At 39.0% G+C, this 487,587-nt stretch overlaps 1 protein-coding gene across 1 annotated transcript; it reads right to left on the reverse strand.

The window, feature by feature from the left end:
• Positions 1-64,193: 64,193 nt before the first annotated feature.
• PLXDC2 (plexin domain containing 2) lies at positions 64,194-471,420 on the reverse strand. The gene is made up of 14 exons (XM_047755528.1): positions 471,309-471,420; positions 299,369-299,580; positions 263,076-263,222; positions 244,509-244,578; positions 185,192-185,314; positions 179,105-179,223; positions 164,960-165,059; positions 154,176-154,271; positions 153,915-153,996; positions 125,992-126,052; positions 118,022-118,172; positions 116,272-116,310; positions 92,701-92,861; positions 64,194-64,683 (listed from the first exon to the last, which is right to left on the reverse strand). The coding sequence occupies exons 1-14, from the start codon at positions 471,418-471,420 to the stop codon at positions 64,567-64,569; spliced, it is 1,590 nt and encodes a 529-aa protein (XP_047611484.1). The 3' UTR covers positions 64,194-64,566.
• Positions 471,421-487,587: the final 16,167 nt, after the last annotated feature.

Consider the following 487,587-nt stretch of genomic DNA (forward strand, 5'->3'; position numbering starts at 1 on the left):
AATAGCAAAAAGACAGAAAGAAAAAAAAAATGGACTGCTTCTCTTCACATTTTTCACTTCTATGCGTTGTCATGTTAAAAGTTCCCAAATGTTTTGAGTTTGGTAGGACTACATCTGGTTAAAAAAAAAAAAGTTGTAAAAAAGAAACCAAAGAATGTGATATTCCATCTCCTACGGAATAAAGTGAAAACATGAAGACGTGGCCCTATAATCCATGATGCGTGAGCCTTTTCACCATGGCCAGGCGGTCCCTCTTCACAGAGCCAGGTGGCTTCTTCTCTCTGGTTCCTAGGTTGTCCAAGCCACAGTCCTTGCTCCCCCAAATCCTTGTAAACGTCCTTGGAAATCTAGCTTTTTAAAAAATGCATGACACACTTGAGTGTGCTTTATTTGATCTTAATATTGTTTGTATTTATATTGCTGTGTCCTGCAAGCCAGCTAGACAGTGAACTCCCTGAGAAGGCTTCTAGAGCTCGGCATACCCAGTGGCTACCCCGCTGCCCTGCATTTATTCACAATTACCCAAATTTGTATCAAATCTGGGATGAGCTGGCTATTATGCTACGCCTGAGTGTGTGGCTGGTGAATGAAACATTCTCTACCCTCCGGGAAGTTATAGTTTATTAAAAAAGAAAGGAAGAGGTCATTAAATCTGCAGGATGTGGATTAAAAGAAATCAATAGTGCTATGTATGTGTACATTACCAGATGACCAGACATAGGCAGGATAGTCCTTTCTGTGGGAAAGTGACATTTAAGCTGAGCCCTGAAGGGTGAGCAGTCAAGGCTTAAGAACGGATAATACCCCTCTAAAAACGAAACTGCAGAACCAACTTTAAAGAACAGACAAAAGATCACTGGGGGATTTAGAGATGCAACCAATTCAATTTTGGCAACTTCAACTTACATAAAGGACAATTAGTAAAAGAAATGGCATTTTATTTTATTCCCAACTTATCTAAAATCTTCTCAAGAACAAGAGACAAATGGTGGGAGACCCCATGGCTAAGCTTCCAGTCTGGTCTTTGGAACCAGGCTGGCTGGTGATGCAGGTAACTAACCAACTGATGGTTAAAAGGTAAGACAGGGGATTCTTGGAATCATCTGATTTAAAAACCAGTTCTCTTCAGTTTAGCCATTTCCTTTTCTAACATAAAAGTTATATTCATACCAAAGTGGTTGTTAATATTAATGAATTCATCAACACAAAAGCTCTTGGAGAAATCAAGATCTCCAGGGATAAACGTTACTTTCATTCATCGCCTTTCTTTGTGTAGTACAATAGAGGAAGCTTTCTTTTTACAGGGAATATTAAAGAGCAATGGTTAAGCATGTCCTTGGGTGCCACCAGCATATACAAATACATACCTACTGATATTGTATGAAGGGCTCATAAAGGCTCGTAAATATGAGGAAGAAAATGCACTTGCAGAATCTGTCCCTACACCTCCAGGATGCCCATCAGTGTTGGTGGCAACATTGTTTTCTTGGTGCTTAGCAAAAATGCACAGAGGAATGAGGGGTGCGCTTATGTGCAGACACTAATGGAAAAGGTAATGATATGTTTTCTCCAGTAACCAGTTTGACTCTTACAACACTTCTGCCATTAAACAACTTGGCTCAAGAAGGATACAAACTGAGTGGCTGCTGGCAGGTCACTGAGCATCCGCTATAGACACACACACACACACACACACACACAGACACACACACACAGATGCAGCTAATTAAAAATAGAAGATCGTAAGTAGATGTATATGGATAGATCTGCAAAGTAAGCCTTCCTCGGACTCAATAAAAAACATCTCAGAGACTGTTGCCATTGTCTTCTATTTTCTGAGCTGGTTATAAGGCAGTGCTTAGAAAGAACTGAAAAATGGAAGAACCTCGTTTTCAAATGAGATGGTATATAGAACTCTCACATAAAGACAGATAAAATGAGATGGTATATAGAACTCTCATATAAAGACAGATAAAATGAAAAGTGAGGGCGTTCCCATCGTGGCTCAGTGGAAAGGAATCTGACCAGCATACATGAGGATGCAGGTTTGATCCCTGGCCCCACACTGTGGGTTAAGGATCCAGCGTTGCTGTGAGCTGTGGTATAGGTTGCAGGCACAGCTCAGATCTGGTGCGGCTGTGGGTAGGCCAGCAGCTACAGCTCTGATTTGACCCCTAGCCTGGGAACCTCCATATGTCAAGGGTGTGGCCCTAAAAAGTCAAAAAGAAAGGAAGGAAGGAAGGAAAAAGAAAGAAAGAAAGAAAGAAAGAAAGAAAGAAAGAAAGAAAGAAAGAAAGAAAGAAAGAAAGAAAGAAAGAAAGAAAGAAAGAAAGAAAGAAAGAAAAGAAAGGTGATCTGAAAGTGGTCATAAAAGCCAGTAGCTCTGCTTGGCCAGTATCTGTGACGATGCCTTGACTCCTAGAATCCCCTTCCAGCAAACAAGGAATTCCCCAGGATGGCAAAGCCAGGTCGGTCTACATCTTCCTGGAAGTCAGGGTATGTTGTAAAGCCTGGGTTGCATGTCCACGGTCTGTGGGGGATAAAAACTAAGGAAGTACAAAAGAAAGCATTGTCGCAGAGGGGCAAAATTGGAGTAGCGGTCCCACAACACCTGTGCGTACAGAGCGGTCAAAACAGACCGTAGAATTGCTTTTGGTAAAAGGTGGACAGTGCAAGGTGGGACCAGGTATATAACTTCAACTCAAAGCAGCGAGCAAGGTGTTTGACTCTGGAGCAAAATTGAATTATAATTTACTGAGATTCACGAGTACGTTTGTATGTCCATGTTTTCTTGTTCGACTTCTGAAATAACTTCATTTTGTATATGTTTTGTTGTTGTTCACATCATAATATTCCCAGACATAGGATGGGTATTCAGAATTCAGTAGGAAGACATAGAAATGTATCAGAATTCAAATTAAATTTTGTAGCAATATTTATCCAATGACTGTGAAAAACTCAACATGGAAAAAGAAAAGATAAAACTTTCATGTGTTAGGAATTTATTTTTAATGAGAAGCATTTTCTGTCTAAAATGAACTCGTATGAATCAGCTGGTCATAAATTATGAATGTCGATATTTGAAACATGAGAGTGTAAACTAGATCACTCGAGTAGATGCTGTCCTTTCATTATGCAAAACAAAGCATCATCACAGCAGCATAGTTCGGTGTGGGGGGAAAAATCACTAACAATCACTTTTGTCTCTGGCATTCTAATCAGTCTGGAAATAGGGATCCAAGTGGACACTATTTTATTCATTAATTTTTTTCTGTCTGCTATAGATGGCTCAGATGCTTATGACTCCCTCCGTGGAAATTAGAATTTTAGGTCACAAAATGAGAGTGCGGTTCTCTTCATTTACTGTTTTGGTATTTTTCACAGGCCTGGGTTAGCTCTGGGCTTGGTGTAACCATGTCTATTATACTTTATCACCCAAACATATTTGTTATTCAGCCTTGTGATATGTAGCTCTTTCATCCCATAGCCCAAAAGTGTGTCATAGCTTGAGGATAGTGGAGGAGCAATTTATTGGCTATGGGGATGTCGTATGCACCCTCCATCCTTCCATCCTCCCCCCCCCCATTGCCCCCAACAAGACTGATGTGGTACATACATGGTTACAGGCACTTTTATATCTCAAACCCCAAGCCTCCAGGGAATCCTTACAGAACCATCCTGGTAACATTTGAAACATTCCCACAGGGCTTCGCTGCTCTCTGCAGGATTTTCTGAGATCAGAGGTTGTCTCCAGAGTAAACCTACATGGTGTGGATCTGAATCTAACCCTTGGAGACTGAGCTGGTACCAAGATCAGTCAAGCCACAGCCTGAAGCTGAGCTGCCCAGCCAAGCCCACCCTGGATCAACAGAACCACAGCCAGCCTGCAGATTTCTGAGCATGGGAACAACAGCACTAAGCTGTTGCTCTAAGCCACTGGGCTCTTGGAGTGGTTGTTTTCCAGTCTTATTGTGGCAATACCTGGTCATCGTAGAACTTTAACCCATTTGACTCCAAGTCTTCCTTCAAAGAAGGTCTGAAAGAGAGAGTGTTCAGTCGAAAAGTACTTGGGTTCAAACATGCAGAAAAAGATGCTGCAGTTACATCACTGAAGAGGGCATCAACCATCCTAATGGTGGTACTTAAAGCCGAAAGGAACTCATCACAGAATCTAACAGGACTTTGCTGCTCATAAAATGCAGGCTCAGGATTTTCATTGAAAAGCCATAGGTGAAGTAACTAATGAAATACATCCTTAGGAGAGGATGCAAATCTAACCCCTGATGGTGGTCAGAGTTTGTATATTTTGTCTCTTTAGAGGGAGAGGTTAATCCCACATCCTGGCAGGATTGTTAACATCCTGTCTGTGTTCTGCCTGGGTTATTACTCTTCTTGTTCAGTTGGTAGAAAATGTATGGCTTTTGGAGTTCCCATTGTGGTGCAGAGGAAATGAATCCGACTAGTAACCCTGAGGTTGTGGGTTCAATCCCTGGCCTTGCTCAGTGGGTTAAGGATCTGGCATTGCTGTGGCTGTGGTGTAGGCTGGTGGCTACAGCTCCGATTCGACCCCAAGCCTGGGAATCTCCATATGCTGTGGGTGTGGCCCTAAAAAGGAAGAAAAAAAAAAAGAAGGAAAAAAAGAAAATGTATAGCTTTCACTGCCATCTGAAGACATTTTACTAGTGAAATGAGAAATTGCCAACAGAGTGTTATAGATTAAAAGGGGAAAAAATAGGCAGAAATCTTAGGTTCATGCCGCATTTCTGCTGTTTCTGGGTTTGGGGGCTTGAGTGAGACACTCTCGTCTCTCTGCTTTTTGTGTGTTCACGTCCAGAAGAGAAATGAGATCTTCTGCACCCACATCGCAGAGCTGCTGTGAGAACCCATGTGCTGATGCTATGAAGCTGCTAAGAGCTCAACACATATTACTATACAAGACCGATGTCAGGAGGCAACATAATATAACACTGAAGTCACACAAACCTGGGTCCTGACTCCAACGCTGCCATCTCCTAGATGTGTGAACTTGAGAAGGTTATTTACTACCCTGAGCTTCAGGTTTTCCTGGAAAAGTGGGGTCGCGGCACCTGCTGCAGCATAGTGAGGACAAAAAGAGATAAGGAATGTGAGACATGGAATAGAATGCGTGGCCCAGAGAGGGGCTCCAAACTCTGGCAGATGGATGGAGGACTACACATGGATTCTTTAGCGATTGTTGGCACTGTGGTAGCCGATACAGGCATGGAACCTCCGCAGTCACACCATCCTTGGCTCCAGGGAGAAAGTCCAGAAGTCTGCCCATCTTTTTGGCTTTTGGCGGCAGCGTTGCCGAAGAGCTGTGTTCTCCTTCGCCTCACTTCTGCTATTGATGTGGATGCTGCTTGCAGTTGAATGTATCTTCTCTCACACCTCCTCCACGGCTCACTCTACACCATAACATCGGGATTAAACTGAGTCCAGGAAGTTCACCCTTGCCTGTCCCCTGACCACTGTCCCAGATCTAACCCTGCATAATTCATTACCCTGCAATTTGGTATCTCTATGAGCCAGGACGTAGAGATGGTTGATTCATATTAAAGAAAACAAATCTCTAACTCTGGGTCATGTTTTCAGCTTGTAAGATAAAGAAAAAAAATCATATTATTGATTGGTGTATGAAAATTGAGAAAGCTCGTACTCCACACATATTGGAGATAAGGGGGACACAGGTTTCTCTGTTCTCTATCAATAAATAAACATTTCCAGGAGGAATAGAGAATTAAAAATTCACTTGTAAATTCTAGCTGCTTGTTAAGCTAAGGGGTTCACTTTATGAAGGCTCTGGCATCCAGTTACAAGGGAGGTAACATTTCAGTAGAATTTAAAAAAAAAAAAGTTTTATCTCAAACACCATTCCACATTCCCATCACAGATTTTTTTTTTTTTTTTTGCTTTTTAGGGCTGAACCCAGGCTAGGGGTTGAATTGGAGCTGCAGATCCACAGCAATGCAGGATATGAGCCATGTCTGTGACCTACACCATAGCTCATGGCAATGCTGGATCCTTAACCTACTGAGCCAGGCCAGGGATCAAACCTGCTTCCTCATGGATCCTAGTTGGGCTCGTTGCCACCCAGCCACAATGGGATCTCACACATTGTAGAAAATTTAGAAAAAGGAAGAGAAATTGGAAGAATCAAAAGGCACATAGTACTCCCACCAACAAATGGGACCTCTTTTTATTTTGCTATATTTTGTTCCAGTCATTTTTGCTGTGGACAGTTTTAACTAGATCATTTCTAGGTGAAATATTTTTTATGCTCTTCTGATCAAAGGCTGGATTTCAGTAAAGACATGCCAGTGTCACTAAGTTAGGTCTCTTTCAGACTCACAGTGGTTATTTAGCATCTTTGACTTCGGGCATTTCCAAGTTCCCCAAATCTGGGCTGTTCTATCAAGGGGTTGGATTGCTTAAAGCATGATGCCAACAAACATTTGCTGTCTTAATAATGTGTGTCTAAACCTCAGCTATTTAGCTGCAAAATTAAGAGGCAAGTGGCAGCAAATTGAATTGTGCAGTGTTAGTCTCAGTCCTGCTAAAAAGAGAATAATAAATTTCAGTTGACAACAGCAGAGGTACCTTATTTGGATTTGTTTTTCTGGGTATCTTCCACTTGGGATTTACAAAATCTACAAAGCTCTGAAAAAGCTGCAATTTCCTGTCTATTAAGCCCCAAATGGAAAAATAACAAATACAATGAAAAACAGCAACCTAGTTGACAGACGAATATATATTAATCCCATCACCATGGTTGAGAGATGGAAAATTATTATTGAATAAGACTCTTTCACCAGACCAAATATTTCCTAATGCTCCCAAATACATATCTGGCACTGCTTCTGCTTTACACATCTGCTTCTGTCTTTGAACTCTGATATTAATCTGAAGGTGGCATGCAGCTGCACGGTTCTAAGATAATTAGTTCTTTCCATTATATATTATGACTGATAGGGCAGACCTCAAAAACATTCAGAACTTGGATTTGCATAAACTCTGGGCAGTTAAAAGACTTTTCCAAAATTCACATCAATCTTCTGGGGAAAAAAAAAAAAAAAACTTGTACAGTTTCCCAGGGCCTTCTGGAATATTTTACATTTCACCTCTCTCTGAATTTTTCTTTCTTTCTTTTTTTTTTTTTTTGAGCCATTTTCTTTGCCTTTTTATACTTAATTGCTGTAAGGACTTTACGATCCTTCTTGGAATATTTCAGAGACAGCCAACCTGAAGGAGGTGATATCTACCCTGAGAGGTACGGTAGCCAAGCTTTGGGTTGGCTTTTTATATAAAACATGGAGGATTTTATGTTGGCTGCATTTTCTCCAGAGCGTCAGGAATCTGGAAACATTAAGATAAAAGTGGTTTTATGGTTACCTCCCCACAAAAGAGTTACCCCACATCCCCAAGGATGCTGATGAAACCGTGCATGTGATGTATTGTAATTTCCTTCCACAGCTGGAAATCATCCATAGACAGGGTTCCAAGGCCTCTTAAAGAGCAAAAATCTTAGGAGTTCCCATTATGGCTCAGTGGTTAACGAATCCGACTAGGAACTATGAGGTTGCAGGTTCGATCCCTGACCTTGCTCAGTGGGTTGAGGATCCGGCATTGCCATGAGCTGTGGTGTACGTTGCAGATGTGGCTCAGATCCCGTTGCTGTGGCTCTGGCATGGGCCGGCGGCTACAGCTCTGATTCGAGCCCTAGCCTGAGAGCCTCCATATGCCACAGGAGCGGCCCAAGAAATGGTAAAAAAAAGACAAAAAAAAAGGCAAAAATCTTAGATGGTCTTGTTTTATGTCCGATGATTTGTGTTCATTGAAAGAGAGGAGGCCAGGAAGGAGGTGGGTGAAGTCTTGGCATCTCAAGTGGACAGGAGCTGGACCGAGGTAATAAGACATCCTAGGGTGGAAGAATATTTTAAGCAAATTGCAGTGTTCACTTCCAATAAATGCAAGCCAGCTTGTACTTGTCCTGAAACACCACGCAGGTGGCCATGGCTTACAAAACTCACTTTCATGAACAGTGTTTGAAAAGGAAATTTCTACTTGTCAACAGCATTCTCACTTGATTTATGCTTAGTGAAAAGATATATCATATCTTGGTTCTTCATTTTCCCAGAAGACTGTCCTTCTCCTTTAAAACAAGTGGGTGAAATGACAAAACATCAGATTCTTGTGTACAGGGACAGTGTGCCGGCACGCTGTTGGTTTTATGCTGCTTTTTCTCTTCCCTGCATATTGTTTCTATTACGAATATATTCTGTTCAGCCTCTAAGAGTCGTGGCTGTCACATTTTTGGGCTTTTCAGATTTTTTTTTTCCCCTAAAAATTCACATTACTTAAATATTTCCTTACTTGTATAAAAACAAAGTTCAGAGTCTGGCCAAAACCCTGCTGGTAATTTTGACCCAGTAGGAAAGTATGTTGTTATTTGTTTTAGAATGTGGTCCATTCACAGTCAGTTGAGCTGGCAGGAAGCCCGAGGAGGAAAAACATGCATGTCCTGTGAGCACTTTTTCTTTCTTTCTTCCCTGATTTCCATAAACACCGCAGGGGCCTGAGTTTCTTCCCGTCCTTCTGACCACTCTCCCTCCGTCTACACCATGAACTGCTCCACTGTCTAAACTTGGATTTCTCAGTCATTAGCCCTGAGTCTTCTCCTCTTCTTGCTCTACACTGTCTTTGGGGGAACAGTGTTCATTTTCATAGTTTCCAGATTTACCCGCCAAACTCAGAGCTCTCTTCGGGGGTCTAGAGTCATATCCAAGTGTCTATTTGAATTTTTTTTAATTGAAGTATAGTTGATTTACAATATTGTGTTAGCTTCAGGTGTACAGCAAAGTGATCCAGGTCTATATTGTATATAGGTATATATCTGTATTTTCCAATGTTATTTTCCATTACAGATTATTACAAGATAGTGAAGGCAGCAAATCTTTGGTTTTTAGCTATTTTATATAAAGTGGTATTGATCTGTTAATCCCATACTCCCAATCTAACCCTTCCTCATCCCCCTTCCCCTTTGGTAGGCATAAGGGCAGTCTGTTTCAATTTTGGAAATAAGTTCATTTGTACTATTTTTAGATTCTATGTATAAGTGATATCATATGATATTTGTCTTTGGCCTGCCTTCGCTTATTATAATCTCTAGGTCCGTCCATGTCACTGCCTCTATTTGAAATATTAACTGGTCTCTCTCAATTTCAGTATGCAGAACTGAACTTTTGTCTTCAAACCTGCTCCTCCTCCATGCTTCCTCATCTGTGGTAGGTTAAAAATGCCTCCAATTGATTTGACACTAATCCCGTCTTTGTAAATTCCCCTTCAATCTGGGGAACGTTGATCAGAGAGATGTTGTACAGTTTCTGGATTCAGACTTTAAGAGCCTGGAAGCTCCCACATTCAATCTCTCGGCGCATTTGTTGTGTATCTGGAACAGAAGTTGTTACCTAGAGGTAGGATGCAGCCATAACCAAACACCAAAACATGTAGCATGAGCACTGGACCAGGTAGCAGGTGGAAGCCATCTGCTTCAGGAGACAACTGGGAAGATTTGAAGGACAGTGAGGAAAATGCTGGAGAGAATATGACCAGTGTTACATAGTGGTGAAAAATACAGAACAGCCATCATAGGCAGAATGTGGAAAACAGAACATGTACCTAATGAACTTGTGGATCTAGATAAGGAAATTACAGCTATAGCGTCCAAAGACCCATGCAGTTCCTTTATCAACATATGATAACATATGCAAAGAAGGAAATGAGCTTTAAAAAGGAACAGTTAAATTTCAACCTGAGTTTAGTAGAACCATAAAGAAGCCAGGACTCTGGGGGGAGGGGGTTCAAAAATAAACTGTTCTCACCCCCATTCTTACCCAGGAAAATATTCTCAAAGTAAATAGCATTCAAGCAAAGACCAAATTTAGGGCTCTACCAGGAAAACTTGGTCTCTGGGATAAGTCCCAAGAGTTTTGGCTTTAAGATCCTTTGTTAAGACTTCAGAAAGATTTAAGGCTGTACCTAGAAGAAGCTTTTTGACAGAAGACAGAAACTGGCTCCCTCAGAAATCAAGGTTAGAGGTTTCTGACCCCTGTTTATCCTTAACTCGTCATTTCTAACCACATGTTCCCATCAAATTTCCTCATATTGTAAAGATTTCTCAGCCAGTCTCCCTGGCTCCAGTCTTTGTATGTTTGGATCCATCCCATGTGAATCCACGAGATTAATATGTCTAAAGTACTGGAGTTCCTGCTGTGGTCCAAAGGGGTTAAGAATCCAACTGCAATGGCTTGGGTCGCTGCAGGAGTGAAGGTTGGATCCCCACCCCAGTGCAGTGGGTTAAGTATCTGGTGTTGCCACAGCTGCAGCTCAGATTTAATCCCTGTCCCCGGAACCTCATATGCCATGGGTATGGCCATAAAATTTAAAAAAATATGTATTTCTAAAGGACTACCTTGATTATTACTGCACATGATTTCTGAGTGTACATTATGGGTGGTCTTTAAACTTGACACTGAAAGGACAATAAGAACAGGACAAACAGGGAGTTCCCGTTGTGGCGCAGTGGTTAACAAATCTGACTAGGAACCATGAGGTTGCGGGTTCAGTCCCTGCCCTTACTCAGTGGGTTAACGATCCGGCGTTGCCGTGAGCTGTGGTGTAGGCTGGCAGCGACAGCTCCGATTCGACCTCTAGCCTGGGAACCTCCCTATGCCTTGGGAGCGGCCTAAGAAATAGCAAAAAGACAAAACAACAACAACAACAAAAAAAAAAAGGACAAACATCCTGCATTTAGGGAGCTCCCTGTGTAGACTGGGTCAAAGAAAAGTGCCAACAATCATTACAATAAAATATACTATAAATAGAGGTAATAATAGATACTATGCAATGTTTGAATCGATGCCTAGGGGCTTCAACGTCTTTGATGCAATAAACCTGTGCAGTAAATATTATTATCAGACTAAAATACATATTGTTTTAATGGTAAATATATTATCATACCAACGAGGAAACTAAATCTCAAAGGGTTGTGGTAACACAGCGAGGACACGGCAGAACTGCTCTGTGAACCCACTTGAATGATAAAGCAGATAACTAACTGTGATGCTTTCCACCTTCGTACTTGTATTGTGTTCCTCCGTCCTCATCGAGACTGCTGGACTCGAAGTCTAAGGATGAGAGGCAGGATTTCAAGCTCCGCCTTCAGGCTCGCATGCCCCCAGGAGATTGTTTCCATCGCTGAGATTGGAATTATGGAGCATTTCCCAGACATTACTTAGCTTAAGTGTTACAGGCACCATTTTCCTCCCTCAGAGCCCCCGCATCCGGGGTCCACACATTAAGTAGAAGAGGAAAGCTTTCAGGCTAATGCACTGGGGTTTGAGTCTCTGTCTTTATAAACCTGGAATCCAAGCCACTCATCCATTTAAATTAATTATGGAGTTGCCAAGAGAGTAAATCATAAAAGTTCTCATCGCAGGGGAAAAAAAGTAATGGTAACTATGTGAGGTTATGGATGTTAACAAAATTTATCAGTGGCCATCGTTTGCAGCATATGCATATATCAAATCATTATGTTGTATGGGTGAAACTAATACAACGTTACAGTCAATTATATTACAATAAAATCAGAAACACAAGGTGCAAGAGACTGCCACCACTGTGGAAAATCATGACACACAGAATGTAAGGCAGAGGGACCACAAAGATTATGAAGTTTACATTTAATAAAGAAAATGTGGCAAAAAGAAATTGAATGACTTATCCAAGGCAACACGGTTAAATAACTGATGGAACCAAGGTTTGAGCTTGTATCTGGCAAATCTGGTACTAGTTAAAATTAAACTAAAGGCTTTTTTGTTTGTTTTGTTTTGTTTTGTTTTTAAAGGGAAGTTCCTTGTGGCATGGAGGGTTAAGAATCTGGCATTAAGGAGTTCCCATCGTGGTGCAGCAGAAACAAATCTGACTAGGAACCATGAGGTTGCAGGTTCGATCCCTGGCCTCACTCAGTGGGTTAAGGATCCGGCATTGCCATGAGCTGTGGTGTAGATCTCAGATGTGGCTCGAATCTGGTGTTGCTGTGGCTGTAGCGTAGGCTGGCAGTAACAGCTCCAATTAGACCCTTAGCCTGGGAACCTCCATGTGCCATGGGTGTAGCCCTAAAAAGACAAAAGACAGAAAAAAAAAAAAAAGAATCTGGCATTGTCACAGCAGTAGTGCCGTCCGCTACTCTGGCATGGGTTCAATTATGGCCCAGGAACTTCCACATGCTACAGGCATAGCCAAAAAAAAAAAAAAAAAAGAAAAAGAAAGGAAAAAAAAAGCATTTTGAAATGTGCTATCATTTATAAGAAAATAATAATATATTTTTCAATGGTGAGCTACATTTAAATGAAAATTATAAAAATTATAATGGCAATGATAAATGCAAATCTGGAATAATAGTCACCTCTAGGAAAGGAAGTTGGAGAATGGGATAGAGAGGGCTTTAAAATACTGCTTAACATTTTATTGCTTAAAATAATCTGATATGGGTGATAAAATTATCAAGAATTTATAAATGTGCAAGAGACTTCTTTAAATTAGCCTCTGTATTACTTGCCTATATATCTGAAGTATTTTAATTATTTTTAAAGTTATTAAAGACATTAACTGTGATCTTATTTTGTTGCTATGAATTGCAAAGATCCAGGAGACTGAGTTACAACTGGGAAATACAATTGGGAAATAATAAGAAAATTAGCTAGTTTGTCTGATTTTCTTTTTGAATTAGTGACAAACCTTAGTGCAAACAATGTAGCTTTTATATTTGAACTTTTCTCTGATCAAAGTCAGGTAATCATTTATAAATGCTTTAGGCAAAAAAATTTGAATTAAGCAAATTAAAACTATTAAACTAATCTAGATTATTGAGTGACAAGGTGGATAATTATTCTTTATTAATCCTGCCGGTATCCTGCCCCATCCAATCCTACCTAAGATGCAGAAGTTACTTTTCTTTGGAAAATTGAACAATTTCTCTCTCTCTCTCTCTTTTTTTTTTTTTTTTTTCTTTTTAGGGCTCCACCTGTGGCCTATGGAACTTCCCAGGCTACGGATGGAATCAGAGCTACAGCCGTTGGCCTGCACCACAGCCACAGCAGCTCAGGATCCCAGCAGCATCTGCAACCTACATCACAGCTCATGGCAACGCTGGATCCTTAACCCATTGAGCCTGGGATGGAACCCACGTCCTCATGGATCCTAGTTGTGTTCGTTAACTGCTGAGCCACAAAGGGAACCCTTCAACAATTTCTTTTGATGTGATTTTGTTTATGTATATAATATAGTAGGTAAGGGTACCATGACTTTATTTTTAAAAGTGCATAAGCACGAAAATGAAAAAAATTAATAGTTGTGTGCTTTTCCACAAAACTCCCACCTCTCAGATGGGGCTCAAGAGATTTAAATAATTTTCTCCTCTTTGAAGTGAGAAAAGCTGGTCAACATTTTCTATAAAATAATTAAATTACATAAATAACAATTAACAGTTCTCCCCATAGTTTCTCCTTTACCTTCCAAGTTAACATGTTTGATCTTTTAATTATCCCTGTGACTTGAACACACAGCAAATATATTATGTTATCACATTAGCGACAAACTTTAGTCAGCATTTTTTTCAAACAATATTCAACAATAAACCTGAGGTATCTATGTCTTACATTTTGCGTCTTACAAAAATATCTGTGCAGTAAATATCATGCTTCTTCCAGTTGATTCGATAGCCTTCCTACCATCTCTTGTTTGCTCTCTGACACCCAAATAAATTACCCTTACCTCTTTTTAGAATTATATATTATTTTTATTATCAAATATCTCCAGTGTCACAATGTTGTATGATCACATCAGAAAGCTCCTGTAACAAAAACTCTCTAAGGGTGTTATTATTCCAATTGTCAGGTGAGCAAATTGGGGTTTGGAAGTGTTAAACTTCCGCTTCCAGCCCTGATGGCTCCCCAGATTACTTGGAGACCTTTCAAATGACACCACTTCCTAGGATAGAGATTCACAAGTGGAAGCATTTTTTTTAGGCAGTGCCCTGGGAACCATCCCCATAAGGAGAAGGGGGAAGCAGGATGGGACAGCAGGAGAGCATGAACTGTGACGATGCCACTGCAGAAGGGGCCACCACTGACAACCCCACCCCCTACCCCAAAGTCCTCAGATTGGAAGACTTTTCAAAGTCATCCCCAATGGAGGCAAGGAGCAGGGCCTTCATCCTGGCACAAGAGCTGATCCCTAGAAGCAGGTTGCTCCAGGGAAGGTGGCCTCCTTCTGATGTGAGCAATTCCTGGAGAGGGACTCAGCTCTGGGCTGCTGGCAGGGGAGCCACACTCACAGCCGATGGGGCAGCAAGCGCCTAGGTGCACACCGCACACAAGTGTTTCCGTGGCATCCCACAGATAGATGATGGCAAAATAACTGAGCCTCCGCATCACGACTTGCCTCTTTGACATTACTGTTAGCCAGGGACCCAGAGCACCATGCCTGCCTGTGTGCTCAGAGGGAAAGGGACCAAGGTGAAATACTGACCCCATAGCAGAATGACCTTGCTTTTCCATCGTATGTGACAGGTTACAGCAAGCTCTTTCATTATTTAATTTAAGACTCAGAACAACACTCTGGGCTGGGGTCAGGGGGTGGAGGGGTGGTCCAGTTTTACTGGCCAGCACATCAAGACTTTGGTCTGTTAAGTGTCCAAGTCACACACCCACAAGGTTCTTGGGTTAACTCCACAGCCAATTCTCGGTTCATTTGGCCCCGGTTGACTCGTGTGTTTCAACCTCGCATCCATAATGCTGGGGTGTTAATAAAAGCTCAACGTGCCTTCATCTCTCATTTCTGACAACCCTTTTAAACTTTCCTACAAAGTAGAAACCTAGCCCTTCCAATGACTTTAAATGTTGAAGAAAACACAAAAACCGTACATCACTGCATAAATGTCTGCTTTATAAGTCACCCTTCATAACTGAGTCTATTAAATTTTGCATTTTAGCAGAGATAAACCTATTAGTCCTGACAACCACTACATCTTGCTTATCCTCATGTTGTACTGGAAACAGATGAAATGTCATAGAATGAACATATCTAAGGAAACTTTTTGTGCTTCGCGTCTCAAGACACAATGTAACAGACCAGTTTGAAGCACTATGCTATGTCAATGGAGAAAAAAAAAATTATAGCAAAAAAAACCACAAAAACCTCTGGCTACTTTTATGTTCTTCTAACCATCCACATTTTCCCTAAAATCTGAAGCATCTGCATTGAGGTAGTGCTCGGAAGGGCTGTGGAGAACCACAGGCAGACACAAAGTTGAAGAGGTTGTGTGGATAGATGTGGTACCTGTCAGGTCTTTCTGTAAAGATGAACAATAACTGTATCAAGTTCTTTATAGCACTGCGGGGATTTCTTTACCTCAGTAGCAGGAACCCTAGTCCACCAATAATTTTACAGAGAAAACACCCAAACCCAGCTGTTTTCTGAGTTAGGGTGCAGGGTATGGTGATCCTGCCACAGTATTTTTGACTCTGAGAAGATGTTTTAACTCCAGCAGCTCTGTGTTTTACAACGAGAAGTCCTCTCTTTGGAAATTGGCTGTATTCAGATATTAAATGTCTCACCTCCTCTTGGAAGAGGCCACGTGTTTCTGTGGGAAAGGCCATGATGGGGTGAGGCGCGCGTGGGAAGAGGGGCCGCTTCTGGAAGAAAGACACAGGATCTTTGACAAGAAATGTCGTCTGGAAAGTTTCCAGCTGCCAACATCTGCAGCCCTGCCTTCACCCGGAGGCTGAAAAGAGAGGTTCCAGACTTTCCTGGAGCTGGGAGCCAAAGGTCTGGAAGAGGGGTAGAGCCGAGGGCTCATGGAAGCATTCCAGAACCTCTTTGGAGGATGGCAGAAACTGTAGACCCAGATCCCTCACTCTAAGAGCTCAGTGAACTTGGCCTCAGTTGATTATCTGCTTCTCTGTAAAAATTAGAAAGAAAAATTAAAAAAAAATTTTTTTAGGCCACACCCAACAGCATGTGGATCTTCCCAGGCCAGGGATCCAACCTGTGTCACAGCAGTGATCCGAGCCACAGCAGTGACAGCATGGGATCCTTTAAGAGCTAGGTCACCAGGGAACTGCTAGAGAGAAAAATCTTAAAATCAGAGCCTGGGGGGAGGAACTGAGTATGTGTGGAGGCTGGGTTCTGCGCCTCAGTATGCTGCAGGGTGTGGCTGGAAAACATGGGGTGACAGAGAGACGCTGGGTCTGGAAGAAAGTGTGGTTCTCTGCAGAAGCCTGGGAGGAAGTGGGGCCAAGTGCTTGGGGATGACTCAGAGCAGAAAGGAAGAGGGAGTATCACCCTGGGTCTGAATGCCCAAGGGCTCCTGGCACCCAGCAGCAGAACCTCCTACGTGCAGATCAATAACACCCAAACCTCCACCTGCATCTTGTCTGCCCCTCCTCCCGTCTGACTTCCCGGTTCAGTCCCATGTGTCTGCCGGACCTCTTCCCATTCAGAGCTCACCAGGCAGGCTCTCCTGCTGTGTGTAGTCCTCACAGCAGCACCACCATTGCCCCTCCTCTTCCTACGTTCAGATCTGCATGGGTCTCTTTCTTTCTTTTCACTTGGATTATGAAACAGCCCATAATAAACACTTGTCCTAGTACTTTTTGGCTGCACTTTTTTTGTAATTTCCCTCCTCATCAAACGTTGAGTGACTGTTGTCAACCTAACAATATGCACCTGCTTGGACTGGCGACCTCAAGTGCTTGCCAGCCGGGTGTTTGCCTCCATAGACTGTGCCAGCTGGGGGAGATGGTACTTACTTCTTCCTTCAAGGACAGCCTGTCTCATCTCCCTCTGTGCCTTTTCTTGCATGATGTCCTCTTCTCTGGAAAGTCATTCCATCTCTGCCTGTCCAAAGGAAATCTCTCTCCAAGGCATCTCAACTATTTCATGAGCTAGGGCATCTTCCGAGCCACTCTCAGCTTTAAACTTCCATGGAACTTAAAAAAAAAAAATCAAACTGACAGTTTATTAATAGTCATAGCAGAACGCCTGCCTTCCAGTTACAACTAGTGTGGATCCACTGTCGAAGGCCATTACTTTCCCAAGATGCTAGTGCTGAGGAAGCTGGATTGAAAATTGTAATGCTGTTTGTGCAGATAGGCGTGTGTGTCTGTGTGCTGATGGCTATTTGTCTCGGGCTGGAGGGAAGCCTAATTAAATTTTGTTCCCCTGCAAAAAAGAATTTCTCTTGTGACCAGATGTCTTTTTCTCCCCGCTGCTGGTGTCTCTCTGCTCTGAACAAAAGCACAGATCTAATCCAATGGACTGGAAGGGGCAAACTTTATATCACAATGGTCGCTTCATCCTTCTCTATTTCACACCAACTTTGTATTTCTTCCCCCGGTTTAACAGAAGTACCTAGATGTACAAATGAACGGGAACCATTTAAAAAGGTCCTGGTCTGAGGCTGTGGAGTGAGGCATGTGCATTAATGATGTAAGGACCCCAGCTCAGCTGTTTAAAACAAACCAGTAAAGAAAGCTCAGTTATGATATTAAGAAATTCAGTTGTTTCTCTTTGCCATTTAAATTGGCTGCATTACCTTAATAAAAACCTCATAAAACCTTAATAAAGAGTTCCCAAACCAGATATTTTTCTTGAGGTACTGAGAGCCAGTGGTTTTTCGTAAGTTATAAAGAGTAGGGATTCTGCTCGCTGGAAGATACCCTTCTAAAGGTGTTGGTACATGGGGCCTGGCATCTTAATGAGATCATTGGCTAGGCCTGCTCCAAAAATAGTTGTAATCAGCAGTGCATCTGCATGAAGAAACACGCTGTGCAAGATTTTCTAAGAGCAGTCTTTATCCTGGCATTCGAAACGTTCATGCATTTTTCTTTTGGTGATTTATTGAGTACTCCTATCACTGGGCACATTTTTTTTCCCCCAGAAAAGTAGCTGGCAGTATTTGATGAAAGAATTACCATTGGGACCTTCAGTCTTTAACGTCTGCAATAGAATAACAGTCGTATTCCCACCAGCAGCACCTGAAGACAGCTGCCACAACCCTGTCGTCACCATGTTGACCCGAATGTGATAGAAACGTTTGCAAATTCTGGTGTTTGAATAATCTGAGGCACTGTTAGGAAATGCCTAGTCCTAGGCCACATTCCCCGAGGATTACTGCTGCTGACCCATGGGAGACCATTCTTCAGCATCCTAGGTTGTTCTAAAGAAAGTGGTCTGCAGATTCTGTCAGAACAAAGAGCTCTAAAGAGCTGTGTGAAGCTGTGCTATCGATTGTAATTTCTTAAATACAAAAATAACCAATTGTTTCATAACCTAATGGCACACAACATGTATCTTTCATGTTCATTGGTATTTCTCATGCTACTTCTCAACCAGAAGGTGATTTTTTTTTTTTTTTCTGGAACATATAATTGCGAATAATGCACAAAACCCGTTTCCATTAAAACCGCAATTTGGGGCTATTTTTGTGTTTGGATCACTGGAAGGGCCAACTTTAAGAGCTGAAATAGTCGATGTGTCAAGTTTTGTTTAGGAAGAGATGTTGGCATATGCACAAAGGAAAAGTTAAATACTCTGGTTGACAAACAATGGCAAAAAAATGGCCTTCGAATATGAAAAACATGTAATTTTGTGTTGTAGAATCATTGACTTAAAATTAGCTGTGGCTTCTCCCTAATATTTCTTTTTTTTTTTTTGTCTTTTCTAGGGCCTCACCTGCGGCATATGGAGGTTTCAAGGCTAGAGGTGGAATCGGAGCTGTAGCCACTGGCCTACACCACAGCCACAGCAACGCCAGATCCTCAACCCACTGAGCAAGGCCCAGGATCAAACCTGTGTCCTCATGGATACTAGTCAGGTTCGTTAACTACTGAGCCATGACGGGAACTCCTCTCCCTAATATTTCTTTGTAGAATTGGGTGCTTCCTTGGAGGATAATTAAATTTCTCTTCTTTGCCTTTCTTTTGATTATGTTTACAGACTTATTAAAAATATATTATTTTCAATAGTTAATTTGTGATTTTAAACTTTCAGCTCTATAGTTTTTCTCCTTTTGTATTTTCTTCTTAGCTGCTTCGTCCTCTCTTTGAGTAGCCCACTTTGTGTTTAGTTTTTTAAAAACAAGGAGTTCCAGTCGTGGCGCAGTGGTTAACGAATCCGACTAGGAACCATGAGGTTGCGGGTTCGGTCCCTGCCCTTGCTCAGTGGGTTAACGATCCGGCGTTGCCGTGAGCTGTGGTGTAGGTTGCAGACGCGGCTCGGATCCCGCGTTGCTGTGGCTCTGGCGTAGGCCTGTGGCTACAGCTCCGATTGAACCCCTAGCCTGGGAACCTCCATATGCCGCGGGAGCGGCCCAAGAAATAGCAAAAAGACAAAAAAAAAAACCAAAAAACAAAAAACTACAAAATATCCTTTGTGAAAAGATCTGATGGTAGTATTAATTACGATATTGAAAATTGAAAATAATAGAAATGTCCAAATATAAGAGAAAGTTTTTAATAGTCATCTGAAGAAATACTATGAAAAACTTAGGAGATATGTAAAGATTACTTAGTGTTATAGACAAAAAGATTACATTATGTTATCAAATGGAAAAGCAAGAAACAAATTATCTCTTTTTACTTTGAAATATATCAAAGACATAGAAATAGCATATAGTATATAATATATTGAACAATGCTATTAAGTCTAAACATAATGGTCTAATTTTGTAAGGTTTTTTAAAACTCAAAAATGACATTTTAAATATGGAGGCCCTGTTATCAGCTTCTTGAATCTATGTTCTTCTTTCAATCTTCAGAATTAAATATTAGTTTATTATGTTTAATAAGTGCTTATTGGTAACCCTTTAACATTTCATCCTTGGTTTCATAATTATGATACTTATTTTTATATATGTAATCATTGCTTAGTATCTTGGTGCATTCTTGTAAACTTTACATAAGTTTGATAAACGTGTATGTTCTATAACTTGCTCCCCCCAAAGTACTGTTCCTGTTTTTAAATATATTTACTTATTTATACAACCTGATATATTTTGAATTTGCTAGTGCCAAAACTTACAGATTTGATTTATTCAAAATAAAAGGTATGATTAATACAGGTGTTATGAATTAGGCTGCTGTAAACTTTTGCATGCTAGTCTTTTGTGGATGCATGTATAGTCCTAGAAATATGACTGGTTGTGTGATAAGGGTATGTAAAACTTATAAAAAGCTCTCAACCTTTTTTCAAAGTGGCTGCCCCATTTTGCATTCCCACCAGCAAGGTGTGGAGTAGCAATTGCTCATCACGCAAACACTTGAATATATGTATATGTATATTTTAAGAAGTGCAGTGATATATCCTTGTGGTTTTAATAGGCATTTCCCTGTAACTAATGAAGTTAAGCATGCTTTATTATGCGCTTATTTTCTATTTGTGTCTTTTTCATTTATATGTCTGTTGAACTTTACCTAATTTTTAATTGGGTTGTCTTATTATTAAATTATACAGTTCTTGAAATATTCTGGATACAAGTCCTCTGTAAGATGCGTGTTTTGCAAATGCTTTAGACTTTTTCAACTTTTAATGACTGCTGAATTTTATTAAGTACTTTATCTTTTGGAACCATCATATAATTTTCTTATTTAATCTGTTCCTACAGCTGATTGTATAAAAATATTTCCTAATAATTGAGTTGTCTTTAAATTTCTGGAATATTAATTGGTTATGCTATTTTTAATATTTTCTTGTATCTATTCACCATTCTATTCTATCAAATTTTTGCATCTGTATTCCTAGATTATTTAATCTATGATTTTTTTTTGTCTTTGTGCATTCCTTATATCAATGGCAGGTATGAGATGGTTAATTTCTCTTCATATTAATTTTCTGAAATAGACTGTATAACAGTAGCTACATCTCACACCATAGAACATAACTAGGTCACAAGTCATTTCCTATTATTATTATTATTATTATTATTTAGCCTTGCAGATATTATCTCCAAGCATGTCAATTCCTCATTTTCTAGTCTGGATTGGGTGCACTTTTAGCTTTCTTCACAGTTTTTCTTTTTTTTTTTTTAACATTGTCATAGGAATTCTTTTTCTTCTTTTTATACATTTCTCTCCCTTTCTCCTTTCTCACCTCTCTCTCTCTTTCCTTTTCTTCCTCACTTTGTTGGAACATATCTTCCCCAAACCTGAACAGGGATCCATAGGGAATCCACTGTTTTGAGAACTGCCTTGTCTGAAAAGGTCTAGTCAACACTTGATCTATTATTTGACTGGGAATGGAATTCTGGGTTGTAAATCATTCCATATTCATTTTGAAGGTAAAGCTCCATTTTCTTCTATCTTTGGGGGTAGCTGTTGAGAAATTTGACTCCATTCTGAGCCCTCAGGTATGTGACCCATCTCCCAACCCTCTCTCCCCTCCTCGTAGCTGGCCAATCCCTGAAATGTCCTCATGCCGATTTTAATACATCTGTGAATTTGTTATGGACAAAATGCGGTATCTCATCATTCACTGAAGTCTTGGGGAACCGTCAATGGAAAGGCCAGGAGTCACCTTCTGGATGCTTTTCTACATGCCGAGGAGAGAAAGCCTTCCAACACTGACGTTCTCACAAGCAGAGAAAGCCTCTCGACACTCGTTACAGGAGACCCATTTGTCAAAGTGATTGAATTCCGCTCACGTTTCCTCCATTTATCAAATGAGACAACTCTTCTCACTTAGATTTCGCTCTCCACTCCCGTTTACTTCATGCCGTCGAGGAAAGCAGACGGTCTGGGGCTGAGGCCAGGAAAAGAAAGCATCTAGCACAGATTTCTCCTGGAACACACCAAAATCGAACATGTCAGCCAAATAATGGCATGGAAAATTAGAAACTATTGCTGGTAAAAGTGACATAACACTGAGGGCATATGCATGGCTGTAACCCTAAGGGAACTGGGACATATGCTCTAAAGGAATAATCTCATAAATGAATACATGTTCTTAAAGTAAATTTAAAAATTACATTGAAGTGAACTATGTCATAGCATGATTTGTTTTGGCAATCCATCTTAAATAGGATAAAGATGTCCAAACAGGGAGCTCCCATCGTGGCTCAGTGGAAACGAATCTGACTAGGATCCATGAGGACACAGGTTTGATCCCTGGCCTCGCTCAGTGGGTTAGGGATCCAGCGTTGCTGTGAGCTGTGGTGTAGGTCACAGATGTGGCTTGGATCCCACGTTGCTGTGGCTGTGGTGTAGGCCAGCAGCTATAGCTCTGATTCTACCCCTAGCCTGGGAACCTCCATATGCTTCGGGTGCAGCCCTAAAAAAAAAAAAAAAAAGACAAAAAAAATGGAGAGAGATGTCCAAACATGAAAAAAAAAAAAAAAAAAGGCTCTCTAAAGATTTGAAGCAGAGAGGGTTACAGATCACAATGCTCCAATGAGCCAGAGTTGCAAACGACAGAATTCCCTCCCTGGAAATACCTATGCTTGTGCCCCACCCACAACTCAGGTGCCCCCCACCTGGGGCTGTGTGCTTGCTCTGCAAGGCAGGCCAGTTGGGCTTCAGGTTTCCTTGCTCCCCAGGTTCTGGCTGGTTGCGTCTAATAAGAAGCACGGGTGGCAGAGCAGACCAAGAGGAGAGAGGAGCTGCCTTCCTTATTCCTCACTGTGACAGTGCCCTTGCTGCTGGCTCCCAGCCCGGATGTGGGGGCTGTTCCTCTACAAGCAGCTCCTCTTACACAGCTGCCCATCACCTGCCCAGGCTTCCAGACACAGCCTTCCTTCCCCTCAGTCCGATGGCCAGTGGGTGTTAATTGCTTCCTGCCCCGTTAGAGCTCCATGGGGCACCCCCTACCATACTGTTCACTTATCCAGGCCCCTTATTAAGTTCTATTCCCAGAAAGCTTTTGGAGTACCCACCTTCTCCTCCTGGGCCTCCAATGACACAGCCCACTCCCTCACCTCCTCCACCACCCAGTTCTGGGAGGTACCATTTACTTCAGCCCTAAGGAACTTGCACAGATTCCCCGAAGCCTCAGGGCTTGTCTTCTCATCCGTCTTTATATCCGTCTTATATTTATTGCTGCAAACTTCCTTCCAAGTTCCCCTCCCTGGAGACCTTTGCCTGAATCCGGAATGAGACTTAAATGTCTAGAGTCCATGCCTTTTCTCGCCCTGTTACTACCTTTGGTTGTTCAGAAAATTATAAATGTACTTTCTACCTTTTTTTCCCCCAACCCCTAGCTTGGACGGAAAACATCTTCTGGCAGATTTCGGGTCTTGGTCTCCTTTGACCCTCCAGCATTTAGAGTCTGTTGGCTCAGATATGTGAATGAGGAGCATGGAGACACCAGAGCCAAATGAAGGATGACTGCAGTAGGCTGAACACGGGAGGAAAAGATCTTAGTGAAAAAAATCAAGAGGAAAAAGAGGGAGTTCCCTGGTGGCCTCGTGTTAAGGGTCTGTCATTGTCACTGCGGTTTAGGTCACTCACTGCAGTGTTTTGGGTCACAGCTGTGGCTTGGGTTCAGTCCCTGGCCTGGGAACGTCCATATGCCATGGATGCAATCAAAATGAAGAGAGAGAAAGAGGACAATACCCATAAGAGCTTAACATGAATAATTTTGTGAATTTGGGTGCAGCTGTTGCCAGAAGCTAGGATGTGCAGAGAGGAAAAAAGGCTTGAGGGGACATTAAAGGCATCTTCTAGGAATGCAGGGACAGAAGTAGCCTGAAGCCTGGGAGAAAGAATGAGCTTGGATACAAATAGGGGTATTTTTTTTTTCTTTCAGGGGTTGAAGCCAACAGACTGGCTGAGATTTCAGAGGCAAATGGTCTGGCGTGAGCTGTGTGAGAGCAAGGGTTGTGGGGAAAAAAATCAACGAGGCAGGACCAGTGAAAGAAAGAGAGACAAGCAGAGACAAAATACCATGTCTCAGGGCTCCTGAGAGATGGATGGAGGGAGCCCCAGGAAGACGAGTTTATGGACAAAAGTGTTGCCCATCAAGTAAAAGTATCGAGTAAGGGGAGAAAAAGGTCACTGGAATTAGGAACCGACTGTGGGTCCTGGAGACAGAAGTCAGGTGGGGGAGGGGGAGGAAAGATTGGGGGAGGATATGGCAGAGAAATTTCGACTGGGAGGATTTCTGAGGGGGTGAGAACGTGAGGAGGAAATAGGTTGAAAAGAGGATGAGAAAACTGCCTAGATTTCTTTGAAATTACTTCCCAAAGTAGACAAGGAATATCATTTTCAAAATCTCCACTTGTTGATCTGTGATGGCCTACTAACCAAAGAAAGCAATACTAACAGGAAGAGAAAACAGCCCCACTTCCTTGATTCAAAAAAGAGAAAAGGGGAGTTCCCATTGTGGCACAGTGGAAACAAATCAGACTAGGAACCATGAGGTTGTGGGTTTGATCCCTGGCCTCTCTCAGTGGGTTCAGGATCCGGTGTTGCCTTGAGCTGTGGTGTAGGTCACAGATGTGGCTCAGATCCCCAAGTTGCTGTGGCTCTGGCATAGGCTGGCAGCTACAGCTCCAGTTTGACCCCCAGCCTGGGAACCTCCATATGCCACAAGTTTGGCCCTAAAAAGACAAAAAGATAAAAAAAAAAGAAAGAAAGAAAGAAAGAAAGAAAGAAAGAAAAGGAAGTGCTTATTTCTTCCTAACAAAGTTTTTTGCCAAGTGAAAAATACTAGGATAATTCAAAAAGATACACGGACCCCTATGTTGATTGCAGCACTATTCGTAATAGCTGTGACATGGAAACATCCTAAATGTCCATCAACGGATGAATGGGTTAAGACAATATGGTACATACATATGATGGAAATACTACTTGGCCATAAAAAAGGACAAAATAATGTCATTTGCAGCAAATGGATGCAACTAGAGATTCTCATACTAAGTGAAGCCAGAAAAAGACAAACACCATAGGATATCCCTTATATGTGGAATCTAAAATAGGATAAAAGTGACCCTATCTATGAAACAGAAACAGACTCATAGACATAGAAAACAGACTTGTGGTTGCCAAGAGGGAGAGGATTGGTGGAGGGATGGAATTGCCATGTTGAGTTTAGTAGAGGCAAACCATACATTTTGAAAGGATAAGCAATGAGGTCCTACAGTATAGCCCAGGGAACAGCTCCAATCTCCTGGGCTAGACCATGATGGAACATATTATGAGAAAAAGAATGATGTGTATATATATACATACATATATATATATAAATGATGATATATATATGACTGGGCCATTATGCTGTACAGCAGAAATTGGCACAACACTGTAAATCAACTATACTTTAATAGAAAAATAAAAGAAAGAAAGAGAAAAAAAAAAAGCCACTAGGATTTTCATTGCACTAGTTGTAATGAAAGATTACTCCAAAGCTTCCTTTATAGGACTGAGTAATCACCTCTTAATTCCCTGCAGGAAAAGCCGGAAAAGGTGGTCACAGACACGGCTGTCCTTCCCCAGAAAACAGAAAGTTTCGAGCGAGCAAGCCGATGAGACCCAGGATGAAATAAACCCTGAGACGAGCCGAACGTGACAGACACAGCCCCAAAGGCAGAAGATGCAGCACGACTGTTATTTCCCTTAAAGAAAGGAAAGAAAATGGGATTCGAAAATTAAAAAAAAAAGAAGCAGCTGGGGGCTAATAGTCACTGCTGAAATTGAAGCGTTTGGCACCTTGCAAAAGGTGTGTAGAGAGAACAAACCCAGCGGGGGAGTGTAAGAAAAGATCTTGAAGGGGTGTGGGTGTGTGAATTTTTTTCTTTTTTTTCTCATCTTGGTGTTTAAAGACCGATTCTTCGTTGGAAGCACAGAATCATTTGTCTTCTTGCTGTGAAAATAACAATGCCTAGTGCACCTCAGCTTCTGTGATCCAACGGACACAAACGCTAGAAATTCAATTATTGGAGTCCCTGATTTGGTGCTAGAGATGAAATGAAGAGCACAGCTTGCATTGTTAATGGAGTGAGCAAACTCCTAAATCTTGGTAGATGTCACATGACATTTCTAAGCCCAGAGACACTAGTTTCAAAGCACAATATGTTGCTTTTAGATGCAGATAAATAAATGAGGGCTACTTTCTTTCCTTTAAGAACTTAGGAGAAGTGGGAGAACTTGAAGTGGTGGAGTCTCCTTAGAAGTTTAAAAACTGGAAGCTGGATCCTTGCTCCCTAGCAAGACTGGCCCTCGGGATAGAGTGACCTGGAATTGTGTGAAAAAGTATCTTCCAACATAGCTTTGATTTCTTTTTGATTTTTTGAAAGCGTTTCCATCTGGCCTTCTGTACTCTAATTTTCTGACTCTAAATATTTGAATTTTGCAAGTGTTCTCTCTTAAACAGCAGAGCCTCAACTCACACACACAACAGGAATTTTTTTTTTTTTTTTTTGCTGGGGGATTGTACACTGTATTTCTTTTCAGAGTCCAGAGCTCCCAGACGCCATCTCCCCTTGAACAGCAAAGGCATGCTCCTTGCTGCTAGGAAGTTTATGATTGTTTAAGGAGGGTTCACTGAAATGATGATATAAGCTCCCTGATTAAATAACTTCCCCCAGGACTTTCAGAAATGATGGAAATGAATACTGGCCAGATTTACCCAGTGTAAAATACACGTGTAATGCCATGTCTTGCTGCATAATAAAAGCACTTCATGGAGTTCCTGTTGTGGCGCAGTGGTTAACGAATCCGACTAGGAACCATGAGGTTTCAGGTTCGGTCCCTGCCCTTGCTCAGTGGGTTAACCATCCGGTGTTGCCGTAAGCTGTGGTGTAGGTTGCAGATGCGGCTCGGATCCCGCGTTGCTGTGGCTCTGGCGTAGGCCGGTAGCTACAGCTCCGATTCGACCCCTAGCCTGCGAACCTCCATATGCTGCAGGAGCGGCCGAAAGAAATGGCAAAAAGACAAAAAAAAAAAAAAAAAAAGCACTTCAACAGAAACCTCTAAGAGAACCCTTCCCACCAAGGCAGTGCCCTAGATAAAGTGTGGATTTGCTGGTGGTGAGGGCAGCGGGGGGCATAGAAGGGACCTGAAGATCAATATGTCCAGCTTCTCCCTTGAATTACGCATCTCTGAGAGGCTGTGAGGGAGGAACTCAGCTTTCCCATGTGTCTCTCAGGTCTGCAGATCATGCTCCTTTGTTCATTTCAAAAAAAGATAATTTCAACTCTGCCCTGGTCCTATTGATACCTACCAACTGTGGTAGAGATTATTGCTTTTGTGGCTACTATTCACTTCTACCTCCATTTTCCTTTGGGGAACCATCCTACCATCCCTCTCAGTCCATGTGGTTGGGGAATTATTGATAATCAGCCTAAGCTACAGAGATGTGCAAATGCCTCATGCCTGGCCAAATGGAATATATCCTCTCAGCCACAGTGATTAGTGCAGGGATGGGCTAATGTCCCAGTCAGAACCAATGTGATGGACTCTTTGGATAATTGCAGGATATGTTGAGAGAAAGATGTGTTTCTCTGTTTATGTGCCTTGAAATTTTGGGAATGCAAGCTTAGGGTTGCTGGCAGCCACTTTGTCATCATGAGGGGGTATTCACTGTGCGTGGCATCAATACATGGGACTCCAGTAGCATGATAAATGCTCATGAAAAACTGAAACAATTTTCAGAATAAAGTACAAATGCTAGTATGCTAAGAGAGATCTGCTAAATCTTGTTCTTTTTTTTTTTTTTTGGTCTTTTTTCCTTTGAGGGCCACACCCACGGCATATGGAGGCTCCCAGGCTAGGGGTTTAATTGGAGCTGTAGCTGCCATGCTACACCACAGCCACAGCAACCTGGGATCCAAACTGCTTCTGCGACCTACACCACAGCTCACAGCAACACTGTATCCTTAACCCACTGAGGGAGGCCAGGGATTGAACCTGCAATCTCATAGTTCCTAGTTGGATTCATTTCTGCTGCACCACGATGGGAACTCCATGCTAATTTGTTCTTAAGTTTTCATTTCTTTGCCTCTGCTGCCACTGTTGAGAGCTTACTCTCCTTTTCCATGCCTTATGGCTTCTGCTTACCCATGGCTTTTAATTACTGCTTTCTCTGTGTGTGTGTCTTGACTTCTGTACTCTTTGGTCCTGTCTCTCATATTGAACAAAATAAAGTAAGAAGGTCTGATTAGGTTATTCACCAACCGGTACAGAAGCTGTATATATATCAAATATATATATGGATGTATGTATGCATACATAAATATAAATACGTATTTATCCATGTAATTTGGGAAGGAAAACCTTCTGCCCTTTTAGGTTCTGTAACTGGGCCTGAAAATTAAACTAAAATAAGACAAATTAACAAGAGAAAAGCATGTAAGTTTTATCGAATATTCTTACACAGGCGTCTTCATAAGGAAAACGAAGATCCCAAGAAGTGATTTAGGACCTAAAGCTTACACATCATCTTAGAAAAACAAACAAACAATAAATTGTGGAGATGGCCCTAGAAAAAGGGGCTTGGTAAACTGTGGGATAGTGATCAGGGAATATTGGGGGGAAACAGATGGAAATCAGGGTTGTTTTCATTGGTTTGTACAGATGCATTTAGGGGTAAACTCATGATCTCCAGCGATAAGAACATTCTTCTCTTCTTGGTGCAGGAAAGGCAGGAAATCTTCTGACTTGCCTTTAGATAGAAAGGCGGAGGCCGAGAGCCTTTCCTGCATCTGTAGTTTCTCAAGTGCCTTCTGCTCAAAATAATCAATATGCCGAGGTGGCAGTGTTGCAGGATGACAGGTTTTGAACCCCTTCAATACTTGAAAAATAATATGTAGGTAGAGTATATACTTTAAAATTATTATCAACCACCTGCTCTATGCTAGGCATTGTTTCATGCCTGTTAACCCATATTTACCCCTTTTATTCTCACAAAACCCCACCCGGTAAGAACTACTATTATTTTCATTTTATGGATAAGGAAACCTTAAAATTTAAATAACTGGCCTGAGGTCACATAGCTAGTAAGCGGAAGAGCAGTATTCCAAGTATTAACTTTTCCCGATTGAACCTTTTCTCTATAACAACCCCGCTTACTCAGCCATGTCACATCATAGGCGTCAGCTTCCTTCCTGCCCCATCTGTGAACAGGGCTTCTTTCTGTGTCAGGGGCCAGGGACTGGTCCCTCTGCCCAGTGTGTTATAGTGGCCAGTTGCTAGGGAAGGGCTTCTGCCCTCTTTGGGCTCTTCCTCAGCCGTCATGAGAAAAATGTCACTTAAGCAATTGTTTTCTCTTTCAATAGGATACTTGGTTAAAGCAGGACTTCCTCTTACAGGATTGGGGGCATGTTGCAAGCTGCTTCCGTTCCCCTCTCCCCACCCCCACCCCCCACCGTGGCCAGACCACGCAGTCCTCTCTCCATTCTCACCGCATCTCTTTTCCTCATAACATTTAACATAATGCTTACTGCTCCTCCTCCTCCTCCTTCTTATTACTGGCCTGTGTGATTATCCCTCTGAAATGTATCTCCTCCATTTCCACGAGGATGGGACATATCATCTGTCCATCCACGCTGAATCATCAGCAGGTTCTGGCCATGGTTAGCCATCCATAAATCAGGTTTTTCTATGAATACATGAGCCAAGACGGATGAATGAATTCCTTATCTGGATTTCTCCTTGAGAGAAAGGAAAGTCAAAAATAGAAGTGAAAGGGGAAATCCTCAAGAATGAAAGCAGTGATTTAGGAAGACAAAGAAAGCAACCCTTTAGAGTTCAGTGTCAGCTATGGCAGCCAGACCATGCTGGACCTGATCTTTGGTTAACATGTAGAGGCTCTATGAATAACGTGACTCTGTGGCTCTGTTTGCTCGTGACAGTCCTGCTTTGCCCCTTTACCTGGCATCCCCTCTGGTTTAGCACTTGTCTGGGTTAATGGGATTACATCTAAAAGACGGTCACTGGTGACTTGTCTCCCTTTCCCTGACTCCTTCTGGACATGAGCTTAATTACACCTCCCTTTCAAGGAAGATACACCAGGGCTTTCTGATCACACTAGGTGTGTCAGACACAGGCCCCGACCCCCAGGTTCTCCATATCAGATGGTCGTGGAAGAAGCACTCCATGTTACTGCCTCTTTTGATGGGAAAAAAAGAAAAAAAGAAAAAAAGATTGCCTGCTCTCTTAAAAAATAAAATAAAATAAAATTGGTGCACCAGCCAAATGTGCCACAGACCTACCATTGGTTTTAACATGTACAAAGTAGTAGTTGAAATTGGGGGGTTGGAGGGAAATAAGGGAAAATTTAGGTTAGATGTGTATGAAAAATCTGTGAGAAATCATGCCTCCTTTCATCTTTAAAAGTATACATTGTGTGGATAACTTACCTAGAAACCTCATTCGTCTCTATTTTTAATTTCATTTTCCCCTTACATTTTTTTGGTGAATATTTGTGTTTCTGAAAACTCTGCTTATATATGGACTCTTAAGCATCCAAGGAGTTCCCGTTATGGCTCAATGGAAACAAATCTGACTAGCATTCATGAGGATGCAGGCTCAATCCGTGGCCTTGCTCACTGGGTTAAGGATCTGACCTTGCCGTGAGCAGTGGGGTAGGTTGCAGACGTGGCTCAGATCCTGAATTACTCTGGCAGTGGTGTAGGCCAGCGGCTACAGCTCTGATTCGACCCCTAGGGAACCTCTATATGTCGGCCCTAAAAAGACAAAAAAATAAAAAAATAATTAAATGGACTCTTAAGTATCTAGGTTAAGATTCCAGGGCTATAGATAGATACTGAGCTTCAACACGCCTGGGTGGAGCCCAGGAGTCTGCATTTTCAATGGGTTTGCTCCAGATTTCTTGCCCTAGTGATCTACAGAACCGCCTTGGAGAAAAGCATGTGTGTCCACAGAGGGGCAGTACATTTCCAAGGGGTGGGTGTGGTGGTAATGAGACTCCTGGGCCTGAGTTCAGATCCAGGCACCCTGAAGGAGAGGAAAGAGGTCAGCGTAGGAAGGAGGGAGCCAGGACCAGTCTTTCCAACTCCTGCTAATTCCTGTCTTGGTTCTGGAGGATCTTCGAGCAGGATAATGCTGCCATGAAGCTGATGTGCGGCATATATGTGTCTTTACTTATAAAAACTCCTTGCCCAACAGCAAGCACACTTTGTGACTTTTCCTCCTGAAGCTCAGGTCACGATGATGAGACCCTGATCTGGTCAGATACCACCCATGTTCCTGACCTGGACAATTGTGCTTTCCTCAAGCTGCTGTGGATTTCGCTAAACACCGAAGAGTAGAAGTGTGTTGTGGGAGTTCCCATTGTGGCTCAGTGGGTTGAAGACCTGAAGTTGTCTCTGGGAGGACACGGGTTGGCTCCATGGCCTTGCTCAGTGGGTTACGTATCCAGGGTTGTCACAAGCTGTGGTATAGTTTGCACATACAGGTCAGATCCTGTGCCTGTGGTGTAGATCTACAGCTGCAGCTCTGATTCGACCCCTAGCCTGGGAACTTCCATATGCTGCAGGTGCAGCCATAAAATGAGGAAAAAAAGAAGAAGAAGCATTTTGTGTGTGCGTGTGTGATGTGTGTGTGTGGTATCCATGTGCAGTCACATATGCAATGGCAGCTGAAGAGAATAATATGGCCCCAAACCCCCAGGGATTATACTGACAAAGATTCTTCGCTTGGCTAAACTTAAATCAAGCTCCCTAACCTTTTCCTAGGGCCATCTGTGCACATTTTTGTAAAATCTAGTTTTAGCCAGAACCATACTAAGTCAATTTAGTAAGCGTTTTCCATCCATCTTTTCTTATCACCTGTCAATATCAGATTGATTTCCTCATCCTCCACCATCCCCCAGGCCTGTGTTCAGCAAAGGTCCTCTTAGCTGGGTTTAGCCAGAATAGTCCCTCCTCCCGATGTTTCCTCTTAGTAATTCTCCATCTGCTGACCTCACTCTGCTCCTTGTCTGTAAATCCCTACTTACCCCTGTTGTCTTCAGAATGGAGCTTTGTTCTGTACTGAGGTCTCTCTTCCCCTATTGCAATAGTCCTGAATAAAATCTACTTTCACGGCTCTAACCTCTGCCCAGCTCTGGTTTCTCTTTAACAATACTGATGTTTACATAGAGATAATATGGACAAGATGGATATGTTTAGTCTCAGTGGGTTGGAAATAAAAAACTTGGTTGTGTATATAAATACATAAAATACAGTATAGATTTTCTTTTAGAAGGTACAATTTTCTCTGAGATCGGAGAACATCTTGTTTTTTAAAAAAGTCAATCCATCTGCTGAATTTGCCATGCCTAGGAGAAACTGTTCCCAGCTAGGTTCATTCTCACTAGTTTCAAGCCATTGTATGTACTGAATTGGTTTTCAACCATAACACCTACAAAAATCTACTTTGCTTCTTTCCAAAACGTCTAGCTTAGAGTCTTCCTCGGATGTTGTGGTGCCCAGATGGTACAAAAGTAAAGCAAGACACTTGGTCCCTGGATGGTGTCACTCAGTCTCTCCACCGTCTCAGGTGTGCGCCATCAGCATGGCTGGCCACCCAGAAACAAGACAGGCACACACAGCTAGTGTTTGAGAATCCTGCAACATATTTCTGCATTAAAAAAAACAAAACAAACAGAAAGCAACCAACCAGTAGTATTTGTTAAATGTCAGCATTGAAAAAGAAAAACAAAGGCATATTTCAGGGAAACTCAAATTTCTGGCAATGAAAGTAAGTAAGATGTGGCAGAAAGAGCCCTTTACTGGAAAGAAGAATCTTGAGGTTGGAGTTTATCTCCTCCATTGACTGGGTCTGTGTCAAATATTTCAGGGGAAAAGATGAAGAATAAAATGATGTATTCTGATTAATTGTTTAATATTTCAGAGTTTTGTCTATAATGGAGAAAGACAATAGCTACTGTATATTGTTGCTCCAGAGGGACAAGTTAAACCCCAAAAGGGACCGTTTTGGGGTCCCTGAGTCACTCCCAGATGGCAGAAGATGCTGTGAAGGGAGAAGAAATTTGCATGTTGAAGATGCTTAAGAATATCTTGGGTGTGGGTCTTGGGGTCTGAATTCTCGGGTTTGTATTTCCGGCTTCCCCAGTTTCTAGCTGGATGACCTTAAGCAAAGAATACAGAAACTTTGGCTAAACCTCAGCATCTGCAAAATGGGGGTGAACCATGATATTTACTTTTCAAGATTGTTGAGATTTAAAAATAGCATCTGAACATCAACACAAATGCCTGGTGTACACTGGTCTTCAGCATGTGCTGCTTTCCCCTCAGTAAACTCAAGAGGAGAGTTATCAGCCTTACATGAAATCCATTAACTAGGAACTCTTTTCACTTGGCATATTCTGGAAATTTCTTTTGGTTTCAGAGGCTTTTAGAATTATGATCAAAATTTGGGGTTAATGGATGCAAACTATTGCCTTTGGAATGGATCAGCAATGAGATCCTGCTGTATAGTCCTGGAAACTATAACTAGTCACTCATGATGCAGCATGATAATGAGAGAAAAAAGAATGTGTATGTGTATGTGTGACAGTACCGTAGAAAATTGACAGAACACTGTAAACCAGCTATAATGGGAAAAAATAAAAATCATTATACATTAAAAAAAAGAAATGCACACTGGTGACCCCTTTTTAGATCTCTACTTTTCAATCTTTAGTTAGGAAATTACAGAGTTCCCACTGTGGCCCAATGAGATCGGCAGCATCTCAGGAGAGCTGCGACACAGGTTCGATCCTCAGAGGGGCACAGTGGGTTAAGAATCTGGCATTGCTGCAGCTTCAGTGTAGGTCACAACTCAGCTTGGGTCTGAGCCCTGGCCCAGCAACTGCATACGTCTTGGGGTGGCCAAAAAAAAAAAAAAAAAAGAGGTGTTTCAGTTCTGTCTTAGCAGGTTAAGAATCCAACCTAGTATCTGTGAAGATGCAGGTTCGATCCCTGGCCTCACTCATTGGGCTAAGGACCTGGCATTTCTGCAAGCTGCAACATAGGTTGCAGACATGGCTCGGATCCCGCATTGCTGTGGCTGTAGCGTAGGCTGGCAGCTGCAGCTCTGTTTCTACCCTTAACCCCGGGAACTCCATGTGCCACAGGTGCAGCTGAAATTGGATTCAGTGAACTTCTCTTTACAGCGTATTTTCTTAAAAAAAGTTTTTCAGTGTGATTTTCCCAGAGAAACTTATTATGAGTGGGATTTAAAAAAAAAAAAAAAGGAGTGGGATGGAGTTAGATGGGGCAGTGGTTTCCATAGCCAAATTTGGGAAGGAATTTTTTTTCTGAAAAATCTTTCAGAGGTCTTAGTTATTTCATAACTGCTTATTTAGTTCTTATTATGTGCCAGACACTTTTATAAGCGCTTTATAAATATTAACATATTAATCCTATTAGGTAGATGATATCTTCATTTCACTATAAGAAAACAAAAAACTTGGATTTCCCACTGTGGCTTGGTGGGTTAAGAACCAACATAGTGTCCATGAGGATGTGGGTTCAATTTCCTGGCCTTGCTCAGTGGCTTAAAGAATCCACTGTCGCTGTGGCTCTGGCATAGGCCCCAGCTGCAGCTCCAATTCAATCCCTAGCCTGGGAACTTCCATATGCTGCAGATGCTGCCCTAAAAAGAAAAGAAAGAAAACAGAGAAGTTAAGTACATAGCCCAACTTTCTCACAGCTAAGAAAGGAAGAGCTGGTCCCTAGCCTCTGCTTTGAACCCCTTGTGCAAAGCTAGTAGACCATTTCAAGCTCCAAGAGGGAGCCTGCCCCTCAGACTCTGTAATTCTTTGTACTTATTTGACTGCAGAACCCACTTTTTTGTAGAACAGATGGGAACGGAGCTACGGGACGTGTTTTCTCCATAATTCACGAATTCACTGACCTCAATGGAGAAGGAAATTTGCATTTATTGAACAGCTGCTCTACGCCGGGGACTGTGTTGGGGTTTTCCTCCCAACAGTGATAGGCAGTTGTACACAAGCACAGCTTTAACCTGCAAATGATGGACCGTCTCTGGATTTGATTAATAAAGCTGACATGATGCACTCCAGCTAGGAAGCTCACCCTAGCTGCCGGATTTTCCTACTTACCAGACATGCCTATTTATGCTCTCGGCCAGAATGAAATAAATTAGGTGTTGGGATCACAAACAACGATCTCAAATTAGATCACAAATCATTTCCCATAAAGCCAAGCCCCCTGTGAGAGCTGCAGGTGTTTGAATGAATATATAGCGCGGGTACCAGGTTTCTCTAGAGATCATCCAAAGGCAAGCTCAGCCCCACTCAATCACCTCTCTTTCCACTAAAACCCTCCCACTACTTGACAAAACAATGCTGATTGTCCTCGAAGCTCCCTCTGTCTTGGTAAAGAGGCCTTTTTATCTGTTAGATGGGAAAGGTTATATCCGAAGCCTGAGACAGGATAAGATCAAACTTCAGAAATAAACATACGCCCTCCACTAAATGTTTCAGAAAGTTAAAGGAAAAGGCACATACAGTTTAAATTTAATGAAATGTTCTTTTGTAGCAGCCGTGGCAGCTATAAAATATGACGGCATCTCTGCACTACAGAGTTTGCTTGATTTAAGATAACCTAGGCTGCACATAGAGGCAGAAAAATGGAATAATGATCAGGGCCTCCAGCTTTTGTGATTCCTCCAAACCTTGATGACAAAAAGCCAACATTCTTCTCTAAGCAAGTAAGTTATCTTTATAACTAATTTGTATTTTGCGTCTTCAGTTTCATTCAAATGTGGTTGTAAATGGCAGTGCAGAAATAGATTTCCGAATATTCCTGAATACGTGCGCTAAATATACATTTTCCTGGGCATCCTTTATTTATCTCTTTCAAACTAAAAATAATTCAGAGAGATTTTTGCTTGTTTTATATATATATTTTTTAATTTTCCCACTGTACAGCAAGGGGGTCAGGTTATCCTTACATGTATACATTACAATTACATTTTTCCCCCAGCCTTTCTTCTGTTGCAACATGAGTATCTAGACAAAGTTCTCAATGCTATCCAGCAGGATCTCCTTGTAAATCTATTCTAAATTGTGTCTGATAAGCCCAAGCTCCCGATCCCTCCCACTCCCTCCCCCTCCCATCAGGCAGCCACAAGTCTCTTCTCCAAGTCCATGATTTTCTTTTCTGAGGAGATGTTCATTTGTGTTGGATATTAGATTCCAGTTATAAGTGATAGCATATGGTATTTGTCTTTGTCTTTCTGGCTCATTTCACTCAGGATGAGATTCTCTAGCTCCATCCATGTTGCAAATGGCATTATGACATTCTTTTTTATGGCTGAGTAGTATTCCATTGTGTATATATACCACCTCTTCCGAATCCAATCATCTGTCGATGGACATTTGGGTTGTTTCCATGTCCTGGCTATTGTGAATAGTGCTGCAATGAACATGCGGGTGCACGTGTCTCTTTTAAGTAGAGTTTTGTCTTGTTTTATATTTTTATTTTAAGTGAAAATTGCAACGTATTTATTTATTTATTTATTTTGCTTTTTAGGGCCACACCTATATGTTCCCAGGCTAGTGGTCCAATTGGAGCTATAGCTGCAGGCCTGCGCCACAGACACAGCAATGCTGGATCCAAGCCACATCTGCAACCTACACCACAGCTCACGGCAATGCTGGATCCTTAACCCACTGAGCGAGGCCAGGGATCAAACCCACAACCTCACGGTTCCCAGTTGGATTCGTTTCCACTGTGCCATGGCAGGAGCTCCAATTGTTTTATTTTTATATCAAATGAAATAAGATGTGTCTTAAACATGATGGGATAGAACTTTAGTTTTTCTTCTACAATAGTTGGTGTTTTCACATTAATTTTAAGCTATTCCTAAGAGAATGGGTTTTTTTTTTTTGTCTTTTTGCCTTTTCTAGGGCCACACCCGTGGCATATGGAGGTTCCCAGGCTAGGGGTCTAAGGGGAGCTGTAGCTGCCGGCCTACACCACAGCCACAGCAACGCAGGATCTGAGCTGCGTCTGTGACCTACACCACAGCTCATGGCAATGCTGGATCCTTAACCCACTGAGAAAGGCCAGGGAGCGAACCCACAACCTCATGGTTCCTAGTTGGATTCGTTAACCACTGAGCCACAATGGGAACTCCTAAGAGAATAGTTAAAAAAAAAAAAAAAAAACAAATAAATCAACAACAGCAACAAGAAGCCTTAAAGATAAAAACAAAAAACCAAAAAACCCCAGAAAGCTAAAGTGTCCTAGAATATTCATTTTCTTGGAAAAATTTTCCCTTTAAGACCTACTTTGGAATGCTAATATGTCAAGAATGCATAGAGGCAAATTCTCCACAAAGCTCTACAACTCAGGGAAAATGTTTTTATAAGAAAAAAATGTTATGCAGAATCACAAGGCTTTGGTATTTGATACTAAACTTGGTATTTACACTTATTTAGTTAACAGAGGCTTATTCCTCCCTTTGGAAACTCATGGCCATGCACCAGATAATTGTTTTCAGGCTGCACCTTAGCTGGTGAGGGGTGAACATCTGACCAAGCTGATAATGTATGTTTTATGAATTGATCTGTTTTTTCTTCTTTTGTCATGCTTTTTTTCCTTTCTTCTCATTCACCAAGCCTTCTGCTCTGCTCTTATTACCTCATGTCACAGGTGCAGCAGAGCAGAAAGCTAAAGAAGTAAAATACTTCCCCCTCCACCTTTTTTTCTTGCAGAAGCAGTAGGGGCATTTAGAGGATTTCGCAGAGATAGAGAGAACAGAAATCTAGAGTGTAGATAGCCAAAGATCTTGGCCAGAAACACTAAGAAATCTTTCCACCAATCTAGAAAGAGATGCTCTGGGCTGGGGGGTGGCTAAGAGTGGGAGAGTGGGCACTTTCTAGAGGCAGGAATGATACCCGAATCTGGGTTCTTGTTCTCACGGGCAGTGGAAGAATGAACTCTGCGAATGCACAGGCAGCAAGCAAGCAAAGTCTTTATTAAAGAAAATCAAATGGGTCCCAGGGCTGCTGGGAGGGGGGAGAAGAGCCCCCCTTCTCTATTGTCCTATAGGGATTTTTATCTCCTAAAGCTGGGGAGGGTACCAACACGTGGGGTCCAGAAAGATGCGGTTTTCTCCCACTGGCCTTGCTCAGTTACCTCTATTATTCCTTGTCCTATAGGGTCTTAGGGGTGGAAATGTTCCCTAAGCCTCAGAGTTTCTTTGCCCTTTTCTTCCCATAAACTAAGTCACAGGGGGTTAGGCATTAACGTCCATCTGGGCATAGGTACTCTCCCTGTAGTAAACAAGGCTTGTGGGGATGTTACTTCCTGGAGCCCTTAAGCCACAAATGTTCATCAATGGCCATATCGAAGAATGCAAAGCCCTTGTTCCTACCCTGACCACCTGTGTTCATATTCTGCCTCAGGAAGACAGGGTAAACAGCTGCCTGTTACACCCAAGACAAAGCCAACCATCCCCAAGCACATACATCAGCCTGAGGGCCACTGGCAGCCTGGCAAAACCAATCAAGACTTAAGAGTGTCCAGGAAAAGGGGCCTCCATGAGGGACACTGGAAGTGCTCAGGGCCATGAGAACAGCTCCCTCCCAGACCCCAGCCTTCCTTTGAGCAGTTGTACCCCTGGCCTTGCTGCCGAAACTCTGCTCTGTCCACCAGTGCTGAATAAAAATGCAGAGACAGAGTTTTGGGTGAAGGAGAAAAAAAAAAAATAGCTTTATTGCTTTGCCAGGCAAAGGAGGCTGAAGGCCCTAAAGACTGTGCCCTCCTTTGGGAGAGAATAGGAGGTGGTTTTCTAGTTTGGGAGTGGACAACAGGACCTCAAACAAAGATCAGGGTAGATGCAAGCTTGTATTCTTCAATACAATGGTGTTTCCTGGCTCCAGGAAGGCTCCAGCGGCCCTCCTCTCCAGCTGTCATTTGTTGGGGGTTTTAGTCCTGCAGAAGAACAAGATATTGTTATGTGCATTCCTTGAGGAGGAACCAGGACCCTGCCCCAAGGCTGCTCCTCCCCGGATATCTGCATCCCCTCCCTTCCCTGATTAGCAACTGTTTAAACCTGCCCTTTGGAACTCAGGGAAGGTCCAGGAGGCTGAAACCCATCCCTAAAATGAGAAATGGGGGACCGAGAAAGGCTTGTGTTCAGTATCGCCAAAGGGACCTGCTCAGTCTCAGCTTCGGCCCAGGGGCCATGCCAGTGTCTGTCCTGGCCGGGCCAGTGAGGACGTCTCCTCAGCAGACAGCAGCCTGCCCAGTGAAAGCCAAGCAGTACATCCATTCATTCATTCATCCATTTGAATTAATTCAACAGGCATTTATGGAATCCTGCCTATTGCTGGGCACTCTTGTAGGCCCTGGACAGAGAGAGAAAGAGTCTTTCCCCTCATGGGTCTTCTATTCTCTTGGGGAGATGAATGGGGTGAGCCACTTAATAACACAAAATGGGGCAGGTAGCTAAAAGGGCTGGGGATTAGAGAGAGAAGGGAGAAGGTTCTAAATATTCTAAATAAGGAGTTTGGGAAGGCAGTTGTGAGGGAGTGGCCTCAGAGCAGAGACCTGCCTGCAGAGTCCTGCAGGGCGGGACTGTTGAGGAAGAAAGCCCGGAGCAGGGAAAGGAGTTTGTTCCTTTGCTCCCCCCAAAGATGGGATCGCAATGCTGCCCTGTAAAGACGTGAGCCTGGGCTTGGGGGCTGGTGAGGGAGCAGTGAGGAGGCCAGGGCGCTGTGGGGGCGTGGGAGGCTGCAGCTGCATTGGGAGAAGCCACAGGGTGGAGAGCAAAGAGATGACACATAACAGATGACACTGTGACTCTCCAGGACAAGCATCTCACAGGCAATGTTTCTGATACACGTAAGGGCCAGGTCGGAGGCATGAAGCAGACCTTGAGTCCTCTGGAGGTGGGGTTGAGCACACAGGGCCCGGTGAGGTCAGAAGGCGCTCAGTGTCTGTGTCCTTCACAGCAAGATAGTTTATCAACTACTTGGTACAATTTTGGGGGAAGGCTACGTGCTAAAGGGTCAGTTTTTTCTCCTGCTTCTAATATCTTTAAGTCTCTAAATTGCGAAACCCCAAAGTGAAGACATAAGGACTTCCGGTCTGATTCTTTGCCTTTGAATAAATCTTCCAGGCCTTTGGAAGAGACTGAAGACCCAATTCCCTTTACTCACTTCTCGTTCCTTGAATCCCATAGTGGAATTAATAAACCCATTCTTTTTCAAGGCCATGGAGCGTTGGTTAATTTCAGACACAGAAGATGTGGTATCAGAAGGGCTTAGCCAATGTTTGAGAAGCAGTGGTAGAATTCTGGGAGCATTCGGGGCTCAAGTTTAAAAAGAATGAAATATTTCCATTCGCAGCAACACGGATGGACCTAGAGATTATCCTATTACATGAAATAAGTCAGATAGAGGAAGACAAATATTTTATGATATCATTTACGTGTGGCATCTAAAAAATAATGCAATAATACAAACGAATCTATATACAAAACAAAAACAGAATCATACACATGGGAAAGAAAATTTTTGCTTAACCATTTTATGTAGTTTGTATAACTAATGAGCAGTTAATCTCATAATCCTAATTTACCCTTCCCCTCCTCCCTTTCCCATTTGTTAACCATAAATTTGTTCCCCGTGTTTAGATTACAGGCTTCTAGTTATAATCTCACAGGGCAGGAGGGGTGAGGGAGCTCTGTGGGGTCTTTTCTACAAAAGCATGAATCCCATTCGTGAAGGTCCACCCTCATGCCCTCATGCCCTCCCAGTGGTCCACTGCCCAAAACCACCACTGTGGGGATTAGGATTTCAATATATAAATTGCAGGGTGTAGGGGGGAGGGGAACATAAACATTCATTCCATAACACTGCTCTAAGGACTTTGGATCTATTTTGGGTTTAATCCTTACATCAATATTGCGAAATAGGCAGCGTTATTGTCATCCGCCCTCATTTTCTAAATGAGGACATGGAGGCAGAAGCATTTGCCCCAAACCACACAGCCAGCGCCTCAGACCCGGGCTGTCTGTGCCCCTGACCGCTAAATTACTGCTGTACTGTGCTACCTGCTTCTATACTGATGCCAGAGACCCTCAAATCAAATGGGACTTTGATGATATGTTCCCATCCACCTACTGTCTTGAGTAGTTTCCTGATGGTGAGGCTTAAGAAGTTCAATCATCTTTAATCCCCTCATCTCACCCAGTTCTTTTAGCCTTGCTCTGTATATAGATACAGTCCAGCCCCCACTGATGGCTTGCTCTTTTCTGCCTGCTCTGCAGCTTTCACGATTCTGCTTTGTTTTATAATCTGTTGTTCTCTGCTTGGGATACTTTTCCCTTTTCTTTAGCCCCCCAGGGCATGGTCAATGCCCTCTTCTCTGTGAGGTTACCCCTCCCTATCTCTTACAGTTCTTGTTACACACTCTTTATTTATCGCCCTTATTATGGTTGTATTTTACATCTGTCTGATCTGCTTGCTTTCTCCTCTGTACAGTGAGTTATCTGGAATAGGAGCTATGGCTAAGATTTTGATCTGTTCTTCCCAAGTGTCTCCTCCAACCGTCCCCAGAGTCAGCAGAGCACCTGGCATGTAGTAGCCATAACCATCAACTGCATGATTGAATAGGTTAGGATGGAAAGGAACCAGTGTTTATCACAAGGGGAGCTCAAAAAAAGCCATGAAGCTCTTAAAGAATCTGTTTGAAAAGTGGGGGTTACTGAGCAAAAGGAGAAAAGATTGTGTTAGGAAATTAACCCCTGTCTTCTTCAAAATAAATTTTCCAAAAGTGTTTAACTCCTTCACCCTTTTACATCACCATTAATCAACTCTGCTACTGAAGGAGGAGGAGAGGATCTGGCCGGGCTGGAGATGAGAGCCAGAGTCATCCTCACCTTTATAAGTGAGTCGTCAGAACTATGAAATTGTAAGAAAATGATTTTTATGTAAAGGAGGAAACTGGAGCTTACTTGTTTGTTTTGTTGTCATTCTTAGAATTTTTCTTTGGAAAAACTCATGAACTCAAAGTTTATATTGGCTTCCATAGCAGATGGCTGAGGATTCTTATATGGGGATAGGAATGTGTGAAAGAGGCCATCAGATTTCATTTTATGTGTGTGGGGGTGTGTGGGTGTGTGTGTGTGTGTGTATATGGTGTGAGGTCACTTCCAAAAAAGCACTAATACAATAAAAAAAATATGGTTCTATCAATTAACTGTTTGAGCCTTGGCTTTCTCATGATATCTACTTGTTAGGTTTTGGGTTTTTGTTTTTGTTGTTGTTGTTTTTTGCTTCATAGGGCCATACTTGCAGCATATGGAAGTTCCCAGGCTAGGGGTTGAATCGGAGCTGTAGCTGCCAGCCTACCCACAGCCACAGCAATGCCAGATCTAAGCCATGTCTGTGACCTACACCACAATCCATGGCAACCCGCCGGATCCTTGACCCACTGGGTGAGGCTAAGGATCAAACCCACATCCTCATGGATACTAGTTGGATTCATTTCTGCAGTACCACAATGGGAACTCCAGAATTTTTTAAATGTATTTAAATTATTAGCACAATTGGAGTTCCCCTTGTGGTTCAGCAGGTTAAGAACCCCATTAGTATCCATGAGGATGTGGGTTTGATCCCTGGCCTCACCCAGTGGATTAAGGACCTGGCATTGCCACAACCTACAGCGTAGGTTGAAGATGTGGCTCAGATCTGGCATTGTTGTGGCTGTGGTATAGGCCTCAGCTGAAGCTTTGGATGGACCCCTAGTCTGGGAACTTCCATATGCCTCAGGTGCAGCCCTAAAAAAACAAACAAACAAAATTATTAGCACAATGCTTTACATTAAGAGGTACCTAGTAAGTGGTAATTCTTAGTTTTATTATTACTGCAAGAAAGGACATTGTATTATTTTCCTCCACTAATGCAGAATCATGAGGGTTCTCACATGTCATTAAATATACTTTTCACTCATCATTTTCCTGAGCTACAATATCCACTTTATTTGGGGCTCACAAATTTTTGAATAATTTTCCTTGTTCTAATGTCATTTACCTCCTCCCTGTCTGCTAATATAAATAACCCTGCCAAGAATATCTGTGAATATAAAACTTTGTCTACGTTTCTGCTTATTTCTTCAGGGTGCATTCCTAGGAGAGGAAATGCTGAGTTTAAGTACGCAGACTTTGTAAAGAAATTGCTTGTATATAATGTGAAATTGCTTTCCCGAAAGTTCAACCCAGTTATTTTCCCAATTAGGGTGTAAAATGGTACAACCATTTCATGGATCTCTTGACAACATGAAGTATCTGTTTTTAAACTACTTCCTAATCCAGTGGTCAAAATAGCATCATATTTTCATATTAACATGTGTATGTGATTGCTGATGATTTTGAATATCAGCATCCATGAAACTCTGTCTTCCTGGGGCTCCCCAGATGCCATTCCACTGCTTTTCCTTCTGCTGCCCTATTTCCTCCCAGTTTTCTTTGCTCTTTTATTATCCCCAACTTCTTCATGTTGGAATGTCCCAAGCGTCATCCAGTTTTTCTTTATCTCCATTCACTTCTTGGATGATCTCACTGGTCCCATGGTCTTAAATACCATATTTATGTCAAACACTCTCAAATTTATATTTTCAGTCCAGACATGTCTCTTGAGCTTCAGACCCATAAATCCATTTTTCTGTTCAACATCTTCACTTCGAGGTCCTATAAAAATAAAATAAGAAGATATTTTCAAACACAGGGTGAGCTACACTGAGCTCCAACTGTTTCCTTTCCAAACTTGTTCATCTTGCTGTTTTACTCTGCATCTTCGTCAACGGCAATTCCATTCCTTCAGACTCAGGCTCCAACCTTCGACTTCTCGTGGGCCCCTCTTGCTCTCACATCCCACATCTGCCCCATTCGCAAGCCCGATGGACTCCCTTTGAATATATCCATGATCTGACCCATTCTCGATATCGTCACTGCTTCATTGTAATGTAGTTTTTTTCCTTTTTAATGCTCTAATGACCCAGTATCGAGGCCCTGGCTGATGGCTAGTCTATTCTTTTCTCAAGCAGCTGGTTAATCCACACCCCAACCATTTTCCTTATTGGGTTCTTGCACGGAACCCCTATCTACTGGTTCTAATCACCCCAGAGTCAGGTACCCAACAACCAGCAACAGCCGTTGTGCCCCAACCTTCCTCCCCCAGTTCTTCAAATTAGCCAGTCCTCAAGGACTCCCATGGAAATACAGCCAACTCCACCTTGCATGTCATCCTTAGTCTGTCCCCTCGAGCTCCAGCTTGCTGTCACCTTGTCCCTAGACACAGCGTCTGGTAGCCTTTTTCCCTTCGGAGCTGTAAGCAACAGAGCTCAGCCATTCATCGCAACATCCCTGTGTTATGGCTTCCATCACAAAATAAATCATATGGGACATCCACACGAACTCAAGCCATGTGACCTCTCACCTGGAAGACTGTGCCTGCCTCCTGACTGCTCCTTCTGTTTCCAACCCATCCCCACAAGAAGCCAAAGTCATCATCCTTCGCGGCTGGAGGTCAGTATTGTCACTAGACTGCTCAGGACCCTCCCCTGGTTTCCATCTCACTTGAGATGACACCACTTGGCCTTGCTTTCTCTCTGATCTCCTTCTGTGGTCTCTCCCAGTCATCACGCTGACAGCCTCTCTGTTCTTTTTTTTTTTTTTTTTGCTTTTTAGGGCCACACCCCAGGCATATGGAGGTTCCTAGGCTAGGGATCAAATCAGAGCAACAGCTGCCGGCCTACTCCACGGCCACAGCAACACCAGATCTGAGCCGAGTCTGTGACCTACACCACAGCTCACGACAATGTCAGATCCTTAACCCACTGAGTGAGGCCAGGGTTTGAACCTGCAACCTCATGGTTCCTCCTCGGATTCGTTTCCACTGTGCCACGACGGAAACTCCATGCCTCTCTCTTCTCAACCACACCTGGGTTGCTTCCTCCGCTTGGCCTTTTGCTCCTCTTCCCTGTGACTCTCAGGTGGTTATTCCAATTTGCCTTTCCTGGTCTCACCCACTTAAAATGAGGAGTCTGCTTCAGGGAAGCTCCCGATGTCCCTCCTCTGTCTCATTTGTCTACATAGCATCTCTTTTATAATGTGTTTCAATAGCTATTATTTAGATAACTGTTTTATTGTCTTTCTTGCCCCATTAGAATATAAAGCCCTGGAGTTCCTGTCGTGGCTCTTGCACTGAACCCCTATCTACTGGTCCTGATTACCCCAGAGCCAGGTACCCAACAACTAACAACAGCTGCTATGCCCCAACCCCCTCCCCCAGTTCTTCAAATTAGCCAGTCCTCAAGGACCTCCTGTCCTGGCTCAGCAGAAACAAATCTCACTAGTATCCATGAGGACGCAGGTTCAATCCCTGGCCTCACTCACTGGGTAAAGGATCTGGCGTTACCATGAGCTGTGGTGTAGGTTGCAGACACAGCTTGGATCTGGCTTTGCTGTGGCTGTGGCGCAGGCCAGCGGCTATGGCTTCAATTCAAATCATAGCCTGGAAACCTCCATATGCCTAGGGTGAGGGCCTAAAGAATAAAATAAAATAAAATAAAAAAAGAACATAAAAACCCGAATGCCAGGGCTTTCTGTGGCTTTATACACTCTTTTGTTTGAAAGGCAGCCTAGAATGGTGGCCAAGAAAGAGCACCCAGCCCTCAGCTCTGCACCTGGTCTCGGCCTCTTACTTACTGAGCTACTGTGGACCAGTTGCTCAGCCACAAATTTCTTCCACTTACTCTTCTGGGATGAGGTGTCTGTTCAGGCCTCTGTGGAAACATCCTGGGTGCTTTAAGAAACAACAGAAATGTGTTTCTTACTCAGTTCTGGAGGCTGGGAAGTTCAAGATGAAGCCTCCAGCAGATTTAGTGTCCAGCAAAACCCCCATCCTGGCTCTCAGACGGTCATCTTCTCAATGTGACCTCACATGGTGGGAGGGGTGAGCGAGCTCTCTTTTTGTCTTTTTTTTTGTCTTTTTAGGGCTCTACCCATGGCATATGGAAGTTCCCAGGCTGGGGGGCGAATCAGAGCAACACAAGATCCGAGCTACATCAGAGACCACACCACCACAATGCCGGGTGAGGCCTGGAATCAAACCTGCGTCCTCATGGATACTAGTGGGGTTCATTACTGCTGAGCCACCACAGGAACCCCTCTGGGGTCTCTTTCATAGGACACTAACTCCCCTTGTGGGAGAGGGCTCCACTCTCCCACCTAGTCCCTTTCAGATGCCTCTACCTCCTAATACCATTGCAGTGGAGATTAGGTTTCAACTTGGGAATTTTTTGGGCGGGGGCGTGGCGCAAAATTCAGTCTGTGGCCAATGGAGATTGTAAGAGCAGCTGCTAACAGGATTATAAGAGAATGCAATAATTTAATAGCTGTCAAGTGCTCAGATCAGTGCCTGGGATAAGAAAAACCGTCTGTCAGTGTTTGCGAAATAAAGAAATCAGTAAATTTCCAGCACACAAAACAGTTCTTGGCTCTGGGAAGATGATCAGCAAACATTCGTTGAGTGGATCTTCCACATAAAATACCCAGCCAGTGAGGCTCCAGTTCTTGAACTGCAGGATCTGCTGATGAAGGTCTTCTGCTGGCTGTCCCCAGTGAGCCTAGCGTCACATTACCGAGACCAGGGGTTTGGGTTCCTTCCTGAGCTGCGGTGGTCTCTGCGGATGAACTCTTAATGCTGTGAGAGGGGGACACACCTCACAGAGTGGGGGAGGGCTGGTAAAATTCTCTGGCTCCCAGAGCTGTGGGGCACAATAAGAAATACCTATTTGGGAGTTCCTGTGGCGGCTCAGCGGTAGTGAACCTGAATAGTATCCGTGAGGACACGGGTTCGATTCCTAGCCTTGCTCAGTGGGTTAAGGATCGGGCATTGCCATGAGCTGTGGTGTAGGTCAAAGAGGTGGCTCGGATCTGGCGTTGCTGTGGCTGTAGCGTAAGCTGGCAGCTTCAGCTCCAATTTGACTCCTAGCCTGGGAACCTCCATAGGCCATGGATGTAGCCCTAAAAAGACAAAAAAAAAAAAAAAAAAAAGAAGAAGAAAAGAAAAGAAAAGAAAAAAAATGCATATTGGGCCTTGGTCTCCAATTCTGACACAGAGCTCCCAAACCCCTTGGAGTTTTCTGAGTGATGTGAGAAATAGGAGTGTCTTTTTGTCCCAGGGAGGAGACTCTTGGTAGGTCCCGGATGGCGTCAGGATGAAGGCTGGTCACCAGTAAGGTCGTGTGAGGCTTAGAGGGCTGGTACTTTCAGTCCCACCCCGGGAATCTCCAGTGGGAGGGAAGGGGCTGGAGATTGAGTCAATCTCCAAAGGCCAATGAATTTATCAATCACGCCTATAGAATGACACCACCATAAATGCCCTAAATACTGGGGTTCGGAGAGCTCCTGGGTCAGTGAACACATCAAGGTGCTAGAGGAGATGCTTCCTAGAAGGACGGGGAAGATTCGTGCCCCTCACTCACCTCACCCCCTGCATCTCTTGCACTGGCTGTTTCTGACTTGCATCCTTTATACTACTTTTTTTTTTTTTTGCTTTTTAGGACTGCTCCTTCAACATATGAAAGTTCCCAAGCTAGGGGTCAAATTTGGAGCTGTAGGTGCTGGCCTACAACCCAGCCACAGCAACGTGGGATTCGAACCACGTCTGCAACCTACACCACAGCTCAAGGCAATGCTAGGTCCTTGACCCACTGAGCGAGGCCAGGGATCGAACCCAAGTCCTCATGGATACTAGTTAGGTTGGTTTCCGCTGTGCCACAATGGGAACTCTGCTTATAAGAACTCTGCTTATAAGAAATTGATAAGAGTAACGAAACCATTTTGCCCCGAGTCCTATGAACAGCTTAGAAAGTTATGAAACCTGAGGAGGGAGTAGTAGGAACCCCCAGTTTATAACTGGTTGATCAGAAGCATGTGTGGTCTAGGACTTTTGACTGGTATCTGATGTGGGAGCCAGTCCTACAGGACTGAACCCTTAACCTATGGAGTCTGCAGTTGCTCCAGGATTAGAATTGAGTTGAATTGTAGGATACTCTGTTGGGCTCCAGAGAGCTGGAGAACTGGTTGATATGAGAAAACAACCACACACAGTTGGTGTCAGAAGTATACTGTGCATAGAAACCATTCAGGACCTGGAATCCGTGACATAAGGCATCCATACAAAACATGTCTGCACAAATGTAAAACATTTTACTTCTTATCAATTATATTTAAAGTGACTTTGAGATATTTTGGAAATATTTTCCTCATTTTGCAAGCAGAAACATTAGATGCAGACATATATAAAAATAGCTTTTAAAATAGCACTCAGGGGCCTTACTTGATTTTTCTCTAAAACCACAAATACACCAATGAATAAAGTGGAAAAAAAAAAAAAGCAGGGATCCCTTGAGATTCTATAACCAAATGTAACATATAGCATTATTGTCATAATTTTTTATGTAATTAATTATTTACTTTTTTTTCTTTTTTTTTAGAGCCGCACCTGTGGCATATGGAAATTCCCAGGCTAGGGGTCCAATCAGAACTGCAGCTGCTGGCCTACACCACAGCTGCAGCAACACCAGATCCAAACAGATGGAAGCTCATGGCAATGCCTGCTCCTTAACTCACTGAGCGAGGCCAGGGATTGAACCCACAGCCTCATGGATCCTAGTCAGGTTCGTGTCTGCTGAGCCACAACTGGAACTCCCCCTATTTACAATTTTTTTCAATTTAATTTTTTACTTTTCATCGCTTAGGTTTAAAGCTCCCTCCTTTTCACTCTGACAAATCTCTCAGAATGCGGAGAGGATGAGCCTCACGTAGGTGGCAGAGAGAAAATGAGACTTGCAGAGAGAATGAAATAAGCTTTCCTCCAGTGCAGTTTCCAGCTTGAGCTGTTTATTTCCCAAATTGCTCTTGCTGTTAATTGCCCCTCCACGTCTTTGCCTTAAATTTATCTTCTTAAGGACTAAGACAACATTTTTGTATCCAAATCAACACATCTTTCATAGGCAACAGAATAGCATAACTGACGTTTATTGGGTGTTATGAATGAAACACAAAGCTAAATATTTTAGCTCATTTATTTGTTGCAATCATGCTAGGAAGAGGTACTATCTGAGTGTCCTTTTATAGATGAAGAAATTGGGCTTTGAGAGGTCAGCTGGGTGATGCATAGGTATCAGATGGCCGATAGCTCATATTATTGGCAGAAAGAGACAAGTGGGCTCAGGAAACGGACTAGAAAACTTGGAAGCAGATGCCCGTCTCTGAGCCCTGGATGTGGGGGTTCCCGGTCTGACATTTCTCAGAGGGGCAGAAAGCGATCGCCACCGGACCTTCCTTCCTGTTTTAGCAGGAAATGCTGTTTTTAGTGCCTCCGAGCCATGGCTGCCAGGTCAGTTATCAGTTGTCGTTTTCTGTCAAGGAAATCAAACGGACTGCAGCCATCTGCCTGGAAGTCAATGAACTCCCACCTCAGCGCCTCAATAAAGCCTCGTATCAGGAAGTGAAGTAAAACAATAGAAAATCCACACTGATGGATTCCCTCTGCCCGGCCGCAGGCACTCCCCTTCTGCCACCGTTTTATTGTGTTCTGTGTGCCTGGGGAGTCTCCTGTGATATCGACACCCTCGTTTGCACTTTTCTAACCACGTGCTCCTTCCTTGTTTGCTGTCCTCCTGTTTAACCCGCTGAGATCTGGTCTTGTTCAAATAACATACATTTCCTTGATATTAGGACATCTAATGAAATTCAGAACCACATCTTTTTACAAAAGGGATGCTTCATTTTCTGCAAGTCACCTCTCTCTTTCCTGCCACTTGTTTTTGCATGTTCAGGACCTCATTTCAAGGCATCCTGATGCGGATTTAAACATTCTAGAAAGAAATAAGATGCAAGGTTCTATAGCATTTAGGATAATGTATGCAGCCCATCTTCTAGGCTTACAGCCAAACGGCAGCAGGAGAAATTCGCTTCACACTCTATCAAGGCTCATGCCACAATGAGTCCTTTTGGAAGGAAATCTAAATTGCAGTTGTACAAAGAAATCTGGAGAGAGAAATTGCCGAGTGTTATTCTGCAACCCCCAAATGTTTGTAATGTCCACTGGAAAAAATGTCAGGAGACAATCTGGGAGAAGTTCAAAGATGCTGAGTAAAGTTTGTTGCAGCCATTAAGAGGGATGTGCATTAAAAGGAGGTCAATTAACATTTATCAAGAGGCACTGGCATTTGCGAAGAGCCTTTACTCTGGTAGGCCAAGTGCAGTCCAGTGTGTCTTTAAAAAGACAACAACTCACAGAAAATAATCAGCCCACTGCTGGGCGGAGGCTGGGGTTCCCCCGTAGCTTAGAGTTGCAGACGCAATGGGACTCTTCTTGGTTTTCTCTCTTTGACGCATTTTTGAAATATCGAAAATAATAACTGCCCTATGTTTAGATTTGGAGAAGAAGGCATGTGATGACATTTCTTAACATGCCCACTGCCTGGACCAGGGAAGCCACCATCCGCTGGGGCAGTAGTGTTCTATCTTTCCTCTACTTCCGCTCTCCCCTTTGCTCTGCCCAGATTCACGCTCTACCCCAGAAGAGCGGGGTGCATGTGTGACAACTGGCCGTCTGCAGATGGGAAGCATAAAGAACATCACAAACTGTTGGTTTCTGTGTTTCCACAAGCACCTTACATCAGCAAGGCACAAGCCTCACCTCCTCATCATGACAATGCCCTTGACCTGCAAAGCTGTGATCTGGGTCGGGTTCATGGAACCAGCTGGCCTCATGACTGGCCTCTTCCTAGTTTCCCTGAGGCCTAACTCAGGGGTTTCTCTACCTCCCGGAAGAGCTCTGAAATACTTCGGTCAACTCGCACATCATCTAGAGACAGTTTGCACGGAGATCCTCTCGAGGAAAATGAATGCCTCAAATCTCTGAGGCTTTGTCTTCAGTCCCTGTCAACCTTGACATTCCTCACCTCCCTCCTGGACCTGAGATCTCGTTCTGCCCTTTCCTGGGGTGGAACTGTACCCCCAGTGCTGGCTTCATCATGCCTCGTGTCCCCATCTGACTGTGAAACCATTTGATCTTTCCCATTCCTCTCTTTAACTCAGATGTGCTGAAGTTCATAATAACCATCCATACTGAACATTTACTGATTCCTGAATTCTGAGGACAACCTGGCGGGTTAAGTGTTCACATTAAACAACAACAAAAGACCCACTGGATCACTTACTTCAGGGACAACGCCTTATATTCTAACTGTTAATAATTTAATTAATAATTAAGTATATACGATCAGAAAGAGAGTAATGATATGTGCTATTTTCCTGTTTTTTTTTTTTTTCTCTTAATGGCCACACCCACAGCACATGGAAGTTCCCAGGCCAGCGATCACACCCAAGCACAGCAGTGACGATGCCAGCTCCTTAACCTGCTGAGCCACCAGGCAACTCCCTGTCCTCGAATTTTTAGAAGATAAAAAAGAGAGCTCTTTTTGTTGAAGAAGGTTAAGAGACGAATAAACTTGGGCAGGTCTACCTGATTTCATATGAAAATCTGTCAAAGGAAAGGGAAAGGAATGAATGATTTGCTGGAAGACGTGTTTGCAGCGGTTGGGGGCGATTTCTCACACACTGAGGGGCTTGGTGTTACCAATCCCAGAACCACACCGCAGCCCCTCCCTCGAATGGAAACCAAATGCCCTTATTTGGGTATCAGGCTCAATTACAAAAGAAGGAGGATGCAAAGAGACAAATAAGAACTGTTAGAGCCCAAGATGGTGAAGGATCTGACCTCCAGTAGACCTTGAGACTCACTACACATTCACTGTAATACATTAGCATGCTAAATGACACACCCACCTGTGCCCTGCTGGGTGATGGTTGCCATGACAATAAGCAGAAGAGCCCATTCTCTTGGCAAGTCTCATTTTCTCTCTCCTGTCTAAGCCAGTCTTTTTTTTTTTTTCCTTTTCTAGGGCCGCTCCTGTGGCATATGGAGGTTCCCAGGCTAGGGGTCCAATTGGAGCTGTAGCCACCAGCCTACGCCAGAGCCACAGCCATGCAGGATCCCAGCCGCGTCTGCAGCCTACACCACAGCTCACGGCAATGCTGGATCCTTAACCCACTGAGCAAGGCCAGGGATCGAACCCGCAACCTCATGGTTCCTAGTCGGACTCGTTAACCCCTGAGCCACGATGGAAACTCTCTTAGTCAGTCTTATCCTCTCCCCATTCTGAGAGATTTGTCACTCCTGAGATGGAGTGTTGTCTCGGTTCTTGGTCCAAAACATCCCTGTTCTTAGATATGTCATAGCATCCATCCCTCCCTCTCTTTACTCACTTCCTTCCCTTTTACCTTGACCCTCCTATATATACAGTGTCTCAGCCCAAGTCAGGGTAAGCAAACTAAGTGTCCTCTTCTCTGTTCTTTGGCCATTGAATAAAGCTTGTGCTGTTGCAGTCTCAGCCTCAGTTTTGTTATCGGTTACATGAATCCAAGTGCAAAAAGGGCCTCCTTGGTGGAGAAAAAGAGGTCTCAGCCTGGGCTAGGACCCTGGCGCAGATCCAGATGACCAAGTCATTAACATAGGGTTTTGTTAGTGGAGGGCTGACTACATGGAGGCCACGATCAGAGAACTAGGAAGGACCAGTCACCATGGATCCACAGCCAGACATGCGTCGTCGTCTTCAGAATGGTCTCCAGCTTCCCCTGAAACTCACCCATTACTTTGCCTACTGGGTCCTCCTTCTAAAGCGAGTGCTTTATATGGCCCTTCTGATTCAAAACATTGAAGGGCATCAACCGTGTAGCAGACATACTCTGAGTCCCGTGGATGCTACAAGGATTTCCCCTCCAGCCTGCTCTCCAGCCATCCTCTGCCCTGGTCAGGCCAGCCCACCTGCTCATAGCCACCCTAACCCTGGGCAGCCCTGTGTTGTCCTCTGTTGGAGCTTACTCACCTGCCAAGTTCAGATACCACTTGCTCTACGAAAGCTCCCCTGACCCCTTCCATACAGAATTGACTCCCCCCTCCTCTGGAACTCCGCTGTAATGTGTAAATTATTTCTATCCCAGGACCTAACATCCTTGATCTGCCGTATTTGTTTAAATGTTTGTCTCCCCTCCGATACGCTAGACTCATTGAAAACAAGGACTTTATCTTTTTTGTTTTTGTAGCCCTGGAGTCAGGCACACTGCTTAGACATTTAATAAATGTCAGTTAAAATAAGCTGAGGGGAAAAAGATTCCTAACTGCATGTCAGAAGCTCTGGTTCTGAAAATAGGGGTTTGGAATAGAGGACCTGTGAGAAGAGCTGTATTTATAGGAGAGAGAACTACAGCTAATTTAAAAGTTTTATGATTGCCATTAGCATTTTTTCTTCCACATTTCCACTGCATTATTAAAGAAATGGCACACATTAACCGATTTTTAAAAGCACTGGCTTTAAATGGTTTTTGTACTGTTAGGGAAAGTTGCATGATTTGCGTTAATAACTTCTCCCTTTTGGCATCGTAAAACAATTTACATCATTTAAAATGGCATTTCTGAATTTACTCCATGATATCAGAGTTTAATCAACACCGTCCAAAAGATCCATATAGAGGTAGGGTTTAAAAAATCATTATTGAGTTGCACGGAGCAATTGCTCAACCAGTGCCACTGACTGGAATTCCTGGCAGCTTCTGGCACTTGCTTCTGGCCCTGAGTTCAGGTCTGCAGGCACTTGATGTTGTCAAAAAGGCAGCCCAAGAGTAATGGATCAGGAAATAGGGAAGGAGTATTTGGAATTGAAAGCATCTCCCTTCAGATAGTCTACTTAAATTACCCGAGAGAGAGGCACAATCTCTTCCAATTTGGAAGAAGGGGATGCGCCAAAAGAGAACCTGCAGCAAGTGCTCTGGAAAGTCGTGGGAGTTCATGAACCGAGACTCGTCATAGAGGCAAGAGCTGAACTGAAGCCCTTTGAATTATTCTAGTCCTGGGGTTTACACTGGCAGCTATAATCCCATCTGTCTGATGGCAGAGGATTCAACTTTTGGGTCCTGACCAAGTCTCCTCTTAGTTACTGGGACGTTCTGGTCCCCTGGTTTTCTACAGTTCACTCCAGTGGGTGCCCATCCCATGCTGGGGCATGCTTAGAAACAAAAGGATTTTGGAGTTCCCGGCATGGTTGTGGGTTTGATCCCTGGCCTCGAACCTTCAGTGGGTTAAGGATCCGGTGTTGCCATGAGCTGGGGTGTAGGTCAGATCTGGCGTTGTTGTGGCTGTGGCCCAGGCTGGCAGCTGTAGCTCCGATTCGACCCCTAACCTGGGAAACTCCACATGCCGCTGGTGCGGCCCTCAAGAGCAAAAACAAACAAATGAATAAGCAAAAGGATTTTGTATCCTACCATTAGCCTGCTGCTCCGGACAGGCTGCACACAGATTTTCTTCCACCATAGGTAACATGTTTTGAAAACAAGTGGTGGAAAGGAAATAAAAACATGTTGAAAGACAAGGGTAAACGTATTTAAGAAATTAAAACAAAAGGATCATTTATTGTTTTTAATATGTAGTCAAATATGACAGCAGTGTTACACAAATTGCTCCCTTCGCCCCCTTCGAGAAATCCCAAATGTGTTGACTCCAATCGAAAGTGAGAAAAACATGATTTAATTCTGAAAATAGCAATTGACAGAGAGAACACACATAGCATTTGGTCACCACCAGCTTCCAGACCCTAAAAGATGAATTGTGTCACTGTGGCAGTCGATACACTGGCTTTCTTACAAAATCATCACTAGGAAAAAAACAAAAAGCAGAACACAAGCTTTCCCACATACTCTAAGCAGAACCCGAAGAAATGCAGAAAAAACTTGGTTTAAGAAGCTGTGTGAGGACATCTCTAATGAATTATTGCAATCCTAAGGTTCCCCAGGTAAACGATAGATGGCAAATTGATGGACTATAAGGAAATACATTCAAACTTAGGTAATTAATCTTACAGTGAAAATCAAAGAGAAGCCTGTGGAAGTCTGCAGCATCTGCATGACTGAATTTAAACAGAGGCGTCCCATAAAGGACTTTTGCTATCAGACACCATTAGTGCAAAGTCAGATACAATCATTTTTACATTTGCAGGTTCAGGTATGTCAAGCATGAGGTCATCAGGAAGTAGGTGGACATTATCTTACCGTGAAAAAAAAAAATAAATGCGGTCTCCAGTGTTTCATGGACATGACAAAGGAAATAGGAATGAGACCAGGAGGACTGGGGTCAATTCAACGTGCGCAGTTTTCCAGGTATTAAACCAAGTTTTGGAAAACCTCCGCAAAATTAACTTTCACCTGACAGACATGTCCTCCATGGGAAGTCCAAGGCTGTGGAAAACAGAAGAGAGCTGGCAGCGGGCCGGGCTCACCCAGTCTTTCCTTTGGTTCGTTGCTGACCGGGTTTAGAGGGTCAGATTCCGCCCCCCCCCCCCCCGCCCCCGGTGTCCTCTTTCAGCAGCTCCACAGTGAGCTTTGTGATGCTGACAAAGGGTGCAGTTATACCCACTTGGAAATTCATTGACAAATATTCTGTGCACTGGTGCAACTGGCATAACACACAGACAGCCCCTGGGTGCCCGGCTTCTCCTCCTTTCACCCTTCAGCGTTTCAAATGACTAGGAGCAGAATTACCAGAAACAGTAGTACATTCCTGGCACTGGAAGTTCCCATGATCCCAGCTGGCATGCAGAAAAAGGCTGCCTCTTTTTTCCCCCCCGGAAAATAATGTACTTCCCAGCCACCGTCCAAATGCCTCAAATGAGGCAAATGAGAGATTTGTTTTGACCAACCAGTGAAAGGACTTTCCCCTTCTCAGCTAGGGACCTGAGATTTTGTTGTAATAAACACAAAATATGTGTGTCTAGAGAAACTTAACTCGTTTCCCTAAAATGATTTTAACAGTTTTTGGTGGCTGACTTTGCCTGATGGTATTTTCAGAGTAGCCTAGTGGAAGACACCTAATTTGAGGTTTTATTTCCCTACTAAAAATATGACCCTCAGAGTACATTTTTGTTCCAATTACTTTTTAAAATGTTTGCTCAGACAGGACCGCGATGTCTAGACAATAATATGGAGTCTAAGTCCCAAGATGGTCAAACTTCACAGAGAACCAGCTCAGGGTGAGCAGATGAAAGTACTTTCTCTTAGCCCTTCCTCAGGAAAATAATTTTTATTTTTATTGTACTTTATTGCCTGTGTGGGGCTGTCTCATGGTCTCTGGCATAAGGGAACCAAAGAACACAGTCATGCTTTGCAGGTCAGAGGGTGATAAATGAAAAGTCTCTCTTTGGTCCTTACGTGCCCAGAAGTAGCCCAATTCCCTGCAGCAAAAGCCTTAATGAGCTCAGGATTGGTGCCCTAGAAGAGGTTCAGGGGGGAGATGGCTGGGTTTTAGATTAAATGGGAACATCCTTCACTGCCTGTATGTCATATGCTTCTTAGCATAACCGGCAGGATCTGTGCCCCAGTGTCTCCAAGTCTGGATGACTTAAATTTGAGCTGATCTTCATTGAATATTTATTTGCACAGTGCTCAGAAGAAGCTGAAAATCCTGCTTGATGGCATATTTTGATCTTTATTTTTTCCCATGAATCATCCTCACCCACCCATCCCTATACCTCTTCCCACATAGCAAATGGTCTAAAATTAGTTTCATGCTATGAATCTCGTTGATAGGCACAAAAGGTTTATAGCTGCGTGATTAACAAGTGATATATTGGTCATGAAAACACATATTTCTGCAATGCTAGGGAAGAGAGAACCTGTTTTTTTTTTTAAAAAATCAACACTCCAGTGGTAATGAGAGAAGTCACTGAGGTTTTTCAACTGGAATCAAAATGAATATATCACCATCTGCCAAGTCAAATTTTTTTTACTTTATTAAGAGACACTTTTTTTTTCTTAGTAATTCTCAAATGTTAATAAATCCTATAGAAATTAGAAAAAGATGAGCACCAGCATATGATTTGCATAAATTTTTTTCCAGCTTTTTATTCTGGATTTAAAGTAACTAATTCTTTCAGTATGGACAGTGATCTGGAAATTAACAAGAAGTTACATTGAAAAGCCAGTGATGCTCTCTTCCATAAATTTGTTCTGGAGAACTGATTCAGGAAAGTTGACGGTTTTGTTTGAACAGTTATCATCTTGCTCCTCTGCGATAACTGTTGTGAGAGCAGTGGGCACTTTTAAAAGGTATGCTGGGCAATAATTAGGCAGATGTGTTGCAATTTAAGTTGAAATTAGAAGATCAACCTAATAAAAACCTTTCATATCACTATATTGTCTGATATGACAGTAGTAGAGAAGGAATATATATTTACACACACTAAGGGATCTCCTGGGTTGGAGTTTTCTGATTTCCAAGATGGTCCTTGGAGAGGCCACTCTGGATATGCTTGTCAATATACTCTATCGCCTTAGACTTTGTAATCAAAGCTTTCAATTGTGTGTCCATATTAGCAACTTGTATTAAATAATTAAGAATGTTTCCAAAGTCTGCATTGGTTTTTCAGCAAAGGCATGGAGGGAGACCTGATATTCTAGTTGGGGTTTGTTGTTATTTCTAGGCGTATTCATAACAGATTGTCTTTTATAACTTCTCCAAGTTTTCCAATTGGTGCAGAATAGACACAAGTATAAAACATAGGGTTATTTATAGGAAATCACTGACCCTACAGGAAAACCAACATAAGGCACATCAAATCAACAGAAACTTTGGCTTGGCAGTTTTAGATATTTCAACTCAGACATTTCCAACTTTCAACTACTTGGCACAGTTAAATTTTTTTTTTTTTCCCAAAGAGGGGCAATTAAAAAAAAAAATCAGTATCAGAAATAGAAATCTAAAAAAAAAAAAAAAAGGAAATAGAAAGCTCATCCAGATATCCTTAAAACTAGATGTATCCAACTTCAACTTCCATGCACATTTTGAAAGCAAAGATGGTGGAGCAAGATTTGTAGACTTGTGAAATAATCAAAACTCCTCAAGATCTCTGAGATGGTCCCCACCGAAGCAAAAATCACTGCAGCAGCTACTTCAGGGGCGAAACGTAAACACCAAACAGCCTTACCTCTCACCAGGGCAAGGTCAGGTCTCGGTTCCAGAGACAACCAGTCTTCTGACCTTCTCTCAATACATTTGTAAGACTGAGAAGTGGAGAAATAGATGAGGATAATGTCGGATTGTGGCTGAACTCGTGATTTTTAAAATCTCTTCTAATTCAAAGCATTTATGATGTCAAGTCTTAACTATAAATAAAAAGGCCTATGATAAAGATGAAGTGATAAGAGAAACATTTCTTTTTTTCTCCTGATATTTTTTTTCCACTAAATAATTCAGTATTTTCCCCAGTTTCACCCCAGGGGACATTTGGGAATGTCTGGAGACATCTTCAGTTGTCACAGCTGGGGTGCGTGTATGTGAGCTACTGTCACGTAGTCAATGGAAGCCCTGGAAGCAGCCAAACGCCCTATAATGCAAGGGGCCGCTCCCACCAGCCCATCCCCAGCCGAGAATTAGGGAGCCCAAGTGTCAACAGTGCCGAGGCTCATAAATGACAAACAGCTACTATACACATGTAAAGTGCAAATGCTTCTTTGATCCACTGGTGCTTCTGGAAGACCTTGAGATAATGATGTTGATAATTCCTAAAGCCACAACAGAAATAGTAGGAGATGGTGAACTATTACATCTGGCCAGGAAGAACTCAAGCGGCCCGGAGAGTCTTCTTGGGTCTGGGACAACTTTGGATGAGTAATTTTGCTTCTCATAAATGAAATTAACAGCTCATTTGAAACAGAGCAAGCAGCAGAGATGTGCAATGATGTATCATATTTCAGAAACATCCTTCAGGCAAATACTTGATAGTTCTCTATCTAAGTAGAATAGAAACTGGAAGTGGAAACTGGATGGAATCATATCCATCCCAACAATTTGCAAAGCTGTGTTTGAGGATTTCACCATATTACAATGATCAGTAGACATGCCTCATCTCTCACTGTCTGTATTTCACAAGATTGAGCACAGGAACTTGGTTCCAGTAGGTGCTCAATAAATATTTAAGTGAATTGGGATGAATGAACAAATAAAGAAACGAATCAAAGTGCTCTGTAAAATATAAAGTGCCTTACAAACACAAGGAGATAGGAGTATATAAGAGGTGATTCCACGACCTCATAGTATTTGCTCAAAAAAACTTACGTTCAAATAGTTTAAAAGCAAAGGAGAATTGTGATAATTTGATAAGAAAGCCTGCTATGACCTCTTATGAAGATTATTAGTTTTTCAGGTACATTGGGAAAGAAATGAAACAAAGGCAGAACAATTGTTAAGTGGCACAAGAGAAACAGCAGAGCTAATGTAGATGGCCACAGGAAGGGGTGAGGAAAAGGAGCCTGCCAAACCAAATAAGCACCCTGGAATAGCCAGAACTTGAAATCCCTGGTAGTTATAAAAATGACGCTTTTTTTTTTTGCCTTTTAGGGCTGTACCCATGGCATATGGAAGTTCCCAGGCTGGGGTTGAATCGGAGCTATAGCTGCCAGCCTATGCCACAGTCACAGTAAAGTGGGATCAAGAGCCACCTCTGCAACCTACACTGCAGCTCACAGCTATGCAGGATCCTTAACCCACTGAGCGAGGCCAGGGATCAAACTCGCATCCTCATGGATCCTAGTTGGGTTTGATAACCGCTGAGCCACGAAGGGAACACCGAAATAACACCACATGATATGTCTTAAGACAGCCACGTGATAGAGGAAGATTGGTCCAATATTCTCTATTATAGGACAGAGCAGAGTCAGCACAACAAATCAAGTTTGATTTAGATGGACTCTGCCTTCTAAGCTGCTTGGTTAGCCTTAAATGCTGGGGAAGGGGTGTAGGCAAAGAGAATCGGAACAGAAAAGACCAGCCAGGAGTTTCAAGTTCAAAACACAGTTCTAATTCTGGGAAAACTACTATACCTCTCTGGGCCTCAATTTTCTGATCTACAAATGAAGAGGTCAGATCATATGACCTCCCAGATTCCGGCGTCTTGATGTTGGTACCATAAGCTGGGGGTGGGTTGGGAAAGTGAAAGCAAGAGCAACCTTTGGGAATTCATAAAATATCTGAAAAATGTCTGAAGACATACAAAGCAAAAAGAACACTTCAAAGGAGGAAGACACCATAACCACAGAATCTACTTTCCAGTTAGTTATTTAAATATTAATTTCTTATCATGGGAGTGTCTTGAGTCAAGGCATGGGTTCTAGCAAAACTGTTTTTTATTATTTTAGGCAATAGACACTAAGGGCAGTACCAAATTGATATGCCCTTAAAATTAAGACATAAGATTTTTTAAAAAAGGCCTCAACTAAATAAAGCATACTAATCTGAAAATATGTATGATCTGAATATTAGCAAAATTTAATTTCTTTCATATAGTCTGCATGGGCAAGTTTCTACATTTAAAATGAAGTTCCACAGATTTTGATGTTTTAAGGTGACAGCCCCTTACATTTGCATTCCAGGGATAAAATAAATCTTTGAAATTATTTGTTTGACGTACTTTCTTCCAAAGAGAAGCCTGCTGGTCAGCTCCTGGGCCTTCTCTTTGTTGTGAAGAGCACACTGGGAAATCAGTGGAAACCAGACAGGCTCAGAGACGCTACACGACGGAGAACTGAGCCAGATGAAGAATGCGCACATGGGGCTTTGTCGTGGGAGAGGAAAGATAATTGGGACAGATGGCCCGCCGAGGAAACAGGAAGAGAAAACGTTAATGTGGGAGAAAAGGAATTTAAGCAATTTTGCTGTATGGTTTGAATGTATCCTCCTTTGGCATGTTCTCAAGAACTGCACTGATCTGTCTTGGAAGGCTTTTAGGATGGAGGGGCTTTTTTTTTCCCCCTCAGAATGCACATTTGTGCTGGTACCAGGCCAATAGATGTGCTTTATGTGGGTTATGTTGACATAAGGTTTTAAAAGTTTGTCCATCTATACATTTGGTCAGTCTGCATGATAATGACCTTGCAAGGAATACAGGACAAAAACATTTTTCTTTTCCAAACTTGCCAATTGAGACTCACGGCAGTTATAGTGATTGTCCCACATGATAACACAGCGGAGACTTAAAGCTGAGTCAGCTGGTATTCTTTTCATTACTCCACACTGCCTCTCTGAGATCAAAAACATTGAGGCCCAAGAAATACCAAATCTATTTTTTCTCTTCTTCCATTTCTTCAAGGAGAGGGTATTTTAAAAGGAAGGACCTCTACAGCCGTGTGTAACAGAACTTTCTGCCATGACCGGGATTTTCGGTATTGTCTATTACGGTAGTAGCCACAAGCCACTTGTGACTTTTGAGTGCTTAAAATATGGCCAGTGCAATGGAAGAACTGAATTTCTATTTTATTTAACATTAATTAAATACTAAATAGCTACAGTGGACCAGTGGATAGTGTGTGGGACAGCAAAGCTCTCGAAACTTCTTCTAAGAGAGCTTAGCAACTGCCCTGGGTGTCTCAAACTAAAATAACAATTGGGGGTAAATTATAATTTACTATTTATCTTAGTTTTCTATTTGTTAGTATATCTTGAAGTCCAAACCTTTTGTAAACAAACCAACATTGTGATCAGGGCCATCTGGTTGGCTGCAGATCTTTTTCTTGACTTTTAATACTTGTACCTATTCACTGAATATTTTTACAAATAATTAAGATGACATAACTAACTTCCTCTGTAGCACCATTTAGCTGATTTCTCCAGAAGTGTGTATGTGCTCCTTTGCTAGTCTTAATCCGTAAAATGTTTGTTATTCTCTCTCACTGTGTTCATAGTATATTGTGACGTACAGATGCACATTTTCTAATATATACTACGTGTAAATTCCACATCATCAGGGGCCATTCTGAATTTCCAGAAACTCTGTGTAAGTTGACCCTTCCTTCTCAGTAAATGGGCACCAAGAACAAGCCAGAAGTATAAAGCAGAGTGAGAGTTTCATGAAAAAAAAAAAAAAAAAACCAAAACAGGTTCAGTCAGCCTTTCTCCCTAAGAGAAACAAAAAACAGAGGTTACCAACTCTAACACCTGGATTGGTTAGGACGTTTTCCCACACTTCAGCAGCCTTTTTACTTCCGAAAAGTTTTCCTTATAACTTGCTGTTCAAATTCACCAAGCAATTCAGAGAGTTTAAGGTTATCTTACAGAATTGTCAATTTTTTGAATCAAAAATGGAAGAGAAGCTTTGAAAGAAATAAAGATAACATCACTACTTCACAGAACTGCAGAAGGAGTTGGATATATGTGCGTGTATATATATATGTATATATATATATATATATATATATGCAGAATTTATATAACTATCAATCACCCGCTATTGGAAGCCCACTCCTAACACAAAAGCAAGTGAAAGAAGAAGCATCATCTTATCCTACAAGGAATCGTCTGTGTGTTCCTTATGTCTTTGTAGAATACCCGTTGCACCAGTTACGTTGGCAAGTCATTTGGTTATTGCTAACTGACCAAACCTACTCCACAAGAAATAAGTTGGGTTATTTCATATAAATGGAACGTGGCTATAGCAGAGAGATTGTCATCACGTCCTTCAATCACCTTGCTTGTCAATTTTTTTTTTTTTTTGCAGTTACTAAGCAGGTTAGGAAAAAATTATCACCCTCATCAGGTACTTAGAAATGTAAAGTAAAATACACTTGATGGAAAATGGCACAAGGTTACACTACATGATTGTGACGATAAAATATGACACTGTCAGTGGACTGACGTCATTCATTCTAGACACTGTGTACAGATACTAAGCTGTTAGTAAAGTGCTGCTTTCGAGACATCTCTGCTTCTTGATACCTGAATCTGCAAATGTTGTACACGGCGCCTGCGAGAACCAACAGCTTCTTGGCACAGGATGTCAGTTTCATGGGTCGAGATGTTGATGAAATTGTACACACAGTACCTGAATTTAAACTTTAGGAGCTCAGTAGATACATTAACCACATTCCTCCTCCGGGGAAGTCTTTCCTGTCTTCACTCATGGGGAAGTTTCAAAGTCTGGATTGTGATTACAGGGCAAATGACAGATCCCATCTAAGGAGCCTTTTGCATCTGCTTGATTTCACCAGGGAGGGAAGGGGTTGATATGAATGGGAGAGCGGCTCAAATAGGCAGGAAAGTGATTGGCACTGCAACTAATTGAACCTCTTTCGCTAAGGGACATAAAAATATTCTAATATTAAGGATTATTTTACAACTCTGTGGAAGTATGCAGAACTGCATCTCGCATTTGTTTGTCTTGAGGACAAAATGCACTCTGAGATCACAAGAGCCTGCCTTGTGTTAGTCATAAACAAAAATATATTTATATATATATTTATGTAACTACTATGTGCTTTAAAGAAAATTACTGTATGATTCAGCAGGGTTCTTTCATTCTTTTTAACGGAGGAATATGCTGACTTGACCGGCTTCTTAGAGAGGAATCGACAAAGAAATGGGCCTTTCATACTGAAACAGAAAAAAGCAGAAAAAAAAAGAAGACAAACCAAAAACCCAACAACAACAAACCCATAGGTTTAGAATCGCTTAACGATTTTGCCTCAAAACCGATTAAGGAACTCTTTGTATTGTTTCCTTTTGTTTCCTTCAGCCAAGAGCAACTGCGGCTTCATAGGACTTCACAGTTGGGAAGCGGAAGCAATGCTCCATGAAACAAATCAGATGTTTTATTTGGAGGCAGGAGAACCCAAAGCCTCTCTCCTTCCTACCACTTAGCTACAAGTCTGGCCAATCCGTCACAGCTCATCTCTATCTAGGGTGTTTGGTAACAAGGAAGAGAGAGGCAGAGAAAAGATTTCACCCTGTAAAGTAATGAACTTGTTGGAATGGGTGGATCTAGACCAGAAAGACAAAATCCTTTAGCCACAGGTCTGGTGAAAAGACAGAAAGTCTGCTATTTTGTGTTTGTTTTGGCTCCTGCATCAGCTACTCTTCTTGGCCATCTTGAAAGAGTCGGCATTGCTCTTTGGAGTAAATGGGTTCAGGCTTTGGAACATAGTTATCAGAGAAGAATATGTGAACCAAAGGTGTAGATCTCTTGTGAACTAAAGCTTTATTATTTTTTTTTTCTCGATCCCTTTGCAACCCTGCACCTTAAGCCAACAGCACTGTAATAGTTCTGAAAAGTCCACAGGAGATGTTCTGAGTGAACTAGAGAGGTCATTCCACTAGGGAATTCTATGTTCAGTGGTAAATAGTATCCTGCATAAGATTTAGGTTTTGTTTTGTTTTGTTTTTTTACCCTTCCTGGGTTGGACTTGTCCAGAAATCTCATCTCCTTCCAGCTACAGCAGCTTAGGGCTCCTGTGTGTGTGTGTGTGTGTGTGTGTGTGTGTCTTAAAGGTATAGGCAATTTTTTTAGTCTTAACACCTGTAAGCCAGCACTGGTGCTGTTCTGTTCTAGAAGTTTTAGCACTGCTCGGATACAATAAAACCTTCTTTCTCTCCAACTGGTTCAACTTCAGCATAGGCAGGATGGCCAGAACCTCTTCGAAACTTCATCGCAGGCCATCTGCTTGGGCGTCTCTGAAATAGAAAATGCCAAAATAGTGAATACCAGGGTGATGGTTGCATCATTAGAAAAATGTACCTGCCAATTATTTTAGATTAACTTCTGCATTAAATTTAGCAACATATTAAATTATCTCATTACTGCCACAGTTGGAATTACACAAGCTCAAAGCACTCCACTTGCATCTCCATAATGGTATTATCGGCACCTCCCAGCTGACAGTCCGTTGTTGGCCTTTCCTGCCCCCACAGGACTGAGAGCTTCTCAAAGGCCTGGTTTATGCCTTATGCATAGTTATGTTTAAAAGACTCTATAAGTGTCCGAATAGGACTAGACAAAAATGAACAGTCATAAAAGACACATCTTCTTAATATATAGCCACTGACACTTCCTCTTCTCTAGAAGTTAATAATAATGTCACTTCATTTCATTTATTAATTGACTCAAAAATGTAAGGCCGTAAAATTTTGTACAGTTCTTAGAAGTGTGCTTTAAATTTGGTGTTAGACTTCCTAGCAAAAAGAGCCAAACAAACACACAAAACTAGAAGAAAGATTGCTCACATTAACATCCTGAGAATGGATGTATCAAGCTAAGACTTTCCCTAGGTGACTTTTTGTGCTTGAAAATTAAAATTAACAGATGTCATGCCCTGAAAACTTGGGGTGTGGACAATCTCAAGCCTATGTAAGTAGCTGCACACATAGACACCAGTCCTAAAATACAGGGTATTTGTGTTGAAAAAAGGAGCATATTTCCCCCCAGCACCATGTCCATCAAACAGACCTTCTGTGATTTATAAATAGAAGCACCTAAATGAATTATTAAGTTACAGCAGCAGGAGACTAAAATGCATTTCACGGCCACAGTGACACTAGAAACTATCATTCTATTTATCAGAATGCCTGCAGTTTGAGAGTAAATAAAACAATAAATATTAAAAGAAGTTTATTTCCATCTCAAGAATTTTAATGTGAAAAATGTTAAGTATCGGTGTAGATATACTGACACGTGGGCTTTCTAGATTTTCCAATTACATTCCACTGTCAATGATTAATGGCTGTAAGGGAGTTTTCACATCAGGTAGGAATGAGTATTAGCTCTACCTTCTGGAAAAATACCGATCACGGTAATTGCATTCTGCCTACTAGTACTATCATGTACTGTCTATATAATATTATGTGGTCAGAATGCTTTATATTTATTAGCTGATTAAGTCCCATGATGTAAGTGAAAATGAATTATCTTTAGTGCCCAAAAGAAGATAAAACTGAGAGGGCTAAATAGCAAAACACTGTGTCTTGGTTGGAACTAAAAATTATCAATGGAAATGAGTGTTTCTAGGAAGATGGTCACTGCACTGTAATTAATTTACGGTCACTCCTGTTTGTGGGAAATCGCCAAGATGCTCATTTGCTATAACCCCTACTCTGGTTTTAGTTACTTCACGACTGGGCTTCTCAGGGCACAGTTGCCTTCATCTTTCTCTAAGTTAAGCAGCAACACTAAATCTGTTCCAAAGCACCACCTTCCAAGGCCCACATGACCTCTGGGTCTAACAGGCAAGCACAGGCCCTGTGCACCAGCATTAATTTATAACCCAGCACAGAAAGACAATGTGTTATAGGTGACCATTAAAAAGGAGGGCAGATTATCATCAAGAAGACAAGAGACAGCAGGTGCTAGGGAGGATGTGATGAAATAGATACTGTAGGTGGGAAGGTGGATAAGTCCAGCTACTATGGGAAAAAATCTGGAAATTCCTCAAAAAAATTAAAAATAGATGCACCACATGATTCATCAATTCCACCTCTGGGTATATTCCAAAGGAAATGAAAACAGGAGTTTGACAAGATAGATGCACTCCTATGTTTAGTGCAGCAGTATTCACAATAGCCAAGATATGGGGACAACCCAATGACCATCAAAGGATGGAGGGATAAAAAAGATGTGCATATGTACACAATGGAGCATTATTCTGCCATGAGAAAGGAGGACATATTGCCATTTGTGACCACATGGATGGACCTTGAGCACATCATGATAAACAAGATAAGTCAGAGAAAGACAAGTACTACATGATATCACTTATGCATGGAATCTAAAAAAAGCCAAACTTAACCAAAAAACCCAAACAGTAAAACAGTGGTTACCAGGGGATGGGGACTGGGGAAATAAGATTGATGGTATTTAAGGCTATACACTCATATGAGTATTAAATAATACTGTCCTATAACTATGTAATGTGATAAATATCATTACAACAGCAACCATATTACATCACTGTATCAAAGTAATATGTCTTATGTCTTAAATTTACATATCAAATTTATCCAATAAAAAATGAGAAGGAGCACTATATATGGGAATGCTGATGAGGATGCTTGTGAAAGTTATATTTTATTAAGCTCTTAACCACATTTCAGGCAGTTAGTAGGTGACTGACACACATGATCTAATTCAATATGCACAATTCAATCACTTACCTTTTGTACAAAACTGCTAAGCTAGTAAATGGTAGGTTCAAGATTTAAAATGAGATTTATCTGCTTCCAAAGATAATTCTCCCCAATTAAAATTCAGTAATTTGCGTATAACCCATCTGAAATATGTGAACATGGTTCTATTTTCATTTCAATCTTAAACCACAACATTAGCAACAACTTTCATAGTCTGTTAATAAGTCAGAATTACTAATAATTCTGTCTTAGAAGAAAATACTGCAGGATTATTGATAATATTTATCATGTTCCTTGTGAACTCATCACAGAGGTCCTCAAAATAGAAAGTACAAAAATGTTGGACAGCGATGCTTCCTCTGTCAACACAGTACAAACTTGTTTTCTGAAATAACTGCATATCCTTAAAGAAAATATCTTTTGACTTACCACTATTCATTGTAGAAAAAAAAAGAATATTCCAACAAGATTTAAAACCGCTAGAGATCCCACACCCACACATAACATGGTTCAACTATCAGTGTCCATCACGTCCGTGCATTTCGAGGACATGCAATTACTGCCAATATTGTTTTATTAACTACTTTAATTCCAATTAAATGCACCCTGAAAACAACATTATGACCTATCCCTCTCTAAAACTAGGATAAGTGTCTGTAGTGCCTATAACTCAATATAATTTATACAGTCAATTTGAGTTTGAGTTTTTTTCCTCCCGATTTTTTAAGATTGTGGTGCAGAGGGTTAAGGATCTGCCACTGAAGCAGATGTGGTGTAGGTCACAGCTATGGCTTAGATATGCTCCCTGGCCAGAGAACTTCCTTATGCTGTGGGTGCAGCCAAAAAAGAAAAAAATAAGTAATGTTACAGTGTATACCTTTGCTGCTCACCTAATGGGACTATCTCTGATTCGTTCTTTTCATAAACTCTCAAAAGTGGAATTATTGGGCCAAAGAGAATGCACCCATTATTTACTCAAAGCACCTGAAATGTCTAACAAGGTGCCACGCTAAAGAACATATGACCAAAAAAAAGGTATGACACATGGTTTCTACATGGGAGATAAAAACTATTTCAGAGGAAAGGGATGCATGTTTCAAATAAGCATTCTAAAGATGAACAGAAAAGGACAGATGTAAACCAATGGCAAAATTATTCAAGACTCCTTTTTTATTAGTGCAAAACCGAAAAATTTATATTTACTCCTACAGTTCTTGACTAGATGAAAGGAAAGGGCATTTCCCATAATAATACGGTAAAATTTACAATGAAACTTAACAAATGTCATGCAACTGGGGTTTTAAATACTGGGTCTGATTTTACGTTCTTTTACAATGCCTTTATATCTTAATTTTAGCTCTAAAAATGCCAAATAGAGAGTATTAACTTTACCAAAACTCTGCTTCCTTTCTAGAATGCGTTCACCTATCACAAATCAATTATATGATCTTAAATAAATCACTTGATTTCTCAGGGCCTTTGTCTCCTTATCTGTGCAATGATATCTGAGGATATGTTTTCTAAAATGGTAGTAGCATCCTTATACCTGCTTGCCTGAGATAACTGATTTTGAATACTGGAGGGGGAAAAAACAAAGATTTAAAAACTCCTCTATATTGTGGGGTTCTCCTGGTCACTGTCCACCCCCGCCTTCCTCCATTAACTTTTGGGATCCCTAAATTTAAAGGAAATCTATATAAATTAGTCCTAATTGAAATCACTTCCCTAGGTCAATCCGCAGTTATTCAGAAATTTCCTTACACATGAAAGCAAAGGGGGAGTACCCGTTGGGGCTCAGTGGGGTTACGAACCCAACTAGCATCCATGAGGATGCTGGGTTGATCCCTGGCCTCGCTCAGTGGGGTAAGGATCCCGCATAGCTGTGAGCTGCGGTGCAGGCCAGCAGCTGGCAGCTCCCATTCGACCCCCAGCCTGGGACCTTCCATTTGACTTCCAGAGAATGACCGAATATTTAATTCTCTTAAAACAGTCTTGAATATTGGTGCTACAATATGAGGCCTCTATGCAGTGGGCAGAGGGGGTCTAGAAACCTGGGTATCACGTCTGCCTCTTCCATAAAATAGGATGGGTCACAGCCTAGCATTTAATACTTCCTTCTCCAGCTTTAGACATGTCCAAATCTCTGTTCTTTTGAGAATGGCTCATTCAAAGTGTTACAGAAACTGATGGGGGCCACAGGGGCACTTGCTAACAGAGCAGGATGTACGCTGAAAATTGAAAAATTCAAACCAGACTATAATGCTAATTCATTACAGAGATTCAGGATGCCGTGCCTTAAAACATGGCTGGGTATAATGTGTGGGTGATTTCTAATTTCATTTCGGAGAATTATTTATGCAATGAAGCAGAAGTAAATGTTCGCACTGATGTGTCAGCTCCGGGGTGGGCCTTGCAAGCAGGTATGCTCCCTAATTACTCCTTCAGAACTATTAATTGAACAGTCATCCAGAGCTGTCTCAATGGTCTGTGGCAAGATAATTAGCTGCAATATCCGCAAACAAACCTGCAGGGGACCCCCCATTAGCGGTGTACACAAACTGCAGCTGGAGACCTGTCTTCCAGCTCGAAGAGCAAAGCAGACACGGCTTTTTTATGTGCTGGGTGAACCCTTGAAAGGAAGTTACATGAGGCACGAGTGTGAAAGACACGGGGCTAATTTTGAAATTCAAGGCCAAGCTAGAAGAGACCTGTGGTGCTTGATGGCGCTTGACAAGCACTTGTTCCGAAATTTCTAGTGTTTTGTGCTGCTTTCTTCAGCAAACAGTGGCAAGTGGGGAGAGGCTGGGGTCCTGAGGTGTGGGCGGCATCAAGTCTTAGGCCCAGCACAAGACTTGGGCACCTTCATGTGTTTTGTTTCTCAGTTTCCCCTTTTGGAAAATGAAACGAACTGGATTACTGTTGTTGTTTTTTTTTTTAAACCTTCTCTTTTCTTTTTTAAAGAAAAAAAAAATATTATTAAGCCACAGACCCTTTGTTCCAGGGGATTTTTATCTGGAAACCAAACAGGATCACTCAGTCTTTTCACACGATGGAGGAACCCCTGCTTACTCACTCCCTGAGTCTTCCAGAGCATGTTTTTGGAAACCTACTGAACCAAATCTGCATTTCCCACCCTGGATACAAATCACACGGGGTCTTGTTAAAATGCAGATTCTGATTCAGCAGCTTTGGGGAGAGGCCTGGGACTCTGCATTGCGAACGAGGTCCCAGGTGCTGCTGAGGCTGCTGGTCCCCATGACGCACTTTGAGTAGCAGGGGGAATGATTCTCTCCTGTCTCCTTGATCAGGAGATTTCTTTAAAAGTGGGGGGAAGAAAAAATATTGAACTCTGACTTTCCCTCACTCTCCAGCAGACCTTTGTGGAAAGTGAACTGGGTCAACCTTTCTGTGTTTAGTTTGATCTTATTTGACTGTCCAAGAGAAGGGGAGTATTTTCTTTGTCATGCTTCAAAATACAAATTATTCTCTAATCTCCTTCTTTTTTGTTGAATAGTACTTCAGCACAAGTTACATTCAGTTATAAATCTGGGTTGCCAGATTTAGCAAACGAATCTATAGGACACTGGTTAAATTTGAATTGCAGACAAACAACGAGTAATTTTTTAAAACTACACTTCCTGGGACATAGTGACACTCAAAAAAATTCCTCATTGCGTATTTGAAATTCAGATTTATCTAAGTGTCCTATATTTTATTTGGCAACCCTATCCATAGGAAAACACTCTAATGGCTCTGGGCCCTGGCCAGCCAAACTTGCAATCTAATTAAAATGAATGACTCCTGTTTGTGGCTGCATTTCTTTACCTCGTGAACTGTAGGTCACTTTTTTTCTTAAAAAGAATAACCTAAACGGATGTGTCTATCTTCTGATACGGCCAAGAATTCTAAGCAACAACCCTTGTGTGAGGCAAAGCCTGGGTGTTTTTTTTTTTTTTTTTTTTTTTTTTAGGGCTGCACATATGGCACATGGAATTTCCCAGGCCAGGGGTAGAATCAGAACTACAGCTGCCATCCTACACCACAGCCACAGCCACACCAGATCCGAGCTGCATCTGCGACCTACACCACAGCTCAGGCCAATGCCAGATCCTTAACCCAGTGAGCAAGGCCAGGGATCGAACCCGTATCCACATGGATACTAGTAGGATTCATTTCCGCTGCACCATGACTGGAACTCCCAGCCTGGGTATTTTTTACATGTTCTCTATTCATCCTTTTGGTTATTTTTCCTCACGTGGAAGTTGCTTTATTGTCCTGCAGTTGCCTCTTTTCCAGCCTAAAATTACTACTTGCCAATGGTCTGATGCCTTCATTCTAGAACCGTGCTTTGGATAATATTGAAGAATTAGTTAATAGCCATAGTTATTACATGTCCAAGGTGAAAACTGCCCTAGAGCGTATGGAGAACTGTTGTATACTGGAAATAACAAAATTATTTTTGTTATCTACATGATTTTCTGAAAGCTAAAGTATTCTTAAAATAACAATTAAGTGATTGTCTACTGCCTGCTAAATTAAGTACAAACTCTTTAACATGGAAGAAAGATCTTTTAACCACACATTTTGAATACTTCATGTCTATATATATATATATATTTTTTTTTTTCATAGCCCATTGGATTTAGGACACGATGAAAAATAACATCACCTGGGAGATTAAAAAAAAAAAAAAAGTGGAGTTCCCGTCGTGGCGCAGTGGTTAACGAATCCGACTAGGAACCATGAGGTTGCGGGTTCGGTCCCTGCCCTTGCTTGGTGGGTTAACGATCCGGCGTTGCCGTGAGCTGGGGTGTAGGTTGCACACGCGGGTCAGATCCTGTGTTGCTGTGGCTCTGGCGTAGGCTGGTGGCTGCAGCTCCGATTCGACCCCTAGCCTGGGAACCTCCATATGCTGCGGGACGGCCCAAAGAAATAGCAAAAAGACAAAAAAAAAAAAAAGTATTGACATCAAGACCCACTTTGGCCAATGGATTGAGAATCTCTTGCTGGGGCCTCAGGCAGGTGTATTTTTTCAAAAGTTCTTCAGGTCAGTCAGATGCACACAGAAGGTTGAGAATCAACTTCCATGTCTATATCCCAGTATTCCCTAATCTGAGCTTTTGCCTCTGGTTTTCCCCTAACCTGAATGCCACTTTCTTTACCATTTTTACTTATACAAGCACTGTCCATTTCACAGTATTTCCAGTAAAGCTTTCTGGATTCCCACCTACAGATTAGTCTTTATTCTCTTGTGTGGTCTCAGACATGTCCTGATATTAATCCACATCTCTTTTCACATTTTGGCACACTTGTGGTTATTTCTGTGGTTGCATACATATACTCTATATACATGTCCTTGGCGTCAAAGTCATATCTACGCAGCTCTGAAACAGCCACAGCAGTGCTGTGCTAAAGATATTTAGCACTGAAGTAGATCCTTTTGGTAACAACCGCCTCCTTTTGGTAACAATCCTTTTGGTAACAACAAGACAACGTGATTTTCAGTAACAATCAGAAAAGGAAATGAGTAATAATAATGGCCAGAAAAGAAGCAGACTGGGAGAAAAAAAAAAAAACAACTTCCTGTTTTGAACTTCATAGATATAATCATGCCAGCCACAATAATTACAAATAAAAAACAAAACAATACTACTGTACAAAAAGGGAAAATAGGAGCTCCCTGGTAGTTTAGTGGGTTAAGGATCTAGTATTGTTACAGCTGTGACTTAGATCATTGTGTGGCTTGGGTTCAATTCCTGGCCAGGAAACTTTCTCATACCGTGGCAAAAAATAAATAAATAAATAGAATGATAATGCATTTTTGAAAAAGAGGAAAAAGACACATGAAGGGGACTATTGCCAAATGAGTGAACACCAGAGAATGATTTGCACTTTGCAATAACAGAATGGAAGTAACTCAAGTTCTTTTTCTGTCTTTACAAACGTAATGCTTTTGTTCTTTATTCTGAATCTACTGTTTTAACACAGATGTATGAAGTATGCCCTAGGCTGGAGACCCATTGATCCTGAACTTGTACAAAGGACTCCAGAATCTTGAGGAGTAAGAGTTCATTTATTCATAAGAGTTCATCTATTCTCTATATGAATTCACGTAGCTGAGTCTGCCATCAGGGGCCAAGTGTGTAACTGGGAGTTCTCTGAATTAACTTTCATGCAGAAGACAATATTGACTAAAAGAAAGGTAAGAAAACTACTCTGTCAGTAAAATAGTAACTGAATCAACTCTTGAGACCTTAGATCAGCAAAAGTGTTTAACACAATTTAGAATTTCGGGGGCACATAATGATAATAAAAAGCTCATCTCTGGAGTTCCCGTCGTGGCGCAGTGGTTAACGAATCCGACTAGGAACCATGAGGTTGCAGGTTTGATCCCTGGCCTTGCTCAGTGGGTTAAGGATCCAACGTTGCCGTGAGCTGTGGTGTAGGTTGCAGACGTGGCTCGGATCCTGTGTTGTTGTGGCTCTGGCGTAGGCCGGCAGCTACAGCTCCAGTTTGACCCCTAGCCTGGGAACCTCCATATGCCACAGGAGCCGCCCAAGAAATGGCAAAAAGACAAACAAAAACAAAAACAAAAACAAAAACAAACAAACATCTCTTTAGTCAGTTCTACTGTAATTATACCCTTCTCTGTAGACAGTGCACCCCCTTATGACCTGCACCTGGGTCAGATTGCTCCCCAAGCCCTGCCCTTGGTTCTGCATTGATCTACCACGTCCAGCAAAGCGCCATCACAAGAAGACTCACGGGTGTTCCTATGGACGTGAGCGGATCTTCCACAGTTTGTGCCAGTGAGAGACCCAGCATCCAGATTCTTTTTCCCTCTTTTGACATCAGCCCATTATGGGCTATTTTGTTGCCCCAAACAAGAATGACTGGCCGCAGTGACTACTAGCGTATCCCTAGTATACTGCATTCAGTCAGCCAGTAAAATTGCTACTGGAGCTCCTATATGTAAAACACGACACTACACTCTAGGCATTTAAGTACACTATGGGAAAAGAAGGTATTTGCACACAAAAGCTTGAACACACTTGAAGCTAAAAACCCACCGAGAAGAGATTTGATTACTCGGTATAAAGTCAAGCATGTGCTGAAAATATTTGACAGTAAAGTTTATGAGTTTTGAGGAATGAGGCTTTCATTTGGATTTGAGTCATTAGAAATGGCCTTTTTTTTTTTTTTAAGGATTTTTATTTTTTTCCTGAATGAAATTCTCAGTGCAGCCTCAAGGCTAATTGCTAGACTCATCCCAGGTCTTCAGAAAACCTCAGCCACTGGTTTTGTGTGCTTTTTCCCCTTCTCTACTTTATCCCCTCCAGCAAATTTAATAACTAACATTTTCTTTCTCAGGGTTACTCTTGCATCATTTTGAAAATACCCACTTCCATCTTTTCTACACTGCTCGTTCTATCTGGAGACAGCCCTCTTCATGACCTGGCCATATGATGGCATGACACTACCTCTGATCCCTTTAGATTAAATTCTCCCACCCTTATCTTAAATCCTCATCTACATCTGTCTATTGCGGACCTAAGCAGTCACAACAATGGCAGAAAAAAGTCACATATTGGGGTTAACTCAGCCCAAAGAATCACACTCTTTCAATTGTGAAGTCAGTGATGAGTTCACTCTTTTCTTCTTAAATCTTTACGATACACCCCAACTCCATCCAATCCCCATCCAGTGCTGTCCTCTCTCCACCTCGAATTTCATCACCCATTTTTACCAAGGAGCTTAGGCTATGACCACGCGAATCCTTTTCCCCTTCTATTCAGTAATGCCTTTGTATCTACGCATTCTTCTTATCTGAAATAAAAAGATAATTTTCCTCTGTTATATAGTTAATTTCATTTCCTACTCAATCTTGTCTCTGCCATGTACTCCATTCTTCTCTCCTTTGCAAGAACCTTAAAAAAAAAAAACTCTCTTTTCATTATTTCTTTATCTTTTTTTTTTTTTTCAGGGCTGTACCCATGGTATATGGAATTTCTCAGGCTAGGGGTCAAATCAAACCTACAGCACAGCTCATGGCAACACCAGGTCCTTAACCCACTGAGCGAGGCCAGGGATCGAACCTGCATCCTCATGGATACTAGTTGGGTTTGCTACTGCTGAGCCACCATGGAAACTCCCTGTTTCTTTATCTATGCCTTACACCCAACATCAGAAAAACAAAAACCACCTCTACTTAATGTCTGCCTGAATCCACAGCCTTCACATTATACAACTGCTTTTATCCCCTTAAAGCTCATGTGTGCTCCTTCCCTTGAAACTGCATCCTCACAGGTTACAAATAATCTCTTTGTCAAGTTAGTACATGTTTCTGTTCTAATTCTTTGCTGTCTTTAGACAGTGTAACTGTTGCCTACTCTTTGTTCTTATCCTCTCCCTTTTGCTGACTGTCTATGATGGTAAATTCTCTTACATCTTGTTTTATAGCTTAGTTTAGTTTTCCCTCTTACACGCATCTGCTTTCTTGATTTATAAATGTTAAATGTTAACACGTCCTAAAAGAGCCATGAGCTCGCTGAGCTCTCTTCCCTGTAGCATTCTTTATTCTCTTGGGGTTCATTGCCCACTATTGCAACTTCCAGCTTTTCTCACCTAATTGCTTTACCTTAATTCATTCCTTCTCTTCAGTTGCTTTTTTGAAGAGGCCCAATTGTGATATGACCAACTCAAACCAAAAATGCTTAAAATCTACCCCCCTTATTTTCCCTCCCTTCTTTCCTTCCTTTCTCTCATTCTCTCTTCAGCACAATGGCCTGTGGAAGTTTCCAGACCAGTGACTGAACCTGCACCACAACAGTGACCTGAGCCGCTGCAATGACAGTGCCGTATCCTTGACCCACTGTGCCACAAGGAACCCCCCCCCCTTTATTTTCTTTCCTAAACTAACTTTGTCTTTTGATGTTTCTAATTCTGTGGCTAGAAAATTTAATTTCCCAGTTTCTCAGATTTTGTCCTTTGGAGTTATCTTGGCTTCTTTCTTCTTCATCCCACACATTCAATGCAAAGAATCAGGACACTGTCCCCATCTTTACCACTAATTAGCTATAGGAGTTTGGGAAGCTTAATTTCTTGGACTCTCAGTTACTTTCTCTGTAAAATGGGATAGAACAATGCCTACCTTTATGAGCATCATTGCGGAGCAGTGAGACTCAAAGATAATTCATTGAAAGCATTTTCAGACACAAAGCTTTAAGGAAATGAAAACTGCTAAATTCTATTTTCTTCCTTCATGTGGCTCTTGAAGTCGTCCCATTCTATTCCATCTATTAATACACCAAGTCAGCCCCCAGTTCTCACTTCACATGTGAACTACCGATACAGCCTTCTAGCTCTCCTGAGGGTCCTTCTCTCTTTGCCACCTGTCTCCAGCCCCCTTCCCCAAGGCCATTTTCAACTTGTACTTTGTTACATCACTGATTCTCACTGCCTACAGAACAAAGTGCAGATGTTGTAGTTAGTTCTTCAAAGCCTATCACATGTAACCTCCATCTACATTAAAGCTATTCCCGGTACTTGTCTGTAGATATTACTATACAGTTGAATAAATCAATCCAGCCTGCCCTTTCTTGACTTCATGCTTTTGCGAAATCATAACATGCCCCGTTTCCACGTGAAATGTCATCTCCCCTTCCTCTTCGGGTAGGCACAGCATGGCACTCTTTTGAGACTCTGCTCAAATACTATCTCTTTAATGAAATCCCCCCTGATTAATCGACCTCCCTCTCCTAAGAATTTTGCAGTACTTGACTGCACTACTGAGCATTGAACATAGCTTTGATGTTCTTGTAGCATTATTAAATTCCTATGTGGCTCTTTGGCCTTTAAAGCTTTTATGTTCTATACTTCCACCTATATCATAAGCTGGCAAGTATGACTATACACAGGGTGACTATATGACATTGTCCAATTTAGGACATTTTGAGAGTGAATGAGAGAACTATTAACAACTATGCCAGACAACAGACATAAACTGGGATGTATGTTTCCCCTAATTATACCCCTGTGATATTAAAAGTATCTACCCGATTGCATTTCACAAATAGAAGCTTTGGTTTTGATTGATTTTCCATGATACAGATTGAGAAGATTCTGATCTTCTTTAGCATTAGCTCACAATATCACATTGATAATGCATTGGGTAGTATCTTTTATTATTTGAACCACACTGCCACAAGTGGCTGTTTTCTACAAAAATAGAGTAATAATTTGCTATTAGACAGGCAATTTACTCTGAGGAAAAGCAATTTGCAGTGAGTGTGAAATCAGTCCAGTTCACTGGTGCCCAGTGACTTGGTTAAAAGGCGAGATCATGCTGCTCTGGTCATAAATGCTCTAATAAAAGTCGAATGTGAGTTAGTGCTGCTCTGTACAACAATAGGACTGGCTGTGGTCCCCAAGAGGTTATTCTCATAAAGGAGCTTGTATCTGGAGCATCACTGTACTCTGTAAGTGAGGTCAAAGAAAAGTGGCAAGTTAAACTCTAATTAGCCATGACCTTAGGAATAGTAAGTGGCAAACCATTTCCTGTCCTAAAGGAATTGTGTGCTTTAATCGACATTTAATCACAAGATTAGGAAACAACTCAATTGAATGGTTTATGCCATCAAATCCAAGGGTGGACTCTATTCATGGGACAATTTAGTGTAATGCTTATCAACCAAATCAGGATAAAAACAGATCTGTGATATTCAATTGGTATTTCATGACATGTTTAATTTGCTCATGAAAAAATTTAAAAGGCAGATAGAAAACTTTTTACCTATTTAAGGTACTGTATTGAAAAACAGATATCCGTAATGGTATACATTTTTTAAATTTGAGAAACTTTATCTATTTATTTTGGAATTTTGGATGAAATCACTTCAGTAATTGAAATGAAAAAATTAAAATCCTACCCATAAAATACTGAATCACTATGTTATACCACCGAAATTAATATAATACTGCAAATCAACTATGCTGCAATCTAAAAAGTCAAAAAACAATTATGATCCTGAGAAGGGGAACAATACAGCAGGAGTAGCTGCTGTTCAAGATCAATTGCAGAGGTATTACAGATGCATTTATAACTGTTGTCATGCAATGTTATAACCAACTAATATCAGTCTTTAATCATTCCTGACTTAGAGCCTCCAGGGATGTTTGTTAGACTTTCAAAGAGTCATGTCATTTTCACAAAAGCTTAGTTGAAAGTGCAGGACATTCATCCTTTGATAAAGAAGTAATGACAACCATTCTAATGACATTATGTGAGCCAGTTAACTGTCCTGGAAGGAACTTCAATATTCCCAATGTTTTAAAAATGAAAAAAATAATAAAAAAGCAAGCTGTCTGAGATAGACCAATTAGAATCTATAAAAATGGCTCTTTTATTGCACAATCAATGGTATTATATTCAAGGATTGAGAACATGGTTTATGAATTATTTAGATCACTCTAAATCACGGTTTCCTTTCCTCGGATCATTTGGATAACTCACCAACATTTGCTTGAGAAAGGAGGGTAGGTATGAGAAATAAATGAATGCCTCTCATAAATATAAGAGAGCAGGAATGGAACATATAAGTATTTCCAATAAATTTTGGTATTTGCATAATTTTTGGCTAAAACTCATGACCGTCTTTTAAAAAATAGTGCTTTTAACATTGGGAGTCAGCAAATTTGGTTTTAATTCCTCATTTGGTTACACAGGAATTGACAAAAGTCACAAAGTTAGTAAGTTAAATGCTAGTTCTGTGCTCTTGGCACTGCATTCTTTCTACAGCATTTAACTGGCCACTGGTTCTAACAGCTCAGGCAAATCACTTCCTGCCTCTTGTAATCCACGTTCTCATGTATAAAATGAGCAAAAGGACAAACATCGGTTTTCTATTTACTCTGAGCCTATTACCCCCAGTTATCCTTACACCTGATCAATATGTGCCACTAATTTTTTAAAAGGACAATATTTTTTTAATCAATGTTAATTTTATGTAATTAAAAACATGGTGACTGACAAGTAAAATATTCCAATAAGATTTGCATTAAAAATGTCTGAATGCATCAGTGTTGCTATTTAAAGAGTCATTTATATTTTCAAGCATACAAATGTTTATTCTGGAAAATAAAGTTTAATTTCTCTTTATGCGAGACACGTAATACAAAATATGAACCACTGCATTTGATTTTTCCTTAAATTTCCTGCTGCCTTCAACTTTCTATCATTTCATGATTCTGTTTATTGAAGTTCCACTTGGATTATTTTAGATGAGACTATTTATTCAGCAAATATTTACTAAGCATTGTGCTTGTCCTGGGGATAAAAACCACGAACGAGACAGATGTACTGTCCCCTGGGGCTATTCTATTGTTATTAAAGTTCACCAAGAAATAAAATAAAATAATACTCACAATGGAAAAACCTGGTTTTATTTTAAAGTCAGTCCCTTAAAAGAATAGATCAATTAGCTTCATCTATTAACCAGAGTTAATAGAAAACAATTTTAAATCTCATAATTTCTGGTTACTTATCTGATCCCCTAAAATACCATAAATCATTTAATTTAAAAAATGAATACATACTGTTTTCCAATTATACTAAATATATTCTGCTAAATAGATTTTGTAGCTGATAAATAAAAATTTAAATCCCCAAACATGATAATTGTTTAGCTTTTAAAATACATTTTACTTTCCTTTTTCTGTACTCCTGTAGTTTTTTTTAATAGACAATAACTTTCTTGTACCATTTTCTGTCATTATAGATTTTTCCCCAATAATTTCATTTCTTTTGCATTTTGATTTGTCACCATCAATATATTTACCACCTCAGTTTTCCTTTGAGTTGACTTTGCTCAACATCCTCAGTAGTTTTTAGTCCATCAGGTTCCTTTTTTGTCTACCTCTCTTTCTGCACAAATTCTAATGCAGTTACACTATTTGTCAAAACATACCCAGTCCAATGATTTTCTCCAACTTTTCATTATTCTAATGAATTTATTATGAATCTGTTATTTTCCTTTTCTGATCTTTTATTTCTCTTGTCATTAAGAACTGTTTTTCTGCTACTCTACGTTTTTTTCCTCTCATTTTCAAAATGATTTTTTTCTTTTATTTCTAGTTCTTGGGGATGTTCACTAAATTTTTTAGTTTATCTAATGCCAATCTGGTTTTTCTTTAATGTTGTCGCATAATTTTCTTCATGCTTTTTAGCTAGCTTTGAAATAGAACTTTAGAGTTTTCATAGATTTTTTTTCTCTTTATTCTCTTGAAGTCATAATGTGTCGCAATATTATTCTGCTCTTTATTCTCTTTAAAACATTGTATCTTTGCAGGAATTTCACCTCCAAATTTTTCTTTTGATCATTTTGTTCACATTTAGTTTCTCTAAACTTTCAGAAAGAGTACTGGCTGAAGTTAATGTCAATAGTTTCAGAGTTCCCTCCTCTTTTGTTCTTTGATTATATTAAAAACATATGTTGGCTTGTTTTCTGATATTTCCCGAACTGTTTTGCTGCCTAACTTTAACATGAACTCTCACCCACCCCCTCTCCTTAAAAAAAAAAAAAAAAAAAAATCTCTGTTTTCTCCTTGCTACCCAATTCTGAATCCTGTCTCTGGCTTTTCTCCTAGTGTGGACGTGGTCGTGGAAGATGGCCTTGGAAGGTCAGTACTGGGGATTCCGTGGGCCAAACCACTCCAGCCCCTTCAGAAACTTACACAGGTCCCCAACACTCAACTCACCAGCAACTGGGGTTGGCACAAGATCTTCCCACTTTTTGCTACTGTATTTTCCAGTCAATGCCTACTGGCTATGTTGTAACTTTTCTGTTTTCAGGCAGGATAGATACCCTGTTGTACCTTTTGCTTTCTCTCACACAGATGGTGACAACATTCAGGTCTTGTATAAATTAGTTTGTTATTATCTGCTGTGTTTGAGGATTCATATTTGTATATTTAAAAAAATTTAAAGTATAGTTGACTTACAATGGTATGTCAATTTCTGCTGTACAGCAAGGTGACCCGGTTATACACTTACATACATTCTTTTTCTCATATTATCTTCCATCATGTTCTACCACAAGTATTTGGATATAGTTCCCTGTGCTGTACAGCAGGATCCCATCGCTTATTTGTATTTTGAAAATAAGCTGTCAGGTAGTTTTAATGTAAAGATTATCCACAGGGTTTTGATTTTGATATCCAGTTGTTCTGTTTTTATCTGGCTATTTAGGAAGATAAAAAAAATTTATGCTGCTCGCATCATTAGCAACTTCCTAGAAACTACCAATACTTCCCAATACTACCTAGAAACCTCCATTAGTAATAAGAATAGTATTTAGTATTGGGTAATGTCTTAGATTTCATGTTTATATTGCTTCAGGTCAAGCAAGGCTATGATTATCTTTAGTTAAAGTATGCAAAAAAAAGAAGGAATTTATAGGAAAGTAACAACTGATATAAAGTGCCTTAAACAAGTCCTTCCCAATAAAGGGTTACTTGAAACATAAGAAAGTAACATAAAGCCAGAGATGAAAAGTGCGATTTTTCATTTTCTTCTATAGTCCTTTAGGCAAATGAATTTCTAAAGTTTTTCTGAAGTGAAGTTGACAATTAAATATGTATGATTTCTTTAAATAGGTAGGAGAAGCAAAGCATACTTGGCACTTTCAACTTAGAAATAAACTTTTATGTGTGTATGTTTTTTCTATCTCCATCTATTTCTTTCTTCGAAGATGTAGACTATTCTGAGAGCTTTTGGTATAACATGTAAGCTCCAGCCACTTAAAAATCACTTACTTAGTTTAGTTGTTTTGTATTTTTCTCAGAAAAAAATTATACCATGTGCCATTGGTGGGAAAAGGAATCTATAACTGAATAAATTCATTATTACTGCAATGCAGTAGTTATTACAAAAATTAAAGTTTCTATTCTCTGTCTCCACAAATAGACATATTTGAATATTTATTTTAAGGAAAAACAGTTACCAAAGTCACAAGGAAGAAATTACTCAATAGTTGGTACTATAAGCAGAGCAATCTTCTTTTAAAGTGGTACCAGAAAGAAAAGATCGGAATACCTGAAACATATATTATGGGCTTTAAATGATGTAATTCATGTTTATGTAAATATGTATAATATAAATATACGTAAATATAAAATTTATTTCATAGCCTTATGGACTATTAAAAATAGTAAGTTAAGAAATGGTCATTAAGAAGGAATTAGAGCAGAAAGTTCAGTGAAATAATAAATGTTTTATTTGATATTTTAAATAATTCTTCCTGGTGAAGGGAAGAAAATATTTCATTACATTAAAAAAACTATTTTAGTTTTAGAGATTTAAATTAAAACATGTTACTCAGAAGAGTAAATTAAAGATGAAACCTATAAAAGAAATTTTATTTTGGTAACTGCATATATAAGGGAATCAGCATAAAATTAAACTGATGTCTTAAAAACATTCAGGAACGTCCATGAATAAAATTCCAGCATCTGGAGTTTCCATTGTGGCTCAGTGGTTAACAAATCGGACTAGTAACCTTAAAGACGCAAGTTCAATTCCTGGCCTTGCTCAGTGGGTAAAGGATCTGGCTTTGCCGTGAGCTGCAGTGTAGGCTGCAGAAGCTGCTTGGATTCCACGTTGCTGTGGCTGTGGTGTAGGCCGGCAGCTGCAGCTCCGATTCAACCCCCTAGCCTGGGAACCTCCGTATGCTGTGGGTATGGCCCTCAAAAGACCAAAAAAAAAAAAAAAAAAAATTCAGCATCTTGGAATAGTAAGTGAAGAAAGAAAATCACAGTTGTACAAAGTGGCTTTACAGAAAACACAAATCACTGTCACCTTTTCCCCCCTATGTATTTCTGGAAAGTTACCACTTAATAAAACTGTTTCTTTAATGACAATGTCAAATCATTTCAGCGAGGTTTTGGCTAATCTTCCCTTCTTTGCAGGGATTTATTCAAAGTGAAAACCATCTTTTTCTCCTCTAAGAAATAAAAGCAAATATTTTCTTTCAATGAATTGTTTTTTCCTTGAGTTTTCTTTAAGACTGAGATAAGATTAAGGAATATCTTATAGGCAAAACTCAGTTATGAAAAAACATGTTTCATGGGTCTATGGCATGATTTCTCTATTTATTACATAGGTTAGTCAGTGGATGGTGTCTTCCCAACTCCCAAGTGCTATTCACGCAACAGCTGCAAAGCCAGAGGCCAGACTTTGAGCAAACACTCGCTTCTTTTCCCCAGCAGCAGCCTTTGAATCCCTGCCTGGCTCCCTTCCTGGCAGCATTGTTGATTTGCCAGGAAAAGTTGAGGGCCACAGCTGCCTGGCCTTCTTTAATCATATTCTCCCCGGGTCCTTGTTCTTCACAAATATTTCCTGGGGTGAGGAATCCCTTACGTGACAAACGGCTCAAAATCCATGGTCATGCTGCCTCTGCAGTCACGCAGCCCCTAGTCAAGATGAGGACATCATCCGATACCAGCTTTCTCATGGTCCATGGGAACTGTTTCACCATCCTGGGTTTTTAATTCTACTCTGGACTTGCCTCCAACAAAGGTGTAGAAAGAACACTTCCCACTGAGGTTCCAGGAGTAGAGGGCTCTGCTGGTTTGGATTATCTGGATTTTAGAGTATCTAGGACCTGTGCAACTGGGGTGCCAGGGATGCTTGAAGTTACAGAAGAGAGAAGAATCACCTTCTGGAATGTTACTTTCGCTGGAGGATGGCAGCAGAATCATTTTTTACATCAAACCACCATGTCTGCTTTAGAAAGTATAATGCAATATTCCCACAAGTCTTTAAGATAAAACATAAAACCCCAAGGAAATGTATGTAAGACAGATACTTGGGAATGCATGCACTTTATTCTGGAAAAGTTACAGAATCTTTCTGTTGCATGCATGCTGAGGTTTCTTTTTGTTTTGAATTCTATGAGTTTGATGATAAAAATACTGGGTTAATACATGCAAACTATGGCCTTTGGAATGGATCAGCAGTGAGATCCTGCTGTATAGCACTGGGAACTATATCTAGTCACTTATGATGGAGCATGATAATGTGAGAAAAAAGAATATATACATGTATGTGTGACTGGGTCACCTTGCTGTACAGTAGAAAATGGACAGAAGACTGTAAATCAGCTATAATGGAAAAAATAAAAATCATTATTAAAAAAATACTGGGTGCTTCCACTAAAGGCAGATATTCTGGTCCTCCGGAAATAATAAGAACTTTAAGGCATAATATGAACAATGACTGTGAAAACCATTCTGTAACTTATAATTCAAATTAGCAGGCACAATTTCAGAATGGTGAGACTGCTTTGTCCTTCAGGAAAAATAACTTTTACAGAAGAGTCTTATTACTTGTGCATGTATGTATACATGTATGTATTCATGCATGTATTACGAAGATATATACATAGCTGTATTAAAAACCTTAAGTGATAAAATGATTATTACCAAATTTCAAGTTTGGGCACAAGTATCAACACAAATATTACACCCTTAGTTATTTGGCTAATAATATCTTACTGCTCAAAAAAAGTGAACATTTTCTATAAGCATTTTATGAAGACCGCCTCTTTTGTAAAACTATACATTTGGCTTGAAATCCATATCTATCTTAAAATATGTTTATTACCTCTATCCACTCACTAGAACGGAAATTGCATGAGAGTCAGGACTGTCTCTTGTCCGTTTTGTCTATTTCTGTATCTTGCATAACTGGCGCATAATAGGGGCTCAACAAACTTGAGTAGATGAATGAGTGACTGGTCGACGTTATCAGATAGCTTTGTCAGCTGTCTCTCTTCTCAAGCTTCTAACCTCCCTGCTATGCTGAAAATCCTTCATTTACTACTTTAAAAAGGCATGGAGTGAATTGGATTTTCTAATCCTTTCTTCTCTGCAAGATTTTCTGTATAAACCAGCATTTGTTCAGGAGAAATATTGGAGTGGGAGCCACCAATGTAATTTTATTTTATTTTATTTTATTTTATTTTATTTTATTTTATTTTATTTTATTTTATTTTATTTTATTTATTTATTTTATTTTATTTACTTTTTTATGGCCATACCCACAACATATGGAAGTTCCCAGGCCAGGGATCGAATATGAGCCAAAGTTGTGACCACCACAGCTGCAGCAATGCCAGACCCTTAACTCTCTGCTCAGGGCTGGGGATCGAATCTGAGCCTCAGCAGCGACCTGAGCTGCTGCAGAGATAATGCGGGATCCTTAACCTGCTGTGCCACAGTAGGAATTCCCACCAATGTAATTTTCAAAGTGTCTAGTAGCCACATTAAAAATTAAAAATAAGTGAAATTAATTTTAATAATATATTTTGTTTAACCCATGATACCCAAAATATTTTCTTTTCACCATGTACTTAGTATAAAATTATTGAGTTATTTTACGTTCTATTTTTGCACTCAAACTTCAAAAACTGGTGTGTATTTTACGAGCACCTTATTCCAGCCTCGCCACACTCCAAGGGCTCAGTAGCAGCACAGGAATGGTGGCTGCCACAGGGCAGCACGGCTCTGTCCCCTGCCTTCCCCCCAGTCTGCAGAGTAAGCATTACGACCAACTTACAGAAAAACTCCATTGCCACTACACTGTCTTAGTGCCCTCCTGAAACATGAGGGACTGTGTGCCTACACATCGCTGCCTTCTTCTCTACCACCTTTATTTTATTTTTTAGTCTTTCTAGGGCTGCACCTGCTGCATATAGAGGTTCCCAGGCTAGGGGTCTAATAGGAGCTGTAGCTGCCAGCCTATGCCACAACAGTCACAGTAATGCCAGATCCAAGCTGCATCTGTGACCTACACCACAGCTCATGGCAATCCTGGATCCTTAACCCACTGAGCAAGGCCAGGGGTCAAACCTGCATCCTCAGGGATATAGTCATATTCGCTTCCCCTGAGCCACGATGGGAACTCCCTTCTCTACCATCTTTAAATGAACCCTTTGTACTGATTTCTTTCTCCCTGAGTGGGATGTACTCAGTGCCTTACAGCATCAGCAGCAGGACAGGGTAGTCTAAGTTTTGCTTTCCCGTTATTAAAAAAACAAAAAACCAAAAAAACTTATGGAATCTATTTGTCAAGGAATTGATCATCTTTATCATCACAGTCTTATCCATTTCTCTTCATTTAATTAATACAGAACAGTCAAATCTGCCCGTAATTGTCTAAATAGCAGCCTCTGTTTAAAATACTAAAACTTAAGGGCAGGGTTCACCATGAATTCTTTCATTAAGATTGGTAGTCAAAATTATTTTGTTTATGGTCCACAGAGAATCCTTTCATGGGAATTTTTTTTTACATGGTTATCACTTTATACTATTACTTTCTTGATCTTTAATTAGATTACATTTTATGTATCTTATTTAAAACTTTTAAATCATGATATGTGATATATTCAACAGTGCAAATATTTATGTCTACAAGCTATATTCATGCAATAAAAATTTTATTGTAAATCACAGAACCGGGAGTTCCTGTCATGGCTCAGTGGTTAACAAATCCGACTAGGAACCATGAGGTTGCAGGTTCGATCCCTGGCCTCGCTCAGTGGGTTAAGGATCCGATGTTGCTGTGAGCCGTGTTGTAGGTCACAGATGTGGCTCGGATCCCCGCATTGCTGTGGCTCTAGCGTAGGCCAGCAGCTACAGCTCCAGTTTGACCCCTAGCCTGGGAACCTCCATATGCCGCGGGAGCAGCCCTGGAAAAGGCAAAAAAAAAAAAAAATCACAGAACCTATGCCTAGAAATGTTCGGCAAATGCTACATTTAATATAGAACCTAAGGCATCTTTAATTCTTCCAAAGAGATAGTAGTTTTATCAAAATCTATTAAAAATGAAGGAACCTGAGGTTATTTGAATATTTGTTCCCTGTTATTTTCTTTCAAGATAATGAACCTGATTTTTAAAAAGATTTTTAAGCATGTTATTCATTCATGTATAATATAATGGGTTTTGGTTAAAATCAAGTATCTTTCTGAAAATTCCTGAGAAAGGCCAGACAGGGAAACACAAAATGAAAGCCACCTGGTAAAAAGTCAAAAGAAAATGCTCAGTTTTAAGATCTTAAGAGGATGATGGAGGAATGTAGAAGATAAATTTGTGAAAAATGGACTATTCTTCCAGATGAATAAAGACTGAATGACTCAAGAGAATTGAACTCTTGGCCCCATCCTCTGCATTAAGACACGCAGTATAAACACGTAATTGAATTGTTGTTTAATTACACAATAGATGGAGTGATGATTTGCTTTATCATCAAGGCCCCCTGATTCTCATCTACTTTTCTCTTGATTTTGATCATTGTATTGCCTTTGGTCACATTCACTTAGCATTCCATGTAGCAATGAATTTCTGTATTTTAACTCCCATAGTATCCCATTCTCTTTCTAAAAACAAAAAGTTTAACAGCAAATAATGTATGAGGAAGAGCGTTTGCATCCACACAGTGTATAATAACTGGTGTATTTTTTCTGCAAGAACAAAACACACAGATAATAGCTACTGTCATTATCTTTACTATAAAAAGATAATAGAAACAATAGCTACATAGATTGGTGTATACCCTTGGGCAGTATTTGTTAAGTGCCTTTAAACTGTTTATTCCTTTCACTTGATTCTACTTTGGGGAATCTGGTCTAAGGACACAGTGTATGCCCTTAGATATATATATTCCTATACGTCTATTCATAGCGCATGCAACAAGTCTCTTTACGCCCAGAGGCAGCATGGCCTAGAGGTTAAGTGTATGAGCTCTGGAGATCCTGGGCTTAAAACCTGACTCCACCACTGACTAAATGCATGATATTGAGCAAGTAACTTAAATTCTTTCTTTCTTTCTTTTTTTCTTTGCTTTTTTAGGGCTGCGCCCACAACATATGAAAGTTCCTGGGCCACGGGATTGAATCCGGAGCTGCAACTGCCGGCCTATGCCACAGCCACAGCAATGCAAGATCCCAGCCACGGCTGCAACCTACACCACAGCTCACGACAACGCTGGATCTTTAATCCACAGAGTGAGGCCAGAGAGCGAAGCCGAATCCTCACGGATCCTAGTTGGGTTTGTTACCGCAGAGCCAAGATGGGAAATCTGAGTTACTTAAATTCTGTGCCTCATCTTTCTCATCTATGATATGGAGATAATTTTAGTACCTCATCGAGCCTTCATGCTGATTAAATAAGTGTAAATCACTTCCACTAGTGTACTTAATAAATATTCACTGTTACCATTATTATGTTCATAATAGGGCCAAATATAATACAAAAAAAAAAATAATAATGGTAAGAACCCCAGTGCTCCACAACACAAGACTGGCTGCACGAGCTGTGGTCTACCCACTTGAAGGCAAAGGCGTGCATTTCACCATGGGACACACTGTGTCCAGCACGGAAACCGACTCCTCCAAGTGGTTTAATGCAGTCTGATTTTGTGAAATACACAAGAAGCACACCGGAAACTGGGATGTGTCACGGTCAAGGGCATGTCATAAGCAGGAGAACGGCATCCCAAAGCAGTCCATGTCCTAACTGCAAAAACCTGTCAATGCCACCATCTAGCAAAATGGCCTTAGATATGATTAACTTAAGGATGTTGACGTGGGGAGATGATCCTGGATCACAGCGTCTTGTGGAAGAAGGCAGGGGTCAGAGTTAGTAGCAGAAGATGTGATGACAGAAGCAGTTATTGGGATGAGGAGAAGAAGGGGCTGGGAGCCAAGAAAAGCATGCAGCCTCTAGCTGTTGAAAATGGCAGCGAAATGATTCTTCCCCGAAGCCTCCAGAATGAACCCGTTTTGCTGCACCGTAAGTTGAGCTTAGGGAGACTAAGTTTGGATTTCTGACCTCCGGAACTGTAAGATATGAAGTGTGTGGGGATTTGAGCTACTAGATTTGTGGTCATTTGTTACAGCAGTGACAGAGACCAAACACATTGTCACACTGGGTGAAATGAAGTTCTTTTTTACTTTGAGGCTTTCTGAATACCACCTGAGGGCATGAGAGACAATCAGTACAAAGCTACTGGATGAATCCCCAATGGAAGGGTAGACGGTCATCAGAATGTTTACAAAGAGTTTGTAATAAAAGAGGAAATATTATTTGAAAAATGAAGCACGTCAATTTGCGTTTCACTGCAATCACAATTATATCAAATGGGCAAATGTGAAGTTACGCATATAAGAATTCTAGAAGAAAATAAATTGAAATATTTATAGCGGTTATTTCTGCATATCGGGACTATACTTTTTGCTTTTACATTTCAACAAATTTCCTGAAATAAATAGGGACTGCTTTCATAATGGGAAAAACAGATTAAGTCCATTTAAAAAGTAGATAGCAGTATAATAAGGAATGTGAAAAGCGACTTGCATGATATGGGTAAACTCAAATATTTTTGTACCAAACCCCCTAATTTAATTAGTAATTCAAACCTTCAAATTCATAGGTCTGGCATGTCAGGAACTGTGCAGTCATCAGGGATCTGCATTTTGATTTCCTAAACATGAATCCGCTTTAGTAATAGTAAAGTTATGATTATTATCTTCAAAAATCATCTGCCGACCAGCCACTGTGAGCTGCATGAGGACAGCGGGGTGTCAAAGAGGTAGTGATTTAGGCAGGATTGCTGGCAGTTGACACAATGGCAAGGAAAAAGCAAAGAGGAGAGAAGCTGGGAATGGTTCTGCTTCAGCTGAGGGTGGGAAGATGACAGTTCTTCCTAGGACTTTGGCTCTTTGACCTTGGAGAAGTCATTCCACCACTCTGAGCCTCAGTCTCTTCCTTTGTGTTATGAGGGTACAGGACTTAATTCTCTCTAAGATTAATGCCCCTCCAATACCTTCACTATTCTAGATTCTCAGTGTGTAGTCATACAAGGATTGCTGTGAACTGAGGTGAACCACGTGTCTTGTCCTGAGCAATGTACACAAGTACCGTCCCCATCAGATATTTCACAGTATCTTCTTTTTCATGGCAGAAGGTAAACTGCACAGTGTATTAAAAGTGCACCTGTGTGGTGCAGCAGCCTGATGCGTGGTTAGCCACTGAAGCTTCACTTCTTGCCCCTTGTCAGCTCCTGGAGCAATGCACTTACGACCGCACGGAAGTTTTCTACTGTCTTCCATGAGAACCAAGTACATTAGCTTACTAACAGCTTTCCAACTAAATTGCAATGCCTGATAATCTCTCAATTATTCTAACTTTATTTTTATTTTATTTTACTTTTTTTTTTGGTCTTTTTAGGGCCACACCTGCAGCATATGGAGGTTCCCAGGCTAGGGGTCAAATTGCAGCTGCAGCTGCCGGCCTACACCACAGTCACAGCAACATGGGATCCAAGCCGCTTCTGCAACCTACACCACAGCTCACGGCAACGCCAGATCCTTAACCTGCCGAGCAAGGCCAGGGATGGAATCTGTGTCCTCATGGATGCTAGTTGGGTTCGTTAACCACTGAGCCACAACGGGAACTCCATCAAGTATTCTGACTTTAAATGAGAATGCCGTTTTTGGAAGATGTCATATGTGAAACTTCAGTGGAAGTGTGAAATGCCTTAGGGTATTTGTTATTTTCCCAATATTTTTTTATTGTCAAAATATTGATGGAATATCTCTTACTTGAAAGAAATTTACATTGTTTAATCCAAATCTCAAGGAACTTATAAATCTGTAGGGTAGAATAAATCACGTACATATTTAACTCTAACGTAAAACAGAAAAAAAGTAAATGCCAGAGAAAGATAGATGTATTACTGTGGACAGAATTTCTTTTTTCTTTCTTTTTTTTCTTTTTCTTTTTTTTTTTTTTTTGTGCTTTTTAGGGCCACGCCTGTGTCATATGGAAGTTCACAGGGTGGGGGTCGAATCGGAGCTACAGCCACTGGCCTATGCTACAGCCACAGCAATTCGGGACCCAAGCTGTGGTGACCTACACCACAGCTCACGGCAATGCTGGATCCTTAATCCACTGAGTGAGGCCGGGGACTGAACCTGCATCCTCATGGCTCCTAGTTGGGTGCAATAACCACTGAGCCATAGAGGGAACTCCCTGAATAGGATTTCAGAGAAAAGAGAGATTATGTCCAGTTGTCTAGGCAGAGAGATGGTTCTGGGAAGCTTATGGGGTACCAGGTATTGAAGGCTATTTGGACCCTGAAATCAAGAATTGAGGTGGAAGGAAAGGACTTTCTTGGTGGAAGGAATAGAATGACCAATGTCTGGGTGGCATGGAGAATTTGGGGTGCATATTGAGAAGAGCAAGGAGTGAATTTCATCGGATGGAACTCCAGGTTGGGGGAACTATGGGATAAAAATGGAAATGATAAAAGAAAGAGATAGCCATGACCTTGAAGGAAACATGAGGAGACTGCCACTATTTACTCCACTGATAGTTTAGAATCGTACAGAAATTCTGACCAATTATTTAACTGATTTGCATTCACTGCCTCTATAATAGAGGTCAGAGGTAATTTTGTAGTTTAAGGGTCTTTAGAATTTCTCACTCGACAAGTGAACAAAATTCTAAACAACTTTCTGTACAGTACTCAATGAACTGGAAAAGATCTAAACTTGACAAGTTTGAAGCTCTGAGGGAGATTTCCTTTGCTGCTCTGGTATTTACACTGTATTGAAAGAGCAATGGCTCCATTAAGACATTGGAATGAAAAGCTATGAATACAGGGGGTTCAGGAAGCCCAGTTGTTGCGGGGAAAGAAGGTGACTTGGTCACAACTTTTCCCATGGCTCCCAGGCTTCTCAGTCTCAGCCCTTCTGGACATCGGGTCTTGGCTCTGGCCCTTCGCGTACAGCCCCTGGTCTTCGCACCTGACTGCCCTTGGGCACTGGTACTCACTATGCACTATGCATGTGAAAACACAACAGTGATTCGGCACAGGGCTCTTCTTGTGTTTGAATGTGTGTGTGTGTGTGTGTGTGTGCGCGCGTGTGCGCGCATATGAGTGTGTGCATTTATATATAGATATACACACATCACATAAAATGGTGATGGCACATACCATCCTTATGGCTGCAATGTTGTAGTGAAATCTGTATTTTTTCCTAAATAGTTTGTAGTTTAAGAGCAGGCCCGGCCCACCATATTGTATTATAAATCCAGCCGATACTCAATTAGTATCTATTCATTAGCTGATTTAAGCGAAGTCCCTCAGTCTCCAGCATAGGGTGCATTTCCTTTCAGGATCGGAAGAACAGCTGGTTAACACACTTGGTATAGTAAGACAAAAAATATGGTTTCTATTTCCTTTTAGATCCGTAAAAGGCCAGACGGCTTATTCCTTTAAAAGCTCCTGAGATAAGGCAATGGAACGCATCACATGAAAGTAATAGATCAATGTGTGTGCGTGCGTGTGTGTGTGTGCACGCGCAGGTGCATGTGCATGCATGTGTGAGATCAGCCAGCTCTCAACTGCAAAATGAAGGAGGCATGTGCTAAATATTACATGCAGGTGGTGTCAGCAAACGGGACGAGTTCCTCAGCTAGCACGGTCTTCATGTGCTGTACCAGGCACTCACCTCAATAAAGAAGATGCTCGCCGCTGACGTTGGATGGTGGTACATATAGACCGTCACGAGAATGGCTGCAGCTATAATGAGGACCAGGATGAGAATTCCAACGATGAGGCCAGCGTGAAGGGACCCCCCTTTCTTCTCGGCGGCACTGTCATCTGTAGAGGCTGGAAGAACAGCATGGCTGTCAGGACGCTGGTGTGTGTGCCCATAGGTCTGTCTTTTCATTGGCAGGGATATTTCTATTCTTAATAAAGTACCACTGAATTTTTTTCTTTTACTCTCCGTACAACTTCTATTTCTTATAACACCAATTTTATTTTTTTATTTTTTAAAGATTTTTATTTTTTCCAGTACAGTTGATTTACCGTGTTCTGTCAATTTCCACTGCAAAGTGGCCCAGTCACACACACACACACACACACACACACACACACACACACACACACATATATATTCTTTTTCTCACATTATCCTCCATCATGTTCCATCACAAGTGACTAGATAGAGTTCCCTGGGCTATGCAGCAGGATCTCATTGCTTATCCACTCCAAATGCAATAGTTTGCATCTATTATAACACCAATTTTTGAAGCTAAATGCTCTTTATTAGGGCAGATGAGAAATCCATACTATTAATGATTAAAAACACATTTATAATTACGTTTTAATTTATAGTTCAATAGACTCTAGTCTATTAAAGAAAGCAAAGTGAATAGTTTTTATTCTAAAAGGACTGTGTAAAACCTAAAACTTGAATTAATTATATGATAAATTTAACTTTGACTTTTCTCATTAAACCACTGGCACTGTTACCTATGGAAAAATTGATTGCTTTTTGAACTCTCCTTCACTGTCTTTTGGAAATTTTAAATTGAAGGGTGTTAGACATCTTTGGGGGGGCTACACTGGTATTTTCAGAAAGTCTGTGCATGAGTTCAAAGGAAAAATTGATTGCTTTTTGAACTCTCCTTCACTGTCTTTTGGAAATTTTAAATTGAAGGGTGTTAGACATCTTTGGGGGGGCTACACTGGTATTTTCAGAAAGTCTGTGCATGAGTTCAAAGGATAATTTTCAAAATCTGTTTTAAACTGAAATGCTCTCTAAAAATGTAACAGATGGATGCTAAATGACCCTCAAATAGTTTTATCACTATCTAAAGGGAATGCATGGCATATGAAAATATTCTACTATGCCACAGACTGGTACCATTTCCTCTAACTTTCAATGAGATGCTCTCCACTGGAATATCCATTTCCAGAGAGTTAGGAAAAAGGAGAAATTAAATTTCTCAAGTAATAATTATCCAACCCCAAGTCCATCAACCAAATAAAACTAATCTCTAAAGTCTTCTCTTGTTCTAAAACTCCATAATTTTTGATGGCTACACAGGCATATAAGAGGAGATCTTAAATTATGTGCAGCAGGTAACTGTATCTTTACATAAAACGACTGGTATTGTCGAATCATTAGAAAATCTTTCAGATGCATAGAAATTCTAGAGCAGTGATTCCTAATCCACTCATCATCAATTTACATCTTTGTTATTTTTAACCTTTGTTTCTACATTTTAAATATTGCTTTGGTCTATTAAACCTCATTTAATAAAGCCCTGACATTTCTTTTATTATAATTTTTGTTAATGAAGAAAACAGACATGACTGCCTATCAGAATGTGTGGTAAATACAAAATAACAGAATCACAAATAAAGCAAAGAAACGTGCCCTCTCAATTCTTGCTATCCACCCTTTAAATGTTTACTGCTATTTTTTGTTTATTCTTTGCTTGAGACCCATAACTGGCATTCAGTCATCTTTCTCCAACTCTAATAAAGCTCAAATTCCTAAAACTTTCCTGTATAGAGCAGAAATTCATTAAAGAATGTAAAATTTACAGAATGATTCATTACGTAAAAATTCATTTATAGAGAGGGTTCTGGGAAGATGGAAGAGTAGGAAGTGTCAGGAATCCATCTCCCCACATAGACAACAATTGCCCTGGAAGAATCTGTCTGACAGCCCTTTTGGAACCCTGGACTCAGTTGAAGGCTTGCACCTTCCAGGAGGAAGGCTTGCACTGTAAGCTCATGGTTAATTTCAGCACCAACTACTTAGTAGCTACCCATCTTGCACCTTCAGCCATGTGACAGGCAGCTTTACACCTGTTCTCAAAGCAGCCTGAAGGAGCCAGGTAGGCGAAGTATCCTGTTCTCCAAACCTCAGGGGCCTGTGTTTGTCACTGATTGATGCTTCTCATCACAGATGTGCAAAAATGCAGCCACTGATTTTGTACCTTCTGCCATTGCTACCCCTCTTTCTCCTTCAAGCTAAAGTAACTTCCAAGTCATTTAAACAGCCAGTATCCTTCTTAACCTACCTCCCTTTATTTTTCTTTTTCCACTTTTGGGAGCCAGATATTAAAGACTAGGACTTTCAAAATCTAATGCACATATGGGGAAGTGTAGCAAGAGGCTACGTCTGGAGAAGCTCAGAAGAGACTTAAAAAGACCCCGCGATTACTCCTCATTACAGAGACAGCCTACAATAACTAAGAAAAGCAAAAACAATAAACAAAAATGGTAACAAAAGGCAGAAAACCTGGGGGAGGGGGAGAATCTGATTTCCAGAGTTACCACTTTTATGAAATTCAAATGTCCAGTTTTGAAGAAAAATTCACAAAGCACATTATGAAACAGGAAAGTAAGGCTCATTCAAAATGAAAAAAATCAACAGAAACTGCCTCTGTAAAAGACTTGATGGTTGATCTATTAGACAAACATTTTAAAGCAACTGTCTTAAAGATGCTCAAAGAACTAAAGAAAGATTAGAAAAAGTCAAGAAGACAAGGTATGAACAAAACGAAAATATCAATAAAGAAACAGAAAATCTAGAAAGAAACCAAAAAGAAATTCTGAAGTTTAAAAGTATAAAGACTGAAATGAAAATGTCACTGGAGGGATCCAAAGGCAGATTTGAGTAGGCAGAAAAAAGAGAACCAATGAACTTAAAAACAGGACAATGGGAATGATCAAGTCTGAAGAACAGAAACAGGAGGAATTGAAGAAAAGTGAACAGAGCCTAAAAGGCCCATGAGACACCTTTAAGGGGACCAGCATATGCATCATGGAATTCTCAGAAGAAGAGGGATAAAGGGACAGAGGATATTTAAAGAAATAATGGCTGAAAACTTCCCAGCTTGAAGGGACATAAACTTCCCAAATTGGATAAACACCCAAGAAGCTCAAGGAACTTCGAGTAAGATGAAATGAAGGAGATAGGTATGGAGACAAATTATAATCCAACTTTCAAAAGACAAAGACAAAGAGAGAATCTTGAGAGCAGCAGGAATGAAGCAATTCATCACATACATGGGTCCTTGATAAAAACATGAGTAGACTGCGCAATGGAAACTTTGGAAAACAGGAAGCAGTGGGCTGAAACATTCTATTAGGCCAGCATCACCATATTCTAAAGACAGACAAAGACACTACAAGAAAAGAAAATTATAGACTAACATTCATTACGAACATTGATTTCAAAAATCCTCAATAAAATACTAGCAAACTGAAATAAGCGGCCTATTAAAAACATTTTTGGGGAAAAAAAAAGTATTATGTAACATGACCAAGTGGGATTTATTTCTGGAATGTAAGGATGTTATACAATCCACAAACCATATTAAAAGAAAGATGCAGAAAAACGTGATCATCTCAATTGATACAGAAAAAGAATTCAACAAGATTCAATACTCTTTCATGCTGAAAAGCCTCATCTAGGAAAAGAAGACTACCTTAACAAGTTAAAGATCATATATGAAAAACTTACAGATATCATACTTGTGGAAGCTAAAAGATTTTCTTCTAAAATCAGGAATAAGACAAGGATGCCCATTGTTGCTACTTCTATTCAACATAGTATTAGCAATTCTAGACAAAGCAATTAGGCTCACACACACACACACACACACACACATACACACACACAAAGTAAAAAACATCCAAATTAGAAAAGAAGAAGTAAATTTATCTCTGTTTGCAGATGGTATGATATATATAGATATGGATATATATTTATATATATATATATATATATATATATATGTAAAAAAACCCCAAATATTCTCAAGAAAAACTGTTGGAGCCGTTAAATGAATTCATCGATACTACAGCAAGGTACAAAGTCATCACACAAAAATCAGTTGCATTTCTATATTTTAACACTGAACAATCTAAAAAGGAAATTATAGAAACAACTCCATTTGCAATAGCATCAAAAGAATAAAACAGGAATTAACCAAGGAGGTGAAAGATTTGTTCATAAAACAATGCTGAAAGAAATGAGGAGTTCCCATCATGGCACAGCAGAAACGAATCCGACTGGGAACCATGAGGTTGCGGGTTCCATCCCTGGCCTTGATCAGTGGGTTGGGGATCTGGCGTTGCCATGAGCTATGATGTAGGTCACAGACGTGGCTCAGATCTGGTGTTGCTGTGGCTCTGGCGTAGGCCGGCAGCTACAGCTCTGATTAGACCCCTAGCCTGGGAACTTCCATATATTGCAGGTGCAGCCCTAAAAAGCAAAAAACAAACAAACAAAAAAAATGAAAGAAGACATAAATAAGTGAAAATATATAGTTTAATATGGCAATACTAACCCAAAGCTATCAAGAGATTCAATATGAAAATTCCAATAATGTTTTTTGCATAAAAAGAAATCCTCATCTCAAAATTCATATGGAATCTCAAGTGACTGGAATAGCCAAGACAATTTTGGAAGAGAAGAACAAAGCTGAAGAACTCACATTTCCTAGATAGGAAAGGGAAGGAAAAGTCACCTGTGAGTTAGCCTTGGGCTGTCACTTCCCAAGTAGGTCAGAGACCCAGACCCTATTGAGGAGACATCAGGCAGGGGGCAGCCCTTCTCAGGAAGGAAGAAGTGAGTCAGCAACATGTTTCATTGACTAAGTGTTTTTGTCAGTAAACTATTTTTGACTTGCAGACACATTGCCCATCTTTAGAAGAAAATAATTATAGCTGGATTTATACCTTGAAATCTTACTCGCTCCTTTTGTTTAGGCATACATGTTTACTTCCACAATCACTGCCTATTTATATGTCTAATAATGGTTACTGATAATATCTCCCTTTGCAGTGCTAGTGAGGATGTTAAGATGACATTTCACGTTGAACAAAATCTGTACAGAATCTAGCTTGTTACTAGCCAAGAAGCATTTTATAACATTTTTGGATAATGGCAATTATAATAAAATAAACACTCTTCATGGATTTTCAAAATATTACTAGCCGGTAGGCAAAATAAATATTTAGGAACCTACAAATGTGCATATGACATTATGATGTGTCATAATTGGAGGAAAGTATTTAAAGAGAAATGTAGCAAATTCAACTCCAAAATATTGCAGGGGTATCCTGGTGTCTCAAGCCAGAGCTGTTTCTAAATGCTTCAGAATAATCATCTAACGTATGTGGCAAAAGTGCACACATATTTCTGGAGAACATATTCTTCTGTTCCATTATTTAATCAAGTTTTTCTGCATCTCTGTTCTAGCTGCTTTCTCTATTAACAAATATTATGATGGCACATTAGGGGCTGTTGAACCTGGAGGTGAACTCATCACCCCATGGATGTGCTTTGATTTTAAATTCTTTCACTATTTGGTTTCTGGTTTAATATCACTACTCAATTGAGTGGTATAAGGTTTGCATGCACACTTATGGGGACCTCCAAACAGGATGCAGAGAGAACCCTCTGTGTTAAAAATGATGAGCACCTCAAAAGCAAATTTGAAATTTAAAATGTTTACGCAAGTGCTAATAATTTCCATAATTGAAATTTAGTGCATTCACCTGAAGGGCAGACTGCTCAAATAAATTGATTTCATTGCTTCAGAAAAGACAATAAACAAAGATGGGGCTTGGCTGATCATTCTTAGAAATGGGCTGATAGAAGAAGGTCAAAAAAGACTTTTAACATGTTACAGATACAAACTTCTGAAGCTTATCAGAGTCTATAGGAGTTGGGGGAATATTCAAAAGGGTCAAGAGGAATCTATCTGAAAACCAAGCTCTTATTTTATCCTTAGAAATATCTTATGCCCTTTCATTTATGTTCAAAAGTGAACAAAAGCCTAACAACTAGCCTTCTCTCTCACACACAGTGTCACGTAGATGACAATTCAAATCATTCACTTTTCCGCCTTTGTATTGTGTATTCAAATAAGATGAATTCACAATAAAGGACAATAAGACACCATCAAATGGAGCCTCAAAGCCAAAAAGGAAGTATATACACATATTTGAAAAGCCTACCAAATCAAGGCCTTTTTTCTACTCTGTTGAAGACATTTGAAAACATAAATGAAGCACAGGAAATCAATAGTATCAAAGATAATACACTCTCATCTGATCCACTGAGTGACCTAGGAGTTCCTCTGAGTTCCTAGCTTTTCAGGACTTTATAAAATGCAGATCAATATTTAGACACAGAGAGGACTGTGAGAATTGTCAAATCTGTCAAAGCATTTTGCTATTATTGGATAAGTTTTAGCTACCATGATAGCAAAGAAAACAGATTTTTAAAAGGTATTAAGCACACATTGAAACTACCTCAGACCTCATGTAAATGTGTTTAATTTTCTGCACTCTGAGAAAAGTTTATGACTTATTGATAGGAGGTAAGAGGAAAGAAAGAAGAAAGTAGAAGAAAGAACATAGGAAGAAAGAAGGAAAATTTTTGACATTTTGATTCTTCAAAATGTAGCATTTAATTTTAAACCACTGCATCTCCTTGCTCTATGACTTACTTTTTTTTTCTTCAGTATTTCACACATGTAGCATTGATATTCTGTACTTAGAAGTAGAATTCTTTAATAAGTTAGAGCTTTTAATACATTGCCAAAATGATCTGGACCCACTTTTAAATCTTGCCAATAATTAAAGTCCAGCAGTAAAGTAAAACTAAAATAAAAATACTCCCTGTCTGAAATTTTATTCACTCTGAAGTGTAAGTTCTAAAACTAACTCTTCTCTTGGCTTTACAAAGAAACACTAAGCTCATAAATCCCACAATGTATTAATGTCTTTTGAGGGACCCAGAGGCTTTGGTCAACGTCTTGCACAAATTTGTTCAAAATTCGTAAATCTTGTACAGATGATGCCAAATGTTCTTTTTTTTTTTTTAACTCTTCAGAATGAAGTTACCCTATGAAATGTTTAAAATGTTCGTATTCCACTTTTGGATTAAAGACAACTTTCCCCATGGAATATTACCAAACCCATTTTTGAGCTAAAGAACGTTAAGAGAAGAAACTCGAGTAAAAATAAAAAAGTTTAACTACATTTTCTTTCCTTTGGAAGTCTCCTTTGCAACTGATCTCGTTATGTAGCTCATGTATTTTTCCTCATAGCTCTTTTAACTTTCTACAGCCGCGATCATGACATTGACCTCATTCAGAGTTTCTCTTGGAGTTTTATAGATTTTCTTATTTTTCGCAATTCTCTTGGTTCTTTTTTCATTTTCTTAATCTTGGTGTCCCGTTGTGGATGCAATCTGCCCATTGATTCAGGTGTTAGGGTTCCTCGAGACTATCAGACACGCTATACCTAATCCGTAATATGTATCACTGTGACAACACATTCATAGTTCACATTATGACGTCTCCATAGGAGGGATTGGGATAAGTACTGTGAAAAGATATTAAAATGGGTGCACAAAACACAGCTAAGTGCATTATGTGTGGTGAGAACGAGCTCTGGCAGGGCAGCCGGGCCAGCTTTTCTGCAAGCCTGTGCTACTACAGGGCAGCTGTGACATTTCATTCAGGGAAACATATAAAACATTCTGGCTTAAAGGGCTTAGGGTATGACAATCCCTCTTTAACATTAATCCATTCCATTTTATCTTAGAAAAAATAAAGCTAAATCAAATTTCCATGAAATCATATTAAAAGAAATGCTTGATTTCATCAAAATGAGGGATTTTGGGTAGCTGTCACCACCCAGCCGGCTTCTAGCCTCATTATGTGATTGGTGCTTTTGTGCATGTGTATGTGTGAGCATATAAAAGAGGGGATTTGCAGTATTTATAGCTACTGTAACACCAAAAAGGAAACCCTTGGAATAATCCATTATAGTTTTTTCATTTCTTATTTGCATTGCTACTTTTTGTAATCATCTATCTATGCCTCTAATATTTTCGGCAATCAAGATCTCCGTAAGAGCTAATTTTTGAAGTTTCCCTAGCATCAACCTTTTATACCAAGTTGTTTGTTTTTTCATTTAAAAATATATTTTTAAATTAGTTTTTTAAAAATAAAATGACTTCTAAAAATCATGCACAGAAATCTTAGTACTTATATTACCTATCAAAAGAGTAAACATTTATTAAATATATATACAAAAACATATTCACAGTGACTATGGAATACCAAAAACAAGGTTGACAAGGTGCTTCCAAGAGCTGGGGGTACAGAACAGAGTGAGTCTTCATGCCATTTAACCCCATCCACTCCAGAATGAAGCCACTTCTATTAAAACAGGCCACTTTCCTATCCCACAGGTACAGGCATAAGAAACAAAACCAAACCAAACCAGGCCACTTATACATAAACGTATGAATATCACAATGAATGTTTGCTTCCCTATTAAATCCATCACTTTTCTGAACATAGAGACAGAAACTTTTAACCCTGATTTCATCAGATGTGTGCCCAAACCTCTTAATGAATATGAGTCCTCACTATCTCCATTCCTTTTAATCATGGCTCTGCTACCAACATGAAGCCTTGTTGAAATTATTCATGGACATGGGAATCTATTCTCTCACTGAAGTTTAAGTGCCTGCTGGATGAAAGCAAAGATGCCTCAGTGAACAGTTTTTCCAGGGGAAAAGTCAAGATCAATCTCCATGCACCTGCACCGTATACCCATCCATAGAAAAAGAAGCCATCAAGGTCATTATGAGTTTAACTGTGTCCCCCTAGACCCCAGTGGGAGCTGGGGCATGGACATACTATATAGAACCTGCAGCCACTATCTCAAAAACGAAAGCCCAGCCCTTGTGGTTCAGTAGGCTAAGTAAAATCAACCTATCCATGATTATCTATAGGCAGCTTCTTTTGAAAACTGCTGAATAGTAAACCAATCTCAAGTTCTTTGGCACTTGAATGTATGCTTAAAATTAATGAGAACCTTTGTGCTTCCAAAGAAAGCATGGATTAATCTAGTTTCTGGAGACATCAATTTGGCACTTGTAGGTACCTCAGGACTGAACTATAGCCCTCGATGTTCTTAACAACCATACAATCCTTTTGTTATCTGTTATGGTTTTGACATATGGACTCTCTCGGGAGGGTAAATGGGCAGGATTATATGTCTGTCCTATGTGTCTCAAAAGGACAGCATCAGAAAGTGGAAAAACCCTTGGGTAAAGCCTCAAATTTTATTTGAATTTGTGTTACCAGAACTCATAAAATGTGCACATATATCAAGGGTAGAAAGAAAAAATTCAAAACATCGAGGACCAGTTTTGCAAGGTATTTATGGGTCACTGCTTAGCATCAATAGTCAAAACATGGCTCAGATAATGTCTCTAAGAAGGACAGAGTCAGCTAGCCTGACTCTAGCGAGCTTACAAAGAAGGATACCATAAAATCTTTTATCACAGCTGTCTGCCCCTTAGGTCCTGGAATATCTAGCTTCGTGGACTATAAAGTCCCACACACTGAATGTGGGGTAGAATATGGTTAGTCCAGAGGCAAGCACTGGTCTCCGCCTAACCTTGCCCATCCAATCAGTTTTGTAAAACGGCCCCACACTATGGGTACGCGGTCCTCCTATGAGTGTTACAGTTGCAAGGGCTCTGTCTCAGAGTTGTGGGGGATGGGATCAGATGGCCTGCCAAGCTCATTCTGCCTATGAACTGGCAATCGGTGCTGCTTGTATTTGCTGAGGTCTTAGATGGCTTTAATAGAGGGAGAATGGCAGGCAAATGGCTACAAAGTCAGTGTCCCTTCTTTCACGCAACACGTACTTAAGCTTAAGTGAGAGAATGGATCCCATTTCCATGAATATTTTCAAGAAGACTCACACTGATCTGCTAGTACAGCCGCGACTAAGAGGAGCGCAGGTACCAAGGCTCCATCTTAGCTCAGTGGCTTGGACACACATTTGTCTTTCTACTCAGAAGGTACAGGATGAAGAGGCTTCTTCCTCCATGGTCACTGCAAGGTCTGGAGCGTCCCTCCCAGGCTACAGGGCAGGGTGGCAGTGGGAGTACAGCACACGCACTGACAGCGGAGCATCTGGTGGTATAGCCCAGCCAGGTCCCTTACAAGCCGTGTCACCTTAAACAGATTACTTAAATACCTGTGCTTCTGACACTTCATGCATAAAATAAGACTGTAATAGTACTTTTTTTCATAGCGTGGTAAGGATTCAGAGACAAACATGCAAAGCCCTTAGAAGAGTGCCTGGTATATAGTAACAGCCGAGTAAGTTCCAGATGATTTTATCATTATTGGCAACTACATGGGAAGAGTCTAAAAATAACGTAAAGCAAAACATAAACCAAATAATCAGAAACATTAAATTTTATGTCTACTAATTAGATAAGCTCATTTGCTAAGGATAAGCTTTTTTTGCACTCTTTCGTTGAGAATTTTAAGAAGCTGGAAGAACATTCTCATGAGATTTTTTTTTTTAAAAAACTAGTTTATGAGAAGCACATCAAAATTTCTTTTTTTTTTCACTAAGGTAAAACTTGCATCCTTGAAATGCACAGATCCAAAGTGTACAATTCAATACATTTTGATAATTTCATATACCAAAGTAATCCTCAGCCAAGTCAAGATACAGAATATTTCCATGCCCCAATAAAAATTCCATTTTCCCCTTTCCAGTCAATCCTTACAGCCCCCACTCTGTCCTGCCCTGAGCAACCACTGTGCTAATTTCTCTTACTGTAGTTTCATCTACCTTGAATTTCACACAAATCAAACAGTATTGCATGTTCTCTTTCATGCCTGAATTCTCTTGCCTAAAACGATGTTTTAAAGTTGATTCTACATCATTGCATATGTCAGTAGTTTGTTCTTTTTTTCTGCTGAATAGTAGTCCATTGTATGAAGTAGTCAATTTGTTTATTCTACTGCTGAATATCGGGATTGTGTTTAGTTATTGGCAGTTAAGATTACAGCTGCTATGAATATTCTTGATGCATTTTCTTCTTTTTAGGGCCACAACTGCCACACAGAAGTTCCCAGGCTAGAGGTCAAAACCAAATCCGAGCTACAGCTGGTGGCCTATGCCACAGTCACAGCAACACCAGATCCTTAACTCACTGTGTGAGGCCAGGGATCCAACCCGCAGCCTCATGGGTTCTAGTTGGGTTCTTAACCTACTGAGTCTCAATGGGAACTCTGCTGTGAATATTCTTGTACAATACTTTTGCGGATGTGTTTTCTCTTGGATAAATACATAAACATAGAATATCTGGCTCAAAGAAAGATCTATGTTTAACTTTATAAGAAACTGCCAGTTATCCAAAGTGGCTGTACTATATATACCAAACTCTGATCAGCAAGATAGGCAAGTTCCAAGGCACCATATCCTCATCAGTGTTGGTGTCAAAACATTATCATGGGTGTGAAATGGTATCACATTGAGGCTTTCTCTTTTTATTACTAATTTGCAGGAATTCTTGATACAAGCCTTTTGTAGCATATGCGTATTATAAATATTTTCTCCTGTATGTGATCTGCCTTTTGATTTTCTTTCCTTTTTCTTTCTTTCTTTTTTTTTTTTGTCTTTTGTCTTTTTAGGACCACACCCATGGCATATGGAGGTTCCCAGGCTAGGGGTCGAATCAGAGGTGTGGCTGCTGGCCTATGCCACAGTCACAGCAACGCCAGATCCGAGGCACGTCTGCGACCTACACCACAGCCGAGGGCAACGCCTGATCCTTAACTCACTGAGTGAGGCCAGGGATCAAACCTGCGTCCTCATGGATGCTCTTCAGATTCGTTTCCACTGAGACATCATGGGAACTCCTGCTTTTTCATCTTCTTAACAGCCTTTGAAGATGAGCAAAATTTTTCAATTTTGATGAAGTCTAATTTATCAAATTTTTGATCAGTTTTCTTTAGAGGCTTTTAAATTTAACTTTTCAAAGAAACGACTTTTGACTTTATTTATATTCTTTATTGTTTGTCTATCTGCTATTTCATTTTTTTCTGCCATTTCCTTCTTTCTACTTATTTTTGGCTTAATTTGCTCAAATTCTTAAATTGGAGGCTTAGATCATTAATTTTAAGTGTTCTTTCTTTTTCATATAAGTATTTATAACTATACGTTTTCTTAGAACCCTACAAATTTTGGTACGTTGTATCCTTTATCTTTCAATTGAAATACTTTCTAATTTCCCTTATGATTTCTTCTTTGAGCTCCACAGTATTTAGAAGTGGTTTTACTTTACACAAATTTGGGGATTTTTTTGGATACATATTGCTAATGATCCTCATTTAATTCTTTTCTAGTCAGAGAACACAGTCACTAAGACTTCAATCTTTTGAAGTTTAAGACATTGTTATGGTTCAATATATGGTCTATCTTCTTTACTGATTTGTTTTTTTCGGACCTGGCATGCAGCAGCCTGATGTGGGATCTCAGTTCCCAGACCAGGGAACATGAACCCAGGCCGCAGTGGTGAAAGTGCTAGACCACAGGGGAACTCCCTTGGTGACCATTTCTTCTATACGTGGAAACAAATCTACGTACTACAGTTGGAAACTGTGTTCTATAAATCAACCAGATCAAGATGGTTGATAGTGTATTTTTATTTCTTTATTTTTGCACCTGTGGCATATGGAAGTTCCCAGGCTAGGAGTCCAATCGGAGCTGCAGCTGCCAGCCTACACCACAGCCACAGCAAAGAGGGATCTGAGCCGAAACTGCAACTACATCACACGACCATCACAGCCACTGGGGATCCTTAACCCACTAATCAAGGCCAGGAATTTAACCCTAAGCCTCATGGATACTAGTCAGGTTTGTAAACCTCTGAGCCACAGCAGGAACTCCCAGATAGTGCAGTTTAAATCTATAAATCTCCCCAAAACTTTTCTATTTGTTTGCCTAATTTAAAAAAATTACAATGTCTTCCTGATGAAAAACATTTTCATCTTTTTTATACTTTCCTATTTACCTCTGTTGCTATTCCTTGTCTTTAAGTCTATTTAGTTTGATATTTAGTAGCCACTCCAGTTATATTATATATATATAATATAGAACTAAAAATTATATATTTTTATGTTATTGAAGGATATATACTTTTTCTATTATTTTACCTTAAAATCATTGTATTATTTTACCTTAAATCATTTTACATATTTTGCAAACAATATATAGTTGGATCTTGTTTTTTTTTTTTTTTTTTTGTCTTGTCTATTTAGGGCCGCACCTGTGGCATATGGAGGTCCCAGGCTAGGGGTCTAGTTGGAGCTACAACTGCCGGCCTACACCACAGCTCACGGCAATGCTGGATCCTTAACCCACTGAGCACAGCCAGGGATCGAACCCAAAACCTCATGGTTACTAGTCGGGTTCGTTTCTGCTGCAGCACAACAGGAACACCAGGATCTTATTTTTAAAAAGTCAGTCTGATTATCTATATTTTCAATTGGGATGTTTATTCTCTTTACATTTAATATAACTATTGGTAGGGTTGGATCTGGTCTGCCATTTTGCTATTTGTTTTCTTTGTGTCTATCCATTATGTGGTCCATTTTTCCCTCTTTCTTGCCTTCTTTAGGTAAACAGATATTTCTTAGAATTCCATTTAAATTTAGCTCTACATTTAAAATTTTTTTCTTTAGTAGTTGCTGAGCATAATGTTGACACATGTTAAAATCACTATGGTTGAAATTTTATCCAATAAGTTGTTAATTTATTACTGTATCTGAAATAATAACATTTGGTCACAGTAGCCTACAGTACTGTTATAAATCAGTATTAAATCATTAACGCCTGTCCTTGCCACCCAAGATACATTTTAAATCTTGCATGGTATTATTTGAGCACTACAGAATAAAAACTAAGGCAAAAATTAGTCCTAATGGAACAGCAAGCCATTGAAAAACTAGCTGCGGAAAAATATTAAACTAAATGTACCGTCTGATGCATTTTAAAAAACTGTCTTTAAAGCTTAATGCCTTTTAAAAAGTAGCACATCTTACCTCTCCAACAAATTTTCCGTTTTTTGTTGCTATCGCTTGCTTACACTTGATCAGCATATTATATGAGCAATAAGCCATGATTTAGGACACAGGAAAACATTTAGTGATGTCATAAAACTTCAAGGATTGTCATCAAGATCAGCAGGCTCCAAATACACTTCGGCATTAGCAGTGGGCTCCTTTTTCTGTTCCCTTTGGCAATGTTTGTCTTTTAACCCCTAGACATTCTTCTCTGACCTCTCCTACTCATTCTCGCCATGTTACTTTGTTTCCCACTTTAGTGAGAAGACAGCAAGCTCAGATGAACCTGCTCAACTTCTCCCTCTCACCTAGCTCCTCACCTCCATGTGGACCGACCCACCCAAGCTTGCAGACCTGTCACTTCATTCTCAGTCATCTCAACTCCTTTCCTCCATGTCTTCTTTCTCCGCAAAACCTCTACCAAGTAAATATGCTCCTAAAAGAAAACAACACTGTCAACAGCAGAAATCTATGCTTACTTTCTCATCAAGATTCTTGAAATAATAGCATGTCCTGTTTGATTTCAATTTCCTTAATGCCTATGGACTTCTCAGATTCTATGTGGGGGTTGGCCAACTGTGGACTGTAGAACTGTCAGGTCAAGGTCAGCAAATGTCCACATGCTACCTAACCGAATGGGCATTTTTCTGTTATTTGTTGTTTTAACTTGTCTGTGGCATTGACATCGTTCCCTACTTCCTCTGGGACTTTTCTTCTTCTACCTTTGCGTCTGTGATACCACATTCTTGTGATTTTCTTGCCTTTGACTCTGTTTTTAGTTTTCGTCACAAAATCTCAAATGCGTGTTCCTTCATTAGTCCTCTGCTTGTTTCACTTTTACATTATTATTTTGGAATCTCATTCACTCTGATAACTTCCACTATCATTTTGATTTGGAGGATGCCTAAATTTATATCATTTCTTGCATTTCTCAAGTGAATTTCATATCTGCATAGAAAAATACCACATGGACGGTTGGATGTCCCACAGACACCTCAAAGTCAGTATGCTCAAAGTAAATTCATTGCCTCCACCCAAAACCTGTTCCTCTTCCTATATCCCTTCTTTACAGCACCCTCACCTGCCCAGATCACTAAACCCATGTCCTGGGAAGCACCTTAATCAGCTTCCTATCACATAAATCACACATCCAACCAGATAGTCATTGTGTAGCTTCTACTCATCAAATACTTATCTCCTGTTCATTCTGTCTTCTTTATTCCTACGATCAACAACTACCTGAGTTTAGCCTCTCACTATTTTTTCTATGGATTACTAGTATAGTCTCCTAACTAGGTTTCCTGGCCTCAATCTCACTCCTTTCCCATCTGTTACTCAGAATCCTTCAAGAACAACCTACTAAACATGGAAAGCTTTTCAGGACACTCCCCTGCCTAAATGATGTCAGGGCTCCCCAGAGTCTTCAGGATAAAGTTCAAACTCCCTTGTCTAACATAAAACTCTATGAGCCCTAAAGCCCCTGCTTATCTTTCAACCTCATCGTCCTCCACTACCTGTGTGTATCTTTACCCTAACCAAATGAACTGTGGCAACTCTTCTGAGTTAGCCAAACACATTTTGATGTTTCATGCTACTGACACCCTGTCTTTGCTAATCCCACTGCTGAAATGTCATCCTCCTGTCCCCCGTCTACACAAAGCTTAACCACACTTCTAAACTTAGACCAAGCATCATCTTTTCTGGGAAGCTTTCCCATAAATCCAGTTTTATTTATTTATTTCTATTTATTTGTTTATTTTTCCTTTACCAGTTTTATTTAGGTGCCTTTTCTCTGCCCTCATTGTTTTTTCTTGAATCTATCGTTGCACTTTTCACACTATACTAAATTATTGATTCCCTCCTCTATCTCATCCCACCGGTCTACCTGCTTCCTCGGAGTTAGCATAGACCTTGTTTATCTGCGTATTCCCATTTCCCACCCATGGGCATGACAGAGAGTAGTTAGGAAATGTTTCTTGAATACATGAAATCAAACTAAATCATGATCAAAATTAATCTAATCTTCTGGTGACATACACTTTATTTCTGTAGCATGAGGCAATTAACCATGATCCCTAGACGGTTCATTTTTTAAGAAAACCATAATAGTAATTTTACACAGGTTTAGTACTCCACAAAGGGTTAAAATAAATACCAGGTCACACAAAAACCACTCCTAGGGCCCCTCATAAATCTCAGGTCCCAAAATCTAATGGTATATGGAAATGTCTTTCTTCCAACATGAGGTTCCCAAGCCCAGGTTTTTGACAAGAGAGTCAATAGAGAATTATGTAAGAGATGAGCACAGAAAGAAAAGTAGCAATCAGTCAGTGAGAAGATATAGTGAGACGTTTTGCTGATGGCAAATGGAAAGTGTATTTAGAGCTACTTCTTGGAAGCCATGTGTGTTTCCAGAGAGGTTCTTCTATATCATTTGTTCTATGTTCTATCCACAGTATAAACTCTACAAATCCTGTCTACAAATCAACATAAAGGAGAAAATGTATATTCCAATCGATTTTCCTTTTGCTTTCCTATGCTGGATAATAGGGGTTTTTTTTTGTTTTTTTTTGTTTTAATCTTTTTAGGCCACGCCCATGACATATAGAGGTTTCCAGGCTAAGGTTTGAATTGGAGCTGTAGCGGCCAGCCTACACCAAGCCACAGCAACATAGGATCCGAGCTGCGTCTGCGACCTACACCACAGCTCACCACAACGCTGGATCCTTAACCCACTGAGCGAGGCTAGGGATAGAACCTGTGTTCTCATGGATGCTGGTCAGATGCGTTTCTGCTGAGCCACGATGGAAACTCCATGGATAACAGTTTTTTAAACAATTGGGTCGAACAATGAAATTGCAATTTTTGGGCGTTCCTGTTGTGGCGAAGCGGAAGTGAATCCGACTAGTAACCATGAGGTTGAGGGTTTGATCCCTGGCCTCGCTCAGTGGGTTAAGGATCCGGCGTTGCTGTGAGCTGTGGTGTAGGTCACAGATATGGCCTGGATCCTGCGCTGGTGTGGTTGTGGTGTAGGCCAGGGTTACAACTCTGATTTGACCCCTAGACTGGGAACTTTCATATGCTGCAGGTCCAGCCCTAAAAAGCAAAAAAAAGCAAAAAAAAGATAAAGAAATTGCAAATTTTGTAGGTCAAAAATTGTAAAAAAGAAAAAAAATCAGCATTTCATGTGGTTCAACAAATACAGAAAGTGTAACTTTGACTAAAACAAATAAATTTGTAACAGCTAAAATGGACTAATTTTCACATATTACACGAAAAATGAGTTATAACAAATGCAATGCTTTTGGGTCTCTTGCCTGAGCTGAGCAAGACACATTCTCAACGTGTAGACGGGGTAATTTCTTGTTGCCACAATTAAAGGGTTGCGTTAGAAGAGTCAGGAGGCAAGGGTGAGGAACAATGGGTGGATTCACTGATATTCAATCAGAAATGCCATTTTTATTTTGGGGACTCTGGCAGAAAAAAAATCAAGAATTCACTCAGCTCTTGATACCAGTGTGGTCTGTGAGCTGGTGGTGTCTGGATTATCTGAGAGCTTGTGAGAAGTGCACTGCCGAGATCTGGGCTCCACCTTGGAACCGCTACAGCAGAAAGTGCATTTGAATGAGACTCTCTCTTCCCCCTAAGAGTCAGATGCTTCTGAATATTTATGAAGCATTGCCTCAGACCACCCGTTTTCAATTGAACTTTACATGAGAATCACCTGGGGGCTTAAAAAGTATTGACACCTGGGTCCCAGCTCTCTGGGTTCAGATTTAATTGTTATGGAGAACAGTCTGAGCACTAGGGTTTTATAAGCGAAAATAATAAACTTAGAGGAGAACAGCCAGTGGATTTCTGGGTACAGAAGTTGAAAACCACTGCTCTGGGCAAAATTTTAGGAGAGAAATTCTTAATCCTAGGGAACATTCAAAATAATAACATTCAAAATAAAATTTTCACTGTTAAGGCACATACAGACTTGGATTAGAATTAGTGCTATCATGAAAAGGAGCCAAACAAAGCAAAAGATAAAGCCAAATGCCAAGACACCTTAACAGTTTTAGAAACAGAAAGTGATAGATATTCAATAGCCTGTCAAAAGGCAATAACAGTTTCCCTTTGCTTACAAGACTCTGATCTACCTGAAAGAAGTAGATGAAAAAAATAGCAAGGGAAAGTAGAGAAAAAAGTGAAGATATGCTACTTTGATGATTTATGTATTAAAGTCAAAAAATAACTTGATTGAATGATAAATGAAACACTAGACACTTGATCTGTCAATACAGATGAGGTAATAAAAATATAACTTTGGAAGGAGTCTAGTGAAAAAGTCAGAATAATGTTCTAACATTTTATCTTTGGATGAAAAGTCATATGTTGAGAAACAGGAAACTAAACTCAACAGAATCGGAATATATTTTTTATTTAAAAAATTTTTTTTGGCCACATCTGTGGCATGTGGAGGTTCCCGGCCTGGGGATGGAACCTGTGCCACAGCAGTAACAGTGCCAGATCCTTACTAACCCACGGAGCTACCAGCAAAGTCCCAGAATCAGAATTTAGACCAACTATTCCATAGTTCATCCAAAGTGTTTCTGTATTAGCTCTTTGAAATCAATCACTTTGCAGATTTGTACCCCAGAATTAACTTTATCATGCTCTGTAAACTGTTTAATGCAGCTATTTTAGCATCCTTTTGATGAAGACTCCACCTTTCAACTCAAGAATGCAGCCTCTCAGAATCCACATTTAGCATATTTCCCAGCAGTAAGAAGGAATGACACAGTACCACCTGCGTAACAGATCAATGCTGTCTGAAGTGCTCATACTTTAAATATCATTAGCAATTACAAACTTACATTCAAATATATATATGTGAAAGAAACTTAACTATCAAAAGGAAGAACCTTTAGAGGAGCCAAGAGAGGATGCAGTTTGGGGTACTCTGATAAATCTCAGTCAACACCTCTTAAATAATAACATCAATCACAGGATTTTAGCGCTTGAAATAATCTCAACATCTGCAGTGCAGCAGAATGGCACAACTCAGTTTGCTAATTGAGCTGAACCTGGTTGAAGATTTCACTTCTCAATTATAAGACTTTGCCATTGATTTAACTGGCAAACCCTTTTCAGCCCTGGCTATAATTTTATCCAGTTTGGCATCTTGAGGACATTTATGTTTCTGTTTAAGTGCTGGGTGTCATTTGGAAGCAGCCTCATTAAATGCCAGGGGAAATATTTAATGGTCGTACCTTTTAAAGTACATAGCTAGATAACTCCTTAAAAATGTTAACTCTCCTAATAAGCTTTTGCCAGAATTTGAAAACTCAAGGAAGGTGTGGTTTTAAATGCTTGTAATCAGAATCCACAGAAATACATATATTTAAAGAATACATTCTAGAAACCCCTTAATGGTGAATGAAACCTGAATTTTTAGAGAAACCAAGAAGAAAAAAGAACTTAGATTTTGAACATAAACACAGAGTAGCCCTCAAGTTTGCAGAACTTATGCCAGTGCTTCTGACACGACTCAATTACACGGGAGAGTCCATGCATTGTGATTTTCAAAGAAAGGATAAAATGGAGATGAATACATAATTACACAGGGAAAGGAAATTTCATTTCCAAATACTTATAAGTACAGTGGGTTGTTATAGAAAAGGAAGAAGAATGTATCAGATGTGAGTAAAGTGGCATCTCCCATGTGAAGTCTCTGAGAGGCCTGTCCTACACCAGGGAGCAGCTAGCTACGCTGTGAGGCTGCCAAGACCCTGAATCCGCATCAACACAGCACAGAGTCACATCCTGGCTCTGCCACGTACTAGTCAGGTAACCTTACCTTTCTATACTTTTATTTCCTCAGCTATAAAATGGAAATAATGCTAGGACCAACTCACAACTCACAGTTTATGTACATATATATTAAATACACTTTATACACAGACACACAGCAGTAAGAATGGTGCTTGGAACAGGAAACAGTAGGTGTTTTTTCCTTTCTTTTTTCTTTTCTCCTCCCCTTTGCCCTCCCCTTCGTCCTCCTACTCCTCTGCCTCTCCTGGCTTTCATATAAATAAAGAACAGATATGCTAATTATTAGACTTACGTATTGCTCGAAGCTTAATATTATAAACATGTGACTAGGGATAGTTCAGTTGGAGATAAAATGCTATCCTTATGTTGGTTATTCTGAGATTCTGTATTCAGCCACTTAACAACTGAATCAAAGCAGTATCTTACGAAGGGCACCTGTGCTCATTAGGAATCATTCTTTATTTAGATTTTTTTTCAGCTGCTTTTCTCCAAATTATTTTGAGCTTAGAATTTCCACTCAACCCTGAAGACTACAAAAAGTCTCCAGTCTAACAACTAGCCTGAAACTTGCCGAGGCTCTACCTAGACCTCATTTAAATGGAGCAGGAAATGCAGTGCACAGCTGAAGATTTATGGAGAGTGACTTGGCAGACTGGAGCTCGGTTTGGTTCCTGTGAATGAGAAACCCTGTTGTGTGCCTTTGGTGTCCAGATGCTCAGAAGTATTTTATGTTTTCATATCAGGGATGAAGGAGAATCTCCTGGAAAGTGAATGTATTATCATGTCAGCTGTGGATTCCACTAAGAAAATCAACTACTTTAACCCATAGAAATGTCCCAGGAAGACTCAGAGATGAGGTAAATCCAATATCTAAAGATGATGGAGGTAAAGTCAGAGTCACTGGTATCTAGATACATAATGACTACTTTGAAAAATGGCACCTTTTTTTTTTCTAGAGAAATACAGACCTCTAAATTAAAATGCTTTTAAGAATTAAAGCAAGAAAGAAAATGTGCTGAATTTCTCTGCAATAATACGCAGCAAGTTATAAAAATGTATTCACTCGCATTTAAAAAAATTCTCAGTAAATGTGAGAAAACATTTAAATTAGTATCCTTTTTCATTGTTACCTCAATCTTGCAAAAATGTTAAGCTGGAGGGGGAGGGGGAGAGAGATTCAGAATCCTCTTTGCAACATGTTTAATTAACTCATGAAGTTGGATTGAAATTGGCAATCCTTCCTGCATCTCCACAGTCCATAAAATAAAAAGCCACGACAGCATGTGATCTTAATAAAGTTGCTGTAAAAAGCAATGTGTTCCTTCCTGAAGGAACATTTACCTTAATCCTGGTCAGGCTGGTCTGCTCTGACTTTTAGGAAAAGTGCTTTGCAAACAAGCAGAGCCATGAAAAGAGTTCCGGTGTATAGACATATTTCAGTTTCATTGTGATATTTTGGAATTCTGATGGATGTCTGCTGCATATCAATGATCTAAATATCTGAAAATCCAACAGTCGACTTTTCTAGTATGAAAAAAAGGAAAAAAAGTCCTCCATTTCAATCTTGGAATTTACTTAACGTGATTTCTGAGTGCCGTAAGATAGTTCTAATGCACTGCATTAAGAAAATCTTTCAGTTGTTATGATTCCTTACTGCATTAAACAAAACTAAAGATTTTCTTTGGGATAATTGGTAATATTCTAGAAAACTATTTCCCAAAAGGTATTCCACAAAACATTAAGTCCATGAGATGCTATTTGTAAAAAAAAAAAAAAAAAAAAAGTTCTTATGACCAAATAGTGGAGAAATGCCAGACACTACATCTTTATTCCCACCTTGAAGTTTCTTTAGAATAAATGTGCTCTGAAAGCAGGGAGTTTGTCTAAGCCTTGTTCACTGCCGTAGCCCCAAGCAGGTAACAATGCTTTTTAATTAGCGGGCACTCGGGAAGAGTAAATGAATGACTGAACGAAGGACCAGTAATAGCTCTAAATAGTTCTCCAGCAAATAAGTTTATTTCACTTTCTTTTACCCAGAGCATCTCATATCATTCGATCACTAGAAACTTTTGCTTTTTCAGTTAACCCATAGAATATTTTTGTGACATTAAGGAAAAAAGAAAAGGCAGCATAGAGAATAATAAAACAAACACACATGTAAGCAGTACTCATGTTAAGAGTTAAATGTAATAAATACACAGAAGTCTCTGGGGACCCTTCCTCCATTTCATTCATCTCATGCTACACACCCTCCCTCAAAAGGAGGTACCCCAACATTAGGACTTATGTTCCCGTGAAACTTACTGACATCCTGCTCTGAGAAATTTTGAACTGGGGAGTTGCTAAGGTCCCTTCAAGCACTAAGATTTATTTAGCTTATATATTTGTGGCAAATGTCATCTGTGAAACTACCCACTTACTGCATTAATACAATCATGAGTAAGAAATGAATGAAAGAGAGCACTGTGATACAGAAGCAAGACAGTGGACAACTGATGCAATAATGATACATATGCAGAGGCAGAGCAGCTTCTCTTTTCAATGAACTGATATGACTCTAAATCTAATCTCATCTAAGAAAGCATAGAATACTTGTTAGTTGACCTAGACCAAGTAATTTAGGAACTATTCTCTACAATTATAGAGAAAAACATCCTTAATAATGTACATATTGGATTCTGCCTTACTCAGAATATCATCTGGAGTTGCAAGAGTAAAACTGGGTCTAGATCAATGTCGTATACCCACATTGACATAAAAGATGCTGCTGAGAAGAGGAAATCCCCTTCCTGAGCTGAATGGACAATTGCTAATAACACATCTCTTTCATCAAGATCTAGCATCCTGCAATAGACCCGCATACATGCGCTAATATAATTTAATTGGAAAATAATTATTTTTAAATATTTAGTCAGTATCTTTCACAGCCTTGTTTTGGTAAAATCTCTTTTCCTCAAATTTTCAAGTCCCATCACAGATATGTAATTGTCTTAGAAAACTTTAAGTATGCTATTTAACTAAATTTTTTTTGTATGTTTAATTTTTGTTCCTTGCTTTGCATAAAAAGGCCTAGTACAGTATATTTCCATATTGCTGTGTTGCTTAAGTTTATTTTTAAAGGATGTTAAATAGTCAATGCAGTGGAAAAAACAATTGAATCCAGTATTTATGCTGTGCAGCCACATATGCAACTAATAAACCAAGGACAAGAGCAACAAGGAATAGCAAGATATGTGGATAAGTTTTCACTTTATAATTGGTCATTGCCTATAGTTTTATAGGAAAATACGAAGATGGGAATTTCATTCCACTACTGCAACAGTTTTACTTTTCAAGCCAACTGCTGAATTCTTCCCATGTTGAATACCAACAAGGATTGAAATATAACCTCACTCTGTATTTAGAAGCCCACAACTCCTTCCTTATATTTAAATGAATGAAATAGTTTCTAAAAATACTTATAAAAGAAAAATATCAGTTCCTACCTCCATTATCTTTTAGATGTAGAGCTATCTTGGTATCATCTGGAAGAGAAAGTCAAAGTTATTATAACAGAAAAAATTTTAAGGTACATAAATCTTATGATCAGTAATTGCCTACTAATGCCTTAACTATAACAGGAATAGATTTTGATATTTTGTCGAGTTAATTTCTAGTATAATGAGAGCAAATCTTAGCTTATCTAATGTAGTACTAAATTTTCTTACTGAGATGCAAGATTCAGACTTTAGTATTGTATGATTTTCTTAAGAGCTGTGAGACAAGTATAGTTATAACTTTAATTTAAAATACATTTACTTTTAATTTTCTAAAATGACATTGTAATTAGACTCTAGTCTTTATTCATTTAAAAAAAGATAATTAAGAAAATTCCAAGTTAATTGGAATAGCAAAGATTTGTCAATATTTACAAATTTAACTTCAGAAGTTAAATGCTTATTCACTGCTAACACATATGACCAAAATCATATACAAAAAGATCTTGTCCTGTGTGAACAAAATGTAGAACATGCTTTTTTATGTCAGCAGTTGTATTTCATTCTAAAGGGAAGGACTCAAATTACAGAAATATTTTCTCAGGCTATATAACAAGCCCAAATCATATGGATTAAAATATAATATTGGTTTGAAAAGCAATAAAATATATTTAGCAGCTGTCTTCCACCTTAATTTATCACTTTATTCCAGCTAACTTTAATATCCAATTAAATTTCAATTAAAAAGATTCAAGTTTAATTTAATTATTCAAATGAAAGCAAGATTTATGAAAATAAATAAGACCATCTCCCCCTCCCCAAAGCTTACCCTTGGCTAACTAGTCTCACATTTCTCCCTAGTGGTACTGTTTAGAAGAGATGGTTAACAAATTTTGGTTAATATACCTTCCCCAATGAATTGTGCTCATGCATTAATATTCTCTAGGATTTTTGTATTCCCTGGCAAAGGAAATGTTTTTCAAGTACAATTTCTGTGCCATACACAGCACCTCTCTATAGGCTATAGACCAACACATTTTATTGACAGTATTCAGGCAATTAGTATACAATTTGAATGGCATATACATAGAATTATCTACTATTTAGAACCCCAAATCAATGGACAGTTTATAGGCATTTTGCCTTTCTATCTTGTGACTAAAATACTGAATATAATTATTCAAGTTAAGCAGTATGAAAGGAAATCTTTATTTCTTTTCTAGGGAGGACTAGTAGCCAGGATCACTATTAAAAACTAAATCTTAATAAAAGGCATCCATGCATTTTAAAAACGTCCATATTTTTATTCCATAATAATGTTGTCTTTTTACTTTTAGACATCCCTAAGAAATCCACTTTGGGGAGTTCCTGTTGTGGCTCAGTGGGTTAGGATCCCGACTAGTATCCATGAGGATGCGGGTTCAATCCCTGGCCTTGCTCGGGGGGTTAAGGATCCAGTGTTGAATGAGCTGTGGTGGAGGTCAAAGACATGGCTTGGATCCCCCGCTGCTGCGGCTGTGGCATAGGCTGGAAGTTGCAGCTCTTTGATTCGATGATTCGACCCCTAGCCTGGGAACTTCCATATGCTGCAGGTGCGGCCCCCAAAAGCAAAAAAAAATAAAAAATAAAAACATTTTAGAACATAATAGAAATCCAGTTTGCCAGTGAATAATTTTCCCCTCAGAGAGCTTTTCCTGGACATGTCTTCACAGTGACCTTTCCCTCCTTCAGTAAGAAAGCAAAATTATCTCCAGGGCACCTTCTGTGGGCAGGCTGGTGGGTGGCTGGGAAGTCGCTGCTCTTCTGGCGGTTGTCAAGACCCTAAATTGTGTGGTTGTTGCTCCTGTGGTTGTGGTGGTTTGAGTAGAACTTTCTACTGGCTCTGTGGTGTCGCACATCTTCTCTTTTGACTAATAAGAGAAACAAAGGGGAAAACAACGTAAGAGTGACCATAAACACATTTTTAAATTATATCAAAGATGCTGGGCTGAAAAGTACAAAAACCTCTCAAATCAAGATGAGGGATACACGATGTTTGTACAGGACTATATTTATGGATCTTACTAACTTACAAGGTATATAAAATAGACAAGAGGAAAAAATGGATGTTAACAAAGCATTTCCAGCTTTAGATATTTGGGTTCCATCATGACTGCTGTTACATTTTCATATGACTATTTATTGTAACCTAAATTTTATGTCAATGTATTTATAAAAGACATGGTGGGAAACGTTCGTACTAGAAGGAAACCACGTGCATAAAAATAAGGTTGAGAGAGTTCCCGTAGCAGCTCAGTGGTAACAAAACCGACTAGTATCCATGAGGACGAGGGTCAATCCCTGGCCTCGCTCAGTGAGTTAAGGATCCGGCGTGGCCGTGAGCTGTGGTGTAGGACGCAGACCTGGCTCGGATCCCGTGGGGCTGTGGCTGTGGCTGTGGTGTAGGCCGGTGGCTGTAGCTCTGATTTGACCCCCCAGCCTGGGAACTTCCATAAGCTACAAGTGCGGCCCTAAGAAGCAAAATAAATACATAAATAAATAAATAAATAAATAAACAAACAAACAAACAAAGGTTGAAAATATGCTCAGATGTATGAAGAAAGAAGGAATACCCTCACATCAAATTGGTAATGCTAGATTTAAAAAATGTGGTAACTGTTCCATACTACTTTATTGTTTCAAAAAGAATCCACCATAGGTTGGATGGATATTTAAACTTAAAATTTTGTTCTCCTTTATGAAATATTCAAAACCACCCAAGCAAAGGATTGAACAGCACTCACGGAATCACTTAGTCTATTTTCTTCCTGGCAGAGCTACACGAGGAAAAAGTACACATCATATTTTTCATTTACAACTCACAAAAATAAATAATATGACCTTTACTGCTAACGATCTCCAACATAAAAACTTTTATGGTTTAGAAGTTGGCATTCTCCCTACTTGTTTGTGTTTCAAAGAACTCCATCCTCTGGCAGCCTTGAGTAGTAGACAACTATTCTGTACATGCATGGTACTTAGACTGCATTTGAAAACTATTATTTTTTTTTTCTTTTTGGGGCTGCACCTGCAGCATATGGAAGTTCCCAGGCTAGGGGTTGGATCAGAGCTGTAGCTGCCTGCCTACACCACAGCCGCAGCAACGTGGGATCTGAGCCCTGTCTGTGCTCTATACCACAGCTCATGGCAACACTGAATCCTTAACTCACTGAGTGAGGCCAGGGATAGAACCCGCACATCCTCATGGATCCTAGTCAGATTCGTTTCCATTGCTCCACAATGGCAACTCCCCTGAAAATTATTATTATAAGTACTTTTCTTAAACTTTTCTTGTCGTGAGTGAAGTACAATGCACCTTGCTGCTGCTTCGGAAAGAGGACCGAGATGGCTTTCTTCTCACTAATGAGATATGATTCAGCTTATTCTCTTCTTTGACATTCTAGCGACCATTCAACTCCTCAGCCTTTAGTTCCTGCGTCTGCTCAGCCTCAGTGATCTTAGAGTCTCCTGGACTTCACTTTAGTTATCAACCCCACCCTCTGGACCTTCTCTGGAATTGTTTAAGTTCTGAAATCAGAAATTCAGTTATCCTATTTTCAGTTCAGCATGTAGCTGGTCCTGCACATTCTTCTTATCTTGTGACTTCAGAGAAAGCCCAAGCACAATGATTTTCTTCCTTTAATCTCTTTCTTCCCCCTACTGCTTTAACCTCTCTTTGCAATGCCCTTAAGCATGTTGCCCCCCCTTTTTTCTTTTCCCACAATACCTTCTTAGAAAATCTGCAATATTGACCATAGTTTTTTTTTTTTTAATCTGTCTTTTCCATGCCTTCTCCAAAGTCTGCACAGGTGGAGAATAGCCACACAGCCCATCCTGCATCCTCAGCAGGGCCTTCGGCACCGCTTGCAGTGCCGCCCTGATTTGCTAATCTCCTCTCGCATTATCCTCAGCATCAATTTCAAACCCTTTCTACCTAGAACTGCCTTCCCATAATGCCGCTCCCAGTGTTACCTGTGGGCTCACTTTTTATTTATTTGATAAGAGTGTCATCAGCAAGAATTCTCACCATCTCTACTCTGGCCCAGCTCAGCCTACCTTCTCAGGTATTGTGTGAATATGCTCATTTGACCCCTGCCTTTCTCTTCAATATTTAATCTCTAATTACCTCCTGTGAGCACTTAAACATACTCAAGCATATCCAATCTTATTTTAAAAACTCCGTCTTCCCTCCTCTCCACGTGCATCCTGACGTTATCCTGCTTTTCCTCTGCTCACAATAAAAAATTCCAGAGAGACTGATGAGCCTCGGGCTTCTCAGATTCCCTCAGTCTTGTTCTTAGCCAACCCAGCTTACCTGAGTTTTTCTCATCCCAGTGTTTCTAGATATCTCCTTATTTACTAAATCTTCCAAGTATACTCTTGATATTAGCACTTGGCACAGTCTGTCCACTTTCTCATCTCGGATTTTGTGACACACACTCACCAGTTTTCTGATACCTGTCTAACAACTTCTCCATTTCTTTCTGTCCCTTAAGTGATGGTGGCTCTTATGGATCTTTCCTGACCCGCTGTTGCTCTCCATGCACTCTCAACAGCAGTGTCCTCCATACCCGTGACTTCAATTGACGTCTTTATGTTAATTATGCATAAATCTCTAACTCCAGTCCACACTCTTCTCTTGGATTTTAGGCCAAATAGTCATCTATTGACTCACATGCATGTGGATGTCACAGACATCTCAAGCTCAGTAAGTCTAAGATGGAACTTGTCACATATGATTCTCTTCCTGTGTTTCTATTCTCAAAGAACAGAATTATTTTATTTATTTATTTATTTTTTGTCTTTTTGCCTTTTCTAGGGCTGCACCCGAGGCATATGGAGGTTCCCAGGCTAGGGGTCTAATCGGAGCAGTAGACGCTGGCCTCCGCCAGAGCCACAGCAACGAGGGATCCGAGCCGCGTATGCAACCTACACCACAGCTCATGGCAATGCCGATCCTTAACCCACTGAGCAAGGCCAGGGATCGAACCCGCAACCTGATGGTTCGTTAACCACTGCGTCGCGACAGGAACTCCTCAAAGAACAGAATTATTAATCACCCTAGTGTTTCAGCTAAGTCTTGGATTTGCTTTGCTTATGGCAGTAAAGGCAGACTAAAGACCCCAAATTGTCCTCCTGCCACAATACAAGTAGATTCTGGATTAAACATAAATCTTAAAGGATTGCTAGGATTTTTAGGAAGTAAAGAAATTCTCCAAAGGAACCTTTCTTTTGCCTCCCCCACAAAACAAAACAAAGCAAAAGCTATGTGCTGTAAGGAAAGTCAGAGCAATATATATCAGGCAAAGTGAAAAAGACAAACAGGGTTTGCTCTGACGGTAAAAATATCAAAAATTAATTATATTCTGAGAAGACTGAGAGCAGCAGTAGATGGGGGAGATAAATCCAAACCTCTTCTCTCCATACTAAGGCAGGAAAGCATGGTAGCCTCTAAAACCCTCAGGTTCTCATCATCAAAACTTCTTTGGTAAGAAGCATCACCTACTTACATCCTAGGGATTCCCATGCAATAAAGATCAAACAAATCTATACTTGTAATTAAAGGAAACAAATATAAATATAAAAAAGAGAGTAGTTTGACAATGAGCCAGCAAAAACAAAGAACAACATAATTAGACTTCCAAAAACTTTGCTATAGTTGGGTCACCCAATCCCAAATTTATAAAAATTATATATGAAATAGCTAAGAAATGAAAAGTAAACTTTTAAACTATCTAGCAACAAAGGCTACAAAAATGACTTGGCAGATTTCATGAAATGTTAGATTTAAATTTTAGAAATGAAAAATGTATTTGTTGAAATTACTACCTCAATGGATAGGTTGCATAGCAGATTAAACAAGAAGAGAGATGTAATAAACTGGCAAACAGACGTGAAAAAATTCCCCAGGATGCAGCATAGAGAAATAGAAGATAAATGATGTAAAAGAGAGGTTAAAAGATACAAGGTAGTGATGAGAAGATTAAGCCTATCTCCAAAGAGCTCAGGAGGTGAAAATAACGAGAATGGAGACAGTCTGACGGAATAGTACATTTATCTTGTGTCTGGAATTTTCACCATGGTCTTCTTTGCTGTAAATATCTTTGCTGCATGCATTTTTGCTGAAAATATTTTTGCCACATAGTTGGCTGTAAGGCAATTTTGCTGTAAAAGATAAACGAACTGGCTGACAGTTGGCTTGATATATGCAATACAAAAATCATGACAGATAATTTCCCCCAAGAGTTGGTTTCTTCTTTTGAAACACACTATGTTGGAGGAGAAAGAGGCCAAGGGCCTTGAAGGCACAGAAGTGAGTCCACATTTTCCACAGAACTTTGTAATGTCTATCAGTGGACCTGCGACAATAAGCTAAGAACAAACAGCAGTGCAGAGGCTTTCACCACACACTACAAAGCTCATTTACAAACATGCATCCTAGTATTTGGAAACTGATACCTCTCCTAAAGAAGGAAGAATTTATAGTGAAAATAACATTGGGATGTTGAATGAGGAGCCAAAAGCAAAAAAAAAAAAAAAAAGATGTAATGCTATGAACAAGACTTGGAAGGCAAGTGCTTAGTTAGGTACAGCCGAGAATAAAGTTGGTTATTTGTACAGTCTTGTCAAGAGTCGGCACACAGGTTAAATGTATTCAAATATTTTCTATTTTGCAATAAAGTCTTTTTAAATTTTGTTATTCATTTCTCATGTTTTATGATGTCCCTTTCAACATTGCTTATCTATCTATCTATCTATCTATCTATCTATCTATCTATCTATCTATCTATCTTATTGTCTTTTTTAGGGCCGTAACCACGACATATGGAGGTTCCCAGGCTAGGGGTCGAATTGGAGCTGCAGCTGCAGCCTACGCCACAGCCACAGCAACATGGGATTTGAACCGCGTCTGCAACCTACACCACTGCTCATGGGCAACACTAGATCCTTAACCCACTGAATGAGGCCAGGGATAGAACCTGCGTCCTCCTGGATGCCAGTCAGATTTGTTTTCACTGAGCCACGATGGGAACTCCCCTCTTTTATTTTTTGTTGTTTTATCTTTTATGGCAAAACTGCCTTATGGCTAGTTACGCAGCAAAAATTTTTGCAGTAAAATACTGCGGCAAAGATGTTTTTGGTAAAGAAGCTTGTGGTGAAAATACCTAGAACCCATTTATCAAACTTGACATCCAATCAATTAGAAAATATACATTCTTCTTGAGCACATGTAGATCATTCATACAAATTATTCCATTAAAAGTTGCAACCAATTTTAAAGAATTAGTATCGTATAGAATGTACTCTGACAATTCAATTAGGTTAGACGTCAATTATAAAAAGATAAAATTTTAAATTTCCATAATTTGGAAATGTGATATTGTTCACAAGTGAATATAATTTCAATAAAAACATTCACAAGACTGATCGGCAGAGAGATCTATCTTGCAAGTTGAGTCTAAAACTTCTATGAAGAACAAAAGCCCCAGTGTAGTCAAAGTGCTTGTGAAGATGAAAAAGGAAGGAGGTTTGTTCTATAAAGAGTAATATTTCTTGTAAAACTACAGTAATTAAGACAGTCATGCATGGAATACTAGTCTTCCAAAGTCACGTGCATCCTATCAACCTCTTAATCCAAACCCTTTGGAGAGCTTTCTCTTGCCTTTAAGATAAAGCCCTGTTTGCCTCCGCAGTCTCGACCGACCCATCTCCTTCTCTTCAGCCACACTTCAGAAGTCACTTTAAACATCACCTCCTCAAGCAAACGTTCCCTTATCTTACTTAAGGTGACCATGCACTTAGAGTTGCCCTCTTTGCCCATGTCATCCCCTAAGCACAGTCCTTTGTTCAGTATCTGTCTAACCTTGCCACACACACGTCTTCCACTTTTGTATTAGCAGTGCTCAGAACAGTACATAGTAAGAGTCATATTAGGATTTGCACATACGGAATAATTTCATCTCACAAGAACGAAAATTTAACCCTGCGTTTAGGCACAGAAAATGTACTGTGTGTGGTGTCCTTGTTTACTTACCTGTAACAGAAGGATAGAATGGTTCACCAGAAAGCTAGTAAAGTTGACGACTGACTTACAGAGTAAAAACGGAACACTGAATATTATAGAATGTACTAGATTCTGAGCTCTTTGGGAATAGAGGATAATTGTTTTTTAAACTTTGTAATATTATCTTATTTTAAAAAATTTTAATGATCTTTATTTTTTCTATTGTAATTGGTTTACAGTGTTCTGTTAATTTTCGACTGTACAGCAAAGTGACCCAGTCACATATATATGTATATACATTCTTTTTCTCACATTATCTTCCATCATGCTCCATCACAAATGACTAGATACAGTTCTCTGTGCTATACAGCAGGACCTCATTGCTTATCCACTCCAAATGCAATAGTTTGCATCTATTAACCCCAGAAATCTATTAACCCAAAACATGGCAAATCCCCCATAAGTATATTTAGGAGGACTGAGAATATAATGGATTCTTCGCTATAGCCTGTGTTTCACGGTGGGCCCACAATGAAGCAAGACAATTAAGATGTCTGAATTATACTCTTGATATTTACATGAATATAGGTATTCAGTTACAACATTTTAATTGAGGTAACTGTGATTATATGAAAGAAACATCAACCTGAAAATACAACTACAACTCCATCAATATATTTTCTCTTTGAACTCAGTTGTTAGGTAAGTGAAATGAAATGAAATAAATGAAGTAGTATATATTGCTACAATCCCCCAATCAATTGCCAACAAGTTGATTAAAGCTGCATTGGCAATTCTGTATGTACTTAAAGTTGAAAGATATCCTGAAAGCTGTATTTTTAAAGATATTTATGAGATAGCATAATAAAAACTTAATTTAACAAAAAGGTTTTGGTAACTAGGATCGTCTAATAGTTTTTAAACTAGCTCTTTGACATGGTATACTTTTGTCTGATTGAGAAAACGTGTGGAATTTTTAATGGTTTTTATTCAAAACTCATACACCAAAACTTAACAAGGAGAGAAGGAACAAATATTTTTCTTTGTGAACTTTACAGGATATTTTTATGTGACCCTGAAATGACAAATGCAAATCATTCAAGAACGTTTAAACAGGATAAAATTCCTTCTGCAATTTTGTTTACTTGCCTGAGTCACTTTGCATCACTGTTTCCATCACGTGTGCCTGGGACTTAGTGTTTCCTTGTTAGACCATGACTGCCTTCTTCTAATGACAATTTGCTGCAATTAATCCCTTCCCCCCACTGGTTTCTTAAAATTTGAGTGAAAAAGATGAACAATGGCTTCCTAAATCTCAGAAAAGCAGCAAATGTTTACGAGAACCGCCTTTTGCTAACAGAGACTGAAATCCTGGTTCTACTATTCCCGAGTCACACCCCTACCTCCAAACACTCTCACTCCACCCTCGCCCCACTCTCACTCCTCAGCCTTCCCTCTTCTCCTCTTGGCACTATGGAGGCAACAACAGCCCTGACCTCATAGGATGGGTATGAGAATACATGGAGATAATACGTGCAGAGTTAAACCCAACATCTGGGACACATTAAGGGCTCCATGGTTGCTAGCTCTTTTTATTCGATTAGATACTATTTTCCATGAGGTGCAGCAACTCTATATGACAGCTTGGTCTCAAGAATCTGGTCATACTAAAGCGTTATGTATACCTCTTCAGGGCATCCACTGTCCACCCAGTCCTGACGATGGCGATCAAATCCACTGGAACACCTTCAGGGAAGGCCACGATGCAGATCGGAAAAGAAGGCGTAGGGTGCAGAGTGGGGTGGGGGGGTAAAAATCGAAAGAAAAAGATTGGTAAGTAGTTGATTCTCAAATTTGCACAACATAACCTTTCCTCTACAGAACTGCCAGCTGGAGCGGGAGAGAAGTGTTTACAGGGTTCTGTGTAAGCATTCACTCCTTTGGCAATCGTGCTGTCACGGTTGCGCAGGACAGCAGGTGAGCCCACTGACGCTCCCAGCACTGTGTGCAATGCCCTGCTCCCCAGGCCAACGTGAGCCCAGCAGCTACTCTATGACGTCAGTTTTTCTTTTCCTCATATATATATATGTTTTCCATCATCATTACAAATGGATACACATTTTTTGCAGGCATTTTTCAAGATTTCAGATCTTTTTGTTTTACTTAATTTTAATAATTGAAGACCCAGGAGTTCCCATTGTGGCACAGTGGAAACGAATCTGAATAGTAACCATGAGGTTGCAGGTTCGATCCCTGGCCTTGCTCAGTGGGTTAAGCATCCAGTGTTGCCGTGAGCTGTGGTGTAGGTTGCAGACACGGCTTGGATCTGATGTTGCTGTGGCTGTGGCTGTGACTGGTGGCTCCAGCCCCGATTCGACCCCTACCCTGGGAACCTCCATATGCCGCGAGTGTGGCCCTAAAAAGCAAAAAAAAAAAAAAAAAAAAAATTAAAAGAAAATCAAGACCCACAATCACACAAACTCTTTCTCTCTAGTGCAGTAAAAGGTTAATAACTCATCAGGTTTGGGGTGTTCAAATCCACACATTCCAAAGAAAGAACTGGCCCTTGTCCTGCTCCTGGGAGATCACCTCTAAGCCCTCGGAATATCCAGCCTGATAAGAGTGTCTCTGTCTCTCTTGGTCTTGGACTATGCATGACGGTTCATGCTTACAATATGATTGATGGGGAATGTCTGTTTTTATTCACCTGGAGCCCTGGGCCGTGCTGTATCAGCTTGACCCCTGGGGGGCTGGAGATCAGAGAGAAAGTTAGTCATGGAGAATTTCATTCCTACATAACTGGCCCTCAGTAAACACCCTGAACACTTAACGCTTGGATCAGCTTCTTCGGTTGGCAATACTTGGCATGTGTCTTCACAAATGGCTGTTGGGGGAATTAAGTGTTGATTCCACAGAGGGAGGAGGACTGGAAGCTTGTGCCCGGGCATTCATGGACTCTGCCCTACCTTCCATCCACCTTTGCTGATTTTAATCTGTATCCTCTGGCTGTATAAATGGCAACCTTGAGCACAGGAGCCTTTCTGAGGCTGTGAATCCTTGAGGTGAATCAGTGAAGTGGAGTGTGTTCCGTGGACCCCTTCCGGCACGAGGATGAGGTCACGTGGGAAAGGTCAGATTCGGCAGGCCCTGGGTTATTAAGACTTTGCTCCCTCCTCCTCTCTCTTTGGACTGGACTCACATCCCGCCTTCCCTGTCTGGCCGGCAACAGTCCATTCACTTCTCATGATCCAGAGGCCATTCTGATGAAGCGTCATCATTGCTGTGATCACATCTTACTCCTTCATGTAAAATTTCATGTAAAATTTCGAGGCCTTCCGTCTTATTTACCAAACTTGATTGTGAACATTTTAAAGCTGAGGCCAGTGTCATATCTGATCATACCTAGTATATCTCACACATGACTTCTTTTTCATATTAGAAATTTTACAATTTTTGCCAGTCTATGAAAATTGAGGATTTGCTTTGTCCCTGAATTTTAACATATAAATATATATTTATGCATAATAAATACACATCTATATTAATAAATGTTAATCTAAATAGATAATTGGATATTTTTCAAAATAAACAGGCTGTTCCAACTTTCATCTTATATTTTCTTACAGTCTCTTCAACTTTTGTTTTATATTGTCTTATGGCGATACTTCAGAACATTTTTTTTCCCCTGTTGTTTTTGTAATGAGTCCACATGGCGATTTTTTTTCTAAGAATCCTTGCCAGAGATTAGGTACCATGGCATGAATGAGCACCATTTAATTTGAGTGGGAATGTGAAAACAGCTCAACTGTCAACAAAAAAGACCACATCTCTCATCTTGCCTGGACAGGATCCATCAGAGCTGGGCTGTTTTATACCTACCATCTGTGTTGAACAAGCTTAAGTGTGGAATAAACCCCAGTGTGTGCTCTGGCACCTGAGTTTGAGCATCCCTGGTTGGTCAAGGCCATCTCTGGTTACCCAAAGAGATTCTGACATTTGGAGTCTAATTCCACATGAGTTAGATGGTTGTTCCCTCCTCTTTTTCTTTCTTCTTTTTTCTTTTTTTCCTTTCAAACTTGGTTAAATATTGACAAGTATACTAACATTCTCTTTTGCAAGATGAGGCTATATCAATTTTCTACAAAGAATATATTTTGGGAGCCATCTGACAAGTAATTAAATGCAACAGATAATTTTTTATTTTTTATATATATTTTAGCTTTTTATGGCCGCACCTGCGGCACATGGAAGGTCTCAGGCTAGGGGTCGAATCAGAGCTACAGCTGCGGGCCTATGCCACAGGCACAGCAATGAAGGATCCTTAACCCACGAAGCAAGGCCAGGGATTGAACCCACATCCTCATGTATACTAGTCAGGTTCATTACTGCTATGCCACCACGAGAACTCCCACAACAGGTTATTTTTTGAATGCAGTTTGTCCTTATTCCATTCCGGATGTATTCAAAGCCAGTGGGAAATAATAACTTTTAGCTCAAATTGTAACAAGATCTTAAATTTCTAAGTCAATTTTATCTTAAGCAATTAGTCCCTTACTTTGTTACATTAATCCCATGGAAAAGTACAGAAACACTGCAGTTTGCTTGAGTTATTAAATAATCTCCCAGTTATACTGTGTGAAATTAGGTTCTACTGAAAATATGTAATTCAATTAAGTAATCCATTCATTTATTTATTCACGATTGATTCCCTATTAATTGATTTGCAGTTTACTAACTGCTAGGGTGGGAAGGATCGAGAATGGCAAAATACAAATAACGCTGGGTTTGGAAAATTCGTACATTTTGGTACCTTACAATGCCTTAAAAAATTAACACAACAGGATCCTCCCTTTTCAGCATTTTGTTTCATACCCGAGTAATTTAAATAGCACCAAAACCAAACAAAACGAAAGGGTGTATTGTGTAAATCATTAAGAAAAGCCATCTTTCTATTATTTCTGAATTCTAAATAAATCAAAATCACTTTTGAGAAAACCGTCCCCTCTCCACTGAGCAGCTGTGCTATTTTTTTTTTTTCTGAAACATCACGACATAAACCATTATGGTCTAGTGTGGTTTCCAGTGTTCTTTAGGGGCTCTCCTGCACTGGACTCACCTAGTATTCCTGCTGACGTGCAAAGTCCTGGATCTAACGGAATAAGATTCTCCCATAACTTGGGTTTTCAGCAATTTTCAGTGTAAACAGGTGCCCCAGGTGCGTCTCCCTGTGAAGGTGACTTCCCGTGTGATGCGTTCATCTGGCAGCCTCTTCCCACTTGGCCAGCCCATCTCAAGTGCCTTATTACCCCTCCGTGAAAGTGTTGTACTCTCTCATGTCTCGGCCTTTGAACACGCCAGGGGACGCCTGCCTGGAATACCTTCCTCGTCTCTAATTAGCAGTCCCAATTCAACACAAGCCTTCCCTCCTCCGAGAAGCATCTCTTTTCCTCTCACCCAGAAAAGCTTCACCCCTTTTTCAGGGTCTCTCAATGCCAAGTACGAGTGTCTGTTCCTACACTAAAATCGGTTGCTTTCAAGGTTCTTGGACTCACAAGACTTTGGGAGGTACATGGTTCAAAGGAAGGTTCTGGAGTAAAAGTGCTTGAGTCAGAATTATGGTGTGGGCACTAAACAGGGGTGTGATTTTAAGGCAAGTTATTTCTCCTATCTAAGCTGGTTTCCTCATCTTTAAAATGAGGTAAGAGAGGTTATGTAAGGATTAAAAGTAGACTATCTGGTACATTGTCAACATTTAGTAAATATCAGCTGTCTGACTACCTAAGTAATGTCTGTGTAGTATGCACGTAGCAAGATCGACAACTGTTGAAAATGAGTACGTGGGATTTTCACTTGGTAGATAGGTCTTAACAATATTAAGGAATTGATACTGGTACCATGTTAATGTGAAATGTGTAAAGTTCCCTTATTATCTTATTTGGGAATTAGAGAATCTTATGAGAGAAATATCTAAATTGCTCTTAAACTTAGACCAAATTTTTATTCAATATTTATGGATAGAAATCAACTGGTTTTGTAAATATTCCTTTAAAAATTGATTTCAACAGTCTGAGCTTCTAACTACAATAGGTTTCCAATGTTTTTATTTTCAAGTTATTCCCTTCTTCACCCTATTACCTAATTCCAAAACAAATGGTTAGGGAGCTATACTTCAAGTTAATTGCACTATTTTCCACTCAGTTTCAATGGGATGTTGATTTCAAAGCCCTCAGGAACCACGTTAAGTGAACCCCATTAAATAAAGCAGCCTCGAAAGCAAACAATATTCTCCTAGCTTGCAGCATTTATCCAGTCATGAGATTAAAGTGTAGATCTCATCGCATCTCTAACTTAGTTTTGTGGAAAAGGTTTCAGAAAACATGGCTTATTCCGCAAAGGAAAAATATATTCAGATGAAAAAAAATACATACATAGGATTAAAAATGAAGTCCATGCTTTCTACACAGTTGAACCTGGGTCATTTCACCAGGAAGATAAAACATCTACAAAAGAGAATTTAGGAAAAAAAACTTCACAGAGTCATGAGACCCAGTTGGGATATCAGGAGTTAGCATGTATTTTTTGGTAAAGAACAGGATAGTAAACATTTTAGTTTTTGCAGGCTCTATAGTTTCCATCCTAACTATTTACCTCTGAGGTTGTAGCTCAAAGCAGCCACAGACAAATGCATAAAGAAATGGGTGTGCCTGTGTTTCAATAAAGCTTAATTTTCAAAGCCAGAAAGTGGGTTCGATTGGCCCACTTGCTGTAGTTTCCTGACCAGTTATCTAAAAATCAAGTTCTGTAAAATTCTGAAGACTTTAGAATACCTCATCAGAGACTGTGATGATTTAAATGGTATTTGCAGCCTTAGGTGTATTTATTGGTGTGCTATCTTAATGGAAAAATCAATTGTACATTTAGTAAGGTTTCTTGCCACAGTCTGCAAACGTGTGAAAAATGATCCTCCAGCATCAAAGAAATGGAAAGATGCTTTAAAAACATGAGTATCTTAGATGAGAAACAAGTATAATGATAAACAGCTGTGATTATAACTATGGAGCTGTAAGATGCAGGAACATTTGTTTTGAAATACTGAAAAAATTTCATTGGAGAGGTAGGTCATAAAATTTAAAATGTTGATTATAATAACCATTATTGTTGATTAAAAATTATTAAAAAATCACATTTAATTTTCCATATGGGGCATACTTGTTCCTAGTTGGCCTCAGGCATGGGATGGATGATTTCACTTCTAAAAACATTTCTCCTAAAATCAAGAAACTGGAGCTTAAAGTTTTTCAGAATTTTTATGCCTGAACCATTCATTACATAGAGCTCTGGGAATGACAGATGAATTAAATAAAGTACAGAGTAACCTATTACACAGACAATACTGTAAGATAAATTATGAAAATTTACATCATTATAATATCCACAAGGATATGGACGACGTTTTCTTTTAATAAACGCTCTTGATACCAGGTGTAGCTCAGAATCACAAACCAATGCCAATAACAACAGTTATCTGCAGAATGCAGGGACCTTGCTCTGGAGATGAGTTTCAGATGGAAAACTGGGATCAATCCACCTGATAGCTGACATCCAGAAACTTGTCATTTGCACATGTGGTACTTTGCAGAGTTGCAGTTTTATAAAATAAAGCCTTAACTTTTCTTTAGAGTTCTAGAATCAAGAGCAGCCTTACATACATTTAAAAGCATAACATCATCAGGACCCTTTATCCTTCCAAATCTTATATCCAATTTAAAATTCACATCTTATTTTTCTTTCCAAATTACTTCCCAAGAAGTAAATATATATATATTACTTCCTAGTTTTTATTTCCCCTGTTTTTCAAGGAAAAAATATTTTCAAAAAGGAAAATAACTTTCGTAATTGGCTTTTTGTGCTGGAGTTCTTTCTTCCTCTGAGTGTCCCCTCGGGATGACAAGTCTGTTTTCAGACTGGAATAGGTAAAGTAGGAAAGGATTTATGCTGGAAATGAAGCTGCATTATTTAGGCTTAGCTGGAAATAAGCTAATCTTTTCAGAAATCATTCTGATTAAAAGCTACTGCTGAGGTTGGCAAAATATCCTCACTTATGCACTGTCAAGGCTCTAAGGGAATGAAGAGCATATAAAAGTAGACATGAATATGCCATGAACTAGCAATGCAGAAAAACAATCAGTTCCACATTGGACAATTCACTAAAACCATTTTAGGGCAAAATATTTAGCAACAGCTCAGCATGTTTTAATCAGGGAGATGCCAACTCTACCCAGATTACTAGATATTCGAGGACTTATAATTTTATCACTACATTTAAAAAATCCTTAAAATACTACCTAGAAGCGGCACCCATATGGAAATAATTAAAAGCTATTTGATTCAAAAGGCTTGGACTGACTCAAAGCAATACTAATTTCACAGTAAAATTTAATTCTTATCTTTGCTCCTCACCTAACTTTTCAGTGCCGCTGGTGAATGTTGAAATATGCAGGCCCAGGGAATTTTAAATGATTGACTTAAATATTCCTTCATTACAGAGCATTATATAATCTCTGTATTCACAAATGTAAGCCTTATGTTTGGACACCATGCTTGTTAAAATTTTTAAGCCAGCAGTGGCTTAAATAGTTAAATCTGAATTCCTCAGTGACCTCTAGCTTCATGCTGATTCACCAGATGTGAATGTCTTCGCAACATGAAGTAATCTCATGCAACTTCGGAAATCTTCAACTCTATTCACAACTAGGTTACTCCAATGTAGTCTTTCAAACTTTTTGAAATAAATCATATCAAGAAATAGAGTAAACATCACATGTTTAGACATTTACATGTCTGAGTATGTGTGCATGGTTGTGTGTTTTATGCGTGTGTGTGTTGCTAAAACTATATATTTATTATGATGCTTCTTTTTCTTTTCTTTTTTTGAAACATCCAAATAAAGCACAAAGATTCTTTGTATGCCATTCTATTCCATTAACAAAAGTGGTGGTTGCAACCCACTGGGTAACTGATAGCACAACCTTCCTGAATTGCAACCCTCAGTTTGAATAACACTATCTTAATAGTTTAAAATTTTAATCATACTTATGCTTTAAATAGCATTGTCTGATTTATAAAGTAATAATTTTAATAGAAAAGTGCATTAAAGTATAAAAACAGAAATTAAAGTAGGTAATATCCTAATGTATTATTAGCTTATTTCTCAATTTGTCTAATGTATTATTACATATATTTATGTATTAATCAATTGGAATCATAACATATGATAACTTGCTTTTTTACAGTTAATATGACAAGTCTGGGCATTTTTCCATGTCCATAAATATCCTTTGAGAATTAATTTTTAATGATAGCTCATCTATTGTATGGCTTTATAAAATTTTTATTGCATGATATATAGGAAAGTTGTTAAAAGAGTAAATTCTATGAGTTCTCATCACAGAGTTCCCATTGTGGCTCAGTGGTAATGAATCTGACTAGTATTCATGAGGATGCAGGCTCTGTCCCTGGCCCTGCTCAGCTGGTTAAGGATCTGGTTGCTGTGAGCTGTGGTGTAGGTTGCAGAGGCGGCTCAGCTATAGTGTTATTGTGGCTGTGGTGTAGGTTGGCAGCAGTAGCTCTAATTGGACCCCTAGCCTGAGAACTTCCATATGCCATGGGTGCAGCCCTAAAAAGGAATAAATAAATAAATAAATAAATAAATAAATAAAAATAAAAAATTCCATTTTTCTTTCCTTTTTTGGTATCTATATGAGAAAATGGATGTTAGCTTAACCTATTATAGTAAACATTTCATATTATATGTAAGTCAAATTATCATGCTTTTAAGTCTTAAAATTCTACAGCAATGTATACAATAATTTGTTAATAAAAAGGAAAAATATTTAACTTATATATGGGCATATATATGCCATTTTAACCCTTATAAAAATACATACCACCATCCTTCTTGCAGCTTGATGGATTAAAACTGATATATCATGTTTTAACTAGCATTTCTCTATTACAGGTGAGGTTAAAGTTTTAAATCATGTTTATCAACTATTCATATGTTTACATCTTTTGAGTGTATACTCATTTTCCCCCACTTTATTAAATTAGGATATTCTTTTTAAAGAGAGTATCTATAAATTAGGAGCATTAAATCTGTTAAATATATCATCTGTGTGTAATTTGCTATTCAAATCTAAATATGATTTTCTTTTTGCCATTTATATTTTTACATTGTGTAGTTTTTCAACCTTTCCTTCAAGATTTCTTTCTGTGCTTTTTTTGGTCAGAGAGGCCTCCACTACCTTGGCATTAAGTAAAACTGCCGTAGTTTCTCCTAGTTATAGCTCGCTATTTCATTCTTTACTTCCACTATTCTAAATTAATTCTGGTTCTTGGTGAAGTTACATCCAAGTCTAAAGAGATAAACTTTATTCAAATTGATGGATAAGAGTCCCAGGATCATTTGCTGATAAACAGGTCATTATCCTTTGTTTATCCCATAATAAACTCACCTGCTAAGGCATATTTCTGAAATTATATAATCTTCCATTGATTGCTTCATTCCTTCTTGTACAATTCCTATAATGACCTCATTATTATGGTTTTATCTAACGATTTATCTAAACCTAGTACTTCAAGTCTACCTTCATTGATCTTGTTTTAAAATTTTTCTTGAATTGTCTCACTCTTTTTATTCTTTTCTGTGATTTTTGTAATTACATTCTGATGTTCCAAATGGTATCATTATTGACAGAATTGATGTGGAAATAACTGACATTTTAATATATTCTATCTTTCTATCCATTAAAATGTTTATCCAGGTGTTTGTTTAATTGCCTCATTGAACTGCCATTATTTCCCTGATATGGAACCTGTACATTATTAAGTTTGTTAGTAATGATTTTAGCTATTTTTGCTATTGGTTTTTCTTTTCTTTTTTTTTTTTGTCTTTTTGCCATTTCTTGGGCTGCTCCTAAGGCATATGGAGGTTCCCAGGCTAGGGGTAGAATCGGAGCTGTAGCCTCCGGCCTATGCCAGAGCCACAGCAATGCGAGATCCGAGCCGAGTCTACAACCTGCACCACAGCTCACGGCAATGCGGGATCCTTAACCCACTGAGCAAGGCCAGGGATGGAACCCGCAACCTGGTGGTTCCTAGGCAGATTCGTTAACCACCGAGCCATGACGGGAACTCCAATCATTGCATTTTCTAAATGGTTATTTCTGATACAGAAAGCTATTGATTTCTGTGTATTCTGTATCTGGTTCTTTTATTTACAAATAATAGCTTTGCTTCTCCTTTCCAGTAATCATATCTCTTATTTGTTTCTTTTCTCTGTGCACTAACCAGAATGATAGAATTTTAGTGCATGATAGTGCTAATTACATCCTGGCCTTCTTCCCTATTTTAATGGGAATGTCTCTGGACATTAATGTTTGGTATATTTTATCCATTGTTTGAAATAATATTTATTATACTGTTAATAAATATCTATTTCAGTCTGCTAACATTTTTACTTTAGGAAAGAATGTTGGATTTTATTAAATATATTCCCATCTATCAAGATGACTAAATGGGAGTTCCCGTCGTGGCGCAGTGGTTGACGAATCCGACTAGGAACCATGAGGTTGCGGGTTCCGTCCCTGCCCTTGCTCAGTGGGTTAACGATCCGGCATTGCCGTGAGCTGTGGTGTAGGTTGCAGACGCGGCTCGGATCCCGCGTTGCTGTGGCTCTGGCGTAGGCCGGTGGCTACAGCTCCGATTCGACCCCTAGCCTGGGAACCTCCCTATGCCGCGGGAGCGGCCCAAGAAATAGCAACAACAACAAAAAAGAAAGGGACCAAAAAAAAAAAAAAAGATGACTAAATGATCTTCAATACCAGCGCTATAAATGGCATTAATAGAGTTCTTTAAATTAAACCATGTTTGTAATCATAGAGTAAATTTATTATTTGTCCATATTTCAAATATTTTAACTTTGTTTATATATATATTTTTAAATTTTTATTTATTTATATTTTTGCCTTTTCTAGGGCCACTCCTGCGGCATATGGAGGTTCCCAGGCTAGGGGTCGTCTGATAGGAGCTGTAGCCGCCGGCCTACACCAGAGCTCATGGCAACGCCAGATCCTTACCCCACTGAGTAAGGCCAGGGAGCGAACCGGGGACCTCATGGTTCCTAGTCGGATTCGTTAACCACTGCCCCACGACGGGGACTCCATACTTTAACTATTTGATTCTTAACTACTGGGTGTTTTAAAATTCTATACTCATAAATATCACAACATCTCTGCAAATAATCTACAGGTAACATCAAACGTAATGATGAAAAATTAATAGTTTTTCTCCTAAAATGAGAAAGAAAGAAAAAATGGTTACTCTCACTACTCCTAATCAATACTTCTGTACAGTTTGAAGAGGTAAAGAGAAGTTAGAACCCAAGAAAGTGAAGCTTTGGCAAAATAGCAAATCATTAACTGCTTCCTGCTAGTGTCTTCCTTGTATGAATGCAAAGTAAAACAAGAAGTCAACTCATAGCTTGATTAAGTGGCAAAAAAGAGGCAGCTATAGAAGACTATAGAAAAATTACTGAACTGCTGAGACTCTTATTAGAGATACAAAGTAATATTTGTTAGAATATTGGGAAGTTGCAAAGCTAATGATTTCAGTACTACAATGGCAATGTCAGCTAAAACCCAAAGGATATCTTAGGGCTAAATGTTCAGAGTGAAGTGGGTGAACTTTTTGAGTAAGGTGGAAATCGTAGGCTACCAAGAATACAAAAATTGCAGGTATTCTTTGTAAAATACTGGGATTAGTGTATATCACTAAGTGAAACCAGACATCTATGTTCATTGAGCCGTCTGTCGATTTGGTCAGCTTAAAAAATGATCTGCTCTGGGATTTCCAGAGGAGAGTAGTGCTGAGGCTCAGATAAGACGGAAACTCAAATAACAACAAAAATGTAAACTTTTCCCTTGCTTTCTACAAATTCCTTTTCAAATCATTTCTAATTTCTAACATACTTAGTTTGCTTGCCTTCTGTTTTATTGAAGTCCTTTTCACCATTCCAACCAACTCAGATCTTCTGTGTGAGACGTAACCCAAGCTGCGCTCCCAGGGGAGGCCCTCTGATGGATATCCTTCTCCCAAGTTCAATCTCCAGTCAAAATTAGAGCACCCAGCTTGAGAACAGAACATTTACTATCTGATAAAAGTTATACAATTAGAGGTGAATACAAAGCCTTCGGTTTACGAAAGGCTATTAGCATTTAAAGTCAAACTTGTTATCCCAACTTTCTTCACTGACTGAGCTTAAATATGGCTGTGACAATGTGGCCAGAATCTGGCTGAAAACACATTTTAACAATTCGGCTCCTTATTTATGAAAGACTTGCAACCTCTCAGTAACACCAAGACTCTTCAACACAGTTAAATGGTAATGTGAGGCTGAGGTATGGTAACTGAAGGCAGACAATTACAATTAGATGGTACATATTGTTTCTTCCAATCATATATACATGAAGGAGATAGTTTTTATTTTAGAAAAGGAAGATTACATTTAATTGGTAATTATTTCGAAGGGCAAAATGTATCACTTTTGCAGCTTTTAGAATGTATGTATAAAGTGAGTATTCCATTTAAAAACACAATGCTCTTTTTTCCTAAAATGTGCAAATTGCACAACTTTTGGAGTCCTGTGTCTGGGCAGCATTCTAGCACATCTTGAAGAATTTGGGAGCAAAGCACTTGGGTCACAGTCAACTCCTTTTCTGAATCCAGGCACTAAGAGCAATGGAGGTTCTAGACTTGAATTAATAATTAATTTGATGAATAACTGTCAACAGTGCCACTGGGGCACTGCCAGAAAAGCAAACAAACCAAAAACATCATTGTCTTATTTACTATAAGTATCACATGGAGAAGAAAAGAAAGGAAGTGGAGGTTACTGATGTCATTCGGGCATGAAGTAGCTGACATGTGTTCAATAACTAGCAGTTACATCATTCTCACCCCAATCTAGCAGTATTCCTTACAATTATCCCATTTGACTAGGGCAAAAACTTGCTTAGTGGCAAGAGCTGAGCTTTAGAATGGCATACCTAAAACTGGGCTCAAGTCTTGACTCTGCCATTGATGGACTGTGATTCATCTTCAAGTTATTATCAGAGATTACTGGGTGAGACCTATGCTGAGTTATTATTGGTCATTCAGTTTCTGTAAAAATGGAGATTGTAAAATCTACCTTCACTGGGTCTGCTTAGGCTTAAATAAGATAGTATAAATGAAGTGCCCTTCTGGTGTTTGACATAGCGAGTGCTCAGTGAATGTTCTTTTATGCTTTCTTACTGTCCACAATACCTGCTGCAGCTTGAAAAGTGCTTACTGGAAAAAAAAAAAAGGCATTGTGACCTGATCTATAACTGAAAATCTGTAAAATATCATCCAAGTCCTGGCCCAGCTTCTTCAACCACAAAAGTTAGGGTTATAAAACAAAGAGGAGATATATTTTCTTTTTGATGAATGAATTCTTCCAGAATGTAAAAGCTCCTTGCCCAGTACTCACCTTTGCTATCTTGGTAGAACAGAAGTCAGAGTTGAGTCCTCAGAGAAAGAAAGAAGCGGGGGGGGGGGGGGGGGAGATTCCTCTTTGTGGCTGTGAGCCATTGAAGCCAACACCCAGTTATAAATAAAGCTCCTGGACATTTCAGGATTCCAATTTTTGACACCCTTTCTTAAAATTTCTTGACTTCATACCAAATGTTATACTCAAATGGCACTTTCAAATGCACCGAAGTAGGCAGAAAGAGCAGTGACTTTTACTTTGCTGTTGGCTTGGGAAAAAGAACATAAAGTCTTGCGGTTTAGGTGTGCCATGCCTCTGTAAAATGCTATCCTTTCGCTGGTAAATTTTTATTCTGTGATACTCAGCTTAACAGCTCCTGATCTTGCAGAGCTGTCTGTCTTCCTCAGCAACATTGACGATGCATGAGCCAACCCACCTCTGTTCTGCCAAGATAGCAGAGCTGGAGTTGGGGAAGGAACCAGAAATCCCTTCTATGAGACCATTATCTCATCAAAGAAAGCTCTGTCTACTAATTTTTTTTTTTTTTACTATAAAAAGTTTCAGAATTTTACTTGGCATGCTAAGATTTATAGAGAAACTGATAAAGATGGTGGTACTTCTAGTTTCCCAGAGAACCACAGCATGAACTTTTCTTTGCGGCCGTTTACCGTTTAGGAGAGGAACTATAAGGAGAGCTTGACATTCATCATCACCGCTCCAGAAAGAGTAACCAATAAACTGTCCCAGACAAATCCATCCCACCTCTCTCCCATTGCTTAAAAGATAAAAGGGTTTCTAATCACAGTGCATGTGGGTCCTTGTAAACGATCTGCGGAAGGAGTGGGTGAATTAGGAAGATGAGTATTTTTAACTAGGAAAACCTGCATTAATCTTGGATTTTCAAGCTCTGTCCAGAATTCAGGGTTTAGTTTTGCAGAGGGCTTCATTGACTGCTATGGTGGAGGAAGGGGCTATGAACCCCTCACCAGATCTAATTTTATCTGATTTGTATTTGAAGTTTCACATTTCACAAACGTTTCTCCCAGTTAAGTAGAAGTTTGAAAACCATTTTACTAAATCATCTGTATACCTTATTCCATTAATTAATCTAGGCTCGTTATCATTATATTTTACAATGTAATTAAATCTTTCAGACAAGTACTATGAGCTCATTTAAAATGTGACAATATATCATGGACAGGGCACTCCAAGAAGAGAAGCAGCTTTTTCTCTCTGTATGTCCCTAAAAGATGTAGTCTGAGGTATTATAATACCAAATAATAGTAACTGAGTAGCCTTTTTTTTTTTTTTTCTTTTTTCTGCTTTCCGGGGCTGTACCCGTGGCACGTGGAAGTTCCCAGGCTAGGGGGTTGAGTCAGAGCTACAGCTGCCGGGCTACACCATAGCCACAGTAATGCCAGAATTGAGCTGCATCTGAAACCTACACCATAGCTTGCAGCAATGCTAGATCCCTGACCCACTGAGCGAGGCCTGGGATCGAACCCGTGTCCTCATGGATACTGGTTGGGTTCATTTCCATCGCGCCACAATGGTCATTGCCTGAGTGTGTCTTAAGACTAGCAGAACACAGTCTTTTAAAAAGTATCTGTTTAATGAATTTCGATAGTGCACTTCTATATCCTTTAAAAGATATTATATTTGTGGGTTAACTGAGAATATCTCTTAAACACGTGTGGTAGTTCATATTTGTTCACATTAATCATTCAAACTTGAAAACAGTCAGTGCTCCATTTCATCAATGCATTTTGATCAAGGAACATTATGTTTATTCATGTATATTTTAAGTCATAGCAAACTCTTCTTTATCTTCTAAAGTTTTAAGAGTGCCTATTCCAAGGAAAAGGAAATCGATTTTGATAGAAACACTTCCAAGATTTCCAGAATTTGCTATAATGTTATAAGACGATTCCCTCATTATTTTAAAACTTCATGTTTAAGAATGTCGAAATCTATCTACCTATTTACATCTGAGTTCAATTTGCCTTGAAGTCTAGATTGCAATATCAATGCTTAAAGCATAATACGTATAATTTAGAGTGGTTTTTAGTATACATAAAGCTTTGTTTTTACATTTTTATTATTCTGTCTTCATTATAAATCTATGAGCTCACCTGGAAGAGTCTGTTTTTAAGACTGTACCAGATTCAGGTCCTTATGTAAATGACTAACAATGCATTAGTAAATTCTTTCCATTTTAAGGAATGACTCTGATCATAAAAGAATGTTCTGCTTCCTTATTTCCTTGCTTTACTCCACATCAGATGTCAGGCATATAAAACACCAAATTACTAAATGCTAATTCTATTAGCGTTTTCTGCAGCTCGTGTGTACAAATGTTCTACGTCTTATTAAAGGCAGCAAAAAGAAGGATTTTAAGAACTTGGGTGTGAAGCAATTTTCTGCTTCATGAAATACAGTGAGTGTCACCTTATGTTAACAGAAGCATTCTTGGATATATAGTTTTTTTCTTTCAGATTTGCTTTTAATGAAACTGATTTAGTATTCCAGAGCACCCTTTAACCCAGATAGAAAACATATTTATAGCAAAAGCTATATAAGCATGCATAGAATGGCTATCTAGACCTGAATCTTCATAATAGCTCAGAAGACCCATCAATTCTACAGTCTCAAAATCATTTTTTTACTAGTCAGTTTTAAACACTATTTTATTAACGTGGCCTGCTCCCTCATTGCCGTCTGCTGTTCCCTTAGGTGACAATCATTAGAATCACCTCATTTATCCCAGGGTCACTGTCTACTTCACTACATCCCTCCAAACCAGACAGTCAACATTTTCTTCCAAAATAATTTATTGTGAGTAATTATTTTCCTTTTCTTCTTCTTAATCAACATGTTTGTGATAAGTCTTCCATCTATCTGGCAAACACTTCCTGGGAAGGGCCCGATAATGACTACTTCAGGCTCATGGGTCTTGGGGTGTCTGTCGCAGAAATTCCTTTCTGGAGAACAAGTGAGCTAATCTACAAGTGCAGTTACAACTTAGGCCATACCTAGGATTTCCAGAATGATGTTAGGTAAGGCGACCACATAATTTAAAGGGTGAACCACTGCACTTTGAGAGAGAAAGGAACAGGCCTATTGGAGCAATAGGCCTCAAGCCTGCCTGTCCTGAGAAAACTGGGCGTATGGCAGTTATGGGAGGAATGTGATTCTCATCCTTCCCATTTTTCATTACAAATTCTGTGCTCAACTTTGTTAAGTCTTTTCAGTCGAGTTTTCTAGTATATTTATCTCCTACCATGTTTACTTTATTTTAGACAATCTGGGTTTATGCCTGCATACAAAAATTTAAGTCTCTGAAGTATTTTATGCCCCTTCCTCGGAAAGGTAGCATCAAGAATTATTCTCTTTTTTCAGATTGAGTGCCTACGTCCGTTTTGACTCCATCTTCTGATATATAAGTAGAAACTTGACACACACACGAAAGCAATACAGGACTAACTCTCCCATTTGAAATAAACTCTTCATATTCCATTTTTTGCTGCATGCAATCTTAATAACTGATTACTGACAACTTTTTTCCCCTGAGAATTCTGTGTGCTATTTTTTTTTCTTTACTTTCTCCAATTCACAGATGTATTTTTTTAATGTGGACTCTTGCCAATAATCATAATCAGTAATAATAATCAATACTCAATTATAATATTCAATAATAATAATAATCAATAAAAATAATAATCTTGCCAATTATGCACTTGGCACAAATATACCCTCAATTATTATTAAAGGAAAATGTCTATGTATATTTTACAACAAACCATTCAGATAAGTGTTGAATGGAGCTTCGTATAAATAGGCTCATAAAACCCCTTTAAGTAGGGAAGGGAAGGGCTTCTTCTGCTCTCCTGATGGATACCTGCTTTGGATTGGTTGTCCAGCATGTGACCTTTCTTAGCAAGGCCACATATGCTAAATGAAGGCATAAAACCCTAATGTAGAAATTTCACCCCCACTGTTTATCTTTCCCTACATCTCTCCAATCACTCACCCTTCAAAAATTTTTAAGTCCTGGCTCCACCTGTTACTAGTTTCATGACTTTGGCTAAGCTTCTCAACCTTCCAAATTCTCATTTACTTAATCTATGAAACGGGGATTTTAACACTTACTTCTTAATGTGATTGCAAGGATTGAATGAGATAACAGAATCAGAAGTCCTTGGTGGGAAGTAAAGGCTTTCCTGTGATGCCTGGCACATGGTAAGTAGAGAATAAAAGGTAGGTACTATAATTATGTTAAGCATCTCCAAAGGTAAGACATTCTTATTCTTAAATAAAGCCCTTTGTCCTTTCTTACAAAGCTCCTGCAATTTAGCAGCAACAGCTGAGGAAATCTGGGCAAGGGGAAAATGAACTGGTGTGCTAGCAGAGTGCAGAGGAGAGGGAGATTAATTCTGATCAGGGCAGAGGTCCATACAGAGGTCTTCCCTGGTGGTCGAAAGACATTATTTTAGGAATACAAAGTCTATGTGTTTTTAGGAGAACCTATCATTAGAAATTGTTGCAGACAAGGTCATGATGCACATAGAGAATATTCCCCCCTCACACACACACCCCTGCTATGAATTGTCACTGAAGGGAAAATTTTAGAGCTGAGGTCAAAGAGCAAGTGGCTCTCTAGGAAGGAGAGAAAAAATGAGTATCACTAATCCAGAATCAGCCCTTCCATTTTATAATATTTCAGCAAAGGACAATTTGAATGCTAATCTTTGTTCAACCAATAAATCATTCTCATCCTGAAATATCTTCTTTGTTTCCCCTAATAATGTGTACCAGCTCGGCCAGACTGCCCTACAATCAGGTAGAAAGATAGATCTGTAGAATAACACTATTTAGATGTTCTTAGAGCTAAAGAAAGAACAGGATTCTTACACGCTTTGCTGAATTACTGGATTTCCTGAACTTTTCCATGAATGACAGAATTCCTACCATAAAATTTCCCTTAGTTCTAAGACAATATCAGTTGTTTCATTACAAGACTGTTAATCCAGGGTTCACCTACTTACTATCTGATAGTCCTGTTAATTGGTTTTTAATAGAAGCCTACAGTGAACTTTGGTTTTTGCTTTTAAATTTTTATTTCCTTGTCCTTTAAGGATCATATTTTTTCCCCATAATAATTTAGCACCTACTGTTTTTAAATTTAGAATTCAATTTCATTTGAGGACAATTAACTTTTAATTATTTCCTGGGGAACTCATTATTGCATTAGTACAAGCCAGCTAAGGGAATGGAATACGTAATTTAGCACTAAAATACTCCATTTTTAGACACTCCATATAAGTTTGTTGGATTACATTTGTTGAATTTCAGTTTTCTAAATTATAACCAAATAAAAAGCAACCACCACAGTTGGTTAACACATAAGCAAAACTTTAAAATCACTTGGATAATCTTGAAAAAGCAGCTATAAACAGATGTGATGCTAATTAATTCTACAGATTTTATCTCTAGTTTGCCAAATGGCACTCAGATAGAATGCAAACACAGCCTTTACTGATGGGAAAATCAAAGCTGACTTTAAAGTTGCCTTGATATTTCAGGTGGGACTTGGTTACCAGGAGACTTGGCTCAAGCACCTGTTGCTATAGAGTTTGGAAAAAAAGAAAGCTGGTTTCCTTTCTGTACTCACGGCCATCCAGAGAGGTTGGCAGATGGCCAGTGGTAAAAAGAAGATAGAGATCAAGGTGCAAAATAGATGATAGAGAGGTAAACAGATATAGATATAGATAGATAAACAGAGTATAGTTCAATACCATTTTTTTTCAAAAAAAAAAATTGGAAAGAATCGCATGCACTTTATTTCCCAAAGTTTAAATCTAATGCCATCTCTCCATGGGAAAGACGTAGAGTCCATACATTCAGCATTAATACTTTTCTGCTCCTGCAAGTCTAAAGAACTTTAGTATTTTCTGAAAGAGTATCCACATTTTCCTAATAGACCTTAAGATATATTTCCTTGCTTTGACAAATATAGATTTGTTTGTTTATTGATTGATTCAGTGTACATAATAGGTACATATGGTGAAAAATCAAACTCTACAAGAGGAAATCTCCTGAAATGATATTCTCTCTTTATGCCAATTTACAATTCATGGCAGTTTCCCCAAAGGTGAACCCTGTTACTATTATCTTCTGTATCTTTTCAAAATTACTCTCTATATCAGAATATACTTCGGGATGCTTTTGTTTAATGGATAAAATAACATCATACCTCATTACACTATTATAATTAATTCACATAAAAAAAAATCACACATTTGTTAAAGCTGGGTTTGGGATGCTCCAGAGGAAGGAAAAGTAGACTTTAATTCTGTATTAGGAAAAGACAATTTTTTAAATGCCACATTTCAGGACAGAGCCAACTAGGATTCTTTACTTAAATTTGAAAGGATTGTAATGGGCCTTGCTCTAAAATAAATTCAAAATTCAATTCACCACTTAAAAGCACTGCACATCAAAAATAATTATCTTGGCTGTATGGTATTTCTAGAAGCACTTTACTTCCATTAGAACAGTGAATTTCTACTTTGGTAGCAGTGATTTGATAAAAATTCAGAAATCAAAGATATTCCAGCAATTTAACTAGCTAGCAATGTTCCAAAATAATCTGATTTATTTACTATATATGCTCTATTTAACCAAAAATTTCTTGATTTCTTTTATTGTGAACTATTTCATTAATTCCTGATAGTTTTTTTGTGTTTGTTTGTTTTGCTTTGCTTTTTTTTTTTTTTCCCAAACAGATGGCATGTAGAAGTTCTGAGGCTGGGGATCAAACCTACTCCATAGCAGTGACCTGAGCCACTGCAGCGACAAGGCCAGATCCTTAACCTGCGGCACCACAAGGGAACGCCTCCTGATAGATTTTAACAGCACTATCTTCAGAACTTTTTTTCTGTAGTATTTCTGTATTCCAAATTAGCAGTAAGTGTTTCCACACGAGTCTGTCATAAGTGCTGCAGGCCTACAGGACCCTTAGCCCATACGTGCAAGACCAGCACTGTGCCTGTCTTGGATTATCCCGGGATCCAGTGAAGAGGTTTGTTAAAAAGTTAAATCCCTGGGCTCCACTTTGGACCTACTGACTATGAATCCCTTGGAGGGTTTCAGAGATATCTGCATTTTAATAAGCTCCTGGGGCAATTCTTAATTGTACTAATATTTGACAACTACTGAACTTTTGGCAACTCAGATTTAAAGAACATAAGAAGCAAATATATCTTGATGACATATGGATTTCACATTTTAGCATATTCACAGTCCAAGAGCTTTACTGACCTGTCCAAGATTAGTCAGTTAATTGTTGGCTGTGCCATGAGGTGTTTAGACATCCAGTCAAATCCACCTCAGACAACAAAGCATGGCCTCCTCACTAGTTTCAAGTTTGGGGAATTGTGATTCCTTTTGAATAACTCGGGAATGCTTCTTCAGGTCTGGGCTCCCCCTGAACCTTGGCTGGCTAGCACTCCCTGACACAGAAAGCCAATAAACTTAATAAGAATACACTAAAGAGAAAGAATCTCCTTTAGTCTAGACTTGAGCTAGTGTGGTTACTAGTTTCAGATCTATGGGCAATTGATCCATTGTTGCTGAGTGTATATAATTAAATGGTTTCCTCGATGCCTTCGATCAGAAAAGACAGCAATTGTCTTCCTATCATCACTAGGCAGAGTGATAATAAAGCATTCCAATTAATTTTTCTTCATTAAATAATTTTGTTCGATATGATAATTCAGCAAGGACATACTTTCTATCAAAGACAAGTGTAGATTTTGTTCAAGTTATGAATAGCTTCATATTTTGTACTTAAACCTGACATTCAATTTATATACTGAAAATAGTAACACTTTTGGCAAGAAAAATTTTACTAATCAGTAATTTTGATAAGCAGATGGAGGTGATTTCAACTTGAAAGAAAGTCAGCCTATTGGAACACAGATCAATAAAAGTTTATTTAAAATTCTTAAAGCTTGGTGAGTTCTAAATCTCTATCTGAAATTAGGTGCATTTCTAAGCAGAACTTTATTTTACTCCCATCTGCTGAAATAAGCTCAAGGTTATTTCAGTGGACCAGGACTCCTAGATTTCCCAAATGGCCTCTATCTTATTATTAGGTCTGGACTTCACACCTTATCATCAAAGCTAATGGGTTACCTTATGTGAAAGACTCATATAAGTGTATAATTTACAAGTATCTTCAAATATGAATGAATCAGACTGTAATGTCAAAAGTATTACAGGCTGTGGCTCTGTCCAGGATATAAAGGGTGCATTTAAACAAATGCGATTATATTCACTGTATCTAATGACGTCTTAATTTTACAAATTTCAGACTTGACCACACATTCCAAGAGTATATGGCTCGTCACCCAGCAATTGTAGGTTCCTGATCCTCACCTTTCAATCTTAACATCTTGGACTAAATTAAGCCTTACAGTTAAATCAGACCAACTTTACATGGCTTTATATGGTCCTCTAAAGATGAGGTGGGTCTTATTACAGGGCTAGGCAGTGAGGCTAGATGAGGAGGTAAAAACCATACCCAGTCAAACTATGGTTGGAATTCCCTTAGTACAGCTCTTTCGGGAGCCTGACATTCTGTCCTTTAATAAAACCAGTTCTTCCTCCAATGTCAGAATGGACTGTGGGGTAGGGGGTTTTGGTGGTGAAGTTGTTGGCTTGCATTTGGGGCCACATGATATGAAAAAAACCGCACTGTTTCTTTAAATACTAGGGTCGTAGTCAGTGCTGAAAGTGTGCCCACATTAAGGGTTCAACACACAAGACCAAAGGAGAAAGATAGTCAAGTTGCCCTGATGCTGATATTTGGAAGCCTAAGATGACCGATGGAGAAATGTGGGCTCGGCTGCACTATTTAACTTTGTTTGCTCCACCTCTCCTTTTCCCCCCCAAACTTAGGCGGTTTCATTTCTGTGAGCTAAACGAGAATATGGTAATATAAGTACATTCCCTTTGCAAAAATTAGCTGTGACTTTATATCCTTAATTAATTTAGGGTGATAATACATTTCATAGTGTTCATGAGTCAGTATTTCTGACTTTATGCATTTTCAAAACTTCTGAAATATATCACATGTGATGCTTTCTTTCTATTTCTTTGGTTACTGCAAAGAAATCCAGTCCATTCAGTGGAAAATAACAGGCAGTGCCAGAGGATGCCCAGGGAATGCAGTAGAAATAACAGGTAAAAAATGGGGAGCAGTTGTTCAGAAACATCTCTCTCATCTCATATTTTTTCTCAAGTAAATACGTTATAGTACCACTCTGCAGAGACATATCTTTATCTTTAGTAGAGGTCTGCCCATTCTATGTATTCTTTTGATGAAGAATCGTGCCGTATATTTATTCCAAAATTTTTACCAGTACCCATCTTAACACTTCGATTGGAAGGAAGTAAACACACGGTGGAAAATTCTTTTAGAGTGAGGCACCAAGAGACTAACTTCCCAGCGTTCCACACGGTAAAGGAGAAATGACATTTCAAGCTAGAGATCAGCTCAATTCTTTCTACAGTTGTTTGGTTGACATTGACAAAGGCAGTGAATAGTAAGCGTCAAAGGGAGCAATTAGAATTCTCAAGGAAGTGGACATTTCTGGTCTCAGTTATCACGTAGCTCAGCCCAGCCTGTATGCGCTGTAATCCTATGTGAGGTCAGCATGGACATAGTGAACAGTACCACTCATTCTCCTGGCTGTCGCTGCTCACTCTCATTTCCCTACCGACAAATACCATGCTCAGTCTCTAAGGTATCTTTTCTGAGGTATTCTCTGTCTACACAAACATACGGGTATACAAATATTTTAAAATAATTTTATGTAATGGAAAATAGCATCAGACTTCATTATACCATGCAATAGGCTGGTCCCTGGGATCTGTTCTATTTTCTTTCTTTTTTCTTTTCTTTTTTTGTCTCTTTAGGGCTGCCCCAGCGGCATATGGAGGTTTCCAGGCTAGGGGTTGAATCAGAGCTACAGCTGCCAGCCCACACCACAGCCACAGCAACGTGGGATCTGAGCTGTGTTTACAACCTGCACCACAGTTCAGGGCAACGCTGGATCCTTAACCAACTGAGTGAGGCCAGGGATCAAACCTGTGTCCTCATGGATGCTAGTGAGATTCGTTTCGGCTGAGCCACGACGGGAACTCCTTCTCTTCTGTTTGCAATTTACAGTCTCTCCACATCTGATCTCATTTAGTTCACTGAATTTAAACACTATATGGTAATAACCCTCCAATCTGGACTTCTGGCAATAAACTTTTTCTGGAACCTCCAGCTTAAATATCTCCACCTACTCAGCATTTCCACTTGGAAATCTGATAGGATCTCAAACTGAACTTGTCCCCACACAAATCATTTCTTTGCACCCTAGTTTCTAGTTCTTATGTCATCTTAGCTCTCTCAAAAAGCAAGTGGCAGTAGCCACCAAATTGCTCAAAAAAAAAAATTTAGGAGGTATTATTCCCTTTTCCTTCACTTCTAATCCATTACTAAGTAATCTGTCTCCCTTGGAAATGCTCTTCCTTTCACTTGGGTATATATAGCTGGCTCTCGTCACTCAGATCTAAGTTGGTCACTTTTCCCAAGAAACCCTTCCTGGCTACTCAGTCCAGAGCAACTATTGGCTCTTCCAAACCCAGAAGATCAATCATCATTCACTGACTTCTTTGTTTAATTAGCAATTCATTTACTTTCCAGCTTAATGCACTAAACTCTAAGCTCTGGGAGAACTTTGGCTCTGATTGATGCCTGGTTATTGTTCTAACGACCTCAGTGCTTAGACAAGTGCTTGCTGTTCAGATAGATGGAGAAAGCATTCAAATTTTTTTAAGTAATGGAATGAGTAAATGAACATTTTAAGAGCCGAAATACATTTTCAGTTAAAAGAATAAACTCTTGGAGAGTGATAGCTGATGAAACCAAGGTCTCTTCAAAATGACAAGGTTGCTTAACATGAAATCAACAAGAAAACTCCTGTTATTCGTATTGATTTTGCTCTATTTCCCTTTTTACTGTTCTGTTTACTTCTTTTGCCATGGCACTCACCACTACTAACTTTAATAACTGAAAATCTGCTTGCTTACAACCTATGCCCCATATTAAATATGCAAGATCTATGAGGGAAGTGCTTTTTTCACTTTCTTTCGCCAGTGAATTCACAACCTAGGATAGTAATTTGAACAAAGAGACACTTAAAAATTTCTGTTGAATGAGTGAACAGAGAAAAGGTGTAGGTGAAAGTGGTTGATTCAAGTTCTCTCTGTTTTCAGTGAAGAAACATAAGCACGTTTACCTAGAAGCAGTGGCTACCTGTTCTAAGAAAACATTTTTGATCATGGATTCATTACATGTTCCTATAGCTCAAATTCCTTTAGACCTTGAATAAGCCATTACAAACATTCTGCCATGGTTTTAGCTCCCTGAAAAAGGCGAATTAAAGGAAATAAACAAGCCAATTAAAATTATCTTATCTTTCTAGAGGAAGCCCAACTTGAGAATTCAATCATTGCCACCAACTGATTATCATTCGGGGATAAGAAGCACAAAGGAGAAGGTGAGAAGGATGGAGGAAAACAATCTGAGAGGCAATTTTTGTGCTTCTTAGGATGGGATGTCTTTTGTTTTATTGGATTTGTTAATAAAAGCTGTAAAGTCTTGGGAAATGCTTCTGGGCAGCAAAAGCAAAGTTTTGACGCTCATAAGTCTAAGGAGAAATTCATAAAATGCAGTGGGGAAATTAAGTTGAACAAAAGTGTAATGGGCCATAGTTAAACCAATTAATTAAGCAGGTTTTGTTATGTATATAATTGGGTTGCTGAAGAAATAAAAATAGGAGTTCCCATCGTGGCGCAGTGGTTAACGAATCCGACTAGGAACCACGAGGTCACGGGTTCGGTTCCTGCCCTTGCTCAGTGGGTTAATGATCCGGCGTTGCCGTGAGTTGTGGGGTAGGTTGCAGACGCGGCTTGGATCCCGCGTTGCTGTGGCTCTGGCGTAGGCTGGTGGCTACGGCTCCGATTGGACCCCTAGCCTGGGAACCTCCATATGCTGAGGGAGCGGCCCAAGAAATAGCAAAAAGACAAAAAAAAAAGAAATAAAAATAACCCAAGATTTTCAACCTGTGTTTGGTATGCAATAAAATACCAAATGGTAACATGAGGAAAACACATAGTTTTTACAAAAAGAGTGTTTTTGATAAATTCCTTCCTCATTCATATGCATCACCACCATTCTTTTTTCTGTTAATCTTTAAAAAAAAATTATGCTTCTAGTAATGTACTCAAGTTTTAGGCTTTGCTTGATTCTCTTCTGCATTCTCTTTACGCCAATTTCAAAACCACTTAATGTTCTTGCAGTCCATTGTAGAATATTTATTTTTCAGTCGTATGCCTACCACTTTTCAGGAAGCCGTGAAGATGAATGCTTAGTGCACCTGCAGCCTGCCGGCTCTGTGGTGCAAAGCAGAATAGTGAGGCAACAAAACAGCAGGCCGGAGCTACACAGCTCAAGTTTCAATTCCAAACTTATCACTTCAGAGCTCTGAGATCCTGCAAAAATAATTCAGCCGCAGTTTTGTAGTGGAAGAAAGCTGCAGTTTCTTCCACTACAAAAATGTTGTATGAATTAAATAGATTGGAAAATTCCTTAGAACACTGGCAGAGAAATCTCTCAACAGGAGTTCCCGTCGTGGCGCAGTGGTTAACGAATCCGACTAGGAACCATGAGGTTGCGGGTTCGGTCCCTGCCCTTGCTCAGTGGGTTGACGATCCGGCGTTGCCGTGAGCTGTGGTATAGGTTGCAGACGCAGCTTGGATCCCGCGTTGCTGTGGCTCTGGCGTAGGCTGGTGGCTATAGCTCCGATTCGATCCCTAGCCTGGGAACCTCCATATGCCGCAGAAGCGGCCCAAAGAAATTGCAAAAAGACCAAAAAAAAAAAAAAAAGAAATCTCTCAATAAAGTGGGAGTATTAATAGTGTAGAGCAGTTTGCAACTTGCAGTTGTGTTTTAATTGTCAAAATGGCTTGTTTGGGACTTAAAACATATGTCTTCACCAAAAAATTTTTAAAAAATAATGAAATGGTTAGTGGAAGGTGGTTTTCTAGAGTATTTCCCCAAACCTTCATTTATAAGAACATTATTTCAGTGGAGACATGTCCTAAAAGTACCTTTGCCGGGGTGGCCAACTCGTCTTGGCTTTCCCTCAACTTTCCTGGTTTCAGCCCTGAAAGTTCCCTCATCCCGGGAAACCTTTCATTCCCACACACATCTGATCAGGATTCCTTCATTTGGAACCTAACCATCACTCATTCACTCATTCATTTTTCTGCAGTATCAGGCCCATGCTTAGGCTGTGGAGGTGTAGGACAATTCACCTTTAATAAACCCAGAGCCTAGCAGAAGAGGCAGACAAGTGACAAATGTATAGAAGCCCTGACCTAAATGCTCACAGTGGAGGTGGTGCAGGATGCTGGGAACCACAAGGGTTGGGTACCTCACACAGACTCATGGTTTAGGGAGAGTTTTCAGAAATGATGACAAAACTGGCATTAGGTATGCATCCCCAACCAGGACCTTCTACTTAATTATTTTGGGCAATTTTTTGTGTCTAAGCTCAATATTACTTAAATAAACATATTAAAATGCCATCTCTTTAGATTCACTTTGGTCATTATCAAAGCAGATTTTGACTAAGTTCTGATATGCATTCAATTTGTATGACACGTCAATAATATTTGAATATAAATGATCACAAACCCTTGAACTCATAGCAGTTCTTCCCACTCTGGAGATACTGCCACATTAAAATCTACTTTTAGGAATGCTAATCGCCTACTTGCTTTTTCAGTTTTTGGAATTTGTTGCACAAAGGAAATTATTGGAACAGCATGTTAAATTTAAAACAAAATAGCAATTATAGTAAATATTGCTCTATCTCCAGTACTGGAGCGGTTGTCCCAAAGTTAGCAGATTTCATGCTTCCCAAAGCTTGTTATCAAGGGATTGGCATTCTCTTCTCCATACTTCAATAGCTTCAAAAAGTATCCCTGAATATGCCTCTATCATTACAGCAAATGCTGCACCAAGATGATAAGACACAGGCTTCGTATAATACACAGAAAGCCCTAGTGCAACATGCTCCAACCTGAAGCTTCGTTTCTCCTGGAGGAAGAAGCAGATTTATCATGGACTCTGAAAACCGAAGAGACCTATTCCCAGACACTCTCTAAGCACCATGGAGGCAGGGACCTGGTCTACATTGCTCACTGCTGCTTTCCCAGCGCCCGAGACGCAACTGATGCACAGCGTGGCTGAGTAAATAAAACACATGGAAACATCTTCACTGTATTTCCAACAAATGGTCATTCAGTCTCTGACAAGCCCTACGAACTAAAAAATCCTCTTTGCCGTTCATGAAAATCAGTAAACCTCTTTGACACCAGCAAGGGATGCCGCTTAAGTTTCAAAGTCAGTTATTGACAACACAGGCCGAAACCACAGGTTCTATTTACGTGGAGGCCAGTTGGTGTCACTGTATTTCTCAGCCTCGGACCAGGCCTCTAACCTGGGATAGTGACCTATGAGAGATTTATAGGAATTTGCTAAGAATGTACATGTGACCCTTGTTATTATGAAGACATGTCATAACATGATTTCTAAAGAATATGGACCAAGAGCATCAATTTATAGATTCACCAATCACAAGCATCATCTACCTTAAGCCTCATAGCGCTTGTAAATGGATGTCAGATAATTATCTTATGGGCTACAAAGGTTCTTGGTCATTTTGAGCAATCAAAGGAAAAAATACTACACTTCCTACTTCTGAGCATTATTGTCATTTTGGTATTTTTTACGCATATACTTTTGTTCCTGTATGCTTAGTTGACACAAAATTCAGTTGATTTAAAATTCAGTAGAAGAGTAGAAGCAACAAGCCTTTGCAAAATTTTTACATTTTTTGCATTATTCTCTTTTACCTTTGAAGTTTACTACACCAGCTGCAGTTGAAGCCAATCTGAGAGGATACACAGGGGCCACAACCATTAAACTGGAGACAGGCTAGGAAACAGGAGAGAATGGAGGGGTCAAGACTAATTGGCATCATGGAGACAGGGGAAAAAAAAAGATTACCAAAAAAATGAAAATCACCCCCACACATCCCCTCATAGACATAGGATCAAGTTTGACAGATGAGATCGTCAAACTTGCATATCACTGTTTACACCCAGCGAGCTTACTAGGCAATGGGGTCATCTCCACAGCTGAAATATTGGTGATTTTTGACATTTGTAGTTCTACTCGGTGGTATTCGTAAATTGTTCTTCTTCGAACATCTGTAAAAACAGTAACAGGAAAAAAAAATCAACTTTCAACATCTATACACTTATAAAAAATTACATTTTAATAACAAATGTAGATTATATGGCTTTAATGTGGTGGGGTTTTAAAATAAAGATTTAAAATAATCAATACCTGAAAAAGATCAATTATAAAAACCTGAACCTCATATGCCCATGTACCCAGAAATCTTTTTAGCCAAGGAAGTTGAAAATGTTGATTAGAGGCTCAGGTTTCTCACTTCCTTAGCAGGGCTCAAACCCATTGCCACTCAGAGTATACTTAAGATATTTTCTTGGTAGAGTCACAAACTTTGAAAGATTTTGACGTATGAAATTAAGAAGGTAAGATGATCCCATTTCTTCGAAGCTGTGACTAAAGTGAGTTATTTAGGAATGGGTAGCAAAAATTTTTCGGTCTAAATAAAGCTGATTTAGCTAGAATAAGAGTCCAATTGTTTTAAAGGTTTGGAATAAGTTCCTTTACTAAATTTAAAGATAGAACTTAAATCACTAAAGTCAATATTTCTATTTATTAAATATATAGTATCATAACCAAAGAAGGTTAATCATTAGCATTTATATGGCACGCAGGAATGTATAATGATTTATCAACAAATCCAGCACTGCCCTTGAGAAATATGTTAGACTTTGACAGGAGCTTTAATAAATAAAAATCAGATAAATATAAGCAAATGTATTTAATAATAAAAAAGATTATTGATGAAATATATTTAAAATCTCCTTTTAACAAAACACCTGATCCTTATACTAATGAGCATGCCTGAGTTTGGTAAATGGAAATGAAAAACTAATGTTACCGGTTTACTTAGCTTTTGGAATGCTTATAAGGATAGGAATGCATTTCCCGAACACTATCATATCTGTCAAGAATTATTTCAGAAGCTATAAATTATTTCTAAAATATCATAGTATCCAGTCTTGGGAAGTCATATGTCATAGTGGTTAATGATGCATTTGAACAATCTGGTTCAAATCCCAGGGTTGCTACTTGGTATCTGCGTGACCTTGGGCTCTTTTGTTAGTCTTTCTGTGCTTCACTTTCCTCATCTATAAAACAGAGATAACAGTACATATATCACAGGTTGTTTTGAGAAGTAAAGTGAGATAGTACTTGAAAATTACTTAGAACAATCCCGTTCACATTGTAAGTGTTCAATACCTGTCAGAAATAATTTTTGTCTAATTTCACTATGGCAACTGTAGATCATACATGGCTATATGCTGCATGTAACAGTTTCATTTCCATAGATCTACACTCAGTGAAATCACAGCAAAGCCCTGAAATCAGGCTTATAGGAATTTGTCTCTAGTCTTATATTAGGGAAGGGTTAAATTTTGATTAAAGTCAATAGATCCAACAATGATTTCTTCTAGGACGTAGAGATGGGAGTGTGGTGCCCAGAAGCCAGTGAGTTGTCTCTTAGTAACAGCATTCAGGAAACGTAGATGCCTACACATCCAGAGGGAAAGTCAAACATTCACTCACAATCTATGCATATTTCTATTTCTCTCCACTAATATTCTTTCACCCATTTCTGGTTATTCGCCATTTCTGAAATTCTACTCCAGAAGATGAAGGGAGAGGGAGGGGCCCAAAATAAACTCTTTGAGGGCTCGGAATGCTTCTAGAGCTGTTCACTGAATGTATCTTCAGGTTTTTCAGTTCAGGAAAACACTGCTTAAAGACATTAATCCAATTCTAAAGATGCACGTATAATTTTCAAAGTGTAATCTTCTATCTAGCATCAGAGAAGATGCTATTTTCCTGGCATTTGGAAAGCTTTCTTGAGGTACTGAATCATGTCTTATATTTCATTAACATTTAAGGAATGTGAAAAGATCACTCAGCTTCCGCCTTTGTCTAAACAGGGCACATTCCTAGAGACTGCTTTCCTACGTATTTTGCTCAACAATTAAGTTTCAGAGATAAATAAATAACACAGACTTGCCATGAGATCCCTATGATGAGGGTTTTTGAGTCTCCTTCATAACTATAGTTCAAACAGCATCTATCATATTAGTGGGTGCTTGAAATATTAGTTTTCTTTTAATTTCATACTATATTTTGAAAAGCTCAAACTATGGACATGACTGTGGGACCTCTGGGAGTTAATTATTGATCATGCAAATGGGGTAGAGGGAAGGAGTGCCCATTTTTGCTATGCTAGTTCTATGACCTGCTCAGACACCTCTAACTATTGGGAGGAGATGAATTTAACAAAATCAGAATTAATGAGTTTTGTTTGATGAACTGCCAATTAATGACAGCTTCCAAATGGTCATTTCTGTTGTATTGCAGACATATCCTTGTCAAAAACAAGTAATCAGGAATGTATTTACTGGTAGTTCCTGCCAATACTAGAAGCTTTCATTTGGTTCCAGAAGTGTATTTAGCTTATGTCTTCTTTAGAAAGTCAGCCAAAATAATGATGAATCAAACATTCAGTCTTAGTTGTGGTGATACAGTTTCATCTGTTTTATTATTTATATCTTTACAACACCAAGATCAACTATAACACCCATATGGGGCTTTAAAAAATTTTTTTTTAAATGAAATGAATCTCTGAGCATACTAACGCACAGAGACTAACATCCAGTAATCAGAAACTGAAGGTGATACGATTCAAAAGCGTGTAACTACTGAATTGCATTTTTTTAGACATTTTGAGCAATATCAGCAGGAGGGACAGAGTGATCATATGGACACATCAGGGATCCTCTCCAATCAGTATCTGGCTGAAATGAAAACAGTTTAGTGAGAAGCCTGTGGCATGATTGGCCATGATCTAGTTTATCTGTCTGTCTTGAAAACTAACATTCACACAGAGAATGTGTGAGTAATTTCCAAAACTGTCTGATTATTATGTTTGCAGAAATATTTTAATATTTTGTCTGATTTGTCAAGTAAATGATTAGCCTGCATTTCCTTCTTCAGGTATTGGCGATGCTTAATGAATGGCCCCCCATGATTATTTCTTCTCTTTTCTTTTTTTTTTTTTTTGTCTTTTTGTCTTTTTAGGGCTGCACCTGCGGCATATGGAGGTTCTAGGCTAGGGGTCTAATCGGAACTACAGCTACTGGCCTACACCACAGCCACAGCAATGCCAGATCTGAGCTGCGTTTGCAACCTACACCACAGCTCAGGGCAATGCTGGATCCTTAACCCACCAAGAAAGGTCAGGGATCGAACCCGAAACCTCATGGTTCCTAGTCGGATTTGTTTCCACTGTGCCACGACGGGAACTCCTATTTCTTATTTTCCACCCTAGTTTCAATTGAGTCCAGTGCATAGCAGTGTTTACTGAGGGTTCTGGGGGTCCAATCAGAGATGCAGCTGCTGGCCTACACCACAGCCCAGCGATACTAGATCCGAGCTCCATCTGTGACTTATACCACAGCTCATGGCAACACCAGATCCTTTAAGCCACTGAGCCAAGCCAGGGATCAAACTCACATTCTCATAAGTACTAGTTGGATTCCTAACCTGCGGAGCCACAACAGGCACTCCCTGCTGAGTATTCTTTAATGTAAAGAGAATGCAGTGCACAGCTACGAGATCATTCCCAGCAAAAAGACTCAGGAAAAAAAAGACTCTTGAGAGAAAAAAGTGCATTATTATAGAAGTTATAAGCGTCTCACACAAAAATGCAATGCATTAACAGAATTAGCTAGTTGGCATTGTGAAATAAAGCAAAGAGAAGATGCATTTACCTCGAACATTTTAAAATCCCATCTATAGTTCTAATTCTATAGTGTAATGACATAATTCAGCAGTGGATAAGGCAGCAGAAAATCAAGGTGACCATGAAGTGCTAATCTGAACCCCTCAGATTTTCCTCTCATTATTATTTTTTGTTTATAGAAATTCTAAAAAAACCCTCAAATATGTCAAAGTTAATCAGTGATTTCTAATACACAGAAAGTTCTTAAATGTTTGCTGCTTTTGAAAAAATCAAGGTCAGTCAAATAGGGTACTTTAGAAATGTACGTAGCATAGCAATGAAATATCACCTTGCATAATATTTTCTATCCTGGAAAAGTTCTATGGGGAAAATGCCATGATTTCAATTTCTTCTTTCTTGTTGAGCCTCAAGTGACCTCGTGTGTTCTTGACAATAGAAGCACATAATGAAGTTGTGCCATAAAGAGAAGCAATTTTATCTTCTGTAAAATGAATATTTTAAAATGTTTTTCATTTTGAGGAGAGATGAGGTACAATGACAAAATTTATTGAAGGATTTGTGCATCGATTCATCCTTTTGAATGAAAAGACCCTAATAACTAAAAATAATAGCCGAGGTTCAGCTGTTCTGAAAGAGCTTTAATTGAGATGTATAAAATATTAAGAAAAAAATAACATCAACTTTCTCCAAGACTATCTGTTTCTTCCATAGTTTGTCAATGTGTTCTTTTATTTTAGTTGCTAAGTAATTATAATGGAAGTGCCCTGCCACCAAGTACAAAATTATAAACTGTTTTTTGTTTTGTTTTTCCCTTTTTATGACTGTACCTGTGGCATTGGAAGTTTCCAGGTGAGGGGTTAAATCAGAGCTACGGCTGCAGGCCTACGCCACAGCCACAACAACGTGGGATCTGAGTCACATCTTTAGCCTATTTCAGCAACGCTAGATCTTTAACTCACTGGGCAAGGCCAGGGACCCAACCTGCAACCTCATAGACACTATGTTGGGTTTTTAACTGGCTGAGCCACAATAGGAATGTCATGATTTTTTTTTTTTTAATGGGAATCAATAAGTGGAATGCTTATATTTGTAAATGTATCATTTAATCATATCTGAAATCCCAAGGCCTTTCAAAAGGCAGATATGAAGTAAAAAGTAGATTTATGTTAATATTATACTTGAAATTTCATGCTTTAAACGTGTGCATATGATTTATTGCCACCCTGTTCAATATAGTAACCATTAGTCATACCTCTCTTAAAATTAAAATTAATTAATTGAATCCAATTAAAAACTCAATTCCCCAGTCTCACTAGCCACATTTCAAGTACACAGCAGTGTCACGTAGCTAGTAAGTCCATACTGGACAATTCAGATTTAGAGCGTTGCATTAGCACAAAAAGTTCTATTGGACAGTACTGATCTATGCTACTATTTTTTTAAGAATTAAAGCATAAGGCATTTTGCATAGTAAAAGCATATCTCTGTTTCTGTTTGTTAACTTTTATTTTTTAAGTCTGTGAACATAATTTTGATCGAGTTCTTTGAAAAACTACTGCTTGGCCTGCAGGCTCATAAAGAGACTATCTGTGTGCAGGAAACCATATACACTATTCCTCAAAGAGATCCTCAAAGAAGTTCTGAACTTCTAGGTATTTTTTAAATATATTTGCTCTCCCAATTAGTTCTTGTTTTTATTTTATTTTATTTATTTTTTTTGCTTTTTAGAGCTTCACCCATGGCATATGGAAGTTCCCAGGCTAGGGGTCGAATTGGAGTCACAGCTGCTCCCAGGCTAAGCCACAGCCACAGCAACACCAGATCCAAGCCGAGTCTGGGACCTACACCAGAGCTCACAGTAATGTCGGATCCTTAACCCACTGATCGAGGCCAGGGATTGAACCTGCATCTTCATGGATCCTCGTCGGGTTCATTACCTCTGAGCCACGACGACGGGAACTCCCTCAGTTTTATTTTTGAAGCTGCTAATGTTCCTTATTGAACGGTGACTAATAATAACCAACAAAGCAGAGGTGCATTGTAGAACATTGCCAATATAGATATATATTTTTGGCTGTGCCCATGGCATATGGAAGTTCCTGGGACCCATGGTAGTAGAAGTTATTGGGTCAGGGATCAAACCGGAGCCACAGCAGCAACCCAATCCACAGCAGTAACATTGTCAGATCTTTAACCCACTGCATAACAAGGGAACTCTTTTTTTTTTTTTAAATGTCAATTAATTTAAAACAGCAAAATGCTGACAAGAAAGGGACTAGGTGTTAAGAAAGAACAATATAATGTACTGCTGGTGGGAAGAATAAAGTGGCATGTTCTAAGGGATTCAGAAATTGTTATCATAACTTGTAGTAGAACCATTTCAAGTTAGGTCAGCCGCTTTCCAGATTAGTTTCTAGTAATCGGATGCCACATGTGTGTGTTAAAGTCACTTTCACATTACTGAAATGACATAGCCTTATGTTTCCAAATAAATGAGCCATAGAGGCATGAGCAGATTTTCTGGGTTTCTTGCTCATTAAGCCCAGAGGAGGAGAAAAGGGTGAGGCATGAAGGGGAAGGTCAGCACCCTGGAGATAAAGACCGAAATTCAAAATGTTAAATTGGAGGAGAGAGAAAGGGAACTAGGAAGCACTGTACATGGACTCCATGACACTGCTGCACACTGTGTGCAAGAATATGGAGGGATGGAGGCTAAGACCGAGAAAGAATTACCTCGTAGAGCTACTTAACAAGACATTATGGAAATTACACATGACCTATATGACGATATAAGAACTTTCTGGTAATGAAAAGAATATTAGCGCAACAATGAAATATCATGTTCTGCTTAGTGAATTTGAGAAATTTAAAAATGATAACAGTGTCTGAGAGCATCTGGGGAAATGGAATATCTAATTTAATGCTGGTAGGGGAGTAAATTGGTACAACCTTTACAGAAAACAATTTGTCAGAGCACATAAAACCCATTAGCATTCAATGGCTACATGTTCATTTTTTATGAATTAGGTATGCGTAAAAATTTAAAAACAAGGATTTTCAGCATTGTTTCAGTGACTATAGGAAAGGCTACCTGCCTTTCCACACCAGTGCCAAAGCAGATTACGTAAATTATGAAACAAAGGAATTTGTTGCAGCTCTAAATGACCACATTTAGACAGGTATTTAGCAGTGTGGAAAAATGTGTTGTACATATTATAAAAAAAAACAGGTGGCAACATATTTATAGGATAATGCCAATTTTCTTAACTGTGTGTGTGTGTTTCTGTGTATACGTTGGAAACAAAAGACTGGATGCAGATATATGGAACCCCTGATTGTTATCTTTCTGCGGGAGATTTGCAGGGAATTTAATTTTCTTCTTTGTGTTTTCTATTATTTCACAAATTTCTCTGAATTAACATGGACTATACTTAAAACCCCAAGAATGTTTTTACACTTGTATTTCTGTAATGAACAAACTAGGTCATTGTAGGCAGACCTGTTTTGCACATCTGTGGCTGTGAAGATCGAATTGGCTGACCTAGGTTTTTATTCTTGTATGTTTCTAAAGCTTTACAAAATGTTTTATGATAAACAGAAGGTGATGCAGAGATATACATATACATGGACAGACAGACACAACGACATGTTAAGAAACAAATGACGTCATAGTCAGAGATAATGAGTTTCAGAGAGAGGGCGTCAAGGCGTCCTTTAGTGAAAATCCCCTGTGGCCTCCCTTCCATGGGCACTCGGCCTGGGTGTGGACACTTTGGTCAGCATCGTTGTCTTTTTAAAGTAACAATGTGGACGTTGATGAATAAACTATACATATATACTATATATACTATATCTATATGCACAATGCAGTGGTACTTTGTGCTCAGTACCTTGTATCTTAGGAACTAAAGTGGTCATTTTTCATATAAAGTTATAGAAATTAAATAAAATGTTCAAGGTCTCATGACCAGTATTCACATTACAGTACCCCTTATATTTTCTGGACTTTTAACCAGTTTTTATCTTTTATTTTACTTTTTGTATATAAGGGTTAATTTCGCTATAGACATTGTTTACTTTTTTGAAGGAGCAAAGGAATTTCTCTTGTAGCCTCCCTTGTAGCCACAGAACTATTTACTGATTTATTAACAATACCTGGATTTCTTTTGATATTTTAAACTATCAGATCACTTAATCTTTTTTTGAAAGGTAAAGGCTATTTCAATAAACTATGCCGGGAAGTTAAATGGAAATCATTTACTATTTGGAAGACTCTAAAACGGAAAAGCAATTTTTTGTTGTTGTTGTTGATGTTATGATAAAAAGGAGGGGAGAAATCTTTATAAAGAACAAAGTCCAAAGTTCTTTCACCAAATCTGATAAGAACGGTATAGTAATTGAGGTCCCACTGGGAAAAATTATTCTCAAGGTTGTAGCTCACTTTCCCACGTTGTCACGGCTGCATTAGGCAAGGACCTAGGTTCTATAACCCATATAACCAAAATGATTAAAAGAACAGAAAACTGATCTTATGAGAACAAGGTCCTATGTAATAATGCACCTTGGAATACAGAAGAAATGAAGCCACCCATTTACTTAGGTTAATGATCAGTTTTTCCTTAAATTCACTCAGGAGAAGGAAAAGAGGTAACAGAGGTGAAAGATTTAAATTCCCTATGTGGATGACTCCTAATAATGAAAGTTGTTCTAAATAAGGGAACAGAATCTTGAAAAGGACTTAAATATTTATCTAAATTCTGATTGTACAAACAAGTAACATGTTGATCTCCAGGAATCATCTTATTTTTTCAGGAAAAAAAATACTTGCATAATTCGTATTACGATAATCTTGGGTTAGCCTAATCTCCGGAGTAAAGAAGTATGCTTTATTTTTCCCCAGCTGAGAATGTAAGGCAACCATGCAACTACAGCTTTCTTCTTATACAGAAGCTCATGTAACAGATACTGTAACACTTTATAAATGTGGGAACAGATTTTGGAGGAGATTAAGATGGTTCTGTTCCCTAAAAGAATTGGAAGTAGAACACATCAGTTCCAATGTTCTTGCTGAAATAAGGCCCTGTCTAATAGCAGGAATGAGTAGACTATAAACTCAGGACTTCCATTCCTTCTAGACAAATTTCCTCAAGATGACAGTGAGGTTAACAGGAACCATAGATGTCACTCCAGCACGTGGCCTGCTTGAGAGAAGCTGCTCCCTGAACACAAAAGCTTGAGTACTTTCTTCAGATGAATGCCAAGTCCCAAACTTTAGACATAATCTGTTCTCAAGATTTCTGTTAATTTGTTGATTTATTCAATGAAATTTATGTGTGAGAAGGACATTTTCCCCTCCCAAACATAATGGTTATCCTCTTACAATGTAACAAAGGACGTAAAACTGTATTTTGCGACTCTGAAGACTGAGTGCAATTTTATCATGTCTAAATTCTGACACAGTACTTGACTGTTAAAATACATTTGTAAAAAAAAAAATTCTTTTGTACTTTGGTAGGCCTTTTTCTCTAAATAATAACACATCAGGACATGAATATGGACCAAGGTACCTTCTGAGGAAGCTGCAAATAAAATTCTTTCTGGGATGAAAGAAGCCACAAACAAACGAAAAGGAGCAATTCCTTTTACTTGTGTAATAATTGACTCAGGTCATGCTTGACTGAACTCCTCTGAAAGGAAAAATGTGAGAACTTTCTTCCTGCAACAGGAGTCAGCTCAGTCTCTCCTAGGACTCACCTCTTATCTAAGAGCGCTGTCAGGATGTCTTTATGTTGCCTACACATTCAAATATATTCCGGCTTTGCTCACAGTACAGGTTTGCTTCTGGAAAATCTGCCTGATTTAACAGTTGGCTGGAATATTACCTACTGCAAATTCTCAGCTAACAAGAAGAAAGAGCCATGGAAGAGTCACAGCCTCCATCAAGCAGAACTGCCACATATGAATGCCACTCTAAACTGTAATTGCAAGAGAGCCCCGATAATGTTTCCAGCCAGTCCACTGCTCTGAAAACTCTAATTTCCACTCCATTTACTTTTTATATTTGAGAGATGACATAATTAAACAGAATTAGTTCAAGTCAAGCCCAAACAGCATATGCATGTGATAAATTAGGTCTACCACTATAATGAAATAAAAGAGGAACAAGAACTTGGAACAAAGGGGAAAGAAATGATCCAATTTGGGGATGCGTTTTATTATAACCTCTTGCTTTAGATAAACACCTCTAGGACTTTGGTTCCAACATACCCAAGCATCCCTCAGGGCTGTTCTTGAGACGAAGGAGGATTTAAAAAACAGAAGCTTTCAAAAGATGGCTATTTAAATATTCAGAACTACAACAAATAGCAATTACAATTTGGATTTCTAATATGACGGACAGCTGTCCAAAATAACACATATGTTTTTTGTTTTACAAATATAAACTGGAAGAGATAGGCAAAAATCACTTAAACAAAGAAAATGAAATATATTCTTTAGTAGGTATAGTGCCATCAAGATTTTTTAAACCTCAATTTATAGCCTTTAAAAAATTTTTCCTTTATATTCTCAAATGGTTTTAAACAAACATGTTTCACATAAAATGGCACAAAGCTGCTCTTTTGCTGATACATTTTTTAAAACTGAATAAACAAAATAAAAAAATCTGTCACTCATTTATGTTGCTCTTCCTCGTAATAAGAGAAGTATAGCTATCTGAGCACCCAGGCTAACTATCCCAAAGAATCCCAGCTCTCTTGGCCTGGCTATTTAATTTCACTTCACCTAAATTATTAGTTCAATGGTTAACAGAGGGATAGCAAATTCCAATACGACTTATACATCAAACAAGATAATTAACAAGTAGCAATTAGCAAAGTGATTCTATTGTTCAAAGTGTCACATGGGCCCTAGATCAATCTCCTTTAAATTTACCCCCACAGCAGGCTCAGGCTCTGCCATTACCCTTCTTCTACATACTGGGAATTTGCTGGATCCTGTGGACGACGACAAAGGCATCTGACAGTCCCACTTTCACCGGGTGATTGGTTGAACTTATCTGTGTGACCAAGACAGGGATCTGGAAAAGAAAACGTAGATTGCTATGAGTTAGATTTGAATTTCCCTCGAGGGGAGGGATGGGAAATGTGATCATCTTGCTTATCGAATAAAATTAGATGATGGAGACGAAGGAAGAGAGTAGGGACCATTACGAGAGGAAAGGCAGATGATACCTAAAATAACATCTGTTTAGGGCTATTCAATGGGTTAAAGTGACAAAAGAGTTCCTGGTCCTAGAGATGGCTACTTGATGATGAAAGAAACAGATTCTCAGAGACTCTAACTGATGCTGAATGCTTAAAAGTTCTCATACGCGTAGGCACGCCATGTGTGCACACAGGGTTGGCTGTCATTTCGGAAATAGAGATTCTTTCTGTACCATTTGTTTTCCTTAAAGACTCTATTATATATTCATTTTCATAATTAACAAAATCCTTGTTTACAAGTAGCCTTATAGATATAAAACCTAGGGAAAGATGAGTACTCCTAAATATATATTTAACAATATAATTGTTGATTAAGATATAGCAAAATTTGGCAATTGTTTGTTAATGGATGTTGAACTTCACTAACATAGTGAATAAATGTATCAATTGTTATGGGTCAGCTCAAGGTCACATTTCCTAAATTTAAACTTCAGCGGAACCAAAATCTGAATATTACAGACATTTATAATGTGTACAATTAAAAAAATTAGCACACATTGAGAATATATTAAACATGATACAATGGATATAAATGACACAAACTCTTGGAGCCACTTTTTCCTAGATTTAGGAAAGAATCACCAGAGATATGACTATTATCTTTACCACCAGTTTTACAGAAATAAGAATGGGAATGAAACCATCTTCAATAAATTAAGGAACAAGAAAAAAAAAAAGGATAAATGCATCAACAAATCTTTAAGTGCAATAAACAGATTGTGGGCCATCTGTGAGTAATTCATTAAAGAACATATTAGATCAGACATGGTTGTATAAGCCATAATAAACAGCACTGCAATAAAAAGAAGGAAAATAAACAGGGAGAAAAGATGTTATAAGGACCGTATGCTTATTTTTGACCTTTTCATCATGAAATTGAAAAAAAGGCTATTTTGTTGAAACTGACCAACTAAGGAAATTTTAATGTTTCTGAAATTTGTGGAATTATCTTGAAACAAGTAAATGTAAAATGACATTTTTTTCCCCTTATGTACTAACCAGTCCTCTCTTGAACAATGTTGTGATATTGCCAATTTTCTATTAGTATGCCTAGCTCTTAACCATCATTAAAAAGTATTTTGTTATCTGAACATCAGAAACAAACAAAATCAAACCAAGAGTTCTGTCCCTAAAAGTTCATTTCTTAAATGAAACTCTGATATAATTTATTTAGTAATTACTAAGCCATACTCAGTATCAATATATGTAATCCCTTTTCTTAGTACACATTATATGATTATCCAGTTTTATATTTCATGTTGAAGAGTGCTACTGTAAATATAATTTATATTTAAGACAGACATACAGTTAAAGAAGTTGAAGCAAAGGAATAGAAAGTCATAGAAAAAAATTTCCAATTCAAGTTATATTTTGTATATCCTAGTAAGACAAGGTCACAATTCTTAAACAGCGTTACTAATAGATGCCTGCTCAGGAGTAAACACGAAAGCTGTGCCGTTGCATTTGTTACTTGCTTTCATTCTTACACCTTTGACTGCAGTTTTCTTCTGCCAGTTATGAAATATTTTACCAGGTAATTCTGTGGTAACTAATTGTACTTCTTTTCCGATACTCAAGCGGAACTTGAGTTTACATTGCTATCTAGTGGAAAATCCTATTACATCGTTTTGAATACTACATTTTCATATGAAAGCTTGTTTTCTAGGTCACATGTCTTGGACCTGCAGACATGCTAGTACAGTAGCTTCCCTTCTCTTTAGATTATCTTATTCCATCTCTTCCGTCTCTTTTATCTCTTCTCTTACCAGGACATCTTTCATTTTTCTTTTCTTTTCTCCATCTTTTTCCTTCTTCTCACTCCCTCCCTTTATAATTTTGTCTCTAAGTCAAACTCTCTCCTTGTGTGCCTTTTATCTTGGTGAATAGATTGCACTAATGGCTTCCGTCCACGGCCTGGACTCTGGACTCTGCCTTCTCACTTGGTGGTCCTCTCCCACTCTGACTCTAGGTCAGGAATATGGCAAAAGAAGACAACAGCACAGCTGAAGCAGAAGAGAGCCTTGAAAAAGTGCTTGCACATTTCCACCTCCCTTCTGGGACTCCTGCCGCTGCCGTGAGAGTGCAGCCTGCTGAGGATCTGCTGAAGGTCTATGAGAGACACCTGGAGGACAGTGATACTGGTAGCAGAGGTCGTCCTTGGACAACTAGCCAACCCACCAGCTAAGAGCCGAGACATGCGTGAGCAGAGTCCAGCCCAGATCAGTAGAGTCACCACGCTGATCCATAAGCATCTTGTGAGAAGTAAGAAAGGGAGTTGTTTTAGGCCACTACATTTTGGGGTGATTTGTTGCACAGCTATACTAACCAAGCCATTCTCCACTAAAGCTCTAATAGCCAATCCAAATATCTCTGGATGCTTCCATATAAAATGAAGTAGGATTTGTCCCCCTAGGTTTCTGGGCATCAGGTAAATATCTATATCTAGGTCCCATTAAACTTGAAAGATTGGAAAGTGCCAGTAGAAAGGATTCATTTTCTGCACCTTTTCTTCATTCTTTTATATCTTTTTGTTTTCTGGTTTGTTCTTTTTCCTCTGGACTCCCCAGATGAACACCAATGTGTATAAGTTAACTTGATCCAGATTCATTTAGCTTAAAGTAAATCTATCCCAAAACAAAACGGGTAACCAAATAATACAGAGGTTTTTTTTGTCACTGAAAATAATCTTGCCATAAATTGGCCAACCCCTCTGGGAAGAGAGTAGATGACATGTCAGGACTCTTTCAAGCCTCAAATTCAGTGATTTAGTTCTATTGAATGATCTGGGTTTTCCAAGCTTCAACAAGTAAGTTGTTAATAGCAATCCAAACAAAAAGGAAAAGGGTGAAATATTCTACCTTACCTATATAGAGAGAGCAGAGGTAGGTAGAAATTTCGACTGACTTATTCATGGGCCTGTAGCTTCTGAGGACTCTGTCTGACAAATCACAACTACCATAAATATCTCTATTACATGTCCTAACAAAATGTGGGAATAAAAAGTAGAAAATAAATTTGAGAGAATAATGTATATTATTCTCATTATTTCCCCCAAAGGCATATATACTCTTCATGCTATTTGAGAAGATGCAACAAAGAATTCACTGCCTCATTTATCAGATATTAATTAAACATTTTCTCTGTATTATTGTAGGCACTGGAATTATAGGAGAAAACAAAAAAACACCCTGCTCTCATAGAGCTTACATTCTAAAGGGTACAGACTGACGGCAAGACAAAGGAACATAAAGAATATAGCAAGCTAGGAGGTGATAACTGCCAAGGAGGAAATGAGAACATGGGAAAGAGACAGAAGGGGGTGGGGGCTCTTTAAGAGAAGGAGTCACAAAGTTTCTGTGAAAAGGTGACTTTTCTGTAGTAAGACAGCCTGCCACATGGACAGTTGGGGAACAGCTCTGAGTAGAGGGACCAATCACGTGCAAAGGTCTTAAGTGAACTCTTTTGCTGTCTTTTAGGAAGTAAAAGGTCATCACTGGAGCAGAAGGAGTCAGTAAGAGTGTCAGAGGAGATGGGACTGTGATGGCAACAAGTTCCAGGGAACCTGTATTTCCCTTCATGCCACGGCAATGACGTTGGGTTGTATTCCATGTCATACAGGGAAGGTTCAAAGGGTTTTGAACAGAGGAAGGACATTCCCTTACATCTGGAAAAGGTCACGCGGGCTGATGTATAAGCAGGACTGTAGGGGGAAGGGGAGACAGAGAAACTTGTTAGAAGGATATCACACTTGTCCAGATAAGAGATGAGCGGCTTGGAGTACACATGCTGGGTGATTAGTGCAGAGCTGGAGTGATGGGAAGACGAATTCTAGATGAATTGTGAAGGTATTGCTGCCACAACATGCCATGGGTTCAAGGAGAATGAGAAAAAGAAGAGTCAATGGTGTCACCAAGGCTTTTGGTCTTTGTAGCAGGAAAAATGGCGTTGAGCTTTCCCTTGGGGCCAGTGTGTAGCCCACCTTCGTGGTCCATTCCCATTGCTAGTTCCAAGAGTGGTATCCTTGGCTGATGCAAGATGAACCTGCCCAGCTCTGAAGAGCAGATGGAACCATCCAGAGATGAGGAGATGAGAACAGAAAGAATGGAAAAGGAAGCAGCAATACTACTGGCCTCAAATGCTTTTGTTTCAAATTTTATAGAGTTTGTGAAGAAGAGCATAGAATTTCTAAAACTCTGGTATTTTATCCTGATTAACTATTAACATGAAAATGTATAATAAGCTCTTGATTCCCTATGTTTTCCCAGAAGCCATTCAAGACTTTCATGAAATGATTACATATCAGATTTGGAAAAAACAAAACAAAACAAAACAAAACAAAACACTTTTGTCAATTGAATCAAATGCTTCATATGGTAAAGGACTAATGAGGCCAAGTCCAGGCTTCCTCTTAGGTTCTTTTCAGGCACGTGGGTGCCTTTCTCCACCTGACGCTGTTCTATTTTTTTCACTCTGCCATCTCGGACTGTTATCTTTTTACTTCAAAACCTCAAAGGTGTGGGGTGTTCAGTGTCAGGCTGGTTTGTCCACTTAGTCACTGCGGCCGAGTGGTCAGGCTGTGTGAGCTCTCTGGTCAGACCAGACTGCAGGGTCTCATCTCAGTTCATAGTGAGAGGCCATCAAGCTGAATCAGGAGGGCTGCTAAAATCACTCAAAATGGACTGCTTTTGACCAACATCAACGAAGCAACTGTGCGCATGTGTATGTATACAAACAAACTCTCTAGAATTAGAGCCCACAGTGTGCAAAAGTAGCACGAGAAAGGGTCTCTCATAGCATTGAGATCCCCTAGGTCACAGAGGACTCAGCACCAGAACCGAAGCACGCAAGTCGAAAGCTGTGGCTGTGAACCCTGCCCAAGTACAGAAACTCTGAAAACTCTGCTTTTTAAATTACAGTTGATTTACAATGTTGTGCCGATTTCTGTTGTACAGCAAAGGGACCCAGTCTGGAAGCCATTCTTTCTCCTTTCTACAAACATGTTCCCCCTCAAAATATCTCCTAGGTTAGTTCCTGGGGATGCCAGGAAGCCAATCTGAAATAATACAAACTCTAAACTATACAAACTTAAAAAAAAAATAGCTTCATTATTTTCAAGTGCCTATCATACTTGCCTGTTCATGATTAAAGCAAAGCTAAATTTTCACTCGGCCTCTGTATGATGTGTAATGAATCACACATTTTTGAGAATGAGTTTGACAATTACATTCCTTCCACAGGATAGATGGAGAATGGGAGCATTAATGCCGGTTAAAATATGCTTCCGTTTCAGCTTACACAAGCATTTAGAAATTTTCTTAAGGTGTTTTAATTTTCCTTCCATTTCATGAGACACAGACATGTTTGTTAAGTATACATTTTTTTCTATAAATGACATAGTGAAGCAAATGAAGTATAGAGCCTGAAAAGAGTTGCAACGAGTAGGCAAAATTAAGGCAGGAAATGATATTAGGAATAGGCGCAGGTAAGGCAGAGCACACGGGCCTTTAAAGGGAGACTCAAAGATGAAAGTTGTTCTCTTCGACTCATTCTCCAACACACGGGGGCCCATTACGATACCTTACATGTGAACTTCTAATGTCTGTTTCTAAAACAGAGAGATAATAGCATGCTGCTTGAGTCGGAAGGAATAGAATTTTATTTTTCTCTCTGTTTTTCCCTGCAAACTTTGCCAAAACATTCATTTGTTTCCATTATGGGCCCAGCTATCTGTCTAATAGGCAGCACAGCATCTCAGCAAGGGTTTGATTGCATCGTGTGTGTTCCGAAGTATGAATCACATGCCTGTCAGAATGCGACTGGAGAAGAATTACTCTAAACTCATTTTTGTTCACTCGCTAATCAGCAAGGTGGTGTCTCATCGCTTAATATATACCTTTAAAAGCCCAAGCTTATGATTTTCACCATTCTTACCTTCACTCAAACAAACCTTAACTTCCTACTTCATCTCCCTCAAATGTCTGACCCTGCTTCTCCTTAACAGTAGGGTATCCAATTTTAAAAAGTCATACCCTCTTTTATTATTATCATCAAAATAATACTTCTGAGCATTAGTGCTTAGTTGCCTGAAAACTCCCTTTGAATAGAAAGGCTTTCAGTTAAATTCGACAATATAAACATCCATTTGGTTTCCTGACTATCGTTAACATTTTGCACAATTATCGTAATCCCTTTCTAGCTTTCAGTTTCTGAACTCCTCGTATGCTGGCTATTGAGCAATGCACTTGATAGCCTGAAGGCAAAGCTGAGCTGTAAATTAAAGATATATTCTTAACATCTCTCCTGCCCCCATCTTCGCAATCACACACCACAGGACATCTGGAAGGAGACAGCAGCATACGCTGATCAGTGAAAACAGCCCCCATATTAAAAGAGAGGTTTCAAACGTAATCTCCACCTAGGTTAGTGCTGGTCTAGGGTAGGAAAGGAGAAATTGGTGAGGAAGAAATTGGAGCAAGAGCACCGTAAGTTTTCTAGCCAATTACCTCCACGTGGAAATATGAATAAGTATTCCAAGGCTTCTGATTTCTCAAGTAAGGATACAAATCTATATTTTAATGTAAAGCCTTGGAATCTTTAAATGTTGGCCATATATTGTTTAATAAGCATGCTCACGTACCCCCGCCCCCCGCCCTATGCAGTCACATCACTGTGACCTCTGACTTAAAGACTGTCCACCACTGAATGGACAACTAGAGATGGAGCATCACAGAGAAAAAAGACAGTGAGGCAGGTGTCCCTGAAGAAGCCTGTACAACTTGGCTCAAGATATCAAAACCAGGAGTTCCTGTGATGGCTCAGTGGTTAGCGAATCCGACTAGCATCCATGAAGATGCAGGTTCGATCCCTGGCCTTGCTTACTGGGTTAAAGATCCAGTCTTGCCATGAGCTGGGATGTAGGCTGCAGATGCAGCTCTGATCCCATGTGGCTGTGGCTGTGGCATAGGCCAGTGGCTACAGCTCAGATTCAGCCCCTTGCCTGGGAACCTCTATATGCCACAGGCGTAGCCCTAAAAAGAAAAAGATATATATATATCTCAAAACCATAATGGGGATTTTATCTGGAATGAGAGCTACATAGGAAACTTGCCTCCATGTGGCTGGGAATCAAGCACGGAGAGAAAAGAAATGGGATGAGGAAGCTGCAGCTTGGGTTTGGGGAGACACATGGAATGCACGAGGCATTTCACCTCAGGGACAGAGTCCTCAGAGCAAGGAGACTGGATATGGCCTGATATGGAAAGGAGCCCCGTGTACAACAAACCTCTCAAGGTCACCTCTGAGATTAAAGGGAAGTGGGATTTGGAAGGAGAACATGTACCCAGAAATGCACTGACCAAAGACAATACACCCGCTAGGGGCAGGGCCAGCACGGGAACAAGCTTCTGCTTCCACAATTACATCTCCTAGGTTTTTGATCCTTGTTTCCTTGCTACTTTATTTATCTTCATCTACAACATCATAAAGGGAGAACGGTTCAATGTGTCATTTTCTTACACTCCAGAAAGTAAAGGGCAGTTAAAACACCGGGGACTTTTATAATAGCGAGCAAACTAAAAAGAACTGCACGTGCAAAAGAATTAAATTCTAAATAAAGTCATGCAGACACAATTTTATTCTTGATGTATTTAAAATACAGGGAAGGGGTATAAGATCCTCTGTGTCTGCATTTTTCTCAGAATTATTTCTTGAGAGTTTAAAATCAGTGTTTTATATCATCTGGGTTTTCTCAATCTTGCATTATAAATTCATTAAAGAAATTTTATTTAAATTATATGTATATAGTTTCCTGGATACATATATATTATATTAACACATGTTGAACATTCTCACATAGACAGCAATAGCCATAAAGGTAAATGACTTCATATCTAAGTGGTAATTGTTTCACTCCTCATTTCTTTTGGGCGTTCTCTTACTCCCTTGAATTAGTTTTTTTCCATAAATTGTACAAGCTCAGCAAGTGCTCATCTTTCAATATTTTCAGGATGATTACTATGACTGAAGGGTCATTACAGTTTAAATAAGAGAAATAGTCTTCAAAGAAATTTTAAAAAATGCATTAAGGGCATCAGTTAAACCTACAACCTACAGGCAATGGTGATTTATTAACTATGCATTCTTCCACAGAAACAGTAAATGTTACACAAAGGAACGTTAGGATTAAATATTTAAGTGGTAGAAGAGATTAAAAAGTAATTTTACTTAATAAACAATAAAGTTCCTCTATACAGACCTCCTCTAAAAGTTGCTGCGGAAAGAGACAGTAGAGTATTCAACCAAGAAAATGGATAAAATAGGCTCTCTCAGGTGGGCTATGTATTCTCTATGATTTCCCCAGTGGCCAAGTGGCAGGATTATGTGACTTTTTTAAAAATTGTATTGTCTGCAACCGATGACCACTCTGTACCTCCCATGAGCCAGTGAACAAACATAATCAAATTTACAGTAGACATAAAATGAATCGCCTCCTTCCCGAGTTTGTATCTAAAGTAACAATAAATTCATAATATAACAGAAGAAGAGAGATGAAACGAGTCCGAGGAAATGAAACTTCTGAAATATGATGGTATACTAGGATAGGAAGCATCAAAGACTATAGGAAACTTGATTTCAAATCTCTAATGTTTTTGGAATAATATCTTTTTTTTTTTTTGTGAACAAATAGTGTCCTTGTTTCATTATCAAGAGTACAAAAATTTCAGGTCTCTATCTATTGCAATCAAGCAAACACTCGTCACTATTCAATAATAACGTCAAATAATGTAAAGTGTCTGGGTTCTAGGATGACAGCTAACTATTTCTATGAGCAGAAGAGGCAATGGGAATTTGATTTTTCCAAATTCCACTTACCTACGAAAGCATGCACACTGTGTAATTATTTTTACTTACGTACAACTTTTCATTTTTTTAAAATGAATAAAATAAGATATACAGCACAAATGAACATCTTCACAGAAAAGAAAATCATGGACTTGGAAAACAGACTTGTGGCTGCCTGATGGGAGAGGGAGGGAGGGAGTGGGAGGGATCGGGAGCTTGGGCTTATCAGACACAGCTTTGAATAGATTTACAAGGAGATCCTGCTGAGTAGCATTGAGAACTTTGTCTAGATACTCATGATGCAAGAGAACAAAGGGTGGGGAGAAAAAAATGTAATCTACACATGTAAGGGTAACTTGATCCCCTTGCTGTACAGTGGGAAAATAAAATAAAATTAAAAATAAATAAATAAATAAAATAAAATAAGATAAACTCTGTGGAAAGGCAAACCATTCTTACCTGTGCTCTCAAGTGGTTAAGTTATATCACAACGATGATGATGATGACTAACCAGGAAATATTGTCAAAGATATCAAAGTGAATAATGCAGCACAGTTATTTATTCAAAGGGAAGTTGGTAGGGAGGCAGGATGGTACAATAGTTAGGCCTATGGGCTCTGGAGTCCTATTCCTTGGATGAAATCTTTGTTTCACAATTTTGGCAAAGTTACTTAACTTCTCTGGGTATTTCAGGTTTCTTCTCTGTAAATGATAAAAGTGACTTCCTCTTGGTTTTTGTGACAATTAAATGAGATAAATTTTAAGCCCTTAGGTCACTGCCTAGCATATATGAAGAGCTCAATAAATGCTAAATTTTACAAATGTGGAGGTAAAAGGGACTTCTGGTTATGACAGACAAACTTGTGTAAGACCGTTTCCACCACGGAGGCCAAGAAGGACGAATAAATAACACATGGAAAGCATCTGTTTTCCAGCATCAGGTGGCTCTCAAAGAGGAAGGACTTGAATAGCCAAGATTCCAAAGAAAGGAAACCACAGAGGAGAACCCGACACCACGTTCCCTTCACGGCATCTGGCAATTTACAAGCAAGATTTAGAGACTGAAAATCTGAACAGAACTTCAGGCAGTCTCATGGGGTTGAGGAAAACAGAAATTCAAGGCCACTAAGACAAAAGGTCCATGGTAAATATCTAAGCCTTAAATGGAGATTCTTGAAGGACGACACTCGAAGAGTAAGGGCTAACCAGAAATATAATGGTTTTACAGGGCTGATGCTCAACTTTGAATGAGCAGAGCCCTACCCAGGATTAAAGTAATCTGTTTCATCCTAACTGTCTAACGAAAAAGTAAACCCATTCTAGAAGAAGAAAACATCATCCTAAACTTCAAAGTCTTGCTTTACTATTTTTTACACAATGACCAACATTTGATCAAAAATTGTGTAGCATGCAAGAAGACAGGACCAACGAATGAAAGTCTAGAGAAAGAGAAACAAATGAAAAAGCAGATGATAGAACTAGACCCATAGGATATCAGATATTAGAGTTGGCCATGAACTTAAAAAGAACTGTAATTACTATATTTAAGAAAATAGAAGACAAGATGGTTAATTTCACCAGGTAATTACATCTATGCAAAAGAAACAAATGGATACCCTGAAATTGAAAAATGAATTAAAGTGAATGGTTGGTAATTTGAGGGGAAAATTTTTTTTTTAGGGCCACACCTGCAGCATATGGAAGTTCCTTGGCTAGGGGTCGATCAGAGCTACATGTGCTGGCTTACGCCACAGCAATGTGGGATCTGAGCTGCATCGGTGACCTATACCACAACTCACAACAACGAAGGATCCTTAACCCACTAAGCGAGGCCAGGGATCAAACTCACATCCTCATGGATACTAGTCGGGCTCACTACCACTGAGCCACCACAGACACTTCCATTGAGAGGAAATATAAAAAAAAAATTTAAATATGTTTTATGTGCTTTGGTTTCATCCCCAGTAAACTATGTCTTTAGAGCTAACTGAAATAAACAGCTATGTAAAAATAAGGGCTTATAATTTAAAACAGAATTTTTAATATTTGGTTAATAATACCTTGGGAGAGGTAACAATTATTTAAAGGAATCTGTGCTCCCATTATTTCTCTCCCTAATCTTATTAGAACACTGAGACTTTGGTGAAGGATCATTAAATGCTTTGAGAAAATCTGGACTTACTCTTATTTTAAACAGCAGTGGTACTTCCCTATCCCAACCTCAATACAAGATTGTTATGAGAAGTACAAATCTATTTTCTAATTTATTGATCATCATTCATCTAGTCTGAACTGTGAAAAATTACACTCCTGATGAGATGACTACACAGGGAATACAACAGAACTGATGGTCATTTGAGTGGTTCGTATGGGCAGTTGGTACATATAGAGTTGCTAAGAGAAACATAATCAGCTACGGGAATAAATCATTTGAGGGTCATAAAAATAAAGTGTGTGTCAAAAAATTTATTCAATTAATTTTACTTCTCAATTTAAGCAAGTCTTTTAAGGGTAGTTTCTGAGTAAATAAGAACTTTTCTGCTCACATAAAATATAAAACAAAACGGCATTAGCCTGTTAGAACCAATTTGTTACACTAAGAATTACACTTATCCAATCTATAATTTTGGTTCTGTGTATTTAATCTGAAAAGGAACACTCTGAAAAATTATACTCATATTCTTATGTTCTCACAATTTCACTACTCTATAACTTAACAGGAATGCTTCTCTTGACTTTATGTCATTGTAATTGAATAATATATTGGGAGTCAGGTAAAAAAGATTATTAAACACCAAACATTAACAAATGTTTTTCGGAAAAAAATGAATGAGAAATAGATTTGTAACTTGTTTTACATAATCTCCTTGAGGAAGAAAAAAATATTGGAATATCTTGAGATTTCTAAATTAAGATTTTGAATCCTACACTTGTTTTTAACTAGCTCTGTAACCTTAAGCATGTCATTTAACCTTTCTGACGCAGCCTGCTTAGCTATAAAAGAAAGATAACTGTGTATGCCCTAACTCTACAGTTAAGTCACCCACACATATTAAGCATTTTGTATGTGCCAGTACCATTGTGAAAGGCTAAGAATATCAAGGATATAGAATATTGTTCAAGAACTGAAAACTACAATGTATGTGATAGCACTTTGTTGAGGATAATACATTATGCAAACAACTATTTATGCTACTGAGATTATAATGTTTTTTTCTAGAAAGGTCAGGAGCATCTAGCTTTCACTTCAAATTAAAGGGGGATCCTTATTGTGGCAGTTTTCACAAATAGAAATTTGTCTTAGCAAAATAAAACACATGGCAGTTATTACGGGAAAACAAAAAGACAGAATAGGAAATAAGTAACTGTTTCCTGACCAGGATAGAGGAAGGATGGTAAAGCAAATGATAAAGTAATGACTTCTCTAGAACTCTGAGTTCAGAAGGACTGACAGCCTGGGAACATCAAGACAGTGTTAAAATGGCCTATCAGCTTAGTATCCCCACGACAAAACAGGAAAACCGTGACGGCCAAGTTTTCTTTGATTAAATAAAAGAAAAGGACATGAAAAAATCCTAAGCTCACTAGAAAGAGAGAATAAACGGCTGCTCTGTGATGTGAGACACCCATTGAGAACAGTGTAAATAAAGATGACGATTTTGATAATAAAGAATAAAGACCAAATTAAGAACACAAACCTGTGTTTTAACAAAGTCTACAGTTAGTGAGATTTCAGATGCTAGACTTACTGATTCTGCGTCTTTCCAGAAATTTTACCACCGTTGGTTAGCATGTTGAAAATAACATTCCATAACGTCACGGCAGTCCTAGCAATACACTAGATTACAGTGAAGACTAGCGATGAACGAATCCTCCCTCCTCGGCTTCCAGGGAGGAGAAGTTGGATAAAAATAGGATGGGCTATGATATCAAAACTCAGCTCTTGATAGGCAAGCACCAGGCAGGTAGAACAGATATTACATTCTATGTATATTTTCGCCCCAAGCAAATGATGAATTCTACACAGAAATCTTCAAAGGAGTGGAAACATTTAACATGGTTATGAAATTTCCAAAAGTTGGCCTATTTAATTGAAATATAACCATCCCTTGCTTTATAGAAAAGATAGATTTCAGAAGACTTGGCCACTGTAAATCCTTTTAAAATTGTCAGCATCCTTTTTATAGCTGGGGATTCATTTTCCAAGGGGGAAAAAATAATCCTTTAATTGAAAATAAGATATTAAGTCTGTATTATTATAAATACCCATTAACTCATGGGTTAATAATGCCCATTATCAATTCAGACTGTCAGAATTTCTCTCATGCCTAGGGACTGCCTAAAACATCACATTTGATGTTCCTGGAACTTTATTCTTATATTCTTTGTTTTCTTCCCCTAAAGTTTACACTATACAATAGGCCTTAATTATATTGTCAATAGAGTTTTAAATCAAACATGCTATTTCCCTAATTTAAATTCTATAAGTTTAAGTCTACAATGTAGTAAATTTCCATTCCTTTTTTTGCCAATTTGATAAGATAGAACAAACATTTAGATCTCTAATTAATTTTTAAGTATGGGGTCATTGAGCTATACAAGTTTTCATGTCTACTAATATTTTTGAATTAGAACCAAAAAGTATCACATAAGATGACAAGGCAAAAACAAATAAGGTAAATAATCAAATGTAGATGAAATCATTCCCAAATTGGAAATATTGTTTCTTAGAGATATTTCAGTATACTGCCATCAGAGTATAAATATTTAATAATTTTATGAAATTCATGGGTCAAATGTCAAGGATATCAAAGTGCCAAACAAAACAGAACCCAAAGAATTAACAATCAGTGCCATCCAGTAGATTTTAAAAATTATATTTTAAAAATAAAGGGAAAGAAATCAAGAGGTAGGAAAATGATTTGAGGTTCACGACTGTCAAGATGTCCTTTTCTTGACACTTGGAGGAAAAGAGAGATAGGTCAAGGGGGAAGGAAACCATCAGCACATTACATACTTCTTTATATCCGAAGATGATGCGGCCATCCATGAGGAGGGTTGCTTGGAAGGTGAAGCTTCCCAGATTGTAATTATCCTGGAGATGTACATGGTCCCACTGGACAACAAGTGCTGTGCCTATAAACCCATTAGAACAGAAGAAATGCAATGAGAAAAATATGTCAATCAATTCTGGTGAGAATAATCACAAAAGCATGGATCTAACCTTCAACTCTAGCAACTGGGCAACTTGAATTTCATATAGTTAATTGGAATTCTGTTACTGAAATAGCATGTGGGATATTTTTAAAGAATTGAGTATTCTCCAAATATTTGATAAAATTTAGCCTCACACTGAGGTTAATATTGAGCCCAGTATGGGGAAATTTTGCCTTAGGAACTCCATTAATGTTAATGGGTACTGACTGCTTAAATTTCCATGAGCCACTTTCAAAATGCAACCCAAGTGGATTGAATGAACTTCAAATAAATTTGACAAATGCTGTGAGAGAAAGGAACACATCCAGGGAAGCTAGAATCACTTATAACAGATTTGAAACTCTCTGCCATATTTAGAATAATATTCTTCCATGGTGAAAAAATTTACACTAATGGGAATTTTCTTCTTTGATTCACAACGCCTGCTTTTCTGTCTTTGTTGTATTGCTTCTAGGAGGTTGCAAGGTAGCTTAAAGGGCCTCAGGCTAAGATTTCCGAAGCCCCCCTGAAGTATACTGGGGTGAATCTTCAGTGCTATATGTCATATTCTGATGAGTCAATCTGCCAGTGTTTACTAAAAAGCTATTAACATGAAATATAAACTGAAACACATTTTAATAGCTATCAGTGAGAATTCATACGTTGTTTTAACTGACATTGTTTATTCTTTTTTTAAAAAAGAAAAACAAATTAGTAGCTAATATTTTTGCTTAGCTCTAAGTATTGGGTTTTCCGATCTTTTAAAAAATCATGTTGCAAAAAAAATCATGTATAGAAATAAAACTCACAGAACTAAAAGAGCAAAATTTATCTCCCATGTCAGTAAGTATTTGATTAAAAAGAAAAAAAATCAATATTTCATGACAGGGAGCTTTGGAGTTAGTAAAGATGGGGAGGTTCTGGGAGGATAGGGTGCCCAGATAGGGCATGAAGCTCCACGTCCCTTCCCACATCACATGCCCAATATTACATGAATACTGTCATTCCATGATCTTTTGACTAGGATGGCAACATAGGAAGCTCCGGACTTTCCCTCCTCCCATGGATACACTGAATGTATAGCTACATGTGGAGCAACTTCATTGGAAAGAAACCCAGAATTAGCTGAATGACTGCTGTACACTAGGCCCACACTGAAACTACACACATCTAGATGCTTACTGTGATCCTCTTTGGAGCCCCAGTGAGCAAGTGGGTACTTCCCCTGCCTTTTCCCTTTGGCTCAGTCCAATGATAAAACCTAGTTACCAGCATCTCTATGAAAGGAGCTTGCACACATGTCTGGCACCTAGCTATTGTAAAACTGTCACTACTTCCAGATGCCTGTATTATACATACAAAATCTGAAAGAGACTTCCAAAAAACTGTTAGAACTAATGAATGAATTTGGTAAAGCTGCAGGATACAAAATCAATATACAGAAGTGTGTTGGGTTTGTATGAGTTAATAACAGACTACCAGATAAGGAAAGAAAGAAAAGAATTTCATTTACAATTGCATCAAAAAAATACCAAGGAATAAACTTAGCCAAGAGGATGAAAGTCCTTTACACTGAAAGCTATAAGACAATGATGAAAGAAAATGAAGAAGGCGCAAATACATGGAAATCTATTCCATGTTCCTGGACTGGAAGAATTAATATTGTCAAAATGTCCATGCTACTCAAAGCAATATATAGATTCAATGTAATCCTTATCAAAATTCCAATAGCATTTTTTTACAGAAATGAAAAAAAATTCTAAAATTTATATGGAACCACAAAAGGCCTCAAACAGTCAGGCAATCCTGAGAAAGAAGAACAAAGCAGGAGGCATTACATTTTCTGATTTATAAGTATACTTCTAAGCTATAGTCATAAAAACAGTATGGTTTTAACATAAAAACAGACACATAGATCAATGGAACAGAATACAGAGCCCAGAAATAAATCCATACTTAAACGGTCAATTCATTGTCAATAAAGAAACCAAGAATATACAATGGGGAAAGGATTGTTTTTCAACAAGCTGTATGACTGTGCTAGGAAAACTGGATAGCCACATGTAAAATAATGAAACTAAACTCCTGTCTCACACCATAAAAAAAATCAATTCAAAATGGGTTACAGACTTGAATGTTGTACCCGAAATGTAAAAATCCTAGGAGAAAACATAGAGGGTAAACTCCTTGACATAGGTCTTGGTAATTCTTTGCACAAAAGAGAGATCTACCGAAATTGAGTAATTAAACATTTTTAATGCAAATTCTGATGACTATATTCTCAATACATAGTTAATAGTAGGCTTTTGAAAATAATAGCAAGTATGCGTATTGTTTTATATTACATAGTAGCATGGCTCCCTCAACATTTGTTAATTTATATGGTTTTACTAGCAAGATTAGTTGAGTGCAAATGTTATCATTAAATTTAAAAATTACCTATATATCTCTATCTTGTTTTATAAAATAATCAATATTTAAAGTTTCACTTTTTATTAAAAGTTTTTGAAATCTAAAACTTTATGATCTGCAAGTTAGTGAGAGTGACTTCCAGAGATAAAATCTTACATTTCTCCAAGGAGCCACTTACTCATATATTGGTCTCCAGGTACTACCTATTGTAGGAAGCTTTTGGAAAATGGACCAAAAAAAGACACTTTCTTTGGACAGCTATGATGTAGAATAATATACTGCCAAGACAAAATCTTGGGTTGAAGAATGGAATTTACTAAAGAACTAGGTTAGTGTGGTGCATCTTCTGGCTTGTGACTGACAATCCCACACTGTTTCTCTGACGGCAGGCACAAAATCTAATGGCACGGTTACTCCTGGCAGAGCTGAAGTTGTTGTTTCAGTGCGTATAACAGACCATACGAGTTGCTGCATAATCCTATGTGCTTAAAGGAACTGCACAGTTTGAATTTAGCATCTCTAGGTTGATCAAGCTGTCTGATCAATAACAGATAACAATTTTTTATCTTCAAAATAAAAACAGGCAAGTAGACAGAACTAAGGCTATTTAAGGTCTCTGTGGACTCCAAAATTTCTGATTCTATGCTTGATCAGGCTTGTAATAATTACGCTTTATATTTTGCTTGTAATAATTATGCTTTATATTTTGCTATTTATGAGGCATCAAATTATTTTTCAACCAAAGTTTTAGCTTTACAACACTTCAGTTTTTTGTGCATTAATGTTCTGTGACTCATTTGGATTTCAGTAATTATCTAGGCTGGCTATAATATTTGGAAGCATAATCTGATTTTTAAAATCTAGTGCTTTAATATTTATGGAAATATTATCTTAGAAGAAAAGTTCTAAACTGCTTCTGTCTCCTCTAGAGAAGTTTTGCTTTCCTACAGTGTTGTTTCTCATCCTTAAGTGTTCCTTCAATGATCCTAACCAATCAAAGTTGGAAATATTTCAGTAAGTTGCCATGGTATTAAAGGACTTTGTGAAGATCCCTACAACAATAAAAAGTGCTTCAATCATTTAATAAAGCACATGCAATGACTCAGTTTTTATTATATTGTAAGAACTCAATATTCCTATTGGCTATTATGCAGAAGATATTTCAATAAAGTAAAATACAATAATTCTTGAGCATTCATATTTTCACAATTCTCAGAATTAAAAATATCAGCTTACATATTTAATTTTTTCATTTATTCATTCACTGAATAATTACTGAGGGCCTACTGTATATTGGGCTCTTGTGCCAGGTATTGAAGAGAAAGCAAGTTCTTATAAATAGTCACAGTTCTTGTTTTTAAATAATTTAGAATCCAGTTGAAGTGGCACACATTAATATTTAAAAATCATTCAAAGAAAAGTAAAATTTAAATATAGAGCTACCTAGGCACATGGTGTGTCAGGGAGTATATGGGGAAAGAGACTGACTTAATATGCTTTACGATTTTGATGCCAGCAGTATAAAAACTTGGTCATCAGAAGCTTGTGCCCGTGAGTAAATGTCCCCAACATCACCTAGTAAGTGACAAAGCTTGGAAAATACTCAACTTTCATCAAATCCTTTCTTATTTACTTTCGGTAGATTCCTAAGGTGATTCTATCTGGTGGGTCATGGGATCAGCCTCAGACAGGCTGTGCACCATAGCGATGTCTGAAGTATACTTACCGTCTACCGGCATATCTTTGGGCCTCAGTTCCTCGATTTTTTTAAACGTGGGAGGATAGAGTAAAAGATTCTTCAAATAATAAAAGGAAGTAATTATCACGGCAAATACTTAGCCTTACCTAATCTTCGGTGTTATTCAAATCGTGTGAAATGGATTTCTCAAAGTGCCTACCTAAGTGCATTGTTCCTGCCTCCTTGCTATTTTGACCTGGAAAGTAGCTTTATCACACTGGTCAGAAAGATCTCCTTCACCAAAATGATGTCACTTTCCCAAAGCTGTGGTCACCAGTAAGTCTATGCTACCCTGTAGTGAATTTTGTCCTTGATCATTAAGGCAAGACAAGAGGAGTAATAACTCTGTTCAGGCCACATGCTTCTATTACTTTAAAAGTCAAAATCGTCATTCGGGCAAATAAGTGCTATTTTTTTTTTTTGTAGTAAGAGTACAGAAATTTCTATCTTTAACTTTCCAAAACAAACCCTTCTTTTCCTATAACTTCATTCTCTACCAAAGTTACAGCCTCCAATAAGATATAGACAGGAAAATTTATGTGTGTCTTTAGTACCTTATACTTCACATTCAGATTTGAATGGCATTTAGTGACACATTCTAGGTTTTTGTGGGGTTTTTTTGGCTATTTTATGTGCAGGGATAGATTTTGCTCAGTATCTTTTTTTTTTTTTTTTTTTGTCCTTTAGGGCCACACCTGTGGCATATGGAGGTTCCCAGACTAGGGGTTGAATCAGAGCTGTAAAAGCTGGCCTACGCAATGGTACCACAGCCACAGCCACGTGGGATCCGAGCTGCATCTGCAACCTACACCACAACTCACAGCAATGCTGGATCCTTAACCTAGTGAGTGAGGCCAGGGATTGAACCTGTGTCCTCATGGATATAAGTCAGATTCATTTCCGCTGAGCCACTACAGGAACTCTTGTCAGTATACTTGACAAACCTTATCAGCTCTATTCATATTTCAAAGTAAAGAAAGCTTTTTTCTTAAGTGAATTTTAATGCTCACTACCCTGTATTTTTAAAGCTGTGTTTTTCTAATGGTACATATAGTTCATAAGTTTTGGAAATTTAACATCAATACACTATATTTTGCCACTTGCCTCTAGCTGAAGATCAGAACTAACAAATTATCCTTGTTTAGTTTTTTTTTGGTAGGAAAGACTTATTGCAAAGAACATCAAATAAGTGTATATGCTTTTTCTTTTTTTTTTATTGTTTTAGGGCTGCACCCACAGCATAAGGAGGTTCCCAGGCTAGGGGTCAGATCGGAGCTGTAGCTGCTGGCCTACACCACAGCCACAGCAACTCCAGGTCCGAGCCATGTCTGTGACCTACACCACAGCTCATGGCAATGCCAGATCCTTACCCACTTAGCGAGGCCAGGGACCGAAACTGCATCCTCATGGATTCTAGTCTGATTCATTTCCGCTGAGCCACAATGGGAACTCCTATATGCTTTGTTTGAGGCATCATTTATAGAAACTTATTTATTATAGTGCCTAATACACGTTAATAAACATTTGTTGAATGAACTAATGAATGAATGAATAAATGAGTGACATCCGACCATATGCTTTACTCCACATATTAACAGTATGAACAGCTGCAGTATAACATCTGTCATCTCAGGGCATTTGTATCAAGTAGTTTACAAATCCAGTCAACCCCCAAAACCCAAGGTTACAAAAATATTAACATGACTCTGATAATCCATGTTTATAAGTTCAGTACAAAATAGGCTAATCAATACATACCATTATCAAAATACCTGACGGTTGAATTTCGGGATACACTGGGATCAAAATTTGCCATTAAAGGTGCTATGTACTGTGTGGCTGTTAGCATTCGGTGCACAACTTCTCCAGTGTATATGAAACCTAAATTAGAAAAATAGAAACTATGTTAAGATAAAGCCCAGGTAAAAATTTAATTTAAATACTCCCACACAACTTCCAGCACATTTTGAAATTAAAATGTCACAATAGGTAAAAAACAGAAATACAGTGAATGTCAATGTCTGATCAGCAATAGCTGAGTCTGGATTAAGTGACAAATTCTCTTGTGATTTTTGGTAGCACCTTGTACATCGGTAAATCAGAAATCTATAATATGAGCAATTTTAATTGTGAGAAGGTGACAATTATCTGGAAGAGATTATTAGGCTGAAAGGTTAATATAGTACCATAAGTAATTCAAACATTAAAATTTCCTTTAGTAACCCCTTGGTATTGTAATACTAGCCAAATAGGCAAGTCCGGTTTGCAAATGAATGCATTTTTATGATGTTCAATTACATTTTCTTAATCTCAGTTTAGGACATTTTGGAAATCACACATACAGGTGTTTAATATTACGATGCAGAAAATGTTCTGAACCAGTTTTTCAAAGTTGAAAGGAGGCTAAATAGCCATGGACTAACTTGCATGTTTCTCAGATTGGTCAAGTGGCACTCTATCAAGGAGGCGAAGTCTATGTGTTTGAAGGTTAGATGGTGAAACTTTGCTAATGCACAAATGCCTCTCTACTTAGAGAGTCATCAAGGCCAGCCTATTCTAGCTGTTGGATAATGAGAGGGAATTTACTATAGAGAACTTCGTCTTGAATTAACTTTCAATAGCTCCCATGTTACAACCCTACCCACTTTCAATTATTCACACCAGGTTTATTTACTTTGTGGATTATCCATGACAAATTGTTAATCCTATACTGGCTTCTTGCCTCCAAGGTCTTTAGCTGCCTGACAGGAGACTCAGCTCAAAGAATACTAATTTTTAATATTAATCTAAGAAATATACAATTAAGAACATATATAAAAATGCATACACACATTAGTACAGAAAAAAAAATCCAAAGCAAGTTATTTGTGATGATGCAATTGCAGCATTTAGGCAATTATAAGTTAACTACATATCTGGGGTTATTATAGTTCATTTACATATTTTCATAATAATTAATAAAGTAAAATAAGCAGGATGTTAAAAAACTGTGTAGAATTTAAACCTCTAAAAGTGTAAAACTTTTGTCATCTCACTTCATAGTGTGAATAAAGCTTTCACTGGCGTATCATTACCTTTATTGTTCCCAATTCTTCATTTTAACTTCTAGGTAACTTATTAGAGAATTAAATCTGTAGTTATTTACTTTGAAATCAACTCTTGTCTTTCTAGCAATTGCGTCTTTCCTTTGACTTCCTTTCCATTTGTCATCAAAGGCATAATTGAATCATAACTATTCACCTTTAAAAAATATTTTTAAACAGGTAAAATCTTTAGCATGTGTTTTAATCATTAATTACTCTGTTTCTCTTTTGCCAAAAAAAAAAAAATCTTTCAAAATTAATTCTCTATGTTTTGAGCAGAACTTTGTACATTCGCAATTTCATGCAGCTCAAGTGCACTAAAAGATACTATAATAGGGTGAAACAATCACTGCTTTTATTTGATTTCCCTGTAGATTTTCAGAGCCATGCTTTTAATATTCAAAGTCCAACATCACAGCCTTGAAATTATGAAGACAAAGAGTGACTATTTTTCAGGGTCTATACAATTTGGTTTTTTTTCCTATCTTCACTAGCATGCCTTTATAATTTCACCAGTAAAATGGATACTGATTGATTTAAAGAATAAAGAGGGCAGTAATTCAAGGCAGTAAGATAATTTTAAATCAAAGACAAAATTCATTCATCAAAACAACTCTGAAAGAAATTGTAGCAATTCCTAGGTAAAGAGTTGAAAATGCAGAGCCAAATCAGATATTTAAATCCTACTACTATTTTTTAAATAAATAAGATACATATATTTGTCCCTGAATTCATATATAGATTTGGCGAAACGTTGTTCTCCATATATAACCCAGTTTTCAGATCATTAGAATCATTATCTGCTGCTTCCGCTCATCAGGAAAATGTTTTCCAGGATGACAATTTCCCAAATTTCAAAGGTGAAGTTTCAAATTCTTCAAAGTAGAAATATGGAAGAATTCATGAATGTGTAAAAGCTATCATTACAATTCTTGATTCTCTTGTTATTGTGACATTAAAATGAATTATAAGTACTATTTCTATGAATATTACAGTTGCTGCAACTACAACTAACAAGAAAGAGTTACTATAATTACTAGCATGTCGCTACTACTATTAATCTGCTACCACTGCCACCATGAATAATGTGAAAAGCAATCCAAGGATGCAAAAACTCCACTATTCCACAAAATGAGTTTAATTTTTCTAATTCAGAGAATACTTGCATGTTTTCCTTAGCCATTTTGAAACCTAATTCCTTAATTATCTTAGGTTAGTTCTTAGTTACCAGGAAATAAAATGCCTGACTACAGCTAAGGGCTCTACTGAGTTCTTTTTACAGTCCTAGCTTTTAAAAAATATCATTTCAGCAGTGATTAATAACTGAGGGGAAAGGAACCTTTCAGGCCTGCTGCGAGCAGGGAGGAGATGGTAGTCAGGTGTTGAATAAGAACCAGCTATGCAAAGTAAAGCGTCCTTTAATGGAACAAATCTTTTCCAAATCTTCAAAGGCACTCAGTGGCACCAATACCGCTTTTAGACATTTGTCTCCCTTCTTTCGCTGTCTTGGGCATGTCCTTTTGTACAGAAAAAAATATTTTATTTTTCTGGTCTTTCACATTTTAAAGGAATTTAGACACATATATTTGCTTCCCCTGCCCCAAACTTGGCTGTAGCCATTTGAAAAGCTAATCACAAATGATCTCTTTTATTCACTATATGCTTCTAGTTTAAATAGGATTCATCTACTTGGTCATAAGATTTGTAGAAAAGTGGTTATTATTTGGATAGTTTGGAAACCAGAAAGATACCTTCATTTAAAATATATGAATAGGAGAAGCGAATGTGCTTTATTTTATTTTTTTATTTTTGTCTTTTGTCTTATTAGGGCCACACCCACAGCAGGTTCCCAGGCTAGGGGTCAAATCAGAGCTGTAGCCGCCAGCCTACCCCAGAGCCACAGCAACACCAGATCTGAGCCACATCTGTGACCTACACCACATCTCACGGCAACGTCGGATCCTTAACCCACGGAGCAAGGCCAGGGATCGAACCTGCAACCTCACGGTTCCTAGCAGGATTCTTTTCCGCTGCGCCACTTTGGGAATGCTTGGCTTTGCTTTTTGAATTTCAAGTAAGAGCTACACATAGCACTTCTCTTTTGCCTTCATGAGTAAACCTAAAGTCAAGTACTGAGTTCAGCTATAATTGACAGCGTTGCTCTTGTACCTGGAAGATCTTCTTGGGCTGATTCTGTAGATGGTCTCTAGTCACCTGAATAATCTAGTTTTAGATCTGTAAACCTCATCAAGTCATTTGAGGATTCTAGTATTGTAAGTCCTGTCACGAACAGCCCTTACTCAGTCATTATATATTTTTTAACATGATTATATATTTATTCATTGCAAATATTATTGTGAATGACGGTGAAATGAGCCAACATCTATATAGGCTTTGACCAATTACATTATGTTCATGTATTCTCTCTACTGTATCCTTTTAACTTTGAAAGGAATGATAGTCTTATTTCCATTTATTAAATGAAGCATGTAATGAGGCAGGGTAATTTGTTTAAAGGCGTATGGCTAGAATTGGTCTTCCGATTCCAAATTTCATGACTTCTTCCCAATATACTTCAGAATTCCTTATGTGTCCAGAACTATACATCCTCCCTCACTGGGTTTCATACCTAAGCAAGGAGTTTGAAGAAGAAAAGACTTGTTCTTGTTCTTGAACTTTCTAAGGTAGAGTTCCTTCACCTCTACCTTAGTCACTGCTACTTTCACTGTATTGCTTCATTCTCTGTTCTTTTAGTAGTAAAATGTTATAAATAGATATAAATTAGAACCCTTGCAATCCACCAAAGGAGTCTCAAGTTCATAGGTGAATGACATCTGATCAGAGAATTTATTTAATGGTGGTATCAGATTATTTCCTAGCTGTGTGATACAAGTTCCTTGACCTCTCTGTGCCTCAGTTTCCAAATCTGTTAAGTGGAGGAATAATCATATTATCATTGGGTTGTTATGATGGTTGAATAAGTTCCTACAGAAAAAGAACTCAGAGACAGTGTTTAGAATTTTTTAAAATACAGAAAACAACCAATTGTATTGTAATTTTCACCCCCTGAACACTCTTCTGGCTAATATGTCATAGTTATTTACACCTGCACTTTGATGTTTACGTAACTTCCAAATTGTGCTTCCGACCCAAATGGTATGATATGTGTTTCGTTGCATTATTCCAGTTTGGTTTAAGGCACAATGTGGAACAAGGTAACCGGTAATAAAAAAAAAAAAAAAAGACTTAATGTCCAAAGTTCTCCATCTGATATATGTTTCCTTACATTCTGATGGAACAAGTGTCTTCTAAAAATATTAACCTCCTATTGGTTGCAACGGGTTATTTCATTTAATTGGAAGTGTCGTAGTAATGAAGGAAGTATGAAGAGGCTATAATTGCCTGTGAAACATTCTGTGAAACTTTAATGTGTAAAGGGCTACATAAAATATTCTACTTCATCATCTCTCAGGTGATATTTTTGACCCCAAAGGAAAGGCTGGAGCTGATGGGTATGCCTGTAGGGAACTGAACATTTATGGTTAAATGCTGCCTTTAGAGTTCAAAGGACAATGGTGTATGCCACTGTTGCCACCTTTATAATGTGTCCTATGACCTCTACACATTACCAAATAGACTTGGAATGTATGGTCTATCATCCATGAAGATTTAGGGAACAGATTCTTCATACTGATCCTTCTAATGAAGGACTTTATATATGATCTGTTCCATCTCTACCGACGAAGAACTGAGTTCTTTAATTGGGTGTTGTTTGAGGTAATTGCTTTATTAATTGCACTGTGCTTGTGGTTTTCTTGAAGCAAACAAAGGGAATTTGAGCATAATTCCACTTACATTTTGCACAAATGCCATTTTATGAACCATAATACATTATTAGATGCTATAAACTACCCCCTTTGAGACAAATTTTTGTTTGTAATTCAGATAGCCTTTTAAATGAAACCACTGTGGCAGCAGTGCTAATTAGAAAATTAAGAGTTGTGATAAGTTATCTGATAACTAACTGTCTGCCAGCTACAACTGTACAATGATGGGTTTCATGGAACAGGCTTCCTCTGGATAAAAATTGTTGCTAGTAGACCACATAGCTCACTGTGAGGATTCTGGTTTGCATGTGCAACCTAGATGCTTAAAGAAAAAACAAACAAAGACAAAAAAAAAAGAAAAAAGAAGAAAACAGAAGCCTTTCTGAAGTTCATGTGAACTTACTAATCATGGGCTCCTAGGAGGCAACCTATGTTACTGTCATCACCAAATATCTTTCCCTTATAATTCCAACCAGCTGTAAAGACAAAATATGTCAATCATGTTTTACATAATGAAAACATATAAATATATATGTTAAAACATTTCACATCTCATAAACTCCTTTATCCTATTCGCTTAAGGCCACACTGGAGATTATACAGCAACAAAACTATCCTCCAGGGGAAAAAAGCAACTGCTGGCTGCAAATTATGTTCATGAAATTACTGACATAAAAATGTGTGTCGATGATATAAAGTGCCTCTCTCCAACCCCAGAAGGAAAGAACAGGAGCCAGAATTGTATAGGTGAGGAAAGGCAAAGAGACAAAAATCAATAACTTCTTTCATTTTCATTTTGACCTATTAACAAAATTGTTGCCTGCAGGTCTTGCTTCTCCATCTTTTCTCAAATAAATCATGCCACTTGTTTTCAACTTATGTTAGTCCTCAGTTGTCACTGTCAGCAGCACCCCTCCCCTCCCTTTTAATTTTTAAATTAAAAATTAATTTAAAATTAATTTTTAATTTTTTTTTTTTGCTTTTTTAGATCCACACCCATGGCATATGGAAGTTCCCAGGCTAGGGGTTGAATAGGAGCTACAGCTGCAGGCCTACACCACAGCCACAGCAACACACTGGAGCCATGTCTGCAATCTATGCCACAGCTCACGGCAATGCCAGATCTTTAACCTACTGAGTGATGCCAGGGATTAAACCTGAGTCCTCATGGATGCTAGTTGGGTTTGTTACTGCTGAGCCAGGACTGGGACTCCTCTCCTCCCTTTTAAAGGCTCCTGATCATCGGGATTTCCAGAGACACCTCCTTTCACGGTACAGACAGTGAGTGGCACATCCAGGAGTTGGGTAGTGTGTGAACTACCTGCCTTTTATGGAGGCGTTGGAGTGCCCCTTTTAACTTGAAAATCAAGTTTATCTTCTCTGTTCAGATGGATCCAGGTAATATTTCAAATGCCTTACTCTTACCTGGGGGGGTCAGGTGGGAGGAAGGTTGCTTTTAATTACTTCTGCCCTTAGGCTGGGGATTCAGGGATCCTGTTGTCAAATGCTGAGCTCACTTGCAGCAGCCAAATATCAGCTGGCAGTTAGTTCCCAGCATCCGAATCTGCTGGGCTTTGAGATATGCTGTCCTGCGTTTGCAAAGCCTTTACATCAAATTTCATCTAGTACTGTGGACCTTGCTCCTTGTGGGCATCATTGCTAGAAGACAACAACTTGATTTCCTGCCTAATTTCCTGGAGTGTCTGCCCATTTACTGAGACCTAAATAATTCCGCTAAGAAACCACCTCGGACAACTCCAAGTTATCAGCTGGGATTCCATCCAGGCTCTGTCCTGCTCTAGAAAGGGGAGCTCATGCTTTTGCTCTGACTTTCATTCTCTCTCCAGGGCCTCCCACTTACCATGAGGACCAATGAAAACTGTCCCTTCCTTTTATATGGACTTAAAACAATCACTGAAATCCGTTTTTTAAAATGTCTACAAACAGCCCTAGAAGGAAGACAGCCAAGTGTAAAGAGAGGCCACCTTTGAGTAGTCTCTCCATCACCAGACCTTCTTGTACGTATTGAATACTCTGAAATACTGCATGTCTTACTCCGAAAGTCAGGTCATGTCAAAGTAAAAATATGGCAGGAGAAAACCTCATTTCGAGTCTTGCCTGGAATTTCAGTCTATCTAGCCTCTAATTTCTGAAACTAATTTTATTCTATATTTTGAAATGATAACTACCCTTTTCCACCTCCATTTCTCCAGAAATGTTTTTGTTTTCCATCGTTGTTTGCACATCCCTAGGAGAGAAATAATCTCTTCCCCAAGTTTTACCAGAATCCATCCAAGGCAAGTCATGAGATGTCTTGAAGGTACTGACAATCTTTTCATTGTCCTTCCCTTTTCAGTGCAAGAGAAATACCGTTCACCCAGACAGGAAAGAAGCTACACAGGAGTAGGTAGGCTTTGCTTCTCAAAGATGGCTGTCGGCATTGCCCCACCAGTCCCAAAAAAGGCCTGTTCCTTCCTTTTTTTCTCCAGCTTATCTAAAATTTCCCAATTATTGCCTCAGATGATTTGGCTTTTAATGCCTTAGCATTTAACTTATACACCCAGTCTAGTGTCATATATATGGTTTCAGATGACTAGAGAGATCATATGTAAGCAGTTTGCATGTAAGTACAGTGTGTGTATACATACATATACTATATACATAAATACATGTTATATGTATACATTCCTGCATACATATATATGTGTGTATGCATAAATATACTATATATAAATACGTTTTATATATATATACATTCATGCATGCATATATATGTATGCATACATATACTATATATCTAAATACATGATATATATACACACACACACATATATATATTTACACCTTCCTGCACACACACACACATATATATGCATTTCTTGCCATAAAAGGCAAAGTGTAGTGGAAAGGCTCAGACTTGAGTTCTTCCTGTTCTACAAGCTATACCATCCAATCTCATGCTATCACTTACTCTCATTGGGTTGCAGTTTCTTCTGTAAAATTCGGCTAAAATTTACTGACTTTTAAACAACAGTGTTGTGTCATTAATTGGTGAAAAAGGACTCTACAAATGTAGCTGCAGTCCCACCACATAGAGCACCTGCATTGCTTTTACAATCAGAGCTCTGAAGAGGCTCCCTCTGCAGCCGCATGGATTCCTCTCCTCTTCTGCTCTTGATCTTTGTAGTCCTGTGGTCAGGCTCAAACTTCTGTGATATTTCCAGCCTCCTTGAGATACGTGCCCTTTTTACAATCTCAGAGTTGTGATCTTAACTCTATTTTCTCATATGTTCCAGTAGTTTGATCCCTTAAAGAGATGAGTGCTCAGTGAGAGGGACAAAATAGCCATAACAAAAGAGCAGTCACCCAATTGTATATTCACATTACATTTTGACTCTGTCCTTTCCATGTATCCTACAATTGCAACACTGAAACAGTAGATGTGGAAAGAAAAACTCTAGTTGGGTAAAGAAAGGAATTTATACCATATTTGGCTTTGTTTTTATATACATATATGTGTATGTTGTGTGTTTATACACCCACATATACATACATGTATATATACACATGTATGTTATATATACATGTCGTGTGTGTGTACATATAGAGAGAGAGAGAAAAGGAAAGGGAGAGAGCATCTTAGAGTACATACATTTTGTAAATCAATACAAAACACACATCAAGTAACTTAAAATCTGAAGCGCAATAATATCCAATCAGCTTACTTCCTCTGAAAGCATTTTAAGCAGGATTTTACCCATTTCGCTGATCCTACAGCACGGGAACATCGGTATTACGGTTAATACCATCTAGACTGAGCTTTTAAAAAGTGCATTTATTTTCACAGATATGATGTATCATTACATAAAATTTATCAACTCCGTTTTAGAAAACACTGTCATTACTGAGAGCAGTGAGAGATTAAAAGGCCCGAGACCATTCCACGTCCATGCCTAATAACTTTCAATCTTTCCCCTCACGCTAAAGGAAAAAATTAACCACCCCAAAATAATCAAGTTGGCTTGTTAAGGGTCATCTCTCCCTAGTGTCAACTCGGGAGAGTTTATCGGAATGTATGTTCTTCCACCTGCGTCCCTGCACAGAACTACCCGTATTCACTGGGGATATGATCACCGAGGCAGAAGAGCAGACTTTGGCTGGAATTACCGTTTATCTCACAAATTAGAACCCAATTCACATGTTAGAGATTCTGCTTCCTACAATCCTACTGTGAACTAATTAGGCTGGATGTATTTATTTTGATCAAAATACCGATAAAGCATTTTTCCTTGACCTTGGGAATCGCTGGAAAGACTTTCGATTCTAAAACTCTTAAGTATATAGTAAAGCACTGAAACACTTTCCAATGTGGATATTTTCTGGTCTTCAACCAATTTCTATTTGTTTATATGTGACCGTGTATTTGATTTCTTCTTACTCCACACACACCTTAGACAGACATATGTACATGTCTCTCAAGCCATCAATCCCTAAATACCTGGAAACGTCACTTTTCTTGCTGCTTCACTATAGACATTAGTTTTCCGTTTCCTTCTCAACCCTTTTGCTTCAATTACACCTTAACATCTGATTGTCTAACCAAAGTAAAGCGGTAGGAAATGTTATTTGCAAAAGCGGCTCATTTACTTCTCCTCTTACTGGGTCTTTGGCCAGAACAATATTTACTACTGGAAACTGGCAGAGACCTGGGTATGCTGGAAACAAAAGCCTAGCAACAGAACCACAACGCTGGGACCACCCAGAGAGAATGAATAATGGGACACCAGCTCTTAGGTTAACTGGTGCGACCAGTAGAAAAAGATGTTCCCTGGGTGGTGGCAACATTTATTGCCTCCCAGGAAAAATGAGAGTCCTATTTTTTTTTCAACATCTTTATATTTACCTCTGATAAAAAGGCTGAGGGAGCAAAGCTATCATCTTCTTAGGTTGAAAAGGGGCACTTTTCAAAGGGGGCCATGGGAAGGCATGGAAGCTATGCTGTAATTGATAACCTGGTTCTCTAATGTGTAGCTTTTATGGAAGAGCAGCAAAAGCCCTATCTCAAATGTACTTTTGTGTAACTGATTCAGACTGCACAGAACTGAAGGATGAATTTTCTTTTATTCCCCTTTATGTCTGCTAAGGCAGAGAATGAAAAGTTTTGCCATGCTGGGAAGAATTCTTTCCCTGGACATTCATCGTCAAGTCCTGTTCAGTGTGTGAATGGAGCAGGTGAGGTGGCTGCAGGTGAATTTGGCCTCGATGACAGAACCCAGCCATAATAGGGCACCTTATATATGTGCCCAAAGCTCAACAAAAGCAGAGCAAGCCTATATAAAATCAGAAACCAGCGCTAAAGTAATACCCCTTTAAATTTATTAAAATAAAAAATGAATGATGTTTTAACCTTTCTACAAATTTGGGATACAGGAGGTACGGGGAGAAATAGGCAAAATTTATTAGAGTTCATTGTTCAGGTTTCAACACTGCCATTGTCAAAAACCTCACTCAGGTCCCATAATGACCACCAGCTCTCTCTTTTCGTATTTAAACTTTCTCTCAGGAAAAATGCAATGAGTTCTTATGTACAATGGTGTGAACGGCATATAACCTTTGATGTGTTATCCTCTGTCAGGAGTACTTACATGTTACTTGAGGAAACAAATGACAGAGCTTCTTCTCTGCTGCTGTTACCAACAAGGGGCTGAGATTCCCCCCAGTGAGTGTCTACCCACTGCTGCCCTTGGGTAGAGGGTCAGCACAGGTCACCCCTCCCCGCCCCCGTACCATCCTGCAAAGGGTAGAGGCTGAAATCAAGTGAACAGGGGTCACCATCACTCCTCAGGTAGCCAGGACCATCCTCTGTAGGCTCTGCGATGCTGGAGGCTTTTAAAGACTTGATACGATAACACAATCTCACTGCAGGTGTTGGAGTGACATGCTGGCCCCTCTAGTGTATGGTTGCTACCCAATGACTTCTCGAAAAGTACACAAAGCCCCAATTCCATTAGATAGAGCCATCCTAGAGACCTTTATATTTGAGGAGAAAGGGGTTAACAACTGCATTGTGGATTTGTTTTATCTCATTGATAGGTCAGCTTTTAAGGATAGGTGAGTCAATTTATTTATCTTTGTACACACACTGCTTGGCTTGGCAGAGTCCCTGGCATATAAGTAATAAATTGAAGAATAAATTCAAGAACGAGAATTGTTGACTTTCCAAATGCCACAACCTGACATATAAAGCCCCCCATGATTTCGCCTCTGCCTGGCTCATCAATGTTATCTCCCACTTCTCCTCCCAGGCACCCTGTGCTTCCCCTACTCAGAGCTCTCTGCAGGGGACCTTAGCTCCTGCATTTTCACAGGCTGCTTTTTTTTCTGCCTGAAATGCACTTTCCTCCTTCCGTGCCCTGAAAACTCCTAATCATTTTTCAAGCTTCAATTTTAAACATCTCCTCTTGGGTGAAGCCTTCTTTTATCCTCTCCAACCTCAGAAGACCTGATTATACCTTTTGGTATGCCATCCCCATATGCACCCGACTTCTATTACAGGTCTCATCACACTGAGTTACAGTTGTCTATTTTCATATCCCTCCCCTGGCCTCTTGCTTCCCTCATCAGCTGTTACAGACTCTAGAGGACAGGGACCATAGCTTGTTCATGTTTCTGTCTCAACATAGTGTCTGACGCTCATTCATGCCCGCATCCAATTTGCCCGCAGCTCTGAAGTACTGGCCATGCTTGGGGGACTGCAGCAGGCAGTGAGGCCAGAGGACTGTATGTGTAGGTGTGATGAGGTTGGAGGGTTCCAGCCAGAGGTCAGGTTCTGGAAGGTCAAGGTGTGGGGCCTGTTTTTCAAAGGCTGTGGGAACACACTGGAGGGCTGAAGCAGAGACCTAACGTGAGCAGATCTGTTTTACTAGAAAAGCATCCTGATAGACACTGCGCTCAGGAGAATGTTTCTTTCCAGGGAAAGAGTGAAGAACACATGGAAAATTCAACTCTGTCTATTTGACTGTCTTCAATCTTTGTGTATGGCTGAAATATGTCCAAGAAATTTTAATGTTCATTCAGGCGCAGTATAGACAATGAGCAAGGAGGAATCAAATTTGAAATCGGGTGAATAGTTCACTGTCTATTTCAGTAACCTACAGAAATAAGCGATGGGCTTAAACTAGGAGAGGGGTGGAGGGTAGACCTATCAGAGAGTTTTCCGGAAACAGAATCAGTGTCCATATGGTTTATTAGATATGCGGTGAGAGAGCTGAGGAAGGAGTCAACTGGAAGATAGTGGTGCCACTTACCAGCATGAGGACACTGGCAGAGAAAAAGTTAAATCTAGGTTAAAGGGTGGTTTCAGGATAAAAGTGTGAAAGCAATATAATCCAGTTTCTGTCACTCATGTGCAATCTTAGGGATAGCGGCCAAAGGGTCTATGATGGTGTTTCATCACTGAAGTTTCCCTATAGAGTCAGTTGTCTTTGAATTAAGCCCTTGTGCACTGAAGCAGAAACTTTGGGGACTTGGGATAATCAGTTCCTTTGAGGAAATGAACATTTCAAGGCCTACAAATGGGAAGGATTATCTGCTAATTTAACCATGAAACTGGATTTATATCTCTGCCCAGATAAGGTGAGGATGCATGATACACATAGATAACCACTCTTCAGGGAACTGAAACAAAATCACTCTGAAGGGTCACTTACTGCATTTGACTTGACGTCGTCCTTGTTCTAAAGAAAAACTTAGTTAGAACCTGGTATATGACAAAGGCACTTATTTTCCTGCTGACAATTATTTGTCTGCAACATTAGTATTTCACAAGTACTGGATAAAGTGACAGCTAGTATGTTTCATGATAAAGATTTTCTTTCCAACTTTCATGTGGACCTCTCTTCTGAATAAGCTAAGGCAGCATAAAGGTACTGACATTCTGTTAAATAAATACAAAGCAATAAAATCAGTGTACCTAAAAGCTGTAATACATAACTGTATAAATGTTATAAATATACTCTAACAGAAGTCTTGTTCTGAGGGTTCCCAACCTAACACAGATGAACTAATACAAGAGACTAGAAGAGTTACGTGGTCATTTAAGATTCTTGCTGGTCATTCTTCCACTGAATCAGAGGGTACTGGGGAAGAAAATCTATGAAGATGAAATACAAGGGAGGGTTTCTGTTTCAGGGAAAAAAACTAATAAAGACGATTCAATGAGGAGAAAGAGCTGCTTAAAATCCAAAGTCAGGATAGGAGTGGGGTGAATATTGAAAGGGAATTAGAACTTTTTTATTTTCACAAGTGAATGATGTAAGTTTCTATCACTATGCTGTTCAGCAACTAAAAGGCTCAGGGAGAAACTGTCAAATAACATTCGAGTGGAAATCAGAATGTTTCCAAGGAGTGCTAGAAAACATCTGAAGGTGTACATCCGGATCTTTGAACTGTCTGGGTAGCAGAGGTTTCTCAGACTATGTACCTGCTGGGAAAATTACTTTGTTATGAGAAAGGATAACCATGAGACTGACACTCCAGGATCTCATGCAAAATTTTACAAAAAACATTTGGTCATTCATTCCTTTTTTAAAAAATTGTGATAAGAACACTTAACATGAGATCTATCCTCTTAAATGTTTAAGGGCAGGATTCAGTATCTTTGTACCGGGGAATCTCTAGAATGTATCCATCTTACGTAACTGAAACTTTATACCCACTGAACAGCTCCTTATTTCCTCCTCCCCCACAGCCTCTGGCGATCACCATCCTGTTCATGGCTTCTATGAGTTTGACTTAAGATGTATTTTAGATAATATCCTAGAAGTGGAATCACGCAGTGTTTGTCCTTCTGTGACTGATTTATTTCACCTAGCATAAAGCTGTCAAAGTTCACCTATGTGGCTGCAAATGGCAGATTTCCCTCTTTTGTGGGGCTGATAGTCTATCATTTGTATATATTTTCTTTATCCACTCAGCTGTCGGTGGACATTTAGCTTGTTTCTCTGTCTTGGGCATTGTGAATAACACTACAGTGAACAGAGCAGTGCAAATTTCTCTTCAAGATTTTAATTTCAATTCTTTTGGATAAATACCCAGAAATGAAACTGCTGGATCATATGGTAGTTCCGTTTTTTAATTTTTTGAACCTCCATATTGCTCTCCATAGCAGCTGCATCATTTTACATTCACCAATAGTGTACAAGGGTCCCAGTTTCATAAGTTCTTGCCAACGCTTGTTATCTATGAAATGCTATCTCACTGACGTTTTGACATGCATTTTCTTTTTTGGTGTAATTATTTTTATTTTTTCCATTATAGCTGGTTTACAGTGTTCTGTGAATTTTCTACTGCACAGCAAGGCGACCCAGTTGCACATACATGTATACATTCTTTTTTCTCACTATATCATGCTCGATCATAACTGACTAGATATAGTTCCCACTGCTATACAGCAGGATCTCGTTGCTTATCCATTCCAAAGCAATAGTTTGCATCTATTAACCCCAAATTCCCAATCCATCCCGCTCCCTCCCCCTTGACAACCACAAATCTGTTCTCCATGTCCATGATTTTATTTTCTGTGGAAAAGTTCATTTGTGCCGTATATTAGGGAACCCTTCTGCACTGTTGGTGGGAATGTACATTGGCACAACCACTATGGAAAACAGTATGGAGGTACCTTAGAAAACTATACACAGAACTACCATATGACTCAGCAATCCCATTCTTGGGCATATATCTGGACAAAACTTTGCTTGAAAAAGACACATGCACCTGCATATTCACTACAGCACTATTCACAGTAGCCAAGACATGGAAACAACCTAAATGTCCATTGACAGATGATTGCATTTTCTTGATGATTAGTTCTGATAAGCATCTTTTCAGATACTTGTTGGTCATTAGCATGTTTTCTTTGGAGAAATATCTTCTATGTCCTTCATCCATCTTTTAATTGGTTTATTTGTTATTTTGCTATTGAGCTGTAAGAATTCCTTCTATATGTTGGGTATTAACCCCTTATCAGGTATATGGTTTACAAATATTTTCTTCCATTCCATAAGTTGCCTTTTCATTTTAATGATGGTTTTCTTTGCTATGAAAAAGCTTTTTAGTTTGATATAGTCACATTTATTTATTTTGCTTTGTGCGCTTGCACTTTGATGTCAAATCCAAGAAATCACTGTCAAGTCCAATGTCATGAAACTTTTTCTCTATGTGTTCTTCTAGAAGTTTAATAGTTTCAGATCTATGTTAATGTCTGTAATGCATTTTGAACTGCTTTTGTATGTGATGTAAAGTAAAGGTTAAATTTCATTCTTTGGCATGTGTATATTCACTTTTCCCGACGTCATTTGTTGAAGACTTTATTATTTCTCCATTGTGTATTTTGGGCAACCTTGTTGAAGGTCAGTTGACTATATATTCGTGGACTTATTTCTGGGCTTTCTCTTCCATTCCATTACTCTACTGTCTATATGCCGGTACCATACTCTTTTAATTACTGTTTCATATTTTGAAATCAGGAAGTGTTATATCTTCATCTTTTTTTAAAAAAACCCAGATTATTCAGAATCCTTTGTGATTTCATATGAATTTTAAGATTTTGTTCTATCTCTGTAAAAAATTAAATTATTATTTTGGTAGATTGAATTGAAGTTATAAATTGCTTTGAGGAGTATGGACATTTTAAAAATACTGTCTTCCAATCCATTAACACATGGTATCTTCCCATTTATTTGTCTCTTCTTCAATTTCTTTCATCAGTTTTGTAGTTTTCAGTGTGCAAGTCTTTCATCTCTTTGATTAAATCTATTGCTAAGTATTTTTTTTTTCTGTTGATGCTACTGTCAATGGGATTTTCCCCTGATTTTGCCAGATAGTTGTTGTTAGTGGATAGAAACAAGATTTTCACATAATGACTTTATATTGTACAGTATTAGTCAATTTATTTATTAGTTCTAACAGATTTTTGGGGTTTTTCTGGTGTGTGACATTTTTAAGGTTTTCAAAATGTAAAATCATATAATCTGCAAACAGATATAATTTTACTTCTTCCTTTCCAACTTGGACGCTTTTCTTATTTATTTTTCTTGCTTACCAGCTCTGGCTAGGAAATTTGGTGTATCACATTAATTGATTTTCATATATTGAATCATCTTAAGTTCTATTTGATCTGATATAAGCAGAGTTAATCCTGTTCTCTTGATTGCCATTTGCATGGAAAATGTTTTTCCACCACTTCACTCTGAGTCTATATGTGTCCTTAAATCCAAGTGACTGGCAGATAAGTTGGATCTTGGTTTTATTTTTATCCATTCAGCTACTCTAAATCTTTTGATTGTGAGGTTAATCCATTTATATTTAAAGTAATTATTAATAAAAGACTTACTATTGTCTCTTTGTCAACTTTTTTCTGTCTTGTACATCTTTTGTGCATCTTTTCTTCTCTTGCTATTTTACTTTGTATTTCACTGATAATTTTGTAATGATAATGCTTTGTTTCCTTCCTTGTTCTCTCTCTCTTTGTATACGGGTGTGTGTGTGTGTGTGTTCTATATTTTGTAATTACAATGGGGCTTACATAAAACATCTTACTTTCTTGTTGTTGTTGTTTTGTTGTTGTTGTTTTGTTTTTGCTTTTTAGGGCCACACCTGCAGCATAGGGAAGCTCCCAAGCTAGGGGTCAAATCCGAGCTACAGCTGCCAGCCTATACCACAGCCATGGCACGCAGGATCTAAGCTGCCTCTGCAACCTACACAACAGCTCATGGCAATGCCAAATCCCCGAAACAATGAGAGAGGCCAGGGAACGAACCCATGTTCTCGTGGATACTAGTCCAGTTCGTTACCACTGAGCCACAATAGGAACTGCATCTTACAGTTTTAACTTTAAGCTGAAAACACCCATATTTAGTCATTCTTAACTAATTTAAAAATGCAGTAAACATGTCTTTCCTGCAATGAATACAGCATAATTCTTTATAATGTTTATTGACAAAACAAACATTTCACTTTGACATTTTTGGTTTAGCTTTTGAACTAAACAAAACCAAATGTTAGCTTATAAATATGTATATTTACTTGGAGAACAACTACAGTCCAAGTGAAGTGTATTTTCTCTGAATCTCAAGAAAGTTGTTTTCAAAAATCTAACTCTCATTTAAAAGATTTACATATCCTTCAAATTATAAAACATCATAACATTAATTGCTGGTGTGTGGATTTTAAAAAATTCATTTTTAAATAATAGAGTAATGAATTAATTCAATAATGGCATGAAGAATTTCTCATCAAGGTTGAAGTAAGCAAGGTTATGTCAAAAATAAAGAAAATGAGAAGGAATTTGTTAGGCATTTTATTACTTATTTCATTGTGAGTAACAGGTTTACAAGTCTCATCCACAGGAAACTGCATGTCCTTCTAGAGCAGGGAATGTATTTGTTATAACCCCCTTTATCTGTTCTGTGTAGCACATAATAGGTTCTCTATAAATATTGGCTGATTTCTATTTTGAAACTAAGCAGAAGGGAGAATAATAGAAATAGATTTTAGTTTAGTTTATAGAATTAGACTCTGTGCTGAGGGAGTAATGGTAGAAAAGGAGCTTAGCAAGGAGTCAGGTAATTTGAATAATCCAATTATTCCAGATGTGACTGACCTAACTGTTGGCAGTGAGAGTGGAAAGGAAGGGGTGGGTCAAACAGGGTCTAGGGGAAGGGGGGAGGAATAGAATGATCAAAAAGGAACATCAAGACAGTTAATTTTAAAATGTAGATCCTGCAAAACTGGAAGAAAAATGGAAAGACTGATGAAATAGGGAGCAAGGTTTAGGAGGGGTGATGATGATTATCCAAACCTGAAGTTCTCAGGGACAGCTACCTGGAGGAACAGTGCGGAGGTGGGACAGGAAGCCGCACATAACAGAGATTGGTATGCAAAGGCAGGTAAGAGGACAGGGATGCTGAAGCCAGCCTTCAAGATGAATGAGAGTGAGCATGGAAGGAGCCAGAGGCCAGAGAAAGAGAGAATAAGCTAGGAAAGAGTATCACAGAAATCCGAAGAGGTGATGATTTTAAAAGAGGGGATGTCTACAGTATAAATGCTACCATTGAGATAAATAAATAGAAAAAAAAAAAGATGTCTGATTGGGAATTCCTTGTTATTGCTTATGACAGAGGTCACAAGAAAGTGAACCGATTTATGAGAAAAGTGATACTTAAAAAGCTCTAAGTGGCATGGCCTGTCGTTTGATGCCCTCTTTGACCCAGCACTAATTTATCTATTGTTTTCTCCCCAGGTTGGGCAAGGTTGGCCCCTCTCTCCTTTATTGTTTTTTCAGTTCATTTCTGTATGTTCTAATATCTATCTCCTAGGAAAGCCCTTTTCCCCTACTAACCACCTCTGTCAAAATCACACCTTCTTTTCCAACTTCATTTCTTTCTGAGTCATTTCCATCCCTGCCAGGCAGATGCCTTGCATTCCTTTGAACGTTCCTGTCATCTTTCAACTTTCCCATGACATGTGGAATATTTCTGGTGCTTGTACATATTTTTGGGTGTGTCTCATTTCTTTGCTAGTCACATGAAGCTCTCTTTTTAAAATGTCCCTTGCTGTACAATGGGTCCCTGTTAATTTTCTATTTTATATACAATAGTGTGTATATGTTATTCTCACCTTCCTACTTTATCCTTCCTCCCCAAAGTTTCTTCTATGGTAACCATAAATTTGATTTCAAAATCTGTGAGTTTGTTTCTGTTTTACAAATAAGTTTTTTTGTGTCATTTTTCTTAGATTCCACATATGATAAAATATGATAGTTGTCTTTGTCTGACTTCTTTCATTTAGTATGATGATCTCTAAGTCCATCCATCTTGCAGCAAATGTCACTTCATTATTTTTTATGGCTGAGTTTCCATTCTATATAGGTACCACATCTTCTTTATCATTCCTCTATGGATGAACATTTAGGTTTCTTCCTTTAGGTTGTCTTGGCTATTGTAAAGAGTGCTCCAATGAACATTAGGGTGCATGCTTCTTTTCAAACTCTGTTTTTCTCTGACTATATGCCCAGGAGTGGGATTGCTAGGTCATATGGTAGTTCTGTATTTAGTTTTTTAAGGAGCCTCTGTTTTCCATAGTGGTCACATCAATTCACATTCCCACCAACAGTTTAGGAGGGTCCTCTTTTCTCCACACCCACTCTAGCATTTATGGTTTGTAGCCTTTTGGATAATGGCCATTCTGACTAGTGTAAGGTCACTGTAGTTTTGATTTGCATTTCTCTAATAATTAGTGATGTTGAGCATCATTTCATGTGCTTTTTGGCTACCTTCTATCTTCTTTGGAGAAATATCTATTTAGATCTTCTTCCATTTTTTGATTGTGTTGGGTTTTTTTTTATATAAAGCTGCACATGATGTTTGTATATTTTGGAGATTAATCACTTGTTTGTTGCTTCATTTGTAAAGATCTTTCTCTCATTCTGTGGGTTGTCTTTACATTTTTTTTTTTTTGGTTTGTTTCCTTTGCTGTGCAAAAGCTTTTAAGTTCAATTAGGTACTATTTGTTTATTTTTGTTTTTATTTTCATTACTCTAGGAAGAGGATCAAAAATCCCATTTACAATTGCATCAAAAATAATAAAATATATAGTAAAAAACCTACCTAAACAGACAAAAGATCTATACTCTGAAAACTGTAAGACACTGATGAAAGAAATCAAAGATGACACAAACAGATGGAATGATATACAATGCTCTGGGGTTGGAAGAATCAACATTGTCAAAATGACCATACTATCCAAGGCCATCTACAGATTCAATGCAATCCCTATAAAATTACTAATGGCATTCTTTACAAAACTAGACCATTTAAAAAAAAAATTGTATGGAAACACTAAAGAGCCCACATAGCCAAAGCCATCTTGAAAAGAAAAAGAGAGCTTGAGGAATCGGGCTCCCTGACTTCAGATTATACTACAAAGCTACAGTAATTAAAACAGTATGATACTGGCTCAAAAATACAACTATAGATCCATGGAACAGGATAGAGAGCCCAGAAATAAATCCAGACCCCTGTGGTCAACTAATCTATGACAAAGAAGGCAAGAATATACAATAGAAGACAGTCTCTTCACTAAATGATGGTGAGAAACCAGACAGCTACATGTAAAAGAATGAAATTAGAACATTCTCTAACACCATACACAAAAATAAACTCAAAATGGGCTAAAGTCCTAAATGTAGGGCTAGATACTATAAAACCCTAGAGGAAAACATAGGGAGAACACTCTTTGACATAAATTACAGCAATATTAATCTCTCTTCAAAGACAGAAAAAATCAGACTCAGCCTTTACTACATCTTTATGAATGTTTGGAAAAGAATACTGTACCTTCTACATTTTGTTTATTCCTATATTTATCCATCTGAGGGTTGACACAGGCCAGATGTTGTTTTGGGAGCTGAATATAGCACTGGAAAGATGGAGAGAGTCTTGCCCTCCGAGAACTTATTTTCTGTGTTTTGGGTTTACAATGACTAGTTAAACGTCTTTCTAATTCTAAAGATTTATTACTCTAAGGATAATTTTCTAATTATGGTGGTTTTTAAAAATACATTTAAATATTTTCCACTGAAATGATCTTATAATTCTTTCCACCTGAAAGAAGACATCAGAGAGACCATTTCAAATAGAAAATTACTGATTACAATCATCATTAAAAAGAGAAAACTTTAGACAAGAAGATAATTCCTCAGACAAAATAATCAAACTGATCTAATTCTTTAGAGTTAAGCTTACAAACACTGGGGCAGATTGTCCTAGAAAAAGAAAGACTCTGCTATAATGAGTTTTTAATGTTTTCAGTGCATCACTAGAAACATAGTATAATATATCAGTTTAAGAAAGAATCTGCTTTTCTCCTCAAGGAGTAACAATATCTAATATGCTTAAGTTGCCAATTCATATGGAGACATTTAAAACTACTACACGACAATTGTTCCCAGTGGAGGCATTAACAAGGTATCTTACAAAAATCATGCATTATGAAAAATGATGACCTATTACATCATTGAGACAATGCTCCAAACTCAATGGCTCTTACTAAATACATCCTGGAAACAGGGGGATGAAAACATATCATAATATAAAGGTTAATTGGTATATGCAGAAATTTTGGAAAAATATATTCTATCTCACAAAGTAAAAAAATCTAAGTATATAACTTCCCTGAGTTATGGATTAGCATTTCAAATCATAATGTATTGGATTCCTTCTCATTTTTTTAAACTAGGCAATGTATTATCCCAAGATTACAAAAGGTTCAAGTTTTTCTTTTTCTCCTTCAGGAAAACAATCAAGACTTTTTTTTTTTTTAATCTTTTTGTCTTTTCTAGGGCTGCACCCACAGCATATGGTGGTTCTCAGGCTACAGGTCGAATCAGAGCTGTAGCCGCTGGCCTACACCAGAGCCACAGCAACGCAGGATCCAAGCCACATCTGAGACCTACACCACAGCTCACAGCAGTGCCAGATCCTTAACCCACTGAGCGAGGCCAGGGATTGAACCCACAACCTCATGGTTCCTAGTCAGATTTGTTAACCACTGAGCCATGATGGGAACTCCAAGATATTTGTTGACCTCAGTTCTGATCTGATTTTTTTCATCCTTTATCTTATCCATAAACAAAAGAAATCTTCAGTCCACATACTTTCTGTTGATTGCATTACAAAAGCTTTAAAAATCCTGTTTTTATTTACATTTTCAAATGCATTTGTGATCTAAAACTTTGCACCCATCACAAACTTGTTATCTATTGAATAGTTCTGAAAAAAATGAAATGTATTATGGAGATTTACAGTGCAACATAGGGCCTTATAGTTAAAAATACTTTCCTGTATACTTCATATTTTGTTAGGAGGGTAGATTTTTTACCACAAAAGACAAATCAATATTTTAAAAAATCAACCAATCAATCAAGCAGGCAGGAAAAAACTTTGGGAGGTTATAAATTTCTTTATAGATTTGATTGTGGTGACAGTTTTACAAGTAAATATTTATCTCCAAACTCATCAGGATATATGCATTAAATGTCTACAGCCTTTTGTATGTTGTAGTACCTCAACAAGGTGATTTTAAAATAATGATATAAAATAAAATATTTTATATGGGGCAAATCATATACTTGAAAGATTCAAAAGGGAAAAAAATTAGAAGACTGGGGATGAGTGGGAATTTGGAAAGCTATCAAATGATAATAACCTCTATTACAGAAAGGTGATGGTGAGATTTCCTTTGACCTAAACATTGATAACAGCCTCTATCTATCCTTTATGTGATTTTACCTGACCTATAGAATTTCTTTTTAATTGCCATTAACATCTTTCTTCCCTCCCTCACATGATATTCATTCAATGTCTACTGTGCACAGAGCATGGGAGAAACTTAGAACTTCTATGACAGCTATTCTCTGCGTCTTGATTTTCCTCTTAATGCAGTAAGAGTTCAGCTTAAGACAATATTTTCTAAAAGTTGTAGGATGCCTTCGAGCTTTTAACATACATTTCCAAGAGGGAAATTTGGTGTGTGGTAATCTCTACACTTTATTTGAGCAGGGATACAATGCTTTTTTTTTTGAATCACTAACTGTCACTAAGCCCTGCAGACACAACTTGAGAAACATCTGAGTAAAGTGAAACGGGCACAGCAAGAGGACCTGGAACAGTCACTGCTAACGTTGCCCTGATGACCTGCTGTATTGACTGACTTCAAATTCAGTGCTACTGGTAACAAGACAGTCTGTCCACTTTGAGGAAGACCAACCAGAGCATCTTGTTCAACAATCAGCTTTTGTCCTAAATTTCCTGAATTATGCCATCCCCTTGCTTATGACACAAGACTCTGAATTAAATTCCTTGTGCAAATAGATGAAGCAAATGGAAGATGAAGCTTTTCTTCGGGGAACTTCTAAAGATGTACTGAAGATTTATTTCACCTATTTCAAAGTCGGAGTAGGATATGTAGGCAGAGAATAGGAATTCAGGAAGTCTGATAGGGAGAACTGTGTAGTAGTTAACTTGAATCTGGAACCATTTATAAAACCTAGTACAAAGATTGATCTAAAAGAATTATTAAAGATAACTTCCTTGGGAGTAATCTTCTAGATTAATTTGTTGAATTTTCCTTCTTTTTTTCATATTCTCTTGTGAAATTGTTTTTTTCTTTTAGGTAAATATATACACCCTTACTCCTAAGAGGAACATGTCTTAAAATAATTTTCATTCTGAGGATATGAATCTAAACAACAAAAGCCACAATACTGTAAACTGGATAAATCCTTTTCTGCATCAGCGTCCGTTTGTCAGGAAGGCTTCTGAAAGTCACCTTTGCATAATGATTCTCCCAGAGCAGTTTTGGAACCTTGACTATGACAGTGAAGTAAGGCCACTGCAAATCACTATTCTTAGGACAATGTCTCATACAGGTAGATTTAACCTTATAATTCATTAAAACAAGAAACAAAACAGAAATTTACTTGTCACTTGTTAGAAGCTTATATCTGTCTTTGTGTTTGTCCAAGCTATTCCCTATTCAATTTTCCATCAATCCATACAACTTCTCTTCAGAAATCTCAAAATTAATCTTTTCCAGAAGATCATAATTCAATATTCAACCTTTGAAAAGTATTTATGGAAGCACTAGGTATATAATGATATGATCTGAATGGTATGATATAAAGCTGCATGTGATGTTTGTATATTTTGGAGATTAATCACTTGTCCACTGCTTCATTTGCAAAGATTTTCTCTCATTCTATAAGTTGTCTTTACATTTTTTTATGGTTTCCTTTGCTGTGCAAAAGCTTTTAAGTTTAATTAAGTACCATTTGTTTATTTTTGTTTTTAACTTCATTTCTCTAGGAAGTGGACCAAAAATCCCATTTACCATTGCATCAAAAAGAATAAAACATATAGGAATAAACATACCTAGAGAGACAAAGGACTTATACTCTGAAAATTATAAGACACTGATGAAAGGAGTTCCCATTGTGGTGCAGTGGAAACGAATCTGACTAGTAACCACGAGGTTGCGGGTTTGACCCCTGGCCTCGCTCAGTGGGTTAAGGATCCAGTATTGCCATGAGCTGTGGTGTAGATCACAGATATGGCTCTGATCCCGCATTGCTGTGGCTGTGGCAAAGGCCAGCAGCTTCAGCTCCAGTTCTACCCTTAGCCTGGGAACTTCCAAAGGCCATGTACAGATTCAGTGCAATCCCTATCGAATTACAAAAGGCATTCTTCACAAAACTAGCATGGTAAATCTTTCTATTGGAAAAAAACAAAACAAAACATATTTAGGAGTTCCCATCATGGCTCAAAGGAAACGAATCTGACTAGGAACCATGAGGTTGCGGGTTTGATCCCTGGCCTCACTCAGTGGGTTAAGGATCTGGCATTGCCCCCAGCTAGTGTTGCTTGGAGCTCTGTCTTGGGTGTCAGAGAAGCCATGAGGCGAGCCTCTGGATTTCAGACACTGTCGCTCCCTCCCAGCTCTCCTGCTGCCCCATGACTTCAGGGATGCACCCCCTGCACTTACCCAGCTCCTCACATCTGGCTTTTTTATTTTTTATGCACCCATGTTATGTGGAAGTTCCTGGGCCAGGGATCAAAGCCGTGCCAGGGCAGTGACCTGAGCTACTGCAGTGACAACGCCAGATCCCTAATCCACTGAGCCACCAGGAACTCCTCCATGTCTAGTTCTCGGTGGCAAACCCACAGACTTTTTCTGCTGGACTGAGCTTGCCCCAGCAGGTGAGGGTGTAGCTGAGATGATTCAAGGCAGGCTACCTTTCGTGGCATCTTTTCAGCAACGGGAACAATGTGCACTGTTGTCCCAGCCCTTCTGCCCTCGGCCCTTTTGCTCGCACTGCAAGCTCCCTTCCAACCTCCCTGCTCGGCTTCTCCAGGTGGAGTCTATGGGGTGGAAGGAGAATCATCACATGACTCTTTACTGTCACCGCCTTCTTCTGAAGACCCTTCTCTCTTAACGAAGTATCGTGTTTTTTCATACAAGCTCTTCTGTAGTTTGATCTTCTTGGGAGATGGGTCTGCATTCTCTCTTCATATGCCAAAACAATGTATCACCATTATTTTCTGCACTGGGAACTGACTTCTGATGCAGGAGAACGAATGCTATGGCTTTCCTATCACCCACGTATTACTAGAACAGTCAGCGGGCTGTGGGGCAGGGGGAGGGATGGAGGTGAGCACGTGGGGGCAGAGCTCTCTCACCTCCTCCTTGTTCACCCTCCTCACGGTCACGGCCTCCACAAAACAGACACTTTGGGGAGGGGCGGGTGGGGCGCAGAAGGGATGTGTCTGATTCAGGACAGTTTAGGGATTACACAGCCTGCAGCAAGAACGCAGGCTCTACCACAGTGGGCAAGGGAAAACCCACATGTCAACAAAGAAAACTGATATTTTAAGACACGTGCATAATGATGCATTCAAACCAAGAAAGGCCTTATGGGATCTAGTTGCTGGTGGTAAAGATTTGGTCATTTCCTTAGAAAAATAATGTATTCAGACAGAAAGCAGTTAAAATAACATATAAGTGTGTGTATATATATATATATAACACACATATATAATGTATATATAGCATGTAACTGTATATGTATATATATAAAACATATAACTATATAACTATATATATATATATAACAATACAATCACACTTTGGAGATTAAGTGGAATTTTAACAAGGAGCTGGAGTTGGTCCAGGAAAAATTCCTATAGGAAATAGAAGCCAAGACAAGATATAGGGATAGGAAGGCTGTTGGGTTTTTTTTTTTTTTTTTGTCTTTTTGCCATTCCTTGGGCCGCTTCTGTGGCATATGGAGGTTCCCAGGCTAGGGGTCGAATCGGAGCTGTAGCCACCGGCCTACGCCAGAGCCACAGCAACGTGGGATCCGAGCCGCGTCTGCAACCTACACCACAGCTCGCAGCAACGTCGGATCCTTAACCCACTGATCGAGGCCAGGGACCGAACCCGAAACCTCATGGTTCCTAGTCGGATTCGTTAACCACTGCGCCACGACGGGAACTCCCTGTTGGGGTTTTTAAAAGTTATTTTTAATAGCTTTATAAAGCATCAAAACTACCTTCATGTAAAAACTTTGAAAATGAAAATTATGAAAAGCGAAATAAAAATTAAATTTGATTTTACCAGCCAGAGATAACTACTGTCATTAACATCTTCAATTTTCATATTCTCTCCCCCTAGGCAATCTTGCCGTATTTCCCCAGAGAATCCATTCTCTCCATGTAAACGCAACTACTGCACACTTTGTCCTCCCCTCAAATCTCCCACTTGCTCTGAGACCTCACTCTCAGCTCGTGATTTTCTTGCTTATCTCCCTGTGGACACAGAAGCCACAGGAAGAACTGCCTCCCCTCCAAGGCTGGCTCCTCTCACGGGGTATCCTTCCCCATAGCCCCTCTTACCCTGCAGGACTCTGCTCCTTCAACTGTAGCTTCTAAAAGATACATCTTCCTAGTTTTCCTCAACACACACACACACACACACACACACACACACACCCTTGTCCTTTCACTTCACTCACAACAAATGCTTTCTTTGGCTCCACTTCTCTTCCAGCTATGATCCTATTTTTCAGCACTCCAGCCCAAAGCTATATTAAAGATTTGTTAAAAATGGGAGTTTCCGCTGTGGCACAATGGAACAGCAGCATCTCTGCGGTGCCAGGACACAGGTTTGATCCCGAGCCTGGCATAGTGGGTTAAAGGATCCATTGTTGGCTTAGCTGCCGTGTAGGTCGCAATTGCAACTCAGATCTGATCCCTGGCCCTGGAATTCCATACGCTGTCTCCCCTGAACCCACAACTACAGGGTGCTGTTTCCAGGACTCCTTCAAAGCTGTTCTTATGAAGGGAAGCACTGACCGCACACTGCCCATCCAACACTCAGCAAGGCCACATTAACACCTCCAAAAGTCCTGTCTTTCATTAAAGGCATTAAAAAATACAACCTATGTGCATTGTTACAAAGACAAGTATAATCCAGGCTGGATTCATTATTATACTTTCATTGTTACTATATTCATTTTCCCTTCTGATTTTCAAAGAAATGAACACGAAAACATTTTCGTGGGCCCCTACAAGTGTGGGGGGGGGGGCAGAGGCACGGTGCCGCCTGCATGCGGGGATAACCTAACAGGACTCCCCAGCCCTCCCCTTACTCACAGGCTCTGCGGCATTCCGCCTGGTGGATTATCCTCTTCTCAAAACCTATCTTCAAAGACACTACGTTCTCAGTCTCTTTCAAAGCATTCCCCCTCCTTCCCACCTCATCAATAGTGGTGTGCTAGGACCCTTCTCTGTCTACCTACACGCAATCCCTAGGTACCCTCTGTGTGTCCTGCGGCTTTAGAAACTGTTTACTCCTCAACTTCCAACTCCAGTCCCCACCTCTCTGAATTCTGGACTCGGAAGTCTTATAAGTTGTTTTGATACCTCCATCTGCGTGTCTTAGAGGAATCTCAAACTTAGCAGGCTGGAAATGCGTTTCCCTCCTCAATTCCGTTCTTCCCGTATTCCACACCACGATAAATAACACGGCCATGCATTCAGTTGTGCAAGCCAGATCCTTGAGGTCACCCTAGACTTTTTTTTTTTCTCATATCCCGTACCCAAATCACTAACAAATATGATCAGTAATGCCTTCAATATACATCCAGGAAACTTTCATCGATGGTAATGAAACAGGACAGATGTACAACCCATTCAGTAAGCGTAAAAGAGTGATTTGACTTGTGGGTTAAAGGAGAATAGGAATAAATGATGACTGTGTCTTGGGATAAGGGCTGTGCTGCAGAGGGATACAGGAAAGTTAGGGAAGCGTGCTCTGTCGCTCTCAGTGATGTGACGATACTTGTCCAAATGGACTGCATTTTAGGAAATACTGAGGAATCCAAAGCAAAATAACAAACAGATGTAGGATGATGTTTAGGCGTAATAACAATAGGGAATGTAGATTGCAGATGGGGGTAGATGGAAGATGAAGAACTTTTGAAATTCAAAAAACAAAAGATGGGAAGCTGTCGCCTCTCAGGGCATGGTACACACACAAAATGGCAGAAGGGACCGTCCCTAAAATGAGACCGATAACAATCTCTTAGAAAGGCTGGTTAAAAAACAACCCCCCCGAGATATGGTAATTTAACGGGATCCAAGTGGAGATGATATTTCGTCAGGAACCAATAATCAGCAGCACCTAATGACACAAAAAGGCTGAGGAGAAGGAAGGTCTGTCCTCTGTCCTTAGACTTGCTATGGTGTTGGCACTACTTGAGCAGGTCAATTTTGCAGTGATAAACCTAGCAAGCAGATTAAGAGCATTAAGACTTTTTCAGTGAAGGCAACAGTCACAGACTTTTTTTTTTTTTTTTTTTGAAAAAAAAGCCTAGTGACTAAAGGAGGGAACTGACTACAATGAAAATCTTCATGATTTACAAGGTATCAAGTATATGAAATATGAAGAGACTGGGAAAGAGAGGATGGGTGCTGAGAGTGATTCCTCAGGAGTCTAAAGCCAAAGATTAACACGACCGATGGTGGCTGGCAGGACTGTGTTTTATTTAGGCGTATAATTCAAGTTTCCTTTCTTGATTCAGAATTAACACAGATCGTCACTGACCTGAAATGAGTCATGACATTCGCTCTGCTGTGCAAGAGCCTGGATGAGAGGGTCGACATCCCCCTCCCTTAGTTCTTGGAACGTATCATCTTATTTCCACACACCATTTTTAGAAGTCACTTTGTCCGCGATGCAATTAACTACTTTATCTGTATCACCTTTTTCCTGGTGACTTATGTTCATCCCTCCGAGGAGAAAACATTTTGAAATAGATGATTTGCAGCCACTGGCCAATGAAAGCCTTGACATCATAATGACAGCAAGTTCAAACTGAATTACTAGACCAGCAAGTGAGGACAACACACAACGATATGGTAATCACATGCAACTGCCAACATAACTCACAATCTGTGGTTCGGACTCTTTTCTTGGACTTTGGGTGTTATCATTTGGGCTGCTAATACGCAACATGCAATTTTTAATCTCAATTTTGATGAGAGCCCAGCAAAACCTGTGTTTGGATGCTGAATATTTTAGGATCGTAAATCAAAATGTAAAATGCACCAAATTATTGGCAACATCATGAACTGACCAAAAGACGTCTGTCTCTCGCTTTCCTTTCAGGCACTTGTGTTGCTAAGTGGGTCTCACTCACTCTGTGGGCTAAGGACATTTCACCTTAAATTACATACCAGGGGGAGAAGAGGAGAGCCACAGGAAGGAGAGGTTCTGAGCAACTGAGTTACAGTCAACTCTCAGTTACATCAAATACCTTCCGAATTACATAAAATGTCTGTGTTTGGGTGGTAACTTCACCATGTTTACTGTGCCTCCACCCTTCACCTTGGAGGAAGAAATCTTTTATATCACATTACCTCCGTGTTATGGATTTTCTGTTCTGTTGCTATGGAAACCTACTATTTCCTTTCCCGCGCACACCTCCACCCACATCTACGTGGAATTACAAATGCAAACACAAGGGGAATTACAAATTTATGAAAAAAAACATCATCACAAATTCCTATATGCAGACTGAGCATTTGGTAACTTGGTCTCAGTGAGAGGAGAACAGTATCAGGTTTTCTCTACACGAATCACTGCTTTAACTAGAAACCCTTCAACGCTTCCCCCACCACTCCTTATGGTTTTCCACAAGGGGGAATACGTCCATGGAGAGTCAGCATTTGCTAGAATGAGATTCTCTTACTCATGGTTCCTTTACTGTGTACTTATTTCTAGTGACAAGGGAGAAACAAAATTTGTTTGTTTTCTTGGAGCTACTGGCTGTATTTCCTCCTACATATTCTGTGACTTAGAATCAGTTGTTAGACTCATATTTTCAATTAATCCATTTTTTTGAATATGACTTGGAGAAATGCTTTGTTTTTCTTTTGCATCGATAGGACATACTGATTTGATCATTTTAAGGCTCTTTATATCATTATATATGCCATTTTACATAAAGACATTTTACATAAAAGCCATTTTGAGAATGTACTACCAAAAGAAAAGAGTAAAACAAATGACAAGATTCCTATCAAACATAATTAAGAGAATCTCTTTAGCAACATAAGTACTCTCTCAGTCAAGCCTAACTAGATTCTATCCTCCCAGAACTTTCGGTCAGATTTCTCAAGGGGGAGATGGAGTATTGTGAACACAAAGATAAAATTTTCTTGTGGCTCAGAGGTCCTCACTCAACAACGAAGCTATTCATGTTCATTTTACATTTTATCGCTAAACCAAGAAACACTAAACAATATTGTCAATGGTGAAAAAAATAAAACCCTTGGAACATTCTTTTAAGGGTCTAGGGAAATAGACTGGAAAGGAAAGCATTAAAAATATCCAATTCTTTTTTTAAAATAATATTTCAGTAAAGATTATTCAAGTATGGCTTATCAAAATGATGGATTTTGCAAATTAGTATTCGATGACATGAGAAAATGGTCATAACATAATTAGACAAAAAACAAATTCTAAAATAGTATGTTCTGCAAGACCCCTTTGGTAAGGTTGGAAGAATATACTACAAAGTGTTAACAGTGATAATTCTTGGAGGTGGATATTAGTAGTGGTTTCTTTCTCTTTTTTGTACTCTGTAGTATTTTCTAAATATTTTAGGATGTGTAAGTTAGGAATGCTTTTGACGACAGTAACTGAAAATCTGACTAACAGTGGCTTAAACAAATACTGGTTTATTCTATTTATTTCTTTATTTATAATTTTTTTACGTATCAAGAAGTCTGGGATGGGAGTTCCCGTTGTAGCCCAGTGGTTAACCAACTTGAATGGCATCCATGAGGACGCAGGTTCAATGCCTGGCCTCACTCAGTGGGTTAAGGATCCATCACTGCCATGAGCTGTAGTGCAGGTCGTAGACGCAGCTTGGATCAGGCGTTGTTGTGGCTGTGGTGTAGGCTGGTGGCTATAGCTCCGATTAGCCCCCTAGCCTGGGAACCTCCACATGGCATGGGTGTGGTCCTAAAAAGAGAAAAATACCAAAAAAAAAAGAAAAAAGAAAAAAGAAATCTGGGATGGGAAGTTGTTGGCGTTCTTTCAGCTGCTTAATAATGACCTTCTTTCAATTCCCCATCTTTAGCCTTGCCACTATTTTTCCCATTAAAGGTTTTTGCCTCATGATCACAAATTGCTACCTTAGCAACAGGGAATCAGGACTGATTTCAAGGTGGAAAATGGGGCCAGAGAGGTGTTAGTCACAACGTTTCCATCTAGCGTCTTTACTGAAGCCCCTTTCTGAAAACTAACACCCAGGCTAATTTTTTCTTACCAGAAAAAAATCTCAGAAGTTCCCGTTGTGGCTCAGTGGTTAACGAATCCAACTAGGAACCATGAGGTTGCGGGTTCGATCCCTGGCCTTGCTCAGTGGATTAAGGATCCGGCGTTGCCCTGAGCTGTGCTGTAGGTTGCAGACTCGGACTGGATCCCGTGTTGCTGTGGCTCTGGTACAGGCTGACGGCTACAGCTCTGATTGGACCCCTAGCCTGGGAACCTCCATATGCTGCGGGAGCAGCCCTGCAAAAAGACAAAAAAAAAAAAAACTCTTTTGGCAGAACTAGGTTATAGGGGCACCCACAGCTGCATGGCAGGTGGAGACAGACTGCCATAATTGGTTTAGATTCATCATAAGTCAATGGCAATATCTTAAGAGAATATGAACTCCTTGAATGCAATCAGGATTCCATTAGCAGGGAAGAAAGTAGGAATGGTATTTAACAGCATTTTAGGCTGAAAAGCGCCCCCCTCCCCAAAATATCCAAGTCCTAACCTCTGGAACATGTGAATATTACCTTCCTTGGCCAAAAAAAGTCTTTGTAGATCCTTAGGTGTTAAGGGTCATCCCGGATGATCTGGGTGGGCCCTACTGCAATTACACGAATCCTTAAAACAAGGAGGCACCAGGAGATGAGACACACGCACACACACACACACACACACACACACGCGCACACACACACACACACACACACACACACAGGAAAGTGATCTGAGATGGAGCAGACAGAGACTAGAAGATAGTGGCCTTGAAGACTGCAGTAATGTGGTCACAAACAAGGGGTCTGGACTGGAAGAGGCGAGTGGCACCTGCCCCTCTAGAGCCTACGGAGGGACGGGGACCCTGAGTGAGCCTAAGGATAGTCATTTCTGACTTCTGGCCTCCAGAGCCGTGAGAGAATAGATTGCTATTGTTTTAAGCCACCCGGTTTGGGCAAGTTTGTTACAGCAGTCAAAAGGAACGAATGCAGATAAAAAAACTGACATTTATGCCTGCCACATAGACTATATCTGTCTATTTATACAGATATCTATAGATCTGCAGACATCTATTTATCCCTCTCTATATACAGAGAGAGTCCAAGAAATGTTACTTTCAAAGTGATGTATTTATTATTTTAAAAATAATTTGTAAAACAAAGAATTAACTCTTCCCCTATTTCCATTTTGAGGAAATAATATATTTTCATCAAGGTGCTGCTTCCGAATTTAAACTAATCTTTATGCAAAATCCATAGGCATCCATAACCCATCTCCTTTGATTTCTGCAGAAATTGCCCAGGCATTTTCAAAAGTGGATTTGGCTATAAAAAATAAATTAATGAGACTCAGCTAGCTTTAGATTTTCATTTTATTTTCTATTCTTTACTTTGGAAAAATAAATTTATGAATAAAAACAAATGGATTCATGCTAAATCCAAAAGCTAGATTGGGACACGTTTTTTGCTTTTTCTTTTTCTTTTCTTCTTTTTAGGGCCACACTCATGGCATATGGAAGTTCCCAGGCTAGAGGTCGAATCAGAACTACAGCTGCTGGCCTATGCCACAGCCATAGCAGCCACATGTGGGACCTACACTGCAACTCACAGCAATGCTGGATCCTTAACCTCCAGCGTGAGGCCAGGGATCAAACCCGTGTCCTCATGGATACCAGTTGCATTTGTTTCTGCTGCACCACAACGGGAACTCCAGGACAAGTGTTTAAGGAAGAAATTAAGGAAATTCGAAAAGAGCACTGCTCTCAATTTTCCTACAGAAACAAGGTTAAAATAGTAACAGTGTCTTTAATCTGCCATGGAAAATAAGTGAGGGATGACAGGATATTGGTATTCACTTCAAAGCCAGTTATTAAATTTCTCCCTTTTTCCCTCCAGAACTCAACACGACACAGGCTATTTTCAGACTATGATTTCTCTTTCATCAAAGTCACCACTGGCTGTGAGGACCACCTGCTCCACGTTATTACCTTAAATACACTCTCAGAGTCTCCTGATTCAGACGACTTATTTCTTGGTGAAATAAGACAGCCCTTAACTTTGGCTGTGTGAAATATGCTCTCAGCTCTAAATGACTTATTCACGGGAGACAAGTGCTCCTGGATCAGTTCAAAGCACTGATCTCTCTCAATGGGTCCCTCAGAACTATATTCCCAAAGCACAACAAGAAAGCAGTCTGCAGATTACCAGACAGAAATGACTAAGTAGGTCTGAAAATCAGCCAAACGGAAAACCTGCAAAAGTGCTCTTCTTACAATCTTATTCAGATAAATCTAAGAAGGGAATTAATTTTGCTTTTATTCATACATGAGATAAATATTGAGATCCTGCCTTTAGGAGAGAGCAGGCTGTTTGTCCAATGCTTGTAATGATTTTCTATTGTTCATCAATGAACACTTTTTTCCTGTCTCTCTTTCCCAACACAAATACCTATAGATTTGCATGAACGTTCAGGTTTCAAGATTAAAAATATACACTGTCAGTTAATCAAGCAAACGAAACAATTACTTAGCCTCCTACCCCAGTAATGCCTAGAACACAGGCTTGGGGTCCTCGTGGCATGAAGTGTTCTCCTGCTTGACCATCAGGATCACTCCTTTCATCCTGAAACTATCTCATCCCTTAAATTCTAGGTACTAATCCTCCTCCTTCTCCTCCTTCTGATCCTAACTGTTAGTTTTCTTCCTTTGCTCTCTTCTTCTGCGAGCGATTTAAATACTGGTGACTCTCTGCCCATTCCCTTCTTTTATCTCTCCCTCTCCCTTCTGGTCCATCCCTCCTTGCTCCCCTCTCTGCCATCCCCTCCTTCCTTCCCTCCTCTGGCCTGTCTTCCCTCTCCTTCTCCTCTCTTCTCCTGGATCTTTCCCCCTCCTTCTCCTCTCTTCTCTTCATCTTCCCTTCCCCTCTCTTCTTTCTTTTCTTGTTTTGGTCTCTCTTTCATCTCAATTTTCCCCTATAACATTACTTCCTTCCACAGTGAGATTGTTATCTATAAGGTAATAAGTCCACAAGTGGCTTTTCTAGCCCTGATCAAAAGAAGCTGGGGAAAAAAAAAAAAAAATATGCACGAAGGGGTTTGTTCCGCACAAGTAAGATCACAATTAGGATAAGAAGGATTTCTGAAATGTCACACAGTGCCCTCCTTTTAATCCAGCTAAGACTTAAACCAGCATTGGCCAAGTTTTCCAGAGAACATGGTTTTTTCCAGATAACCTTTGAAAACAGAGTCCACTGGTCAAATTAACTTGGGAAAAAAACTACACATTATATCTTCCGTGTGAATGCTAATGAATATCACTGTCATAAAGACAAAAATCTCAGGAGAAATAAATTGATTTGTATTTAACATAATATTATACAAACTTATTTGACTATCCAATCAAATGGAATAGTAACAACACCCTTTTTAGACAGGAAAGAAAAGGAAAGGAAAAGTTCAAAATCATACTGACGCTTAAAATAAACCTTGTGCCATTCGAAGTTAGTTGCACATAAAACCACAATACACTTCTGCAACTTCCAATGGAATCAATGCCACTGTATTTTGATGAGGGCAGAAAAAAAAATCTAGTTGTAAGGCTGCCTAAGCCCTTTATCACTTCCAGTTAGAGAATTTCTTGCATCAATCACTTTGAAGGCACAAATCCTGACAGAAATGCAATAGAGACGCTGGTCTAAGACTGAACAGTAAATTAAATGCATGTGAGTTTTTGTCTTACCTCAACCTCTGTGTGACCTCAGGTGGACTGCTTATCGCCTGTGCCTTAGGATATGCCAGAGTTCAAGAAATAATTCTTAAAACTTGTATAGAGTAACTGGAATAATCTGATGCTGAGAATGATCCCAGATATTTTAAGCCATATTAAAATTGTTTCCATGAAAGATACATGCATATCAATGTTCACAGTAGCCCTATTAACAATAACCAAACGTGGAAGCAAATGAAGTGTCCATCAATAGACAAGTGAAAAAAGATGTGGTACATATACAGTGGAATATTACTCAGCCATAAAAAGAATGAAACAATGCCATTTATAGTAACATGGATGGACCTAGAGAAGTGAAGTAAGTCAGGCTGATAAAGATAAACATTCGATATCACTTATATGTAGAATCTAACAAATAATTCAAATGAACTTATTTGCAAAATAGAAACAGACATAGAAAACAAACTTATGGTGACCACCTGGAAGAGAAGGAAGGGATAAATTAGGGGTTTAGGACTAACAGGTAACACACCACTATATGTAAAATAAACAAGGATTCATTGTACAGTGCAGAAAATTATATTCAATATCTTGGAACTACTTATAATGAAAAAGAATCTTAGAAACAATACATATGTTGAATCACTCTGTTGTGCACCTTAAACTAGCACAATATTGTAAATCAACTCTAGTTCATTAAAAAAAAGTGGTTTCATGAATACACAGGATATCATGTTCCTTTCCTTTAGCTAGAAATCCCAATGGTTAACTAATTAATAGATAAAGCTCTTGATTTGCAGAAGATGTGATAGACAGAAAAATATTTTGTAAAGTATTTGCTTTGTTCCTAGGTTTTCTCCATGCTTTCTCCAGGTATAACAGAACATAAATCTCGGTTAAAGCCATTTAGGCTGTTTGCAGTTAAACAAGGAGCAGCAGGGAGAATAAGCCACTATTTACGAAATGGCTTCGTCTGAATTTAAAAGCAAAGTCTTTTTATATGTTGGTTTTTAGCTACTTTTCCCCTTATGTGTCTTAAAGATTTGGTTTCATAATTACTAATTTATGAGATCAATTATTTTTAATGAATGCTGGTACATTTCCCCAACAGGACAATCATAAACATTCCTGAACTTGGGAGAGCGTATGTGGGTGGCCAAGATCACGGCCATTATGACCATGAGCATCCGTGAGGGAACCAAAGCTCAAGTGCAGTTTAGCAAAGGTCATGAATCCTCAAGTGACATCAAGTTTGCCTATGCAGTTTTTGTAGAAAAGAGACTTATTCTCAAAAAAATCAGTATAGAATCATATTTTATAATTTATTGATACTCATGCATTCACTTCCATTATAGTTTAATGCAAAGCATGGGGGGAGGAGAAAACCAGAGTACATATTATGGTGATTTGCTGTAATGCATGAAGTTGTTCTACAAAGGGCAGTGGAATCCAGTGAATTGCCCGTTTTGTCCCTAGATTTATGTGTTTCAATAATGTAGTTACCATCTCAGATGTATATGTTCTAAGAAATTATCATGTGGATATTGTATTAGCTTCCTAAAGCGGCAACGGACTCAGCGGCTTAAAACAACAGAGGTTTCTTCTTTCATAGCTCCAGAGGCAGAAGTCCAAAGTCAGTACCTCTGGGATGAATCAAAGTGCCTGCTGAGGGCTGTCCGGAGTTCTCTGAAGGCTCTTGGGGAGAGTCTGTTCCCTGCCTCCTCCAGCTTCCGGTCATGCCAACAGTTCTTGACTCCAGGCCACATCACTGCAAACTCTGCCTCTGGGGTCACACTGCAGCCTCTGTCTGTGACATCCCCCCCCCCATACACTTGTGATTGCATTTAGGGACCACCGTGAATATCCAGGATTATTTAACCTAATCACATTTGCAAAGACATTTTTCCCTAATAAGGCAATATTTGCCAGTCCCGAGGAATCAGAAACTGATATTTGGAAGGTCATCAGTCAGCCTACTACAGATATTAAATATATTCTTTTAAAAAGCTGAGACAGTCCCCTCTCAGTTTCATCAACAATCAACATCTGTGAGATTGTATCCCAAACTGATTTTAACATTTTTAAAATTTTCTAATGCTTTTTTAGTCATTGCCATTTAACTGATATTTAGTGACTACTTACTAGGTTCAAGTACTGTTAATACTATAGAATACGTGTTTGTTTGTTTGTTTGTTTTTTAATCATAGGATCACTTCAAATCTTAATTTTAAAGCTAAAGGGCTGTCCCTCAACTACATATATGGTGTTCCATAGTATATTACAGAACTCCAATTTGAAAGGACATCTGTTTGCAGAAAAGCATTTATGTTATCCATGTGTTAAATCCTCTAGGATATAATAGATGTTAAAAGGAAGTTTTACTTAGTCAATGTCTGTCTAATGTTGCTGTGGCTGTGGTGTAGGCCAGCAGCTACAGTTCAGATTTGACCCCTAGCTTGGGAACCTCCACATGCCACCGGTGAGGCCCTAAAATGACAAAAGACAAAATATATATATATATATATATATATATATATATATATATCTGTCTAAGATTATGGTTGGAGCTATAGCATTCATTCATGAATTTATCTAGTAAATATCTATTAACGGCCTTTATTATGAGAGTATGACAAGTACTGGCCTGGGTACTGGCTGCTGACAACTGTACCCTGGAGAGGCTTGGAGCGAGCAGAGGAGACAAAAGCATGGGGATTTCAGTACAAAGAACTGATGTCCTACAGCAGGAGGCAAGGGCAGGTTCTGGAGGGCCGAGTGGAGGAACACCTAAATCAGTCTTGGGGCCAGGCATGGCTTCTGTGAAGAAGGGCCTCGACTGAGACTTGAAGGCCTGGCAGGGGTAATGCAGGTGAGATCTGGGAAGGAGGAGCGTGTAAAAACATCTGGACAAGGGGCTGAGGTTAGTGGATCCTGAAGGTATTTAAGTATGGCTGGAGCTCAGGGCAGAAGGACTATTTGGATAAGATAAAACATTGGAAACACGAACAGCCCACATGCCACAGAATTCCTGCTGAAACAGAAAGAACACGCCCCACCTGCAAAAGAGCATTTTGGTGTAGGGAGAAGAGTTTGGAAGGCTAAAATGAGAAGCACGTGAGTTATCCTGAAGACCTGAAGACACAAACTCTATAGAGAAGTTGGTGCACCGGGGAAAATGTAGTAAGGACAAAGGCTCAAGAGTTGGTAACACCACAAGGCTTGGTGAGAAGAGTGAGGTCAAGAATGACAGCAAGACTTCAGGGGTGGACAAGGCAGTGGTGGGTTCCATACTGGAAGGTAAGGAACACAGGGGGAAGGGTACCCTGCTGGTGGGACTAGGGAGTGGGAGGTTGAGTTCAGCATTGCCTTCGAGATAGCGCCTCGACCCAGAGATACCCCGAATGCTGGTGATATCCACATCAGAATCCTCAGAAAGTTCTGGGCAGGATATATCTGCACAGCGATATTTTAAATCACGGGGGAGCTGGCAATGAACAAGTTCACAAGGCTATCTTCGCCCTGTCTGCAAGCCAGGGAGCAAAATGATTTATTACCTCTTGTCTTGGGATACTGTGTCTGGGGTTTGATTGGATATTTCAGGAAAAATATTTAATATTAGAAATCGTGCAAATGGATTCGATACTCGTGAAACTACTAATACTGTTTAAAAAGTATGCTTTTTAAGCTACTATTAATGTGATAAACTTTTAGGATATATTTTGTGAGGGAATAATTTTCTGGGGCTTTCCATAAAATAGATAAATAATGAGGGATTACAACAAAGTCACTTTGTTTTAATGTGCAACTGTAAATAGTGTTTATGGAATATGCACATATATTATAACTTCAGAATTTCAGAACTTTCTCTGAAACATTTTTACTTTGCTAACGAATGATTCTATTTGAGGCCAGTTACTGTAGCTTAACTACTACATTTATATAACACAAAATAAGGGAGGCTGAACCAGTGAGCAGAATGTATATAGATTGCAAAGCAAAATTAAATAAACGCATGCTACTGTCTCCAGGGCACGGAAGCAGAACGACACAACCCAGTTCTCTTCATATTTTCCCTTCCATCTAATTCACTCCTCTGCTCCTCACCAGGGCTACCTCCCACTCAGATTTTATAGCTCTGCTGTCATTTCAGATTTTGCTAATAAACCTAAGAACGATATCAGTTTTGCCTTTTCCTAAATTTTCTGCAGAAAATAGTTCCTGTTACTGGATTTTGGGAAATCACACTTGAGCTTTAAAAACCAACCCAGATCCCAGAATATATCCTACATTCCCCTCTTCACTGTTTAATTTTCTGCTGTTTAAAAAAAAAAAAAAGGCATAGGATTGGGATATGAGCCACCATTCACATCTGTGGGCACTGTGCACCCAGCACTTAGGTCAGCTGGCTTACCCAGCGGTAAGGCTCAGCTTCATTTGTGGTGAGCCAACTTTCCTGATGCTCAACTGTGCCAAAGGCAACGCCACTACACAAACTCCCTGGTTTTCCTGAGTGTGCAGGTCAGGGGAACTGTGAGATTTCCCCTCTTCATTACTTGACTACAAAAAGCATAAAGGTCTTGAAGACACACACACACACACACACACACACACACACACACACACACACACAATGGATATAGAATCCAATGCCATTTTCCTTTTTACCTAGTCAAGATGGAGCCCATGTGGGGGTCTGTCCCTGAATGCATCAGAGTGCTATTTATCCTGTGTTTTATCAGTTCATTGTGATTCTCTCTGGGCTCACTTTCACTTTCAATTAACAACTATGTGCAAGAGTTCTGTCAATGAACTATCAATCACTTCACTTGAGCCCCTTTTTAGTTTTCTGTCTTGGCCCAATTTAGGTCCTAGAGGTTTTCAACCACATCATGGGAATGATGACCAGGAACCTGCTTTCCATCCATCCTTCAATGGAAGCAAAGACACCACCACTGTAAGCTCCTCCACAGAACCTTCAACAATCCCCCCTCACTGGTTATTAAATGAAGCTCAACCTTCTCCTAATAGCAAGGGCTTTTCCATAATGTCTGTAACCTTGACCTTATCTCTTAGTAAATATATCTATGTCTCATGCACAAGTCACTAGACCACTCACCCTCCAATGTGCTGTCAACAGTTTTCCTGTACATCTTCTACTTCCTCTGCCTGCCATTCCCTTCCCCAGCTCTCAGCCTACCAAAATCCTACTCTTGCTTTAAGACTCAAGTCAAATGCTACTTCCTCCATAAATACATTCATAACACATGAAATAGAAATTGATTTGCTTCTATCCAGGCTTCCAAAGTCTTTGGTACTATCTCTACAATGTATGACATACATAGGAATGTGTGTGTGTGTGCATGCATGAACATTCGTATGTGTGTGCATAAATTTAACAGAGGATCTTTGAATTTAGCTAATTGAACATTTCCTATTTTGACTATTTGTGAGTGGTTCTGAATGACAATGATATGAATTATTTATGGTTTTACATAAGCACCGATTGAATTACCCACTGTGGGAGGGACATACTGGAATGAGTCTTCCAAAGAGCTGCAGGCCCAGTGGTTCTGTTCTCTAAAGAAGGTGAAATACAATTTGGAGGGAAAATTACATGCCATAGTCATATTCCTAAATTGTGGAGCAGATATATCTCTTAGTGAATATAAAAAGTTTCAAATCTTTATTCAGTCATTGGCATTTGCCAAGGACTGTCCTATGCACTTTATATGTATTGTAATATTTAATTCTCACAGCAATTTATATGGTAGGGCTATTGAAATGCCCAATTTACAGACATGGAAAGAAGGCAAAAATATTAATTGCAGGGGCAGGGTTTGAACCAAGGCCATATTACTCTGTAGCTTGCATCTTTAGCCAACACATTCTGTCATCTACCAGGTGGTAAATATGAAAGGTCTACTGCAGGTATAGTATTGCACACCTATACAGGTAAATTGTGTCTCTCCCTCTCTTGGGTACTGAGATCATGCCTTTTGGTTTGTTTCATCAATACTGCCCAGCATCATCATTTGCAAGCAGCACACTCTAAACCTAACAACAAGTTCACTAAAATGTCAACCCTCAGCAATGCTTCCTTCTAACACAGAAAAATATCTCATTCACTCATAATTCTGCTTTCTTCTTAAATGCAAGGCCATAAATTCTCATTCGCCTTAGGGTTTTTCACTAAAAATTAATTTAATACATATTGGAAACATTTAGCCCCATCATTGCAGCTATGTAAAGTAAGCATTGGCACAAAAAGTGCAGCACTAGGACAAATCCTTAATCTACACTCAGGGACCCCTTGTCAGAAACAGAGTTAAAGTGGATTCAAAATACCTCCAGGCTGCCTAGGTCCCTAGTGCTATAAAGTATTCAAACTTTTCCTCTTTGACCCATTGCTATTTAGATAATTTTGATTTTATGAAAAAAGAAAAAAAATAATGCTTTATAAAGCCTGTACTATGGGGATTTATATATTCATTCCTTTCATTCCACATGGGCTAAAATGCATTTCATTAGCATTTGAGTTCAAGTATGGGGAGGGTGTGTGACCAAATGCCATAACCAACATATCCTTGATTAAAACACTGGGAAGGGTCAAGGACGTGTCCGAAGTAGTAGGGAAATCATTAATAAAAAGATGCTAATGAAAGAACCACAGGATACAGAAACTAGAGCCTGCCAACAGAAATGCTGCTTCCAGATATAGGCTTACTTATTTTTTTCTTTTTAAACAAAATGCCAATATATTGCTCCTAGTTTTAAATTATCAAGTTCATTAGGGTAAGAAATTCCTTTTTCATTGCTACCAAGTGGCTCTTCATCAGGGATAGTGTGTCTGAATGCCAAAATGTCAAGGTCTAAATACTCAAGTTCCAACTATTGGAGGAAGAAAAATCACCTAAGGTTAGACGGTCCCAGTGGTTGTAAGACTGCTCAGGATTTTCCATAGACAGCTCGACAAATACCTCGCTGGACAACATCGATATTTATTGGCTTGAAGCTACTCTGTGTGTAAGGCAAATGGAATGAAGGTAATGGATTGTGCTTTTCTAGATGAAAATGGACAACTTGGCAAACTTAAAAAAATATTCAGCAAGCCAAACATTTTCATACGAATTTTCAGTGTTAATAATCTTAGAAGAGTCGCTGAGTTGCAGGTAGAGTCGTCTTATCGTAAAGCTGAATGGCCCACCTGAAGGCCTCCTCTTTGAGCCAAAACATGGGGGTTGGGAGTGGAATCCTTGAACCTAATGTGAGGTTCCCAGATCCAGTGCTGGGGTCCATGCTCGCCTGGGCTGAGAGAAGGCAAGTTTGACTCTCCCAGGAAAAGCTGGGCCATGTGCATTCCTGCCAACAACCCAGAATAGATGGATATGTCATAAAATCAAGCCCTTCATCATGGTATGCTTTTGACATCTTTGTTTTGAATTCTTTCTTTCCAAAACTGGGGATTTAAGCTCCTTCTTCGTGGTGAATTTATTCTTTATCCATGAGCATTTGGAAGAATTTTTTTTTTTTAAATACATCCTTTGCCTTCTATTTAGGATACAAAAGGCTTTTGTATAAAAGACTTTAATCTTAGGAAAGACATTGCTTTTAATATAAGCCAAGCCGAAGTGGCACAGCATTTGTTCAGACTGGTGTTTACATCACTCCTCTGAAGTTAAGTGCTCTGTTGTACCCGCAGGCTCAATTTTTTTCAAGGAGCTACTACAAATGTTGTTCACTTTGAGAATGGACTATTTGATGGAGGTGGTTGTGACAGATTCCCGTCTCACTGAATCACCGAAGGGAAAAAATAAAATTCTGCTCTTCTGTCCCTCCTACCCACACAGCATATACTGTTAACTTGAAGAGGTTGCCTAACATTTTGCATTTGGACCAAGCCAAGAGGAGACTGTCAACCTTTGCTTTGCACTGCAGAAATGCTCACATGAATCCGCAGAATGCTTTTACATCCTAAGGAAAACAGCATAACAAAGAACGAGGCAGGAGGGGATAAACCATATTATTGCTTAAAACGTAGATCTGGGGGGGAAAATGAATAAAAGGCATCAGGCACAAAGTGTCTTTAAAAACTGCCAGACAACAGAAAAGTGAAAATAACAAGTACATGTCCCCTGTGAAAAACTCTGGAAGACAAACACAAGGCAGAGGTGACATTGAGACTTGTAAGAACAATCTCGTGTTCTATCGCCTAAATCTTGACCTGCCGAGCAAACTATTACAAGAAAGTAATTAGATCCGCTATCTAGGGATGAGTAGTGACTTTTTTTTTTTTTTCCTTTTACGGTTTATAAGCAGCTGCAGTTGAATTTATGCCTGAAAACTCTAATTGCTTTCTTGATGGTATAAGCAGAAAGATTTTTATAAGTTCGTTTTTACTGCAGTCTCCACTGACCAGATGTTATACGAAAGTGCTGTGTTTCTTAAAATGTGTTTTGGCCCTTTAAGGTTAAGAAGCACAATAAACACAAGGATCACCTGGGGAATTGTTGGGACTCAGATTCCTGGGTCCTGCTTCCAGAAAGTCCAATTGAGAAGAGGGTGGTGATGTCTAGAGGTGGTTTGTAATGGAGACTTTCTTCCCCTATACCCTCATCAGCTTTCCCCTATGTTCCCAAATAAAATAGTAGTAATTCATTAACATACACATCTTATATGCACTTTGAATATAAAACATTAGAAACAGTTTCTATTAAAATGAAACAGAACCTATGCAAAAAGAGTGCATGGCATGCCAAAAATAGTCTCATCTTAAAGACTATTTTTCGAAGTTGCCTTCATATTCTAACCAGGTTCCTGACCCCTCGCCCCTCAAACACAGAAATTCTAGAGCAGCAGCCATGAGCAGATCTGGTGTGAGACCCAGATATTCACATTTTCAAGAAGCACTCCAGGTCATTCTGAGGCAGCATCTGCTATACATTCTAACATTTTAATCAGTTCCATGGCAGCCACCTGCTAAGCAGGAAGTGTTGAAAAACTCAGTTGCAGTTTAGTCTATGAAAAAGAGACTTTTAAAAACTGAATTGAATTGCAGCTCCACCCCTGCCTCCCTGCCTCCAGTAGGTGAGAGCCTAGTACTAACAGGTGAAGTGCTGTAGGATCAGTCATTGTGCAAACAACTCTTAGCCTCTAGAGGAAAAAGAAATGCATGCTTTTGTCCTTGACCTGAGCAGTGTTACCATCTATATGGGCATTAATGAGGCAAGTAAGTTCTATACTTTATACGTATCTAGAACAGACAGGTTATTTTATTAAACGAGGAGTACAGTGAAATAAAGAAGCCACTTGAACAATACTAAAAAGATACAGGTTTCTCAACAGAGATATTTTTACAGTCACAGAGCTGACATAATTCCTTACCTCTAGCACTGCCCTCATGAGCCCCTTCAGTGGCTGGTGCTGAAAACCTTCCTTCTCCACATTCTCGACCAAACACCCGAAGGAGGCATTTGCGGACTGTCCCTTCAGCCCATTCGTTCTTTCTGTCCAACAGCACATCCACTGAAGGCTGCCCACAGCTCTCTGTTGTCTCAGATACCTGGGTCCTTCTGGAGGAAGCTTGTGGGCTGGAAATCTCCTCTTCTGGCTGCCCTCTGTCCCTGGCTCCTACGCCTTCACTAAGCCGGCTATCCACCTTCCACGGGGCGGCTTGGTTCTCCCCAGGGATTCTCTTCTTTGGCTTCAGGAAAGCATTTCTGCCCCGCTCCTTCTATCCCTGTGCTGAAGCCAGCCCCGAAACCCAGCCAGGCTTCTGCTCCTCCGAGGCTGGCTCTGCTCCTCATAGCTTGGCTAAGGAACGTGTCACTCAGAATCAGGACAATGCCAAGAACTTAAGTATCACCTTGGTCCAGAAAATCTGTACTTCTCTTGCGTTTGACTCCTGCCCAGTTTAAAGCCCAAGGTCATTAAGCCCTTCGGATGTTTGTATTAGTCAGCAGAGGCTGCTGTAACAGGATACCAGAGATGGGGTGGTTTAAACAACAGAAACATTTTTTTCTCATAGGTCTTGAGGCCGGAAAGTCCAAGATCAAGGTCCCAGCCGGGTCTAGTTTTGTGTCAAGGACTCTCTTCCTGGCTTGTGAGATGTGGCCACCTTCTAAGGCCTCACAGGCGTGCACAGACAGAGGAGAGATAGCAATCCTATTGAATCAGGGCCCCTCCCCGTGACCCCACTTAACTTTAATCACTTCCTTAGCTGCCTCCTCTCCACACAGGCTCACACGGGGCGGGGGGGGGGGGGGGGGTGTTAAGGCTTCAACGCCTGACTTGGGGAGGGACACAGACATTCAGCTCGCAGCAGTATCCTAACTCTCCAGCGCCACTGCAAGAGGATCCACACCCCTCTGGCCTCATCCATTTTCTAATGTGCCCCCCTTCCTCATTGGTCCACACTCGAAATCCCACTACTTGCTGCAAATCTGCAAGATTTATGGCAACACATACACACCGCTTACATCTCCTTAGGAAATACTGAGGAATCTGTTTTCGGTTTCTAACTAATATACTGCAGTGGTTGCTAATAACACAAGAATTGCGTTGATTAATTAGATGGGGATCTCTACCTTCCTGACGACCTTGACATTTAAACCAGGCACCATCCAAATCCTTTTTCCCTCCTTCTTTCAATAGCGCACTCAGCAGTTTGATGTTAATTTAGGTTTATCCTCAGAGACTTCAAATATATGGATAAACTTGTCAACAACCAATTTAAATAAACATTCAATAAAAGTGGCAATTTCATTAACCAATTTTACTTCCTTGAAACTCTAAAACATAACAAATTTTGAAAATAATTATGAAAAAAGCTTTATGGAGTTCCTGTGGTGGCGTGTGGAAGTGGAAATGAATCTGACTAGGAACCATGAGGTTGCGGGTTCGATCCCTGGCCTTGCCCAGTGGGTTAAGGATCCAGCGTTGCCGTGAGCTGTGGTGTAGGTCGCAGGTGCGGCTCAGATCTGGTGTTGCTGTGGCTGTGGCATAGGCCGGCAGCTGTAGCTCTGATTCGACCCCTAGCCTGGGAACCTCCATATGCCGTGGGCGCGGCCCTAAAAAGACAAAAGACAAAAAAAGAAAAAAGAAAAAGAAAAAAAGCTTTACACCTTATATTCTTACAAAATGAAAATAAATTTAGGCACTGCAGGAATTTATTCTCTATCAGTTCTTACCAATAAGAATGTTAAATATTAATGATGTTTGAATGTATAATGCATAAACAAAGTAATAATTTGAAATGCACAGAGGATTGTGTAATTTATGTCTTCTATTTCTTATCTCCAGCAATTCACTAATTCTCCTCTTTAAGGGCAACCACTTTTAATAATTTGTTGTATATCTTTCCAGAGATTTTTCTATGCACTTGAAAGCATATATATGTTTCTTTCAAATTGTTTCAGAGAGAGTTTATGCATGTGTAAATACCTCTGTCTGTAGTCATACACACGCACACATATATGTATGTAACATTGTTCTGCACGTTGCTTTTTTCACTAGAGATGCACAGAGCTATTCACTCTGTTTAAAGGCTACATGGTAGTCCATTCCGTGAGTGCAGAATTTATTTCACTTGTCCACAACTTGAACATCTTTATCGACAGATATGCAGGTTGCTTTCACTCAGCAATGGATAGCCTTCTACATTAATTCACACCTGTGAGAGTGCACCTACAGGATATATTTTCAAAAGTAGAAATGACAGTTATACATTCTATATTTTAATAGATTATAGTTAAACTTTTTTTTTCTCCATAGTCTAAACAAGCAGCTGCTTTATAAAACCTGCCTTTTAAAAATCTTTACAAATCACGAGTGGCGATAATGTCTCACTGTAGTTTTAATTCGTATTTCTTTTATTAGGAATGTGATAACACATTGTTTCATGTATTTATCAGCCACCTATGTTTCCTTTTTCTAAAATATTTTTTTAAAATAGGTTTAGATTTGGAGAGAAGTTGCAAAGACAGTGCAGAGTCTTTCCACATACCACACACTTGGTTTCTCATACTGTTAACATTTTACATTATTATGGTATCTTTTCAAAATTAATGAATATGAATTAATGATTTGATACATAATTATTTCTTGAATTATTATGCAAACCTATTCAGATTTCCCTAATGTTTACATAATGTCCTTTTTATATTCTAAGATCCCATCTAAGATAGCGCATCACATTTAGTTACCATGACTTCTTAGGCTCCTCTTGGCTGTGTTTCCCAGACTTCCCTTGTTTTTGATGACCTTGACAATTTTAAGGAGCACTGGTTGGGTATTTCGTAGTAAAGTGTGGTTTTCTCTGATTTCTTTCAAGAATTTAGTTTGCCTTTTTTTTTTTCAGTTTTAAACTGTTGGGGTGTTTTTTTTTTTTTGCTGTCGGTTTTTTTTTTTTTTTTGGTGTCTGGTTTGGTGTCTGTCATTAATTTTGGAAAGTTCTTCAGTATTATTATTTCAAATATTTCTTCTGCTCTGTTCTTTTCTCTCTGCTGCTTTTCCAATTTTGTGTATATCTTTTATTCCTGGATGTTCTATTTTTGTTTCCATCCTTTTCCCTTTTAGTATTTCTTTTTTTTGAGAAGGAATATTTTTTATTGCAATATGAATAGTCTGTCTTTTTCATCCTGTTGCAGCATTTGAAAAGATGATGTTATCAACAATGAGGACAGAAATTAGAGCATCTAGTGAGATACTGTGATAACTAAATAATCTAGAAATGTGGTTTTAGCAACCTTTTGGTCAAATGAGAGGTAATATTTCAATATCAATTAAGGAAATATAGTTTATAAGTTTCTAAATAATTTGCATGAGAGGCAGCTTAGAAGAGTTATCAAAAGAAAGCATCATAAGGAAGTAATTCCAAAAAAGAAATAATCATGAACAAAAAAACCAGTGTTATATTGATATATGACATACACATAGGGAACCCTGATCACACACTGTTCCATTATGCCTATGAACAATAATTCCCAAATTCTGTCCAATACAGACAGAACACAATTATGCAGAATATTTTATTATTCTTTTTGCTCCCTGCTTTCATTATTTATTTTTTCCCAGCTCTGCCTCTTTATTTTTTTATTACTCATTTATTACATAGTTGAACAGTGATCATCACAACAAAATTTTATAGCATTTCCATCCAAAACCCTCAGTGCATCACCCTACCCCCCAAGCTGGTCTCAATTGGAAACCATAAGTTTTTCTTTTTGTGTGTGTCTTCCTAGAATCTCTATCACCCTGGCTTTGTTTATTTATTTATTTATTTTTATTGTTATTTCCCCAATACAATTTTTTTTTTGTTTTCTACTGGACAGCATGGTGACCCAGTTAGACTTACATGTATACATTCTTTTTTCTCCCATTATCATGCTCCATCATAAGTGACTAGACATAGTTCCCAGTGCTACACAGCAGGATCTAATTGCTAATCCATTCCAAAAGAAATAGTTTGCATCCATTAATCCCAAGCTCCCAATCCATTCCACTCCCTCCCCTTCCTCCTAGGCAACTGCAAGTGTATTTTCCAAGTCCATGATTTTCTTTTCTGTGGAAAGGTTCATTTGTGCCTTATATTAGATTCCAAATATAAGTGATATCATATGGTATTTGTTTTTCTCTTTCTGACTTACCTCACTCAGGATGAGAGTCTCTAGTTACATTCATGTTGCTGCAAATGGCATTATGTCATTCTTTTTTATGGCTGAGTAGTATTCCACTGGACATTTGGGTTGTTTCCATGTCTTGGCTATTGTGAATAGTGCTGCAATGAACATGCGGGTGCATGTGTCTTTTTTAAGGAAAGTTTTGTCCGGATATATGCCCAAGAGTGGGATTCTGGGTCATATAGTAGTTCTACGTATAGTTTTCTAAGGTACCTCCGTACTGTTCTCCATGGTGGTTGTACCAGCTTACATTCCCACCAACAGTGCAGGAGGGTTCCCTTTTCTCCACACCCCCTCCAGCATTTGTTATTTGTGGACTTATTAATGATGGCCATTCTGATTGGTGTGAGGTGGTATCTCATGGTAGTTTTGATTTGCATTTCTCTAATAATCAGGGATGTTGAGCATCTTTTCATGTGCTTGTTGGCCACCTGTATATCTTCCTTGGAGAAATGTCTATTCAGGTCTTTGGCCTATTTTTCCATTGGGTTGTTGGTTTTCTTGCTGTTGAGTTACATAAGTTGTTTGTATATTCTAGAGATTAAGCCCTTGTCAGTTGCATCATTTGACACTCTTTTCTCCCATTCTGTAAGTTGTCTTTTTGTTTTCTTTTTGGTTTCCTTTGCTGTGCAAAAGCTTGTCAGTTTGATGAGGTCCCATTGGTTTATTTTTGCTCCTATTTCTGTTGCTTTGGGAATGGAAACCATAAGTTTTTCAAAGGCTGTGAGTCAGTATCTGTTCTGCAAAGAAATTCATTGTGTCCTTTTTTAAAATTCCACGTGTAAATGATAGCATTTGATGTTGGTGTCTCATTGTCTGACTGACTTCACTTAGCATGATAATTTCTAGGTCCATCCATGTTGCAGCAAATGCCATTATTTGTTTCCTTTTAATGGCTTAGTAATATTCCGTTGTGTATTTGTAGCACATCTTCTTTATCCACTCTGCTGTTGGTGGGCATTTAGGTTGTTTCCATGTCTTGGCTATTGTATATAGGGCTGCAATGAACATTGGAGTACATGTGTATCTTTGAGTCTTGGTTTTCTCTGGATAGATGCCCAGAAGTGGGATTGCTGGATCAAATGGTAATTCTATTTTTAGTTTTCTGAGGAATCTCCATACTGCTTTCCACAGTGGTTGCACCAATTTGCATTCCCACCAACAGTGTAATACGGTTCCCCTTTTCCTTTTAGTATTTCAATTTTAGAAGTTTCTCAGTCTTTAGAGGACAGTGTCTTTGGGCTGTGACCTTCACAAGTATTTGTCTAGTGGAATAGTTTTTTTCCCCCTCGGCCACTTACTGAGAACAGTAAACTGCTTACAAAAAGGCACTGGTGTAAAGTTTGGGGAAATAATTGTGTTTTAAGGCATTTTAAAGGAAACTGATTAGTTATCTAAAGAGAGTACTACTTAAAAAAAAGAATACCTGGGGGAAAATTATTCAGAACCTAATACTTAATTTCATATATAGTATGGTAAATATTTTGCTATATATTTACCACAATTTTTTAAAAATTAAAATAATTTCATTTTTATCACTTACAGTATTTTGGGAAGTAAAATCTAATTGTTCCAAATTCTTTACTTTTTCTATTTTCTTGGAGTAATCTAAAAGTGCTATTGATTCTCTCTACAAGCTATTAATTAAAAGAAGTTTGTTTTTTAAAAGTTATGTAAATTGATAATAAACCAATTAAAAGGGCTTTTTTTTTCATTTTCTTTGTCTTCAGCAGAAACCCCTCATTTGAATAATAATTACAGCAGATTAAATGAAAATCTCTTTGTAGCCCTCAGGCTAGTCAAATCAACAAGGTAATCTAAATCTACCATAATGCTATCAGAAATAACCAACAAAATATGTAGACTTGTTAATTTTTAACAATATGTCCCAACTCCAGAGCTCTATCAGTTGTAGTCAGAAGACAAACTTGAGCTGTTTGTATATTCTACCTACTAGTCTTCTGTGAAGTGTTAAACAAAAGAGAGAGAAAGATCCTGACAATGAAGATTAGCACTGAAGTAACAGGAGCACATAAAGAAATCTGTCTCCTAGAGTTCCCATCTTGGCTCAGTGGTTAACAAACCCGACTAGCATTCATAAGCACATGGGTTCCATCCTTGGCCTCGCTCAATGGGTTAAGGATCCAACGTTGCCATGAGCTGTGGTGTAGGTCACAGATGTGGCTCAAATATTGCATTGCTGTGGCTGTGGTGTAGGCTGGGAACCTCCATATGCTATGGGTGTGGTCCTAAAAAGACAAAAGAAAAAAAAATCTGTCTCCTAATTCAAATGCAAAACATCACATATAAGTCTAACTAAACACATTTACATTTACATTTAAAGTTGGGACTTCAATACATTTTCAAGTTGTATTATTAGCAACTAATTGAATCTCAGGTCTATGAAAGGCAACCAAGATGCCACCAGGGCCATGTTCATTGTCATCTCCATCATTTTACCCATAACTAACTTTATGCTTTGAGGACTTGTCCTTAAAATTCTTGTTCTACAAAGGGTAGAATAAGAAGCATAAAGGTATATATGGCCTGCTGATTATAATAATGCCTGTTATCCAGTTATGACTCATAATATCACGATTAAGGAAACATTTCAAGATTCTTCTGGCATGTGTTACAAAATTGCTAAATATAGATAGAGTTACAGTGCTCAGAAGCCCTTAAAAGAGATTCTGCAGTGCACTCAGAGGTGACAGATAAACCCATGCTGATAAAGAGGATGCCAAACCATCTACACACTCCTATACCCCCCCAGTCATGAATGGATGAGCCAACATTTAAAAGGAGATGATAATGAAGAGTTAAGGCTCTAAACACCCTCTGAGCTACGGATCATGTCATCAAAAGAAAACAACAGATAAAGCACAGCTTTACAGAGAATGTATTTTGCAAAGGAATAAATTTTAAAAAAGCATATAAAATAGTAATCATAATATAATAAGCTATTTACATAACATTTTCTATGAAACAGGTTATCAATAACATATTAATTAGTTAACTTGACAAAAATCCTTATGAACTAGGAACGTTCATTATGCTATTTTACAGACTGGGAAACTGAGGCAGGAGAGTTAAGTAATTTACTGAAGATCATAACAGCTATTGACTGGTTTGACTTATGAAGCCCCCACATTCTGCTTCAAGAGTCTATTTATCTTAATCTACATATCAGACTGCTTCTCCAAGAAAATGAATTTCAGTTGCTGCTTTCAGAAGGAATAGAACTCCTTTGAACTTATTCCTGAAATGGCCGGAATCCAAAGTCAATCCTGCCTCACTTTGTATGTTGCATTGGACAATATTAGAGTAGTTGTTATACTTTGTTACTTTATTAATTAGAATCACCTAGACTCCTTCCATTTTCATCTAGGTGATGCATTTGAGCATGTATGCAATATTGTTATTTATGTGAGTTACTGATGCAGTGATTAGGAAAGGAAGCAAGCAAAATATCTGCCAATGTTTCAAACAAAGCCTGGATCCATGAGAGGATACATGGTGCCTTCCATAGACAAACATTCCCAAGTGAACATCCAGGCACTAATGGTAGGTGGACTCCATGTGGCTATCATGACAGTGGAAGAGGCTGAGCCTGGAGAATCTGCTTTTTACACAGTTTCCCGTTCCGACTGATCAGCCTTCCCCCATTCCTGTCACAGACCTGACTTATCTACCAGGGATCCTCTCTTGTGAAATGGTCCTCCTTCTTTCTACCCATATTTCTCCTCTGGAATTTTTCATACTGAATCCTCGGTGACCCCTCTCTGGGTCTCCTGCTGCTCTCACCTCCAACTACGTTTCATCCCCAATCCCCAGGAGCCAGTGCTGATGAAATATGACTTATTGATACACAGGAGGAAAAAAAAGGGCTTGTGCACATATAATTCATAAAGCCACAGGGAAAAGAAATGGAATAATATTGGACATGAAACAGTTTAGGGAAGAGTAAATTACTAAGAAGGAGAGCTAAGATGAACTGTCTGGTGGGACAGCACAGAAAATCATTCAGATACAGCAGAACAGACATCACACAACTTATCTTTCTGTCCAGGAATCTTTGAGACTTGAGTTTGTTACTTTAAATTAGTGAACCAAATTGGAACGGATTTACTTTTGTCCAATATCTATCACTTCAGTATTTCCCTTCATGCATCAGATCTTCAGACACCCGTAACCATATAAGGATAATAATAATAATAATAAAAGAGCAAAATAACTTCATTCGCTTTTTCAATAGATTCAGAAAGTTAATGGATGGAATAAAGTTCTGCTATATGAGGTTATATACTTGAAAGATGATGGAGTTAGTATTTATAAATCAATCATCATGAGTAATAACTAACTCTCTTCTGCTCTTAAAAAGCCTTTTAAAACTGTTATGAATCAAGTACCTCTTAAAAAGCATGAAATATTCTTTGGGACGACAATTAAAATATTACTATTTGAAAGCAAAAATTTAAAAGAGAGCTGGAAGATTTGATAACATGCTTCCTGAAAACTCAATCAAAATAATATGTACTATTTTAAAACCTCTCTTACAGGGGATTTAAAGGGGGAAAAAACAGATGATTATTAACAAGATATAAGAAATTAGTTTTAATTTGAATTTAATGTACCATAGCTCAAATAGTAACAGTTCCCCCCTGCCCTTGGGAAGATTACTAGTGGATTAGGAGGCATAGGAAGAAGGAGATAGTTATTACTTAGTCTTCCAGACACCACCGCCCCCAACTCCATCCCAAAACTCTTGGATGCTCAAGTCCCTTATATAAAATGATGTAGTATTTGCATATAACTTATGCACAACCTCCCACAGACTTTAAACTATCACTAGATTGTATAATACCTAATACAATGTAAATTATATGCAAATAGTTGTAAATACAATGTAAATGCTATGTAAATAGTTGCTAGCTCACAGCAAATTCAAGTTTTGCTCCCTGGAACTTTCCAAAAATTTTTTGGAATATTTTTGATTCTCAGTTGATTGAATCTCTGAGTATGGAACCCAGAGACATGGAGAACCAAATATGTGTACTTTACTTTTGTTGTATGATTTTCTTAGTGCCCTGTATCAATTTTTCAAATATTAAAGACTGATTACATAATCAACATTTTATATTTTATTAGCTAAAATTGATGCCTTAAACTTATACAGTGCTGTATGTCAATAACACTAATTAAACTGGAAAAAGAAAAGAGATGTATGTGAGGTAGGCTTTTCACTAAAATTGTTCTCATATACTAAAAAAAATCTAAATGATTTTATTCTTAAATCTCCAACTAGAAATTATGGTAGAAAGGAAAGGAAGGCAAAGGCTTCATAGAATCAAGGTAAGTAATACATGTTCATCATTAGCCTTTTGATTCGTGTCATCTTTGATTCTTTTTTTTCTTCTTTTTTTTTTCTTTTTAGGGCTTCACCCACAGCATAGAGAGGTTCCCAGACTAGGTGTCTAATTGGATCTGCAGCCACAGGCCTATGCCACAGCCACAGCAATGCAGATTCTGAGCCATGTCTGCAACCTACACCACAGCTCACCGCAAGGTTGGATCCTTAACCCACTGAGCAAGGCCGGGGATTGAACCCGCAACCTCATGGATACTAGATGGATCTGTTTCCACTGCGCCACAACAGGAAACCCTCATCTTTGATTCCTAATCTCATGTACAGCTTGTGTGTGATGTCACACACTATTTTAATTTTGAAACAGCATCTGTTGCATATTTAAAAATTTGGGGACCAGAATTATCTGGATAATGTCAACTTTTTTTCTTCATTTATCACCCCCTCCCACTTCCCACTTTTCTCTCATCTTAGTTACATGTAGTGCCCATGATGGACTCATGAAAAAAACATTACTAAGTGATAGACACAAGAATTAAAAAATCAAATCCTCAAGAGTAAATCTACTTTCTTGAAGCTTTTAAAAGATCACCTTAACAACTAAAAAATTTTAAAGAACCAATTAAAATATTCGTATGGAAGGGAAATAAAAGGCAATGTGATATGCAAACAACAAAACTTGTGGTACATTTAATGGAAGTATTTGTACAAAAAGCGCAGAGGACTAGTTTTCCAATGTCTGGAATATTTGTATTCTGACATATTTTTTTTAATAGAAAGATAAATGAGTGCTTTCAGATTCTGCTGCCAGTGAACCAGAAAATAAGATGGTATTTCCAGTTCATCGTGTATATTATATGTATGCATGATTGAAGCTTTTGAAAATTAAAATGCTTAATAAGCAAGGATTCACTTTTATAGTTTAGAAATAAATGACTGGATATTGGGTTTATATTTACATTTTAATTAAAAATTTAATTTTACTCACAATGAAAATATACACATGCAAAGATGGATCACAGTAAATTATATATATATATCTGTATTTTTAAACTTCTTTCTGCTTTGAAGTTGTACTGTTCCTCGCAATAACATAAGACATTATCTTTAAGGTCATTTTAGTTAAACTATGTGGAGAGAGAGAGATTTTAAGGAGGCATGGGAAATGGGGCAGCATTAGGTAGGAAGGAAGGGGATTGTGATTTAAAATATACACTTTAACATTTCACTTTCTTTTTCTTAAATTCAGTATGGAAACAGGTTCAAAAGGAATCTGTAGATACATTCAAAGAGAACTGACAGCCAATAGAATATCTCTGCTCATTTCAGTTTCATAGAATCTGATGATGTGTCCCAAATTAAAAGTTGCAATCCCTAGTCTAATTGTCATGACCTGCAGTCAACTTTATTTAACCTGTCTTGTGGTTTCTATTTTTCTTTCAAGTCTTTCATAGTTAGTAACTTTTTTTAAGGTTTCTAAGATGACGAGCATTTGCTAAGTAGGTATCTGCTTATAACAGCCAGTTAAATCAGAAGAGACCCACTGATGGAATTCCCCTTGTGGCTCAGTGGTAATGAACCCAACTAGTATCTATGAAGACATGGGTTCGATGCCCGGTCACACTCAGTGGGTTAAGAATCTGGCATTGCTGTGAGCTGCAAGCTGTGGTGCAGGTTCCAGATGTGGCTCAGATCTGGCGTTGCGATGGCTGTGCATAGGCCGGCAGCTACAGCTCCAATTCGACTCCTAGCCTGGGAATTTCTTATGCTGCCGTGAGGGAGTGGCACTATAAAAGAAGAAGAAGAGATCCACTGAAAATCTGTGATTCTAAGCTGTTCTTAGGTTTGTTCACCTGTGTCCTAATGGATCCTTCCAGCTGGAAATTTTTGAAACCACAGTGATGAGACAAAACAAATAATGTGTTCTTCCCTGGCTTCAGGCACTGTAACCCATGTAGAAGTACAGAAAAACCTGCTGCTTTCTTTGCCATTCACCCCCCTCATCTTCCCCATCCTCCACTGGCAGATTCAGCCAGACATATTCTTTGCTCACAGAAACCCAATGCTTGCTGGATGTCATCTAAATGTCTACAGTTTAAAGTGTTTTATATCACTTTTCGCATCTCCCCTTCACTAGACTCTTACTCTAGGTCTCCATTTCAAGATAAACAGATTTACTTGACAGCCTTCCAAATACGTTCAACACGGGCTCAGAACTGTCACTTAGCTCAGCATCCGTTTGTCTGGGATGTCCTTTCCCCTTCCTTCTTCACCTCTTTTCAACCTGCCTCTTTGCCTCCTAAAATTTCACCTTCCTTCAAGGCTATTGTCAAATGACAGCTCTTTCACAAACCTGTTCTTGACTTGTCCAACAAGAACGATCTCCTCTTAGAGCCACTTTCTGCTCCTTTGGCACTCACAGTCAACCTTGTCTTATTGCTTAGTCATATACTCCTTCTTCTTAGCTTCTAAGTTCCTGGAGGAAGCACAGTTTATTCTTCTCTGCACAAACCAAAGTATCATGTACCGTGTCTTTCACATAGTAGAAGTTCAACCAATACTGACTGAATAAGTGAGCAATGGAAATGAAGACAAGCAATTTATTTAGCTGAAAACTTCTGCAGAAAACTGATTTCATTTTGGATAATTTAGACCAGGTCAAAGTCTAAATTATCTCGGCTGCACCTCTCTAAACAGGGTTTGGATTTACACATGAAAGTGCCATACTAGTATTTCTTCAGCAAAAATAAAAAGCTTTCTTTACATTAGCGTTTTCTTCAAAGAAAATAGAGATCATTCAAGACACCAGATTTTTCACTTATTTTGAGGATCTTTTCAAAGAAAAAAATGGTACTTTGAAGCAGTAAACATGATATAGCCATCTGTTTGGGTTTTTTCCTACCAACTCAGCTAAGGGAAATCTTAACTTCTTATAGGCTGAATCACTGACATGACTTTTAAAGATAAAATGATTTGAGAAACTGAAAATGCAAAGCTACTCATATTTTCACCACTGTGTGTACAGATTTTGAACAAACGTGATGAATAGCTCACTTTTAAAAATCCAGTGGAACACTGGTAACCTAAGGGTCAGAAAACATGCCTTATGTTCATAAAATAACCATGTTTATGTCATATTTTAAAGATGTGAGAGGACTTGAGGTAGTTTATGGCTTATAGGGGCAATCGCTTAATTTACTTTTCTCCTTTTCCTTCAACACATTAATTAAATGTCTATTAGATGCCTGGCACTATACTAGCACAGAAATACATGGTGAGCTTCATAAAGACATGGTCCTTGTGTGACTTTTCCTTATATACACTCCTATTTTTACACAAAATTTAATAGCCTCTGACTGAAACCACTGGTTCTCCCTAAAGCCATCTCTTATGCTTAGACTTTGTAATTTTTGCTAATATATCATTTTTCTCCCTTGGTTTGAAGCCACAGAACCACCAAAGCCCTCAATATTTGTCACGTAATATTCTTCCAATTATACATACTAACTTTGGTCTTTTTATATTTTAAGGCATTATACAAATGTCTTGATTCAGCTTCCTAAAGTTTATTACTTATGCAATAAAGGGCTAATGACTCAAATTGACTCTTGAGGCAGTATAGAAACTTGTCCCAACCTACTTTTCACATCTTAATATGTTTTGTGAACCTACACCCAGCTTCAATCAAACTTAATTATTTACTATCCCAAACATCCTCCACTACTTTCCTTTTTCACATAGTATTTATTCAGGATGGCCTACCCTATGCCCTACTGTTCCTTTCCTACACAATCACAGAAATTATAACTTCCTTGAAGATATGTTTTAAATAGTAATTTCTCTATAAAGTTTTAAAGGATTCTCACAGATGTTTGAGCTTTATCATCTCTGGAAACCCATATTTCATCATTTGCATTTTCTAAGGAGCGCCCATATTTCTGCCTAATAGTCCACTAGGCGACCCGACCCTAAGGCAGAACTAGCTTCATTAACTAGTGCTCAGAGATGGTACTCAAAACTTTTATGTGCTTATTGGTATTTCTGATTACAAATCTTCGGAATCCTACATATCATCTAAATCTGAAATATGGTGAGTGACCGACGTGGTTTCCATACCATCCAGAAGACCAAAAATAAAACCCCATGAAGGAAAGGGACTCTGCTCTATGGCGCTTTAGGCATGTGCCATTCACAGACTCTTCGTCATATCTATGGATTTCTTTGAACTTGACTCTTTATTTACTCTTCCATTTTTATGTTTTTCTCTCATTCTTCTATTTTCTCTACCATTCTATGTGAGGCAAAGAAGGATATTCTCTGGCATTTTGCTTCTTTCTGCTAGTAGCATTCAAGGATTAAATTTTTCTGACTCCTGGAATATACTATAAAAAATGATAACTGCCTTTTTAGGCTATTGTTAACCTCTAAAGTAACCTCCATTTGTGGGGAAAAATAAAATGAAGAGAATTCAAACTGAATTTCAGTGTTTATTTTTAAAACTGTCATGATTCCAGTCAACATAGGTGGCATTAAAAAGGGGGGAAAAAAACCCAAGACAAAGCAACTAAAGCTAATATAATGCTGTTTTGAATGTGAATGTGTGCATGTGTATGTGTATAAATTAAAAGAAAATAAAAATACTCCCATAGCTTTCTTAAGCACCTTTTCTTTCTAGCTTCATTTCTCATCATGCATTCTTCCATATTACCAAGCATGGATTAAAACTTGGAAAGAAAGCAAAGATGAATCTAAGCTGAAAAACATTATAAATACATTTTTTTTCCTGAAGAAAATAATTCCCAAAAGCTATACTCTTTCTTAGGTTTAATTTATACCCATGATTTTGTGATGGAAGACAATGGTTTTTCCAATAAATGCTCCTTTTGAAATATGAAGTAAATTAAAAACAATGACTATAGTGAAACTGTAGATTCTTTAGGGTGAATGGGTAGAAAACCACTTACCCCCAGTTGCCACAGTGATTTCACGTAGGAAATGGCCATAAAATGGAAAATCGAAGGACAGATTCACTCTCTGCAAGGAACAACAACCAGGAAAGAAAATCAATAATATGCACAATAATAAATGTAAAAGGAAGAGCCTTTCTCTAAAAAAAAAAAAATGATGCTTCTACTTTGCACCACTATTATTGTAGTTGATTTTTAGAACCTGGATGCTGGATGGAAACAAGACTTTTTCCCCTCATAATTAAATATTTGAAGTTTGTGAAAAGAATAGGCTTGAGCTGTTATGGTCTGTTGATCTGTTCTTCCTTACAAAGGGAGTCGAGAAGTTTCAGCTCTGAGTCAAGCTATTCTCTCTAACATCACCATTGCCTTTCCATTGTCCACTACAAAGTAGGTCAGCCGTCATGATGAACAATTTATTTTAGGGTTCTTTTAGTTTGCGTAAGCATCTCCACAAGAGTAGAGCATGTTATCTGTCAAGTTTCACTGAATAAAAAATAAAATAAAAATTTTATTTTATGCAATTACATATTCAACTTACCTTCTACACACCTCAAAACAAAAGGCAGTTCCATGGGACAAGATATTTTGTACCTACAGAACAAGACATTTTGTACCTGTGGATATTTTTACTTTTTAGATGTGATGAACTCCCTAGATTCACTATACAGATGACCACTGAACAGCGTAGGTTTGGACTGTGTTGGTCAATTCCAATTACAAGCCATTTTTCCCCAATAAATATAGTATCCATGCTTTCATTCTAGAGATCTTCAAATTGTCAAAGTGTGGAGAAAGTTTGTGTTTGATTAGAGATCACAAGATATGGAATCAAAAAAACGAGGGTTTGAGTCCTGATTCTGTGCAAACTGTTTCAGCATCCAGCCCCTGGACGAGTCATTTGTCGATTCCTTTGTTTTTGAGGCAGAGATAGCAGTGTGTGAACTTTCAACTGGTTGGGGGTTGGCACCCCTAACACCCAGCACTGCTCAAGGGTCAACGGTTTTATGTTCACTTTTAAAAGCACAGAGTCAAAGAATAAAAAAATGCTGGTTACTAGAAAGCTGCTTTTACTTTGCATAGAGGACGACTGGAGAGTTCATAAATTTTGCCCCTCTTTTTTTTCTAAAAAAAGGGTCTGAAGTTTTGGATATCTATATCTATAGTTATAAAATATTTTATTGTTATACATTATACGTGTGTGTGTATATATATATACATATATATATGTAAAAAAAAAAAAACATAAAGAAAACCAAAGGAAAAGAAACACCATTTTTTGTGTGTTCGACATGATATGAACCAGATATATTATTATAAGACAGGAAAAAAAACAAGAAAAATAGTGAGCTGTAATAAAGATGATCAACTGAAATAAAAGGATCCATAGAGAAATTACTTGGCTGACTTAGAGCCCAACAGCATGAACATACCACATAGAGTAAAAGGCTGTTAGGTTAAAATCCAACAATTTCTATATTATACCTCTCCCAACATACAAATTTTAAAAAATAGAGAAGCATAGCGAGATTGAATTGAGCTCTTTTCAGGGTGTGTAAATGATTGCTTTTTTATATCCATCAGAGATTTCTAATGACTTATTTGGCACAATATTAATCATTCAAAATTTATAATGACTTTCATTTTTTTCCTTCCTTTCTTCAGAAAGGGCTTACCACCATTTTAATTTTATGCTGACTAATGGGAAAAACAAAATCTATTTCCACTGCACTAACTGAAACGAATGGTTACTGATAACCCTAAAATAAAAACTTCAGTGGCCAAATCACACATTTCAAAGACGACATCAGATACGATTTTATAAAGGCACTCTCTGTAGTATATTGTCCTCCATCATTTCAATTTACTTCCACGTTCCTGAGAACATTAGTAACATTTACAGCCCTTTGGCATTCTCACTTTCTGAACAGGAGTTTGGTTTAAACATCCATCACTACCAAACTCTATCAATTACTACCAAAGATGAACCAGAGGAATATAATATGAGTTTCTCAGGTAGAACAAATATATAAATATTTCTTAGGATAAAATTGAGATAAACACATACATAAGTTAAAGATTTTTTTTTTTTGAGAAGTAAACAAGTTCTCAAGGAAAACATACTCTATATTATCCTGAAGCACAACAGCAGCGATTGGAATCTTTCCCTATTTAAGTGACCAGCTTAGCTTAGTCATTATCATGACCTGCTTCACGCTGATAAGAAATATCAACGGCAATTTAGAAATGTGTTACCGTCTCAATAGGTATGAAATCTACCCATTTCTCTTCACATATTACTGGTACCCTTTCCCAAGTACAGGTCACTTTTCTCCCAATAACTTGCTCACAAGTGTCTTGGCTCCATTTCCCTCCGAATTCATTCCCCATACTATTGAGCATATCATTCCCAGGCTTCCAATCATTCAATCTAGAATCCCATCGCTCCTGGAATCATGCTAAAATACTGAAAATGAGTTCTAAGACTTACTGTTAATTGGTCCCCGGCTACCTCATGATTCCCCCTTCGCATTCTCTGTTCCAACCAACCTTCTAGAAATATTTTTAGTTCCTTGAAATAGTCACTCTTAACCCTGGGCTCTGGGACTTCGGCATGATGTCTCTTACGACTATAATGGTCTCTCAACCTTGGTTGGTCATGGCTTTCGTATTTCTTTAAACCTTGCCTTAGTGGGTTTGGGACCCTTGCCCTGACATAGGACTTGGAGCAGGGAGTTTGTGTGGAAGATGACCCCTGAAAGCATTTGCTAAAGGAGGTGGGTAAAGCGAGACAAGGAAAAGAGAAAAACCAGTAACAGGCACATTACTGGATGAATTACCACTATAGTCAGGTCTCATCTAGGAGACCCTCTGAGAAACAGGAGGAGAAATATGCCTCAGAATCATCTCACTGGAGGTCCCGAGCCTAGGACATTTATCCGTCAACTCCCATCGCCTACTGATCAGAGGCTGCCCCTGTGGGCAGTTGACTTGCTTCTTCCTCAGGGTTGCACATGCTTGCACCCTCAGGCAGAAAAAAGAGCCACAGCACTTAAGTTGGGAAGTTGGCAGTGTGTTAGAAACTGCCTCCTCAGAGTTCCCTTGGTGGCCTAGCAGTTAAAGATTCAGCAGTTATCTTGCCTTGGGTTCAAGCCCTGGCCCAGAAATTTCCACATACTGCGAGCAGCCAGGCAGGGAGATGGGATACGGGGCAAAGCATCAACAGGGACCACTAGGTGTCACAGCCTCAGAGAACGACAGTGACTTCTTAGCTCAATTTATACTTCCTACTGTGTCTCACCTAACATTCTCCTTATATACATGCAACAGAAAATAATCACATGGGGTTCAGATTATAATTGGTTCAAAGGGAAACTAACTCAGCATCAGAGTGGTTAAGAGTGGCTTAAGTGGCAAACAAAAATTTGAGCTCAGGTAATACATACACACACAGACATGCACACACACGCAAATCACTAAAACATAAACAAAAACAAATAAGCACTAGAATTTCAGGAAGTGCTTTGATGCTATATATTCATCAACTGTAATGCTATATATTCAATATAATATTGAATAAGGTCATGGCTTTCAAGTCTTTAAACCTTGCCGTGGTTTGGTACCCTTATGCTGACATAGGACTTGGAGCGGATAGTTTGTTTGGAAGATGATCCTTGAAAGCATCTGCTGTATATTCAATACGATCACCCCTGGGTAACTGGATCATTATTTTCTCAGTATGGGGTATATATAAAACAGGCATTGGGGGGAGCTAAAGGAAAGTTTTGTTTGTTCAGTCATTCATTCAGGGAGTCAAAAATCATTTATTCAAAAACGTATATGTACCAGGCACTAAATCAAGGGGCTGAGCATCAAACAACGAGTAAGTCCCACTCCCGTTCCTGCCTTCAAAGAGTTCAGAGGTGATGCAGGAGAGCATCGCAGAAGGATAAACAATTAGGACCAGGCAGGGTCAGAGTAAGGACCCAGAGAGGACACTTAACCTAGAGGAGAGGGCACCGAAGCTCTTTAAAAGGAACAACCAGCAGCTATTCAGATGAGACCTGAAGGCATGGGAGTGGAAAGGATGGTAAAAATATATGTAGAGGGGAGTTCCCGTCGTGGCGCAGTGGTTAACGAATCCGACTAGGAACCATGAGGTTGCAGGTTCGGTCCTTGCCCTTGCTCAGTGGGTTAACGATCTGGCGTTGCTGTGAGCTGTGGCGTAGGTTGCAGACGCGGCTCGGATGCCGCGTTGCTGTGGCTCTGGCGTAGGCCGGTGGCTACAGCTCCGATTCGACCCCTGGCCTGGGAACCTCCATATGCCGCGGGAGCAGCCCAAGAAATAGCAACAACAACAACAAAAAGACAAAAGACAAAAGGCAAAAAAAAAAAAATATATATATATATATATGTAGAGGTACAACTGGAAGGATTATGATTAATTGGATGAAAAAAGTTGGGAAGGAAGGATAACAGTCTAGAATATGGGCCAGGGTTTCACCTGGGTGACTGGTGGACCATTATCCATCAGCTGAGATGATAACTACAGGAAGAAGAGCTATTTTGGTTAGGTGTGAGAAGACTTTGTGTGTAACTAATTTATTATCCCTCCTTTAATGACATGATAAAAAATCAAAACAAACAGAAACTATATATGTAATAAAGGACCCTTCTGCAACCAGAAAGGCGAACAGAACCCTGAACATTGTCACGAAAAAGCCCCTTTAGATAAAAAGAAACAGAATATTGAAATTTAGTTGATTTATTTGGAGTACATGACAAATGGTGAACCATATCCTATTTGAATCTCATCTCATAAGAAATATCCAACGTAAAAGGGAAACAGGTTTAGGATAATTGTCATGTGAAGACACAATAAATTAATTAACAGTCTGGGAAAAATACAAAATAAAAACTCAGGAGGGAAACTGTAACAAGCATGTGTGACATAAATAAAATTAACTGAAATTGCTAATTCCTTATATTCTGCAGAAAGTTAGCTATTGGAAAGGAGCGGTACCAAAATTTCGAGAAAAGCATAGGAAGTATCATATGGAGGAAAATTAATTTATGGAACATTTTTGAAATGTTTGCAAAAGTATATAGGTTCTGGTGGTCCATGCACATTTCTGGCAGGTACAGCCATACAGAACTGTGACTTCAAAACCCCATGAAGCCATCTCACGACATGGCCCATGAAATCACTGTTGGGAACAGACTGTCAGAGGAAATTAGGGCTATACCCACATATTTCTAAGTGCATGTGCACCTCTTTATTGCCTTTCTTTTTTTTTTTCTTCTTTTGTCTTTTTTGTCCTTTTCTAGGGCCATACTCGTGGCATATGGAGGTTCCCAAGCTAGGGGTCCAACCGGAGCTGCAACCACCAGCCTACGCCAGAGCCACAGCAATGTGGGATCCGAGCCACACCTGCAACCTACACCACAGCTCACGGCCATGCCAGATCCTTAATCCACTGAGCAAGGCCAGGGATCTAACTCACAAACCTCATGGTTCCTGCTCGAATTTGTTAACCGCTGAGCCATGACGGGAACTCCTTTGTTGCCTTTCTTATGTACTTTTCTTATGCCTATTGCTATCTGGTTTCTGACTAATTATTATGATCTCTGCTAAGTCTTTTTTAATAACACAGGAATTATAATTCTGTGTAAACATAATTCCAGTTTAACTTGTTTGCCTATTTCTCAGTGGTATTACAAAGATAAATTAATTAGTCAATGCCTGAAAGACCTTTAAGACAGAAACCTCCTAATAAGATTAAGAATCTGGAGTGTGCACATTTATAATCCTAAAAGCAATTTAAAATGTCATCAATAAAAACTACCTTTGGTTTTAAGACAGTTTCTTATTTACAGTAATTAAGATACACTTTTCTGATTCCCTTAGGCTTTGCCATCCTTATGAGGTAGACTCTTGATGAGAGCTGCTCATGGAAAAAAAATTCATAGTAACTAATCTTTTTGCAATTGCTGATCTCAGGTGTTCATGACAGCAAAGGGTCCAGAGACTATAGGCAGTATCCATTTTATTTAAAAATGAATTCATCAATTAATTATTAATTTCTGTACATATATTTTAATATTTTATTTTTAATTCACTCAAATAATTTCATGTTTGTTTCCTAAAGCTGTCAAATAGGTGGGATGATGACGATGATTAGCAAAGGGAGATGTGAGTTATTTTATTCAAAAACAGTTTAAAAACATAGGCCAAATAGGAGCTCCTGTTGTGGCCCAGTGGTAAACAATCTGACTAGGAACCATGAGGTTGTGGGTTCGATCCCTGGCCGTGCTCAGTGGGTTTAGGATCCGGCGTTGCCATGAGCTGTGGTGTAGTTTGCAGATTCGGTTCGGATCCCACGTTGCTGTGGCTGTGGTGCAGGCTGGCAGCTATAGCTCCAATTAGACCCCTAGCCTGGGAACCTCCATATGCTGCAGGAGCGGCCCTAGGAAAGACAAAAAATAAAATAAAATAAAAACATAGGCCAAATAAATTGGAGTCATATAATTTTCAGTTTATTTATGCCAAATATTAACTTTGAGAGGAATTACAAATTTTAAGAAAAAAAATTTTGGTTTTATTTACATGGATATTTCTAGTGATACTTACTGGCTCTCATTTGATATACCTGAATAAATTATCGTATTTCCAGTAATATTTATACCTCTAATAAGTAAAAATTATTGAAATACCATTCTTATTAAATAACTTTTTATAGATAACTATGAATAAATGTAATTCCATAATAGGGATGTGATATATTCTTCCATGATGCACAAAACAATTTGACTTTCTTGAACCTGACAAAGTTCCACATAAAATTCATTCACCTATAGATGCTCAGAATAAACTATTACAGTCTTATTCCTTTGTTAACCATAAGACGCATATTTTACAATCTTCTTTTAGTGGAACTAGATAGGGCTTTATTTTTAAATTTTCAATGGTCCTTTCCTAATTTTTGAATGAAGTAGCATGGTTTTGGAGTCAGACAGACTTGAAATTACATCCTAGCTTTGGTACTAAGTAGTTGTATAATTTTATAAATCATTTAACCTCTTTAAGGCATAGTTTGCTCATCTGTAATCAAGAAATTTCTTTAAAGGGTTATTTTAAGGATCAAATGGTCAAATGACACCTGGACCTTCAAAGCACCAAGTCAATGGTTAATATCATATTACGTACCTAAGAGTGTCTAGCATAGCAATAGTTCCTTAAAACTAGTTTCCTAAACATAGTTCCCTACTTGATTCCTAATAAATCGATGGAAATGATTTGATATATGTCGTTTCTAAAGCCTATGTAGGCAAATTGCTTTTCAAATGAAATCATATCACAATTAGGCATTAGGTTCCTCAGCAATGCTGGACATCCTCATTTTTGTTATAGTGAAATGCTCATAACTAGTGTATTTATGGGTGATAGAAGAATGGAATTAGCATTTAATATACCAGACCATATGCTAAGTATTTTGCCTGCATTTAGCAAGTATGAACACTAAAATTAGAAGGTGAAAGTATGACAATAGGATGTTTGTATGCAAAAAGTATCTCTCAAAAAGATACTTGATAATTACAAAAGGAAAAATAGTAAGTTTACAGTGAAGAGACAAAATCTGCAGAAATCACCTTATGCAGGTGACTGAAGTTAGTATCACCAGGGAATTCTTTTGTAGCTCAGTGGGTTAAGGAGTTGGTATTGTCGCTGCAGCAGCTTGGGGTCACTGCTGTGCCTCAGGTTTGACCCCTAGCCTGGGAACTTCTACATGCTGGGGTTACCACCCCCCAAAAAAAGTTAACATCACCAGAAAGGAGGCATAGTGACATCACATTCCTCCTGATGAGATGCATGACGAAAGACAAAGTACCATTCCCATGGTGTTCTTGCCCAAAATAGAGACCCGTGATTAATCATGAAGTAGCAAAAGACAAACCCCAAATCAGGATCGCTGTACAAAATAACTGGACAACACTCTTCAAAATGTTAAGTTCCTTAAAGATAAAGGCGGAGAACCTGTTGTAGATTGAAGGAGACTAGGAGATTTGACAAATAAATGCAGTGTGGATCCTGGATTAGATTCTTGATTAAAAAAAAAAAAAGGATGATTTTGGGACAATTAGCAAAATGGAATAAGGCCTACAGACTAGTTAAGAGTATCACACCAACGTTAATTTCTTGGTATTGATAATTGTACCATAAGTATGTAAGGTGTTAATATTTGGGGAAGCTTGATGAAAGCTATATGGAAACTCAATAATTTTTAAGTCTGAAATTATTTCAAAAGAAAACGTTGCAAAAAAGGACAAGTAATAAATTCAAGCCATCAGAAGCAGTAGAGCCAGGATTTCAATACCAATATGGCCTGACTCCAAAACTCTTGAGTCTTGGGGACTATATCATTCTATCTTCCTTCTTTTATACCAGGTGGTTCTTTTCCTACCTCTTATCCATCCAAACTTCCATAACTGTGTCTTCTAGCTGGCACTCTTAGCATTGTCCGTGATTCATTTTTTGTTCTCGGTAGACATCACTAAGTTTTCTTTAAAATACAATAATAATGCAAATAGCCAGAAAGCTTCCAGATGCCGGAGGCAAAAGCCACACAGGGAAAGAAAATCTGAGGAAGGAACAGAGCAGCCTCCCAACAGTGTCACGCGGGGTGCAGCCGCGGTGAGGGCAGAGCACAATATGGTGGGGTCTTTGCGCCAGGTGATGGGCACGGCCTCAACGACTCTTCTGCGCATGTTTGAGGATCTGATGCTTCCATTTCTTATCCTCCAAGGATTGATCCAGGGGCCTGTTTTCTAAATTTACAGATTATTTATTTATTTGTTTATTTATTTATCCGAATCTCAATGGTAATGGCCTTTCACTGGTTTATTCACCTATTTAACAAATATATTCACTTATAAAAGTAACATAAACTGAAAGAGTAGCATGGTATAAAGGAGTATGTACACATGTACGTATGTACAGACCTAGATGGAAAAATGTAAATCAGTGTTTCCAAAATAAGCAGCTACTTAAGAAAGAAAACGGACCACAGATAGGTGTTTACTTGTGGGCAACAGCAATATAAGCTGCTTCTTCTTCTCCTTCTTCTTCTTTTTATTTATTTATTTTTTTCAGGCTCTACCTTTAGCATAGAGAAGTAAGTTCCCAGGCTAGGGGGTGAATCAGAGCTGCAGCTTCTAGCCTACACCACAGCCACAGCAACGGCAGATCCAAGCCACATCTGTGTGTATGCCGCGGCTTGTGGCAACCCTGGATCCTTAACCCACTGAGTGAGGCCAGGGATCAAACCCACATCCTCATAGAGAAAACTTTGGGTCCTTGAGCCACAAGGGGAACTCCTGTATGCTCTTTGGATATAGCCTAAAGTGAGATCCTGCTTCTAGGCCGTAAATGAACTGAGTATATTCCAGAATATAAAGTAGTTGCATTGGGCAGGATAATTTGAAACACTTCTGCCACATAGGATTTTTTATAAAATGGGATTTTAACCAACTCTCACACTCAGGAAAGGGTGAACAGGACATGGGTCGTTAATCCAGTGACTGAAAACACTGGAAACCTAATTAAAAGATCAAAATGTTCATGCAAAGGGATTAATCAATATGCAAATATGCAGACAAGGGAGTGGCTCCTTTTGGAAATAAAGTCCATCAATTGAATTGATTTTCGGAGCTAGAAATTCTAACTGCTTCAGCACTTTTTTTACAATAGAACTGAGAACTTAATTAACTCTGAATATTGAATGACACTCTGCATGGGACGACACATAAATTAAAACACAAAATGTAACCATTTTGCAGTTACCTGGTGCTTGCTCATAGGAACTTGAGATTAATTGAACTATCATCATATATTTTGACCTCTTACAGTACATGGTGCTCAGCAACACTTGGCTTATGGTAGCTTGACTACATAGTGTGTCTTGAGAATTATTCAAATTCGTTATGTGACTATTTACCACTCAGGCAGGGTGCAGAGCATAAGATTGTTCAAGGGCAGAAGAGAGTAAAACAGGATTTCATAAAGAAGACCTTGCAGGGTGGGGGAGAGAGAACCAGAAGTCACTTGCAGATTTTTCATGCTCTAGAAGCCAAGTCGTGAATTCTGCCAGGTTTCTCAAACCTGAGTGTGCAGAGCAATCACTTAGGGCTCTTGGTAAAACACAGATTCTGATTCGATAGGTGCTGGGGGAAAGGGGCTAAAATTCTGCATTTCTAACAGGCTCCCAGTGCTACCGAGACGGCCCCAGGAACCCCACATGGAGCATCAAGGCTTTATGTCACAGAAATAGCCTGTGAAATTCTAAAACAGTGCTGTTAGAAGATACTGGCGAGCATGAAATGAATGAAAAGGATAAACAGACGTGATTCTGGATACCATCATCTCACTTCACCTGGTAGCACCCATATGACCTGAAATGTCCTATTTTAAGACGTAAAGAAGTACTTCCCAGCCAAGCACCTTTAAACCAGTGATTTGCAAAACCTCTCTGCAGCCCCAGTACACATGAGGGCAATGACATTCTGGTTAGTTCCCTGACCAGTGATCCCTAAACAGGGCAGGGCAGGAAAACGATTCCTATGAATTTATCCTTTACAATTTGAAAAGGCCCTCCCCTGCCTCAGTGGACTATAACCTGTCCTCCCTTCTTTCTTGCCAATGAAAAATGACTGTTTTAAAGTTAAAGTGTTTGCGCAATGATTAGTATCCATCCTAGCAGATATCTGTTACACTGTGCCAGCAGCCCACGTCTCAAGCATTGTACAAATGTTAAATCATTTCATTCTAACGACAACCTCAGAAGGTAAGTATTGTTATCATTCCCCTTGTATAGCGCAGGAAAGTGATTAATAGAGTAAATGAGAGACTTTGAGTCACGCGGCTTGTGGTTGGCAAAAGCTGGTGCTAACATCCAGGCAGCCTGTTTCTAAGTCCACATGTTTAAACAGTATATCAAGCTGCCCCTCAACTGACATTGAAACAGCGGGTAAAAAACACTGACCAGCTTAAATTGGCTTTGCTTCCTTAAAACAGGTTGTTAATGAATCCAACCTGGAGTTGTTTTACAGAGACTGCACTGCATATGTGCAAGACAGGAACCTGTATCTCCAGGCTGACTCTAGAACCAAAAATCTTTGGTTTAAGGAACTCAAAGGATAGAAATGTTGCTACTGAAGCCCTTTACAAAGTGAGAGGTCCTCGGTGAGGAAAATTCAGTTTCAGTGCAAAGGAGTTTGATGCTAGCCAAGCCAATTGGGTTCCAATTTGAAATTCCCCTAGCCCCTCAAATTGTGCCCCAGCCTTGGATCTGAGAGAAAAATCTGAGCCCTGCCTCATCTCCTCGCAATAAAGCTCTTTCCTTTCTCAAACACCCATCACAGCACTGGCTTCTATGTACATCTGGGCAGGGAGCACTTGCTTGGTAAAAATGTGTTAAAATTTGGAATTCGCTGCAGGCAAAGCTCATCAGAAAAGTGACTAAATAATTCAAAACTTGACTGCAGGGTGAAACGAAAATTTAGGCCAAGTCCAATTTTAACACTTCATCCTCCTCTGCTAACAGCTCTTAGAACAAAACAAAAACAAACTTTTTATTCAGAAGTAATTTCAAATTAAAGTTACAAGAATCATACAAAGAGCCCTCTACATGATTTATGCAGATTCACCAGTATTTAACATTTTGCTATGGTTGCCAACTTCTGGATTTTTCCAAAGCTAAGTAAATCGATACCTCTCGAAGCAGCTTTCAGGAGCTGTTCCCTTAAGACCCGTGCCTCTGCAGTTTGCCCTGCAGGTGCCTAAACTCAGCCCATTTATCGGGAGTGAAACCCACTTGGCATTTCTTCTCAGATAAGTGGCTGCATGACAAGAAGTTCCTGGCAATTTATCATTAATTGAGAGTGGCTAACGGTGTTCTCCTTCTGGGCTCACTGACACTGGAACAGAGCATCCTCAGTGAAGAAAGGAAGAGCTACCCACTTCCTGGGGCTGGAATTCCAGGCACAGCAGAAGTTCTGATGGGAAGCCAGTTAATAAACAAGCCATGTGAGATCTTGACTATTTTGCCTAATCAGCCACCACATAAGTCACAGGCAATAATTTAGCAAGAAGAAATAGACAAAAATAAAGATATTAAAAATAGGTCTAAAAATTTTGAAATGAGGAGTTCCCGTCATGGAGCAGTGGTTAACGAATCCGACTAGGAACCATAAGGTTGCAGGTTCGACCCCTGCCCTTGCTCAGTGGGTTAACGATCCGGCGTTGCCGTGAGCTGTGGTGTAGGTTGCAGATGTGGCTCGGATCCAGCATTGCTGTGGCTCTGGCATAGGCCGGTGGCTACTGCTCCGATTTGACCCCTAGCCTGGGAACCTCCATATGCTGCAGGAGCGGCCCAAGAAATAGCAAAAAAAAAGACAAAAAAAAAAATTAAAAATTTTGAAATGATACTAACATACTAACTTGTCCAGGAAATCTCAATCCCACATGTCTTGTCTTTTATCTTTTACAATTTGTTTTCACAAGAATTATGCCTACTTGCTTTTAGTTGTATTCATTCTTAAGGAACATTATATTCCACCTACACTTTGCTAAATTTTCTGTCCTACAAAACATTTTCCTTGCAAGAGAGTCCTGTGAAAGCTTTATCATTTAATACCCTCAGGATGAGAATATGTTTTGCACTCATGTTATCTAAAATTAACCCTTGTTAGGTCTTCATGCGGTGCTAGAAAGATCTCAGAACAGATGATCGAAAATAGGTTGGAAAAGAAAATCTAGGATGAAAGACAGGAGTAAATGGATTTATTTATTTCACCTGAGATGTGGCTGCATGGCTGCGGGGTCCCTTTTTAGCAACCCTTACCATGACAAAAGATTAATGTGAAAACTTCCAAGAGGGTTACACAGAAACCTCAAGTATTTGCCTCACTTGTGACTTTAAAAGCTGAATAGATATTTCTCTATCTAGAATTATTTTACATTCATTACTGGTAACAGAGAATGTACAATTACCTCCTGTGACTCTAACTTCATATAAAGAATGGAGAACTACTAAAGACACACTATGGAAAAATGAGATTAAATTGAACTGAAATAGGATGAACTCAAGTATGATTTTTTAAAATGAATAAAAATGAAAAAGTCTTGCTTTGAAAAACTAAGGTTTACAATATGTGTAAAAATTGAACGCTGTACTTCATAAGGCCACTATCTTCGAGAATTCTGAAATAATAGCTGAGGGATTTTAACCTGTATTGTCAATGCCATCGGTGAAGGAGGGATGAGATCTTTCTACGTCTGCTGGTAGGCAGAGGAGCTCAGCTACTCTGCCCTCAAGTTCATGGTGTGGGATGGAACAAAGATGGCCTTTCTTTTCCATCGAAGGCCCTCACATAATACTTTCCTCCGGACAGAGAGAATTGTTCTCAAAATTGATAAAGGACTTCAGTATGATAATAGTGGCAAAAATGAATTAACTAAACCAAAATTAAGCTAGAGAGACTCATACAGACCCAACTCATCCCAGCCTGTTATTAAACAAGAGGAAAATCCTGCGAATGAAGACAAACAAGGCCAGGTTTCTGAACTGTGTATGTCTTACTTGACATGAAACAACTCAAAAGACAGAATGCAGCAAGTTTATTCGAAGGTCAAAAAGAAAAATAAATAAAGCAACTTATTGTGAGACACTGTGAGCAGGACTCAGGCGGAAATGCGTGGTCTAGATGATAGCCTAATAGAGATGGAAAATTAAATTGCCTTCTGAGTTAATCATTTAGAAAAATAAGCACTTATCAACAGATTTTCTGGTGAACAGAAAAAAATGAAATTGTGCAAAATGAGAAAACATGGACTAAAGTCACCACGGGCATCCAAATATAGTTTTCCCAGTATCAATATTATGCAAATGTAAGACCAATGGAAATGTTAGGTCAAATGATGTTGCTTTCTTTGGGAAAAAGAAAATACCTCCAGAAAAACTAATTTTTGGTTTCTGTATATATTCAAGTAGTCTGAGGATGCCTATAGAACAGTCCAATTTTTAAAATTTAAAACAATCCACCATCAAAAGAAAATCATGGACTTGGAGAATAGACTTGTGGTTGCCAAGGGGGAGGGGGAGGGAGTGGGATGGATGGGGAGCTTGGGGTTAAATGATGTAGACTCTTGCCTTTGGAATGGATTAGCAATGAGATCCTGCTGTGTAGCCCTGGGAACAATGTCTCATCACTTATGATGGAGCATGATAATGGGAGAAAAAAGAATGTATACATGTATGTGTAACTGGGTCACCATGCTGTACAGTAGAAAAAAGATATAATGCATTGGGGAAATTAAAAAAAAAATAAGAGTTTCATCAAAAACCTTATCTGTTCTATGACAGAGAGTTAGGGGAACACACCTCCGTTTCATTTTGCTAGTATTTCTTATATAAAGAATCAATCTTCTTACCAACATATGGAAAGATAGTCTTGCTTTTTTTAAAGCTAGGGTGTGTTTGGCAAAAACACAGTGGCAAATTCTGTGGCAAAAACTTAGAGATATTCTATAGATATAAATATATAGACATACATCTCTCTATCTATAGAGAGACTCTTAGAGATTACTTGGGAATTACCATATTTGGGGGTGACCATTTTTTTGTTGTAAAGAATTGGGACTCTCAAATAATAGTGCCTTACTATCTCACCGTTACTTGTGTTTTCAGCGTCCTTTAATATCTATTGCGTTTTTATGCTCTAAACTGCACTGCAGGGGAGTCAAGGCAGGCATTTTCCTCTTTGTTCCAGGTTATAAAATTGAGGTGCAGAGAGGCCAGAATCTGAGCAAATGAGTTTTGGAGCCAAGGTCTCATAACCTCTATGACCCAGACTCCTTCCCCTGGGACAGTGGTACTCCTCTGAAGTTGTGAATCAGAATTTTATAAACTATGGATTCAAAAGTCAAAATAATTCCACTTTGTCTGGTTGTTCAAACTGTATGCCCAGCAATAAATTAAATTATATGGATCTAAAAGTATAGAAGAAAATCTCGGAATTGTGGAATTTGAAGGTTCTCATAGAGGGAAAGAAAGAAGTATGGACTGGTTCCTACTCAGAAACTTCTTGATCTGTAACCTGATTAACTGTGGACTTTGAATAAGGAAGGAAAAAACCAGATAAGTACCAGTGTTTGAATGTAAAGTGACTGGCTGGTTCCTTGTCCTATGATGGCGACTTAAATTTTTCACTTTCCTTTATCTATGAAGACATGCTTTCCCCTTTAATGTGTCCAGCTGCAAAACTAGGTTTCAATATCAGTTTTTACTGCAAATATGATTTAAGAAATGTTATTTAAACCAAAAGAACAATGGGGAGATTTAAATTAAAAAAGGACAACAGTGAGATCTGAAAGGACAGATCGAATTACCATACAATGTAATCAAATTACCATATATATACATATATATATATATATATATATATAACATAAACACTAATCCTTTCAGTTTAGAGTGTAAAAAGGAAAGAGAAATCAGTGTTTCCCACATGAAAAATGTGAAATGGGGGACTTGTAAGTTTGACTCTGCTCTGAAAGTATGATGTTATTATGGATACGAGAAAAGGGAAAACTTACTCTATTTCCACATTCCTCCTTTTCTAGAATATTAATTTAAGATTCCAAATACTGTCCGGATAACATTTATAACTGATGGCGATGAAGGGAAAAACACTTCTTTAAAAAATTATGTTTGCATGTCAGACACTCCTTCCTTTCCTCTGACCCATCCCGAGGAAGCTGGGAACCAGGAGGAAAGCTATATCCTCAGGAAATCCAGTTTTCTGCTCTTTCATATCAGTTCCTGTTTGTCCAGGGCTGGATTAGTTCCCAACTGCCCTTGAGTTATCCCCTCAGCTGGGTCTTTCTATTCTCTCCCTTTTTTTTTTTTTTTTGGTTTAATTTGTTGACGAAAGGAGGCCCCTGGGTATGCAAATTATATCATGTGTGATAAGATTTTAAAAACTCCCCTCTTCAAAGGGCTTCAACTTAAATCCTGTTTCCAGGCAAAGTACCAGAAAGGATTATGATGATTATGGTATCATGGAATCTAATCAATAAACTGGATCATTGTTTCTCATTTGCCATTTTTCCTGTGGTTAAGCCTCTCAATAATATCACAGGGGAGAGTAGCTGTGGCTGGGTGCCTGTGTGGAGAAGGGCAGGGGTGGGATGGGGGGAAGAGGGTATATGAGGGCATTACTGAGCCCCTGGTCATAACACTATCTTAACACCACAATTCCGTCATCATCTCCAAAACCTGGTTCGACTCCAAGGATGCCATAATAGAAAGAGAGCCCAGAGAACAAGGCAGGATTGGAAAGATGAAGTGGCCAATTGAAGAAGTATTAAAACATGGGTCACTCTTTTCTACTTTTTTTTTTTTTAAGGAGGACAACACCTTTAGTTTCATTTTAATCAAATCACAACTGTCTTTTCCAAATGTTGCAAAGTGCATCTATAATTTTCTATTATAAACCCACTTTTCAAAAGGTTTCCTTTGACATTACAGCAAGTCCCCTTTTTTTAAACAGAGGAATATTCCCAAATCCTTCCTTAAGTGAAAATAAGAGCCCCATTCCAGTAAATGGCAGTACATGAAATTACAGTAGAGCAGACACTTGAAAGGATCGCCAAGAAGGCAATTTAGAAATCTTCAAACTAATATTTAACAGGCAGACTTCTGAAAGAATGTAGAAAAATCTTATAAAATATTCTAGGAAGTATATTTCTAAGTTCTAAGGTATAAAACTTACTTGAATGCGTACAAGTCACAAATTTTTCCAATTAAAAAATGAACCAAGTAATACTATGAATTCTATTATTATAAATGAAGTTGTGTACCTGGTTGTGAGTGTGTGTGTGTGTGCATAAACTTCTTTCTCTGCCAACAGACATCACCTACAGCAGCTGACACCAGACCTGGGCCACGTTATGGTATCTCCATGTGGATACGACGATGTTCAAACTCTTACAAAGTATATTTACACTTTTACTCACTGTAACATAGTGGGAAGACTGTCAAATATGATAAATTCCTGATAAACACGATCCTGATCTATTCTTCCTCATCCTCTCTTCTTTTGAAGATCTGTTCTAAACCAGACAGTGCATCATTTCTGAATCGGTCACTTTCCATGAGACTGCTTGAACATGGAAGGGAAGATGGATGATGGAATTCGGCAAAGGGAGGTGACTACTTCATTTGCTTCTCAGCCTCAATGAATCATCATGGTGAATTAGAATTAATTTCCATTTTAACTGTGAGAAGTCAATCTCCTTACATAGGGAGGGCATCTACATATACACAATGAAGGCTGTTGGTCAAATTTTTTGATATTTTACATGTATCAAGTCACTGCCTCTTTAAATCAGATCAGCCATTATGCTAGTAGTATTACCGTTGTATCAGTCATGGCAATAGCACTTGAAAGGTTAAAATAATTTTGTTTTCTCTTTAAGTCATGCTAAACTGAATAAGACATGGCTTCATGGATAGTACGATCACCACTATAATCAATGGCAACAAAACGAAATAACTTTTAAAATGTTAAATCAGGCATCACCTTTGACAAACTGATTATCAAAGAACATTCTGAGAACCAAATGTGATGACTTTTACACATGCATTTTGAATGCGGAATTGACTGCCTAGGTTAACACCTGAGTCACACCACTTACTAGAAGGAGACTCAGATAGGTTATTTGATTTTTCCAAGATTCAGTTCTCTTATCTGCAATACCTAGAGGGTAATAATATTTAAATCATAGAATTATTGTGAAGATTGAAAAGGCTAATCCATGCAAGCATTCAACCTGATGCATAAGAACAGGCTATCAGTGACTATGTAAGCTAAGGGAAGCCTATATTAATTCTCCTGTCACCTCAGTATATAGATGCAGAGGCTGTGTCTCAGAATAGCTACATTATTTATTGAATGAACCACTGGTAAATGATTCAAGCCTAGGCTTAAAATATTTTGGGAGGCTTCTAGATTTAATTATTTTCTTTTATATAAAACTTCTTCACTTAAATTCATAATTTAGTCTACATGTGTTATTTGAATCAGAAATGTTTCTGGTTAAATCTTTTTCAGACGATGAGTAATAAACTCATGTAAAATGGAAGATAGTAAATAATGTGATTTTGTAAAACGTTCTCTAAATGCATGGATTATAAGAAGACTGAAAATCATCCAAGCTAAGTCTCAACTCTGAATTGACTATGCACTCATCATACTTACTGGGAAAAATAATCATTAATTAAATTAATAAATTAATGGATTAATTAATGGTGGTGTCTCAAAAGAATTCTTTCTCATTTTCTATAACACTGTAATGCAATTATTAGTCTAAGCTGCAACTGCAGAACTAAATATACTTGATACAACTTGTTGTTGTATTATGATTACAACAACATTCATATGCTAATTAAAGCAAACATTTGTTCACCGCAGAAAAAAAGAATCTCAAAATGTCAAAGCACTTACTGCAGCTTGCCGATGAGTATTGGACAATATTCCATGAATCTTCACTTTGTCCTTTTCCATTTGGTCTATGTTCACCCACAGATCCCGACTGGCAGAATCGGATGGACCATATATCCGAGATATATAGTAGTTATGATCTGTGTCCTCCTGGAAAATGGAGAATAATACACATCAAGAATAATACACATCAATACAGGCAGTACGGATGGATTTTGAGGGTATTGTGCTAAGTGAAGTAAGTCAGACAGAGAAAGATAAATAGCATGTGATATCACTTACATGTGGATTATAAAAAAAGCCAAACTCATGGAAACAGCGATTAGAACATTGGTTACCAGGGGTTTGAAGTCGGTGCAATGGAAGATGTTGATCAAAGGGTGCAAACTTCCAGCTGTAAGAGGGTTAAGTTCTGGAATCTAATGCACAGCATGTAGCAATACCGTAGTATATACTTGAGAGATGCTAAGAGAATAGATCCTAAATGTTCTCGCCGTGAGAATGAAATGGTATCATGTGACATCAGGGAGATGTTAGCTCATGCTATGATGATTAGCTTTTGCAATATATAAGTGTATCAAATCAACATGTTGTAGACCTTAAGATTACACAATGTTATATGTCAACTATATCTCAATAAAGGTAGAAAAAAAAAGAAAATCATTTATTTTAGTGACTACTCAGTACTAACTAAATTTGCCTAAAGCATTCTAATTTCTACTTAGAATGTAAAAAAGTATATTTAACTTATGACTATGGCTTCTTGAAACCTCTCCATTTTATCACTTTATTCTTCTCTTTCCGTAAAGTTTAAAAAAAAAAAAATACTTTACCCTAAAAACGAGAGTGTGTCAGAATTGTGGCAAGCAAAGATAGAGGCACTCATATGTGGTTGTTGCTATAAGCTTGTGCTGATATTTACTACTATTTAAAAAAGCACCTCTCAGATGAATCTACTTCCAGCATTTCTTTTCAGGAGAATTTACAATGCAACATTTAATGGATTTTTCCTTCATATGAGTTACATTTTTGTAATACCTTTTTTTGGTCCTAAGATCAAAAAATATTTTCCTTCCTTCTGACCCCTCATTTTAAAGGGAACACTTAAATCATTATATACTAAACTTATCTAATTTATAGTTATGTACAGAGTTCCATTAAAAAGAAGAAAAAAAGCCTTCCAAAAAAAAAAATGAGATGTTCCTAAAATTCATAAAAAAGAAACAAAAATGATCCTATTGAAATTGAAGTGTTAGTACTCTTCAAAATAGCCGAATAAGTTAGGTATCCTCTAAGGAAAGTGAATTAGATTTTAAAAATATAAAACTAATAGGCCTCCTTAGAATAAACTCTCGTATAAACGAAACAGAGGCAAATGAATAGTCTGTGTACGATAGTCTGTTCTAAAACAGTAATGTTAGGGCTCTCTAACTGCTGCTCAAACAAAAATGTCACTTTTGAAACTAGCATTTTCTGAAAACCTCAACTATAATTACTATTGAGTGACAACAAAGTCAAACTTCTCCTCCTTAAACTGGGATTGTATTAGGCTCTGCTTTCATTTAATGAGCCTAGAAATTGAGATAATACATTCTTTTCCTATAATTTGAGTTGCTAAATTTCTATTTTTATTTGAATTCTCATTATTGATATCAACATAGTGTCTGCCACAAAACCTTTATATTTCATGTCTCTCACTCGATAAAGAGATTTAAATGTTTTAAAAGGCAATTTCGCTGAGGAACACCCAGAAAAAGTTTGTTTGTTTTACCATGAAATGTAATTGTGCTTATCGATTTGAGGAGTCATTCAAAAGAACATAGTTAAAAACATTTACATATATATAAGGTTAATGTTTAGTGAACAGAGGTTCTAGGATGTGAATGTTAAAGTTTAGGATGGAATTTTGTCTAATGCATTTATTATTTAAGCGCTAATTAAATAAATATAATTATTCTTGAAATCCAATCCAAATGATAATCCCATGTATCTCTTCTCAAGCCATCAAGAAATATTTCTATATCTAGCTAGCTAGCTAGCTAGCTACGACTATCTAACAGAAAGGGATATTCTAAACAATATTCTAAATAGAACTTGCCTCATGACTAAAAGAAAAAATATGATCCCACATGTAAATTTTGAGAAATGTGATTAAATTGTTAACAGTAAATTTCTTAAAAAATAAAGACCCTAGGAAAACCTCCAATGGAATTCTAGGTATCACAAATAAATTATGTGTATTCCCCAAGATGAAGGGTAAGAAAGGTCTGCAGAGAAAGAAAAAAGGAGATACAAAGAAAGAAGTAGGAATAAGATTCTGTGAAACTCAAGAGAGCTTCTGTCCTCATGGTTTTCCAGCCCTCCCTTCCAGAACAAGATGATACTGATTGCTTGGGTTCTACGAGGGTAACAGGCATTGTGGTTGTGTCTTCATCTTCTTCCCATTGTCTGGTGCTTCACCACTGGAAGCTTTCAGCAGTGAGTACCCCTCTTTGAACTGGGCACAAGCCATTCTGCAAGTGTCATTCCACTGGCAACGGTAGTATTGGCATGACAAGCATATCACCTAGGAAGGATCTATTAGTGTGACATCCAGGAGATCAGGTAGAAAGGAGATAATTTCCCTGATTCTTACTGTCACCATTTTGCTACCAAGAGGAAACTCTGTTTGAAGATAAAACAAACATAGATATGGACAGAATCATAAATAATGCAAAGAAAAGGCTGGATCCCTGACCAAGTATATCTAAGTGTGCCAACTTTTGGGCTTGTTCAACCACATAAATGAACCATTAAATCTCTTCTATTTTCAAAACACCCTGAGCAAAAGTTATTATCAACCAAAAGAGTGCTAACTGACAAACAAGTTTCCCTAACTTGCATGAAAAGAGACATAACTTAAGCAACACTGAAAAAGATAACCTTATAAATGTATAAGATTTATAGACCTGGATAAAAAAAACATCTCCAATTTGAAACTGGTATTCTAGCTAATCACACAGAAGTAATGACAACTTGTATCTAACCTGTATCAAGTCTGAATAACAAACAATGATTCATTCACTTTTTCAATGAATGGTAAAAAGAGTGCTTTTGAAGAAAATATTCAATACGCTTAAATTAAAAATATATTGGAGTTCCCGTCGTGGCTCAGTGGTTAACGAATCCAACTAGGAACCATGAGGTCGCGGGTTTGACCCGTGGCCTTGCTCAGTGGGTTAAGGATCCCGCGTTGCCTTGAGCTGTGGTGTAGGTTGCAGACGCGGCTTGGATCCAGCGTTGCTGTGGCTCTGGCGTAGGCTGGGGGCTACAGCTCGTATTCGACCCCTAGCCTTGGAACCTCCATATGCCATGGGGCGGGGGGGGGGGGGGGGGCTAGAAAAGGCAAAAAGACAAAAAAGAAAAAACTAATAAAATTAAAAATCTATTTTTTTCTCTCTATTGCTGGTATTTTTATAAAGGTATAGTAACACTGAGGTAAGAGATATAATCTTTAGGTAAATTATGTAATAGATTCTACATTGCAATTATACAGTTTCCGAATAGACATTTTCTTTAAAATTACAAATTTTCAGTATAAAATTCAGTATTTGTTGCAATTAATATATCAAAAATGACTTTGATATTTCTCTTAACCCCTAAATCTTTGTAATTAATCAAGACACAGTCTTGAAGTTAACATAAAGAATGAGTATCATTATGCTAAACAATGGATTATCTTCAAAAATATACACTTTTGTAAATAATTAGTGATATGGCTATATGAACAAACATACACCTTCATATTCCCTTAAATCAGAGCTTATCAAAACAACACCACATCTTTGAAAATGCTGAAAGCTAAAGCGTTTTGACTTCTTGCTGTTTGACTTCTATAGCCCAAGCTTGCCAAGTTGTCATGGCAACTTTTATTCAAAGAGGAAGACAATTTATTGTTTACCTAGGAATTTAGAGACAGAAGTTGTTAAATTCCTGGAGAGGTATTTGGCTCAGTTATTCAGGAAAGCCATAAAGTGACTATCTCCAAAATGCGACATTTTAGCACTACTAAATTATTCAAACCATATCATGTACTTTATAAGAGTAATGGTACTTAAAGCTTTGTCAAAAGCCACTTCAGGCACAAAGATTTTCCTATTCTGTTCAAAAAGCAAACTATTTCTAACATCATAGAAAATAAAACAAAACACTACTGTGATATGCCTACTTGCCAATTCATTTAGGAAACCAACTGTTACTGAAAGGAGATGACACAGTAGGTAGCTATAAATCCTATAAATCCATGCTTCTCAAACATGTCTAGAAATGTGCAGTTATAAAAAGAGGACATACACCAAAAAATACAGAGAAAAAGTCATCATAGCTGTAGCCTAACCATTCTGCAACAGTTTACACAATTCCTAACCTAAATGTTGTCTTCTTATCATAGGGGTTTTGTTGATTTCATGTTGGATAATTTTTATGGATGTCTCACATTGCCTTATGCAGTAATAGTACCTGAACTCTAAATTCATTTCATTGAGCATTTTTTTTTTAAATCAAGAATATATTGTATGAAAATCACTGTGGTGGTCATGTGAGATATATGTATGTATGAAGTTAATCAAAGTTCTTAGGTAAAGTTATTTGGTTATTTTTCAAAGGTAGTTTTATAATAAACAAAGAAATATCACAATTTGAATGGTTCTTGACAGGCGTTAATATATACCAAATATGTTACAGTCTTACGTAAGTGATTTCACAAAGGCCATATAGTACAGTTAAGGTAAAGTTATTTTAAAATATTACTTTGAGTACGTGAAACTCCTCAGACAAAGAGTAAAATAATAGTGATCTAAAAAAAATCACATTGATAAAGAAACCGAAAGGACGTGATCAAATAACAAAAGGAGAAAAAGAGTGAGCTGGCAATATGCAGGAACATAACAGAGGTAAAATCATAAGTAATAACAAGAGCAGAATAAATGTGACTAGTTTATTCTGCTAATGACCAATCAGGACACAGAAAACAGTCTTGATAAATGTACACAAGAGGAAATGGAAAAGAATAATTAAGTATACATTTAAAATAGATTATCAAGTTATTTTAAAAACATATACATGTATTTATATTTTAAAAAATAATTTGATATCTATTTTTTATATGTATTAAACATATATACACATACAGTTGGCTTAGACAAGTTTTTTTAAAGTGTATTAGAATAACATTTTTTATGAGATAAAGATGAATCTTTTAAACCACATCTCAAGTAAATTTGCAATAAAAATTTCAAATTTTCATATTCATATTAAGAAATTTTCTGGTATGATTGCTCATAGATTTAAAAAAAAAGAATCAATAGAGTTATAGGCGTCTAGCAAGACAAATCAAGTCATTTATAAAGGGTAAAAAGCCTTGTGGATAGTTTGAAACTTCTCCATAATATCTAGTGGAAACCATGGTTGTACAAGCTGAGAGAAGGAAATTGTGATTCAAGGAATTTTTGCCCAAACTATAATTTAAGTATAAAGGCAACAAATATATTTCTAATACATACAAATACAGGGGAATTGTACCATAAACAAGACTTTCTTAAAAATGGAACACCTAATTATACAATCAAATCAACTGAGGGATGAATCAAACATGGTCACAGGAACAGAGAAGTTGTCATGTTGATTATTTCCAGATGAGAAGATCTGGAGAGTATTTTTCCCCTTAAGTTACTACTTGAATTTTTAAATTCAACATCATATATAACCACTTTCTTTTGTTTTTCTTCACATAAAGCATTAACAAATCTGTGAAGAAGCTTAAAAACTACTAATCGTTGATTCTTTGGAATCAAACCACCAAACCACCATATATCAAGAGGCAAAAGTCCATACAGATAATATAGAATATCTGTAATAAGTCCATACAGATAATATAGAATGTCTGTAATATAGAGTATCGATAATATAGAATATCTGTAATATAGAATGTCTTAATATGAATATGAAAATATGAAAAGTGCTTAAGGAAGACTCCTTTAACACACTATAAATTAGATACTCTAGATACTCATTCTCAAGGCAGACTTTCCAGGTCAGTAACTTAAAACTGCTCTGCGAAATAGCTGATATATAAATTTCCATTAAACTTTTCTTTAAAATACTGGTTTCAATAACCTAACTGAGGTAGAGTGAAATTTTTCACTATTTAAGGTGTGAAATCAGAGTTGATAGAGACATGAAAATATTCACTTCTAAAGTTTAAGCTAGAGATTGCTTAGAGTTTGAATCTTTATAAAATGATTTTTTGTTTTAAGCATTTTCTAGAAGCATTGCTGAATCATCTCTCTTTGTTCACTCATTTGTGCAGAAATAGTTTGTTTCATGTGTATAAGATACAATGTATTTTTAGTGAGAAACATTCTGATAGAATAAATGGGAGGTGAGCTGAAGAAGTCTTGGACAGCACTGCTACATCGTGACAACGTCTACACTTCTACTTAAGGAGTCACTTGTGTTTTCCTTTTTGTAATTATCCCAGTATTCCCTGCAGGTTTATTTCTGGGAATATTTTTAAGGCTCTCAAAAAGAGGCCGTAGGCTGAGATGCAGGTACATTCTGGCAAAGTTGTGGGTAGAGGATGGAAGGCAGGGAAGAACTAGAGGGGTGGGAAATGCAAGCGTGGACAGAAACATTAAACTTGCAGGCAGGTGATCTGCACTCTAGTTCTCACAGACTTGGTCACTGATAAGTTCTGTCACTTGAGTGAAGTCAATTATGCCTTCAGTTCATTTCAGTGGACTGAAAGTGTCAACTTCCCTGCACATACAATTCCCCTCTTGTCAGAGGTAAAATCACACAGCGGCACGCAGGAGCTGCCCAGCGGAAGGTGGGGTGGTTCCCAGCTGATCTGGGAGCATCAGAGACATCATGAGACAAGGAGGAGACCACACGGAAAGAGAGAGGAGATAAAAATCCCACCTGGGCCCCTAGGTTTCCCAACTACATTAGAAGAAGGTGACCTACGGGGACATGGTATAGAAAGATAGGTCATAGTGTTTCTATTAATAAAAAGCTGGTGATGGTATTTAGCTTTCTTTCACTGGGTTGCCAAAGAATGAAAAATATATATATAATGATGTATACAGTTAAGATTGATTATCAAATTATAATTTCTTTCACTGGGTTGCCAAAGAATGAAATTAGACCAATGGATTTAAACACATTTGAATAGCTTATGAACAGAATATAAAGGATTATGAAATCAACCCCACACAATTTCAGCATGATACAGGAACAATTACATATTATCTTCAAATAGCCTTCAGTATACGCTAGCAAGTGCTGCTGAGATGCCCTCTTCAGACACTCAGAACAATTACATGGAATACAATTCAATTTACTGTTACAGTGTAAGAAGAATTAAAATCAATTCCTCTGTCTCCTGATGATTATATCGGATTATTGTACCAGTTCTCATTATACATATCTTTTATATATTTTCAGTTGCTCACAGATGCCTTTGCTAGTTCTCTAAGCATTTTTACCTCCTTCATCTATTTATAGGAAGGTCTATCCCCCTAGCAATATCTTGTCCATGATTCTTTGTAAGCATGATTTATATTATCAATTCCTCACAAGAGTGTAGTACGTTAAGTGGCCTCCAAGAATGTTAGATTAGTTGGGGTGTGTGTGTGTGTGTGTGTGTGTGTGTAAATTCATTGTGAGGTCAGATTATTATGTGACATATAAAATATGAGATTCCAGTAATATCTCCTAGTAATAAAATCTCTTAGATGAGATAGTTTCTCATGCTATGCAGAGAAAGGGATACTGTATGGCCAAGTAAACATAACACACTTATTTATGATCTTTCAAAATAAAAACAAAATCAAAGCTCTAAAATTCAATTAAGTGATTGCCTATATCTCCAGGCATTTTTAGAATATGTTGGTATGTGTTTGTGTTGACTCATTTGCTAAATGAAACAAATAGCATTTTCCACCTGGATATAACACACTTATTTGCTCCTAGTAGAAACTTTTAACCTTTGCAAGAATGGACCTGGGGGAGTATTCCCAGTCTTTGAGTGTTGCGAAGCAACAGGCCATAGAGAGAATCTGGGGCAGTTTTGAGTGAATTAACTTCTCACTTTATCTTTTACATACAAGCAACTGATCCCCAATCAAAAAGTGGCCACTAAAGAGGCTCACTGCCAACTTACAAAGGATCTCTGAAGGCTCCAAAAACCTAGGGAAAAAATATATGTGTGAAAAACGTTTTAAAATATCTATGCAATTTCTATTAAAAAGCACAAAAACAGCATTACCATAACATAGCTCAAAGGATATTTGCTTTGAAGTATAGCTTCAGCCTCTAAATAGCCACTGAAGTCTGGACTTTACTCTTAGGCTATACAAGAAATTAAATTAGGTGTCTCTTAAAATGCCTTTCAACTAAAATTCTGAGATCCTAAAGCCACAAGGCAAATTGGAAGAAACTGCTAGGAGTGAGTCAGAAGACTTTGCTTTATTTGATACTCATCAGAAGAAATACAAGTGTGGAGTTTGAAGAATCAACAGAGGTAGCTAGTTACAGTACCATTTCAACAGATACTTAATCATCTTTGCTGATAAGGGGTAGACTGGCCCCAAGATTAGAGGCAAATTAACAGACTTGCTGTGAGGAGTGCAAGCATCCTGGGCCCATGATGCACTGTCTATGCAAACTGAAAAAATCACAGGTCTTAAACTGTGTGCATTATTTTTCAAATGCACAATATACTGTGATGTCTAAAATGTGTGATCATTTTACAGTGTCACTGAACTTCCCTGTAATTCTTGGCATGGTGTATTTTTCCAATCAACTTGAAAGAAACAGCAGTGGTGTGAGGGACCTCAAAATGTTCTGATAATCAAAAACGACCATCATAATTTAAAAGTTTGTATGTTTTTTATTCTAGATGTAGCATTCATGATGAGGCAGGAACTTGGGTACTATAAATACACAGTCTTAATCTGCTCAGGCTGCCATAACAAAAGATCACAGATTGAGTGGCTTCAACAATAAAAATGTATTTCTCACAGTTTTGGAGTCTGGGAAGCCCAAGATCAAGGTTCTGGCTGATTTGGTTTCTGTGAAAGCTCTCTTCCTGGCTTGTAGATGGCTGCCCTCTCACTACGTCCTCAAAGGGCTGAGACAAAGTTATTTAAAGTGTCTCCTCCTCCTCTTATAAGGACACCAATTCCCTTGGATTAGGGGCCCACTCTTATAACCTCATTTAATCTTAATTACCTCCTTAAGGCCCTATTCCAAATACAGCCATGTGGGGGGTTAGGGCTTCAACATATGAATTTAGGGGAGACAGAATTCAGTCCACAGCACATACACAAATTTCCTTAATTAAGTCCGGATTTGTAAATAATCCCTAGATTTATTATCTTTGAAAATACATGTCATCCTCTAGTGTTAATCAAAATTACCCTTCAAGCTTTCTAATATAGGAGGACTTTTCAAAAATCCGTACAGTTCTCTATCTTGGCCTATTTCTTAGGAAAAAAAAAAATGAGAAATGACTACTGTTTATAATTTCACAAGAACTATGGAAAATTTACTCTGGAGCAACTTCTAAAAAGTATAACTCATTTGAGAATTTTCACATAACCAACATGTGTGGAAAAGTTGGATAGTTTCCTATCAACAACTAGTCGATCTCATTTCTAGGGTAACTGGTACAGTCTCCAAACTATACAGTCTGGTATTTCAAGTGACAGGTAGTAAGATAATTATTCAGATTTTTTCATATTATTACTTCTTTCATGTCAAAGAATAAAATTTTTCTTCAGTCTTTTTTGCTTTCTTTTTATGGCTGCACATGTGGCAATAGGGAGGTTCCTGGGCCAGAGATGAAATTGGAGCTGCAGCTGCGGGCCTACACCACAGGCACAGCCACACTATATCCAAGCCATATCTGCGACCTATGCCACAGATGGTGGCAACACCAATTCTTTTTTTTTTTTTGTCTTTTTGCTATTTCTCTGGGCCGCTCCCACGGCATATGGAGGTTCCCAGGCTAGGGGTCAAATAGGAGCTGTAGCCACTGGCCTACACCAGAGCCACAGCAACTCGGGATCCGAGCCACGTCTGCGACCTACACCACAGCTCACGGCAATGCCGGATCGTTAACCCACTGAGCAAGGGCAGGGACCGAACCCGCAACTTCATGGTTCCTAGTCGGATTCGTTAACCACTGCGCCACGACGGCAACACCAATTCTTAACCCAATGAGCAAGGCCAGGGATTGAACCCGCATCCTCGCAGAGACACTATGTTGGGTTCTTAACCCATGGAGTCACAATGGGAACTCCTTTTGGTCTTTTTCTCACTTTTTCTAACTTCCCATATCTTTAAAGTTTTAGCCTCCTAGATAGTCAGGCAGCGATTATTAACCAATAGATCAGTTGTGAGTGGAATTTTGCCAAAGGAGAATTGATATCACTTGCCATACTTAGAAACAGAATCTAATTAGATTCTATGATTTAGAATAAAAATAGTTACATCACAAGGTTGGAGTTAAGTCCACTTGAGAGAACATGTGAACATATGTTGGAAATTATAAAATGCTATCACATATACTTTTGTTTTGTTGACATGAATATCCCAGATAACAACTGTAGAAACTTCAGTCTACATTTTATGCTACGAAGCCTTATTGAAGCATGAATTCTCCTCAAACATCAGAAATCATCTTGCAGTCCATAGTTAACAGAGTGAGCAATGTTCTATAGCCACTAATATTGGAGAACAATTTTCATAAATACCGCTATTCTGAACAAACAAAACCCTGCTTTTCATTGAACTTTATGTAACCGCCTTGTCTCTAAGCATACCACTTTTATTATCAAAATATGCCTCTAAAAGAACAAGCATAAGAAAGCACAGCAATCAAGGAAACTAATTTCATCATTAATAGTATATGACACGTTATGCTACTAAAGAGAATCACCAGATATTTAACCAAATCGAGTTTTGTGAGAATACTGCTGTTGGTTACAGCAAATCTAGTATTCAATTCTATTAGTTATTGAACTACAGCGACTGAAAATTACCCCTAAGTGAAATTTTAATTACGCCATTTCAATTTTGGAATTACATTTAAAAACCTAATATTATGACCAATGAAGAGGACATGTTATTTTGGATAATTATTTTCCAACTTCAGAAATGGTGAAACAAATTACAGATAATTCTTGACAATGTCTTTATTTTTTTAAACCCTCACTGTCAAAATGTTCACATCTTTCACAATAATTTTTTAATGATTGATAATATGTCTTATATTATTTTAATTTTTCTTACTGCCAAAGTTTATAGCACTGGTTTTGAGGGAAAATTAATATGTGGGGGAAAAAAAAAAAAAGAACACACAGCTTTAAAACAAATTGATTTCTTGAGAAAAAAATGCCAAATATAAAATATATGTATATTTAACTTGTGAATAAACATACTTTCCAAAATTGTTAAAACCAATAAAACATGAACAGAGCTATGATATTTGGTAAACTAGAAATAGATATACTTTCATACTTGGAAAGACAAAATTATGGGAAAAGTCACTTTCTATTTCAGCTGCCCCTTATGAAAAGGTACTTTGAGCAAGCTTCAAATTTCTAATACTGAATTAGAGTTCTATATTCTCTCCATATCAAATTCACTTCTTTGATCTTTTCCATCTATAATTGGACTTTTGGTAGTTGGTCTTTGTTTTGGATCTTTCACTTTAAAATTAAGTAAATAGTTAATCACCTATTTATGAGAAGTGTAGCTAACTCTCATGAGTGCAAATGACACGCAAGTTCTCTCCTTGGTACGTGGTATATATTATGCCTGTAATTCTTACAATTCAATGAATTGTATGGAAATTAAAGCCCAGGAAAACCAGTTAGGGTGCCTGAGATCATATAAATTCAGGGGTATGAAGACTGTTCTGTATCACTCCGAAGTCCATATGCTTTAAATTCCACAATACCTTTTAGAGATTAAATTATTTCGAGACCTCAGAAAAAGTAACTTGCATCAAATTGTTTCCATGAAGCTAGTGATCAAGCTTCCGTAACAGCTGCTTATGGGTCTCCCTGCTTCTTGTCTGGGTTCCCTTCAGTTTATTCTCTACAAAGTGGAGTAATCCTTTTAAAAGTAATCCTTTTAAAGCACATATCTGATGGTATCACTCTCCTGCGCTAATGAGATTTTCTTCACACTTAGAATAAAACCTAAAGTTCTTACAGACACTGGGCTTGACACAGCCATCCCTCCACTCCATGGTCCCCCTCACACACTGTTCCAACCCTGCCAGCTCTCCTCTTGTCCGTGAGGATGCCAGTGTGCCCCAGATACCATTCTCTACACCCGCTCTTTCATGCACCTGCTCTTTCATGCACCTGGAATGATCCTCCACTATTCTGTCACACTTTCTTAGTCTGCTTTAATTTCCTTTGTAAATTTTATCATTGGACTTTTAAAAAATGTGTCATCCTCTGTTTAAAATACCTCTTCCTCTCTTTTTAAAGAGAGAGGATTAATACTGCTGTATTCTAGGTATTAGACACTGGTACGTGACAGATACGCAAATATATATATAGATTTTAGACCTTCTTTATATTTTTCAAGGCTAGTTACTTTGGCTTTATTTCCTCCTAAAAAAGACGTTACAGTGGTGGATTCTTCTTAATAGCAAAGAAGAAATAAATCATATACAAATTTATTTATAAATGATTTTATAAATAAATCCAACTTATAAATGATTTTATTCACTATTGTTTATTTCTCTTGAAACTCCCATGCGCTATTATAAAACCTCCCAGGCCACCTCTCAGTAGTTATTGCTGGGTAACAAAACCCCCCCAAACTTGGTGGCTTAAAACAACCAGTGATTTGTTGGGGATTGGGTTGAGGTGGGGTTCGGCTAGGCATTGCTTCTGTTCTACATGGTGTCAGCTGGGCCTACTGCTGCTTTGTGGTCCGTTCTCATTGGCTGAGGGCTGGCTGGTCCCACACGCACATAGGCACACATTTAAGTTCTCTAGCACATGTGCTGTCTCATTCCCAAGGGGACCAGACTGGGCTTAATCACAGGGCGATAGAATCCGAGGCAGTAAGAGCAGAAGCTGGAAGCCTCTGGAGACACTGCTTAGAAGTTGTTCAAATCACTTCTGTCCCATTCATCTGATCAGAAGAAGTTAGAAAGCATGCCCTGGGTTCAAGTGGTGGGAAGAGAGATCCTACCTCTTTGTAGGATAAACTGTAGGCATTTGGGGCCATTCTTAACCCATCACACCACGCAAATTTTCTGTGCCTAATTGGTTGAACTGTTTTACCAAATAAACATAAACAGTTACTTCCCACCCCCGGGAGACACTGTATGAGTTCCACTTTATTGAAGGATCATTTTGACAATACCCTAGGGTAGCTTCAATTAAAAAAAAGAAACCTCTGTAAAGTTGCTTTCATTTGGCTTAGAGGTAATTTTAACAATGCAAATCTTTCTCCTGCTTTCTAAATAAGAATTTAAAAGCCCATTGCAAATGATAAATTCTTCCAGGATCACATTTTAGAAGGTAAATCTTTTTGCCAACTCACTTAACTTTAGCTGATGTACAGGTCAGACAAGGGCAGAGCAAAGGTAGAAAGACTGTAATAGTTTCAAGAATCATTAAAAATAAAGAAGTAAAAAGAAAAGCACAATCATTGAATAGTTTTGTTTTAAAATTAACAGTGCTAGATTCAAATATTTTCATAACATGGCTTTGCTGACTTTGCAGAAAGATTCCCTCTCAGTTCTATAAAGCTGGTATTTATATCTTGCAATAAAATTATAAGAGAGCTAGGAGAGATTTTATTTCAGTGCAGTTTGAGAAGCACGCTTTCCTTTTTTTGCTTCTGTCTTACAAAATCATACGGGGGAAAATCAGTGTTATGAGCTTCTTCCTTTCCTAAGAACTAGCTGGAAAGACTGCAAGAGAAATACATGGAGGTCAAATATTCAGGAGAATATAGTCTAATGCAGGAAGATGCTATAAAATGGCCTATTTATTCACAACCATTGCTTTCGGTTGTCACTCATCCAAGCTAACAAGTATTTATGATCCACTGATGATGCGTGTGGGAGGCCTTGAGCTTGTTGCTGTGAAGGGCAAAAGATGTTGATGATATAGTCCTTGCTCTCCCGAAACCTGCAACAGAGGGAGATAATGCAGGTACTCAAATCTTTCTATTCCAAACCAGCATAGGATGAGGGCTATACTAATGGCAGAGTCAGTTCTATGAGCCTTCTCAGAAGGAGAAAATCTCATTCAGTGTTAGTGATAAAAATAGGGTTCATAGAAGTGTTCATGATATTTAATCTGGGCCTTGAAAAATGAATTGAGAGGGCAATTCTCATCAAAGGGACTGGTCTGAGCCCAAGGGAATGTGCAGAAAAAACTAATAAGATTATAGGAATTACCAGAGTTCCCCTCATGGCGTAGTGTAAATGAATATGACTAGGAACCATGAGGTTTCGGCTTCGATCTCTGGCCTCGCTCAGTGGGTTAAGGATCCAGCGTTGCGGTGAGCTGTGGTGTAGGTCGCAGATGTGGCATTGCTGTGGCTGTGGGGTAGGCCGGTGGCGACAGCTCCGATTAGACCCCTAGCCTGGGAACCTCCATATGCCACGGGTATGGCCCTAAAAAGACAAAGACAAAAAAAAAAAAAAATAGGAATTACCTAGAACAACAGACACATATCGGGGAGTAATGTGACATAAGTACAGTTAGATATGTAGAATCTTGATTGTACAAAACTTTGAACATCAATCTAGAAAGTCTGAACTTGATTCTGTGTAAAATGAGACCCTTGCAAGTAATGGATTAAGTGTCGATTTAGAAGGAACAATCTAAAAAATAGGATGGACTGGAGTTCCTGCTGTGGTACAGTGGGTTAGAAATCTGACTGCAGTGGCCTCAGGTCACTGCAGAGGCACAGGTTCGATCCCTGACCTAGCACAGTGGCTCAAAGGATCTGGCATTGCTGCAGCTGCAGCATGGGCTACAGCTGTGGTTCAGATTCAATCTCTGGCTTGGAATTTCCATATGCCATGGGTGGGGCCATTAAAAATAATAATAATAAATAAAAATTAAAAACAGGACAGACTAAAAAAGGGGAGAGATGAGAATCACACATTAGTATGGAAGCAATGGAAAGGATAGAGAATAAAAGAATAAACATTAAATAATTAATTGATTTAATTATTTTTTTTAAAAAAGAACAAAGGACTCAAGAATAAAATCCTCACAGTTCTCATCAGGTTACTAAAATGAACAAAAGGAAAGAGGCTGTTGTGAGAAAGACTGAAGAATCTGAAGTCTTGCCAGTCTTTATGAGAACACTCAAAAATGACCCTGCAGCATTTAGTCAGGATAACTGGGACAGCCTGGAGAGTTCAGGGTAAAGATGCCAGTTACCATTTTAAAGCAGAACTTGGCATATCTACATTTCATTTATAAATGCTAACCAACAAATATAGGAAAATACATACCATTGGTTTCCAGATACAATGCATACCAATGATCACAGAACAAGGCTTTAGTTGTAATCAGATGTTAACTGAGAAAGCTGTCTGTATTCAAATAAAATTCACACTTTTCTCACTGAGTACTTGAACAAGTGCCCAAGGGGAGACAATGCCATGAGCTAATGAATGCCCTTGAATTGCAGCAGTGGTTCCCAAACTAATCTGCACGCTGGAATCACCTGGTGAGCTTTTATAAATTCCAAAGCCCAGAGCATTCTCCAGACCAGTTAAATCAGCATCTGGGCTGGATGCAGTGTGATCTCAGCATGCAAACACGCCTGGGAAACATGAACAAAGGCAAATATCACTTAGCTGTAATTTCCAACACGTTCTGTATCTACACGATCATACCCAAATCAAGACTTTAGAAATACATTAAAAAATCCAACTTCACTTCAGAGAGTTTTCAACATTTAAGAATTTCACTTTTTAAAATGTTGAGCTGAGTACTTTCCAAAACACACACAGCAAGGTTTACATTCCAAAGAACTGTAGGAATAATAAGAAGGCCTTCATCTGTTTTTGAAATGATGATCCTTAAAGTTCTAGTGTTGAAATCGATCTCAATAAAGACAGCTGAGTCCAGATTTCTCTTCCTTAATGGATATCAGATCTGGAGAATACTGGGTTTCTCGGATCCAGAGTTTTCTGAATGTTTCTTAGGTTGCATCTGTACATGTCCCAAATAGTATGAATTTGGAATCCTCATATCATGGTTTTGGATGCATTAATTTGACATACAATTTTATGTGTTTTTCTCCCCAGATGTACTAGTTTTGAAACAAGTATCAGAATGAAGCAACTTCAAAAATGCAATGGAGGTGCTGCATTGCTTTGAGATAGCAACACAATTTTAAAGATCATTAGTCAGTCGGCAAGCATAATCATCAGACTTTGCATAAACACTCAGTGCAAAGAATTAAACACTGGTAAATTGAATGTGACTGTACCAAACACAATACTAATTATAAGTAGCACTCAAGAGAAAGAGGTTAGATTTAGCTTTGGAAAGCTGAACTCCATGCATTTTTGATCATTATACTTGATCAACACAAAAAACACAAATGGAACCATTTTCCTGAAATGATGCTTCAGTTATTTTTTTTCTTTCCTTTGAAAAGATGAGTCATGTGACCGAATGACCAGTTCACTCTTGTCTTTGGCATTTGATAGCCTTGGGTGGACACTTAGGGAGGAGAAGCAGCCGTCTTCTGTTCCTACGTGTTCATTATTTCAGATATCAACCAGCTGCCTTTTTAGGTTAAATATCTTTTCCTTTGATGTTAGGACATTGAAAACATTTATTCAGGAGACTTTTGTTTTTAAAAAGTATACAGTAAACAAAAAAGACACAGGTCCTGAGTTTATGTTGTTTATAATCTAGTGGGAGCCACAGGCTTTAAGTGATTTGATTAATGACAAACCCTAGAGCCACTTGATTTACTTTTATATCTCAAATGAAGAGTTCAAAAGAAGACAAGACAGGACCTCCTGAATGAATGTTCTTACATTAGATTTCTATATATATCAAATACTTGCATGAGTAGAGAATTTCCCCTTGCTCATCGATTTCCTCTGGGCTTAGATATCTAAGTAGTTCTCACTAATCTACACTGCGTATAAAAGTTGCTTAGAAATAATCACCCGTTAATATTTTGAATTCAGTTAATTTGTAGATAAAATTCAGAATACTGCTTAATGGTTAAAATATTAAAAACAAACCTGGGTTAAAAATAAATGAAGAGCGCTTATGTCAACATTATTTTGGGGCTTTACTCTGGAAGGAACATGATTATTCCAGAGACGAAGGATGGAGACAATGGGGAAAGGGATTGGGAAAAAAGTCTTACGTTCATGCAAAAAGCAAAGAAGGCAATAAAGAGTCCAGTGAATCAGACAAGTGGGGACAGGTGTGAAGGAACAAGACATTGGTGTCCAAAGCTCAATCCAGGTCTTTTCATTAGGCTATGCTGACTTGATTTATAAATAATCAGTCCAATGTGCAGGGCATGGATCCCCAAATCTCCATATTTGGTCCCCTGATGTAGTGGAGACTTTATATAACTCAGGATGGCCTTGAGGTTTTTACTGCAAAAAATGTCAACAAGGGTTTGCAAAACAAGTAGAGGAATAACAGGCATAATTTTTAAAGCCAAGGAGGAAAAACCAAGAGATTGCCTTGAAAATGGAAAGTCATCATGTCCCCCAGAATCTTTTCTTAAACACTAAAATCATTCAAGGGCTAATCTTTTAAATTAGAGTTTTGGAAAGTGGAGACCTAAGTATAACTTGTTTGCATACTCATCAAAGCATTTATGATGCAGAGAAATATGTTAGATCCACAGTAAAGGATTTATAACACAGTGGTTTTGAAAGGAAAAAAAATGTTAAAAAAAGGATAACTTGATGAGTTTAAAAGATACATTTAGTCACCTATCATTTACTCTAATACCATGTTCTATTTCTTTTTAATGCTAAAAAGCATTTCTGAAAAAATAGGGTTTGTAGATAATGCATATTTTAAAATGCTATTACTTTGCAAATGAAAACATTGCTTTTTTTTTTTTTTCCTTTCCATTTTGGTTTTATGATACCCAAGTTCCAGAGGCCACTGCTATAGTGCTTTTTCCTTCCTCTTCAGAGGTAGATTAGAACATCTTTAAAGAATCAAAAACATGGGTCCATAAAACCACTGACCTAAAGCCTAGAGAACTGCTCATACTTTGACAAAGTGTAAGTTATTCACAAGGAGCTCTCGGAAAAGTTGCAAGGTTTCCACCTTCAAAGTCAAACTCTCCTTGTGCAACACCCCCCCCCCTGCCCCCAGCCCTGCAAGTGATGATAATAATGAATCCAGCAAATGAGTATTTGCATGTGCTTTGCATTTCTTCTTGGTACAGGACTCTGATGAAATCCTAAGGTCACTGGGGTTGCTTATGAGGGGCTAACGGGCTGTTGTGCAGGCACAGAGAGCCACAGCGAACTCCTCAGAGGAGGTGTGTGGGGGTGGCAGAGTTTATTTACATGTTACTGATCTTCTAATTCTGTTTCCAGAAAGCAGCCTCTGAGGGTTCTCTGGGGATCAAGCTGCTCCTAGTACAAATAATGCCCAGGAAGTGAATTGGGTCCCAAAGAAAGCAAACTCCCTTGCAGGGCTTTCATAGCCCTCTGTGCTTGGACTTGAGCCTGAGGCTGCAGGTTCTTCCTGTGCCAGTCTCTCCCCACCCTCCTTGTCCTACCCACATTTCCTGGAATATAACTACCTCATCCCTGTCACCGCCTTCTCAAAATGCTCCTTCCCCTATCTGGAATGTTCCTTGCCCATGGCTGCATCATTTATGTCTCAACACGGATTTCACCTCATTGGAGATGTCTTATCCAACTCTCTTAGCCCCTGGTACCCCCAGCTAATAACTCTTATCTTTGCACCCTCTCTAGATTTATTTATTTCTTTACCTCACTTCTATCCACCTCACTTAATTATAAGCTCCAAGAAAGTATGATTCATATCTGCTTTATTTACCAAAAAAAAAAAAAAAAAGAGCAACTAGCACTGATTAAATACTTATTGAATGAGATGAGTAAAGGGATAAATTGATGAATGAAACTGGAGAACTTTATTGTTTTACCTTGTAAAAAACGCGTTCTAAGTTCCTAAATGTCAGTTTCTAGATAAGTTTATGAAGTCTGAATAAGTTTCTATTATTTTCCCAATAGCAAGTTGAGAGACAGTTGCTGGTTGGCTGCATAATATTTTCATGACAAATTCTCGCCGAGTGCAATTGTGAGTTCAGCATTTTAATAGCAAATGAAATAAACAGAATGTGGCTAGAGTAGTAAGATTTAAATGGTTGAGGTCTTGTAGGTCAAGGCGTGTGAGAAATGAATGGGGAAGAGTCCACTGGTTGACGAAGAGGAACTGGACTTACTTTTGCCCAGGGGTCAGAAGGACAATCTATCTGTGAATGTTCTGGGAATGAAATATTTGGCTAAGGATGAGAAAAAAAAGTTAATAAATTATGTCCGAAGCAATGTTTTCTCTCCAAAAAAGAGAAAATGCCCGCTGGAAGGCTTTTAGCAAAGGCTGTCTGGGATGTTATGGATATGTTTCATGCATTTGGGTAAGAAATTCATTTGATAATATCTCAGATTATTTTAACCATCTTTAAACACATGTAATCTATATTTAATTCAGCTATATTTAAAAATACTTCCCAAAGTAACTGGTGACTAAATATACAACTTGCTATTCGGTTAGGAAATAACCCAGGATCAATCTAAACGTCCCCAAAAAGATCTAGATAATGTTTTTGTTTTCTTCACCATCTTTCCCTTCTATATTCTGTCTCTGACCATTCACTTGGGTCTGAGGGCCTAGTACGCCATTTACCTTATATGGGGGTCATTACGAATCGTGTTATCTGGGGTGCAAGAAGAAAGGTCACGTTTCTCTCCAGGCATTAACGATTACTGAAGGATGGATGCACTTGGAGTAATTCTGTCCACTCACACAAAATGTGAGGAGTGTAGCTATATGGTGCCATTTTCAAAACACTATAGGCAAAACTTTCAGATCATTAAGGAAATACTGTTTACAAATAATAGATCATGAGCATGAAGATAAAAAAAAGGTTAAGGAATTTCTCCAGCACCACCAACAGGGAGTCCATATAAACAGAGAAAGAGAAAGTGTCACTTTGGTAAGTTCAAGTGGCTGCTTTTCTTGAAAAGATAAACTATCATGAGATCCCTGGGAAATGTGCCATGAGGAAACGGGTGGAAAGAAGATACAGAAAGAGACTTCAATGCAGCCAGTTACATGAATGAAGAAGAGTAGGATTCCCATTAATAGAAGAATAGCTAAGTATGGGCTGGAAGGCTATGTGTTCAGGGTTTGGAAACTTCATAGGGACCCTTTTCAGAAAATGTCATGTAGCACTTGTCCCTCCACACCTCCCAGATGTCTTAATCCACTTGGTTAAGACTGAGTGGTGTAAACAACAGAAATTTGTTTTCTCACCCTTCTAGAGGATTGAAGTTTGAGATCAGGATGCCAGCACGGGCAGATACTGGCTAGAACCCTCCTTCCGGCTTGCAAACATCCTCACACAGCCTTTCCTCGTGTGTACATGGAGAGCTCCCTCTGTCCTCCTCTTCTAAGGCCACCCATCAAATCAGATTAGGACCCCACTCTTACGAACTCACTTATCCTTCATTACCTCCTAAAAGTCCTATCGCCAGATATAGCCAGGCTGGGGTTCAGGGCTTCAAGGTATGAATTGGGGCAGAGGGAGATATAATTCAGTCCATAGCACCAGGTATCAGTTACCAGGGATCAGGAGAAAGAGCTGTGGCAGGATGGTGCACGGGAAAGAGTTTGGCTGGCATCAGAAGCGAGAAACAGGGGGTGCAGCTCCTCTTCCTGGCTCTGCCAGTAATCTAAGCTGAACCCAGTGACTTCACCCTACTTTCAAAGCAAGCATTTTGTGTAAAGTACCACTTATATCTCTTGAAACTGCCATAGAATTGAAAAGAAATGCAAAGTCCTAGACTGCCCCCCCCCAAGAGTCAATGACTTGGTTGAACTTTATTCTCATTTTCCTCCAAATTTATGTGCAAATTAGAAATGCTGTGGCTATTTCCCACCCACACAATACTATTGAATACAAGCTGATTATATAATCATATATAATTATAAATAACATTTCTTATTTATTTATTTTTTAGCAAGCTGCTTATAGACATAGACCAGACCTTACTTCTGTCTTATGAAAAGCTGAATTTTTTGCCAGTGTTTTATATCACTTTGACTTTCTAAATTTGTCTCACTAGTAAGTCTAAAATATTTCAGTCTTCCAAGAAAAACAAATGAAAATGATTACTTGAAGAAACGTCATTGTTTAAATTATAATATTTATATGTAATTTATACAATATAGAAAGGTTTTTTTCCTTATGTCTAAGTACTTCAGACAACTTGGAGTATTGAATTGGTCATACCAAGCAGTAGATTGCTCATGACTCCAATTTTACACACTGTAATATGTGTGTGTGTGTGTGTATATATATATATATATATATATGTAATATATAAATAATTTTTGAACTTCCTTCACAATAACCAGTGAAAATGAGCTCTCTAAAACCATCTTCCATTTCTTTCTTCCGTATCATTTTCAATAATGTGTTCAAAATGGCAGTTCCCGTAGTGGCTCAATGGTTAACGAACCTGACTAGGAACCATGAGGTTGCGGGTTTGGTCCCTGGCTTCACTCAGTGGGTTAAGGATCCGGCGTTGCCGTGAGCTGTGGTGTAGGTCACAGACGCGGCTCTGATCCCGCATTGCTGTGGCTCTGGTGTAGGCTGGCAGCTACAGCTCCGATTAGACCCCTAGCCTGGGAAACTCCATATGCTGCAGGTGCAGCCCTAGAAAAGACAAAAAGACAAAATAATAATAATAATAATAGCAATAATAATGTGTTCAAAATGGAAGCAATAGGAAGTGGTCCATCATGACTATATTTACATAAAGTAAGTGCAGAAAAGTAGGACAGAGAGGCCTGGAATATATCTCCAAGAACCAGATGGTATTTGATTAACCTGAGCTCCACACACAGTATGTAGCCTCTGGGGTACCTGCAATAAGGTGCTTCCCAGGACATGGACATGAGATGGCCCCTGGCAGATGAGCCAGTAAATTCACATTCATTAAGAATGTAGTTAGTGGAGTCCCTGTTGTGGCTTAGCAGTAGCGAACCCAACTAGTATCCATGAAGATGTGGGCTCAATCCCTCACCCTGCTCAGTGGGTTAAAGCACCTGGCATTGCTGTGAGCTGGGTGTAGGTCGAAGATGCAGCTTTGATTCAACCACATGCCACAGGTGCGACCATAAAAAGGCAAATAAGTAAATAAATAAAAGGAAAGTAATCAGTTATTTGTTTGGTATAGACTAGCAATAGCAACTGGTGGCCCATTGGATAGATGAGCCTATGGACATATTTTATTTTGTCATCAGTATGTCGTTCTACATGTGATTAAGAAAAAAAAAATGAATAACCAACATTTAAGTGTTTGGCTATCTCCTGGAAAACTAGATCTGGCATCCTGTGCCCACCTTCCCATGTGGCCCCAGTATGCTGCTGCGCCCTCTCATTCCCATCATCCTCCCATATCCAGGAAGAAATTTCCCTGTACTAAATCCTATGACATGCAATGATGTCTTTTTGTTTGTTTGTTTTTTAAACCTATTTGGACTATTGCCACCAAGACTCCAAGGGCTCAGATTGGCCAACCAAATGTAAATCCAATGACTGTCTTTAAACATGGGACAGAAGAGTTTCAGATCACTCAGAACCTAATCAGGGAAACTGCACTGAAATGTCAGGACAACAAATTTGGAATGTGCTCGTAATTTAGGAAAGGGAAACTTCATGTAGTGTATATGGAATTCTGTTTGGAGGAAGCTTATGTGAAGTGAAAGGGAGCAATCAATCCAAGGCAGTGGTTAGCACAGCCATTCTTTAAAAATGGAATTCGATTACTTCATGTTTGAAGTAGGCAGATACATAATCCATCAAGCAAATGGGAAGAGAAATTCCAGATTGATCGCATCGCAGGGGAACTTGGAGACAGGTCTCTCCTGATTCCATGTGGGAGGCTAATGCATGGCTTATTCTATTAAAGGAAGCCTGGGCCATGGATGATTTGCCAAGGACGGAGTGGGTACACAACCAGGGAAGAGCGAAGTGTTTTGATGAGCTCTGTCACCCTTTTTCTGCTAGATGCCCAGTGGCCCCTGCCAATCTAGGGGAACTATACTGCCTGCCATCACCTGAGAAAACCCAAGTAGCACCCAGGATAGTGGCTTAAGCTTCACAGCAGTGGCTTCATGTTTTCTATCATCACTGGTGGGGACAGAAATCAGTGCTTTTCTGTCCTCTGTCTCTTTGCCTCTCTCTGGCTCCAGGCATGTGTGCTTTTGCAGAATTTAAATGTGTGGTTGCCTGAGAGGGGAAGCACAAAGAAAGGCAGCAAAGTGAATAAAAACAGCCACAGTAGAAGCGACATGATTGAAGTAAGAGCAGAAGCTGCAGCAGCTCACTAAAGCCAAGAGGATGCTTTTTTTTGCAGGTGCGCCATTGCCTTTGTCAAGTGTGGTGGCTTCTCCTGGCCTTGCTCCAGATGCTACAAGGAGTGAGCTCATATCAGCACTGGGGCCACCTCTTACTACAATTTTGTATGTGGAAAGCTTCAAATATAACTCTTCAAAACTACAGTTTAGAGGGGGTAGGGGGAGCAAATTTTTGCAGGTGGCATGAGTTTCAATCAGGACAAGTAGATGGGAGACTCCAGGGGAAATAGGCATGGTTTCCAGATGGGCACTGACGATGTATCACTCTTCCTGTCCCCAAGGGAAAGGGCTTCCATACCAAGGCCGTGGGGCAAACACCCTCTGCACAGCCACTTTAATTTCCCTCATTCTTCGTCTCTTCTTTGCAGAGGAAAATGGTACGCAGGTCATCTGAGTGTGAAAACAAACTGCTGTACCAAGAATCTCAGTGGGCAAGCTATAATCACTTAACCCACTTCATGACTCATTCCAATGTGGAAATGGCCAACAAAAATATCAGGCTTTTGCCGGTAATCTAGTTCTAGTCCTTGTCACATTCTGTTTTACTTATAGTCCAAGCCACAAGTGAATCTTGGTTTTCTCGGTCAAAAAAGGAAGGCAGATCTCCCGACTCTTTCTGGCTTTCATGCCTAGCCCTTGGTTAAATACTATTCTCCTGAAGTCCAATAACAATTTAGTTCAAGTTAATGAATGCTTTATGCACATTAACAAAGGATCCAGCATTGTTTCATCCCTCACAGAGGCTGCAATCGGTGTTAGATTCCCAAGATGGGGTCTTTCGAAATAGTCTGGTCATTTCTTGGCTCTACGGTTTGAAGGGATACCCACTGAGTTTCACTTGCCAAACCCGCCTTTAAACAGAGAGGCCCTTTCACTTACTCTAGAAGAGGATCTTTCTTTAAATTTCTCGCGTGGTCATGGGAATGGAGAGAAGGGATAATGACATCAGACTACACAGGTTGTTGGTAGTGATGTCAGCCTCTAGGAATACTTGGTTGAGAGGGAAGGGCGAATTTGCCCCTAAGGAAGAAGAGGAGCCACAGTGACCAAAACAGACCCAGGCCAACAAGGGGTCTGTGCGCATGTGCGGAAGCCAGGCCTGGAGAACGTCATTTGAGCGGCCCCCTGGTCCTGAGGCCGCGATCTCCTCTCCTTTTCCGTTTTCATAATTTCTGATTCTCATTATTTAAAAAGTCCATTATGCTTTGATTCCCTTCCATTGTCTCATCCTTATCTTCCAGAGCCATAATCAAAACAGCATATTTAAAGCTTAAGGCATTCTCTGAAGCAAAAGGGAGTCTTGGCCAGTCCTTCAGGGAGCTGTTTAATTTTTACTGTCCTAATGAAAAAAATAGACTGGTTGTTGCTCAGGGAAATAAGACACCTAATTCAAGTGTCTAAGTGTAAGGTAGAAGGGACTATCCAGCCTGCATTTATTTTCCCTTTCGGAGGTTATTTTATTTACAGTGATTAGGAATAATGGACAGACCCAAACACAGAAATATACACACAAACATATACAGATAGCACTCACAAACATACGTTTACAAATCACCAAAATTTCTATTTAAAGGCTTTGAAAAATATCTGTGGTATATAGCAACCTTGCCTACACATAAGGATTTTTAAAACCACTACCTACAATGCCAAGTCCTTAGGTTTTTAATTTTGCAACTGCACCCACAGGAAGACAATGATACATTGGTGTGGAGGCTGTTGGGCAGACAGAAGATCACTGGTGGAAAGCACTGCTAGAACAAAAAGGAACAAAGTGAGAAAATTAATGTTTGTCCCAGATTCTGCTTCTGCACATTCAACTCGCTCTTTGCTTTGTTTCAGGGGCTGTTTCAAAGTTGGAAGTCATTTTCTCCTACCAGATTCTTTATTACCAACACTTGAAAAGTCAATAGAAAATCAGGAAGAACAGTCTCACAGTCATTTACCACTTACTCTAATTTGCATTCACAACTGATCACCAGCTGAAAAAAAAAAAAGTTCCTTTTGAAGATGTTTAAACATTTTTCTTAAGGAGATAAAAATGCAGAGGTTTTTTTCTTTTGTCCTTTTATGCAGATGACTTAAATGCTGAAAACACCACTATTCTCTTTTTAATAACAAAGTAAGAAATATGCCTTTACGAAGCAAAATTAAAAAAAAATCCTTGAAGTGGCGGTTATGATTGTTCAGCAACTAAAATGCCTGAATAAAGCATGTCAAATACATTTTAAATCTGCTCAGGCCATAGCAAACCTATTTGATGAGGCAAAATAACATTTTAACCATCACGGCAAACGTGATTTTGATTTCTATTTAAGTTCTTTGTGGAACAATAAGTGAACTACAGCGCCTTTCTTTCTAAAATCTTCTGCCTAAATAGAGTCACTTTGGATGGGCTGTTGGCAGGACGAAAGAAGGGGGCTTTTGAATGTACTATTTCATTTCCTTTGGTTTGTCGTAGAAAATACTACTTTCCGAGTTTTTAAAGAAACAGTGAAAAATACAAAGATTTATCTAATTTTGTTTTAATCTTTAGAAGATTCCAGTTCCATGGAGAGAAATTAGAGAAACATTTCTAATGACTACTTATTATTCTGGCCTGGCACATTTCCCTACTTATCTGTAAGGGTGTCTTCTCACTCTTTGAAGTGCACCCATCCCATTTGAGTATGACACCCTTCTACTCTCGTAAAGATTAATCCCACTCACTTGTAAAAATAACAGAGATATGTGATTACTCAATGGCCAGAGAAAACGGCAAGTCATTCTTTATTCAATTGGTATTTAAGAAAGAGAAAATGATTGTCTACATTTGATTTTAAAGATAACAGATCATTCTATAACATTACTTACAATGAACAAATTAACTGTTTTGAGTTCCTTGGAAAGGTCTGTTAGTGTTCCTTGTAAAAGTTTTCAGAAAATGAAGTTTTAAATCATCTTTTGTTCTATACTAGATGGAGCAAGTAAAGAGTTGCATTCAAATAGGAACACTGGGCAAAGGCACTATAACCTAAGAAAATTGGAAAATATGACCTAAAGTTATAACCTAAAGTTTTCTTAGAAAAAAAAAATCTGATACTCACAAATAATTACATTCATCTATGAAAATTATAAAAATTTCCAGACTATAATTCATGAAACGCTAAAAGGTTAATCAGCACTTTCTTTAAGTGGAAAATTCTATCACAAGATGATATATATTTAGTTTTGGAAGTACCTAAAAGACTTCTTTAATAAAAGATGCTGTAACTAAGTGAAATGTTTAATTTAAATGCTTAGAAATTTGCTTTGTAAGTTTTTCTTTTGAATTCCTCTGACCACAAGTGGGATCAGCCTTGTGAATGCAAAATAATAGATAGATGACTCAGAGATAAAAGGTGAATGTTAGTGTTTTCCATTGCTTTGCTTTTTAAGCTAGAGATTGTGTAAATATAAGTTTACAAAAAGAGCTAGAATTTACTTGTAAAAGAGAAATAGTTTCGCAGTATTTAATCCATTCATTCAATTCGGTGCCATGGATTCCAAACTATTATTTCAGTTTAATAGCTCAGGCTTGAAATACCATACAGAAAATAGCTCAAAACAACTGTTCCCAAGGGCTGCAAAGTTCAATTCTTCTCTTGTTTCTAGACAGATCCAGACATCGATGCATTGCTGGGGCACTAACAGAAAGGTTTTCTTTCAGGAATACACAAAAAAGAAAATTAAGGCTGTCTCTTTTCATTCCAAATGTTAACCATCCTTTCTTAAAAGGACCTTCGGATATTTGATGACTTCCTTAATAGAGTGCAGAGTGGTACATTAGCAAATTGCTTTATGGCAAATGCAAAAGCAAAGAATATGAATATGCATGTGCATGCTTTGTCATAAAGAGATCTTATCTACCTTAAAATTGCTTTGGAAATATAAGACGAGGTAAAATCCCCTGAACACTTAGCAAAATATATTGCACTTCATTGCTTGAGAATAAAAATACACTTTTTCATAGTGTAAGTTTAAGTCATCAAAAACTTTTAAATACCTCTTATATCTGTAATAGTCCACTTACGTGTAGACCTAATAATGTTTCCATCTAAGTAGTTGGCAAAGATGCATGAGATACCTTTGACAAAGGTCCACAGAAACTTCTGGGTGCCATATAAAATTATAGATCATCACTGTTTATCAGAGGCCTAGTCTTTATTTTTCCAAAGCACTGGAGCTAAATTGTAGAGTGCACATTAATCTGTTAGAGAAAATAAATGGTAAAGACTTGGTGTGATGTAGTGTACTCATTTGGTAACATTTTCTCAAAGTTAAGTAAGTTCACATGATAGGGGCTGGCAGATTCATTATGCTACAAATCTTCATGGGAATAGGTAGTGGCCCCATTACTCCCCCAGATAGAGTAATAAAAATCATGTTATTGGCATGCCTTCACTAACACAGACCTATTTATTCTTTAAGCTACATTCGCTTTGTTATTCTGTTTCTGATTCTGAAAAAATCACACAAAAGACGCATCCTTAAGGCATAATCCGCTAATAGAGAACAGGGTCATTAGAGAATGGGACTGACCAGTGAATGCCCCTAAAAGCTTGTCTCCTGTTGCCCGGACAGTAGGTAGCTGAGGAGATAAGCTTTGCATCCAGTGAGGCAAAGGACTGAGCCTCAACTCAACATTCCATGGAATCTGGTCACCCCGACCCGAGGTGCTAGCACTTCTAAACTGCGGGGGGCTCAGCCTGGATGGCCTGTTGCTTGATTCTTAGGTGTGCATTTCCCCTGCGCGGTGTTGCTTCTGACTTGTCCAATAAAGAGCAAAGCAAATGGGACACATCCCTGCCTGGAGCACTGTCCCGCTCTGGGACGCCTCTCCATGGGCGGCCAGGAAAACGGAGGACTTGAGCACCTGCTGGCTTTTTTGCACCCGAGTTCCAGCCTATCCTTAGTGGCCACTTGCTCCTTCACCGGGAGTCCTTTCCTCAACAAAGACTGGACACACTCTAGACTATCAAAACAATTAGCCTGGTGTTCCAGCATTATTTTAAAAAATCAATTAGATGAAGATCTAGACCTAGGACATTGAGTGGTACTCTAATTTCAATACTAAAAATAATAATTTTCATTAAAGTGTATTTTTAAATGTCCTGTTGGAAGTTAGCCTGGGGAGAGAATAAAAATAAGACTGCAAGATAACAGAAGTTCACCTGGCTAACAGTTACCTGGTGTTCACTGTATTAGAAGTTCCCTGTCACTGCCCTAATTAATGCAAAAAAAGGCAGAGGATGTGACCTAGTCCTCATGAATGGCTAGGAAATTAAGGTCGGCAAAACGCAGTGCAAGATTCTTAAATTAATCTCAGGGTCCTGAAGAGGGGAGGTTAAATATGATATTTCCCTTCACATATGTTGAATGCAAGACTATCATTCACTCTGAGTTATAATTCTTATTCTAAAAATAAATTATATGACTAACACACTTAATAATTTTACAGCCTGTATGTATCGTTTCAAAGACTATGTCCCTGCTCTTCCTGTGAGTAAACTTAATTAACTGATAGCGAAGCATCATCGAGATAATTCAGTTATTCTTTATGGAACTCTTTGAAGGACAGTAATGGATCTTTTTCCATTTTTGTTTCAATAAAGAGCTGACATGTCAAGCTAAGAATAATCTATAATTGAGCAAGATATATGATACTCTATTTTAACCCTCATTATCTTTTTAAAGGGTGAGCAATAATAATAGATAAGTTCTGCCTGATTTACTATTTTCAGTGCATTTTCTTCTTTGAAAACTAAAAGTCATCATCAATATTCTAACAGAATATGAATGGGATTAAATCATAAGTTTAAAACTATGTGCGTTTGTCAATTTCCAAAAGAAAAGAAATTGAAATAGATTTTGTTGCAGTTCACATACAACCTTTGATGATAATACAGATTTGCATAAATGAGGCCAATTCCCAACCCACGTGAGATGAGTGCTGTCAAGGTTGTAGCAGGCACCCTCCTGGGTAAGGAAGTGATGAGGATTTGCAATTGTCCCTCTGAATCAAGCAAAGGCTACAAGTTTGGTAAAACTTCAGTCATCATGATTAAGTTATTGATTAGAAATCTAAATTCCTGAAATCCATAGGCTCATCAATAGCATTCCTCTAAATATGATCTCATTTTACCTCACAATTATGTCACATTCTCATCTCAATTTAATTTCTCTTTCCACCCCTTAGATCTGGGTTTTTGAATCTACTTCCCACTCAGCCCCCTATAGCAGTATCTTAGGGGCACCCATGCAATCTTGCCTTTTCTTATTTAAAATATTTCAGTGGCTTCCAATATCTTCCTGATAAACCCCAAATACCTTAGCATTGTGTTATGAACTGAACATCTGTGTCTCCTCCAAATTCATAGATTGATACTTAATCCCCAATGGGATGATATTAAGAGGTAGGCATTTAGGAGGTGAGTATGTCATCAGGGTGGAGCCCTCATTAATGGGATTAGTGTCCTTTTAAAAGAGATTCCTCAGAGAGTTTTCCAGCCCCTCAGGCATGGGAAGACAAAGGAGAAAGTCAGCACCTCCCCCCACCCACCACCAATGAGCCAGGAAGAAGGGATTCATCAGACACCAAATCTTTCAGCTCCTTGATTTTGGACTTTCCAGCCTGCAGAACTGTGAGAACTAAATGTCTGTAGTATTTTTGTTATGGCAGCCTGAAGAGATAAGTCACATATTATAAAAGGGAGTTTAAAATCTTGCTCCTGCTTATCACTGCAAAACTCTCTGGCGAGAAGTACCTTGATATCTAGCTACCTTCCACCTCTCTTCAGGACTTGGAGGCCACCTTGTATCTACATTAAATCTGCCTCTCTACAGAATAAGGGTCTTCCTCTGGGTGTTGATTAACTTATGCTGTATTTCTGCTCCTTTTTAATCACATGCTCTCACAATGCTTTCTTTCTCATCTTTTGTGGAAGCCAATCTGACAGCTACATGCATTTAGGAAATTTCAATTCATTCTTGAGTCAAATAAGTGTGCTTCTTCAGGATTAATCTTTGTATTCCCTTTGCACAGCTTTCTAGTTCTACAACCACAGATGGATGCCTCTGTGAGTTTAAGATCCCCTAAGATGGAAATGCTTCGTTGAAAAAGAATCTGTACCAGCTTTCCACATTCATAATAAATATAGTAACAGACCTGTGCAGTATCAAATGGTACTTTTCTTTCTTTTGGAAAATGTCATAAATCTGCATTATCATCATTCTCCTCATATATAAGTCCTGTCTTTCATAAGTTCACTGAGCAGAACAGTGGCCTGAGGAGAGACTCTGCACAGCAGTATTCTGCACATTTCCATTATTTCTGTGAAATGGGATGATGTGTCTTATTAGCATCCTCTATTATATTCAGTACTGTTATTATCAGAGCTCTGAAACTGAGAAAGCATACCTGGGCTTGAGACCTGTAAACGGTAGGGTTTTCATGACCTAAGAATATTCTGACGTATTCTCTAGACTGCAGACATGCCATGGAGATTATGCCCACATGGGATCTTATGAAATTTGCCTTTGCTTTGTAAAATAACACCCAAGTAACCACAGTCCCTTGGAAATTAAGGATTTGCCAGCGATTTCTTTCCTGTCAAACAGATTACCTAGTTATGAACTGTAATAAAATATTAGAACACACACACTATCCTTTCTGCAGCAATTAGCAACTGCCAGCTTTTTAAAGAAGCAAATTACAGAATTTGTGAAACATGATGCAGCTACAACTGGCAATGCACTACAGCAGGTGACCACAAAGGGTTTTTCCATGTGCATTTAGGAGAAAAACAGCTGATCTCTAGTTTTTAGCTACATCTATTGCCTATGTACTCACGCCTCCACTGCACTTTCTTCAGATGTGAGCTTTATTTATTTATTTATTTTAGGGTCACACCCTTGATATACGGAAGTTCCCAGGCTAGGGGTAGAATCGGAGCTACAGTTGCGGGCCTGAACCACAGCCACGGCAATGCCAGATCTGGCCCATGTCTGTGACCAACGCTGGATCCTTAACCCTCTGAGCAAGGCCAGGGCTGGAAGCTGCCTATTCATGGATACTAGTCAGGTCTATAACCCGCTGAGCCACAATGAGAACTCCCCTCAGCTGTGAACTTTAATGTGAACATCGGTGATGCAATTGCTGGATAGGCCTGCAAGGTTTAATTTTGTACAAGAATGAGAAGACCATGAGGTATGTTGGTGGCAGGCACCACAATTGAATCTAAGATTTTTCAGAACATTTATATCCTCAAAAACCAACCAGCTAAATCTGCTCTGTGCTCTGACTCCTTGCAACTCAAAGTATGGCCTATGGTTTAGACACATCCACGTCACTGGAGAGGCACTGATCTAGCTCACAGTGTCTGAGTCAGTTTAGATCATGAAACTACACTTATAAGATGCATAAACCTTAGTTTTGAATCTTCTCTTCATCAAGTCATCCAGGTACTTTTGAATCAAAGCACGAAGGAAAAAAAAAAATCACACTTGACAATCCTTCTCAGAAATATTGTCCCAAGAGAGGATATATGAAGTTTCAAATACTACATAAGAATAAGTAGTTAAAAAAAAAAAAAAAAAAAGATCCCATGTTTGGTTCAGTGTGTTAGAAAGAATTTTCTGATTCTGATTTCTGTAAAGTTACCAACAGCATTACCCAGGACTAAGCTGATGAAACTAGGTGTCGTGAAGATTGGTATTTTTCACCAGACACTGCTCAGGCCCTCTCCCTCCCCTAAGGCATCCTGATGCTATGCGAGCTCTAGGCCAGAAAACAGACAGGTCGCCAACAGTGAGGTGAAGATCCATGTGCTGCTCTTCCATGTGGGGGTCCCTGGGGTCATGGGGTTCACTGAAGGCTGCTCAAATAAGGCTGAATCTTGCATGGATTCCATTGTACCTGAAAGTCCCCAAAGCCCTTATATTCTCAGAGTCATACAAAAAGTACCCACACTAGAACGGCTTTTAGTACCTACAAATCAGAAGAGAGTCCCCTTCTTCCGACTTGGTCAAGTCATTCTATGTGCACATGAACAGAAGAGACATAAGAAGAAAGGTCTCATGTAAACCAACATGCAGATCAACGTTCGCATGTGCCAGCAGGTGAGTGCCTCCCTGGCTGTCAGGAAATACAAACTGTTCCAAAACATCTTTAAATCTTCATGAAAAGAATATGAAGGGAAAAAAATGACGAGAACTTCATTTGAAAGTGTTCTTTAACTGGGATGTGAAGTTTTACAATCCCTCTATTATCCGTTCTTGTGCGGAGCCAGAAAAAACATTGTCGCCAAGTTAAGAGAATAACAGCCTTTGTTGATCTCAGAAGGAATTTGTGCCAAAATTGTAAATATACTGTTGTCTTTTGCTTTCTTTGTCTTTGTTTTGTGAAAGTGGGATAGAAAGTCCAGACAATGGCAGAGGCTGAGGAGACCATGCACGGGAACCATTCCGGGCGGTTTAGGTCTCACTGGGACACAGATGATTTTAACAGCCGCTACTACAGTCAGGGCTCTCAGGCAAAACAATTCCGACTCCTGACATCAACTTTGGAAGCTTCTAAGAGGAAAAAGCACACATATTCTTTCACGCCCATTGCTTGTACTAAGCAACATAAAAGGATTATTCCTAAAAGATAAGAAGGATCTTGTCCCAAGGCCCAGCAGAGAGCAGTCACTCTATAACCATTCGCTTCCTGTCTTTCCTGTTCCCATTTAACTCAATCAGGCAAAAATTATTTTCCCCCAAAGAGATGCAGCAATGTTCAAAAACATGATTTTTAAGGGCCAGGAAAAACAAACCTTGCTGAGAAGTTTCAGATGTAGGCTTTTGCTTCCAGAACAAGTGGTGGTGCGGAGGAGTGACTTAGGGGACTTGAGATCCCCAGTCATCTCCATCAAACCTCAGAACCCCGTAAAGATAAACTCAAGAGCTATCCTCCTGTTATGAAATCTAGCTACAAGGCAAGTCCCCTTCCAGCCAGACTGAAACCCTGAATTTACTCCATATTCAGGTGCTGCAGCTGAAAATTGTTACATAATCCAATGGCCTTTCTTTCTTTCTTTCTTTCTTATATTAGAAGAAGCAGAGTTGAGTAGTAAGGCTAAATCTTGACAGCTGGTCAGGCCTGGGTTTGAACAGCAAGTCTTTACTCATTAATGAGAGACCTTAGGAAAAATACTAAACCTAGAGCTGAAGGTACACTCGTGTAAGTCACTAATATTAGCCAGTGAACCTGGGCATGCAAACCTCTCCAGGCTGATGTGAGCACCAGGCAAGATGATACCCATGCAGCACCTGGCAGATCTCAGCACCACACGTGAGTACCCCTACCATCCTTCCTGCTTTGTATTGATTCAAAATCACTGGCATAATGTGGTCTCCCTCTGTTAAGGTGGAAAAAGAAAAATTGGCTGAATGATAAAATCATGTCTATAATAACAACTAGGATTGTATTTAGAGGAGTGTTAATACATTGCGAGGCAAAAGGATTTTCTGTTTTACAAATGATTCAAAAAAGTCAGCATCCTGCAGGGAGAAGACAAAATTCCAGGAGTCTGGATTCTCCCCTCTTAATCTCAGTAGGTTACTAGGTTCTGGGCAGAGAGTAAACACTCTGCTTCTGTTGAGCTCTCCTTTCTTTAAACTGCACCCTGGCTAAAGAGCAGCTTCTGGAAGAATTATGTTGCCTACACTGAGTTGCTATAACAACACTGCTGCCAAAATAGCAGGCACTCTGCAGGAGTCAGAATAGCCTCTTCTAGATAGCTATGACTTCTGCTCCTAAGCACATCCTCTGTTGCCTGGTAAGGGGCTTGGCCGGGACCACCAGAGTCACATACTAGCTAAGGAGATGGAGGAGCGTTTTTAAAATTGCTGAGCTTCTCACATACACAGCATTCCCATGGCCTGTGCTTCAGATCTGAGATTCCTCTCCACCAGGGAACCAAATGATGCCGTGATACTACCTGCAGAACCATGTTGTTACCTATTTCGTGAAGTTGACTTCTTTTCCTAAATAATGAGTATTTCAGGGCAGTAAAAATAATGCTGCCTCATTCTTTCACAATATAAGCCTATTACCTGGGAGATGTAGGAACTGAAAGTTGGGGTTGAAAGAAGACCCAAACAGACAATGTCTAGACCATGGATGACATCAGAACTCTGACCCCAGTCTCCAGAGCAACCAGTCCAGGGAGCCAAAACACAGTCTGGAACAATCAGTCCAGAAGGTGCAGAACTTGATTCCTCACTGACAGCTTCTCTATTTTTTATCTCCCTGCCCAACTCCAGACTAACCAACAGGAAGTCAAATATGTTCCCAAAATCAACCGCATGAGATGTTCTTCTTCTGACTTGCCCACGTCCAGCTTCTTCATGTCAACAACCAGAATTGGAGCATACCTGGTGCCTTCTCTTGTTTCAACTGAAAAATTTTCCAACGCCCCTGACTGTTTTTAAGTCTCTGCCACTGGCCAAGTGACGGAAGCTAAAAGAGACTGAATAAACAGCTTCTGTTCTCAGTTGACTGTTTTTTGCTTAATTCCATAAGACTCACCTGTTTGTTTTTGTTATATCTAGTGTACTAACAAGATCCTATTTCACGATTTGCAGTGCTAAAAATGATGGAAAATGAAGCAATGCAATACCACCCTCGAGGTCTCCAGGCAACACCCAGATCTGCCTAAAATGTGCCTACAGCAAACTTCCATGCTCACCAAACCCATCTCCAACCATCCTTCTCCTTCCACTTCATGGCTCCAACCATAAGAAAAATTACAGACAATCCTAGAGTGACCAGCCATTCCAGCTTGCCCAGAACTGCCCCATTTTTAGCACTGAAAGTTCTGCATCCAGGAAACCCCTCGATTCCAGGTAAACTGGGACAGTTGGTCAGCATCTGAGACATCTCACCATGTCGCCCTCCTAAGACTCGTCCTCTGCACATGTAATTTGTTCTGCCAGGAATCTTCTCTTTTTCCATTGAGAGATCATCAAGCTGGTGAACTCCCCTCGATGGGCCAAGCCTGTGCCTAAACGCCCACTCCTAGGTGTCTTTGACAGCAGCCCAGCCCCCAAGCCTCCCAAGCAGGTCAGCCCTCCCTCCTCCACGTCACCCTTAGCCTGAACCCATTTTTGTACACATCACATGGCAAAGGCGTGATCCAGTCATGGCGTTTAGACTTCCTGACCCTCTTACACAATGAACTCCTGGCGGGCCGCAGCTGTATTGTATTCACCTTCGTGTCCCCTCGCTGTCATCACCACACTAAGCCCACATTTGTCTGTTTCCTGAGTAAATGAATTTGTGGGTGATTAAATAGCTCAGCTACTATTTATTTATTTAACATAGTTATAATTATTCATTATCAAATTGCTGAATATTAACAGATTGTGTATTAATGAATTAAATTGATCCCTACCAAAAAGTCCAAAAGCTCCAGATTGAGCTGAAGGGACAGCTTCTATGTACATATACGTAGAAGTTGGGTGCCTTAGGAGAAATATACATATGAATCCATCAGGCAGTTACCCAGCCTATTTACCTACCTCAATCTGGGTGGTGTTGTCCTGCCCATCGTCCAGCAGCAGGTCAGTGAAGCCTCTGGGCTCTGGAGAGTCTTGGCCCACGCTGGCTCGGTTTGAGTCTACTGTCTTGAGAGGATCCAAGTTCCTTTTCCATCGATGGCTGTATGCATGTGAGTCCACTTCCACCTCCTCTTCTGTTTGTGGGGAGGCCTGAGCAATTTGATAGTGCCAATCTGTTTGAAAAAAAAAAAAATCTAATAATGAGCTACCACTTGGTATGCATCATTCGTACACTTTTTAATAGAGCAGAAAAGGATTCTGCTCATCATGAAAAGAGGAAACTAACTCATCAAATCTGTTTAATTATAATATTTTGAGTTGGTATGAATATCTCTGAGTAGAATGCAATTTTAGGACACACTATAAGTTGTGACAATGGTTAATGTGCAGATCCAGCAGAGTCCCTGAAACAGATGTGCAGCCCTAGAGCGATGCATTTTTATTCTCTTCCTTCCCCGCCCTCCACGCACATACTTCATGAACATTCTCTAGTCGTTCTGAGAAAACGAGCTAAAAATCCAAACAAAGGAATGAAACTGAGTGATTTCCAGCACATTTGAATATATAAATCAGAAGTTACTGACTTGTGAGTTTATCCTCTTTTACATGCGTTATGCTGGGCAGCAGAAAGACCACAAAGTATTTGAATAGGTTAAATAATACACGGAAAGATTTTCGATTTTCGTGTAAATGTGCTAACCTGTCTTGTAGCTCACAAGTCAGACTTGGTTCATTGCCGAACTTATTTAATAAGCAACGCCCTTGGGAGGCATCGCAGAGGCTCTTGTTCATTTGTGCTGTTCTCACCTTGGAATCTTGTCAGGGAGGTAAAGGATGGCAGTGATAGGCACTTAGAGAAATGGATGGGAAGGCAAGGAGAGCAAATCACAAAGGTGTCTTAAAGCCATCTGCAGGGACTGGCCTTGCTGACCCAGCTCCTCCTGCTACTACGGGAGGGAAAATTAGATTTAATCATTACTCCCAGGCTTTCATTTCAGCAGGTCAGCAGGGGACTTGTGCAGTTCCACAAGTATGGGAAATTCAGTGTCTGACCTAGAATGGTCCTCTTCGGGCAACTATTACCAAAAGATATGAATTGACAGGCTTTATAACCGGTAGGATATGGGTTCCAAAAGGGCTATGAGAGCAGTGATTTAATTATCACTGTGCTATTCCCCTCAATACAAGAACCTTCCAAGAAACCAAAGTGTATTTAATGCAGCTTACAAGACCATTAAATTAGTTGTTTATAACTTTAACAACCAAGTTAAGACTACCACTACTAGTCATATTAAAATGGTCTAAAATATCTCCCTTTGAACTCAGAAAAGTACTAGTCATTCTTCTAGAGGGGATATTCTTTGATTTCACTATGAATTTAAAAGATCTGTCATTGCTTAATGCTTTAGTGGATATAGCCTGCAGAGAAATAGTACCATAGTGCTGGCAATCTAGACCTTTCCACGGCCTTATACAATATTAAATCTTAAAAGAACCATGGAGATGGAAATGGTCAAAAATTCCACAGAGGAACCCAAGAGCCAGGAAATATAGCACTGTGCTCAATTCAGAGGATTGCTGTAAGTCTGGAAAAAAACTCATGGACATGGAGGGTTGATCATGGTCCCTTTCCATCTTCCACACAGTAAATGTTCAATAAGTATTGTCATCATCCCTACAAGAAACATTTCTACGACATTGTCCCCGATGGCCATTGAATAGAGCTCAATAAGTTTGTTGACTGACTTACTGACTAACTGATTGAATGAATAAATTTTCAATAGTCTCTTCAGAGCAAGAATGATAAGACCAGGCAGAATTAAGGAATGGAAGAAACATCCTACAAGGATGCAGGCGACCTGGGATGGAATTCTTTCTGTTAGGTTTGCTAGATGTGGGGTATAGCATAATTTATAAAACTCTCTGTGCTTTAGTTACCCTATATTTTAAATGGGAATGAAAATATCTTACCTGCAAAAGCAGACAGCTTTTCCTGAGTATGTGTCAGGCGCTAAGACTTATGATTCTAGACAAAGCTACATGAAGCAATTTTATTTGCTTTATTTAGATATCCTGCCTCATTACCAAAAATATATGAGGCAGCTTACAACAAAAGTAAGCAATAAAGTTTTATAATAACTAGATAAGCTTCCCAGCACAGCACTTAGGTTAACTTGAGAGGTGTGTATTCACCTTGCACTAGGGGTGGTGGCTATCCGAATACAAATACTCACATAGGAACAAGTGAAAATCTATACAGGAGCCTTATTCGAATATCAGTCTAAATAAGAAAGATAGCAAAGATAGTGAAGTCAATGGATTTAACAGTCCTAGATATAAACTTTTATCTTTTTTTGTCTTCGGGCCACACCCATAGCACATGGAAGATCCCCAGAGAGGGGTCAAATCAGAGTGGCAGCTGCCAGTCTACCTACACCACAGCCACAGCAATGCCAGATCCCAGCCTTCCCTGTAATCTACACCACAACTCATGGCAACATCTGATCCTTAACCCACTGAGTGAGGCCAGGCATCGAACCCACATCTTCATGGATACTAGTGAGGCATATTGGGAACTCCTATAATTTTTTTTTTTTTTTAATCACAGAAAGTCTCTAACCAGAGGTTTGTCAGTTCTTTATAATGTAAATCAGAAAAAAATGGACATAAATCTTCAAAGTAGTCTTTATAAAAATCTTCAAAGAGAATTTCAAAGCCTCTCGGTTTCTTTAAAATAGATGTTATCATTGAATAATAACTGCCTGATACTAATTTTACCATTATTCTTTTAGATTTTTATAACACGAGACAAAATCTAATACTTTTCATGATGCCCGTTAGGCCAGGAGCATCACTTTAGCCTCCGTAGTCCCTGCACAGGGCACCGAGTACAGGAAATAACTAACACTGGAGGAGTTGTCTGCACAGAAAGTCTATTTCGTAACTTCCATTCCCTATCTCATTCTCCCTGCCTTCTCGCCCTAGGGAACAAATAAAAGGAGGCTCCAAATTTAGGGAGGATAAAGTCCATATTCCCCACTGTGAAATTAATTAAACAAGCAAGCCATTAGACTGAGGTGGCTCATTTTTTACTAGTGGTTTATGATATTTTTCATGCTCGCTCTATTGCCACATTAACAGCTATCACAGCATTGACTGGTTTGCCTCCATCCTGGGCATGCTTGCTCTTTCTTACTACCCTAAATTTTGTAAACCCTTCACCCCATCACTTGCTGGCTCTAGCTGTAAAAAGTACACAGAATCTAAGGAAGGACCTGAGGGTTTTCTAATGAGAAAATTGTGAGCTTTAGGACCTGGCCCTTATGAATTTTCTTTGGCTTGCTCTTTTATACCTAATTCTTTTTCTCTGGTTAGATTATGAATAAGCAAGACTACCCAATCCAATCTTGCATAAAGGAAACATTCTTATTTGCTCATAACTCAGTAGTACTTGGTTCATCGAGACTGAAGGCTGAAATTGGCTTAGATTTGGATGCCATTTCAGAATGCTTTTTAGAGAAGATAAAACAAGTCAGAAATGGATGTTTTCCAGAAATAAAGACTGAGGAAAATTGGCAAAACCACAGCCTGGTTATCGACATTGTAAATTATTCATATGTACGTCATGGATTTCAAACTCATAATTTAAACTACTCTCTAAATCACCACCCAAACGAATCATTCAGAAGTAAGATGAAGTGATACATGTGATATAATTTTCCCTTCCCAGCTGTGGTGAAAACAAAGCAACAGGAGGGATCTTTGAATAGTCTGGTTAAACAGATTGTTTTCTTTCTGTCCACTGTATGTTAATTAAATCACTGATGGAAACTCTTCAAGGATAATTTTCACCAACACATTTTGCTATAGTTGTTAATCACATAGCTCATGGAAACATTAAATATATCTAAGGACTCCCATTTGGATGTGTAAGGAGAGAACATTTAAAGACATATTTCCATATGTTTAATATATACATTGACCTTAACCTCCTTGGGATATTTTGTTAGATAAAAGCAGCAGGTGAAAATATTACTGAGGAAGGGAGTTCCCATCGCGGCACAGGGAAACCAATCCGACTAAGAACCATGAGGTTGTGGGTCCAATCCCTGGCCTCGCTCAGTGGGTTAAGGATCTGGCATTGCCGTGAGCTGTGGTGTAGGTTGCAGATGCGGCTCAGATCTGGCGTTGCTGTGGCTGTGGCATAGGCCGGCGGCTACAGCTCCGATTTGACCCCTAGCCTGGGAACCTCCATATGCCACAGGTGCGGCCCTCAAGATACTTCATTACATTTCAAAGAGACCATGATTACAAAACCCAATAATGTCTAGTTAATCTGAGGCTAAAATAAGAAACCCATGTACATCCTCATATTTTTCTTTGTAAACCTTGCAAGTCTCTTTTATGCTTTCACCTGCTATATAAGAAAACTATTTAAAATAAAACACAAAAGGTAAGCAAGCTGTTCTGGCCTGAATGTGTTTATGTTTGTGTCTTAGCCTAATGATTTTATTTAAACACCTCCCATTTAACTAGTACTTTAATCATCTTTAACCTCATTCCTTTAGTCTTGCCTACAAATCATGTATACAAGCTGAACAACCAAGAAGTAACTCCGTATACAGACATGCAGCTTTCATAATAAGCATCCATCAAGACTGCACTTTTTGGCATGCACTTTGGTCTGCACTTCACAAGTGAACCAAAGCACCCTTGGGGACCCGCTGCAGAAATATGAAGATTTTTCACTGCAAATAGACTTACTGGCTGGATTCATCTGAGACGAGAGGATATGATTTGGCTAAGGTAGACCCTCATTCAGTTTTGCATCTCAATTTGTAATGTGAGAGAAAAGGAAATTCCATACAAATGGTGATATCCTTGGTTCTGTGCAATAATGAGCTGGCTAAGGAGAGGACTCTGAGGTTTTGACAGATAGCATTACAGAGTAGGACAGCTGCAGAAGGGAATGCATACGGAATGCTTTGTCGAGAGAGAGTAAAGGGCTTGAGTGGGACCTTATATCATTTCCTCATTACGCTTTCTACGTGACTCTTTGTGTCCCCCGGTTGAGGACCACTGCTCCATGCTCTAGTCCCACCACAGGTCCTTAGATCATGTCCTCATCATCTCTTGCCTCCTACCTTGTCTAACATTCTTCAAACTCTTCCTTCTCCAGTCTTTTCTCCATCTGCGATCAGAGATATCTTTCAAATTCATTCACTTCTCTCTTCTGATTAAAACCTCTAATGATGGCTCCTCACCACCTAACAAAACTATAACATACCTCAGTGCTCTTCTTCTACCCACCCTCCCCTGTCTCTGGCTCCCCCGCCATCACACTCTCTGCTCCCACACAGAATTTCTCAATGATTTCTTTACCTGCAATGCATACTTTTGCACGAGGGAAAGCAGTGCCTCCCTTTAGACTTCAGGAAACCTCACAACGCCTGTAAGATCCAGCTCAAATGCTGTCTTGGTACATGCAGCTTCCCTGACTCCTCCAGGCAGAGCTACTTGAGTTTTCTTCTCAATCCAGTAACACTTGTTACCTGACTCTTTGAATGCTCTTCTGCCTATCCCCACTCCCATGTGAGATTACGCAGAAAAGAGGTACTTAGGACAGCAGACCTGGGACTGAAAATGTTGTTTGCAAGGCTGGTCCTTGGCTGGCTCCTGGGAACTGAAATATGGGGAGGGGTCCCGCCCTTCCCTAACAGATAAGGGTGGCTCACTGTGGCGAAACTGACTAGGCAAATGATATTGTTAATGCTCAATACCTGCCTTCCCTCTGGGACTCTGGTATTTTGGTACATGCTAGACAGAAGATGGTTATGTGAATAGTTCCCTGTAAAAACCTTGGGCACTGAGTTTCTAATGAACTTCCCTGGTTGACAATATTTCACATGCGTTGACACAACTTGTTGCTGGTGGAAGTAAGTGCTTGCTCTGTGCTCCCACTAGAGAGGGCTCTTGGAAACCTGCTCAGCTTTCCAGACATTGCCCCAAACGCCTTTTCTCTTTGAGGATTTTGCTTGTATCCTTTAGCTGCAATGCATCAGTCCTTTAATTCCTTCTCACACCTCCCCAAACCTTGGAGACGCCTGACACAGAGATGTCTCAGAATAGGACCTCTATCCGATTTACATATTTTTTGTCCCATCAGTACAAACATGAACATTGACATATAATAAATACTCAAAGTTTTTGAAGAGTAAATGAATGGATGAGTACATGATTGGCCAGGTTGCTGCTCATCTGAGGGGCTTCACGGATTATGTATGTGATCTGTCATTCAACGTCTTAAGATTTTAACCATGTCTCTGAGCAGTCAGATAAAAGGGTGGAAGAAAGAGAAAACCATGGGAAAACAAATCTACAACAGCTTCTCTATATCAGAGAGGAGCTTGACTGGACAGTAGCTCACTGGCCAGTTGGATGCTGTTCAGATGGAGGATGTTCAGCCACACTTGAGCTTGCGGTTCACCTTCTCAGTTCTTCTAAGTTAATGAACTCAGAGAGAAACAGAACACTGTCTTTGAAGAATATAGGCATGGCCCAGTGAGACTGAAAAGCTACGCAGTAGTTGAAACAAGAGCATTTTAAGTTTAAAGTGGAAAGTAGGTGGAAGACTCCTCTAGAAGTGTGCTGCATGACTCTAGTCTCTGATGCAGCAAAGAGTGAAAACCATACAGGTCTAAGGCCAAGATATAAGGCCCCTGCTTACACCTGACTCTTCGCCCTTCCCCATCTCTGACTTCTGAGTCATTGCAGGGTTCTTAGTCGCTGTAGGGTATTTTTCTACCTAAGAACATTTAGGCAGTTTGAAAAAAAAAAAAAAAACACAGGAAACAAAAGGAAATGGAAAAATGGGAAAATGTAACCAAATACTCAATCCAAAATAGGGACAGAACAAATTTACATGTTAAAAATTTAGTGGTTTTCTAATCTTACAACTAAATAATATAAAAGAAGGTGTTTTAATTTCACAGGTAAAAATGGTAAATTATCCTATGCAAAACATGCTCAGTCTTATGAGCAAACGTTGATAATATTTAAGACAATTTTAAGGTACCACTGTGTATTTACTAAAGTATTTTGAAAATAAAGAGAAAGAAGAAAACTGTGTTATAAAGCAGAAGTGTTCTATGCATTGCTTCTAATAATGGGTTAATAATAATATTATTAATAATAACTCCTACTAATAATATTAGTAATAATAACTAACCTTCATTTGGGGTTGGTTAAATGCAGGCACTGTTGTAAACACTTGCAAACATTAATGTATTTGGCATGTACTAATATTACTCCATTTTACATATGAGGAAATTGATCCATACGAGAGGATAAGTGATAGACTAGGAAAGTAGCCAGAACTCTTTCCACAGGCTTGGTCTTAACTATTATTGAAGTTTCAGAGAGTCAAATTAGCAATCTGTCACAAAACCTAATATGACACAAAGAAACAATCTAAAAGAAAAATATATAAATAAATTAGACAAACATGCTGTTTAAAATGGCAAACATATATAAACAATGTACAATGTGAAGGCAAATAAGGAAAATATCAAGTTGACTCTGCCAATGGAAGGAAATGAAACAATGTCAATATAAAAACAGAGCAGAGGAGTTCCCGCCCTGGCTCAACAGAAACGAATCTGTCCATGAGGACACAGGTTTGATCCCTGGCCTCACTCAGTGGATTAAGGATCTGGCATTGCCATGAGCTGTGGTGTAGGTCGCAGATATGGCTGGGTTGGATCCTGTGTTGCTGCGTTTGTGGTGTAGGCTGACACTGCAGCTCCGATTCGACCCCTATCCTGGGAACTTCCATATGCTACGGGTGGGGCCCTAAAAAGACACACACACACACGCACACACAAAAGAGTAAAAAAATAAATAGCAGAAAATAATAGCACATTAATATTGATTTTTAAAAAATTTTATTATATCTTGGAAAGTATGATGTACTTTGTGTGTGTGTTTTAGGGCTGCACCTGTGGCACATGGGAGTTCCCAGGCTAGGGGTCAAATCGGAACTGCAGCTTCCAGCCTGCCCCACAGCCACAGCAAGGTGGGATCCGAGCCTCCTCTGAGACCTATACCACAGCTCACGGCAACACCGGATCCCTGACCCACTGAGTGAATCCGGGGATTGAACCCGCATCCTGATGGACACTAGTTGGATTTGTTTCCACTGCGTCACGACAGGAACTCCTATGAAGTACTTTAAAATAAATATCTTTGTTGATCATTTCCTATTAATTGTCTAGTAGAAATTTTAAAGAAATACTGAATTCCTTCAAGTAGACTCCAGCACTTGTTTTACCATGATGATAACCTCATTTTATAATAAAAAGGATAATTGTCAGAGAACTCAGGCCATCCACTGATTTTTTTTTCAGATAAATCTGTCACATTTGGAGAATAAACTTATTTCCACATTAGCCATAATGTACAAACGGTAAAAATAGCATTTAATTAAATCTGAGAATCTATGGTTCCTAGAATTTTCTGCAGAGAACAGAGCATCATAAACAGAGAAAGCACATGGAATTTGTAGGTATGTGACCTCACGCTACGTGTAAAATAAGAGGGAGCAGCTTTACAGCTTTTACAGTCACTCCCAGCTATAAAAGTACATCATCTACTGGCTGGCTAAATATCTTCTTAACATATTTTAAGCTATTGGAGATTATATATTAAATATTCCACTTTTGCTTTCAGGTTTACTATTTAATTTGTAAAAATCCATATATTGGGAGACTTGAGAGTCTCCATAGCATAATAAAAAAAAAGTAAAACTATTTGGTAAAATACCTTAATGCCTCTCTTTATCATTAGCAATCCTCATTACCCCTGTTTCTTATATTCAGAGCGGCCGATTTTAAAATAAGGGCACTGAACTAAAATCTAAGTCCCGATGCATGAATAGAGTGACTCTGTCAGCCCAGGGAGATGGAAAATTCTGTAAACAAGGACCAGTCATGGCCAATAGCCTCCAAGGAAAATTTAGTCTTCTGAGCCAGAACAGGCCAGATGGAATCAGCTGTTCTAATGGTGTCCCACGTCAAAGATGATGTCCAAATGCATAAGGGCCCGCATCACTGAGGGCCCTCTATTAAATTATGGTTGCCAGATGTCCGATAGACTCAATCTCACTGATATTGTCACTAGACCATATTCAGTTTGTGGGGTCAGGTCCATAATGGCCCCCTGTTGAGCCTAGGCTGGCTTAGCAAATGACCCACAGATGATAGACAATGCATGTATTTCTATCAGATGATGTTTTGTAACTTTTATTTGATGTAAATCATATAAATCATACCATTATTAGAATAGCTCACATTTCTATAGGTTAACTGTCCTCCAGCGACTTGTGTGGGCTTGAAACAAGCAGCCTGTAATTTCCTCACCACAACATTATTTCTACTGCTTAATTGTTTTAAAAGTTATGGTCCTAAGGTTATAGCTGTATAACCTCAGGCAATTCAGTCAACCACCCTGGGCCTGTTTCTTTATCAAAATATGCCTTTAGTAACTGGAAGACATACCACATTCTTAGCGTAAGACCCAGAAATATTTTTCTGAGATTTGGTTGTGAAATTGAATCTGAACAAATTAGCAGATTAAGTGCACCCTTCTAACTCTCCACCCCCCCCAACTCCAATAATGAGCACTATCCTTCACATAATCCAACTACTAAGAGATAAACACCTGGTTTGACAAGGTCTCTAGATCTGAGCTCAGCACTGTATTAGTTGTTAAATGTTGAATATCATTCCCGGATAAAGGTGAAAAATACAACCATAAAATTTATATTTTGGGGCTTCCGGCTGTGTGCCAGAGTGATAATGCAGGGTAAGCAAAATGCAGGCTTAAGATGTTCAACTTTGAGATTGAGTCATTACACAAAACACGCAAACACAATAGAAAGCCATCAACAAATGTTAAGCAGAAAATTAAAGTGGTCCTATTTCAGTTTTATATAAATTTTAAAGGGCAGCAGGAAACACATCAATAGCACACAAGACTAATACTATGTATATCTGCTCAGTTGACCTATAAAATGGCAATTGTGTATAGTTTAAGACATGCAAATATATCATACCTAATACATTTTTAAAAGATTAGTCCTCAATTTTAAAAATCGGCAAGTGCCATAAATAGATAATTCATATCAAAGAAAATATCTATACTAATAAATATAATATTTAAAATTATAAGTCATAAAATAAAATAAATTACAATTCTTTCATATAACACACTCACAATTGTATTTGTCAGTATTCAATAAGTTAACTTTTTGAAACAAGTATTGTACTAATATTGGTAGAGAGATTCTAATTTTAATCAAAATTTCACATGTGCACATTTTCAATCTGTAGTAAAAGTCTTCTAGGATTCGATACTGTGGAAATATTCTTAGATATGCAAAAAGACTTATGAATAAGTATAAAAATTGTATATGGTATGATTTGAATTAAGTAAAAGGAAAAATATATACATGTACACAAAAGAAAAAAGAGAAAGAAATATATTACTATACTTCTCATGGTTTCCTCTGTGTTATGGAAGTTGGAAGCAGCTAGTTTTATTCTATTTGTTCTTTTGACATATCTTTATTTTATACATTTTCTACAATGTGTTACTTCTATAGCAATCGGAAAAAACCCCTAAGTCTTTACTCTTTCAAAGGCAAGTTCAAATATTCTAACTTGATGAAGCCTTTCATCACCATGAACAGATAATTTTCCTAGGCAGAGTAATTTCAATGTAATCTCATACAACTTTAGCTAAACCCATTGCTTTGTTCTTCTTATTATAAGGTAATTATTGATGAAATGCCATTCCTTCACAAACTACCACGAAATTACCTACAGGAGGTGTTGTGTCTTTATTCATCTTTGTGTTCCTTTTTGTTATTGTAATACATATTCACTGAAACTTCCCTGGCCTCTGTCATGATATAGCTGGGATGGTAACCTGACACTTTCCATCATGGCAGTTGGTGTTTAAGACAATCTGATTTCTGTGCTTACAATTCTTAGCCTTGTATACTTAGATATGTTGCATTATTTCTTGAGAAAATTAGAAGCAGCCCTGCCAATTTCTGCATAATTTCTATACTCTTTTTCACCTTTTCTATATGAGTTTCATCACATAAAAGATCAGTATTACAACATTCTTAACTTCAAAGTCCTTTAAAATGTTCAGAGATTAATACAGCAAGACAAAGTGATTTTCTCCCTTCCAAGTTATTCTACTTCTCACATTTGATTCATATATTTAATGCAATATAACTTCACATGACCTGAGAACCACAAAGCAATGGGCACAAGTACTCAGCTTTGATATCTTCAAATAACTTTACAAAAAATTCTATGAGAAAAAAAAAATCACTGGAAAGATTTATGCTTTTGAATATCAAAGGCATTGTGAAGCACAGATTCATAAACACTGTATTAGTTACAGCAGAAAGCATATAATTCCTTAAAAATGACACTTTCTTATTTATATTTAAGTAAGAAGTACTTTATATACAAAGATGTATTCACCTCATTAAGTACTTCTTAGGTATTCACTAGCTGATATCTTGCATGATTCAACTACTTGCCTAGTTCATCTTAAGACTAACCCAAGATAGTACTAGGGGTGACTGTCTTCCTTTTTTTTTTTTAATAGTTAGTTCCCCAATACAATTTTCTTTTTCTACTGTACAGCATGGTGACCCAGTTATACATGCATGTATACATTCTATTTTCTCACATTATCATGCTCCATAAGTGACTAGACATAGTTCCCAGTGCTACACAGCAGGGAGATAATCCATTGCTAATCCATTCCAGAGGCAATAGGTTGTATCTATTAACCCCAAGCTCCCCAACCACCCCACTCCCTCCCCATCCCCCTTGGCAACCACAAGTCTATTCTCCAAGTCTATGATTTTCTTTCTGTGGAAAGGTTCATTTGTGTTGTATATTAGATTCCAGATATAAGTGATACCATATGGTATTTGTCTTTCTCTTTCTGACTTACTTCACTCAGGATGCGAGTCTCTAGTTCCATCCATGTTGCTGCACATGGCATTATTTTGTTCTTTTTTATGGCTGAGGAGTATTCCATTGTGTATATGTACCACATCTTCCTAATCTAATCTTCTGTCAATGGACATTTGGGTTGTTTCCATGCCTTGGCTATTGTGAATAGAGCTACAATGAACATATGGGTGTGTGTTCCTTTTTTAAGGAATGTTTTGTCCAGATATATGCCCAAGAGTGGGATTCTGGGTCATATGGCAGTTCCATGTATAGATTTCTAAGGTATCTACATACTGATCTCCATAGTGGCTATACCAGCTTACATTCCCATCAACAGTGCAGGAGGGTTCCCTTTTCTCCACACCCCTGCTAGCATTTATTATTTGTGGACTTATTAATGATGGCCATTCTGACTGGTGTGAGGGGGTATCTCGTGGTAGTTTTGATTTGCATTTCTCTAATAATCAGGGATGTTGAGCATTTTTTCATGTGTTTGTTGGCCATCTGTACGTCTTCCTTGGAAAAATGTCTATTCAGGTCTTTCACCCATTTTTCAATTGGGTTGTTGGCTTTTTTGCTGTTGAGTTGTATAAGTTGTTTGTATATTCTAGAGATTAAGGCCTTGTCAGTTGCATCATTTGACACTATTTTCTCCCATTCTGTAAGTTGTCTTTTTGTTTTCTTTTTGGTTTCCTTTGCAGTGCAAAAGCTTCAGTTTGATGAGGTTCCATTGGTTTATTTTTGCTCCTATTTCTGTTGCTCTGGGAGACTGACCTGGGAAAATATTTGTAAGGTTGATGTCAGAGAATGTTTTGCCTATGTTCTCTCCCTGGAGTTTGATGGTGTCTTGTCTTATATTTAAGTCTTTCAGCCATTTTGAGTTTAGTTTCATGCATGGTATGAGGGTGTGTTCTGGTTTCACTGATTTACATGCAGCTGTCCAGGTTTCCCAGCACCAATTGCTGAAAAGATGGTCTTTTTTCCATTTTATATTCTTGCCTTCTTTGTCAAAGATTAATTGAGTATAGGTGTTTGAGTTTATTTCTGGGCTCTCTATTCTGTTCCATTGGTCTATATGTCTGTTTTGGTACCAGTACCACACTGGTGGTTTTGTAATATTGCCTGAAGTCTGGGAGAATTATGCCTCCTGCTTGGTTTATGTTCTTCAGAATTGCTTGGGCAATTCTGGGTCTTTTTTGGTTCCATATAAATTTTTGGACTGTTTGTTCTAGTTCTGTGAAAAATGTCATGGGTAATTTGATAGGGATTGCACTGAATCTGTAGATTACTTTGGGTAGAACCAAGAGCTGGTTCTTTGAAAAGGTAAACAAAATTGACAAACCTCTCGCTAGACTCAACAAGAAGAGGAGAGAAAAAACCCAAATAAACAAAATAAGAAATAAAAAAGGAGAAGTCACAATGGATACTACAGAAATACAAAAAACCATGAGAGAATACTATGAACAACTATATGCCAACAAAATTTGACAACCTGGAAGAAATGTACAACTTTCTAGGGACTTACAGCCTGCCAAAACTGAATCAAGAAGAAATAGATCAAATGAACAGACTGATCACTAGAAATGAAACTGAATATGTCATAAAAACACTCCCTACAAATAAAAGTCCAGGACCAGATGGCTTCACAGGTGAATTCTACCAAACATACAAAGAGGAACTTATACCCATCCTCCTTAGACTTTTTCAAAAGGTTGAAGAAGAAGGAACACTCCCAAAGACATTCTATGACACCACCATCACCCTAATTCCCAAATCAGACAAAGATAACACCAAAAAAGAAAACTATAGGCCAATATCTTTGATGAATATAGACACAAAAATTCTCAACAAATTAGCCATCTGAATCCAACAACAGATAAAAAAGATCACACACCACGACCAGGCGGGATTCATCCCAGGTGCACAAGGATGGTTCAACATATGCAGATCAACCAACGTCATACACCACATTAACAAAAGAAAAGTTAAAAACCACATGATCATCTCAATAGAGGCAGAAAAAGCATTTGAAGAGGAGAGGTAAAACTGTCACTGTATGCAGATGACATGATACTATATATAGAAAACCTTAAGGACTCAACCCAAAAACTACTTGAACTGATCAACAAATTCAGCAAATTAGCAGGATACAAGATTAAAATTCAGAAATCAGTCACATTTCTGTGTACTAACAATGAAATATTAGAAAAGGAATACAAAAATACAATATCTTTTAAAAATGCACCCCAAAAAATCAAATACCTTGGAATACACCTGACTAAAGAGGTAAAGGACTTATATGCCAAGAACTATAAAACATTAATCAAGGAAATTAAATAAGATGTAAAGAAATGGAAAGATATTCCATGCTCTAGGGTTGGAAAAATTGATATTGTAAAAAGGGGTGACTGTATTGACATGTAAAAAAAATTTTCTTTATGTAAACCAATGATTTTAAGTTAAAAAAACAAAACGTGTTCCAAATAGCCTCTTTCATAAGAATGGGAAACTTCAAGTCAAAAACTGGGAAAACAATGGGAAATAGGAAGTGGAATATGAGTGTAAATTTAGTCAAGAAATATCGGTGTTTTACAAGCTGTGTCATGCTTTTAATACTATATTTTGCTCCACAGAATTTAATAAGATTTTCTCCACTTTTTTTTTCTTTTTTGGAAGAGAAATACTTAAATTTGACTATCAACTACCATTCAAAGAGCAGTTTTAAAATAAAGTCCCTAAGAATTTCTAAAATGTTATGAATATCTGAATTCTGTCATTACTTTCTTAAATAGCATTGCCTAATTAAACGACATGATTGCATACATTTATGCTGATTACGAAATTTAAATAACATTGTAAATAAAACCACAATCAACAAAATTACATTAAAAAAGAAATTAAGAAAGTAAAAACTGTACTAACGTTAGATTTCAATTTCTTTGATATATTCCTGAAATATACAAACTATCAGGGAAGGATTAAACCACTAAAATGAGATGGAAATCCAAAGTAACCTTCAAATGTATAGATTAGGAGAATTCTGAAACTTTTAGAATCCAACTGCTTTATTCTTCCTTTATCCTTGAATTACCTTTTGTGTAAATATTTTTGACTCATACAAACAAATTCCTCTGCTTTATCTACTTATTACAATATACATTAATTATAAACCCTCCTTCTATGGCTGTGCATATTTTAGTACATGGCCAGGAAAATTATCTGAATTTCATAAAACAATTAAAATCTTAGAACTGTCATTATTGGGCAACTACAGCTTGCCAGGTTATTGCCACAAATTATATTTTATATATTCACTAATGCTCAGGATGATACTAAGAAAGGAAGTATTTCCATTATTTTACAGATAAGCAATATCTGAAGAACATAGATTTAAGAAGCTTCTGTTCAAAAAGTCTGTAAATGAGTAACTCCATTCTTTTCCTTATAGTAAAAAATAATCATTAACATAAAAGGGTGAATAGCCTGATGGGCTTTAAAAGTATTAAATTTCTTTTATTTTTATTTTTATTTTATTTTGTCTTTTTAGGGCTGCACTTGCGGCATTTGGAGCTTCCCAAGCTAGGGGTCTAATCAGAGCTGTAGCTGCCCGCCTACACCACAGCCACAGCAACGCGGGATCCTTAACCAGGGAGGCCTCAGTGGGTTAAGGATCCTGCATCCTCACGGATGTTAGTCAGGTTCGTTTCTGCTAAGCCAAGACAGGAATTCCAAAAGTATAAAATTTAAATACAGTTGACTTGAACAATGCGAAGATCAAAAATCCAAGTATAACTTGGATTCCTCCTTCTCTACAGTTCCTCTATATCCATGATTCCCCATCTGCAGATTCAACTCACCTCAGATAGAGGAATACTGCAGTATTTACTGTTGAAAAAAATCCATATGTAAGTGGACCCACACAGTCCAAACTTGTGTTGTTCCAAGATCAACTGTGTTATCTTTCTTCTAATATGAAAAATTTGAAAATTAAATTGTTAAAAAGATAATATAAAAAAATTGTTTTTTGTCTTTTTAGGGTCACACCCATGGCATATGGAGGTTCCCAGGCTAGGGGTCAAATTGGAGTTGCCAGCCTACACCACAGCCACAGCAATGCCAGATCCGAGCTGCATCTGTGACCTACACCACAGCTGCCAGCCTACACCACAGCCACAGCAATGCCAGATCCGAGCTGCATCTGTGACCTACACCACAGCTCACCACAATGTGGGATCCTTAACCTACTGAACGGAGCCAGGGATCAAACCTGCATCCTCATGGATGCTTGTCGGATTTGTTTCTGCTGAGCCATGACGGGAACTCTGGAGAAAAATTTTAAACACCCATCATTCTGCCCCAGGTACAGGGGGCAAAGTTATCATTTTAGTGAATGGCCTATCTAGATTTTTCTTTGAATGTCTGCACATCTGCATACAAAAAAGTAGATATGTGTGTATGGTTGTGTGCGTGTGTGTGTGTGCACCTATATTTATACTTGTTTATTTCAGCATTACACAGTAAATATCTTTCCAAGTTATTGACTGCATATTGTATTTAATAAATAAATAGTATCTATCAGAAATTATCTAATTAATCTTCAATGTTTGAACTTTTAAGTTATAAGAGGCTAAGTTTTTGCAAGCAGACTCAATTCTTTTGAGGATCAATTTCTGAACAAGGAATCTGCATCAACTTTTTACAAAATCACCAGCAGGACATGGAGATGGGTATCCCGTATTTTCATCAATCACTTAATAGGGTCTTTCAAAAGTTTTTGTTACCTATTTGTTAGATGAAAAATGGAACTTCACTAGTTTAATTTATATTTTTGATTCATAATGATCAGTATATTTATGCTATTCCCATATTTTTTCATTATCTTATTCAAATTCCTTTTGTGAGATAACTCATTTTTTTAATTTAAAGAATTGTTTAGTAAAAAATCAATTTATAAACAATTTTCAAATTGTTTATTCTACAAATCTGTCACAAGTTTATTGAAATGGACACGATTTTGCCTAATACTTAAGAATATTACATTGTTCAGCTGCCTTTGCACAGTGCTAAAGGAAGGAAAGATGCAAGGATTATGTTTGCAAATAAAACTCAGCAAACATGGTTTTCTACATCTTTATTTTAAATATATACTACTATTGGGGAACACGTTTCATAAAAATCGGGAGAATGCTTCTGCCCCTTCAGAAGATGCCTGTTAAAATATCTTATTGTTTCTCCCACTGCTGTGAAAAAACAGCTACCTCTATCTGACTGTGACACTTATAACAGCCTATTGGGTCTTCCCAAGAAACAGTTTTACAAGCAAAACTAAGTACAGTTGATTCTGAACAACACAGATTTGAACTGTGCAGGTCCACTTTTACATGCTAAATCCTTACTACAGCACCATAGGAGCCAGCATGGTTAGTTGAATCCCAGATACAGAATCGCAGATACCAAGAGCCTTTTGTAAAGTTACATGGGGATCTACTGAAGAGGGGCTCGGGGAAGGATGTCCCTAACCCTTTGAGTTATCCATCCAAGAGTCAACTGTTTAACAGGCGAAGTCCTTATTGAAGGGCAAATCAAATATTTTCTTTGCTCATATCCTCACTCATATTAGCCTATGGGATAAAATTATTGCATACTATCTTTTGTATAGTATGATTCAAGACATACTTTACAAATATTTGCTTTTTGAAAAAACAATCTAAGTTTTCTTAAGCATCTTCTAGGTATTTTTTGTGTGTTTGTTTAATCATTTGTACTCAGAGTAAACCATAATAAATGGGTTTTATATTGCCAGGCATGTAAATATGGCATTAATAAGCTAAAACTAATTTAAATTTGCCAGTACAAACATTTTAGACCTTACTTATCAAAAGAGCAAAAAATACTGGCTCAGAAAATAACACTGAAAACAATATGATATTTGACTTTAGCATTGATCAGTGACAATAATATCATATTTTATCCTTGCCAAATTATACAGTTGGAAATAATGTCATATGCTATGTATTTCCTTTTTCATATTTCTATGGTATGAGTTAAAGTATTCTAGTCCTAAAATCCACTATGAGGTAAATATTCATCTTTGATAGTTCAGGTGTAACTCTAAATATTACCAGAAATCAATTCTCTTATATTGTAGTTAATAGTAGTATGATGATTTTTGATTTTGAGGAGAAAGTTTAACATGATTTCTACAATTCACAAATGGTTAAGAAAAAAATGCTTGAATGACTGCACAAATGATAAAGCAAATTGGACATACTGTTAAAATTTTGAATCTGGCTAAAAGACATTCAAGAGTTATCTATATCTTGCATTCTTTCTTAAATTCCAATTTATTTCCAAATAAAAAAGCAACCCCCACTCAAACAGATACTTGTACATCAATGTTCATAGCAGTACTACTCACATTAGCCAAAAGGCAGAAATAAGCCAAGTGTCTATCAATAGAGAGTGAATAAACAAAATATAGTGTATATGCACACGCACATATATATACATATGTGTGTATGTATGTGCATATGTGTGTGCATGTGGGGGGGGAATATTATTAAGCCATGAAAAAGAATGTAAATTTGATATATATTACAACATGGATGAATTCTGAAGTAAGCCGGATACAAAAAGACAAATATTGTATAATTCCACTTGTATGAGGTACCTAAGGTGGTCAAAATAAGAGACACAGAAAGTAGAGTAGAGGTTACCCGATACTAGAAGAAGAGTGATGAGTACAGTTCTGGTGGTAGATACTAAGATGGCTGCAAAATATGGTGACTGTAATTATTGCCACTGAATGGCATAATTAAAAACTATGGTAAGTTCTATGTTATGTATATTTTACCACATTAAATAAAAATGACCCTTCAAAGTAGGCCCATTGCTTAGACTTGCTCCTTTTCTGTATTCCTACTATATATTATTATATTTGTATTTTAGAAGGCTATATATGATATATCTATATATATTTTTTAACACCACAGAATAGAGTCTGGTACATAATAAGCATTTATTTAATATTTAATGAATGAACGAACAGAATTTATGAAAAAAGAGCAGGAAGTCATTGGTTAATCTGGGGAGGGTCCAAATTCTTATAAATTTTTGGAATGCCCTTGTCTTTCCTGTAAGCTACACATATCAGATATTTTCCAGGTCTGTATTTCCTGAGGTATCAGTTAGAGTTTTGAAAATGCTGAATCTTTAAAATTCCAACAAATCAAGAGTGGTGTCATACATCAGATATAACCCCAAGAAAGTGGCAAATCTGGTTGCAAACCAAGGACAAAAGCACTAAACTTATTCATCACTTAAAAAGGCCACAAAGGAAAAAAGTTCAGTTATTTGGTGAAAAGGGTCCAAATTTTAAACAAGATAGAGTACGGGAAAAGAAACAGGATATCAAATGGCTGTTATAATGCTTTTATAATTCCCCTATTTTGTTAACAAAAATTTTAAATAAATAAAAACAAAAAACAAATAGCATCAAAACTCAAAAAGTCAATCTAGAGTAAAGAAGGATGGCAAGTGTATGTTAATATTTGCATTCCCATCCATTTAAATCCAAATATCTATTCCTGACACCCTGGGCATCAAAAGGAAGAAACTAAAGTACTAAGGGGTGTAAACTAAGGTATTAAGTGGGTGTAAACATATGTTATGGGGGAAGTGGGACACATATTACATTGACGAGCCAGACAAGCCTTTTGACAGTCTAGGAAAAGGATAAAAGAAAGCAGAGATTTTTAATTCTAGGTATTTATAAGAATGATGGCAAGGATTCATAAAAATAATTTGGGGAGTTGGCTAGAGTACAGAGAATTCCTTTACGGTAAAGCAGCTACTCTGACTTATGGTTATTCTATGAAGGCGTGAGCAGCTGTGGTTTGTGCATCTGGGTCCATCTTTCTATGAGCTGCAGACAAACGGGATGACCCTTGGTTGTCTTTTACTCCATACGGAAACCTGGGTAATGGTTTTAGCCAATTCATAGTTTAATCAATTTAACTTAAGAATGGCAGTACTTGTAAAAAGAACATTGGGAAAGAGAGATATCAATAAATTATATATATCTATAAGTTCACCCCAAACAAATTCATGCAAAAATGGGGGGTGGAATTCCCCCTGTGGCTCAGTGGGTTAAGAATCTGACTGCAGCAGCTCACCCCTAGCCTGGTGCAGTGGGTTAAAGGATTCATTGTTGCCATAGCTGTGGCTCAGATTCCATCTCTGGTCCAGAAATTTCCATATGCTATGGGTGCAGCCAGTAAAAAAGAAAAATTGGTGATAACTGTACCAGAGCACTTCTAATTTTCATACACAGAAATCACGTTTTGGATTGAACTCCCACGCAAATGTAACCCTCCTGCATCTCTTATGGAATAAATTAACACAAATTAACATGTTTTTATTCTACACAGATAATTTTCCTTCACATTTCCCCAAAGGAAAACACAAAATGCTCTGAGGCAAACTTTCAAGTATATTGCTTATAAAGAACGGCGTGTGAATAAAGAGAAGAAAACTCATCAGCTTGTTCTCGTTTTAACTTTACGTAATGTCTCACATCTCACAACACACGGCTCTAGAGTGAAGTGTTTTAACCTGCCTTTTGTTATGAATGACTTGGCTGGGTAACAGACAGGCAGTTTGGGATCATTTTTTTAAAGCCATCAATATCCTTCAATGCTACTTAGAATGCCAAGAGAAGGCTTTTCTTCCTTCCTTCCTTATCCATCAAATACTTCATGAAGTTTAATTAAAATTAAGTCAAAAATAGTCTGTGTGTTTGTATAAACCTTAGATGTGTTAACCTGTTATTGGATTTTCAAAAATATCTGGTTAGAAAACTGATTTAATTTTCTATTTATATGTAAATTTCTGTTTCTAAGTTTAGATTTGGGTCTGCTCTGAGCATGCTAATCCTAACTCGACCATATTTAAACTCATGGTGGGTACAATTAGAAAGACCTCACACCAACCGTGATACATTTGCCAGCATCGGACATTTGAAACATTCCAAAGCACTCTGCAAAATGCTTATCTTGGTTCCCTTGAAGAAAAGACATGCTTTCTTTTCAACTCCTTAGATTCATTCATTCATTTATTTATCTGTAAATCAGATGATGTTACTTGCCAGCTTCAAACTATCCAGAGGCTTCCCAGTAGTGCATAGAGGTGGCTTATTTTTCACAGAGACCGTGTCCTAAGCCCATATTCCTACCAGAAGTCTAACCAAAGATCATTTTGATGTACTTATTGCCCTAATAACTTAGGAACACAAACAGTAAGGAAGCTGTGTTTCTGGACAGGTGATAAACTTCTATGCTTCTAGTAGATGCTCAATAAATCTCCGTGACAAGAATGAGTAAACAATATAATCTCAGAAAAAATAAAAGGCAGAAGAACCGTTTCCTTTTAAAAGGGTAAATATGAACGGAAAACTCACTCAAACTAGTTTCCCAAACTTTAGCATGCATCGGAATCACGGTGTTCCTTAAAGATTCCTCAAGCCCACTCCCTTTACAAAGCCCCCAGGAGATTCTGAGGCAGGTGGATCAGAGGGCTATACTTGGAGAAACACTGCTGAAGTAAAACACTGCAGAATTATATGGCATCTGTGTTTCTGGAGTTAGAGGTCATATGTTTATATTTTGGGGCACCATCTACAGTTACAGACTACGGAGGAATATAAAGGAAAACATAAAATAGTCTGCCGATATTGACTCTGATTTTAATGTACACAGGAAAGACGTGTTCTAATATTTGGAACCTTATTTTAACTCTTTATCTGCCTACGCAACATCGACCGTGCTTTCTAAACTATTATCTACTTTATTTTTCAAATAGCTTGAGTTATGCAAGGCGCTATCATGGACCTGCAGAAAACTGTTTCTTCCTCTTTTTTGATTGTGTATTTTTTTTATTAAAGTACAGTTGATTTACAATGTTGTGCCAATTTTTGCTGTACAGCAATGTGACCCAGTCAAACCTATAGATGTAGATGTAAATATAGATATAGATATACTCTTTTTCTTATCTTCCATCATGTTCTATCCCAAGAGATTGGGTATAGTTTCCTGTGCTCTAGAGCAGGACCTCATTGCTTATCCATTCTAAATGTAATAGTTTGCATCTACCAACCCCAAACTCCCCAAAGAAAACTGTTTCTTTCCTCTCTTTTTGTTTTTCACAAGATAAATAGTATGTCTTCTTTCCTAGTTTGGCTAGATTAATTTAGAGAAAGAGATGGGATTCAGTGATTACCCACTGATGGCTACTGAATCTAATAGTGATACCTGTAACAAGTGATTCACTCAGTGAAGTCAAGATTTAGAATTTTCTCATTACCGATTAAGTGGGGGCTACCTAAAGAGATATGCTGCTTAGAAGAGGATTTGTATCCGTTAAATGTGACATGAATAATTTTAGATTTAAGAAATATACTAAAGCACATGCAAGTGGAATAAAAAAAACATGGGCTGATAGGAACTTTTATAATAACATGTGAATCTTACCAGATTCACAGAGATAAATTGACTTTGCAGATCTGCTGTGTTTTGCTCAATATTATTGATGATAATAATATTCTATAATGACTCAGTGTCCTCTCAGAAATACAAATGCCATCCATGTAAAATGAAGATGACATAGTTTATTACCTTATAATCCTCTGTTTTGCATCCAGCATCACTAACAAAGAAGCTGATTTCTTTCAATGCAAAACCTGCCCACTAGATGCTGAATAGGCATCTTAAAAAACAGACACCAAAAACCAAGATGTCCTTCAGTAGGTGAATGGATAAATTAATAGGGGTACACCATGACAATAGAATATTATTCAGCACTAAAAAGAAATGAGCTATCAAGCCCTGAAAAGACATGAAGAAATTTTAAGCGAATATTACAAAGTAAAAGAAGCCACTATGAAAAGGCTTCACACTGTGATTCCAACTATTTGACATTCTGGAAAAGGCAAAACTATGGAGACAGTAAAAAGATCAGTGGTTGCCCGGGGTTAGGGGATGAGGAGAGATAAATAGTCAGAGCACAGGGGATTTTTAGGAAAATGAAACTACTTCGTTGGAAATTATAATGAGGGATATACCTCATTATACATTTTCCCAAAGCCACAGAATATGAGTGAATCCAAATGTATACTGTGTACTGTGGATGATAACAATGTGTCCATGAAATTTCATCAATGGTAACAAACATGCCACTCTGGTGAGGGCTGTTGATAGTAGGGTGGGTTGTACACGTATGGGGCACAAAATAAATGGGAAATTTTTGTACCTTCTGTTCAGTTTTTCTGTAACCTAAAAATGCTCTAAAAATTAAAGTCTATTTTTAAAAATCTCTTGCTGCTGCCCAGAGAAGATTTAGCCAGTGACCATGACTTCCATCTTTTAAATGATGTAAGTGTACTACTAACCTGTATGAAAACATACAGATTAATTTTGCTCTCCCAACAAGAAATCAAAGAAATAAAATCAGATGGGTATTATTTTTGCTGGTATTACTGGACTGTGTGACAAGGAGCTGTCTGACCCATCGCTGAAATAAGCTGATGAGCCCATGATAACCAAGAAGAAAGATGATGATGAAGGTAATGCTTGAATCAGGATACTGCCATATTAGACCTGTAAATGGCTAATAGAATGAAAGGATGAGTCTGATTACACCCAGACAGTCAATCACAAATGACCCTCCAGGAATTCCAGGATTAAAACTAGTCACATAAATTGCTGTTATTTCTTCCTCAAGGAAAAAGATTTTCAAATACTACCTTAAATGACTTTCTGATTTTAAGAAGAATTTACAAAAAAAAAAAAATTGTCTCAGAAAAATGTATTCATTTACTCTGTTGGGAGCAAAGTCCTTCTTATTTGTATCAAAAAGTCAAGTTGTTTTTTTTTTTTTTGTCTTTTTTTTTGCTATTTCTTGGGCCGCTCCCGCGGCATATGGAGGTTCCCAGGCTAGGGGTTGAATCGGAGCTGTAGCCACCGGCCTACGCCAGAGCCACAGCAACGCGGGATCCGAGCCGCGTCTGCAACCTACACCACAGCTCACGGCAACGTCGGATCCTTAACCCACTGAGCAAGGGCAGGGACCAAACCCGCAACCTCATGGTTCCTAGTCGGATTCGTTAAACACCGCGCCACGACGGGAACTGAAATGAGCCAGAAAGACAAATGAAATGAGCCAGAAAGACAAAGACAAATACCATATGATACCACTTATAACTGGAATCTAACATCCAGCACAAATGAACATCTCAGAAAAGAAAATCATGGACTTGGAGAAGAGACTTGTGGCTGACTGATGGGAGGGGGAGGGAGTGGGAGGGATCGGGAGCTTGGGCTTATCAGACACAATTTAGAATAGATTTACAAGGAGATCCTGCTGAATAGACAAAGTTCTAGATACTCATGTTGCAACAGAACAAAGGGTGGGGGAAAAAATGTAATTGTAATGTATACATGTAAGGATAACCTGACCCCCTTGCTGTACAGTGGGAAAATAAAAAATACATAAAAAAAAAAAGTCAAGTTGCAACATAATCTGCAGAGGCAGAAGTCTGGAAGAGGATGTATTCTGGGCTAATGATAATGGCACCTCTGACTTCTGTTTTGCTCTTTGTCAAAGGTCTGCAGAGGCTTTCTCATGCATTATCCCACCTAGCTGACCCAGCTCTAAGAGAAGGAGGGGCAGGAGTTTGTGGATGGCCAGTTATTACAGCAGGGCTTTACAAAGATTAAGGCTTGGATTTCACCTCCAGAAAGGCCTGCAGAGAGACTTTCGCTCTCATCCTCAGGGGCTCCTGAGGATCGATGGCATGCTAATTTGAAACAATCCATTACTTTATTGATTATCTAACGTCAAACTTTGGTGTTCAGATGGCAGGTACTGTATATAATGAGTGAGCTGTAAAGAGGCAAAAAGATCCACGCAGAATTAGCCATCACAAGAAATAAAATGACACCTACCAGTTTACCTTTCAGTTATTCTATGAACTCCACATCTATCCCTTAGGCTGTCCAGAGATACTTGCCAGGTTCAGAGCAAGCTTATTAAAAAAGGAGAGTCCCAGCCCTCTCCTTTTGCTAGAACTCTTCACTACATCAGATGTAGAATAATTCCACCTATTAAACAATCTCCAACTGAATGAGACTCAGATTTCAATTGCACCACAAATTACATAAACTTCCACAAGAAAAATGCACGTATGGCACCCTAACGAATCAGATCTCATGTATCTCCTCCTTCTGGGCCTTAGTTTCTTCATCTGTAAAAACATACACCAGTTACTGTGAAACAGAGATTGGAAAAAGCAAACAGTAAATTTTTCAAAATGCACTCCCTCTTAAGTACACTAAAAAGGCTGGAAATTAAACGTGAAACCCCAAACATATAGCACTATTGATTTCATGAAAGGTCAATCATATGTCTCAGTAATTGGGTCAAACACAGCTGAGATTCAATGATGGCACTGTTTTCTTTCTCATACTTCATAGAGCCTTCCTTGCTACCACAATCATGTGGTGCCCACCCTCCCTATTCAAGTCAAGAAAATAAGGGGGAAGGAGAAATGGGCAAAGGAGATCAATTGCAATGTGACAGACGGCAACGAAGTTTTTGGTGAGGAGCACATTGCAGTGTATACAGAAGCAGAAATATAATTTTTTAACACCTGAAACATAATGCAATAAACTGATGTTACATCAGTAAAAAATCAAGAATTTATTTTAGATTTTGCATTTTCTTTGAAAGCTGGAGAATGTAAGCCTTAATAAATTAATCAAGACCAACTCAAAATGATAAATACAATAAATTTTATAAAACTAAATGTTATAGACTGAATGCCTATGTCTATCTAAACCATACTGAAGCCTGAGCCCCGAGTGTGGCAGACTGGGCCTCTGGGGAAGAAATTACAGTTAAATGAGGTTATAAGAGCGGGCCCTGATCTGAAAGGATGAGTGTCATTATAAGGAGAGACACCAGAGGAAAGGCCATGTGAGGACATAGTGCGAGGTGGCTGTTTACAAGCCAAGAAGCCAGCTCTCACCAGAAACTGAATTTGCCAGCAACTTCGATTTCTAGCCTCAAGCACTGTGAGGGGAAAAAAAAGTTCTGTTGTTTAAACTACTCAGAGCGTAGTCTTTTGTCAGAGCAGCCTGAGCAGAGTGAGACACTAGACTTATCAACAAACGTATCCTTACAAATGTGTGTTTGGCATTTAAACAGTTCTTGGGAGGGACGTATAAGAGTGTAATAAGGCTCTTTCCCAAACACAACTTTATAGAATAAATCAGTATGCTAGAATCTCTGACTAGATACCTCCACTACAAAGGTCCATCCATTTAAGCATAAAATAGAAAACACAATCACGTCGATATTAAAAGAGGCAAAGACATGCCATCAAGCTGACATTCATTCTCATCTCTCCTACATCTTGCACATTCACAGTTTAGCAGCATATAATTGAAATTAGAAGCCTGAGGCACTACAAAAATCATCAAAGAGAATTGTAATAACCCATCACTTACTTTGATATTACTTCAAATACACCCAGCGTATATGACATTTGCCAACAAAAGGAGCCATTCTTTTCAGAGATTTTTCATGCTAATGATTCCATTGGAAATTCAAGCAACTACCAAGCTCATATATTATTTGGACTGTCTAGGCTTCACCATTCGTCCACTGTGCATGTGTCAGAGGCAAGTTTAAGAGTGGTTTAGAGGCAGATCACATTGTATATGTGCAGGAACGTAACTAGTCCCTGATTGTAAGGTCTACTGAATCAATGTGCCTTCAGATACTCTCAAGGAGGGAAGAATATAAAACCTCAGAGCAATTCAGGTGATAATGTGAAGAACCTGCTTCAAAGGTATTGATAAGAAAAGGATAGTTTACCCAAGTTGGCTTAGATGATTTTGAAAGTATTTATTGAGTATATGCAAACACTGACCTAGGCTCAGGAGATACAAACTTGGACTTGTACAGAGGTATCCTGAAACGGGGTTTACCACCCACCTTCCTGTTTCAGGGGGAACATTTCTTAAAGCACCTCCTCCTACACTAACGGACAAACAGCCAAGGACATCCAAACATAGAAGGACTATCTCTAATATAAACGGGTGAGACCATGGGGGTCCTGTCATGGCGCAGCGGAAACGAATCCGACGAGGAACCATGAGGTTTTGCTTTGGATCCCTGGCCTTGCTCAGTGGGTTAAGGATCCAGCATTGTCGTGAGCTCTGGTGTAGGCCAGCAGCTACAGCTCTGATTAGACCCCTAGCCTGGGAACCTCCATATGCCGCAGATGCAGCCCTCAAAAGACAAAAAGACTAAATAAATAAATAAATAAATAAATAAATAAGAGTGAGACCAAACAGATAAAGACACTTTGAAGGGAAGAGATATTCTGCAATGAGATAAACACTAGCATACCTATCCTCAGAAAGATCAGAGACTATGGAGTTCCCGTTGTGGCACAGTGGTTAACGAATCCGACTAGGAACCATGAGGTTTCAGGTTCGATCCCTGGCCTTGCTCAGTGGGTTAAGGATCCGGCATTGCCGTGAGCTGTGGTGTAGGTTGCAGACGCGGCTCGGATCCCATTGGTGCTAGGCTTGAACGGTAAAAAGCTCAGAAAAATCCAGTGAAGAATAGGTCTTCAGAGATCGTTGCTGTGGCTCTGGCGTAGGCCGGTGGCTACAGCTCTGGTTTGACCCCTGGCCTGGGAACCTCCATATGCCGTGCGAGCGGCCCTAGAAAAGACAAAAAAAAGATCAGAGATTATATTTCATTCACAAAATAACAACATGATTTTATTTTTTTTAAAAAAAGGGAAAAGAACCCTTTAAAATCAAACTTTTATATTAGGAATAAAAGGAGGCATAAAAGAGAAACTTGAGAGAAAAAAATGAGCAAAAAAAATTTTTTTTTTTTGCCTTTTCGAGGGCTGCTTCTGTGGCATATGGAGGTTCCCAGGCTAGGCGTCTAATCGGAGCTGTAGCTGCCGGGCTACAACACAGCCACAGCAACATGGGATCCAAGCCGTGTCTGTGACCTACATCACAGCTCTCGGCAATGCAGGATCCTTAATCCATTGAGCGAGGCCAGGGATCGAACCCACAACCTCATGGTTCCTAGTCGGATTCCTTAACTACTGCGCCACGATGGGCACTCCAAAAATTTTTTTTTTAAATATGGAAAAATAAGAAAAAGCAAAATGGACAAAGGAGAGAGAATAATATTCTTCAAGGTCTAACACTAACACAAATCTCAATAATAAGAACTCTAGAAAGGAAAAAAAAAAAGAGAGAAAATGGAGAAGAGAAAAAACATTCAATAGCCAAAGAAATTTCCTAACATTGATGAGTTGCTGAACTGATAGAACCCACTGGTTTTCTAATAATAAAACTGAATATACACATACCTGGACAAATCATCGTGAAATTTTTGAACACTATGGGTATAACAACGAAAATATGTTGGGTTGAGAGAGCTGGGAGAGAGAGAAAGCAGATCACAGACTAAAGAGGAAAAATGACTTAAGACTTCTCAACAATATCACAAAGACTAGAAGACAAACAAATAAAACTTCAAAATTGTAAAAGAAAATGTATTCCAACTTAAAAGTTCTACATGCAGCCAATTTTGCATGAAAGTAGAACACAAGACACACAAAGTCTCAAAAATCTATTTCTCAAGCATTCTTTTTCACAAAACTACTGGAAGGTGTATTGTATTTTTCCTTAAAAAGGAAAAATGAGGATTTCCTGTCGTGGCACAGTGGTTAACGAATCCACCAGGAACCACGAGGTTGCAGGTTTGATCCCTGGCCTCGCTCAGTGGGTTAAGGATCCGGCATTGCCGTGAGCTGTGGTGCAGGTTGCAGATGCGGCTCGGATCCCACATTGCTGTGGCTGTGGTGTAGACCGGCAGCTACAGCTCCGATTAGACCCATAGCCTGGGAACTTCCATATGCCGTGGGTGCGGCCCTAGAAAAGTCAAAAAAAGAAAAAAAGAAAAAAAAAGGAAAAATGACAAAGAACTTAGGAAACTAGAAATCCAGCTCAAAAGAGAGACAAAGGGAGTCCTCATATATGATATATCTTAGCTCCAAAAGTGCTTTCATAATAATGTCAATACTGGGAAGTTGGAAAGGTGGTGTGTGACAGGGGCTAGAATTAATACAAAGAAATAAAATCGCATCTCCCATTGTATTTTATGAGCTAGTGAAATTGAAAAACCAAAGCTAGCATGATAAGCATATCATTTAGATATGTGCCAATAAATATCAAGAGGAACCGTTAAAAAGAAGTGAAAACAGCTGCCTCTGTAAAGTGGGAAATGACAGGGCTGAGGATGTGGGCTGAGGATGGGCATGCAACACTTCAAAATATGTCGTGTCCACACTACGTTTTATGAAAATGGGGAGATTAACAATGAATTAATATAACATACTCATTTTAATCAGAACCTGAGAGACTCCGAATTCTGACCTTTATCCTGGTCTCTCAAGAATCAGGACCTTTAAGAATCAGAACCAGAGCATTTCATTGTTTCATTATTTAAACTGGCTTACTTGTGTTAGTATACATCATTGCAGTCATAAAAGTTTAGGTAATTGTTCACTCCTTCATTTCCCAAAAATCTATTGAGTGACAACTAGTTCTCCGGGGTGTACTAAGCAAACCAGACTCAGTCTCTGGGTCTACGGAGTTTACAAGTTGCTAAGAGAATCTGTATCTGATGTTTGCTGCTAACATTTATATGATATTTGCTGCTGATTTAGACCATAAGATTTGGAAATTAAGTCTCCCAACTGTATACTCAGCTGATTTTTGTTTCATTCCTTGGGAAAGTTTCTCTGCCCACATACAATCTAACTCTTGACTTCATTTACTGACACAGTAATCACTAAGAAATGTATTTTTCCTTTCTTTCTCAGCTCCAAGAAGGGTCCAGCCACCATCAGCATGTGAAGCATGGCCTTTAAGCGACTTCTTGTTTCCATGTTAATGTTGCTTCGTCGCCAACATTTCAGCCCACAGACTGGCTGACAGCCCCGCCTGAGCCACAGAAACCACCGGCTGGTTGGGGAACTAACAATTTACATCTCGTGGTGCAATGAAGATTCAGTAATAAGTAGATTTTGTCAGGGATTGTGGAACTACATGAGAAAATTGGCCACTTACCTACTTCCCGATGAAAATGTGACATAAGAAATTCTACTTAAAGGAACAGTCCCATAATCTTAGACAATCGAACCATTCTCTGACTTTTCAAAAATAACTTCAAAAGGCAAACTATTGATGGATTCTATCAGTCTTGCTTTCCTCCTATTTAGGCTCTCAAAAATTAAAATATTTTTAAAATATTAAATATAAATATAAAATATGATACATACAATTCCTGCATCTTTCTACATGTTAACCACAGTAACTATAATGATTATTTTAGTGTCACTCATAAAACTCCCTTGAGAAAAAAAACATTCTAAGTTTAGTTATTTATTCTTTCTCTAAAGGAAGACATCGTCAGGCTGTTTTTGGAAGTTTTTTAGACTCTTTCATTCATCCTCTTACTGACTATTCTGCATGTCTGATGGAGGCAGAATGGCGCTCTCCCAGGGAGCTCAGTCCCCATAATGATAGGTATTCAGCCAAAGAGTGCTTATTAATGGTTGTTTTGGGGGCTTTCTGGCTGATGGGCCACCATTCCCTAACCACTTCCTCTCAGACTGGCAATTCATCATCAGAGAGAAAATTCCATTATTATATCTTTATTCTGTACCAGCAAAACTCATGCTTCTCTCGAGGTAAAGCTGAAACCTATGCTTTTGACTGCATAGGATCCACCAGAGCTACTTTGTCATGGATTTCTATTTACTAGCTTTAGGCTCTAAGTAGAAGTTAGACATTTCTAATTAAAAACTGGGAGGCAAAATATCCTTCAGCGATATTTTTTTTTACTGAATCCCTTTACGATAATGAGAACATTAAGGTAATTATTGCATTTGCATTAGAATAACAATGGCCTGAGTTCCTGTTGGAAAGAGTCCAGTATATTCTCAAATCCTAGAGGATGTTAGACAATTGAAATATCTGCATCAATTACAAATTACAAAATTTTCGCAAAAATGTAGAAATTAACTGAAGTCATAGCTTATTAAGAATTAAGTAGCCAAAATTCGAAATGAAGGACTTTTAAGATTGATCGAAAATTATATCTATGAGTGGACGCAAGTGCCCTTAGGGGAGAGCCAGCCTTGCTTCTGCCGTAGGGAGATCAAGGTTGGACATTTAATCCTCTCTTCCCTTCACGACTGTGAAAACAGAGGGTGGGGGACCTGTGCGTATTGCCATCTGCCACAAAGGTTCCCTTCGTAGAGATGAAATGCTCTGAGTTTCTTGGTAGAATGGTGTTATTTCAAGGCATTGTACCACATTGTACATGTAGAGGGAAGGACCAAAGGAGAGACCATGTTTGTGCTAGGCTTTGTGTGTGTGTGTGTGGTATTGACGTCAAGATGCTTGCAATTCCCCCTATAGCGCCTGTGAATCTGGTTACAAATCACTGGGTAATTAAATACTCTCTTCGAGAAAAAAATACTAATAAAAATAAAATAAACTAAAATAAAATTATACCTATGAATTTATAGAGTTGCCTCCATCACAGAGAAGTCAATGAAATCTTATGGGCTTTTTTTTTTTTTTTTCCTTTAGCAAAGATACTAATTTCTCTAACATTTTCACTATTTTTCTTAATTCTGACTATTCCTTTCAGGTAGATAAGGACTAGGGATGTTTTAAATGTATTTGTTTCACTTGTGCAAAAAGAGTACCTAGAAGGCCTTAATTAACTCGAATTCCTCCAAATGATCAATTAAACATCACTTCCGTTTTATTTTCACCTTTTTTTATTTCATGCCTGTTCTATTTCTTCTGCATCCTACTAGCTTAGCTGTGCCCCTGTATCCATTCTTCCTCATTCCAGCCTCCTTTGCTCGCCGTTGCCAGATACACCCCGATAGAGTCAGATGACCCGTTTATAAACCTCTACTGTCTCTTATTTGTCCACAAGGAAAAGGCTGGACCTATTACTCTGATACTCAGAAGGTCACTGCCAATGATGTCCCAACTCACTCTTCAAACCTTCTCACCAAAATGAACGGCTCCTCTGCTCCCAACTAATCCTTGGACATTCCTGTCTCTACCCTAGCTCATGCCGCTCCCTCTTCTTAGCATGTCTCCCCCCACTGTTTTTTCAGGTCACAGATTATTCCACCCTGCTTGATTTCACATTCTAAGAATTTCACCTTCTAAGACCTTTCTCTGCCTTGTCATGGCAATTAACATATGCTGACTTACATCACAGGTAATCCCATCTTTTCTCTCTCTGAAGCCAGCATTAGACACTGCTGCCTTAAAATGCTTAATAAATGTTTGCTGAGTGATGAATAAAAGAAAACACACACCAAGCGGAAGTCTAGGACAACACACGGTTTCCTAAAAAACCATTACATGTAGGAAAGTCAAAATGTGTTTCTCCTGCTCAGGTGCTGTTTATCTCCCTTCATCCTAGATTTTTTTTTTTTTTTGGTCTTTTTGTTTGTCTTTTTAGGGCCACACCTGCAGCATATGAATGTTCCCAGGCTAGAGGTTGAATTGGAGCTGTAGCTGCTGGCCTATGCCGCAGCCATAGCAACACAGGGTGCAAACGGGTCTGTGACCTACATCACAGTTCACGGCAACACTGGATCCTTAACCCACGGAGCGAGGCCAGGGATCGAACCTGCGTCCTCCTGGATGCTAATCAGATTCATTTCTGCTGAACCACGATGGGAACTCCCATCCTAGAATTTTGCGTACAGTGGTCTTCACCCTTGCATTCAGCCCCTTTGCAGGAGGCCAAGTCACTGGGCTACACAATTTGCCTCTCTTGCCTCAGAATGGAACCCCCTCTTCTCAGGATTTTTTTTTCCTCCTTACTTCTGATTCTTAGCATAGCAACCTTAACTGTCAAAGTTTAAATGTTCATCAGTTTATAGTACCTTTTCACATATTTATGATAACAGGGAACTATGATTGTGTGATGGACCCAAATACACAGGTAACTATAAAACTTGGTTTGAGCCAATGATTTTCACCTCTTAAAATAATTCATTCATCATGTGATGATTAGCATATTAAAATATTGATTTATTCACTTCTATCACTCTCTGACAGCTACTTGAAAAATAGAAATAATTAAAAGGTGAGCAGCAGAATGCAAAAAGAAACAATGAATCTGCGTAATTTAGCAACCTCAAAATCTACAAAATAATCGCAAATTGGCTACCCTATAAATTAACTACGTATATTTTTAAATCATATGTAAACGCAAGAATATTACCAAGGCACAGAGAAAGAAGCAGTGCAGTGTCTTCCGGAAGACCCTGGGAACAGCTGCATAATTTAATCCCAACATATCCCAGGGGGTTTATACTTTTTAGGTCCAAGCCAACTTCTGACAAATTCATCTGTGATGTTGGGATGAGGTTCGGGACAAGATTCCCAGGGAAGAATATGTTTAGATTCCTTGGGACTTTTGCAGGACTACTCAGGGGCACCAGTGGGATACCAGGCTTGTCCTCTATCGCTGTTTCACTGCCCTCATTCTTGGAGATGCCTGCATGTTGCATCTATTCCCCAGAAATCCCTTCCTGAATCGTGGTGGGATCCCTGATGGCTGCAAAGCCATACCAGAGGATTTGAGAATCTCGCCGTCAAAAGGGTCTGAAATATATCTTTATGTTTAATGTAACCATTGGAAAAAGTGCAATAAATGTCTTCTGAGTAAAAAGAATAAGCCCAGGTGATGGCTTCACAGGATGCAGAGGCGGTTACTACATGCGCTTCACAGTCAGCAACTGCTGTGAAAACTGAAGGATTATGTGAGGTAATCCAACAGAGCTTTCATTGTAAACAGAAGGCTTAAGTTCACATTACAGTTATACACAACACAAAGGCATTCACTGTCTGTTGCTTGATTCTATTTTTCTCATATGAACTGTCTTGGCAATGTCACTGCAGTCTGCCAAGCAGCTTATTGTTCCTAAATTTTAACAGAATCAGGCTTCTGATTAGTTAGAGAGTGAATGCATAAAAGGTATGAGGATTGTCACAAGCAGAAAGTTGTTCCCAAGCAATAAATCAGCCATTCATTATTCTGAATAAACCAAAACAATGCAAAGTGAGGCCTTGAGGAAAGTTCATAATGCAAAATGCTCTCTTTAGATACTAGATCAATGCCTACTAAGAAACCACACAACCTGTGAAGATCACATTCTCCTGGGGTAGGGGAGAGGTTGGGGACACAGGCCAATGCACAAGCATAGGAGTAAGATTTAAAGTCTACCAACTTCACTGGCTATTTCTTGACTTAGGCTGAGAATTTAGCCACTTAATTTTTTTATTTTTAATTTTATTTTTATTTTTTTGTCTTTTTGCCTTTTCTAGGGCCACTCCTGCGGCATATGGAGGTTCCCAGGCTAGGGGTCCAATCGGAGCTGTAGCCTCCGGCCACAGCCACAGCAATGCAGGATCCGAGCCGTGTCTGTGACCTACACCACAGCTCACGGTAACGCCGGATCCTTAACCCACTGAGCGAGGCCAGGGATGGAACCCACAACCTCACGGTTCCTAGTCGGATTCATTAACCACAGAGCCACAACCGGACCTCCCCTAGCCACTTTATGAAGGAGACTTCCCCTTTCAGTTCTCCAGATTGCTATGGAGAAAACAGAAAATATGGAGGGAAATAGACTTCTGTCTATTATTTGCAGGGTATTGTCCTTTGAGATCACATGGTACTGATTTTTCAAAAAAAATTTTTTTAAATCATTACGGTGTTTTTCCTCACATATATTTGTATCTTGTTTTATGGCGTCTCAGTTGTTATGAGCACAGTATCTTCCTAGTTCAATAAAGCAAATGCTTTTCTGAGTTAACCAGTGCATGATCCGAAGAAAAATTATTTTACCATATTAGCTGAAATACTGGCCAATGGCATAAAGGAATCTACAGAAATGTTCCCATGACACGCTGAGGACCTCAAACAATTCATTTTTCTCCAAACTGAATAGCCTGGCCTTTCCACTAAATTCTCACTCTCCACCACATTTTCTAAGAAGCTTTGAAGTGTAAGACCCAAGGCTTGGAAAGTACTCATTTTGGACAATGTTAGCAATTTAAGTCTTTCGCTCTCCCTCTTCCATCAATTCTCCTACGAATAAACTTTAATTCATTTCCATACCCACCGAGGAGGGCAAGAGGACAGTGGAATGTAAGGTCAGAAAGGCTCGTAACATACTTTGCAAATGAGCGTTTTCAGTTCAAACCTCGGTTGGGTTTTTGTGGGATTTAATTTCCACTGAACAGAAACCAAGTACAGATGTATTGGATTTCTCCTTAAGGGTTGGTTATGCATGAATGGAAGAACCAGAGAAAATGCAACAGAGAAACCCTGGAGCAGCGTAGACAGATCAGTGCATCTTGCCTTCCATCACGTGTTTCCCATCCCTTTGCATTACAGACGTCAAATATCTGGGATGTTGCAACTTAGGCTAACAAAGTAGAAGTGAACCAGACTTGTCAAAGGTGATCAGCTACATGTATATGGTATAGAACAATTCTAATTAAATAAAGCTGTGAGGTCCTTCAGCTATTAAAAATGTCATCGGCAATTAAGCTAATTTGTGTCTGACCAGAGATTTTTACAGGAACTGATTACTTACAGATGCCCAATGCCCCAGGGAACTTTTGCCACCTGTTTCTTATTTTTGGACTGACAGCCTCACCCTGACAAAGCTGACTGGTCGAACGCTGGGTTGTGCCATCTGTTTGCAATGATGGTGATGCTTAATCAATAATTTTTACAGGATCCCATCTACCTGACCTAAAGGATATTTTATTTCAGCTTTCCCCCAATTCTGCCACTATTGCTAACGTAGGAAAATAAAAGGTCCTAAGGGAACTGCATCTTTCAGATGCTACAACCTGACATACCGGCCCAAATCCCAAACCACGGAAACCTAGAAGCAGAGGAGATGTGAGGTCATCATGCTTAATCTCTCATGTGATGCGGGACTTCCTTACCTTAATCCTGAAAGATGGACTTCACCTTCCACTTGAACATGCTTACTCTTCCCTCAAGCCGTCCGTTTCTACTTTGAAGAGCCGGCAATCATGGAGTTCCCATTGTGGCTTAGCAGAAACAAATCTGACCGTGAGTTGCGGGTTCGATCTCTGGCCCCCCTCAGTGGGTTAAGGATCTGGGGTTGCCATGAACTGTGGTGTAGATCGCAGACACGGCTCAGATCCGGCGCTGCTGTGGTTGTGGTATAGGCCAGTGGCTACAGCTCCGATTCAACCCCGAGCTTAGGAACCTCCATGTGTCGCAGGTGCAGCCTTAAAAAGACAAAATGAAATAAATAAAATAAAAAAATAAAATAAAGTGCTGTCAATCTTACGAAACCCTTCCTTACACTGAGTAGAGGCCTGTCTATCTGTAACTTTAACTGGCTGATTGCTCTTCTGCCCACTGGAATGACATAAATGAAGCCTAAACCACCATCTCTATGACAGCCTTTCAAATATTTGAAATAGCTGTCTTTCTCCTGAAGTCTTTTCTTTTCTAGCCTAAATATTCCAGGCTCTTTCAGCTAATTCACATAATACTTGTGCTCTTCACAATTTTCGTGTTATAAATCAAATCCATTCCATCAACGCCAGTGTAAAATCTTTCTCTGAAAATGTATACAATACCAAATAACAGTCTTAGGTGGGATACAGTCTGATTTTTCTGGAAACTAACCTGTTGATATAACCCACTAGTACCTTCCCTTCTGATGCATCAGGCTCCATTTTCTGACCTGGAGTTGCGTGTTCTTTTTCCACTTCAAAACAAGAAAGCAAGCAAGGTCTTCCTTCTCTTGCAGTTGCACCATCAAAACTGTGCCACCTAAGTACTCAAAATTAGTTCAGGATTCTAAGCACAAACAAGCAAGGTGTTATCTGGAATTATTTTCAGCACTCAAATGTCACTCATTTGTGCCTGAATCTTGAACTAATTTGAAGCAGTTATGTATGATTTTAATCTATTTTATTCCTTCACATGTTTTTAAAAATTATTATTATAGTCGTTTCATCTTAATATGCTTATTCTAGCTTTCCTAGTTTGAGTATAATATTTCTTAACAGTAAGGAATGAAGCAGGAAATTAAGTGGTTTTCCTAAGTCGAAGCCCAAATAATGAGATAATACAGTGTTCTGAGACAATTTTGTTCATTTACTTCTTTGTCTTTTTAAACTGTCATGTTTTTCTAAGTTCATCTTGACATATATCAGGTCAAATCTTTTCCTTTCACTTGCCTTTGATACTATTGCCATCTCTCCATCTTCTGGGACATACCTTTTGAAAGGCTAGCCCAGGTTTGGCATCTTGATGAACTGACCATATTGGTTCCCTATGTTGCTAAGTTTTTGCTCCATAAGCCCATTTGTGATTTTGTTATGTTCACAAGTCTTAGAAAGAAGCAGTTAATTAAAAAAATGTGATGGACTAAAACAGACGTGTAAAAAAGTTTTTGTTTTTTAAAGGGAAGGAATGTGGCGGTGTCATGATGGTCCTGTTTTACACAAGGTTGGCTATTCCACATGCACGTAAAATTTGCAGCTTCAAACAGGACTCTCCATGAGGTTGCCATCTGCCAGCCTTGATGAAGACAGGCTGGATTTATGTTCAGACAGGCCAGAGCTCCGGAATGTAGCTGTGGATACAGCGACCCCCGCACCAGCTGCCACAGTCCCGAGGCTGGGTAGTCAGGGCCATTTCCCCCTAATATTTACCCCATCTCCACATTCCAGGCCAACCTATGTCGGAAAAAATGTTCATAGCGATTGCTCTCTTGTCTGGGAGATTATTCTCACTAATAATAGGCCTCAGGCCCAGTGATTGGACGTGAGTGCTCATGTCTTGCTTTTTGCTCAGTCACGTTAAAAAAGACAAGGGTAGTACTGGAAACTATGTCTAGTCACTGATGATGGAGCTTGATAATGTGAGAAAACAAACAAACAAACACGTATGTGTAACTGGGTCACCATGCTGTACAGTAGAAAATTGACAGAACACTGTAAACCAGCTACAGTAAAAAAAATAAAAATCACTATATTAAAAAAAGAGAAAAAAAGAATATGGAAACGGTAAGTGAAACTGTATCTGCTCAGATACAAATCTCATACTGAATATTCCCCAGTAAGGAGCAACAGCCTTCAGTAACTTCCTAATAAAATAATGAAAGCAAAAAAAAAAAAAAAAAAAAGGACAAGGGAAGGGAAGCAGAAGGAAGGGGGACAGTTGACTAGGAATAGAATTCAAAACTGATTCATGAGACAGGAGAAGATAATAAATAAAACAAGCTCATATTTCCCCTATTTCTCCTATTTGCGTGTAAATGTAACACAAAAACATCAAGCAGACCAAGGTGGGTATTTACTCCTCTCCCCCTACACAAAAAGATAAAAAATGCATATGCTGAATACTTACTAATATTTCACTTCCAGATTCACAGTGGCACCGTTTTAAAATGTAACCTGACTTATATTATCATTTTCAATATGAATATCAATACCATATACCTATACAGCTCTATCTACTGTATATACAAATACATACATACATACATATATACATATGTATACACACACACACACACAGAGGGCCATACTATTAGCACTGGTTCAAGGTTTGTGTTGTGTTTCAGTTCCTGCAGTTCTATGGTTATCTATTTCTCTGGCTGGTAATCATGATGCCACAAACATGATTATAACAGCCCATCCCACTTTCCCCTAATTCGGCAAAGGCGTTGAAGGTTTACCGGTACTGTTTAACTGATATCTAAAAGAAGCATCTTCTAGAATTGAGAATGGGATCCTATCAGTAAGAAGGGCACTGTAAATCCATTTGAGGACTCCTGGGATATAATAAAATAGGAACGTCATTCTAAAACTAGGGCACGCGGGCCCAGGGTGAATAATAACTGTTCTGGGGCGTGCTGAAAAATCGGAAGTTAATCATCCTCAGGTCTGGGGGTCATACATTTAGATGCTGTCATGTAATTATGTAACAAAAAAGAAAAAAAAATTGCTTTGCAGAGAAATCTACTGTGCTCTTGAGGACCTGTGGCATCCAAGAACATGTGGCCTCACTGACTCTGCTTCCCCTGAACCAGGGGATTTGCTGGTACCACAAATACAGCTTTATTATTCCAGAGGCAGGCGTGATGGTCCATTGGCCACGTGACACACAGATACGTGGGAAGTGCTGCTCCTAAGGAATCCCAGGTGATCCTACAGAGGAATTAAGGTGATTAAAATGTTAATTCAATACACCCAGAGGTGCCTATTTACATTTTCAATGAAAGCGAAAAACCAAGGTTGCCATTAGTCCATACCAATTTTACAGAATTGTCTGAGAGACTCTATTATCATGGCAGAACGCCTTCTCAAAAGAGCTTAGAGTCTATCTCAAAACTCTGCTGCTCAGTCGGGTCATTTTAATGTAGAGCAGCAGGGAAATTTTTAAGAATTACAGAATCTAATGGATCATCTAGTTTAATAGCACCCTGAAGCAAAAGCATGCTCGTTGTTTGGGGATAAATGTAAATGATTTGATGTTGTTCTGAAGAGCACTGCTGTAGAAAAGTGGTCACATCTCCAAGTATTTCATTATACAGTAGTCAAAATCTCATATATTAAATATTGTCTTTGAACTGGAGACTTGCGTGCAAGAGGTTTGCTGGAGCATGCTCTGCTTGTTAAGAGAAGCAGCATTAAGCAGGGGGAAAAATCCAATTGTAATGCAGTTGCAACAGAGGCTGATCCCAGCTCTGGACCCAACTGGCCCTTCAAAGTCGCCCTCTATGGAGGTACAGAACCCATGACAAGTGCCTGTTGTTAACCAAGTGTCATGCTAAAGTTTGGCAATAATGTACGGTTTGGGAAAAAAAAAAAAAAAACCTCAAGGATGTCAGATTCTAGTGGGACAGAGACATACAGGTAAATAATGACACAATGCGGGGTGACAGGTGCTGTAATAACGCTGAGGCATCGTAGCGGGGGAAGTGCCTAGCATACCACCCACAGCTCAGAGGCACTACTACAAAGATATTGTTAGGATGCTGTACATTTATTTATTTCCCCTTTAGTGATGAGTTTTAACTGCTTTTCATGTATTGCTCCTTTTGAGTTTCTGAGCTATTTCTACAGTGATGAGAGACAGAAAGCCTTTTTATACATTATGTGGAAGAGGGAAGCTAGTAGTTTGGAAAAAGTCCCACTTGGAAACTTTTTGCTCACACGAAGGACTCATATTGCTACCGGTCCTCTTCCTTCCTATAGCTATGCTCATTCACCTGAAAACAATCAATACAGCTGAGTTCCCTGGTGGCTCAGCAGGTTAAGGACCTGGTGTTGTCACTGCTGTGGCTCTTGTTATGCCGTGACCTAGGTTTGATTCCCAGGAAATTCCCCATGCAGTGGGTGTGGCAAGCAAAACAAAACAAATAAACAAAACCATAAGCTTCTCGTGGTGGGCCAAAGCCAGCGTTCAGGAATCAACTGTGCACATCTCTTGCCAGCTCCATTTTCAGTGATGTCTGGTTGGTAGCTTAAAAATCGGTCATTTTGGGAGTATCTACACCACGGAAATTGGCAGATGCTACACATCGGACCTGTCTTCTTTCCTCAAAGAGTTGGTTGTTAAATATTTACTGGCACACTGTTATTACTAATGATATTATTTCGGCAGTAAAGTTTTCCTAGTTGCCATATTCTCAAAAATGAATTAACAAATTTTGCACTTAGAGGAATCTACTTATACATATCTGCAGAAGGCGAAGAATGACTGCTTCCTTCCCAAAGAACCAGAGATCAAACTTGTTTTCTGACTGCAGACATGTCCAAAAGTCTAAAGAAAGAAGCTTGGCTCTAATCAGTGATAATCAAAAGGGCTCTTCAGAGATTTCCCGTCATGTCCTCTGAAATCTGTATCCTTAAGTCGAGTACATGGAAAGTCACGAAAACGACAGTAATGAAAAGTGATCATGCCCTTGCAGGGTGCAACGGAGTGTGTCCCTTCTGATTTCAGGGGAAAAGAGGATGCTGTGGAATACCTTCCCTCTGAAGTTTATTTCCGAAATACTGTCAGCCTGCTGTGTAAGGTGAGTTACTAACACAGAGCACGCAAGAACCAGGACAAAGAAGTCTCCCAGAGAACGTGCAGGGAGGGCTCTGAGCCATAATCCATATACAGTCAGGAGAGAGAAATTACAAACAATTCGCAGGTAATGATGGCTCCAGACACGTCAGTGCACACGTCAAGAAAAAGTCAAAATGGATCCCTTAAAATATGAATTTCATATAATCCAATGCTTATTGATAGTTCATCAGGAACAATTAGATAAATGAGATGCTATGCTTCTCAATACCTCAGTCCATAGTTCTTAACCTATAGCTTGTGCTACTTTCATTCACCAAAAAATATTTTTGAATGTGTTGTCAAAAACTCTACAATTTGGGAGTTCTTGCTGTGGTTCGGTGGGTTCAGAATCTGACTGCAGCAGCTCCAGTTGCTGCACAGGTGTGAGTTTGATCCCCAGCCCCGTGAAGTGTGTTAAAGAACTACCATATGACCCAGCAATCCCACTCTTGGGCATATATCCAGACAAAACTTTCCTTAAAAAAGACAACATGCACCCGCATGTTCATTGCAGCTCTATTCACAATAGTCAAGACATGGAAACAACCCAAATGTCCATCGACAGAGGATTGGATTAGGAAGATGTGGTACATATACACAAAGGAATACTCCTCAGCCATAAAAAAGAACAAAATAACGCCATTCGCAGCAACATGGGTGGAACTAGAGACTCTCATCCGGAGTGAAGTCAGTCAGAAAGAGAAAAACAAATACCATATGGTATCACTTCTATCTGGAATCTAATATACGACACAAATGAACCTTTCCACAGAAAAGAAACTCATGGACTTGGAGAATAGACTTGTGGTTGCCAAGGGGGATGGGGAGGGAGTGGGGTGGTTGGGGAGCTTGGGGTTAGTAGATACAAACTATTGCCTTTGGACTGGATTAGCAATGAGATCCTGCTGTGTAGCACTGGGAACTCTGTCTAGTCACTTATGATGGAGCATGATAATATGAGAAAATAGAATGTGTACATGTATGTGTAACTGGGTCACCATGCTATACAGTAGAAAAAAAAGTATTGGGAAATAACTATTTAAAAATTTTAAAAAATGAGAAATAAAGAATCTGCCTAGGATTCAATCCCTAGCCTGGGAACTTTCATGTGCCGCAGATGCATCCGTTTAAAAACAATCAAAAATCCTGATCAATTAGGTGCATTCTTTAAAAGGAAGACATATAATTAAAAAAAAGAATTTAGGAGTGTATTGTTTTAATTTCACAGTGGCATTGGCAACACAAAAACATAACACGCTTTTTGAAGTTTACTGGAACCATGACTGTTCTGGTATAGAGTTTATACACTGGCTTAGGTGAATGCTTGTTTCACACCCACCATCCTTCGCATTTAAGTTGTGTCTGACCTTTATTTAAAGCAGTGCTTCTTGAAGTGTGAACCCCAATGAGCAGCATCACCTGGACACCAGTTAGATATGCAAATTCTTGGGCCTCATCCTGGACCTACTGCATCAAATAATTGACCACATCGTAGAGCTGAAATGTGCTAAGAGAGCAGAACTTCAATATTCTCACACATAAAGTAAACCTGAGAGGGGATGGAGGTATCTGTAAACTCAATGGAAGGAATCCTTTCACTACGTATGTGTATATCAAGTACCACAATGTACACTTCAAAGAGCTTCTAATTTCATCTGTCAATTATAACTCAATAAAGCTAGAAAAATGTTTTTTGAAAAAGAAATGAAAATAGGGTGCAGTGATCTGTGGTTTAAAAAGCCCTGATCCTGATAAAGTTTGAGAACCTGTTTAGAAGTAGAAGATAAATCAGGGTAAATTCTAATTCACCCAAGGATGGACTGATGGACATCACGTGAGAGGGCACAGATGCTGTCTATCCTGTTTACTCCTATAGCATCATTATCTTCCCCAGTGTCTGCCCACAGGCAGGGTCAGTAAATACTTTGGCACGAACAGCCTTTCTTTGCTGTCTTTATCATTTCAAGAAACAATGCAGGAGTTCCCGTCGTGGCGCAGTGGTTAATGAATTCGACTAAGAACCACGAGGTTGCGGGTTCGGTCCCTGCCCTTGCTCAGTGGGTTAATGATCCGGCGTTGCCATGAGCTGTGGTGTAGGTTGCAGACGGCTCGGATCCCACGTTGCTGTGGCTCTGGCGTAGGCCGGTGGCTACAGCTCCAATTAGACCCCTAGCCTGGGAATCTCCATATGCCGCGGGAGCGACCCAAGAAATAGCAAAAAGACAAAAAAAAAAAAAAAGAAAAAGAAACAATGCTAACTGAGCACATCAAAAATCCTCAGGCTTTGTTGCCTTGTGTGAAATTCAGTTTGGGGTCCTGCCTCAAAAGCGACCCAAGAAATAGCAAAAAGACAAAAAAAAAAAAAAGAAACAATGCTAACTAAGCACATCAAAAATCCTCAGGCTTTGTTGCCTTGTGTGAAATTCAGTTTGGGGTCCTGCCTCAAAATTCATTTTGATCACATTTTGTCATGTCACTGTTGTAGATAAAATCTTGTTTCAAACAAATGATCCAGAATCTATTCTTCACTGTCAGCTCTCCAAGGAAAAACGGTCAGGCATGCAAACACCCAAGTGTTCTAAATCTAATATGATTTAACATGCTCATCCCTTTATTTCATGAAACAAGTCTTTCCAATACAAAAATGTTTGCTAAATATTTCAGTGTCGTGGCAGGGGCAATAGCTCTGATCTATTTCTTTCCATATTTCAACATACAAATAACTATCGAGGCACCGAAAGTTACCTCATTTCCACTCGGAAAATGGCCTTGTTCAGAATCAATTGCTTTGGTAAAAGGTATAGGAGAGGTGACAATTGGAGAAAGTTCTCTCTTCAAGTACACAGCAATCGCCACAATAGAAAATGGACCCTTTAAGGTCATAGGAAATTGCTTCTCAGCAAGTGTGTGATACAAAAGACAAAGCGTCATCATCTTGAAGGGCTTTCTGGCATGATAAAGGCATCAATGCAAAGCCATCCAGCTTTGATTCAGAAATCAAGGCAGACCCTGATGAGGCCAATCAAATTGACTCCTCTCATGCATCACTGAAATGCTTCTCAGCGCAAACATTCTTCCTTGAGTTCTGTTTAATGTGCCACCCAGCATCAATCAATGCCATTCGACTCATTTAGATGACACCCACATTAACAGTGCTTTGGGCTTTGATAGCTTCTGTAACCTGATGGAAGTTACCTGGCTCATCTCATGACACGATCATGACATGATCATTCACTGCTTATGTCGTAAGACAAGGATTCCTGCTGAACTTTCTTTTGTGCTTCTAGTCTTAGTGCAATTATTCAATTATTATGAATTCCAGTATGTGAAATTTTGTTAAGATTTCTTCCCTTGCAAGGTTTCTTTAACATTGCGTATGGATCAGAAATGTAACAGAATGCTAACAATAAAGGATTTTCTAGATATACATATTCAAATGTGCTTAGAGTTCCCTAACAGTCCATTTGTAGCCTAATATTGAACATCAATGCCTCTCTATCCTATTTGGTTAGATTGTTATGATCTTGGTTGATGCACTCAATGAAAATCCATGGCTTATCTTTAGATCTTGAAAATAATGAGTTTGCACATATGCATTCCTGCTATCAGGTTATATCCACCTCCACAACTCCAACAAAGTAATCATTCTTCTTGAGGTTCTTCATCAGTGTGCAAGAAAATGTAGAGGTTCTATCATAAACCCAGCAGAATATTGCTGTAAAAACCACAGGGAACAACATCCACCTAACAACAGCTATGCCATGCTCTACAGTCGTAACCAGCAGCTTCCAGAACTGCCTGGTAATACAGATGTACAATTTTAGATGAGATATCATAGCTCAAGGCTAGTAACTCGCAGCTGCTCTGCTTTCTAAGGCACTAAAATAACTGGCATACTTAAGGCTTCATGGATTTGATATTCTTCCATCTCTAGGAAGAGCTACATACATTGATGATTTGTACTCCAACAGATTATGCAAAATGGCAATTGAAGAGTAATACACTCATGGCCTCAGCAAATTGACCTTGTGTGGCTGTGACAGTTTATTATAAATACTTTATTATCATGTGGTGGGGAAAATATAGGTACTCTGACACCACAATTCCTTGGTTAGAAAAAATTCTCAACAAGCATTTTATGGTATGAGTACAAGTTCATAGGACCTGGATATCATTCAAGTGCAAAGTATCAGAAGAAAAATGTCTACCTTTATGGGAAGAGAAGAATAGAAGAGATGAGAGGAGAGACTAGGAAGGAAATGGAAAGAGGAGCTAGGAGAAACATGAGGCTCCACTCTCGTAAATAATGTAACTTCGAAGTGCCGACAAGACATCACAAAACAGAGATAACCCTGTTCCATTTTGCCAGTTTTGGGTGCTGCTGTAGAAATCTTTCCTCCAAATTCCTTTCCCAAAACAAGTAGTACGAAAATCATAATGTTTTGTGTAAGTGAGCTTTGTGAAGACAAAAAAGATGGCACTGGAACTCCCACTGTGGCTCAATGGCAACAAACCCAACTAGTATCCATGAGGATGTGGGTTCAATACCTGGCCCTGCTCAGCGGGTTAAGGATCCATCATTGCCATGAGCTGTGGTGTAGGTCACAGATGCAGCTCAGATCACATGTTGCTGTGGCTGTGGTGTCGACAAGCAGCTGCAGCTCTGACTCAACCCCTAGCCTGGGAACTTCCATATGCCATGGGTGTGGTCCTAAAAAGCTTAAAAAAAAAAAGAAAAGAAAAAAAAGATGGTGCTGATTTTCACATCTATGCCACATAGCACAGTACAGAGAAAATATGAGGATGTAGCATCTAAAAGCTAGAGACAGAGAAAATCTCCTAGAAATTTTCAGAAGCCCTAGCAATAGATCTGTATTTCTAGAGGTCACAGAATTGGAAGTGAAGCTGTTGAACAAACTTCCCAGATCTTCAAGATATGCAGGTCCCTAAGGTTCTATTTGGTTTCCTGAATATTTTACATGCGACAGAAATCTGGGTTCCCTAAGGAGAGATGTAGAAAGAGATACATAGATTCCAGGTTTAGAATGACTGATTTAATAAAGACCTCTGTGGTTCACCCCTCAGTGTGGTATTTAGATATGAATATTTCTAAATTTAATTTAAGTACCTCGGGTACAGACTTTTACAAGTGTCGTAAATTAAGACATCATCTTTCAACTCCCAGTACCATATAGTCAATGAAAACCTGGACAAGTTCCTTGCTAGGAAAGGAATCACAGCTATAAAGGAGCTCACAGCTAATGCTAGTTGTTTTCCTCTTGGTGGTGAATCACTTTTTAGTAGCTCTTATCAAAAGATAAAGTTGGATGAGACTCCCATTCAGTTATTTTTAGTAACCATATCTTTGATTTCATTGTCCTTTTTCTATTCAAGACATGTTTCTCAGAAACATCAAGATTATCGTGCCAGGTCCCCTAATTACCCCCTTTTTAAAAACCTTCGATAATTGTCTAAGATGGAAAGAGCTCATTGGATGGATAGTTGAATGGTTTTTATGAAAGAGATGGTAATCCTTAAATCATGTGACATTTCAGTAGGACCAAGTTCTTCATTTATAAATAAGCTTTCAGTGGGATGACAGCAAAGGTCCACATTTAGGTTCATTTCTTCCCCTCTGGTCAGATATCAGAAAGAAGAGTAACTACTTTGCTTTCTATTTGCACTTCAATCAGAAGCCATTCTGTAACAGGCCGCAGAAATGGGTTCAATGGTCTGCTCAGAACTCAAAATTTCCTCTGTTGACCACAAGATGATATGTCTTGGCCATCTGGCAAACTGCTCCATTTGCTTCCCTGGGAACAGGTCTAGGCCAGTTTGGGAGCTTAATTGGAAAAACACCACCACCACCACCAACTTCCATGATGCTTATGTGGTCTACAATCAAACACACTTTTTAAAGATGATCTATCCTCTCCTTGTACCTCCTTAAACAAAAACAAAAACTCTCTCCCTTCCCCCAACTGATACTAAACAATGACAACAACAACAAAGGCGGCTGTGGAATGGACTTCAAGGGTTGGGCTCCGTCACAGGCTTGGATGAGATCTGCTAAACCCCAAATGCCCTGACCAATTATGTTTCATCTGCAATTCCAATTAATTTTAGAAAGAAAGAACCGGTTACAGAGATACTTGGCTTTATCAGATACTTTACTGAACAGCCGAAGAAGATGCTGGTTTTCCAGTTCTAGCTTATGTCGCAGGACAGTAGACCTAATAGTGTATAATGTATAATTTTAGGTCTGTAGGTTTTATCCACTAGTGAATCAAGCACACAGCAAGTGATCAAGAACTTTATCTTGATTCAGAGAGAGAGGTCAAACATTCACCCCCCAAAACAAGTATAAACAAAGCCATGAAATTAGTCATTTGTGTCTGTCTCAGACAGTAATTGTATAACAGGAACCTTACTGCTATGAAATCAAGCTTGATTACACTCTGAGTTGATAAAGAAATCAATGATTACCCTTATCTAGTCTTCTCTGTGTGAAATAACAGCAATGTACACAGAAACAATACTTTTCTTTTAAGAACATATGGTAACCCAGGAAGATAAATCTAATGAAAAACAAGTTAGGTCTCTGGTTAAGAGCTGAGCTTACAAGAATATGCTGATCAAAGTCAGACAAGCTCAAAGAAATAGTCTCAGTACTTGATCACCGGGAAATCAGAATCAGAAAAAAGTATGCATATTTTCTAGCCTTCCTGGTATCACCTAATATACAAACCAGGTACTAAGACTGCATATAACTCAAACTCGAAAAAGGAATCCTGACTGTCTCAGTAACTTTCATTGAAAAAATTAGATTTATATTGCTAGGGAATATAAAAAAAAATTATAAATTGGTACAATTTTTCTGAAGGCAGTTTGGCCAAATGTGTTAATACCTGTATACCCTTGTCCAGCAAGGCCATATGCAGCATTTTTACTAAAGAAAATAAAATAAAAGCAGAAATCACAAAGATGAGTGCACAAAAAACTTCACTCCGGTGTCATTTAAATAAAAAAACTGGGAGATACTATACATGTCATCATTAAGGGCCTGGTTACATACATTATGATGCATTGATTTTATTCAACACTGTGCTAATGGTAATTCCTTGTGTTAACAGGAGAAGAAGGGAGTGCCTGATGGGGCAAAGTGGGTTAATGATCTAGCTTATCTCTGTGGCACTGCTGGTTTGATTCACTGCCCTGGTGCAGTGGGTTAGGGATCCAGCGTTGCCATTGCCATGGCTGGGGTATAAGCCACACATGTGGCTAAGATTCAATCCCTGGCCCAGGAACTTCCATATGCTGAAAAATAAATTAAAAAAAAAAAAAAAAGGAAAGAAGAAATTTCCAGCATATTATTGAACCAGAAACTTAGATAATTGATGCAATTTTTTGTGAAGCTATATAAACATAATCTAAATGTATGTAAGAATGAAAAGCTGTCTGGAACTTTGTGTATGAAAATATTAAAAGTGGCCATCTCTGGGTATGAAATACACAAGTCTTTTTATTTGCACGTGTTAAACTTTCTATATTTCACATTCTTACAATGAGTGTTTACCATGTCTATAGTTAACAACAACAACCAAAAAACTATAAAAAGATCACTCTGCCTTTTAAAATGTAACACACATCAGTAGCATACTCTTATCTCCTCTAAAATTAATTTCCACACCATCCTAGATTGAAGACTAGAATTAGAGATAGAACTAAATTGGTGTGAGTTTGCTTTCCAACTCTTTAAGCCCCACTTTTCCAATAAGCATATATATCTTTGTCATGATTTGTAAAATTTTCAAATTGTTCAGTTTCATAAATTGAGTTGCCTTATAAGAAGAAAGACACATTTATGCTGACATTTTACAAATTATACAAGTATCCAAAGAATAGGTATCTAAACTTACTCTTCAATTAAAGAGAGGTTTCCAGTAGCACCTTCTAATTGCTAATATTTCTCAAGTTTTCACTATCTGCACTATTAAATTGGGGTAATTGCGTAACTATGAAAAAAATATGAATTCTAATGAAATCGTATGTCACTCTAGATACCCTCAAAATGTGCTTCACGAGACGACAGTACCTTGCCATTGTTGTGAAGTGTCACCGCTTGTGGCATACACACACTTTAAGAACTGCTTTCATTAGATATCCTATTATAACCCTTTCACCATATTCATAATTGTAAAGCCCCCTGGATTTTGAGTATTTTCCAAATGTACACTTTCTGCTAGTATTTACTGTAAGTTACATTATTAAAATATTCTCAGAATAAAATTCTTGGTTTGAAAGACAATTCAGGAAACCTACACACTCCATTTATCCTCCGAACAAGTGTGATAGAGAGAAGGGAGAATATATAACCTTTTGTCCTTTCGCAGAAATGGGACTTGGCCTCATTAGAGAGGGGACATTTCCACAGCAGAAAAGAGTTCATTACTGATGAGAGAAGAGAGAAGAGTCAAAAAGAAAACAGCTGAAGGATACTTAAAATTAAAGAATATATTCACACTAAGAAAGCTTAGTGGCATATAATACAGGGAACAAGCTGGAGCCATCAGAATATATTTTTGTTTTGACTGGTTTTGTTTTTGAGACTCTATGGAGGACATATCAAGTCCTTTAAGATAGAAGGGACCTAGGAACTGCCAATTGGCTAATTTAACTTAATCACCTGAAAACAGAGTTTAGCAAACTATCAATCAATTTTATGCACAAACAGAAGAGTGAATCCTATTAAGAACAGCCAGAACATCTTCCTTCTGCATCTGAGGCAATGCACTCCAGTAAATTTCCCGATTTCCTTTATCAGAATCCAGTTTCCCCATTGCATTCAGTCCACTATCTCAGACATTACAGAGTTAAGGTACTTCTCTGCCCTCGGACTAAACCAATCAAAAAATTTAGGGGCGCTCCTGTCAGCGGAAACAAACCTTACTAGCATCCATGAGGACAAAGGTTCGATCCCTGGCTTTGCTCAGTGGGTTAAGGATCCAGTGTTGCTGTGAGCTGTGGTGTACGTCACAGACGTAGGCCGGCAGCTATAGCTCCGATTCGACCCCTAGCCTGGGAACCTCCATATGCCAGGGTACGGCCCTCAAAAAGACAAAAAAAAATTTTTAGGTAATTCTAGTATGTAGGACATGCATATAAAGGAATTTTAATTGACAGAGAATGTATAAGACAAGGGGCACACATAAGTGTGAAGCAGATACAATCTGTGCTGTCATTGATCTTTCATTCCATCCATACATTCTCATCTGCCTATTTACTTATTACCTATAAATTTAGGTAATAAGCCTGCTAACGATTATCACTCAGCCACTAGTAAATTCTCAAGTCAACAGGTTTATCTGACACTGTCTTCACTGAGCAATGCTGACATTGAGTTTCCAGAACAGAAATAGATATAGAAATAAAATAGAAACCATATATGCAACTTTTCTTTTTCTAAAAGATACATTTTAAGGCAAAAGAGATGGGACAATTTTTAATAATATATCTTATTAGTCCTAGAATATCCAAAATGTCATCATTTTAACATGCAATCAATCTAAAAACGATTAATGAGATAATCGGCAGTCTTTTTGGAAATATTTCCTCAAGTGCTTAGAGCCCCCCTGAGGGCAGTGGTTGTCATTCATTCACTTATCTTTTTGGTCAGTAAATGCTCACTTTCAGGTTAAAGGGATTTTTAATTTTTGTTGGTGCTGTGGGGAATACAGAAACAAATAAGACATTTATAGTTTCACTGATTTTACAGCCAGTAAAGATGACATAACCAATGATGATTCTAATAGAAAATTGTCAACAATATGAAAACATTTAAATGAATGCTACCACAGGTCAAAGGAAGGAAAGATTATTTCCAATATAACAAGAGAAAACAAACGGAAACAATTTCTTAGAAGAGCATGGTAACTGATTTTCATTAAGCAGCACTCAGGCAGAGTAGTATAGTAGGTATACTCCCAATGCATTAATTAGGCTCTATATATTTTACAGATCTTATCTCACTTCATCCCCCAAACAACTGTATATGGTAAGTGTTGTATGATCATATGCAGATGATGAAACTAAGACTAAAATAGCTCATGTTTTTATTCTTCAAGGCAGTCCTCAGACCAGTCTGATAGACCTAAAATTCCATGTTTTTTCCTCTCCCCAACCCTGGATACCAGCAGTGGGGGCAACAAAGTGGGTACTGTAAGATGGGTAGGATCTATGAATTTCCTGGGGATGGAGTTAGGAATGCTTTTCTTTCGGGGAAGGTACAGCTGACTCTGGTATGGTTAGGGGCACCTACCCTCCACACAGAGCAAAATCCTCATATAATTTACAGTGGGCCTTCCTAATGCATGGTTCCTGCATATCATGGTTCTGCATCCATGGATTCAACCAACCATTTATCATGCAGTACTGCAGTATTTACTACTGAAAAAAAATCTGTTTTTTTTTTTTTTTTTAATCCTCTCAGCCACTCTGTGTCTTTTGATTGGAGCATTCAGTCCATTGACATTTAAGGTGATAATTGATAGATGATTATTTATTGTCATTTTAAACCTCCTGTTCCAGTTGATTCTATGATTCTCCATTCTTCCTTCCTTTTTTGGTTGTATGGTCTCCAATTATTTTCTGCTTGAGTGTTTTTCTTTTCATTTTTTGAGAATGCTATGTTTGGTTTTGATTTGTGGTTGCCCTGTTTTTTAAGTATGCCAACCCCTTCCTATAATTGTGTGTTTTAGCCTGATAGTCCTGTAAGTTCAAACAGTTCATTACTATACTAAAATTAAGAAGAGAAACCAAAAAAAGAAAGAAAAAGAGAAAGAGAAAAAAAGGAAGAAAAAAAATTTTTTTAAAAGAATCTATTTCCTTACTTCCCTTGCCGACATTTTATGATGTTGATGACTTTTTTCTTTTTAATTTCATTTTGTTTTAAACATGTTCATGATTAAATCTGTATGCTGGCTTATTTGAGTGACTGCTCTCTGATTGTGGTTTCCTCAGTCCTAGTTCTTCCTCTTTTTTTTTTTTCCCTTTCTTTCCTTCCTTTCTTTTTGGTTTAGAGAAGCCCTTTCAATATTTCTTTTAGCCTGGGTTTTGTATTGCTGTATTCTTTTAGCTTTTGTTTGTTGGAAAAAATTTTTATTTCTCCTTCGATTTTAAATGATATTCTTGCTGGATAGAGTATTCTAGGTTGCATATTTTTTCCTTTTAGCACTTTAACTATCGCTTGCCATTCCCTCCTGGCCTGTAGAGTTTTTGTAGAGAAATCAGCTGATATTCTTATGGGGGTTCCCTTGTAGGTAACATTCTGTTTTTCTCTTGCTGCCTTTAGGATCCTCTCTTTATCACTAACTTTTGCCTTTTTTATTATAATGTGTCTTGGCGTGAGTCTATTTGGGTTCAACTTGTTTGGGGCCCTCTGTGTTTCCTGTATCTTGAACTCAGTATCCTTTAGATTTGGGAAGTTTCCAGTGATAATTTCTTCAAATATATTTTTCATCCCCTTATCTTTTTCTGCTCCTTCTGGAATTCCTATTATGCTTAGATTGGCCCGCTGTATATTATCCCATAGGACTCTTATATTGCTTTCATGTTTTTTCATTTGGTTTTCTGTCTGATGACCTGATTGAGTGATTTCCATTATTCTATCTTCCATATCACTAATTCGTTCTTCTGCAATATTCATTCTGGTTTGGTTTTGCCCTTAGCTCATTTTGTATCTCTGCAAATGAATTTTCTAGTTTTTCTTGGCTCCTCTTTATATTTTCAAGTTCCTTTCTGAGGGTGTCTGCATCACCGTTCATATCGTCTCTTAATTCCTTCAGTATTTTCATTATTTCCCTTTTGAACTCAAAGTCTCTCAGACTGCAGAGGTCTGTTTTCATTGTTGACTGCTTTAGGTGAGTTCTCCTGTTGGTTTAACGGGGGGTGGTTTCTCAGCTTCTTCATCTTGCTTGTTATTTTCTTTTTCTTGGTGGAGTTGTACTCCCCATGGCCAGGCAGGGTTCGGGAGCTTGAGGTTATCAGGATGCAACTTGGAATGGATTTACAATGAGATCCTGCTGAGTAGCATTGAGAACTATGTCTAGATACTTATATCGCAACAGAACAAAGGGTGGAAAAAATAATGTATACATGTAAGTGTAGATTGGTACCCATGCTGTACAGCAGAAAAATAAATAAATAAAAATAAATAAATAAATAAACTGCTGTTAAACTAAAACAAAACAAAATCTGGGTATGAGTGGACCCAAGCATTTCAAATCCATGTTGTTCAACAGTCAACTGTAGTTCAGCTTGATAGGAAATCAAGGAAAGACAGAATGAGAAGCAATGATAGAAGATTACTATGGAGAAGACCCACTTAACGGCCTCATCTGGGTTTGTTAGTTAGAGGTTTTGAGCAATGACATAAATCACACATCTGCTTGTGAGATGGATGGGAGAGCAGGAGAGCCTCCTAAGGCATCCCTTAAGTGACCTAGCCTTTAAGCAGATCAAAAAGCATCCTGAGAATTTTCTGTGTGCTTAGTTAATACAGGATTTTCTGTATGCTTTTATCTATTTTTTATATAAACAGTTTGGAACTTCATGTCTCCTTGTTCACTCTGAGAACCATCTGTATTAAATAGCATGATAAGTTAGAGACATCAATAAATAAATCACCTGAGGATCCTCAGGTAACAGTTTTCTAGTCATTCTAAATAATTTGAATTAAATATAAAATAAATTTGAGTAAATAAAATTATATTGTGAAGATTGAATTACATCACATATGATATTTTTGCTCTCACTAATGAAGTCCTATATAGATCCGACAGAATACATACAGTCCAGGAAAAATAAAACATCAGATGTAAATAATTATTCCATTCTACAAAAGGCAAATCATGTGAAACATGTGAATAGATGTAGTATGTTAGATGCTTGCTCCTGGGTTTCCTTCATGCACCATTTACAATTACTTTCCTTGTCTCCTGCTAAAGATTGGCTTAGAGGAAATTTTCATTCAAAACATTAGTAAGGATAATAAAAGACAAATACATACCAAATTTTGTCCTCAGAAAATAGTGTTAATGGGCTGAGAGAAAAAATGTGTATATGCAAGGCTTGGTCTACCCTTTATTAACTGCCTTCAAAGAAATTGCTTTCAAAGATAAGCCCATATATTTTGCTTCACGAAGTCAATTGCGGTTTTGTTTTGTTTTGTTTTACATTACTACTCTCATAATCTCTGCCTGTTCCAATGCCTAGCCTGTCCATTTTTCATCAGATTCAGCTAGATGTATATCACTTGCTATAAATTATTGAACTTCTAACGACTCAAGTCAAGCTTTTAACATGATTTCAACACACACGTCCATCACCCCCTCCCACACATCCCAAAGTTATCAGCTGTCCCTTTCTTTTCTGAACTCCTTGAAATTAAAAGACCATCACCAACGCTTGGAAAAACATCATTTCATCAATGAGATAGAACATTCGCTGTCATATTTAAAAGAAAAGAAATAGGCAGCTTTCTTTGCATTCTACATCAAGGATGATGTGTAATAAAAATTTTTAAATCACTCCTAGAGATCATTTAGAACATGAGGATTATAAACCCCCTTTAAGAAAAATGATTTTAGTGTTCAAGAATGATACAAGATTGACGGCTCTGAAAGTAAAATCTGAAATATCATTCCCCTTCCAAACAAAATCCAGAAGACTCCATTTTGAAGCTAACACTTTTAGACCTGCTCTAAGTTTGAACTTTTTCCAAATTATAAACAAGATCAGTGTTTTTGATAGACCTGTTCTTCTGTTTTATTGCTCAAACTAAAAAATAGGGCTTCTCCTTTATTTCTCCTGCTGCCTCCATTTCTCTACCCACCCTTCATCCTTAGCTATTCAGGGTGCATGCACTCTCATGCTCACACGTGCACACTCACAAACACACACATCAAATGTTTCAGCAAGTCCTGTTGGTTCTAGCCGCAACACACAATCTCCAGTGCCTCCATCCCTCTCTTCCCCTCTCCACAGCCCTTGTCCAAATCGCCACCACCCGGGCTGGAGCTCCTACAGCAATCTCAGTGGTCACTCTGTCCCCGCTGCTATTTCACTGAAATTCATTTTCTACACAGCAGTCTAAATCTTTAAAACTGTAAACCTGATCCTATTATCATCTCACTTCCTTGACATTTTTCAGCGGCTTCCCACTGGCCTCCAAGCTCCTGAATAAGCTGAACACTGGCTCTGATATGAACCAAAACCACTCTCATCCTCCTTCTATAAGCTCCAGTGATATTTCTGTTCAGGGTATGGGAGACTCTTCCAGGCTTAGGCCTGTCTGGGCAGCTGCTTCAGGTCTGGGATCTTCTTCTCCTGGCTCCAACTGGACCTTCCACATTGTCAGGTTTGGGCTCTAATGTTCTTCCCTGGAGGAACCGTCCCTGACCACCTCAGCTAGTGGAGCTCTCCCCCGTGACAGCTCTGACACCTAACCCTTGTCGATTTCCTCCCGAGCATTTCATCAATTTGATTAAATCCAGTTTCCTTCTCTGTTTGTTGGCCTCTAGCTCCCACTAGAATACAAGCCTCATCAAGCAGAAACTTTGACTGTCTATCCCACTGCTGGATATTAAATGCCTCGTATTATGTGCCAAAAATATAGTAGGTGCTCAATAAATATATGTTGAATGAGTTAAATGCATAAATAAATAGATTGCACTTGACATATCAGTTCCTTATGCGTAATTCCTATTAAAATAACCTACTCTTACCCAAAGACTCAAGGAAATCTACACTGCAAAGTTAACTAGTAGTATAAACAAGGTCTAAACATGATGACTACAACACCGGGAATTCTCAATTCTAAAAAATGTATAGAAACTACAGAATTCTGAGTTACACATGTAAAACCAAGAATAATGAGCTAAGATTTAAAATAAAACAAAAAAACATGTCCTTTGGCCCACGACCATTAGGGCAGATAGGAGCCTGCTTAACATGTGCCCCTATGTCTCAGCCTGGTTCTCCTGAAAAACTTAAAGAAAGGGATCGCTAGCCAGTTTCTCTACAAAATTTACTCACAGATCAATATACGCGCTAGATTGATGCTTTTCTGATACTCACACAAGCAGATCCTTTCAGCCCCAAAGCAGTCGTAACAGAATGCCTCATATTCAGCACGTCCCTGGTTAGTCTCTGAATCAAACCTGGAGGCAATGCTCTGATTAAGTCTGCAATCGTCGGGAGGTTTTGACTGCTAGATGGAATTTCCTGCATTTCAACTTCTATTAGTTTCATATAGCTGAAGACTGTTTCATTTTAGCTGAACAACTTTGGGGTTGGTTTTAAGATTCTGTGGGAGAAGCCACACTCTATTTATTCAATTAAAGTTGAATGAATTTAGATGGTTGACTATCATTACTTACGTGAGGCCCATAAAAAAATCATTGTCATTTCCTGGGAACTTAGCATCCAGTCAGCTGGTGGAAAGGCTGACTTAATAAATAACTCACTTTATGTCTAAATGACAGCTGCTGTTATGTTCCCGAGCAGACCAAGAAGGATCTTCTGGACACTCACGTTTTGAGACATGTCCATTTGTAACTCTGAAATTCTTCTCTTTGAATCAGAATCTGATATTAAAAAGAACGTCAGGAGTTCCCATCGTGGCGCAGTGGTTAACGAATCCGACTAGAAACCATAAGGTTGCGGGTTCGGTCCCTGCCCTTGCTCAGTGGGTTAACGATCCGGCGTTGCCGTGAGCTGTGGTGTAGGTTGCAGATGTGGCTCGGATCCCGCGTTGCTGTGGCTCTGGCGTAGGCCGGTGGCTACAGCTCCGATTCGACCCCTAGCCTGGGAACCTCCATATGCCGTGGGAGCGGCCCAAGAAATAGCAAAAAAAAAAAAAAAAGAACGTCAGACAAACTAGTCTTCAATGCCCAGCAGAGTTGTGACTACGAGGCAGAGGTTACTTGAGGTTGTCAGAACGAGCTACAGTACGAGTTTTGCTAATGATGCTAAAGAAATATGATTTTTTTAAATATCAAAATATGTATTATAGACTAGAACTTAAAATCACACTATTTTAAAATAAGAAATGAATCTTCAAAGAAAAGTCTAGCGTATGCGTCAGAGCTTACATTCAGATTTCTGAGTGTATTAGTTCAACTTCCTTCATTATATTCAATTTCCTCTTCCATTAGGGGAATTTCAATGGAGAAAAAAAAACCAGGAAATTTTCTAGAGTACTTCTAATACTGACTCCAAGGTCCTCTGAATTAGATAAACCAGTAAGAATTTGTGTTTCTTTTCAATTTCAGTTTAACAATAAAAGAGAGTGGAAGGAACATAAATTACTGCTCATCTTTCATATTGACTAAAATTAGCCAAATTTGGTAATTTCTAAATTTTGCCTAAAACAAATATTAAATAAAAAATCATGGCCTCTGAAGCATTTGTTTGCGGCGTAAAGATTCACGCATCAGCAAGCTTGGTAGACTAATACTGTAAATCCAATCTATAAGAAGTTATCATTATAAGTTTAATGTGTTTCTGAGAAATCATGAGAGAGCTTGTTTTAAAAGGACAGTAATTTGCAGGTGAAGACTCCTATTTTGCTATAAAGATTGAAAGTCTGGTTAAAGAATCATTCGTTCAGCAAATATTTATGGAGCATTTCATATAAGCTGAGTACTAATACTTTGCTCTGAAGAGCGTTTTCAAAGGAACGAGTTACAGAATTATGAGTTGTGCTGTTAATGAATCCAGGTGACAATGAACATGAATTTGTCTATAAGCCCAAGTGCTGACGCAGGTCAATGCTGTTTGGCTCAAAACTACCAAACCAAGGTTCAAGTTCATATATTCAGTATATATTCAGGACACATTCATATATATTCAGCATCGAGGCAACCATTTTATAGTCTGGATACGGTAAACTTTTACAAACCACTGGCGTGTGGTATTCTCATAAAGATTTTACTGTGTTGTGTGCCACTGCAGCTAAGCCTTAGTGCTTTTGATTATTTTCTAAAGTATTTGTTCATTCACTTTGGAAGTGACTCCCGTTCACTTTTCCAGATTCATAATGAAAATGTCAGAATGGTGTTACTCTCAATTTTCTGGTGTGGGGGTATCTGAAGACGTGAAGACCAGATACACAAAACTGAGTCCCATAAGTTCAGATCAGGGTTGTGTACAGGGAGGCCAGGACGGCAGAGCTGTCTGAGTATAAGAGGTGAAGTTCAAGATATCACTAATATCCAGACAACAGGCTTTAGAAATCTGGGCTTTGCCTTCTGCGCAATTTTTCAATTCCACTCTGGTTTTCATTCTTTTTCTTATCTTTAAGCTTAAATTCAAAAGTTAGAGCCGTAAGCATCCTCACTGGTCTCTCAGCTTTAACCTTTGTCTCTCATTAATTTGTTCTCAATACCCCAGGAAGGATCTGTGAAAAAAAAACAAAACAAAACAAAAAACCCCAGTCATCTGTGTCCCTCCTCTGCTCAAGATCCTCCGAAGGCTCCAAGTTCACCAGGTAAAGTCCTCACTGTCAAATCTCGCTCTAGGACCCAGAAAACCCAAGCTGCCTCCCCTCGGCACCCTGCCACCGGCTCAGGTCCACTCCACTCCAGCCTTAGTTCCTGGCTTCTTACGTCTGCTTCTTGTAGTTCCTTGGACAGGCTGGGCTCACGGCGCTCTCTGGAGCTTGTATGTTTGCCATTTCCTCTCTCTGGAACGCACTGCCCCCGTCACTGGTGTTTTTTTTTCTCAGGTCTTTACAAGTCGCTTTCCCTAGTCATTGTTCTAGTTTCCACCCTCTATTCCAACTACAAATCTCATTTCTCACCTTTTCTTCTTTCCCCTCCTCTCAGGACGCATCACTCCCTAACATTTATCTTCTATGTATCTTTTCTGTCTTATTTATTATCTGTTTCTTACTGGTCCAGTTTATTATCTTACAAGGTAAAGTGGGTGATTTCTGCGTTTTGATCACTGCTCTTCCCCGCCGCCTAGCATACAGGAGACATTCATCAAATACGTCTTTGAAAGGAAGGAGGGAACAAATGAAGGGAAGGAGGGCGGAGAGAGAAAATGCCACTTTAAAGACAGTTTCTCCCTCAAAGTTGGGCTCTGATACCCTGTCTGCCTATTGAGTATGGTTAAAATTATCAATACACCTTTACAACTCAGTTAATTAGGTTATAGCCAATAGAAGACACACACACACACACACACACACACACACACACACCCCACGCTAACTACTCTTTCATTTAACGAGTGTTATATAACTGCAGAAAGTAAAATTTATCTGTTATGAAGTTTCCACTTATTTAGTCCAATATGCATGTAGACCCACGGACAGAAAACTCTCCATTATCAAATTATAATTTTCTATTAGACAGTCACAGAGAAAATCAGTATATAGTGAGAAATGAATATTCTTTTGACATCATAAGCACCTCTCCTATTATTTTATCCCCCTAATAGTACTCTGAAATGTCAATCACATTTACCACATTTCAACTGAGGGTAAAAGTGCATCTCTGATTTACCCCCTACTGTTCTTATTAATTGTTTTAGTTTTTCTCTGCGTCTAACCTCATGTATTCCCAGAAGACATCCAGATACCTATGCTCTTCCAAGCACTGCAAAAAAAATGATCATAACAGAAGAGCTGTTAATTCTTCATTTCTGCATATCAGAATTTTTTCCCACTTGACTAATAAAGGTCAAATTTTCAACTTGCCTTTAAACACATAAAGAATTAGTATTTTGACGTGTAAAGTGCTCCTGCACAACTTCAGACTCTTCTAGAATGAATAAAGGATCATGTATTCTGTATATTACACAAGCTTACAATGCATGTGTTATAATTCATTTATTAAATAATAATGCAAAGCCTTATTCTTTAAAACTATAAAAGATATACAAAGCAGAATTTCAGAACTAGTAATAACTATCATTTTTTAAGGTAGATTTATTATTATCAGCTTTACATAAGAAGAAGGAAGCTTGGAAGGTGAAGCATGGCTCAAAGCCACATTAGCCCCAAGTGACAAAGCTGGAATCCACACTAAGCTCTTTCTCCAGAACTCAGAGCGTTAATTTAACTACCACACAATGACAGAATTTTTCTGATCTCAGCCACAATTCTCCATCGAAACTATCAAGCATAATTTATAGAGAAAACTTCCAGCCATAAATGGAGAAATGGAGCTAGAACAGCTGGTTACAATGTTTGAAGTAGAACAGAATATCAAAATCATTCTTAATTAAGGGCACTGCATTCTATTACTCCTGAGGCAGAGAAAATCATTCTGCAATGTCATCCGCTACTTGTTTGTCTTAAGACCCTTGTTTATTTTCTCCATTTTCCCTTCATTAGAACTTGAGACAGGCCATCAGTAGGGCGCTGGGGCAACAGGAAAGAGAACGTATCTCTATCCACGTCTACCTGCACTCCAGGCCCGGATAATAATATTGAGTATCTGAACCCTGCAAAGGGTACCTTTGGGTGCTAAGTTTATGACAAAAATGTATTACCAATTGTCAGCTGCGAACTTTAAAATTCATTTCACAGGAAGTACTTGAATAAGCTTATTTAACCATTTCATCCTTTAAACATTTTAAAGTGCCCACTGGGGGACATGATCTCATTTAGTTATTACAATGGCCTCCAACATAAAATATCCTATTGGACCCTTTATTTTATGACTCATGTCAATAGTTAAGTTCACCGGTTCCACAAAGATATAGGGATATCTTTAATAAGCAGGGTACTTTTCTAAATCCTTAGGGGTTGGGGATTCAAATTGTGAGCAAAATCTATTCATGGTTTAAGGTGTTTTAATATTAAGAGTGATAATAAAGTTAATACAACACTTACCCACAGCAAAAATTGTACCTTGATAAAAAGCAAAACACTGGAGTTACACCAAGAAAAAAAGAGAGAGAGAGACATAAATTACCCTGACAGGAATCACCGAAAAATTTTAGGGAAGAGAGAACATTAGCACAGGATTCAATAAGATAGGGGCATTATTTCCAAGAATTATGGGCTTAGCATTAGCAAGGTATGGTAGCGGTAAAGCATGCGATGTTTTTGGAGAAGGCGGATACCTAGTTATCTGAAGCTTCAGTGAGTTGGGGGAAGGAAGCAAAGTTGCAAAAAAAAAAATTCAAGAAACTTGCCCAGGGACACAGAGCTAGTGTCAGGGTCAGGATTCAAGCCTACAGTCTGGGTTCAGAGTTTGTGTTCATAACTACTGCCATATTCAACACTGTCTTAGCATCTTTTTGCTGTGGTGACAAATTACCATAAACTTGCAGGTGAAACAACACAAATCTATTATCATATAGTTGTGGGGGATTAGAAATTCAAAATGGCCCACTGGGCTAAAAAAAATCAAGATTTCCCCAGGGCAACATTCCTTCTGGAGGCTCTAGGGTAATTGGTTTCTTTGCCCTTTCCAGCTTCTGGAGGTCCCCTCACTTTCATTCCTTAGCTCCTGCCCCTCTTCCTTATCTTCCAAACCAGCGATCTCTCATCTTCAAATACCTCTTGACTCTCACTCCAGCCTCCCTACTTACGAGGACCCTGGACATTATAGGGGGCAAATCCTATTAATCCAGGATAATCTTCCCATCTCGAGGCTGCTGACTGGCAAACTCCCTTACTGCTCCTCAGCCCTGGGACATAACATCGTCACAGGTTCTGGGAAACAAGGTGTGGGTATCTTGGGAGAGGCATTATTCTGCCTACCGCAAACACGGTATGACATCGGTTAGAGCAAAGGGACGGTGGCAGCTGAAGCTGGAAAGGAAGCTATAGAGATCACTGAATATTAATGAATCTAGGGTTTTTTGTTTGTTTGCTTGTTTTTGATAAGCAGTAAGATGTTCCCCTGCCCCCGCCTCCGTATGATTTAGAGCTACGTTTTAGAAGTTAACTCACTCAGGCGGGGGTGTGTAGAATTAATTAAAGGACAAGATGATTGGAGGCAGGGGATTTAGCTGAGCTGCCTTGAGAAAAATTCTCCAATATGCCACAACCAATTCATGATGATGCTGACAATCTTTTCATCATTGAAAACATTCTGAGTCATTCTCATCCTTAATCAGCGGGTGAGTGAATTTGAGTGGTACACAGTATAAGGTCCAATGTGTGGGGTTGTTTGTTTTTTTTTTAATGATTTTTATTTTCTCCATTATAATCGGTTTACAGTGTCTGTTAATTTCTACTGTACAGCAAACTAACCCAGTCACACACATATATATACATTCTTTTTCTCACATTATCCTCCATCCTGTTCCATCATAAGCGACCAGATAGAGTTCCCTGTGCTATACAGCAGGATCTCATTGCTTATTCACTCCAGTGCAATAGTTTGCATCTACTAACCCCAGATGATTGTTATCGTATGCGGTCTCATCCACAATTACAACAGGATTTGAAAGCTGGTATGAAAATACATTTCCAGTCCTCTGGAAACCTTTTTCAGCTCAACAGGGTACAGCATAATATAAATCTTTTATATCTGATTGGAGTGAATTGTAGGCTTTGTCACATCACCTAAAGTAGTTGGTCAGGGTTAGAGACGGGCTTTTCTCACTCCACAAGACTCAGTTAACTAACTGAAATCAAGAGGCAATTGAATTTACTCTAAGAACTGAGTGTATTTATTAAGCACAGGTGAGATGACAGGGAAAGACTGTGGAGTCATTCATAGTTCAGATGAACCTGAAGCCAATTCAGGTCTCATACCAAGCTGCTCACAGCCAAGGATTCCACTAGTACCACCAGGCTAAAAGCTACCCCCCAGTTCCATCAGAACTGCATAGGGGAGAATAAAAGACCAAGGCCAAGAGCACTGAATCCAGGCCAGCATGGCCTTGGCAAGGCTGATGGCTGCTGAGTGTTGCCAACATGGCATCCACTTCCAAACAAATTGAAGGTTTACAGAATGGGGATAATGCCTAATCACCACCACGGCTGCATGACTTTGCTCTGCTACAAACACAGCAAGACTGTTTAAATAGTTTCATCAGATTCTGTTGTTGGCAATGTTTGGACACTGACAGAAAGACAGGCTTCTCAAGAATGAGCCTCTCAGTACAGTTGGTAGGTCTGCAGAGACGCCTACAAGGGCAAACAAGACTATAAGCGTACATGTATCTGAAGAGCAATATTAATATGTATTCACTATGACATCCAAGGACATGAATTTTTTTTTCATGAAAAATTACCAGACACAGACATTAACAAGTAAAGAAATGCATATTTCAAATATATAATATGTGGCATATCTATGTAAATTAATATATACTCTAACAGCTTTCATGTCAGAAGTCAGAGAGGAGTGGATCAATAAGATGTGGTACATATACACAATGGAATATTACTCAGCCATTAAAAGGAACAAAATAACAGCATTTTTAGCAACATGGATGGACCTAGAAATTATCATGCTAAGTGAAATCAGCCATACAATGAGACACCAACATCAAATGCTATCACTGACATGTAAAATGTGAAAAAAAGGACACAATGAACTTCTTTGCAGAACAGATAGTGACTCACAGACGTTGAAAAACTTACGGTTTCCAAAGGAGACAGTGTGGGGTGTGTGGGATGGAAACACTATAAAACTGGATTGTGATGATCATTGTTCAACTATAAATGTAATAAATTCATTGAGTAATTAAATAAATAAAGTAAAAAAAAAAAAGGACGTCGGAGGAAAAACAGATTCTTATTCTGGACCTTACTTCTGTGTCTTTAAAATACATAAACCAATGAGATGTGACAGCTTCTCAGTGGAACTGTATCATCATTTCTCTATTTCTCTAGAGATTATTTATTATTACCAGGCTAAAAGAAAATCCCTCTAAAGCAATTTTTACTGGGGGGAAAAAAGGAAAATTTGCACCTACTGAAAAGCCTGTCAAACTGACCGCAGGTTTATGAGGATGTTATAGATGTGTATCTTGTAATTATAATCTAAAATCCTTCAAATCGTTACCAAATTTACCTTGGAGTTAGTTCTGCAATAATAGGCGCCAGAAAGTTGAAGATAGCCTACAGCTTTTTAGAGGAAAGTGGTGAGAGCTAATAGCCAGCCATTTTAATGGTACAAAGGCTGCATTCTGTCAAATTGTGGCGAATGAACAATGCACAGCAAAAGCCTATCTCCTCCATAAGGAAACACAAATCACCTTGATTACCACCTGCTCTTCCAAGTAAAGAAGTCCCTGAAATAACTCACTTTCTTAGGATGGGTCGATTGGATTTAATAAGTCTAAAAGGACAAGATAATACGTTTCCTACTTTGAGAATTTCTTCAGATGGCTGGGGCTGTACAAGGGAGAGGGAGAAGGTGTTCAGCAAAGAATAAGAAGAAACCCCAGTGGCACAGGGAGCTTTGTTTGGTCTACTATTTTACAAAGTACAGCAATTTTCTGCTTTAATAGATCTTGACCAGCAAAACTATGCCAGTAGCATATGGCAGTGCTTATGTGCTCAACCACTTTGTGAAATAGATCCTGTATAATGGCTCTTCCATTAAAATACTTTCATCCTGGCAGAGAGGAGAAGTGAATTCTCTGTTGTCTGTCTTGTCTCTGAGAGAAAGATGGCAAAGGCAGAGAAATCCTTAGCATGCTGAGAATATTCTCTAAGACCTGAAATAATTTGTACAGAACAACAGAAAAATGCTTAAATGCAGCAGCGATTAGCGTAAAGATATATGCTTACATCGAAAAAAATATCCCATTGCCACAAAACACCTGTAAGCAAGAAAAAAGATCCCATTAAATAAGCAAGTAGCCAAGCAGGGCAAGATCTGGATTATTCAGTGGCTAAATATCTAACTGTGGTGGGACTGCATTCTCTGGTGGCTTCCTCCTTTTTCTGAAAGTTCTCAAGCTTTGATTGTTGATTGATTGTCAACAGTTGTATTATCAAGTACATAGGGACAGAAATTCAGCCAAACTCAAAACCATTATGGCATCTGTTAGTAATAGCATGAAAAAAAGAAGGTTTTTTTTTTTTAAGGTGGATAAATTATAATTAATGGCTAAAATATTGATTTTGAACAAACTGGAGATGCCATTATTCCTAATAAGCATTTCCTTGTTTTTAAAAATAAGCACTGGTTACCTTGACTCTCCCCCACAAACATTTAAATTACTATTTAGTCAACTGAAGATGAAACTATCTAATAGACTTTGAACTGGAGCTGAAAACAAAAATGAGACTTTTCTTTGCAGTATTTTTGGAGAGCCCAATTAGGTTTAATGAAAAATACTTTTGAGTCGTGTAAAATAGTATATAAAATCTTAACAGAATTTGGATAGCATAAGGGCCATTTATGAAACTATTTAAGGCAAACTCCATAAGACAGGCCTCAGAAGTATTAGGGAAAGCAACTACAAAATACCAGACAAGCGAAGATCTTGCTTTTGAAGGCACAGCAGAAGGTGTTGTAAAATGCTACTCAGCACAACACATGATATTCAACAGCTTTTGCCATCTGGACAATCTTTTCTTCTCAACAGCGTTTCTTTTCAATAGCATTTCCAATATTGCAGTTTAAGTCCATTTATTCTTTCTCTGGCCTTTGGAAAAGATAGAGAAGAGCTGCAAAATTACTACCATCTTTACAAAATAGCAACTGTGGCTAGTTGTTAAATCTTCCCCTTAGTTGAAGACAAATAACACCAAGGCCTTTTGCTTTTTGTGCCCAACTCTTCATCCCTGTGGAAACGCTAGCCTAAAACCAAAGTTCATAATTTTCTAAATTTCACAGGCTGGAAGCAAACACAGTCCAAGAAAGGCTTGATTGAAGAATAAGGGTACCTCATCTCATGAAAAATAATTACACATGCTTGGTTGAAATGACATAAGAAGACCTGTATGGAACACAATACATGGCACATAATGGGAATTCAATACATGTGAGTAGAATCCAAAAGTATGAAGTGGAGGGGTGACAGGGACAAGATAAAGGCTCTCAGGAGGATGAACCTGGGTTACCATGTGCATTTCCATGAGTGAAATATGAACCCTTTGCAATTTTCATAGTCACAAAAAGAATTCTTGTTTCTCCTGTAAAGATGTATAAAAAGATAAGCACGAGTGGACATTTCATTTCAAGTAAGACTCCCATTTGAGCTGGCTTTAGAGATGATATTAAAAAAATAAAGACATTTCTAATGAAGATTTGGGAGGGTGCTATGATGTAACCCAATAGCTCTTACATGGTTCTCTGGAATGACTAGAACCCAGAGCTAGAAAGCCTAGAATCCAGAACCCAGCCTAGAACCAGAACCCAGCCAGAACCTAGAACCCAGTGCTAGGAAGTCAGGCTCTGCCCAGAACTTTCTTGCTGTCCACAGAGCAGCTTGCCACCAATTGGCACCAAGATTCACAGAGACAGTCCAATAATATAGTATTAACTTTCTGTCACAATTCCAGGTTCAGGGGTGTGGCTCTGACTGGCTACATGTGGTCTGTACAGTAGTGAGAGCAGACCCAACCCCTACAAACTGGCCCGTCGGTGCCCAGTGCCTCAATGTGGGGGCAAGACTCTGGCGTTGACAGCACAGCACACAGGCAGCACCCGGATGGGGATATATTATCTCCACAAAGAGAGAAAGCAGAGCGGGCATGTGCAGTGCTGCCTTTATAAATCCAGTTACTTAGAAACATATTTTCCAGGAAGTGTCTTTGAAAGCTCTCCTATCCAGGGATCAGGAGCATTTACTCTTGAAACAAAGTAGAACAGGGGCATGAGGCATTCTCTTAGGAATCTAGAGCCCTGTTCTCCCACTGCATAGCTTTTGTCAGTTTGATCACATCCTATTTGGTTTCTGTTTTATTAGTTTATTTAACTGTAAAATTAGAGAACGGAGCTTTTCTTGCTCTGATATTCTTTAGGTCTAGAAATAAATATTCTAGCACTCTCTCTCACAGTGTGATATCAGATCCTGAATGCACAAGATAATTCTTGTTAAATCTCAAAAGGACCAAAGTGTCTCAAATTCTTTTATTAAGCCTTAAGGGTAATGGGTGGTTGAGATGTATTTTTTATTTATTATTCTAGGAGGTGGTAGTGATTTATTTTTTCCCATATTTCAGACAAAGAACTAAGGTACTTCATAAATCTCTTGTTGTCTTTTTTAGGGCCACACTCACAGCATATGGAGGTTCCCAGGCGAGGGGTTGAATTGGAGCTACAGTTGCTGGCCTATGCCACAGCCATAGCAATGCCAAATCCAAGCCATGTCTGTGAACTACATCACAACTCATGGCAACACTGGATCCCCGACCCACTGAGTGAGGCCAGGGATTGAACTCGCATCCTCACGGATACTAATTGGATTTGTTTCTGTTGAGTCACAACAGGAACTCCCCCAAAACTCTCCACTCTTAAAGAAGGCAATTACTGGGAAGAGGAAGAGGATGAAGGAGAAGACCTAAGCAATACAAGTGCTTCTTCCTTCCTCCACACCTGCTTAAATACTCGCAAGATCTTAAAGTCAATCCAAGATCTTCAGGCTGGAGAAAATGCAAAAGCTGTTAAAATGGAATTATTTCTAGAAAACTCTTTTAGAACAAGGTGAACATCCAAAAAAATTGAGATTTGTTTTACACAGTTAAAAAAACTTTTAGAGTACTCAAGGGAAGTCTACAATGAGGAAATTACCTTATCTTAAAAAATTCAAGTTAAGGAAAAAAAAAACTTATTCCATGACTCCCCAGTTAATTGAGGGCAAAGTCAGATTTATTTTAAAGGGATAAATCATACAAGTGATTTCTTTAATTCTATCATATTCAATATTAATGTGCATTTAAAACTCATGACTTCCTAGCAACTTTTTTTTTTAAACTACAATATGTATTTCCAAATTCTAAGCATCTTAGAACAAATCATCTTATAATGTTCGAATTCCTGGTTTTATTTATTTATTTTTGGCTGCACTCATGGCATGTGGAAGTTCCCGGGCCTGGGATTGAACCCATACCACAGCTGTGACCAGAGCCGCTGCAGTGATAATGCTGGATTCTTAACCCATTGTGCCCCAAGGGAACTCTGTTGTTTTATTTTAAATGAAGTAAATCCTCCCAGAATGTCATATTAGTATGTCATTAAACCATGTTATTCTCCTACCTTCCATTTCCTTCTGTTTTTGAGATTCTTTTTTATATATCGGTATTAAATCACCTAAATTCCTCTCAATACTGGAAAATTACTAAAATTTGAATTTATTAAAAGTGGCCACCTTGAATGTATATATATATATACATATTATATATAATGATAACCACACCAATATAATTCTCTCCCTGCTTTGACAACACAAGTCCAAATGAGCATCTTTCTGATTGTAGGAGTGACAGTTGGAAAAATAAAATTCCCTTCTCATAGCTCAGAAAAATCCACATTTTCTGCCATTTATGCCACATGTGTTACAGCTTTCCTAACAGAATGGGAAAACCTATAAATATTACATCTTTTTCAGCTACTGTATTGTTTTTTCCCACCCACACATCACCCTGTAACATTTTTCTAAAGGAAAAAAAATGGAGATAAGAAAAATTTCAGCCCCTTTAAAACCTAACTTTTGTGGACTTTCACAATTAAAAACTCTCACATGCAAGTAGGAAGTGGAAGTTTAACAGTGTCGCTACATAAATCCTGGAGTCACAATACATTTCTTTGTCATCTTGCAGAAACCAGGTCCCATATGCTAATTTGACAAAATTTACCTATCACTGAAAAACGATGACCCTGGGTTGACCTTACTTTTACAGATAATAACTCCCTGGGATTCCTTCTTTTAAAATAATATTTTCTCTAAATGGTTTCTGGACATAATCTAACCTCTCACCCCAACCTACACCCCAGGTCGTTGCCAATGTTGCTTGGTACGGTTAAAGTCCTACTGCATCTCAGCTGAGAAGTGGCTGTTTCATCTCATTAATTTATAAAGTTGCCAATACAGATACCCCAGAGGAGACACTCGAATGTGTTAACCGGTTAATTTATGTTATTCAACAAATGTGTACCTTTTATCATGTATTTATCTTTAGTTCATTTCAACCTTCTCAGCCCTAGAGCAGGAAATCTTGAAATTATTTTGATTCCATCCTTCAATTCTTTCATTAGAGAGAAAGAGAGAGATAGACAGACAGACAGACACATACATACATACATACATACATACATACATACAAACCATTCCTGCAGTAGCACAGTGGGTTAAGGATCTAGCAGCGCTGCTGTAGCTGTGGCATAGGTTGCCGCTGCAGCTTGGATTAGATCCCTGGCCTGGGAACTTTCATATGCCGTGGGTGCAGAAAAAAAAAAAAATTCTTCTTCCCACTGCCCTAGGCAGAAACATGATTGATTGCTTTCTGGAAGTACACCATTATTACAATACCTACAATACCGGACTATTGCAACAGACTTCTCACATGTCTGGATTTTGTTTCTTCCTACTCCAATTTATTCTGCAAACAACTGCCAATTTAATCTTCTCATTACTCAACTTTGTTACAATACTTCTCTGATAATCAAGCTTCATTTACTTCTGGTTGCCTACCCAACAGAGGCTCATCTCTGAAGTTCTATTTCAAGGCCATCCAGAACTCGGTCTCACTCTCTTTCCAACTTTATCATCCTATCGTACCAGGTAACTAAAATTCTTGCTTGTGAGAGAGCAGACTCCTGCCCTAGGGACTATTTAATGCTTTCGCCTGAGTTAAGACTTCAAGCTTCCCCACTGTGCTGCTGGCATATGGCAGCATAAGATAAGCAATATTTTCTATACATAATGTATTGCAATGTTGTCAGCATAGGTATGGGATTTGCAAACGGGAGGGCTAGTAATGACACCATGCAAATGGAGATTTGGAGTTTTCATAACCACTACGAAGTCAAACACAAAAGGCACCCTGGGCTGAAGGAAACACGTTAGCCACCGCGTTCGCTGTGCAAAAAGCCACAATGACCACTGGGGATCCACAAAGCCAACACCACACCGCATAAACGAGTTAAGTGCTCTCCCAAAGGTCTCTTGGAGATGGGACAGTTACCAAGGATGAGTCGCTGCCTCTTTTCCAGATGTCAATTTGACCAGGAACCCTTCCTCATCCGAGAGAAATTGTTTAGAGGAACCTTCCCAGGGATGGCAGGTCCTCTAAGGGGATGTGGCAGTAAACCCACATTACTACCTCTGTAGGTTTCCCTGTTTTCTGACTTACATTCCAGAAGTCTGTTGGCATCCCTGCAGAGTTATGGTGGGATGATATGAAGAAGAAAATTACAGTTCCTGTCCTTATGTAATTTAGAACTTGATAAGAGAGACAGATATACAAACAGCTGATTTGTGTTATAACGAATGTTAAGCTCAAATCCCTGTGGGGACATAGATGAGGGAACAATTAATTCTGCTGTGGGGGAGGTAGCTGGAGGGGTTAGAAAAGAATGGAGAATGAGGAGGTGTCAGGAAACTGGCCTTGCAGATCAGGTGGACTTGACCTGGGGAGATGCACCAGCATGACCAGAGGTCCTGGTGTGTTCGTTCTGAGTATAGGAAGGAGTGGGCAGAAAGTTGGGAGATGATCAGGACGATGTGGGACTGGACAATACGCATGATTTGCTGAAAGGGATGATGTTTGATTTGAAAGCATTGGGAACCATTAACGTGCCCCAAACAGATACACGCAGGCTTTGAAAACACAAACTTGACGACAGTTGTGCAGGATGGACTAAAGGTGCAGAGGACCAGGGCCATTAGGTCAATTCTAGGTGGTACACCTGAAGAGCTGAGTCAAGTGTAAGTCTCAAAGTAACTGGAAAGCAGGGAGGAAATGCTGGAGACATTCCCAAAGATCCAAAATTAGAAGATAAAAAAAATCCTAAGATGAACTCTCAATATCTGCTAATAGCTGGAAATATTCTAGGACATGATCATTATGTTGGAATGGAACACCTAACAGCCACCCTGCTAAGCAAGTTATATATACATTATCTCTGGATGTTTTCACATCCCCATTACAGATGAAGAAACAGAGGCCAGGAGGCATCAAGTGAATTGCCACTGATACGCACTTCTATCACATGTCAAAGGAAATGGGGCGGGGGGTGCATGGTCTGTAGCATTTGCCAGTTTCCATGGTGTAATCACACCACTGACGTCAGTGATTGCTAAGTTGGGAAGAGATGTGCACAACTGGTCCTCAGGAGTCACACGAGTTGGCCCCAGTGCACTCCAGGGCTGATCTCACAAACGCACTGGCAGGGCTTATGTAAAAGCAGAGGTTGGCAAACCAGAGCCACAAGCCAAATCTCACCCATACCTGTTTTTGTAAATAAAGCTTTATTGGAACAAATGTTTTTGTATTGCCTGTGGCTTCCTTTCACATTGCAATGGCAGAGCTGCATAGCTGCAATGGAGACCTGAAGACCCCCAAAGCCTAAAATAGGCATTGTCTGGCCCATTACAGAAAATATTTGCCAACCCCTGAGATAACTGTAAAATAGGCAAAACCAATTTAAGCTTTTGGAAGTCAGAGTAGAGGAGACCTCAGGAGAGGTGAGACGGGGGAGAGGGATCAGAAAAGAGCACACAGGACTTCCAGAGTATGAGGAAGGTTCTATTTCTTCACCAGGGTGCTCGTTGCACAGGGAGAAGATATCATGTTTACAATTAGAATATGTGAATTTTTCTATATGCACATTAGATTTCGACACATATGTTTTTTAAGAGCAAGACATTCTGGGAGCAAATTTGAAAATTCTGTTCATCCGTGATTTAAACTTTTCCTTTTTTATATCAGAATAAACTAAGACATATTTGTCTGTTGGATTTACAACAAATGCTGATGAATCCTAATTATACCAATAATAGCAGTAACAGGATCTATCTATTGGCTGTTATTCTTGCCAAAACTTTCCTTGTGAAGGTTTATATTAACCTTTTCCCATCTCTACTGCCCTGGCAGAGTTTTTGCAGTTATATCTCCCCTGTTCTAAAAAGTGCTTTCAGAAGCCTGATCCCTTTGAGTGGCATTTACATTGCAAGGCTGTTTATGGCTGTTTATGAGCTCCGCTCACATCCTTGGGGAATGACTCTTCCCTGCTGCAATTATCATGAACAGGACTCAAAAAAGCAGGAGGTGGTCAATCATATCAACCACAACATTCTGTTAAGTGATCGGGCTGGGGACAAAGAGATGTCTGGCCGCTGCCAGTCGTCTGTGGCAACAGCCCAGATGTGTACCCCGAGCCAGAGGAGGAGGCCATTGCCAAGCCTGGGCTCCCACGTGTGATTCTCGAACACGTGCACCATCTCTGACCAACCCTTAGAGCCTACATTCCTCTCTGAAATGAAGTGAGAGATGCAGTAGCTCGTGCTGCCTTGGGCTCTTCGATCTGCCAGGTGCCAGCTTCGCAACCTTCCAGCTTGCAGTGGACCTCCCTGCAGCTGTCAGGCCCAAGTGAGGCTCTGGCTCAAGCAGCTGGCCAGCCTGTTACCTGATGGTGACACACAGGAGCACGGAGTGCTGTGAAGCCTGTGCAAGGCCATTCGTATTGTCAAAGGGCCTAGGTGCCCACTGTCGGCTTGTACCAACAGTGAAATCCAAGGCCAGTCCAGACCACAAAAAAATATGCGTTGAAGATGAGAAGAGGTGAAAAGCCCTCACAATGATTTTTGAGCATAATCATAAATTTTAAGATTTTCGACTAAATTTTCAACGGGAGCCTATTTGCTCTTCCCGGGGCATCAGTCAGGCCAGCACTGATACGGAAGTACTACTGGCTGTAAGTGTTAACGCACCAACCCAGATGTATGAGAGGTGTTTTCCTGGATTTTATTTTATTTTTTAAGAAGCAATTGAAAGATCAGTTTCATTTCAGTGAGTGAATCATAAACATAGTAGAATATCATTAGGTCTGGATGAAACTTCCCAAATTATAGATGGTTAGGGGGCTAGTGTGCCGACTCTGGGAGCCCCTGAAAAAACAACCCAGAAGGCAAACAAGTTACACACTGCTCTGGATAGAAAACAGTGCTAATTCAGTACAATGTACTTTTCTTTTGTTATCAACCATACCAACAAAGAAAGCGAAGACGAAATGGTGCCGATAACCTGTCTTTTGCCACCAAAATATCTAAGTAAATTATAACTGAACTTGAGTGGCGGACTGAAGCAGAGGCAGGTATATATATATACTCTGACTAAGGAATATCTTTGCTTTCCATAGGATAAACAACGACATTATCATAATAGCAAAGCTCATAGCTGAGCACTTACTATCAACCATATGCACAGCAACCGCATGTTGAAGGTACCAAGAAGAAGAAGAAGAACTTGGCCTTGACATAGGTTAAATCACTTGGCTAAGACCCCACAAATATCAAGTGGCACAGTCAGAAGTCCGAGCCAGACCAAGCTAAACTACAGTCATGCTCATCACCACTCTTGTTTGGTTTACACTCGTTTTCATCCTCTAATCTGTTGTCAAAATATTATCTAGCCTCTCCCAGGCAAAGGAACGTTATAGATGTGGCAGCAAAGGTGTCCTAGATAAAAGGACAGAGGCAAAATGTAACTGAACATGCCCAAACCTCTCCAAATCACTTTTGACTTGACCCAGTCATGGACTTGGATTCTGCATATCTCAAATGCGATGGATTACCTAAGCAGAGCACCACGAGTTCAGAAGATGATTTGATTTGGAAAGGACGGTACCCCAACATGCTTAGAAGTTATGCATTTTTTTATTCCCATACCATTCTGATTTGGGGGCTTTGCATCGAAAACCCTCTAATATGAGATATGAGAATAACATATTAAAAGATTACAATTTACTTAAAAGTCATTTCGTGTGGAAAGCTATCTTTTGCGCTCCTTCAATTGACTGCACATGTGGCTGATGTCTTGCTGTGTGGAAAAAAACCTAATCCTGAAGCAGAAAATCAACAGTCCAGGGAAATCAGAAAATACCATATCGTGTGCCAAACAAATAAAAATAAATGAAAGGAGCTGAAAAGTCTTTGAAAGTGCATGTTTATTTTAATATCTGCTGGAAGAGACTTGGAGCCGTGTCAGAAGAGCCTCTCTGATACCTCCAGTGGGCTGAGTGCATTGTCGTGGTAGAGAAATGAAGGCCAGAAGGTAAGATCAGGGAACATGCATATTATATGAAGAGAAAAGAAAATGGATTGGGAAGGAGGGCAAGAGGAGAAGAAATGAGTGCAAAAAGGAGATCCTTTGGAAAAACCTAGAAAATAAGTAAATCGGGAGTAAGAATAACACCAGCAACTGAGCTGGTATCTGCTACCTGGTCAAATTTGTAATTAAAATTGCAGAAACGATGCGGCCATGACACAATGAAGCAGGAAGGGGTGCTGACCAGAGACCTATTGGGACGGACAGGCTATTTGAACAGCATGGGAGCCACAGAATCAAAAATCTGTTTGCATAGACATGCAAGTCCTCCAGGCAGGAAGTTTTCATTAGATTTCATTGTTTAATTTAAATACACACAGGTACCCAAACTTCCCAAATTAGAAGGTATTTCCTGTTTTGAAACCAAACACATGAGGTAAATGTCCCAAATTTGTCATCCTTGAAGAGCCAGTAATTTTATTTATGCGACCGTATGGGCCTTCATCAAGGTTCATCCACAAAAATAGCGAACTTGCAGGAAAGCCTGAAAGGACCTTGTAGGGCAGGAAAAGAGAGTCAGAGGTTTTGTAGACAATCTGCCTTCTTCCGCCAAACTGCCTGACCCTCCTGCCAGCCAAGTGGTAACAAAATTGGCAAGGGAGCTGGTAAAGCTTGTGTGGACCTTTGTGGAGAGTAACAGCCCGAAAATGCAGCTTTACCCCACTTGAAATTTATCAAATATATACAAGCCCCAACCTAGGAGATGCTGATAGCTGCTGACATCATCAAGAGATCCTTCTCCTTTCAAAAAGGATTTGCTGTCGGGGTCCTTTAATAAGCCAGCCCATCGGAACGAACATTTCAAATCCATGTTTAAATGATTTATGCGTGCTTTTTAAATAATAAATTAACTGTGAATTTTCAAATAATGTGCACCTGTAAAACAGCTGTTTGGCTGAAGCTTAAGGACAGTCATTAAAACCAGCCTGGCTCACAGCCTGGTGCCCTAGGCAAGGCAGGGGCTGCGCGCAACATTCAGAGATGAGAGCGGAAGGGAAGAATGCAGAGGTGGATGCAGGAAAGGGGAGGAATGGGGCCAGAAGGCGCATCCGAGGGCTTCTGAAGAGCTGGGGTTCAGCTCACAGGGGTAGCGGCATCACGGAAACCTCTTTTCTTGCACTGTATTTACACTCTTAGGCAATATGAACAAGGTTAACTGAATAACCTTCCCACGAGTTTTTGACGCTTGCAGAAGACAATACTTGCTGCCGTGTTACCCATCTTTCAACACCCGGACCACCTGTCCTGTCCAAAATCTCTCGGTGTTTGCTCGTTCAGCCATCTTCCCAAATACAGCAGACACGTTTTATAAAATCAGGGTACACCTCGGCTTACCATGGAACAGCTTTTCTTTTTCTTTCTTTCTTTTCCAGTCTTGCTATGTATTTAGAAGTCCAGTGCGCCTGAAATTTTAAAAATCTGAGCACAAATACCAGCCTCATTGCATTTCATTGATAAGAGTCAACACATCCTCTAAGTCAGCAAACATTCCTCTTGACAACCACGAATTATGCTAAGACCACAGAGCTAAAGACCTTATTAGTGGTTTGCAGAGAGCTCAAGTGGAAAAAAAATCCCCAGCTGGTTTTTAGAAAAGAAAGTTTCTTTCATTCTTTAAACTAGTAAATGTTTGCTCCCGAAGTTCCATTTCCATCCTCATTTTAAGAACTGATTTCAGTCAGCTTCTTCATGAAATAATCTCCCAAAATGGAACTGTAGACTTTGGGCCTAGAAAGAGTATAATACCTCATATTTAAATGGTGTTAAGGGAATGTGGGGAACTTAAAATGTAACCCCCCCCCAAAAAAAAAGCAAAAAAAAAAGTGCTGGGAAGTGAAATCCTAAGAGGAGAAAAGGGGAAGAGAAGAGAATGTGGTCTCTCAAGAGCATGAACTCATGTCCAAAGGATGCAGTCCCCAGGACGCTGGAGGGATTTTCCTCTGGATTCTCTAAGCAGCAAGAAAATTCAGTGCTATAGTGATTTCAGAATAACAGCTGCTCGAACAGTTCTAGCTATAAAGTGATTTTCAGTAAGTAAATATGAAGAGCCCAGAGAATGAAATGAGTCTGGAGAACACACACATAAAATTGCAATGGAAACTATTCTCTCTTCCCTTTTCTAAAGAAATGTAACCAACTGGCAGATATTGGTATTAGTGGCTATAGTTCAGAGTGCCTGGGTGAAAAAAGCAGATGTCTTTTTCTTTTTTTTTTTTTTCCCTGACCATAGCTTTGTGCTAGCCGTTGCTTACACTCTGATTCTGCCCAAGAGAAGAAAAGCTGACTTCAAGTCTTTATCTGTGTACAAAGAGCTTCAAAGACAGAAGGAAACACGTTTAGGGGAACATCGGAACATGATTTTTTAAAGATTACTGTTAAAAAATTTATCAGTCAGTGGTTAAAGGGTAAAAACAAATTTCCACAAAGAAATATAGATTCCCTTGATGGTCTATTTAACCTTTCATGTTGCTGAAAGAGCATATAATTCCATGTACACAAGGCATTTCTAAGACCACTTCGGACTTGGGCTAACAACTCTCCAGGATAGAAATCTGAGCATTGGGTATCCATCAAGGGCTCGTGCCCCGTTTGAATGTTCGGGGAGGAAACTGACACTCTCTAGAGAACTGATCTATTATTAAAGGATAAAAAGCTTTTCTCTCCTTCCAACCACCAAAATGGCTCACTTAAGCTGGAAGAGAGGGCAAAGCTCCTCTCCGCCGTAAAACCCGCCAAGCCCAGGCTGCTCTTCAATCTCCCAGTCACAGCAAGTGCAGCCGAACCAAGTGCCACCCAAGGGTGACCTGGAGCTCTGGCACACGTCACCCCAGGAGGGCCTCCCAGGTGTCCCCATACTGGGATGTGAGGGCTCTTTATTTTCTTCTGCTTACTTAGCTGTTTTTCCAAATTTTGTAGTAAACGTGGATTTTTTTTTTTTTTACATAATAAAAAAAGCTATTTCTGTAAAAGCCTTAATTATATTAAGGTGCTCCTTCATCCCCGGATGCCTAAGGTTAACATCTTATAAAATAGTGCACAATGCCCGTCAAAAGCTTAACCCTAGTTCCTCCCTCAGACACCAAGGAACTTTGATTTAGTACCATCGAACTTATTATTCCAGGAACATATTACACCTTTTCATGATTCCCTGCAGTCGTAAATTTGTCTCTTTACCTGAATCGCCCTTTATCCTGCCTTCATCAGAAAAGTATCATCTCATCATCTGAAAGCCAAGTCAAATATCAGCTTCCTCTGGGAAGCCTTCACAGCCCTTCCAGGTGGGATGAGCCCTACCTGTCCACTATGTGTCCAAGACTTGTGGTTCATAACCTATCATGTTTCACTGCACTTATCGCCTTGTGTGCTGGCTTCTCAAGGTGAGGTTTCCCTTTTCTTTAATCTTTTTTTCTTCTCAGAATGCTAGCAGAGCACCTGGAATGTGTTGAACACTCAAAATAAATTGAATGAATGCATACATCTTGTCCGGCTCGTCCCGTTTTTATGGTGAGTTGGAAAGCAGTTGAATAGGGGCAGAGAGAGGAAAGAGCAATGTACTTGAGACTCAAGCAGTAGAAATGAGGATGAGGAAAGAGATGGAAAGCGTTGGGACAACATCATTATCCAAACTGCTGAACTCTCTAGACCAGAAGACACTGTACACGTCTCAGGTCTATCTTAGTAGATGATGCAGTGATCAAAAGGCCAAGGCCTCCAGAGACAAGGCCAAATGTCGCTGGTGTCCATAGATATTCAGATAATCGTCCCATCTCACTGAAATGCCACATCTCCTGTCTGTATCTCTGAACAGCCCCCCCCCCCCCCCCCCCGCTTCCTCGCTTCACGTGAAGGTCTTCCAGAGGCCACGTGTCTGAAAGGCAGCATTGGGAGTAGGGAAGGATATACTGCAAGCAAAACGGACATTCAAGGTTCCACTCACATTTCTAATGTCTCCCCCACACACTGACAACAACCATAAGGAAACATGGAAAGAAAGTCTGCATTTCTCCATCCCCCTCAGCTTAGATTCTTCAGAAAGTGATTCAATCACCCTTTTCCTGTAATTGCCTCTGACATTTCCCAGCCTTGGGGAGCTCAGGGCAGCGGTCCTGTAGATTTCTGACCTCAGATGCTTCTCTTAAGCAGACAATCCCCCTTCTACTCCTTTACAAGATTTTCAGACAATATAACGCAAAAGACAATAAAAACCTACATGTGAAAGGTTTATTACTCTTTTCAGAGTGTTATATCCATTAATTCGTCTTTCATTTGAGGCCACTTACTCAGTTCCGTACTGTAGTACTCATTAAACCAAGGTAGAATGGGGACACTGTCCATTCAAATAGGGACATGGTCTTACCTGGATCTTTGGCTAAACATAAATAGAAAGCATTCTTTTTCTTGCTTGCATGGGACTGGTATAAAGTCCGAGATTCATCATCTATGGAGACTGTTGTGTGAGCAACTGGCAATTTTGGTTCTCTAAATTCACTTGTGGTACAAACATGCCAGGTAGAATTGTATGTTGTGTCGCCTCTTTTATGCTCCAAGACTTCTCTATTTATTCCTATTTGTCCTGTATTGAAAGCCAAGGAAAAAATACTAACTCTACCCCCCTGATACTGTGGTTGACTCATTCTGCTTACTGCGCCCATGTGGATACACCAAGTGTCCATACGTGGCAACTCTCACATTTCGACAGACAGGGATAACGAGCGTGCTGCTTCGCTGATAAACTCTGGTGCAAACAGTCTCTGAAAAACTCCACAAGCTGCGTGCTTTCTCATCTCACTGTGTGGCAAACAGCAGGCAACTCCAACTCAACGAATGTTATTCCTCACCTAAATACCATCCTGTAGAGGCTGATGAAAGCTTATTTGGAATGGGTAGGTCCTGAACAGAAAAGCCGACTCATCAGTCTGCAACTTCAACTTCTGCCTCACTGCCGTCGCTCACTCCAAGAGGGAAAAAGTTTGTGCCAAGGGCAAGTTAGTTAAGCAGAAAATAATTTTGCTTAATGATCCATCATTAAATACCAGATATTGTCCTTATTTTCAAGGATGCTGACGCGGATGTCATTTGCTTCAAAATCACAAAACAGACCAATGCTTCTATGCTTCTATGTGTCCCTCTGTCACTGAATACATTGAAATGAATAATTCCCCCCAAGAAACTCCCTGACTGCTCTGTAAGCCTGTTATTACATCTATCAGACGGTCCAACACGAGGTCCACTCAAAACGGAATCGCTGAGGGCTACAATGTACCCCCCGTGGGCAGAGGCAACTCTGCCCTCCACGCCTTCTGCTTCCTCAGGATCCCAGCTGAGCTGCAGTAAGTTTGATGGACTTTCCTGTGGGACCCGGGTGACCTTCTCTGGGGCTTTGATGTTAAATACAGCTCACTGGTGTCACGGCTGGAAGTTAAGTGAGTTAACTGCGCTGTCTGGAGCAGGTGCACAAATTTATATTCTCTACAGTTGCAGTTTGCAGACCTTTATCTTCGCCCTGATTTTGAGTCTATTTTCTGTCAACCGCCCAAAGAGCAGGTAGAGGTAATAGATAAGAAATACGACTTCATTGGCACATGGAACCAGCCACTGTGGTATCTCTATAGACGGTAATAAAATGGGCACGCGGAGCCCACCTGCCAGCTGGGAAGTGTCGTCCCTTTTATCAGGGCTAATTCTTCACCCGAATTGCATGGGAACTCACAGGCACCAATGTTTATGCTCTAAGTGTAGGCACTGCAACGTCAAGAAGTTGAAGGTCTTTACCAAAATCTATTCTTTGCTAGAAAAAAAGTAATGCGGACACAATGTTTGGTCAGCTTTTCAGACCTCTGAATGATGGACACAGACCGCCTGAGGGTTAAATACAGGTCTGAGGATTAAAAGTCTTTTTTCAAACAAAAGAAAAGTTTTATTTGGAACCATATTAATTACTTAGCTACTCTGAGAAGTCATTTCCCACTTTTGCTTCAGCGTTTTCCCCTATAAATGGATAAGGACATTATGGGCTAATAGTATAGAACCTGCTAAAGAATCAGGGGCCTCCCCTTATCAAGAATGTCACCATAATGGCTATCCTGTATATAAAATTTGATGGAAATGGATGAGATTATGTATTGATAACTAAAAACATAGGGAATCAATTTTATTTTATGTAAAGATAGAGCAGTGTTCACATCTCAATTGTTGCTAGAAAAAAAGTCAATCAACCTTTTCAAGAGGAAACAAAGATAAGATTGTTCAGTTCTCCCCCTCTCCGTCATCATCTATTGACTGTCATGAATGTCTTAAAAAGTTATCCTTACTTGTGTAACACTTGAGTAAAGTGTTTCTTCTGCCTATATCAAATACAAATTATTCAGTTTAATAGGTATGTATGAGAATACCAGGCCCTCAGAAGAAGATGATACAACAGAAAGATTATATAAATCCTTGGATTGACTTTGTTTACTCTTTCATAGTCTGGTCTCTTCCACTGTGTTGAATATAAGCGTATTTATATTTTGCTGAAATGATTTGGATAGTCACTATTCTAATTAGGCAAGACCTTACTGACGGTGTATCTGAGAGAAACTTCAACTGTCATGTGATATTTGGGACGGATGGTCAGTGAAATAGATCTTTTCACAAATACATGAAACCTCATTTTTTTCTAGATCAAGCTAGAACCCAATAACATACCTTCTGTTAATACTGGCAAGTGCAACTTCCTGCCCTAAAGAAATGGAGCACTGAACAGCTTATAAAATGACTCAAAATATTTCTCAAATATAAGCATCCTTGGCCAAATAGCATTTGGATGAGTTAAGAATAAACAACAATAAACAAAAGCTAGTGTGTACACATAGTGATCAGATTTCCTTGGAAAGCCAAAAGTCTCAACATTAAGAGGTTAAAACAGCTTTGTAGTTAAGAGTCTCAAAGGGTTTAAACAGCTCAGTCATTTTCTCAACCCCTAAAAATGTTTGGTACCATGTCTGTTAATAAGGAAACAGTTCGATGAGTCAGTGTCTGAGCTTTCACTGCCTTGAAGCCACTCCAGAATGGGAATTTCTGGCACTTTGGACCAATTTTCTGAGCTTTGAAAATATGTTGTAGTTTTAGAATCACTGGGCTGTATTTTGCCATTCAAATCACTAAGCTAAGTCTAAGATATGGTCTCTGAAGTGTCAACGGTTTATTCCTTCTTCTTGAGTAAGGCTCATTCCACCCAAATAAGCCATAAAGGAGAAGCAGCAGGACCAATTCAAAGTAAGTACCCTTCAGTCAACCTGAATAATGACCAGCAGAAGGAAGCCTTTACACCAGCAACAGATCTTTCCTACTGAACCCCAGGACCAGGGCTTTAAAAAAAAAAAAAAAAAAGCAAAACAACAACAAAAAACATCACAGAAACAGTTAGCATTGGTTTGTACCCAGTCACTCTCCACTCCAGCACATGCATGGAATCTCACCCTCAAGGAACAGCCCCATAAAGGATAAGTTATGATAAGCTTTTAACCACACTGACAGATGGTCCCTCAACTCACAGTGAGTAAGCAGAGGCGCCAGCCAAGCTCCAGGGCCACTGCTGGCCAGGAGAGTGCCTTCATATACGTTAGAATCAGGTGTCCCCTGTGTTGGGCACTTAGGCACAGTGCCCAACTGGCCCGGGGCACTGAGCTTGGTGTACAGAATACAGGCTGAGTCTTCAGTCTTTCACCTCCCTTGGTCAGCGCCTCTGTGAGAGCACAGACCTCACAACAGGTATACAGCAGTCCTGCCTGGCCCCACTGCCCTCATTAAGCTGAAAAAGAGAGGAAAATAATAAGCATATCTGAGACTTCCGTGGGGGAAAAAATGAAGCTAAAATTAACATGTTGTGCTTTGTTTTTGTCTAGTTACATAAGATACATGGCTTAAGTTGGTTAACCATCTCAGAATCATGTCTTCTTGGAATCCTCTTCAAATTTCTGGGCCAGTGTCATGACCATCCAGAGGGAGGAAGGTTATAAAACTGAAAAGTTCTGTTCTTTTTTTCAAATCATACAAATGAAAGTTCATTGAGCAAAATGCTCACTTAAGCAGAATAAAAACGAATAGAATATCCAGTCATTTTGAGCTCTTTAAGTGTCACAGTGATGGGTACCAGAAAAAGCCTCAGAGGTCCGGAGACAAAACTCACATGTCTATGGACTTCACAAGTACCATTAAGTGTAGGTCGCTATGTGTAAGGAAACTAGGATACAGGCAAAGCAATGAACAACTATGGGTGTTGAGCCTCAGTGCTGGGGATCAGCAAGGGGTGGAGAGACCAGGAGATGCTCATTCTATTTGTTGTGGACTGAATGTTTATATACCCCCCAGATTCATGTGTCGGAACCATAATCCCAATGTGATGGTGTTTGGAAATGAGGCCTCCGGGAGGTAATATAGTCACGAGAGTGAAGCCTTTATGAACAGGAATGGTGCTCCTGTAAGAAGCCAGATGAGTTCTCCAGTGGCTCAATGGATTAAGGATCCGGCACTGTCACTGCTGTGGCTCTGGTCACTGCTGTGGCCCTGGTCACTGCTGTGGCATGGTTTTGATCTCGGGCCTGGAAACTTCTGCATGCCACGGGTGTGGCCAAAAAAAGAAGAAGCCAGACAGCTAGGTAGTTCTTTTTCCATCATGTGGGGACACAACGAGAAGACAGTTGTCTATGAACCCGTGAGTGGACCCTCATCACGCACCTGCACTGTGACCTTGGATTCCCAGCTTCCAGAATTGTGAGAAATATATGTTTGCTGTTTAAGCCAATAATTTGCAGTACTTTTGTTATAGCAGCTCGGATGGACTCCGACAGCCTCTAAAACTGGTAGCAACCATCAGCCCCAGTCACATATTGCTATGCAGAAACCTCACTGTTCTAAAATTATTCAGGTGTGTGTTTGGGGTGGATAAAAGTGGCAACTGACTCTCTTTTAATCCACTGATCTTAAATCACCTTTCTGGAACTATGCAATACAATGTATCTCTGACTTTGACAACACAGCCTTCCAAACACTATAAGGCAGGTTGGGTTGTCTTTGCCTAATCTTTCTTCTGCAGACTAAACATAGCTTGCTTTTTAAAATCATGGCCCTCACCACCCTAGCTGCCCCTGTGCAGTTTGTTAATGTCACTTTTAAAATATGGTGTCTAGAATGGAGTACCAGATGGAGTTTGCACAATAAACAAAGTGCTAGTTGAAGTAAGAAAGGCAGAAAAGAAAGGTAAAATAAACCAGGTCTTGGGAGTCAAAATCACCACTATCAGCTGCAGATATACTTCAAAGGAAAATGTGTAAAATCAACCATCTCCATGGGAAACAACTGGGGCCACAACAGACGTTGCTTCCTTATTTTGAATTCATTTTGCTTCTTGTTTTTTAATTGGGTAGATTAAGTATCAGCTCAATTTGTTAACTGCTTTCCTTAAAACAATTAGCTATTAATTATAGTCACTGTTATTAGCTGTCCCCAATTCTTCCAAGCTGCAGATGTTTTTACAGCAGGCTCCCAATGAGATTGGCAGTTTGGAATATTCTTGCCAGCAAGCTACATTCCTTTCAGCAAGCGCCTACATGCAAGATATTGTCCTCTTTGAAACAGGGTTTTGGTGCAAAGGAAAATGAGCACCACACTATAAATGCACATGCCATGGCAATTAAAGCTGAAGTGTCTATAATATGAATTTTTATTTTCATTTTTAGGTAAGAATCCTACATATTGCATTGGTTGAAAAGCCATTTCCAAGCAACACACTATTAGGAATAATCAGAAGCCATTTTCAGAGCATGAGACCCTCTATAGATATTTCTCCATAATTTATAGCCACAGTGGAATACCGTCAACACCCCATATTTACAAATGTGCTAAGTTTACGTTCATATGATTGACACTGTACTTCCTTCGCACAGTGTGTATAATACATCAAATGTGTCCACATTGTTTCCTGTGAGGAATACTCCATGGACTCTCAGATACAGTGACGGGTATTTGTACTTGAGTTAATATGTCCTACAGCTCCATGTGTACCCCGTGCATGATACACTGACTTCTTAAGATTTTTTAGAAATACTTAGCAGTCTGCTACCTGCCACTGAAAAGGAACTCACCCTTACATGTGCCTTTAAGAAAGCTGTATTTGCTATCGGAGGTAAGAAAAATTTATAATGTTCAATTCACTTTGTACTTATCCTCCAGGAGTGTCAAAACCAGTGTACAGAAAAGCAATACCTTTCTTTAATAGGCTCTTTCCCACAATTTTCAACCCTCCCAATCCCTGCTCAAGCCAAGGCAATCCTCTGTTTTCTGTTGGTTTAAAACATGTATTAGTTCAAATTTCTATTTAATTAAAAAAGAGTTGCATCAATTTGCTCAACTTGTGTTTAATGTACTTGATGTTGGAAAGTATCAATATGTCCCACCTCTGTTTCTCAGCATTTTCAGACTTGCTTTTACAGAGTTTCTTACTACAGAGACAGCGGGGAGGCAGAACCCTACCCACCCATGTGCTTCTCATTACCTAGGCTTCCTGGAAGCCCTACCTCCCCTGCAAGGGCTTTTTTTCAACTCCTACAATCCAGGTTAATTACACTCTATTCTAAGAGACAAGGGTGAGACTTCCTGGCTCTGCCATGAACCAGCTGTATGTCTTAAACCAGAGCTCTCTTGATCTCTCACAGCCTGATACCCTCTCTTATAAAATGAAGGACTAGCAGAAAGTGGCATTGCCTGGTGCAGCAAACTCAACCCAGGGTTTGACCCGTTCAGCATTGCTGGCAAGACGAGATGATCCGTGTAGCTACAATATACAATTAACCAATGGCTGAAATGGAGTGTGAGAACTCAGTTCATACATGGAAATCAAAAGGGCTTGTCTCCAGTGATGGGGCTTCTGCAAAGAAAGGGGGAATATATTTCACTAGTTCATTCAAGCCCAAGGAGAAATATGGTGTGGCCAGCTCTGCATCATTTACCAGGAGAGTCTGTGCTGTGAACTCTGCCAGTCAGGTTCACTGCCTTAATCTGAGCAGAAAACTATGTGTGTTTTCTTTGTTACCCAGTTCTCCAGTTTATGCGCTATTCAGAGGAAGTCAGAGCAAAATATAGGCATTTATTTTATTGTAATGCGTTCAGATGGGTAGGTTTTAAATACCCATTAAAAAGTTTACTCAGCTGTTGACATAGATCAGGGACTTTAGAGCATTAACGGGTCTCCAAGAGACCCGAATTCTCGGAATCCCTTTCTTACCGATGTGAGAAAACACAAACGGCCTAACCTGAAAAGGACAGTTATTGAAATTCAGATTGAACATGTGCGTTTAACAACTAGGAACTACATCCACGTCTCATTGCTCAAAGGACCGGGGCTTAGCTGAGTGGGGCATTGTAAAGAGCTGCAAAGCCATCTGGGAGGATGTATGGTCTAACGCCAAAGGAAAGTCATAGGATTTGATGAGTATGAATCATGATCTAAGTTCCTGTAATATTTTTGATGGGCAACCTCAGGGTGCATCTAAAGCATCACGTAAATACATTTTAGTTTATAAGAAAGCCTGGCAGAGTTTAAACTGCAGCCCACCAAGGACATAAAATATCCTTAATTGTGTTACAGTGGTGTGTGAACCCCTGTTCCGTATGCTGCTCTGTGGCCACGTTGCGAGCAGGGCTCAGGCCCTGTGACTGTGCTCCCGCTCCAATGGCACGCCTGGAACCAAAGCCTTGTGCTCCTCTGAGGCACGCAAAGCAGGCGTCCGAACTAGATTCATCCCTGACTGGTCAAACTCCACAATTTTTTAAGAAGAGTTGAAATATTTTAAATACCAGCCTTCTAATTTAAATGATGAAAATCAGTCCATAGTCACTCCTGCATGTGGGCCTCTTTTGAAGAAGAAAGGTTTTCAGACTCTTTTGGCAAAACATGTATTATTGCTAAATATTCCTGTCTTCCAAGGACTAAAAGGCTATATTTAACCAGGGTTGCTAGAAAATTTTCCTGTGTTCTGCTCATGAGCTTCACCACTAGAGAATCAGGAATATGCTCAAAACAAATGATCTTCTGAAGTGTAAAAAAAAAAATCATAATATGACTGTAACTCCTATTTTTAGGCATCAAATGTATGCCAGCTACTTCATGTATTAAACTCAAATCCACTAGTCTTTGGAGGGAAGCTTGAGTTTATTGCAGCTCTACTACTGTGTAACTGTGAGACTTGTCTCTGCACCTCAATGTCCAAGTCTGCTAAACAGAACGAAGAGTAACAGTCACTTCACAGAGGACTGCAAGGTGTAAAATAGTAAAGAGCTTCTCAGCCTAGGGCCTGTACGTAATTGCTAGCTGTTAGTGTTGTGAGATTTACCTGAGTGTTTTCCCAACTTCAATTTCTCATCCATCCATAAGTATTTTGAAAAGACAACAAAGGAAATATCTCCTCCACATTACTCCCCCCTCTGCATTTTATCTGCTTTGATACAGCTCACTACACTCTTACACACAGAGCATTTACAAGTCAGATGCACTCTGTATACTCTTCAGAGTGAGAGAGGTAAACACTTAAGGACCAGATGTGGCTGCTGGCCCCTAGACTCTGAGACAGAGGAAAGGGAAAAGTGAACTCTTTTTTCTGATGCATGTTTTTTGGTTTTAGCATGCTGTACTTACATGAGCACAGGAGGGGCTTCTAGTTCTGGAAGCATGGAGCAGCACACCTCCCCCCCCTACCACCCCTTAAACCCTGGGTGAAATAAATAAAACCAGAAGCAGAAAACTCTGAAATGCAGCGACAAGAAGGCAGACTTTCTAGGAAACTTGTTATGCAAAGAACAATTCATTGACCTGTCTTAACTGTTGAAAGTTCTTTCAATAGAGAGGGAATGACAACAGGAGAAATCTTGAAATATCAGAACAGAGATCAACAAAACATAAATATATGGGTAAATAAAATATACTACTCATCTTCTCTTGAGTTTTTAAGATTATGCTAGATGTTTGAAAACAAAATTATAGTATTTTCCTTGTGGTTCTCAATATACATAAAAAAGATAAGTAAAACACCTAACACATTATCAATAATTTCATTAATTGTAAGTGTTCTAAATATGCCATTTAAAGGGCAGGGATTGGCAGAGTGGGTTTAAAAAATGCCCGCAATATATGGTGTCCACAATAAATTCTAAAATAATGATATAGGTAGAATAAAAGTAAAGATGTACTATGAAAATATCAATCAGGAAAAAGGAATAATATCTCATAAAGTAGAATTCAGATCAAAGAAAGTTACTGGAGATGAAAAGGAACATTATATAATGATAACAGTATCCATACACCAAGAAGAATAGAAGAGTGTATAGTTTCAACCACAAGGATGTGGGGATAGATCCTGACTATTGCATTTAATACTGCTGACTTTGGGCTGACTTTTCTGTAAGTTTCTCTAATCTTCAGTGTTCCCATCTCAAAAAATATGGGTATAATAATGCCTAGGTCTTGGTTGATCAAAGATATAAATGAGATCATCACACAAAAGTTTTGAGCTCTTGTTTGTATTTGTTTTCCTCTCCACTACCCTATAAATGCTCCGGTCTGAAAGCCGAAAATGGATCCAAGAAATCCTCAAATTAACTTTGACTTTTCACATGTGACATATTTCTTTCTCATGAACAGTCATGAGCTTTATTTGCCAAACACAATGTTTTGCTGTAAGGTGATAAGGAAAAAAATAATATGCTGGTAAGTTAATAAAGATCTTGGAAATACAGATGCCAATTAATTTTAAAAACCATTACACAATGACAGGTGAATCAATGGAAGATCTGCTGACACAAACATAATGATTATTTATGGTAACAGAGTGGAATCCAGGTCCTTACATATTTTCACCTGCCTCTTCTTTCCAGACGTAAAATAGGAAGGAAAAGTAGGGAATGAGAGAAATTCCCTCATGCAATTATTATTTAATATTCCCCAAAACAAGAAATTGCAGAAAGAAAGAACAAAAAATGACTACTCAAGTAATCTCATTTGATGTTTCCTATCTCTCTTTTTCTTCCTTCCTTCCTTCCTTCTTCCTTTCTTCCTCCCTTCCTTTCTTCCTTTCTAGTTTCGTGTATACTCTGCACCTTCCTATTTGGTAGGCAATGGAGGCTATTTTCCTTTCAAGCATAGTCCTCCTCAATATGTGTATGTGTGAATATATGTATGTTTTAACTCCTCTAATTCATGTGATTTGGATAGAATTAAAATAAAAAGTTTTAGTATAAAGTAACTTTCCTATTTTCAGATGTAATAGTTTAGGCTAAAATTTGCTATTCCAAAAGACATTAGAAAAAAATTTTTAAAAAGGATAAAAAGAAAAAAAATGTATCACTCCTTCCCCCCCCGCCCCCGCAAAGGTATACTACCACTTGTTATTGATGGGTAACAGCAGAGCATCCCAAATAGTGGGTACCATTATTTTCGTTCATAATAATTGATTAAAAGAATAGAGTGAAGCAAAGGGATTTCCAAATTGATACTAATTAAATTTTAACTTAATTTTAGGAAATGACTTAGCTATCAAATGAGTTACTAAATGAGTAATGGAAAATAAATGAGTTGAAACTTAAAATTTCGAAAAACCTATGAAGTTATAATTTATAATAGTTATAATTTATTAATAGACAAAACTGACATCATAGGGTTGTTTGTTTGGTTTTTTTCCCCCGCCATACAGCATGGGGATCAAGTTATTCTTACATGTATACATTCCCCCCCCCCACAGCTGTTTTTTTATTTTAAGTGGGAATTCAATTCATCATGTGTTGTTGCATTCAAAACATTCAGATACCCTGAAACCTTGGGAATCTCAGACACCAGAGCTTATTAAAGGCCAAGTTCTCTCAGGTGTAAGCTTAAGAAAACAGTCTTTAAAGCTGCATTTTAGATAATTAAACTGCCTTAGGAAACAGTTCTATGTTAAAAGAGCTCCCGTTCCTGGTTTTCCCTATGATACAGTTAAAAGAGCTAGCAATTTTTAAAATGTAACTAGAGCATTAGATGTTTATCAGAAAGAACACTCACTGTCTAGCTAGATATAGAGCTAACTAGTTCATAAATTTATTTTCTGACATGTAACTGGTGTTGTGTCTCTATTTTCATGTTCTTATTAGATTTTATATACCACCCATCTCCACCCATCTCTAAAAGAATTTGTGGCAGTTTCAAAATTAATCATAATGTTACATATGATTGTTTTAAAAATAAATAGAATATAGACCTTTAAGAGGAACAAGGAAAATAGGTGTTAGCAATATGTTTTATCAAGATGTTACTAGCATCATTGCTCCTGTTGGCCATGGCCACTGATTTTGACTCTGGAAAAATGTTACCCTATCAAAGTCAACTGTATCATAAGGTGATTGAGGCAGTAATTAGCACTTTGCTCACATACATCAGAGATGTTGGATCAGCAGCTTTTATATTCACCTCCCAAAGTCCCATTCTCTTCATGGTATATCAAAATTCCAGCTGTGATAAGGTGAGACAACTTACTAGCATGTTCAAAAGAGAAAATTCAGATGGATTTAAGCCCATCTGATTAACTTGACTTCAAGATGAGTTTTTAAAAGTCTGCATTTAGGGGCAAAGAATAAACTGAGTTTTTGTTTGTTTTCAAGTCTCAACTGGTTTATGGAAGGACAGGCAAAACTAAGACAAAGCACTCTGCATCCCAGCTCTACTGCCTCTGTATACTCAGGCCGAAACGCTTGCAGAATGCCAAACAAGCGAAATGCTTCAGGGCCATCCATCCAAAGGCTTGAGATGCTGTGACTGAAAGTAACATGTGGAATCAGTTTGAGAAAAATAAACTAAGTCAGGGGAAAATGACATGAGTAATAAACTAAGATAGAGTGGAGACTATTAAAAAATGGAAATAGCTTCAGGGAAATATTTTGAGATGAGGCAGACAGAAATTTCAAAGCTGGAGAAATAAAATTTGCTTACATAGAACATACACTCTGAAATATTATGTGTTTATTACTTACTATCTGTATTTGCATCAAATTGCTTTAACTATTGATCTGTAACTCCAAATGTATTGTAATATAGCTCATGGATGAAATACTTTTGTTCTTTAATGAAGTGAAAATAGAAAAAGGACCATATTTCTTGGCCTGGTGGGAAAAGCTCTTGACTAGAGGCAAAAGGACAAGATTCTACCTGGCTTAACCACACAGACTGTCCTGGCTCAACCACACAGACTGTCCTGGCTCCAATAGGGACGTCATTTAGCTTCTCTGTGCCTCTGATTTCCCAACTATAAGGCAAAATGAGATGATTTCAAAGATTTCCCCATGCTCTGTCTATGAATCCATAAGTCTAACACTTCCCAGTGCTTTGTGTATTTACCAAAGGTTTTACTGAGGCTGAATTATAGTTTCTACTGGTCACAAGGAAATTGACTCAAATATAGGATAAGCTATTTGGGAAATTTTGTAGCGCAAAACAATAACCTTAGAGAATTTGAATGAGGCAGCTAAAAAAGTCTTATATTAAATTATGTCAGAGCATAGTTCCCTAGTGGCTCAGTGGGCGAAGGATCCCATGTTGTCACTGCTATGGCTCAGGTTCGATTCCTGGCCTGGGAACTTTTGTATGCTGTGGGCACGAGCAAAACAAAATATGCCAGAGTAAATTTTAAACTGTTTAGAGTTAAAAAGAGGCATCAGGTTTCTGAAGTTAAATAAGAATGGTATTGAAAATATATATCTTAAAAGTCATAGAACTGAAATAGATGCAGAAAGGTAATATTGAAATCTTTATTCTATTTAGCAGACATGATTTCTATTTTTGCTATCAAAAGACTCACTGGTTCCTTTCATGGTTTGGGTTTCGTTTTTAAGCATGCACACTGGGTAATCTGTACCTACACTCTCAAATATTACTGTCTTAAGTCGATGAAGATTGACACCAGGCCATACCTGCAGCTGGTCTCCTGGTGAGGGGGCCACACTCCAGAAGAGGGCTAAAAGTTTTTTGAGGTGAGGAGTGGAGAAGGATGTACGTGGTCCTTAGACGACAAGGAAAGAAGTGAGTGCGTGATGTCTTTGCCTTTGATTGTCACTCCTCAAGCCCCGTGCACCTCTCCCAAGAAAAACTCCACTTTTCAAAACAACAACAAGCACCAATTTGAAAAGTGATTGCTCTCAAAGCCTCGGGCGATAGAAAGGGAATGGGTGGTTATGAGCACTCTGCCAGGAAGACCTGGTCCTTTATTATTTAGCAGAAGGCGCTGGATGATCTCACATCGGTTCCCTGTGACTCCTCTTCCGCATCTGTTGAGTGACAACAATAGTAGTAACTACCTCACTGCGCTGCGTTCAAGATGAAATGAAACAACCCATTTAAAGGCTTCAGAAAAATGCAGGACACACATACCACCTGTCAGATAAAAGCTGTTTTTGTTGTCACCATGATGGGTGCCACCGTCATCGTTTTCACCACTCCCTGGACACTGTATGATTAACTCCAAAGGTGACAGAAGATGGCAAGTGCAAATCCATTGAAACTGCAGGCAAAGAGGCAACATAAATGGACAGTTTACTATTTCTTTCATGCTCTTGTCCCTGGGGGTCTCTGCTGTCAAAGACGTTGCCACTCCACAATGGTGACAGCAAAGATGGTGACATTATTCTGTACCGCTCAGGCCCCGTGAGTGTGTGTGGCTGGTTAACACGGATGCAAACACTGATGTTCTGTTCTTCACTAAATATGTCCTTAAAAGGCAGAATTAGAATTCCAGGCTCGAGAAGGACGGATAAATTAGGAATATGGGATTCACGGACATGTACCATTATATATAAAATAGGTAACCAACAAGGATTTACTATAAAGCACAGGGAACTATGTTCAATGTCTTGCAATAATCTATAATGGAAAAGAATTTTTAAAATATAGATATATACATAAATATGTACAACCAAATCACTTTTCTGAACAACTGAAAGTGACACAATTTTTGTAAATCAACTATACTTCAATTTCTTTTTAAGAAAAGAGAGAATTCTAGGGTCCTGACTACAAATGGCACCATAATATTATATCTTGATGAATCCTCTAGAAGTATATAGAATATAGACATAATAGCACTTAGAGCATCTGTGTTTTAGGAACTCAGAATAGCACCTGGCATACAGTCAGTCTAATAGGAAGACCTGTCATCACCATCTTTTCACAATGACTTTTATCTGTCTATTCCCTCTAACTGCTAGAGAGCAAGCTTCCCAAAACAGGGATCATGATTTTTTTTCTCAATACTTCTAATATATTGAATACTGCTTGACCTCATTACTATTTATTAATAAACGAGTAACTTGGAGTTCTCATGATGGCACAGAGGAAGCAAATCTAACTAGGAACCATGAGGTTGTGGGTTCGATCCCTGGCCTTGCTCAGTGGGTTAAGGATCCGGCGTTGCCATGAACTGTGGTTTAGGTCGCGGATGTGGCTCGGATCTGGCATTGCTGTGGCTGTGGCATAGGTTGGCAGCTACAGCTCTGATTAGACCCCTAGGCTGGGAACCTCCATATGACACCAGTGCGGCCCCAAAAAGACAAAAAACAAACAAACAAACAAACAAAAACCAATAAATGAGTAACTGAATACATAAATGAATGAAAGAATGAATAAATAATCAAGCAATTGAGAGCAAGAAAATCAGAGCAAATAAATTTGTTGGTCACATTCTACTCTGCCCTGGCCATCTGGTCCTTCTTCTAATCTCTTGCCAAGCTGTTGTCAACTTTGATTTGTGACTTTGGAACAATATATGTCAGCTTCTACAAGCTTTATTAATCTCTTTCTTCTTGCTAACTTGAATTTGGATTCTATAATGCTGAGGTGGTAAGACTCTGAGAGTCAGTCTATTTTTTTCTATGAACCAGAAGTAAAGACTAGTTTAGTGTAGATGAAAAAATGAATCTCCACAAAGAAATGAGATTAGCTTCAGGATCCCGTGTGTGCGTGCACATGCACACATGCGCTTGCATGTAAAATTCTGCCATACAATAGTTAGCAACATTTCTGAGATTTTGTTGGGGGTTCTCAGTTTTGCTGAGGCTAATCACTTTATTCATAGGTCCAGTCTAGAGCTTCAGTTCTGATCCGCAGGATCTGGGTTATCATGCGGTAACTCACACTATGCAAATTCTTCAGGTTGACAGACAAACCAGAATGCCAACAGTTATATCACACACACCTTAGGAAACAGTCGTAAGGATCCCTTTGCTAGTGTATTCTTTCCTTGAAGGGAACTTTATATGGCAGTAAAATTAAAAAGTTGCTTAATGCTCACAACTGAGACAAATTACATGATCTTAACGTGCTAAGGTTCAGCAAAGAAGGGTAAGACTATCTTCCCCACTGCAGGAGTACAGGTTTCAGGGTCCTCTCTCTTAAACACTCCCTTTCCCAGCAATATGGGGAAAACTACGGTCAATTATCCTGAGATAGTCTTAAAGACTTTTGTGAGGAATACATGAGAAAATATATATTAGCTATATTGCTAGGTAATTAGAATGCTCTGTATCAGCACCTTCCGTATTGGGCTAGGTGTCCCCATAAATACTTGCCATCTTGATTCTAAACCTCCATATTTATCATGCATTGTAACTGATCTTTTTACCCATCAGAACCTTACTATGATGCAGTTCTTAGGAGTGTTAATGCCTCCTAAGCACCAAGCAAAGGACATTTCCAAATGGTGTGAGAAGAGCTTCTGTAATCAGGGCCCCTAATATCCACCCTCGTCCATCCCTTTTAGAGATATGTCTTCAACAATGTTTTTGCTGTTTATGTTTAATAATATTTATCATATTGTAGAACATACTTAAGATGTTCAGAGCAATCAGGTAACTCTAAAATCATAATGATAAATCAATACAGAGAAATAACACAATATACTGAGGATTATAGTCACAAAACGTTTTAAAACATGTATTTAATTTATATACATATTGTTATTTCAAAAATGAAAATAAACTGATCAGTAAAATATTTTCAAGCATAAAACACACTATGTTGGGAAAGCTTTTGTGGGGGAATTATAGTAGAAATATGGTTTTAAGGGTAAAAAGAACTATATAAGTTCTGACTTTTAAGATATTACTCTTAAAATAAATTAATGGTGAATTACAGATTGTTATGGGTTTTTTTTTTTTCCCACACTGGATTCCTTTTAAAGAGTTATGTCACACTTTTACAGCCAGAAATTACTTCTTTAGCAATGGTAGGAAATGAAATTTATGATGAACCATTTTTAAAGTGACAGAAGATATAAGCAGGTTTCCAGATTCTTTTAAGGAATATACAAGAAAAAAACCTTAAAGCATTGGGGTAAACCAATCACCTATTCTCCACTGGACTATTTTCCATTAAAAATGTCAGTGTCTCTGTCTAATCCATGCTTCAGGAAAGCTAATATAGTTAGGTGTGCTAGCTATGATCTAGCAGTTGTTTCAACATTCCACTTCACTAATTTCATTTGGACGTCATTTCCTGGGTTTGGTTATTTTGTTGTCATTTTTTTGCTTTTGCAGATCACAAATCTCATCCATTTTCAGGTTGCCTTTTCATAATTTTATTCTTATAATACCATACCTCTGCACACTCTGGCACTACTACCCTGCTGATTCTCCAGTGTACCGTGGACATGGGGAAATGGTGAGGACATCATAAATACGGATGGAAATGTCTTGAAGAAAACAATGGACATGAGCAAAGATGGCCTCTGAGTAATAGGACACAGATGGATAAAAGTTCAACTTTTTTTTTTTTAAGTACTCATTGGAACTAGAAACATCTAGATCCTTAAAGGCAATGATAATATAGAGTTACCATTACCATTTAGGATGAGAACTTGAGGCTCCCAGCTCCCATGAAAACAAAATTCTAGCTCTTGAAAATCAAAGAAAAAATTAATAAACACATTTCCATGGGGGGGGAGGTTCACATGCTACAGTAAACTTTTTCTAGTGGTGACATGGCCTTCTCCTTGTAGTTGACTAACTTCAATTATTCATGGGTTGAATGCATGCTTACTTAAGGAGGGGAGGAGGGGACACAGGGAAAAAGAAAAGAAAATATATTAATCTTCTAATAGGTGGCAGACAGGCTACCATACATGGCTGTGAGGTTTGTACACAGCCAAATGCACTTGGCTAAGAAGCTCGTGTGAGGGATTAAAATTCAATTCATGCATCTGCCATCAAACTATGATCTCCAGGGCTATAATGTCTAAGAGGGAATATCTTTTTCTCATTCACACAAAGGTGCAAATAGGTTAATAGTAGCCTGTTTTTATCTGGCTCTGACTTTTCACATTTCATCTAATCTTCAGAAAATCATATTGGCTCTACCTTCAAAACAGACCCAGAGTCTGATCAATTCCCACAATCTTCAATAGCACAACGGGGCCCAAGCCACCATCATCTCATGCCTGAATGGTTGTAATAGGCACTTAGCTCACCCCCCCTGCTGCCACATTCCCCCCACTGTGGTTCATTCTTAGCACAGCAGCCAGACTGATCTTCTTAAAGCCTAAGCCAGATCATGTCTCTCCTTTGCTTCAACCCACTCCAGTGGTCCTACTCCACCCAGAGCAAAAGCCACAGGCCTTGAGGTGCCCCCCAGGACTATGTGGTCTCCCCTTTGGCCCTAGAGCTCTGACATCATCTCTGACTTTTCCATTCACTGACTCTGTCAAGGCCTCTGTACTGTTCCCTTAAAACGCCAGGCATGCCCCTGCCTCAACACATCTGCATACACTGTTCTGTCTGCCTGGAGCCCAGACATCTACACGACTCATTCTCTAGTTTCCTATGAGTCTTGGCCCAAATGTCATTTTATGTGTGAAACTTCTGACCACCCTATTTAAAAGAGCAGCAACACTCGCATACACACTGTGTTAAGCATGTCTTTTGTTTTCTGCATTTCTGATGCTTTGACATCTGGAGCCTTGCTGACACTGGACACTGGCTAACCCAGGGTTAGCCATTCCTAAAGGCAGTGAAGTTACTTTTCCTATGCAAACCAATGGATCCAGAACTTACACCCACATCTGCTTCCTCTGCAGGGCTCTCACACTCAGGGCCCCTAGCCAGTTGTCCTAATCACCTCAGGGCTACGTATCAGATAACCAGGGACAACCCCTATCACCTGTGGACATTATTCGAGCTAGCCAATTCTAAGTCAGTTATGCTGTCTTGCCCATTCCTTCCCATGGAAACCACAATAAAGTCTCTTGCTCATGTTTTTCCTTTGCTGTTTGTTAATATAACAAACCATCATCTCAGTGTCATTGTCTCCTAATCCGTTGGCCTCATTATATTTGAGTAATAATAAAATTTACATTTTAAACACACACACTCTCTTACACACAAACACACACTTGTGTCCCTCTGTGCTTTATTTTGTTCCTCATCTGTTAAAATGGCTATTGTCAAAAAGACAAGAGATTTGACAAGAGTGTGGAGAAAAGGGAAATTTGTGCATTTTTGGTGGGAATACATGCATGTTGGTGAAGCCACTATGGAATACAGTATGGAGGTTCCTCAAAAAATTAAAAATAGAACTACCATATGATTCAGCAATTTTCCTTCTAGGTATGTGTGTGTGTGTGTGTGTCTGTGTGTGTGTGTGTCTGTGTATAAAGAAAATATATATGTATGAAATATATATTCATACATACATATGTGAAGGAATATATATGTACATATATATATGAAGGAAAAGAGAACAGAATATTAAAGAGATATCTGCATTCCCATGTTCATTGAAGCATTACTCACCATAGCCAAGATATGGAAACAATGTGTCCATCAATAAATGAATGGATACATATGTGCATGTATATATATATAATAGAATACAATGGAATACTATACAGCCATAAGCAAAAAGGAAATCCTGCGGAACAACATGAATGGACTTTGAAGGCAATACACTAAGTGAAATAAGTCAGACAGAGAAAGACAAATACTGTGTATTATGTACATGTGGAATCTAAAAAAGCCAAACTTAGAAACAGAGTAGAATGATGATTACCAGGAGCTGAGGGTAAGCAAAATGGGGAGAGGTTGGTCCAAGGTTATAGACTTCCAGCTACAAGAGGAATAAGTTCCATAAAACTAATGTACACCACGGTGACTATGGTTAATAAGTCTGTATTGCATAGTTGAAAGCTACAAAGAAAGTAGCTCTTAAATATTCTCACCTCACACACAAAGAAGAAATGGCAATGATGATTAATAGAGGTGTGCACTAACACTATGATGTAATCACCCTGCAGTACACATGTGTATCAAATCAACACAGGGTACTACCGTAACACTGACATGTTATATGTCGGCTACATCTCAATAAAGCCAAAGAAAGAAAAAAAAGACTGGTTAATATTCCTGACAATAGGATGTTCCTATTCCACACGACACCAGATGGAATGGAGATTCGAGAAGGTCTAATTTCGCAAGAGTTGGTTTATAAATTCCAAAGATGTTACTTCAAATCTAGGATTCTCACTTAATTTTTAAAATCTTCTTCCTAAGGGCATATGTCCTTGGCTTTCACTGAAGCACTCTAAAATAGCAGCCCTGAGGTACCCGTTATTTCCAAAACTATAGGGAAGTTACAGACGATTTTACCTGAAGACACGGCATGCAACTTTTTTTTCCTTATCTAAGTTTTTGTTTCTTTCAAAGAAATGACATGTGTTTTTCTAAGGGACAACTGTTAATCATGTTAATGCTTGTTTCCCTTTTGACTTTAATCATCAGGAAGGCCAAAACCAACATCTCAACTAAATGATTTGTTGAGAAACATGCAGCTTATGTATTACCATTCCAAAGTACCGCTTCCTACCACATACGCCTTAGCAAATATGTTCTCCATACTTTCTCTCCTTCTCACTTGCATCTATTTGTGCTTCAACCTCACTGCTTTTCAAGCCCTTCATTAAATGTTACAGACATTTAAGTTAAGTAGGCAAATGAAATCACATTTGCTATGTGCCTCTGGAAACAATCAGTGGGGCAGAGAAAAACAGTTTCATTGTGGCCAAATTGAAATCCCCAGGAAGTGTGATATATTTCCTCTTTTTATGTCTAGATCTTTTTTTTTTCATCATAATGTATTTAGAATACAATCGTGCTCTAGCTATCTAAAAGAATACGACAAAAAGTTGAAAAATCAGAAATTCCTGATCCAAGAAATATAAAGATTTGAAATTAAAATAAAATCAGAACAAGTGAGCCAGAATTTTAATAAAATACTGTAATTTTATTAAGCTATTTTATATCATGAATAGAGGTTTTAAGATACTTCAAAACACTATGTTCTTACATAGAACTAATTCAGGATCCTATCATCTTCTCACCTTTGGCAACTATGTGATATTTAATTTTGGCAGATTTTTAAAATTTGACTTCTTTCCCCAATAGTAAGAGTTTAGTGATACTTTCAAACTATATACATTTATCTATCTACATCAAATGGCAAAGTACTGCTCCTTTATCTGTTTTGATGGTGGTGGCCTGGACCTTCAAAGTTCTTTTTGAAGCGATCTGATATGGTTTATGAGTATTTATTCTCACATAATAGGTGCAATCAAAAAAATCCTATAATAATTTTGTAGAAACAAAGTTTTAATTAGGCACCAGTTGGTACTTTAAAGGCCAGAGTGTTTAACTACCAGAACATCACCAGCTCAGGCAGCAGATGGACAGCAAGCAGGATGTCTGATCTATATCAACCATCTGGTTGGAAAGGAAATGGAACATCATGCTTCCTTATTCTTATCCCTTAAGTAGTTAATGTATTAGTGAAGTGTGCAAATCCTCCACAAGCGTAATGCAAAAAATATGGGAAACAGCTTTAAGCACAAACTCCAGAGAAACAACTGGTCTGAGAGGTCTCAGAGGAGACTGAAGATGACTCTCTGGGATGAAAAAAAAAAAAAGGCAAATGTGAGAGGGAGAGACAGCAGAAAGAGACAGCAAGAGAAAAATCCAAGTTCACATCCTCCTTGCACAGTCTAAGTGAATTCTGCATGTGATGAATGGGTCATCTTTTGAGTTTTCTCTGTCTGTTTCTGTTTTGTCGCATCAGACAAAATGCTAAGAAAACAGTGTAAAACTCCTGCAGGTGAGAACTTTGTATACAGAGCCTAGGATACAGAACCTGGCTATACTACAAGTGTGAAGTACATACTTATTTATCTCAATCATTCATGCTTTAATTTAATATATGTAATGAATACCTGCTGTGTGCAAGGAACTAAGTCAAGCAATAAAAAGCTTGGGGTTTGATAATTGCAATAATCTGACGGTGGAACAGTCCTCAGCCTAGATGGATAAGACAATTCCTCGTTCTCTGTTGTTCTACGTGAGAATCAGGAACATAGAGCCAAAGGAAAAAATGGATCTAGGTTTGCAAGCTATCTGTACTAATCCCTAAATGAAAGCCTGTTTCTCTTGCTGCTGTTAAAGTTGTTGTTGCTATTAATTTTCTGCTGGTTGGGCATGCCACACTAATCTAAAGTTAGCTTTGGTTGTCTTTGTTAATTAAAATTAATTTTTGTTGTTGCTAGTTATTTTCCACTGGTTGTGCTTGCAAGATTGTAAATTAAGATTAAGACCTGTTTCAATAGTTCTAGACATAATGTAGCAGTAAAATTCTTAAGTGAGCAAGAGAAGAGACTACATATGCATAACCGGTACAAAAGGTAATAATTATTATATCTAAAGTCTTCGATGTCAGGTTCCAACTGTCTTCCCTATTCTTCGTGTTTATTGAAGGAATGATTCGTGGATAAGCTTTAAGTCACCTGACATATGGAAATGATGTTGCTTATTTTTATTTATGAAAAATGAATCACAAATAGAACTTCAGGGTATAATAGTCCAGCTAAAATTTTTTCATGAGTTGATGTTATGGGGGAAGGATATTCTTCAGTTAATTGACTATAGAAGAGGAAATGCATGATAGTCAATCACATAATTTCTGATTTTGCAAAAATAAAGCTCTCCACTACTGCTTCTACCTGAAAATCCTATTATTGCATTATTTATTATTTAACTATGAATTATCTATTGCACATCCACTATTATAATCAGTACATATATACCGACTGCATATATATATCATTATTATATATGAAAATGTATCACATATAATCATTTGTGCTCCAATTAGGGAGACCTAACATCTATTCCTAACTCTGCTACTAACTAGCTGTGTGACTTGGACCAATTATTTAATTTCTCAAGGTGCTAGTGCTTTATCTGTGAAACAAATAGGCTAGATGGCCTGAAAAAAAAAAATCCCACTAGGCATGTTCTAAAAAAAAAAGTCAAAAATTTTTAAAATAAAATAAAAAGCATAGATTATATTTTCTGTTCCCTAAATCCTTTCCCACATTTTGTCTTGATAATACTAAGGAAGAGAGTCATGGAAGAGAGGTGCCAAGAAGAAACAGGATTCTTCTATCATTACGGAATATAGAGGCTCTCGAATCAAGACAAGTCTTGTACTTATCCACAGAAGGAGACCTCACATTGTCCTCCTAAGACAACCATAATTCCCTGGGCTCATAACGTCTTCCAGTCGTTAAGAAAAGTAACCCAATTAAGAGGATCAACAAGGAGATATGAACAAATGAATATCTCCCCCCCGCTCACTTTTCCCTCTAAGCAACTAATGAATTGCAGAAACTGGAAAATGGTTAATTCAAATGAATCTCTGATTTATTTCAGAAAAGTTGGGGCGAACACATTAACTCATTAGAGTTGTGATAGAAAATGGAAAGCAAAAGTTGGGGCGAACACATTAACTCATTAGAGTTGTGATAGAAAATGGAAAGCACCAGTCCCTTGGCTTCCCAAGGATTCCCGGGATTTTAAAGTGCAGGGACATCTTGGGGATTTCTTTTCTCATTAGGATCTACCTTTATCTTCCTCCACAAGAGTCCTCACAGTCCTGGCTTCCTGCTGCACCTCCATCCTGTCGAGCTGTGCCCAGGCCAGTTTTTCCTTCTAAAGCTTAGGCTTGGACTCCCTGTGGGATCTCAGGACCAGGGCGCTTCTTTGACTTTATCGCACTTTCAGGAATGGAACCCCTTCGGGAACAACTGCGGGACACTGCAGTGGGTTCACTCTGGAGTGAGTTGACACAAGCCATTTACTAAAACCTTTCATGAATACTCAGGTTTCTTCTTCAAAGTTCACTTATGAGGCTTCAAGAAAGGAAACATTCCTGAGAAGGGCTATGGAGCTAGGCGATCAGACCCCGGTTGCCACCCGTAAGGTCAAAAAAGACCTTGGAGGACTGTTTCATAAACTACAAAATCTCACTTGCTTGGGTTTTGTCTCTAAGATTATTTTCAACGGTTTACTATATACACTTCTAAAGCACTGCCCTTACTTCAGAAGGAGTGCTTCTTCGCAAAGGAAGTCATTATTAGGTTGGATGTAGACACATCTTTTGGCATAAAACTTGCACTGGGTTTAAAACAAGCCTTAGAATCTTCAGATAGAGTTTATGGCCATTCTTGAATAAAGGAATACTCTCAATTTATTCATAATATATGACTTTCTAAAGGCATTTAGGACTTTGAGGATGAACATTATAAAAATGCATGTATAAGCAGTCTTTATGTAAAAATTAAGTAGCCCACAGATCACTTTATTATAAGCCCTCAACTATTTCAACTGATAAAATAATATAAGATACTTCTTTCCCCTCCAAATGTTATTAAATGCTTCCTGCAACAAACATGACAAATGTCAGACACTTCTGATGTATAACTGGCCTTGGACGTATGTGGCGGGATTTAAGATTCAGTATGACATTTTTTTTTTTTGTCTTTTGTCTTTTTAGGGCAGTACCTGTGGCACATGGAGGTTCCCAGGCTAGAAGTCCAACAGGAGCTGCTGCTGCCAGCCTATGCCAGAACCACAGAAATGCCAGATCCAAGCCTTGTTTGTGACCTATACCACAGCTCACAGCAACACCGGATCCTTGACCCACTGAGCAAGGCCAGGGATTGAACCTGCAACTTCATGGTTCCTAGTCAGATTTGTTTCCGCTGTGCCACGATGGGAACTCCCCGTATGGCAATGTTTTTAAATGGCTACATATGCAATGCAGTTTTCATTGCAAACACGCCAAACTCCTAGCAAATGATGTACTTGTCATAGCCATCACCATTGCAGGTTCTGCATCAAATCAATTCCCACGCCTAGGAGTCCCGCATAAACTGCATAAACTGATTAGTAAAATATGATTATGTATGTCAGCTCCATTGAAATAGAATTATTACTCTTCATTGATGAAAGTTGGAGCCGAGCCCTGAGGACGTAAGTCAAAATAAACCTAGATCTCTGATTATCTATAGAATTGACCTGCCTTGGAGGAACCTCCGTGTCCTGTGATGACAGCGGTGAATCACTGCAGTGGCACAGGGCACTGCAACTCAGGCAAGAGTCAGGAAGAAGAAAGTCTCCTCCTGCTGTCTGGCTTGGACCTTTGTTTTGCCCACCAAGAATTTTATTTAGAGATAAACAAATCCATATTGAGACTTACTGCTGTGTCAGCACACCAGAGAACATCAAAACGTATTGCTGTGTGACGTGACCATCAAACGTGGAGGCAGTTTGGGGGAGACAGCAGGGAGGAATTTCAAAGTGTAAGAGGCCAATATTTAGTTATAGAGGCTATCTTTTCCTTTAAATAAAATTCCTACCAAAGGACTAAGCTTTTATGGCCAAAGATGAAGAAATGGGAATAGCCTGGCCTTATGAAATCTTGGCAATCAATATGTCTGTAAATGACTGACTATGTACACAGCATCCAGCAATTTTGATTGCAGTCACAGTTGTAGGTTTATGTCTGAAATTCTTATGAGTAGAATTATTTCAGCAAGCACCTTTGGTATACAATGTCACAAACGAGGGTTCTTTTTGTCTACACTGGATGGCAAGCGTACACAGTGGGAGTAGGAGCAAGCCTCGGGAACCAGATTGCCTGGGTTTGAATCCTAGCTCAACTTCTTACTGGTTGAGACCTTGAACAGGTATAAATTACGTAACTTAAGAATACCCCAGAACTATATTGGTATCTTAGGAACAGTAAAAACAGATGCCTCTTTAAGGGGTTGTGAGGATTAACTAAGAATCCTTGGACAGTGGCTGGTACATAAAAGAAATATTTAAGTATTAGCTATTATTATTATTTAATAAATATTTATCAAGTACCTACTAAGTCCCAGGTGCATATGGCTCATATAGTAAATACTAATGTAGCCTGAAACTTTTTGTACAGTGTTAACATTCTGTATTTCTAAAACTCCTTGTTTTTCTCTAAAACAAAGAAGTATCTCTTTGCGTGAGTTCTTTTTTTTCCCCACAAACAAGCACATTCATTAAAAGAAAACAATCTAACATGAGAATGAAGCTGTGTTACCTTTTGTTTCAGTAAGGATATCTTAACTTAGGAAAATGAAAATCCAATTTTTTTAAATCAAAGAAACCATTTCCCACGTAATATTATTTGGTGTTTCCTCTGTTCAGACTTTCAAGGTAAAACCAATTCTTTGGTTTATTGGGGACTTGAGTTTTTACTTCAAAAATAAGTTATAACAGCTAAAAGGAATTAGTCTAGAAGCAAAAGAGAGATTTCTTTAACCACACTTAGCTTTAAAATCACCCCAGGGGTGACCAACCTCCCAAAGGCAGTAGATCTAAAATTAGGTCTAATTTCTATGTAGAGAAGATGCAGGGAGCTTTTAAGCAGGCAGAGGTGGGGATTCTGTGGCTTTTATTTGACAAAACCTGCAGTAGGCACTTGAGGAGGAGTGAGCAAAGCTCAGAAAATACTATTTCCCACCTTAGACTCTGGGGCTATGCCATTCAAAAGCCCAGAAGGCAGCTGAACAGATGTGAGTGGCAATTACCAGAGGCTGGGGAAGGGGAATGGGGGGAAAAGAGGAAGAGAGGAGGGAAGTGCAGGAAGAAGGAGGTAAAAAACCAGGTGTAAGAATACAGGTCAGGACAAGGAAAGCTGAAAGCTGAGAAAGAACACACTTTAACCCACACAGAGGGACACAAAAACCACTATAATATTGCATTTTTGTATTACCCAAAAGGAAGAGAAATACCAACTACCCAACATTTCTTTAAAGGGTCATAGGGTATATTGTGTTATAGTCTCAGTGCTTTAGCTGTGTAGTTATATTTTCTTCTCTCTCTCTCTCTTTTAGTTTTTATTTTATTTTATTTTATTTATTTTTTTTTTGTCTTTTGAGTACCACACCTGCTGCATATGGAGGTTCCCAAACTAGGGGTCTAATCAGAGCTGTAGCCGCCAGCCTACACCACAGCCACAGCAGTGCAGGATCCAAGCCACGTCTTCAACCTACACCACAGCTCACGGTAACGCCGGATTCTTAACCCATGGAGCAAGGCCAGGGATCGAACCTGCAACCTCATGGTTCCTAGTTGGATTCGTTTCCACTGTGCCACAATGGGAACTCCTGTGTAGTTATATTTTCTGGTGGTTCAGAGACAGAGAGACATCAGAGAGGGAAACAACCGAAGATGTAGAGAATGGCAGAGGCAGGAGAACGTGCAGCAGAATAGTGAGAAAGAAACAGGGACCAAGGCTGAGCCGAGAGTTGCCAAAGAAACAGTGGGAGAGTCAAAGAAAGGAATCCCAAACTAAAGCAGCAAGGAGGGGGGACCTGAATTACCCAGAGCAGAATATTTCCAGAGGTGATATGCTTTTTAGACTCCTAACAGTTCTCCATCCTGCCTATAAAGTTTAAAGGAATTAGATGAAGCCCAGAGCTACCTCAAAATTTGGAGTCATAGATTCCCTGCCCTTCACTCTCAGTAAGCTGTCAAATTTGTCACAGAGTGAGCATTAAAAATTGTCGGAGGAATGAATGAATTCACCAATGAACGAATGAAGTGTGGAGCTGGAATGGCTATTGGCTCTGTTCGAATTCCAGCTCTGCCATCTGTTTGGCCGGGCTGGGGACTGGACCTGAGCCTCTGCAGAGACAACGCTGGATCCTTAACCTGCTGTGCCACAGCGGGAACCCTAAGTTTCAATTGCTTCATCTATAAAATCAGGTGAATATAAATACCTATACTCCATAGTCCTTGTGAGAATTCAATGAGAAAATTCAGATAAAGACAGGCCAGTGCCTATACATGGCACTCCTTTTAATTATATGGGTTACCTGCTGACACAGTTAAGGAGCCCGTCTCAGAGCAGAAGGTATAAGATCTGTCTTGGTCTATGAGTGTCTGGCTTGTAGATGTCTAAAATTAAGGCTGAAATTGCAAACTGCAAGATTTTAGTGCTATTACTACGTGAAATTTTTTTATTAAAGTAGATAGTTGGTGCTCCAGCAAGATATTGGGAAGGCCACAGATAAAGGATAAAAAAAAACCACCCAGAAAAGTAACTCAGTTCACTTCGTAACTCTGGCATAGTTGTGGTCACTTAAATGCCCTTTTCAAGAGTATGTGAGTCATTAAATGAGGATACATTTTGAGGGCACTGGGACACCATTTAATTGCAAGCTATAGCAAGTTATTAAATGAGGCCCTCGTGGTTTGAAAACAATTAATGCACCATTTAATGAACCAAACACCAGTACATTTGGAGGAGCCCAAGTGGCTAGAATGAGTTAATGCATGACCCTCGTTGCACAATTAATAACAAGAGTGTCATGGGCATTAAGAGAAATAAAACAACTGGCAATGAAAAGAATCAATAGAGATCATCCCCAAATAAATGTAAAGAACATACCAAAAAAAGGGAGGTGTACCACTTCCAAAAATTTTCAAATACTTCTTCCGCATTTTATAAATAAATCCTAATATAGAAGAAAAATGAACACAGCCCTGAACCATCTTTCTACAAGGGCAATGAATCAAAATGTGGTCTCTATTATTTAAACTACAAGTGTTTCACAGAGGTAGATGGTATTTTTCCACTACCTTCAACAAAATGTAAGATCAAACCATGGGCTAAACTCAAAAAAAGAAAGATTTCTACCAAATTACTCCAAAGGGTTTAATTAACATTCATGAGAGCTGAAATTCCTTTGGAGACCGCCTCCAAAGAAAGCCTGCTGACACCATCAAAACCATGACTCTTGTTCTATATGCTCAGGTGATACAGGACCTTGCCTGATTTGCACGCGTCAGGTGTCCCTTTTTAACGGCTTTTTTTAGTGACTGAGATTTTCACTGATTTTACCATCCCTCCCTATCTATCCCAGGAATGGCCAGACCTACCCCGCACCCACACCCCTGTGACACATTTCTCAGATGCCTGTTGCTTGGCCGTCTGGATCTGTGCAGGACCGGTCAGTTCCAACCCTATCTGCATCTGTGCTCCATCTACCTGAGGTGATGTGCCTTTCAGCTGTGCTCAACTCCTATGCTGGGGCCCATCTGCCTGTGACCTACTGCCATACTCTAGTATAATACTGTCACCCAGGCTGCTCTTCTCCTAGTCTCCGCAGGCTGCCTCTCCCTCCCTCAGATACCAACCTGGTGATAGGTCTAAACCTCAGTGCACTGCACTCTGCTATAGGTAATCCACGGTGGTTCATATTTTTAATCATTATTTTGAAGGCTACCCAAGCATTTGGTGGAGATCAATAGCAAACAAACAAACAAACAAACAAAAAGAAAGAAAGAAAAAGAAAAAAAAAAAAGGGACTTGGCCTGAAAAATAACACCTTTAATTTAGGCCAAATCCTAGATATATGTGAATGATTTCCCAACAATTTTAATACTCCCAGAATACTCAGGGAGTAAAATTCATATCACCTTCATTCAGACAAAAAAACCTCACTAAACAATAGTTTTTCTCTTGGCAAAGCTGCTATCTCAGTCGGATGGTTTATTTTTGAAATCTCAAGCAAAATAAAAGTCTGAAAACGGAGCTCTCCCAATGGTGAATGCTTTAACGACAGCAGATCCACTCGTGCTTCCCCACAGGTGGACACCAAAGCATCGTGCCCGGGCAGAAGCAGAGTGATAGGTACTCTTCTCCCCGAGACTGCGCCTCAAAGTGCAATTAAACAATGACACGTGACAGGATGTGGGCTGTGCAGAAGTAATTCAAAATCTTGTTTTCTTCCCTTTTTTGGCTGGCTCAGCACTAATGTCATCTTTAAATAACTTACATCCTGCTGATGTTGTCTATGTAATTATAAAAAGCTGTCCATCCTATTTCAGGCAATACTCTATTGTATTTTTACGTTTGTGTCAAATAACCTGAAGAAGTCTTAACATTTTTACATGAAAGACAGGGGCAATACCGTCTTTGATACCACTGCTATTTTTTGAGTGGTCTGTATTACTTCATTCCCTATTGACTAGCAAGGAACACACTCTGTTTCATATGTATAGTACATATCTGTAAGCACATATGTACATTCGCACACACACACACACACACACACACACACTTTTTATATAGATAGCCTCCTCACTCTTGAGCCAAACGAATGCCCAGATAAATCCAAGTTTCAATCACTAGCTTCTCTGATGAGAAGAGTATCAATGAATGCCAATGATCCAGAATGTAATGACTGCCTGATCTGTAACTACCAAAGAGACATAACTAAGAGATTTAAAAGTATGCATGGAATACCTATACTAGTTCTTTTCAAAGTAGTGTGTTCTAGGGACCTATAGGTATTCTTGAGACTCTTTCAGGGGGCTGGAAGGTCAAAATTATTTTGATAATAATGCTGAGACATGGAATTGACGCTTGAACAATGGGAAGGTTAGGAGCACTGAGCCCCACTCAGGTTCAAATCCTCACAGAACTCTTGATTCCTCAAAACGTAATTAGGAGTAGTCCGCTATTGACAGGAAGCCTTACCACTTCCATAAATAATCGACTAACACATATTTTGTATGTTATATGTATATCTGCCTATTTTATGCTTTCACAACATAACTTTTTCTTAATTTTTATCAATATTTCCAGGTTCCATGGTTCATATATGAGTTTTTTCAAGCTGTCAAAAATCCCTCCAGTTTTTTTCCCATATATTTCTTTTTAAAAATCTGCATGTTAAGTGGACCTGTGCAGTTCGAATCTGTGTGGTTCGAGGGTCAAATGTATTTGTCTTTTCACCCCCATTCTATCATGAGTCCACAGTGGAATTTTCTAGGGGATATATCATGTATAATAGTGTTAAGAGACTGAGTTCTGAAGCCGATGGACAAATCTAGCCATCTGCTGTTAAGCTGAACTGAAGAAATTTACAAAAATGGGAAATATATTGCCACTCTTCCTACTGAGTTTTTTGTTTTCAGGAATATAGTATTATTTCCATACAAAAAAAAAGTGGTATTTATGTACACAGGGAGTGGGTTTATTATTTTAAAATGAATTATTAGGTAAACATTTTAAATCCACTTTTAATTTCCAACAAAGTAAATATCGAGAGCCGTAACTCACAATAAACAAATTACAGGGTCCTTGATAATTTTTGAAAGTTTCAAGGGATCCTGAGATAGATGCTCAGGATCTAAACAGATAGAGCATCAATGATCTAAACAGAAATGAGCTTCTGCAGCACTGCCAGGTCTGAGAAGGGAGAAGGGAGAAGCTGGATGACAGAGACACACATAGAATTTAAAGCCTGTTGGTTGAGCTGAATTTTAATTTTCATTATCCTTTCTTAATCCCTGTGATTGTGTTCAAGTCTGAAATTTAAAAAAAAGAAGAAAAAAAATTGCAGGAAAGGGAAACTAAAATATTGATCCCAGGGAGCACTATTTAAAATACTGCTATGTTCTAAACCAAGAAAAGGGGGGGGGGGTAAATGAGTTCTCAGCATTCTTTTCTTCCACCTCGTAGCAAATAACCAGCCTTTAGAGGTAAAGCATTCATACTCGTGTAGGACAAAGAGTAAGTTACAAGAAGTCAATCAGGCAGAACATGATAATTTTCAGTTTTGAGTTTCATGCTATGGATTTTAAATCTGAACAAAATACATCTATATACTGAAAAAAGAAGGCCAAGTTTTTTATATCTATCACGACCAACCAGGCTTTCTCATAACTGTGAAACACCTTCCTGTCTTCACCATTCTTTATAAGCCAAGCATTTTTAACTTTCTACTTTTTTTTTCCTTAATAAATTTTCATTTCCTTAAAGTGTAAAATGAACCAAGAAACCAGGACTCAAACACAGGCAACCAATATAAAATGAGGCTCTCATCTTGTTTGTTCTTACTGTTGTGCTTCTTTTAACACTGGTCCAGGGGGAGTCTCAGCTGGCCTTGGCACAGTGTTGACTAATATTGAACTTACATTAAGCAAATGTCTTAACATATGCTACTGTTTATCCACATCTCATCCACTTGATCATCACTGTTTCTTTGAATCCAAGTGCAGAATTTAATATTGGGATTTATAAGACTTTCACATTATTGTATGTGATTCACTAATTTAACTCTACCACTACTTCACAATATCTATTTACAGAAGCAGGCCGGCAACACTGATAAAGAACTGCCTTACTCTGGAGTCAGTCTGAACTAGGTTTTAGGGAGTTCCCTTCGTGGTGCAATGGAAAACGAATCTGACTAGAATCCATGAGGATGAGGGTTCGATCCCTGGCCTTGTTCAGTGGGTTAAGGATCTAGTGTTGCCGTGAGCTGTGGTGTAGGTCACAGCAGGAGCTCAGATCCCACGCTGCTGTGGCTGTGGTGTAGGTGGGCAGCTGTAGCTCCAATTCGACCCCTAGCCCTGTAACTTCCATATGCTGCGGGTGTGGCCTTAAAAAGCAAAGCAAACAAAAACAAGCAAACAAACAAACAAGCAAACAAAGAAACTAGGTTTTAGTCCTGGATGTGCTGGTCGACCACAAGATTCCTCCAAAGCCTGACTAACCTCTTCCTCCATCTTTCTATATTAGCCTAAACATTTTGTTAATCTCCTGAGATTGACCTTCGGGGCTTCTCATTCTCTTTAAAGGATGCAAATTCTCGGAGCCCTTAGTCTTCATGTGGTATTCAGGTTAACATTCCTACTGTAGAATAAAGAATTGATGTTTACTCTGTGAAGTTGCAGCAAAATTCTACGTAAATGAAATTTTTAAGATCTTGTGATAAAAAACAAGCAACTTCGAATTCATGTCATCCCAAATTTTACTATAAACATTCAAATTGCTTCAATACCAGCCAAGGTCTGCTGGTCACTTAACCAGACACTTAGAAAAGACTTGATATCAACTTTAGTTGAAATATGTGGAATTTTAACACATGAACTTGAGATGGAACCAGCAGTCAAAACCTGCACAAAACAGACGTCTACCAGTATAAATAACTGCATGAAGAAGCAACTAGAACATTAGGTTAAGCTAGGTATTCTTTCAATCTAATAAGAAGGACAACATTTAGAATTTGTAGAATGTAAATATTTAAATATGGGCTCTGTATACTAATACAATACATAAAATATATGAACAGTAATGACACAATAAGTTAAAATTGCTATATTATAACACCATCTATAGCATGACACTAGAGAAGGTATCTACTCTTATTGGCAATTTCAACAGCAGAGAAACTTATAAAAAAATTTATTTAGCCCTGTAATTAACTACTAAAGTTCTTTAACCTTTCTCATTTATCAATAATGGAATGGATCTTTAAGTTTCTGTTGTCACATCTGCCTTTTTCAAGCAACTGGGAGCATCTTTGTAAAGGCTCTGTATACAACATGTTAAAACAAGTTGTGGAAAAGTAGAAAATCTGTGTTAAAAACTCTGTTATCTGCCACCATATAGTTGATATCCATCAGTACATATAACAGCTATTCCACAAAATTGTAAAGTTGCCTCATAATTACTAATTCAATCAAACTATTTTTGTAATTAGTCTCAGCCATAGTAGTAAAAAGATTCACAATATAAAGGAGACATTGGGGGAGAATGAGCCCATTCTTAAAAGAAATTTACATCTTAACATATAAAGTTCAGAGGCAGGAGAACTGGGATGTTCTAAGATCCCAGTTCTAAGATATTAGGAAAAAAGCTCAACTCATTTGAAGGCTTAAGAGATCCAGAGTTGATGTAAGAACAACTTTATTTATTTTTATTTTTTTGGCTTTTTAGGGCCACAGGTGTGGCATATGGAAGTTCTCAGACTAGGGTCCAACGGGAGCTACGGCTGCTGGCCTAAACCACAGCTACAGCAACCCAGGATCCAAGTGGTATCTGTGACCTACACCACAGCCCACAGCAATGCTAGATCCTTAACCCACTGAGCGAGTCCAGGGATCGAACCTGCATCCTTTAGGATACTAGTTGGGTTGGTTTCTGCTAAACCACAACAGGAACTCCCAAGAACAACTTCAATTTAAATTACTCTTTGTAAACATAATATTCTGGATCTCATGAGATTGTTATAGAAATTAAATAATTGATAGGAAAGAGTTTTGAAAACTCCTAAAAACTACAAGTATATGAGGTTATTTTAAAAATTATTTTGCTGGAGTTCCCATTGTGGTGCAGGGGAAATGAATCTGACTAGGAACCATGAGGTTGTGGGTTGAATCCCTGGCCGCGCTCAGTGGGTTAAGGATCCGGCATTGCCATGAGCTGTGGTATAGGTTGCAGACGTGGCTCAGATCTGGTGTTGCTGTGGCTGTGGTGTAGGCTGGCAGCTGTAGCTCCAATTAGACCCCTAGCCTGGGAAACTCCATATGCTGTGGGTGGGGCCCTAAAAAGACAAAAATAAATAAATAAATAAATAAAATTAGTTTGCTGATTTTTAGTATTTTAGTGTTGTAAACAGTTCTTAAAGAAGCAGAAATTGAGAAAAAGAAAAAGAGAGAGAGAAAGAACATTCCAGGGGTAACAACAGCATGAAAAAAGGTAGAAGCATTAAAGTACTAGTATGAGTCGATTGGGGCACAAGGTCTAGTCGGAGATGAGCGTCACAGTAGAAGAAGCTGAAAATTTTGGATGCTTTACTTCATAGAGAATTCCAAAATCCCCCTGCTCTGCCTGACACACTGCATGCAACATTGCCAATATAAATAATGGGTTTTAAGAATAAATATAATCAACAATACTTTTCCCATTGATTTCGAATAGAAAAGAATTTTTAAAAATCATTATTCAAGTCGGCCATGTAATAGATGTTACAGAATACCAAAAACATAAAAATAAAAAATTGTTAACATACTTTTAAAAAAGTGCTCACCCAAACTTTAAAGAGCTGATTATCACATTGCGTTTTCAATGTTTTGAAACCATGCCTACACATTTTATCCTTAAATAAAGTCTAAAGTATTATCTCACATTGTGGTTTCTTAAGCAGAGTGAGTCTGCTGTTCCAGTATAATTTCAGTCCACATGAATCAATGCAACGGAATATTTGTTTCAGACTCTCCATAAGGTTTTTTTTGTTTGGTTGGTTTTTTTGTTTGTTTTTTTTGTTTTTTTTTTGTTTGTTTGTTTTTGCACAACAACAGAAGAAAGAAAAATCCCCTAGCTTAAGGGTTTCCAAATATTCTTATGGTCAAGTGTACTAAATTGACTTACTGGCGCTGAAAATCAGAGGCAGGTCAGCCACAATCTTGCACTACTTACTTGTCCCCTGTAATACCTACAGCAAGTTCCAAATTGGTGTCCTATTTTCACTTTCTCAGAGAACACAGCTAAGTTAGAGCTTCTAAATGCCCTCTTACTGCATGTTTCTAATCTTATGCCTTCAGTGGAGTCTCACTGCCTGATGTAAGTATAACCTCCTCAGCTGGAAATGTGAGGCCTTCTACAAAATGACCATGGAGTGCTCATCTCCTCAGAGTCCCTCACCCCACCCCTACGTCTACACTACAGTCCACCATTCTGAACTAATTGTTATTTGCCAAATACACCTCCCAATTTCCCAGAACAATACCTTTGATAATATTCTCCCTTCCCACAAAACAGGCACTGGATGCTTCTTGTCTTTAACAGCTCTAACACCTTTTTTTTTTCTTTTCTTTTTTAATACTTCTACTGATTCCATGTGATATCCTTCCAGGGTGACCCTTCTCTTGGCATCTCAACCATGAAAATACTATAATTTCTCTGACCAGATGTGCTGGCTTCAACCTCTGCATTTCTAGTGTACACTTCAGCTTCTAAAGTGTTGGCTTACTTATTCTGTGTACAATTCTGTCTGTTCTATCCTTTATCCTTTTATCCTTTATCCTCTCCTTCACCTGCATCCACAGACCCATGTGATGGCAATGTATCTTTCGGAAGATGTTTGGCAAAAGTAATTCAGTAAACCCATAATTTGTTTATATTCTCTTTAAGCCCCCCCCCCCCAAAAAAAATGTTTTGCTCACAATTGAGTGAATGGCCTTTGGTGCTTGTAAATAACATGGTGTCTAAACTACTTTCATGGCAGCCGTGATTTTTTTCAGTACCCAAGAGACTTACCCTATACAATACTAAAAGAGTTGAATGGACAAAGAAAGTTTCAAACAGTAACATGTCTTACAGATAAATCACTAGACATCTATATTTGTTAAAATGCAAGCACCTGGCAGAATGTCTAGTGCATAATGGGCATATAAAATTTAATAAATAAATAGAATCATTTGATATATATATATTTACACATAGAGATACAAAATTCATGGATTGCTGAATTCACACAAAATGGCATCTAGAGAGTCTAGATGGATAACAAATTGCCTATTGATCCGCAAACCTTGGCTGGATGCATCATATAAGTCCAGCACTATGATACTCACACAATATTTTGTAGGTTATCACCGCTAATGAGAGCCTAAAAATGTCAAGCGTAATCAAGCTATGCTTTGCATTTTATTCTTAACGGGGTTCTGCAAAGTTGTAATTCTCAGAGTTCTAATTAGCTGTCCTCTTATTGCTTTAATCCCTTAAATGAAGGAATCTTACGTTTTTTTCATTACAGGTGCCCAAGAAGTCTGAATCCCCAGATTCTGCAATGATTCACTGGCTAATACTATTGGCAGAGATAAGAATAGCTCACTGACTTTAAAGACCAGTCAGCATGCCTGAGGCAGTGGCTCAATAAAAACTAAAAAAGTTTAGAATTAGACAATACAATAAAAAGGAAACATCCTCTACCTTTGTTGGGGAGAAGCCCTCTGTTCAAGCTTCCCCATGCTATTTACCATGCAAGTGCAAGTTTCCTATTAATTCTGAAACAAAGTCAAAATGCTTATTGAGAGCCATTTCAAAATAGCATGACACCCAGAAAAAGCCAAAGTTCATTTTATACATCCTCTCTAATGTGTGAACGATGACAGGGTAATTTGAAACTGAAAAATACCAGCAGAAAAATAAAGACACAAAATAATTTGCCTGGGCAATAAAAACAAATTGAGCTGTGAAAACTATGCAGTACAATTAATAAATCAGAAAGACTTTCAACCACTTTAGCTTCAATTAACTGTTGGGGGTAAGGAGAGCTCACTGACGGATTAAGTTATCCAAATGTCAATGAGCACGTTACATAGTCTAAAAAAATTGCCTAGAATTGAGCACTATAGTTAACTATAGGTTTTCTTTGGGAATTCTATCATTCCCAGAAAAGTTATTCTACTTAAACGTGACTCAGACCGCTATTTACTGATGTGATATGGAATTCTCAAAATTTTTTAAATGTTTATGCCCTCTTCAAAAAAATATACCTTTTAAATCTAAGATGTAGGAAAGAGCACTTATAAAGTTAAATAGTCTAAATGTATATTTTAAAGAAATTCTTTAAGATGTAAATAATTCAAAACCAGTTATGCAGTGGGGAAATAATATAATTCTAGCCTTTCATTTTGATAAGAAATAGGACCATGAATAATAAAATTTCAAAAATCTGATGCAAAGTATAAGTGCTGCTCATGTGATTTTCCCGAGTATTTATATTTACATATCATATAGATAATACTTTGTAAAAAGTACAAAACATATAACTTATTAAGCAGTAATTCTAACTTATTTTTAAGTCTTTGACAAAGTCTTTCTTGCTCAACCCCACTCTAAATATCTTTGCTACCCGTTTTCTCCAAGGCATCCTCCCAAAAAGGCAAGGTTGATTTAGGTAGTAGTATCTTGGTAAAGTAGTTATCTTGTTAAACCTGAGGCTGCTTTAAGCTCCTCCCATCCCGAGGCATTTGCTGGCATTATGTTCAGTAGGATACATTCTTACACTCATGTTAATGCCTGCTGAAGACCAAGGAAGAGGAAGGAAAACACAGCAACGCCTTACAGAATATACTTTGATCACTGTAATAGAAATTGGCAGCAGACAATATGAAGTCACTCAGTCATCACCTGGCTCCTTTCCGCTTTATCGCTCCACTAGGGCCTGATCCTTAAATTCCTAGTTGAAGCTCGGTTATGTGATCTCCATGCCAGCCCTCATGGAGAGGAAGCAGTATTCTAGGCAACAATGCAGGTACTGCAAACATCATTTCTATGACTGGCAAAAACCTAATCACATGCTCATACCTGGAGGCATAGGTGAATGAGAAAAAAATCCATCACTAGCTAGGACGCCAGGTGTCCAACTAAAAACTATATTACTCTGGAAGGAATAGAGAATAACTTTCCTGGGCAATGACCTATACAGGTGGATTTGAATGCAATATAAAAGAAATAATGGTAACCCAGGAAAGTTTGGTGTAGTCTCAGTTCTGATACTATTATATGCATGCGGGGAGAAGTCACTTATCTCTCTTTCTCTGCTTCTGCCTGATTTTAGTCATGTATAGATTTTTAATCAGAACACTGCTAATGTCATTTTATCTCCATAGATTTCAATCTTTTTATATTCAGTGGGACTCAAACAACTTTTGAGGTCATCTTCACAACGTTTGATCGAATTTGCATGTTAAATAAAATTACTTGTTTTTTAGGTTTCTTTTAATTTGGGCAACCTATGGCTAATATTAATTTAATTATCAAAAGATGAAATACACGTTTTATGTGATTTTGTAAGTGCCTGAAATGTAATCACTGATGAAAAATCAGAATTTCACTCCTGTAACCTAGCCAAAAGATAATATTTAACCTGACAACAGTGAACAGTTGTTAGAGGCAGAAATACTTCTATCTGCCAAGAGATAATGTCATAATCAAGAATCCGAGAAACACTTTAGAATTAAAATGGAAAAAAGAACCTGATATATGTGGCTGCTATAACTAGACACACTCAGGAGTGATTCTGTCATAACTATTCAGATCCTGCGATGCTTTTCAAGAACTGTTTTTAAAAATCTTTTCCTTTTAGAGAGGACACGAGACCTACAACACAATATTGGTTGAGAAACCAGTCATCACAGTTGTGTACACGTTTTATCACAGTCGAGCTGGGGAAAATACCTAGTTTCTATGAAGATTTTCAAATCTTGATGCACAAGTTTTTCTTATTGGTTTCAAAATAATCTTCTAAAGTTAGCAAAACTCATTTTGCCACAAATGGAAAAGATCTCTTACTCTGTAATCCTAAACCCCTCCCTCCTAACCTATGTATTTTTTTATTACTCAATGAATTTATTACATTTATATTTGCACAAGGATCATCACAATCCAATTGTGTAGGATTGTTTGTGTGTTTTTGTTTGTTTCCTTTCTGGTTCCTTTTCCACTCTTCCAGAAGCATAGTGCGAATAAGACTTGAAAATAAGAAAGGGGGACGGATCAGTTACAGACCAGTGTTTGGACTCATAATCCCTTCCCCTGATTACCATCTAACTTTGTGGAGTTCATCAGAAGAAAAAGCTCCAAGCAAATGCTTAGATTTTTGTTGTCATTGTCAAAGGCAAAAGGTTACCAAACATTTCAGGAGTAAATCTGCAGAGTACTTCTGCATATAGCAAGAAAATCAACGTGCTGAGCTTTTGTCTCTTAATTAAAATGCCCCATATTTTACATGACATGGACCAGGAGAGAGATGACAAAATCTCTCACGTCTCTGATTCTCAAATTCAAATTTTGTTTTAGCTTGAAGGAAATCATACAGTTTAAGGAAATTTTGTTGTTGATTTCTTAGAAAAGTTGAATCACATTAACTTTTATTTCCATCTCCACTATAAAACACAAGTTCACAGCAAGAACTCTAAATCCTATTTGCACTCAGCTAAGCATTCTGGGAAGAGACTGAACGCTGTTTAGCTTGTGCACACACACAAACACACACACCACACAGTACCTTTATTTATATTGCACTTATTATTCATTTCTTTGACAAATTTTGGACATCTTACTACCCCACGACTATTGATTACCAATGTTGTTAGCTGACTTAACTTGGTGTTTAAATTTATTGCTTAGAGGTTCCCTGGTGGCCTAGCGGTTGAGACTCAGCATTGTCACTGCTGTGGCATGAGTTCACTCCCTGGCCTTGGAACTTTCACATGCTGTGGCCATGACCAAAAAATAAATAAATTTATTGCTTAAAATATTTCTAAAAACTAACATCATCCCTTTTTAGTCCCTCAGATTGTTCTTTCTTAAACACACACACACATTATTCTTTCATCTCCATGATGTTAAGAACTTCCAGTTATTTATTTTTCATGACACAATTAATGAATGAAACCAAACAAGAACCACTGACTACATTCAGCATTTCTTTCCTATTATTTCCTACCACGGCTACATCCTCTAAAGTTAACTAAAGAACAAACATGGCACACAGCTCTGCCCTGTACACTGCTTCCCATGTCAAATCCCACAGAAGCACAGGCTGAGCATGTAATATGAAGCACCTGGGAACTGCTCTGGCTTTATGATGTCATTTTTGGACCTTCGGTCTGAAATGTGTCACTGGAATAATATGATTGGCTCAATGGGTAGCCCTGTTAGAAGGTGTCGGAGAAGTCATTTCAACCATTCATTCCCTCCCCAACATTTCTGACAGTTACTCTCCCAGATCGCACGAAGTTTAAATTCCTTAGCCTGGCTCAAGAACCTCCAAACACTGTGCCAATGAACATTCCCAGCCTCGCCTCTCACAAACCCCCTAACTTCGATCACCATAGAGGCGGCCTTCCCCAGTTCCCCAGACAAGCACTGTGTTTCTCTAGCCTTGCATTCCCTTTACCTGGAACACGCCTCCGCCCCCCTCCAGCTCGGCCGCATCATAGGCATCTTTCCATGCCCATTTCAAGTGGTAGCTCTTTCAAGGAGGCTTTGTCTAGTCTTGCCCCAGATCCCCAAAAGCAAACTCCCCTCTTTGCACCTGGCTTGCTGAGCCTCTAAATAATGCACACCTGTTCTCCAGCACCTGGCACATAGCGCCATGTGGGTTTTTTTTTTTTTTAATAATGATTTTTAATTTTTTCCATTATAGCGGCTTTACATGTTCTGTCCATTTTCTACTGTACAGCAAGGTGACCCAGTTATATATACATGTATACATTCTTTTTTCTCACATTATCATGCTCCATCATAAGTGACTAGACAGCTGAATATAAATCCATGAAACTGGAACACACCCTCGCACCAGGCACAAAAATAAACTCAAAATGGCTTACAGACTTAAATCTAAGACAAGGCATCACTAAACTCCTAGAAGAGGATATAGGCAAAACATTCTCTGTTATCAACCTTACAAATGTTTTCTCAGGTCAGTCTCCCAAAGCAACATAAATAAAAGCAAAGACAAACCAATGGGACCTCATCAAACTAACAAGCTTTTGCACAGCAAGGAAATCATATTTTTTTAATTTTTTTATTTTTTTGTCTTTTTAGGGCTGCACCTGCATCATATGGAGGTTAGCAGGCTCGGGGTTGAATCGGAGCTGGAGCTGCTGGCCTACACCACAGCCATGGCACTGCCAGATCCAAGCCACATCTGCAACCTACACCACAGCTCACAGCAGCGCCGGATCCTTAACCCACTGAGCAAGGCCAGGGATAGAACCTGGGTCCTCATGGATGCTAGTCAGATTGTTTCTGCTGAGCCATGATGGAACTCCCACCCTGTATTTTGAGTTTTCGGTGTCTTACTTATCTGTCTTAGATGTACAGTTCTCTGAGGGCAATTTCTACTTATTACAAAGCCTTTTATATCAAGCAGGTTCAAGAGTCAATAACTGAGGCTGTGAAAACAAGTAGGGCAGGAAAGTAACCCTTTTGAGTCCCTATATTTCTGAAAAAGTGAGTTGCTTTCTTGGTACTGACCAGTAAGAGGAGATTCAGTGGCTTCAAAAAATTTTGTTCTGTATTTGCCTAAGATAAATTATTTCTAAACAGAAGAAAAGATTTTATCTTAAACGCTCCCCATGGTTTTCACTTCGCTTCATGCCATTTTTCTGCCACTGTCCCTGAAAATGCCACTCATCTTCAGACCCATGGATAGGGCCACTCTTTTTACTGGTTTCACTGGAAGCAGAGATAATCATCAATAAGCATAATACGTGTGCTCAACTCTGCGAACCAGCGATTTACTGGATTATGCTCCTTTCTAAGCTAGTAAGAAAAGTTTTATACATTTGTCCCACCACGTGTTCTCCTCTTTCTTTGCCTTTTTCTTGGCTACCCACAGGCAGGTCTGAAATTTGAAGAATATGGATACCTGGTTCCATGATTTAAAAAAAAAAAAAAAAAGCAACCTGACAGATCTTTTATTGTGTATCCTCATGAGAACTGCAAGTTGGTTCCAAGAACTAACTCTCATACGTTTTCCAACGTAGATCATTTAAAGCAGTGCAAAACACCACATGCCCCCCCCCCCACACCCCTCATCCCATTTTGCAATGGACATAGATCTTTGTGATACCAAAGAAATGAAATGGCATTTCTTAAAATGTTTAATGATAGAGCGATTTTATACATTGTCGAGTTTTTTTGTTTGTTTGTTTTGTTTTAATAAATGTTTGGGGTCCACACCAGGACTACTGCAAGTGTACGGATCAGTGAAAAACAATGGATTAAAGAAGTGATTCTCTACTAGTGGGAAGCAGTGTTAGATCCACATTACCTCCAAGTCTAGAAAGATCTTCTACAAAAGAGAAAACAAAACAAGCATACAACTCTGCAAGGTGTGCAATACACTAAGTAAGCACAGAATCAGCAGCTCTCCACAGAGCAAAGCTTTATTGTTCCAGACACTTCTCTGGGCTCACTCCACCCTCCTCACTGCAGCAAAGAACTCTGGGAACTCCAGCACGGAGCTACGGTGCACTTTGGCACACGTGATAAAAATACTGCAGGAACACCCTTGTTTTGAACCAGTAACAACCCTATGGCTCTATTAGGAGGTTTTCTGTCAAAACAACTCTTGGGTGTCATGTAAACAGCCAACATGTTCTGTGGGGAGTTTGTGCAATCATTTGAATCAGCATAAAGATTAGACATGTGGACAGAGGGAGGTAACAGAGCGGTCCCAGCCTCCTTCCCGCATGCTGGTGACCTTCAGGCAGACCCAGTGAAACTGCAAAAGTATTTCCCAGCCTGCAACAAAATGAAGTTCCTGACATTTGGGTTGACTTAGCCCAGAGAAAAATCTATGTCCCGTGACTCCAGAGCCTCAGAACTGGAGCACGTCCTGGGGGAAGACCATGGACTTTTCCCAAGCTCCCAGCTCACTGCTCCCAGCTTCTTTCTAACGCCCTGCCCAGCAGCCCCCCTCACTCCACCCTATTTCCCAACTGCCCCTCTCCCTGCCCCTGGCCCCTCTCCCTCCCCCTGCTACCTCTGGAGCATTCCAGTGCTCCAGACCACATTTGTCTAGGTGTGGCTGAGACATTCTTCTACTCAGTTGAGCTAAGCCAATGTCGAAATGTTTCAGAGAACTTTACTAGGCATTTAAGGGCACATCTACAAAACACAGACACAAGTACAGCATGTTCTTGTGACAAAGAACTGAAGACTTGACACCGTCTCTGTGCTCGGCTGATTCTCTTTATGAAGCCAAACATTCACTGTCCCAATTTTCACTCCTACCAGGTGTAGACGTTCCTCTGGCCTAGTCTCTCCTCTAAGAGGACTGTCAGCACTATCCGGGTTAGTGAGCCATTTGTGACCTCCCCACACCTGCTGTCAGTGTTTTCTTGACGTCTGGGAGCTTGGCATTATAGGACTGAACTTCAGGGAAGACGTTGGCTTGGCCATATTATGCAATTCCCCCCCCCCCACTTCATCTGAGTTCCCTTCACAGATGACTTCATTCACTTTCTGGACTACCTTATGGCTAATGGTCCAGGAGATTCCTGCGTTTCTGAAGAAAAATAACTCACCCATTGTTATAAATGAACAGGTCAGCTTAATTATCCCTGAGAAGGTTTTCATCTGTTTAACAAATATTTATTACATGCCTAATATGTGTCAAGCATGCATCTAAGCCCTGCCGATGCAGGTGTGAATAAAACAGACAGAAATGCCTGCCCACAATAAAGAAAGGCGACATAACAAACAATACATAAGTTAGTTATGTGCTATGTGTTGTGCTGGAAGACAAGGGCCATGGGGAAACTGGAGAAGGGAAAGGATGTTGGGAGTGTAGCATTTATAATTAAGTAGGGAATGTTCAGACAGTCCCCAATGATAAGATTACATCTGAACACAAACTTTTAGTTCAAAGAATCAAAGAAAGGATACATTGTGATAAACAAAATGTGTCACTCTGGTACAAACGGACACTGTCGCAATGCTGTGAATCTGTCTTCTGCTTTTTGATTACCTTTCTATTTGTCCTGTAACAGAGCGTTTCAGGCTATGATGCATCTCCTTGTCAAAATAATGAGGTTAAAAGAATGACCATGTCTTCATGAATCCCTCTGCATATATGTGAACTATGAACTTGATAAGGTCCTAATTCTTTGGGAAAAATTATGGTGCTGTTACTATTTCTTTGCTGTCCTTTCTCTCTTTAGGATGCTCAGTCCTATGATGTTTGAGTTTCCAAGAGAATCTTGCCTTGCCCTCTCTCTTATTTGGAATCCCTCATTGTGAAAAAGCACAGAATCAGATCCTAATGGTGATTCACATCCCAGCTCTGCGCTCGGGCAACTCAAACTAAGTCTCCGAGTTCACCTACACAAAGGAGACAAGAACAGCCCCTACCTCATAGGGCTCCTGTGTTGAGATAACACGTAAGAAGCAGTGAACGCAGAATCCAGAGCACAGGGAGCAGCCAACGTGTCCACAGGACAGATTCTCCCTCCTCATCTGAGCCTAACGCCACGCCAGTTCAGCCACCAAACACGGTGTTTAATAACAGGAGGAGAAGCTGAAATACAAGTAGGAGTAGCAGCACAGCAGCTAGTGTTAAGTTTGTGCTTATTAAGGCCAGGAAGTGACCTAAGCATTCTACAGACTTCAGTTCATTTATCACCTTCAACCATGTTTTGAGAGAAATTTTACTGAAATGCTCTAGTAGTTTCAGCATTTTCCTTATGAAGTGCATTTTCACTCCTTCCTATCTTCTCTTAATTTTGGTCCTATTCCATGGCATCTCATTAATCTAAATAATTTTGTAATAGTTATTTGGATAAGACTCCCCTCCTTTCCCCCCCCAGGTTTATTCCTTTGCCTCATTTGTGCAGAAACTTGTCAAGCAATCATTATTCCCTTTAATGAGCCTCCTGGCTTTTCTCTCATCATTCCTCTGGTGGTAATGTCTCACCAGAAATTACCTTTATTTTAAACTCATGTGTATTTCATTTATCTTTGATCTCTTGGTGTTTCAAGAGATGCCCAAAACCACTAGGCATGCTTTTATAAAACAACAGCTAATGGCATGCTCACATCTTACTAAATATTTTGATGACCACTGCATTATTTCATATTCCTCCACCATGAATTTTAAAATATATGTTTGCTTGTTTTCTAAACAATAGTATAGATGTGTCTCTAGCATAATTAGGATGTTCACAAATATAATGCATTCCTATTACATTAAACCCAGTAAAAATTAAACATTATAGATAATTAAATACTATTATATAATAAAAGTAATAAAATATTAAATATTTTAAAGCTAACATTAAAAAGTGATATCATAACTAACTATATTGATTACTCTCATTTAATCCTCCAAGCATCCTGACATAATCATTAATATTTTACACAAATAAGAAGAATGTAGGTTTAGATAAATTAACTTGTTCACAGTTTCTAAAGGTAGAAAGGGTTATAGCCAAATCTTGAGCCCCAAGTTCTCCAACTAGCATGCCTCTGTGAATTTATCCGAATCTATTTGTAATAATCTACAGGATAAGGTTCTAGCATATAATTAAAAATTACCAAGGGGTACAAGCAAATGTTGACAGGAAAATAAACTGGAAGAAACAAAAATATCTTACATGTTTTAACACAAGATTTGCAGTTTCTCATTAAAACTTTTGAATTAACCATAAATATGCTTCATCCTGGTGTTCCTATACAATTGCTATGCTTTGCAAAAATATTTCAGGGAGTTCCTGCTGTGGTGCAGTGGGTTAAGAACCTGACTGCAGCAGCTCAGATCACTTCAGAGGCGGGGGTTCTATCCCCAGCCAGATGCAATGGGTTAAAGGATCCCAGAGTCACCGCAGCTATAGCATAGCTTGCAGCTGTGGCTTGGATTCAATCCCTGGTCTGTGCATATGCTGTGGGTGCAGCCATTTAAAAAAAAATAATAATAATATAATAAAATAAATAAAATGAACTAATATTTGAAGAAGAATAAAGTGTCAAGGTAAAAAAAAAATTAGGCTGATAAGTAAAAACACTACAAACATTATTTTTAGGATAACGAAGTTGCTCCGGTAAGTAAAAGGGGTGCTTTTTCTTAATTCAATAGTGGGTTTTTTTGTTTTTGTTTTTTGTTTGTTTTTTGTACCAGCTATTAACTGGGCAATTACTTAAGTAGGAATAAATAGTGATGTTTGTATATTGTCTTTTAACAGCACAGCTTTGAATTTTGAAGGAAATTTTATCATCAGAAAATGGATAGACTACATTACATTCAGATCCTGCACAGACACTGGTTTTTACTTTCGAGACTATGTCAAGTTTGGGAAAGATGTGAGAACGTCCTCAGTACCAGGCATCTCCTTTATTTTTATGCTCATGAGGACAATCTGAATAAGATGTTTCCAATCTCCATATAAAAACACCAAGTATATTTGAGCAGATTCTAAAACTCTAAACAACAGTTTTAATTTCTCAGTGTAACACCTTTACAGGTAAGTTTAAACCCCGTTGAGGGAGTTCCCACAGTGGGCACAGCGGAAAGGAATCCGACTAGTTCAATCCCTGGCCTTGCTCAATGGGTCAGGGATCCTGCGTTGCTGTGAGCTGTGGTGAAGATCACAGATGAGGCTCAGATCCCCAGATCCCACGTTGCTGTGGCTGCGGTGTAGGCCGGCAGCTATAGCTCTGATTTGACCTCTAGCCTGTGACCGACCATATGCTGCAGGTGTGGCCCCCAAAAGCAAAACTAACTAACTAAATAAATAAACCAGTTGAGATCTTATATTAGTTTTTAATGTTGATGTTTACAAGATTTCATAAGAATTTAGTTTACGAATATTGGCAACAATCAAACAAAGTCCATATGGTCACTCCTTTGGGGTTTCAAAGATACATTAGGTACTAACTATATGTTTTCCCTGGACTTCCTTAGATGGAATTTTATTTCCACCCTGGTCATCATTCCCACATTTTAGAACACCCAGAAACTGCATAGGTGATTATCTTTCTGCCCAGTGTATCTAGGAAATTTCACCTCCTTTCCTCTTATTTTAATCACCTAAAAGCCAAGGAAACTACAGAGCTCAGCAAGATGATTTTCACAATGAGGACATTCCAATAATTGTTTTTTCCCCACTGGCAATGAAGTGTAAACAAGGAAGGTGTGATTTGTGGAGCTGGCAGGAGTGTGCAAGCATCTTTAGAATGGCTGACATGACAGTAACCAGCAGCCTGGGAACAGACACCGTTTACCTGCTGGGAAACAGAGGGAGGGGGGCTTCAGGGCATCCATGTGTAGGGGTTCAGCATGTGTCCGGCAGCTGGAAGTTAGATCTGCGAACTTCCTGAGATGTGTTAAGCAACTGTGAAAACCCGCCCTATGCTTACTACTGCTAAATGGTTTGTCCTTTCTGAGTGTTCTCTTTTTTTCAAAGTTTCAATTCTTTATAGAGCTTCCTAGAAGACCGAGGCTGAAACAGAAAGTAATAACCTTCAATAAGAACTTCCAAGGGGATTTCCAAGGACTTGGAGGTCTTTTAGAGATTTTTCTTTTTCCCTCCCTGCTGTATTTTGGAATGATAAAGGGCAGAAAAGTGGGAAAGGAAATGATAACGATGTAAGAAAGCCTTAACCAGACAAAACCAAAGAGGAGACCTTTTGGTCCATTCATTCCAATAACGAGAAAGCAGGACCTTCAGAGCATATAAAAGCTTTTTTTCTAAATTTGCAAAGTGAAGCACAGCTCCATTTCACCTCTGGGAAAATACATTTCATAAGACTAAAAAAGAGCTAAGTTTTTCCATCAGCCTTCTGAGTTCGTAGGCGCAAAAGAAAGCCAAAGAACTTAAGCCAGAGTGTAAACAAGTTCCCTATGGTGCACAAGTAGCCAGGAGAGCATCTTTCCATTGCGCAGCTTGAACTCTGATCACAAGTAAAGAGCCCCTAAGACTGTCAGAGCTGACCCAACTTTCAGAGGAACCATGGCCCTCCTAACTAGACCTACCCCCTCTTTTTTTAATCCACATTGCATCTACATGGAACACAACACTGAGAGAGTTGTAAAAACTATAATCTTGCTGGTAAAACTAAAGAAAAATGAGTGCCACCTCTCTACGCCCTCTTCAACAATCTCCTCCAGCCACACTGAACCCTGGCCTTTCTTCCCAAGCATCATCCTATCTCCTCAGGGCATTGATGAAACTCACCCTCACTGCCAGGAGTGTCTCTCCTGCTGGCTTCCCCTTCATTTACCCTTCTTAAAGCAGGCGAGAGATCACCTCCTCCAGGAAGTCCCTCTTGACTCACCCTTTAAACCTACACTAGGTGTCTCCCCTATGTCAACTCCTTCCTGAGTTCTTTGCCTACTCTCCTGAAGAATATGTTTACTTAGTTATCTAGTCTACTTGTCTGTACTCTCCTTGGAAAGCTCTGTATCCTGGTCATGACTGCATCTTCATTGCTTAGCACAATGCTTATAATAATTGTTCGGTGAATAATCACTGTAAGTATAATTAAATGAATTAGTTCATTCTCATCCAAGGTCTGTTTTCCCCATTTTTCCAAAAATCAACATCTCATCAGCACTTTCAATGAAAATGTTTAGCACTGGCGGAAAGACATTATTTTGTAAAAAGCACTCCTTCAAATTGTTCTCCTTTTTGATGTTCAAATTGTTTAGGTTCAGAAAGAATATGGGGCTTAAGAAAAAAACAGCATTTGACATACACGTCATAAGGATGTTAAGGCAAAAGTATAACTTGCCTTTTGCAGAAAACCATTGGTCTGGCTGACCAAATGTACTTATACCATTTCCTCTCTAGTGCAAACAAAGCATATGAGCACATCCAACTCTGAGCACAAGCTACCCTGCCCGTCAACATGATGTTAAGCACAAAGCCATATGACAGAATTTATAATTATTATGAAGTTAATATATCAAATCAATCAAATGCATAAAATATCCATAAACAATAAAGCGTTACAATAAATTTTTTAGCAACTAAAATTTATGTGGGGATATTTACTTCAAATGCTCTTAAAGAAGATACATTTAAATCAGTAGACAAAATCTAATTGAAGTCAGGATACTAATAGAGCTTTACAAGTGCTATTTTCAAATATTACCTAAGATTGTCTGCTGATTTTAGCTAAGATAGGTGCCTATTTTAGTCCTGGAAACAAAAATATGATTAATTAGCATGAAAGCTTTTTTCTCACATTCAAATGAAAATATCTTCCCAGATTATCACAAATGGCATTTTATTTCACTTCATTTATTTCAGTCCCTCTCTTAAGAAAATAATGTGTTGTATTATTTGTGTGTGGAAAATTAGTTTGAATTGGTCAAAGCTCCAACATATATTTTATGAATTATCATATTTAAATCAAATATTTAGCAGGCCCAATATTATTCTCCTCCGAGTTCCCATCATGGCTCAGTGGTTAACAAATCCGACTAGGAACCATGAGGTTGCAGGTTCGATCCCTGGCCTCGCTCAGTGGGTTAAGGCTCTGGCATTGCTGTGAGCTGTGGTGTAGGCTGCAGAAGCAAGCGGGAAGCAGCTTGGATCCCACATTGCTGTGGCTATGGTGCTGTTCAGCAGCTACAGCTCCGATTGGACCCCTAGCCTGGGAACCTCCATGTGTTGCGGGTGTGGCCCTAGGAAAGACAAAAAAAAAAGAAAGAAAAGAAAAACACCTTTGGTCTATACCTTTTGAATAAAAGGTTTTTGCTTTCTCTCATAGCCAACATATGGCCATTCATCTCAAACCAAGTAAAAAATGCTTATTTTTAATGTAAAACCTATAGAAATCCTTGGACTCTGCTCTCTTGAAAATATCAAAACAGCATCCTTTGCAGAGAGACATAACAACATGTAAAAAAAAAAAATGACATTGAATTAAACCAAGGGATCTATTTCTTGCTCCCTTCAGGTACTGAATCATTAACTCATTCATTCTTTGAAGAAAAATATAAAAACAAAAATGTCATTCTTGAAGTTAGAGATCTGAACAAAACAGCATACAAGGAAGTGCTGCAGGCCATGCTAGCCTTCCCCCTGGGCAGTTTTGGGTGGAGCAGGGATGTACATCTGTATCCTAGGATGTCCTACCTGATAAGATGCTCCTCACAACGTTAAATATGATTTCTAAGCAGCCCTGCTGTCAGTTCATAAGGGGCAAATGTAAAACGCTACACGCAGTGAACCAGCCCTGCAAACGCTTCTATAATGCAGTGTCAGCTGGCAGCCGTTTCAGAACAATTCCCAGAACTAAAATACTGTTTTGAACTGGGATCTGCACAGATATCTTTGTCCACACAACTTCTGCACAAACATCAACCCAAGATCCAAGACTCATCTAAACAAAACTGTAGGAGACAATGGACCCCAAGCATAATAGCACAAGCTTCACATTCTTAGCATCGCACACGCCATTAAAAATTGAAATATGACATGAAGACACAAATACGGGCAAGGCGGGTTCATTGCAGATCCTAAAGATCATCTCCTCTTCTCCTCTAAAAGCACGAGTGGAAGAAGAAAAAAAAAGGCTCCCATTTGTTACTTCGTTCATGTCACTTAAAAAGAAAACTAGTGGAGAGTGCATGTAAAACAGGAACCACTCCGGCAGGATTACAGGAAGCCCTTGACCACCCACTTCTGCTATTTCGCAGAGCAGATTTAAATGGGGGGGGGGGGACCAGACAGTTCATATCCCTCGCTTTTAGATTCTGAAGGAAGAAGAGATCGGGGCCCCTGGGACCAAGGGCAATTAAAAGAAAGCGGGTGCAAACCTACAGTAAGTCTAGGAAGCTTGGCCAACTCTTGGCAGGGTGTAAATAGATCCGACACCATTTGCTTCCATTTTCCTTGACTGGGAAGTTCGGTGTTAAAAAGAGAAGAAAAATGAGTCACCGTAGGATAGGTGTTGTGTAGTGTAGGTATTATACATGCCTTTAATGGCAACATATAAAGCAAGTAAACGTTCTCATTCATGACTAATGAGCCGATTCAAATTCTTAAAGAAGACACAAAGAAAAAGAATCCTCTTTGTTCCCATGATTCTATTTCTATCTTTATTGCAGCTCTTCAGTTAACTATTGAATTTCCAGTGCCTGGAAAACAGTAAGTGTTTTATAAAGAATATGAGTCACCTAATATTGGCTGTATAAAATCTTTCGTTCTGCTCAAATAGGGTTACTTATGTAATCTCATATGTTTACACAAAAACTCTTCATCTGTGTTGGACACTATATAAAAACTATATATTACTATACTATATAATCATATATAAATACATAAATCTAAATATCTATTTCCACATATGACATATTTTTACATAGGATTACTATTTTAAAATACTAAATACCATGTGACTAAGCAAAAAGTATTCCATAAGCTTTGAAGTGAAGACAAATAATTAAAGTTATGTAATCAAAGCTAGTTGAATTGTAACACTTTCAATTAAATGTTCTTAAGCCAGACAACGCTATGCCTTAATTATTATAGTCATTATTCATATCTTGACACTGTAAGTTCTATAAAGGAAAACACATCTGGGACATCTTTAATATCCCCTCCCATATTTAGGTTTGAATATCTTTATTATTTACTTATTTATTTATTTACTTTTTGTCTTTTTGCCTTTTTCTAGGGCCGCTTCCTGCGGCATATGGAGGTTCCCAGGCTAGGGGTCGAATCAGAGCTGTAGCCGCCAGCCTACGCCAGAGCCACAGCAACGCGGGATCCGAGCCGTGTCTGTGACCTACACCACAGCTCACGGCAACGCCGGATCCTTAACCCACTGAGCAAGGCCAGGGATCGAACCCGCATGCTCCTGGTTCCTAGTCGGATTTGTTAACCACTGTGCCACGACGGGAACTCCTAGGTTTGAGTATCTTTAAATATCATCATTTAATATACTGCTGGTCCCCAACTTATAATGTTTCAACTTATGACTTTTTGACTTTATGATAGTGCAAAATTGATATGCATTTAGGAGAAACTGTACTTTGAATTTTGAAGTTGGTGATCTTTTCCTCGTGCATGGATGCACTGCATGACACTCTCTCGTTATGCTGGTCAGGGCATGAGCTGCAGCTCCCAGGCAGCCACATGATCACAACGGTGGGTCACCGATACACTTGCAACTGTGCTGGACCTAAACAACCCTTCTCTTCTTCTCTTTCAGGGCAGCATTCCATAAATTACATGCGATTTAACATTTTACTATAAAATAGGCTTTGTTTTAGATGATTTTGCCAAACCGTACCCTAATGTAAGGGTTCTGAGCATATTTAAGGCAGGCTAGGCTAAGCTATGATGCTCAGTGGGTTAGGTGTATGAAGCACATTCTCAACATAATGGTATTTTCAACTTACACGGGTTTATAGGGATGTAACCGCATTGTAAGTCAAGGAAGATCTGTCCGTTCTATATTTAGAGTTGAAGAAAACCGGCTAGCTTCTCCCTAGGTGTTTTAAATGAACTCGATTTACTAAACCAATCTGAGCAATCCGCAAATTAATCCATCTCTATCTGAAAGCCCAGACTCCATGTAGCTTCCTGGTAAGTAAGGAAGAGGCTCTGGCACCAAGTTCACAGTCAATTATCTTAGAATTTCGAAGAGCTGTAAAAGAGGTGCTCCAACTCTAACTGAGGGGGTGCTGGGAGTCAGCACTGCTGTGAGAAAGGTTAAAAGATTGGACATTTGAACTGAGGCTTGAAAGATGAGTAAGAAATTGCAAAGCTAAAAAGAGGGGCAAAGGGCACCACAGACTAAAGGAACAAGGAATGCCTATGAGAGAGGAGAGTGCATTAAGCAAATGCAGGTAATTTCTCACAAGTTGAGAACAGAGTGGCAGGACATAAGGCTGAAAAGGTTGCTTGAATGCTGTGCTAATTAAGGGGCTCCAGACAATCTCACAGTGACCAGGGACACATTCAAATTTTATGCAAGGAGGTGGCAAAGTGGCACTTTTGAGAAGACCATTCAGGCAAGAAGAGGAAGGAAGCAAGACGCCACTGACTGGAAGAAGCAGAGCCGGTAAGGGGTTTGTTGCAAAAAGCAAGTAGTCCAGGAAAGAAAGGTCCCACACTTCTTCCTGGCCCCCAAGTTGAAAGATGAGTAAGAAACTGCAAAGCTAAAAAGAAGGGCAAAGGGCACCACAGACTAAAGGAACTACTAAAACAGTCCAGGAAGGAAAGGTCCAGGTAACTTGGGGGCCAGGAAGAATCGGAGAAATGTAAGAAATCTTGAGAAATTAAAATTATCAGACTGACAATCATGTGGATGCAGGAGGGACGTGAAGGAGATTGGGTAAATCTGACTCTCAGATGTAGGCTGGCCATGGCGTGTGTCCATAACCATGCCTTTAACCAAGACCAGAAATAATGCGGGAAGTGGGCTTGGTTCCAAGCACATTCATTACTCAGTTAAACCGTAAAGACCATCACTGGTTTATTTTCTGAATGTAGGCAATTCTCAAACAACTTCCAAAAAGAGCCAGAACACCACATCCCCCTTTAATCGCATGTTTAGGCCTCATTCATTCACTTTTTTCATTCATTCCACAGCATTTACTTAAGTGTCTTTTCTGTGTCAGACACTTTGTTAGACACCGTGCCAGGTGTTCTTATGGCCAGAGAATCTTGGTGGCTCGGCAAGCACACGGCCCTGGCGACCAGACTTGGCCTGTTCTTAACTTGTTCTTAATCTCCTCTTACTGGTCAGTACCAAGAAGGCAACTCACTTTTTCAGAAATATAGGGACTCAAAAGGGTTACATTGCTAACGCTCTCTTTCTAAATGTCGCTGGATGTCCTTCACCAGTAAATAAGCCTAAGTGGTCAGATCACTGACTGCAAACTGCACTACACATCCCAAGCTTTCTGCAGAGGCCAGACCACCTGGGGGAGAGGGGGAGAGAGGGAGAGAAGGAAGAAGGCTGAGGAGGTAGGGTGGTTACCTACACTTGCATCTGTGTGACACATCTCACCTCCGAGCAAGTTTCCTTTCAGAGAAAGGTTTCTGCATCGAAGTTAAAAATCCATTGAGTTGGAATACTTCTAAGATTCCTCAAAATTCTAGAATGTTATCCTTTGCATTTCCCATAGAAAGGCTTTGATGAATGGTGACAGGCCCTTGGATCACCCCACTACAACTTGTTTGACCCATATAACATGTCTGAAATATCATATTAATAGTATGAACTGAAATATGTCTTGCAAATAAGAAAAAAAAATTAGCAAGAAAAGGAAGAGAAAGATGTGAAGCATTTTATGCCAATTCCTGGGTTCCCTTGCAGTTTCTCCTGTGTCCTTCAGACTTCTATTTATCCATCTCTCTTCCCTCCTAGTAGCTTCTAGCTTCATCCTGATAACTTCTGTCCCCTCGTCCCCCAGTGGATCACTCTACAAGCCAAAGTATACTCAATCCCCCAAACTACTCACTTCCCTTCTTTCCAAATGTTTCCCTGTACGCTCCACCCTCAATTAAAACTCACATTTCTTCAGTGCAGCTAATTCAAATTAGATGTTGAGAAGAGGACCACGTAAATTCACTCCCATTAACCTGAGAGTCTCTGAATTTATCAGATATTGTAGTTTTACAAGGTCATGGTTGCCTAATTCAAAGAAATGCCTGATTTGATGGAACAGAACTGCAGTCCTGAAATTAAAATGAGTGGTTTTGAGAATTCATTCTTTCATTTATTCAAGAAGTATTTATTGAGACTCTATTTTGTGCTTGGCCCTGCAACAAGTACAGTGAATTTCACTTTGAAAAAGAAGGTACATGGCCCACCCTGAGGAGCCTGCAATCCGTGGGAGAGAGCAGATGAACGGCATGGCAGAGGCTGCTGGCGGATGAAGTACCACAGGAGGAGTGAGTGGCAAAGGAAGATAACATGAGGGGACCAGAGCCACCACTAGGGAGCTTTGCGCTTGAAGAATTGCCCTCAGAAATCAGCAGCACGAAATGGTTCTTGCTACTATTCCTATCTCCCATCCTTCTCCACTTCTGCATCTGTTCCTCGAAGAGGCCAGCTGACTGATTGACTGCCTTGACTGCATGTTGCTCAAAGGCAAACAGAAGGAGGGGAAGTAGTATTTTATACTTTCAAGGCCATGTTTAAGTAAGTCAAAGAACAGGCAAGCCCAATGAAGAAACGCCCCTCAACAGCTGACACCTCCCCAACAAATACATTTAAAATACCTAAGCTCAGAATTCGGGAGGAAAAAGGGGCAATTTTTAAGGTATTCTAATAATGAGCCATTGGCCGTGGGTTCACCGATTCAGCATACAATGGATACATGCCATTCCTGTACATCTATTCCTGTGGGTCTTATTTGGCCCCCATAATAATACTTTTAACTTAAGCTTGCCCAGCACCTGAAGGGAATGGAGAAGAGGCATATATTTAAAGTATGACATTTCTGATGTCTTTGTTGATTCCCTGTGTAAAACCTGAGTTGTTATGCAACATGTCACCAGCCATGGATAAAAACTTCCCAAATTAGAAAAATAACGGTCTGAAAGGAAATCTTTGAGACAACTGCCACATGAGTAGATTATTCCTATCAACCCTACACAAGAGATTTGCCCCCCTGTACCACTTCCAGATACCTTCTAAACTGTTGAGAAGAAGGCTTCCGTAAAGGAAGGATTCTTAGCCAAAAAAAAGAGGACACAGAAATCCATGATGAATTCCTATCTTAAGTTCTAATTAGGAGTATGAATTTTCTGATTCCCTTAAATTGATTGTGTGCAGTCTGTATTTTTAATATTAATAAAGGCTTGAAAAGTGGGTAGGTTATGGTTCTAAAGTTGGAAGAGATATTTCATTCCAGCCAATCTTTGTTTTCTCCTGTCACTGAAATACAAGAATTGTATATTTTTAATTACACTGTGGGAAACTGAAAAACAAATAAAATGATTCCTTATTCTGGTAAGAGTCTGCCTGGCTCTATAACTTGCTAGTTGTAGGACTTGGGACAAGTAACTTAACATTTGAATTCTTTAGTTTCCTCAATTATAAGTTAGGTAATATACAGCTTCTTGTGGGAGTTTAATGAAATAATCCATGTAAAGTACATGCTTTAATGTGTGGCATGTAGTAAATGCTTAATAAATTCGGACAATTATTGTTCGTCTGTTTTAAAAAAATGTTAGCCATAGCAAAAATTCAGTTTGCACAGTCTTGGTTATTTTGTACATGTCTATTTTTTTCTGATGATTTTCAATGAGGAAATGATTTCCGCATTATTATTTTATTTTCATCACGACAGTGTGATATATCTTGAAGGATGTAATTCAACAACATATTTAAGAATAAGAGTGAGATAGGAGCAAACTAAAAACTTTCAAACAGTCAGAATTTCAGTAGACACAGTATTTATTTCCCCTTTTCATGTGTGCCTGGAAAGAATTCATTCTGGGTGTGAGGAAAACAAAGAGAGTAAAATCCAAAGTAGAGCTGTCAGGGCAGGAGAGAGGAAGATGTAAAGAGAATAAATGAGAGTTAAAGTTGCACAAAGCTCTAGTTCCTGCTGAGTTTCCAGTGACTGACCAATGGTTCTTGAACTCCATGTGAATGTTTGGGATGAAATTTTCAATGCCCAGTTCTGGTTCCAAGTTCATCACATATCATCAAATTGGCAGACAAGGATGTTTGTCAATTCTCACTTCACAACAAGGATATGTTGACACAGGGGTGAGTCTGAGTGTGTGTGTTTGTGTGTGTGTGTAAAGCCTTAATTATTATCTTTAATAAAAACCATATTATTTTTAATATAATTTTCTCGTGCTAAAGCCTAAGGAGCCAAAAGTAAGATTCTGGTTTAAAAAATTGAAAAAAAAAAGAACCATTTCTACCTAAAGAAAAAAAAAATCAACTAAGACATGTAACGCCTGTGAAAAATATATAGTTTACAAAAAAAAAGACTGTGCTACTAGCAGCAAATATAATAAACTGACAAAATATCTTCAAATAATAAAATCTGATATGTCCAATTTTTAAATAGCAGGTAAAATATTAATGGTAGCTGACATTTTTGAGTACATGGTTTGTTATAGACAATAAACCAAGCCAATTCTATTAACTCATTTAATTCTGTGGGTTTTATAAAAGAGGGAACTGGGACTTAGAAAGTTCAAGTAAATTTGCTCAAGTTACCCTGCTGTGTGAAGCAGAGCCAGGACTCAAATCCAGGTCTGTTAGATTCCATAAATATAAACATCTAAGGAGAATTAGGAAAGAATACCCATTTCAAGAACTTCAAAGGCCAACAGTTGATAATAATTTGAAATGATACCAGACTTTTCATGGGCCTGATGAATCTGTTATATTTATTAACTCAGACAAAAAGAGGGAAAAATGGTAGTTGAGTTTTGATTACTTCTGTATTTGTATATTCCTCTCATAAGCATTGCCATTTCTCCTACTACAGAAGGAAAATGATATTTCAACAATATTTACTACATGAACCAGGCATAATTCTAAGCTTAGTGGATACATCCATAAAGAAAAGGAAGATCCCTGCCCTTATGGACTTTACATTTTTGTTCCATTATAGTTTAATCTGTTTAAATAACAAAAATGATTCAAAAAACTGTGGGAGCGTTCTTCAAATTGTGGTATATAAAAGTATTTTAAATACATGTTAGATTGATTCTAACTAATGTCCCCACAAGCCCTCAGTTTATGCATCTCGTGGATCATATCAGATTTATGTGTGTGCTTGTAACACTGTACACCTTTTTCCCAGGGGAAAATTACTGTAAGTGGTGCTTAGGCTCACAGATGTATGCTTTGCCATAAACTATCAGAACTACAGAGACCTAATGATTCTAGTCCAAATTCTTGGTCTTAGTCATAAAAATGCACAACAGAGGAGAAAGAAATAAAGACCAAAGCGTGACCACCCTCCCTGTGCAGAGGGCTCCTTGTACATGTCTAACCAGGTGAAATCTGTCCCACTCACTCTCTGGCAGCTGCCCCCAGAGCTCCTGGGCCCCTTTTGCCCTGGGCATGACTGTAGCCAAAGGCACTGGAGCTTTTAGAAGGTCCAACGAAGCTAGAATTGCCAATGGACAGAAAGTGAGATTTTTTTTACCTCAATTGTTTTACAAATACTAAATTAACCCTGTTGGGGGGGGGGGGGATGACAACTAGGTCCATTGTCTATATCAATGTTTCTCTACCAAGACATTTTGGGGTGATAATTATTTGGAGAGGTGGTGGTCCTGGTACCCCAGGATGTTTAACAGCATCCCCGGCCTCCACCCACGAGATGCCAGTAGCACCCTCTCAAGTTGTGACAATCCTAAATGCCTCTAGATATTGCCATAGGCCCCCGGGGAGGCAAAAATCACCCTGAGTTGACAACCACTTATTTATACTAGAAATAACATACCTAAGCTTTTTGGTCACTATATTTTAGGCTAGTGTTATTGTTGCAGAAAGACAAATGGGTACTTTCTTTTAAGATGCTATCATTTTAGTCAACTATGTAGAGCCTGCATTGAACACAGTTTATGCCATGTCCCAGATCTGCTCAGCCTGCGTGCCTCCCAAGCCTCAGCCACTTGCCTTGATTCATATCGGAGCTTCCCCCAGGATTCTTGCCAGACTGCTGGTGTAAAGCACCAGCTGTGGCTGGAGTGGCCTTGTCTTCTACCATCTCAAATGGACTTCCTCCCTGAGGTCTAGGGCCAGGCTTCCTTGTGGATCCCATGGCACCCCCCCATGGCAGGTGGAAGAACATCCTCAGGGCACAGGTCTAACTCTGCCAACCTACAAGGAGGCGCTGGCTCTTGCAGAGGCTCCCAGGAAGGGCCAAGGGCCCAGGAGTCAAGGCCCCTTTTATGCAAGGTTTAACCAAAGAGAAACAAAAGATGGGAGAAGCCAGGAAACAAACTGATCCAGATCAAAATCTGTTCCAAGACAGAGTTCATACAACCTCTCAGGCACAACTTGTGGGATGAAAGTATCCAGCTACGTTTTCTTGTGAAACTGGGGCCCTTTCGATGATGCTTTTTATTGGCCTGTCTGCTTTCATGCTTCACTTTCCTTCGCCCCCACGCTTCTTTCCAGTGACTGCACATTCCTCAAAAATGCAGTGACAAAACATGGCCTCAAGCTCCGTGCTCTACAAACCCTGCACTGAGACAGAAACTGAAAAGAAGAAGGGCAGCAGAAGGAGGAGGCAAAGTTGTCACAGCGAAGCAGCAAAATCTAATGACACAATGCCCACATTCTGTGCAGTTCTTTAATTAATTAAATATATAATTAATTATATAATTTATATTAATATATAAATATATAACATAAATATATAATATATAATAATTAACATATAGGTATAAACAATATTGCTTCTAATGAATATGGCAAATAACCTAAAAACAAAAGTTCTAGGAGTTCAGATCACAAAAGGCTCTGCATTGGATACTTTGTCCAGTCCTTTAGATTTTTAAACCTGTAGCTTTTATTTTCTGTATTTTCTGTATCTGCAGCCTTTAGGGAGCACTTGAGAGCACACATGACAGAGTAGTTAAATAAACGGCTTTCTTGACTTGTGTCCAAGATTCAAATTACTCTGATTAGCTCACATCTGTAAAATTAATAAAAAGTATTTTCACTCTCAGCCTGGTCATGATTACACTGCTTAGTTTATTGTGCCAGCCTAAGAATATGATTGAATTAGAAACCATCACGAGTATATGAGATTAAAAAAAAATTCTTAATAGTCAGATTCTTTCGCATAATAATTGACTCACAGCAATTCACTCACCTCAGAAGGGCCTTCTGATATGCACAATACTGTAAACTAAATAAAATGATAAATTCCCTTACGAAATCTTTTATGATTTTCATCATCTGTAGGGTACAAATATTGTCCATTTTACTCAATGTGTGTTTTGAGGTCTGAACTCTCCATCTCTTGCATGTTACCATTTCTATAATCCATAAACTTTAGATGGACTATGAAATGTAACAGTATCACCATGGCCAAAAAACTTTTGTTTCTAGAATCCCTTTGTATTTCTTACTTTTCAATGTTTTACCCTCTTTTTCACTGGCTCTGGACTAGTCCTTCTCAAAGTTTAATAAGCAAAAGAACCACGTGGGACTCAAAGTTTAATGAACAAAAGAGCCACCATGCAGACTCTGGTTCAGTAGGTCTGGGGAGATTTCACATTTCTAAAAATCTCTCAACTGAAATTGATGCTCTCACACTTTGAGTAACGAGACTTCAGATTGACTTTTTATGGCCAAATTCAATGTGTCCTTTTGTGCCTAAACTTAAATATCAGGAACTAGAGACTCTCATACTAAGTGAAGTAAGTCAGAAAGAGAAAAACAAATACCATATGATATCACTTATATCTGGAATCTAATATATGGCGCAAATGAAGCTTTCCACAGAAAAGAAAATCACGGACTTGGAGAACAGACTTGTGGTTGTCAAGGGGGATGGGGAGGGAATGGGACGGACTGGGAATTTGGGGTTAATAGATGCAAACCATTGCCTTTGGGATGGATAAGCAGTGAGATCCTGCTGTATAGCCCTGGGAACTATATCTAGTCACTTATGATGGAGCATGCTAATGGGAGAAAAAGAATGTATACATGTATGTGTGACTGGGTCACCTTGCTGTACAGTAGAAAATTGACAGAACTCTGTAAACCAGCTATGATGGAAAAGATAAAAATCATTTAAAAAATAAATAAAAATGAAAAATAAATAAATAAATACGTATCAGGCTCTGTGTCCCTACAATCACTCCCAGTGTGCTGCTCCCATAGTCACCGTGCATCTGACTAACCTGCCTTCTTTAGGAACAAGGCAGAAAAAAAGCTGAAGGAAAACATGGGCTATTCCAGCTTTGTCACTTGGTTATAGGCTCTGGCAAAGACTGCTTCTCCCAGTCACAAGCATAACTGAGGAGAAGGACAACTGGAGCCCCAAGACATGCTGGAGGGGTGGGTGGCAGGAAGTGGGACCTTTCTGTCAACAAGCACAAATTGTAAGCGTGACCACTCCTAAAAAAGAAAAAAAAAAAATCCAAGAATTAGGAACAGTTTAATCCAAGTCAATTGAGCAACTATGAGTTGAGCTGTTATTATGAGGAAGGCCCTAGGCTGTGATGTTACATTATTCTTCATGGATGATGACAAGGAAGCAAGAGAAAACCAGTCCTTTCTTGGAATATGACCATCCCTGGCAAGAATAATTGTTCTCCACTGATGCACCAAGATACAGCACTGTTATCTACATAACCCTTATTTGTAACCCTTATCAATGTCATAAAATATTTTATTTACATGTCTATCTTCATCCATTTATTGTGAAATCCTTTATTTTCAAAAACTTGCAGAAGCAAGAAATAAGTCTTATGATTCCTGGGATCTTCTGGGGTGACATATCTGAATAGTCCAAATATTGTAAACACTCTTCAATGTTTGTTAAACCAAAGTGAACCAGATGGAGGGTCTGCTCTTCCAGAGCAAGATACCCCTCTTCTAGTTTCAAGAGCGAAGCACTGTGAGCTTCAGGGTAGATCCCATTTTTCATTTAGCTCTAAGGTCCAAGCTTGTCATTCAGTTGAGAATTCTAAGTAACCCATATTTGCTTTCCTATCAGCTACTCAAAAATGCGTTAAAATGCATGTCTTTCCTGAAGTGCAGTATACAGGATATTTTATTTAAAATGCATATTTTGGTGGCCCCTTATAAAGAATTTAACAGATAGTAATTCAGATGCAGATTATTTGCTTTAGAATCTCTCAGTATGGGGTGTGTAACTTGTGGTCTTGTAGGAACTGATTAGATGAGTCTTTCATGATTAAACATCCATGAGATATTAGTCTTTTAAGCAAATTTGCTTTGTATTTCACCGTTTAATTATAACACCCCATAAAAGAGCAGAGGTTCAAAAGTTTTAGGACACAGCATCTATAAACAGCTGACTCCTCACCGAAAATTTTAGGGACTTATTGAAGGAAAAATTAGTGTTACGTACTCAAAATTACTGTGAGGGAAAATACATATTCAGTTTTTCCTTATTCAAAGAGTATGTGTGTGCGTCTGAGAAATCTGTCAGCGAGGCAGGTGCAGTTTTCTTCTAGGGAAGATAAGGGATATTTTTAATTTAACCATCCAGAGCGAGGAAACTGACAAGCAAAGCAGTTATCATCCATGAAGTTAGGCAGTGATGTTAGCAGCAAGCGTTAATACTCCTTGTCATTCTGTTCAGAGGCTGCAAAGAAGTAACTGATGAAAGTTGCTGAAGTGGGGTGGCAATTGCTGAAACTACCTTAGGTCTGTCACAGTACTCTAACATGATTCCGGGGGGTGGGGGGGGGAAAGAGTTAACATAACGTAGAGAACTACATCTGCCCCCCAAAGACTGCTCTCCTTGGGCTGTCCCAGTGCCCAGAGTGCGGGGCAAAGCAGACCTCCCTTTAAGAACAAAATCTGTGGAGGTCCCGTTGTGGCACAGTGGTAATGAACCCGACTCGTATCCATGAGGATTCCTGACTAGTATCCATACGGACGCAGGTTTGATTCCTGACCTCGCTCAGTGGGTTAAGGATCCAGCGTTGCTATGAGCTGTGGTGTAGGCCAGCAGCTGCAGCTCCTATTCGACCCCTAAACTGGGAACCTCCATATGCCTCAAGCGTGGCCCTGAAAAGCAAAAACGAAAAAGAAAAAACAAAATCTGGAAAAGGACTTCTTCCTTATTTTCTCCTACCATGAGGTGCATATTTCACTTCAGTTTTTCTTTTGCTTTGCAATAACCTATCCCGCCCACTAGAATAGGAGAACACATATAACGTAATATATTATGTCAGACTTCATTTTGCAGAATTTAGTTTTCATTAAAAACCTTTATGATTTTGTGTATGTGTGTGAGAGAGAAAGAGAGAGTACTTGTTTATATACAAGCAAACTAATTTATAATATATATCAATAAGTTTACTACTACGAGGAAGAGAAAATGATTTTGGATTATTTGATTGTTTTTTTTTTTCCTTTACCTAAGGTAAACGTTTCTTTTGTATTTTTTTTTCCTTTTAAAATACTATATATCTGTATGGGGGTTGAAAAATTTACCAATTTCACAAATCATTATATTTAATCAAATTACATGGACATCTAAGGATCAAAAAGGAGGGAGAAACTGCATAAACATATGTAATGAGATATTAGTAGGAATTCCTTCTTCATATGATAAAAATCTTCACTCCCACTTAAAGTTGAAAATGTTTGTACCATTACTTAAGACCACAGCAATGGAGTGTAACTGTCTTTTCTGAAGCTTCTTTGCCTGGAACGGAAAGAGAGTTCATTAAAAAATCTGCCATCCTCTCCTTCAAAACCCTTTGAGGCACACAGAATTATTTCAAGAAATTCAAGCGCAGCCAAAAAAGAACAGCCTGTGGGTGCAACAGTGAAAGGAAGGACTACAACAATCCTATGGGTACTTCCTGGAAATATCTGAAATTCCTCTTACTCTGCAGAGAAGATGTGCAGAAATTCAAGTTAAAAACAACAGTTGTCTCTACTTTAGGTGCTTATACTAAGCACTTTTAATTCATGTTAGTTACTTCCCTCCAGTGTTTCAGGAGGGCTCCTCCTTAACCCAACCTAAAACTGTATTCAAAGACTAGGAAGAGATTTTATAAACATCCTTGTTATTCAACAAGCCTGGCTGGAAGCCTACCAAGTACAGAACCATGCTGGGTAACAGAGAGAAGTCACCAATAAAAGTTGTAGTTTTTCTCTTGGAAGAATTTGCAATTCAACCCAGGGGATTCCATAAAGGAGGTATGCAAACAGGGCAACCCTACCAATCTGCTAGAACAGAAGACAACAAAAACTGAGAGCAAATGCCTAAAGAAATGATCCATTTTCACAGGGAAAATATAGGAGTGCTTCCAGGAGTTAAGTACATCTTGAGTCTGATTTTAACAGCAGCCACAGAACCGGATTGAGGGAGAATAAAAGCAGTATCTTCCAGGTGAAACAGTATGCATAGAGGAAGTCTTTGAGAAGAGACCAATTTCCAACATAAGCAAGGATCCATCTGGGTCTGCAGCAATTTTATTCTAACCCAACTATCCAATTGCTTTGCAGTCAATAAATAGTTCTGTTGGTTAGATGCACAGACTTGGGAGTTTTAGACAGCCTGGATCCCAGCCCCTGCTATTCACTAATTGTGTAACCTTGGGAAAGTGTCTCTCTATAAGTAGCCATTACTTCATCATTAAATGAGGCTAATTATAGGCTCTATGTTACAGGGTTGTTCTGAGAACATGATAATGCATGTAGAGTACTTGACCGAGTCTATAATACAATTTTAAGCACAATGTAGAATAGCTATGGTGGCGCTGGGATGAAACGAATTGAGTTTAGGACTATTAAGAAATGAGACTGGGGTTCATAAAGGAAAGATCGGTTTAGGCAGTGGTTCTCAAAGTTCAGTGTCTTATCAGAATGCCCTGGAGGGCTTGTTAAATCGTAGCTTGCTGGGCTCACCCAGAGCTTCTGATCCAGTAGACCTCAGGTGAGTTGAGACTCTGCTTCGTTAGTAAGTTCCCAGGTGAGGCTGAGGTGCCTTACTTTGAGAACCACGAAATTAAGACGTGTATACCAGGCAGGCATTTTCCACCTAAGAACATGACTTATATCAGTGATTCTCCAAATATGCTTTGCAGGCCTGCATCAACACCAAAGTGGTACTTTCGAATTTCTGGGATGTGTGCTCTGTACATTCATAATGGCTACTCAGAATACTTTTTGCCAAGTACGAAAATCTGCTATTTGAATAATACGAATTTTTCTGCCCTCGGGCCAAAGAGAAAGCATGCATATTCAAATATTTGGTGCAAGAGGGCATAAAACATGTTATTATTTTCAATAAGGACTTGAACTGGAATGGAACAAAATGACCAATTAATTCTTTCTGTGGGGAGGCTTGCCACACTTCTTCTGTCCACCTGATACCAAATCAATGATGTGCCTGAGGGTGTTGCCTCAGAAACCTCCCTCTTCCCTCTTCCCACATTGTGCATCTTGACCTTGGTTCCCTGAAGACTAATTGATTTCAGACCCTCTGAAAAAATCCGGGGAAATAAAGGAAGCTGGCCATGCGGGGCTTCTTACAGACCCAAGAAAAAACTTCAGTTATATTTTTGTAGACAAACTGTTCACTGCAAGGTCTATTCCTATAAAGAGAACTATTATATATGAAGAAAAGATGAACAGAGCCTTTCATGTCACTTAACTCTGTCCTTTCAAGAGCTAAAAGACTCAAGGAGAAGCTGATTCATAACCCATCAGTAAGACAACTTTCTTTTTGCCCTCTCTCTAGATGAAATCACTTCGCAAAGCCCCCATTTCCCCTTTCTTCTCTCATCTGCTAAGGGAAAAATATTGAGTTACAAGGAAATAAAGATAATTAATGCTTTTTTTTTTCATTTTCTCCTCCTCCTCCTCTAAAAACAGCTTTCCTGCCACTACCCAGATCCAAATTACTCACCTTCGGCACAAGCATCGGGTTTATATTTACTCGTTAGGGTGGTTGCCATGACTACCCTGGAGGTACACAGCAAGAAGTGAGAGGTCTGACTCATAAAATCTAGTGCAGCTTAGTAAACGTTTGGTGCGGTCAGGATATTTGGAAATAAGAGATCTGACTTGAAGGAGTTAAATAACTGGCCTCCGTAGGTGGAGCCCTATTGATTTGGTCATCCCCAAAGTGGCATTACTTACTGAGGAGACCTGTTTACTGCAGGGCTTGGCTCTTTGATGGACATGCAGGAGGAGTTCCCACAGGTTCCAACAAACACCTGTTATCCTCTTGGCAAGGGCTTAAAATTACACTTTACCTCCTGCTTACAATAAATTGGCCCTACTCTACCCAGCTCGGCTTACCATTTCATCTGACAAGAAGTCACCATAATTGCCTCCCCAAAGGTGTAGCAAAAAATAAATCCTACACATTTATTACGATTTGTCAGACACCCACGAGAGCCTTGTGTTACGGCACACCTGGTGAGAAACTCACAACTAGTGCAACTACGTGCACACCTGGTGAGAAACTCACAACTAGGGCCTTCTTAGACAGACAGGGACCTGAAAAAGAAAGATGTTAAGTGACTTCCGCGTTGACAGAGGAAGCCTCACCAAGGGAAGCGTGTCTGGGACAACTCATCTTGCTAAGATAGAACCTGCATTATGTCCCAGGAAGTGCCTATCACATGTAAGAGATGAACGAAAAAACCAAACAGAGGCAATCCTGGCACAATTAGATCCTGAGAATATTGAAAGAAAACAAAACTGGGCTTATATTCCTAGTTCCAAAGTCCAGGACTCAGAATTTCAGGGATAAGTGACTTGTATATGAGCTTAAAACAGCATAGAAAATCCTGCATTTCTATAAGCTTTGGAAAGCAAGAACCTCTTGTATTTGTGAGTGTTGGTAGTTAGTGGTTGGTCATTTGACTGAATTAGTCAAAGCCAGTCGTGTGCAGACTTCAGCGAGTACCCATGAAAATATAGTTTAACTCAGCTTTTTTGTTAGTACCTTTGACTGGAATTCTCTATCCACAGGGGTAGAAAACATTGGTTCACGAACAAATTTACAAAATAAGCTATGAGGTTAATCCCGTTTCACACTGAAAATCAGATTTATTCCTAAACAACTCCTGCCTTGGCTCCTCACAATCCTGCAGTAAAAGACTCTGGAAGACAGAAACAGAGGCCATAGATGTTGGGACCTCCCTCTCCTACACATGCAAATTCGTTGTCTTTCTGCCTAACTGTTCTTTAATTGCTTTCCCCCCAGGTTTCCCACTTCTTTTGTTTCCTAACTTATCTTTCTCTCCTAGAAAATATCTTAATCAGAAATCCTCAGTGGTATCCATGGATGGAGTTCTTATGGAGACATTCTGGGTATAACAGTAGTTGACTCTGAAATCCAGAAGAAACTTTGCAAATATAGAACTTAAGAATAAAGTATTGAATAATTATCAATTTAATGTGAAACATGAAAAAAATCATGGTTCAAATGCACATGTTGTCCTATAAAGTGTGGCAAAACCACCTGTATTCACTGCATGAACATTTTAAACAATATTCGTAGGTTAATTGTGATAATACGATTTTAAACGACATTGGCCGTGAGCTGTGGTGTAGGTTGCAGACAAGGCTTGGATCCCCTGTTGCAGTGGCCGGCAGCTGCAGCTCCGATTCGACCTGTAGCCTGGGAACCTCCATATGCTTGCAGGTGCAGCCCTAAAAAGACAAAAGACAAATAAATGAAAATAAAACAATATTAGTAGGAAATCAACACCCTCAAACCATGGCAGAAATAATATGTAACTGCATAGACATTAGGAGATGATTTTTATGCAAAAAAGTGACATAAGTAAAAGCATTACTAAGGAGTATATTAAATACAGAATAAAAACTTTTTTCAAAGTCGAGCTATTTGGGGATATTCCGCTAATAACTGCTCAATATACTTAAACCTCAGCTCTGCACGGCTTTTTAAAAATTACTTCTATCAGATTTATTTACATTATATCAGATAATAAAAACATGATGGGAAAGCGAAAAGACTTCACACCCCCAAAAAGAAAGGGCACTATTTATGGTACACAGTAATAAGACTGCACAACTTTCCTCAACCCACTGGTGCGGAAAAGCTTATTCACAAGTTTTGACCTACAGCCTTCTTTTAAATTTGTGGTGTAGGTTGTTGTAAATTTGTGGTCTAAGCTACCTTCACATTCACCTTGCCCAACCTAGAGAAGAGCTTCTAACAAACTGGACTTTTCAGGTAATCTCTAAGCTCCAGATTTCAGTCCATCTGAATTGAAGCCAGCAGGCATGTTATTTATTAAAGATGTTCATTAAGCTGTGACATAAACAAATGGAAAAATAAGACAGCCAAATGGTCAAGGTTCACGTAGGTGGAAAAGGAGAGAGATCAAGAGGGAGCCAGACTATTGGGGTTGTAATCGTCAGGGAACTTTTATGAAGGAGAAGGGTGAGATATAAGTAAGTCAGCTGAACCCTGAAAGATAATTCCAGCATTTAAATCTGTTTCTATAGGCCTGTGAATATTTTAGAGGCTTCAAATTAAGCATCATAAGATGCCCTTAAATAACACCTCCTTTTGGTAAGAAGACGTAAATTCCACTTAGAGAGTAACAAGTTTTCAAAATAACTTTGGAGTCCTACCCCAAATGTGAAATTTCAAAGCAAATGTAAATCATCTGAAGATATCTGTAAATATTGTCATTTATCCTCCCTGCAAATTTTCAACGTCCTATCCCATGTGGTCTCCAGGGTGGGCATGGCAGACTATCCAGTGGGGGTCTTGTTCCTTTTAATTTCTATTTTGTTTCTCTATTATAATGTATACACTACTATAACAGCACAGGCAAATACTGGATATAAATAAGCATGTGGAAGACAAATCACTAGCATTTTTTTGAGTGTTTACTATGTGCCAAGCACTTTGCTAATCACTTTACATGAATTAATTCATTTAATCCTCAGAGTCAGCCTATGAGGTGGGATTGTTATTATTCCCATTTTATAAATGAGAAAAAATAAGGCACAGAGGTCTAATTACCTGAGTCTACGGTTAGTAAGTGGTGGAGTCAAAAAAGATGGGATAAAGATGAGGCTATATAAGGATTTTTTTAAAAAACAGAAAGAAATACACCATTCTAATATTGGTCATTTCAGACCTTGACTGATCGGCAAGATTCTTTCTCTGTGTACTGCTTTGTAGTTCCTAAAATATCTACAATAGAAAGCGATTTTATAATTTGCAAGAAATAAGGAAAAGCACAAAACATTAAGATTAAAACACTGTAATTTAGCAAGAAAAGGTGAAAAATCAAAAAGAAATAACAATGAGCAATAAGGTAGAAATTTATGTAAGCTGGAAAATAAAGAATGAGCATGACATATTCTATCATAATACACACAATTCCAACTGTGATCATGGTTAAATAAACACAAATAAGCCTTAAAAAAAAAAAACCCTCTACCTGTGAAAGTATTCTTTGCAAAGTAATTAAATTATTTTGAAAACATCTGATATATAGAGAGGGTTAAATAGCCGATATTGTTACATGGTACTTTGATTCAAAAATGTTTCAATGCACATTCTCTTTCAAATTGGGAGGGAGAAGGGAAAGAAATCAGTGCCTGAGGAAAATTATTTGCTTCATAAGGATTCCAGGCAAGTTTCTAGAGTTAAATTGGTGGCAGTAATCATGTTGTTATTAGTGAAATTGCTTTCTGACATCTGTTTCCCTGTCATAATCAGTTCTTTGATAATAGCAATGACATGGATGGTATATATCTCATCAGGAATGCTCAGTGCTTCACCCAAATAAAAATGAAATTGTAGGCGTTCCCTTCGTGGTTCAGCAGTAACAAACCTGACGAGTATCCATGAGGGTGCAGTTCGATCCCTGGCCCCGCTCAGTGGGTTCAAGATCCGGCGTGGGTTCAAGATCCGGCGTTGCCCTGAACTGCGGCTCGGATCCTGCAATCCTGTCACTGGGGTGCAGGATGGCAGCTGTAACTGAGATGTGACCCCCTAGCCTGGGGACTTCCATATGCCGTGGGTATGCCCCCCACCCCCAAAAAGAAAAAATAAATAAATCGTACACCAATAATAGGCACTCCTCACCCAACTCTCCTCAAGCATGTATTACACATATGATAGACAGTTTAGTTATGAGAGTAGGCCAGCTCTTTCTCTCCTCTCAAAGTAATTTATTTTCAATAATTTTATGATCCTATGGAAGTGGCAGGGTCCTTTAAGAAAGAGCAAGGAGTAAAATGTATATACTGTGGGGTTTTTTTAATTTTTAAATTATAGTTGATTCACAATGTTCTGTCAATTGCTGCTGTACAGCAAAGTGACCCAGTTATACATATATATATATGTGTATATATATATATATATATATATATATATATATATATATATACACATTCTTTTTCTCATATTATCTTCCATCACATTGCATTACCAGTGACTGGATTTAGTTCCCTGTGCTATAAAGCAGGACCTCAATGCTTATCCACTCCAAATGCAATAGGTTGCATCTACTAATCCCAACTCCCAGTCCATCCCACACCCTCTCCCTCCCTCTTGGCAACCACAAGTCTGCTCTCTATGTCCATGAGTTAAATGTACATACTGTTGCTCAAGGCATAATGAAGTCGAATTTGTTAATAAATTGCATTTCTATTTACACCTTTGTTATCAAAGCTAACTACTCAGGGAACTCTGTTCTGGAACTGTAAACTTGCTAAGTTGGTGCTAATTTTATCTTAATAATTATCTAATGGAAAGAATATTCTAGGTCTGATCCTGCTTCTACAACAAGGGTTGGGACCTCTGAAAGTCCAATCAACTTCCTGGGTTTGTTTTCAGTTATTCCTCTATATCAGGAATCATTTTGAAAAAACTCTACCACCTGACCTACTCAAAATTTATGAAACCTTGGACTTTTTTTTTTTTTGTCTTTTGTGTTTTTAGGGCCACATCCACAGCTAGGGGTCTAACCGGAGCTACAGCTGCTGGCCTACACCACAGTCACAGCAATGCCAGATCCGAGTGGCGTCTGAGACCTACACCACAACTCAGGCAACACCGGATCCTTAACCCACTGAGCGAGGCTAGGGATTGAACCTGAAACTCCATGGTTCCTAGTCAGATTTGTTAACCACTGAGCCACGATGGGAACTCCTGAAATTTTAGACTTTTTGAGGATGTAAATGGCTATTTTTAAGCAAATGGAAGCAGGTGAATAATGGTTCAAACTTTGTTATCATAAAATGCTAGTACATATTTTTCTGTCACCTTAACTTGTGACAGAAAAAGCAAATGGATATACGTCTAAAGTCTCTATTTAGAAGAGTACACTAATCTACATGAATATATATATATAATATTTACCACTAGTTAGAACTTTATATGCCCCAAACTGGGTTCTAAGGATGTTCCATATTTTATATTTTAATCCTCACAAAGATCTTGAGGTGGGTATTATCACTGCAGTTTTTACAGATGAGAAAACCAAGGAAGTGCGGGTGAAGCAACATAACCAAGATCCCAGAATTAGAAATTCGTGGGACTGGGAATCAAATCCAGACCAGATCTTCCAGGCCCCTGTAACCTGAGTTTAGACCTTTCTACTTTGTTTCTAAGATGACGGTGACAGAGCAGTAATCTTAAGTACTGGTGATGAGAAGCTCTGGCTTAAGTTTAGGCTATCGAGAGTCATAAGAATTCGCTAGACCCCCACAATCCAGTTCGCCTTTGTCACCACTTTTATGATCAACCAACAGATTGTAAAAATTAGCGGGAGAATATATTAACTTATCCTAGGGTCCCAATTATAAAATGACTGGGAATATAATCCCAAAGAAGTATAATTCAAATGGAGCTATTTGAACAAGCTGTGATTGCACCCGTTTTCACACTCGAACTCCAAAACAGAACAATGATAACGAAAATGTCACCAGTGTTAAATACAACATCTATAAAGCCAAAGTACGTAGTTCATGGTTTAAAAAAAAAATGCTCCTCAAGTAGGGGAAGGCTTTTATATTTTCTAGGGGCATCTGCTTTTTGCTCTCCATTCTAGATATGAAGAATCACAGAAGGAAATGACTAAATTTACAGTGTAAAAAATGCACATGAAAAATAAATACTTTTTTTTTTGTCTTTTTAGGGCCGTACCCGTGGCATATGGAGTTTCCAGGATAGAAGTCCAATCGGAGCTGTAGCCACTGGCCTGCACCACAGCCACAGCAATGCCAGATCCCAGCTCTATTTGCAACCTACACCACAGCTCACGGCAGTGCTGGATACTTAACCCACTGAGCGAGGCCAGGGATTGAACCCCCAACCTCATGGTTCCTCTTTTCAACTGTGCCACAGTGGGAACTCCGACAAATACATCTTTACCATTTTTTAAAAAATACCAACCCTTGGAGTTCCCGTCGTGGCGCAGTGGTTGATGAATCCAACTAGGAACCAGGAGCATGCGGGTTCGATCCCTGGCCTTGCTCAGTGGGTTAAGGATTCGGTGTTGCCGTGAGCTGTGGTGAAGGTTGCAGATGCAGCTCGGATCCCGCGTTGCTGTGGCTCTGGCGTAGGCCAGTGGCTACAGCTCCAATTGGACCCCTAGCCTGGGAACCTCCATATGCTGCGGGAGTGGCCCAAAGAAATAGCAAAAAGACAAAAAAAAAAAAAACCAACCCAAGCAATCAGTACCCTTACAAAATAATAATCTTAACTGGTGTCATAAGTAAACCTTGTTATTGAAAAAGGCTCTCTTGGAACAAAAAATATCTATGCTCCTCAGTAAAAGGTTGTAAAGTAAATGGCATAAGCTATTGGTTTTATAATATAATGTAGTATAAAATAGATAAAGTTCACCTGCTATATTAAATCAAGAAAGTTATAATTTCTTGACTATTATCAAGAACACAAATTTATACATACATTTGGAATAGGTTAGAGGAAAAGCTCAGTAATAATTGCCATAATATTGCCGTAGCAGAAAGAAGACCAATTTTGAACTCTGAAATCACAGCTTTATTCCCCGTCTCACTATCTGTCACCTTGGACAAGTCTGTTCATCTCCTGGACCTTCTATTCCCTTATTGGGGAGATCCATGTTCATAGCAGCATTATTCGCAATAGCTGCAACATGGATGGAGCCCAAATGTCCATCAATGGATGGATGGACAAGCCAAATGTGAAATGGATATGTCATGGAATAGTGTTCAGTCTTTACTAAAAAGGAAGGGAATTCTGACACTCTACAACATGAATAAGCCCTGAGGCCATCATGCCAAGGGAAATAAAAGTCACAAAGGACAAATACAGATACTGTATGATTCCACTTATATGAGGTACTAGGACAGTCAAAATCATAGACATGAAAAGTAGAATGGTCGTTGTTGGGAGATGGGAAATGGGGAGTTACTGAATAATGAGTAAAGTTTTATTTTAACAAGATGAAAAGAGTTATGGAGATGGATGGTGGTGATGGTTGCACATTATAATTGCATTTAATACCACTGAACTGTACACTTCAAAATGGTTAAGATGATAAATTTTGTGTACCTTTTACCACATCTTTAAAATTTGGGGAAAAATATTGACTTGGTGCGAAGATTAAATGAGATATTATACAAGAAAATTCTTTGTAGAGTTAAAGCGCCGTATAAGTCTGCAATGGCCTGCCCTTTAGTTTGCCTTCCCACTCCCTCTTCTTCTTCTTGAAGTGGAGCTGCCCCTGATCCCAGTCTAACTCCATCTGGCATTGAAAGAAAAGAGCTCATTCCTGAAATGAATCGTGGTTGAGACATGCAGTGTGCCAAGCCCTAAGCTAAGGATCCAGCAATGAACAGTGAACTGGGTCCCTGCCATCTAAAGGCAACAGAGGGAATACGATGTGGAAAACATAAAAAAAACAACTGTTTTAGTGTGAAGGGGGGGGGTGATTTCAGAGAGTGGCCCCTATCTACTGAGTGCATCACAGGCCATTATGAAAAGATGCCAAGTGAACTGAAACCGGAATAACAAGAAGGAAACAGGAGGGCCCGCGTGGGAAGCATATCCTGCGTGAGAGGAAGTGAAAAACAAACACTGTAGTTTATGATGGGATCAGATAGGTAGGCGGAGCCTGCTCACACAGAGCCTTGCAGGCCATGGGGAAAAGATTGGATGGTCCACTTAATTTGATGGAAAGTCACTGGAAGACTTTAAACAAGGGAGCACCACGATTTCATTCATACCGGACAAAGGGAAGGTTTCATGGAACCTGGCCTCCTGGCCACAGTGTTGTGGTCCCAAGGTGGACAAGGAAGTCCTTTGACAGGACTTTTAAACTCTGAGCTGGGAGTATGTCAGGCTGAGCGCTTCCAGAGTGGCTGACGCCTGAAGATGGCACTCACTGTGTGTCCTGCCACGTGGACCAGCCAAACAGAAGCCTGACTGGAAATGCGCAGACAGGTCCAAGAATGACAGATGGAGAGAGAGAATCTCTGACTGGAAGCCCTGTCCCCAGGGCCGTACCACATTGCTCTTCTTGGGCTCTGCGAGGCTGCTCCCCAAATGCCCTGCTTTGACTAAGCTAGTTCAAGTTAGATTTCTCTCATTTGCTGATAAGAGTCCTCACTTTCTTAAATTAGATGCTATTAGTATGGCTATTACTATTGCAGTTGTGGGTTATATCAAAAGCTAGTGGTCTTTAAAAAAAGAAGCTAGGGGTCTGCATACATTATTCCTTTAGACTTCCAATACCCTTTGGTGCATTATTGGAAAAAAAAAACAACTAAGAAACACTTCTCAAAATTGGTTCAAAACCTCCATTAAGGAGCCCAAACAAGCTGATTTGTCTTAGGGACTTAAATATACTTGATGACAAATTTCAAATGCTGTATTTATTACTACATATTAGAAAACACTATAAAGTTAATATTTAAAATATTAAAAATGTGTGCTATTGTAATTATGTTATATATTAACAAAGCATTATATCATCTATTCTGAACACACAAGTGAGTGTTTCGAGCCTGCAAGTTTTATTAAGAAAACATGTCATAGGTTCACCGAATTACAACTTTTTTTTCCTTCTTTTTTTTACCAAAAATGCAAGTGATAAAAGACTAACTTGTTTTATGCTAGTGACTTTTTACTAATATCTTGTCAGGTTAAATATCAAGAGCCTTATGTGAACAAGAAGTAAACTAAACTTAAAAAAAAAATTGCAAAAAAGTAAAAGGAGACACCTATGTTTCTGATTTACAGTAAAGCATATGACAAAGCCATTTACATAGACAAAAATGATAAATGACTTAACAAGTTCAGTTATAAGCTGATAGATGGATGCACATTTATAGTCACATTAGCATTTCTGCATGTTTATGAAACAAAACTCATTAATTTTGCATTCTGTTGTTTTGGCCTTTGCAATGCATTACAAAATTAAAATAGGACAGATAATTTAAGAAAGCACAAAGTTACTACCTTATGGTCTATTCATAAATATCATTAAATTATCTGAACCTGACAAGTCACTTTTTCATCTTTTACTTCCTTCTCTACTCATTCACTTCCTCAGCTCCCCTCCCCCACCTCTAAACACACATTCACACAAAATACACACACACACACACACAGAGCGAAGTCACAGAGCAACATTCCAATTACTAAGAGAAACAACTTTATAATCTACCCTGAAAGACAATCTACAGCTAAGAAGGTTTTATTGGCTTTAACTTTTGTTCCTGTTTTTAATTTCAGACTTGCGTAAGGCTCATAATTTCTTTATTTTTCACTTTAAGCTGGTCAGGAATGTCTTGCTGGGTAGCATGTTACGGAAGATAACAATCAGTTCTTTTAAAGTCTTCTAACAATTTGATAAAACAACTAACTCACCTTGAAGGCAATATTGGGAGAAAATAAATACCTCTTTTATAAGAGCTTACCATTTCTTAGTGAGGAGAGCTCCAAAGTTTTGATGAAAAAAATGGTTTGATCTTACTTCCTTGAATGCTTAAAAAAAATTAGAAAACTCATAGTTCACATTATTTACTGAATAACTACTATGTGCCAGGTACTGTTTTAATCACTATAAAAATTCATCTTGAAAACATCTACAAAACTTCATTCCAGCAAGGACAAACAAAGCTCTCTCCTCAGTTTATTTTAATTCCTGGTCTCCCTATAGGTAAAAGAATAATGATGTTATTACTATTACTCCCTTCTCTTTCAGAGTGTGATGCTGAAATTCATGAAAACTACACAAATTATTTTAAATGCACTTTGCTCTAATGCAGTTCATTTCTTTATCATATGACAAACATTTTGTAACCCAGGCTAAACTAATAAAATAAATGAAATGTTCTTTTTTTTTTTTTCCTGCTGCTGCTTCTTAAGATGATATTCTCTTTCCAAAAAAACTTTATTTCAGAGATTTCATAGATCTAATGACTTCAGGTCACATAAATGTGATATCATTCAAGTCTTAATGAAATGTGTATTAGATGGCATAGCAAAACTCTTAAAATTTTCTTATGAGAGTCAAGCTGCATTTTGGGAGAGCTGTTATCATATTCCCAGAGGCAACACCTGTAACATAGTTTATTGTATTTATAGCACAGTTATATTCTCAATCTGCCTGGCTCTCTACTGACTGCTTCCCCATACAGATAAGCAGGTTCACATCTCCTATTCTAGCAAAACCTTCTCTTGCCTCTATGCTCCTCCTCGGCTGCTTCCTCTCCATCAATTCTTTCCCAGAATTTTTTTTTTTTCCAAAGATTGTAGTTTCACCCGTGTCACCACTTTCTCCTCTTACCTTCATCACTTATCCTATGTAGTCTGGCCAAATCCAGCCCCCAGTCATCCACCCAAGCCACTCTTACTTAATTCCCAGATGTCTCTCCTTCCTGATTCTAATGAGCTGCTTTGCCTCCAATGGACTGGCCTTTCTCTCCAGCTAACTCCTCCTCGTTCTCCCTCCTGGGCGCCTTCCCCATAGGCCCTTCCCAAACCACTTTTCTAGGACACTGACCTTGATCCTCTGCTCTTCTCTGTCTTTTCATGCTTTGTGGCTGGTTTCCACCATCACTTACACATTGAAGATTCAGTATCTCGATCTCATCCAAGAATACCTCCTGGTAGAGTTGGTATTCCTGCTGGAAGCCCCACAAGCATTTCAGTACTCTACGGTCTAAGGCAGCACTCATCCTCCTCCATTCCCCAAAGCACCTGGGGAACCTGGGAATTATGTTGGACTTCTTCCATGATTGGAAGCCTTCATCGCCTTTCATCCTTATTAATTCCGGAGTTTCTAAATCTGCTCTGTCTCCAGATCTGCCCCTTCCTATCTGCTCTCCATATCAACATTAGAGAGACCCTTAGAGGCCCATCTGTGTTTGTCACTCAGCTGGCAAAAATCTGTCATTGGCCACCTGTCACCTTCAGGAAAGAGTTCAACATCCTTCTACGGCAGAGGAGACCTTTCTTAGTCCTTCAACTGTCTCTCCACAGGCAACGGCAGCTACCGAAGAGCATGCCGTTTCCTGCCTCCAGACTCTTCTCTCTGGAATGTATTTCTCTATTCTCCACCTTCCTAAGTCTCTGCTCATTTCAAAGCAGGACTGAAACAACTCCTCCAGGAAGCTTTTCCCGACCCTTTAATCTAAATCCCATGGTCCATTTTTTCCAATCCATAGTACATGCACCCTCTAGCCTCCCTCTTTCTCTCACCCACGTTTTCTTAGAATTATCTCTTTGCCTTCCTATTTTTAATGGTGCTCTATAACCCCTACCTGGCAAGGACTATATTTTGTATCTCTTTCCAGCACAATGCTTGTTTATTAATGAATAAATAATTCTTCTGGGAACTAAACTTCACCACAAACACCACCTTAATGGCATATTAGTTTCAGCGTAATTCATAATATATTAAGCCAGTTTCTTCCAATTTATAGGCTAATCCAATTGGATAGTTTGGCTATCTTGAAAAAATATGTTCATTTTTATTATTATACAAGCAAACGATGTAACAGCAGACATGTATTAAAATGGTACCCTAGGCACTAAACCCTATACACACACTGGAGACACTGCACATTAGTTGGGTCCTCAAAGCCCACCTACCTCTCTCTGCCCCCCTTTGGCATTCCTGTTCCTCTGCCTCTGTAACCCCTGCACCTTCTCTCTCTCTCTCTCTCTCTCTCTCTCTCACACACACACACACACACACACACACACACGCATTCATATTCCCACACACTTAGTTTCTTGTTAATATTCTTGGTCTACCAGGAGCCTGTCTGTCCCAATCTGTTTGAACCTGGACACTCTTATCTCTTGACCACACCTGCTCTACATGAATTTCAAACAGAAAGGCCATGGGTGACCATTGCCGCTCCTTGTAATACTGACACTTCCCAAGACTCATTGCCTCAAAACCAAACATGACTCTCTAAAGCTGACAATCACTGGCATGTTCATGTAGGAGACGTGTGTGTAAGGAAAAGGAGTCCCATTGCTCTCAAATAACACCATGAGTGTGTCCACCTGTTCTGCTCATGTTTGCAGGGGTGGCCTTGACACCTGTGTAGTTCTGGGGAGAAATGCTCAATAGGAACGCTACAGGGAACTCTGGATATTTAAGGACTTGAATTCATTTCTTCGTTTGACATTTCTTCTATCTTCCATTCACCAACGAAACCTTAGAACAGCTGTCTTGCTTTTTCACATCTATTGCTTACCTTTTCAGATAAATCCTCTAGGACACACAACCATGTTGGCTCTCTTTATAAATAGAAAATCATATTCCAAAAAAAAATTAACTTGTCACCCAAGGGAGCTGTGTACCCTTATATGGTAGTTTATTTATTCCTGGAAGCAAGTATATTAATAAGGTCAAAGAATTATTTTCCTGCTTCAAAGTAGATGACACAGCAGAATTTTATTTCGTGTCCTCAGCCCAGGTCGAAAAAAGAAAACTGTTTCTGGGAGCTTCATCTCATTTTGTGAAACATGAGTTTGCTAAAAATAAATTCTTTGAGTGTTCTTTTAATGTATGTTTTATTGAAATAATGTTTCTTCAAATCCAAAGTCTGCCCTAGGGTATGGCTGAGTGAGCGGGGAGGACTCTGGAAAAGAGCAGTGCTTTGTATTCATGGACCTAGTCATGCAAGTCAAAGCCTGTTGGAGCTGCCTCCGTGGGTCATTTGATGTCCATGTGACTCTCAAAAGCACTCACTGGCCTTAATTCTTCCTAAACCAAATAGTACAACTGCATGTGATTATCACTCCATCAAAAATGGAGTTTTAACTCTGGCAGTTTGAAACATGGATAACTCAGTAATGAATATCATAAGTGAAAAACTCCTTAGTCTGCTCAACATTCTGTGGAGAACTCTTTGGCTCTGCCCTACTATTTTTGCCCTTGTTTACAATCTTCTTGCAACATACTGCAGGCACACCTCCTTATATTTCTATGGCAACCACACCAAACTTTCAAAGAACAGAAAATGTTCACTGCAGATAAGTAAGTCCATTCCCATACTACAGATGAAGAAACAGAGGCTCCAGGAGTTCATGTTTTTGCACAAGGTCACTCAACTGCTAAATTGTGAGCCAAGGTTTGGGCCCAAGCCAAGGCTGTCTGGCATCAGAAACTGCCTTTAACAGCCATAAGGTAATCAAATGCTGTGTCTCCCAAAGAGCCTTCTCCCACCCCGACCCTGCCGGCCCAACACACACACTGGCTCTGCTGCTTCTGTAAGCACTGGTTTGTCCCTATCTTACGTTTGTGTTTGTTGTAGCTCTTCCACTAGACTCATGGTGTGTGTTTCCGTGTGGCTCACATTCCTTAAGTATAGAAACTATTTCTTATTTTTATCTAAAACAGTGTATTATGAAATTAAATTGACTGAACAAAAAAAAATCTTCCAACTAAAATTATCTCATTAGAGGAACAACTGAACTAATATGAAAATTAGGAGAACAGAACTTTATAAAAGGATTTCAATCATATCATGAAAATGTCATATATTTTAAGCATGCATCACACTTAAATGTGTAACATATGGCAGGCCCCAACTTATAAGAAATGTGAGATAGAATGGCTAGGTTTCCAATTAACCTACACGAGCCTATTTTAGTTCTAATAAAGGCATTGATTTATTCCTCCATGCATTTTTTAAAAATATTGACTACTTATTGAATAAATGAATAGATGGAGGAATAAGTCAAGGCATTGTAAAATTAGACGTAAAACAGACCTTTGTGGGCTTTTATTCAATAAGTCAGTCAACTAAGTTTATTTATTTATTTTTATCTTTTGTCTTTTTAGGGCTTAATCCACAGCATAATGGGGTCAAATTGGAGCTATAGCTGCACGCCACAGCCACAGTGACACCAGATCCAAGCCACGTCTGCGACCTATACCACAGCTCACGGCAATGCCAGACCCTTAATCCACTGAGCAAGGTCAGGGATCAAACCTGTGTCCTCATGGATGCTAGTTAGATTTGTTTCTGCTGAGCCATGACAGGAACTCCATGTCAACCAAGTTTAAATTGAGAAGCTACTATGTGCTGGATGCTATGTCTGAAATGTAATTTCACTATTTTTGTTTTCTTTTTATATTTTTAATAGTCTGGAAAATCCCAATAAAGAAGTATTAAGAAAATAAAATGAATAGTTGCTCCACTGGCTATGCAGCAACTATTTTCTGCTTAATTTTTTTTTTGTCTCCTAATTCTGGGTGAAGATTAATAGCCTGACAATATCTATGACGTCTCATCCACTGAAGAGTTAAGGCTTTCTCCTTTCGACTGCCTGGAATGTTTATCTACATCCAAAAGAAAAATAAAATCAGAGGAACTGCAGGGAAAATGAAAGGAAGACACCAAATTAAACATGAAAAAAGATGAGAAGAATAAGACTCAACTAAAAAATTTAATTTATAAAATGAGAAGGGGACAAAAAATTACTTAAGAAAACCAGCAGGGAAAAAATCTATTGCAGTCACAACTTTTGAATCATCTGATAAATCTCCTCTGATACCTGAGCACTGAATAATTTTAACGGTTACTGGGATGGCAATACCAAATGTACTTATACAAACATTTCATTTACCAGACATTTATTGAGTACCTTCTATATTCTAAACACCATGAAAAGTGCTAAGAAAGCAAAAAAGTAAAACAAATATTGTTCCTACCCTCACAGAGTGTACAATTTAGTGAGAGCAGCCTGCAATCAAATAATTGTTCAAATAAAAATAGTTGAAAATTTTGATACATTTACCAAGTACTTACCAAGACTCTCTTAGTGGCAAATAATATATCTCAACTCAAAACTGAAATTTTCTGGTTTATACTATCAGGAAGTCTAAGACTGCCTAAACATGGTTTTAGATGCATCTTCCCAACGCAGCAACACCTAGAATATTTTTTTTTAAAGATCCTCTCTTTTCTAGAATGCGTAAATAACATATAGGGAAGGGTTAATTGCCTGAGGTTCAAGATGAAGGGTTTTTATGAGTTCCCACCTTTGCGACACAGCTGAACTGTCTGAGGAAGCAGGACATACGATAAAAGGCCCAGGTGAACAACACAGGGTCAGAGAGGGCATTCCTAAATGACGGTGAGGTGCTGTTTCCAAAAGGCTGCACATTTCCAAATAATGAGAAGGCACTCTTACCAGAAAAAGAGGGTAAGAGATACTTGGCAGATAAAACTATCAAGTGTTCACTCCATAAAATTTGCATGGAATATAGGAGGAACTTTGGAGAACGTTTCTAGAAAAGCAATAAATAGAAAAACAAGGGTGAGAAAAATGTGTTTGGAGAACTCCGTAAATGCAAGTTGTTGAGAACATGAAAGATGCTAAATGAAATCAATGGAAACTTCAGCAAGTTAGTCACGTTCAAGACCTTCTGGGTACAAATTAATGACTTAACAAAGAATATGATGTGTATAATATTAAGAAATCTTTTAGAATCTTTTTTTGAAAAAAATGTTTAAAAGGCTGCCCAGTAATTTGTAAACAGAAGTCTTATAAGTATCTAGTCTCAGCTTGCATCTTTAGCTTGGAAATACTTGGAAGGCTATTGATGCAAATTTCATGGTTCAATTTCTAATTCCTATTTCATTCATTGTTTATCCATATATATTTTCAAACAATGGAATTCTCTCCATAGAAACAAATGAACCACCTTCAACATTTTAACAGATAACTTAATATTCTGGATTATAAATTGCTAAAATATCCCTTTTTCTGTGCTTCCTGGCTTTAAGTGACTTAATCATTCCTAAACCATCATTTGTAAATGAATTCTCAGTTTCCCAAATGCACATTACAAATTCCTTAACCCTGAAGTCACTCAATCTCTGGTTTGTTTTATACATTTTAATCATGGATATTTAAATCCAATACATCATGTTAAATTATGATTTAGAAATTCTTCCCAAAGAAAGATGTAGAAACAAAATGCAAACAAAACTCTTAGCCTGGGTGATAAATCTGAACAAATATAGTACCACCATACAGGAGAACTCTTAACAAGATTCCTTTATTCTACAAATTTTCAGAGGGCTTCCTATACTTGGAGCTAGTGATGTGGAGGTGATCAGTCACATGGGGCCTCGCTTTGGTGGCTCACAGTCAAGTGCAGGCATGACTTCTCACTCTTGAGGTGAAGTGATATGATCAGGATGCGCAGAGTGCACTGGCGGAGGCACTCGTCTACAGACTTGGAGCTGGCAGAGAAACACTGAGAAATGATTCAGGCATGCTGAAACTCAAGATGAAGCTGAGACCTGCAGGACACGTAGCCAAGAAGAGAACGAAAGGGTGCTCCAAGAAGAGGGAAGGCCATGTGCAGCTTCATGAGGACAGAGTGTGTGGGAAACTTGGGAGAGTGGAGGGAGGAAGTGATGGATTTGAACCTAGAGGTAAAAGGATCAGGTTATTGAGGGGTTTGGCCTCTAGTGGCAGAGACTTAGGGACATAGGAAGGCATTTTCAACAGAGGGGTAACGCAGTCAGATTTATACTCCAGAAAGCTCTTTCAGGCTGTGGAATAAAGGCTGGAGTCCAGCAGGATGTTGTTGGAGGGAAGGTGGAAAGCTACTGAAATGAACTAGGCCAGAAAGGATGGTGCCTGCTGGAGCCAGGATCAAGGAACTGTGGATAGGGAGGGAAAGGCAGTCTCAAGTCAAACATCACTGCTTGCTTTTAGGGTAATCAGCTTCTCATTGGTTGTGCCTATTTTACAAACCGCTCTTCTAAAAACAGCTTGACAAAACTGAGATTGCACAAATCTGGCTTCCTGCATGAAGCTGTTTTGCAATGTCCAGACAATGAGACGATCATCTGCAGGATGACTTTGAATCATGCTTGTTTTTAAAAAATCTGAAATGAACAACAGATGTTAAAAAGATAATGAAGGCTAAATAACAAAGAAATAAAACAGCCTGCCCGGCTTGTCCATTCACTCCTGATTAAAAAATATCCAGAGCAGTATGCATGAGCTCAGAGCAATGGCCAGTCATAAACTGTGTTGAGATGGAGGTGAAATTAGGTTTTGCAAATCAAGCAAATTATAAACCTCTAATTTATAAAAGCCTACAGTTTAAATAAAATCATAAAACTATTACCTCTAAATGGTAACAAGCTGTAAAGGATACTCTCTTTCGATGTAAATCTGCCATGGAATTGATTATTAGTTAGCTAAACAGCAATCTTTAAGGAGAATCCTAAATCTACACGATGTTACAATTCTCATCAGAGAGGATTCTTAAGAAGCAGCAAACTTGAAGTCTTGCTTGGAACTGCTATGCTGGTCCAGAAGATAAGTTACTAAAATGACACTGTAAAAATGTCATTTTCATGTATTCTTTGCCTGGTGACCACCTCTCATACATAGTAGTTCCTAAGAAGTTAGGAATTCACTTTTTTTTTTCCTTAATTGAGTTGTTCATTTTAATTAACCTATGGTTTCTCCTTGTTATTTCCTAAGAAACAATTAGATGTATAGTTAGTCTCACGGTGTGATCAAGAAAACAGCCCTAGCCCTCCATCTAAGGACATTGGTTCAACTAAAAAAGGTCACTCGCCTAATAACGGCTATTAACAATCTGCTACAAAGCGCAGTGGTACTTGTTCTGGCTTTTAGCTGTTGTGGAAAAAACCTAACATTGTCTCCAAGGTGTTTAGAAATGGAAATCTTTACCAAATGACCCTGAGATGTAATGTGACTTCAATCAAAAGTTCAACAGTTTCTAGTGAAACCTGAAAAGTTTATTGTAAGACAGATATGGAAAAGCAAAGAGCCTTCTAGAAGAGCAAAGACACTTCTGAAGATCAAGAACAGGGGGACAGCTTTGTCCCATCAGACACAAAGATGAAAGTAATTACGCCAACGTTAACAGCCGCAGAGGGATAATTATCAAGGCCCCACTTGCCTTTATCTTTGAAGTATTTTATCTTGGAAGATCTACCTGGGCTTATCCCAGATTTTATCTCTTAGAGCAGAACATTCACACGGCCGATAACCCATGAAGTCTACCTCTAAAACAGAAGTCCCACATATGAACACAGAGAGATGTGTGCAAGGATATACACAGCATGAGTGTTCCAAACACCACAGCTGGGCGAGGGAAGTTAAGAGGTACAAACTTCCAGTTACCAAATAAATGAGTCAGTGTGGGGAATATGGTCAATAATTATGTAACAGGGCGGGGAATTGAGTCAATGATAGCATAACGTCTTTGCAGGGTGACAAAGGTGATTAAAAGGTACAAACTTCCAGTAATAAGATAAATAAGTACTAAGGATGTAATATATAACATGGTACATATACAGCTGTACGTTATATATGAAAATTCTTAAGAAAGTAAGTCTTGCATTATTTTCTTTATTTTTTTGGTCTTTTTGTCTTTTAGGGCTGCTCCTGTGGCATATGGAGGTTCCCAGGCTAGGGGTCCAATCAGAACTGTAGCTGCCAGCCTACACCACAGCAACTCAGGATCCGAGCCACATCTGCGACCTCCACCACAGTTCAGTTCACGGCAACGCCGGATCCTTAACTCACTGAGCAAGGGCAGGGATTGAACCCGTGTCCTCATGGCTGCTAGTCGGGTTTGCTAACTGCTGACCCACAAAGGGAACTCCAAGTCTTGCATTCTTTTCACAGGGAAAAAAAGTTTTTGCCTTTCATTTTGTATCTGTATGAGATGATGGATGTTCACTAAACTTTTTGTGGTAAACATTTCATGTTGTAAGTCAGTCAGATCATTACGCTGTACAGCTTATATTTACACTGTGCTATATGTCAGTTATATCTCAATAAAACTAGAAGAAAAATAACATGCTACTACTCCATTAAAAAAAGTACTTGTTTTTTTGTTCATGGAAGATTGGATAAACCAGTTGTGGAAAAATAACTGGAAGACTGGGTAAATCAATTTTGGGATAAATTGACTGTGGGAAAATTAGGACCAAGGCAATTACATGTAATACATGTGTACAAAACAACCAGTAACAATGTATACTCGGTCAAAATTGTTTCATAACATAATTATGAATATTTTGCAAGTTTTGCCATATTGACAAATGTTACTACAATATCTGGTTGAGAAAATATTTTTATACATACTTCATGTCAAACTAAAAGCTTTCATAAAATCTATTTAATTTGAATAAAAGAAAGAAGCATTTAGAAAACTATGTAGAATTCAAATTGTAAACATTTAAAATTCAAATTACAAATCAAAACATAAAAATATACATGATGATAGATATACAACACCTTAGGGTGTTAAGTCAGCATATGAAAATAAAACATACAACAACATATTTTTAATATAGCAAGAAGGCTTTCAAACTAAAATGTGAAGTGGCATTTTTTTTTAATCTTATAAGCCAAATTTATTTTTATAAGAAACTCAGAGTTTTCAAATGGGTGTTAAAATATTCAATAAACTTTCCTTGTGTGAAAAAAACTCAAATGACCCTCTCTACGCCCACTCCAAACAAACAAGAATCCAAGAACAAAAATGCAGAGTGATAGGTCTTTCAGTTCAATTTCGCTTCTTAGAATACTGAAAACTGTATATAATTGAAGTTAAAATTCCAAAAAATAAATTCAAAATATGTACATTTTAAATATGTAAATTAGCAGTTAGTGACATAAAATTAAAAATAAACTGTCTACTAAAAGGGCTAAATGACCAAAAAAAAAAAAAAATTAGATGTATATTCCCAGGAAGTATATAAATACTAAAAAGTTGGAATTCCCATCCTGGTGCAGTGGAAACAAAGCCAAGAACCATGAGGTTGCAGGTTTGATCCCTGGCCTTCCTCAGTGGGTTAAGGATCCTGCATTGCTGTGGCTGTGGTGTAGGCTGGCTGCTGTAGCTCTGGTTCGACCCCTAGCCTGGGAACCTCCGTATGTCCTTAAAAAAAAAAAACAACTGAAAAGTCAAAATAGTTATATCAAATATACTTCAATAATAAATACATTAAATAGCTAATATCAGATGATATAATTCTTGAAAAAATTATGTATATGTAGCACTGTAGTTACTTTTAGATATAAAACTATAGGAAAAATCATTAAGATTTTCATCCTTCAAGAGAGGATTCATTTAAATAACCAGAAGCCATGTGCACTGAAAATATGTTAATCTATCAAAAATTCATATACCCTTTTTCATGAATATTTTGCAATGCAGATTACATTGATCTTTATAGATCCTTTTTACTGTATTGAAGGAAATGGATAACACAAGGAGAAAGGGAAGCCACAAACAACAGAAGTCAGATACAACCTTGGGCTTGCTCCCAGCTATGCCTGCAGTAAGGTCAATGGACTCTTTTAACCAAACAAATAAACAACATTATACCCATTTTCCACTGGGTCTGTGAAACACAGTCTAAGTCTGCATCTTAGAGAGAATTATGCAAATAGGTATGTACTACATGTATAGTAGATTCAACATGAGCTATACCCTAAATGCACCTGCAGGACTACTTTACATCTTGAAAATCATTATTATTTATGAATTTCACATTCTACAATGATAAGCTCTGTCTATCAAACTTCCCTTTTAGGGTTTAGGTAAATAAATATTTTATTGGATGTTCAGATTACAGTGTCTTAGAAAAAAAAAACTGGGAGCTACTGCTACAAACAGATACATATAAACATAGAAGGGTATTACTACTATCTAAAAAACAGCATTGCAGGTTGAATGTTCCATATTCCAACTGGACCAAAGAATACATTACCCTAATCTAAATAAACCAGGGTGTATTTGCCAAGCAGCAAGCTTAGAAAGCATTTATTGGTTTTATGCGGACTTCTCCTATCACTGAACACTCCAAGGAATATGCAGAAAATTGACTTTTAAATATTCTGATTCTTATGCAGTTTATCCACAGGGCAAATTCTCATTAGTCTCTCTAGTCTCATTGCCTCAAACAGCAAAGCATGTTACTGAGAGGATAAGACCTTGAGCAACATGTATTCTAGGGAAAATTTCCAATTAATGAGTGAAAATAATAGGTGGGAGGAAAAAGAGGAAGTAAGTCATAAGATTCCTGAAAAGTAAAATAGAAGTCGTCCTGCATCCTTGCCTTTATGACCCTCTCTTGACAAAATCACAGGCCACTCTCTGCTATAATGCCTGAAGCAGAAACGCTGAGGACAGCTGATTTTAATTTGGAAGGGACAGGCAAGTCACTAGTGCTTAGATGTGTCTGGATGGCCTCTGGAGGAAGGGATTAAAAGTTTGTATTTCAAGGAAGGTCACAGTTTCTGACCCCACGTTCAGATCTACAATCTTTAACAGCCTATCCTAATTCCAAACAGGCTGCCCACAAGACTTCCAATTCTCGTTCAATACTCAGATCTGTATCATCACTCCATAGCTCACCACTTTTTTTTTTTTTAATCAAAGAAGATAAAAGAAAAACCAAGAACAGATAGGAAACAGGTATAGTTTTAAAGTCTGGTTATAACACAATGTAGAATATGTTCTATTCTGTTCTTTGCTCAGATTATTCTGTTAATTTGGCCAGGCAAGACATGCCACAATAAATAGCGGGAGAAACTGTCTTAGTAAAAGCATCATTACTTAGTCTGTCATTCTGCAGCAACTTCCTCATTTGAACAGAATCATTGTCTGGGGAAGAATGAGGGAAGACATCCTGTGTGAGCCTCGGGGACGAAGAAAGACTTCTCAGAGTGGAATCCTGTACAGAGATCATTAATGCTCTGAGAAATATGTGCTCAGAATAAAGGCAAAGGACTGGAATTAGTCAGATGAAAAGAAAGCAGAAAGCAACTTTGTAGTATACAACCTTGTGTATTATGGTGATTTCTTTTTATTGACTTATTTCCCATCACTAAAACAAATACAGGACAAGATTTGCAGGGAGAAAAGCTAGACAAAGATAAATGCGAGTAGGAAGGACACGAGGAAGACCCAAGGAAACAAACCAGGGCACACAATGGAAGCCAGAGGTTTCTACGCTTTTTGGAGGCAGGCCCACAAACGGTGTTCTGAGTTTTCGAGAAACCCTGTTTTAAAAAAGGAATGTTTCTGGCCACGATTCCCAATGTCCAGAAGATACAAGCAAGTCAGAGAAGAGAAACCACTATATCTGTTATTAAGACACAAGAGTTTCTCTCTCTTTCTCTCTCACCTAAGGCACATGCAGAGGACACCACCCCACCACCTGCCCCCAGGACAGCCACCGTGACACGTTTCAGGAGACTAGGTTTTTAAAGCCACTTTCGGTGTAGGTTAATGGCATGACACCTACGCAGAGTTCAGTTCAAAAGTAATTTCATAAATAACTAAATGTATTTAACAGTGCTCAGTTCCACTGAACATGGAGCACCAGTACTACATATATATAATGTACACATAATATATATATACATACTATATACACATGCTGTACTTTATGGTATTAGATTAAGCAAATGAGTGAAAACACAGTCAGAAACCAGTAGAGTAGAATGACAGAATAAACTTCCTGAAAGTTCTATTAACCGAAGATTTAAGGTAAATATCATCAACCAGAACCATGATGACAGACCTCTGGATTCTATTCTCTCATTTTAAACTACTGTTCTGTGAAGCCTGTCTGTAGATTCATTTCCATCTTACTGAAGGAAAAAGTCATAAATAGAGCAAGAAGTATAAAAATCTCCCAAGGTGACATTCCAGCCAACAATCCAGCCTGAACTGTTAATTCCAGTCTGTTCAGTCCGTTCGACAACTTTTTATTGCATGACTGTGTGGTAGAAGCCACAGGGGATTCAGAAGTGAATGACAGCAGAGCCTGAACTCAAGAATGTGGGATATGATCTAAGAGAATATATGAAAAAAATTAAATTAAATTAAAAAGATGCAGACATGAGAAGGGGAAGAAAGAAAAATAAACAAAAAACCCCCTAAAACTCCTACAATATCAAGCAGAGTCAGAGAAGCGCCCTCAAAAAGGCCTAGAGAGCTCTCTGCGGGTTCTAAAACACATCCTTTTGTAAGTTGCATCACTGGAGATAAGCCTGTAAGAAAAAGCAGATGGGTTAGGGAAGGAAGAGCAGGAGGAATGGCATGGAGGTGGTGACACATGGTACCCCCGGAACCTCAAGGAGCTTCGTCTGGCTAGAGTGTTAAGGTTAGAGGGACAAAAACACTCAGGGGAGGGGGAGGGGGGAAAGTGGTGGAGGCCACACAGCAATGGTCTTCCATGTGGGGAAACAGCTTGAGACTTTAGACCCCATGACCCCAGCTGATCAATCCATTCAACCTCACAAACATACTGTATCCGCACTAGGAGATAACTCTTAGGGGGAAAAAAAAAAAAAAACTGAGGAAAAAACTACTGGAAGATAACCCATAATATCTACATTTCTGCATGAAAGTATCTGATTCTTGCAGAGAAGAAACCTGTGTGGAGAAAATTAGTATCTCTATTCCCAAGTTTTATTCAAGCAGATTCTCCTTGATAAGAACCTGTTTCTCAAGATCAAACGTAAGAAATGCACAAATTGTCCAAATTATAATAATTCTAAATCTGTCCACAGATATCAGTGAACTTCAAACCTTATTTCTGACAGGAATGTTCTAGATCAATCACCTTTATGTCTCAGTCCAAACTTTCCCAACCTCACGCTTCAACTTCTATCCCCTAAAGGAAAAAGACTCTCAGGTTTCATACTTACAGTCAAGAGTAAATATTTGTATGCAATCAAGTCAATAAAAAACTTATGCAGTCGAGTCATCAATAAGAAAAATCTATGATTTGTCCAATAATTTGATTCATGTCTACTTTATAGACAATATTCACTTAGATTAACCCTCTGTTGGAGTTTCCATCGTGGTGCAGCGGAAACAAATCCGACTAGTATTCATGAGGTTGCAAGTTTGATCCCTGGCCTTGCTCAGTGGGTTGAAGGTAGGAGTTGCCGTGACCTATGGTGTAGGTCGCAGACGTGGCTGAGATCCCATGTTTCTGTGGCTATGGTGTAGGCCAGCAGCTGCAGCTACAATTCACCCCCTAGTCTGGGAACTTCCACGTGCCATGAGTACAGCCCTAAAAAGACAAAAAAGAAAAAAAAATTAAATTTAAATAAATGAGCCCTCTGTTATAACCTTTTTTTTTTTTTTGGTGCTCCAGGTTTTCTCTGCAAATGGAAAATTTATACTATTGACAGTGGGTCTCAATAGATATTCTCATAGTAAACCCCACAAATTAGTAATATTTCAAACTAAAGTTTTTTTTAATTCCAATGAAAGCAGAAAATAGGAAAATATTCAACTAGAGAAAAGACTAAAACTACTTGTCTCTAGAACACAGCAATATTAGAAAGTTTTAAAAGTGAAAATTCCTTGGAGTCTAAACTATTTTTGCTCTCTATAGTGGGAATGAACTACTTTGTTGCCTTAAATAATATTTAAGAGCAATAGTCGGGCTAAAATATAACTACATATTTTTAGGCCTTTTTTGCTGATTTAAATCTTTAGAATTCTTTAAGATATTAGTGCATCTTTTTCCTTTGACATTATTATGAAACTCTTTTTTTCAATCAGTTTAGGATATAAGGATGAATCATACCAACAGAGAGATGATTTGAGATTTACAGAATTTAACATTATTCTAAGCTTATTTTTCTCCAAATATTGGTTGAGATATTACTATTTAGAATGAGCAAAAACTTTTTATATACACATAGAATTACATTCAATTCTAAAAATAAGTTCATTACATAATAATTAACTTTTAATCATAAGAGAGATATTTTAAAACTATATTCTTGGGAATTCCCCAATAATTTGTTAATAATCACCGATGATGATGCAAAAGAGAGTATTTGGATTTTTCCACTGTACTTATTATACCACAAGAATGTATTCAAAATCTAAGTCATGTAGGAAGTGCTAAATAAAGGTTAAATGAATAAGTATTTAGTTAATTTCAATGAAAGCGGGAACTATGATAAAGCCTCATCATTTCAAATTGCCACTCATTTATAAATGGGAAGTTGAACTATCAAAAAATATTGCACATAGAAAAACAAAATATTGAGGATCATTAATCCGAGATTTGGGAAAGAATCAGAAAGAAATTAGCAGTCTCTCTGCCCTCTGGTGGCAACAAAGGCAAGTGCAGCATTTCTAAAGTAATGCATAAATAAAATGTTCCTGTTATGAAATCAGATTTTTTCCCATGCCAAAATGTCTGTAATAAAAATCCTGATTGCTACATGCCAAATTCCAAGACTGTTGGATTTTTTAAAAATTTTCCATATTGAACTTTTAGTTAGACTATTTTACAAAGGAGACAATATTCTTCTTCCATTTCATTGCTACAGTCTGTATATTACAGCAGGCTACCCATTTATTTCCAAGATTACTTCATAAAACTAATGCATACTGATGTCCAAGAAAGAAGCTACTTCAGTTTGTAATAAATCTCAAAAAAATTGCCTAGAAATTGAAAACTCTTCCTTTTTCAGTCAATCCTATAACTACATGGGCTTCTAGAACAGTTTTCTACCAGAAATACTGGTTTATAATACCTGTGGATTTATGTTGAATAATTAATGTACTTAATATTCCCCAAAGTACAGGCTTTCAACCATTGGAATGGTATGGATTCTATCCTCAATTTGAGAACTTAGACGAGTAAATTTATTTTATATATTTTTTAGTAACATACTAATGAAAAAAGTTCAGAATAAAACATTTGCTGACTTTTTCCTTCACTGTAGATATACTGTTTATCTCCAGTGCCAAATAAGTTTTCAAATAAATAACTTGGGATGCATTTTGTTACACACACCTCTCTACCTCCTTTGGGATGAAGTAAATTGCTTTCTTTAAGCATTTATGTCGTGAATATGCCCACGAAAACTGCTACTTCACTTTTTTAAATAAATGTGCTGCTCCCTAGATGAAAAGAAGTCTTATTTTTTCAAAACTAATGAAATGTATCAGACAAGCAAATAGTAGGTATGATCTGTAGATAAATAATACCCATTCAAAAACAACCTACGTCCATTTATGCGGAACAATTACAATGACAAAGACAAATCAACATCCAGGAAATCTGTGTTTTATTCACATCTTTAAAAGTGTTGTCACCATGTTCCCCCGACCCCTAACAAACGCACCCCTCCAATCACAAATTTGGGCGCAGAGTCGGAACCCGTGCTTTGTAAGAACTTACACCAGGGATAGACACAGCGTTTTGGCTGCCTTGGCTTGGTAAAAATTCCTTCAAGGACTTCCTTCAAGATTCACCTCACCTGGAACCCCCAGGTGCTCTCCCTAGCCTCCCAGCTGCGACTGTCAGCTCTGACATTTGGGGATGGCTGTACCTTCCGAGGCATCACTCACCACGTCCCCTCCTCTGAATTACAAAACAAAACCTTGATTATTCTAATCAGTAAGTTTGTATTTCCTTTCTCTTCTCCCTCCAAGGGTTCGTGCTCATTCACTTCCTCTCGAAGTCTGAGGGGCAGAAATGGGGTGCAGGCACCCGAGCACAGGAAGGCAGCAGAGCCAGGGCTCAGCAGCGCTGCGCGGGGAGGAGCCAGCGGGCCCCGGGCCCAGGGCGGCGCGGCGGGCTGCGCGCTCGACCCCTGGGATCGCGGCTCCGGGCTGGACGCGCACCTGGCTGGAGCAGCAACTCGAGCAGGAGGTGCTGCCACCGGGAATAGGCGGAGGCCAGGGTCACAGGGAAGAACCCCCTGCACGTTCAGGCAGTCTTCGAAGCCGACCGGCAGAGGACAATGGGGCCAGGGGCTGGTCTCCAGAGACGCGCCCACCCCACCTCTCCCCCTCCTCGGTGCTCCGCCGCACCCACCCCGCCCCACTTTCAGCGCCTGCCCTGCAAGGAGGGAGCTGAGGTGGGGATTGCCCGGGGGAGGAAGGTGCGGCCACTGGGAATTTTCTCCAGCAGAGGGGAGCCCTGCAATCACCGGTTGCCACACCAAAGCCCCCACCCACTGCCCCCATCACGCACTCGCTCCGTTTATCCTGGCAGCAGGGAAGGGGGAGGAGCCGGAGAGGACACAGCCCAGGATGCCAGCTCCTAGGCGAGGTACCCAGGGAAGGTTTGCTCTTCCACATTCCTCTCTGGACGCGTTGGGGGAGTCACTACCACCTCCTGCAGCTCAGGTGAAGCAAGCCCGAAATCCTTAGGAAAACCCCCAGACCCTATCACCCAACTCATTCAGCCAACCTTCTTTTCCCCAGATGATGACGAGCCCAAGTTTACTCGAAATGCAATTGCAATAACTTTGCCAAGGGCATATAGATGAAGTGAGGGTGGGCTGAGAATGGGTGCCAGAGAGGTCTCCAGCTGGGCAGAAAAGCAACAAGCGAAAGTGCATCTTACCGTGGACTTGGTTTCCAGGCGTCCCTGCAGCGAACTGAAACCGGTCCATTAAAAAGTGGCAAAGTAACACAACTCCTGCAGCTGCCAGGTCGGCTCGCGGGAACCTCGCCATGCCGCCGCCGTGACCTCCCTCTCCCTCCCCGCCAGTCCTTCCCGGGCGCCCGGGGCTCCGGGGCTCCGGTTGGGAATGAGGACCACGGGGCCGAACGCTGCGGACCGGTCCCGGCAGGACGCAGAGGCCTTTGTAAAATTCGCTCAGACTTCACGCCTGGGAGCCAAGAAGAGAAAAAAGGAAGTGCGAGGCGAGCGCAGTCTTCTCCGGACCTCCAGGTCTCTCTTCACAACTTGCCACAGCACTCACAGCCCTCACTCCAGACACAGACTAGCAACTGCGGAGGCGAAAGGCCACTTGCAGCCGGAGCTGGCAAACTCTCCGCTCCGCACGGGCAGCGCCACCCCGGTGCCCGCTGACGGTGACTTCCGAGCCCCGGCGATGCGCTCCACTGGGTTCAAAACAGATCTAATTCCACAGTCAGCTAGGGTGCCTCCTCCAAATCCAAGAGGGCTTTCGGAACTTTCCCCAGTCTTGGGATGGCCCCGCGGAAGATTCGGGTTTGCGGGAAGGGGGTTACTGTGGGTTGGCGAAACCCCTCCGACAAGTTTTTCTTCTTTTCTTCGCCCGATGCAGGGCGTGCGTCCTCGCTCGCAGCCGGAGGGATGGGCAGCCCCTGGGAAGGCTCGAGCTGCAGCAGTCTGAGGTCCGGAGGCAGGAAAAATGTACTGGAGGGGAGAAAAGGGGGTGAGGGTGAAGAAGAAAGAAATGAGGAGGAAAAAGTCAGGCTGAAACCTATTGGGAGAGGGTTCCTCCCGGCTAAGGAGGAGGTGGTCCCAAGCACCGCGGAGCCCGGGAGTTTGGTGGCGGAGGAGGCGCCGCCGCCGCCGCGCTCCCCCGCGCTCCTGCTCCACACTTTGGGGAGGGAAGGCAGCTCGCAATTTGCCAGATCCGCCGCGGCACCCTCCTCCCTCCTCCCTCCTCCCTCCCCCTCGCTCCTCCAGGCGTCTCCCACCTTCCTTCCCGAAACCGGCAGCTCGCACCGACCTGTCCAATGGCTGCACTTTCCTCGGGGCTGGCAAAGGAGTCGCCGAGAGATTAAACCGGGGGAGCGAAGCAGGGGGGAGTGAGAGGGCAACTCCAGCTCGCCGTGCCCGGGGCAGCCGGCGGCCTGGAGCGCCAGCAGAGAAGGCGAAAAGGCGAACACGGAGGGCGGGGAGCGCCAGACTGCACCTCTGCGCCGCCCGGGCGCCATCCCTGCACCGGGCTCGCACCCCCTGCAGCCCGGCCAGCGGCGCCCGCAAGCCCCTGGCCCTGGGCCGCCCGCACGCCCGCCTTCGGGGAATCGCGGCCCAGCAGCGGACCCTGCAGCGGACCCAGCGGGCGCCCGGCGCCAGTGGGGGCTTCCTGGGCGCTAAAGGGTTAATTCCAGTACGCCATTCCCGGGAGGATGTGTGTGGCGGGGGTTGGGGTGTGAAGAAAGCAAACCCGAGCCAATTCGGATACCGACCCTGCGCAGCCCCTTCGGACCCCAGACCCGCGGACGGGTGGAAGGATGAAGGGAGCGCGGTAGCCTGGTCCAGCCGCGGCCGCTGCGAAGTGTCAGCGGGAGCGAAAGCGAGAGTTTAAAGGAACAGAAGGCCCCCTGAATTTCCACCGGGGGCTTTAACAGGCTTTCGCTGGCTGGTTTGTTTTTGTTTTTTCAGCTCGCGGAAGTGCTTCAGCGTTAACCCTTTCCAGCCCTCTAGACACTTTACATCTTATTTTACATAGTTGACCTTCTTTTTTCAGGGGGTAAATGCAGAGAACGGAATGAAAGCATATTGGTTAAAAAGTACAGATTTCTAGCACCAGACTGGGATGGAATTTCACCTCCCTCACTAAATAGCTGTACGACTTTGAGCAATTTCCTTAACTTCTTAGTGCCTCGCTTCCCCAACCATCAAATGGGGAGAACTGTAGTTATGCCTTTATAAAGTTGTATTGGATTACATGAGTTAATACTGAATAATTAAGTAATTGAGACCAGTTCCTGGAGCAATGTACATGACTTCAGAGTTCTTAAATTAAGAAAAGAGAGGGAAGGGAGAGAGGGTGTTCTAAATCAAATGAAGAATTCGCTTCAGTGCTTCTAAGTGCAAAAGGTCCTGTTGGTCTTGTCCACCTTTTTTTTTTTTTTTTTGGTCATTTTAGGGTCACACCCTCGGCATATGGAGGTTCCCAGGCTAGGGGTCAGAGCTGCAGCAGATGGCCTACACCACAGCCACAGCAACACCAGATCCAAGCCCTGTCTGCAAACTACACCACAGCTCACGGCAACACTGGATCCTTAACCCACTTAGCAAAGCTGGGGATCAAACCCACAACCTCATGGATGCTAGTCAGAGTCATTTCCACTGACGATGGGAACTCCCAGTCTTGTCCACTTTTCGGCATGCTTTGAAAAATTTATGGGTGCCATCAATAACCACCTTAATTTGATCTCAGTGCCCACTGGAAGTGGGCCCTGATACTCAAACTACTATGCTAATTTGATACTGAAAGAATGCCTCTCTCATGGTTACTTAGCTGAAGAGAAGAAGAACGGGAAGTGTACCATGTTTTCCTCAATGCAGTATTCAGTTTACTGTTTATTTTGTAGACACACACACACACACACACACACACACGCCTTGCATACAACACTTTTTTAATGCTCTTTGCTAATCTCCTGAGCTGTTTCTCAACCAGTTGATTCCTTCCTCCTCACCTTACTTAGAAAAACCTGGTTCTTTAACTTCTGCTCAACCAAGTTTTCAAGTTCTATGTAACAATGACATCCAAAGGTGAGAACCTGAGGTAGTTACCTAATGAACATTAAATTGGAAAACTGAATCTCTCTATCAAAATCAACCCCAATTGTCATTTAATTAATGCCATTTTTTTTTTTGTCTGTATCCCTAGCGACATCACGACTTCAGGAACCTTTGCATAAACCTTCCCAAAATGTTCTGTACTACTCTATTTCCCATTTATATGCAAAATTATGGGGGCCCAGCAGGAGCCATTTCAAGAAAGCATCTCTCCTTTCAGTTTGGCTTTTCCCCCTCAGCTTTCACAGTAGAAAAATGGGTGTTTCCTGTTTCTCTGAGAAGAAACAAGTCCTCCCCCACCATCCTTTTCTTTTCTTTTTTCCCCTTTATTATTAGATGTGCCAATTAGCAGTGTTTATTTTTTCTTGCTTATTGTCAGCAATGCTTTGCCCTCCTGAGTGAAGCTGTGTACCTTAAGTGGATGCCAAAAATTCAAAGGGAGGCAAGTGGTAATTCAGAGTGAGTCCTGAGGGGCTTTGATGTGTTTTGTCTATCTCACTGGTGCTGTTGCATTTCGCTCATATCTTCATCTTATTCTGAAGAGCCGCACACATAGGAAATACTTAAGTATGGGAGAAGATGCAGATAAAGCAAAAATCAATCATGCATGATGACTTGGTGCTCAGAACAAAGTAAGAAAGAACATCATAATAAAGTTAAGCTTTGGTACACTGCCTTAAAGGTCAACAATAATTACTTGTAAGAAATTACTTTTCCTTTACATTACAGCAAGTAACAAGTAACAAAAATGTTTGTGGGATGGTAGGTTCTGAGTGAAATAGAAAGTTCACTACCCATATAATCCTGGCTAATTAAAAGTCGTGTACTTTGTGGCCTAAGTGATCTGAGTTTGCCATATACATTTCACTACAGAAGAGTCTATTTCAGTTTCATGAAGAGAAATTAAGATGTTTCTGTGGTAGAAGTTTCATCTTCCACCTGATTTGAGAGAATAGTTATCATGAGTGAGGCTTGTTTCTACTGACTATGGTTTTTAAAAGCTGGGACATTTGTTTGTTTTGCTTGTTGCTCACTGGCTTAATTTTAGCTAACCTCTCAAGGAACAAATGAATTAGGAATCACAAAGAAGCAAGATGAGTTCTCTGTTCATGACAAAGATCTGGAGTTGCACAGCAGAAATTATCACAACATTGTAAATCAACTATACTTCAATAAAACTTTAAAAAACTAAACAAAACAAAAGATCTTGGAATTCAATGAACACTGTCTTTTAAGATCTTAAAATTGTATATCAGAATCATTCTCACCATTTAGACAACCCTGGGTGGCATAAGCACCTGAGCTAATGTCTATACAGATGTCAAACCTGTTTGCAGCCTCTTATCTATACCAACCTTCAAAGAGCCATTTTTACACATTCCAAGTGCAATACTACCTGCATAAAGGTAATTACAATTATCCATCTCATGCCACCTCCAACTCTGTCATAGCTGTGTTTCCAAAGACTTGTTCTAAGTGGAAACTTGGCTAGCAGGATACTCAAGAAAACATCATGAGATGTAATACAGGCTGTGAGTACTTAGTATTTATTGAAATCTATTTTTTACTATTTCAGAAAATAGTTACTCACTTTAATAACACTTTCTACAATTGCTTCAGATAAAGAGAAATTAGTATTAGTGGATTGCTTTTATTCAGTCCTAAACTAATACCATGACTTTTTCTTTTAGGTCTATAGCATTTCCTCTCCCTCCTCATTTGATAGGGCCAATTTTTTTCAACCTCTGGTACCCAATTACAAGACTCATTTCTTCACCTTGGCTGCTGTCTGCTCTCAGAATCAACTGAGATTTCATTATATTGTTGATAAATATATCAGCTTTTTTCTCTTTTATAATCTCAAGTAAAATTTTTATGAATATTTTAAATAAAATAAGAATTTTTTAAAAATTCACCTAACAGCTAACATAACTTTTTTTAAGGATATTTAACATTTAGCATAATGCCTTTTGTCTTAATATCAATACTACATTTACTATTTAGATGAAATTAATATATTTGGCTCATTCATAATGAAATCATATGTTGTACTTAAATGGCATAAATGTTTATACTGTCTTCTTTCTGAATTTTAATAAGCTAAAGTTTCTTGGGGTTTTTTTGACCTGTAAATACCAAAGTACAAAACATGTAAAACTCAAAATAGCAGAGGGAGTTCCTGTTGTGGCTCAGCTGAAACGAATCTGACTAGTAACCATGAGGATGCAGGTTCACAGGCTCGATCCCTGGCCCCACTCAGTGGGTTAAGGATCCAGGGTTGCTGTGGCTGTGGTGTAGGCCAACGGCTACACCCCCTAGCCTGGGAATTTCCACATGCCATGGGTGCAACACTCAAAAGACAAAAAAAAAAACAAAAAAAACCCAAGCAAACAAACAAAAAACAAGAAGCCTCAAAATAGTATACAGCAAATTATTAAAATGGAATTGCACACTCCTGTATGATCAGACCACTCACTTAAGATGGCCGTTCTCTTGCTTTTTGTAAATCCCCTGCTCCACCCGTCCCTGCTTTTACCCACTGAGGTGAACGCGTTTACCCCCTGCCCCAGCTAGTGATTGTTCTAATCCTCTGGCTCACCGGCTAGTTTATTAAAGGGAAAGCTCTGCCCTCAGGATGCTTGTTAACCTGAGGGGCTGTAAAGGGCTTGCCCCAGCTGCTGGTTTCCCTGGTAACTGATGAGCCGACATGACGTCAGCTCGCTCCGCCTATAAATAGCAGCCTCGCCTTCCTCCCCCGATCGGCTAAGATGGCGGCATGCCTGGTCTGCGCGTTGTGGCCTCGCTCCAGGTCCCTTTGTTTCAGACCTGTAAGACGCCCTGCCCAACATCATGGACCTCTGTCACTGTCTCCAGGCTTTCTTGAGTCTCCGGGCTGGGCAACCGCAAGGCTTCCGGGCCGGCAGGTGCAGCACCATTGGTAAGCTAGTCAGGACGCCAGGGACGCTCCCATGGGCGCTGAGATGTGGGAAAGGAAGGGGCACTGGTGGGAAATTGTGGGGTTAATCCTGAGGTGGCTGCTGACTAGCATGGGGGTGGGGCGGGTCCTGTGTCTACCCTAAGAAATGCTTTCCTCTCCTGTTATGGTGATAATGTCCTGTTAACATCAGTCTCCTTCCGATTATAAGAGTAGCAGCCCCAGGGTCGTTGTTTATCTGACTGCACAGGGGTGGCTCTTGAATACAGACAGAATGCGAGACCTGGGTTCCCTACAAAATATAAGCATACCTCTGACACACCACCCAAAACATTACAGACACTGGCTTTAGGAATAACTCAGGAACAGACTTGCGAATTGGTCATGGCCAGTTCGCCGCGTTTGGTTGGGGCGTGTGGCAACAGCAAAATAGTACATTTGTTTCATCACAGCTGTGGAAAGGGGTAGAGCATCAATACTGTGTGTGGGGACAAAAGCTCTATGCAGTCTGCAGTGGGTTACAACAGGTGAAAGACATTACAAAAGGCCTGGGTCATTGACCAAGGGAAAACAACTATGCAAAGTCTAGAACAGCTGCGCACAACATTCGGGACCAAGGAACCCATTTTATAGGCCACAAAGTGGGGGAATGGGTCTACAAACATAACCTACGCTGGCATTTCCACCTGCCCTACACCCTCACTGCTGCCAGGCTAACTGAAAGAATGAACAGATTACCTAACAACTGAGGCAGAAAGCCTGTGCCCTCAATGTGTGGATCGGGAGGCTAACTCAAGCCCTAACAACTCTAACTGAACATTCCAGGAGCAATTGCCCCAGTGCCTACAGCATGTTAACCCAGAGGTAACTAGTCAACCCTTGGGTTCAACTGTTGACCACTGAAGAACGGCTGCCAGTTCTAGGGCAGGACGATAACTCACTTTTGCCCTTGCCACAAAATCTACCTCTAGGGGAAATAAAATGGCCCTGGGATTGGCCAGTAAGTCTTCAGTAGTTTGGGTTTACCACCCTATGGGGAAGAGGATTTCAAAGGGACTTAGAGATTTCACCTGTCTTCTGTCTGCCCCACCTAAGACTACTAAGGTAATTAGTCTGGGCCCCCTAATTGGGGAAAGGCACCATTATATTAACCTGCTGTCTGTTGTTCTGCCTCTCCAGTATTCAAGACCGGCCGTGGGGACTCCGGGTGGGCAGGTGGTTTGGTACTGCAGGCCGGGACAAAAACCACAGGTAGGGTGGTGGTGATATCTAAGGATGCTGTTACTGCTTATATTTTAATGGTCATGATCTTCCCTGTCTGTGTGTTAAACATCTTATATTTCATCCTTTGTCTAAGCAGAGGGAACCTGTTTATGGGCTGGGCAAAGATTCATTGTGAAATCAAAGTGATTGCTGGCTCTACCATGAGAGCTGCTATCATCATCCTCCTGTGGATATTCATGAAAAACTGACCTGATGGGTGCCTGGCTCCAAAGTGTGCCCACCTGCTGGACTCTGTGCTGCATTTATGGTGTTTGGTTGCAGTACATGTCTGCACACCTGAGCCTACGTTTATCTTGGAAGAGGGGCAGAACAAGATTGTAAGCGTCAAGCAGGGTATGTATGGGAGTGGTCAGGCCACTCAAGACAGCTCCTGTTTTTGAAAATCCTCTGCTCAACCAGTCTGCTTCACTTAATACTCCCACTCACGTGAACATGCTTGCCCCCCACCCCAGCTAGTGATTGTTCTAATCCCTTTGGCCAGAACAGCTCCACCTGCTAGCTTATTAAAGGGAAGTAGTTGCCGTCGTGAAGCTCATTAACCTGAAGGGCTGTAAAGGACATGCCCCAGCTATTGGTTTCTCTGGAAACTGATGAGCCAACGTGAAGTCAATTCTCCCTATAAATGGTAGCCGCCGCCTCCTCTTCCCCTGAACAGTTAAGATGGTGGTGCATTCTATCTGCTGTACATGGTGGGGGCGTTGCTCCAGGACCCTTCGTTTCAGGCCTGTAAGACCCCCTATCCAATATTATGGATGTCTCTGTTGCTGTCTTCAAGCTCTTTCTTCAGTCTTGGAGCTGAGAAACTATGAAGGTTTGTGGGCCTGCAGGGTGCAGCCTAACAACTAAAAAGGGTAAAGGAATTACCTGACTTTTGTTTCGTTGTGGCAACAATGTACTAGGAACATAAACCCTATTCCTCAGTTATACTCAATGATAAATTTAACTCCTACACTTTGCTAAAAGAAAATGAGCGAGTGCTCAGCAGGCACTTCGTGAATAAATGAAATAACCATGTGAAGAAATATGCTGCTTAATGCCTACTATGGAACACACGGGGAAGTTCTGAAATTGCTGATTGTCATAGATACTCTTGTCAATCTAGATTTTTCCTAACTAATTAAAAAATGTCTCAACCACAAGACACAGATTTTCCAAGTGTCAGACTCAGAAGTTCTGCTTCTGCAGAGTCCCTGGTGGAGACGATGACTTGCAGTGCAGATCTCAGGCCTGCAAACTGCTGGAGTTGTCAGCACCATGTGCTGAACATTTCAGCCCTGGTGGCTTTACCCCATTTCTTTTCCTCACCTTGCAGTCACCTTGTTTTCCTTTCCTCTTAATTTCCTTTCATATTCACTATATAAATTTTTTATTGATAGACGATTGACATAGTTTAAAACTCATTTAAAGTGTACAATTCAGTGGGTTTTACTATATTCAAAGGTTCTGAAACCAAAACTACCATCTAATTGGAGTCATTTTGATAACCCCCCAAAGACCTCATTACCATTAGCAGTCACTCCTAATTCCCCTCCGTCCAGCCTATGGCAACCACTAAGATACTTTCTGATCTCTATGGATTTGCCTCTTCTAGACACTACATATAAACAGAATCATACCATGTGTGACTTTTGGGGTCTGCCTTCTTTCCTTTACCAAATTTTCAAGATTCATCCATGCTGTAGCTTGTATCAATACTGTATTCCTTTTTATTGCTAAATAATAATCTATTGAATGGATATACTATATTCTGTATACTCAGCAGTTGATGGACACTTGAGCTGTTCCCACTTTGGGGCTATTGTGAATAATGCTATGAACATCACATGCAATTTTTAAAGTATATGTGGATACATGGATGATAAAGTTACTCATTTTCCTTTGTAAGGAAATGACAAACTGTCTTCCGCAGTTACAGTCTCAGTAACGTATGAGGGTCTTCGTTTCTTCATGGACACTTGTTACTTCTTATTAAAACGGAAAAACGTAAAACCTATATACATCGTTTCATGTGCTTACTGGGTATTTGCATATCTTTGGATAACTGTTTCCCAAACCCCTGTCCCCCTTTTAATTGGGTTGTTTTTTTCATTATCGAAATGTAAGTGTTCTTCGTATATCCTGGACACTAGGCTTGTGTGTGCAATTCACATATCTGACATTTTCTCCCATTCTGTGGATTGTCTTTTCACTTTCTTGATAGTGTCCTTTTATATACCATTTCTAAAAATTCTGATTAAGTCTATATATATTTCAAGATTTCTGCCTGAGGTATCATATATAAGAAACCCACACCTAATTCAGGGTCATAATGACACCTCTGTTTCTTCTAAGAGTTTTATAGTTTTAGCTCTTACATTTTTTAGGTTTCTGATTTATCTTGTTTAAATATTTGTATTCAGTGTGAGGAAGGGGGCCAAAATTATTCTTTTGTATGTGGATATACAGTTGTCTCAGCCATCATTGATGAAGTTTTTCATTGAACTTGGCATCACTGTTAAAGATCAGCTGGCATTAGATGTATGGGTTTATATCTGGACACTCAATTCTATCCTGTTGATTGATATGTGTATCTTAGTGCCAGTACCAAGCTATTTTTGTTACTGGGCAAAAATAGTAGTTGGGGTTTTGATAGGGATTAAATTTACTCTGTAGATTTTAATTTGGAGAACTTTTGCCGTCTTAACAAGAAATCTTGCAATCCATTTATATGGAACGTCTTTCCATTTATCTAGGTCTTTAGTTTCTTTCAAAAAGCTTTCTTTCAAAGTTCGCTTCATGGCTCAGCAGTTAACAAGCCCAACTAGGATCCTTGAGGATGCAGGTTCAATCCCTGCCCTCGCTCAGCTGTGAGCTGTAGTGTAGGCTGGCAGCTACAGCTCCAATCTGATCCCTAGCCTGGGAACTTTCATATGCTGTGGCTGTGACTCTAAAAAGGAAAAAAAAATAGCTTTTGGTGTATTAGCTTTGTACTTTATTTTTATTCCTAAGTGTCATGTTCTTTTTCATACTATTATAAATGGAATTTTCTTAATTTCCTTCCTAAATTGTTCCTGGCTAGAGTATTACTTTGCTATGGCTGTCAAAACAATGCCACACACTGAGTAGTTTAAACAACAAAAAATTACTCAATTTGGAGGCTAAGTCCAAGATCAAAGTGCCAGCAGATTTGGTTTCTTCTGAGGCCTCTTTCCTTGGTTTGCTGATAGCTACCTTCTCTAAATGGCCTCACATAGTCTGGGCTTAGTGCAAGTGCATCCCTGAAGTCTTGGTCCGAATTTCCTCTTAGGACACTTTTGTCTGCCTCACTTTAATATAGTATCTTCTTTAAAGAATGTATCCCCAGATACAGTCACATTTTGAGGTACTCTGTATTGGGAGGGGATACAGTTGGCCACTAATGACTGGTATACAGAAATGTAAATGATATTTCGTTTATTGGTCATCTATTCTGCAACCTTGCTAAACTCATTAATTCTAATAGTTTCTTAATATGTGTAGATTCTGGTTTTCTACATTATCAGATCATGTTATCTACAAATATAGTTGAACATTTTTCTTTTGAATATGGATGCATGCCCCCTCACCCCCGTTACCCTGGCTAGAACCTCCAGTACAATGTTAACTAGAAGTGTTGAGAGTGTTTGTCTTGTCCTATCTTTGATCTTGGAGGGAAAGCTTTTGTTCTTCATTAAAAGTATAACGTTAGCTGTGGGTTTTATCAGGCTGAGCACCATACCTCTGTTCCTGGTTTGAATGTTTTTGTTAGGAATGGATATTGGATTTTGCCACATTCCTTTTCTACCAATGTGACTATGCATTTGTTCCTTTTAATCTGACATAATGTATTTTTTCTTTTTTTTATGACTGCACCTGCAGCATATGGAAGTTCTCAGGCCAAGGGTCAAAAGACCTGAGCCTTATCAGGTTACGGCAATGCCAGACCCACTGAGTGAGACCAGGGGTTGAACCCAGGTCCTCATAGAGGCAACACTGGGTCCTTAACCTTCTGAGCCACAATGGGAATTCTTGGAATAGTGTATTGATGAGCAAAACTTGCATTCATGATATACATTCCACTTGGCAATGAGATATACTCCTTTTACTAAGCTACTGAACTTAATTTTCTAGCATTTTTTGAGGATTATATCAATCCCTTTAAGAGATACTGGTGTGTATTTGTTATTCTCTTGTCTAATTTTGGTATCAAGATAAACTAGCCTCATAAGTAAGGAAGTACTCTTTGAGAGAGTGATTTCGTTTCCTTTGGATATTCAGAAGTGGAATTGCTAGATCATAAAAGCTCTACTTTTAGAGGAACCTCCATACCATGCTTCCAATTTACCTTCCCACCAACAGTGCACAAGAGTTCCCTTTATTACACATTCTCACCACCATTTATTACTTGGCTTTTTGCTAACAGGAAGGTGGTGATAATCCTGTGGTTTTGATTTGCATTCCCCCATGAGTAGTGATGTTAAGCACTTTTTGACCATTTTTGCTGGCTTTGAGAAAATTCAAGTCCTTTGGCTGTTTAAAAATCTAATTATTTGGTGTTTTGCTAATAAGTTGTATAAGTACTTTGTACTTTGGATAGTAACTCCTTATCAGATATGTGGCTTGTAAATATTATCTATCATTTCACATGCTGCCCTTTCATTTTTTGACTGTTAACATTTGCTGTGCAGAAGCCTTTTAGTCTGTGGTCTGACTTTATTTTTGCTCTTGTTGCTTGTGCTTTTGGTGTCAAATCTAATCAGTGCCAAGATCAAAGTCAAGAAGCTTTTCCCTTGAATTATGTAGGAGTTTTATTGTTTCAAATATTACATTTAATTCATAATCCACTTCAAGTGAATTCTCATGAGTGATATAAAATAGTTGTCCAATTTTAACTGTTTGAACATGAGTGTCAGTTTTTCTTGAAGAGAATATCCTTTCCCCATTTAGTATTCTAGGATCTCTTTTCAAATATTAACTATGAATGGTAGGTTTATTTCTTTCCTTTCGATGCTGTACCTTGGTCTATGTGTTTTTTTAATGTTTTGATTATTATAGCTTTGTAATATATTTTGAAATTAGGAAGTGTGGTTCTTCCTGCTTAGGAAGAAATTGCTTTGGTTATTTTGGGTCTTGTGTGGTTCCATATGAATTTTAGGATTGTAAAACTAAGTGTCTTAAGATCACTTAGATAATCATAGTTTTTCCTCTATTAATATGGTATATTGCTTTTATTGAATTGCACATGGTAACTATCCTTGCTTTTCAGGGGTAAGTCTCACTTGATCATGGTGTATGATTCTTTAAATGTGTTGAAGTTGGTTTGCTAATATTTTGAGTATTTTTGCAACTATATTCGTCTGAGATATTGGTCTGTTGTTTTTTGTATTATCTGGCTTTTGTATCAGGACAATGACACACTCTTAAAATGGTTTGGGAGTGCTTTCTGCTATTCTTTTTCTTTCTTTTTCTTTTTTTTTTTTTTTTTGAGGAGTTTGAGAAGAACTGATTTAATATTTTTGGTTCAGTAGAAATCACCTGTGAAACCATCTGGTTATTGGCTTTTAATGTGAGGTTTTTGATTAATGATACAATCTCTTATTGGTCTGTTTATTTTGTTCATGATTCAGACTTGGCTATATGTTTCTAGGAATTTATCCATTTCTTCTAGACTTCCTAATTTGTTGGTGTATAATTACTCATCGTTGTCTCTACAACTTGTTCTATTCCTGTAGTATTAATTGCAGTGTCTCCTCTTGACATAGATGTTTTGAGTCCTCTCTTTCCTGATAAGTCTGGCTAAAGATTTGTTTTCAAAAAAGTCTTAAATCCATTAATCTTTTCTATTTATTTCTGCTCTGGTTGTGTTCCTTCCTTCCTTATGCTCTAGTTCCTTGAGGTGTAAAGTTGGATTGTTCATTTGCTCTTTCTTAATAGAGTATTTATCACTATAAACTTCCTTCTTAGAACTATTTTTCCTGCATCCCATAAATTTTTTGGTATATTGTGTTTTCATTTTCATTTGTTTCAAGATACTTTGATTTTTCTTGATTTTTTTTTTCTTCGATCCACTAGTTGGTCAGGAGTGTATTAATTTCCACATTTTGTTAATTTTCCAGTTGTCCTCCTGTCATTGATTCATACCACTGTGGTCAGAAAAGGATTTCAATATTTTTAAGTTTGCCAAGAATTGTTTTGTGAACCCCACTAGTAAATTTTTCAATCAGTTATTATACTTTTCAACTTCAGAATTTTTATTTATTTCATTTTTATAATTTATTTTTTCCTTAATATTTTCCTTTTAGGTGAACTATTAACTTTCATAATTTTTTAAAACTCTTTTGGGTATAGTTTCCTTTAGCTCTTTGAACATCACTTAAAACAGCTGATTAAAGTTTTCATCTAGTAAAGCATCTGACCTTCCTCAGATTATTTCTATTGATTGCTTCTTCCCCATACATGGGCTGTTCTTTGTGAGTCTTCCCCCCACCCCCAAACTGAACATTTTAAATGTGACAGTTCTGTATATCAGAGTATATTCCCTCCACAGGGTTTTGTTGTTGCTGTTTTCTGTATTGCTCTTTGTCTAGTAATTTTCCTGAACTAATTGAGAAAAATCTGTATTCCTTGTCATGTAGCCACTTTACTTGGTTATCCTAGCAATTGCTAATAATCAGATTTCCTTTAATTGGAACCAAATTTACTGTCTTTACTGAGAGGTTTGTGTGTATGTTCTACGCCTTCAATATTCAGCCAGATAGTTTGCAGCTCCACCTTAAGTCTCCACTTTCTGCTTGTGCATGGACTTAAAGGTCAGCCAAACATGAACCATTATAGTCTTCTGAGGTCTTTCCTGGACAGGCACACAGCTCTACACACCCATGTGGCATTCTTGATTCCCTGAAATAGTGAGTCTTTCAAAGCCACTATAAGCATATCATTCTCCAGATTTTCTTCTTCAGATTTTTGGCTAACCTACTGTTTTCCCCAACAGTTCCCAGGCTCCCCAGGCAGGAGAAAAGGTAATACACTTGACTCTAATTGTTTTCAATAAATATCTCCTCACCCACCTTCAAGCCCACCATAAGGAAAAAGGCTTTTAGTTCACAGTATATACCAAGTCAGCCTTGAAAATGGGTCTTCCAGGGACTCTTCAGACAGGTAAAATAATGACCATACTTTGGAAATAAGGCTTTGAAAGAAATCTAGTTCTGTTCACTCCAGTGGCTGACATGCCATATTAGGAATGCAGGATGTTACCTATGAAAGCTATCCCTGAAGGAGAGCAGGGGGATAGGACTAGAGCATGATAAAATGCCAAAAATCCTACTGTTCTTGAGATTCAATCATTTTTTCTTACATAGCACTGCTTGGGTTGCCGCAAGAAGCCTCTTGGCAATTCCTAGAATTCTGAAAAGATTCTTAGCATTTTATCAGTTGCTTTTATGGTAGAACAAACTTTTGGAAGCCCTTCCTCTATTTTTGGGGACATCAACCCCTGTATTTTTTTTAAAAAAGGCTGACAATGTTGAGGATTAGTGAGGGTAATAGCTCTGAAAAGAATTAAAGGATGACAGGAAGAAAAATACGTAGTTTATAAAGTACCTGATTTAATTTTTAAGTTAATTCTTTGAAATGTAGAAGAAAACAGCATAACATCTGTATGCTGTTAAAGAAGTTTAGGGAGTTATAAAATATACTGGTTTTCTCACCTTTAATACACTTCGCTTTAATGTCAGCATAAAATAGCTTTAAACTCAATCTCATGAAGTCTCCTACTTAAAGCAGCTGTCATCTATTGCTCACCGCCCTCTTATATAACTAGTTATTCACCTTTTAATTTTAAAAATTGAAATAAACTACATATATGGAAATGGACTTGTATGTTGTAAATCTCAACATGTAAGTCAGCTAAACTTTCTCACTTGACTATGTAAAGTTATTTTTGTAAACATCTGTTTAAACTGGCTCATGTCTACTCAGTTTCTAAGAGTAATGCAGTATAACATTGTGGACATTTCTTAAAAGCAGAATTTCCCTCAAATGTCCTTATGTGCAAGTGCTGACTAAAATGAATCATTAAATGATAGCATTAAAATAGCTGTTATCTAATGTAAATTGATAATAATCTCAGCCAACTTTGTAATATTTTTTCTAGTTAGATATCACGATGTCCCTGAAGTGACAACTAAGATCCTAAATAGATGTTTCAAAGTCTCTAACCTCCTTTTGGAAAAACTGTTGTATAACTGTTGTATATAAAATTTTTCCATCTTAATCATTTTTAAGTTTACAATAAGTGACTTTTATAGTCAGTATTGTGCAGCTAATGTCACTATCCATATTGAGAACTTTTTCATCAAAAACTAGAATTCTGTATCTTTAAAAGATAATTCCTCATTTCACCTTCTCCACACTCCCTCCCCACGCCCCTGGTGACTAATACTCTACTTTCTATATTTCTGAATTTGACTATTAGAGGTACCTCATAAGTGGAATCATACAATATTTGTCTTTTGTACCTGGCTTACTCTACTTACTATAACACCTTGAAGGTTTATGCATGTTATAATATGTATCAGAATCTGATTGCTTATTAAGGCTGAATAATCAGTATAACCTGTATATATACCACACTTGTTTATTCACTTGTCCACTGGCAGACATTCGAAACTACTTCAACAAGGATAATAATAATCCATATGAGCAATGAGGAACTGAATTGGGAAGAAATGTCAGCAAGTAAAAATAAGACATTAAATCTTAGGACACATGCATGTTTTATGCCACATTTACATGGCAATTATTTAGATAAAATTTGAGTTTTTCATCTGTTTACCTGGACATGGATAAAATATTGAATGCTAGATGAAGTTTAACTTTTACCTGATTTTTTTGTTTCATGTTAAATATACCATATAAAAATCTCAGTTCACAACATTAAGATTTGTAAAGCATAATACACACCAAAAGTCATAAATGCTACTTGATAATGTGTCCATTATGGCACTGATTTTTATGACACTGGTTTTGCAATAAGCATGTTTCATTTTATATCCTGTTAGTCTACGTCTAGCATTTATTCTAACCTAGGCTTCACTGTCACTTGTTTCAGAATTTCCCTGGTGATCTGGCTGGCACCTAAAGGTCTCCTTTGCTTCC

The sequence above is a fragment of the Phacochoerus africanus genome, chromosome 12 (genome assembly GCF_016906955.1).
Source record: "Phacochoerus africanus isolate WHEZ1 chromosome 12, ROS_Pafr_v1, whole genome shotgun sequence".
Classification (NCBI taxonomy): Eukaryota; Metazoa; Chordata; class Mammalia; order Artiodactyla; family Suidae; genus Phacochoerus; species Phacochoerus africanus.

Excerpts from the sequence above, each read along its gene's own strand:
- PLXDC2 (XM_047755528.1), bottom strand. The coding sequence starts at position 471,420 with ATGGCGAGGTTCCCGCGAGCCGACCTGGCAGCTGCAGGAGTTGTGTTA. Across the intron at positions 179,224-185,191 it reads CGTCAGGTATTTTGATAATG|GCACAGCACTTGTTGTCCAG; the intron begins GTATGTATTGAT and ends ATGGGTTTATAG. Across the intron at positions 116,311-118,021 it reads CACCAGCCTGCCCACAGAAG|ATGATACCAAGATAGCTCTA; the intron begins GTGCCCTGGAGA and ends TTTCTCTTCCAG.